The sequence below is a fragment of the Lynx rufus genome, unplaced genomic scaffold (assembly GCF_022079265.1).
Source record: "Lynx rufus isolate CCGP_SWC_20201006 ecotype Redwood Valley unplaced genomic scaffold, mLynRuf1.p SCAF_11, whole genome shotgun sequence".
Taxonomy (NCBI): domain Eukaryota; kingdom Metazoa; phylum Chordata; class Mammalia; order Carnivora; family Felidae; genus Lynx; species Lynx rufus.
This window is the reverse complement of record NW_025814825.1, coordinates 27,788,808-28,365,523: the sequence shown is the minus strand read 5'-3', so window position 1 is coordinate 28,365,523 and position 576,716 is coordinate 27,788,808. Positions and strand designations below refer to the sequence as shown.

Here is a 576,716-nt window from a genome sequence, read left to right as displayed (position 1 = left end):
GGACAGAGAAAGAGGGAGACACAGAATCTGAAGCAGGCTCCAGACTCTGAGCCATCAGCACAGTGCCCGATGCAGGGCTCGAACACACAAACCGCGAGATCATGACCTGAGCCGAAGTCGGCTGCTTAACCAACTGAGCCACCCAGGCGCCCCGTCATCTTTACCCTCTCTTACTCAAAACCTTATTGTTTTTGACATTCCAGAGCTTTATTTGTTGGGGGGTGGGTGGAACGTGCAGGGTGGGGGCATGACTCTGAGTGACTTATAGCATCACATAGCCCTGGGTTCAAATCTGGCCAGACTGTGGTGTCACTGTTTGACTTGGGCAATCAGTAAAGCCCAGACCTTGGCTCCTCTGTGTGCAAATGGTGGTAATTAGAGTACATTGGCCCATAGTGCACTGCCGCGGAGCAGGGTGATGAGTGTGAAGCCTGTGGTACTGCCTGCTATGGGGTGCAGGGCTCAGCGACCACAACAATTTCCACTACTCACAGGCAGTCACATGGAAAAGGGCAAAGAGGCTTTAGAATCCAGAAGACCTGAGGGGGATGCCTGGGTGGCTAAGTTGGTTAAGGGTCCGACTCTTGATCTCAGCTTAGGTCTTGATCTCAAGGTCATGAGTTTGAGCCCTGCACTGGGCTCCATGCTGGGTGTGAAACCTACTTAAAAAAAAAAAAAGAAAGAAGAAAAGAGTCCAGAAGACCTGACATTGCGTCCTAGTTCTGCCAACACACATTAGCTGTATGTCCTTGGGCAAATCACCTTCCCTCTCAGCCTCAACTTTCCAACATAATTGACATTTAGTTGGCTAGTTGGCCAAGTACTTTACCTACTGCAGGCATTCTCCAACTTAGGAGACATTTGGAGGGTTGATGATGTGAATACATAGTTTAAAACCCCCCCTTTATCTTTAGTTTTGTGAAACTTGATGCCGATGTTAATATTAGGTAAGGTTTGGTTGACTAAAATCTAAATGCTAAAGGAAACACATTTGCCTCGTGTATTTGGAGATACTCATTCAAGCTCATCAATGAAGCTTTTTAAACTCAGATTCATCGTGAGTTATGTTGCGATTTATTTATTTGTTTATTCTTGGTTCCTGAGGTATGATAAATTAGGAATTTCAGGTTTGACCATTGTGGAAAAAGAAATGCCACAAAGAAGACCTTGCATAGTGTTGTGGTGATCATTTTGCTAGTATATACATGTATCAAATCATCATGTTGTACACGTTACACTTATACAATGTTATATGTCAGTTATCTCTCAATAAAGCTAAAAATTATCAAGTTTGAATTTTATACTGAGTGGATACCATTAAAGGATTTTCTGTTTGTGTCTTGACTGAGGGTCATGTCTTCTCTCTTCAAGTGACCCACTCTGCATGACTACTTCTAGATTATTGTAACTACTTCATTATTTCCTCCCTGGTAGCCGGTGGTTGGTAAAAGCGTGGAAATACTGGTGTCATATCCTATTTTAGCCAACTGGATGATTTTTTTAACCTGTTGTTCAGTCTCCTCCTCCTTCTTTCTACTGATTTTATTTTCCGCCTGTTTTGTCAGTTATTTTGGGAGATGTTTTAAAATCTCCCGCTATGATCCTGGATTTACCTGTTTCCATTTGAGTTCTGTCAGCTCTTCTTGTATATATTTCGAGGCTGTCTTGTTAGATAAAATGTTAGGATTATTACACCTTCCTGGTGAAAATGTTCTTATTATGAAATGTTCCTCTTTATTTCTAATACCGCTTCTTCCCTCAAAATCTGATGTAAGATGGCCACCCAGGTGTTCTTTTAGTTGGTGCTTGCATGACATATCATTTTCTATCTTTCCACTTTCAACTGTTGTGTGTCATACAAAGTGTGTATTTTGTAAGCACTGTGGTCTTGTCCAGTCTGATGACCTGTGTCTTTTAGTTGAAATATTCCTTATATGTACACTTACTGCATTTACCCATGTATTTAGGTTTATAACAGTCCTCCTGCCGCTCCTTGTGGCAATCCTCTACTTGTTCTGCCTATTCTACGTTCCTTTGTCCTTTCCTTTCTTCTCTTCTTTGGATTAAGTATTTTTTTTTTTAATATTCTGTTCTTTCCCCTTTGTTAGGTGGTGTATTACATATCATTTAACTGATTTTGATGGTTACCTCAGAGACTGCATTTTATTTATGTCTACTACAGATTGATACCTTTACCACTTCTTGGACAATGGAAGGATCTTACTCTTTCATTCCATAACGCCCTCCTGACCTATGTGTTTGTTGTCGTGCATTTAAATTCTATACTTATTCAAGTCCCACAGGCAAGATTATTATTATTATTTAAATTTTTTAAAACATTTATTTACTTGTTTTGAGAGAGAGAGAACCTGAGAGCACGAGTTGGGGAGGGGCAGAAAGAGAGAGAGAGAGAATCCCAAGCTGGCTCCACGTTGTCAGCACAGAGCCCCACTTGGGGCTCAACCCTGTGAACCATTTAATCATGTCTTGGGCTGAAATCAAGAGCTGGATGCTTAACCAACTAAGCCACCCAGCTACCCCTTTATTTTTTTATCTTAGAGAGAGAGAGTACAAGGAGGGGAGAAGGGAAGAGGGAGACAATCTCAAGCAGGCTCCACACTCAGCACAGAGCCCCACACAGGCTCAGTCCATGACCCTGGGATCATGACCTGAGCTGAAATCAAGAGTTAGATGCTCAACAGACTGAACCACCTAGGCGCCCTTCCCACAGGCATTATTAGTATTGTTTTACACAATCAAGAGTCATTTATGTTGACTTACATTTTTTTCTTTCTGTTGCTCATTATTCTTTTTTGCATATCTGCTTCTATCTGGAATCATTTTCCTCTGTCAAAAGGAAACCTATTAATACATCCTTTAGTGGTTAGTCTTATGGTGATAAATTACCTATTTTTGTTTGCCTGAAAATATTTTTATTTAGTTTTTATTTTTGAAGGATATTTTTGCTGGGTATAGAATTCTAGTTCTGCAGTTGATTTTCCTTCAGGACCTTGAAGGTATAAAACCCCTTATCCTCTGGTTTCCAACATTTCTGTTGAGAAATCAGTGCTTGGTCTTATGATTGTACCCCTGAAAGTAATGTGTCTTTTTCCTCCTCAGCCTTCTTTATATATTTCCTATTTGTCTTTGATTTACTATAGTTTTACTTTGATGTGTGTAGGTATGGGTTTCTTTGTATTTGTCCTGCTTGCATTAACCCCCTTTTTGAGTCTATCCTTATTGTTCTACTTTAGAGGTAGGGAAATTGAGCCAGAGCAAGAATGAAGGGTGGTTCATGATAACCCATCTTTTGGTATTTACCAACCACTCACGGACAACATCACATCCTTCTCTACCCTCCACCCCCACACCATGAACTTCAATTTTATCCCAGAGGTTTTAGTAGAGAATGTAAACATTGATCAGATTGTGAATAGTTTGAGTTGAGAAATATTCTTCCAGATCATCACCATGCTCAGGCTGGTGTGATGATATCAGACATGGCACCCCAGCCATTTATTGATACCCCTTTTCAGAGATAGTTTAGAATAGCAGTTAAGATCCACCTTCTAGACCAGACTACCTGAATTTGTATCCCAGCTCTGCCACTCCTTCCTGCGGTAGCTGTGTGACCTTAGGAAGTAACTTCTCTATCCCTCAGTTTCCATCTGTAAAATAGAGGACACTAATAGTGCCAGCTCATGATGATACTACTTCATAGTGGTTTTTTATTTTCCATTGAATAGGCAAATTAATATCAAAAAGGTATCAGAACCGTGTCTGGGACAAAAGCTTTCTGCAGTTATTACTTATTGTGTTTATTATGTGTAAGAGCTGGTTCCTGCTTTCAAGGTATACACTTCCATGAGAACACTGGGGCTGGTAAACACATATAATGACAAACAGCACCACAATACAGGAAGCCTACAGTGGCAGGGGTTCAAGGTGGAGCATCCCTAGGGTCTCTGTGACCTGAGTTTGGCAAAGTGGTCTCCACCCTCTGGACCACATATGTATGCAGCAAGTGTGGAAAGGCAGGGTCCTAAACTAGCTTATCAAACATGTTGGGGACATACTTCCAAGGAAATAGGGTAATGCTTTGTCCAAATGAGATCATGGGACCAGGGGTGTGAGCTACTCACTGTCTAAGCACTAATAATCTCAATAGTGATTTGGCTTCATTTCTATATCCAGCAGACACTACAACTCTCATTTTCCCCTCCAGCAATTAATAGAAGAGACATGTAGAGCTATTTTGGGAAATGTGAAGAGCTACTCAAAGTGGCCAAATTGTTAGCAGCCATGCTTGGAAACACAACATAGAAATAATGCTTCATTCCAAGGCAGACGCCCTTCCTGAAACACCAGGAAACAGACGTTATCCTCAAGCTAACCCTTTTGCTGACTTTACCATTAACGTTTCTCCTTTGGAGAAATATCATGTTGTGAAAGGCAAAGATTTTGGAGACAAATATGCCTAGATTTGGATTCTGGTTCCCCTTTGGGTTAACAGTGACAAATCCCCAGCCCTCCCCACCGTACCCTTGAAATCTTCAGTTTGTGCCTCCCAGCACTATAGGAGGGACTTCAGGGACTTCAGCTGGTCCATGTGGGGAAGAAGAGCTCTTTCCCCAACTCCACCTGCCAAGAAAGCTTTGCATCGTTTCTGGTTCTCTTTCTTTAAGCTTACAATGTTTCAGTAAAGAAAATGAACAGAAGGCAGGGTCAGGACTATGCACAGCAAGGAGAGAGAGAAAGAACACTTTGCAACAAGGATCCTGAGCGACAGGTAGGATGGTGAATGACAAACCTGAGAGCTATTTTGTCATTTCAGATACCTCAAAGCTCCTGGGTGTGACATCTGTGGAGTGAAGTTGTGGGGAATAGGCTGATCATAAGAAGGTCATAGGAAAGATTCATCTAACCTCATCACCTTTCACCTGTGACTGCTCATCTACTGTTCTAGACTTGGGCCTAGGTGAATTTAAGCTCTCTTCCCAAATCAAATTCACTTCTGGAATTTGCCTCCTTTGAAGAGAAGCAGAGGAGATCATCCAGATATACGATCAACAAGATATGGTGCTAAAAGAAGGGAGGCCTGAGCTAGGCCACCTGCCGACTCAGTGACATGGGTGGGTTCTTTTACGCATCCAGGCCTCATCTGCTCCAGGTGGGTGGACTTAGGTATCCTGCAAGGTATTTCCTGCCTGATCAGTCTGTGCATCCTCACCTGGGAGGGATTTCATGAATATCAGTTGCCTGGGGGATACACAGCCCTTGGGCACCGTGGCACAAGGAAGACATTCAAGTGGGGCACCTGGGTGGCTCAGTCGGTTGAGCATCTAACTTTGGCTCAGGTCATGTTCTTGCAGTTCGTGAGTTTGAACCCCACATCGGGCTTGCTGTTGTCAGCTCATCAGTGCAGAGCCCCCTTCCAGTCCTCTGTCCCCCTCTCTCTGCCCCTCTCCCAGGTGCATTCTCCCCCCAATAAATAAATGTTAAAAAAAAAAGAAGATACTCAAGGTGTCATGACATGATGGAAACCAATTTGTAGCAAGAAATACTTTTGAAGGTGAGGGATGGAACACATTTGAACGATCAAGAGCTTTTCCCTAACCTCACCCAGGCTTGGGACCTTGTCATCTCCTCCCTAAAGTAGTGGGACCTTCATATTATCTTTTCTTTAGAACCACACCCAGAATCCCATGTTGTTCTAACCAGCACTCACAGAAACTGACCCACAGAATTCTGACTCCTAACTGCCGACTCTGACAGATGCATTTCTTCTGATGTCAAAGTCCTCTGTGCAGTGGCTCTTCAAAAAAATCAGAGCTAAAGACATATTAGACAGTCCAGGTAAGTCAATATGGTGGATACGATGATGGTTCCTTTTATGAAACGCCTTTGAAATGCTAAATAACTTTCCAGTTGTGCTTCAGAAATCATCTGCTCCCTGTAATCCCAAGCCACACTGAAGATCACAGCTTAGTTGCCCTTTAGTTTAAATCCTATCATGGGCTTGTGGCTAAAAGCAATAAAATCTGCCCCAAGCTGTAAGCCGTTTATACAGAGAACTGTACAGATACATTTCTTTTTTTCTTTTGTGGAATTTTGTATATGATGAAAAACAATATGGTGAAACAAAATCATTCTGAGCAGAAGCTTGTATTAAGTCCATCCTGGAACTGTTATCAATTTCCTTCCTAACGGAGAAAATCAGTTCTCAGGAAGGCTGTGAGGCTGTGCCTGATAGCTTCCCTTGGTATTGAGAACTGAACTCAGGTCTCTAGTATTCTTGTTTATACAGCCTTCTGCCCAGTCTGAGATGATTGACTCCAAACCTGCTAGGCTGTCTCCTGCCTTTGAAATGGAAAGCAGTTTCTACAGACCGACTCAATGACCATTGGACAAAGTGATAGCTGAGACAATCGTGAGGTAAGCTAGTAAACTCCCTCTCCACCGTTAGCAAATCAGGCTCATAGCCACTGTTTCTGTACCACATCTTCTCCCCAGGAAGAAAGGCCTGGAAAAGTCCACACTGAAAACTGCTGACACATGACCTATGCTGCATGAATGGCTTCAGGCCCTGGGAGGTGCATACGTGATCAGAGGAATTGCTGTAGGAGTAATATCCTCCAGTACTGCCTCCTCCAGGGTACTGTCCATTGATGAGGGCCTGGTTCATGAGCTCAGGCAGAGTAGACTAGAGATTTTCTTCCACGAGAGCTGTGTGGAGGATGATGGATGTGCCTCCACGAGGCTTCCTGTCTCCCAAACAGCACCAGACGGTGGCAGTGGCCATATACTATCTTTTAGTTTCTACAGGTATTTTTAATGCTTCACTGCCCCACCAGGGGGCATTTGCATCAAAGCTACCAAGGAGGAAACCCACCCAGGACAGACTGGAGGATGACATTTCCAATCCAGAACACCGGAGAAGAATTTCCCTCCTAAGTTTTCTACAGGGGGAGGAGGAAGGAGTGCAGCACTAGTGGAACCCAGGGTTTTCTCCGGGCAGAGGAGAGGCCCCATTTTGAGTGTGGTTGCAAAGCTGGGAAGGGAATCACTTTGCTCTTCAGTCATTCAGCTTAGTGATGAGGCTGGCCAACAGTAGCCAGGCAGAGTCTGAAAGCCACTCCCTGTCCCAACAACAGTGCCCAGATGCCACGCTTTAGTCCAAGTGGCCATTCTGGGCTGAAGGCTATCATAGTCCCTGGATCTGCCTTCACGAATGGGCTCTGAACGCCCCTCCAGCAGGACTGGGGATCGTTCGTGTGACAGGAGCACAGGCTTGGGAGTCAGCAGGCCAAGTTCCAGTTTTGTTGACCCTGGGCTCAACTCTCTGAGGTTCAGTTTCCTTACCTGGAAAAGGGATAGCAGGGCCAGGGGCTTTACTCAATACATTGATAATAGCTACTATTATAAATGATGCTTCTGAAGAGAAGCAAAGAGAGGGAAATGTGGGGTCCCCAGAGGAAGGGTTTCTGCCACCCAGGCCCTGAGGGATGGAGAATCTTCTGTATTAGTTCCTGTGAAAGCTTTGAAGCCCGAGAAACAAATCTTTCTAGAATGTTCTGTCTCACCACAGCCGTTCTCACAGGAAGGGCTGTGGCTTTGTTGCGGCTCCTCTTTGAAGGCAGCCTGTCTATCAACAGGGGATTCCACCTCCTTCCCCGGCTCAGTGTCTACAGGGGCAGAAGTGAGTGGAGTATCTGAACGTGTGCTGGGGGCCCTGTGCTGACACTAGGAGCAAAGGCGGATGAGATGCCCCGCTGCCATCTGCTCTCCTCAGGGAGGAGAGGAAGGGCCAGAGAGGAACTCTGCTCCTGTGCCGCCTGGGGGTGGGGGATAGCCAGGGAGAGCCAGCTGCAAGCCTCGTGTGCTGCTGAGACTACAGGCCTCGGCAGGGAGGTGACGTGAGGGAGGATGTGGAGTAGCGGGGACACAGGATGTCTTCGTCACCAGCATTTGGCTGGCTGTGTCTGGAGAGGAGGCTGAACCAGGCCTGGTGCAGCGTGTGCGTGAGCCCCTTGTTTCTGGCCCGCGGGGTGGAGGTGGGGTGGAGGTGAGTGCCGGCCAGGCGGTTGCAGGCGGGCCATCGCGGAGCTAGAGCTGCCCAGCTTGGCAAGGTGGGAGCACACGGGTGGGCTCAAATCAGACACGGCTGGATTTGGGGCCAGAAGGAACCAGGAGGAGAGAAGCCCAGATGTGCCCTGCTTCTGAGGCAGCCGGAAGTCCGTGAGGACTGAGGTCGGGGAGACTCCTTGTGAAGCTGAGGTGCTCCTAGCGTGTGCCAGAGAGTGTTCTGGGTCTGTGAGTGAACATCGACGTGTGGCAGGTGCAGTCCTAATTGCCTTAGCGTGTCAGCTAACTGTGACCATCGTCCCGATGTTACAGATGAAGCAACTGAGGCCCCGGGAGATTATGGGTCTTGCCTTAGGTGACACTGTGCCTGAGTGGGGATGTGGAGGCTGGGCCCCAGACAGCTTGGCTCTAGGGTGGAGCTCCTAGCCGTGCACGAGGCTGCCTGCCTTTTGGGGCTGGTGCTGCCTCATGACAATCCTGTGGAACAATCGTGATTCATCCTGCTTCACTTAGACCCAACTGGTAAGGACGGAGCCAGAACTCAGAGCCGGCACTTTCTGGCTCTAAAGCCTGAGACCCTTCTTTAGGCCCCAAGAACGGCCTGGACCCCCAGGGTCTCAGCCCCAGACACTTAGGTTATAGCTCAGCTTCCTCTATTTTTTTTTTTTTTTTCCAGAGAGCTGTTTCTCTAACCTAATCATGCTCACTTCTTCCTGCCTGTCTATTTTTGACTGTGGGCTCTGCATCCTCCCTTAGTGTCCCCCCAACCCCCAACTTTAATTAGAGCTCACAATTGACTCATGATCTTGTTCCTCCCATCGGCTCCCCTGGTACGGACTACTTCTGTCTCTTGGTTCCTCACAGAACAAATGGCGCAAGGAGAGGGTCCGTGGCTTAGAGCTCAGGTAATTGGTGAGACACACCTCCCAGCAGAGCAAAGGATAACGCCACCCCCGGAGCCACCCGAGCCGCGCTAGAAGATGATGTTTGACACTGGAGAAAGCTCTTGCCAACTGCTCAGAAGCAGGTGGAGCTCAGAACAGGATGTGATGAGAGCACTAAATTCCAGTGGAAATGACGGAAGGATGCAGTTAAGTGGTAGATAATTGTCCCAGTTGGGATCCAAGGCAGAAGTTTGAAACAAATGGAGCCTTGGTGACTTGCAGAAAATAAAATGGAATAAAATCTGGAAAGCAAAGGGGAAATACATGAAGCTTCATCCAGCTTCATGCCTTAGAGCTGCTGTACATTGTCAACAGGGTTGGATTTAGGTGTTTGTGAGCAGCGGTCACCAGGTGGGCGGTGGGGCGGGGTGGGGGTTGCTGAACACAGGAGGCAGTTCTCCTGTGAACACTTCACTAAAAATTCTCCCGGGAATCTCCCCCCGGGGAAAACCTGCTTGCCGGTTGGGCCTTTGGGTTGGCAGGCATTCTGTGGCTACCCATGTGGACTGGGCTAAGGGCTATTTCAGAAGTGGGACACCTGCTGTGGCGTTGATCAAAGTTTGGAAAATACAGAAAAGTTGAGAGGAGGAGACATTGGTTCTCCTGTAGGCTTATAGTCCAAACACAGCTGTTCTTGTCATTTCGATGTTTTATGACAGTCTTTTTCTTCTTTAAAAAATATTCTTAATATTTATTTTTGAGAGAGAAAGAGAGAGAGACAGAGACAGAGATAGGGTGTGAGTGGGGGAGAGGCAGAGAGAGAGACACACACAAACAGAAGCCGAAGCAGGTTCCAGGCTCTGAGCTGTCAGCACAGAGCCTGATGTGGGGCTGAAACTCACAGACTGTGAGATCATGACCTGAGCTGACGTCGGACGCTTAACCGACTGAGCGACCCAGGTGCCCCATCTTCTGTGAGTTTTTATAATCATGCTGTGTAAACAAATTTTGTGCACTTTCTCCTCAGATGGGCCTTTCCATCTTATTACTGTATAAAAATTATTGTTATTAGTTGCACTATATCCCATTGAGTGTGTGTGTTCTGTTTTGATATGGTCCTCTTTGAACATTTGGGTTATTTTTCATTTTTCACTGTTAGAGGACACATTTGTGCATAGGACTATTTTCCATCTTTGAGTTCCTTTTCTTAGATTTTTTTTTTTCCAACGTTTATTTATTTTTGGGACAGAGAGAGACAGAGCATGAACGGGGGAGGGGCAGAGAGAGAGGGAGACACAGAATCGGAAACAGGCTCCAGGCTCTGAGCCATCAGCCCAGAGCCCGACGCGGGGCTCGAACTCACAGACCGCGAGATCGTGACCTGGCTGAAGTCGGACGCTTAACCGACTGCGCCACCCAGGCGCCCCAAGTTCCTTTTCTTAGAAAAGAACTTCAGTGGTACAGTTTGCAGGTCAAAGAGCGTATCCATTTTGAAAGCTTTTGTCAAGACTTACCAATTGACCTCAAGGAGCCTCCCCCCCCCCCCCAGCTTATCCCATTTACCATCCAAGGGTGAGCCCTGAGTCGCCATCAGATCCCACTTACAGCAGAGGCTTTGGCTTCTCTCTGTTACTTTCTGATCCTGTTCATTTGTTCATTCATCCATTCATTCACTCATTCAACAGTTATTGAATCTCTGTTGTAGTCCAGGAATTGCTGTGCGTGTAGTGAAAGCAAAAATGGATCTGACACATCCCTGTTGCTCAGAGAACTCATGGTCTGCAACAGAAGGCAGGAAATGAACGAGCATGGTCTGTGGAGGTGGAGGTGGAACCGGGTGCCATGTTTTCCTGTGTCTGCTCTTGCCCAGTCTATCTCAGTTCTGCAGCTCTGCTCCGACCAGGCTTAGGTTCCCATTCCCTGATCCCAGTGTTCCCTGGGGCGGCTCCTATGCCTCTCCTTTCTCCAGAATCCCTCTCCTTTTGCCTCCATCCCAGTGCTCCTTGGACTCTCCTATTTATACCACGGAACTCTTAGCTCCCCTGAGTTCATAACTGTGCCTTCAGCCTCCCACCCAAACCATCCACCTTCTTCAGACTGACTGTAGTTGGATTGTCTAACCCATTTTATCCCATGGGGCTTCTGACTTTATTTTTCGGCAGCCTGGGGACTCCTACATAAGCTCCCAGTGCCTCTGGGCTGCTTTCTCTATACATTTAAGCCTGTGCTGAGTCCCCAGCCTGGGGTGCAGAGGGGATATTTGGGTAGAGGCAGCAGCAGAGTGGCAGAGATATGCAGAAGCCCTTCGAGCATTTCCGCCATCATCATGCCACTTGGATGGGCTTCGGGAAAAGATGTGGGCAACAGCCCTTCAGAGAATTCAGCAAATGTGGATATTTCAGGGAACGGAAGATTGCTTCCTTGCAGCTTCATCAGGTGCAAGCTGTTGCCCTGAAGTTTTCATGTTCTTTTCATTTTTTTTCTGTGTCATAACCTGTTTTGAGATAAGAACTATTCATTCAATTCAATTCCCCCCTTTTTTTCTTTTTGGCCAACTCTTGCACAGAGGCAAAGTTGATAAGAAGGAAGTAGTTTCTCCCCAGTCCCAGAGGACTGTAACAGTAACGCTTTAGCTTGCCTCTAATTACAGCCACCATGACAGTTCATATGTTGTAGCAATAAAAATAACCATAAACCTTACATAATCATTAAAGTTAAGCAAACAGCCCCTCACTGCATCATAATGTACAGGTAGTTGCTAATAATCCAGGAACAGCATTGGGGCATTCAAGGAACATCTTTCCTATCTCCACAGTTTCTTAAACAACTTTAGAGACATATTTTTATTAAGTATATGCAAGGCAGATGATCTTAAACCTCAAGAAGAGTGTGCATAATAATTGTGTACTCTTCTAATGCTCTCCAAAGACCTATTCAGAGTCCATTCTGAAAGACAATAATATATCAAGAAGTTCTGCAAACTTCCTCCTAATGAAGACATGCCAATTTGAGACCAAGAATGTGGCCTCAAAGGACAAAATAACCACCGCTCTCAGTCTCTCGGTGTTTTGCTACTTTATTTCAGAGTGATTCAAAATCTAATTAAATTTCTAAACTCTAATGAAATTACAGAAGAAAAATCATTTAGGATTATATTATGTACAATTACTCACAGCTGAAAATTACAGTTACCCTTTTTCACCAGGATGGAGTCTCTGGGGAAAATGCTTGTTATTTATCCACCATATAAATCTGACACTTCTTCCACTATTTACAGGTTGGAGGTAAAGCTGAATTAATTAAATGTATATATCCTGAGCTGCAGCAGATAGGTGGGGAGGGAGTCAAGGAAAAAGAGGGAGAACATGTTGGCTGATATTCTCTTTTGCAAGAAAGTCTGGAATTGGATGAATAAAGACTGACACTAGATTCCTTGTAGTAGAGGAGATGCTCAGAGTCTGGGATCTCTTGGGGGAAGAAGCATTGCTCATCTAAGAGGAGGTCAAAGCTTTAAATGATGAGCTTAGGGTGTGAGATGTTCATCTCAAGTTCTGGTCGGCTGAGAATCCTAGTGTATTTTTCTGTGGATAAGAGAAGACCTTGCTACCAGAAGTTTGCTTAGGGATGGTGGCCTAAATTTCTATTAAGTCTTAAATTAAATCCTGAGTTTATCTTAAACTGATTTAATCTATTGATATTAACCTGATTAAGTTTAATCAGTCAATGCTAATGTAAATAATAAGACTCTTTTGAGTCTCCAGCAGCAATTTCATGATATTCATCCACTCAAAGTCTTTAGTCTCTGTGAATAGAGAGCTTTGAGGAGGGTGCCTCCATACTCACAAGTATCATCTTGTATGGCAACAAGTTTGGCTTTGGAGGAGTTGGACTTCTGGGAATATAGACTAAGTAATTTGGATCTTTCCTCTCATTAAGAATGAATGGAAAAGCTAGACAAAATAGATACTTTTAAATATCTGTTGAAATTTATCAAAGAGGTAAAAAGGCAATGAAGGAACATAAGAACAAGATAAGGGAAAAGAAACTCCAAATTAACCTGGAATTGGAAAAGTTTTTCTTCCAGAGGCATCTTTCCATCCCAGAAGAGATGGCTGAGAAGCTGAGAAGTGAGACAAGCTCCCAATAGCTTTGAGGAAATAGAACTCAGAACCTATTGAGGAAGAGGAAACATAGGAAGCCTCCTAACTTTTGAGTCGCGATTTTGAAAGGCTAATCCCTGGGAGAAATGGTAAACCAGAAATAAATCGGCCCTCAAAAAGACTGAAATCCAGTCTTCATTCATCTTAATCTCTGGCATTGTGTTTAGGTGTTGCATTTTTTGCTAGTAAATCCTGGAAGATTTTGAAAATCCATATGGGGGAAGATAACATTACCCTATGCTTAAAATTTTATTTCTCTAATATTTCATATAAGGACTTAATAAAAAAATGGGCATATGAAAAGATAAAATACAGTGGAAAGGATAAAAGCAAGAGAAGCAATAGACAGTAGAAACAGACCCATAGAACAGACCCAGGAAATGGAGCTATCAGAATATATAGACTCTGAAAGTCTATATTCTTTACTTACTCTGTTCAACAAAATAAAAGATACAATTGTGAATTTTGTCAGAGAACTAGAAATTATAAAAAAGGGTCAAGTAAAAACTGTAGAACTGAAAATTACAATAACCCAAATTAACTCATCAGATTCACACATCTGAAGAGAGAATTGGTGAGCTGGAAGATAGTTTTGTAGAAAATATCTATACTGAAGCATGGGAAGATGAAAGGATGAAAAGTGTGGAAGATATTATAACAAACATAAGGGATACACTGAGATATTCCAAAATATGTGAAATTAGAGTGCCAGAAGGAGAGCACAGAGAGAATGAAACAGGAACAATATGTGTAGAGGTAATGGCTAAGCCTTTTCTAAAACGAATGAAAACCATCAAGCCACATATTTAAGAAGTCCTAAAAACTCTAAGCAGGATAAATCAAAAGAAAACCACACTTAGACACAATAGAGTAAAACTGGTGGAAAGGAAAAAAACAAAGGAATCTTCTAGGCAGCAAGAAAAAGAAGAAAAGAGCAGCAGTAAAATAGATTACCAGGGATGGAGTTCTGTGACACCAGTGAACTTAAAACTCCAGGCTCCTCACTCTCATTGGTCCCTTCTGAGGCATCTATTTATCTGGTCATAGGTTGTTTTTTTAAACCTACTAGTAAGATAGTGATTGACTGCTCTTTTTCTCTCTCTAATTTCCCTCTATATGCTAGTTGCCATAGTGGATGGTGTTAGAGTCATTCTGGGGTTTTTGGAGATCAAATCAAAGGGAAGGTGAGTTAGGAATTCATCTAGTTTTGTTTAATAGAATATAATTATGTGGCTTGTGGTCACTTTCACATATACCATTGTAATATATGAACAGTTTTCAGGAGTACTGTGTCCTTCTGATTATGACGACTTGCCATGACACAAAAGTATATAAGGTTAAAGGTTGCATCTTAGCATTAGCATATGCTTATGGTGGCCATGCTGGAAGTGTACGGGTAGTAGAGAAAAGCAAACAAGCAGACAAACAAAAGATTTGAAACATATGGAAGCCAGAAACAAGTCTATAGGAAATTCTTCCAAATCTTATAGTTCATATATGAAAGACACTTGATGTGGATTTTCCCAATTTTGACAACACTTGTAAACTTTTTTTTTATTGCATTAAGAATAAAGGATGATGCTAAAGAAACTTCTATAAACAATCGGTAACAAAAAATAAATTTCAAACACGCTAGAAGAAACTTTTATCTTAAAAAGTATTTATATGCAGAGATATCCAAGAATTTACAGCAAAAAAAATGGCGGTAATAGTATCATTTTGTTTCTCTAGATTTCTGATGCTTATAGTATTTTTAGATTTTATAAATTTGAATGTTTTGTGATTTATTCTCTTATTCTAAATAAATATTCACTTTTGAATCTATTTTGTGTTAATGATGTTATATTCTTTTTGCTTAAAGCACTCCTCAGTTTTATAAGCTTCAGATAACATAAAACCTGGATCTTTTACTGCTGATAGTCGACTTTTAAGCAAAAATAATGTAAGTCAATACAATAATATTTTTCAAATAGTAAAGCAAGAATGATTATTTATCTAAAATTCCAGCAATACCTAGCAAAAAATATCTTATAAAAAGGAAAGTGACATAAAGGCCTTTTCAGAAAAAGCATTTGTCACTAGCAGACCCACAATGAAAAGTATACAGAGGGTGTTCTTTCAAAGGGAAAATGATCCCGGATGGAAGCTAAGAGATGCAGTAAGGAATGAAGGATAATGAAAAGGATGTTTGATTGTACAGAAAATTCATCACCATCATCATCATCATCATCATCATCTTCTCATTACTATCATTCCCACTTAATACGTGTGAGTATCTGTCAGGGCAAGTTTCCCTCCACCAATAACCCTCATCCTTGCTCTGCCCTCATGTGTCCTTTTACCAAAAACCTCTAGCTATCCTTGGGCTTATATTTTTCCACATATGTTTTAAAGTCAGTATGCGAAGCTCCTAAAAACTTTATCTGGAATTTTTGTAATCTTCTTGAGTTTATACATTAATTTGCAGGCAATTGTCATATTTATAATGTTAACTTGTCCCACATACAACCATGGTGCTTTTTGCATTTATTTGGTTTTCTTGAATGTCCTGTACTAGAGATATATGTCTCCATAAGTGATTTGTACGTTCTTTATTAAGCAGGCTTTTAGATAATCTATCATTTATGTTGCTACTATGAATGGTATCTTAATATTTGAATATATTTTTGAATTTATTTTTGCTGCTATAAAAGAAAGCCATTGCTTTATACAGTCACTTTGAATTTAAATACCTACCTTAGCTCCTTTATTAATTTCCACAATTACACATTCTGTTGAGGTTTTATTCAGGTAATCATTTCATTGGGAAGGAATAGCAGTTTTGTTTTTTCCTTTTCAACATCATTTTTTGTTGTTTTTAAAAACCATAACTAGGTGTTGGACTTAATTAAATTCATTTGTAAGATCTACTCAGACGATCATGTAATTTTTCTCTTTTGACCCACAAATACAAAACATTGCATTGACAGATTTTTCTGATTTAAATCATTCTTTAATTCCTTGAATAAAACCCTGTTTGGTCAGAGTTTATCAGTTTTTTTTTAAGGTAAGAAGTTGAATTTTATATGTGAATATTTTATGTAAAAATATATATCTACATTTATATATGAATGCCCTTTTTATACTTCCATTATCTGATTTTGGGATCCAGGCAATAAGAGCTTTTATTAAAATGAGTAGGATACATGTTACTCATTTTTTTTCTGTAAAAATGTATGTAAGAATTATTTATTCTTATAAAATTTGGTGGAGTTCACTTACAAGGTCATATAAATATGGGTTTTTAAAAGGAAGAATGTCTTTGATTCTCTTTTCAATTTTTTGATGGCCATTGGTATCTTTATGTATTTCTTCTCATGTTAATTTTGGCATTTTAAAATTTTACCCATTTTTGTGCATTTTTTGAGGTTTTTAATTTTGGTCATATAGGCCTTTTTAAAAAAATTTTTTAATGTTGATTTATTATTGAAAGACAGTGAGAGACAGAGTGTGAGCAGGGGAGGGGCAGAGAGAGAGGGAGACACAGAATCTGAAGCAGGCTCCAGTCTCTGAGCTGTCAGCATAGAGCCCGATGCGGGGCTCGAACTCACAAACCGCGAGATCATGACCTGAGCTGAAGTCGGATGCTTAACCGACTGAGCCACCCAGGTGCCCCGGTCATATAGGTCTTTATAAAATTATTATTTTTTTAATTGTTTATTTATTTATTTTGAGAGAAAGAGAACAAGCCAGGGAGGGACAGAGAGAGAGGGAGAGAGAGAATCCCAAGCAGACTCTGCACTGTCAGTGCAGAGCCCCATGCAGGGTTCAATCTCAAGGAACCATGAGACCATGACCTGAGCAGAGATCAAGAGTCAGTTGCTTATTTAAAAAAAAAAAAAAAAAAAAAAAAAAGAGTCAGTTGCTTAACCAACTGAGCTACCCAGGTGCCCCTTTATAAATTAAAAAAAAAAAAACAAACTATCAATTACGTGATAGTATTTTATTTATTTTTATGTTATTTCTCTTTTCCCTTTGCACAGATCTTGTTAGAGGTCTATTGTATTAGTAATTGTAATGAACCAGTTTTGTGAATAATTTGTTCTGTGTGGCTTTTTCTCCTCCCCTTTACCTTAGTAATAAATCCCTCAATTTTATGCAGGACATGTGCATGTAAGATGATGTTTCTCAGCCTCTTTGCTATTAGTTCTGGTCATATAATTAAGATGTTGCCAAAAGATGTGAGTAAAAGGATGTGTCGCAAGATTTATATTGTGTCTTTGTTGAGTATAAATGTATTAGTATGAACTTATTTATGTTATTAAAATTGTTTCCTTCTTGCTTATTTTCGTCTACTTGATCTCTCAGTTTCCAAAGACATGATATTCTCCACCTATAACTGTTTATGTCTCCCTGTGATTCTTTCATTGGTGCTCTATATATTTTTAGATCATATTTTTAAGTTCCTACATTTGTATTATCATTTTATTTTCTTACCCTATTTTTTTTTAACCAAGATACGTAATATCCACCTTTCCTTCTTATGTTTATTTAGCACCTTAAGTTCTGTTTTATTCAATATTGAAATGGCTACCCTGCTTTTTGTATTTGGCTGCTATTTTTTTGTTTCTTATATTCAACTTTTATGAATTTCTTTTTAAAATATGTCTTTGTTTAACATCAAATAGATGACATGGAATTTTTTAAAAAATCCAATATTAATGTTTCTGTCTTATAGTTAGTGAGTTGTCCCTATTTATATCCTTAAATTTGTACTGAAGTTCAATTTATATACAGAAAATGTATATAGATCAAAATACAGAGCTCAAAGAATTTCATAAAAAGAACACATCCATGCAAAGCCCCCAGTTCTTTATCAGCACCCCAGAAGTTCTCTTGTGTTCCCTTTCAGGCATTACCCCCTGCAAAGGAAAACACTATCCTGACTTATGAAAGCATAGATGAATTTGACCTGGTTTTGCACTTTACTCAAATGTATCTGTCTTTTGCTTATATTAGGTTTGTGAGATCAGTCCACATTGTTGTGTAACTATTTTGATTGTTCAGGTTCACTGCTCTATAGGCTTCCATTGTGTGAATATACACTATATCTACTTAGTTATTAGGCATTTTAATGATTTCCTTATTTTTGCTATTATTATTTGGACGGCCATGAACGTTCTAGTGCATGCCTTCCGGTAGACACACGTAAACACATATCTACATTTCGCTTGGGTATATTACCTAGAAGCGGAATTGCCAGGTCATAGAGTATGTATACATTTAATCTTAGAAGATGCTGCTAAGCATGTTTTAGTTGTACAAATTTATACTCCCATCAGTGATATATGAGGGATCTGGAGGCTCTACATTTTCACCAACCCTTGGCATTTTCTGCTTTTATCATTCTAGGTGGGTGGGGTGTAGCAGAATTATGCTGAAATTTTACTTTGTATTTCTCTGCTAATAAATTTAATCGAGCATCTTTTTATATACTTCTTGGCCATGAGTGTTGTTTTTTTGTTTGTTTGTTTGCTTGTTTTTTGTGAGTGTGAAGTGCATCCTTAAGTCTTTGGTCCATTTTTTCTATTGAGTGTTTGTGTAGTTTTACCAGTTTATAAAAATATCAAGGCCTCGAAATGAGAACTGTGTCAAATACATGCATTATCAGTATCTTCTCCCCTTCTGCAAGTTGCATTTGCGCTCTGTTAAATGATGTCTTTTGATGCATGAAAGTTCTTAGTTTTCATAAATTACAATATATAAAATTTCCTATACTATGTTTTGTGTCTTTTTTTTAAAGTTTATTTATTTATTTTGAGAGAGAGAAAGCAAGTAGAGGAGGAGCAGAGAGAGAGGGAGAGAGAATCTCAAGTAGGCTCCACAGGAACAGAGCAGAGTCTGATGCGGGGCTCCAACTCATGAACTATGAGATCATGACCTGAGCCGAAATCAGCCACCCAGGTGCCTCTGTTTTGAGTCTTTTTAAAGAAATCTTTGTTTTACTTCAAAGTCACAATGTTATTTTTACACATACATTTATTTTACTTATTTTGTGATTGTTTTAGGTTACAATTATTTCTGTCCTATGTTTTTACCATTTCCCTTCACTTTTTTTTTGTTGTTATTTGTTTTTTATTCTCCTCTCTCATATTCCATTACAATAATTTTTCTTCTCTTCATTTAAAATTCACATAGTCATGGGCTCCTGGGTGGCTCAGTCGGTTAGGCATCCAACTTCAGTTCAGGTCATGGTCTCATGGTTCGTGGGTTCGAGCTTGGCCTTGGGCTCTGTGCCGACAGCTTGGAGCCCGGAGCCTGCTTCCAACTCTACATCTCTCTCTCACTCTCTGCACCTCCCCGACTCGTGCTCTGTCTCTCTCTCTCAAAAATAAATAAACATTAAAAAAATAAAATAAAATTCACACAGTCTATTGTTGTTATTCTGACGCTTATCCCTAAACCTCTCATGATTATCCCTATGATTTTCTCCCAATTTCTTGAGCTTGTCAATACTTGTCTTCCTTGGAATAGGTAATTACTTTAGAGTATGCTTACTTCCATCTGATATTCTCCCCATCTTTATCTTCACTCTCCCAACCCCACCCCATGCATATCATCAGAAATTTTAATTATTAAAACATGTGTGTATGCATATGTATGTGTGTATCCTGAATTATTTAAAAATAAAAAGAGATGGAAAATGAAGAATGGAGAAAAGACATTTTAAAAATATACATATTTAAAATGTGTTTATATATATTTATATTTCTCTCGATTCTTTTGGTAATTCCACATTTGGGCAATAGACTTAAAGCATTTTAACCCTAACTTCCAGTATCTTTTATTGGCTTCTTAACTATTTCTTTTTGCTGGAGTATTTCTTGTCAGTGTTTTGAAAGAGATTGTGAAGTTTTACACTACTGAGAATATCCTTACTTTATCTTTGCATTTAAATGAGAGTTTAGCTGGATATAAAATTCTTGATGTAAAGTCCTCTCTTTTGAGTACCCCATTTTATTGCTGCATCCATTGTTTCTCTTGAGATATTGGCTATAACCTGATCTGTTTTCCTTTGTCCGTGATGTACATTTTCTCTCTCGAAGCTCTTAGAATTTTTTATTTTTCCGTGAAAATATTTAATTTCAATAAAACATACTTAAGTCTTTTTTTCTCCCTTAAGACATCCTTCTTAACATTCTTTGAGCCTTCTCAGTCTGAAACCTTTAATCTCTGTATCTGAGAAAATTAATGTGTCATTACTCCAAATATCCGCTCAGTTTTTTTTTCTCTTCTTTCAATACTCCAGTTAATGGATGCTGACACTCTCATTTCTGTCCTTCAAGCTTCTTAGTATCCATCTTATTATTCTTTTTCCTCTTTCTTACCTTTTTCAGAGAGAGTTCCTAAACCTGATTTTTCAAAGATTACTGATTGCTTTTCCTGCTGTATTTTCCCTCTACTCATCTCCTTTCTAGTGTTCCTTAATTACATACTTTCACACCCAGTGATTTCATTTTTCTTCTTTTTCATAACTGCTTGTTTCTGCTTAATGTTTCCAATATCCTCTCTTATCTCTTTGGGTATGTTTTTTATGCTTATGCTAAATTATTGTGCTTTTTACTGTTCCATTAACTCTGATTCTTCTGTCATCATATGTTTAGCTTTTCTGCTTTTCATACTTAGTTCTTGTGCTGTTCAGATATCTCATTACTTTTCCCTGTGAACGTATGACCTCAGGACGACCCGCTGCCCTGGCTCGTGACATGAACCAGAGCGGCAACACAATCCCAGCTCATGTGAGCCTCTCTGAGAGAGTCGGGGCAGGTTAGGTGGGGGCTGCTTGGCTTTATGACCTGGGTTCAAGCACTCGTTTGCATACCTCCCCTCCTCCTGAGCTTTCATGGGACTGCTCAGTAACTTGGCCTTCCTTTCAGTTCTAAGAATCATGTGGCCTCCATGATGAAGTCCTTTGTGTATAGAGGGTGAGGAAGGGGTGGAAATAGTGTTAGAATGTATAGGCCCGTCAACATCCACTGCTGTCACTGGCACCCTTCCCTTTAATGCAGCACTGATGACAACTCATGACTCTGGCTGGCTCTGCTGTCTTTGTGTTTCATCTGGGCAATTGAGGGGAGGGTAGCTCAAGTAAAAAGCTCCCCACCAGCCTAAACTGGGTTTGGGGTGCCCAGACCTTTCATTTCACCATTTCCTACATGCACACCCTGAGACCTCTGTCCCCATGAGGTTTCCCCACAATTTTCACTTTAGACCCTTGGGATTCCCCAGTCTTCTCACTTTTCTGCGAGAAGCCCTGTCTGGTCTGTAAGGGACCCTATGCTAATCTATGAGGGAATGCGATAAGTTTCCAAGTTTGTAAGCCCCCCATTGTACAGATTTGTAATATTTATTTTATAGCTCACTCACACTTGAGTTTACTCTTTGTAAGTCAACGTTACAAAAATAACAATAACAACGACCACTTACGCTTACAATGTGGCAATCATTTTTTTAGGACGTTCAGATATATTAATGCATTTGCTCCTATAACTACCCTTATAACATTTTTATTTCTCTTTTACAAATGAAGAAACTAAGATGCAGAGAGGTTAAGTTCAGTGTCAAGGTCATCTGACCTCAAGTCTGTGTTCTTAATCATGACATTTATAGCTGACTCTAAATTTCTTTCTTAAAAGCCTGACTCAACTCCAAATTGTTTCTCCAAAAATTTTGTCTCCTCCATCCCACGTCTATGTGCTTTAATTAGCAATATCCTTGTGGGAATATTCCCCAAGAAGTTAGATCTCTGGGTGTGTGTTGATAAGAAGAGATTTTTCACATAGGTTGCATTTTTGGAATCTTTATTTATATGGTGACATTTGTTAATACAAAGGAAATGGTGTTTATGTTAAACTCTTGTGATTCCAGGACAGAATCCCATCTGCGAATTGGGACTTTGTAGATGACTCAAGGCTCACGTCCTAGGCAGGGACCTAGGAAAACACTTAATTCCTTCTGAGAAAATGAGGCAGAGTGTGAGATGTTTGCTAGTGTTCTTCAAGAAGCTTCATGCATCGTCACCTGAGATGCCCAGATGCTAGACAATCCTCTACTAAAGGTTGAAGTCAAGGGGCGCCTGGGTGGCTCAGCCGGTTGGGCAGCCGACTTCAGCTCAGGTCATGATCTCGCGGTCCGTGAGTTCAAGCCCCGAGTCGGGCTCTGTGCTGACAGCTCGGAGCCTGGAGCCTGTTTCAGATTCTGTGTCTCCCTCTCTCTGACCCTCCCCCGTTCATGCTCTGTCTCTCTGTGTCTCAAAAATAAATAAACATTACAAAAAAAAAGGTTGAAGTCAAGAAACAGGGCGTCTGGGGGGCGGCGCCTGGGTGGCTCAGTTGGTTAGGCGACCGACTTTGGCTCAGGTCATGATCTCACGGTCTTTGAGTTCCAGCCCCACGTGGGCTCTGCGCTGACAGCTCGGAGCCTGGAGCCTGTTTCAGATTCTGTGTCTCCCTCTCTCTCGGCCCCTCCCCCACTCAAGCTCTGTCTCTGTCTCTTTCAAAAATAAATAAACATTAAAAAAAAATTTTTTTAAGAAAAAAAGAAAAGAAACAGGGTGTCTGGGTAGCTTGTATTTTTGCTGATTTTCTATTTGATAAATTGAAACTTTTGCAATTTTATAAGACATATGGGCTGAGAATTAAGTTCTTTTCAATAGTGTGGGAAATACTGCATACACCATAATGTCCTAATTCTCACACAGGCTGCACATGGCCAAGTATAAATGAGGTTGGATGCTCAGCCTGAGAAAGATGATCCATTCCCTGAGCTCCCTTTGAGCTGGGATCTTAACAGGCCATTCCTAGGTTTCTTTGGCCACGAGACCCTGAGCCAAAGGGGCTTCCTGTTGTTGAACATGGCTTTATTCCCCAAAGTTGCTTTGGTGAATGTCCAGCTCCTTAGCTCCCATGGGGCACTGGAGAGAAATTCGGAATGAAAGTTGCTTTTAGTTTTGGTAGTTTCATTATTTCAAGATCGATTACTTTAATAATGAAATTTGCATTAGTACTTTAATGGACTTTATACTTTTTATCATGACCTGGCTGTATTCGAGAAAATTTAGAATTACAATATTATTCTTGGGTCAGCAACAGACCTATGTACAGCCATGCAAAAACAGGGAAAGAAATTAAGCCATATATACGTAAAGGCATAAATATAATTTTTATAATCAGGAAATAATATTAAAACAACAACAACACATATAATTACTTACGGTAAGATGGGATCACGTTTATGTACAGGATTCCCTGTAGCCAACTTCCGAATGCACACATCTCTTACTTTACCTTATTACTTCTGCTAACCACAGTCCAAAGTCGTGCTGTTCTTTATTTGTACAAGGTTTTGGACAAGTGGGCTGTAACCACTGGCCATGTTTGTCTACAATCTTTACCGTCCTTCTTTCCCTGGAAACAGATACATATGCAAATTTGCTTAGTAACTCAAGCCAGTTGATGAAGATAAAGGTATACGTTTGCCGCTACACGCTATCCTGTCTGCTATTTCGTTATGTACATGGACCAGTTTAGGTTGGTTCTTGTCTTTATTTGTCGTTTGATTTTTAATTTTCAAAAATTGTGTGGTGAGCACCCTTATTTACACATCCTTCGTTTGCTCAATTATTTCCTTCGATATGCTTTTTAAAGTGGGATTAATGTGTCAAAACTTGTGTAAATTTTTAAAGCTATTGACACTTATGACCAGAATGATTGAAATAATTTAAATTTCTATCAAAACAATTCTGCTAGTATTAATATTTTTAATTACATTTAAATTAGGGAATCTTTCAAAAATAAACATTAAAAAAATTTTAAAAAGGGGGGGCATCTGGGTGGCTCAGTCATTAAGTTTCAGACTTCGGCTCAGGTCATCTCACGGTTTGTGGGTTCAAGCCCTGTGTCAGGCTCTGTGCTGACAGCTCAGAGCCTGGAGCCTACTTTGGATTCTGTCTCCCTGTCTCTCTGCCCTTCCCCCACTCACACTCTGTATCTCTCTCAAAAATAAATAAACATTAAAAAATTAATTATGGAGTCTTTAACAAGGAGTTATGAATAAAGAGACCATATAATTTATGATCTAAACTTTTTGGCCTTTGTCAAACCTTTGGGAATGAAAAGAGATGCTATTATAGCCGCACCAAGATAATGCACATAAACCAGGACTTATCTGGAAAAAACTCAGCATATAATCTTCTACTAACGAATCATAATAATAACACAAATACCCATGCACCCACTCACAGTTAAAGAGCTAGAATATGACCTCTGTATCCTGCTGCGTGTTCTTTCCTTATCTACCCACTCTTCTGAATTTTGTGTTTATCATTCTAATGATTTTAAAAATATTATTTAATGAAGAAAATGTATGTATTCCCTAAACTCTCTATTGTTTAGTTTTGCTTGTTTCTGTGCTTTGTAAAAACGGTATCATTCTAATTGTCACCTTTTGCAGTTTGATTTTTCACACAATATTATATTTCTAAGATTTATCTAAGTTGTCCATGTGGCAGTAGTTTATTCATTTTTAGAGCTATATAATAGTAAATATTTGCCCATTTTTTGTTGATGGGTTTCATGGTTCTTTCGAGGTCTTTTTTGCTATTATAAACTACACTCTATAAATGTTTTGTTCTGTATGTCTCTGAATGTACTGATCTTAGAGTGTCCCTGTTTATATCTCCAGCAGTAGAATTGTTGAATCCTATGGTAAACAAATCTTCAACTTTCCCAGAGAATAGAAAATTGTTGACAAAGATTTTATATCTTATTTTTTCCCACAACCTCAATTTAACTTTAGCATTATCGAAGATTGTTTCCCCGTCCTTACCAAGGTATAAGTGACAAATTAAGATTTTATATGTTAATGTTTTGATATACATTGTGAAATCATTGCCACAATCAAGCTAACTGACACACTCATCCCCTCACATAGTTACCGTGTTCTTTTCTTGTGATGAGAACTCTTAAAATGTGTCCTCTTAGCAAATTTTAAGCACGTAATCAGTATTGTTAACTACATTCACATTTCCGATCTTCAGAATTTATTCATCTTGCATAACTGAAATTTTGTACCCCTTGAACATCATCTCCCCAAGCCCTGGGCTACCATCAGTCTACTCTCTGCTTCTGTGAGTTTGGCTATTTTAGATTTTTTTTTCTTTCTTTCTTTCTTTCTTTCTTTCTTTCTTCTTTCTTTCTTTCCTCAGAGAGATTGCCAGTGCGTGGAAGCAGGAGAGGAGAGATGGAAGGGAGAAAGAGAAACTTTACTTTCTGGTTTATTCATTTCTGCTTTCATATTTATTATTGCCTTTCTCCTGCCTTTTCTTAGGTTTATTCTTTCCAAACTTCTCCACTTGCTTGCTTAGCTCATCCCTTTCTCAACCCTCTTTTCTAAGTATTTATATCCTTTCCTTCTAGTTACTGTTTTACTTGCAATCTACAAAATCAGATACGAAACATTTTCAGTATTGTTAGGTTCTAGCTATTTTTAACTTTCACTGTAATTTTTTATTTGACTTCTGAGTTACCTAGAAATGTGTTTTTAAGTTTCCAAACATAAGGGCACTGCATGTATTTTTTTGTTACTGTCATCTGATTCGATTGCACTGTGTCAAAAAATGTGATCTGTATGTCAGCCATTCTTTGAATTTTTTGAGAGTTACTTCATGGCCCAGATGTGGTTGTTGTTGTTGTTTTCTTTTTTTCCTTTTTTGTAAATATTGCACACATGCTTGAGAACTTGAGAAGGATAGCTCTTTTTTAATTGCTGGGCGAAGAGTTCTTTTTAAGTTCGATAGATCAATATGTTTCCAATCTTCCCTGTCTTTAATTTTTAAAAATCTCCTGTAATGATGGTGGATCTGATGGTTTTTCCCATCTTGCACTCCGGGCATCTGGGGTACAAATTGTGTGCTTTGTGGCAGGGGGGAGAATAGGAGCTCCCAACGTCTGATGGTGACCACATTGGAGGAAGGGCAGCACCCTGAGGAATATCAGAGCTGAGCTCTCCTTCTCTTTGGATTGGCAAAGTAGGTTACCTCCTGACCAAGGCAAGGTCCACAACCCTCTCACTCACAGGCTGGGCTGGCTCAGCCCGGGTGTGAGCTAAGTAAGCATCACTGAGACCTTGTGCTGTGTCTATCACCGGACGAGGTGCTCTGGCCCCTGCCTTCACAGGCGCCTGGTCCAGGGGGGTTATCCCAACCGCCGTGACAGGAGCAGACTCAGGTTCAGAATGAGGCATTTGTTACAAGAGCATGGGGTGGGGTACCCACTCTGGCAGGGTGGGGGGCATCACACCCCACTGAGATCCCCTTCATAACCAGGTGCACTGGCTAGGTGTCAGGTCTTTCTTACGGATCCTAGCTTACGGGACAGTTGAGTGTCTGTATTTCCTTCTTCTCCATGCAAGTAGGTAGCAGACACTGACTTTTCCGGTCTCAGGAGATTGTGGCAGTGTAAAAAGCAGAAGTTGCCACAGGAACTTCCTGTCTTGGGTTTACACATGAGAGGTTGAGCCCTGGAAGCGCTCTCAAGAAGTATTTCAGAGGTGAAGTTACATACCAACATCTGGTTTGACCTACCCACATGTAAAAAACATTTTAAAATTAGTACCAACATTTACAAATATGATTTCACAAAACATGGACCTCTTTGTGCACCGGGAAACCAAGGCCTGCTTGCAGCTCCCCTGATGCATCTCCTGCAGTCCCCCAGCCCCTGCCTATGACTTACCATGTCTACGCTGGCATGGCCTTACAGTTTGCCTAGGAAGTGAAATATTTCTTCCACCAACATCTCCATTAAGCAGGATGAAAGTTTTAAAAGTTCCCACGTCTCATGGAGCACCTGGGTGGCTCAGTCAGTTCAGCATGGGACTCTTGATCTCAGCTCAGGTCTTTTTTTTTTTTTTTAATTACTGTTTTTTATTTATTTTTGAGACAGAGAGAGACAGAGTGTGGGGGGGGGGGGGGGAAAGGCAGAGAGAGAGGGAGACACAGAATCTGAAGGAGGCTCCAGGCTCCGAGCTGACAGCACCGAGCCCGAGGCGGGGCTCGAACCCATGAACCATGAGATCATGACCTGAGCCGAAGTCGATGCTTAACCGACTGAGCCACCCAGGCGCCCCTCAGCTCAGGTCTTGATCTCAGGGTTGTGAGTTCCAGCCCCACGGTGGGCTCCTTGCTGGGCATAAAGTCAACTTAAAAAATAATAATAATAAAAAAAGTGCACACGTTTCAGGAGAAGCCAGAGGGAGTATGTTTCCTGGCGTAGGTGAAGACTGACCCAAAGTGTTTGGTATGAAATAAAGTGTGCCTGGATAGAGGGACGGAACCTTAAGGCACCAAAGCGAAGAAAACTGCTTTTTCTGGCGAACTGCCCGCCCTGCTCGTGTCCATCGTTTACATGAGACTCAGAAGGACAAAAGTGCTCCGTGAGTTAGCTGTTTTAGGGATTTGGCAGAGGAAGCTTGAGAATGACAAAGAGGTTAACTGCTGTCTGCCCCTTTGGAAGGGGCTCAACAGTTGTCATTAAGGGGCTTTGCATTTTGGAAAGTGAGATTTCTCGCACATTCGAGCTGGAGGCTTGCACAGTCAAGAAGATGTCAAGGAGAAGTATGGAAACACACGGCCCCAAGTCTGCTGGTCGAGCCTGTGTTGACAACCAAGGGTCTTCCAGCGTTGGGTGCTTACCGTGGGCTCTGTGAACGTGGATGGGGAAAACATCACATCTCAGGCCTCTACCCTCTCGTGGAAACTTAATGGTCCTTTCCAACGTGAGGATAGCCAATAAACCACAGTGATATTACTGCATGGGTGCCTTCACTGCTGGTAGGAACTGCAGATATTTTCATCCATTTTTTTTTTAATTTTTTGATGTTTATTTATTTTTGAGGCAGAGGGAGACAGAGTGAGAGTGGGGGAGGGGCAGAGAGAGAGGGAGACACAGAATCTGAAACAGGCTCCAGGCTCTGAGCTGTCAGCACAGAGCCCAACGCAGGGCTCAAACCCACGAACCGTGAGATCATGACCTGGGCCGAAGGTGGTCGCTTAACCAACTGAGCCACCCAGGCGCCCCTATTTCCACCCACGTTTTAGCTGGTGCAGATAGCTCTAAATATCCTTTACCTTTGTCATGATGTCAGGATGGTGGTAGTTACTGCACCTGAGCTAGACCTTGCTGTTGACTGTGCAGATAAAGAAGCACCTACATTTCCATATCATAAGTCTTTTTTATAAGTATTTGGATATTGGATAAATATTTGGATTCAGCATAACTGGTTTCTTTTATGATCCTAGCTACTTTATTCTGGACATCAAAAATGTTATTCTGAGAAGAGAGTCATAGGCCTCCCCAGACTCAGAGGTGTCATCCCTGAACCAAAGCCACGGGGGTTTCTGCAGGACCCGGACATCCATGTTGACCAACTTTGCCCACACCCCCCTCCCAGACTTATCGGCCTGGGTCTGTGGGCAAGATTCTGCACCCAGGTGCCCTTCTGTTCCTGTGCTGTGTGTGTGTGGTGGGGGGCAGATCACAGGAGATAGTGTTGGGTGATAACTAGTACCCCAGCGTGCCTCAGTGAGCCCTCACCGTGGGCTTGCTCCCTTCCACCGACTGACAGGGCAAAGGCAACACGCACTTCCCTCAGCCCTGCCCTTCGACAGAGCTGAGAGGAACTGAGCAGCCTCCCCACAAGGCAGCTTCCGCCTTGTCTGTCACGCGGAATGTGGCTTCTGTCCCTCACAGCCTTGGGTCAGACAGCCACAGTGCTTGCTCGGAGGGGAGCCAGGAGCAGAAAGCCAGCATGGGCTCCGGGGCCAGCATGCTGAGAGCCCTCCTCCTTCTCCTAGGTGAGTGAGGAATGCAGAGACAGGGTGGACGTGACTCGTCCATGGCAGGGGTGCCTCAATGAGTGGGAAACTGGGGGAGCATTAGCTCACTGGGGCTCAGTCCCTGAAGCACAGATGAGTCCCTTTGAATAGACAGCTTTTCTCAGTTTGAGACACAAGGCAGTGAAAATGATTTTTGTTTGTTTCCTTCCAGCTGCAACTTACAAAGGCTTCTTCTGGGCCAGAGGGGAACAGGAAAGGGTCATGTGGTAGAAAGAGCTTTGGGCTTGGGACTTAGACCAACCTGGCTTTATTTATTTTTTTTTTTTTTTAATTTTTTTTTTTCAATGTTTATTTATTTTTGGGACAGAGAGAGACAGAGCATGAACGGGGGAGGGGCAGAGAGAGAGGGAGACACAGAATCGGAAACAGGCTCCAGGCTCCGAGCCATCAGCCCAGAGCCTGACGTGGGGCTCGAACTCACGGACCGCGAGATCGTGACCTGGCTGAAGTCGGACGCCTAACCGACTGCGCCACCCAGGCGCCCCCAACCTGGCTTTAAATCATGGCTCCATTGGTACCAAACGGCAGCAAGCTTCTTAGACTCTCTCTCAGTTTCTGAACCAGTAAAATGGGGGATAATAATGCCTAGCTTCCAGAATTGTATGAAAATTAAGCTCCATTTAATTAAGTCAAACCGAAATAATTACATAAAATGAGAAAATGTGGGGATGTAGGTGCTTCTTTATAGTCAGTGGTGAATCAGTCTTATTGGGGAGCGGAGTAGGCTCTTAGTCACCCAGAAGTATCCTGGTTTTTTTAAAGTCATCTTTAGTTCTGTGCATCAAAAGCAGGAAGAAGGGAGAAAGGCAGAGACTAACGGAAAAGTAGGGCCAGATACAGAGGGAGAGATAGAAGACCAGAGAAGCAGACAGGGAGGAAAAAAACAAGAGAGATAGGGACCGAGGCATAGAATGATGATTAGACATGAGATATGTGTAGAGAGAGACAGGGTTGAAAGAGCCATGTGGCCTTGCAAAATTCCCTTTGACGTTAACTGTTATCTCTTAAAAAGGCAACAAAATAGTCCCTCGTCTCCACAAAGATGCTGTTTCTCAGAACTTGCACTGGGTCAAAACTCAAAGGCAAGCAGCCTGTCTTTGGATCTAATCTTCTGTCGGGGAAGCAACAGCCTGTATCCTGGACATGGGCAGTGTTATTCCCACGTCCCTGAAGCCTGCACCCAGCCTGGGAGCGAACAAAGACTTTGGCTTTCTGGGAGCTAGCCTGTCAGTCAGAGAGCCTCAGCATCTATCAGTTTACACATGGAAATGGGCACATGTAACGAGTGGCAGTGGCAGTGAGGGGGTGGCTAGAATCAACAATCAAGAACTCAGAGTGTGTAGGGCAGAAAATGCAAAGTGTGCTCCGTAAAGCGGCAGAAGGTGGCAGATGTTCTAACCTGTGTCTGCTTTTGACCTTACCTAGATATACAAACCAGTGGGTCCTGGGGGAAGGGGGAGGAAGTTAAATTTAAGAAATCCAATGAAAAAAATGTGCGTATTGTACAAACAGGCAGCTTGCTGAAGAAATCCAAACAAACAATACACCTTGAAAATGCTGAAGGTCGCAAATAGTAAAACAAATAGCCACATTTAACATTTTGAGTGCGCTCGATAGGCTGCATACTCCCCTAAACACTCGAGTTAGCTCATTCCATCCCTACGACAGATTTATGAAAGAGGTCCCACCATGATCTGCACTTTATGGATGGGGTTTTAATTCGTTGGCCGAGACATCACAGCCGGTTAGTGTTTTCACATATTATTAGTAGAGAAAGTAGCGTTTTGGAGTGTGTATCTAGCTCTACACCTGCTGAATGTTAATCCTTTTCTGCTATTTACCGGTCCCGGGATGTGAACGGGCTGTTGATCCTTTCTGCTCAGTTTTCTCATCTGTAAGTTGGGGATAATGATTGTACCAATCTCATAGGGCTATTGAGGGAACTCAAGTCTGTTACCACATTTAAAGCATGTACCTGGTATCTGCCATGGGGTGAGCACTCACTGTTGGATATTTGGAACACTACTTGAACCAATTTTCTCAGAAGGCAATTTGACAATACGTAGCAAAGTGTAAGCTGTTCACAATCTTTTATCTGGAAATTCCACCTTCAGGTACTTATCCTGTTGAAATAATAGGATAAAACCTCCCCAAAATATTTAATGGGGTGCTTCAGCACTGCTGACCCCAGTGGAAACCAGAAACAAGTGATTTTCAGTTGGAATCTGGCTAAATCAATTATACTTGAATGTTTCTAATGATATCCAATATGTTTACATAAAAGACACAATTTCCTCGGAACTGACATGGACAGAGGAGAAGTGACAAAGTGACAGTTACAGAGTTATCGTTAGGTAGTTATATTTTGCAATATGTTTGCTTGCCTCTCCAAAAATTGGCTGGAAGTAAATACAGCAAATTGTTAATTGTTTCCTTTTACTCTTTCTAGGAAATAGGATAAGGAGGCATCTTTTAGTTTCTTTGGATTGAAATTTTTCATAATGATCTTATATATATTTTTAATACCAAATAAATTTCTGTGCAACAAAAAAAGCATGATAGCCTGTTGAAAGTTGTAAGAAATAGTGGAGACTTTATGAGAAGCTGGTGAAAGAGATCTTGAGGATTACCGAGTGACACCCTGTAACTGAGGGCAGGTGACCAGGTCGGCCACCCCAGGATGTGTGGGAGAGCTGTGTGTGAGGACTTCTGGGGACATGGTAGGCATCTCTGCCTATAGACTCCAAGGCTTGCATGACTCCAAGGTCAAGGCTTGCATGATCCACTATTCCACCCCCCCCCACCCCCCCGCCCAGAGTAGCTGCAGAGTTTTGGGAAAACCAATTTTCAAGTATTCTAAAACAATTTTTTTTTAATTTTTTTTCAACGTTTATTTATTTTTGGGACAGAGAGAGATAGAGCATGAACGGGGGAGGGGCAGAGAGAGAGGGAGACACAGAATCGGAAACAGGCTCCAGGCTCTGAGCCATCAGCCCAGAGCCTGACGCGGGGCTCGAACTCCCAGACTGCGAGATCGTGACCTGGCTGAAGTCGGACGCTTAACCGACTGCGCCACCCAGGCGCCCCCTAAAACTATTTTTAAAACTGAGATCCATGTAATGAACATATGGACTCAACACCTTGAATTACACATTAAAAACCTCAGCTGGTTGTTTTAGATACATGGATTTGAAGGGAGATAGGTAAATCAACGCATCCATCAGAGAAACAGAATGTCACAAATGGAGTTAATGCCCTTTAGGCTCCCCTCCTCTGTCTGGTTTTCCTCTCTCCTCCAGAGGAAACAGCACCTCTGTACTTCCTTCCTGTGCTGCTTTCTAGGTGTTCAACTTGTGACCTGAATGTCACCACAGCATACTTAACCTGCTGCATTAGCTCCCATTCTGATCACATACATCTGTTTCAACTGCCCACTGGATTCTGATGCAACACTGTATCATAATTTAGTCATACATTCTGGTACTGACAAATTTGGGTTGTTTGTAACTTTTTGCCTCCGTAGCCGATGCTGCAATGGGCCTTTCCATCTTCTAGAACCCTCATTCTTCTGGGAGACAGTCTGGAAGAGGTGTCATTGTCATGGGGATGCGCAATTCTCCCTTTATTGGATGTTGCCAGATTGCTCTCCGTTAGTGAGATCTGGACATCTCTGTCCCTCTACAGATTTAGTAAGATTCAGTATTGTCAGACTTTTCATTTTTTTTGCCTATCGGAGTTGTAAAATATTATCTCCAAGTTTTTAGGTTACATGTTCCTGATTACTAGTGAGAATATGTAATGTATATTTACCAGAGAGCCAGGATTCTTTGTTCTGTAAATTTCTTGTTATTTTTCTTTCGTTATTGGTCTTTTACATATTTTTCACAAATATGCTGTTTCAGTATATTGCTTATCTTTTATTTTGGTGGCGCACTTTGCTCTGCGGAAGTCTCTAAATGTGATACAATCACATTTTTCATTTTTTGACTTTTGGTGTGTTTGGTTTTTCTGTCTTGTCTAAGAATTTGGCTTTTTTTTTTTTTTTTTTACTTTGAAGCATTTGCGTTTTTCACAATTGGACTTTTAATTTGTTTGGAATTTATTTTGTGTGTGGCCTAAACAAAGGATCCAGTTTTACTTTTTGGGGGGTATAAAACATCCATTGTCTCAATATCATTTATTTAACAATCTTTCCTTTCTCTCCTGCTTCGCCATGCTTCTTCTATTTTACACCCATTTAATGAGTGTTTGAACTGTTAATGGGATTCCTATTCTGTGCCACGTTTTACATCTGTCTGTGTTGAGTCATGTCACACTGTTTTATTTACTGTAGCTTATGAATCTTCGTAACTTGTAGGTAAGATCCCTTCTCCTCCTTCTCCTTCATCTGTTTCCCCTCCTTCTCCCCCCGCCCCCTCCTTTTTCTCCCTTTCCCTCTCCCTGGCCCTTTCCCCCTCCTTCTTTGGCATTAAACTCAGCTTTTACTATGTCTTCTCCCTTGCATGTAGAATGCTTTTCTGGAAAGCATCATAACGACCCACTTCCTGAAAGCTGATTCTGAGCATGGTGCCTCGCCCGGCACTTCTATGTAGGTTTCATTTGTTTCTCACAAATTGCCCACAAAGCAGATGCTCTTATCAGCATGCCTATTTCACAGATGAGGAAACTGAGGCACAGAGTGATAAAGTAGCTTACCAGAGGTCACCACAGCAGGTGAGTGGGACTGCTGGAATTCAAATGCAAATATTTTGATGCCAAAAAGCTGTATTTTTAGCTCTAATACCAAACTGCCTCCCAGCTGAGAATAGAAAGTAGTAGTGTCATCATGGAAAACTGACATGACTTTTAAAACTGTTCTTTCAGTCTTCTATTTCAAGATAGTTTCAAACTTAAAGAAAAGTTGTAAGAATAAATCATACAAAGAACACCTATATGATTTGCTGACTTCTTAATCAAATTACGATTTGCTTTATCTTATGTGCTGTCTATAGAGAGATATGTTTATATAAAACAAATTAGTATATATTATATATGTTTATGTGTATATATATATATATATACACACACACATATATGTATATACGCACACACACATATTTAGAGACAGATCTTTTTCTCAGAGCCATTTGAGAGTAAGTTGTATATATCATATTTTTTTAACTTCTAAATACATTAGTGTGTATTTCCTTTTTTTTATGTTTTATTTATTTTTGAGAGAGAGACAACGCGAGCAGGGGAGGGACAGAAACAGAAGGAGACACAGAATCCGAGGCGGGCTCTAGGCTTTGAGCTGTCTGCACAGAGCCCGATGTGGGGCTGGAACCCAGGAACTGTGAGATCATGACCTAAGCCAAGGTCCGATGTCCAACGGACTGAGCCACCCAGGCACCCTGTCAGTGTATATTTCTTAAGAATAGAGACCATCTCTTGCATAACCACAGCATAGTTATCAGGAAAGTTAACATTGACAAAGTCCTTTCACTGTCTCAGTATTTCAGTACACCCACCAATGCCCTTTGTAGCTTTCACTGAGCTCAGCAAAGGACCCAGTGGAGGGGAAGGTGTTACATTTGGTAACCTTGTTTCTTTAGCCTTCTTTATCTGGAACATCGAGACAACCTTTGTCTTTTATGGTTGATATTTTAGAAGCTTCCATCTCCTTTTTTTTCATAGAACATTCCTCATTTTTGAGTTTGCCTGATAGTCTAATGATTTCAGTTATCCATTTCGTGCTAGAAAAAGCATAACTTCTCTTGGGTCCTTCTCAGGGTTTTGCATTTGGAAGCATTAAGATACCTATCTGAGAAAGGCTCATGTACATAATAATAAAAGACTTACAACTAGATTTTGGATTATGTTTGTCACAATTCTAAATAAATTATTTGCCACTTAATTACTAACTGATCCATATTGTTAAATTTTGCTAAAATATTGTTCTAAGAATAGCTATTGATAAGATCTGGTGAAATTTCTAAGGCATTTTCTCAGAGGTTTGCACCTTCCTCTTTAAAAGGCTGCCATATAAAATATTCCTATGGTCTCTAATTCCAACCAAAACGTCAGCCATCTGTCTCTGTTTTAATTCTGTTGGAAAGCACCCGCTGAAATCTATGTATTATTATAATCATGATAATAAAAGAAATACAATATCACTTTAATTATGTTCCAGTGGCTAAAACATTCTTCACTGAAAGAGCCAGAGTTATTGAAGAGAGCAGAGGCTTTTTCCCCCCTTAATTTATAATGAAAAGATGGCAGAGGCCTGGGTAAAGAGAATTAAATTCGTTTTTATCTTACAAGTCAAAGTCATCACTTTATTCCTTGGCTCTTAGTCCCTGAGATCTTTGTAAAAATCTTTCCTGACAGCTTTTCCCCTGTTTCAGATTCCTGCCAACACAATGTTTCAGAGTGAGCAGTGTGTGGATTCCAGGTGGAAAGAATTCTTCACTGCTGGGTTTCTTTTGCTGTGTAACAGTTTACAACAAATGTAACAAAAGAAAATGATACACTAGGGTCACTCAGAAAGGCTGCAGAAGGTGAAGGAAGAAGTCATGACCCCAGAAAGGGGAGGCAAAATGTCTTGATCAAGCAAGAATTCTCTGCATGACTTTTGCCCATTTTCTAACTGGTTTGCTTGGTTTTTCCTTTTCTATTGAATTTTAAGAGTTCTTAATTTGTCTGAACATGAGTCCTTCGTCAAACATGCAACCTGCAAATATTTTCTCCTAGTCTCTAGCTGATCTCTTCATCCTCTCCACAGAGTTCTTCACACAGCAAAAGTACTTAATTTTAAGTAAGTCTAATTTACTGATATTTTTTCTCTTATGGATCATGCTTTTGATATCCCATTTGAGAAGCTTTCACCATGCACACCCTAAGTCTCCAAGACTTTATTTTACGTTTTCTTTTAAAAGTTGTCAACTAAAAAATAGAATAGAATAGAATAGAATAGAATAGAATAGAATGAAAATAAAAACAAAAATAAAAGCCTTGATTTGGGGCCTCAGAATTGCAATTCAGGAAACACAGGTTTGGGCAGCAATCCAAATAGCTTCCCTCCAGGGGACAGAAGTCAAGGGTGTCTAAAGACAAAGGGAATGCTTATACGTTGTTTACAAAGAATTTCCATTGCTGTCGGCAATAGAAAAGTAATCTTGACTGAATATAATTGGTTACTAAGCTATCGCTGAACAATCTCTTACCATATATAGCAGGTGGGTAGGTGTTCAGGCTGAGTCCTTGCAATATTTGCAGCTTGGCCCAATTCAAGAGTTCATGGTTCTACCCGGTGAGGATGTACATAAGCCCCATCTCCTTCATGGCCTCTTGGTTCCCTTTAAAAATCCCTTGACATAAATCACCCCATTTCCACTTCACCTTTCACAAAATTATATAGTTTTATATTTTATATTTAAATCTATGGGCCGTCCAGAGTTATTTGTGAATTTAGCTCAGGATGCTTAATTGGTGTTGTTATTGCTGCCTGTAGATATTCAATTGCCCCAGAACTATTGGTGGGAAAAACCATCCTTCCTCTGTTGCATTGATTTTGCTCCCTTGTCAGAAATCGGTTGATCATACTTCTATGGACTATTTCTGGGTCGTATTTTCTTTTCCATTGGTATATGGGTCTGTCCCTCTGCCAGTACCACACAGTCTTGATTTCTGTAGGTATATATGTTTCAAGATGGTACCCTTACTTTTCAAAAAAAAGTTTTTTAGCAATTCTATTTCTTTTACCTTTCCATGTAAATTTTAGAATAATCTTATCTATTTCGACAAAAGAATCTTGCCAGGATTTTGATAGGAATTACATTAAATCTATAAATCAATTTGGGGAGATTGGACATTTTTGTTATGTTGTGTTTTCCATGAATTCCGTTTATATTTCCATTTGTTAAGATTCTTTATTTCTCTCATTACTGTTGTGGATTTTTTTTTAATGTTTATTTATTTATTTTGAGAGACAGAGAGAGAGAGAGCGAGCTGGGGAGGGGCACAGAAAGAGGGAGAGAAAGAGAAAATCCCAAGCAGGCTCTTTGCTGACATCAAGGAGCCTGACGTGGGGCCCAAACTCACTAACCATGAGATCATGACTTGAGTTGAAATCAAGAGTTGGACGCGTAGCCTCCGGAGCCACCCAGTCACCCCTGTTGTGGAATTTCTAGTATGTGAGACCTGTACATGCATTATTAGACTTATACCTAAGTATTTTGGGGGGGAGTGATAGTACGTTGTGTTGTATGTGAATTTGCTCTTTCTATGTGTAATTGTTGATATGTAGACGTGTAATTGATTCATGTATGTCGATCTCGTATTCTGCCACTTTAACGAAATCTCTTATTAATTCTAGATGTTAGTTTTTAGATCCCTTGCAATTCTGTATATAGATCAAGATCTGCAAATGGTCTTATTTCTGCCTTTCTGAATGGTATGCTTTCTGTTTCTGTTTCTTGCCTTATTGGACGGCTGGAACTTCCAGTCCTTTATTGAACAGGTGGGGTGATGGCAGATTGTTTGTTCTTGATGTTAGTGGGAAAGCGTCTTGCTTCTCACTATTAAGTAAGATGTTACTTGCAGGGTGTTGTTTTGTTGTTGTTGTTGTTTTTTTGTTGTTGTTTTTTTATAGTTTCTTAGTTAAGTTGAAGACGTTTCCTTCTCTTCCTAGTCTTCCAAATATTCTTTCATGAGTGGCTGTAGAACTCTATCAAATACATTTCCCACATCGCTTGACATGATCATGTGATTTTATTCTTCAGCTTGTTAATATGGTGGATTACATTGGTGGATTTTGGAATATCCAACTAGCCTTGCATCCCTGAATAGACTCCATTTGGTCACGCTGTATAGTTCCTTCATTTTGCTGAATTCTACTTGATAACATTTTGGAAAGGCTATTTGAATCTATATTCATGAGGGATACTGGTCTGTAGTTTTCTTTTTTCCCCCCGCACCATTTTTTCTCTGGTTTTGATGTTTAAGTATTGTTGTTTCATAAAATGAATTAGGAAGTGTTCCCTCCTCTTCTATTTTCTGGATGGGATTTGTGTATAAATGATGTATGTGTTTCTTTAAATGTTTGCTAGGATTCTCCCCTGAAACTGTCTGGGCCTGCAGATTTCTTTTTGGGGGGTTGCAGATTATGAATTCAATTTCCTTAATAGTTACAGGGCTGTTCACAGTATCTGTTTCATATTGGGTGAGTTGTGACAGCTTGTACTTTTTGAGGAATTAGTCCATTTTATCTAAGTCACCTAGTTTTTGTGTGTAGAGTTGTTCACAATATTTCCTTACTATCCTTCTGATGTCTACATGGTCTGCAGTGATATCCCTGTTTAACTTCTGATACCGGTAATTAGCGTCATCCCTCCTTTTTCCTTTGTCAGCCTTGCTGGAGGTTTGTCAGTTTGTCAAAGAACTGTTTTTGGGTTTTTTTCCCCATTGATTTTCTCTATTATTTTTCTGTTTTAATTTCACTGATCTATTTTTCTAAAAAAATTTTTAGTGTTTATTTTTGAGAGAGAGAGAGAGAGAAAGAGCGTGAGCAGGGGAGGAACAGAGAGAGGAGGAGACACAGAATCTGAAGCAGGCTCCAGGCTCTGAGCTATCAGCACAGAGTCTGATGTGGGGCTCGAACTAGTGAACTGTGAGATCATGACCTGAGCCAAAATCAGACATTTAACTGACTGAGCCACTCAGGTGCTCCTCAATCTCATTGATTTCTGCTCTTATCTTTATTATTTACTTCCTTCTGCTTCTTCTAGCTTTATTTTGATGTTCTTCTGGTTTCTTCAAGTGGGATATTAGATTATTGTTTGAAGACTTTTCCTCTTTTCTCATGTAAACATTTATGATATAAATTGCCCTCTCAGCACTGCTTTAGCTGCAACTTACAAACCCCGATATGTGTGTCTTCATTTTCATTTGATAAATAAATATTTTTTAATGTTTATTTATTTTTGACAGTGAGAGAGAGACAGAGCATGAGCAGGGGAGGGGCAGACAGAGAGGGAGACACAGAATATGAAGCAGGCTCCAGGTTCTGAGCTGTCAGCACAGAGCCCAACGCAGGGCTTGAACTCACAAATCGTGAGATCATGACCTGAGCCGAAGCCGGACGCTCAACTGACTGAGCCACCCAGGCGCCCTGGTAAATAAATACTTTGATTTCCCTTGGGACTTGCTTTTTGACCCATGAATTATTTAAAGTATTGTTGGTTTCCAAGCATTTGGAAAATTTCCTGTTATCTTTCTACTGTCAATTTCTAGTTGAGTTCATTGTGATCACACGTTGTATCATTTAAATTTCTCTAATTTAGTTGAGGTTTGATGCAGGATATAGTCTAGATATCTTGGTGTATCTTACAGAAGGGCTTGAAAGAATGCCTATTCTGCTGGTGTTGGGTCCTATTGTTTGATAGTGTCGTTGAATTCTTTTCATATCATCATTAATTTTTTGTCTAGTTGTTCTACCACTTGTTGAGAGAGGGTTATCGAAGCCTTGATTGATTGATTGATTGATTGATTTTTAATGTTTATTTTTAAGAGAGAGAGAGAGACAGAGTGTGAGCAGGGGAGGGGTAGAGAGAGAGGGAGATACAGAATCCGAAGCAGGCTCCAGGCTCTGAGCTGTCAGCACAGAGCCCGATGCGGGGCTCTGACCCACAAACCATGACATCATGACCTGAGCCGAAGCTGTATGCTCAACCAACTGAGCCACCCAGGTGCCCCGATCGAAGTCTTTAACTCTAATTGTGACTCTGTCTATTTTTCCTTTCAGTGTTATAAGTTTTTGTTTCACATATTTTGTAGCTCTGCTGTTTGATTATAGATATTTAGGATTACTATGTCTATTTGTTGGATCGACTCTTTTATAATTATGTAATGTAATAAAATGTCATGTAATATCTCTGGCCCTAATAATTTCCTTTGCTCTGAAATTTATCTGATATTAATATAACTGATGCCTCTTTTCTTTTTGCTAATGCCTGCATTTCTTCTGCCATTCTTTTACTTTCAACCTATCTATATCATGTTTGGGGTGAGTTTCTTGTAGACAGAATGTGGCTCAATCATTTTTTATTTAGACTTTATGTTTTTAACTGGTCCACGTTTACAATTTACATTGTTATGTTACAGCCTTCAGTCTGCCACTTTATATTGCGATTTCTCCTTGTTCTCTTTGTTTCATTTCTCTTTTCCCTACCTTCCTGTATGTTACTGGAACATCTTTTAGAATTCTATTTGATTTGTCTGTAGTGTTTTTGAACATATTGCTTTTCATAGCCTTTTTAGTGGTTGCTGTAGGTATTACATTATGTATACATAACGTATCACCATCTATTGTTGTCAACATTTTCACAGTTCAAGTGAAAAGAGGCAATTGTGTCTCTGTCCCTTTCTTCAATATTTCCTCTACAGACACTGAGAACTACAATAGACGTGTTATTTTTTAGCCTGAACTGTCACACATAATTTAGAAATCTTAGAGGAGAGCGAAAGTCTGTTTTATTGACTCATATTTTTAGGAGCTGTGGCAGCCACACTGTGACCTCAGGCCACATGCTGTGTCCAGCGGGGCTCCCAAGGTCCTCAGCCACTTTGCCTTCTTCTCTACACCTTTTAGGATTTTCTTATGTTTGTTTTCGTGTAACATCTAGGCTTTAAGCTATACTTAATGAGAGGAATAGGGAAAAGTGAGCCTATTCTAGTTTGCATTCCAGAGATGGGGGCCTGAAATGAGTTTTTAAGAGGCCTGGCAGATGGGTGATTTGGAGGAAGCTCTTTGGGGAGGGGCCTGAGATACTTAACATCTCTCAAACATACGGCACTGATCTAGGGGATCCTGAGGGGAGAAACATGCCTCATGGGGTAAGGGCGGTTGGGGTGACCTCAGCACAGTGCCTGCTGGGAATTGCCCGTGGTCCTTGCACCCTGGACGGAAGCTGGCCCGGCTGGCACACAGATCAGCAGACTTTTTCACTCACTTCCAAATTAAACCACTTGTGCTTCCTCCTTAAAGTCACCGTAAGCATCTCTGTCACATCCAGACCCTCATTTATCCTCCAGAATTGCTTGAACTGCTCCTTTTATTAAATTTGATTCCATTAAATAAGGGGCTAATGGTTCTCAGTAAGATGAACTGGCTTTCTCTCTCCTGCTCATCTGAACAAAACGGATGAGCAGCTGGGGAATTTCTGCCTGGAATCTGGCTGTACCCCCTCAGAAACCTAGGCAAACCTTTGGGCCGTGTTGTCAATGAGCTGCTGTCCAGGGGAAGAGGTGAAAGGTGTGGAGCTGGGCTTCTGGGCCACCGTGCTGTCCTGGGACACATGGACACTGGGGCTTTCTCTTTCATTAAGCAAATATTGATCTCTGTCAGGCTCTGCTGCAATACAACGTCAGGCCCCTGTCTGAAGGAACTGACAGTCTATAGGAAGGACAGTCGCAATGTGGTATGTTAAGTGCTGAGATGAAGGAAACACGGAGGAAACCAGAGAAGAAACCTCTGTTCCGAACTGGGGTGTTGGGAGGTCTTCCTGGAGGAGGAGACTTACTGAGTGAGAGTTGATCGTGTACGTGCCTGCCTGGCTAAAATCCTTTAACAGATTCCTGCTGCTGCCAGGACAGGCCCAAGCGTTTACTGTGTCCACAGGCCCTCCTCAGCCCCATCACGTGCATCACCCCATGCTTTTGCGCCCCAGCCCCCTGGGATATCTGTCAAGTTCCGTTCTTGAAGCCTCCTCATGAGTCACCTGCTCTGTGTGGGATTCGTGCTGCTGCTCCTAGAGCCCTGGAGATGCTCCCTCACAGATCTCCTCACAATCCTAATCGCATATCTGCCTTCCTGTGTGCCTGTTTGGGATCTCGTTCCCCCGCGGTGCTCTGACTTCTTTGGGGGCAAGGATCTGGTCTCTCCAGGCCACCGCCCAGCACACGCCCCGCACCAGCACTTGTTGGTGAGTTGATTGGTGCATGAAGCGAAACTTCAGCTTCCAGGAGCCAGTCTGCAGGAACTGGGTGCAGGAACGGGGTGCGGGAACCAATCTGGTTGGGACAGGAAGGATGGAGCTCTGAGAAGAGAGGGAAGCCCTTGCTGAGGCAGGAGGGGGAGGGCAGCTTGGCCTGGAGGGGAATACTGGGTGAGGCTGAGCAGTGAGCACAGGCTAGTGGAGGAGGGCTTGGTGAGCCACGGGGAGGAAGGTGAGGCTTATCTCGCAGGGCATTTGCTGCAGCTGGAGGAAGAGCCTGCCGGCTGCGGTGCGGCGGGTGGGTCGGCTGTAGGCAACCCTCCTGGGAGAGAGAAGACAGGCTGGATTTGTCTAGGGCCACACCAGCAGGGTCTGCCGGCTTGTAGGCCACATTGCACGCCTCATACCCACTTCCCCATTGGAAGCGGCATGTGACCTGAGGTGTTGGCATCCGTCATGGCTTGTGGCTGGCCCGTGACGAGCCTCACAGAAGACAGTGTTGGTGGGAGCTGACCCAGAGAAGTCTCTGGAGATACTCAGAGAACAGAGATCCCCCCCACACCGCGGATGAGCCCTACTCATTGAGCCACACATGACATGTTGAGAAACTGTCCAGCCTGTGTGCTGGTGTGAGTCCCTTTCCTGGAGCCAGGCTGACCCAGACTCAAACCCTAAGGCTCTCCTATTCAGTCATGTGACCCTGAGATGGCCCTGACCTGCTGGGGCTTCCTGGAGAAATGAGGGCCATGGACCCCAGGAGAGAGGTCCCTGTCCCCACTCCGGCTGTAAAGGGCCCCCATATCACACATATATTCAGATACAAAGCCTTTTTTTTTTTCTTTTTGGTGTTATAAAGTGTTTTCAAAGTTCAGGAACTGGGTCAGCACACATTCATATGGGAGGGGGACTTGTGTGTGCACCAGGCGGCCCAAAGGGGGGGTGGTGTGTCCAGAGAGGAAACCTAGCCTTGTGGGGGCCTGGAAACTAGACGGCAAGGGAGGGGCTGCTTTTATTTCAGTGACCAACAGGCACTCCTTGGCGGATAACCAAGAAATCTCACTTCCTTCCTCCACTTGGCAAGCTAGTTTGGGAGGCATGCCTCAGCGCTGGCCAGAAGTCCAGGAAGGAAAGCAAGGTGTTGGGGAGGAGGCCGCTGGGAAGGCTGACTGGGCCAGGCCCTGTCATGAGTCCTGCAGGGTCCTGGCATTGCAGGAGACCCAGGCCGGGCCCCACATCCTTCTGTTCTGCCCAGAAGACCAGCTAGCCTTCAGGCCCTCAGCAGGGAAGCACTTTCCCCTGGGAAAGGTAACCCATGGGGAGTGGACAGCAGGACCCTCAGGAGCACGTGGGCTGGGCCATGCGTGGCTGGATCTTGAACTCTTAATTATTTAGACTTGTGGCATGCCCTCGGCCCTGCAAATTTTAAGGAGTTTTCTTGAAAAACAAATGCCCAGCACAGACCCTGGCCCACAATAGGGCTCAGAGAACCTCTGTCCTGGTGGATGGAGGCAGGTGGTGTGGTATATTGCTAAGCTCCTGTGGCTCCTGTGTTGCTTGGGTGTTGCTGTTTCTGCTGCAGTGTCATGGCCCTTTCCCCGTGGACCAGGCCAGCTGTCGTCCCACACCCCGCCCCCTGGGCACACGCTTCCCTCCGCCGGGTCCCTGAGGACTGCAGAGCGGAGCTTCTCAGAGGCTGAAGAGCACAGTATGAATATTGCATGAATAATAATAACCCCACCACTTAGCGGTTATGCAGCGTTTTCCCCGTCCACAATACTTTACCATCATTAATTAGTTATTCTGCACTGCTTCCAGCCTCCCCGCGCTCTCTGAAAAGGCACTCTTGCAAACGGGCCTTCTCTGGTCTGAAGCCCCAAGGTTGAGTGGGTGGGCGGTCCCCCACCTGGAATCATACAGCCTTCTGGAGGCTTCTGCTCGGCTCTGCCACTTCTGATAACGTTGATGGGGACGACAGTCTCCTTTCTGACCTGAGTTTCTGCCTAGAGCTGCTTTCTGGTACGCTCTGCCCCCCCCCCATCTTCCACAGCCTCTAGGAAAGTCGAGAACCCCATCTCAAGTGGGTGGCTGAGGGCCTGTGCAGGAAGGTTCCCTCCTGCACCTCGGTTGGTGCCCACACACCTTCAGGGGATCCCTGCAACGCCATCTGTGTCGTTCGGCAGGCTTCCTGTGGTCAGCCCTGTTGCAGAGGGGCCACCGAGCTGGGAGTCAAGTCACGCCTGGCCCAAGGCCACTGGCTGAGCAGTAGCAGAATGGAAACTCCGATTTTCTGGTTCCAAGTATCATTCCTTTCCACCCACCATGCATTCAGTCATATGACGCTTTCGTGCTCCCACAGAGACATTCAAAGATGGACCAACCCCCTCAACCAGCATGTGTAGGGTTAGCCGGGTGTTCCCACAGTGGGCCCACTGGGCCCGCCTTCCCCGGACAACACCACCCACCCCACCAGGGCAGCCTGAAGCTCCTCCTGGCTTCCAGCACTTCTGGCTCCTTCAATGTTTCAGCAGCAACCCTGCCTGGTGTGATAGCGTTTGATGTCACCACCTGCTGGCCAGCATGGACTTGGGACACCCTGGGGGGCTTGCCCTTTGGGAGTGCTTCTCATTCTTGGCGTGCCCTTGTCCTTGGTTCTACCTTGGGCCGAGGCCGGCTCCCGGCCTCCAGTCCCTCCATTAGCCTGGAAAGGTATTGATCAGTTTGGCTTCTTTAGCTGAGTGTTTTAATCCCCGTGTGTGAATCTTTAAGAATTAATTAGCAAAGATTGCTCAGGAAAAACAAAGTAGGCACAAGTTTCGATACTGTCTGGTCACCCACCAGTATTGTTTTCCTCTTAATTAGGATGCTATTTCTAGAAGCTGGAGGTATTTTCCCTTGTGTTTTGTAGCCTCGGGTCAGCCCCTCTTTCTTCCTGTTGGCCTCCAGACTCTAGTTCCTGCTCATTGTGGCTTTGTCCTGTCCCTTTCTCATCCTCTGGAGAACCCCGAGAGCCTCAGTTTACCCCCTTGCTGCTCTGACTCGCTGAGCTGCCTTCTCCATTCCCAAGCCCTGGCTCCCCCTCCGGCCTTTTGGCCTTTGCTGGTGCCTTTTCCTCTGCGTGGACACCTTCCCCTTGCCTGGTTCCACTACATGGCCGCCCCCACCCCCAGCCCCTGTCTTCACTAGGTCCTACTTGTCCTTTCGTTTTTAATTTAAATAATGTGTGCTCCAAGGGCCTTCTCGGACTCCCCTGGGCTGGGGTACTCCCCCCCTTTATCCCCCCCCCCACGCCTCTGTGATCTGCCTGGATGGTTGTGGCTGCTTGCTTCCTTGTGTTCCTGGGACCCCATGCGAGGAATTCCCCACTCTGCAGGCGCCAGGGCGCAGGCTGCAGCCTCAGTGCTGAGCTGGGTTTGCCGAGCTGGTGGTCTGACTCCTGTGCCCTCTGGTCGGGGTCAGAGGCCCCCCCTTGGAGCTGTCTTTGCTCAGCTGTCCTCTCTCCTCAGCTTTCCTTTTACTTTCTATCTCTGGAACCTGCAGGCTCTGGCAGGTGTGGGCTCTGCCCCGGGTCTGGGAGCTTTCATGGGAAAGGAGGAACGCCTCAGCCCTGGGAGAGGAGCGGCCGAGTCCTGATTACTTGGAGCTGGTAGCTGCAGTCAGTCTAACAAGATGGGGAAAGGGTATTGAGGAAGAGCAGTTTCCGGTGGTTCCTGAGCTTGTGAACAGGGAGCCTAAGGTTTCTGCAAATCCAGAGCTGTGTCAGAGGAAGGCTCTAGACCTCAGCACACACCCAGCCGCCGCCTGTAGCTGGAGCGCTCCACACCCAGGCTAACTCAGAGCTTCTCCGGTGTTCCCGTTTGGGAGAGGACAGAAGCCTTCCTCCCACATTCAGACCTCATGTGCTTAATTCGTAGCATCAAACAGCCCCCTGGAGGAGTGAAACGGCCAGGACCACCTGCCTGGTCTTTCTGAAAAGTGCACCCATCCACGAGCTCTGTGGAAAGGAAGGGGTACCAAACACCCACAAGCACCGAACCAGCTCAGCTAGAGAAACACACCTTGTGTTCTGCAGGCCCCCTGAGATCAGCTTACATTTCAGGGAGGCTCAGGACAAACGGGCAGAAAGAAAGACGCTGTCTCACTGAGTCCTTTCTACACATTCGGGTCTTATGTCCCCATTTTTGGATGAGAAAAGGGAGGCCCAGGTTCAAACTGTGTGTGAAAAATATTTGGACTCTTCCCTTTCCATTTGCACTTCCAATTCCCGTTCTGACCCTTTCTCCCAGTGGAATCCTGGCTGCACTTTACTTGGTCTGGGCTCTCGGGCAGGAAAGACAGAGGCATCCACAGCAACAGTAGCCATGTGTGTTTCATGTGTGTTCCACATACGATTTGTGTGTTTCGTGTCTGTTCCATGAGTGTTTCCCGTCTCAGGGTTGCAGGAGCAAAAGTCACTTGTTTCTCCTTGGCTGAGCGTTTCTTCCCTCTGAGCCGTCATTATCACTTAGTCCCAGATACTCAGTCTTATCACTTGAAGCCACTTCTGGTTTCATGTTCAGTGGTTTTGAGGGTCACTTCCCAGAGAGCTCAGAGTTCTCTCCTTCCATCTTCTCTGCATCTCACGGGAAGAGAATCTGAGTTCTGAGGAATCTCACATATCATCCTGAAGGGGGTCCTTTGTTGCCACAGAACAACCTGCTGGGCAGTGTGAGTGGAGCAGGTGCAGAGGTGTGACAAGGTGGCAGAGGTGATCCTGAACAAATGAAGAGAATGGGGACTTCCTGAAGAGGTGGTTTTGTGCTACATCTTTTTTTTTAATGTTTATTTATTTTAGAGACAGAGAGAGAGAGAGAGAACACACGTGCGAGTGAGTGGGAGAGGGGCAGAGAGAGAGGGAGAAAGAGAGAGAATCCCAAGCAGGCTCCAGGCTCCACACCGTCGGTGCAAAGCCTGACATGGGGCTTGAACCCACAAACTGTGAGGTGATGACCTGAGCCAAAGTCGGACGCTCAGCCGGCTGAACCACCCAGGCGCCCCTGTGCTAAGTCTTGAAGGATAAGTAAGAGCATTCCGTGGGAACAAGGAAGCTGTTGCATCAAAGACAGCAGCATGTGCAGTGGCTGCTTTGCTTGCTGATCCTGGTTGGGTTTATTAGAGGCTGGGGTGTGAGCAACTTGTTCACCGCCAGCCTCCTCTACTCGCCTCCCTGCCTTGCCAACCTGATTTCCAATGATGCTCTATGAAGGACCTGCCACCCCAGTCATCAGGAGTCTTCTGATGGCAGGTGACAGTTACTTAGCTTGGATTAGATTAAGATAAAGAAAGTGTTTCCTTACTGAGGTGACTGAAAAGTCAAGAACAGGTGTTTCAGGCACAGTTGGATTCAGGCCCTCAAAAGGTGTCTTTAAGACTTGGTCTCAGCTTGACCCTCTTCTGTGGGGGCTTCAATCCTAGCAGATTCTCTCCATCCAGTGGGCCCCCCCTCAGCCCCACAGTTACCAATTCCAGAAGGTACTCCCGTTTCTCCATATTTCCCTCCAAGCCCCAGAGTTGAGTCTTACTGGCCTGAATTGGTTCACCTGCTCCACCCCTCAACCAATCACTGCTGACAGGAAGATGGAATATGCTAATTAATCAGGTAGGGTTCATGCATCCATCCTGGGGCCAGCCCTGGGCGAATCACGTGGAGGTGGTTCCCAAAGGAATGCCAAGGTACTGCCAGCAGCTGAGGGGTCGGAGCGGGGGTGTGCAGGCGACACAGCAGGTGTCCATTCTGCACACCTCCATTTAGACTTCCAGGTAGTGGAGACGGAGGTTTGCAGGAAGTGCTGGACATCGCCTTTGACCCTCCGATTTTTCTTTTTGTCTCCCTTGTCACTCTGTGAGCTCCTTTATGGGGCACAAGTGTCTGGGGTTGCTCTTGGATGCCCTACCCAGAGCACACTGCAGGCACTTCATGCCTATGTGTAGACTGTGTTAGGAGATGATGGATGCCTGTCTCGACATTTGAAACCCCTTCCCTGGCTGGGGATGTTAGGATGAGATCTAAAGTTAGGAGCCATTCTGCAATATTTAAGTTCCAGGATGAAAATGACCAGGCATCCATTGACAAACACTGAGGGCAGCTTCTGTCTATTTTTAGTTCAGTTACTTATAGAACAACATCTGAGTTCTCGCACACCCACTACCCCACAACGGGAACCACATAGCCTGATCCTGCCCAAATAAGGGTGGTGAAGAGTGCCAGCCCCCACTGAGGGCGGGCCCAACAGGTGACATGGACAGCGCAGGAGGTCTAGACGTCAGGGACGGGCTCTCAGTGGGTCAGATTCCAACTGAATGGGGCAGAGCCCTGCTGTACCCTTAGCTCACTCTCAGAGAGCAGCCCTCTTGCTGCCTTCCCCTGAAGGCTCCCCTCTCACATCCCAGGGGAGGGGACCCAGGGAGCCTCAAGGTCTCAGGACCATTTCCTTCCCGTTTGGAAACCACTTGCAGAAGCAGACCGTGCTCTGCATGACTGAGGTGGGAGGAGATGCAGAGAAGAGGGCTGGAGGCTGGCTATTTCGGCGGGGAGGGATATCGTCCTCCAGAGGCATGTTCAAATGGGGCAGGCGGAGGAAGCAGGGACCTGGACAAGTGTAGCCTCACGTGTGTGTCTTGGCAAGAGCACCTGGGCACACAGGAAGACTGTGAGGGTGGAGACCCATCTAGAGGCAGCCCCCTGCTCTCTGTGCTAGGTGGCAGCAAGGGCTGGGCTCCGGGACCTCTGCTCCTGACCCCTGCGCCTGCTTCAGTGTGGGCAGTCCCGGGAGTGCTGGCAGTCAATTCAGATGTGACCAGCACTGTGCCCACTACCGCCTGGCAAACCGGTCAACACAGCCCCTGTGTGCCCCCAGGGAGACTGGCCTTGGTACGGCCAGCCCCTGCTCAGTCCCCTTGGACTCTCCCCTGGGTTGGAGAGTCGGTCCTCTGGATGCTAACCTTCCTCTTCCTGCTTGCAAGAGAACCCAGAGAATTCCAGCAGAGAATGTGCCCGGCAGCTTCCTCCTGGGGCTCGCACAGGTCTCAACGCAGGGGCACGCTGGAAGCCTCTGGCTGTGCTGCTAGGCCCATCCATCCTCCAGCTGCTTTGCAGAGTCAGGGGAAATTAGCACTGGGGGCTCACCGGGGGTCTATGGCCCAGGAGGGACTCCTCTAGCTCAAGACCCTGGCAGGAGGCGAGTGGTGGGGTCAGCTGGGCTAGTGTGTTTATGACAGATCCTCACCCAGGGGCTTGTTAGAGAGCGGGTGGAAGGCTGCAGGGAGGGAGTTCCCTCCCCAAGGAGGGGAAAGGCTGCCGCCGAGTGGCCATCTGGCTGGCTAGCAGGAATTCCTGGGACCGGATGTGTCCACCGCCCGGGTTCCTGTGCCTGCAGGTGGAAAAGCAGTGGCCCCATGGAAGGCATTCTCTCAGTCCCTGACCTCAGTCCCTGACCTTGGACGTGGTAGAAGAGCCTGAAGCCCGGAGAGCCAGGGCAGCACCTGGCCTTCTGTGACATTAAATGTTCTTTCACCTTTTTCCTTCTCAACCCTGCTGCCAGAGGTCTGAGCTCCTGTGGCATAGGCTCCGGGTGCTTATGCGTGACCATGTCTCTGTGTTTCTTTCTCTCTGGCTCTCTGACTTTTTCCATCTCACTCTGTGTTCTTTCTTCCTTCTCTATTCAAGTTTCATCTCGGGCTATGTAAAGTTTTTACGCTGCATGCTCCACGTGGAGAGGGATGGTCACCAGGGGAGGAGCCAAGAAAGACGTTCATGTGTCAAGGGGGTAGGGGAGAGACTGTCCCCTTTGTGGGCTGGCCTCGCTTGCTGATGCCCTGCCCTGCCCTGCCCTGTCCCCTGCCTCCTGTCCATTTATGGCAGAGGGGGGCCAGACCGATGTCAGGAAGGGAGCCAAGGTGAGCACACAGCATATGCAGCTCTGAAGTTTGGGCATCAATCTGGAAGTCAGCTCCTAGCCCGGCCCCTCAAAACAGCCCAACACAGCCATGTGCAAAATATAAGATTTTGTCCCATCCCTGGAATAGTTTTCAACCTAGCTGGAATGGCAGGATTAATGTAAGGAATGTAAAGAAACAATGAAGCTCAGTAAGAGTTTCAGAGAACGGACGAGACCAAGGTCATATCGTACGTGGGGGTGTCTGTGATGTGTGTGCGTGGATGGGCCTCACGTAGGGGCACGCATTTCAGAAGAAAGGCAGAAGTCGTTGAATTTCCAAGACAACCTGTGGTTAGAGCAAGGCTGTGTACCTTTGCTTCACAACTTCCCAGCTTTATCCATCTGCTAAGTGAGGCCAGCGGAAAAATCCTAACCTCCGTTACGATGATCCTTTCCCCTCCAAACACACACAGAGCAAGAGGTCAACCCAACACATCACCCCAGGCAGCACTGACTGTAGTCAGCAGATGTGGTCCTGTGGGGAATGTCTTTACTGAGCAAGTGCCTCTGCCATCTTTCAGCCTCCCAGAGGTGGGGGTTGGGAGGTGGATTTGTCTTGGAGCTTAACTGGGGAAGATCCAGCCCCAAACCCCACAGGTGTGGTACTTCCGGTTTCTCTACCTTTGCCTGGAAGCTTGTACCTAGAACCAGGCTTGGATCTCATCACCCCCAACCCCGAAACCCCTCCAGTCCTTGGCCTTAATGGGTGTGGGGTCATTCTTTTAGCTCCCTGGGATTCGACCTTGCAGGACGTCCGGGGCCTCTCAGTGCAAGTCGCGTGGCTCAGACCCTGCGTTCCACTTCTCTTGACCTTTGGGCCCATTGTCAAGTCTTCAATGCCTTTGGTTCCTCATTCATCAAAGGCAGGTGAGAACAGCTCCTATCTCCCACAGTTGTTGCTCCGAGTATTAAATGTGTTAATGCAAGTGCCTCACCCAGTATTGCCTCAAAGTAAGTGGCCAATTAATGTACGCCTTCCTCTGCAAGGCCTACCACTCTGCCTTAGATCTTCTGGGCCCGTCTGCAGGGACAACGGCCCCCATCTGGAAGCCATGTCTCCTGATGGCAGGAGTCCTCCTGGCTCGAAGAGTGAGGCACCCCTGCCGCGTGCTCTGTCACCGTTATTCACCCATTCGCAGAACGTCTGTTAATACGTCCTTCGTACCCGACGCTGGGTCAAATACTGGGGGCCAGAACCCCCCACAGGGCATGGAGAGCACAGTGGGGAGACTGGCCAGAAGATGCAGTCCGTGGTTTAATAGCTGAGAGGCTCTCAGGCCGCAGGGTGCCTGGAGCCCGGCAGCACTCTGTAACATTGTTAAATAAATGCTGTGGTCGGGTATGAAGGCTTCACAGGAGGGGGAGCAGGTTGTGGGGCAGCTGAGCCAGGCGTGGGGGCTCGGGAGGAAGTAACATGGAACCGAGGTGAGGAGAAGGAGGAGAAGCGAGAAGATGGAGCCAGGCAGAGGGGGTGGCCCGGGGACAGCAGAGCCTGTGGCCTGGGTGGGGACTGGACGCAGTGCAGTATGGCTGGGGTGAGAGGGTTTGTGGGAATGACAGAAGAAGCTAAAGCGGCAGCAAGGGTCAGAGCTTGGGTCTTGGAGACCATATTAGAGAGCTGGCTGAACCCAGAGGGCCACTCGAGGGAACCCCGCTCCCCGTGTGGGTTCGGGGGAGGGCTCTAACATCCCTGCAAGGTTCCAGGACACCCCGTGGCAACCAGCAGCCCGCCTCTGTGTTCCTGAGGCTGGGGGCCAAGCCGGAGGGCCTTCCCGGATGTGGGGGAGGGAGTGGCTGGGGACAGGGGCTCGGCCCTCCACCGCTGGCCTGATCACAGCCAGCGGTTTGGTTCTAACCAGAGTCTGGGTTTTCTTTCTTTACAGATGTTGGAGTGTTAGCAACCGGCAAGTCTGCTGGGGCCGAAATTGGTAGGTGGCTGTCCTGCTTCCTCTGCGTGCAGGGCTGAGGGGGCAAGAGGGGGACACTCCAGAAGGCCTGGGCGGGTGGGGCGTGCAGGGGGTGTGTATGGCTGGTTTCCTGCCTGTCATCCCGGAACAGGGGCTGCACTCACCTCCAGACCTGCCTGAGGAGCTAACACAGTTTACCCCAGGGGCATGGGCCTGCTGGAGAGCCTGTCCTCAGAGGGGTATGAGTCACCAGTGTCGCCCTTGTCTGTTCTCTGTAAGCTGAGCAGCTCCAGCACCTACAGGGCCCTGCATTCTGCCATGCTTCCCTGCCCCGCCCCACACCTGCATGGTTGGTCCCAGCTCCTTTCCACCTCAGGGGCTTGCCTCAGCAGGCACGGTACAGTCTGCCTCCTCCGGGAAGGCTCCCGGCTCCCACGCCAGCCCAGCCCACCCCTGTTACCTGGCATTAGGGTGAGCTCCCAACTGCCCCAGCTGACTCCCCTCAAGATGGAGTCTGATCTTTTCTCTTCCTTTGCCTTCCTGCTCACCACAGAGCAGGCAATGAACAGGTATGTGATAAATGAATCAGTGAAAAGATAAGTGAGGAAGGAATACGGGAGGCCAGAGAAGTGAACCATCTGCCGCTGGGGAATGATTCCCTCAGCTGAAGAGAGCAGGATGGAGTTCTAGGAGGAGGGGATAGGGTGTGGGCGAGGGGCAGGGAACGAGTGTGCCCCTGGGCTTCAGCGGATCGGAATGTGGAATTTTAGGGTCCTGCACATGTCTTTGGACTTCACCCAGAATGTGAAGGGAGCTGCAGAAGACCTCTGCAGGATGGTGACTGGTTGATGCCCGTTGTTCAATTCCTCCCTGCCCTACAGATATCAAGTACGCCATCATCGGGACGGCTGTGGGCGTTGCCATATCGGCTGGCTTCTTGGCCCTGAAGATCTGCATGATCAAGAAGCACTTGTTTGATAATGACTCCTCGGACCTGAGAAACTCAAACCTGGGCTTCAACGGTAAGGGAGCAGTGACCTCTGCCCAGCCCAGCTCAGCCCAGCCCAGGATGGTGAGGGCAGCCTGAGGCACCGGGGAGCTCGGAAACTTGGTTGGAGAAAGACTGAAAACCTGGGTAGAAAAGAAACGCAGTGAGCTCTCTGTGTCTCTGTTGATCTCTCTTTCTCCCCTCTTCTTTTTCTCTCTCTGTACTTTTCCATTCCTAAGAATCAGATTTCTTGGAAAAAGGTGGAAGGGGAAGGGGGCTGAGTTGGCTTCAGACAGAAATGTCTATTCTCATATCCAAAAATGTGACCAGATAAAATTGATCCCAGGAGGTGATGAGGCTGGGTGGTGCTGTGAGCTCAGTTGATGTGGGCCGAGTTGCCCATAAATTGGTCTTGCTTGGAGCTGTGCTGGGTTCTCTTGATCCAAACAGAGCTGGGCTTACATGAACTCTGGCAGGTTCTCGGTGTCCCACAGCATCTGCGGGGAAGTGAAACTCACAGACACGGGGCAGACAGTTCGTGAGTTTTGACAGCAAAATACAACAGTGATTCGCATCCCCTTTCTCCCAAGTTGGGACTCGCAAAAATCATTCCCAGTCTGCTTCATGAGATGACGATGCAGTTTTCCATGAGGTTCTCCCGGGAACGAGGAGGAAGGAGCCTCACTGTGTCTCTGCAAAGTGCAATTACTATCTGCGAAGAGAGGCAGAGGGGGAAGTCTGGGCCAGGGAGAGGAGACACAGCCTTTGGGGGCTTCCCGAGATGCCAGCATGTCCAATTGAACAAGGGGTTTAATTGGTCACAGGAGTTTGCTGACCATTGCTTTTGTATCCTTAGGAATAGGCGGGGGGAGGAAAAACCCTCTCCATCACAGAATGGGAGACGTGCTGGATCCCTTTAGGGCAAGGGGGTCCAGGAGTTGCAAGTGAAGGGGGATAATGGGGAATGATGAGGGTAGGAGGGCCCTAGGGAAGGCTCGGTTCTACTTATGTGCCCAACTAAGGGGGCTCTAGATGAGACCTGGATGGACAGACTCCAACAGAGCCAAAGGGGGAGGATGAAGAACACTCAGCCCAAGACCACCACCCCCACTGACCCCAACCCAGGGAGCCTTTCAGAGCTGTCTGAGTCAGGCTGGCTCTGACTCACTCCTGCTTGTCTGGCACTGAGTGAGCTGCACCACAGGTCACAGTGTCTCCTTCCTAATGCTTTTCTTTCTCTGTTTAGATTCGGTCACACTAAAGAAGAGAGTCCCAAGGTAAGGTCACTACCGTGGTAAGTGAGGGTATCATTTTTCCTCCTGTTTTATCCATTGTGCTTCCTTGCCTGTCCTCCTAGCCCTTCTCTCTACTCCAAAGTGCTTCCAAGGAGGCCAGAATGCACCCCAAGTCTCCTCTTCCTTTCTATGGTTCAGTGGGTAAGAGTCATGAGAGTGGGGGGGGTTGGCGCACAGGGTACAGTAGCCAAAGGGGACTTGGGCTGGCCTCTGCATACCCTCAGTTACCTGCCCTACCTCCCACACAGAATCCCTCAGTGCATCCCCCCAACACTCAGAGAGAGGTCCCTAGCCCTTGCCTTGACCCACTTGGGAAGCCCATGTGGCCTACTCCAGGTTAACTGGCTTCCCCACTGGCAATAGGCCACACTGCTCTTCCACATAGAGACTATGTCCTCTGAGGACAACCCTGCCTCAGGACCTTTGCATATGCTCTTTTCTGTCATCTGGAATGTTTTTCTTCCAGATAGCTGCACGCTTGGCCCTTCACTTCCTTCATATCTCTGCTTCAGTGCCATCATTTCATTTTAGATGGCCTGTTTGAAATAGAACCCCCTTCCCCTGATTATTGTCTTCCCCTTCCCTAGCTTTATTTTTCTTCATATTACTTTCCATTCACTGACATCATGTGATATATTTCTTTTGATGGTTTTCTCCCCGAGATGTAAGGTCCTTGAGGGTGAGGTCTTTCTTTTCATCTCTGTAACCCCAACACTTAGCACAGTGCCTGCAACAGAGTGGGTGCTCCAAGTAGAGGAGGTGCTCCGTGAGGGCTGGCATGCAGACAGAGTCTGGGCTGAGTGTGGGGGGGGTGGGATTTAGAGGGGATCTGGAGCATGGGGTCACCTCCACTTCTTCCCTGGGACCTCGGACTCAGTGGGCGCTGTGTCTTGAGTATGGAAGGAATGGCGGATTTGTGTGTGAAGGAGACAGACGCGTGGCTCACTGTCACCAGGGTCACGCCCAGGGGGTGAGCTGCAAATGGACTTTCTCAAGATGTTCACTTCCTGGAGGATCTCCCTTCCTTCAGATGCTCTCGTTTCTGGGCCCTACAGTGCGTTTCATCAACTCTACCTCCAAGCATTAACCCCTCTCCTCCTCTGACTCTCACTGTTTCTCTGTCTCCCTCTCCCCGTCCCATCATCTCCCCCTCCATTTGGCCACCCTACAGGGGCCTCCCCTGGGGGAGCTGAGTGTGATTACGGTGACCATTTACCTTATCATCCAAATCAGGACTTTGTGAGGGTGGAGAAGAGGCACTGCTAATGACTGTGTGTGATAGGTGTAAACCTGGGTGGTTCTAGAACACTGGAGCTTGTGTTTAGTGGGGTTCACCCTGCGTTTAGTGCCACACAGTTTAGTGGGGTGGCCACACAGTTCTCTTGCTGGCAATGTCACCTCCTCTGCATCTGGGGGTCTCATGCAGGGGAGGGGCAGTCCCAGGGAGCTTTTGGAAATGCATTGTAGAATTAGGGGCATTTATGGGCTGGGAGACCATGCCATGTGTCCCATCTCACATACACATGTTCGTACACACCCAGACCCACACTGGCTGAGGTTGGCACATTCCTCTTTAGAAAAGAACACATGTTAGACACCTCCCAAGTGCCACCAAATCCCTGAGACCTCTCGTGCAGGAAAAGTAGAATTCCAAGTTGGCTGGCTCTCGCTGCCCTGTCCCTCCCCACCCTAAGGGGCCTTCTCATTGGGGCAGCTCTGTCTTCTTTCAGCCCTCGGGGGATTGGCACAGTGATAGGTTCCACTGAAGGTGCAGCTGTGACCCTTGTCAGGAGGACGTCCTTGTCCTGGCTCAGCCAGAGGCAGCACTCCCACTGCTCTGGGCTCTGTGCTGACTCAGGCTCTCCCACTGTAGAGTCAGGGCAGACAGACCTTCATCAGGGCTTCGGACAAGGCTTTGGGCAGACGCAGGTATGGGAGGCCATGGACTGAGTCTAGTAGGATGAGAAGGATTAGCTCCTGATAGTAGGGGGAGAGGGGACCAGGAAATGACTAGATGAACCCCAGGCATAGAACGTGCATTGTCTTTGGGGGTCCAGCTGGTCTCTGTGATGGAGAGTACAAGGTAGGAGTCAGTTTTGGGGTAGATGGGCTATGTCTGCGATGATGAAGAATCTGCCCACGGCATGGCTTCCGGGGACCTCTGCTGGGTGGCTGACACACCCTGGATATGTGGCTACAGACTGTTGTGGCCAGCTCGGGCCCCATGTCATGACGGAGTGGTCCTAGAGATCTTCTCCCCACCCATGGGATCGGGCGTGCTACCTTGGCCATCGAAACCACCCACACACATGGAGGGGAACTTTGAGTTAGGGTACCTTGCATTGGAAACTCCAGTACCTCCCAGAAGTTTCTGAAGACCCTGTTTCAGGGATATCTTAATCATGGAATTCACAAAAATGGCAGATTTCACAAATCCTAATTTCCGGTCCTGGTACATGCGTGTGTGTGCATTGGAGGGTGAGGGGGTGGAGAAGCTCTGATGTCTCATAGCGAGTGATTGACACGTGTGTGTGTGTGTGTGTGTGTGTGCCTGTATGAAGACGCTGCTGTGTGCAGTACAAACAAACCACTTCAAAAGCCTTGTTGAAGCAGCAGTCGCTGTGGCTTTCTGTTCCCCTGTATGATCCTGTCAGAAGAACATCGCGGTTTTGTGTGCATTTAGAAGTTGTGAATTATTTTGAAACCTCGGAACTAGAGGAGGCCATTTTCATAATCCTGAAGAGGTGACTGTAATAGTCATTCAAAAATAAACATGGTACAAGTGAAGTCCAGGAAAGGGAATGTCAAGGAAGCAGGGGGAAAGCAGGTGGCTGGATGAAGAAAGGAAGACATGAACAGCAAGGGAGAGTCGGGCGGCTGGGTGGGAGTCCTCCCCCACCCCGGGGATATAGCCCTGCACCAAGTTCAGGGAAGTGTTCTTGGCACGTAGCAGACCAGAGCTCCTCCACAAACAGGGATTTTTGAAGAGAAGGGAGGCACAATTTAAGTTTCCAAAACTGACACTAGATGGAGTCAGGCTGAGTCAGGAAGAAGTTAGACCCGAAAGAAAAAGCTAAGGACAGGCAAGCCGTTCTCCTGGAGCAAAACTTTGCATGTGCTTTTTGTCACGTAGGGATGAGTTAATGAACACCCGGTTCTCCTGTTTTGTGGGTCACACCTCAGTTTCTCCGAAAGGTGAGTTGTAAGAGTGGTCACTTGCTCTGAAAGGGAGAGAGAGACAGTGGCTCTCCGGAGGTGGCCCCCCTGCAGGACGGGAGGGAGTTACTAGTCACGACTGCTTGTGCCAGGATGGCTGGGAGACCAGGAATCAGCAGGGTGTTTTTTTTTGTCCCTAAAAAGTCAATATAATGGTACTTCAGCAAGATTTAAAATGAAGCTGTGGGACATTTGCTCAAGCAGAGCTGAGAAAACAGGATTTTCGAAACAAGATCGTTAACTTTCTCGTACTTATCAGTTTTTTCCCTTGAAAGGCCAATCAAGCCATTAACTAACCACCTTGGTCCACACGATGAAAAAAAAACTCCTAAACTTTGAGTCATCAAGCTATTGGTTTGGCTGAAGCGTCTGTTTCCTCTGTTGCTTTCAGGTCTCAGTGTGGATGAGGCCTGGGTTTGTGGGATTGGTCGTAGTTCGTATTCCCTGGGTCCTCTTGCCCACATCTCATGCACCATCGATGTGCTCTCACCTTCCTTCTTTTGGAAAACTCTTCATATCCACCAAAAAGTTGAAAATACCGTGTGATAAAAACATGCACATCCTTCACCTAGATTCACAAGTTGACATTTCCCCCATTTGCTTTACTCTGTCTACATACATTTTTTCTGATTCACTTAAAAATTAGTGGCAATATCACCCCTAAATTAGCAGAGATATTTTACCCCTAAATACATAACCAGGCGTCTCCTGCATAATCACAATTCGATGACCACATCTGAGGAAATGACTGAAAAAATTCAATAATCTCACCTATTACACAGCCCGAATTCAAATCTCTCTGATTGTTTCAGAAATATCTTTTATAGCTCAAGCCTCCCAAACCAGGATACATGGTATTGTGATTTTGTCTCTGTTTAGTCTCTTCTTGTGTTGGACAACTCTGCCTTCTTCCCCTGTCAGTATTGAAGTACTTTTGTATGATGTCTTATCTTCTGGATTTGGCTGACGGTTTCTTCCCCAGTAGATGAAGATTGAGAATTTTGTCAACAACACTACGGAGGTGACATTGTGCATCGTTTATTGTCTTACATCAGGAAGCACATGACGCCAGGTTCTCTCACTGTTGGTAATGCTGTGTCTGATCACTTGGTTAAGGAAGCGACTGCTAGACCTCTGTGTTGGGGAGACCAATTTTCCTCTTTGTAAGTAGTCGATAATCTGCAGGGTGGTACTTTGAGACCACGTGAACATCCTGACCCCCACTGATTCTTTGCCCGATGATTTTATGTTTGTTCACAACCCACGTTTGAATCAGTTATTGCACTGGGAGTTACAAAATGTGGAGTTTCTAATGCTGGCATCCCTTCTTATTCTTCTAGAAAAAAGGACTTTTTCCTTCCCCCTTTTCTCTTTCTCTTACTTGTTGAATATCATTACTGTGGATTTCAACATATTATAATTCATTACCATCATAGATCTTTGTGACGTTCAAATTGTCCTCAGTTTGTCCAGTACCAGTCACTTCTTGGTGGCTCTTGGGCGTTTCCTGGGCTGACACAACACAATATCCCCAGCTCACCGTGTACTGTCCCTGCTTAGACCTGGAATCACCCATGTACCCCTTAGAGATCCCCTGTTTTTTCTTTTTTGATGTGAAATAGCTTTTAGAAGGCAAGATCTGGACACAGTGTGTGCTCGTGTGGCTCCGGAGACATCATTGCTTCTAGGTCCTCTCAACACACAGACTCAGGAAATGTATATTTGAGCCACAAACTCAATACCAGAAGCCTCTTCTTAAGCTTTCCTCACTCCATATTTCTGTTTTGCCTCCTCCAAAGTGACAGCTGTGTTCCACATAAATGTTTTTACCCTTTATCTATCCTCCAATACCACAAAAAATACTTCCAGAATCATAACACTATACAACTACAAACTTGCAGTAACCTGAAGATTTCTTTGCAATTCTTTTTATTTAGAATTTAGCCCTCCATATACAAAGAGTATTATTTTCCTTTTTAAAAAAATTTTATTTAAAAAATTTTTAAATGTGTATTCATTTGTGTGTGTGTGTGTGTGTGTGTGAGAGAGAGAGAGAGAGAGATCAGGGGAGGGGCAGAGAGAGAGGGAGACAGAATCTGAAACAGGCTCCAGGCTCTGAGCTGTCAGCACAGAGCCCGACGCGGGGCTCGAACTCATGGACTGTGAGATCATGACCTGAGCCGCAGTTGAACGCTTAACTGACTGAAGCACCCAGGCGCTCCTAAACAAGGATATTTAGAAAGCCATAAAGGTGGCAAATAAAATGGAGGAAAATAATATTTTCCATAATGATGCTGAGAGAGACTGCCACTTGGGAAAAAGAAAAAATTGGATCCACATGTCATACTATGCACCACAATAAATGTCGAATGGATCAGAGATATAAATAAAAAACAAAACCTTATAAAAACTAGAAAAAATATATGTGTGTACATATGTAAATATGTTTTAATTTTATAGAAACTGTATATAGATAATTTTAATTAAATATAGTTTTGTAAAAGGAACACAGCGAGATAAAGCAGAAACTATTGAAAATTAAAAAAAAAAAGAATGATAAATATCCTGGTTTATTTGGACTATTTCTGGACTTGGTATTACTTTCCGTGGTATTTGTGATTATTGGTGTTCTGGCACCACACTCCGACTTGTGCAGGCTTTATGGCTTGTTCCACCGTCTGGCGTGCTCCCATTGTGTTTCCTATTCAGGGGCACGTTTTTGCTATTCTCTGTTAGCCATTCTTGCGTATTTGTTTTTCCCTTTGAACTTCAGAACCAACTCCACGACCTATCCACAGAACAAACACCTTGGTTTTTTTGTTGGGGTTGCATCATGTACGTGTATTAAACTGAAGACGATCGACTTCTTTACGACGTTAAGCAGTGCTTCGTGGAAGGGGACTTTATTTGCAAGTCTGTGTTAGTGTGTCTTAAGAGAGCTTTTGGCTTTTACCTTATGGGTTTCCCACATTTCTTGTGAAGTTTACTCCGAAATATTTTTATGTTTTTGTTACTTTTAGAAATGGAGTTTCCCATTATGTCTTCAACTTAGTCATTGATTGTTTACGGATTGTTTTTTGGTATGTTAATGTTATAGTGGCAGCCTTATTGAAAGCTTTTCTTGTGTGTGTGTTTTTTTTCTTCTTGATTTCCTTGAGTTTTCATAACAGATCTCCTTTCCCAGTTCTTATGTCCCTAATTGTTTTCTCCTCTCTGACTGCATTGGCTAAAGCCACCAATGTTTTTTGTTTTTTGTTTTTTGTGTTTTTTTTTTTTAACGTTTATTTATTTTTGAGACAGAGAGAGACAGAGCATGAACGGGGGAGGGTCAGAGAGAGGGAGACACAGAATCTGAAACAGGCTCCAGGCTCTGAGCTGTCAGCACAGAGCCCGACGCGGGGCTCGAAGTCACGGACGGCGGGATCATGACCTGAGCCGAAGTCGGCCGCTTAACCGACTGAGCCACCCAGGCGCCCCTAAAACCACCAATGTTAAGGAATTGCACGTGCAGCCTCTAAAAGTCTCTTTCTCATTCTCTAGATACCCAACCCAGGTCTGCAGCCTGATTCACCTGCTAATCCAGCCAGCAGCTGCTATCCCAGCCTCTGCCCAGCTTGTCTGTTCTTACAGTTCTTCCTGGCTCTCTGGGGGCTGGTGACACAGCTGTATGCAGAGGAATGGCTGCTGTGCTGGAGAATAACTTCCTCCATGGAGATGGAGTAGCTCACAGGTGCCACTTCCCCAGCTCAGGGTGACCGGGAGTAGGAGGAGCCTGCATTCCTGGTTTCCCCCATCTTCTATAGACACCTGTATCTCAAGGGCAAATGCTGCATATATCCAGCTACTTCAGATCCTCTTCCTAACAACATCAGAAAGGGTCCTTTGAACTCAGGACTTGTTAATGGGGTGATGAACAGAAGGGGATGAACTTTCTCTTAAGTCCATGGACCTCTAGACCATCCGGCTCAAACTTTGGACCCATCGTATTTTAAAAGAGAAACACAAAAATCTGACAGCCGTTAGACTCTCTTGGAATCCCATCAGACTTCTCTGTCACCATCCTCGCTCGTTTCCAATTTGTGTGTCTTCCATGTTGGCTCTGCTGCCATCAAGCTCTGCAGGCCTGACCTCAACCTGTGTCCTTAGTCCTTCACACACGGGGTAGGTAGTATTGCCTCTTTTATGGCCTTTGGCTTGGCTTATCCCATCGATGCTTAACTCTGCCCGATCTTCCTGCTCTTGCTGTCCCTTCTCCCATGTTAGATATCAAGATATTAAACCTGAGCATGAATGATCAAATGACATAAACAAGTATGCAACATTCCATGTAAACATAAATATGTCATTCCGTTATAATTACAACTACTATGTGAAACTACAGTGAAGCGTTGGTATGAATTCAATCTCTGTGCGTGGAAGTGTTGGTGAGGCCTTTAGCTGAGAGTGGCCACAGCACGGTCTGTGTCCTACTTTCAGCCTTAGCTCTATTATCCTGGGGTCCGGTTTGGTGACCTCATCTTTTCTTCTGTGTTCCTAATTTTATATACATATAGATAGATCGGTATAGTAGATATGCTATGTGTGGATAAGACTCACTCACCGTAACAGCTCACGGTCAGACTTGAAGGTATCAGTTTCTAGTTACATTTGCAAAGGTCTGTCTACCTTGTTCCTTGTAACATCTCCCCAGACCCATGCAGTCTCTTCAAGCACATGAAGTGGCATTTTCCTGTAGATATGCCTCTTAACCTTGAGGAATGACTTCTTCCCTTTTTGCCACGAAAGTGGGTGAGGTTTTGTGGCTTGAGGTTTGGCAGGCAGAAAACATTCTCTCAGTTGAGCTCTATCTGAAAAACTGTCCCTTTACCTAGAAGCCACTGGTCTTCAGGTACTTTTCTATGTTGCATGAAGAAATGTCCCACTTTGCTAAGATATGCTGATGAGTTCTTTCATACCTACTTAACTGTGTGCGCTGCGTAAGCATATGCCGTGTTTAGTCAGAGCATAATCACTTTGTCGATAAGTCTTCCAGATGGTTCTCTTCCTTTCCAGAGATGCACGAGTGATTGAACTCTAAATGAGTGGCCTCTTCAGGAGAAGAGGTTGGGAGGTCTGGACAGCTGCCCACAGCATCGGTCTCAGAGATGTCTTGAAGTTGAGCTTCCAAAGCTCTTGAAGGATCTTCATATGGAACTCAATACCCAGGGCAAGTAATAGATCTATAGTGTCTCTGTCTTGAGGGAAAATATCGATTCTCTTCCACAAGAAGCTGACTGCATAGAGTGAGGCACGAGCACTTTATCCAGAAGTAAGAAATATGGAAGCCAGTAAATCTATTCTGCCTATCCTGGTTCTCCATGGAGGAGCTGTTCACGCTTCTATGATAGCATTGTGTCCATATCAATGGAACCTACCCATAGCAAATGGCTTATGGAAATGGGGACCAAAGTCAAGACACAGCCTCCTTAACACCTCCATCTATCAACAGGTATGCATCATTTTCTAGAACTGTTGGCCTCAACTTCTCGGTTGCCATGAGTCCCTCTGCAAAAATTCAGGGGTGCTGAAACATGAAGACCATGGGGCCATCTCCAGTCTTATAAATGAAAGACTGACCTTCTACAGGAAGAAATGGAGGGCTGGGCTGGAGAGGAAGGTGTCTCAGTGACCGTGGGATGGCCTGCAGCTCTGCAGCTCTTTGAATGATGGAACCAACAATGAAAAAGCTGATGGTGTGCCTTATAGGGAGCTACACAAATGTAGGGGATTATGATCATGCTTATGGCATTATCTTGTGGTACAAACGTGAATGACTTTTGCATGGAGGACATGACTGGCAGAGGCTTAGGAACCCCCCGTCTTTTTATTATTGCCATGAACCTAAGGTTCTGTGACACAGGCCCCATTAACATTTCTCTCCCCCATAATATTAACATTGCATTTCTGGGGCTGCACTATGGAATACTCTCTGCCTTTCCAATTCAACAGAAATCTGAGTGGTTGTGTCGACTGGTTCTCATTGGATTGGGTTACTCTCCTTGTGTGTGATGAAAGATGAGCAATATTTCAAAACAAAGTACTGTGTTGTAATAATTTGCCTGGATTCCCAGGGTGTCTTTTATCTGACTTGATAACAACGTAGTTCATTAGCAGCCTTTGTTAACTGATAACCTAAAGCGGTAACATGATACTCATAAGCAATTTTCTGTGTGTAAGATAGAATAAACCATCTTGTAAGGTATCTGTTAATTGATTTGCGTCTTTTAACAGCATTTTAATTAAGACTTCTGGTTTGTGAATGGCAGAAACACTTATAAACTGAAGAGGAATGCTTCAGGATTCTCAGCAATCATTTTATTTTCTATAGATACGACAAAGCCGTGGGGTCCTCTCCTCCATCCCACATTGTGATGAATTTCCCCAGTGCCATTCCTGGGCTCTGGTCCTGTTTTAGCCCCACAAGAGTTTCCCGGGTGAAGAACACAGAGAAGTATGCTGAAGGCCAGTGCTCTCTCCTTGGGTTTTAAAGGCTGACATGCCGTGGGAGGCAGAATGGGACTCTTTGCAATGGGTCCCTTTGGCTTAAACCCCAAATTCAAGCTCAGCGGGTTCCTTCTGTGGCAGTCCTCCTGGAAGCTCTATGAAGCCCCTCTTGACAACCCCTGTCCTTGGGAGCAGTTCCTGGTGATGGAGGTTCCAATAGGCAGGAGCCTGTGGAAGTGTTTGGAAGCAACCACAAGAAGTCACTGTGCGTGTAGGTACAATGTCATGAGTGAGGGTCATTCTGACTGCCTCACCCAGTGATTTGGAAGTGTGGTAGCAGAGGCCAGGGGTTAGGAGAAACCTCTGTCTTCCCAGCCCAGTAGGCCCCAGGGCCCCCTGAACACATGCAGGTCCTGGAAAGCCCACCTTGGCATGTAGAACACCTGCCCAAAGAGAGGGGACCAATGACACTCAAAAGCAAGGAAGAAGAGCCATCCTTACATGGGCGGAGCAAGCTGTAGATGGCACCAGCCTGCCAGGATCTATGGGAATAGCTGTGTTTTACTGTATCCAGGACTCAGTACCCAGAGGAGGAGAAGGTGAGACGGCAGAGGGTTATCTGGCAAGGTAAACAAACTTAAAATGTGCATCAGTCTCTATCTCTATAAATTAAAAATATGTTTACATTGAATCTATAAATTAAAAGCAATACATAGAAAGCAAACTCTTCCTCTAGGTGTGTTCTAAGGTGTATATATCATAGAATTTTAAGAAATATATGGGGTTTGACTAAGTTAATAAGTGACACTGCTTTTCATTACCCAAGTTTGGAAATAGCTGAGAGTGGACAGACAAGCAGACAGAGATTACAATATGAGAGTTATTGTGATTTTCAAATGAGTCATGACACGTCAATGTCGCGCTGGGGCCACAAGAGTGCGGCTTGGTGTTCTTGTCCCAGTCCAAGTAAGAGGAGAGTGTGGCTTGGGCTGGGGTGCTGGAGGCAAGGACGCAGAAGGTGGTTGCAGGGGGAGGGGGTTTAGAAGCGGAGATGTTAAAACTTACTGGTGGGTAGATTTGATCGAGAGGGAGAACATGATTCAGCGTTGCCTATAGCAATGTGGAGGACCTGGGGAGTGCTAGCCTCGCAAAGGCTCTGCAGCCAGTCTCGGGTCCCTCGTAGCAACTATCGGGGCACCAAAGAATGAGCTGCGCTTGGGGAGAGCGAACCCCACGTCCCCACAAGTGTTCAAGCTTGAGAACTGGAATTAAAAACACACATGCTGGAAATCGCTCCAGAATGTGCTCTGGGATCCATTAGAGAAAGCAGGGGAGGGTCAGCCTGGAGGAGTCATAAGACTCCTTTCCCGTGGATAGAGTATGCGTAGGGTTTGCTGAGACAGAGTGAGCCTAAAGATGCAAACAGAGGGGTGGTGCCTGTGACGTGAAGTCTAAAAGGGGCCGGGTCTAGGCTGTGCTCAGGGCCCATCCGGCTGACTGATTCTTTTCCCTCCGAGTCATTTGTCACAATCTTGGACTTGTCAGATAAATTAATCATCCTTCAAAGAATATTATTTTCCACGTGTACATTATCATCGGATGACAAATGAGAGGCACGTCTCTACACAGAGTGCAGGCAAGTTGCTCAGGCCTCAAACATCCCAGACTCGCTTATCAGCATAGTTGGGGTCTGAGTGTTCATGGGTCTGGAATTTCCACTGACCTATGATTTTCTCATCATTTGTGATCTTCTCTCTGCACAGCGTAGGGATGTAGCAGAGTATGTAGAGTCTGGCGCCAAATGCTGCTTTGTGGGCTGGACGAGTTGTTTCACCTTGCCATGCCTCAGTTTCCACATCTGTAAAAATGGGCTAATAGTTGTCCTTACCCTATAGGATCTGTGTCAGCCCTAAAGGAGGTAACACACGAAAGTTCTTAGAACACTGACATATAGGAGGCACTCAGAAAATGTGACCTATTATTTATAATTAGTTTTGGTCAACTCCAAAATTCAGGGAAGGTGAGATTAAGGAAGTTTTCATTTTTAGACATTAATTTCTTTACACATATTTTTGAATAAAGTTTTATTACTTTATTTTCTTTTTTAAGTTTATTTATTTATTTATTATTATTTTTTTTTTTTAATTTTTTTTTTCAACGTTTATTTATTTTTGGGACAGAGAGAGACAGAGCATGAACGGGGGAGGGGCAGAGAGAGAGAGGGAGACACAGAGTCGGAAACAGGCTCCAGGCTCTGAGCCATCAGCCCAGAGCCCGACGCGGGGCTCGAACTCACGGACCGCGAGATCGTGACCTGGCTGAAGTCGGACGCTTAACCGACTGCGCCACCCAGGCGCCCCTATTTATTTATTTATTTTGAGAGAGAGAGAGAGAGAGAGAAAGAAAGAATCCCAAGCAGGCTCTGAGCTGTCAGTACAGAGCCCGACACAGAGCTCGAACCCACGAACCATGAGATCATGACCTGAGGCGAAGTCGGATGTTTAACTGACTGAGCCACCCAGGTGCCCTTAAAGTTTTATTTTAGAATAGGGTCAGATTTTCCTTACAGTTGCAAGGCTATGTCAGAGAGTTCCCATATGCCCCACACCCAGCTTCCCCTATTAACACCTTACATTAGTATGGTTTATCATAATTAATGAGCCAATTTGATAGTATTATTGCCTGAAGTCCGTATTTTATTCATATTATCTTAATTTTTTTTTTACCTAATATCCCTTTTCTGTAGTAGGACCCCACCCACAATGACACATGACATTCAGTCATCACGTCTCCTTAGGCTGCTCTTGGTTGTGACGGTTTCTCAGACTTTCCTTGACAGTTTTGAGGAGCCCTGGTCAGGCACTCTATCGACTGTTCCTCAACTGATAGCTTGTCTGATGTTTCTTTTCATGAAGATAAATTTCTTCGAAGCTAATCTTAACACACAAGTGGTGATAATCATACAATAAACCAAGCATTCGCTAATGTTTACCATTGTTCCTACGAATAAAATTAGCCAGATCGCTGACAAATCTCATTGAAGTCTGAACTGGTAGGCTCGGTAAAAAGGAACATGCTCTTTTTCTTTGTGTTTTGCTTTTTTAATTACACTTTCTTTTTTTAAAAAACATTTTTTAAATGTTTATTTATTTTTGAGAGAGAGACAGAGAGAGAGAGAGAGAGTCCAAGCAGGGGAGGGACAGACAGAGAGGGAGACACAGAATTCAAAGTAGGCTCCAGGCCCTGAGCTGTCAGCACAGAGCCTGACGTGGGGCTGGAACTCACCAACCACAGGATCATGACCTGAGCCAAAGTCGGATACTTAACCGACTGAGCCACCCAGGCGCCCCAGAACACTTTTCTTTTTCAAAGCAAAGCAGGTGTCTCTAGTTAGTGGGGGACCACTCAGATTCACATTTCACAACCACTGCACACATTAGATCAGCAGCAGAGACCAAGAGGACTCAGCCCCTTGTTTGGGGCAAGTGCAGATTTGACCCTGCTGTCTTCTCTTCCCCAAGGAAAGGTAAGCCCTCCTTCACTCATTCTGTGGACAGGTAGGAGTCCTTAGTGGTGTGGCCTAAGCTCTTCAGGGAAGTGGCTCGGAGCTGCCCCTTATTTGGGCAAACAAATAATGTTTGTGAAAACAGAGACCGACAAAAAAGCCTTACAACGTGGTTCTGATGTTTTGTCCTTTCCTGAGTTTAAATCAGAAGGTGGTTCTTATGTAGTGGCAACAGATTGTGAGTGAAGTATAACTGTTGACCAAAAAGGAAATCAAACGGTGTCCAAGAGTTGCCCCCAATGTGTTCTGACGGGGCATTTACAGCTCGCAGCAAAGACTCCGTTCTTTGGCTCCAGGAAACTCACTCCAAGTGGAGACTGTGTGGCTTCAGCCACGTCATCCAGAAGGTGCTACCTGTCATTGTGGAGGACTCTCCTCTCCCTTCGTCAGCTTTCTGGAGGAGTCGGGTTGAGTTGATGACTCCTACACCCCTAACAGGCCTTGATATAGGTTCAAATTACCAGGGATTGAAAGCAAGCACTTTACATTTACCGACCCCAATGAAATCTGAAAAAAAAAAAAAAATGTTTTTAATGCTAGCACAAAAATATTTCTTAGCGTCAAAATCTTAAAATACTTCAAAAAATAACTCCAGGGATTCTGAAGCTGGATATGACAGAGTAGTGTATCTAACCCTTCTGCCAATAACACCACTAAACTCAGTACAAAATACGGTAAGACAACCATTTGAGGCAGTGATGAGCTGCTCAAAGCAGGCCTCAGCCCAGAGGGAAGTTGATTTTTGAAAGAAGACAAGTCAGGTGAGCTCACATTTATTTGGCTCTACCCATGAGGACACATCCAGTTTAGATCACACACAGGGTAAGTAGAAAGTGGCTGTCTTACTGGGCTTGGAAGACAGAGGGTGGGGCTTACATAGTGCCTAGAAGTTTTGGGGAACAATCCTAGAGAGAAAGCAGTCTTAGAGGGGGAGACCGAAACTCTGCTTTAGAATTTCCCTTAAATCCTTGGCTAACTTCTAATTTTTTTTAATGTTTATTTATTTTTGAGAGAGAGAGAGAGAGAGAGACAGAGAGAGAGAGAGAGACAAAGTGTGAGTAAGGGAGGGACAGAGAGAGAGGGAGACACAGAATCCAGCATAGAGACTGACGCGGGGCCGAACCATGAGATCATGACCTGAGCTAAAGTCAGGTGCTTAACCGACTGAGCCACCCAGCCACCCCTCCTTGGCTAACTTCTAAACTGGACATGAACAGAGTGAAATTCAAAGGTGATCAAGTGGAATTAATAGCGGGAAGGCTAAAAGGAGCTGAGCGAAGATTTCAGGAGCTGCCCTGCAGTCGAGAGACAGTTCTAAATTCAAATCTTGCCAAATCAGAGGGTCATGGTGTGATGGTTCATTTTACATGTCAACTTGACTGGGCCATGGTGCCTGGGTATATGGGCAAACATTATTCTGGAAGTTTCTGTGAGGGTGCTTTTGGATGAGATTAACATTTAAACAGACGGACTTTGGAAAAAGTAGATTGCTTACCATGATGTGGGTAGGCTTTACCCAATCAGTTGAAAGCCTAAATGGAATAAAAGACTGTTCTCCCTTGAGCAAGAGGGCATTTTGCCAGTCACTAGCCTTCAGATATGAACTACAACATTGGTTCTTCCCTGGTGTTTAGCATGCCGGCCCACCCTGCAGCTTAGGATTTACCAGCCTCCATAATTGCATAAGCCAATTACAAAACATAGTATATATATACTATGTACACATACACACACACACACACACAAACACACACACACACACATTGGTATAGTTCTCTGGCGAACCATGCCTTATACACCTGGGTAACATATCTGACTTCCCATGGAAATCAGGGCTAGAGACAAAACTAAGATAAGCCCACTCAACAGACTCTAGGACCAAAATTCTACAGAATGAAGGTGATTTGCAGTCATTTAACTTGACAGACTCATGATTTTTGCCCAGGCCTTAATTTATAAAGGTGAATAAGTGACAACACAAAGAGCTCAATGCCATTTAAAATTAATTTATTGCTTACACTTCCAAAGAGAAAGGGGAATGTAAATCCCATGTCATGTGGGGCCATAGTGGGGAGCACCACTTTGGTCAGAAGGTAGGAGAAGTGAGGGAAAACATGACCCAGAGCCTTTACAGTGTTTTCAAATTTTTGAAAACAGGAATTCAAATTTTTAAAAAAGGTAAAAAACAAAAAGTGGATCCATAATAATCCAGATGTTGAAAGGTGAACAGCAGGAAATCCTCAGCTGGCAGGTGGCAGTGCTAAGAAAGAGCCATGTGGAATTTCTAGATGTGAAACATGTCCCATCTAGCCTCTTTGCATTGCTGTTTCTACTGCTTGAAAGAGTCTCAAAAGGCAGACCACTTCCTCTCTCTTTTCAGAGCTCTGCCCACACATGTTCCTGAAGAAAGCCGTCCCCAGGGAGCACACCCAAGCGCCTACTCGGTGCTTAAGACATGTGTTGTTATTGACCCACAGACATTGATCAAAGAGTATTGACAATGAATATTTTTATAGAATAAATTTGTTCAATTTGAACGTCTAGATAAAACGGATGGTTTTCCCACAAAATTTAAATGACTGTGCTTGGTTCGAAAAGAAGTTGGAAAACTGAATAGGCTAGTTGCCATGGGGGGGGGCGGAATTGAAAATAAAAGTTGTAGTTACTGTAGTTACCACTTAAATCTGTTTCAATGAGTCTCTATCAAGTCTCCAACTCACAGTGTACAAGCAGTATCTTTTCCCCACAGGCTCACCAACGCTTTTTGCCTTTCAAATATTTTGCTATTTTTGTATCGATTGGAATTGTTTCTGATGCTTTACTTTGTTTTTTAATGTGCGCCGTTTGTAATTTTTTATTACTATAAAGTGCACATAATGAAAATTCTTGTGTATATTCTTTTGGCACAGACAAGAGAGTTTCTCTAGGGCAGGGAGAAATTTTATTCTTTGTCAAATTATTTATATTCAAGTTAGTTAACATACAGTGTGGTCTTGGCCTCAAGAGTAGAATTTAGTGATTCCTCTGTTACACACGACACCCGGTGTTCATCCCAACAAGTGCCCTCCTTAATGCCCATGACCCATTTTACCCATCTCCCTACCTCCTCTCCAGCAACCTTCAGTTTGTTCTCTATTTAAGAGTCTCTTATGATTTGCCTCCCTCTCTGTTTTCATCTTATTTTTTCTTCCCTTCCCCTGTGTTCATCTGTTGAGTTTCTCAAATTCTACATATGAGTGAAATCATATGATATCTGTCTTTCTCTGCCTGACTTATTTCACTTAGCATAATACCCTCCAGTTCCATCCACGTTGTCACAGATGACAAGATTTCATTCCCTTTGATCACCGAGTGGTATTCCATTGTATATGTATATACCACATCTTCTTTATCCATTCATCAGTCAGTGAACATTTGGGCTCTTTCCATAATTTGGCTATTGTTGACAGTGCTGTTATAAACACGGGGGTGCATGTGCTGCTTTAAATCAGCATTTTTGTATCCTTTGGACAAATTCCTAGTAGTGCAACTGCTGGGTTGTAGGGTAGTTCTGTTTTTGGTTTTTTGAGGAACCCCCATACTGTTTTCCCGAGTAGTAGAAATTTTATTCCTAAAACCACAGTGTGCCTATGGCATGGCCATTGTGAAAATGGTGTGAGTAGTAGTGTTACATATTAGGGTTTTATCCCTGGGTGATTGACCCTGATGTTGGAATGGGAGCATCTTCTCTGGCTGTGTTGTCCAAGTTTTGGCTCTGATGCCATGCTGCCCTTGGAGGGAGTGAGAGAGATAGGAACCACTTCTGCCAGCCTTAGGGGGTGGCTTCAGGTGCTACTGGCCCAGAGAGTCCCCAGGTAGGGAGGGGGACAGAATGAACTATAGGGCTACTATCACAGGAAGGACAATAACCGGGTAGAAACAGGATTAGGGGGCCGGGACAGGCCCGGCCTAGGTGAGGTGGAGGGTAAGGGGGGGGAGGCTGTGGGGACAGCTGCAGACAGGGACATGAGGGGGACCTGTGGGTACCAGGAGAGGCAGAGTGAGCAGCAGGTCAAGGCGGTGCTCATTCTCGGATGAGCCGATCTGGGACAGTCTTAAATCAGTATGGGAACCTCTAGGAGTGACGGCAGGCACCGAATCCGGACACTCTCACCTCTTCCTGTGGCCATGGATCTGGCCTGACCCTGAAAGAAGGATTGAAGTCATAGAGGACAACGTGGAGGATTTGGTGCACCTGAGTGGTGGGGGTGCCTCCCCCGGCAGTAAGTCCAGGTTGAGGGGGCTGACTCCACTTCCCCAGAGAGGGGGTGGGAGGAAGAGCAGGGCAGCAGGAAGGGGAGTCGCTCTAGAAGGGAGAGAAGATTTTCCACAAGTGAAAATTGTGAGAGAGGAAACAATGGCTAAAAAGAAGTTCTCAGAAGTTTTGCTAGGAGAAGCCTCCGGTGTCCCCGTGAGCAAAGATGATGGGGCGGAACAGACAAAGGGGGATTAAGAGCACGCTTATCTTGAGCACTGAGAAATGCGTAGAATTGTTGGATCGTGATATTTTATATCAGAAACTAAAATGACCCTGTATAATAATTATACTTGAATAAAAAGAAAGAAGAAAAAATATACAAAAGGGAAGATGAAGGCTAGCTGGGAAGGGCACGATGTAGCTTCAGGCGGGCTAAATTCACCCCCTTTGGGGTGGCTTCCAACATGAGGATGGAGATGGCTCTCCTGGATGAGGAAAGTGACAGTAATAAAGGGGAGGAGGGACAGACTGGACACCAGGGCTGTGCCAGAGGCAGCTCGCACCTGGAACCTGCAGCGGGGAGGGGGTTAGTCATGCTCTCAGACATCATCTGGGGCTTGCAGGGGACCCCTCCACTGCCTCCCGGTTCTCAGCGGGGAGCCTGAGTCTGTGCTCTAAAAGCAATGAGGGCAAACAACAAAAGGTCGTATTTAGGCCAAGGCCAAGGCCAAGAGGGAAACCTTAAGTGTAGCGTAACTTCTAAGCCTCAGCTGTTGTTCATGAAATCAGTGTCTCCCAAAGGGAAATGTCTCTTTAAATTAATGATAATTTATAACATGTGCTTAGCGTTTGCCTGGCACAATTTTAAACAAGCGTCGTAGAGCTGCCTTAGCCTTGTCAGGGTGGAGATAATGCCAAGCCCAGGACTCACGCTGGCTTTGTAAGGGGCTCAGGCGATCAGGAGTGGTGGATGGCAGTGGGTGGAGGGGCTGTGGGCTGGGGCTGGGGTCCAGAGGGGCAGGGAGGGCTGTGGGGAGGGCACGGGGAGGGCACTGGGAGGACTCCGGGGGCATTGGTGACGGCCCGGCTTGCCGTGCTCTGCAGATGGATGTGGGCCCTACCTGGTTCAGATGTCCGTCCGCTCTGCAGCTCAGCAGCTATTTGACCTTGGGCAAGTTAGACGGCAAAAGTGCGAGTGGATTGCTCCAGGACCACTAGAAGGATTAAATGATGAAAGGAAATGCCCTGCTCTATGCCTGGTGCACCTGTTGGTGACAGATGCTGGCTCTTTACTGTTCTACAACCTTAGGGTCCAGAAGACAGAAATCTGGGTGGACCTACTCCCCCTTGGGGCAACTGGAACCACTAAGTTAGGCCTCACAGTGCCTGGGGCCCATCACACCCAGCTTCCCCCAGCTGTGTTTGTGTTCCAGGCCCTAGTCCCTTGGGCAGCCCCCACAGCTAGAGGCTGCCCTGCCCTGTCCCCAGGCTGGCCCAGGGAGCCTTCTACCCTGCTCTCTTCCTTGCAGCCAAGCCAGCTTGCCCAGCTGGCTTTGATCAGGCTCTCACTGCACCACATTTCTCTGTCTTCACTTGTCCCTGTTCATGTTTCCTTGCAAACAAATGTCATGTCTTTCCCACGGGGCTTCTCTCTAGCCAGTGTATTTTAACCCCGTGCAGACAGGGGCGGGTGTTTGCTCTTATCCCGGTCCCGTTCGCTGCACCCAGTGAGGCAAGCGCTACTCTGACCCAGAGGCTGATGCTGTCCCCAGGCCCCAGCACTTGCCCTCTGGCCCTGGTGTGGAGTGTCCTAGGGATGGATGGGTGGGAGGCATGGGGTTTGCAAGATCTTGCTTGTGGGTCTGCATTTTGTTTTTATTTCACTAGTATTTAAATAAATGTAGAAGTAATTGCTTGTTTTCTTAAATGCTTATTGTGCACAAATTAGCAAATAGCGAACAAAAGGATGAGGGAACCGCTTTTCCAAAGATGTGTGTTGCTCCCATGTGGTGTGGATCATCCCAGACTGTACCTGTGTGTGGGCACGTATACATACATGTACTGTGTTTTATATGACTAGTATCATATGGTATATGTTTTTACTTACTACATTGTGAACATATTATTTTGCTTTCTTCTTGAACTGCATTGTATTTCTTTGTTTAGTTGTCCCATAATTTATTTAATCCAAAGGTTCTCAAACCTTATTAGGTGCCCAAATCAGCCACAGGCAGGCCTTATTTAAACACAGATTTCTGGGGGTGCCTGGGTGGCTCAGTTCGTTGAGCATCTGACTCTTGATTTTGGCTCAGGTCTTGATCCCAGGGTCGTGGGATTGAGTCCCACATTGGACTCTGTGCTGAGCATGAAGCCTGCATAAGGTTCCCTCTCTTTCTCTAGCTCTCCGCCCTTGCCCCACACGCCCTCCCTCTCTCTCTCTCTAAAAAAATACAAAATAAAACACAGATTGCTGGCCCACATTGGAGTGGAGCCCAAGAATTTGTAATTGTAACAAGTTCCCAGGTGAGGCTGACACAACCCAATCAGTTTAGCCCACACTCCTGGCTTGGGACACAGGTCTCTTCTGAGTTTTTGAGTGTAAGCGACCCTGCACTGAAAACGGGCTAGCAAAATCCTGGGCACATCCCTCCTGAAGGATAAACCTCTAGAGGCAGGGTTTGCTAAGACAGACAGTATCACAGGCTTAGAGCTATTGCTACATGTTGCCAGCAAATTTGTTTCATTTATTTTTCCACCAGAGTATACCGGTTCGGGACTTTGCATTATTCCTCCTCCTCCTCTTCTTCCCCTCCCCCTCCCTCTCCCTCCTCCCTCCTCCTCTTTGCCCTCCTTCCCCTCCTCCTCCTCTCCCCTCTCCTTTCCTAAATAAAGTGTGCCTACCACATGTAGCTAATATACTCAAGAAAGCTAGGTTCCTATCCCACAGACTGTGTGAGTCCAGAAAACCTCCCTTACTCCTCTGAGGCTTGGTTTCTTCATCTATTTGAAGGGGAAAAAATACTCTTTTGCCCCATTCCTGGGTTGCTGTGAGAACCATTAAATGATGAATGGGAGTGCCCTTTCTAAATTGTGACCCACATGCAGGTGGGAGGGTCCTGAGCACTTCCCTGAAGGGGATTAAGACACCTATGTATATCCTATGTATATGGGTCTATTTCGGTTTTTTGTTTTGTTTTCTTTTTTTTAGATACCACATAAAGTAAAATCAAATGATATTTGTCTTTCTGTGACTTTTTTCACTTAGCATTATACCCTCTAGGTATATCCATGTTGTCCATCTTGAATGGCAAGATCTCTTTTATTGCTGAGTAGTATTCCATTGCATATATGCACCATATCTTCTTTATCCATCAATGGACACTTAGATTGCTTTCACATCTTGGCTGTTGTAAATAACGTTGTAATATACCAGAGAACAAACTGGTAGTTACCAGAGAGAAGGGAGTCAGGAGATGGGCAAAATAGGTGAAGGGGATTAAGAGGTGCAAACTTCCAGTTATAAAATAAATAACTTATGTGGATGAAAAATACAGCATAGGGAATCCGGTGAGTAATATTGTAATAACTTTGTATGGTGGCAGATGGAAACTATACCTGTTGTGAGCATTGTATAATGTATATAATTATTGAATTGCTATGTTGCACATCTGAAACTTAATATATTTTATGTCAACCATACGTCAATAAATAATTACTTAACTGATTCATTTTATTTTTTTTTAATTTTTTTTTCAACGTTTATTTATTTTTGGGACAGAGAGAGACAGAGCATGAACGGGGGAGGGGCAGAGAGAGAGGGAGACACAGAATCAGAAACAGGCTCCGAGCCATCAGCCCAGAGCCTGACGCGGGGCTCGAACTCACAGAGTGCGAGATCGTGACCTGGCTGAAGTCGGACGCTTAACCGACTGCGCCACCCAGGCGCCCCGTTAACTGATTCATTTTAAAAAGATACAGTCTGTATTGTGGAAACTTCTGGAAAGTTAGAGTTACTGGGGGAAAGTTGCCTAAGGGGCTTGTCTTTACAGCCAGAACTTCCACCAGTTGCCTGCAGTTGCCCCCAGCAGTATGATGGTAAATGTTCAACAAGCCCCTCACGGACTGGGGTGGCGGAGGGGTGGGGTAGGAAAGGCCTTGATTTTAGACTTTGCCAAATACCATGGTGTAAATACTCCCTCCAAGCCCTCTTACAAGCTGCCAGGGTGTCATAGGATGTAATAAAATAGGAATTGATGAATTTTAAGTATTACTTTGGTGTTTCCTATATTTATTTGTAAGTTTATTTTTGATAAGGGTCATGCTTAAAAACCGGCTTGCAAGAAGTTCTTAAAAGATTTAACAATTGGCTCTCACTAGCCAGTACGAGGTGGCTTCAGCAGACATTTGATGCCTGTCTTGGCCACGAACTTCTTAAAAATGTAAGTCATTTTTTCACCTTTATGGAGGAATAATGCATATTTATGCTGACTTCACCTTTTACATTTAACTGAGGGCTACACCCTGGCAATCTGAATTACTTTTGGTTCCAAGCGTTTGGCATTCATATAGGAAAAATAGTTCAGTACTGGGTTTTGCAAAGATTGAAGTTTGGGGTCCCGCTAAGGCACCTATCTGGCTCTCATGCAGCACAGCCAAGCTCCCCCTGCACACGTGTTGTGCAGAGAGAAAACCAGTAATTTGGGGCAAGCGTGCTTTGTTTCCAGAACCTCATCAGTGAGGCCTTGAGAGATCAATTTTCAATTGCTGCTATTCTCGCCTTTTAATTATCTTAGTTGGGCTTTATTGTGATCAGTTTAATTTGTTGTGGGTTGAATGTTGAGTCCTCCAGTATGCCTGCCCCTTATCGCATTACTGATGTTCGTGGCCCATAATTTTCCAATAAGCGAACTTGAATTTGTGTATACTTTGTGGTTCAAATACGAGCCTTCATATCTCTTTCATTAAGGCAGGTAAACAACATAAATTTTTTTTTTGCCTGTAAAGTGATATCTCAAAATCTATCATGTGCCACTGCCTGTGAATTTATGCCATGTAAATAGCTTACTAGGTGCCATATCCAATGAAATGATAACTTTGCTGGGTTATCTTCAAGTTTTGGGGAGTCACTTTAAAACTATAAATCAAAATTAAAATAATACGCATATACTCATAGTGTTCTCTTATAAATAATAAATAATTCATATGTGCTTGCGTCTGATCTTTATCATAGTTGCTGAATTTCTGGCAGCCAGGATGGACTTGGGATGGCTTCTGAGGAGAGTGGTCTTTCCCTTGTGAAGTGAACCAAGTGAGGCTGACCTCCTTCTCACCAACACGGGGCAGGCTCGTCTCTCCTCTCCAGGAGTGGGAGCTCACAGTGCCCATGACCCTGGCTGGTTCACACGACAGGGGGTCAGGCAAGCGTCTCACGGCGCCAGCCACCTTCTGTCCATTCCCCGTGCGCTGTGGGTGTGCTAGAACCCAGTTCCGCCTCACCGCAGCCAGTCCCCTGCCTGTGACCTCCTCCCATTTCACCAATCCGAGCACGATGGTCATGTGGAGCAAGGGGAGCCATTAGAAGCAGACCTCCCTATGTGAGCAAAGCCAGATGGGGTCCTGGGAGTGCAAAGTGCAGTTCACTATTTTGGAAGTCCAGGAATGTAATACACGACATTAAGACAATGAAGGGAAAACGTCTCACACAATCATGTCCATTGATGCCGAAAAAGCATTAGACAAAAATCAACATCCTTTCATGATGAGAGCACTCTGTAAACTAGGATTCAAAGGGAACTTCCTCAAGATGAAAAAGGCCATTTATAAAAGCCCACAGCTAACAACATTCTCAATGCTGAAAGGCTGACACTTTCCCTGAAGATAAGGAACAAGACAAGGATGCTGGCCTTCAGCACTTTGATTCAGCATAGACTGAAATTCTTGCCAGGGCAATCTGGGAAGAGAAAGAAACAAAAGAGATCCAGATTGTAAGGGGAGAAGTAAAACTGTATTTACAGATGACATGATCTTATAGAGAGAAAAATCCAAAGAAGTTCGGGAAAAATGGTTAGAATTAATAAAAGTCAGCAAAGTTGCGTTCGTGTACAATAGGAACAATCTGTAAAATATATTAAGGAAACAGTTGCATTTACATAGCTTCAAAAAGAATGCAATATTTAAGAATAAATCTAACCAAGAGAGGACAAAAAGAGTGAAACTGAAAGCCCCCCACCCCCATGTGAAGGGGGGCTGGAGCCAGGCTCACTGCCCAGCAGGGGTGTGGCTGGTGGGTGTGGCTGAACGTACTGCCTCACATTTGGGCCCCTAAGTCTTAACCCCTCAGGTTCCTTTCCAGGGCAATTTCCGGTAGGGCTTTCACACAGCCTAACTCAGCCTTCCCAGAAGTCATTCCGGGCAGGCCTGGGATCAGCTACAGGGCTGTGGGTGTTGTGTTGGGGAAGAGACAGTGGCTGGCCTCTCCTGGGACACCTTTACCATGCATTATGCAACTGTATCATGTCACAGAAGAGACACTTTCTCTGAAGGACTGGAGGGGAAGAAGCCAATCTTAAGATGAGGGCCTGCAGTAGAGCTTCTAATTGTGGGTTTGGAAATAAATCATCCCAGTTATCTGTGAGCATACATGCTACTTTCCAGTGGGGATTTCAAATGCCTTGGATGTGAGCTGAAGGCTGAATGGGAGTAAGCCAGCATGCTTAGAAATTGTGGTTAATTTGCTGTTGGCCTTTGGGGTTCTGGGATCTCACCTTTTAAGTTGGAACCATGCTTCTAGAAGGTTCATTCAGTATGGGTTAGCAATTGGTGGCCTGAGAGCTGTGTCCGGGGTGGCCTATGGCCAGCATATTTTGGACAAAGAGAGAGGGAAGACCCAGCCCTTTCCCCAGAGCTCCCAGTATGGCTGTCTAAGAACATGCACCGGGAGTGGCCAGCTGCCAGGATCCTGGAACTTCTGGGTCATCATGTACATGGCCTCCAGCCGGGCTGTCCTTCCTACCAGCTGAAATCACCCTTACAAGGAAGCATAGGTTGGAAGAAGACACTTCTGCATCCAGAAATCTCGCTGAACATTCGAGATCCCCGGAACCGGAGCTAGGCAGGAGGGAGGCAGGACTCTGGGCCCTGGAGCACAGCCACAGACACACCCCAGCACCCAGCCCGAAGGGTGTCCCCCTCCCTGCTCTCTGATGACAGAGGAAGCCTACGCTATTTGTGTGGGCGCCCTGAGGTTAAGGTCAAAACCCTGAGACAGCTCCAAACAAACCACGGAGAAGCAGCAGCCTGTTATTAAGGCTGAAGGGAAAAAAAGCAAAGCTCCCTTCCCCACTTGCTTGGAGAGCCTGAGGAAGCGTTCTTCATATTACATTTCTCTGTGGCTGAGTGTTTCCTTACATGGTCCCCTGACTCACTTCTTTTTAAATAGTTACAAGAAGCAACAGAAAATGGACCAAAAAGAGAGTGCTTCTTTAATCCTCAAATTGTCCGATACCTTCTGGCACTTTCTCTGCAGCATTGGCACAGGGCTGAGGTCATCAATAATTCCTGGGGACTGACCTTCACTGGGAGAAATTCCCCACTCTGGAACCCACTCTGCACCTGGCCAGCAGCGACCCAGGCAGCTCACCACTCTTCTCCCTCCCTCGGGTGTTGAGTCTGATTACAGGAGTTCTTTGCAGGGCAGTGGTAAGGTGGCTGGTACTACCTCAAGGAGCCCTCTTTTCTAGTATGAAGAAGAAGAGTATTGCCCACCTAAGACATTTTAAAGTTTATTTATTTATTTGGAAAGAGGGAGAGAGAGAGAGAGAGAGAGAGCACGCTCGCGCAAGTCGGGGAGGGCAGAGAGCAAGGGAGAGAGAGAGAAAGACAGAGAATCCCAAGCAGGCTTCACGCTGTCAGCTTGGAGCCTGATGCAGGGCTTGAACTCCTGAACGGTGAGACCATGACCTGAGATGGAATCAATCAGGGGTCAGATGCTTAACTGACTAGAGCCACTCAGGCGCCCCAAGACATTTTATATAGCAGCTCGGCCATAAAAATGTCAGGACTGATGCACCCCTGTAGGCAACATCAGGCTTCTTGGCCGAGTGGACAGGCACTTTCTGGAAGCTCATGGGCTCTGGGGTGAATGAGCTGACTCTCCCGGTAGCATAGCTTGTGGCACGAGCCAACCTCTGGAGTTCGAAGTGAAGGGAAGCCAGAAGTGGCGTCTCCGGTTCCCACCGTGCCTCTGGCTGGCTTGTTTCCTGTTAGCCTCTTCCCGGCGGAGAAACACAGAGACTGGGCAGGGTAACTTTGGAAGAGAAGTTAAGGCTGGAAAGCACCCCAGGCCTTCTTGATGAGGCTTAGGGTTTACATGCAATGTGTGAGCTGAGCTGAGCTGGCCGGGAGTCAGAGCTCCAAGAAAATGCTGTGTTGGTCCTTTTGGAGTTCTGCACACCAACCCTGTCGGCCACAGCAGTGGAGCACGGAAGTTCTTGGCAAAGCTGGGGAACCAGCTGGAAAACTTCAGCGCCTGGGACGCAGTGGGCTGGGCGGGCCTGGGCCTTAACCATTCTTCCCTCCTTTTCCCGGGGGGCAGGGGAGGGCAGGAACCCTGTATGGGTGGCCTTACTTAGCTAAATATCTGCAGGGAGCAAGGGGAGGGGCTGGGAAAGAGCACCTTCTTATGGACAGAAGCAACCCAGAGTCCACATGAGGGTGAAGGATATTTGCGCATCTTTGGTGGGGCTTTGCTCTAAGCCACTTGCTGGGAAGTGACCCACAAGAAAGAGCATCTGGGCAGCATGGAAAACAGCCCTGCCTCTGGGTTTGGGGTATAAGCACCCCACTTCATCCCTCCTACCTGTGCCTCACCTCACCCCTCTGAACTTCAACCTCCCCCTATAAAGTAGGGTTAAAGATGCCTATGTGTTGGGGCGCCTGGGTGGCGCAGTCGGTTAAGCGTCCGACTTCAGCCAGGTCACGATCTCGCGGTCCGTGAGTTCGAGCCCCGCGTCAGGCTCTGGGCTGATGGCTCGGAGCCTGGAGCCTGTTTCCGATTCTGTGTCTCCCTCTCTCTCTGCCCCTCCCCCGTTCATGCTCTGTCTCTCTCTGTCCCAAAAATAAATAAACGTTGAAAAAAAAATTTAAAAAAAAAAGATGCCTATGTGGCAGGATTGTTGAGCATACATAGATTCTGGAGGAATAAAGGAACGAGCTCACGTGACTTTGGAAAATAGGGTTTTGACCAGAAAATGCAAGGCTAAACATGAACGCAAGGGTATAGGGACACTGTAATGTAGTTAGTAAGGTAGTTTCCCGGAGGGGTACAGATGGACAATTCTGAAACTGGTGTATGTGAATACTTTGAGCAAACAAACACAGGAAGGGATGACGGGTAGAAGGAGTCAAACTCCCCATGTTGTCCTTGGGGAACCACAGGGCCCCACCAGGACTGTGCACTACGGTGTAGACACTGACCAATGGGCTGTTGAACTAGAACATATTTAAACATGACAGGTAAGATCAGTCTATTGAATTACTATGGCCGCATAACAAATTGCCCCCAAACCTAGTGAGAGCTGGATCTTTCACTACGCTCACAGTTTCTGAGGGTCAAGAATGCAGGCAGGGCAGATAGCTGAATTCGGAGGGGATAGCCAGTCTCTGCTCTGAGATGTTTGGGGCCCCAGCTGGAAGATTCAAAGACTAGAAGGCGGAATCATCCAAAGGCTCATTCACTCGTGTACGGGCTGGTCGGCTGGGGACCTTTGCCAGGGCTGTTGGTTGGAACACCTCCGTGTGGCCTTTCTCTGTGGCCTGGGCTTCCTTACAACATGGTGGCTGAGTCCAAAGGAAAGTAGAAAGAGAGACACCGAGAGACACATGAACACACAGAATACTCTAGTATTCCACAATTTGGTTGTGTAGCAATTTATGTAACTACCTCTTTCTTTTGATGGATCTTTGAAATGTTTCCCTTCCCCTCCACCCCCCATTATAAATAATACTGCAGCATGCCTGGGTGCCTCAGATGGTTGAGCGTCTGACTCTTGATTGAGGCTCAGGTCACGATCCCAGGGTCGTGGGATCAAGCCCCACTTTGGGCTCCAACCTGAGCATGAATCCTAATTAAGAGTTTCCTTCTTAAGTAAGAGTCTCCCTCTTTCTCTCCCTCTCTCCTTCTGCCCCTCTCCCCGCTCACACACAGGCTCACGCTCTCTCTCAAATAAAAAATAATAAAAAATAAAAAAATAGTTCTGCAACCAACATTTCTCTGTGTGTTATTTTATGCACATAGTACAAAATGCGAATGTTTCCTGGGAAGGAGACAGATGAGTGAAAGGCTGAGTGAAAGAACGAGTCCATTTTTTATTGTAATGGACACTATCAAGTTTCCTTAGAGAAAGGCTCTGTGACCAAGAGAGTATAAAAGTACTCACTTCCTTACACCCTCACTAGCACCAAGTACTATCAGTCTTTTTCATTCTTGCTTGTCTTACGGGCAAAAGCAATACACTGCACATCATGTGTTTTTAATTTGTAGTTTCCTCATTATAGTTAGGTTGAGTTGGGCTGAACATCTCATATGTTTATCAGCCATCTGTAGTCCTTCTCCTGGGAATTGCCTGTTCATTTCCTTTACTGAACTATTCATTGCAGTTTCACTAAAAAGCAAAGAAATGCAAATTGAAACAGCGAGGTTTTGTTTTCTGTTTTGTTTTGGTTTTTTTAAGTGATGGAGTTAAAAAAAAGGTGACAAGGATTCCTGATGCTTGTGATGATTGATAGCACAGAAGTTCAGAAAACCACCCTATCATTAATTAGGGTGTTAACTTCTATTTTCTTTCTATGCATTTTTAATTAAAACACAGTCCTAGCACCATATGAAAATATTCCAAGTTGTTTTATATGAGATGAGACCAATGTTGATTTAAAAAAATGTGAATAAAAATTTTCAGCATCATTTATTGACCGAGTCTTCTTTTTCTAGCAGACTTTTGTTAACTTTATCTGTTGAAAATTAAGATATATAATGTGATGTTTTTCTGGACTACTTTTATCTTCTATTGATCTACTTATTTTTTTGTGTGCTGGCATCCCCCCCCCCTTTTTTTTATAAGGCAGGTCTCTGGATTTATTTGGTAAGAGAGAGCACAACTTACAGTTTTTCCTGTCTCCACCACGGAACATTGTCTCTTTGTAGGTGCAAGTGTGACTTTTCATCACTCCGTAAAGCTCTGAGGTGTTTTCCTTCATGCAGTGGCCTTTCACTCTGGAGAGGAGTATATTTTCCTAGGTGCTGGCTGTGTGGACAGTGTTGGGGTTACTTTTGGAATATCCGTCACCTTTTTGAGCTGTTTAGATTCGGGGATGCAGAGGAGTAGAGTTAGTGACACTGAGCAGAGGTGGGAGGGAAATGGAGAGAAGTGTTTTGGAGGAAGTGTGTTCCAACACTGAGACCTCCAGGAGCAGAGAGAGACGGCAGGTAGGAAGGCATGCCAGAGTGACTCGGGGCCCGAACCCAAGAATCCTGAGATCATGACTTGAGCTGAAGTCAGATGGTTAGCTGACTGAGCCACCCAGGCGCCCCAGTAGGCCCATTTTGATGTTGGGCGATGGCAGTGCGTGTGCAAACATGTGTGTAGTTAAGGGAACATGGTGTGAATTGTATGTATGCGCGTGTGAACAGAAACGTGTCATTAGGTAAATGTGTGTGTGAATTTGGGTGTGTGAGTTAGTTTATATGTGCATGAATGTGTATGTGTCTGTGTTTGTGTCTGTTTATGTACATTTAAGTGTATGTGTGTCTGAGTATTATGTGCGTGCCTGCGTGAGGATATATGTATTTATATATGTATAAGTGTCTTTGTGGGTATGTTTAAGTATTTGTGTCTCTATGTGTGTGTAAGTGTTTCTATGTGTGTGCATTTGTGTTTTATGTTTGCGATCCTGACAATAAACAAGACAGGAAAGGGTCCCACCAAGAAATGAGATCTTGGTGAGAAGCCTCTCCTCCCCTCTATACTGGGTCTCAGTCCTTGCCATGGGTCACAGAACAGACCGGTGTCATCGATGAGGTCACAGAATAAAGCCAGGATCCTAGTAACCACAGGGACCCCAGCAGCCACTTGGGCTGGGGCCAGCGGAGGACTTCGGCACAGCCCAAGCCAACCCTCACTAAACAGCTGGAGCGCCGAGTCCCCTGGGCTCTGGTGTCCAGTCATGAAACGCCACTTCACAGACCACAGGGGAGAACAATCACCAACAGATGGGACCAGCCTCAGCTTGGCCAGCCCAGAGCCCACGGGGGAGAGTGTGGAAGTGTGCGGTTCAGGTAGGTAAAAAGAGAGAGGGTTGGTTCCCTGGGAGAGAGGTCCTGGAGGGTGAGGGATGGGCACTGGGTCACCCTGCAGTGCTGTTGCAAAAGTGTATTGGCCATAAAAATGGACCAATGCCTGAGGCCATCGTGAGTACATGAGGTGATTTCAGGAGGTACAAGGATGAAAACGTAAAATGTGAATATATATTTTAATACACGTTGGAGAAGCAGAATTGGCATGTCAGCCCTGTGATTTCAGAATAATATAAAAAAGTCCCTTATAATAAATTGATTAAAGTTAATTCAGAACATCAATTTGAAGACCACTATGAAGTGACCATGGGCAGCACCTAAGGGTAACACCAGCTCAACGGTTAGTTAAACTCTGTGCCTCAGTTTCCTAATCTGTCAAAGAGGAATTGTTACAAGGTAATTTCGTAGGGCTTTTTTTAAAATATTAATGGAGTTAAAACATGGCAAGCACTTATATGGTGATGGGGTACAGTGAATGTTTAAGGAGAGGGCGAGATGTTCCCCAGGTAAGAACAAGATACATCACAAATGCTGAAGGTTCTAGAAGGGGGTGCTGGATGACCTGGCCAAAGCACTTTCCACGCTTTTTTAAATTAAGCCTTTTAAAAAATTTATTTTGAGAGAGAGTGAGCATGGGGGAGGGACAGACAGAGAGGAAGAGAGAGAATCTCAAGCAGGCTCTGCACTGTCAGTGAGGCACCCGATGTGGGGCTCAAACTCATGAACCGTGAGATCATGATGTGAGCCCAAACCAAGAGCTGGATGCTCAACCGACTGAGCCACTCAGGGGATCTCGCCCCTCACATGCATGGCTTTTTAAATTGGCTTTACTGAGCTGTTAATTTACACATGAAAGTGTCATCAGTGTGTACAATTTGAAGAATTTTTTGTTAATGTACACTTGCATAACCACCACCATGGTCACGACCTGGAACATTTTGATGATCCCCAAAGGTTTCCTTGTGACCCTTTGCAGTGAGTTCTCCTGCCACCTTCAGCTCCTGGCAACCCCTGATCTGTTCCCCCTCCCTATAGTTTTGCCTTTCCTAGAATGACATCTAGAATGTCATCTAAGTGGAATCCTACAGTATAGGGCCTTTTTACCCTGGTTGCTTTCATTTAGAGTAATGCATTAGAGATTCATCCATGTTTTAAAGGCGTATTTTAAAAGTTCTTATTTATTTATTTTGAGAGGGACAGAGGTAACGCAATGGGGGAGAGACAGAGAGAGAGAAGGCAAGAGAGAATCCCAAGCAGGCTCCGCACTGTCAGTACAGAGCCCGATGTAGGGCTTGAAACTCACAAAACCATGAGATCATGACCAAGCCGAAACCAACAGTGGGCGCTCAACCCTGAGCCAGCCACCCAGGCACCTGGAGATTCATCCATGTTTTACATATATCAGTAGATCATTCCTTTTTTTATCCATGAATAAGCTTGCACTGTATGGATGTACCCACAGATTTGTGTATTCACCAGCTGATGGTCTTTTGGGGGTTTAGTCAAGGTTTTGGTGATTCCATTCATACATTATTTGATCCTCACCTCGTACCCCCAGGAGGTAAGCATCCTCATCCCCATTTTATGGAGAAACACAACACAGGAGCTGATGGTACCTGCCCAAGGACTCCTGAGCCTGCGCCCTTCCGGAACCCTGGAGGTGGGTTGTGGCACTGATCCCTGCGGGGACGCTGATGAAAATGTCCTTCCATTTCCCAGGGACCGTGGAGAGAGAGAAGACGTCTTCACGGTCGGGGCCGGCCATTCCCCACAAGGAGAACGTGTGCTTGGCCCACAGGGCTCCTGCGATGCTGAGCTGGAGCGGCTCCTCGTCCTCCCGGTCCTCCTCCGAGTATCAGTCTTACTCCCAGTACCAGTCTTGCTACTCCTGCCTGTACGACGACGAGGACACGGCCCAGCGAAGTGTGTGCGCCTTCTACACCCACGTGCAGACGGTGCAGGGCGTGGCCGTGGCCTGGGAGACCGAGTCGGGCTTTGAGCCGGTCAGCCGGAAGCCCCGCATTCACGAGGCCGAGTTCGTCAAGAGGCAGAGGAGGAAAGGCTCCTCCTTTGAGATGGCTTCCAACAGCGACCTGTGCTGGGAACTGGAAGCCAGCAAGAGCCACTGCTGCCCACAGCAGGATGACGCGGAGCTGCTGGGGCCTCTGGAGTGCTGCCCGCAGGAGCTGCGGGACACCCCGGACTGGCTGGTCACCACGGACTACGGGCTGCGCTGCGTGGCCTGCTGTCGGGTCTTCCCCACATTGGAGGCTCTGCTCAAGCACGCCCAGTATGGCATCCAAGAGGGCTTCAGCTGCCAGATCTTTTTTGAGGAGATGCTGGAGAGAAGGCGGGCCCGGGGCCAAGTCCGGGAGCAGAAGCTGGAGGAAGAGGAGGAACAGAGCCCTTCAGAGGGCAGTGAATGTTCGCGGCCCCAGGCCAGGGCGCTTCCCTCGTAGCGGCAGCAGGAGCAGTGAGCCGGAGGTGATGTGCCCAGCCCTGCCCTCACCTCTGGCACGTCGGTGGCTCCTTCCCCAGCCAGCAGGACCAGAACTACCCCGGCAGGGGGGAGAAGAGGAAAGCCGGGGGGGGGGGGGGGGGAGAAAGCAAGTGGGAGCCAGAGCTGGCACGGCCGTGACAAGGGGGAGAACACTTCCAAAGGGCACAGCGTTTCAATCAGAGTCCATTTCGAACCTGAATCCAAAGAGGGAGGGCTTCAAGTGTTTCTGACGATGGGTACAAGATCTGAAGCCCGCAAGTGTGTGGCCACAGAGATTTTTATTTTTTGCTGGTGGATCGAGCAGGTCATGACCCACAGGAGAGCCGACTGCAAATGAAGCTTCTGCCCTATATTTTTCATTGTTAGGAACCTGCTATATGCCCTAATTCTATGTCTTATTTTAGTGGAATTAAACTTGAGTAACTCAAAACTTAAGGCAATAGCTAAAGGGGTGAGCCATGCTATGAGGTTGGGGCCATAGGGAATTGCCATTTCTGTAGGTTACACACCAGCACAGACACCTGGAGACAGGCAGGTTCCCAGAGGTAGAGATGGGGTCTGGATAAGTCCTGCTACCTATGAGCTCATAGGTCAACACTATGTTTTAAAATGTTTCTACAGTATTCATCTGCACCCTCCTATCTGTCCCCAGCTCCGGGGGCTGCACCGATTCAAGAAAATACATGGATGGCTCCCTGTGTGTAATGCACACTGATGAAACGTGTAGCCCAACCTTCCAGCAAGAGGCAGGACAGGCAGTCGCAAGACAAGGGAATGAATCACATAAAGGAGGTTTGGGGAGCTCAGTGGAGGGGCCCCAAACTCAGGCTGGTTGATGAGGAAGCAAAACTTTCTGAAAGAGGTGATGTTCACAAAGGCTTAGAGGACAGGTAGAATTAGTAAGACCAGGGCTTCTCACTCCTGGCGCTGTTGACATTTTAGACTGAATAATTGTCTTCATGTGTCTACTGTAGGAGGTTCGGCAGCATCCGTGGTCTCTCCCCACTAGATGCCAGTAGCATCTCCTCCCCTGCAACTGTGACAATTGAAAATGTCCTAGACATTAACAAACATTCCCTGGAGGCAAAAATCACTGCTTGGTTGACAATCACTGAGCTAGACAAGAATGAGGATCTTCAGAGAAGGATTGGCACAATATGTTTGGGCAAATGCCAGCCACTTGGCCTGGCTGGAATGCTGGACACATTTCTCCTCTCCAATGCTCCATAAAAATTTAGCACCTGCTATGTGCCAGGCACTGTACTGGGCACAGGGAACAAACAGCGAATAGGCATGGATTATTCCCTGTGTAGCTTGCAGAAAGCTGGCAAAAATAGACTGTATGTATACATATTTAGAAATAATTACAGAAGCACTCATTTCATGACCTTTAAGGCCCTCCATGGCCCGGGCTTTGCTAACTTCTCCATCACCATTTCTTAGCATTTGCTGCTTCCCTTGCTATGCTCCATTTCCATTAGCCCTCCTGCTTTCCTTAAAAGCTCCAGGCTTTCATACCTCAGGGCCTTTGCACTTGCTGTCTCCTCTAAGTGGAGTGCATTCATTCTCTGTCATTCTTCTGGCTGACTGCTGACCCTTTGTTCATCCTTGAGGCTTCAGCCTTGTCACTTTTTCAAAGGGGACTTCTCCAATCATACCACCTGGTGCGTGCCTCATTCTAAGTGCAGATGATTTTAAAAAAAGAAGTGGCATGATCAGACTTATGTCATTCTGGTTGTATGTGAAATATGGATTGGTGCAGTAGCAAAAGAAGAAAGGATCAAGTAGCCAGATCACTTAAGAGGCAGTTGCAGAAATCCAGATATAAGGGATAATGTGGTCTGGACAAGGCTTGTCACAAGCCAAGAGGAAGTGAATAGATGCATTCAAGATATATTTGGGGAATAGATCCAAAGCACTTGGGGATGGGTGGATGTGGGGGTGGGGAAAATGGGCTTGTCAGGGTAGACTCCCAGGATCACAGCAGGAGCAAATGGTAGATGGTTGTTCAGTAAGTGATATGAAGAACTTTGGAGAAAGATCGGCTGTATGTGTGTGCTTGCGTGTGTGAGAATGTGCATGTGTGCATGTGAGAATGTGCATGTGTACATGTGTATACATGTACAAGTGTCTGCGTGTGGATGTACATGCCTAAGTGCTGGGGCTGGTGGCTGTAGAAGTCAATTAGGACAAAATCAAATCTAAATACTAATGACACATCCAAGCAGAAATGTTGAGTAGGAAGTGATTTATGATTTAGAATTCTGAAGTCAAGTCTGGATCAGAAACAAATTAGGAAAGTAACAGCACATGGATGGTACCATATTTAAAACAACAACAGTGGATGGATGAGGTTAAGTAGGGAATTGGGGTAGAGTTACATTGTAAGTGTGGTATGTGAAGGAAGGAGCAATCAGATGTGGGATACATTTCTTAGTTTTCCTCAAAGTCAACAAAACACTAAGATTGTTTCTGGGAATGGTGAGCAGTGTTAAATGTGGGGGAGAGTGGGAGTGAGTTGAGGATGAGACATTTTTCATTTCATCTGGCACATGGAGGTTGCTGATGGCTCTGATGAGAGCAGTCTCGGACCAAGTGGGGCAGAGGCCAGATGGGCATGGGCCAGTAGTGGACATGAGGCCAACCACTGGGGATGAGTATTAGACAACTCTACTGGCAAAAATTTTTTTTAAAGGGAAAGCAACTATGGCTGTAGCTGGACAAAAGGAAAGACGAAGAGGGGAGAGAGCAAGTTTATATGCTAATGAGAATGATTCAGTAGAGAGGAGGAGACAGAATGTAAGAAAAGTGGGGAAATCCTAGAACCATGGAGCAGGTGAGAGAGGGCTGCATCCTGAACAGATATGCAGAAGTGGGCCCTTGACAAGAACATCTTTGTGTTCATCGTTGTACCCAGATGGGCAGTTAGGTCAAGTAGGGCTTAGGAGAGAGAATTATAAAACTTGAAGCCCACCCCACCTCCCACTGAAAACTTCAGGGAGCTCTTGAGGAATTGTCAGCAAGTCAGGTTTGCATTTACGAAAGATTACTGGTGAACAGGATCGAGAGTGGATGAAAGAGAACATTGCTGGCAACAAGGACTGCAGTTAAACCACTGAAGGCAGGATGAGTTCAAGAGATGTTTGAGAGATGGAAATGATTTGGGCTAGTGTTTGTTGAGGGTGGTGAGAGGAAGGCGTCCAGAATGACTTCCAGGTTTATTTTTAACTGGGTGGCTGGCGAGTAAAGGTGCCATTTCCAGATAGTAGAATACCAAAGGAGAAGACTTGCTGGGATACCAATGAGTCCAGTCTCGAATAAGCTCAGCTTGTGATAGAAACATTCAGAAGGGAGTTTGAAGGATCTAAAGCTTACAAGGGATGGCAATGGATTTCACCAAATCACTACCTAAATTAAATCTACAAGCGTATGGTTAGCTAAAGCCATGGTGGTTTATGTGGGCCTTAAGTGAGATGCATTCTCTCTGCTAGCCGCAGTGCAACAGGAAGTCATGAGATCATCTTAGAACGGACATCGACCATGGGGATGGTGTCTTATCACCACTTTCAAGATGTGGCAGAGTCATGGACTTCCTAAATTCACTGTGAAACACACTGGAGGATCTTCAGAAAGGAAAAGGGGATGGGACAATGGCCCAATTTTGTCAAGCTCTTCTTGGAAGGGCTATCTGGTGTTTGAGGGAGGCTCAGTAGGCAGGTAGAATCAAAGGACAATCTAAGAGAAGGAGAGGCAGCTGAACCAGAAATAGTAGAGCACTAGTGAGGAGAACATTTCTATTTAGAAATCAGGGAAATAAAATAAGCATGGCATGTAAGCTCTGGAATATCAACCTTTAAAAGACATATATAGCCTTGGTATTCTAAGGGCCAAGAATTGCTCTAAATGCCTTCTGGATATTAAGTCATGTAACACTCTCGGTAATCCACTGTGGTGGGTCCTGTGATTAGCTTCATAGGTGAGTAGGCTAAGACCTTACCAAGGTTGTACAAGCTGGCATACAGCAGAGTCAGGCTTCACACCCAGGCAGTGTGTGCTCTATGCTCTAATCTTCACATGGAGAAGAAAATTTTAATGGAAAGCCAGATGCAAGGTATTTAGAAAAGCAAACATGTCAACTCCACAGGTTCTATTTTCTTTAGATTAAGTAGCAGCAGCTGGAGATCCCGGGAAAATGATGGGCGTTCAGAATAAATGAAAGATGACAGGAACCTTGGGTAAGCAAACTTTTAATGTAGAGGATAACTTAAGCTGACATGGACGGGGGAAGGAAGGGATAAAATTGTTCTTAAGTAGTGACTTGTTCTTAAAATACAGCTTAAACTCAGCTGAGTTAAGTATTCATTTGCGGTTTAAACTCATCACTTTGCAGAAGCCTGGGACTGCCACCAAATAAGGTAAGTATCAGAGTGAGTAAGGAGAACCCCTCCAGGGGGCTTGAACCACTTAGATCTTGAACCACTTTAGACCTTTTGTTTTCCCAAACCATAGAAAAAGATGCGATTCATTTTATGACACTTATAGAAACCTGAAAACAGTGCCTGACAAAAATGGCACTAAAAAAGTAAATATATCAATGTCACTTATAAACGCAAAATAATACCTAATTAAATTTTTTTCAACTAGGGTGCCAAGATAATTCAATGGGGAAAGAATAACCTTGTCAGCAAATAGTGCTGGGACAACTGGGTATCGATATGCAAAAGAGTGAAGTTGGATCCCTACCTCACACCGTATGTAAGCATTAAAATGAAAAAGACCTACTGTAGCAGTTAAAACTATAAAACTCTTAAAGGAAGACAGAGATGTAAATCTCCATGATGTTGGATCAGGCAATGGTCTCTTAGATATGACACTGAGAGCACAAGGAAACAGAAAAATAGAAGTTGGATTTCACCAAAATTAAAAACTTTTGTGTTCAAAGGACATTATCAAGAAAATGAGAAACAATACACAGAATGGGAGAGAATACTTGCACATCCCATATGAACTCTTATAATAAAATACAAGCATTCCTATTAAAAGATGAGCAGAAGACTTAAAAGATATTTCCTCAAGACAGATATACACATGACCAATAAGCACACGAAAAGATGCTTAACATCATTTGGTTGTAGGAATGTACAATGGTGCAGCCACTTTAGAAAACATCCTGGCAGTTCCTCAAAAGGTCAAAAATGGAGTTACTATATGATCCAGCAATTCTGATAATTGAAAAAAGGCCCACACAAAAGCTTGCACTTCAATATTCATAGCAACATTATTTCTAATACAAAAAAGTAAAAACAACCTACATGACCATCAAATGATGCATGGAGAAACAAAACATGGTATATCCATACAATGGCATATTTTACAGTCATAGAAAGGAAAAAAAAATAAAAAGATGAAGGCCCCATGCTACAACACGGATGAACCTTGAAAACAGTATGCTAAGGAAAATAAGTCAGACACAAAGGCTATATTAATGCATGATTCTATTTAAATTTTTTTTAATGTTTATTATTGAGAAAGAAAGAGAGACAGAACATGAGCAGAGGAGGGGCAGAGAGAGGGGGAGACACAGAATCCGAAGCAGGCTCCAGGCTCTGAGCTGTCAGCACAGAGCCCGATGCGGGGGTCGAACTCACAAACTGCGAGATCATGACCTGAGCCGAAGTCGGTCGCTCAACCAACTGAGCCACCCAGGAGCCCCAATGCATGATTCTATTTACATGAAACATACAAACAGGCAAATTATTATAGAGACAGAAAATAGATTAGTGGTTGCCAGGGATTTAGGGGAAGAAGAGGAATGGGAAGTGCTTGCTAATGGATATGAAGTTTCATCTTAGGCTGACAGAAGCATTCTGGAATTAGATGGCACTGATGGTTACACAACTTGGTGAATTACTGTAAACCACTTAGTCATATGCTTTAAAAAGCCAAGTTTTATGGTATGTGAATTATATCTCCATCTAAAAAGCCATGTAATACAACAATTATTCCTATATTATTAAATTAAGGATAGAAATTTTCTTCAGATGATATAAAGTATCTCAAGCCAGGTAGCAAAATAATCTGCAGGTCTTTCCACTGATACCAGATAAAATATGTCTATTACAGTTTTTACTTAATATTGTTCTGGAAGTTACAGCAAATTCAATAAAACACAAAACAAGTGTTATAAATAATAGAAAAATCTCTCCATTTTCAAAATGACAATGTACTTACCTTGAAAGCTCGAATGAATTAACTCAAAATTATTGAAAAGAAGAGGTAAACAAAGGGTTGAGCTAAAAGATGGATGTCAAAAGCTTTCTTGTGAATTAGATGTGACTAATTAGGAAATAACACGGACAATACTCCATTCACTAGAGAAACAGACATTTATGGAAATATTGTTAAGTGGGATGAAATGTCAGAGTGATTATCTCTTGTTGATAAGTGTTGATAAATTTTGTTTTCTCTGTAATGTGCACCATTTTTAAAGTTTTCTAAGGGAGGAAGTATGGCTTTTGCAATAAAAAGACAAACATTTAATCACACCTCACCTCAGGTTAGAAGTGACATTTGGGGCCTTCCAGGTCCACATTTGTGGTCTACGTGCTTGGAGAACCCCAGCTTCTAACATTGTACTTCTTGGTCCTTGTGAATCAAATTAGCTCTGATATTAAGAGTACTTTGTAATGGATGAGGATCCATCCAACTCAAGAGAGTCGTTACAGAGCCCTTTTTGTGGTGTGCCCTCATTTCTTACGAAAGTTGATGAAAGCTGCAAGTAAGAGGGAGATCTTCAGAGAGAACTGAGGTGGGAGCTCAGTTGAGAGAAAGAGCAAAAATGGCGAAGCTGGGAAAGAAAACAAGATCATGCAAACAGGGCCCTGCAGGGAGGCCCAAAGACAGTGCAGGAGGATGAAGGAAAGAGGAAGTTGGGGAAGGGAGCCGGAAGGGTTGAAAGAGAGGAATGGCAAGTATAAGGAATACCTTGACTGAGGAATTTGATATCACAAAGGGGGTCCAGGTAGGAGGCTGGTGGGGAAAGATGAAGGTCCCATCAAAGATGGCAGAACCCTGACTGATAGGACTCAGCAGTCTCTGAGGTGGTCAGTGATGGATGCTGTATGGGCTAAATTGTGTACCTCCCGAATTCGTATGTTCAAGTCCTAACCCCTAGTACCTCAGGATGTGACTTTATTTGGAGATAGGGTCTTTAAGGAAGTAACTAAGGTAAAATGAAGTCACTAGGGTAGGCTCTAACCCAACATGACTGGTGTCTTGATAAAAAGGGCAGATTAAACACAGAAGGAAGATCATGTGAAGAAGACATAGGGAGAAGATGGCCATCCACGAGCTAAGGACAGAGCCTCAGAAAAACTGGTCCTGCACGCACCTCAATCTTAGACTTCTGGCCTCTAGAATTGTGAGAAAATAAATGTCAGTTGCTCGCACCCCGACCCCCCTTCTGCAGTATCTTGTCAGGTAGCCCTAGGAGATAATATAGATGCTGAAGAGGAGGAGCCAGAGGCAGGAAGGCAGCAGCCAACAGGTCCGTGTTTTCAGTGGGGAGGCTTCAAGGTCCCAGGTCCTTAGGAGAGCAAGCACACAGTGAGCGCTCAATCAATGTATGTTCATTTGAATGCCCGGAATGGCATAAATACATTTGGGAACAAACCGGCTGACTTCTGACAAACGCAAAGTGGCCCACTGGCCCCTAGGACTCATAGTGCTTTGGGCACCCGTCCGAGGGTTTTGCAGGAGGAATCTGGTGTATGAGCGCACAGTGGCGTGGGGATTAGTTAAGAGAGCACAGTACGTTTTCTCGGATTTTCTTCTAAGCCTCTAACGCTTCCTCTCCCTGTGAGACCTAGCTGAGGCCCCAGCAGCAGATGAGCTGGGCAGAGGGAGAATGGGGGCCTGGGTGTGCTGAGGTGTAGGGGAGGTGGAACAAGCAGTTCGTGCAAATGCTACCTCTGGAGCTCAAAGCCTGACACCGGGAGCCAGACCCTGTGTGTACCTGACGTGTGCGTGCAGGTATGAGGATGTGAATGTGTGCGCGCGTGTAGCATGCGCCACTCTGCACTGGGCCGTGCTGTGCCTGGCTTGGGGCAGAGCACAAGGACCTGGTGAGAAGGCCCAGGGGTGATTCTGACCCCCCGGAGGGCTTGTTGGGGCCCAAGAGTACCCACCCAGGACTTTAGCCTGAGGTACCTTCAGTCTTGGCAGAAGGGAGTAAGGATACCCCACAGCAGCGTTGCTCAAACTTGAGTCCCATCCTTGCCAAGCACAAAACATTCTTACGGGCCTGTGTCGACCGACATGATTGTTGCTGCAATGACTTTACTCAAATGTAAACAATCAGATGGATAGTTGTTCATAAGTATAAAATAAACACAGATTTACAAATTAAACACAAACACCATCACGCCAGTCATAAAACTCCATTTAGCAGCATTAATTTTATGCGACTGTTGAGCTCAGTGTTTGTAAAACCCACTTGCTTCTGGAGTATGGGAGGGACGCAGTGGAAGGCAGATTGCACTGTGGGAGATGGGTCCTCACCGCCATGGGCCGAGACGACGTGGTCTCCCAGCATGGACGCTATGGATGCGTAAAGTCATACCTCTTGAGGTCACCCTGATTGCCAGACTAAATGCAGACAAGGTGCCCCCAGGTGCCACAAGAGATTTGTAAGGTATTAGAAATTATTCATGTGCTTTAAAATCTTTTCTAGATCTTCCTAAAGTTTCCAGGATTCTATGAGGGAGTGAAAGCTCTCTCCTTTCCTAGGAGAAAAAGAGCCTGAGAGCACTCATGTGGAACATCCTTCATTCCACAGACATTCCCCCATTGTTTCCCCCATACCTGAGGCCTGGGCTCAAGCAAGAGGGACACAGGGATGATTGGGAGCCAGCGTCTGGCCTTGGGGACCAGACAGTCCAGCAGGGACATTTACTTGAGTATCAATGATGTCGTAAGTATCAATGATGCTGGCTTGTATAGGAAACCATGGGGGCTTGGGAGAGAAGACCTAACAGACTTTTGGGGCTTGGAAAGCTTCCTGGAAGAGGTGATGAATGCCCAGAAAAGGAGCTGAGCACAAATGAGAGGAAAATGAGAAGCTGGATGTGCTGAGCATCTTGGAAGATTAGAAGTCCAGCTGTGCCCTTGAGGGGCAATTATTCCAGACATCCCAAGCTGAGCTAGAACTGGCGCTCTGCATTTCTAGAACAAAGGCTACCTTAGTGAACAGGAGAAAGAGGGTTTTTCCCCTCTAGAGACCTCACCTCTTGTCCCCACAATCTCTTCTGAAGGGGTGGTTAACAGTTCCGTTCAGCAATTTCACCATCAGAGAGCCATTCTTTGAGTTCAAAAATTTTTTTTGTAGTGTAATAATGATATCCTTGGAAAGCTCATATAGTAGGGCAATATCAGCCTGAATTAGTTCCTTAGTTTGTGACAGGTTCGGAGAAAGTCCCCGTGGGACTGGAGATGGAATTTGGGTGGGACTGTGGAAGAGACGTTGGGCCAGATGTTGACACTTATGTGTGGGGTGGGTGCATGTGTGTGTGCAGGTAGGGGAGCCAAAGGGTGGGGAAGATAGGATGTCTTCTCGCTCGCTGGGTAGCCTCAGCTTTCTCTGCCTCCAAGGGAGGTTACTATAGGTGCTGCACAAAGGACTAGCTCCTTGCACCCTGCCCTCTTCCAGCCAGGAAGGCTGGACGGAGCAACCTGGCCCTCCTGAGATGGAGATCAGAGCTTTAGCTCCCGCAGCTATCAGCCTGGCTTCTCCCTGGAGCCAGTGTTTGGGACGACCTGAGCAGTCTGGCTCTGATTTTCCTGGTTTGCTCTCCACCAAGGGTAGCTAAGAGCAGCGCTCAGCTGGCCCCACTGACTCCAGAGGGAACTAGCACCCCTCTGCAGAAGCAGAGTAGGTGTGAAAGGAAAGCCGGGCTGACAGTAGGAGCCTCGGCTCGCAGATGCCTGATGTGAGAGAAGCATGCAAGGTGGGTGCCAAGCAGCGTACTGACCTGGAGGTGGTGTAAGACAATCAGCAGTCATTTTGTACTTGGACATGACTCTGAATCTTGTAAACCCCCTTCTCACAAAAGCCCAGAAGCCCTCGGTTGCCCCTGAGTACGGCATCAGTGACTTGCATTCATCCTGTCTCTCGATGTTTCTCAATGGGTGCACCACTGGCATTTTGTGTTGACTGTTATTCCCGGCGCGGGACTGCCCACTGCATTGTGCGATACCGCATCACAGCCCAGTCTGCCAATGCCAGTCGTGACCCCACTCCAAGATCGTCGTAACAATCGGGAGTACCTGGGTGGCTCAGTTAGTCAAGCATCAGACTTCAGCTCAGGTCATGATCTCACGGTTCGTGGATTCAAGCCCCGCATCGGGCTCTGTGCTGACAGCTCAGAGCCTGGGGCCTCCTTCAGATTCTGTGTCTCCCTCTCTCTCTGCTGCTCCTCTGCTCGCACTGTCTCTCTCAAAAATAAATAAACATTAAAAAAAAAAAAAAAAGATCGTTGTAACAATCGAAAATGCCCTGCACATTCCCAAAGCCCTCTAGGGGGTTCCTGCTGCCCAGTGACCGGAGCCACCGGCTGTCTCTCAAAGGGTAGACTCAACCAAGATCCACTGAAACTTCCTTCACTGATCAACCCAAAGTACTGAGCACCTGAGTGCATAGTGTCAATGGAGCAGAGAGACCAGGATGGGTGTGAAGAGCGGGGTGTATGAGAGTGGGTGAGGGGCTGGGTGGAGACCCCTTGGCAGGGTTCTGGCACGAACTCTGCTCCCAGCTCCAGATCCCCGTGGCCCAGTAAAGCCTGTTATTTAGAAACGCCAGATGTACCCCCGAGGCGTCTCTTTCCAAACTACTGTTTTTCAATTTCAGGTTAAGAGGAGAGGATTAGGGATTTTTCTTGGTTCTCTTGTTGCCTTCTGTTTTGGAATTAGCTGCCCCTCTCCCTCTCTGACAATTGACCTCAGAGACTGGGACAACATCGTCTACTGGCTCCCCTCCCTCACTCTATTTGTAAGCCCCCCTCATCAGCTCCCTCTTTGGCTGCTCTCTCAAAGAATAACCTGCTTTCCCCTCTCCTCCTCTCTCTCCCTCCTTCCTTTCTGTTATGGGCTGAATTGAAGTCCTCAGAAAGTGCCTCAGAAAGTGACTGTATTTGGAGATAGGGTCCTAAGGAGGTAGTCAAGTTAAAATAAGGTCATTAGCGTGGGTCCCAATCCAATATGACTGGTGTCATAATAAGAGGAGGTTATGACATAGACACACACAGAAGGGAGACCACGGGAAGACACAGGGAGGAGTTGGAGACAGACAAGCCAGGGAGAGAAGACTCAGAAGAAACTGTGTCCACACCTTGATCTCAGACTTCTAGCCTTCAAAATTGTGAGGATAGATGTCTGTTGTTTAAAGCCACCCAGTCTGTGGTGTCTTCTTATGGTGGCCCAAGCAAACGGATCCATCTTCCTTTCTATTCACTGATTCACTGATGCATCCCCGACATACTGATCGATGACTTACCATGTGCTGGGCAATGCGTAGGACTGGCTTTCCAAGGGCTCAGTACTCAACCCTCCCCTCATCTCAGAGAACTGATTCTGGTCAGTGGCATTCATTCCCAAGGCATCCCACTAAGGCTTGAGGATGAATCGATTTTCTTTCTCTAGCTCTCTCTTCGCTGTGAGTTACAGACCGTAAAACTCAACATTTCTCTTAGATCTTCGGTCAATGGTATTGGATATATTAGGCTCCATATAGCCTCTTCCTCCAAACCTGCTTTTCCCTTAGTCATCTCTTGCTCTGTGATTTCTAGGGGACCCTTGTGACATCCTCCTTCCTTCAGCAGCACCCACTATTGTTGAGATGAAGCACAAACTCCTGGGTCTGACACTGGGGGGCGGGGCGCTCTAAGGGCTTTGTTCCTGCCTGTTTCTCTATTACATTTCACTTCCCAGACAAAACTGGTCTTCTAGGCCCCCAGAAGCCACCTGTGAAACTTGGAAGTCCTATGTCCTTTAGCCTCTGTGCTTTGTCACACGTTGCTCCCTGGCCTAGAACAAGCCCCTCACCCTCTTCATTCAGGACGCCCCCAGTGTCTTTTAAGGTTGACTTCAAGGGCTACCTTCACGGTACATGTTTCCAACATGACTAGGAAGAGGAAGTGGGCATAGCCTCCACTGTGGTGAGTGATGTAGACAACCTGTCTAATTTCTTATCCTTCCCTCACTCTAGTCTTTTCCTTCTGGGGCCTTCCGGAATCTGGGGGCCTTATATTTCTGCAACCATCCAGGCTGCAGAGTCCCTAGCACAGAGCTCATGGTCACTGCGAAGGGCCTGGATCATCCCAATTTATCAGGGTCACCGGTGAGGTTGGTTTGGAGAAGCTATTTCTCTCTAGATCTACTACTCTCGGGCAGTGCACTTCATGCCCCCTCCCCAGTTGTGCAGGGGACAGATGCTGCAGGCCTCATGGCAATTCCACCATGGATAGCTCATGGCTTTTCCTTCTGCTTAGATGGACATAGCCTCTGTAACCATGATCTCTGCCTTCACATCCTCCCCTCTCCCCCATTAGTGACAGCTGAAACCCTTTTTTACCCAGAGTCCCCTCTTTTTTATAGTTTTTTAAAGTTTATTTACTTATTTTGAGAGAGAAAAGAGAGAGAGTGTGCACACGAATGTGTGCATCATTGGTGGAGAGACAGAGAGAGGGAGAGAGAGAGAGAGACTGTCAGTGGAGAGCCCAGTTCAAGGCTGGATCCTGCGAACGTGAGGTCATGACCTGAGACAAAATGAAGAGTCAGAAGTTTAACCGACCGAGCCACCCAGATGCACCCAGAGTTTATCCTTTGTTCACTCCCTTTCCGTGACAATTCAAGAGGGCAACTGACTGCTTTTGGTGATAAAATGCTTGTGAGCAGAATGGAAGAAATCTCAACAATTGCTTGTATAAATCCAGACTGAAAAAGCAACCTAGAAATCTGCCAAGCACGTTAGAAGAGGGTTTACTTTTCCTTGGTATTTTTAGTTTAGGGATATATTGGCTGTACACAAAATCAAGCTGATTACTGAACCCTGCCTGTACTCTGACCTCAGACCCAGGTTTTAGCAAACAACTGCAAAATGAAAGAGGAAAGGAGACCTCTACTCCCCAGCCTGCCACGACGTCGCAGAATGCGGTTATTTTGAGGGAACTCAGATTTCTAGATTCTTTCAGTGGTGACTGATGGACTCCAGATTAGTTGAGCAGGACTTCCACATAGCTTAGTGTCCACATGTTGATATGGATCAACTTTAGAACAGTCTGAACCCTTGTCCAGAAACTGCAGACAGGGATCTTTAAAAGAAGTAATAAAAAAAAATAATCGGCTTGTATTATTCTTCTAATTCAGAACACAGTCAGACCTGATAGAGCCAGCGGATGGACAAATAAATCAGTGGAGGATTTTCAAGTGGCCCTAAGCTTGTGAGTGAGTGGGCAGGTGGCAGGGTGAAGGCCTTTGAGATCGCAGTCCAGAGCAAACTAAATATCGAGTCTCATCTGGGCCACTGGCTGTTTCTCCTTTGGGGAGTGGGTGTATTTCCCCATTCCTGGGTCATGCAGCAAAGGTCTTACCAAGATGGTCTGGTAGATTATTTGGGAAACTGAAAACTACTGAGAGAACACACAGCTGAAAACAGAACAAAGTGCTGTATCACAGAACCACAAGAAAAGCACTTTCCAGCCCCAAATCTCCAGCACAGCACCAGAGAAAGCAAAGCAAAGGGCGGGCATTGAGGCCTAATGCTGGGTTGAATGTCTGCTCGGTCCTTCTGGGACAGACTGATATTTAGAAAAGATACAATGATCAAAGAAGGAATTAGCTCCTCCTAAGTGTGGCCAACATGTGCCCCTTCTACCTTCCACCAACTAGAAGAGTAAATTGCAAGCACAAAGTGTGAAGTGAGGTCATCGCAGACACCAAACGGTCCCGCCAACTCCTTAGCTCCCTGTCCACGTGCAGTCATGTTGACATGCCATTTTACAGATCTCACCTTCTGGAGAATGAAGTTCAGAGGGGTTACACTGCCCAGAATCAATGCTCTTCTTCTGGCCTGAGTCCAAGTTCCCAGGTCAGACACACTGGGACCCACAGAACCCGGACAGAACCCGAACCTCTTTGAACCTGAGTTTGCTATTCTAAAAACTGGAGCCTGGGTCCCCACAGGGCTGGGGTGTGAGGCTTACTAGCTCACCAGCAGCCAGCTCCCCACCGACTCCTTGGGTCCTTTCAGCAGCCTGGATGAGGTATGAGGCTGCTCCCCCCAGTCAGGCTGCCTTGATGGTCAGCCCAGTCACTGCACGGGCCTGCTCTAAATGGGTCTCCCATTTAGAGATGCCCTATGGGGACTAGGGACCCTGGGAAACACCTGGGATTTGGAGAGATCATGAAGGCTTGCATCCACTGATGCGGGCTGCAGGGGCGGATGGTCCCTCCGGGAGAGGCCCTGTGACTCAGCACCAGGGGGCACCACCATCTCTCTCTCCATGCCTTCCCCACCCCTCCTCTGCCCTTAATGGGAAAGAGGTGGGGACCCTGCTCTTCTCCTTTTGCAGGACCCACCTTTTCCCCACAAAGACCTCTCCTGACAGACACACACGAACATCGCTAACATATACTGTTCTTGCTCTAGAGATCCTGGACTATCACATCAGTCGGGCTCCAAGTTTAGAAACATGGTGAAGAGGCCAGTATTGGCTCAAAGTGACCTGGGATGAGTGGCTTTGGCTCACTCCCTCACTGTGTGACCAGTTAGCCCCTTCGTGTTCCTGCTTCCCCTTCCTTATTTATAATATAATCGTAATGATAGCTGACATTCATAGGGCCAGGGTCCATGCATTCACTGGAACTGTCTCAATCTTAAACACCCCATGATGGATGTGCCTACTTCCCCATTGTACAGATGGAGCAAACTGAGGTACGGGGGGGGGGGGGGATTAAGGAACTTTCCCAGGGTCTCACAGTGCCAGGATTCAGTAACATGGTGCAAAGTACCTAGCCCAGGCTGTGGCTGAGGGCACCCTGAGTGATCCTTGGTGTTAATGGAACCCACACACACTGAACTTGTCTCTGTGGACCCTCCCAGTTTTCCAAGATTTTCCAGCTCACCCCTGACATCCCCCGTACCCAGTTCAGGCAGGCAGAGAGGGCTTTTTCTCCCTCAGCTGCTCCTTGGCTCACAAAGTTCCCTGTGGAGAGACGGCAGGGCTCTGCTGGGCAGCGGGTTAGCCTCAGGTCCCACTGTGGCTCCCCCTCACCCCAACAGCCCCAAACTCCAAGCGGCCTTCCCCCTAGCAATGACCCTCTGTGACGCAAAGAGACCGTGAATCCCACTGCGGCCGTGCATTCCCGGTGTCCCGCGATCCCCTCTCAGAACCTCAGTTTTCCCATCTGTGAAATGGGGGTGGCGACGTGAGCCGTTCACAGGTCGCTGGGCGAACCGATCGCGGGGTCCCCGCCCCCCACCACCCTTGCCCTGTGCGGCACGCGGCACCCAGCAGCCCCGGGGCCAGCGCGGGCGGGCCGCGGGAGGGGCGGGCCAGGCCGGGGCCGGGGCCCTGGCCGGGGGGCGGGCGCGGCACGGGGCGGGCTGGCGGCGGGGCCGGGCGGGCGGCGGCGCTGCTCGGGCGTCACAGCGCCGGGCGGCGGCGGGGAGATGCGGCTCCTGGCGCTGGCGGCGGCCGTGCTGCTGGCGCGGGCTCCGGCCCCGGGTAAGCGCGGCGGGGCCGGGCGCGCGGGTGGGGCGAGGGCAGCCCGCGCGGGGGAGGCCGGGGCTCGGGGCTCGGGGCTCGGGGCCCGGCCTGGCGGGGAGGCCCTGCCGCCTCCGGGCCGCCCCCTCCCCGTCCGCGCCGGCGGGCCGGGGCTCCGCGCGTCCCGGTGGCCGCGCCAGTTCGGCGGAGCGCGGCGGCGCCTCCCCGGCTCCCCGCGGCCGCGGTGCCGGGGCCCCCTTCCCGCCTCCGCCGGGCCCCGGGGCTCCGCGGACACTCGGAGCAGCCCCTGCGCCCCAGCGGGGCCAGGCCTTAGAGGGCAAAGCTTGAAGGGACGCGCCGCCGGCCCTAGTTGTTGCTCTGTTTCCTTTCTTTCTCCACGACACTCGGGACCAACGACTGTGGGCACGTTCGTCTGGCGGCAACTTCCCTTTTCCTCTGCGGAGAGCTGCTCAGACCCATTGCGAGGGGCTGGCTGTGCCCCGGCAACCCAACCCGGGACTTGTCCGTGGGCGGTCCTGGAGACCAGGCCCGCTGAGACAGGGTGTCCACGCCTGGAAGAAGTGGGACCCTCTACCGGCGCACCCTGCTTTAGCACGGCCTCTACCTGCGCTGCTGGCTTTCTCTTGGGGTGGCTGCCCTCACTTCTGAGTTGCTGAAAAAGTGGCTCTCTTTATTCCCCGAGCCCTGCCTCCCTGCCTCAGGGCTGCAAAGGCCCTGTGGCTAGAATAATAGTTAATAATGAGTATGTCAATGGCTCTTACATTTCCTGTGTAGTGCTACACAGTAGGTCATGTAATCACAACAGCCCTTCCAAGTAATCATGACAGGAGCCAAAGTTATATATCCAGGTGCCTTGCAAACATCAACTCCGTTTGTGACCTCTGGGGGAGGTGCTGTTATCATCCCCATTTTATAGGCGAGAAAACTGAAGCACAGGCCCACCAGTCGACTTGCCTTAAGTTCATAAGCTTGTAAGTTGTGGAGCAGGGATTCGAACCCAGGGAGCCTGGCCCTAGACTGAACTCCTACCATCTAAGCTTTGTTTTGTGAATAAGGAAGCTGATGCTCTGAGTTAAGTGATTTTCCAAGGGTGACCCAGCTCCCGAGTGGTGGAGCTGGCATTTGAGCCAGTGTAGATCAGAGTCTGAAGAGGAGAGACTTGGATCACAGTGGGAAGAAATTCACCCATTGTTCCCTGGCTACCAGTGCAGTGGGGTTTCTGCTGAATCTGAAATCGGTGCAGTGGGAAGGAAATGCTCTTGTACCTGTCCCTGCCTTGGCTGACCGTGACTGCAAGTTTGACTGGGGTGGTTGGGCCAGGCCAGTTGTGGTGGCCTGTGTGGAGTAGGCAGCAGCCAACAGGATGCAAGGGGCCCCGGGCTCCCTGACCACCTTCCTAATAATCACAGGTGCTATCAAGGAGGGTGCCCTCAGAGAGAGACTTTTGGGGGGTCAAGGACATTCTCATGTTTTCAGGAGACTTGAGAGCTGCAATTGGGGATCCTTTAGAGTCTGCCCTGGCTGTGCCCGAGGCCATGCCGGAGGTAATCAGACAGCCCTGCTTCAGGGAGGACTCACCATGTGCCACCCACTCCACTGAGTGTTTCACCCATGACTCCTCGCCACGGTGCCCCAGGGAGGCAGAGCCGCTTTATACATTGGTCTGGACTCTTAACCACTGCACTTTTCTGCTTCTTGATTTGGGGGCAGAGTGGGACCTTAGCGGTTACCTGGTCCCACCCTCATTTGATAGGAAAGGAAACCAAAGGGTAAAATATTTACTAAAAGCCAAGCTGTGGTCCAGAGTGGTGGTTGAGAGCTGCCTTTGAAGCCAGATGGCTTGCACTCAGATGCCAGCTCTGCCATGTTTATGTGAGCTTGAGCAATGGGCTTAGCTTCTCTGTGTGTCAGCCCTCTTCTCAGTAAATTGGGGATAAACAGTTCCAGGATGGGGCACCTGGGTGGCTCAGTGGGTTAAGCGTCCGACTTCGGCTCAGGTCATGATCTCACAGTTGGTGGGTTTGAGCCCCGCATCGGGCTCTCTCTGCTGTCATGCATGGAGTCTGCTTCGGGTCGTCCATCTCCCACTCTGTCTGCCTCTCCCCCTCTCCCCTGCTCGCAAGTACTCAGTCTCTCTCTCAAAAATAAATAAACATTGAAAAAAAAAAACACAGCTTGAGTATCAATTGACTAAATACATCTAAAGGGCTTAGAACAGTGCTAGGCATAGAGTTCACACCCAGCCGTTGTTAGCCTCTATAATTGGTCAATGTCAGTTTTTGTCCTGGATGAAAGCTATTTTCAGGTAATGGCCTAATGGAATGCAGCACCCCATAGGCTAGGTCTGGTAACATCTCTGCTTGGTGCTTGATAAACACAGGCTCCTAGTGCCATGGGTTTTTAAGTAATACAATTGTATTTCTTTCAGAGATTTATTTGAAATTCAGACTATCTTTTTAATGTTTTTAAATTTTATTTATTTATTTTATTTATTTTTGAGACAGAGGGAGACAGAGTGTGAGCAGGAGAGGGGCAGACAGAGAGGGAGACACAGAATATGAAGCAAGCTCCAGGCTCTGAGCTGTCAGCACAGAGCCCGATGCGGGGCTGGAACTCAGGGACTGTGAGATCATGACCTGAGCTGAAGTCGGACCCTCAACCGACTGAGCCACCCAGGTGCCCCAAGACTATCTTTTTAATAAAAATGAGATTTTTGTTGCTGATTGGTACCCACTATTTGCATTCTTCATAAACGTAGTAACTTCTGGCTGAGCGGGGTCAGGGAAGAAAGAGACCCTGGGGAGGTAGGTGACTGTGAGCTGAAGGCCATAAAATTCAGGGCAGCAGTGAGGAATTCTTGGAGTGAGAGGGAGCAGTTTCTTCAAGACAGAGAAAGAGAATGGGACACAGAGCCACTGGCACATCCCGGTGGCCATACCCACCTCTGTGTCCCAAGCAAGGTGGGTGCCTTGTTTCTGTTAGAAGTCCTACCTACACTCACTTCCCTGCAGCTGGAAGTTTCCCTCCTCCCCTTCATGATGAGTGCTGGAGGGAGGGGCAGGGGCTTTGTACTAGGTGAGTGGGTTATATACCATTAGGTACAAAGATGTTCTTTTAAGCTGTTTTCAGAGCTATGTTAGTCCTTCTCATGACATTATCCAAACGGGAACAACAGGGTGAGACCCCGTAAATCCTAATCACAGGAATCTGATGTGTGCTTATAGTCAGAATCAGCCACATCATTTGCGGAATCAAGTGCAAAATGAAGATGTGGGGTCCCTTATTCAAAAATGTCAAGAGAGTGACAGCAGAGATCGAGCCAAGTGGGGTGCCCCTTCAAATGTAGGGCCCTGTACGATGCAGATCATACACTCAAGAAGCCCACCCTGCTCGAGGATGGGTGTGTATGTCACTTTCTGTAGCCCTTAGCTGCCCAGCTCTCAGAGCATACAAACTAATACCGGTATCTTAAAGGTGTTTTCTCATTGGAGCCCACACTTAACCTCGTGAGGCATCATCTTTCAATTTTTCAGATGAAGAAACAGGCTCTGAGGGTCTCACACCTAATAGCACCAGGTTTCTAGCCTGGCTTTGTTCAGGGCCAACCCCAGGCTCTCTGCCCAGCCCCACCAAGCCACTGGGAAGGTCTGGGCCATGAGTATCCCAGTGCCCAGCCCGCGTGGGGCACCAGGGCTCCCAAGTAGTGAGGCATGTGCTTGTTGAAAGAATAGGGTTCCCTGTGGCCAGATTCCCTGTTGTCATATTCCTCCTGTAAGAACTGGCCTTGGGGGACCCTTACTGGGGTAGAAAGTACCCTCCTGAGATCCACCAGCAGGCACGGGTGGCTCTGTGGGCCATTGTGTGGTGCACATCACCAGAGGACACTGTTCTTTCTGTTTCCAGGCTGCACCAGGTTCCTCCTGCCTAAGGGTCTTTGCACAGGTGGAACCTTCTCTCTTCCAGGAAGATCACTCTTTGTTGTTCTCCTGAATTTTATGTCATGAACTCCAACTGAGCCTTTAGCTCACAGTTACCTCCCCAGAGTCTCCTTCTTCTCTGACCCCACAGACTAGATTAGGATCTTGCCCTGATTTTTTAAAGCCCCGCACCTTTTCTCTGTAGCATGTGACGCTATTTGCAGTTAAATACTCCTGTGTCTTTTTCCCGATGACGGGCCACCTTGCCCACTGGACTCTCAGCTCCATGAGTTTAGGAAAGCTGTCTTCCTTGTACATGGCCTGGCATGTGGCTGTTGCTCAGCAAGTATTTGTTGAGCGATTAAGTGCACAAAGCATAGGCTGGGACGTAAGCGGGAGGAAAGGGGAGAGGTGCCCGGGGCAGAGGGTTGAGCAGTCTACCTCCCCCCTTAGATCCCTGCAATGCAGGGACACAGAGCAAGAAATTCAGCTCTTCTGGACTCTTAACATACAGAGAGCAAACTGAGGGTTGCTGGCGGGGTGTTGGGGGGGGGGGATGGGCTAAATGGGTGAAGGGCATTAAGGAGGGCATTTGTTGGGATGAGCACTGGGTGTTGTATGTAAGTGATGAATCACTAAATTCTATTCCTGAAAGCATTATTACACTGTATGTTAACTAACTTGGATTTAAATATAAATAAATAAATTAATTAAAATTAAGAGTAAAAAAAAAAAAAAGAAAAAGAAACAGCTCTTCTCTGTGCTGGAATGACTTTTTGACAATTCTCCCTCCTAGGCCAGGAGAGGAGAGACTCTGCCTCGCCCGGGGCTGCTCCCTTACGTTCCTGGGGTAGGAGGGTGATACCCACCCTCCCCTGTCCGGTAGCTGGCTTGGCCTTTGCTTGCTTGGCTGGCCCCTCTGCCCTGCAGGGGGTGTATTCTCTGCCATCCAGCCTGAGCCCCGGAAGGGGCAGGCCTGGACTCTCCTTCTGGTCAGCCCGACTCCATCTGTTGGGCTTGCCCTTGCTTCCCCCTGTCCTGACTCCCACTGCTGCTCTCTCTGCTGAGCCATACGGGGCCTGGCCACCACGGTGAGGTGGATGTTACACGGTGCTTTCTTTTCTGGTATTTAACTAAATACCCAGTGCAGCTGATGTCTGCTGGGCACTGGGGGCCTCTGCCTGCGTTTTCTCCCATCTCTCCCCATGCCTGCACGTGAGCCGTGTTCGCTGGGTTTAATCTAGCCATTTCCAGTGCCAAGCAGAGGATGTTATTGCGAACACCTGGCTTTCAGAGAAGGCTCATCACAGGCCGGGGGACCCCTGAGAGCCTGTGTCCTCTAGCAACGCGTTAAGACCCTGAGGGGCCTTTGGGCCTGAGTTTCAGTCACCCGCCGCCCATACCCTTGAGTTGAAAGTGGGTGTAAATATCTGGGTTGGTGGCACACGTAGGGCCAAAGTGAGCCTTCCTGTGTATTGATTTGCTACGACTGTCGTAACCAAGTGCCACAGACTTGGGGGGGCTTTCAGCACAGTCTTGGAGGCCCGAAGTCTGAGATCAAGGTGTCGCACGTTTGGTTTCTTCTGAGGCTCCCTGTTTGGCTTGCAGATGGCCGTCTTCTTCCTGCCTCCTCATGGGGTCTGCCCTCTGTGCGTGCACATATCCGTGCCCAAAGTCACCTTCTTATAAGGACACTGGGCGTGTTGGATTAAGGTCCTCTCTAACAGCTCGTTTTAACTTAATCACCTCTTTGAAGGTCCTATCTCCACACACAGTCAAGTCCTGAGGAGTGGGGATTCGGGCTTTAACGTGTGGTAAAGAGAAGAGGAGGGGCCAGTTTAGGCAGATGGTTCAGTCCATTGGCTTCGATGGGAGCTGCTGACTCCTGGCCAGAGCCACAGGAGTGCAAGGGTTACTCGTTTGCCTCCAGGATGGAATCTGGCCTCCCATGGGACCGAACATTTGGCACATTCTCCTGGTTTCAGTCACTATAAATAATCCCTCCTTCACGCAGCGTTAATAGGAGGAGACTGGGGTGTGGGGTCTGGGCTCTCTCATCCCACCCATATTGTTTCAATTTCCTGCCTTCCCCAGCTCTCCTTGACTCCAGTGGGGGGCCTTTGGGGTGGGTGGAGCTGGGCTTCAATCCTGGAAGCCAGCTGCTGCCTCTCTGCCTCTCTCTGCCTGCGACGAATCCCAGGGCAGAGGTTGGAGTGGGTCAGCCTGCTGTCCTAGCTGTGTGGCTGCTCGCCAGGGAGCCCCTGCCCCTGTGGGGACTAAAGACAGAGCTTTGCAGTCAGGAAGGACTTGGGCTAATTTAATATGTTGCACAGGCAAGGTGCAGGGCAGATGGACAAGGTGCAGGGGAGACGGGGTGGGGGCAGTTCCTCCTCTGTTGTCTTACATGAGTGATGTCTGTCACAGTGAGATTGTGACTAGAGAATGTGCGCCTGCCTTGGTCGTTGATGCCCTTCATTCCCAAAGTGTCTCCCTGGGGCCTGCTTTGTCCTTTGCTGCTGTAGACACAGAAGTCCTCATTCTTTTCCACAAGGTGAGTCCAACCTGCCACCAACCTTTTTCTTGTGAGTTTATGCCCACCTATTTTTTTTTTAATTTTTTTTTTCAACGTTTATTTATTTTTGGGACAGAGAGAGACAGAGCATGAACAGGGGAGGGGCAGAGAGAGAGGGAGACACAGAATCGGAAACAGGCTCCAGGCTCTGAGCCATCAGCCCAGAGCCCGACGCGGGGCTCGAACTCCCGGACCGCGAGATCATGACCTGGCTGAAGTCGGACGCTTAACCGACTGCGCCACCCAGGCGCCCCGCCCACCTATTTTTTAAGGTAACAAAAGGTGGTCACGATGGGGTTAAAACCGAATGATGGCCCCAGAGATGTCTGTGTCTTAATTCCTGGAACCTGCGAATGTTTCCTTATGTAGCAAAAGGGACTATGTTGATGTGATTGAGTTAGGGATCTTGGAGTGTCCTGGAGTGTCCTGGGGGGCCCTGGCTTCTAAGAGGAGAAAGAAAATGAAAGGAAATTGACCCCCCAGTCATATCTCGGAAGGTATTCTGTTTATGAACTCGATAGCAGAAGCCACATGGGAGGATTAGCTTATCGCCGGGATTTTTACAGTGAAGAATATTTTCTTTTTTTTTTTTTTTTTTTATTTTTTTTAAAAATTTTTTTTTTCAACGTTTATTTATTTTTGGGACAGAGAGAGACAGAGCATGAACGGGGAAGGGGCAGAGAGAGAGGGAGACACAGAACCGGAAACAGGCTCCAGGCTCCGAGCCATCAGCCCAGAGCCCGACGCGGGGCTCGAACTCACGGACCGTGAGATCGTGACCTGGCTGAAGTCGGACGCTCAACCGACTGCGCCACCCAGGCGCCCCAGTGAAGAATATTTTCTATGTGAGAACTTCCCGCCCCAGCAGACACAGGGCCTCCTCCCCTTGCTCCTCGAAGTGGAGGGGTTCAGGCCTTTCTTCATCTTTTTCGTCCTTCCTCCTTGCATACCTGCAGCCCTGGCCAGGGTTCAAAGCTTCTGGTGATCCTCACACCAGGACCCGAGCCCCTTCATGTGACCAGAGGTGACATTTGGGGCTGAAAACTGTGGCTGGAGATGACCCCCCAGGGACACCTGCTTGTGCAATGGGGCGGGCAGGGAATAGCGTTTGCTGCTGTTGGGCCCTTGGCAGTGCAGGTTGAGGATAGGGGATGCAGTGTGAAGACAGTCTTGCTTGGATGGAAGGAGGTTCTGGGCATCCTGTGTAAAACATCCTTTCTGGGCTCTGCCTGCCAGGTGACGAGTCCATCCGTGAGCCCCAGGGCAGGACGGCCACACTGCAGAGTCCCTGTAGTCCCCATGCAGCACATCTCCTGGGGGAAGGCCTCTGTGAGCTCTGCTGGTCAGGCTGGTCTGGGTGGGTGTTGGGGTGGCTCCCTCAAAGGTGGGCAGAACGGCAGCCAGGGAGGGGCAGCCCTTGGGGTGGATCTAAGAAAACAAAGGACAGGAAGTAGTAGACCAGGTCTGGAATTTCGGAGCATCTTCTGTGTTGTTGGGGGGGGGGGGCGGTTCTCCCAGCTCTCCCTGTTCCTGGGTTCGCTCATTCTTTATCCCTGCCCTGCAGCTCTGAAGCTGTGGATCCTAAGGCCACTGAAGACTTAGAGCAAGAACCTAAGAAGCCTCTGTTGTTCCAGCTCCTCAGTGCTGGTTTAATGCCCACCTGACCAGTACTGACGCTCTGCCTTGGTTACAGTTGAAAAAGCTGAGACAGGGCAAGGGGCTCGGTAGGCCAGCTCCTGGACCCCCAGCATTTCCAGGTCAGGCAGGTCGGGACGAAACTGATCAAAGTGGACCCTGGGAGGCAGGCTGGTGGATAGGATGTGGCTGGACATTTTTAAGAGATTTCCCAAACCCAGATCTTTTTTTTGTTTTTTTTTTTAACTTTTTAAAAAAGTTCATTTATTTTGAGAGATAGAGCAAGAGCACGTGGGAGGGGCAGAGAGAGAGAGGGAGACAGAGAGTCCCAAGCAGGCTCCACACTGTCAGTGCAGAGCCCAATGCAGGGCTCAAACCCACGAACCAGGAGATCACGACCTGAGCCGAAGTTGGATGCTTAGCCCACTGAGCCACCCAGGCGCCCCAGTTGCCTGGATTTTAAATGTCAGCAGCTAATTCAAAATGTTTTTAAACTATGTCTGGGGCAGATGGTCAGTAGCATCTCCTGTGAACGGGATGTCTCAGGGGTGAGGACATGGGAGCCCGCAGAAACCCCCTGTCCCTGCCATGCTCCCGAAGGAGTCCTTCCATCCACCACAAAGGCACGGAGTGAGTGTGGACGGGATCAGGGTGGCCTGCCCCTCTGGCCATGCAGATGGCTCCTGGAGAAAAGACGCACTGTGCGTCCTTCTGGGGGAAGGCAGGGCCTGTGCTCATTTTCTTCTTTCTTTTTTTTCTCTGCAGAGGTGTGTGGGGCCCTCAATGTCACCGTGTCCCCGGGGCCTGTGGTTGACTACCTGGAGGGGGAAAATGCCACTCTTCTCTGCCACGTCTCCCAGAAGAGACGGAAGGACAGCTTGCTGGCCGTGCGCTGGTTCTTTGCACGCCCCAACTCCCAGGAGGCCTTGATGGTTAAGATGACCAAGCTCCGGGTGGTGCAGTACTATGGGAATTATAGCCGCAGTGCCTTCCGGCAGAGGCTGTGCCTCCTCGAGGAGAGACGTGGGGCACTCTACACACTCTCTGTTTTGACCCTTCGGCCAGCAGATCAAGGGCATTACGTGTGCAAAGTCCAGGAAATCAGCAAGCACAGAAATAAGTGGACCGCCTGGTCCAATGGCTCCTCAGCGACGGAGATGAGAGGTAAGGGCATGTTCACTCTTTGGGGGAGAGAAGGGGTTCAGATCTGTGGTCCTCGCTCCAGTCAGCAAGATGGGGCCCCCGGATGACTCTGTTGGGCTAGAATGCATCTTCATGGCCTCTGTGGGCCACGGCCGTGTGAAACAGGCTGTGGGGATGAGGATAGACCTTTCCTTAGACGCTGTGGCTAACGTAGAAGTAAGGAGAGAAAGGAGCCAGTGCCTGGCCCCATGCTGCCCAACCTAACCCTGAGTAAAACCCTCACGTCTGAAAGATTGGACTGGCTATGTGCGTGCTACGCCCCTAGCTCAGGTCTGTGCAGGCTTGCTTTCTTTGGCTAGAGGGTGCTGGGTATCTGTGGGAGGAGCATGCATTGGGAGGTCCTGATGTCAGTTTCCGGGCCTCAGAGCAGGGCAGGCTGGTGGCTCTCATCTGTTGCCCAGAGGAAGTGATCTAAGCCACAGGCAACATATCACTGAGAAATTCATCCCAAAACACGCAAAGGACCAGAGGTGGCCCTCCCTTCCTGGAGAAAGATAGGAGGCAGGGGTTGTGTCCTGGAACATCTCGACTACCAAGTGCCATATTTGAGGGTTATCATGTTTTTAAATAACAAATGTTCTACAGTTTTTTTTTTTTTTAATTTTTTTTTTTCAACGTTTATTTATTTTTGGGACAGAGAGAGACAGAGCATGAACGGGGGAGGGGCAGAGAGAGAGGGAGACACAGAATCGGAAACAGGCTCCGAGCCATCAGCCCAGAGCCTGACGCGGGGCTCGAACTCACAGACCGCGAGATCGTGACCTGGCTGAAGTCGGACGCTTAACCGACTGCGCCACCCAGGCGCCCCTGTTCTACAGTTTTAATAAGACTTGCTTTTGAGTGCTGACTATTGCATTTTTGATGGCTTCTAACTTGAATTTGGTCTGGTACAGGATAAAGAGGAACACAGAATAAAGCTGATGGTCCCAAGTGTGGGAAAGAATCTAATTTTATTATATACATGTAATATAATGTTAAAGGCATTAGTGATGCTGTTTTGATGAGCTTTTTAAAAGGGATACAACTCAGTTGTAAAAAGGTTTTTTTTTTTGATGGAAGGAGAAAGGGTATTTTTAATATCCTATATGCATAAGGGACATGTTAAAGTAGATAATTTATGTAGATAGTGTTTAGTACAACTTTATTTGCCTTTGGAGTTTGCTCATTATAATGTTCTTAAGCACAGAATGATGTATTATCTGAAATGTGCACGTTTTCTCCCTAAGCATATTCATTCAAGAAAACAAATGACTATTAGTATAAATATATCTTTTGGCACAGAAAACAGAAAAATACATCAGATGACCAAAGGCTGAGGAGGGAATCCACTCTGAATATCCACTTGGCTCCGAAACATAAAGTCTCATGCACATCCTTTTTATTTTTATGTCACAGTGTATTCTGGAACTGTACGTTACAGCTCTTGTTAGGAACGACTCTGTGCCAATTAGAAAGGATGTAAAGATTTCCTACATTCAAGTGCAATCATCTCGTTCATTATTTAATGCAAATCTACCCTCAGTGAGGGAAGCTGGGTTCCTTCTAGAATGTTCGTTTAGGTACCTGCGCCCCAAACCTGAGGTAGTTCTTAAGGTTTCACTGAAAATGCACACCTTCCCCCCCCTTCTTCTTCTCCCCCACCTCCCCCTTGTCTTCCCTTCCCTCCCTTCCTCCCCTTCCCGCTCTCTTCTCAGAACCTCCTCTCTTCTTCCTCTCCTTCCCTTTCAATCTCCTGTTCCTCCCGTTTCTGGTTCTTCCCCTCGTCCCTCTCCTTCCCTTCCCTTACTCCTTTCTTGCTTCTCTTTCCTCTGTCTCTCTGTCTGTCTCATGCTCACCCCCCCCCCCCCCCCACCAACCCACACACCCTCTGACAGCTCACCTGGAAGTGATTCTAATCTCACAGCAGAGCTGGGCCTCCCTTGCTGTGTCTGCTCCGCCTCAGAGCCTCCTGCTCCTCACACTGCCTCAGCCTCTGAGCAGGACTGTGGTTTTCTGACAGGAAGATTAGAAACCTTAGGAAGTGATGACCATGCCTTCTAGAATATTCCACACAGGCTTCAAGGGGACTACATCAGGAGGGTTAAGGAAAGGTAGTTCCAAATACATGACCTGAAAGCAGACTGGCTTGTTTAGGTTGGAACATGTCTGCCCCAGGCTGGGGGGAGTGTGCGGAAACTTGGCTCTCTGTCCTTCCTGGGCAAGGCGGGGGACAGGCCCATGGCTCCAGCCTCCTGGGGCGCCTTTCCCCAGGCCCTTTCCCTCGCTCATTTCCAGGGGACTTGTTTTCCTAAATCTTCACCTCACATTAATAATTGTTGTATGGAAAACCAGAACAAAACAAACACAATGGGCACATATTTTTGTGTTATAATACTGAATAGGAATTCTCAGAAGTGTTTTGGAGTAAGTGCCTTTCCTCTACTGGGCCCCATATTCTTTCTTTTCTAATATACTCACTTTGCTCTCCTCCTTCCTATGGGCTTCTCAAGCCATTCCCAGGAGAGGGGAAATTTTCTTGGGAATGTTTTCAACACTACCCCTCCTCACTGCCCTTCCTTGACCATGGACTATCGCACTCTCCTTCTTGCATACTCTTTTTTTTTAATGTTTAATTTATTTTTGAGAGAGAGAGAGAGACAGAACATGAGTGGGGGAGGAGCAGAGAGAGAGGCAGACACAGAATCCCAAGCAGGCTCCAGGCTCTGAACTGTCACCACAGAGCCCGATGCAGGGCTTGAACTCACGAGCTGTGAGATCATGACCTGAGCCAAAGTCGGACGCTTAACCAACTGAGCCACCCAGGCGCCCCTTGCATACTCTTGATGTGAGAATAAAACTGTTTGTCTTTCACTGTGAACTCCCAGAAAGAAAGGTGGGTGCATACTGTCTTCTCATCTCACTGTTGAAAAAGGAGGTTGATTCATACTGTATATTGAGGGGATGGTTCCTGGCACAGAGCAAGTGTCACAGGGTTTTACCCTGATTTCCACATGTTGGTTGTTTTCTATTGCAAAAATAATATAGTTCAATTAGAGAACTACTAAACATGAAGAACGTGAAGAAATAGGTTTCAGGGTTTAAAGAAGATAAAAACGACTTGTAATATCTCCACCCAGGTGTAACTTAACATTTCAATGTAAATCCGTATAGTCATTTTTATGAAAATAAAAATTAAAAACCTAATTCCACTCATACCATAAGTACTATTTTCTGACTGGCTTAATGTGCACATTTTCCCGTGTTGTTAGTTATGCTCCCATCACATAATTTTAACGGCAGGGTAGTATTTCATGATGCGGATGTACTACAGTTTATCTTTTCAGTTACTGTTATTGGACAGTTAAGTTGTTCAAAATTATGGTCGGTAAATCTCCACAAATGTCCCTGCCTTTTGAATAGAGTCTTGGAAATAAGATTGCTGGGTCCAAAGGAATACTCAGTTTAACGATTGGTACCATTTAGATTGATACAATTTAAGGAGGTGACTTGACCTCTAGAGTAGTTAATGAATTCATATACCCACCAGCATTGAAAATGCCTTTTCCCCGCGGATTGGTCTATGTAATATAGACTTTTCAGAGATGATGACGGTGATGATGATGATTATGAGTGCCTGGTATACAGCTGATGCCTAATAAGTACTTGAATCAATGAAATGCTTTTTGATAGCACTTCTTGCCATGGATGACTTTGAGGTAGGCATGACTTGATGATGGCACCTTCTCTGGAGAAGTCACTTCTCTTTCCCTTGGCCCATTCCAATCATGTGTCATATTCGAGGCCCTTGTCCATCCATCCTCTTCCATCACAAAGGACTTCTTTGTGTATGCTAGCCCACAGAGATCTATCTCACATCTTAATATCCCCAGTTTCACTGCCGTCCCCAGAAGTAATCATTGTCAGTCCGTGCTTTACATCTTTCAAGTCCGTCTTCTGTGGGCACTCAGTGCCCACCAACACGTATGTATTCTTTTTTTTTTTTTTCAACGTTTATTTATTTTTGGGACAGAGAGAGACAGAGCATGAACGGGGGAGGGGCAGAGAGAGAGGGAGACACAGAATCGGAAACAGGCTCCAGGCTCTGAGCCATCAGCACAGAGCCCGACGCGGGGCTCGAACTCACGGACCGCGAGATCGTGACCTGGCTGAAGTCGGACGCTTAACCGACTGCGCCACCCAGGCGCCCCCAACACGTATGTATTCTAACAACACTACACTTCATGCTGTACAAGCATTGTTGATGATATTACTTACACTTTTTTGTGATCGATATCACATAGCCAGACAATGCCAAACTGCACACCATCATCCCCCTAGTGCTGAGGTCTTACGAAGCTTCCAATTTTTCATTAACACAGCAAGTGCTTCGGTGAACACCCTTCTGCACGTTTTCAAGTGTTTCTGTTTGGTTACATTCCTGGAAAGAGAATTGCTGGGCCTAAGGCTATGCATATTTAAATTTTTAATAGACAATGCCCGTATGCTCTCCAAGAAGATTTTGGAAATTTATGCTCTATCATCGCATGATAGAGTCTATTTCCCTGAAGCCTCATTAACAATGGATATTATTAATCTTTTTCATTATTTATCACTATGATGGGAAAAATAATATTTCCTTGTTGTTTTAATTTTGATTATTATATTCAATACAATTTAATTTCAATTATTGTATTCAATTATTAGTGAGGTAGTGAGGTTGAAATCTTGTCATATGTTTATTGACTGTTTAAAAAAATTTCTTTTGTCAATTGCCTGTCCATAACCTTTGCCTGTTTTTTTTTTTCCAACGTTTTTTTTTTTTATTTTTTTTATTTTTGGGACAGAGAGAGACAGAGCATGAACGGGGGAGGGGCAGAGAGAGAGGGAGACACAGAATCGGAAACAGGCTCCAGGCTCCGAGCCATCAGCCCAGAGCCCGACGCGGGGCTCGAACTCGCGAACCGCGAGATCGTGACCTGGCTGAAGTCGGACGCTTAACCGACTGCGCCACCCAGGCGCCCTACCTTTGCCTGTTTTTTAATTGGTTGCCGTTTTTTTCGTATATATATATGTGTGTATATATATATACACACATATATATAAATATACATATATATATATTTTTTTATGATCATTAATTCTTTTAGCTGCTATAACGGTGCAAAATTTTCTTCCAGTTTGTTATTTGACCTTACACTGTGTTTATGTTTGTTTTTTTTCTTTACCATATAGATATTTTACATTTTCAGATATTTATGTTGTTAGATTTGCCATTTTTTCCCTTTTTCCCTTTTTTCCCTTTTCTCAGTCATATTTTTTTTTAACTTTTAAATTTTTTTTGAGAAAGAGAGAGAGAGAGAGACAGAGCATGAGCAGGGGAGGGGCAGAGAGAAAGGGAGACACAGAATCTGAAGCAGGCTCCAGGCTTTGACTTGTCAGCACAAAGCCTGACACGGGGCTCAAACTCACAAACCGTGAGATCATGACCTGGGCCGAAGTCAGATGCTTAACTGTTTCAGTTGTATTTTTCATTGAGATGTAATTTATTCAATAAATTACACATAGTACCTTGGCTTCATATATTATCTAGGAAGCTTTTTCCCACCTCAAGCTTATAAAGGTGTTTTCTGTTTTCCTTTAATGTTTTTAAAGGATTAAAAGAAAATTTTACTGTCTCTCTTTGGAATCCATTTTTATATATGGTGTGGAATAGTTAACTTCCTTTTTGTTTCAAAATGGCTATCCTGTTGTCCCTACGTCATCTACTGAACAGATAAAATTTCCCTGTTTTGAAATGTTACATTTTCATGAGTTAAATTCCTACATTTAAATGTAAACTCCATACCTCACCAGTACAGCACGATTTTAATTATTAGAGAATAGGGCAAGTCTCATTAGTTTTAAAATAAATGTCTTGCCTAGTCTCATTTCATTTTTTCTTCAGCTGCTCTTCCTTAGTTTTGTAGAAATTATGTTGGGGTTTGATTTTATTGGGGTTTAATTGACTTTATAAATTACTTTGGTGTGGGTATATACATCTTATACGTCTTTATGATTTTAAATGTTCCTATCCAGGGACCTGCTGTGTTCCTTCATGCATGCCGGCTGATATTTTTAATCATTCGGTAAAGATGTCTTAATATGAGTCTTGAACATTTTTTATTATGTTTATTTCTAGGTATTGCATGCTTCTAAGTGGGATCTACCCCTTCTCCCTACGTGCACACACACACCTCTTTTAAATTGGTTATTGCTGATTTATAGAAAGGTTGTTGACTTGTATTTGGCAACATAATAAGTTATCTTATTTTTTCAGATATAGACTTTTTCAGTTACTTCTCAAGGACGTCTACAAGTTGATATCTCATTTGGTTTTGCTGACTTTATTGCGTTGGCCCGTAGTGAGTCATCTACCTGTACTCTTTTTGTTGACAGTTCTGGGAGTTTTACTTTGACCATTTTGGCTTTTACCTTGACCATGTTTTCCCATCTAGCCCACATGGCCCCTGCTAGTGATTGTCAGTTGGTCTACTGAAAAACCAGCTTTGAGGTATCCATGACTTTTTTGTGATCTCTACTAGTAAGCCTATCAGAAAAGCAATTGGGTTTGGCCTGACAATGTGTCTTAGTAATTTACCTTTTCCTTTTTAAGTTTCTTAGAACGCTTTTAAAAACCCAATCTCAAGAAATGAGCTATCAAGCCACGAAGACCTGGAGGAACCTTAAATGCATGTTACACAGTGAATGAAAAGCTACATACTCTATGATTCTAACCATATGACATTCCAGGAGAAGGCAAAAGTTTGGAGATAGTGAAAAGATTAATGGTTGCCAGGGGTTGGGAGGGAGGGATGAATAAGTATAGCACAGAGGATTTTTATAGCAATGAAAACATTCTGTATGGTACTATAATGGAGGATACGTGTCATTATTAATTTATCCAAACCCATAGAATGTACCGTACCAAGAGTGAATCCTAAGGTAAACAATAGACTGGGTGGTTTTGATGTTTAATTGTAGGCTCATGTATTGTAACAAATGTACCCCTCTGGTGGGTGGGGGTGCGTTGACAGTGGGGGAGGCTATGCATGTGTAAGGGCTGGGGGGGTCTGGAAAATCTCTGTACCCTCCCCTCAATTTTGCTCTGAACCTAAAACTGCCCCCCCAAAAAATAAAGTGTTAAAAATGATGATGATGATAATAATAATAATAAAACCATCTAGAAACTTGTCAGAGATAGCCTAAAGTTTTAAAACCTACTTTCCTACTTTTTTTTTTTTTTTAAATCAAGGTGTTACTGACTTCAGGGTTCTCTGACTCCCAGGTAGAAACAGACACGAGGCCAAGGATGGCATGGATAGCATTACTGCAAGCTCATGTCCGGGCATGAGGGAGACAGCCTTAGTGAGAAGGATACCGGGCTGCTCCCTGAACAGTGGCTGCGGAAAGTGTTTGGAGGGGCTGAGGCAGGAAAGGAGCGATGTCTAAACATGTAAAGGTGGGGAAATACGCAGGCACAGTTAACAGAACATGCTCCTTCGCACATAGTAAGTGTTATTTGCCTGTCCCGCCTCCATCCCTGGGTGTGATTTTTAGCATTATAAAGATAGGAAAAGGTGAAAGGTCAGGGCTGTGGTCCACTGTGGCTCTGACTAGTCTGGTCTGGTCTTTGCAGGAGTTGCAACTCATAGCTTGTTTCAAGTTCGTGGCTTCTGGCTTCCTGATTCAGTGTAGGGCCTGCAAGGTTGGCTAGAGAAATGGGTGATCAGAGGGGGGTAAGGTTTTCTGCAAGTTCGTGTTCTGTAAAACAGGTGGCTCAGAAAGGAAAACTACCAACGGGCAGGCAGGCAGATACTCAAAGAGCTTTCATTTTGAAACACTGAAGTTGTAAGGAGATTAGGGCCTAGGACAACTTTATCCCAACCTGTGGCAGGGGCCTCAGAATCCTTGTCTCAAAGGCACTGGGCACGCCTCTAACATCGGGTACCTTTCCTACACTCCAGGACATCTCACTTTTCCTTAGCTGGAGTTGTTTCTTACCTGTGAATGGTCACCACTTAAGAAAGGTCAGATGTTCTCTCTGAAGAGGAGAGGGACAGAAATGTGATCAGCAGGTCTTCGGGTTGAAGAGGTTATTACTGGGAAACTCACTTGCCAAGCTGTTGAATAAATGTAGCTCATGGATTTTACTGTAGTGCCACAACTGACTTTTTATGAACGCCGATTAAAGTCTAGCATCTTTTTAAAATTAAAAAATATACATTTATTTATTCTTGAGGGAGTGAGAGAGAGAGAAAGAGACAGACAGACAGAGTGCGAGGGGAAGAGGGCAGATAGAGAGGGAGGCACAGAATCTGAAGCAGGCTCCAGGCCCTGAGCTGTCAGCACAGAGCCCAAAGCGGGGTTTGAACTCACGAACCGTGAGATCATGACCTGAGCCGAAGTCAGACGCTTCACTGACTGAGCCACCCAGGCGCCCCAAAGTCTAGCATCTTTAAATTGTTTACATCTATGATAGTGGAATCAAGTATTATCATCTGTCAGTCCATATCCCTTATGCTTTGATTTGATCTTTTGAAGGGGAGAAGAAGGAATGGAGTTACAGGGGGTTCAGGGAACTGTGTGTAAGCCAACACATCCGTGCTGCATCCCTGGGATGGTGGCTCCTTATAAAGTCCAGCTCATTATCTATGTGCCCATAAAATGCTTTATAAATGTCATACAAAATTAAAAAAAAAATCCCAAGCCCAAACCAAATAACCAACTCACCCCAATATCTGCAGTGTTATTGGCTTTACTTTGTTCGCTATATTTTGTTTCCCCAAATTTGGGGTAAGTCCTTGAGCAGGTAAATGTGGCGAAAAAAGCAAGTAGCAAGTTATTGGAAAAAAATCTGCATTAACATATGAATTTTTCATGGCTTTATTTTTTTTCCTGGAGACTTCTCTGTAAGCTGGCTAAGAAATGTAAGTTGTATTAATTTGAGGCAAAGCATAACTTGCTATTTTATGTTTTAACTATGCATATTATTAAAACATGATGGAAAATGGGGATTTTGAAGACAGGGGACGTAATAAATTAAGGGTTATCTGCAAATCGCATACATGTGAGATTGTGGAAGGGGGCTCCTGACTACGGGGCTGTTGGTGCTGTGTGGTACAACACGATATGACAAATAATGAAAATTGAAGCACGGCACTATATGAAATTGAAAACTATAATGAAAATTGAAAACATGTGACCCTGTAGATGACGCCCTGTGAATCGCGCTCAGCTTATCTTAGAGAAATTGTCATACCAGATGATCGATGTTATTTTTATGACACAGAGGGAGAAAGAAAGGTAGAGAATGTTGTGCAGATTACTCAGTTGCTTGGGCTATATGAGCATCTTACTGAGCAAGAAGCCCTTCCTGCAAAGAAAACGGATCAAAAAGTCCTAAGTGACACATGTCCTTGAACCCTCTGGAGAAGTTTCCAGTGGAAACCAGGAGGGTCAGTGTTAGGTTTGATTTCATTTAACTGTTTAATCAATGACATTGAAAAAGGAGCACACATCACCCCAATGAATTTTACAGAAAACACAAAATTGGGAAATGTTTTCTAACGTCAGCGAGGAGTAGAAATGTAATAAAAATGAATCCAGAGAGGTAAGAAATACAGGCAGGGAATAACAGAATAAGATTCAACTTGGAAAATGGCAGAGCAACACATTTGGGGAAGACGTATCACAGACGCAGTTGGAGAGTCAACGGGAGGCTAAGAGGCTGTCGTGAAGGGACCTTGGTGATGGTGGCAGTGAATCAGGTGTGTGTCTGCAATGTGATATGGCAGCACGAACAGCCGGTGTTATTTCCATCCACGTACAAATTGGCCTGGTGTCCCTGGGGAGGAAGGCGGCTGTGTCGTGTGTACTGCCCTGGTGAGACTAATGGGGACTACGGCAGTCCATTTTGGGAACCTCATTTCCAGAAAGATCGACTCAAACTAGAGGAGAGAGGCAAAGCTGATAAGGAAATGAGTGGCAGCCTCCAGAGATGTGATCAGTTTAGCTGAGGAAGCTTTGCTGGGCTTAGCGAACAAATTGCTTCGGAAAATAACACATTGACTACGGTGCTCAGTGGTGTTGGGTGAACTCATTTATCCCTTCACTCGGTGGGCATTTTACTGAGCACCTGCTCTGTGCCAGGATCTTGCTGTGCTGGAAACTTGGGGAAACATGGGTGGATCTGTCTGTAAGGGGGGCAGATATGTAACAGTGTTATGTGCAAGGATCAAGGTGTGCACAATTTCAACACATAGGAGAGCCTCTAAGGATGAGGGAGAAGGCAGCGCCATTTCCACGGGGCAGGAAGTGGGAGGAAGTGGCATCTCAGTGTGTGGGCACCCTGTAACAGTGGGTCAGGACAGCTGGAGTCTGAGACGGAGTAGGGGTGATAACCTTGGAATAACTAGGGGAGGCAGGCAGTGCTGATGATGGAGGGGTTTGTACTGAATATTAGAGAATTTGCACTTGATTTTGTAGGCTATTCTTCTCAACCTTGCCTAATGATTAGAATCACCGGGGCCATTATTAACATGAAGATTCCCAAGCACCTGCCCAGGGGATTCCAGTCTACTAGGCCTGGGTTGGAATTTGAAGATTTAACAGGAAGCCTAGGTGATTTTATCATCAGGCGGTTTTGGGGGCGGGGGAGGGGGTGTCCTCTGCTTTAGGCCTTGGAAAACCCACGAAGCATTTAAATCTTCTGACAGAACCCTGTGTTGGCTGCTCAGGGCATGGGTTCCTACTACATTCGGCAGTAGGAATGGAGGGTCATGAAGAGGTCAGAAGAGAAGTCTCTAGTAATCGACTGGGTATGGGCAAGAGAGCGCTTGTGGCTGGCCCCCAGAGGTCTAACTCAGTAGTATGAGCAGGGTGGTGCCCGCAGCTAGTCCACGGGGGACGTTCAGGATGGAGAGCCAGATGTCTGGAGGCCACCCTGCACTGATGCCCGCTAGGGACACAGGCATCTGGAGCCAAAGCTCCTATCTGATCGGGCAAGTGGCATCCGAGTCAGGAAACTGTAACTGTGGGGGTAGATGAGCATCCCAAAAGGCAGGGGTGGGGGTAGAGCTCCAGAAAACACCAACATTTGGGGCAAGCGGAAGGAGGTAGCTTGGCTTGGTGTTGTTGGTCCAGGCTCCTCCAGGCCAGCCCGTTGGCCACCTGGGAAAGGCAAAATGTTCTTAGTAGAAGGGCAGCATCACAGGATGAAGGCACAGTAGCTCTTTGTCAGGAGGCCAGAAGGTCAGTCTGTGGGAAATCCAGAGGAGCACAGGGTCCTAGGTGGGGACCAGTGCATTCACCCTGATCCCCAGGGGCCCAGCGAGCCTTGTATCTTCCGCTCCAATGACAGTCATCTCTAGGTAGTATCTTCTCTCTCATTCTTCATGAGTGGGTGGGATACGACGAGGTCAATAGCAGCGTTAGGTCCTGCCCGACCCCAGGGACAGCAGGGGGTGGAGTCCCGAGGGCCCTGTACCCAGGAGTCATGTGGAGATGTAGGAAGGGTGCAGTCGACAGAACAAGGCAATCAGGATGGAAATAAAGGAGTATGATCAGAGGTTTGGGGGTACTTTCCAGGAGGGAGATGAAGAGGCCCAGTGAGGTGTTTCTCGAAGGGCGTGATTTATTGGGGTGTTCAGAGTTTTCTGACTAGATACACCAGTGCAGAGATTTTCCAGCATTCTCGATTCTCAATGCCCTTAGGTCAAAAGAAATAACTGATAATTTTGCTTTTTAAGGAGTCGGGTCCATCAGTTTAATATGAATATTTCTGTCCTAAAAACAGAGAGCATAATACATCCCTAGAGACTGAGACAAGCTATTCTTTTTAGTGGAAATTCCAAAATCACTTTTGAAATGAGGTGAAGATTTGATATTTTAGGGGACAAAAATCAATGCAGAGTAATGTGTGGCTAGTTGTGATGTTGTTTTTTTTTTTTTTTTCAAATAATGATACTTTCTGAAGAAGTTCACTTTATTCTGTCCCTGTCGATGCACAGAAGTACCCGACCCTGTGTTTGTTCTCCATGCTCAGTGTCGACTGGTCACTCGCTGTGTGCATCAGGCATACAGTTCATAAACGAAGTCCACTGTCTTCCCATTACTGGGATGTTAGGGTCCCTATAGCCCCTCCACATGCCCTTTACCCCCTCTATCCTGTGTCCCTGCATCTAAGCACTTGTGTTTCATCCCTGCTCTATTTAGTAATCTTTTGACCTCCCTGCTTCCCGAGGCTGCCTCTGCTTCCCAAACTTTGAGGGTCTCCCTGCCATTGTGCCTTTTCCATCCAGCTTGATGTCGCCGTGGCCCCCCGACTTGCCCTCCCTGCATGCTGATTTGGTATGGTCCCTCCCAGGACGTGTAGACACGATAGAGTTCTTGACATGAGAACGGCCCTGAGCAGGGATGAGAGGCTGGACTAGCTCCTAAGCCTGATTTTCTTCAGATGCCTACAGGAGAATTTCCAAGATGAAGCCCAAGGTCTGTCTGTGGGGCTTCCTGTCAAGGGCAGTCCCTAGTGCAGACCTGGGTGCCGTATGTCCTTCACGGTGACCGAGCTTTGAGACGGGCCGGTTTGCGGGATCAGCCTGCAAAGGCCCTTCACACCGGTGGGCATGAATCTCCAAGGCTTGCGACAGTGAGGTGGCCATTCATTTTAGGCTTCTTCTCTTAAGGGACAGCAGCTTTGATTCCTCAGACCTCATAAAAAGTTATCCTCGATGGCTTTTCAGCCCAGCTCTGCCACCCACAGACTCAGAAGACTGGTCTTCTGAGCCAAAATGAATCTGCATACTTTCAGATGCAGGCGTCTTCATTAACAGTGAAAATGCTAATAATAGAAGCAATTTGCAAAGGCTGTCTCCTGCAATTTAATCAGTATTTCAGTCTGACCCCCAAATAACATATTTTAATAAGCCAAATTGCTATTTGACTTAAGATGATGTAAATAAGCTTTAAATGTGGGGAGTGAACAAAGCAAATGGAAAACTCTGTTACCCTAAAAGTATGTGGGGGCAAAGATGAAATTATAATTTCTTATCTGACTATTTAACCCCAAAATGTTAGAGGGAATTTAATAATTGGATCTGAAAGTACAACCACAGGGAATCAATATTTCAAGTTTCAGTGGAAGAAATTAAATAATTCCTTTTTCTCCAGAGACAGAGAACAGATAATTAGGAATGAGATTTACTAAACATTTAGTGCTACTGCTTAATTAAGCAAGCACACATCATGATGTTGAAAGTGTCAACAGGTCCAGATACTCAAAGGGAACAAATTGACAACGGGAGTGTAATTTAAACTACACTTGAAACACTTCTTCAGCGTGCCTGCCCTCACTCCCAACTGCCATGGTCTTGGAAGAGTTGAAGAGAGTGAAGACTTAAACGAACCTCTATCAAGCCCCTGCTTATGAGCCTATTATCGCTGTGCTTTCCTTAAAGAGAGGGATGGGTGGAGTGATCCCCACCCTCTCAGGGCCCCAGCCTCACAATCCAGAGAAGGAAACAGGTCGACATGTGCACAGATCTGATCGATATTATGGACAGAGCTAATAAAAAGGGAATGTCAGTGGGCCATACACGAGGGTGACGCTGGCTTGGGAGTAAGGGAGAGAGCTCAGGATACATTCTTGGAGGAAATGAGAAGGTCACCTAGAGGATGCGGGATTCCACTGGGCCACAGGGCGAGGAGGGCTATGGTCGCTATGGGCCATCCATGTCAAGAGACGAAACAGGCTAAGCAAAGCTAGATAAGGGAGAAAAGGAATTTGCAGATAACTTGATGAAATTGGATGCACGTTTGTGGCTGGTGAGGGCCGGAGGTGGGCAGTGGTTAAGAGCCAAGTTTGGCACGGTAGACCTGGCCAGGGACCTTGACTCCAGGGACCCTGCCAGGTTCTTCTTAAATGCACCCTCACACCTGACACTGTAGGTACACAGGTACACAGAAGGGCTCGGTGCTGATTTTTTTTTTTTTTTTTAAGAAAGAATGAATGAGTGACCCAAGCTCTTGGGTAAACTGCCATTTTAATTAATGGCAACAGGGAGTGGAAGGTGGTAGTAAGAAAATATATAGACCTGACCCGGAGTCGTAACTGGAGGGGGCAGTTACCAGGCCCTAAGCGTCAGTATTTCCTAACCATTGTTTGGGGATATACACACGGTCTTTGTCTTCTGTAGCTGATTCCATTTCAGAAGGCAACCTTCTTTTCCAACTGCTCTAATAGGAAGTCTATTTAGTATTTTTTTTGTTTGTTTGTTCTTTTGCTTTGTTTGCTTTGTTTTTAGGAATTTGTCCTACAGTGGATGCAAAAGAGGAGTGGCTCGAAAAAGACAAAACCGGAGCTTTTCCGTTTCTCATTAGCTGCTCCCTGTAGGTCACTCAGAGGTCTTATTCACATATATGGCTTTGTCTGAGCCCCAAGAGAGACTGCCTTTGGCCTAACTCTTAGAGACACAAGGGGGAAGTGAAGCAATCGGCCAACTCCGGAGAGCAGAGACAGAGAGAGTCTCTGTGTCTCCCTGGGGTTACAGTGGCCTTCCCTGAGAACGCTGATCCAGTTATAAATAGTGGCCACACAGCTACATCTTAACAGGGTTTGCGTTGGGAAACCATCTCATCATTGAATAAGAAGGGGTAGTGAACTGAGTATATTCATTGTCGAATTTACAGCAAAAGTGTTGACTCATCTTTATTTTCTTTAAGGATCTTCTCTTTTGAGTACTTCATATCACCAACCTCTTCTGGTCTCCTTTTCCCTCCTGTTGATCTGTGCAGGAGGCTGCCTAAGCAAACTGAGGCAGGGAGGCATCTGCTGTCTGGATTCCCACTCCCTCCCTGCCCCCCACCTCCCTGAGTGCAAATCAGTGAGGTCTACATGCCAGGGACCAAAACTTTAAATGGCTGCCCCTCTCAACTCCAGTGGACTGAAGAATCGTCTTCTGCTTAAGGTCTTGGGACTTCCTGCCTTCATTCTATACCAAACTAAGAACTCAGAGGCCATAGAATGAATCACAGCAGGCTCAAAGTACATAACTTCGAGGCCAGAACTTTGCAGGGAAGTCAGGCTTGGGGGCCTGTTGCTTTCATATGAAGGGAGGTGGCAGGGTAGAGCAGGTGTCTCCCTGGCCTCTCTTCCCAGCCTTCCAGAATGTGGCCATGTCATGGTCCCAGCACCAAGTTCCTTTTAGAGGAGGCCTTGACCCACCATGGTGTGATGTTTATTGCGTTCATTTGTTCGTTCAAAGTGACTGTGACGTATAACGAGCCAAGAAGGATTCTAGGAAGTGAGGAAGACAGATGTAGTCCCAGCCACCATATACCTTCCGGTCAGCTAGGGGTGGCAGATAATGACCAAGATGAATGAGAACACATTCTGCAGGGAGGGAGGGCGTGAAACCCTGCATAATCATTGGAAGAAGGTCTCTCTGACTCAGATTCTCCCCACTTTCCAAGTTTGAGTCAGCCACGTGGGGAGACCTACATCAATCATTATAGATGGTCTGCCCTTTAGAAAGTAACTTTCTTGAAAACTGTGTTCTTTTTCTCTGAGACCTGCTATGAGGAGGGCACCTGTTGGGATGAGCACGGGGTGTTGTATAGAAACCAATTTGACAGTAAATTTCATATTTAAAAAAAATTAAAAAAATAAAGGGGCCTTTTGGAGTTTTTGTAAACAACACTCATGCGATGGGCTTACTCCTTAGTTTTTGCAGTTATTTTGTTTTCCCTGGATTAAACACAGAGGCATTGTCTCAGTTTTCAAGCTCTGGACCCTGCCCTGGACTAGAGGAGAGATTGAGGCCCAGGGTCCGTCTCCTCATCAGTTGACTCCCCTCTCCCACATCTCCTTGAACTCTGTGCCCGCCTCTCTACTACGAGTGGGTGAGGCAGGTAGGCTTCTCTAAGTGGAGTCCCGGGACCTCCAGACTCAGGATTTTCTGAACGATGCACTCCCTCATCGTGCACATTCCCAAGCCCTCCCTAGATTTCTCCAGTCGGAAGCCCAGGGGTGATGCCTGGGAATGTTCATTTTAGCAAGAGCCCCAGTTAATTCTACTGCCCACTAAAAGTCTTAGAAATCTTGGTCTTTGGGCACTCAGTGAAGGTAACACCCTCTGTGATTAAAATCGGTGTAACCTGGGAGGAGAATACTGGGAGAAGGCCCAGCCTGTCCTGCAGTGAAAGTAGAAAGGCGACAGTGTGTCTCTTGAGCTCAGGCTGGTCTTTCCGTGTCCTTGCTGTATGCTCCCTGAAGCCTCCTCAGTCCTCTGGCTGTGCCAGGACCCTCTCTACGCTCCTCTCCATCAGTACCTGCATTCTGGAGGGCTTTCTGTATCAGAAATGTGCTGTGCACCTTCCTTTGGATGTAACCCACGATTGCAATTTAAGCTCCTTTCATTGTAGGATCCTTTGTTAGAGGAGCTGGGGACACAAGTGAGCAGATGAGAAAGAGTTTGGGAAGAAAGGGAGCCTTTCCAAGGCCCCTAAAAATTGTCAGCCACCTGTTCTACAGATAATGGGGTCAGGCCTTAATGCAGGTCCAGATAAGGATGCCAGTATTATCGGCGAACGGGAGACCAGAGAGGGAGGTGGGAGGCGCCTCAGCCTGAAGGCCATTGTCACAGGGTCTTGGCATAAACTCAGGGGACACAGTCTGCTACAACCTGTGAAACATGCCTTTCCCAGGGGAGTTGGCAGGACATTCTGTCCAAGTTAGGAATCAAGGCTCTCAGTTTTCACACCTCTTTGAGTGATGGTTTCCCCACGGGTCCCATCACAGGGGGCTTGACTGAGATTCTTTCTTCCCAGCCTGCTTTTTCCAGACACAAAGCCGATAGGATCAGTTTGTCTTGGTGCCTCTGCGCTACATTCTTCTAGACCGTTTGATCCTGTAGCCACTTTCAGCCAGTTCTTCCCAGAGGGGCCGAGATCCAGTGAGTCTCACAACTTGCCCCTTTTTAGATTTCATCTGATTCTGCTGTCTTGGGCAGAGGCCCCCAGACAGCCTGCGGCTCTGTCATCTGGGCCAGCCTCTCACCAGAAAGTCAAACAGGCTCTTCCCACTGGGCACCAGGGTCCCAAGGAAATTACAAAGCCGTCAGTAGGTCAGTTGATGACTTGGCTTCGAGCCCTCTTTACTCCTTTTCTCCACTGGGAGCCCAAACCGACTGTAAACGGGCCTGGGAGTCGGACAGAAATTGAAATGCCCACTTTATTCCAGATAAAGCTGTACCGAGAAAAGCGGTTTGGTGCTGAGGCCTAATTGGACTTCCTTTCGCTTTTTTTGGTCCATTGCGCTACCTTCCTCGGCGCCGTGTCCCCGGCCCAGCATGGGGGCCCTGGGACCCACACCTCATGGGTGGAGGTGGTCCGTGCAGGTAGGATGAAAGAGGAGAATGCACATGAGTGGCCACAGGCGGGCTCCCCAGGAAGCAGGGTTCGCTGCACTCCCAGCAGCTGGGGTAATGAGAACTTCCCAAGGGGATGCACGCTGCCCACCCCTTCATTAGCTGTTTGCTAAGAGCCCAGTCTCAGAGCATGTGGCAAGACAGAGGCTACCTTGAGTGGGACTTTGACCACATTCCTCTCACCCAGAGAGGGGCAGTGTGTCACAAGCTCCCCAGGATCGGGGGCTCCTGTCAAACCCCCTTGCCTAGAGAGTAGGAGGTGAGTGGATGTGGGAGTGGAGGGAGGGTCAGGCAGGGTTACTGCAGGAACAGGGTTCCTTTAGGAAAGTGACAGACGTGCTATCCCAACCTTGGAATCCCAGCACAGAGCATAAGCGCCCCCCACCCCCACCCCATCATGACCCTACAAGACAGCCCATTGGTTAAAAGGCTGACTGAGTGCATGTGAATTCCTAACCTTTGAGGGATTAGGCTGGGAACTCCCCCAATCATAGGTAGTCTCAGAAGGTAAGTACTTTCAGCTCTGCTGAGCTGATGCTTAGGAAGAACCAGCATTCTGGGTATGAAAGGCTCCTTGTTGCCTTCTCCCCAATTATCTGAGAGTCCAGCTGGGTCACCAGGTAAAGCAAATGCAGTTGATAGTGATAGATTCACTGAATCTTGTTTGAAAGATTAGCCTTCTGATGGCTAAGTTCCTCGGAAACCGTTACGAATGCTCTGTGATCAAGAAATTTGCATTTTATTTCTGAAAGTCTTCGATCAACACGAGCAATCTGGGGTTGGAAAATTTGCCACTCTTTCCTTGGTCCAGCAAAATGTTTCCTTGAAGCATTTTATCCTCCTCCGTATCTACCCCGCAGTGGCCTCTTCCACTCAGTGTGTCCAGGGCGGCCCCTATAAATTTCTGACCCGCAGGTGCAGCTGTGTCGTGAAGGAGGGGCGCCAATAGTCAGCCGATCCACTGCTGGTCCATTACAAAGCCCTTCTGTCGGCCTGGCCTTGTCCCACAGTGTGTTTCCTTACAGCGTGCGGACTCAGCCACATGGCTTGACAATGTATCAAATTCACTTTGAGATAGCATGGGATTAGCGGCTGAAACCAGACAGTTAATGGCAAAAGCCCGGGAAGATTTCTGAAGCTCCAGAAGAGGCCATGTGAAAACTTTTCTTCTTCTTTTTTAATGTGTAAGTTTAGTTCTTGTATTTATTTCTTTATTCAATTATTTTTGAGGTGGGAGTGCAGAGGGAGAGGGAGGGAGAATCCCACGCAGAGAATCCCATGCCCAATGCAGAGCCCAACCGTAAGATCCTGACCTGAGCCGAAATCAAGACTGAGCCATCCGGGCACCCCAAGAGTTTTCTTTCTCGTAGGAACAGATAAAGTTATGATCAGAGTTGCTGATCATCATATGCAAACAAAGTTGCCGCATCTTCCCATAAAACAGTTGCACTGGGGGAAAGTGAGGAACATCTATTAATTCCTTGCTTAGAGCCCTGATAGCTCAGCATCTGTTTGTTGGCTCTTTCAACGCATGTCTCTGTAAATTGGTTAGGGAGACCTTGTTATCTTTTATCCCAAATAAGGCAAAGCGATTGTTAGTGACCACATCAAGTTATGACTACAATTTCTGAAAAGAAAAAAATGAAAAGTGAATCAACTGATCTGAAGACACCAGCCTTTGCTAGTGGCAGCCCTTTTGAGCTGTAGACATTTAACAACAAGGACAAGGAACCCGTTCTTGTGGACCATTTGGATGATTGAAGATGCACACGCTGAAACAAAGGGCTGACAGCAAAGGACCATGCTGGACTTAGGTGCAGGAATTGGAACAGTGAATAAAATAATAAAATAGACAAAATCCCTTTTCTTATGGAGCAAAAATCATTGTGGATAAATATGGCTCACTAGGTCTCAGGCACACTTCACATATATTAACCCATTAAACTCTCACGCCTCCCTTAAGAGTGGGCACTTACCATCCCTATTTGTGAAACCAAGGCACTGGGCAACCAAGCAACTCGCCCAAGGTTACACAACCAGAAAATGGCAACTAATTTTTTTCAACCTGGGGTGTGTCAGTGCATCTCAAACAGTGCATATGACTGACCCAGGGTATCTGGTTTAAAAGCAGATTCTGATCCAGTAGGTCTGGATTGCGGACCCTGTGATTCTGCACTTCTTCCAAGCCCCCAGGTGACACTGTACTGCTGGTCTGTTGATCATATTTGGAGTGGTAAGGCTCTGGATGATGAGGGGCATCTTCGGTCTCCCTAAAAACTCAGCTGCTTGGAGATAATCTGTTTTTCCTTTCTGTGTTGTCTCCGTTGGGTCTCTTTATGCTTATTCTAGCCTGGGCTCAATTAGTTGAAGCTATGAAAGCCCATTCAAGCTAATTCAGAAGGAAGGTAGGGATAGTTTAGGGCTATGGAGCTCATAAAATGCAAGGATAGCAACCATATTCCGTAAGCCCTCTTGGGACCTAGTGCCCCAGCAAGACCATGTCCTCAGCCCTATGAGCCCTCTGACCTCCAGTTTCCTCTTGTGGGTTTTGCCCTCTGCTCCATTCCAGTTGCCTGTGTTTCCAACATGGCCGCTACCCAAAAGTCCACAGGCTCTTTCAGCCCCAACGCTCTCAACAACCATATATCTTATATTTCTTAGCTTAAATTCTTGGGGGAAGAATCTGACTGATTGCTCTGGAAGTCAGCTGTGAGTGGGGAAATTAAGCAGGAATGATGATGGACAAATCATGGGACTTCTCTAATACCGTGGGCAAGACCAGGTATACACTAAGAGTTCATTGCTGGAGGGCCAGACTGCTTACTTTGCGAGGCAGTCAGAAAGAAATGGATTTTCCATCTATTTGCTAGGCACTTACCAGCTGCCAGGCAGTCTGCCAATGATGGGGATATAGAGGTAGAAGATCCAGTTTCTGGTTTTAAGGAGTTTAGGTTCTAAAGGGAGAGTTCTTGAGTTGTGACAGACCCAGCTTATAGCAGACTAAAGCCTGCCTTCTGAGAAAAATTAGAAAGCTGAAAAATAATTTGCATTTCAGCTATCCTAATTACATGTTTATATTTAATCAATACATTTGGATTACATAATTATATGTGCACATGTATCTTTCAGCTATCCTAATTGTTCTCTGAAGGACTACCTAGATAAATAGAGCGTAGAGAAGTTAGTGACCCCAATTGTTGGAGACACTTAACTCTTGAAGGAATTCAACCATACTTAAGCAGCACTAGTTAAGAGAAGCTATGTAGAAAGTATCCATCAGGATGCTTAGGAAGCAAGCAGACAGCATCAAAAGCAAAAACAGATAATGGAAACAAGTCTATGGGTGATGCAGATATAAAAGTTATCAGGTATGTGCATTGACATAATATGATTGATATGGTTGAGAAATTAGGTGACAAGCTGGAGAAATTCATCTGAGAGCTGGGATGTATAAACATGAATTAAATTAATTAAATGTAAAAAATAATTAATAGGGGTGTCTGAGTGGCTCAGTTGGTTAAGTATTTGACCCTTGACTTTGGCTCAGGTCATGATCTCATGGTCGTGAGATAGAGCTCGGTGCTGGGCATGGAGTCTGCTTAAGATTCTCTTTCTCCTTCTCCCTCCACCCCTTCCCCATTTTGCACTTGCTCACAAGTGTGCTCTCTTTCTCTCTCTCTCTGTCTCAAAAAAAAAAAAAAAAAGAATTAATATATGGGCTTAATAGCAGGTTAGACACCGATGAAGGGGGTCGGTGATTTTCAAAATGGGTCAATAGGAAATACCCAGTACAAGGCCTAGGGAAGTAAAAAGATGAAAAATTCAGGTTGTAATTCATGACAACATAATACAAAAGGTTTTTTTTGAGGGGGGGTAGTAAATAGAGGTAAAGTTTCAGAGGGTCTCTGCCATAAGCCTTGCCTCTCATACTAATTCAATCTCCAGTCCAACCTCCTTTATCTTTCTATTCGGGTCCCAGATGTGTGATAGCCACTGACCACAGGTGGCTGTTTAAATTTAAATTTAAAGGGTACCTGGGTGGCTCAGTTGGCTAAGCATCCAATCTTCATCTCGCTCAGGTCATGATCTCACCGTTCGTGAGAATGGAGCTCCAAGTCGGGCTCTGTGCTGACAGTGCTTTTTGGAACCTGCTTGGGATTCCCTTTCTCCCTCACCCTCTGCCCCTCCCCTGCTCGGTGCACGCTCTCGTTCTTTCTCTCAAAATAAATAAACTTAAAAACACTTTTTTAAACTCAAATTTAAATTTAAATTAAAAACTTAATTCCTCAGGCTCATGTGGACTAGCCACATGTCACACTCTCAGTATCCACAGGTGGCCAGTGGCTACTACATGTACAGAATGGGCATAAAACATCTCCATCGCTCCAGAAAGTTCTATCAGACAATAATCTCATTCCTTGATGTTTTGGGCTTTTTTGCCAGGTTAATTTTTATAATTTTATCCTATAATTATATTACTGTTATGCATGGAACCTTTCCATAGCTCCCACCTCTTCAGTGTAATGCTCACGGATTTACGCTGTGTCGCTCAATTCTGTTTCCCTGATTGCTGAAAGCAGGCGCGGTAAGTTCAGTGATCACCCACTGACTAAAACTGTAGAAAACCATTTTGAAATGATATTTTTCTTCCAGGCCCTCTGGGGGGAATTAAGTTAAATATGATAACATGTAGCCACAAGGGCAGCAAGATGCTTGGCACATGGTAGGCATTCAGTAAATGAGATGTCAGTCAGTCACTGAACACCATTCCACAACTCTACAGAGGAAACAGAATCCCTGAAAAGTGGAGACAAAGTGTGTGCGTGACTGTCTCGCATGGAATGGTGCTCAGAGCACAGACCCTGAGTCATCAGATGACTTCAGGCTCCTCTATCTAGTGGTACCCAGGCAAGTGCACTATACTTTATTTTTTTTTTTAATAATTTTTTAAAATATAATTTATTGTCAAATTGGCTTGCATACAACACCCCATGCTCATCCCAACAAGTGCACTATACTTTAGAAAGATGTCCGCTAGGGGTTCCTGGGTGGCTCCATCAGCTAAGCATCCAGCTTCAGCTCAGGTCATGATCTCAGTGTTTGTGGGTTCGAGTCCCACATTAGGCTCTGTGCTGACACCTCAGAGCCTGATGCCTGCTTCGGATTCTGTGTCTGCTTCTCTCTCTGCCCTTTCCCCACTCATTCTCTCTCTCTCTCTGTCTCTCTCTCTCTCTCTCAAAAATAAGCATTTAAAAAATTAAAAAAAAAAAAACCAGAAAGGTGTCCACTAAAATGATTTTGGTTCTTGGAATTCCTACCGGGAAACTCTTTATTTTGCTAGTATGTGGGGCAAGTGGACTTCTGCCATACCCAGTCCCAGCTTTGCCATTTATTGGCTTTTAGACAAGGGCAATCTGATTCCCCCCCACTGGTGCCTCCATTGTTGTTGAGTCATTGCACCTCTTTTTAATGTGTGAGTTGTGATAATCAAATGTGGTTTTGCAAATGGAAAAATTACTTCATAAAGGTGAGTGCCCTACATACCGTATGGCATCATTCTGGGTTACCGTGTGAGCTGGGGCCATAACGTACTGCACTTCATGCTATCCCATTTCTTTTTTGCCTTACAGTGATTTCCCTCAAAGCGTCTGAAGATTCATCCTTTGAGAAAAAGAAAGAGACCTGGGCATTTTTTGAAGGTAGACCTGGCATATTTCTTTATTATAAGATGCACCTCGCTTTTAGATAATAGGAAAGGAGTAGAATGGGAGGAAAGTGTAACCAAACTTGGGGGGGGTCACCACTTGGGGTACACCAAATTGAACACAACCCAAGGAAATACTGAAGGCAAAGGACTTTTTATTACTTGTGGCAAGTAAGGAGACAGGGAGCTAGCTCTTAAAGCACTGTCTCCCTGTGGGGTTAGTATGGGAAGCTTTTATTCAGTGCCTTAGGGGGCGGGGAAGGGGAGTTTGTATAGACGCTTTTGGTTCAATTGTGCAGGCCTACCGTGTCAACCTGCTAGAGCATAGATTGTATGTTCAAAACATGGCAGAAAACTCCCCCCATAGGAGGAGATGTTAGTATAAAGAGCTAAAGGTGACTTCAGGTCAGCCACTGGGGCTTCTGTGCAGGTCCTCAGCTCCAGTCTGGCTCAGATTGGCTCACATTAGATGTGTCAGGAGAGACACATCTAGAAAGGGGCTCTCACGTGGAAACACCTAGCTGGGCATCTCCTTGGCTGGACCTGTTAGTTCTGCGAAACAAACCTCATTCCTTCCCTGCTTTGGTCTCTTCCCCTCCTCCCTGCGGCTGATACCTTTCCTCCCTCTTACTTGAGTAACTTCTTATTGCACTTTAGCTAACAAAAGGAGCCTGAAGTCTTAGTTGTGCTGTGATGTCAAGTTGTTTTCTTATCCTAAATTTACTAAAGAGTGGAGTGGGAATGCCCGGTGGTATCAGCCCGTGGGTTTTGAAAGAGCAGAGGTGAAAGGCCCAGTCTGTATAATTTGGGCTTGTTCATTTTGTTTTGGCTCCAGAATTCCTACTGCAATGTAAAAAATGAAATGTGCAGGGGCGCCTGGGTGGCTTGGTCGGTTAAGCGTCCGACTTCGGCTCAGGTCATGATCTCACGGTCCGTGGGTTCGAGCCCCGCGTCGGGCTCTGTGCTGACAGCTCAGAGCCTGGAGCCTGTTTCAGATTCTGTGTCTCCCTCTCTCTCTGCCCCTCCCCTGTTCATGCTCTGTCTCTCTCTGTCTCAAAAATAAATAAACGTTAAAAAAAAAAAAATGAAATGTGCACCTACTGTGACAGAGTTTATCTCAGGTTTCATACGGAGTTGGGGATTCTGGAAACAGTCTGAAAACCTTAAGCAAGTGATTTTCAGCCTACATCAGAGCCCCCTGGGAACCTTTAAAAGCACTGATGCCTGAACCCCATCTCTAGAGATTCTGATTGAGCTGGGACTTGGTTAAAGCTCTCCAGGTGATCCCAGCATACAGCCCTGGCTGGTCCCAGACCAGCAGCATCAGCATCAGCATTCCCTGGGAGCCTGATACAAATGCACACTGTTGGGCTTTACCCTCACTTACAGGGTCGGAAACACTAGGGGTGGTGCCCAGCAATCGGGGTTTTCATAAGACCTCTGGGTGATTCTGATGCGCTCAGGTTTGAATCTTGGAGTGGTGATTCTCAGCAGGAGGTGATTTTGCCCCTCCAGGGCCTCTTTGCCAATGTCTGGATACATTTTTGGTTGCCACAACTAGCATTTTGATGTTACTGGCATCTGTTGGGAAGAGGCCAGGGAGGCTGCTAAACATTGTAGCAATGCACCGGTCAGCTCCCACAGCAAGGAATTATCTGGCCCCAAATGTCAAGAATTCCGAGGTTGAGACACCTTGCCTTACTTGGAGTAAGGAAGGTTCACAGAAATTATTATCACAAAGTAGATGAGGATTATGGCCAAAAGCAATGAAAGAATGTACTTTGTGAGTTCTTAGAGCCTTTGGTCAGTGAAAAACTGATTAATGTCAAAAGGTGATCAGGAAATTGTGAAAGGTGACATTTTGTGAAGGCATGACATTTACTGATGATAAATCACCTTGCCAAACAGATCTAGGGACATGTGTGTGCCTTGGGGGCCTCCCATCACCTTTAGTTAACTAACAGATGTGATGGAAGGAGATCTTGCCCAGTGAGGGGGCAGGCACTTGGATCTAAACCCACCTCTTTCAATAGCCAGTTAAAAGCAGTGGATGGAGGCACTTGCTCTCTTAGGAAAAATATAATCATAATTGTGATCATTATTTGCAAACTAGAAGGTGTCACCCAGGTAGGCCATTAGGTTTCAAACATTTTCTTTCTCAGATCGTGTGATCTCCAACAGCGATTCTTTGCATTCCCTGCCTTTTCTTAGGCAGGCTTTGTAGCTGTCTTTTTATTTAATGACCCTCTCCTAGCAAAATAATCCCCAGCTCTCTCCCTCAGCCTTTCATTCAGGGAATGCCTGTTTGTTAGCAAAGAGATGAAAGCAACTTTAATCCACACAGAGCAAAGTAGTAAACAACTGATTTACCCCATGTTCCTCGGAGCTGCCCCATGACCCGGGCCCTGGGCCCTACGATGGGGAGAAGTATAGAGACATCCAGGGCATCCCTAAGGTAGGTCACTGGCAGCTGTAACAGCGGGAGCCCTGTTTATCATCAGATCCATAAAGATCTCCTGGGGGGTTGTTAGTAACCCTGGTTCTGGGCTCCCCACCGAGAATCCGATTATTGCATTTAGGAAGTGAGCAAAACATTTGTACTTTATTGGGGCCCAGGGTGTTTCCCCAGTACCAGTGGTCTGAGGACCATATTTAGACAACATGGCACAAAAAACAAAACTTGGTATGTTGGGAAAGGTTGCAGCATTTGGTCCCACCATGCCTTGCAGCATAATCAGTGTGTCTAAAACGCTTTGTATGATTAATAGTACTTTATAATTCACATGTAGCTATGGAAATCAGGGTCACTCTCGACCTAACTCTACACAAAAGCCGGAGCCCGACGTGGGCTTACTTGTCAACACAGAGAATGAGGTCCCTTCAGAAAAGCATAATTGGAATCCTCACTATGTAAAATGCCTCAGAGCAGCTGTTTCCAGTGTTCTTTCCCTGTGATTTCGGCAGCAGCGGCCTTGCATTTTGCTTTTTTAACCCAGCCACAGCATTGGCGAGGTCAGGGGTACAGATGAAACTCCCTGGCGCCTGAGCCCAGGCCTTTGCCCTTTTGTTCCTGGATGGAAGGGCTGCTGCAGAGAGTGCGGGGGGACCTCCATCCTCCCGGGGTTCGGCTCAGCTGGCCATGCGCCCACAGCACAAAACCAGTATCGTCAGGCCTCTTGGTGAGATGCTGGAGTGAGTTAAAATCCCTCAGGGCTGTTGCTCAGGTATTTCTCGCCAAGCAAGATGATACTACAAACTGGATTAAAAAAAAAAAAAATAGCAGAAGCATACAGTTTGCTGCCTAGACCTGAGATCTTGGCATCTGCATTTTCCCTGGGAGAGTGGAGGACTGACATTGACTTTCTAGAGTCAGCGGTCTGGCGAGAGGTGGTCCCTTCACTGTGCTGAGGAATGCTGGGGTCACTGGGCTTCACAGCACCCCCCCCAAACCCCGGCCGGCCTCAGGGTTGCCTGGCAACAGGTGCCGCCTGCCTTTCACTGGGGCCTCTCTGCCTGGCCTGCCCTGCGGTGGCTTGGTTTTCCGGGAGGGCGGGAGCTGGCACAAGTACACTGTGCACCCCGTCTCGGCCTCCCCGCCGCGTGAGTGTCACTCCAGCCTGCCGGCCCTGCCATCTGCTTCGGGGAGGCCTGGGTTGGGGATGGTAGGGAGACATTTTCTGCATGGTGGCTTGCAGTGGCGTCTAAAAATGACATCGGTGCCTTTGGAAGGCCAGCGGCAAAAGACAAAACTGCAAACGGATTTGAGGAACATAACAAGGTTTTGAGAATTATTTTGAGCGTGCAGGTAATGTGTGGCGTTTTAAAAGCTAATCCCAGATTTGGTTAAGTGCAGATGTTTTGTTGAATGTGGATCTGAGCGCTTGGATTCAGCCTCCAGACAAGCATTGTTTGGCCCGGTCTGAGTTTTTTAAAACCTTTGCGCCAACGTTTATAATTAGAGAAGTGTTTACATAAAAGTTAAGGGAAAGTCAGAAGATACAGCAACGCGGGGCGGGCATTCCAGCCCAAGGATGGCTGGCTGAAACATTGTTGCTGCTCTCAGTTCGGCAGGGCACAGCTTTGCTCTGGCTCATCCAGGAGGAAAGGTGGTGTTGGATGGAGGTGTTTTGTGACCCTGGCTGAAATGGCTCAGGGTTTTACCTTTGCAGAGAAAATCATCGGGAGATGGTTTCAGTGTTTTGAGTAGATAAAACAGGGCGATTGTCTTTATGCAGCAAAAGGAATGCTTGGAACAGAGGAAAAAATTGGAACCTTGGGGTACCGGTGGCTGCCCGATCCAGGGAAACTCAGGTGTTCTTTTTGAGCTTTTCTTCTCCTGCAAGGTGACACTTTTTAAGGTTCCTGTAGCTCCAAGAACATAACAGAGAGCAGGCACGATTGATCCTAGGCCCGTGGGGACTCCCACACAGGCAGCTGAGGCATGCCGGCCAGGGTCCGCAGCCCAGGGGGCCTGTGTGCGTGGCGGTGTAGCTGAGCCTTCCAGACTGGCCAGATGTTTGATGATTCTGCAGCTACGGCTGCCTGTGGAGAGCCCCCTTTGTGCCACGTGGTAGAGGCTGTGATCTGAAACCAGAGCTTGGACCTCTTGGAGCCCCTCGCCTCCTGCTGGGGCAGAACGGGCCACAGATGTCTACGGTATGCTTCTGGGGATGCTTGGGGGAGATTCTCACCACGACCTTGTCCCTGCTTGATTCCTGCAGTTTCGAAACCAGGGAAAGGGTTGCGAGGAAGAGGGAGTTCGTGGAGGGCGTTGCTCTGCTCCAGTGGTGCAGACACTTCAGTGTGACAGTTTGTCTCTCCAACCAAGAATGAGACTGAAGCTAAATTGCCCTTGCCTCTGTGGTCCAGGGTCCTGCGCCTTTGCAAATCCCCTCGAGGCAGATGCTGTGTCCACCTGCCCCGTGTCTGCGTGCCTGGCAAGGGGGCCACATCATTTGCTACCCTCTTGTGCCAGAAATGGCTATGCGGCAGAATCCCCGAGCAGCTTGCTCAACTGCATGCAAATCCAGGACTGGCCATATGTTCTCTGTGTTCTGGCCCATCCTGTGGCCTGTCATGAATCCTGGTCTGTGACCTCTGCTCCAGCTCTCAGAGCTTCATTGCTTAAACGGAGACCCAAGCCCCTACCTCCAACACTCAACCAAGGTCTCTACCATTTGAACCTGCAAAGCCCATGCATCTGAGACACAGGTGTCTCTCAAAACTTCAAAGGCAGTTTTGATTCTAGTTGTGGGAGAGGGTTTCCTCTGCTTCTGTCCCAGACTCCTCACATACCACCCCGTAATCTGGCTCGGCCTCCACCATCCTACTGAATTGGCTTCCCCCCCAAGACTTTTCCCGTAGCTTCCTGGTAGGAAAACCCAATGGATGTTTTCCAGCAGCACTTGATGCTATTAAAGAATCTTTCTTACATCTCCTCTCTTGGCTTCTAGAACTCTCACTTCCGTCTTCCTCTGCTTCTGTGGTTGGCTCCTGTCTCCCTCTGTAGGAGACTCTTCCTTGACCCTACCCACCTTCCTGCTCCCTTAAATATTAGGGCAGGTGTTCCTTTCACCTTGCAGCCTAGCCCTACTATGTTTTCTACCTATTGTACTTTTAGTCCAGGCTTCTAAGTTGCCGTGAACAGAAGCATACTCAAGCTAGCTTGGGCAAAAGTGCTGACTGGACTCCCCGGGGCGGTGGGGGGGTGGGGTGGGAGGAAAGGGGGGCAGGAAGGACAGAGCTGAAAGGAACCTGAGATGTCTGATTCCATCCCATTCTCCCTCCTCATCTCTCCAGCTCACTGTGGAGGCCAGCCCCCCACCTCCCCCAGCTAGCCTGCCTTTTGGGCACTTACCTAACTGCTTCTCCAGGTGCCAGGGGCTTTACAGAGGTACTTTCCTGTTGACCCAGAAATTCCACTTCTAGGAACTTAATCTTAAAAACCTAATATGAGAGGTACATCAGGGTTTTGGTTTGTGAATCCCCATCACAGTCACTTGTGAAAGGAAACAGAAACATTTTGAGTAGCCAATGATAAGGTACTGTTAAGCCACTTACATTGATATGATAAAATTTTGTCACTCTCTCCCTGTATTTTTATTCTTTCTATATATTTTGCATTTTCTATGCTATTTCATTTATTTACCTTTTAATGTTTATTTATTTTGAGAGAGAGAGAGAGAGAGAGAAAGAAAGAGAGAGAGAGAGAGAGAGAGAGAGACAGTGCACAAGTTGGGGAAGGGCAGAGAGGTGGGGAGAGAGAGAATCCCAAGCAGGCTCTGCACTGTTAACGTAGAGCCTGACACGGGGCTCAATCTCACGAACTGTGAGATCATGACCTGAGCTGAAACTGAGTTAGACACTTAATCGACTGGGCCACCCAGGCGCCCCTTCTGTGTTATTTTAGATAGGACTCAGCACAGAGCTCCAGCCCTCTTTGAAGCTCCTTGTGACCTCCTCAGGTTGGCTGAGTTCTTTCTGTATGTTTCGAGTACTAGGCACACTCTCCTATTGGTGTAAATACCATGCAGCTCTCTGATTTCTTGGTGAGGCTTTTAAATCTCCATTGTTCTATTTCTTACACTTAGGAGAGTGCTTAACGTGGCTGCTAGCTCTGTTGTAAATGTCTGTTGGCTAAAGAAATTTGTCAGCAGAGAAATATTGTTGCTAAGTTCAAACATCTGTAGCTTTTTGCTACATAGAAGGTTAAAGGAATGCTTTCAGATTCTCTTTTACTTTCTTTTTTAAAAAAATTTTTAGGGGGCGCCTGGGTGGCGCAGTCGGTTAGGCGTCCGACTTCAGCCAGGTCACGATCTCGCGGTCCGGGAGTTCGAGCCCCGCGTCAGGCTCTGGGCTGATGGCTCAGAGCCTGGAGCCTGTTTCTGATTCTGTGTCTCCCTCTCTCTCTGCTCCTCCCCCGTTCATGCTCTCTCTCTCTCTCTGTCCCAAAAATAAATAAAAAAAAAAAAATTAAAAAAAAATTTTTTTAGTTGATTTATTTGAGAGAGAGAGACAGAGACAGTACAAGTTGGGGAGAGGCTGAGAGAGAGGGGGAATAAGAGAATCCCAAGCAGGCTCTGCACTCTCAGCACAGAGCCCAAAGTGGGGCTTGAACCCGAGATCATGACCTGAGCCCAAATCAAGAGTCGGACCCTTAACCGACTGAACCACCCAGGTGCTCTCCCCCACCTTTCACTTTCTGAGCAGTTGGCATTTTCTCAATAAGATTGGTGTTAAAGTTGATTACTGGAGTTTAAGAAACGGATGAACGTTGTTATGGGCTCAATATTGGTGTTCCCCCAAATTCATGTGTTGAAATCCTAGCTCCTAATATGATGGTGTTAGGAAGTGGGGCCTGTGGGAAGTGATTATATCATGACAGTGGAGCCCTCACCAATGGGATTAGTTTCCTTATAAGAAGAGACCCCCGTAAGGGCCTGCTTGCTCTCTCTTTGTTCTCTGCCATGTGAGGCTGTTAAGAGAAAACATCTCCAAACTAGGAAGAGAGTTCTTACCAGACACCAATTCTACCAGCGCCTTGCTCTTGTGAGAAGTAAATGTTTATTTCTAAGCCACCCAGTCTATTGTGTTTTGTTATAGCAGATTGACTGAGACATATATGATCATGGTTTAACTTCACAAAAATTATCTTGAGGTAATTGTAGGTTAATATGTATTTCTAAGAAGTGATAGAGATCCCTTGTATCAGTTTGTACCCTTAACCCAATTTCTCCCGATTATAACATCTTGCAAAACTACAGTACAATATGGCAACCAGGATATTGACATTGATACAGCCAAGATACAGAAATTCCCATCTCCACAAGGGTTTCTTATAGCCAAACCCATCAACTCCCGTCAGCTGATAGCTTCCCATCAACTACTCCCTCCTTGACCTCTGGCAATCACTAATCTGTTCTCCATTTCTATAATTTTGTCATTTCAAGAAAATTATATAGGGGCGCCTGGGTGACTCAGTTGGTTAAGCGGCCGACTTCACCTCAGGTCATGATCTCGCGGTCTGTGAGTTTGAGCCCCACATCAGGCTCTGTGCTGACCGCTCAGAGCCTGGAGCCTGTTTCAGATTCTGTGTCTCCCTCTCTCTGACCCTCCCCCATTCATGCTCTGTCTCTCTCTGTCTCAAAAATAAATAAATGTTAAAAAAAATTTGGGGCGCCTGGGTGGCGCAGTCGGTTGAGCGTCCGACTTCAGCCAGGTCACGATCTCGCGGTCCGTGAGTTCGAGCCCCGCGTCGGGCTCTGGGCTGATGGCTCAGAGCCTGGAGCCTGTTTCCGATTCTGTGTCTCCCTCTCTCTCTGCCCCTCCCCCGTTCATGCTCTGTCTCTCTCTGTCCCAAAAATAAATAAACGTTGAAAAAAAAATTTAAATAAAAAAAAATTTTAAAAATAAAGAATATTATACAAATACAATCACACAGTATGTAACCTTTTGGGATTTTTTCCCCTCACTCAGCATAATTCTTTGGAGGTTCCAGATTGCTAGATGTGTCAATAGTTTGTTACTTTATCACTGAGTAGTAGCTGGGGGGCGGGGGGGTGGTGGATAGACTCCAGTTTGTTGAACCATTCACCCACTGGGGGACATCTGGGCAGTTTCCAGTTTTGGGCTATTGCAAATAAAGCTGCTATAAACATACATGTCCAGGTTCTTGTGTGAACTTAAGTTTTCATTTTCCCAGAGTGCAATTGCTGAGGTGAAGGGCATTTGTGGATGTATCTTTTGAGAAACTGCCAAACTATTTTCCAGGGTGGCTGTACCACTTTACATTCTCACCAGCAATATTGTTGAGTGACCAAGTTTATTCATATCCTTGCTAGCATTTGGTATTGTCACTGCTTTTTATTTTAGTCATTCTGATAGGTGTGCGAGATAGTTCACTGTGATTTAAATTTGCATTTGTCTAATGGCTAAGAAAGTTGAACATCTTCTCATGAAGTTATTTACCACCATATATTCTCTTTGGTGAAATGTCTCTGTACATTTCTGCGCATTTTCTAGTAGGATTGTTTGTTTATTTTTTATTGTTGAGTTCTGAGAGTTCTTTATCATCTACATACTAATCCTTTGTTGGTTGTACAGTTTGCAAATATTTCCTCCCTGTATGTAGTTTTGTCTTTTCATCCTCCTCATATGGGTGTTTACAGGGCAAAAGTTTTTAATTTTGATGAAATCAAATTTATCACGTTTTCCTTATATAGATAATGTTCTCCATATCAAGTCTAAAAATTCTCTGCTTAGTCCTAGATCCCAAAGATTTTTCTCCTCTGTGTTCTTCCCCAAAGTTTTCTAGTTCATATTTTCTGTTTAGGCTTGTGGTTCATTTTGAGTTGAGTTTTGGTAACGTACGAAGTTTATCTTACTTGGTGCATCTCCTCTGACCTGGCTCGTCCTGACAGTGCTCCGCTGTGTCCTTGCCCTCAGATATCTACATATACGCCGTGCTCGTGTGCTGTGTGGGGATTCTCAGCGTCCTACTCTTCACCCTGACCATCATCTGGCAGTCTGTGTTTAGCAAGAGGAAATCCAGAGGTAAGTGGATAGATAAGGTCATGTCTGGAATGGGAGCACTACCAAACCACAGACAGGCGGAAGACGCTGGGCAAAGTATAACCTTGTTTGAAAAATGCATCGTGAGTCAGGGATTATTTACCTGTGACTGGTGAGTACAGCGAGTGAGGAGCTGTGTCTCCCTGAGACTCCGCTAAAATCAACTGTGACCACATTTAAATTCCTCTTTTTCTCAGGTCCCTTCCTCCCGCGGTTTCAGGGGGGGGTGGCCCTTACTCCTCTCATTCTCCCAGAAGGGGCTATGGAGTCAGGTGAACCTGGGTTTGATCCCGGCTCTGCCACAGAAGACCGGTTTTAGATGTATTCCTGAACTGCACTGAGCTTCAGTTTCCTCATCTGCGAAATGAAATGGGGTAGACACTGCCTTCCTCAGCACACTGTTGTGAGTGTTATTATTCACAGTACTGGTGCTGTGCCTGGCAGGCAGGTGGGGTTAGGAAGGCTCCGCCCGGCCTGAGTGTTCACTTCCTTCCATCTCCTTTCCTGTTGGCATCCCTGATGCCCGGAATGTGTCCTCAGCCCCTTCTTGCTCTGCGTTTTCTCTCTTAATGATTCCACTTCTGGGAACGCTGATTCTTCTCTTTCTATGAAGGCTATCTGCTTTCCCTCTTCAGTCCCCACCTCTCACCAAGCCTCAAAGTCACATTTCCACCAGATCCTGTACATTTCGTCTGAACACCCTCCCTGCTGCACCCCCTTGCGGATTCCTGAAACGGGTGCGGATGCTGTAGCTCCCAGAGATGATGTGGGTGATAGCTGGGCTCTGGAATTAGGCTGGCTCTGGTTCAGATGGCAACTCTTCACTTACCAGCTGATGACTTACCCGCTCTGCCTCACCTTTCCCATCTAAGTAATGGGAATGTAGTAGGGTGCCAGGCTCTTAGGATTATTATGAGGATTAAGTTCAACGACAACAAAAACTTTAACACATTCTGACTCTCGTAAGTGCCCTGTGCGTATGATAACTTGTGGTTATGGTTACGCCTAAGCGCAAGGTTACAAAGCTGGGAAGTGTCAGATTTGGTGGCCGCGGTCTAAGGGGACACTCAAACAGGGAAACTAAGCCCTGCTTCCAGAAGGCCTCTCTGCTGAGGCCAAAGTGTGGGCAGGGCTAAGGGGACCAGGGAGGGAGGGGGTGCACTCAGGGACCAGCCTGCAGGACGCTGTTTGCAGCACAGTTAGGAGACAAGGGGAGGACGGTTCCAGAACTTTCAAGAGCTGTAGCTGTGGGAGAAGGGTCACCAACAGGAGCCGCGGAAGAGGGACCCAGGCGGTGCCAAACCAGGAGGCCGCAGGGAGGGAGCCAGGACTATGCATTCCTCGGCCCTTCGTTCTCCCTCCCTCCTCCCCTGCTGCTTTGCTTTGGTCTCACGGACCCCAAGCCAGAGGGCAGGGCCTGGAGGTCAGCCTCCAGGCCAACAGAGATCCTGAGAGGTGCACAGAGACACTTGGCACACTGGGCTCCGGAGACAGAGCAAGGCCCGTGGCCACACCTTTCTCCTTCACAGCTCGTGCCGCTCCCACTGTGCTCCGCACGGTCTCTGTGGAGCCCGAGAGCTGCCTTCATCCTCGGTATCTGCCTGCCTTGTCAACAGAGCCGGGGCTTTCCCCGGCTCCGAGGCTCCGAGACCTTGCCCACGTTTACGGGCTTGCGGCACGTGTTGCACACGTACAGATGCGCTCGCCGCCCTTGCAGACGACGGGAGTCACGGGCCATTCGCCTCCTCCCTTCTCCTTGGAATTTGGCGTGCGACAGCTGCTCAACAAATGGGGAACAAATGTGTCTGTGTCCCAGCTGCTTTGCTCCCACCTGTTGGAGTTCGGAAGCCGCCTGGGCAGTCTCCAAGCCCGTTTTGCTCCAAAGACACCTCTGCCCGTGTTCAGGAGCATGCTAGAGAGGTGTGCCTTGAGCTGCAGGTTCTGTTAGGCCTTAGGCAGAATCGGGGAAACAAAGCAAGGGAGTTGGTTCAGGAGACATCCTTCCCCTTCAGGGCCAACAAGGCAGACTGAGACACACCCTCCGGGCTTCACTCAGAGCCGCTTGAGACCCAGATCCCAACTGCCCTCGTCCCTCCTGGAGCGGGCACGGACAGCCTCGTGTGCACCTGCACGCAGTGTCCGAGAGCCTTACCGAGCTGCCAAGAGCTTCGCCTGGGCGCCTGCGGCAGGCCAGACTGTTGTTGCTCACTGGCTCTTCTACGTTCTTCTGTCATCCTCACCATCTGTCTGGAATGACAGTCCCTACTGCAACCGTTTGAGAGAGAACACAGCTGAGGAGCCTGAAAAGTCCTGAAACAAGGGCGTGGCAGAGGCCACGTCCAGCCCGATCCCGAGCCTTCCACATTTGTCTTCAAGAAAACCTTCGCCATCTGGGGGCCAGCCTTGCCAAGGAATTTCCCTTCAGCCTTCCATGGTGGTTGTAGCTAAGGTCCTTCCTGAACAGCAGTCATAGCTCCTGCAGCTCCTAGGGAGCTGGCCTTCTGTAGCCCTGGCAGGCAGGTCCTGCCCCACGTGGCCTAGGAGCCAGGCACCTCCCCACCACACTGTAGAGCCAAGGACAGAGGACTGTGGTGGGCTCAATGTTACCCCTCAGCTGGACCCCGGAGCCTTAGAGCAGCACTGCCCGGACCTTAAGGAACAGATGGTTCCCTGGGAAACCTGCTCAAATGAAATTGTGATTCAGTACCTCTAATGCGATCCCAGATGGTGTCACCACTGCAGGTGTGAGGCCACACTTTGAGTAGCAAGGCCTTAGAGCCGGTTCTTCTGAACTCTGTCCTACTCTGTCCCTCCCTTCTGTCACAAGTATTCCAAAAGGATCTCATTACTCTCTGGAAATGAAATTCATAGATGAGATATGCTTGCTGAACCCACAAATATAGAATCAGGCTCAGACCCCCTTGTCATATGGACATGGTCTGCGTTTTCTATGCAACCATGTGTGTGTTGGGCCTTCTGCACCCTGGCCACACGGAGGGAGGCTAAGCTCTCTTGCCTGTGTGAGAACCACAAAGTGTCCAGGTTCATGGGCTGCTCACATACATGTGCAAAGCATAGGTGAGCCCAGCACCTGCTCTCCCGCTCCCTTGGCAAGATCTGTCTGAAAAGAGGATATCAGAGTAGCTGTCCCCACTCCTGACGAAATCCCCTGGAGGGGCCCTGAAATAAACAGAGCCCATCCCGGAAGCCGGGAGGCCAGAGGGCCAGTGTCCTTCTCTCTCAGCCTTCCTGCTGCCCTGCCCTCACCCCCGGCCTTGCGCTGCCTCATTTTCCTGGGGTGCTCGTTATTCACGTGAGCTGGACTTAACTGCACCGATGTGTTACTTGCCTTCCACTTCCTCCCAAGCTGTGAATCTTCGTCCTGGCTCTTTGTTAGTGCCAGGGTACCTGGAACTTCATCCCAGGGCCTCTGCAGCTTTGACTCACCCTGGAAAGCACCAATCCTGATGGCTCAGGACCAAGCCCTGAGTTATTCTAATGGTTCCCCAAGCACACTGGTTTCGAATGGCCTTTACTTGTTCAGGAATTAATCCAGACTCGCTGCTTTGAGATGGCCCCAACAATCCCCCAACCTTCTCCGTCTGAGCTTTCAAAAGGGCAGTTTTTAAAAAATGTTCATTTTATTTTGGGGAGAGAAAGAGAGAACGTGAGCAGGGGAGGAGCAGAGAGAAAGGAGGACAGAGGATCCGAAGCAAGCTCTGCAGTGACAGCAGAGATCCTGATGCGGGGTTTGAACTTACAAACCGTGAGATCGTGACCTGAGCCGAAGTCGGATGCTTCATGGACCGAGCCACCCAAGTGCCCCTTAAAAGGACAGTTTTGAAGGCTCACTAGACCCAGATGGAAAGAGAGGGGCTTAACCCTGTTGTCTCTGCTCTTTGTGATATCTTGGTCTCTGCTCTTTGTGATATCTCTGCTCTTTGTGATATGCTGGAACTCTAGCCCTGGAACAGGGCTTCCTAGAGCTTGCCAGATAGATAGCGAGATATCTTGCTAGATAGCCCTGCATCAGGCTCTGAACTAGCAACACAGAGCCTGCTTGAGATTCTCTCTCTCGCTCCCTCTGTCTCTACCCCTACCCCACTCATGCTTCTGTCTTTTTCCAAACAAATAAATACACTTAAAAAAAAGAAACTGTTGGAAATTGTATATTGTTCCTTTTTCTCCTTGAACTTTTATTGTCAAGCCACTTCCACCACAAGATTTTTTCCCACTTTATTACAGTTGTTTTTGTTCATACTTCTCCGTAAAAATAATGTGTATAAAGATTTTAATTAAGGATTTTAAAATTTCCTTATTCCATAAGTTTCTAGGTTTTAATTGTTTTTGTGTTGAGTTACCAATATTACATAATTAATGAGATCTAGAAAACGGGCATAAAGAATCAAAACTCCATGATGATGTTATCAATTTTGATAATAACCATACGGAGAACATTTCATTGGAAATGTATTTTTATTGAAGTAGATTTGTAGTTTACTTCATATACCCTTGTATGAATTTGCTTAGTAATAGAATTCAGCACCAAATCTATTCCTACTTTTTACATAGATGCTAACCCTGAAATACTTCATTCCGCATAAAAGAAGGCAGGAATGGATGAAGTTTTCTTATACTATTCAGTACTTTGTGTACTACGGAGTTACATGTCCGAAGTCATATAGTGATCAGTCATTGAAAATGATTTTTAATACTCTCCCAGCTGACAACTGGATTAGGTTATTATTTAATCCTTGCTGAAAGCAAAGTATTGGAAACTTCTCTGCTGGTGAAAGGTTTAGATGCCCAGCCATTGGTCATTTGCTTTCTCAACACCGGCACCAAGGTTTCAAATCATTTCTTGTTTGGTGCCTACTATTTACCCTTAGGACAAGTCTCCATAGTACAAGCCAGGATGGGTGAGAGGCGTGCGTTCAATTTTGTGCAGAGAAAGGATGATGTGATGAGGAGGGAGGGAAAGGAATACAGCCAGAACTCAGGCATGTTTCAGGAGAATGAATTCTGAGGAAAGAATACCATGGTAGGTGAGGATCTAGAAACTGCTTTCCTCAAAACTGCCTTTCCTAAGAGTACCCAATGGTGTGCAGATCCCAGACTAATGATCACTGATCTATTTAATACATCTAGAGTAATTCCAGGAATATATGAATTGTTCGGTAACTACTAACTGTGGTTCTATTATTGCTGCATCTGGAAGTTATCCCGCACAGAGCAGGTGCTCAGTAAACAGAATGCAGAAGGAATGTACGTACTAATAAGGGGTTGGAACAGGTGAACCTAAAGAGCCCTCTCTAACATTGAGATTCTGTCATGCTGGTCTGGAACCTGCCCTGGTCACCTGCAGGACAGATCACGCCAAAGTGTCATAGCTTAAAACATCAATGATTTTATTTGCTCACAATTCCATAGGTCAGCACTTTGGGCTGGGCTTAGCTGAGCAGTTCTTCTGGTCTTGGTTGGAGTCGCTCCTGAAGCTGCGGTCTTCTGGTGGATGAGCTGGGGCCTGGCTGCTTTGGGGCATCAGCTGGGGGGACTTGTGTCTGTTCCATGCGGTCTCATCTTCTAGTAGGCCAGCCAGGCTTCTTTACGTGGTCGCAGAAGAGTTCCCTATGACAAGAGAGAGAAAGTGAGCAAATATCAGGGCACAAGGGCCTTTTATGCCTTTGCTTGTGACATATTGGTTATTGTTTCATTGGCCAAAGCACATCTGGTGGCCAAGCCCTGGGTCAGCGTGGGAGGGACTTTCACAGGAGTATAGTTAGATACAGGGAGGTATGATTCATGGGGCCATTGGTGTAATGATCTACACCCAACTCCAGGGCCTATGGCTTTACTTCTGCTTGAGATGAACTCAGTTGTGAGCATAGATTGAACACTTATTTGGATAACTTCCTGAGTATTCTTATATTTCCTCTGCAGCTAAAATCTGGTTTTTTTTCTCAATGAGACCTACTGTGGAGGATGTCTTGCTCTAAGACTGTTTTTCCAAGGACCCCCACTTAGTCCTGGAAGAGCACTGATCAGAGAATGAAAACCCATTTTACAGAGAGGAGCACCTAAGTGGAAATAGGTTTCCCCAAAAGGCTTTCTCATGACTGAGGTAAAACTTTGAAGTTGGGTGACTCTGTTACTCTAGGACCTTTCAAGTTAGAACCCACCTCAACCTAGCTTGGCAAAAAAAAAAAAAAAAAAGAATGTTTTGGGTTAACAAACTAGGAGGTCTGGGGTATATGGCTTCATGCCTGGCTCAATCCAGGAGTATAACACTATCAAGTCACTGCAGTGTCCCTACTATAGTTCTGCTGTACTCATCCACAGAGAAGTATGAAAGCCCCAAGAGGTGACTTGTATCAACATCTGGGCAACATTTGGGCACCTGCATTTCTTGGTGATTCCTGGAGCTTCTATATCTAAAGTAACATTTATTTACCATCTTCTTTTTTTTTTTTTTTACAGTGAGACATTATTTGGTGAAATGTCCTCAGAACAGGTAGGAATATTTTCTTTCTTTCTTCAGATGAAACTGTTTGATAGTTTACTTTCTATCGATATTACCAAGAAATTGGTTAAATATGTATCTTTACCTAGGGGGTCTGCATGTTGGTCTGCACGTTGGCCTCAAAATGTGTGTCCTTCATGCCCTTGCATGTGTCTAGATTCCATGCTCTGGTTATCACCCCCAGAGGGTCCAAAGAAAATATGGCTCATGCTGGTTCAACATACATGCTGGAGGAGGCTTGACGCCTGCTTTTGGAGAACCGTGTCCCCTGTTTAGGAAGAGGCTAGCAGCTTGGACTGAACCACTTTGATGCCTTGTGACCACAAATACTCCTAATTCCCTTTCACCAATGTCTGCTTGTCCTATGCCCCACTCTGCAGAATGTGGCCATTAGTAATATATGTGGTAAGATGCTACCTTTCTAGCTCGTGGAATACACCTTACAGGAAACATAACGGTTATAGTAGATATTGCAAACTCATACTGTTTAGAAACTTGACACTTCTGGTCTAGACACAATGGCATAGGTCAATTTCTCCCTGCTCTTCCCTGCGAAGCACAACCATAAACCCTGAAAATAATATCAGAGACAACCAAAGGAGGACTCAAAAGTGGTAAGAAAAAAATTATGAGAGCCAAAGACAAAGAAAAAAATCCTAAAAAGAATCAGAGAGAAACCATGTATGACCTACATTTGTGCAAACACAAATTTGAATGACAGTGAATTTTTCATCTGAATCCATGGAAGGCATAAGGACCACCAGCAGTGGTAGAAGGGGGATCATGTGACTTGGAGCAGTGTGCAATGCTCACGTTCAGCAGCATTGTCAGTGGAGGTGACCTTTTTAGGGGTATCGAGCAGGGAGGTCCAATGACTTGACTAGCCTGAACTTTTGGTCACATTTGGGGCAAGTGTGTTTCTGGCTGAGGCAACGTGCATGTGCAGTGGAGAATGGAGAACACCCAAAAGAAGAGAAAAATACCATGCAAATAGTAACAATAAGAGGGATGGTAGTTAAATTAATAGCAGATGAGACATAATTTAAGGCAAGAAATATTACTGGAGACCAAGAAGGAAATTTCAAATTATGAAAGAACAATACACCAGGAAGATACAACACATATAAATGTATATGGGCCTAACAACGGAGCCTCAACACACATGAAGAAAAATAGAAAAGTGAAAGATGAAGTTGATGATTCTAGAATAAGAGCTGGATATTTCAAGATCCACTCTCAATAATTGATAGAATACCTAGACAGAAATTCAAGGGCACAGAAGATCAAGCAATTTGACCTGACACATAGAGTAGGAATACTCTACCCAATGACCACCTACCACACCTTTCAAGTGCACTGGGAGTATCCTCCAGGATAGACCAGATGCGAGGCCAGAAAACAAATTTGTATAAACTTAAAAAGTTTATGTATGTAAGAAATCATACAAAGTTTGTTCTCTAAGCAAAAGAATTAAATATAAATTAATGACAGAAGGAAACCTGGGAGAATCCCAAATGTTCTGAAATTTAAAACAACACACTTCTAGATAATATGAAGAAGAAATTATGAGAAATTAGAAAATATTTTGAATTGAAAAGAAATGAAAACAAAACACATGAAAACTTACAAGATACGCTGCTAAAGCAGTGCCTAGAGAAAGAATTATGGCTTTAAATGCCTGTATTAGACAAGAAGAAAGATCTCAGATCAATACCCTAAGCTTTCACCATAAGTAACTAGAAAAAGAAGAGCAAGTGAAATCCATTGTAAGCAGAAGAAAGGATATAATAAAGATTAGAGCAGAAATTGATGACAGGGAAAACACACACACACACACACACACACACACAGAAAAAAAATCAATAAAACCAAAAGTTGGTTCTTTGAAAAGATCAATAGAATTGACAAATCTTAAGTTAGACTGTACATGAAAATAAAAAAGAAAAAGCCAATTACCAAATCAGGAAGAAAAAAGGGAATCGCTACAGACTCAAAAGTTAACAGCATTATAAGAAAATATTATGAACACTTTTATTCTAAAAAATAAGACAACATAGATGAAATAGAAAAACTCTTAGAAAGACACAAATTATCTAAATTGATTTAAAAAGACAGCTATAATCTGAATAAACCTATAATAAATCAAGAAATTGAATTGTTAGCTAAAATCTTTCCAACAAGAAAAGCCCAGGCCCATGCTGCTTTACTGGTGAAATATATCGAGAATTGAAAGAAAAAATAATACTAATCCTTCACAAATTATTTCAAAAAGTTTGAGAAAGCAGTCTTTTCAACAAATAATGCTGGGAACTCTTACAACTCAATAATAAGATGACAAATAACACAAAAATGGACCAAAGAAAAGAGATTTGAATAGATATTTTCCTGAAGAAGGTATATAAATGGCTAACAAATTCACAAAAATATATTCCATTTCGTTGATCATTAAGTGGTACAAATACAACTACAATGGCTGTAAAAAGACAATGATGTCAAGTGTTGGTGAGGATGTGGAGAAACTGGAACTCTGTTCATTGCAGGTGGGAATGTAAAATGGTGTAGCTGCTTTGGAAATCAATTTGGTAGTTTCTTAAAACATTCAACATAAACTTACCATATGATTACCCAGAGATTTGACTCGTAGGTATCTGCCCAAGAGAAATGAAAGCATATGTCCACACAAAGACATCCATGCAGTTGTTCACAGCAGCTTTGTTCATAATAACCAGGAGATGGAAACAATCTGAATGTAGCCATCAATTGATGAATGGATAAACAATATTTAGTAATCCGTTTGATGAAATACAATGCGGTAATAAAAAGGGACAAACTGCTGATACATTCTGCACATGGATGAACTTCAGAAACATTATGCTAAGCGAACTAAACCAGATGCAAAAAATATGTATTGTATGATACCATTTATCTGAAATGTCCAGAAAAGGATAAATTTATAGGAACTGAAAAGAGTTGCTTAGGGCTGAGGGTAGGCGTAGGAATTAACTATAAATGAGCAAGAGGGAAATTTGGGGGGTAATAGAAATGTTCCAAGACTGTAGTGTAGTGATGGTTGAGTCATACACTTGAGATCAATGACTTTATGGGGAGTAAATAATGCCTCGATAAAGGTATTTGTTTCTTCTTAAAAGTATGTGCCCCCCCCCACACAGAGCCCTAAGGACTGGCATTTCAGATATGGGGGGAGGTTATGGCTGGGGAGCCCAGAGGCTGTGAGGAGCCAGCCTGCCGGTGCTTCTCAGGATTTGCCTGCTGTGATCTACTGTGTCCCTTGCCTCGCTAACAAGGAGTGCCATTTGGGCCCCTCCCTTCCTCTCCGTTTGGTAATAGGGGTAAGACATGCTCCTACTCTGAGCTGGTACCAAGGCTAGACATATAGTAAGGGTGTCACCCTAGTCTTGTGGGCCTTAGAGTTTGGTCACCCCCGGCCGTGGGATACCTACCAGAGGTCAGTGATGACCACAAAGTCCCATTCAGATGCCACCCCGCTACCAGCTGGTGCTGTCTGTGAATCTGTGAGTGCCTGAGTTAAGCTCTCTCCATGGGCATGTCTCCTGTCGGGCCAGCCACAGATCTACCTCTGGAAAGCCTGTCTTTACTCCACTGCACCCCAGGACCATGTAGGGGTGCCCCGCCGACTTGTATTCATCTTCCCGATTAGGACCTCAGGCTGATTTGACTCAGTGCAGCCCAGATTCCTTGCTAGTGAACTGGTCGGTCCCTTGGCTTTCAACTGGTTCTGGCCTGAATTGTGCTCTGCCTCTGCAGCCCACACAGAGGCTCCTTCTGTCCCTGTCGTGTTGGGGCCTCCCGACCCCAGCTCCATCCATGCAATGGCAGTGGGCAGCTGGGCCCCTGGAGTCTCAAGCTATTATTGGGATAAATGTCCTCTGTCCTCTGACCACTTCCTCCTAAGGGAGAATGGGCAGAGAGCACAGGACCAGGGCAGGATGCCAGGAACAGAAACCCTCAGGCAGGGGAGGGACCCTCAGGAAGAGGCCACATGCTGGCACTGTGGCTGCGGTCACCAAGAGGAGGGCCTACCAAGTGACTGGGACAGACCTGGAGGCTCTAAGGGATTCCATGACTTATTGCGAGAAGTTCATACTGAAGGAAAGCGAGTCTCGTTTTGAATATGTGCCATCCCCAAAGTCGGAAGTTGCTATCCCCTGGGAGGGGGTGGCCCTGATTTGGGGGTTGGGAAACTGTTTCCTTCCCATGGCTAAGTGCTCTCCTGGAACAGAAAGCTGGGCCAGAGCATCTCAGGGTTCTGCAAGATTTTTCAGCTCCCTAAAAGCAGCTCGAGGAGTGAGCATGATACTGCCCCCAAAGGTCCCGGAAAGGCAGATTTGAAATGAAATGCCACCAACTGCATAGAGCCCCACACCATGACACCTTGTCCATGGATGCAGATGCCTTCTTTCCTGTAGGTCAAGTTTAAGAAAAGTTGCCAAGAGGATGGCCGTGGGCACCAAAAAGGCAGTTCCCAAACAGTAGATCTGTTGTTTGACCTCTTCTTACGGGTTTGAGAAATTGAAGTGCACATTATGTTCCCTGTGCCAACAGCAGTTCCGACGGAAGATATCCAGGCTTTCTTCATGTTCTCTGGTGTGTGTGCTCTCTCATGGATGAACAGGGGCACAGACTATTTATATGCTGGATAAGTTATAGGCATAGCATTACTGTGGTTTGTGAGCTTTGTTTAAAGCACTTTTCAGTTTTTTCTGAACCATCAGAAATTTTTTTTTTTTTAAAAACATACCCTGACAGTCGAAGTATGGGATTTAATTAATAATTGACTGGTTCAGAACCTTAGTGTGAAGGCAGAGGTGATTTCAAAGGGAATCTAAAGATACCGGCTCTGAACTTAGATGTGTAACTACTCGCTTCATTTCCATAATACTGAATAGTGGTAGGATTATGGAATTTGTTTTTTCTGTGAAAGGTAATCTTCTGTGATGCTGAAAGATTCTGGGGCCAGGCTGCCTCGGTTCAAATCTGGGTTCTGCCACTGATTGCTGTGTGCCTTTGGCCAGCTTTGCCACCTCTCTGATGAAGGGGGGGGGAAGCTGGCACATAGTGTTGTTGGCAGGATTCGATGAGTTAGTCTGTGTGAAGTGCTTCTGATGGTCCTGGTAAATGGTGAGCTCTATGCAACTGGTTTTTGTTATTATTCAGTCACACTTGGGTGATTCTTTTGTAAGGGATTTCTTGTAAGGCCCGTAGGGCAAGGATAAAATAGCGCACAGCCCATGCCCTTGAGTGCTGCATCAAATGGGAGACCTAGAGAAACAAAACCATGGCAGCATGCAGGTGGTGCCCACCAAGCTGTCATGGGCACCCAGATGAGGTGCTCCTAACCCCGTCCCAGGGCTCTGTGGTTGGTAAGGAAAGCTTCCTGGAGGTGAAATTCAGGCCAAGTATTGAAGGAGGAGGAAGAGTGTTTCAGAAAAGGGTTGGGCGGGGGGCGGGGGGGGGGAGGCAGCACACGGAAGTGGGGAGGGAGAGTGGGTGAGAGGCTGGGAGGATGAGGTCACTTGGTCCATGATGGTGAGGAGCCTTGCAGGTGCAGGGCAGAGCAGCAGGGAGGAGAGGCTGGAGGGGGTGGCAGGGCCAGATGCCAGGGGATGGGCACAGGGCTAAGCATCGACACATGGCATCTTCTTCATTCCTCACCACAACCCCAAGAGTGGGTGGTGTGATGGTCCCATTCTCCAGATGAAAACTGATATGAAGAGTGTGGCTTGTGGTGAGGTCTCTGCCAGGCAGAGGTGGAGACGCGAGGATGCCAGCCCGGGGCCACCTGGCTCCAGGACTAATGCACTGTCCCAGACACACCGGGAAGCTCGGACATGGTTGTGAGCACTTCGGGGTTGGCATGCACACAGGTCAACGAGGAGGAGACGCTAGAGAGAGTCAGGGCAATGGACGCAGAGTGGGAAGGGTGTAGCCACAGATGCCGGGGAGGGCGGTGGCTGCCCTGCGTCCCCCTGACTTTGAGAAGCCAATGTGCTCTGGTTATAGGCATCGATTTGCAGATGTGCCAGCCATTATTGTTCTTTGCTTGGGTTTTAGCCCACACGTGTGCCGAATGCCTCCCCTCTGGCCACGTTCACCTGAGCAAGCAAGGTGGCGAGGGCCGGATAGCAGATGCGGCCGTGTGGCTCCTGGCCCCCGTCCTGCATCCCTGACATCCTTGCTGTGCCTCTTATCCTCACCCCACCCCAGCTCTCAGGCTCGGTGTCCCTCCCTAGTCCCCAGGCAGAGGAAGGCATGAGGAAGACCGACCTGTGAGATGGAGCCTGGTGGTTATTCCTGGCATCATGTAAAAAACATTCCGCCCAGGGGCGCCTGGGTGGCTCCGTCGATTGAGCGACCGACTTTGGCTCAGGTCATGATTTCACGGTTCGTGAGTTCGAGCCCCACATCGGGCTCACTGCTGTCAGCTCAGAGCCTGCTTTGGATCTTCTGTCCCCCTCTCTATGTGCCCCTCCCCATTTCACGCTCACTCTTTCAAAAATGAATAAACATTAAAAAAAAAATCCCACCTGGATTTGGTGTTAGCTGAAGCCGTGCCACCCAGCAGCTTGACCTTGGGCCACTCGAGAATTTGTCACCCTCCACAAAATGGGTGCAAATTTGCTTTTGTCCTTATTGCTCAGGGTCGTGAGGATTCAGTGAGATAGCAGTGGCTGTGGGCTAATTCCTCATAATTACTCACGGTGTGCCCGTGTACCTCCACTTGTGAACACTTTATGGGATTTATTTCTAATCTTCATAAAACCCTGCAAGGCACAAATTAGTCTCCCCAGACTAAGAACAGGAATAAAACTGCCAACTGTTAGATAAATAGCTAGCCCTCTGTACTATTTACGAACCTTCTGATTCCAGGTGACAGGAAGCTAGCACAGATGGCGTTACCTAGGAAGGGACTTGGCTGGCTCATCTGACTAGGGGTGCTGCAGTGGTTGGGCCCCAGGGAAGCTCGGTCTGGGAGACACAGTGTTGTTGGGGTGATGGCGTCTATTCCCAGCCTGTCTCTGGGCAGTGCTGCCTCAAGGATTGGCGTATCCCCAGGCCAGGCTGGCTCCCCTTGGGAAGAGAAAGGTGGGAGCAAGTGCTTTCCCACCTGGCCTAATGAAGGAATTGTCTCACTTCCTGACCAGCAAATACAACCGCACCCTGGTGGTAGGGGACCGGCCTGAACCAAGCATGGTGGCCAGAGGATGGGTGGGGCCAATCCCACGCAAACACATACCCTCAGTGGTGCGGGCGATAGATGCAGGGCATGTAACCCCAGTGACCTCTCTGCCATTTTTCTTATGACCCAAGACGAGAACACTGCATGGAACCACTAAATATTAATGAGGCATGATCTTACCAGTTCGTATTCATAGATCTTAAATTCACAAACAAAACCAGTGGCCCGGCAAAGCTTCTGTGCAGGCTTCACAAAGCCGGCAGGGACTGCAACGGAGAGCTTTAACAACGGGGCCCCAGCAGAACCTCTCAGGTTGTGTAAGCCATTTATAATAAAAGGCCATGGAGGCTGTGGACAGGGAGGCGCTTTGGCAGCTCCCTCACAAGGGAGCAGCTTTTATTCTGATGCTGCTTGGAACGTGCATGCAAAAACCCCATAGGGTAGAAGCAGCAGAGAAGAATACACCTTGACCGCCAAGGGTCTGCCGCTCTTTTCTAGATGCACCGGTTCTGGCTCAGGTTACAGAGAACTCTGTCATGTCTGGCTCCCTATTCAAGGACTCTGAGAGAGATTCCATAATAATGATGGTAATAATACTGGTAAGATAATGCAGTAGGTGAAGCCCATTAAACGCTCATTGTGTACTACATGTGGTTTTATGTTCTTGGCATGTCATATAAAAAAGAGTCATTTCAAGGGAGTCACCGTGAGCGGGTGGTACCCTTTGTCCATCTTGAGAGTGGAGTTCTGCAGCTTTGAGCAGCTCCCGGCATGTGGTAGCCATTAACCTTGAGTAGTCCAGTGGCATGGGAAACCCACAAAGCACGCTCCAAAGCCTAGAGAGAGAGGTTGGGAAATTTGCCCTATTTGCACGAGTCATTGGCCTTTCTCAGTGGCAGCCAACCTGAGGAGGGGGGCTGTAATTGTGCTCCTCCCCCCTCCCCCAGCTTATTGAGATATAATTGACTGTAACTGATAATGACAGTGAGTGGCCGCCATAGTTGTTGAGATCAGCGTTCCTCCTTCAAGATTCTACACTTGAAGCTGCGGGGTACAGGGTTAGGGGGTGACGAGTGGGCTGCATGAAATCTTGGAAAAAGGAGCACAGAGCTGCTTGGCAAGGAGCTCGTGATCCTCTGGGGACCCGTATCAGGCATCGGCATTGTCAAAACAGAGCTATGTGGGCAGGAGGAAAGGAAGCACATGGACATTTCTGCAGATAAAACAGGCAGCTAAAGCAATGACTTTCAAAGACAGCGTGGAGAAGAAGGGCTCGAGGGGTGGGGTGGGGTGGGGTGGGGAGAATGGCTCCAGGAAGCAGGCCTGGGGCAGGTGTGGGCAGGACCAGAGCCCGAACACCTTCCTCAGCCCCACTCGCGGAGGGCTTTCTGAGCTGAGTTCTTTTGATTGACAGACAACACTTGGCATGAGAGTTCAGAGAGCAGCAAATCCCCTTGCAGCACATGACAGACAGCTGTGTGCCCAGGGACGAGGGTGCCTGCTCATTCAATAGGAAACAAGATTAAACAGACCTTAAGGAAGCATTTTGATTCATAGTTCCTATTTTGAGGCACAAAGATTTCCCGGGACCGAAGGAAACACTTGGCCTCTGGGCGCGTGAGGGTTGGATGTACGAAAGTCCCTCAGCGTGAATGGTTAGCTGTACCTCTAGTATTATCCCAGACACAGGTGGGTGTTAGGACAGTCACTGATGTGTGGGTGAGGACTCGTATGCCACAGGCACTGTGGTTCAATATGAGGGGTGCTTTGATCTCACATTTAGTTATGGAAGCAAGATGTGGCTGGGTCTTAGTTATAATTTTGTTCTTTGGTGGGATCAGCTCAGTTTGTGCTATCGTATTGTTTTTTTCTACTCCCGAACACTCTTAGCTATAGAGTAGAGACACCAGATTTCCACATGGCCAACCTACCCCCTCCATTTTGACAGGTGACGTCACTTATTCCAGAGAATTCCAGGTATAGGAATTGTGCTCCCCTCCTCCTCTGTCCAATCCTAGGCCAAGACGGCCCTTGGTCTTGGGCACCAGCCACAGCTCTTGCCTCCAAGTCCCCAGCGCTCTAGTTGGGCCCTCTTCCTCCCACCCAGGCAGGGCTTTAGCTGCTGTAACAGTCCCAGATTTAGTACAGACTTAAATGCAATGGAATGCTGATATCGCCTTTCAGTACCTTCTCTTTAGGGAGCTGGTTTAAGCCCAGAGCAGCCATCGTGGATCTGGCTTGATTTACCCTCTTCCTGTCCTAGTTTTCTTCTTCTCTGTTGTCTGGGCTGGGCCCAGAATCCTTGCTTCAGGGCCAAGGAGGCAGGCCGCCCTGGATCAGATCCCACGTCTCCCGCCTGGACCTCTCCGAGGCTTCATTTTCCCATCTGGGAGGGTCGGAGATTATGGATATTGTGCACTTTTCCCAGTGCTTTGCCTAGGATAGAGACACACGTAGCTCTTGTTAACTGAAGTTCGGCGAAGTGTAGTCGCTCACAATTTGTTCGATACCTAGCAAAACCCAGGTTGCCTGCTCCATCCGGTGTCCTGGGGCTGCTTGGGGGTACAGCTTCTCCCTCCTCCTTACCCACCTGCTGTGTGCTGTGCTGGTTCTTAGATAACACAGCTGTACCTGTGGCAACAGGAGGGCATGCTGTACTATCTTGGGCAGAAAGATTTTTTTGATCAACGTGTAGGTTGAAACTGGTAGACCTCAGGGCTGAGACATGGTGCCAGGTGATACCCAGGCGGCGACATGATCCTCCCTGGGTAACACTGTGAAGCATCACCCACTGCACTCATGCACCAGAGATCTGGGTCAGTGCCCCTGAGCTGCTTCACGTCCTGTCTACGTTAAGCCGTGCCAGCCAATCTGACCCTAATAATAACCCTGTGAGTTAGATTGCAAGTGTACTTCTCCCCATTTTACAGATTGGGGGATGGAGGCCCAGGAAGTGAGTGACTTATCCAGGGTCACCTCTCTCGTCAGAGTGGAACCTGCTTTAGCGCAGGCCTTCTGCCCCTTGTCCAGTGCCCATTCACCGGATCCAGCCACCATGTGCCACAGAGCAGAGGTGCCCAGCTTTCGTGGGAGGGAGACGCCTATGAGAGGTGTCTGGGCCAGATGTTTGCACCTGTTACAATACCCCCCACGTGTGCCAGCCACGCAGCCCTTGTGGGAACCAGAAAGAAAGCACTGCTTTCCAATCGCACACCTCTCTCATTTAGATGGAGTTTCTGGCCCGTTTTCTATCTGTTTTGGTTTGACTGGCTCCAGCAATGCTCACTCCCTTGTGTCTGGGACAAAACACAGTCCTCTTCCAACCTAAGGTATAGAATAACTTTCCTGTAAGTGAATCATAAAGTGGACTTTTCTTTGTCGAAAATTTCGACCAGTCTTGCTGGCTCATTGGGAGAAATAATATTTTGCGAGAGAAATCATCTGTCACGTCACTGGGGTGACTCATTGTATATGAATTCCCATCATTGAAGTATGAATTAGGGCTAAATTTAGTTCACTGTAGTTTTGCTGTTTTGAAGGAAAATGGTGATGACAAAGCAGATCTTTTTTAGCTTGCTGAAAGCCCTGGGTCTGATGGCATACATTTATATAAATGATGTCCCCGAACTTTCACTTTATATTAAAGAGCTAAAGAACTAAGTCCAAGAAAAAAGAAGAGGAAGGAGGAAATATTTGATTCTGCAGGGTTTGAGGTACAACTGGCAAGGACGATCCAAGCTCAGAGGCAGTAGGCAAGAAAAAAAAATATTGAATAATTTAACAAAAAGAAACAGATCACTGTGCGTTAATAGGAAGCCAAAATTCAAAGGGAATTGGGAGGAATGTTTGCACTAAATACGTCCGGCTGATGTGAAAGGTGTGTGGCAATCTTTAAGAAAACTCGAGACCCTAATAAATAATTACAGATGTCCACACATCATTCGTAAAAGAGGAAACGTGAGGAGACAAACGCTGGAAATGTTCATCCTCACGAACAGTCAGAGAAATGCAAGGAAAAGGGAGATCCCGTTGTTATCCATTGAGTAGTTTTTTTAAGCCGATAAACCAGGTGTTAAAGAGGATGAAAACAAATCTCCTCATCCGTTGACCGAGTGGCTCTGAAGTAGGGCTAACTTGTTGGAAATCATTCTGACAGTGCAAATTAAATACACTTTAAAATGGTCCTCCTCCACGAACTAGTAATTCCAGCTCTAAGAATCTAACCTAACACAAAAGTCTAAGAGTAGAAAACCATTATGCACAAATACATTTATAACAACATTACTCACGTGTCAGGTATTACTGAGATGCCAGGGAACGGTTGAGTACCGTGGCCTACCTGTCTTCTCACCGGAACAGTGTCAAGATGTCACAATGTGGAGAATACAACTTAGGTAAGAAGAAGGGTGCAAAATTATGAAACAGTGTGACAGTAACACACAGTGTGTAAAAAACAAGGAAGAGTTGAAACTTGTGTTCACACAAAAACCTGGACACAGACGTTTATGGAAGCTTTATTCATAATAGCCCAAACTGGGAAGCAACCAACATACCCTATGGTAGGGGATTGGATTTGGAAGACGTGGTACGTCTAGACAATGGAATATCATTCAGCGCTAAAGAGGAATGAGCTAGCAAGCCAGGAAAAAACATGGAGGAAACTTAAGTGCCTATTACTATGTGAAAGAAGCCAATCTGAAAAGGCTACATAATGTATGATTCCACCTATATGACATTCTGGAGGAGACAAAACTATGGAGACAGTAAATAGATCAGCGGTTGCCAAGGGTTGGGTGGGGGGCGGGGAGCAGGAGGAATGACTAGGTGGAACACGGAGGTGTTTGTGGCAGTACCACTATTCTTTATGATACCGCAGTGGCAGATACATTGTCCAAACCCATGGAACTCACCAAAGTGAGCCCTAATAGAAATTATGGACTTTGGGTGCTAATGATATATTGATGTAGGTTCATCACTTATAACAAATGTCCCACCATGGTGAGGGGTGTTGATAATGGGGGAGGCTGTGCCTGTGCGGGGGGCGGGGTGGGGGGCATATGAAAAATCTCTTACCCTTTGCTCAGTTTTGCTGTGAACCTAAAACTTCTCTAAAAAAAAATAAACAAAGTCCATTAAAAAAATTAAACAAGAAACAGGAAAAAGACTGGAAATATTTAAGAAGGTTGTGTTTTGGTTAGGATAGACTTATTTATTTTCGTTTTTTTCCTCCATGCCTGTAATTACCATTTGAAAACATGAACATGCATTAATTTATAATGGAAAGAAGAAAAAATAAACGTTTCAAGGGTTTAAAGCTATGAGATGAAGCTGTACATGTGGTTGTGTATTTAAGCAATTCTGAGAGTTTTTGATCCCTTGTTTCCTCTTAGTGGTCAGCGTTTTGTAAACGCACATTCCTTTGGGATATCTGTGAGTTTACACAGTTGACCCTGCACTCTAAACTCATGGCTGGTTAGAGTTTCCGTTCCCAGTAAAAATAAGCCATCTTTGGGGAAACTCAGTGTGATCTATATTCTTGGAATTTTTCCCACAATGTGTGGGTCAATCTTTGTTCATTTAAAAAATTTTTTTAAATGTTTATTTATTTTTGAGAGATAGAGACAAAGCACGAGTGGGGAAGGGGCAGAGAGAGAGGGAGACACAGAATCCGAAGCAGGCTCCAGGCTCTGAGCTGTCAGCACACAGCCCGACGCGGGGCTTGAACTCAGGAATGGTGAGATCTTGACCTAGGCTTAACCGACTGAGCCACCCAGGTAGCCCCAATCTCTGTTCATTTTTAAAACCCTAGGACAATGTTAGAAGAGCCTACCTTCTTTTATTAAATATATAGAGAGATTTCTTCATGTTTAACTGATTGCTTTCCAGTGATTATACAGTCACATGGTTTAATAATTAAAATTGAAAATTTAAATAATTGACTAAAAAATGTGTAGTGATAATTCTTCCTGCCCGGCCTCCTGTCTGCTTAGTTCCTCAGCAGCCCCATTGTAAGGAACCACTATTTTAAAATTCTTGTGAATACCTCCAGAGTTTCTTTGTGCACATGTATGCAAATGCTAATATATATATATTTTTATTTTTACTTTTCCCTGCTTTTATACAAAAGGGGCACATGTTACACATTGGCCAACGCCCAGCTTTACCACTTAACAATGTATCTTTTCTCATCACACATAAATAGCTTCTTACTCCTCTTTGCAGCTACAGAGAACTCCCCCCCCCCCTTTGTGGATTGGTAGATTCACTGTCATTTCCTTAACCAGTCCCCTGCTGATGGACAGTTGGGTTCTTATCGCTATTAACAACAGCACCGTAAGGACAAATCTTACACATACATTTCATACACATGCAAGGATATCCACAGAATAAATTCCCGGAAGTGGAATCGCTGGGTCAGAGTAGAAGCCTCTGTAATTCTGATTGCCAAATTATTCTGATTGCCAAGTTATTCTTATCGCCAAGTATTCTCCTTTGGGAAGGGTTTGCACTCATACCAGCCATACATCTGAGGGCCCAATTGTCTGCATTCTTGGCAAAATAGCACTTTGCCTCCAATGTGATTACTGCCATTCTGATATGTGGAGGAAGGAAGTGCAGTATGTTTTAATTTGGATTTCTTTTGTGAGGGAGCTTTAGCATGTTTTCATAGGTAAGAGCCTTTCCTCTTGCATGATAACTGTTTACTGCCTTCCTTCATTTTGATTATTAGGCAGCTGGTCATAGGCTTAAGGCTTTCTAAAAAGTCTTTATGTATTAGGGAGATAGTCTGTCTTGGTTAACTGCACCTGCCTGGATAAGAGATGTGCCTCAGGATAAGAGATTCTAATAGGGGCTTCCCTATGGGTTTCTGGAGCCAATACGACGCACTTGAAATAAGAGTGATAGCCATTCAATAAAGTGTATACACTTCATCCCACATGTAGGATCAAGATTTCACAGCAAGCCAGTCTGTGTTTGTATCTTTTGTCACTTAGGTCCTTTATGTCTTACCTGTAATATAAGGCTTATTTATCAGTGTCGTCATTCTGGGTTGTCATGGGTAACACATGCAGGAATCTGATATTATAGATATAGAATCTGATATTATACACAGGGCCAGATAACTGAAAACACCCACAGCCCTCCTCAGGGTGAAGCCACTTACCTGCTACTAACAGTAAAGGTACAGCAGGAGAAGAAAGTGTGAACAATCATGGGGGACCCTGGAGACTTCCAGAAGAAAGCACAAAGCGTCATGGGGGACCCTGGAGACTTCCATGAGAAAGCGTGACAATCATGGGGGACCCTGGAGACTTCCAGAAGAAAGTGTGACAATCATAGGTGACCCTGGAGACTTCCAGAAGAAAGCATGAACAATCATGTGGGACCCTGGAGACTTCCAGAAAAAAGCACGAGCCATCATGGGCGACCCTGGAGACTTCCAGGTGCAGCTCCCAAGCTCTGTTCTCCCTTGCACAGGAGGGGCTCTGTTTTTGGATTGGGAACCACAAAAATATGTGCCAAGAATCTCGGTTTTACGGAAGCTGAAGCAGAAGTTTCAAAAGGTATTTTAATACCCTACTAGTGATGTGGCCAAGCCAAACTGCATAATTCATGAAATCAGTATAAACTATCAATCCATACATCTGTAACTGTGTAGACAAGCTGGTTCTGGATCTCTCCAGGGATCTGTGAGCTTTAAAAAGCACATTATAAACCACTAACTAGCTCATCTCAACATCCTTATCTTAGCCGTAGGTCAGTCCCAGACCTCCAGACATCCCTGGAGATAAACATAGAGTGATCCCAATCCAGCTGTAAGATAACCTGACCTTAGATAGGTACTCGGGAAGCATACAGAAACTATTACTTCCTTTCCCTTTCCCTGGAACAAATACGATTTTGCCTTCACCAAGACTCTTCTCTTCTATAGTTCAGGGGAGACCGTTACCAGTGTGACCAGCTTGGCCCCGCTGCAACCCAAGAAAGGCAAGAGGCGGAAGGAGAAGGCTGACGTTCCTCCTGCAGTCCCTGCCAAAGGTAGGAAGCTAGCTTACAATTACCCACGTGGGAGCCAGCTCGACTGATCCAGAGTGGGTCTGGGGTTAGAAGTGGGACCAGGACAGGGGGAGTAGACAGATGGAAGACATGACATCCAGTGATTACATAGCTTGGAGAACCCCACCTAGATTCTGATCATAACTGAGCCCCATTACTAGGTGGGGCTGGGGGTGGTGCACTGGCTCAGCATGCTTTAGTGGGGGGGGTGGGGAAGCCAACATGCAGAGACTGATTCCACAGTATATTCCATCCACGCTGAAATATATTTCAACTATTATTTCAACTATTAACATGCTCTGCACATAGTGAGGTGGGACAAGGGGTGTCAATATCTTGGTTCATTCAAGGGAAAGAAGCCTCTGATTTTTCTAAAGATGTAAACCAGGTATGTAGTTTATTTTGGATTGGCCCTGGGGATGAAATGAGGGTTGGTCTTTGATTCCAGTTATAATGTAGAGCAACGTGGGTGAGAAAGATGGGTGTTTCTGGAGGACAGAACTGCTCATATCTTAGGAGAACTAAGACCATCTACAGATAGTTCCTAAAATTACCATGGCCAATTTGGGAGACGTTCATGCCTCAAATAATTTGAAATGTAGTTGGAAGTACTAGGACCTCCCAGATAAACAATTTAAATAACAAGACAAGATACATTTTATCCCTCAGGTGGGGCTTCACAGGCTGTCACCTAGAGACCCTTGGGGTCATGTGGTGAATGCCACTGGTGCTCAGGCTGAACACACATTGGGTGGACAGAAAGGCTGGAAGGCCTGGGCGTTCTGGAAGGCATGACAAGTGCAGATCCAGGGAGCGAAGGGGGCAGAGAACCCTGCTGTAACATCTCATTCAATCAGAGTAGATAGTACCCTACCTTACCAAAGATAAAAGTGAGACTCAGAGAGCTAAGTGATGGAGTCTGGCTTGGAGGTGAGGTCTGTCTGAGTTTGAAGGTCAAGTTTAAGTTCCAAATCATTGAAATACTCATTATATGACATGGTGGGGAAGAGCCTTGGTTTTCTCCTCTGTTAAGTGGGGACAGTAAGACCCTCCCTGATGACCTCTCAGCGCTGCTGTGCGGGTCAAGGTCACTGCTTTCACTGTTAGTGTGTAGTTAGAACGAAGCCCCAGGGAAGTTCCCAGGCTCGGCCTTTACCAAACACACCTGGTTCTCACCTGCACACCTGACCTCTTTGTAGCTGGCAGGGTTTTATGCAGAGCTGTTTCGTTGACCTTGGAGATGGGAAAGGATGATGTGGCTAAAGACTAGGGGAGAATTGCTCTCCATCGAGGGGCACCCAGTGGTATCGAGGTCAGAAACGGGAGTTCTTCCATAGGGGCAGGAAGGGTTCCATGAGTCTCCACAGAGTATGTCTGTGTTGCTCATGATATGTGGACGTTAGAAGTCTGGGGAGAATTGGAAGCTAAACTCTTCATACGCTTCCACAGCCCCCATAGCTGCCACGTTCCATAAACCGAAGCTGCTGAAACCGCAGAGGAAAGTCACGCTGGTGAGTAACCCTATTCTGTTTGGTGTTGTCCCCTCAAGCCTTCAACACGCTGCAGAGCCCAAGTAGTAGCTTTACTGACTCCAATCACGCTGATAGTTCTCAGTGCTTTGATCCCCAAGCAACGACATTCTCTCTGCTTGGGTCAGCTTTTGAGACATCTTTTCCCCACATCTTGTTCCCAGAGTGGCTTTCTAAAAATCAAAATAGAACATATGTTTCATTATAAACGCTATTTTTCAAAAAGAAAGGAAGAAAAAAAAAAGGCCATACTCAGGAAGGTATAAAATGGAATATGGTCCTGCTTGTATACATTAACCTGATAACCACTCTGGAGAGACTGCTGAAGAACCTTCCAGAAAATATGTCATAGCTTTTTATTTTGAAATAACTTTAGGATCACAGAAGGGTTGGAAAAAAAAATGGAGAGTTCCCATCTGCCCTTTCCTAGCTTCTCCTAATGTTAGCATCTCACGTAGCCACGGTGTATTTGTCAAAAGTAAGATTATCGTCAGCACATTGCCATTAACCACACCCCAGACTCTGACCAGATTTCAGCAGTTTTTCCATTCATGTTCTTTTTCTGTTCCAGGACCCAGTCCAAGATATCACATTGCATTTTGTTGTCATGCGTCCTGAGTTTCTTCCAATCTGTGACATTCCCTGGTCATTCTTTTACTTTCATGGCCTTGACACTTTTGAAGAGTCGTAACCGGTTATTTCTTTTACAATGTCCCCCTGACTTGGCTTTCCCTGAGGTTTTCTGAGGAGTAGAGATGAGATGAGGTTCTGGATTATGGAGTAGAATGCAGAGGTGATATTTCCTTCTCAGTGCATCTGTTCAGGGATGCATGATGTCGATATGTCTTATGAAAGTGACATTAATTGTGATCGCTTGGTTAGGGTGGTTGCCAGGCTTCTCCGTCCAAAGTTACTGTTTTTTGCTTTCCATACTTTATTTGTTAGAAGCCAGTCACTCAGTCCGGGTCACATCCAAGGGAAGGAGAGAAGCTCACTGTCCTGAGAGAGGAGTATCAAATAATTTGTGCTGTTAACCACCACAGCCATTAATAAATATTTCAGGGGCGATAACGTCAAGTCTAAGCAAATATCCCGTTTCTCCTTGAACTTTTAGTCACAATGTTACCATTCATCAATGGATTTTGCTTGTAGCAGTTATTAGTGTGGTGTACTCATGGTGATTTTCTATTTTCCTTAATCCCTGTACATTTACTACTTGAAATTCTTCTGTAAAGAAGAGCTGGACACCTTCTCTTATTTATTTAACTCACTAATTTATATCAATATGTGTGCACGGACATGAACAACTTTAAGTTTCTAGTTATATTGTTATTTACTTTGTCTCCAGTATTTTTAGCAGTTGTATATTTGTGTGAGAGAGAAAGAGAGACAGAGAGAGATACAGAGACAGACAGGGAAAGACAGAGAGGGAGAGAAATTGGCAACCCTATTCTAACATGTGGCCAAGATAATCTTGAAGGAAAAGAAAAAAGTGGAGAATTTCGATACCAATTTTCAAGATTTATCTTAAAGGCCAATAATTAATAAACTATGGTATTAGCGCAAAGATAGATAAGTTGATCAAAGGAACAGAATAAAGAGCCCCCAACAGATCTAGGGATGTATTGTCACTTGATTTATGACAAAGGTGGCATTGCAGGGCAGTGGAGGGATTACTTTTCAATATAGGGTGATGGGTCTGTTGGATATCCATATGAAAAATGATCCATAACCCCTAACTAGACAAGGATCATGCACTGGTCTAATCCATGTCTAACCTGTCATGCATACATCTAACAAAGGTTCTTTTTTAGAATGTCTGAACACCTACCAATCAATAGGAAATAAAAGGACAAGACTACAAAAAAAAAATACGAAGTCTGAAACATGCATGTCACAAAAGGAGGTACACAAATAGTCAGTTCATGAAAAGTATCTAACCTCATTGGCATCATGGCAATGGAAATTAAAAAGCAGAAAGTTCACATCTATGAGGATGGCTAAAATGAAATACTTGTTTCTTTTTATTTTGCCTGTTTTTCTCTGACCCACTGGGAATTTAGGAACGTATGCAGTTTTATCTGTTTGTCAGATCCTTTTTTATTTTACTTTATGTTTCATATTTCAATAATCATTAATTGTCAGTTTCATTAAACTTCATCACTACGTTCTTTTTTAAAAAAATTATTTATTTAAATTCAAAGTGGGTTGGGGCACCTGGATGGCTCAGTCCCGGTTAAGCACCGACTTTGGCTCAGGTCATGATCTCGTGGTTCATGAGTTCGAGCCCCACTTTGGGCTCTGTGCTGACAGCTCAGAGCCTGGAGCTTGCTTTAGATTCTGTGTCTCCTTCTCTCTCTGTCCCTCTCCCACTTGCATTCCGTCTCTCTCTCTCTCAAAAGTAAATAAACACTAAAAAAAAATTTTAATTCAAGTTAGTTAGCATAGCGTGTAGTATTGGTTTCAGGAATAGAACCCAGTGATTCCTCATTCACATATAACACCCAGTGCTCATCCCAACAAATGCCCTCCTTAATGCCCATCACCCATTTAGCCTTTCTCCCCACTCCCCTCTCCTCCAGCAACTGTCAGTTTGTTCGCTGTATTTAAGAGTCTCTTATGGTTTGATCCCCTCTCTGTTTTTATCTTATTTTTCCTTCCCTTCCCGTGTTCATCTGTTTTGTTTCTTAAATTCTACGTATGAGTGAAATCATATGATATGTGTCTTTCTCTGACTCATTTATTTTGCTTAGCATAATATACTCTAGTTCCATCCACGTTGTTGCAAATGGAAAGATTTCATTCTTTTTTATCCCCGAATAATATTCCACTGTATATCTGTATCTATCTATATCTATATCTATATCTATATCTATATCTATATCATCTATCACATCTTCTTTACCATTCATCACTGTATTCTAAACAATTATTTGAACCAAACATGTACTAGTTTTGTTATTATTCTTTATTGAATGTAATGTCTTTCCCTCAAATATCTTCATTTGCCTTTACATTTGAGCAATTTTTCTGTGACTGGAATTCTAGTTTCATAAAATTTTCCACTCTGTTCTAGGAAATATGCTAAGCACTTTATGGGCACTTCTATTTACTTCCCATATTGCTCAATATAAATGCCAGATTCCTTACTGTGGCCTATAATGCCCTATACCATGCAAGCCATATATGTAATTTAATTTTTTTAGTAGCCACAGTAAAGAAGTAAAAAGAAACAAGTGAAACCAATTTTAATAATATGGTTTATTTGACCCAATATAGCAAATATAGTATCATTTAAACATGTAATATATACTAAAATTATTAATGAAATATTTTACATGCTTTTTATTCTACAAAGGCTTCAAAATACAATGTATATTTTATACCTACTACACATCTCATTTCAGAACCACATTTTAAGTGCCTGAAAGCCACATTTGACTAGTGGCTACCATATTGGAAAGCTCAGCTGAATATGATCTGGCCCCCATTACCTCTTTAACAACATTTTTGCCACTGACCCCCTTCCTTGTTCCTTTCTGGCCACACCGGCCTCCTTGCTAGTCCTTAAATATACCAAGAATGTTCTGGAAGGAACTTTGCACCAGTTGTTCACTCTGCCTGGAACGTTCTCCCCAGGATATAGTTGTGGCCTATCTATTCACCCCCTCAGCTCTCTACCCAGGTGTCACGTTGATGGAAGAATCTTCTTGAAATCCTATATAAAACACTGCTCACCTATGAGAGGCAGCCTGACATGTTTTATATTTATCTATTAGTTGCCTCTCCCTTCTACCAGAATGTACGGCCCATGAAGGCAGGGAGCTTGTCTGTTGTGGTCACTGCTGTATCCTCCATACCCAGAGCAGTGTCTAGCATGATAGAGATTTGTTAATGACTCTGCACACCAGCTCAGTGGAGTTGGTTCTGTCATTCTGCTTTTACAGATGGGCACAGTGAGATGCAAAGTCAGTAAGGCGCAAGATGGAACCCAGGGTCACGCAGACTTGAATCTGGTCCTTCTGAATGCAAAACATAAAGTTTTAGCCAGCTCATTTGGATTCTTGCCTCAGAGTGGAGCCTGGGTCTGGTGGCTTCTGACATATTCTTCTGGCCCAGCCTTGCCCCTGCCCTTGCTGCTTTGTGCCCAAGTTTCATGCTGTTCTACTGGAGAGGCTGGTTCACTGTTTTCCAGAGAAAGACTTCTTTTGCCTGCAGTGAACTGTGGGCCCTGATGGGCTTTTCATTCAGTGTGATTCCATCTGGTTCATATCATCAAAAATTCCTCACCGGCTCTCCTCTATTGCCTACTCCTGTCTTGTCTTCAAATGTAGCAGCAGAGTGCTTGCTGATTTAAATAGATCTCTGGTCATTCGGTGGGCTTTTGGAAACTCAGTTGAGCATAAAAGCTAAACCTATCAACTTCCCTCACTCCTCAGCTGTGCATATCACTGCACATGTGTGTACCTGTGTATCTTTTCCAGATCTTTTCTCTATGTTCTTATATTTATCAACAACCTCAAGAAAGGATATGCGTTGTAAATTTTCCACCTTACTTTCTCTCTGAGTTGTTCAGGAGCTATTGGTTCTAATCCAGAATCTTACCCCTGGTAATAACAGAAACAGCTATTTACTGACACTCTGTGGATATATCCTAGAGAGACAGCCAAAACAGTGCCTTTTCTTTTATTGATAGAGAGAGAGAGTAAGCAGAGGAGGGGCAGAAAGAGAGGGCGACAGAGGATCTGAGCTGTCAGCACAGAGCCCGATGCGGGGCTCGAACTCATGAACCATGAGATCATGACCTGAGCCAAAGTTGGATGCTCAACCGACCGAGCCACCCAGGTGCCCCCCAAAGAAGTGCTTTTTACATATTGCCATAGTTAACTCTCCTAATATTAGAAGTTCCCCACTCCCGATCCCCAGTTTTGCATGTGAGGACACACACTCTGTGCAAGAAAAGTGAGCTCCCACAACTCACAAGAGTATTGATCCTTCTCCTGTGAAGACAACCCCACTGCCCTAGAAGACGGCCCCTTTGCAGTGTTGTTGGTCTTATCTAGTTGGACAACTATCTCTAGTCCACAGCCTGGTGGGCGGGGGCACCTCTCATTTGTCCATTGAACAAAAATCAGCTGTGCACTTATGGGGTACAAAATGCTACAGTAAGCCCTTGGGGGCCACTTATAAACAGAGTGGAGTGAACAGTGCTTTCAAAAATAACTCTGGTCTTAGTCACAAGTTTTTGTTGTTGAGTTTTGTGTGTGTGTTTGTTCGAGCTGGTGTGCTCCCGATGCAGATTCAACATTGGACATTCTTAATCTTCACAGAAAGTTAATTGGGGCAGTTATATGATTTATATGCATCTAATTATATGCATCACAGGGACTCCTTGTTTTATGGAAGTGTCTCCAATAACATTTCTTAAGTACCAAATTGTCTGTTAATCGCTTACAAGATGAAAAGATTTAAAATTTTCTATGCCACATTTTCCAGAAACAAGCCAGTTTGGAAACCAGTTCCTACCTATGACAATATACAATAAAGAAAAGAGCTGACTTTGAATGAGACTCTGTCTGACCAGCAGTATAGAGTCAAAAATATCAGGCCTAGCGTCTGCAGGTTTTAGTTCATATTAAGATGTAGTTTCCCAGGAGGGCAGCATTGACCTTGGTCTCGATGGGTCGATATTTAGCTCTCCGATCAATAAGTCCTGATGGTAGCTAAAACTAAAGTCAATAGATACCTGTTGATTCACGTGGGCCTTGGTGGGTAGTTTAGAAAATAGCTTGGAGACATCTTTTCTTTCAGGCCTGGCACTAGTTTAGGTCTTCAGTTCTGTCACTGTTCCGTTTTGCTACCGTCACCACAAAACGGTGCTTCCTCGGGTGGTTATAGGCCACAGAGCACACGCAGCCCTCTCTCCAGAGTGATGGTAGCACGTGCTCACCCCAAGAAGTCAAGCTTCCTGCTGCCTCCGGCACCGCATTGACAAGAGGGAATATTTATTGAGTACCTACTATGTGCCAGTTCCTCTGCTGGGGGCTTAGATTCCATCTTACTCATCTTTTTTTTTTAATTAAGTTTATTTATTTTTGAGAGAGAGAGAGAGGGAAAACAAGTGGGGGAGGGGCAGAGAGAAAAGGGGACAGAGGATCTGAAGCGGGTTCTGCACTGACAGCACAGAGCCCTATGCGAGTCTCAAACTCACGAACCTCGAGATCATAACCTGAGCTGAAGTCGGACACTTAACTGACTAAGCCACCCAGGCGTCCCCCCCCCCCCCCCATATCACTCATCTTAATTATAAATCTTAACTACCAGCTCCTGGTAGGCCCTCTAGACTCTGGCAGGCAAAAATAACAGACGCGTTTCCTTGTGTTTTCACCCTCGAAGCATAAAAGCGGGAACCTTTTTGTATGTTTCCAAGGCGACATGGCATTTTGCGGGAAGTACGTATTCCAGAGACGGGGAGTGGTTGGGAGGTTTAAAAAATGATAGGATTCAGGAAGAAAAAAGAGAGGAGCAAAGCATGTTAGACATTTCGTAATCAAGCTGTGCAAACCGACCCTCCTCTTTTTTAACAACACAAGCACGACATAGTCTGCTTTCAGAGTTATCTAATCACCTAATGAGGCCACGCACCATCACGAAGCATCTCTCTGACAGACAATGTGATCGTTTTGTCTAATAACCTTAAACACTGACAGTGAGTCGTTGTTTCTACATCAGTGTTTTTTCTTCTTTTGGGGGGCAAGGGAGTACTTGGACAAAACGTAAAATGTGTAGTTTCCCCGCAGCAGGGCCCCCAGGACTTGTGGGGCTAATGCAGATACTTCCAGGAAAAGCTGTCATTGCTTCCTTGTTTCTGAAGAAACAGAGAAAGGCAGCAGTGCATTTGATTGATTTTTGTTGCATCAGGTCAGTTATTGATTTGGAGGCCAAGTGGAGGAAGAGGAAACAGTTTCTGTGATGTGGAGGTAAGACCTCAGTGCCTAAAGAAGGGCAACAGGAAATAACGAATTTGAGAGGAGGGTAGTCAGGCCCCCAAAACTAATGAAAAGAGAAAGAGAATACAGTTCTTTGGACTCAAAGACCTTTTTTGTTTTTGTTTTTTTTAAAAAAAAGTTTTATTTATTCATTTTGAGCGCAAGTTGGGGAGGGGCAGAGAGAGGGAGAGAGAATCCCACGCAGGCTCCGCACTGTCAGCGCAGAGCCCAATGCGGGGCTCGAACCCAGGAACCATGAGATCGTGACCTGAGCCAAAACCAAGAGGCAGACACTTAACCGACTGAGCCACCCAGGCACCCCTGGGCTCAATGAACTTTTATACACTCCTGCCTCTGAGTCAACACCCTCCTCACCCTTGAGCCTCTGTAATTAAGGCACTTGTATGTAGTACACAGTAGCCAGAAGGCTCAGGCCACCTCTCTTCTCTAAGGAAAAAATGATCTCTTGTGAGCAAAAGACCTAAGACACAGAAAAATCAGGAACATCATGGGCTTAATTACCACAGATTTCCCAGTGGGTCTCTTATATCCTGTCTGTCCCGCTCGGATCCATCCTTCACGTTGCTGCCTAGAGATTGTTCCCAAACACGACTCCAACCATGTCATTTCCCTGCTTAAAATACTCTCCTGGCTCCCCCTTGCTTCCAGGATGAAGCACGGCTTCCCATGAGCGACATGAGTACAGGCTGGGCTGGGCTGTCTCCCGCTGGCAGGGGGGCTCTGCCCTGCACCCACTGCCCCACCTCATCCTCCCGCAGAGCCGCCACTCACCTCTGAGATGTGGCTCCCCCACAACCTTCTTTTGGATTCCTCCTGCCGCTTGAGCCCTGCTTACCCACAAATCCAGTTCTCTGGGCATCAGTTATGCCTCTGCGAGTCAATGACCTCCCCATCGCCAACTCTCATGGCCCTTTTCAGTGAAATTGTTATTTCTGACCCCTCAAGGCATCCATGTCCTTGTTCCTGGAGGTAAACAAGGGTCATCTGCCACCACCCGCAGCTGACCGCTCTCCTTCCTGGCTCTTGCCCTTCCCCACACGGGTAGGCTGCTTCTCCTCCTCCACTGGTCCAGGATGCTGGCTGTCTCTGGGATGCTCTTCTTCTTGAACAGATTGCCTGGGAGAGTCAACACTGTCACAGGGGCAGCAGGCACCTGCGCAGCCCGTCTGTTCCCTTGCTTGCGTCTTCGAGTCAGTTCCAGATTGGTTCTGACTGTTTATGGTACGTACATTCCCCCTGGCGGCTCCACATGCACCGCCCGTTCATCACAGCACACAGGGGACTCATCACGTCCCCCCAGTCCTGCTCTACCTGGGATAGCCCTGCCTCAGGGAATGGCTGTCCCATCCAGAATGTAGGTGCCTTCTCCCTCACCCCTACGTACTGGTGCCTGAAGCCCGTCTGTTACTTTCCAGGATGCCTGGGCTCGTTCCTTTCCTCCCACTCACTGCCACAGCTGGCTTGCAGGCCCACCACCTCCCCATCCATCTGATTTTCAGCCTTTGGGGCTTCCATAACACCTTACCTGTATTTTAGCACTTCCCATACCACAGTGAAGTTATACTTACCTGCCTGATCTAACTTTTCCCTCCGCTAGGACCATGTGGTTCCCATTTTACAAAACGGCCTCTACGTTTCTTATACTACAAAGGCTATACATTGTAGACACCTTAGATAGTGCAGACGGTGGGGGCTGTTTTCTTTTCATTGTGCCAAAGTGCACGTAACATAAAATGTGCCACCTTAGCCATTTTTCAGCGGATAGTTCCGTAGTGTTAAGTACATTCTCATCACTGTGCAGTCTCCACAACTCTTTTCATCTTGCAAAACTCTTATATTCTTTAAACCACACTCCTCCCTCCCCTCGTCCATGAACTCCCCCCTTCTATTTTGTCTTTATACGTTTGATTACATGAGGGACCTCATGCAAGAGGCATTTATCTCTTTGTGACTGGCTTGTTTCACGTAGTATAACATTGTCAGGGATTGTCCATGTTGCAGCATGTGTCAGAATTTTTTTTTTAATTTTTTTAATGTTTATTTATTTCTGAGACAGAGAGAGACAGAGGATGAGTGGGGGAGGGGCAGAGAGAGAAGGGGACACAGAATCCAAAGCAGGCTCCAGGCTCTGAGCTGTCAGCACAGAGCCCGATGTGGGGCTCAAACCCATGAACCATGAGATCACGACCTGAGCCGAAGTTGGACGCTCAACCAACTGAGCCACCCAGGCGCCCCTCTTTTTTTTTTTTAAGGCTGAATAATATTTCCTTGGATGTATATACCACATTTTGCTTATTCATTCATCTGTCCGTGGACACTTGAGTGGCTTCCACATGTTACCTGTTGTGAATGATGCGGCTGTGAACATGTGAACATACAAATATCTTTTTGAGCTCCTGGTTCTAGTTCTTTTGGATATATATCTAGAACAGGAATTGCTGAGTCACATGGTAATTCTATTTTTAATGTTTTGAGGAATTGCCATAGGTTTTCCATAGCAGCTGTACCATTTTACATTCCCACCAACAGTGCACAAGGATACAAGGGTTCAGTTTCCCTACATCTTTGCCAACACTGTTATTTCCTGGGTCGTTTTGTTTTGTTTTGTTTTGTTGTTGTTGTTAGTAACCATCTTTTTTTTTAAATTTTTTTTTTTAATGTTTATTTATTTTTGAGAGAGACAGAGACAGAATACGAGTGGATTGGGACAGAGAGAGAGGGAGACACAGAATCTGAAACAGGCTCCAGGCCCTGAGCTGTCAGCACAGAGCCCAACACGGGGCTCGAACTCACAAGCTGCGAGATCATGACCTGAGCTGAAGTCGGACGCTCAACCGACTGAGCCACCCAGGCGCCCCATTAGTAACCATCTTAATGGGTGTGAGATGGTATCTCATGGTGGTTTTAATTTGCACTTCCCTAACAATCAGTGATGTTGGACATCTTTTTAGGTTCTTATTGGCCATTTGTATATCTTCTTTGGAGAAGTGTCTATTCAAGTCCTTTCCCCATTTTTTAAAATCAGGTTGTTTGTTCTGTTGTTGAGTTGTAGGAGCTCTTTATATATTCTGGATATTACCCTCTTATGAGATAAATAATTTGAAAATATTTTCACCCATCCTGTAGGTTGTTGCCTTTTCCCTCTGCTGATTGTGTCCTGCACAGAGGTGTTAAATGTTCTTTAGCACTAGTTTTAAAGTCATCAAGGACTTGTCCTCCCCATCGCTGTGTCCTCAGTAAAAGAGCTGGAACTTACAGAGTGTGTGTGGGGTGAATGAATGATTGAGGACAAAGATGTGTGATTGGACTGAGTCTGCACCGCTCAAAGTGCAGTCCATGGACCAGCAGCCTGGGCATCACCTAGGAGCTTGTTGGCAAATAGACCCCACCCTTGACCCTGGTGAATTAGAATTGGCAGTTCAACAAGATTCCAGATGAATCTGATGAACCTGTAAGTCTGAGTGTGGCTCTGAATGACGTATCAAACTCAGTAGACATCTCCGGTTGGGTCATTGCCAACAGGATAGAGTCCTTCACATCTGGAGGAGACTGTTTTTACATTTTAGTAAAGAATTCAGACCCCACGTGGGAGAATGGTGGATTTTCCTATTTATCAACAAAGAGAAAATTAAACATGAAAATCAGCTTCTAAAAGGTAGGGTGACTTTCCTTCATTCCTGAGGACCTTTCCTGGACGGTTTATCCCTGTGTCAGCTGGGGTTTGCTCTGTCCTGTGACATCCTAATGCCCCTCACAGGTAGAGTTCTGACATGTAGAGAGTATGTGATCAAGATAGGCTCACCTGTGATTCCCTCTAGTTTAAAGTCTACAGTAAACCAAAGGGGCGCCTGGGTGGCTCAGATGGTTGAGCATCTGACTTTGGCTCAGGTCGTGATCTCATGGTTCGTGAGTTTGAGCCCTGCCTTGGGCTCTGTGCTGACAGCTCAGAGCCAGGAGCCTGCTTCAGATTGTGTGTCTCCCTCTCTCTCTGCACCACTACCCCCACCTTGCTTGTGCTCTGTCACTCTCTCAAAAATAAATAAACATTAAAAAATGTTTTTAAAGTCTACTACCGTAAACCTGCTTCTTCTCATGGAAGCTGAAAGATCAGAGCACTCAGAATGAATAGGAACGACGTGGTTCATTCCATCATGGCTGAGAGGGAACCTGTCTTAGGAACCGACCTTCCATTGAGTGGTCAGCCCAGGACCCACATGCCTTGCCTTGTCCATTGTCTTCCCGGCCTCAGGAAAGGAGCCCCTTTTCCTGGCCTCATTTCACTATCAAGAATATACTGCCAAGACCAGAGTTTCTCTCTGATAAGCAGCAGAAAAGGGCTTTGAGGCACATTAGACACCAGTGATAGAATTCTGAGAGGATTTTAATAATAACCCAAATCCCAGCAAAATTATTTCCAGAGGACATGCATTTCAGGTTTCTTGAAGGATGTTTATAATAAGCCGGAGAATTTCTCTTGTTGTCGTTAATGTGCTAGAACCGGTTTCAGTTAAATTTTACATGAAAAGGATATATTAACCTGCATAAAATATGTTCATAATCTCAATTTAAAATTAAAAAGAAGAAAAAAACCCCGCCACCACATGTACAATATATTGCCCCAAGTAAAAGCCTTGGGAAAAAAACAAAAACTTTGCTTGTACCACACCAGTACCATTTTTACAGAGATAAAAATTCTATGCTCCCCTCGGTACACATGCACATCCCATTATTGTCACGGGGAGTTATGTATGTTGACTGCAGGCAAGAATCGATGCCGAGCTTCAGAAGGGATGAGAGTAGGGAAAACAGAAGTCGTTTGGTTTCATGGACTTCCTCCAGTCCGGAGAGAGCAAGCGACTGGGCCTTTCATCAGTGGGATGCCATCATCAGGGAAGGGAGATCCCCTCCCCCGCTTTCCCCCAAGTGGAGGTGGAATTGTATTAGTCTTGTGTTAGGGACTCCGGTCTCTGTCACGGACCTGTCATCTCCCGGCACACCACCAGGTCAGTGCCGAGGCCCTTTGCTGCCTGGTGCTGTCCACAGACAGGTACCAGGTTGGATGCTTCTCAGCTGTGTCAGAGGCCAATGGAGACTGATTGAGGCTCTGATTTTATTCACGATGGGCCAAGTGGAGCGCTTCCTCCCCAGGAGTCTTTTTTTTTTTAATTTTAAAAAAATTTTTTATTATTTATTTTTGAGAGGGAGAGAGACAGAACACGAGTGGGGAAGGGACAGAGAGAGAGAGGGAGACACAGAGTCCAGAGTTCTCTAAGCTGTCAGTACAGAGCCCGACACGGGGCTCGAACTCACCAACTGTGAGATCATGACCTGAGCCGAAGTCAGATGCTTAACCGACTGAGCCACCCAGGCGCCCCTCCCAGGAGCCTTTTAAGACTGGTAGCACCTTCAACACTCATTAGGAACCCCCTTTAGGGAGACAGTGGGAATCCCACTTCAGAAGGGCTGCAGAAGGAGTCCGCTTCATCCCCTTCTAGAAGGATAACGTGACTTTTTTGGGAATTGATCAGGGGTGTGTTTCCCCTTTTTACCGCATCCTTGGTTCATTCAGATCATTTTGTGGTCTTCCACTTACTCATTCCTTGAGCACTTATTGGATGCCAGCAGGCAGTGTGCAAGGTGCTGTGGGGACAGGAGCACGAGCCCTGGAATCTCCTGATGGGGGTGAACAGGTGGCAGAGAGGTAAGCTGGTCCAGAGGGTGGCCTAGGCTGGAGACAGGCCTGGAGGTCCTGCAGGTCCAGCCCCCTGAGTGACCCCACCCTGCTCCTGGGGGTCCTGGAGGGGCCTACTCTCGGGAGGCCCCTCCCTGTGTGTCTGCAGGGAATGTCTCTACAGAGTGGCGGCTGGTTTTCCAGCTCAGCTCAGCTGATTTGCTGCCTTTGTTGGGCACTTTGTTACAGGGATCATTGCACTGCTGGGAAATTTTTTTTTTTTTTTAACTTTTCCACTCTATTTTACTTTTATAATCTCATAGAACAATACCATTTGTGCTCACATTTGATTTTTTATATATAAAAAAAAGCCTATTTCATTTAAAACCTCAGTTTTGAGCATGGAACATTTCGGAATTGTTATTAAAAGACTTTTTCAGTCTCAAATAGAGAATACTAGAAATGGTAAAGAAAGAAAGAAAGAAAGAAAGAAAGAAAGAAAGAAAGAAAGAAAAGAAAAAATAGAAAAATCATCACCGTATCTGTGACATCAAGCTAGGTATTCAAAATATCCTGAAGAAAAATCTCGATGTGAAATTCTGAGCTCACGGCAAACCAGTGGCACGTTTAAGGGCTTTTATGCCCGCAGCCAGATTTAATGCTAATTTATTATTATAGCTTCCAAAAGCTGAATGTATAAATTCCAACAGGCACAGGTGATGTCCAAAAGGCAGTAGGACGACAGCCTCGTGAATTTATGATGAGAGCACGCCTGGAAAGGTGAAGCCTGCCGACTACGAGTTCAGTCACATGTGCCCATTGTCCACATCACGTACGAGTGCAGCCGATGAGCTGGCATATGCCTGCTGCTGGTCCAATGTTTGGCCTTCGTGCCCGGCTTGTGCCCTGCGTGCTGTGTCCGTGACGTAATGTTAGTGGTGATGGTGGCGATGACAGTGGTGGTAGTGATGTGATGCAGATGGTGACGGCGATGGTGAAGAAGGGGATCTTGAGGGTGAGGACCCACCTACTCACTTCCCTGGCCCTCCCCCGTGCAGGCAGCATCCCAGTGCTTGTCACTAAGAAACACTGGGACAACCCTGGCCTAAGCACGGCTGTTGTCTCCGCCTCCCAGATGAGGCAGGAGCTTCAGGGAGGTAAGTACCCGCACAGGCTTCCCCCACCAGGGAGCAGCAGAGTGGGGTCTGATCCGGCACTTGGCCTTGGGTCCCTGTTCTTCCCCACCAGGCTCTGGGCTCTGCTGTCTGTCATCGAAAGCTCTCCGTATAGTCCTAGTTCACCAGGCCTGGGAGTGTTTTCTGTCTCGACCTCGCTGGATGGGTTTTTATATGATGAAAGTTGCAGATGGTGATTCCAAGTGGGGTGCAGGAGTGGAGCTGGCGGTTCAGAATATCCATTTGTTAAAATAGAAAGTGAAATTCCTTCCATAAGCTCTTCTTTCTCTGCAGTTACCGCTGCTGGGAATTTAACTTCTATTTTTTCTTTTCTTAATACATCTTTTTTAGACTTCTTTTAAAATTTTTTTTATTTTTTAAATGTTTGTTTATTTTTTAGAGCGAGAGAGAGAGAGACAGAGCGTGACTGGGGGAGGGGCAGAGAAAGAGAGGGAGACACAGAATCTGAAGCAGGCTCCAGGCTCTGACCTGTCAGCACAGAGCTCGAACACACGGGGCTTGAACTTGGGAACGGCCAGGGCATGACCTGAGCCGAAGTCTGACGCTTAACCAACCAAGCCACCCAGGTGCCCCAATACATCTTTTTTTTTTTTTTAATGCTTATTTATTTTTGAGGGGGGGGAGGGGCAGAGAGAGAGAGGGAGACAGAGGATCCAAAGCAGGCTTTGCACTGACAGCACAGAGCCCGATGCAGGGCTCAAACCCACCAGCTATGAGACCATGGCCTAGCCGAAGTTTGACACTTAACCGACTGAGCCACTGACGCGCCCCTAGCTTCTATTCTTTAAACAGTTTTCTGTGTATATGCAAACTTACATCTACATCTCTCTATGTATTCCTGAAGTGTATCCACAGTCAGCCCACAGTCAGTGTAGGTCACAGCTATGGATTATGACGAATACACTTCTGTCTGCCAAGTTCTCTAAAAATGAGAATGATCTTTTTTTAAAATTTTTTTAATGTTTATTTGTTTTTGAGAGAGACAGAGACAGAATGCAAGTGGGTTAGGGGCAGAGAGAGAGGGAGACACAGAATCAGAAGCAGGCTCCAGACTCCGAGCTGTCAGCACAGAGCCTGACGCGGGGCTTGAACTCACAAGCTGTGAGATCATGACCTGAGCCGAAGTCGGACGCTCAACCGACTGAGCCACCCAGGCGCCCCAAAATGAGAATGATCTTAAACAAAATGTTCACACATTGAATTGTTTTCTCATTAACAATACATCAGGCTTATATTTCTACATCAGTACATGGAGATCTATCCCATTCTTTTTTTTTTTTAATTTTTTTTTTCAATGTTTATTTATTTTTGGGACAGAGAGAGACAGAGCATGAACGGGGGAGGGGCAGAGAGAGAGGGAGACACAGAATCGGAAACAGGCTCCAGGCTCTGAGCCATCAGCCCAGAGCCCGACGCGGGGCTCGAACTCACGGACCGCGAGATCGTGACCTGGCTGAAGTCGGACGCTTAACCGACTGCGCCACCCAGGTGCCCCTATCCCATTCTTTTAATAACTCAAAGTGTCACAGTATCATAGTTTATCTATTATCTATCATCTTTCTTTCTTTCTTTCTTTCTTTCTTTCTTTCTTTCTTTCTTTCATCTATCAATCTATCTGACATTATCATATGCCTATAGTTTAACCTATGAAGTTTAAAGCCATATGCAGATTTATATGATTCCAAGCAATAGGACCCAGGTATCCTACTTCTTGGTAGAGTGTCTGCATAGAACCCAGGATAGGCTGAAAGAGAAGAAAGTCCCATGATTCAGCTCATGATTTCCCAAGAGCGTCCCCTCCCTGCATTTCTGAGGCCAAGGATATTCAAAGGAAGATTTTCAGTGCAGCGTCAGACTGGTTTTCTTTCACTGTGTCTTAAACTCATTCAATCATTCATTTAAAAATGTGCATTGAGTATCTCCTGTGTGCCAGATAGCACCTGAGTCAGGTGTCTCCCTAGAAGCTACAGCCAGTGACGTGCTCCAGCCCACTCATACCCACGAGAGAGAACAAATGTCTTTGGCATCGTGAAATTTACACGTTGTAAATCAGCAAAGGCTATAAACCAGAACGCTTTTCTTGGACAGCCAGTGGCTCGCAATTTCCCAGCACACTACTGGATGCAGCAGCAAATGTCTGACAAAGCCACTGCCTTTGCAGAGCTGAGCGGTGTGGCTAGAGGCTGGCTCTGGCACCAGCCCCACCATTGACTAGCTGTTGACCTCAAGCTTGCCGTTTCTGTGCCTTTGTTTCTACATGTATAAAATGAGGCTGATGATAAGAGTACTTTCTGCCTAGAACTGTTGGTACACTAAGTACTAGGTGCTATGGTTCATTCTAGTGGGAAAAGGCAGAAGATAACCAAATGAACGTATTTTATAAGGCCAAGAGGTGATATGTGCTCTGCAGAGCAATAGAGCAGATAGGAGCCAGGGAGAGACTGTTTGACGGGGAGGGCGCCCCCTTGGAGCAAAGGCCTCTCTCCCTCTCTCCCTGCCCCTCTCCTGCTCATGCTCTCTGTCTCTCTCAAAATAAATGAACTTTATTTTAAAAAGTTAGGGGCGCCTGGGTGGCGCAGTCGGTTAAGTGTCCGACTTCAGCCAGGTCACGATCTCGCGGTCCGTGAGTTCGAGCCCCGCGTCGGGCTCTGTGCTGACTGCTCAGAGCCTGGAGCCTGTTTCCGATTCTGTGTCTCCCTCTCTCTCTGCCCCTCCCCCGTTCGTGCTCTGTCTCTCTCTGTCCCAAAAATAAATAAACGTTGAAAAAATAAATAAATAAAAAATAAAAAGTTAAAAAAAAAAAGGAAAGGTTAACTTTACCACTATGAAAAACATGTATCACTAGATTTATTTGACACTGGCCTGAGGCCCAGTGGCATCCATCAGAATCTGGTGTGTGATGTTTTCCAAATGATCTCTGAGCGTCGTCTTCTCTCTGCCTCTAAGTATTTCAAAGGGACAGGTTGTCAAAACAACACTTGTCTGTACTCTATAATAAAAATCATAGTAATAATAATTGAACACCTGTGTAGCATTTACTGTTTACCTACAAGGTAATTTTCTAAGTACATTACATGTATTAATGCATTTAATCCTCGCAATAGCCCTGTAGGATAGATACCATTATGAGTCTCACTTTACAGATAAGGAAATGGAGGCACAAAGAAGGTAAGAAACTTGTCTGAGGTCACACAGTAAATGGCAGTCTTCCTGTCTCTGAGAATCCATGCTCTTAAGTACCACCAGACAGACCCTTGAACAGTCTGATGAGTCAGAGTGTTAGAGATCGCAGTTGAGGGGCACCTGACTGGCTCAGTCGGTTAAGCATCTGACTTCAGCTCAGGTCGTGATCTTGTGGTATGTGAGTTTGAGCCCCACATCGAGCTCTGCTGACAGCTCGGAGCCTGGAGCTGGCTTCGGATTCTGTGTCTCCCTCTCTCTCTGTCCATTCCCCGCTCACGCTCTCTCTCTCAAAATGAGAAATAAACATTAAAAAAAAAAAAAAGATTGCAGCTGATTAGAAGATTGAGTGTTCAAAATGGAAGATTCTCAGAGCCGACTCCTATGGAAGGAGATTACCAAGCCCTCTCTTTTTCTAAACATAAGTATTCTTTTGAATAATATTGCCAGGAAAAGTACTTTTGGAAGGAAGCTGGGAAAACATAGATCTTTGGTCCATGGGGAAGAGAACATGAGTGACTATATTAGATCATGGGGCTCTCACTGCCATCACTGTGCCACTATGAAAAGTTTCATGTGTCAGGACCCTCCCCAAGAGATTTATCTATAATCACATTTTAGCTTCCAAACATACATTGGTGAAATCTAGAGACCTCCATCTGTCTGATGACTTATAAAGCCTCTGGCTTTTCTGTGCCTGGCTTTAGCAGGTCCTATGGCTGGTCACCTCTGTGTGTCCTCAGAGCAATTAGCCAGGGGCATGTGACTTTCCATCATGTCAATTTCATTCTGGGAATGTGCTTTGCTAAACATCCTTTGAATTCTCCAGAGTCGAGAGCGTGATGCAAATTTGCTCTGCTCAAGAGTTCCAAGTGACCTCATCCAACCCACGGTGCCAAAAACCTGGATACAACTTTGAAATCTTAATCTCCATCCAAAACTTCTCTCCTGAGTTCCAGATCCTTTCCAAACCTTCCAAAGCTGTAGAGAACACTGGCTCGTTGGCCATCAGTTGACTGAATAATCACGTGAAAGCCAGGAAGCGGGTAGGAATTTGGGCAGATATAATCCCAAGGCTTATAGATGTCTGAAGCAACAGAGGAAGTGGGCATGTGGTGCCTCATAGCATGCCTGTGTCCTCCTGTGTGGTGACCAAGGTCCCGGTGTCTAGCCCCTGGCTCAGATTGCCAAGAGGAGCCTATGTCCGCAGTCATAGCTGCATGCTGGCTTTGGGGAGTGCAACTGAATTCCAGCCCTCACCTCTGGGTGGGGATTCTGGTATCAGTTATGCTGTTGAAGCCAGAGGTCCCAGTGGACCACCTGTCTCAGCTCTAAGGAGATCGTGACTAGCCCTGGCATGCAGCTCCTTCTCTAGCTCTAGCCTATCACTGCTTAGCTTCCTATTTCTACCTGTCCAATGGATATCTCTAACCAAGAGTCTGTTGCCACCTCACGCACAGCCCATCTAAAGCAGGCTGGGCCAGTCGGTAGACCTGTGGAACTCAAAATTAAGTCAAGTTCATTTCCAAGCCATGTCGATTCCAACAGGAACAGTAAAGGTGACACCATAGTTTTCTTTCCTGAGTTTGGACCTATGGGTGCCCATCGAGGGCCCTCCATCAAACAGAGCTTTGCTGATCACACAGCCTCCACCTCCTCGGTGGCCATAGTCCTATGTGCGTGGGCGTGGGGAGGGGAGAATTTGTTTTACTAGGTACTCCTCTGTTGAATAAAAAATGAGCACTTATCTTGAAGGGGGGAGAGGAAGTCTGCCCTCGATAATATGTAATTCTCTCTTGGGTAAATAGATTCCTGATAGTGCAGCCCGTAGAAATGCAATCACATTTTTTAACTCTAAGGTGACGTTAGCATAAACATCCCCATGTCCTAGTTATTGATCTTTTGCTCAGATAATGGTATTACCCAATTGAACTTCTGACACTGGAGAACTTGCAGCGGCTACAATTGTATTTTTCTTTTATTCCTGCAATTTAATTCAACGTGCACTTCCAACCGTGATGTCTATGAAAAAATGGTGTTTTGCAGGAAGGAGTTGGCGTAGAATGTTAAATCAATCTCTGTCTCTCTCTCTCCTTTTTCTTCTCTGCCCCTCTCTCTCTCTCTCTCCTCTCTCCTGGTAGGAATGTTAACTTTTAGCTTGAATCCTGGAAACACACCTACCAAATGAAATACTCAGAAACTTCCAAATTAAGAGCTTAAAGCGTGGTGTGTCCCCAAGAGGTGCACAACTTCTGAATTCTTGGGGGTTGACTTTTCTAGTGTTAGCCGTATCAAGTAAGTCCTTCCCCATAGGCCCACTTTCCATAACCGATACTCTAAAAAAGAAGAGCTTAAGTTAGAAGTGAGAGGTCTCCACCTGGGGGTTCTCGTCTGCTGTTGAGTGCCTCACCACTGACAGAACAGAAAAGATGGGCTGTGGAAGACATGGCATTTCACTGCAAACTGATTTTGTTACAGTTGGAGTCCAGAAGGTTCTGTCACTGCATGAGAAGACGGGTCTGTGTGATAATGCTTTCTGAATTCTTCTGAGGTTTTACTATGTGGGAATTTAATCTGGCTCAGTGGCTGTCAGGGAGCACTTGAGTTCAACTCTAGGATCTGGGAGGTCCTTAAGGACAGCGGGAAGGTCACACAGCTGACATTTAAACTAAGGTCCAAGTTACCCCTGTACCCATGGTCTGCATTCAGCCATGAGTTGATGGCCGCAGGGCCACTCTCCTTGCCTCCTCTCCAGGACTATTTCCACCCACTGAAAGTTAGAAGAATTTTTAAAAATTCCATTCTAGCCTTTCTTTAATGCATCAACACGTGTCTGTATCTGAAACTCCATCCCCTTTTGCTCACCAAATCCCCTTCCAGACTAAGGAATGGATTCTTCCTGGCTGGGAAGAAATGTATCAAAAGTGAGATTACAGGGCTGTAAAACAAAGAGGTTTAGAACAGACAAGATCCCAAGCATTGAACATAAATACCAGGCCCTTATTGGAGAAACAGAGAAACTGACCAGGGGTCTCTGCAGGCTGAGAGGGAAAAGAAGATACAACCAAACAGATGCATTTGCCTCTCACATGTTTGGAAAGTTCTAGGGCCTTTTCCTCTTCTTCTTCTTTTTTTTTTTTTTTTTACTTAAAAAATTACTTTTAATGTTTTCATTTATTTTTGAGAGAGAGGGACAGACAGAGTGCAAGCTGGGGAGGGGCAGAGAGAGAGGGGGACACAGAATCTGAAGCAGGTTTCAGGCTTTGAGCTGTCAGCACAGAGTCCTATAAGGGCCTCAGACTCGTGAACCATGAGATCATGACCTGAGCCAAAGTCGGACGCCCAACTGACTGAGCCACCCAGGTGCCCCTGTAGGGCCTTTTCTAAGGGACGCTGTCAGAACTTCCCAGCAGTTGGTCTGCTTCCCATCCCCCCTGTTTCCTCCTGCTCCTGCTTTTCAGCGAACACGGCGACATCAGACCTAGGTGTCTGAGGCCTGGAAATCCTGCTTCCAGGAGTTTCCTTTGTGTCTGAGTACAGCCTAAAGCATTTGCGAGAGTGTTTGTGAACCACTAGTTCAAGATCGTTGAAGCTTGTGCTAGAGTGCCCATGCCCTTCTGTACTTCCTTCACCCCCAAGATCAGGAATGGGGTCTTGAAGAGGGTCATGTTGAGGGCCAGCAGCTCACAGGGAACAGAGGTGCTTCTCGATTCATCTTCAGAGACTCACTTGATGTGCTCCAGTTTTCCAACTGCCGTAGATGTTGGGAGTGAATCTTCAGCCTATACCCAGGCCACATTCAAATTGTTAAGATCACAGACATCACCGGAAATACACGTGGGGCCCTGCTGTGGGGTCCTACCCTTGGCTCTGCCCCATTGCATCATCTGCTTTAGCCTTTACATTCTGCTCCTGGCCCCTGGTTTTACCACCAGTTCTACAGTTTTACCAGTAACTAATTATTCCAATAATTTTCTCTAAGCTACTTCTCAATGCACCTAAACCTTCCACTAAAGCATCAGTGCAAAAAAAAAAGGTAGCTTGATAAGAACTGGTGAGGAGTCTACATTTACTCCCTTTCATTGGCCATTAGGAATTTATTTCCAGTTAAACAAGCTGGGAAATGTAATTAAGCACATGGTTGATGGTGACAGCCAACTGTGCGTGCCAGAGAAACAATAGGTTCTTTAAAGGTGCCAAGGACCGATATTATGCATCTTCTGTTGGAAACTGTATACACTTCACAATTCGGAGGCTCCTGTGTGCTGCCTCGTATCTTCAATCAAATTATTATATCCCAGAAATATGCATAAGGGAAATGATTCTACACATTTTATGGTGGGTTGTTGCTTGTAGCAGTAATTGAAGTACCTTTCCACTTATGAAAGTACTAATTTTATTTGTTTTTATTGCTTTTCTAGATGCAATTATTTATTTAGTGTGCTTTGGCTTTATTGAATTATGTTTACTATAGGAACATCATAAAAATGTATGAAAACAACACATCAGCCCAGCCAGCCTGGTGACCTGTATTGAGAAAGCTAGTGTTATTTTTCATATCCAAACGTAATGGAATAACTTAAGAATAAACAGATAATCTACACTAGAAAACAATGCAATTTCAAGGTAATGTAATAAAACACCTGGACAATATGATTTCATAAATCCTGGTTCTAAAATTTACATGAGTTGGGTTTTGCGTGCTTATTTGAGGACACATGGCATTTCTAAATGGAATCGTTATAATGTGAAATGTAATTAAACTGTAAGGCAAGATGTAAACGGGATTTTTGTTGGCTTGTAATATATGGACAACTAAGAAGCAATGTGAAGACTTTTGATGTCAAAAGACAGGCAGGAGGCTCTCATCCCTATAAATGTCCTTAACTTTGAAATGGAAAAATGACCAGTTTGTGAAGGTTGCTGGTTAGTTGCCCCTGATGAGTAGGTACTGGCTGTAGTTTAGATACTCTTGCTCCCTATCTCTATGATGACGCTTCATTTCGAAAGAAAAGAGGCTTTTTGCTTTAGGCATTCTTTTTAAGAAACTTAAATTGAATGCGAATGGTTTATTTGTCCTGAATTTTGGCGAGATAATCCAAGGTGTAAGCACAAAAAATAAAAAATCAAAACAAAACCATAGCACAACCAAAGCCGAAAAACAAAAACCAAAAGCAGGCTGCTTAAATGAAAATCACGTGTCTTTCATGGCTAGAAATTAGTGACTGACTTTTATTTTTCTGATTATGAATTAAAGTCAATTAATGTGTTGTTTACATACGTGTGCCTACTAGAAAATTTAAAAGGTATCCACAAAGGTATATCCTCCCTTCAGCCACCCAGTTTACTTTACCAGAGGGAACCATAGATATCAGGTGCTTGATTTTTCAAGCAGGTTCCAAGGGTTTTCTAAGAGTATAATATATATACACACATATTTACACAAATGATGGTAACACAGACATGTATGGTTCCATCATTCTTTTTAAGGAATATACTCCATATACTCCATTGTATGAATATCCCAGTCTCCCACTGATGTCCATTGAAGTGTTTCCAGATTTTGCTTGTACCAACAAACAATATACAAGAGGACCTGTTTCTTCTGTTCCTTTTGACAACCTTTCTTTAAGGTTTGTTAATTCGAAAGACAAAACCTGATGTCTGATTTTATTTTTTTAAGTTTATTTATTTATTTTGAGAGAGAGAGAATGAGTGTGAGTGGGGGAGGGGCAGAGGAGAGAGAGAATCGCAAGCAGGCTCTGCACTGACAGTGCATGGGCTCGATCTCATGAACTCTGATATCATGACTGGAGCCGAAATCAAGTGTCACTGACTCTTAACTGACTGAGCCGCCCAGGCATTCCCTGATGTCTGATTTTCAATTGAGATTCTCTTATTGCTACAGGTTCAGTCTCATTTGTACGTGTAAGAGCCTATGTATTTCCTCCCCTATGAACACTCTGGTCCAGTCTGTTGTTCTTTGTTTAATTTTCTAATGGGTTATTGGCCGCTATCTTTGTTGAATTGTAAAGCCCTTTGGTATGAGTTGCAAATATTTTCTCCACTTTGTCAGTTGTCCTTTGACTTTATTTAGAGAATACTATGCCATATATGGCATGAAGATATACATATCTTTTTGCATTGCTCCTGGATTTTTCTATAAAATACCTTCCATACACAGAGGTTATTAAAAAAATTTTTTTTAATTTCCCCACATTTTCTTCTAGCACTTTTATGAGTTTCTTCTCCACATTAAAAATGTGTAATTTATCTGGAATTTGGTATAAGGAATGATGTAGGGATTTGATTTATTTATTTTTCAAGGGACTACCCAAGTGACCTAACACTATGTATTGAAAAATAATATTTTATTTTATTATTCCAGGGTAATTTCTGGACTTCCTCATGAGTTGCACTGATAGATAGGTGTATTCCTGTGCCAACACCCCAGTATTGTAATTATTACAGCCTTAGATTTTAGTATCACTCAAGTTGGATTACCAATTATTCTTTTTATAATAAATGTGAATATTTATTTAATAATATATATAATAAATAAGTGAATATTTGTTATTGAATAAATTTGATGTATAACATTGTGTAAGTTACACATACACATGTACAAGGCTACTTTGATACCTTTATATGTTGTAACATATATAATATATATATGTATATATAATGTATAATATATATATATATTATGATTGCCAAGCAGTGATATTTATCACACTACATAACTGTAGTACAATATTATTGTCTACATGTATTATCCTGTGCATTACATCTCAGTACCTTATTTACTACTTGTTACAAGTTTTTACCCTTAAGTACCATCACTCTTGTCTGACTCCTCTCAGTCCCCTGGTAACTACCATCTTGCTCTCTGTTTTTTACAGGTTTAATTTTTTTAGATTCCACATGTATAAGTAATATCACACAGTCTTGTCTTTCTATGACTTACCTAATTAGCATAATGTGCTCAAGGTCCATCCATGTTGTCACAAATGGGACAATGTCTTCCTTTCTCATGGCTGAATAATATCCCATTGTATATATCTAACACATCTTTATCCATTTATTCGTTGATGGGCATTTGGGTGGTTTCCATAGCTTGGTTTTGTGAATCATGCTGCAAAAAATGAGATTGTATAAGGGGCTTCTGGGTGGCTCATTCGGTTACACATCTGACTCTTGATTTCAGCTCAGGTCTCACATGATCTCATGATCTCACAGTTCGTGAGTTCTAGCTCAAAGTCAGGCTCCACGCTGACAGTGTGGAGCCTGCTTGGGTTTCTGCCTCTCCCTTTCTCTCCGCCCCTCCCTGGCTCTTAAGTGCGCTCACGCTCTCTCTCTCTCTCTCTCTCTCAAAATAAATAAATCTTGAAGAAAAAAAAATGGGATTGCATATACCTCATTGAAATCCTGTTTTTGTTTCCTTTGGATGTATACCCAGAAGTGGAATTGCTGGATTACATGGTAGATCTATTTTTAATTTTTTGAGAAACCTCCACATTGTTTTCCATAGTGGTTTGATCAATTTACATTCTTCTCAACGGTGTTTAAGGGTTCCCTTTTTACCACATCCTCACCAGCTCCCGTGGTCTTTGTCTTCTTGATGATAGCCATTTTAACAAATATGAGGTGATATCCCATTTGCATTTCCCTGATGGTGAGTGATGTTGAGCATCTTTTCATGTGTCTGTTGACCTTTTTGATGTCTTCTTTGGAGAAATGTCTAATTACTTCTTTTTCCAATTTTTAAATTGGATTTTGTTTTGTCTTGTTATTGAGTTGATGGAATTCTTTGTACATTTTGGATATTACTTGGATATTTCAACCCCTTATCCATTATATAGTTTGCAAAAAGTTCTCTCATTCTGTAGGTTCTTTTCATTTTGTTAATTGTTTCTTTTGCTCTGTGGGGGCTTTTGAGTTTGATGTAGTCCCATTTGTTAATTTTTTTCCATTATTGTTTGTGCTTTTAGAGATATTTCCAAAAAATGATTGCCAAGATCAGTATCAATGAGCTTCTTCCAAACATTTTCTTCTAGAACTTTCATGATATCAGACCTTTATGTTTAAGTCTTTGATTCATTTCTAGTTAATTTTTGTGAGTGATATGTGATAGTGGTCCAGTTTCATTATTCTGCATGTGTTTCTACAGTTTTCTCAGCACCATTTGTTGAAGAGACTACCCTTTCACTGTTATGTGTTATTGGCTTTCTTGTCAAAAATAAGTTGACCATATATGCTGGAGTTTTTCAATTGGCTGATGTATCTATCTATATTTGTACCAGTATCATACTGTTTTTTATTACTATGGCTTTGTAGTATAGTTCGAAATCTGGAAGCACAATACCACTTGCTTTGTTCTTTTTCTCAGGACTGCTTTAGCTATTTGGTTTTTTTGTTTGTTTGTTTGTTTGTTTGTTTGTTTGTTTGTTTTTGTGGTTCCACACAAATTTTAGGATTGTTTCTTTTATTTCTGTAAAGAACGCCTTTGGTATTTTGATCGGGATTAAGTAGAATCTGTAGATGGCTTTAGATAGTATGGCCATCTTAACAATATTAATTCTTCCAATCCACGAACATGGGATATCTTTCTGTTTGCTTGTGTCTTCTTCCATTTCTTTCAGCAAAGTATTGTAGTCTTTGTTGTATAGATCTTTCACTTCCTTGGTTAAATTTATTCCTAAGTATTTTTTTTTTGATGTTATCATGAATGGGTTCATTTTCTTTATTTCTTTTTTGGATGCTTCATCATTAGTGTAAAGGAATAAAGTTGATTTCTATATGCTGGTTTTGTATCTTGCCATTTTACTGAAATAGTTTTTTTTTTTTTACTAATTCTTTGGGATTTGCTCTATATAGGAATCATATCATCAGCAAATAATGACAATTTTACTTCTTTCTTTCTCATTTGAATGCCTTTTATTGCTTTGTCTTGCTTAATTGCTTTAGCTAGGACTTCCAGTATTATATTGAATATGAGTGGTGAGAGTGGGCATCTTGACTTGTTCCTGATCTTAGGAAAAGTGCTTTCAGTTTCTCTTCATTAAGTATAATGTTAGCTGTGGGTTTGTCATATATGGCCTTTATTATGTTGAATATGTTTCTTCTGTATCTAGTCTGTTAATGGTTTTTATCATGAAAGGATATTGTATTTTGATCATTGAGATGATCATGTGATTTTTATCTTTCATTTTATTGATGTGATGAATTACATCTATTGATTTGTGTATGTTGAACCATCTTTGTGTACCAGGGATAAATCCCACTTGGTCATGGTGTATAATCCTTTTAATATGTTCTTGAATTTGATTTTCTAACATTGTCTTGAGAATTTTTACATCTATAGTCATCAGGGATATTGGTTTATAGTTTTCTTTTCTTGTGGTGGCCCTGTATGGTTTCTGTTATCAAAGTGATGATGACTGCATAGAATGAGTTTGTAAGTATTCCCTCCTGCCTGATACTTTGGAAGAGTTTGAAGAGGATTGGTATTAATTATTCTTTACATGTTTGGTAGAATTTTCCAGTAGCGCTAGCCTTGAAGTTTTTTTGTGTTGGGAGGTTTTTATTATTATTATTACTGATTAGTAATTACTGATTACTATCTGTTTAGCTTTTGTATTTCTCCCTGATTCAGTCTTCTTAGGTTGTGTGTTTCTAGAACGTACACATTTCTTCTCAGTTATGTAATTTATTGGCATATAATTGTTCATCCTAGTCTCTTACAATTCTGTGTATTTTTGTAGTATCTATTCTAATGTCTTCTCCTTCATTTCTAATTTTTTTGAGACTTCTCTATTTTTTTAATTAATCTAGCTAAAGCTTTGTCAATTTTATCTTTTCAAAGAACTAGCTCTTAGTTTCACTGATCCTTTCTATTATTTTTTCTGGTTTCTATTTCATTTATTTGCACTCTGATCCTTACTTTTTCCTTCTTTCTGTTAACTTTGGGCTCCATTTGTTTTCTTTTTTTAGTTCCTTGTGGTGTAAAATTAGGTTGTTTGAAATATTTCTAATTTCTTAATATATTATTATTGTTATAAACTTTCCTCTCAGAACTGATTTTGATACATCCCACAATATTTGATATGTTGTGTTTTCATTTTCATGAGATAATTTTTATTTCCCTTTTGATTTTTTCTTTGATCCAATGGTTGTTTATAAGTGTGCTGTTTAGTTTCCACATATTTTTAGATTTTCTCACTTTCCTTTTGTTGATTTCTAGTTTCATACCATGTGGTCAGAGGAGATAGCTGTTATGATTTCAGTCTTCTTAAATTTGCTAAGATTAGTTTTGCGGCCTGACATATGATCTATCCCAGAGAATGTTCCATGTGCACTTGAGAAATTGTGTATTCTGCTGCTGTTGGGTGAAGTGTTCTGTATATGTCTGTTAAGTCCATTTATTCTAAAGTGTGTTTCAATTTAAATTCTTCCTTGTTGATTTTTCTATCTGAATGATCTATCCATTGTTGATAGTGGGGTATTGAAGTCCCCTACAATTATTGTATTGTTGTCTATTTCTCCTTTAAGATCTTTTATTAATTACTTAATTACTTTTATTAGTTAATCAATATATAATATACTTACAAGCTTAAGTAACATTGATTACTTAATATAATTAATATATACTTAATTTCATTGCTTAGATTTTGGGAACATATTTGTTTGTAATCATTATATCTGCTTGATGGATTGACCCCTTTATCATTATGTAATGACCTTTGTCTCTGAATACCCTTTTTAGCTTTAAGTCTATTCTGTCTGATATAAGTATGGCTATACTTAATTTTTTATTTCAGCCGGCTTGGAATATCTTCCATTCTTTCACTTTGAGCCTATATGTGCCTTTAGAGCTGAAATGAGTCTCCTGTAGGCAGCATATAATTGGGTCTTATTTTTTTATCTGTCCAGCCACTTTGTGCCTTTTGATTGGTGAGTTTAATCCATTTACATTTATGGTGATTATTGATATGTACATTTTATCTTTTGCCTTCTGATTATTTTGTCTTTCCCGTGTTTCTGTTTCCTTCTGATTCTGTCTACCTTTGTAAGTAGGTTGTTTTGCATGGACATTGGCACAGCCTCCCCCCTCCCCTTTTTTTGATGTTTTGTGTCTATCCTCTAGATATTTGCTTTGTAGTTACCAAATATGCTTTGTAGTTTACATAAAACATTTCATAGATAAAATAGTTCTTTTTCTGGTGATAGCAATTTATCTTCATTTGCCTATGAAAGTTCCATCCTTAGGTACCTTTTGGGATGAGCACTGGGTGTTGTATGGAAACAAATTTGACAATAAATTTCATATATTGAAAAAGAAAGAAAGAAAGAAAGAAAGATCCATCCTTTTCCTCTGCCTCTTCTATATTTTTGATGTCACAAATTATCTCTCTTTATACTGTGATTTTGTTATCAAGTTGTTCCCATTATTTTTAATGCTCTTTTCCTTTAAACTTTATGCTATAGTTAAGAGTTTAATATACTATTTTAAAGAAGAGTTACCATATTCTAATTCTGTTTATCCCCTTAATCAGAGTTTTGTGTACTTTCATTTTTTCATTTCAGCTTGAGGATCACCTTTCAACATTTCTTGTAAGGCAGGTCTACTGGTGATGAACCCTCTCAGCTTTTGTTTTTCTGGGAAAGCCTTTATTTCTCCTTGATTTTTGAGGATAACTTTGCCAGATATTCTTAGCTGACAGTTTTTATCTTCCCATATAATATGTCATTCCTCTCTCTCCTGGGATGCAGAGTTTCTGCTGAGAAATCTGCTGATAGCCTAACAGGAGTACTTTTTTAGGTTACTATCATTTTTTCCCCCTTGGCTGCCTTTAAAATTCTTTATTGTTGACTTTTGACAATTTTACTCTAATGTGACTTGGAGAGGGTCTTTTTGCATTGAGATAGTGAGGTGTCCTATTAGCTTTGTGGACTCGTATACCCAGTTCCTTCTCCAGGACTGGAAAATTCTCAGCTATTATTTCTTTAAATAGGCTCTCTTCCCTTCTCTTCCCTCCTCCTTCTGGGATACCCATAATGTTGGCTTTTCTTTTTTTTTTTAATTTTTTAAAATGCTTATTTTTGAGAAAGAGTGAGAGCAAGTGGGGGAGGTGCACAGAGAGAGGGGAACAGAAGATCTGAAGTGGGCTCTGTGCTGATAGCAGAGAGCTCGATGCAGGGCTTGAACTCACAAACCGTGAGATCATGACCCAAACCGAAGTCAAATGCTTAACTGAGTGAGCCACCCAAGCGCCCTTTATTTTGGCTTTTCTAATGGAGTCAGATCATTCACATAGAATTCCTTCACTATTTAAAAATTTCAGCTCTCTCTCCTCTTCCACCTGAATCATTTCTATATTTCTGTCCTTGAGCTTACTAATTCTCTCTTCCTTTTGATCTGTTCTATTTCCAGTATGTTCTAATGCATCCTTCCTCTCATCTATTCAGTCCTTCAGCTCCAGAATTCCTGTTTGGTTCTGCTTTGGAATTTCAGCCTCTTTGATAAAGCACGCCTTTTGTTTATTAGTTCGATTGCTGAAATCACTGTACTGTCCTTCTGAGTTTTCTTTTGGCTTTTGAACTTCTTTACAAGTATTTTGAATTACCATTTAGATTACAGTATTCCATGTCTTTGGGTTTGGTTGCTGGAAAATTGTCATTTTATTTTTCTGATACCATGTTACTGTGATTTTTTAAATATTACTGTGATTTTCACCTATTACTATGATTTTTCATGGCGGTTGATGAGAAGTGGCTCTGCCACTGCATCTGAAGTAGCGAACACCCTTTTTCATGTAGGTGAGGTTTTGTTAACATTGATTCCAACAGTTCAACAGGTTGGTAGTTAGGAGCTTTCCTTTTGTTTTCCAGAAGGTGGCGCTATAGCACAAGTTTTTGCCTTCTGTTAAGGAAGCTGACTGGCTGCTAAGGTTGGGAGCACTATGCATTTAGAAAAAACAAAGGTGCTGGCGGGGGGGGGGCAGTGGGCAGAGAAGGAGTGAGGAGGGAAGGTGTGTACTTAGTGCTTTGGGCTTTGGGTGTACCCACTGCTACGTAGGGGGATCCTGACGCAAGGATGGGCTTCTTGCCTTCTGGGACAGACAGCAGGAGACACTTTCCTTCCGTTCCTTTCCCTCCCCCAGTCACTGTGGTCAGTCAGAGAGAGCAACTGCTCCCTCCAGCTATAATGCGAATGGCCAGGCAGACCCTCCTCCCCACCCCCCATCACTGCCTTCACCCTCTACCTCCTGTATCAGTAAGGTGGTGCTGGCTGGTTTCTGGACCAGCCCACACCTTCTCTGTCATCACCGCCAATGCCACTGCTGCCCCCCCACCCTCTCTGCAGTCTCCTCTGCAGTCCAGTCCACCCACCTTTGAGTGCACAGATGGACAGATCTCTCGGGTATCATTTGGTATGCTGTGCAGAGGCATTTTTCTTTTCAGTTGTGGATGTCCAATCAGTTGTAAATTGATGGGGAAAGGAAAAGAAAAAGGAATGGTTCATGGTGCTGTGATCCTGACATCACTCCGTAATAAGCCACCAATTATTCTTTTAATAATGTTCCTTAATCATGGCAAGAAAATATACATGGGTGACTCCTTTATTCAAAAGTTGTTTTTCACAAAAAAATTCTTTTTAATTTTATTAAATGCTTTTTCAGCATCTATAGAGATAGTCATATTGGTTTTTTGCATCTGTTGCTATAGTGGATTATACTGGTAGATTTTTCTAATATTGAACCATCTTTGCATTCCTGGAACATGGTTATGTATCTTTTAATCTGCTTCTTCATTCTGAGTCAATCTGATTTAAAATTTACATTAATAAATGAGGTTGTTTTCAAATACATGAAGGGGCATCTGGGTGACTCAGCCAGTTGAGCGTCCAATTCTTGATTTCATCTCAGGTCATGATCCCAGGGTTGTGGGATCAAGCCCCAGGTCAGGCTCCACACTGAGAATGGAGACTTATTGAGATTCTCTCTCTCTCTCTTTCTCTCTCCCTTTGCCCCTCTCCCCTGATCTCTCTCTCTCTAATGTAAAAAAAAAAATTTTTTTTTAATAAAATACGTGAAGTTTTTCTTCCTCTTTTAATGCTCTGGATAAATTTAATTACATTGGAATTATCTTTTCCTTAAAAGAATTTGTTTTAGAAGGTCTCCTATAAAAATGCCTGGGCCTGGTGTTTTTGAGAAAGAGCTCTTTGACAATATTTCCTTTCTTCCTTTCTTCCTTCCTTTTTCCCTCCCTCCTTATTTCTTTTTTCTTTTCTTTCCTTTACTTTATTTCTTTTTTTGATGATAATTAATACATTCATATTTTCTGGAGTTTATAATTTATATTTGTTGAAACATTACCTACTTTATCCTGCATTTCATAATTTTGGGCAATGAGTTGAGCAAAGTAGTTTTTTTTTTAATTCAAAAATTTATTTACGTTATATCCCCTTCCTCATTTCCTATTTTATTCACTTGTGCTTTTTACCTTTTTATCTTGATTAATTTATTTTTCAGTTTATTTATTTTATTGGTGCTTTCCAAGCACAGGCTTTTGGGTATTTTTATAATTCTACTGTTTTTCTGCTTTCTTTCTTTTCTTTCTTCAAGGGGAGGAGGGGCAGAGGGAGATGGAGAGAGAGGATCTTAAGCAGGCTCCACACCCAGCACGGAGCCCAGTGTGGGGCTCAATCCCACAAACCTGGGATCATGACCTGAGCTGAAATCAAGAGTCAGACACTTAACTGACTGAGCCACCCAGGCGCCTCTGTTTTTCTGCTTTCTGACTCATAGAGTCTGGTTCTAATTGTATTGGTCTTTCTTTCTTTTTTTTTTCCATTTATTTTGTTCTTTTCTAACTTCTTCAATTGGATGCTCGACCCATTTAATTCGTAGTATTAGTATAAATATTTAAGACTATGATTTATCTGTGAGTACTTCATTCTTTGGGCTCTGGTAAGTAATATTTTCTTTTTTCATTGTTATCAAGATATTCCAAAACTTTAGTTTTATACAGGTTGAGTCATTCGAGAAAAATGCCCATTCTAATTTTGTTATTAATTTCTAGAATTTTGGGTTTCTGTCGCTATCTTTATCTTTTCCTTTTGATCAGAAACTGTTAGTTACATTATTTTTACTTCTCAGAATTAAAGTTTACTTTGTGACCTAATGTTTAATCGCTTTTTGTTAGTGTTCTATGTTGACTCAAGAATAAATCATAGTGAGGGGCGCCTGGTGGCTCCGTCAGTTGAGAATGAAACTCTTGGTTTCAGCCCAGCTCGTGATCTCACAGTTCATGAGTTGGAGGCCTGTGTTGGGCTCTAAGCTGCCACAGTGATGCCTACTTAGGACCGTCTCTCTGTCCCTCTCTCTCTGCCCCTCTCATGCTCTCTCTCTCTCTCTTCTCTCAAAATAAATAAATAAACTTAAAAAGATACATTAAAAAAAGAATAATCGTAGTGGCTCTTTATAGGGCATAGTGTTCTTTATAAGGCAATGAGATCTATATTGTTATGTTATTTAATTTTTATATGTCTTTGGAAAATTTTTGTCCATTTGTTTCCCTTTGGGTCCCCAGAATGCGATGAAAATGCACCCCTGACAAATGAATATGTGATGCGGAACTCCTTGTGGTCAGCTGGAATTGTTTTGTGTTTTGTCTTCCAGCCAAAGATTGCTGAGGAGAACCTGACCTACGCCGAGCTGGAGCTGGTCAAACCCCACCGGGCCGCCAAAGGCCTCCCCACCAGCACCGTCTACGCCCAGATCCTCTTTGAAGAGAACAAGTTGTAATGCTGTGCCCTCTTCCATGGTCCTATTTAATACCTGCCATCCCGGTTATTTATGACACTTTGGAAACAAAGTCCTTATTTTTGTATTTTCACTCGTGCCTTCTGCGTGGCAGAGAGACCCTTCCCAACAGCGCTCCAGGTGCCTTCGAGGAGAGGTGTGAGGCACGAGGTACGAGGCTCCTCTCCACAAAAGATTAGGGGCCACAGACCTTGGACAAACCTCCCAGGACAAGATTTTCTGAGTCTGAGCCCTGAGAAGTGTGGACTCTGATTCTGAGAGTACCCAAGGAGATTTTTCTGCTGAGCCAAACCCCTTCGTGTTTTCTTCTTCTTTCTTTGGGTTTTAATCTTTTAAAAATCTTATTTTAATCTTCTGTTCTTCCTGTATTTGTGATATCAAGCTCATAGCATATAGCTAGAAGAAATACCATTATAGGCCAAAGTGTGTGAGATGGCAGATATGTACTAGTTGGTTTTCAGAAGGTCACAGAATGTTCTTAAGGCACCTAGAGCAGAGCAGACTGCTTACTGCAAACGATCACTCAAGGTAGCATCTCTTGTTTTAAACAGATGCACTGACCCTGGTGATTTAAGGGCGGAGAGGCAGATTGTGGGGCTAACAGTCAGCCGTCTGTAAATACCCCAGTGCCATCACCCTAGCTGTGATATCGCCCAAGGCCACAGGGCGAGTAGCACACCCTATTTTAAAGGGCTTCCATAACCCTCATCAGGGTGCACCTATATTGGTATAGAAACTTACATCCTCCCAGCAGTCCTACTCTTCTCCAAAGGAGCAAGGGAGGGACTTAGCCATCCATTGACACACTGGAGGAAGCGGGCCCCTCGGAACTGTGTCGAGGTTACCAGCTCTAATTGAACGTCCACTCATATGTGGGCAAAGTTTTGTGCCTGGTTCCCCTAGTGGAGGAGAGTAAGAAGTGCAAGCCGAGTTGGGAAAATGTGTTTTAAAGACCCTACTCTTGGAACGTGCCTTGTCCAACTCAACTTCATGGGTGATTTCTAATGTGTTTGGGTTGGGGTCAGGCAGGGGTGCATGGTATACACATCTGTGTGGAAGTTTCTCTGCAGGACTGGTACAACACCCAGAAACTCACTGGAGATGGAAACGTTCTAGAAGAGAGCCACCCTGTCACACTTCTTGGATGGGTGTGCTCTGGGCGGTTATTCACTGCGCACTGCAGACATTGTTTGGCTTTGTAACGGATCATGTATATATGGTAAATTATATATTTTAAACACAACCTTGAGTGTGAGTTGTGCCCTTCTGTATAGCTGTGCGAACTTGGTCAAGTTTCTTACTCCCTAATTATCTCAGACTCACGTTTATAGTAAGGCGACTTAACCTCTCATAGAATTCTTGTAATGGGATGATGAATACCGCAAGATTCTGGATACTATAAAATTGCTTCACACTACACTGTGTTAACATTCATGTGACAGTCAGTATGTATTTTCGAAATGAAAGTTTCTTTACAGTGTAAGGCTCTCGTTACAATAGCTTCAAAAAATAAATGTGTCCGTGAACTTAGCTCTATGGTAACACTCCCAAAGACCCATGATAGCTTATGAGTACCTCTTGTGGTTTATCGGAAAGGGTCCAAATTGGGAGCAGGTAGATTTTCTAGAAGCAGAAATAGCCTGACTTTACAAAGGGGAAGTCGATCTCTCTGGTCTACACCTGCATCTCATTCCCTTCCCGCCTGCCAGATTTCAAAGATAGTGAATAAACCACGCAGCTTTGGGGGAAGAAATACCACTTGAAAGAATTGTCTGGAACTTTCCAGGGGATCCTTTAGGAGAGGAGACTATATGGTTGGCATACAGTTCATATCATAATTATCATAGGCAGCGTATCCTATTTTATCATGGCAGTGTTCCAACAGAACATGGTTCTATGGTGTTTTGAGGAAGGAGGGTGATTGCTTCATTTGCACAAGGAACCATATGGGCTAGTGGGGCCCGAGGATGCCAGGTGGGGTTGGAGTGTGAAGTGTGTGAAGAGGAGATTGTGAGGAGAGGCAAGAGGGTAGGGGGCCCCTAGGCTACTGCAGAAGTGAACTGAACTCAATCCCATCAAGCCCATCTCCTTAAATTTAGTGAAAGCTGAGGGCCATGACGTGTGGAAAGAAACACATTCTGCTAAGAAGAGCTGGCAGCTGCAAGTCAGGGTAACAAGTCGTTGCTCTAGATTCAATTCAGACTTTGGCTCCAGAATCCTGCTCATAGCTGCACAAACCCACACGACGCTGTATGGCTGGGGGACCAGCTGGACCTCGAGTATAAAAGACCATCACCTCCTACTGAAACCCTTCCCAAAGGAATCCTGGAAGCTACTGTCAACATCCAAGCAGAGCTCATCCCACCATTATGTCCAGAAGCCAAACATCCAAGTTCTGCTCACAACTAGAAGCAATGGGTGATCTGTCCCTGGTGCTTATTTGCAGTGATAAATCTTGATGTTATTGTCATAGTAAACCTTAAAAAAAATGGGTGAATTATTCCCTATCAAATAAACCACTAACCGTGCCTTAACATTTATTTCTAAAAATGAGTAAGGGGAATCATCCCAATAGAAATTAGGAAAAGTTTTTCATCTTGTTTTTACTATCAGGCATCTATTGAAACAACTATATATATATTCAGTTTTTTAAAAAAATTTAATGTTTTTGTTTAGTTTTGAGAGAGAAAGAGAGAGACTGAGCGTGAGCGGGGGAGGGGCAGAGAGAGAGGGAGACACAGAATCCAAGGCAGGCTCTAGGCTCTGAGCTGACAGCAGGGAGCCCAATGCGGAGCTCGAACTCGTGAACCATGAGATCATGACCTGAGCCGAAGTCAGAGGCTTAACTGACTGAGCCACCCAGGCGCCCCTATATAAGCAGTTTTCATAAGGGACAATTGATTGTATATTTACATGAAGTCAAAACAAGCAAGAATCCATTGCTCAGTAGACACTCTCAGATTTGGTGGTGAATTTTGACCTAGGCCAGGCATGGCACGGAATCATGGCAGGAAGGAAGGCAGCAAAAAAGGGCATCCCCAAGCCCTGAACTAAAGTAGCTGTGGTGGGGGAAAAAGGTTGGGATTTCTTTGGGATCGCATCTTCATTAAAGCATCATGATCCTGTTAGTTCACAGGGCAAGTCAGAAAAAGCCAGGCCTCCCCGCTCCTGATATTTCCTGGAGTGAAAATGACATTGGGGCACTTGGTATTTTTTGGTGCATGGTCATCTGGGTTGTCCTGAACATCAGGAAACCCAAAGACTCACTTGTATAAGAACGCTAAACCAGTTGATGCTTTTAGGGACTATCCACACCCTTGTTCATCACTCAGCCTCCGATATGCATGACCGCAACCTAGGCTGGGCCAAGAATGGGGTTCATGCTCCAGGCCACAAAAAAAAAATGGCCCAAAGCGTGCATGAGGCCTGTTCTGGGCTGATCAGAATCCTTGGGGGGAAACAAACCATCTTTCTCTTGGGGAGCGAAGCTGGGATGCCACCTATCAGCTATGCCTCCGGCCACGTCTCTGGCAATAGGGAGGCCTTGAAAAATGAAGGAGACTCTGAGAAGCAGGGAAGAAACTGTCTTGGGAGCACAGAATCCAAGCTCCCAGACCCAAAATTCCTCAGGCGTTTCTCTTTCCTTCAGATCTTCCTTTGATTCCATTAACGACCCCATTTTCCTACTATCTAAATCCTAGTTTTGTTCAAGCACATCATGTTGCAATGGAGAGAATTTGGACCTTTACGGTATGTGTCAAAGTTGCTTCCCAGCTCAGGAAGCAAAAGAGTTGCACTGAGTGTCACCACCCAAGGACTCCACCTGCATTATGTCCCATGACGTACTTGTAGCCACGGGCCCCTGCCGTGCTCTGCACTTTCTTACTGAGTGGGGCCTCTCAGGGCCCTGAGGACACCCTTCTCGATGGAAAGGGACTGTCAGGCTTCAGGACTGATATTGGCCTCACGGAAGGACCCTCTGGTTTGGAGGAGAGACACCAGCAGGCTTGGAGTGGCACTAAGCGTCACTGGGGACAGCAGGGGAAGGGCACAGGGCAGAGATTCAAATGAGCCCTATCACATGGATGCTGGAGGGCGCCTTTTTGTGTGGCCGTGAAGTTTAGCATGGCTTCCATATATGTTCTATAGGACATGATGTTTTTCAGTATCCGTATATTTCCTGGAGAGGGAGGGAGTTCTCATGTTTAGCCCATTACTAGGTGAGGCAGCCACATGGTGGGGATGTTGACTCTCCATCCCGTCCGGCCCCCACCCCACCCTGGACAGAAGCTATTCACTCACTGGGAGGAACACAAAGAAGAAATTCATGGCTTAGAAGAAGGGCCCGCCTTCAGCGTGGACAGCTTGAGTGTGAGCTACAGAGGAGGTGTCCAGATGGGTAGGATAGACTAGTGCTCCCTAATCTGTAACACATCACCGGATCCTATTAAACTGTGGATCCTGGGTCAGGAAGTCTGGGTGGGGGCCTGGGAGTCTATGTTTCTGACAAGCTTCCAGGGAATGCCCATGCTTCTGAATCTGGACCACAGTTTGAGGGGCATGGATGTAAATTGTCGGGGAATGTGGATCTGGAACCCCTGGAGGGTTGGGGGCTATCCTCAGAGTATAGGTCACAGCTGAGGCCCTGAGCGTGGGCAAAATCCCCAGGGAGAGGTGGCCCCATGCAGAGGGAAGACGCCTGGCCTGAGGCCCGAGCGGTGGGGAGCTCTCTGCTGGCAGCTCCAGAAGCAGGTGAGGAGCCTGAAGGGGGCCAGGGAAGAGCAACCAATCAGAGGAATGGCAGGGGCTGGACAAAGCCATGTCTGGGAGTTTCTCGAAGGAGGAAGGGCTCAGCAGTGTGCATTCTGCAGAGGTCAGACAGAATAGAGGTTGAGCCCTCGTTCGTTCCGAATTATTCGTACACTTCACATTTTTAAAAATGGTTTGTTTTGCCCAGGAAAACAATTCCCCAAGTGCGCAAGGCTACCCGGCTTTGGCCTGGAGCCACATGTGCTCGCTGAGCGTATTTTCCCCCCAAGCCATCAGCGTCTTTCCGTGGGGTGGCGATTTGGGGAAGACTCTTAATGCATAGGGTGGGGTGTGGGGGTGGCCACTGCGGTTTTCCGCTCCTTCTGTTGTCATTGATAGAAGACGGCTTGGTGTCTACTTTCTAATAAACCCAGCTCGATTAGCTTCATGCCAATTTAGCGTCTGATTGTCGAGCGTTAATGTACTGGACGCTGTAGTTTTAAAGAGGATTAGAGATGTTTACAGCTTTGGTTAAACGCACCTTGTTCTTCCACATTAAACTTTATTACAAGTGTTCTCCATCAGCAAACAGAGAAAAACTCATTAGGAGCTGGTCTGGGTGGGGGCCGCGTTGCTGCTGACAGTTCCAGCACTCGGTTTTCCTTTATTACAGTTTCCTAGCTGGCAGTTGGATGGGATTGCTCCCTATTTACGAGTACGATTAGGACCTCAGACTCCTAGGTCTGTGGGGGGATCGTAGGGAATCCAGGAACAGCCAGGAATTTTTACGCGGAAGTCTTGGGTTGCTTGTGTGAGGGCCTGATGCCCTCTTCAGTTTTTCTGAAGGAGCCCATGCTCCATGTAAGATAGGATTTTTTTTTTTAAGAGAGAGAGTGAGCAGAGGAGAGAGAGGGCAGAGTGAGAGAATCTCAAGCAGGCTCCACGCTGAGCAGGGAGCCCGATGTGGGGCTCAATCCCATGACCCTGGGATCGTGACCTGGGCCAAAATCAAGAGTCAGAGGCTTAACCCACTGAGCCACCCGGGCACCCCAAGTTGGGACCTTTAGAGACTCTATGCCAGGGTCCTAGCAGCAAGGTCCCCTAGGAGTGCCATGATGATATCTGTCACTTTACAGCTGGGGGGTAGGACTGGGAAGTAAGGACTGGGAAGGGACCTGATATTTGGTGGCCAAGCCAGGTTGGAACCAAGCTTTTATCTCCAAGCCTGGTGGCCACCCCCGGCAAAACCCCAGCCCAAACCCCCCAACTCCACCACCGAGCTCTGGCCCCAGGCAGCCTGCCGTTCCCACCGCCAGTCCCCAGCTTCTCAGGGACCCCAGGTCTGAGTGCCCTGTGACTGCACTGCTCCCAGTCAGTCGGCATTCTTTAAACTGTGTTTTTCCTGCTCATTCTTCCACCTCTTCTGGATTCCACTTTCTGGTTCTCCGGGAGCCCCTTCACTAGGCCTTCCCTCTCTGGACTTTTCAGCTTCTCTTTCAGTCTCTGAAGCGACATGCATTTCTCAACCTGTGCCGGCCACCCCTCAAGCCCTCTTCTCTTGCTTCTTCCTCCACCTCCCGGAGTCGCCACTCACTGCATGGCCTCCCTCCCCCTCCCCCGGACTCGGCTCTGCTCAAGGCCTTCAGGGATCATTGCTGAGCATGTGTTCTATTGCAGAGAATATCTTATTTTTCTCTGCACCATTTGCCACAGGTGTCCTTGCGCTTTTTGAAACTGCTTCTCTGATGTCTATGACACCGCTCGTCCAGCTGCACCTCTTTGGGTCTTGCATAATCTACATAGTGGCCTTTCCTCCACTCAGCCCTTCCATGATGGCTCCTTACAAGGTTCGGTCCTTAGCTTTTTTCTTTGCATCCACACCGATGTCTCTGACCACTCTCCAGCTGCAGCCTGCGGCCTCCAGAGCTCCAGTTGGACCCTCCTCCTAAGCCCCATGCCTACCCACTAGCCCTTTCCCCCGCAGGGCAGCACCCATGTCTCTTGGAAGCCAATGTCCACTGTTGACCATACCACGAGCATCCCACCCCCCTCAACACCTAGCCGTGCTGCTTAAGAACGTTCACCTTATAACTAAGACTGGAAACGTGCTGTCATTGGAGATGGAGGCCATTAGCAGCAGCAACAGCAGCAGGATTGTTGCTGACTTTTACTGACCAGGGCCAGGCACCATACTGGGCACGTTTTCTGTATTATCTCATTAAACCAATACTATTCCACCCCAATCTGCAGACGAGGAAGCAGAGGTTCAGAGACCCCAGCTAGCTTGCTCAAGAGGACAGAGCCGGTGTCATAGTATCTCCTCACATTGCCAGCTCCTACCCCTCCTCCCCATCCACGGGGTTCCTGCCTTCCATCAGCTCTGGGCATCTCCCTCCTGGGCCACCACATTCACACCTGACCTTCCTGCCCTCTAACCCATTCTCCAAAATGCTGCCTGAGGGATGCTTCTAGAGGGTGGACTGGCTGAGTCGCCCCCTGCCTAGAATCCTGCTCCCAACCACACTCAGGATGAAGCTCCGCCTCCTAGAACAGTCCAGGCTCCTCGTGACCCAGCCCCGCCTACCTTGCCGGTTTCTTACTGCTGCCTGCCCCCCGCCCTTGCACCATCTGCTCAGCCTAAGTGGGGTGTCAGGGTTGCAAGAGGGGACAGCTCTGGCTGGGGGAGGGCCTGCACCCCTCTGGCTGGGGGAGGGTCTCAGAGCGTGGGGAGCGGAGACCAAGCCTCCGGGCACTGACCAAAGCCCCAGGGGCAGCCGCGCAGCCTCAGCTTCCACAGCATCTAAGGCAAGATCCCCAAGACCAGGAAGCCCAGGCTGGGGCACCGTGCTCCCTGAGAGTCACAGACACAGCTGCTGGCTTTGATAGCACAGTGGTGGCTCCGTCAGGATCAAAATACAGGGCTCCTCTTCTTTCCATAACTCCTCTTGCCCCACCCTGTGTGCATTCCTGCCCTGCCCCGCCCCCAGAGGTCAGTAACGTCTCAGCCTTGTCAAGGAGGCCCAGATGGGCAGCACCCACTGGAAGGTGATAGCCAATGGCTTCCAGCCGAAATGAGCAAGGTCAGTGTTGCAGTGGGGCGGAATCATCAAATATGGCAAACTTAGCACCCCCAGGGAAATTCCAGAGGTCAACACTCAGTCCCACAGATGTGTACTGAGCGGCAAGTATTGAGTGCAGGGGCATGTACGAAGAAGCACAGCCAATGGGCAAGTTACGCTTATGGTGGTTACTGTTGGCAAGGTACTTCCTGTGCACTGGGCATGGTTTTCTGGTGCTATGGGCTTCACAGCAGTCCTGAAAGGAGGTGGCCTTACGACCATGTTATGGCTGGGAGAAATGAGGTTCAGAGCATCTAAGCAGCTTGCCCAAGGCTGCATCGTAAGTTGCAGAGCTGGATTAAAAGTCAAGGTTGCTTGGGACGCCTGGGGGGCTCCGTCGGTTAAGCATCCGACTCTTGATTTTGGCTTGGGTCCTCATTTCATGGTTCATGAGTTCAGGCCCCGCATCAGGCTCCACACTGAGAGTACGCAGCTCTCTCTGCCTCTCTCTCTCTGCTCCTCCCCCACTTGTGCTCTTTTGCTCTCTCTCTCTCTCTCTCACTCTCAAAATAAATATTTAAAAAAGAAAGTCAAGGTTGCTCAGTGTTAATTTGGTGCTCTTTCTATTGTGGTCTGGCACAGGAACCAAGAAGGAAATAATCCCAAAGTGCCCCTGGAAACCGGAAGGAGGAAAGGGTCCATCTGAACAGAGCCCTAGTAGAGGGGCATGTGTCTGCCAGGAGGCGGGGCGCAGGAGGCTCCCTTGGTTGTAGATATCCCCCTGCGTGGGGAGCTTCTGGTGGGGAGGTGCATGCCCAGAGAGCAGGGGGCATCGGGCTCCTCGTGGGCCTCACCTGGCGGACTACAGTAGAAAGGACCCAGGGCTGCCAGGAAGTGAGATGGACCACGGGCCTTTCACACGGGATTGCCCACAGTGGGCGAGCTGAGAGGGATGCGGGCACTCCGCTTTTCCTCACAACCAGCAGTGGGGATCAGCTTATTAATCATGAGGAAACTGAGGCCATGAAGAAATTAGGAGGGAAGCTGCCATAGAAAGATAATTTAGGGTACCCGAGGGATGGCAGAAAAAGCAAAAAGAGAATACTGCAGAGGAAAGACCTTAAAATCCCTTAAAGTCTGGAATTCTGCCCACTCCCATCTCCAAGGGAGGGAGCTTGGTGGCCTGGTTACTTTTAGCTTTCGTTTGTTCTCTTATTTCGACAGATCTGGAATTTACGCACGTAACTGTCCACCTGCTTATTCCAGATACATGAGTAAAGAGAAGACCTTTGCTAATTTCACAAACTCCTGTTTATGGCCAGCTTGGTCATGAGTGGGAGGAAGGCAATCATGAGGGATGCATTCAGGGTTTGTGACTTCCGGAGTTCACGGACAGGGACACCGTGGGGACACAGTTTCCTTGGCCTCCCCCAGCTCCCCTGGCAGGGCTGCTCCTCCCACTTCCCTGTCCTCTTTGACCAACACTGGACAGCAGCTCAACTGCTCTGGGTCGGCAGCGCCTCCTGGTGGCCACCACTGAGAACTTGCAGACCTCCTTTGCCCCCACCTGCCTTCGCTGGGACCTCTCCACCTGTCTTCACTAGCTGATCCTTCTGCCTCTCCCCTACATTCCCAGGTGTGCTCTTCCTACTCCAGCCTTGACCAAATCCTGCTCTGGCTCTTCTTATCGTGTTCACTCCCTTTCCCGCTCTCCTTATGCCCTTGTTCCTCTTGCAAGGAAAGTGGTTATTTGGGATGCACCATAAGCAGGCTACGAACCAAGCGCGTACGTGCAGCCATTCTCTCCGGCCCAGGGGTCAGATCCCAGACCAGAGCCTACAAACAGAGTTCTGTGTCTGGCATTGTTTCTCTTCACACACACTTCGTTTACTTTTGCTGGTGTCCTGGCTTTTCTCACTCAGTAGCATGAGCACAGGATTTAGTTAGAAGATCTGATCCAAATCCTGGGTCTGCCTTTGCATTGCCATGTGTCTTTGAGAAGCTATTTGAGCTCTCCAGCCTTCAGAGTCCTCACGTGAAAAAAAGGGGCCAATAACATTTATTTAATGTTTATTTATTTTTGAGAGAGAGAGAGTGAGAGCAAGAGGGGGAAGGGCAGAGAGGGCGGATAGAGGACGCGAAGGGGGTTCTGCACTGACAGCAGAGAGCTGATGCGGGGCTTAAATTCATGAACCCAACTCACGAACTGTGAGATCATGACACGAGCCTAAGCCAGACACTTAACCCACTGAGCCACTCAGGAGAGCCAGGGCCAATAACGTTTAAAGAGTTACCTTCCAGGGGTGCCTGGGTGGCTCAGTCGGTTCAGTGTCCAACTTCGGCTCAGGTCATGATTTCGCGGGTCAAGGGTTCAAGCCTCATGTCGGGCTCTGTGCTGGCAGCTCAGAGCCTGGAGCCTGCTTCAGAATGTGTGTCTCCCTCTCTCCCTGCCTCTCCCCTCCTCATGCTCTGTCTCTCTCTCTCAAAAGTAAATTAAAAAAAAAAAAACATTTAAAAAAATGTTTAAAAAAAATAAAGAGTTACCTTCCAGGGGCGCCTGAGTAGCTCACTCACTTAAGCATCCAACTTCAGCTCAGTTCATCATCTCATGGTTCATGGGTTTGAGCCCCGTATCAGCTCTGTGCTGACAGCTCAGAGCCTGGAACCTGGTTCAGATTCTGTGTCTCCCTCTCGCTCTCTGCCTCTCCCCCACTCGTACTCTGTCTCTCTCAAAAATAAATAAACATTAAGAAAAAAAAGAGTTACCTTCCAGTAAGGAACAAGTCAGCCTCTGGGAGGGGGTGTGGGCTCCCAGCCGGGCTGCAGCCCAGGGAGGAGCCGCCCCACAGGCCGGGGAGGGGAGCGAGTGCAGAGAGTTCTAGCCCCCAGGGCTGCCTGTCCCATCAGCCGGTTCTCACTTTGACTGCAGAGGAAAACATCTGCTGGTATTTCTTTGACCCACAAGAACATGCGGGGCGCCAGGCCTGGGTGCAGAATCACCTCCTTCCTTGCTCCCAGGACCTTCCACGGGGCACCAGCACTCGCCTCCTGCTCCTGGCTATGCTTCCCTAGCACATCTTCTTCCTCCAACTGCTCTCTGTCGGGGACCAGAGCAATGAAATGATGGCTTTTTCTCCCCAGGGCACAGTGAGTCCCACTGAGGGCAGGCCCCTGTCCGCTTTGTCACCACACTGTCCCTGAGGGACACTGTCACAGAGCCTAGTACCCACCTGCTTCTCAATACCTAGAAAGGGGACAAAGGGTGGAAAAGGACAGTGAAGGTGTTTTGAAAACTAAAAACCACAACCCCGCACGGAGGGAATTCTTTTTTCCTACAGATCTCATTCCTCCCTAAGGCATCCAAATCCTGTGCCCCAAACCACATTATCCAGAGTTTCCACAACTCAGCAAAAAGACACTGCTATATTTATCCTGCTGGCAGCCCCCTCTGCCAGTTTCCATCAAAGACCAGCCTGAAATAACATGCTTGTCTGGGGGGTAACGAGGCCACGGTGGCTGACAACATTCTGGCTGTGGTCGGGCCTGGGGAGGTAGGGAGCTTGACGGGAATCCTGGCATGTCTACCACCTCGGGAGGGGACAGCGGTTTCTCCTCTGTGGGACAAGAAGGAGGTGGTGCCTTTTCCCAGGGAAGCACTGGACCGTGACGGACCAGGAGGCTGGCTCGGGGCTGGCCCCACAGCCTGAGAACCATCTGGAGCCACCCCAGTCAGACCGGAGCTGAGGGCTTGGGTCTGGGGGAGAGTCCTTGACTCCCTAGGAGGATAACTGGCTTCGGTATCCAGACGTTACAGGCTAACGTGTAGAGGTTTGGGCAATATTTTATTTCCCCAGGTGACATTCCGACTCTGAAACAAAGTAATGAGAGAAGCTTAGCTTTGTAAGTTGCTTACACTTTACAAAGAGTGTTCTGGATGTGATGAGTTTCCCCCCGCCATTCAACACCTATTCTTCTAGTACTCTCTCTGAGGAAGGGCCAGGGTTGATCTCATTTCCAGCCACTCGAGCCCTTCCCCACTCCTTAACAAAAGCAGGGGGGTCAGCCGCTACCCCCCCTGTGCTTTGGCTGGGCTCAGGCTCATACCCCAGCGACACTCGCCACCGTCCACCCTGCTGCTTGCGCGGTGCAGGGGGCTCGCTTCTCCTCTGAGAAACTCAGTGTGACCTTACAGCTCACACACTGACATCGCGCAGCAGAGACAAATAGAACTTTTACCCACCGATGCGCCCAAGGAAGACCAATGTACAATGGATGACTCCGCCTCCTGTCACTTGAGCTTTCCTGAAGGCCACCGTGTGTCATCTGCCCTATCAGTGGCCCCATCAGGATGCGTTTCTTTACTTTTTACTTTTATTTGTTTTATTGTAATAAAATGTACATAACATTAAATCGACCATCTTAACCCTTTTTGTTGTTGTCGTTTTTATTTAAATTCATGTTAATTAACATACAGTGTAGTCTTGGCTTCAGGAGTAGAACCCAGTGATTCATCTGTTACATATGAGGCCTAGTGCTCATCCCAACAAGGGCCTCCTTAATGCCCGTCACCCATTGAACCCATCCCCCCCAAAAGACACATCTTAACTGTTTTTGTTTTAGTTTGGGTTTTTTTTTTACGTTTTTTAAATGGTTATTTTTTTTTGAGAGAGAGAGACAGAGACAGAGCACAAGCAGAGGAGGGGCAGAGAGAAAGGGAGACAGAATCCGACGCAGGCTTCAGGCTCTGAGCTGTCAACACAGAGCCCGACGCGGGGCTTGAACTCACAAAGCATGAGATCATGACCTGAGCCAAAGTCAGATGCTTAACTGATTGAGCCACCCAGGCGCCCTTACATCTTAACTGTTTTCAAGTATACAGTCCAATGGCATTAGTGCACTTGCATTGCTGGGGAACCCCACCATCCACCTCCAGAACTTTTTCACCTTCCCAAAGTGAAGCTACTCCCATTGAACAATAACTCCCCAGTACCCCCTCTCTCCTGAGTCCCTGGCCATCACCATTCTACTCTCTGTCTCTATTCGACCATTCTAGGTACCTCACATAAGCGGAATCCTTCAGTATTCGTCTTTCTTGTGACTGGCTTACTTCACTTATCAGAATGTCCTCAAAGGGCATCCATATGGTGGCACGTGTCAGAACCTCCTGCCTTTATAAGGCTGTACGATGTTGTGTTGCATGTTTATACCTGGTTTTGCTTATCCACTCGTCCGTCCATGGCCCTTGAGTTGTTTCCACTCTTTGGCCACTGTGATGGGCGTTGCTGTGAATGTGGGTGTATGAATATCTGTTTGAGTCCCCGCTTTCAGAGAGCATGCATTTTCTGAAGCTTTTCGCCATCGCCCAGCGCAGGGCCCCACACTCACGGACCACCCAACAGACATGCCCCGGGCTGACTTTATATCACTTATCCCCTCCCTGCAGCAGTGGGTTGCACACTGTTGAGATGAAGAGGGCTTTGGAAGTCAAGAGTCCCTTTGAGGGACATTTAGAAATTGTGATATATTAAATCAACGATAACCAAGAATATAATTTAGCACTAAATTAGGTATCTAATCTGTAGTTAAGAACATGCCATTTATTGCACTTAACAATCAGGGGTGGGGGTGGTGAGCGGCTCAAATGAGAATTGGAGAGAAGCTGCGATGTTTGGTTTTTATGGTGGAACGTTCTGGTAGTCGTGCTTGCAGAGGGTAGTTTGAGATCTGTACCGGATTTGGGTCTTCTCAGGAGCACCATGTGACTGATGAGGCCTTGTGAGGGTGATCAGTACCCATCAGGCCTCCTGCGGGCTCGTACCCAGCTCTCCCGTAAGCCAGCACGCTGAGTCAGTAGAGCCTCCTTCCCAGAAACTGCTGGTCTGAGCTTGTCCTGCTGAGTAGTCCAGCTGAGGCCACTCTTGTTCCTGCTCTTCAAGAGGAGCCCTCAAGAAACGAGGCCCACCGCTGGAGGTTTCGGGGGGAGGGGTGGAGAGAGGCCTGAGCTGTCTGCGCGACAGGCAGTGGAGCGAGGCACTAAGTGACAATCTTCACGTTCTTGAGTCTTACAGCATTTCCTGCCACCTTCTTGCTGTTTTCCAGCTTCTCAACCTCTCTGGGGATCAGTTTTCTCATCTTTGAAATGGAGACGTCTCCTCCAGGGAGAGTTCCAAGGCTCAAAGAAGCCAGAACAGTAAAGGGCTGGCGGACTCCCACAAGCACGCCGACTGCTCAGGAAACAGTGGCCCGTGCTCACCGCCCTTCGGGCCCCCAGCTGCACCCTGGTCTGTTACCGCAGATGGCCTCAGCATCTCGTCCGCAGTGCTCTGACAGCAACCAAGTCCTTCGAGATTGTGTAAGGATGGGACAAAACCGTGCAGGAAGAAGGAGGGGTGCAGCCCCCCCACCCCATCCCGGCGCACGGTAGGTGGCGTCCACGGTGATGGAGGCTTTCCTCTGCTTTCCTCCTGCTCCGTGTGTCCTAACGGCTGCCGCGGGCTCTGGCGGGGGCTGCGGCTGGGAGTCCCCCAGCAGGCCTCTGCTCAAGCGATGCTAATTGTGCCAGGGAGAACGGCTCACTAGAGTGGAAAATAGTCCTCATATATCTAGCTGAAGACGATAATGACCTTTTAAATAACAGAAGCAATTTTATTTCAATACCTCAATTACTCTGAACTCTGAAATGTCAAAGTGCTCGGCACTTTCAAAATAGCTTAATATAGACATTTATAGCACTTAGACACAGCTAGTTTCTTATCTAACCTAATTATGTGTTGTACAGGAAATGGCGATGCTCACCATCTGTGTTATTTTTCACAGCGATCCCCACGCATGGCCCTGGGCTCTGCCTGGAGTCTGGTAGCCGGATTCCTCCCCGGCACAGGATGTGCTGTTCTGGGAGCAGACGTTGAGCAGGTCCCTGCTGGGGGCCGGGGACTAGTAGCCTGGCCTCAGCCAAGCGGGGACAGGAGGTTGATGTGGGCTTCCCGGTTTGGTTAAGGCCCACGGCATTGTGCCCGGTCTCCAGAGACAGCTCCCGTGGATGTGAGATGCCAGGGCCACGGGAACGGGAAGTCACGGCCAATCAGAGCTGCTGGGGGTGAGCGCTCTCCCTCTTCAGGCAAAGCCGGGAGGGACCTTCCTACGATGTGGGTGGTATGAGGCCAGGATCGCCTGGCCAGACTTGGCCAGACTGATACCTTCTGCTGCCACTTTTTGGAAACTACCCTTCCTTCTCCAGGTCTGTAGCCCAAAGACCCCTGACCTTCCTGGGTGACAGGCTCTCTGTGACCCTCTCCTCACTTCCACTCTGTCCCTGTCCCTGCTTGTCTCCATCACTCTGCCCCAAATCAAAGTCTCTTCCCTGTTGTTTCTCAGAGAAGCAGATACTTGCACTTGTTCATCCCTGTGCTGGAATGTTCTGCCCCGACCCCTACTTGGCTCACTCCCTTGCTTGCGTCAGCTCTCAGATATCACCTTGCTGGGGCAGCAGTCCCTGGGTGCCCTGTCACGTTTCTCCTCCCTCTTCCCTGCTCCTTTCCCACCTGTTTCTTTCTCTCTCCTTGGAGGAGCACCTTACTTACTAGGTGTTTTCCTTATGCATCTGTTGTTTATCTCCCGGAGTAGAGTGCAAGGGCCTTGCGGGCTTGGGTTTTGTTTATCAGTCATTGCTGCATCACCAGGGCCTCGACTGGCACTGGACACACAGTGATCACTTGGTGACGAGGGTTCAGTGTTCGATGAATGCGTGAGCGGGTGGCAGGCCAGGAGAACAGAAGGTCCACGGAGGGGATGGGCAGCCCACGGCTCTGGGCTGGTTGACAGGCAGGCTCCGAAAGGCCAGCTTCGCCACTTAGCAGCGGTGACAGGACCCCGGTTACGGGAATGCGTGAACTGCCCAGTAGGCATGTTAATCCTCCAACAGGACTGGGTATGATCCTTGACATTTCACAGATTTTGGAAACGAGGCTCGGAGAGGTCGTGTAAGGTTCCTCGAGTTCTTCAGCTGAGAGTGGACGGAGCTGGGATATTAGCCACAGTCGTTCCAACTTCAAAGCCACATCTTAGCCAGGGTGGGTTGTTCCCACCTGTGGCAGCCGCACTGAGGCTGCCCATCTTGGGAAGGTCCGGCTGTGGTTAGCCGATTACCAGGCGTTCTGCCCCCTGCCTAGGCCCTGTTCCAAGGGGAGACCCTGTTCCCATGGTATTGCCGGCTCTTTCTCTTTGTCGCTCACGCCCCTTTTTGCCTCTGTTTTCCAGCTCCAGTCCTCAGTGTTTTAGTCCCCAGCCAAGTGTCTGCCGGTCCCCAGGCCGAGGTGGCCGTGGCACAAGCAGGCAGGCGGTCCTCCTGCCGCAGCTCAGCCCCCGCCCCGCAGCCCGAGGGCCGCTCTCTGCGGTGATGGTTTATTAGGGCCTGGCAAGACACCGGGAAAACACATATGTAGAACTTTCGAGGGCTCCTTTCGGTTCATCATTCACTCATTCATCTATTCGCTCATTCATCACGCCTTCCCGGAGTACCCACGTGGGACCAGCCCCTCTAGGCAGTACAGACAGATGTAAACACATAGGACGTGCATCGCTGATCCTCAGGACCTCACAGGTGCTTAGTGGGTTGGCCAGGAAAGGTGAAATTTCAGTCCAGAGTGATGGGCTGGGATGGAAGCAGCAGGGGGAAGGCGGGCCACGGAAGTGTCCAGGTGTGGGCTAGCTGGTGCTTCGGATCAGGCTCTCTCCTCCCCGGAAACCTCTTCTCCTGCAACCCAGGTGGGAAAAAGAGCCTCCCCTGGGGTCATTACAGGAAGAGGACGCCCAAATTCATATGCTTCCCTCTACCACCCAGAGGGTGCCGCCTCACCCAGAGCCAGGGCACTCCTGAGCCAGCCTCAAGGTGCCCGCCCTGGGTCCCTTTTGCAGCAGTGTGTCCCCGTCCCCTGCAGCAAGCCCTGGGCTAGGCACTAGTGCTCCGAGAGGACGCAGCCACCGGCTCCTCTATTGGTGATGGTGCAATCCAGATGGAGGCAGACAGCACGGAAGCGCCCGCCCCTCCCAGCCACGTGCTGCCCAGGTGGCCTGTGGAGCACAGGTGAGAGCGAGCGAGCCACGATGTGCCCTGGAAGGAACATCAGGGGAGGGACAAGTTGGGGCACGTCTTAGAGCCAAGGAAAGGACACTGGAGGAGGCCCAGAGAGGCTCAGTGCTGTCTGACAAGGACCTCCTGTGTCTCTTCGTTGCAACGCAAGGTCGGGCGTTGGGGCTGGGCACTCAGTCTCTCCGAGCCTCAGTTTCCTTCACTGTGAGACACGAGATAACATGAGACAACATGTGTCCGGGGCCTTTTGCTCTTCAGCAACCAACTCTCTGAAGGGTGGGTCTCGGCTGCTCTACCTTGAGCGTTCCCTGATGTCCCAGCTCCCCACTAGCTGTGATCTTTTCTTTGTCCTCGTCCGTCTCCGCGACTGGACTCTAAACTCCCCGGGGCAGGGACCTTATCTGGTTCGCCATTGCATCATGGGGCTGAGAAGAGTCAGTGCTGGATAAGTATGAATAAATGCGGAGGTGCCCCGAGGAGGCATCACCCCAGCGCATTGCTGAGAAATTCTTGCAAGCCACTTACTGACTCTGAGGGGTCTGGGTTCATGGGCCACTAGGCGGTGTGTTCTTTTGCCCCTGGGTGCAGTGACACGGGGGCGTCAGTGCATTTCCCCAGCTCGGAGTCTACCCCAAGATGCTAGTCCAGTGGTTGCAAATTGAACTGGGTCCTGGGGCCAGTCCGCTAATGCGAATGCCTGATGCGGCTTTGCAAAACCAAGGCAGTAGGAAGCGGGGTGGGGGTGGGGGGCTGCAAACTGGATGCGCTCCCCAAACTTCCCCAAGGCTTTCGGACTCAAAACAATGATTAGCTCTGAACCGCCCAAACAGGAGACACCTGCAGGCTCTACCTGCTTCCTCAAACCACTGGCTTGTGCCCCTGCCAGGGTCCCAAGGCCCCAGAGATCACTAATAGGGAGACTGTGAAGACGGGCGCACCCTCCCCTAGGCGGCTGGGGGTAATTACAATTCACTACTCTGAGCAATGAGAGGCCAGGAGCACAACTGGCCCATCCCCTGGTCACTGCGGGCTTCTGAAGAGCCCAAGCCGCTAACACTGGCGAGGAGGGGTGTGCTCACTCTTCGCCCTGGGACCCCTCAGCCCCCAGGCTTCTCCAGCATGTGGTTCAGGTGAGGAGTGGGAATGTCCCTCCTCCACGGGCCGAGCTCTCTGCCGCTCTCTGCCGCACAATGCCGGTCATCCAAGGGGAATGGAAGACGGCTCAGTTATTTCAAGAAGTCGCCTGGGGGTGTCAGGTGCCTTCAGGAGCTGACTCCACGGCTTCCCCAGCTCCAGCTGCCCTGTGGGTATCACCTCCAGCCCCTGGAGGGCTCCCCACCTTCCTCGCCTTCTCTCACCTGTGCTCCACAGGCCACCTGGGTAGCTCGTGCCCCTCAGGCTCCCTGACGCCAATTCACTGTGTTTCACACAGCAATGGGGAGAAGGTGTCCCTCCCAACCTGGGGCTGGTTTTGCTGCCTCCAGTCTTTGCAGCCTTATCCCTAAAGCCTCTTCACGTTCATCATGGAAACGTCCGTGGGTACTTAGCCCAAGAGCAAGATGGGCAAACTGCAGCCCTGTTTGAATATAGCCTGCAGGCCAAGAGTGATTTTTACTTTTTTTTTTAAGTTTATTTTTAGAGAGTCAGGGAGACAGCATGAGCAGGGGAGGGGCAGAGACAGAAGGAGAGAGAGAGAGAATCCCAAACAGGCTCCGCGCTGTCAGCGCAGAGCCTGGCTTAGGGCTTGATCTCATGAACCGAGAGATCACGACCCAAGTTGAAATCAGGGAGTCAGGACGCTCAGCCGGCTGAGCCACCCAGGTGCCGCTTTACATTTTTTGATGTTTGAAAAAAAAGTCAAAATAGTCAGAATACTTCGTGGTGTGAAAATTACATACACTTCAAATTTTAGCATCCATAAATAAAATCGTGTAAGAACAGGTACACTCATTCTTTTATGGGTTTATGAATTGTCTCTAGCTGCTTTCATGCCATAAGTGAAGAAAGAGTTTATGTTTCTAGAAACTGCCTGTTGTCCAAAGTGGTTGTGCCATTTTATATCCCCGTCCCCGCCGTGTGGGAGTGGCATCCTTCCCAATACTTGGTTTAGTCAGTCTTTTTAGCGTTAGCCATGTTTACAATGTTGTGGTCTGGCATCTGGTTGTAATTTGCATATGCCTAATGACAATGACATTGACATCTTTTCATGGGCATACTTGCTTGCCAGGTGTCTTCTTTGAAGTGTCTGTTCAAATCTTTTGCATTTTTTTTTACGGGGTTGTTTATTTCCTTTTTATTGAATTCTGGGAGTTGTATTTTTATTTTTTTTAATTTTTTTTTAACGGTTATTTATTTTTGAGACAGAGAGAGACAGAGCATGAAAGGGGGAGGGTCAGAGAGAGGGAGACACAGAATCTGAAACAGGCTCCAGGCTCTGAGCTGTCAGCACAGAGCCCGATGCGGGGCTCGAACTCACGGACCGCAAGGTCATGACCTGAGCCGAAGTCAGCCGCCCAACCGACTGAGCCACCCAGGCACCCCGAATTCTGGGAGTTTTAAAATGTACTCTGGATACAAGTCCTGGGTCAGATGTGTGGCTTGCCAGTATTTTCTCTCAATCTGTGGCTTGTCTTTTATTTTGTTTAACAGTATCCTTCAAAGAACAGAAGATCTTGAATTGGACAAAGTCTGGTCTACCTACTTTTTCTTTGATGGATTATACTTTCGACGTTGTATCTAAGAGACCCAGGACTGGGAGGTGGTTGTAGGAGGTACATGGACAAGAGTTCTTTTTTTGCGTTTATTTGTTATGTAATTAGAAAAAAATAGAGACTGTACATCACACCTGTGATTTCACAGACATTAATGCTTAAATAAGGTTCAAGTTCACAAAACGAGTGCAGTTAAAGACAGCATGAAAGTGATTGTAGTTGATACAGGTGGTGTAGAGAAATCACGAACAGGAATGAGAAAAATTCTGGAAGCGTAGGAATGAAGGGATAATGCCCCAGAGAGGAGAGAGAAGAAAAGGAAAGCCATTTTCCTCCTATCAGGCCCGGTGTGAGAAACCACATTAACAATCCTAACCACAATAATAAGCATTTCCTAAGCTCCCGCTCTGCGGTAAGAGCTTTACACACATTACCTCATTTAATCTTAGTCTTAATCAGTACCTCATTTAATCTGTAATTGTCAGTCCGATCTTACAGAACAACGGGAAGGAAGGACAACTGGGGCAGAGGGACACCGAGCCTGAGAGTGGCGTGGGGTCAGAAAGTGCCATCTCACAGCCTCTGCTCCCAGGGGCGGGCTACCCAGTGCAGGGGCCTCCGGTGACTTGTGCTCCGAGTGGGAAGGATGAACTTCGAGGTCCCAGAGAGCTGCTGTTTGAGGCAGTGAGTTCCTCACTGCAGGGGGTATCCAAGCTGGTCTCTTCTGATACAAAATGTCCAAACCATTTTTTTTTTTATTCTTCCCAAAGCATTTACTCACACTCTTCATCCTGTGTTTTGTCACCAGGTGGGGTAGGGCAGCTATTCTTGGAAACCCAGGCACTGGAGAGAAGGTAGGGCGCCAAGGTTCCAGGGCCTGGAGGCAGGCTGTTTAGGCTTCTATTTGCCCATGTGCACCCAGCCCTTGAAGGAACACAAGGCCGTGTGGTACATCAGAGGGGGTACTCGCGTCTGGAGCCCTGACCAGGTTCTGCCACTGACCTGCTACAAGACCTTAGTTAAGTCCTTTCCTTTTCTTGGGTCCCGGTTTCCCTACCTGTAAAATAGCAGAATTAGAGGGGCTGTGTGACCACTGACGTCTCCGGGCTCTTAGGGGTTCGGTTTCAGGCATCCGTGTCCAGACTCAGCCTCTCTCCATCAGGTCCCAGCCTGGCTTGGAACAGACACTCAGTGGTCCCTTGGGCAATGCTAGTGAATGAATGAATGAATGAATGAACGAATGAACAATTGCCTGGGTGGATAGTTAACGTCAGCCATCACTCTGATGTCAGTGAGAACTCGTCAGTGCCTACTTCCTGAGTGAAGACGGAGGGCTGCCCAGCGTGTCCTGCACAGGACTGGGGCACAGGTGACCTGGAGTCCTTGCAGGGTGGTGCATTTAAGATAATCATTTTTGACAACTGGCAATAGTGGGTCTTAGACAAGGGATGTCTGTATCAACCAGTCGGGAACAGACAGAGATCTCAGCCTGGGGCAACACGGTGTTCTCGCCTTTGGGGATTTGGGGGAAAGAGACAGTTTGAAAAATCCTCCTGTTTACTAAGAAGACTATGAAGGTGCTATGGGCAGCAGCCCTTAAGAGTGAAATGGAAACGACACACTCGTGTAAGCAATTACACATACACACGCACGCACACACATACCCTGGATCTGCACATGTGATATGTACCCAGAACTTACTAAAGCAAAACTGATTTTGGCTTAGAGAGATTTGATTTTATGCTAAACAAATTTCATCAGGATTTTCATATGAAGAGTCTATTCCTCCCCAAATGTGCCCTGCTCGGCTGCATGCTAATGTGGTCAAATCCAATCTCTGAGTTCTCTGCAGGCCCCGTGACTGGGTTCTCAGGACTCGGCTCCTGGCTGCTGGCTGAGCCTGGGGGAAGCAGTTGCTGTCCTGAGTGGCTTCCGGGGACTGGGCTTCTCTCTTTGGAGCGCAGAGCATAAAGGAACAAAAACAAAGGGTCGGTGTCAGGCAGGAGACTGTGCCCATGAAGAACGAGGGCCAGAGAGACCCACGGGGTCCTGGAAACTTGGTCAGTGGCACAAAGAACCCCTTGCAGTCCCCCCATCAGTTTCCAGCAATTCACAGAAGCAATTCACCCATCATGCACTGAGTACTTATGGGGGCATTGGGTCCTTGGGCAGGCTACCATCCATCTTTGTCTCTAGAACGTCCAGGAAGCAGGGCACTGGGACTTAACAAATACACATACGAGACATCCAGTTAAATTGATAAACAATGAATACTTTTTAATGTAAGGCTGTCCCAGGTGAGCCCAGGCCCGTCCAGATAGAGACGTGGGCACGGCTCGAGCCTTGCTGGCACCCACAGTGGGTAAAACTATCTCCCGGAGGGTTGATTCAAATGCACACCCTGATCTTGCACTTTTGAAGACTGAACTGGAAAACCTGCTTTCCTCTCTGCAATTGGAGGCATGTCCATTGCACTGGGTTCTCTTCCCTGGCCTCTCAGCAGAGAGGGAGAGCCGAAAAAGGCCAGGGCAAGAATTACTGTGATTAATGGGTGGGAAAGCAGCATTTATTTGGAATGGTGAACGGAGCTGAGACCTTCCCAGGATGGGAGTGTGGGAGACCCGGGTTATCACAGTGATGGGGCTGGGGGTGGGGGCTGGTCTGACAGTTATTAAACAATTGTCATGGGGAGGAGCTTAACTGTGCAAGAGCTGGGCACGGCTACTGTCTCCAACTGAGCCAGTGAAAGTGAGCCGAACGCGGGGGTCTCTGTCCCCAGAGGCTAAGGAAGCCCCTCACTACCTGTCTTGAGACCTCTATCTTTTCCTGCTCCTTCTTTCTAGCTCCAGCCTGGCATGCCCTGTGCCTTCGCCAAGGCTGCCTCCTCTTCCTACAACATCCCGCTCTCCAGCTGGACAAGGCTAAGTCCTATCTGCCCTTCCAAGTTTTGCTCCAGGGCCACCTACTTCAGCCGGTGTTATGGGCTGACCTGTGTCTCACCAAAATCCCTATGCTGAAGTCCTGTTCCCCGGTACCTCCGAATGTGACAATTTGGGGAGATAACATCTTTAGAGAGGTAAGGTAAAATGAGGTCATTAGGATGGACCCTAATCCAACATGGCTGATATCTTTATGAGAAGAGATTAGCGTGCACGCACACATGTGCACACACACGTGCACACACACAAACACACACACAGATCCATGTGAGGACACAGGGAGAGACAGAGCCATCTACAAGCCACGGAGAGAGGCCTCGGGAGAAACCAACCTTGCTGACCTTGATCTTGAACTTCCAGGCTCCAGAACCGAAAAATCTTTGTGTTTAAGCTCCCCAGCCTATGGTACTTTGTTCTGGAAGCCTGAGCAGACTACTACAGCCACAATATCGCCTAGGTCCTCCCTAAGGCATGGGATGTCTCTTTTTTAGCCCTTCCACCCCTAGTCACATTTGTTTGCACAGATATCTTATCCCCAAGACTCCAACAAGACCTGACCCCCACCCTTCCCTTTTCCTAGTGATGTGGGCAAGCAAAAGGCAGCGTCCAGGAAATATTTGTCAAGTGAATGTGCCCAAGACAGCCTTTGGGCCAGCAGACCTTTCAGCCTTAGGTAAATGCTATGGATGGTGTTTGAAACATGACAGCACGCCCAGCCTTGATATTTATGACTTGCTTCTTGGCCTTCCTGGGGAGTGGCGCTCTCCACTCTTCAATTTATGGCCCTTCCGTGCAGCCCCAGACTGACGAGGGGATTGCAAATGGGGCGTCTGCTAAGAGGCATGCAGACAGTGCTGGAGGCGGTGCGATCCTTGGCCCTGGGGTCAGACACAGGCCCTTCTCACCCAGGGAGGGAGGCAGTGGACCTGAGAAGCACCTCGTCCTCTGTCTTGCCCTTTGCAAAGACCTCAAAGTTTACAGATAGCTCACTGTTTGCTAACCATCCCTCACTCACTATCTTTGACATAGCTGCGTACTACCTGTCCGTTCTGAAGATTTATCTTTAAATTGACTCACTGCCCCTGGAGGCCAGGCGACTCAGGCCATAAGACATCAAGTCCATTTTCTTGCCATTCCCAGCCCTGAGCTATGCTGAATGGGGACACTCATCAGGGCCTCTGCAGGGCTTGCAGAAATATGGAAAGGATTGTGTTCCCTGGAGGGAAAAATCTCAGGGAGGGGAGTTGCTAAGGAGATTTGCAACCCGTGCACCCACCCGGGTTTGATTTCACTGAAGAGGCAGGTGAATTGCCTTTCAAGGAGCTCTGGAAGTCTGGGGGTGGAGAGAAGGCATTGGAATCGGGTGATGCCTTCAGTGCCCAACAACAGGACTGAGAGTGACTGGTGCCTTGGAAGGCACTGGAATTCCTCAGAGGGGCTCAGCTGACTCCCTACCTGCCATCTTCTCAGATGGAGAGCACAAGTCACGCAGCAGCCCGAATTTTCCCAGGAGGAGCTCCAGCTCCAAATCAACATGTGGACAGGGGTCCTTGACCCTCATGAAAGGTCAGGCCCTGGGAAAAGCCTGCCAAGCCCAAGTCTTCTCTGGGGCACAGAGATAGGGTAGGCACACCTCGGCAGCATGCCTCTCCCTCACCCCCAGGCTGACTTCCCTATGCTTGCCAGAGGACTCACGTCCACGTCCATGTCCTGTCAGCCATGTTAGCCAGGCCTCCTGAGCATAGCCCCTCGTTCCCCACGAACCTTGTCTGGCGGGCAAGCCTGCAGGAAAGCCAGATTCCAGGGAGGGAGGCAGGAGGGCCTGAGAAACACTCTGAGGGCGGGCTGTGCTTCCCTGAGGCCTTCCTGCCTTTCTAGGTATGGGATGCGAACACCTGAGTGGAAAAGGGTGGTGATCTTACACTCACGAGCCCTCTTGCATTTTGAAAATGGTTGTTTTAATAAAATAAAGACAATCCAATATTTCCCATTAGCTTCCAGCAAGTGACCCAATTTTTTTCAGTGTAATAAGCCCTTTGGAAAGGTGAGTCTTGTGAGTTCGTGGGCAGCTTGTGAGTGAGTCACAGTTTCCAGATTGCTGCTCCCAGGCTCCCAGGTGCTCTTCTCCTTTTTATGGAGTGTGTCCTTGGGCAACCCAAGGCCAAAGTCGCATGGGCCATGGAGTGGCTCGGGGTGTGCAACTCTGATGGCCAGCAGCCCCTTCCTCAGGGGAGAGTCTTCTGTGCCCCAGGCACCACGACAGCCTCCCTTTGCTGGTGCTGCTGCCGCCACTCAGGGCACCTGCCGCTCACTCCACCTGACCTCCACTGTCTTTCTTCCTACCCTTCTGCAGACCAGCAGAATATTCTCCCCTTCTCATCGCCGACCAGGAGTTTGGTCTGGTTTCTTGGGAAGAGAAGGAACAGACAGCAGTGTTAGAGCCAAGCATGTGGGTCCCACTCATCCCAGCTGGCACTCAGGACGCTGCGACGTGGTGGGTTCGGTCCAGGACCCCGTGGGGCCTGCACCTGACCTCCACCTGAGGCAGGGGTGGGGGCTGGGAGAACTGGAGAATGCTTTGACACCGAAGAGGGGGGACTTCTGAGCTCTGAGGGTTGTGGCACCCCTCATGAGTATGGGGGGACTCCCCAAGATGCCCAGGCTCCTGGCAGCAGGGTGAGGCCCTGACTTTTCTCTCCAGCATCTCCAAGTGTGCCTTTTGTCCTGTGAAGAGACAGTCTGGCCCCCCTACAAATGAATGTCAAGTTTTCCAGCAGAGTTCGGGCTCCGGACTCTCCGGCCCCCTTTCCCATGTCCTACACTGGCCCACTTCATTTCAGCCTGGCTTCTGGAACACTGTGTGGTTCCCACCACCACAGACCCTGAGCCAGCAACTGCAGGGCAGTGAGGGAGGAAGGGAAGGGCCTCTCCAAGGCCCGCGGCCTCCGGAGACTCCACTCCCTAGTGTGCGCAATGGGTTGATGACAGAAAGGACCACTTACCTCCACTGGGTAATTATGAAGAATCAAATAATGTCTATCAAGTGTAGTGGCTGACACTTGGCTATTCTACACTGGCTTAGAGCTCTCAAAAGGCGCTTTTTTTTTTTTTAAATGTACGATACTCATCACACCAAATGTTAGCATCGGTAGCGGGCCTCAGGAAAACAGTGCCTCCCCAGCATGAAGTTACAAAGCTACACCCTTTTACATTTCTTTATGAATCCACGGGTATTTGAAAGAGAGAGAGAGCACGAACATGTGTGTGTTAAAAAACATTTCCTAGGGCCCTACGTGGGCTCCTCATTTGCCTCTTGTGCAAGGTGGGCCCTCCCTGGTGCCTACAGTAGTGAGGCGACTTTCCAGGGCCAGGCCACCTGAGCCCTGAGCTGCTGGAGGCCCGAAGGAGCCAGGCCTTGGTTACCTGGACACGGCTAGGGCTGTCACCGCAGGGCTGGTCTTGCTGGGCTTCCCTGTCAAAGCAAGGCTGACATCCAGCTCTCGACAGAGGGCAAGATTCTTCTCCCACCTGTGACCTGTGGGGATCGTGCGAGAGAACGATTAGGAAACCCATGCATGCACGTGGATGTCCACGGGCAGAGCCACAAACACATACACACATATTTATATTTGTGGTCAGCAACTTGTTAAATTGAGGGGAAAATATATTTAATCTTGGCCTGTGCCGTTGCAAAAAGGGCCGTCCCAATTTAATTTGCAGGCTGTGATAGTTACATGTGCTGACGGGCTGCGGTATCCATTGTGTACCAAATTGGATTTGTGTATTATTGCTTTCTAAATTGCATGCCTAGTTCAGCAAAATTGTTCATCAGTGTTTACTGGCTTTATGCTTAATAAGATGCCCCACAATACCTTGCTGCCAGGATGTAACGCAGCCCGTAATTGCCTAGTAAAAATAAATTACATAAAGTCGGCATTATCAACTTATCTAAATCCTCTCACGCCACAACCAATAATTAAATGCTGAGAACGTTTTTTCAAAAAATATAACTCAATGATTGTTACTTCACTCATTTTAATGACTGCATTTGGGGGCAGACAGTAATTCCTTCAACATGGAGGGCGAGATGGAGAGACATCAGCTGGGTACATCCCTGCGAAGTCACTCAGAGTCAGGGCAGGAACGACACAGCTGTCCCAGCTGTCCCAGGGTGGCCTCCTACGTGCGCGGAGAGGCCTGTGCACCGGGAAGTGCGTGCACATTTTGTGTGTGTGCAGAAGGCCACACTACAAGCCTTCCCGGAGCCCTTTGTGTGTTCTAGGTCGAGTCCAAGTCTACGAGGTGATTCCTAAAATACGTTGTGCTCTGACTGGGTTGGTCCTTGTTTCAAATGACAAATAAATGAATTCCGGGCCGAAATTAGATCATGTCTGTACACAAACGAGGCATCCTCAATATCTCCAAAGCTTTCTTGTCTTGCCCCTTAAGACATCTGAGGGATATAGCAACATGCACACCAACAGAACACAGGTACAAACATCCACGTGCCATGCCTGATTCTGTCACCTTCCAGCAAAACGGGTTTGAGCAATATTCGGAGAACAACGAGACCTCCACAGGCTGAGGTTTGTAAGCATGCAAATGGATTTTCTATTTCTACACTGTGGTCCAGCCTGATTTTCATGAATACATCCGTGCCCTCATGCCATTTCACCTGAATCCTCCCTTAAACTGTAATCACAACCCTGGCACTTGTTTTCTATTTGGCGGTGGTGACCTCAGACAGGTCGGGACAAACAGCAGGGGAAGGATGTGGACCCAGGCGTGATGGGGCTGCTGCCAGCCTGAAACAGTCTTGTGAGCTCCGTAATGTCATCGGCCAGTATATGAAGGGAGAAGGCTCTTACCAGCCTATAAAAATGATAAGAACATCCTGCATTTTGTTGAGCAGATTCTTGTCTATGTCTGTTATTTTTCATGTTAGGTACTTCCTGCACATCCTGACATGTCAGGGGCAGGGGAACTGAGGGACAGAGTAATTGTTGGGCACAGAACTAGGTCTAGAGCCCTGCCTCTTGCTTTTCATGTCACTTCCCATTTCTGTGGACCCCATTCCCAATGAGTACAATCCCAGCACAACTGTTGACCCTGAACAGAAACCCATGAATGCACTGGCACTTCCAGAACCAGTGGAAGGTCTTTGAGGTGCTCTTCATTCATCGGTCTTTCCATCCATCCAGCATTCTTGTTCAGACATCCATTTATCAACCTTTGCCTCATGGGACCTCCATAGCTTCAGAAATGGGCAGTGGAGCCAAGGACTGAACTGGCATCCTTTCGTGCAGGTGTACCACAGAATTGTTCATAATGAGGCTGGGGAATAGGATTCTATGCTAGCTCTCTTCCAACTGGGTGGGAGAAATAGGGGAGAAAGTCTGACCCCCGTTCTTCAAAGAAGTGTTGTGAGTTTTTTTAGAATGTACAAACCCCACACATCTTTCTTTTTACCCTGAGATGGGGTGATTCCTTGGAGTCCCAAAGGACCCTCAAGGTACTAGGAACAATGAAGTGAATGTGGTTGTAGATCCTTCTGAGGTCACTGCTTTGGGTCTGCCCACATTATTGACACGGGTGCCCAGATGGTGTTATTTTGAAGGAAGGGATTCTCAGTGTAGAGCCTGGGACCCAGTAAGGGCTGATCAGATGTCTGTGCATGTTTGTGTGAAGAAAGAACAATAAATGGATGATTAAATGAATCAGGAAGGTGTGGAGTATATTCTAGAAAGGAACTAACTGAAGATGGCTACTCTTTTTAGAAGGCAGCCCTTAGCACTCTAATAAATTCTCTCCCATGAATGATCATGGGTCTTGGGATACGAGTAAACCAGAACTCATGATGACAGGAGAAGTCACACTTCATGGTAATATGTTTCCTTTCATCATGGGCGGCACCAAGAAAAATGTCTCGGTTCTGGGCCAAAATCTTTGATGAAGACGGAGCTGAGAAAGAAGGCTGGCTGCGCTGGAGGAGGTGATGGTTGGGGGCTATTGGGACAGCTGTGGTGGAAGAGAAGGAGGTGATGGCTTTGCTGGTGATCTTTGTGCCTGTGATCAGGGGTGGTGCTATTGTTGATGATGCATGGCAGTATCTGCGGTTGAGGTTCGCCTGGCCGTCTGAAGTTGGTCTGAGGTTGCTTATGTCCGCTCTGGGGACAAAAGTGAGAATGATGGTAATCCTACGCTTCTGGGTAACTCTGGGAAAGCTCCTAGGCCTCTGTGCTTCAATTTCCTAATCCTTCATATGGGTGGCATAGTAAAATCTATCTCACGGGTTATCGTGACAAATTAGAGAATACATGGCAAGTACGCACGATGGAGACTGCTCAGGGTCAGCCCTCTCCCTGCAAGCTGAGCAGTGGTGGCCATGGTGGTGATGGTACCAGAGGCCATGATGGCAGAATAGAGAACAGATTTTCTTACGTCAGTCCCATCTGCCACAAACCAAAGAGGGTTCCAGAACAGTCGTTCTTTTACCTTGGTACACACCACACTCACCTGGGGACCTGTTAGACATGGAAATCTAGCAACCCCCAATCTTTTGCCAGGGCTTAAGGTAAAAACAGGACCCAGATCTACATTTTTAATAAGGCTCCTGGGAATTGCGGATGTAGAGGACCTCCAGACCCACTCTGAGGAACTTGCCATGGGGAGTTGGGTGGACGGAGCCAGGATCACCAGGGCAGGCCGGGGCGCTATGGAACCACTTCCTCTCTCCAGGCATATGGCAAGGCCCCTCCTGGCCCCTCCTTTTCCCTTTCTGCAGCCTGGCTGTCCAGGCAAGTAGGCATTTGGACCCAGGCCCTGGGCTGGGAAGTTTGGCATTGAGGAGTCATCAGACAGATGGAGAACATCAAACTAAGCTCTGTAAGGTTCTGAGGCTCAGAAGCCCCTGAAAACTGCCACGACTGTTCACATGTCCAGGGAGCATCCCAGAGCTTGCTGGTCCCTGCATGACGGGGCCAGGATGCAACGGGACTACTCCATGCTGCTTCACGTTCTGCCGGCAGCTTGCAGTAAACTGTGCTCTGTCCCCCCAACTTGACAACATCCAGAGAGATTCAATGGCTTCCCTGGACTCCGTAGGACTGAATGGAGCTATGGGAGGGGAGGGGGAAGTGAAGACTGCAAGGCGAAGGCCCCACACCCTTAGCAGGGCAGGTACCTCTTGGGCTCAGAGGTTGAGCTGAGGGATCCTCTGGTGCTACCAGCCCGGGAACAGATGTCTTCATGTCCTCAGTCTTCCAAATCTGTCCAGAAAAGAGAAAGGGCCAATGGCTGGGGAAATGATCCTGTCTGTGGCCTCAGGCCCATCCCATTCCCTCACATCCAACAGACCCTGAGGGAAGGGATGGGAATATGGTCCCCTTTCACTTCCAACACTAATGTATTCTTGGGGACAAAAAATTACTTAGGCTTCAGTAGAGCACCGTTGAAGCTTAGGTGGGTTTACTCTGCCCTCCTGTGACCATAGTGCCTCCGTCCTCAACCTCTCATCTGCAGGGATGAGACCCAGCAGCTAGTTTATTGTCATTTTACTTAGCTAATGCCCTTTCACCCTGCTGCCGCCATCCCTGGAGGCCTCCCTCACCACTTAGCAGCTAGGTCTCCCCATTCTCTGTGTCTGGCTCTTGGTCCCAAGCCCTTCTATTAAGGTCCTCATGCTGACTGCATATGGCTTCTCACTTGCTGAATCCAGATGTTATGTTGACAAAGGGCAAGGATCAGCCTACTCTTAATGATATTTTGAACTCCACACCAGGCCTAACCCAGCCCTGGGCCATTCCAGGAGCTCAATTGCCATGTTGGATGAATGAGTGCTATGTGCGTGAAAGTCTCTCACTCATGACATGGGGGCCCACAAAAAAAAAATGCACCTGCTGCTTGGCCAGCCTGGGCTCCTCTGACTGACCCACAGTGTGAGTCACCCCACCAAGCCCAGGCCTCCCTGACCTACTCATGTTCTGGCTAGCCCAGGATGCCCTGCTCTCTGCACAGACGATATACCCCTCCTAGCCCACAAATGGGGCTTCTCAAGGGACCCTCCTCAGCCTTGTCTCTCCCACCCACACACAGTGACCTCTCAGCCTGCTTGGCCTCTCCATATGCTGTAACTTTTCTTCATCCTTGGGACTCAGCTATACTGCCATCTCCTCTCATGTCTGTTAGAAATAAATCCATACTCCCTTTGGACCCTCACCACATATTGATTCAGCAAGTATTATCTCCATGATTATTCTGAGCCTTGGGGCATGGACACCCATGCAAAGCAAGGCCAAGTTTTAGCCATGATGGCACTCAGCAAGCTTTCATAAACATTTGAAGCAATCAATGGACATTTTCTTGAATACATTATGGCCTTCAATCAACATTTCCTTTAAACTGTGGAATTCAGTTGACAGTTTCTTAAGTGAGCCTCTGAATTATTCCTTATCTTTACTCATTCCTTCATCCCTCCTGTCAGTCTCAGAAAGCTTGCCTTGTTCTTCCCAGGCTAATCCTCACAATTCAATGTTTCTGTTTCATTCTCTTCCTGGTTTATTGATGCTTTCCCTCTCCATGGCTTTCCTCAGAGGGTCCATGGCACTCTTTGATTATCATGGTCATAGCATGCATTGCATACATGTATTTTCTGTTTGTATTCTCTTCTAGGATATGATCAGCTGGAGGATAATGGCCTATTATTAATTTCTGTGTTCCCTGTGGCTTGTATGATGAGTTTGGTACAGAGCCAGAGTTAGGGTGATGGACAGATAAAAAATATTTGGATGTATAGATGGATTCATGGGTAAATTGATAGGTATATGGAAGGATAGATCATTGTATAGGAGGAAAGGAATGGAGGAAGGAAGGAAAGGAGGAAGGGAGGGACGGAGAGAGGGAGGGAGGAGGGAGGGAAGGAAGGAAGGAATGGTAGAGAGATAAATAGTTGGGTAAGTAGGTAGATGTATTATTGGATGGATGGATGAAAGGATGGATTAATGGATGAATAGGTATAGAGATAAATAGTTGGATGGATTAGTGGGTGAACAGATGGGTGGATGATGGATGGGCAAGTGTGTGAATGGATCGCCCAAATATTTCTTTTCAGCACTGGGCTATGTTCTTACACATTTGACCATTCAGCTTTCACACCTTGTGCTGATAAATGTTTATTTCATTTCATGAGTATATGTGTGTATACAATTATATATATAATTCTATCTATCTTCTATCTATCTATCTATCTATCTATCTATCTATCTACGTTTTGCCTGGAGAGAGCCTTGCCTTTGCCCTCACTTGCCATGAAGACCTAGTCTGGCATACCATTTGGTCTCAAATGCAGCCTATAGATTTGGGCTCTTGGAGGAAGTGAGAACAAAGACCACTTTCTTGTATTCATTCTGCCTTCATTCTGCCTTCATTCTGCCCAAGACACACCTACCCGAACCATGCCGTCTTGACTTCCAGTGATGATGACATGGTTTGTGTCCCATACTGGCCCTTCCATCATGTAGCAGCAGGTTATGACTCCTTCAGGGCCCCAGGCCGTGGTGATGCTGGCCAGTGGCTGTCCGTTGACATTCCACAGAGACAAGTGGGCTCCCGCACAGGAGACAATGGTGCCCTGCAGCAATAAAAACTGATTTCACTCCATGCTGAGGTCACTGCCTGCCCATCTGCATTTGCTCAGCCAGAGTTTGCACATCCCAGCACCCTTAACCTGCTATCTTCTGAAGACTAACGAAGGTACTCCAAGACCTAAGACACCCACTTCTTATTAGATGGCTCATAGGTCTCTTGTGTTTTCACACAACTACAAATTCCTGGCTATTTCCATACTGCAGTCATGTGTTTGGATACTGCTTTCTCTGACACAAACTGGCTGACTTACCCTTTGGACTCCTTCCACAGCCTGGAGACTGCCTCTGGCTCTAGACATGGGGCCTAGACAGGGCAGGCAGGCCAGCCCTGTCCCCATGAAGAAGATTTGGATATCACTTGGTAGAGGGCAGAGTACAGAGGTTTGAATGATTGTATATGGCTCAAAGAATTGGTGATGTCTCTCTGAAGGGAATTTCTGAGGAGAAATGTCCCCATTGAATCTCCTGAAATGTTTATGTCTAGAGTTTTCTTCTCAAGTCCTTGTCAATATTATGGCCAATGGTATAGTGGTCACTGTCACTGAGGACTCATAAAACCAGCTGGAGCCATGCCTTTGAGTCTTGCCCTAACCACAGAAAGGACGTAGGGAACTCAGTGCCCTTCCATAGCCCCCTGGGCTCCATCATACCCCTTTCTGAATTGTCTGGCTCTGTTAGAGTCTGCTTGAGGCTGAGGACCATGTCTGATACATCTCTGCCAAGCACCCAACCCTGAGCCCAGTAGGCACTTAGTGAATTCAGTTGGCTCCAGGACAAGTTGAATTCAACAAGTTGTTGGTCATGATATGTCTCCTCTGAGATCTGAGGACATTATTCTTTATAATGCTCTCTCAGATCAGGGCTTGGTGCCTTTCCCAATGCATCCACCAATTTATCCATTCACTCACCATCCTCCCATCCAACCATCCATCCACCCTCCATCTGCCCACTTACCTATCCGCCCATTAATTCACCCAAATATCCATCCAGCCACATACCTATTCATCCATCCATCCATCCATCCATCCATCCATCCTCTGTTCTGCCCATGTAAGATTCATCCTAGATTCAAGTCTACCTGGAACACCATGTTTGGCTAAAGTTGGGACCAGGAGCCTTCTTCATTATCTCCCCCTCTTTCTATTATCCCCTTGCCACTCTATCCATGCCTTGGACTCCTAGGGTTTTCTGTGAGAAGATGCAGAGCCTTTGAATACTCACGGAACCCCATGCCCTATGATGAGGATTCCAGCCTGGGAGAAATTCCACACTGAGATTTAGATATATAGTTCTCTAACTCTTTCTGTTCTCTCTGTCTCGGTCTCTGTCTATCTGTCTGTGTCTCTCTGTTTCACTCAGACATAACACACACACACACACACACACACACACACACACACACGTTCCTGACAGGCTTATCTTTGGTAGCAGCTTGGAGGGACAAACAGAAGCACTTCCTGCCATGGAGACCAGAAGCACCTGATGAGTTAACACTGACTTAACATCAGCGAACTGAATTAGTCTGCCAAGCCCAGAAGATCTCTTACCAAAGCCAACTTCTTGCCCCAATTCCCTCATGCCTGTGCCAGAACAGACACCTCCCACCACTCTCACCACCCTGAGGGAGAAAAATAAAAAAGGAAAAAATAAAATCTAGAACCAGATGCTGCACATGTTGATGGCTCCACTCTGCCTGGGCAAAGAATACTCCACACATTTGGGACAACATTTCTCAACATTCTTGGGAGATCAGCCTCTCTTTGCTCCTGGGTTTTCTCTTGGGACACTGCACCATGCTTTCAGGCAGGCTCATAGACATTGAGAAAGTGAGGACTCACCGAGACGTCACTGATGGCAAGAGCAGAGATACCCTCCCGGTGGGCAGGCAGGCGGGCCACATGGGTGAGATGGTCTAGGTCCCACAGGATGCAAGTACAGTCTTGGGAGCCACTCACCAGGAGGCTGAAGGTGACTGATGCTGCCAGGCATGTGACAGCCTGTGTGTGTCCGTATAAGGCCTGGGGATAAGAAGGAGACCCACGGATTATGGGAGGGACCCTCAATCTAGGTACCTGGGGAGATTTCCTGCTTTCCCACTTACTGTTGGGCTCCAGATGAGGAAACAGAGATTCAGGGTGATTCCATGATTCCAAAGTCTGTGGTATGTGTGTGCATGTGTTTCCATGTGTGTGTTTGTACATGAGTCTCTGCTGGCCTCTCAGTTCCATCCATTTCTGGGAGTTGAGGCTCAGCCAGGGTGGATCTGCAGCCCTTTTATCATAACTGAAACAGGCCAGTAGCACCCTCACACGCTGTGAGCTCACCTACACTTGGCCTTGCGTGTTGAAGCTGCACGCACCACTAGTCACATGCAAGGACACTGATTTACCAAGTGTAGTGTCCCAACCAGGTGCATAAACATCAGCTAGAAATTCAAATGCAAATTCTTGGGCCCTATCCAAGACCGACTGAGTCAGAAACTCTGGGGGCGGGGCTGTGATGAAAACCATGGGTTTTCACAAGCTCTCCAGGAAATTTTCATGCACGCTCCAGTTTGAGCATTACCCCAGGAGAACCTCAGAAACAAACATGCCTCTGCCAACTAAAATGGAAGGGAGGCGGTGGGGCGGCTGTCAGGTCATCATGAAAAAAGATATGACTTTTCAAGTCTGATGGATCTGGGTTCATAGCCTGTCTGGCCACGTGGCAGCAGGTGACTCAGGGCCTTGGTCTTGGCCCTCAGGTTGGCCTGTGCTGGGTCTGGCCTGGTTCACAGATGGCTATGTATCCAGATATGGCCAGAGGCCTTGCTCCCCAGGGACATGGGCCGGAGGGGCTGGGGTGGCCTGGTGTTCCCAGGTCCACGGCCGCTGGCCACAGTGTGGTTTCCATCACAGTGGTCCCAGAAGCTGCCAGGTAAGCCTGATCTGAGAACTGCTGCATCCACACGGGCAGCTGTCTTCTGGAATGAGCCAGAGAAGTGCAGAGATGGCGTTCTGAAATGTGATTACCCTGGCTTACCTAGTGGTAAACCTCCACCCTCAGGACGGATGGCTGCTCACTCATTTGGGTCAATGAGTCTGAGCATCATTTTTCAAATCTGTCACTTTGCCTGGTCACAGCCAGGAAGAGTTCTGCCAGGGATTCCTGTTTGTTTTCGGTAGATCTTAATGTGGCACCAAGCAGATGGGGCTGGCAAGGTTCTGGACATGACCCACAGATGACTGGGGTCATCTCAGGAAACTGGAAGCTGTCCACACGAAGAGAAAAGCAGAGGATCTGACAGGAGCTCTGATGACTGAGTTCTGACCATAGGGGGACATGGTGACTCCAAAGAGTGCAAGCCAGGGGATGCTGGACTAAAGGCTGGGGATTGAGAGAGAGAAGCTCTGAGCCCAAGTGTCCCCATGTGCTGTCCATTAATGGAGCCAAGTCTACTGCTTTGCAAAGGGAGGCACTGGAGAGTGAGGGGGGCCAGTCTGCGTGCAGGCACTGACCACCCGTGTAAGGCTCATTGCCTCTCATCACGAGGCACTTAGCCACCCCATCTGGAAAGGCTTAGGACATCAGTGAAGGAGGACAGCAGATGTCAATGTGCTGTCTACTGGCTCTTTGTTGGGATGAGCACTGGGTGTTGTATGGAAACCAACTTGACAATAAATTATATTTTTAAATAAATAAATAAAATAAATAAGAATATAGTAGTCCCCTTTATCCATGGAGGACATGTTCCAAAACCCTCAGTAGATGCTTGAAACTGTGGGTAGTACCAAACCCTGTGTGTACTGTTTTTTTCCTGTACATACATAGCTATGAAAAAATTTAATTTATAAATTAGGCACAGTAACAGATTAAAAGCAATAACTAGTAATAAAATAGAACTGTTATAACAATGTACTGCAATAAAAGTTATGTGAGTGTGGCCTCTCTCTCTCAGAATGTGTTATTGGACGCTACTTGTCCTTCCTGTGATGACATGAGGTGAATGTCATAGGCACTGTGACGTGGCCTGAGGCTACTACTGACCTTCTGATGATGAGTCAGAAGGGGGATTATCTGGTTTCGGGCCATGGCTGACCACAGGTGACTGAGACCATGGCACGTGAAACCATGAATCAGGGGGTACTGTCACAGTACCTCTCTACGTGGCCAATTAAAATGACTTCATTGTCATCATGCCTAAGTAAAGCAGCAAAAAATAAATAAAATAAAATACAATAAAACACAATAAAATAAAATAAAATAAAATAAAATAAAATAAAATAAAATAAAACAAAAGCCTCTGGAAATAATTGCTCATGCTGGACACTTGTGGTGAGATGGGCACTCTTAATTAATTGCGGTGGCAATGTAAAGTTACAGAACCACTATCGAAAGCACTATGTCCCTGCTTGGTAGTTCTACTTCTTGAAATTTATTTTAAGGCAACAATTAATCAGAAGCAAACAGCAATCTATATAAGCTGTTGTCTGCAACATTATTTAAAATAGTTAAAATTTGGAAGTAATGTAATTGTCTAGTTTGAGGAGAAACGGTTTATTAAACCATGGCGCACTGACATAACAAAACAATTGAAATGTAATTTTATGGAAATGGAATAATACGGAACAATTGAAATGTAAATTACAGACTGTGGAGAAGCAGAAACAATTTGATAGGCTGGGTGGAAACAGAATAAACATATCTACACAATGATCAGAATGGTATAAATATGTATATCTGGGGATGGCAGTATGTGACAATGGAAACTTTTATAGAGATTATAGAGAATTATTCAACTTTGAAGTGAATTTGAAATTTGTCTTTAATGTTGTAATATCTTTAAAAAATGAAACACTTAAAAAAAACTGTGTATGAAACTATTTAATGATGTCTTTGCCGGCAAGTCAGGGACAGACCCCCTCACTGAGCAGCTGGTGGTCTGGGGGATCCCCAAGGCCATGTCAGCCACTACAGGTAAATGATAAAGGATTTTATTCTGCGTAGGAAATAAGAGCATGTGGGATTCCCCTTACCTTTTCCTCTTGATTTATAACTAGGAGAGGATGATGAATTACATTTTTATGCTGTCAATACAGGGCTTTTATATAGCACATCTTCATTTCGAAAAGGGACCTGGGAGCGGTAGCGGGAGGCCGCTTCCCCGACTCCCCAAGGCCGGCTCTGCAGTCAGGCTGGATCTAGGGCGTCCCTAAAGTGGTGCCTGGGATAAGGGAGCACTCCATAGAGTAATAATGTGCGGTCTCTTCACACAGGTCAGGAGTAAGAACGTAGCCCCCTGCCCGCAGTCCACGGAAGGAGAAGGAAACCTAGAACAGCGTGAAAAGGTGAAAAGGCAGGGCGCTCCGAGGCTGGCTTTGAGAGTCTGGGGAAGGCAGCCTGCACTTGGCCTGCACAGCTCCCTCAGCAGGTGCCACTGCTCCACAGGAGTAATCGGCCCCCTCAGCACTGACCCAGTCGTTCTTTACCTCTCGTCTACTGAGTGCCTACCTTGCACCACACGTGTGCTGCAGGGGGTGGTAGGGTGGTGAGGGGAGGGCTTGAAAAGCATCCAGAGAAACCGCGGAGCAGTTTCAGTGAAACATGTGCGGTTTAGGAAATCTGATCCGTGGTGAGTTTTGTATGATTAATTTTGGTGGTTGTCATCTTGGGTCTATATGGCTAACTACGAATACAGATGTAAAAATGAGCTGCATTTTAGAGTTGGAAGCGTACCCTCGTGGTATTCTGGGCAGGTTCCAGGATGCACAGGCAGGAAGCGTGGGTTTAGAGTTAGATCGACCCAGATTAAAACGCCAACTCGCTCTCTCTGAGCTTCAGTTTCCTTTCGTGGAAGTGGGAATAACAGTGCCAGATTCGCCAGACTAAAATGAATGTACAGAGTCTCAAGCAAACAGCGAGTACACTCTGCTTGTTACGAGAGCGGCGGTGATTCCTGAGGCGGGACTGGAAGGAGCCCACTGCCCCTGCCTGCTTCTGCTCTACTCCACTGCTGTTCTGAAATAGCCTTTCAATTTCCGGCTCCACGACGAGTCACTTGACTTCTTCGCACCTGTTTTTTCCACCGGTAAAGTAAGGAGAACAATAGCACCTAGTTTACAGTGTTGTTGAGAAGGTAAAAGGAGGCTCTCCGCACAAGTGCCCACGGCACATGATCAAAAATGTTCTCAAGTGCAAGGAAACTGCTTTCACTGGCTCTGATGCGTAAGAGGCATCTCTCATTGAGGGATGGGTCCCACGGGGCTACCTGCCCTGTGGGCTTGTCAAAACCACCGTGGGCATGGAACCGTGGCCTTCTAACAGCAAACAGCCATGTGCCGTCACCAGTGCCTCTCTGTGTTCTCGGCTCCTGAGGGAGGCAGGGCTTTTGGTGCGCAGGGAGTTAGATGGCGCTAGGGCACTATACCTGCCTGAGGCACCACACATGCCCCAGGCACGATCTCCACCTGAGGCACCATCCCCGCCTGAGGTAAAATCCCCACCTGAGGTATCGTACCTGCTTGAGGTGCAGGCCTTTCGGGCGGCCTCTGGCTATGCTGAGCTCCCATACACAGACCACCGCACTGGCCCCAGAGGTGATGATCGTTGTAGGGGCTGGGCATACGGTACACAGGCAGCGGCCCCAGGCAGCCAAGTTCTCGAATGTCGTCAGGATCTATGGGAGACAAGTGGGGTGAGCACTGGCGCCCCAGCCAGCACAGGGCCGAGAGCCCGGACAGGGTGACAGAGGGACAAGGGCAGGTCTGGGTGCTGCTGGCCTGCTTGTGTGCCATGGGAACTGCAGGACATGTCATGTGTTCCGGAGGCTGGCACTGGTGACCCAATCCAGGCAATCCAAGCCTGTCCCCAGGGAGCTCATACTCTAGTGAGTGGGGAGACACAAGCGAGCAGGGAGTTAGGGAGACGTTGTAAACACCTGGCTGCCCCATGAAGTGGTAGGGAAGGCTGGGGGTGACAAGGGAGAGCTCGGTGGGCAGGGAGTTCATGTCATGTGATCGGTGGGTGGGATGTAGGGTGGGAGGGAAGTTGGGCTAGGAAAGGAGGCTGGAGGTGGCCAGGGCCACAGCAAGATGTGAAGTAACTTTGTGGCCTGAGTCAAGGGCGGATGAAGGGCAACCAGACGGCTCGCTTCTGGCGCTGGCTCAATGCTCAGTGAGTGTCCTCGGAGTCTGAGCCGTGAGCAAATGCCAGGGGAACCCCAAGACTCCACACCCAGACTGAGAGTCTGAGTGGCCTCCACGCAGCCAAGTGACCGGCTGGTGGCAGAGACTGCTGTGAAGTGACAACGTGCACTGTGAACTTGTAAGCTCCGCTCCTTAGAATATGGGTTGGAGGCTTGGCCCACCAGGGCCCTCAGCCGGGCCGCACAAGCCGTCTCCCTCTCAGGCAGGGGGCACAGGCACAAGGAGGAAGTGGGGCAGCTGTGCCTGCTTTGGACTCGCCCTCTGACTGCTTCTGCCTCAACGGTGACCACCCTGCGCCCCACCTGCCCGCGTGCCCCATGCCTGCACCCCATACCCGCCCACCTTGTCAGAGCCATAGTTCCCCAGGCAGCAGCTGAAGTCATCAAAGCCCCAGCTGAAGGTCCTGTTCCAGAGCGGAGGCAGCAGCATCTTGTTCTTTTCCACAGCCAGGATGGTCTTCTCGGTAGGGACGATGTGGCCAATGGCTCCTTTGGGGGATTCTGAGCCTAGAGAGAAAAGGTACATATCTACCCCCCAGTTAGTATGGTGGAGCTTACCCGCCAAGAGGCAACACCCCCTTTCTCTGTGCCCAGGGAGGAGCCATGGGCAGGTGACCTGGACTTGGCAAAGCACAAGCCTGGGCAGTAGCCACTTGCTCGTCAAGGCACCTCACTCCAGGGCCTCACTCCAGGGGCTGTGTTAGACCCTGGCCCCGAGCTGGGTCCCCTGGCCCTGGGTTCCTCCCCTGTTTTAGCACATACGTTAAGCTTGCACGTGGCCACAGGTTTTCAGTGTCTCTAAAGGGCTGATATCAGGGGAGGAGTGGCTGAGGCTGTCGGTGCAGGTGGCACAAAGCCACAGGAGCCTTGGGGGGCTCTGCCCTTCCTGTCCCTCCCGGACACCTTATCTGGTAGGAATGGGTGTGCCACAGGCACTGTTCTTGGAGTTGAAGGAAAAAAAGGACACACCAAAAACCCCCAACAAACCTGGCCTTGTACTCCTTATAGAACTCCAGAATGTTGCCCTTTGTCTTGGGATTTCCCAAAAGCAGTGCATGCCTCAGATGGCCCAGACATCAGACTTCACCCACAGTTTCCCTAAGAAGCAGCAGGGCTGGAACTCACACTGGGCTGTGTGTCCCAGGTCAGCTGCTCCTGGCTAGTGGCTGCAGGCCCGTGTGGGTGCTTAGGAGCAACGGTGACTGTGGGTACTAAGGAACAGAGGCTGCAACCCTCCCTCCCCTCGGGAAATCTGGCTTTGGAGGTGAGGAGGGGTGTATGTGTGTGTGTGTGCAGGAAAGAGAGAGAAAGAAAAAGAAAGAGGTGTGTGTGTATGTGCGCACACACATATATGAAAGAAGGAGGGGAATGTGTGTCTTAGATAGACAGGCAGACAGGTGAGTCTGTCAGGATCTAACAGAGGTGCTTCCGGACACTTCCAGGGCACAGGCCTCCCCAGATTCCTGCTGTGACTAGAGACACAGCCATCCAAAGTCAGACCCCAAGACCCTGAAGGGTCTGTGCCCCTGAGTCTCCAAAGGAACACCAGTCACTAAAGGGACATCTGTGGGACAGGGCGCCAAACAGAGCTGACCAGGTGGTTACCTTTGACTGTGACCTGGGAGGGCCGCAGTGACTGCAGATTGTAGAAAAAGGGCTGTGGGTGGCTGGGGAGGCTCGCAGGTATGACGGCATCCTTTCCGGGTGAAGCCTTCCCTGCAGCGGTCCTGGCTGGGTGGGGTTTCGTAAAGAGCTGGAGAGGCAAGGGGACAGACGTACACCGCACAAGTCATTAGGGACAGACGGCCGGAGGAGTCCTCCCCAGTCAAGCCACAGCGGTACCTCCGCTCTGAGTGCTGCCTGAGCTGGGCTCGCTTCTGACTGAGATAAACAAAAACAGAACTATCTGGTTCAGCCCTCGGATGTTGTCGATGAGGGGCTTGGGCTCAGAGAGGGCCCACTGCTTTCTCCAGGTCATGGTGTGTGACTAGCAGAATTAGCCTTCCTGGCTGCCCAACTGTCATCTTCTCCACGCTGCTTGGGAAAAGGATGACCTCACTGAGGAGCCTTTGGTCCCTGGCAGAGCTGCCTCTCAAATCATGGGTCAGAATGACCCTCTTCTCTCTCTAGATCACATGTCTCTCTTCATTTGCTTGAGCTATTTCTCACATTTTTTCCCCCTTCCTTTACAAACTCTGCAGGCACGTCCATCTGGGCATCAAGACAGAATTCTTTAATAGCATCCATTCAAACGTTCCAAAGAGCACAGGCAAACCCCATTAGTGGCCTTTCTTATTTTCACTTTTCTTAGATCTCTGCTGTCAAAGTGTCCCCAATGCCAAACTTTTTGCATAACCAGGCAAAATATGAAGCCCAAGGCCGTGCTGCTTGGCAGAATCTTGCTGCTGCCACAGAGGGCAGCTGAGGCCAGCTCCGGCTCTCCCCCCTCCCCCCTTCCCAACTAGGCTGTTTTTTTTCCAGCCATCAGGCCCATTCTTCTGCTCCCTGATGGAAACATCCGCTGGGTACCATGATGGAGGTGTGACGGTTGGCCGCAGGTGGGCACACGGGTAGAAGTGAGGTTCAGCAGGCAGCTGGGAGGGGTCTCACAGCAGCCTAGGCTCAGTTACAGCCTTTAATCAAATACTGGACTACCTAGTAAAGCTGGGTGGGTGATCAATACAAACGGAGATCAGAATGATGATTTCTAAAGGAGCATTAAATAAAGAACATCCTTTCTTTCCCGACAGAATGACTAAAGCATCGCAGGCCCGGTGCCTGTAATAACTTCAGCAGGCACAGCACCTTGATGGCACAGTGCGTGGTCCTGAAGTCTTTTAATCTTGTCTCTAGGTTGGGACCACTGGAAGAATTCTAATTCTGACCGTTACTTAGAAATACCTTTTTTTAAAGCTCATCCGATACCCCACTAAGTAAAATCAGAATCTAAAATCGTGTGCATTCCGTGATCACACTGATGTGAAAATATTTTTGCGTGGGGACAAGAACTGTGAGAATGCAACCCAGGACACAATTGGATGGTGGTAGCTACTACTTTGAATTATTTAATTGCTTTATCTGTAGTATTAGGCTACCCAAGCTTCTTTCTTGAAATTCTCTCCTTCCTACAAAGCCTTCCCTGGCCGAACCCACATTTGGATGTGCTGTTCATTCTCCAAGTCACCCTTAGGCACTTCTCACGCTCCCCTCACCTGGGAGCTGAGCAAACTTGGAGCATGTCACGTAAGACCAGGTAGAAAAGATGTTACTAGTTTTGCACTGTTGAGATGAGCCCGTCCAAGCCTCATGGTTACATATGGAGAAGGCTGTTGCCCAAGATGGCCCTGGAATTGGCTGGGCTTATGCACTCACTTCCCAGCATGGCTCCTGAATGTCCATCCAGGCTGAGAGCCCAGCCCATGGGGCCATGATAATAGCCCAGATGGCTGTACTTAGGAATGAAAGTTCTCCACACTGCACTGAGGCTTGAGGATCAATGGGGCCGGGATCAGTTAAATAAGTGTTTCTCTTGCACACCATTCACCAGGATGTCACCATGAGCCCATAGCCTCACGTTGCTACATGACTATCCTGATGGGGGGCGGAGCCAGTGGAGCGAAAGGCCCACATGAGACCCCTGCAATTTCACCAGAGGCCCCGAGGGCAGAACTTATATACTGTCGCACTGTTGGCAATATGGCTTTGGGGCCAACCAGACGGGGCTAGAACTCTACCTCTGTCATCTGCTAATGTGCAATCGTAGGCCAGTTATTTATTTAGATTCTCTGAGCCTCAGCTTCCTGATCTGTAAAAGAATAATTTCTATACCCAGAGCTTATGAGGGGATTCAATGAGGGAATCACACTAATGTCTACCATTTGTTGAGTGCCCATTATATTTCAGGTGTTTCAAGCACTCGATGTCTGAATTCATTGGCTCTCCACAACAGCTCTGAGGCTAGACACACATATAGAAAATTAAATCCTGTGGATTTATTGTAGTGTCTGTTACATATATCACAGGTGAATGGAGTGTTCACTGCATCGTTAATGATGTCATCACCTTCATCAACACCAGATGGTAACAGAGGGCTAAGCCCCAATACTGAGGAGTGTGGGAAGACATTTCCCATCCCCAGCCCTCTCTCTTGTTCCTATCCAGGAGAAAATGTCCTCACTATCACTTCAAAGCTTACAGTGCATACACTCTTCTGAGAAAGCAAGACTAACAACACGGATACTGTACCTGTTTGGGTACCTGTCCAAAGTTGCTGACAAACCCCAGGATAGTGCTCCTGATCAAAGGGTCACTGATGCTGCTGAGGTCCATTCTGTCACCATAGAAGTAGGGGTGGAAGGTATTAACAGCTTCTACTGCGGCTGACCCCTGCTGCTTGTACCCAAAAATGAGGTCTATCCAGTGGTGGAGGTTGGCACTGACAAAGTCACTTTCCAGAGCCTGGAACCAAAACCCAAAGAGCATGAAAAATGCAGGTCTCCCTTGGACTTGCGAGCCCTCTGCACAGATCAGGAGGGCACAGATGCGTCAGGATGCTGGCTCTGCACAGGAAAGATGTGACATCCCCCAGAGTTTGAGGAGCACTAAGTGGGCAGACATACAGGCCACCCAAGGACCACCCAATTCCTGCCTCCAGCTAGTGGGAAAACAGATCTAACTGTTCCCAATCACCTAGCGCATTCACTCTATGATATAACCAGGAGGCGCAGAATACCTGTCTCGCATTGATATCTAAATGGAAGAGACCAGACTGAAAATAAGTCTTGGGGTCCTGTTGATCTCGATATAAGAAAAAGGGAGAGCTGATTCTGACCAGAGATGTCAGGAGTTTGAAACTAAGTATAGCAGGTAGGCGAACATGCTCTGGAGCACATTGGACCCCAGCACTGCCATAGATATTCCTTCACGTCTATGTCCTCAGTTTCTTCATCTTCTTCTTCTAAAAAATGGGGACAATAACTGTACCTTCTCTGTGGAATTATGTGAGGTTTGGTTTGTGTCCATGGCTGGTGCACAGCGAGCTCCATGTAATAATGTTGACTACAGTGATGGCACTGAGCACCTAGAAGGTGCCAGGCACTGGCTTGGGGTTTGATGTGTATTGTCTCTTCCTGTCAACACCACCTTTCATTGGTAGATATCATTACCCCACTTCTGGGGCAGGTTCAGGTGTGGTTTTTGAACCTACTGTCTCAGTCCCCGACTCCCAGGCCTCAGAACCCCAAAGGGGATATCCAACCTCACTGAGCACATCTCACTGCACCCAAGTACCTAGAAATTATTGACATATTGGGTATGAGGCTCTTTCTCAATCATCTCTGGAAAGAAAAGGATAGAATCTACCTTTGAGAGACAACTCAGTCCCCAGGAATGTGAGCTTCCCTGACTGGGGCACTTCTGTCCAGTCCAAAGCATGCAATGGGCAAGAGCATTTCATCCACACACCTAAAGGGTAAGTCTATGATGACCTTGAGGAACATCTGCCCATGTGCAGCCTTCCCATCTCCAAGGAAGGTGGACAGAAGAGCTTCCAGACTCAGCCATGAAGAATTACTCTGAGCTTACATCCTCTGAATGGGACCTAAACCTCAGCCCACTCAGGAACACAGCTCCTGTTGAAAGTCAGCAATATCTCTCTTCAACTAAAGGTGCCATCTGATAGGAAGCACAAAGAAGTTTAGCGGGGGAGCCCAAGCATGCTCCATCCTGCACGGGTACAGCCCAGATGAATGATGCCAGCTCAGATTAGGGCACCCAGGTTGGCAATATTCCTCAACAGTTGCCACACATGAGCAAGAGGAAATGTGGGCCAGTGTGTAGATTTCCCAGTTCACCTGAAAGATGGCACTTTTATCTGCTAAGCAGAGCCCAACTTCAGGGCTGGGTCCCCAGACCCAAAGCCATTCGTTTGGGATTGTCTAAGCACCCCTTCGTTGATCCTCTGGGTGGACATGCCACATTAGTTTTCTGAGGTATATGGCCAAAGTGGCTTCAAGAAGGCCACAGGCCAGGACATCCGACCTTTCCTCTGGACATTTTTTCCTATCACTATAACCAACACATAGCCCATATCTTTAAGCTCTTCTAGAGCATCTTTTCCACCTCCTTTCTTTAGATGAAGCCTGGCTCTCCCCAAGATTCCAGTGGTAGCTACTTGCTGAGTTACATGCCATGTGTCTTGGGGCCCGGAGGTGGTGTTGGTGTCCTCCCTGATCCACATCGCCACCTGCGGACCATTGTTCCTCTACCTTCTTGCTAAAAGAACAAACAGTCTACTCCTCTGTGGTTTACGAAATTGAACTCTGCCCCCCTCCTCGTCATCACTGATGCCATCTGCCAACTCTTTTTCTCACTCATCAAACATGGTGACTCCTGGTCATGCCCTCCCTTCTTCTCCCTCACTGATTTCAACGTTTCACATCTCAGTTCCTTAAGTGATACTTCTCCAATGACTTTGCCTCCACTCCTAAAGCTACCTATGCCTACAGACACATCTTAACTCATGTCAGTATCCATAAGTGCTCTCTCTTCAGAATCTCTCATTCAAACATCCCTGTTGGTGAAAGCCACCTCTTCGCCTTGCTGATCATTTAACTACTCCCTAAGACTATTCTTCTGCTTTGTCAAAACTTCTAGTCTCCTCACCCTTTTACTTCTTTGCAATCTATCAACACTCCCTTATCTTCAGCAACACCTTGATGCAGCTTAGATTTAGCAGTTTATCATTTCAATAACATTCTGCTCAATGCATCTTGTTATGCTATTGAATTGTGTGTACTGTCTTTTCGCAGCACTCTGAACCAACTCAAATATTTTCTGTCTTCGTGCTTACACCAGAGTATCATCACACAAGAGGGCACACTGATTATCCCATAATCTTTGGTCACCAATTTCAAATGGACACTGAACATTGCCAGAAAACCTAGGAATGTTTCTCTGGTCAACTCATGCTTAATCACTCAAGACGACTACTCTCTCCTTACCTCTGACCCTCTTCCACTGTCTATTTTCAGCCACCGGCCATACCTCCTACTTTCCAGAGAAAAGCACAGACACCAGTTGGAAATTCCCACATCTTTGTGACAATACATATAAACTAACTTTCATCTGCAACCGCCTTCCCTCCTACTTAACTCAGGAATCTGACCCACCTTTTGTCTAAAGCTAACCCTCTACCTGTGGTTTGGATTCCAAATACTCCTGCTTTCTCAAGAATGTATTATTCCTTTCCTTGTACACCCAACCTCTCTTTCCCACTACCTTTTAAACTTGCTTCTTAAAATAAAAAAAGAAAAGAAAACCGTAATATTTCCTCAACTTTCCATCTCCTCCAGGTACTATTCTCTGTCTTTATTCTCTCCTTCACAACAAGGGTTTTCATTACCCAACCTTATCATTTCTGTTTCCTTATTATCATTCATTTCCTCTATTTCTTCACATGGACTTGAGTTACTGTCTTTTATTTTAGGATAAAGAACTCCTTTTAGTATTTCTTGTAGGGCAGATCTGCTAGTGATAAATTCTTTTAGTTTTATTTATCTGTGAATGTCTTAATTTCTTCATTTGTGAAGAATAGTTTTGCTGGCTATAAAATTCTTGGCTGATAGTCTTCGAGCACTTTGAATATTTCATACCACTGCCTTCTTGCCTCTATGATTTCTGATAAAATATTAGCTGTTAATCTTATGAAAGATATCTTGTAAGTTATGAATGCTTTGTTGCTTTCAAGACTCTTCCTTTGACTTTCCTTTTCAAAAGTTTGATTATGATGTGTTTAAGTGCAGATCTCTTTGAGTTTATCCTACTTGGAATTTATTGAGTGTCTTGGATGTATAAATTAATACTTTGCATCAAAACTGGGATGTTTGTGAACATTATTTCTTCAAATATTCTTTGTGCCCCTTTGTCTCCTCTCTTTCTGGTACTTCCATTTTGGGTATGTTGGTGTTCTACAGGTGCCTAGGCTCTGTTCATTCTTCTTCATAATCTCCTCCTGTTCCCCATACTGGATAATCCCAATTGATCTATCTTCCAAGTTTGTTGATTCTTTCTTCTACCTGCTCTTGATCCCTTCTAGTGAATTTGTCATCTCAGTTACTGTGCTTTTCATCTCCACAATTTCTATTTGGTTCCTCTGCACAATTTCTATGTCTTTATTTATATTTTCATCACAGTCATACTTTCCTTTAGGTCTTTAAATGTGGTTTTAATTATTTGAACATATTTACAATAGCTGATTGAAAATCTTTGTCTAAGAAGTCCAAAGTTGAGGCTTCCTCAGGGACAGTTTCTGCTGACTGCTTTTTTTCCCCTCTGTATGGGTCACACTTTCTTTTTCTTTGTATGTCTCATAATTTTTATGGAAAACTGGACATTTTAGATAATATGATGTGTCAACTCTGGAAATCAGATGTTCCTCTTTCCCCAGGGTTTGTTGCTATTGTTACTCTTTGTTGTTGTTTGTTTAGTGACTTTACTGAACTAGTTCTATAAAGTCTGTTTTTTGTTGTTGGTGGTGGTGGTGGTGTAGATGGCCACTAACATCTCTGCTCTGTTAGTTTAATGGTCATCTTCTGACTGGATAAAGATTTCTTTAAATGCCTAGAACCAGTAAGTCTTACAGTCTTTGTCCAGGGAGGGGCTCTGTGTGCATGCTAGGGCATGGCTTCAGAGCCAGCAGCTGCCTGGTAAATACTGCCTTTACCTCTCATATCCTGCTTGCACGGAGCCTCAGTATTGGCCAGAAGTGAAGGCTAGGCCCTTCGAAGCATGAACACAGCCTTATGCATGAAAACGTCCCTACGGATGTGTGTGTTCTTCTAGGTTCCAGGAATATTTTGAAGTTTTTTCAAGGCCTCCTATAAAGACCTCATTCCCTAGTTTTTCCACTTCGGCTTTTTGGTTAGCTTATTGTTTTCCCAATTATATCCACTGCCTCTGGAAGCAAGAGTGTTAAACAATTGTCTCTGGTTTCTTTTTTCACAAACGCCACTAAAGTAAAGGCTTTTGCATTATGCAGGCTCTGAGGTCAAATAAAGACAGCCTTGCTGGTGGGGTCTTTCAGGGAACCATTGACAGGTCATATAATGACAGTTCTCTGGGTATGGGGATTTGAAGGAGTGCCAACTCCATTCTTCCCCCTCCAATGGACTCCTAGGCTGTTGGCTTCCACTGTTATTGTGGGCTATTGGTTTTCAAGGCTACTATGGAGCTGAAGAGGAGAAATGAGAATAGTGTTAAGTTAAAACATCCAAAGCTTTCTATTCTTACAAAGATTCAGTCATTTTTTTTCCACAAAGGAATACTCTCCTGATCTTTCCAAGCTTCTGGTTAATTTCAAGGGTTCTGAAAAGTTTGTTGTGACAATCTTTGCCATGATTCTTATTACTTTTATGGAGTAAAAGATTTTCAGAGATTCCTACTCTGATGTTTTCAATGACATTGATCGTTAACATCCTAACCCACTCTAATTTAATCTTTACTCCACCAAAAGAGGTCTCCCCCTTGTTGTTACCACCCAGTTCCCCTGGGTCACACCTCTAATCTACATCTGATGGCACTTAATGTCTATCCTATGTAGCACTTTGTGAAGTTATAATTTCCCTCTTATTCGTGTGGTTATTTAATCAAGCTGTCTCCCCACTAGACTATTAGCATCTGCAGTCGGGCCTGTAGAGTGAACCTGCTCACTCACTCCAAGCCAATAACTTTTCTAAGAACATCTTAGTAGAGGGCTACTGCCACCTAAAGGTCAAGTTCATTTCTGGTCCAACTACGCAAGACCAGTGACTTGTGGGATAGATGACTACCATTACTACATTTCCGGAGGCAAGGATAAACCAGGGAAGAACTTTCTCCTCGCCAAGGGAGAAGGAGAGAGGAAAAGGTATGGCTTTGTTGTTACCAGTCAGGCCCACCACAGATTCTTTTTTTCTTTTCAGGTACAATTTACACACAATAAATTTCACCCGTTTTAAACAGACCGCTCAATGTGTTCTGACAAATGCATTCAATCATGTAACCACCACCATAACCAAGATACAGGACCTTTACATCAATTCGAAATGTTCTCTTGTACTCCTTTTCCATCATTCCCTGCTCCAGAGCCCAGAACACAAGCTTTTTCCTGTTAACCTGGAGCATGGAGCCTAGCACTTTCTTTGAGCTCTCTGGACCTAAGAGCCCCAGAAGTGCTTGTCATTAGCCCTCTGCTTGCAAAGAAAGCCTCCGTGGAGATTGAGAGGATACTGCGGTCTTTATTCAGGATTCCAGGGGTTCTGGTGTGACCCTGGTCAACTCACCTGTCTGTGCAGGCTGATGAATTTCCGAGGGTCCCCATCAGCCCAGGGAGGGAGTTGCACGTCCCCCAGGGCTGTCCCATCCTGCATGCAGCCTGAGTGGGGTGAGAAACAACAGGACTTTGGGTAAATGGGAGCCCGAACTGGGCTAACAACCAGGGGATACACACACTGTGCTGTCCAGGACTGCTGATTCCACGTAGATCAGTCCTGCACAGGCCTTACTGCTTCCTGCTTCTTCTGTCTGTGTGTCCCCACCCTTATCTGCTTGGAATATTCCTTCTTGGTCTCCAAGACCTCAGCCATCCATAAGACCCTCCTTGCTTCCCAGACAGGTTTGTGTGTGATTCACAAGTCCTATAAAATGACAGTAGTGTCGTCATTGTTTGTATGTCTTCCTTCCTGCTACTCTCTACCTTTTCATCCGGGCGCTTTTTATCCATTGCTAAAACAGTAAGGAGATCATAACAATAACAGTAAAAGCTATCGTATTTTGAGCACCTCACTATTCCAGGGCACTATGCTAGGTGCTTGGCACACATCATCTTATTGAATCTTCATTTAACGTTATAATTTATGCATTTTCTCTCCATTTTTAAAGTGAGGACAGCAAGGTTTTTTAGAGGCAGCTTCCCCAGACATTAGAAAGAGGAGTCTGGATCCAAGCCCAAGTCTCTCTCCTACCCATTAGCTGCACAACCTTGAGCGTGTTGCTTAACCTCTTTGGGATTCACTTTTCCTACCTGTTACCAAACCTCCCCTCTCTCCACCCAAGGCTGGTAGAGAAATGCTCACAATGTGCTCAGAAAAACTCCAGGCATACGATGGTCGCCCAGTAAACACTAGTTATGGTCTTGCTTAAACCCTGCAGGGCCTTCACGGTGCAACAAGAATAAAACCTTCTCCTCCTCTCTCTGGCCTACAGATTTGTGCCTGACGTGGCTTTTCTTACCATCCAGTCTCAGCTCACCTGTCACCAACTCAGGCGGTCCTTCCTGGGGCCCAGCATAACACGGGGCCCTCTGAGTCACTCTTGAACCATTTTCCTACCTCGTTTCCTCGTAAAAATTCTCAGCATCAGACAGTATTTCGCTTCCTTATTTGTCTATATTTTCTATCCCTTCCTTCATCCCCGTACAGAATGTAAACACCTCCGGGACAATCTGTCCCAGGAGGCCCAACTAAATCCCCAATGCCTGAAAAAGTTTCTGCATACAGTAGGTGCTCAATAGCCCCTTGTTCCTGACTTCCCTGAGGACACCTGGTCATTGGCACGTGTGTCATTTCGGCAGCTGAGCTCCTGTCCGTCTCTGCAGACAGCCTCATCTTCCTTTCCAGGGCAGGAGTGGTGCTCGAGCACCGTCCTCACCCCAGGCTGGCTTCCGTCCCTGACTGACTCCTTTCGTGGGCCTCCCCACATCTTGTGGGAAACGCCCTTCGTGTCTGTCAGGGTCTCATCCCAGATGCAGGTGAGACATCTGAGACTCTGAACACTGCTCAGGCCACCGAGTCCCACAGGGTCCAACTTGCTGAGTGTGGGCTTGGGCTGGGCACGTTTTCAATGCCCCACAGGTATTCTGGCCCCAAAACACAGCAGAAGAGGTGAGTACCCAGGGCAGTGGCCAGATCTCGCCCTCGCCCCCCCCCTCCCTGCCCCCCGGCATCCACCCCTGCCCTGGCTCGAGGTGCATGCCCCTGTGTGCTGTTTGGAGGGAGAAGGGTCCGAGGAAGGGGACCTCCGGAGCACAGGTGTGTGCTCGTGACAGTTCGCGAGCGCCCTCCACAGGGGGAGTGACCCCATCATTTTTCCTCTGTGGGGAGAGTCACCCACCCCCTGCCCCGGGCTCTGACCACACGTCCCCTTCCACAAGTCACCCTTATATCTGCAGCGGAGCTCTCCCAAGGTACACACACAGTCACCGGGGGCCTGCTCGCTGGGGCTTCCTGAAATTTTTGTTGCTCTTCTTAACCAGTAAGTGAGAAGGCATAGTTCATCCTGGGGTGGGGCCTGAAGCACAAGGAAGAGGAGAAGCCACCAGCGTCCCCATACAACCACCCTTACATGCCATCTAGCAAGAAATCCGTCCCAGGAGGCCCAGCTTCTCTGGGTCCAACTCACGGAGTCCAGGATAACCCATTTGTGGGCCACGGAGGAAAACAGGGCCACAGAGGGGTGGAGGCTTGCCCAAGGTCATGTAGTAGGGCAGTGCTAGAACTGGCTGTTAGCTGGGCATCTCGCTGTAGCCTGAGGCCTGGGGACACCCCACAGGAAGGATCGTGAGTGTGGCCGGGGCTCAGAGCAGCCTGGGGCCCAGAATCCTTCCTTGGTTCCCACCTTGCCTTTGAGTGCTGCCATGGAGGGGAGACCTCACAACCACGCTGGTCTGGTGAAGGACCTGTTCGTCTAGTTGCTCAGCAAAGATATTGATGAAATTAGTCATTACTGATGAGCTTCAGGGGAGCGATCCCTGCACTGCCCAGCCCACCCTGGCCACACCCCGGCCTCCACTCACCGAACTCCACAGCATTGCAGTTGACTAGGAACTCGGGGAGGTAGAAGAACTCTGGAGTCAGCTCCCTGACGTCACTCATGTTCTCTCTGGAGGCCGACTCCCACGCGTTCTGTACGCTGTGGAACATTCTGTCTGCCACATCAAAGCTTCCACCCTGCGAGGAAAAGGGGCCAGCATGATCACTGGTGTGCAGTGAGAACTCAGACTGTGTGGGCACCGCCTGTGTGTGCCTCACTCGTCTGCTCTGCCACTGAGGCACAGGTTCCGCCCTGGGAGCTGTCTTTCCTTTCACGTTCATGCATGTATGTTCAACCATCCTTGCATGCGTGCCATGGGTTCGTCGTGCATCTATTCACTCAGCCATTCTCCGGACCCTTGCACAACAGGCTTCCCCAGAGCTGGGCTCAGATCAGAGACAGGAAAACCGGGGTCTTTCATCTGCCCATTCCCCACATTTGCAAAGGGCCCATTCTGAATCAGGCACAGACAGGATACAAAGACCCCACTACACCCCAGAGAGGGGGCCAGCCATACCATGTGGGGATTCCAAGGTTCCTGGAGGAGCCGACCCCTGGTGAGTTTGCAAGCCTGGTGAGAGAGAAGACGGCAGAGTGTTCCGGGCAGAGACGCAAGGCCAAGGCCAGGAGCAGAAGCAGAAGAAAGCAGGGTAGGTCAGGGCCTTGCTGACATCTAACAGAGCAGCCCGACAAGAGACAACAGGTCTGAGGATGAAGAGCTGGAGGCACACCAGCCTCCCAGAGACAGGAAGCCGGTCCGTGAAGTCAAGATGTCTGTATGCTCTCCACGGCCAGCCCTGGTTCCAAGGCCCATTTCCACAGGTGGCCTGATGCATCCCCGTCTTGGAAACTAGCATTGGACCAGGAAGACTTAAAGCAAATTCTTTCCTTGGATTCCCTGCTCTTCTCACCTGAATCATTAAATCTCTTTAGTTGATGTTACCCTTATTTACCAGGTGGCCTTGGGGCTGGGAAGAGGAAGAACGTCCAGGCTTTGTGTCTCCTGAAGTTTAGGGTCACCCCAAAAACACCTCCCTGGGATTGAATAGTTCACTTGTCCCCATCAAGCTGGGCCTTTGTTCAACCAGAACTCCTCCTCCTTCTGCCAACTTCTACAGAGTTCTTGTGGCCCAAGAACAAACGGGTAGAACCCAGAAGGACGGTGCCCTCCTGTGCCCCCATCAGGTCCCTTCACTTCTCAGAGGCTGAAGTTTCTTGTCAGCATTTACCTAGGGAAGCTTTTGGGTAAGCAGCTACAGCAGTGGATGAAGGGTAAAGACGGGCCAGAGCTTTCTCTTGGCAAGTCTGCTCTATGTTAGGTCCTTTATACAAACAGAGAGGATGGTTCTTAATTTTCATAGCAGGTGTATGAGGAAGGAATTGTACTTCCATTTTGCAGACCAGAAAACTGAGACTCCTGAAAGTTTACTGGTTTTCCCAAGGCTATCAAAGCAATGAATGGCAGAACCAGGTCAAACCCATGAATGCAACACCAGAGGATATACTTTCTTTGCCCTTGTGCCAGTTTATTGGGGGAATCCCTGGGTCTGGGGCAAATGTGATCTACGACGTGTGGGGCAAGGGGTCTCAGCTCCTTCTGCAAAGGGACAGTCTGCCACATGCCTGAAGCAGGCCACACTTGGGCATCTTGGTGGTCTGATCGGTTTTCCGAGTCATACCTGAGGATCCATTGAGATCCATGGGTCATTCTCTGCACATGGACAGGGACACCGAGAAAGCCAGTTGCCCCTGGAGTTGCAATTGAACACGGTACCTGGGCAGCTTAAGGACATGGCTTTTCTCCAAGGTCACTTTGCTCTTGGTGGACGTTAGGGGATGGTGCCCACCATCAGATTCAAATTGAAATGGAAAATAGGGGGAGAGCTTTTAAATAAATCTGCACCTAACAAGTCGCTCATTGAAACATATTAAGAGCTTCGTATATTTAATCTGCAGCCCGAGTCTTAACATCTGCAGGAGATTGATGCCTTCTCGTCCTCCTGTATTCCTTTTGCAGCTTTTATGAGTGCTGATGGTAATCTCCTGAGAAACAATATGATTTGGTAATAAAAAGATTACCTGTATTAAATAAAAATAATATATACATAGGAAATATTGTTAGTGCTACAAATCTGGTTAAAGATATTACCACAAAGAAAAATGTTATTTTTTTCACAGCTGTCTAATGCATTTTAGCAAAAGTAATATCTTTAAAACTTAAGCCTGTATTATTTATAAAGGAAGCAATAACTGATTTTCCTATTTCCTATATTAATAAATGCATTTGCATACATTTGTTTCAAAATTAATGGGTTTTCTCCCCTCTGCAATACAAAAGAAATGCCAAATTCCCTAGAAGAAAAAGTACAGCTGCTTTGTTTCTTGTACTATAAGTCTGTGGGTTGATACAAACTCTGGTGGCTTCCAGCAATGAGTCCCAGCCAGGACTAGACTTTCAGGAAAGGAAGGAAGGAGAAAAGGAAGAGAAGGTAGCAAAAAGGAAGGGAGAGAAGCAGCGAGGCAGAGAGGCACCATGAAGTTCTACAGAGTGCCGCCATCAGGAAAGCCTAAAACAAAATAAAATAAAACCACAACAAAATTAAGTCTAGAGATTGGATGGAAACAAAAGGATGAGAGAGAATTACTGTGCCAAGATTTGCTCCTAAATCGATTCTGCAGATACTCTTGAATATCAAGAACAATGAATCCTATGTGTATCCAACATACTGAAAAAAACAACAGTAAGATTATAATTATCTATGAAGGAACAACCTCTAACATTGGCAGAAGACTTTTCCCATGTGACTTTAAAGCTAGAAGGCAAGGCAGCCAAGGCTGGAGGTTTCGGAGGCAAAAGGTACAGGCTTTGGATTTTATGTCCAACTGATATCACTCCTTCATGAAGATGCCAGAAAGATATTCTAAATATTTAAAGGGCTCAAAAACAATATCACCCTAGGTATCTTTCCTCAATTAAAATACGTCAAGAGGTGCAAAATTTTGCTACCCAGGACGAATCAAAATCGAAAACAAAATAATGGGGAGAGAAAGGAACAATAAGGACTTCTGCTGGAAATGGACATGATTTAAAATTAGAAGTCCATGATTATGATACGTCTATTAAAACTGGAAACAGTCTTGAAAGGAGTGTTCCTTGTGTGTGAGACCAGGAAGTCTGTGTGCACCTGTGTCCCAGGGTAAGCATTTCAATAGCTACATTCTTAAATTCTCCAGTCTGCACAGGGAAACTCTGTTGCAAAATAACCATTCAACTCTTGACCAACACCCTCAGGAAGTTCAGCAATTACATGCACTCAAGGATACTTACACACGGGTATTTGTACATGATAGAAAGTCTATTCTTCCTCTCCCATGGGACTGACCCAAATCAACCCACTGCCACATCCAAATGATGGGATTGGTTTTATGAGCTGGCTGACAACCCATTCTCGTGACAGATGTTCTTTCCAGTAATTTAAAAGTGTCCCATGTAAACAAATCACTTACAGGACACTGTGTGCACATCAGTTGATCTAAGCGGCTGTCCTTTGTCCATCAAAGGGGCAGTGTGCAGCAAGAGAAGAGAGCACCCTAGCTGTGGAACCAGGCGGCCTTGCCTGGAATTTCAGCATTACTTACTCTATGAACACCAGCGAGTTTATCTTATCTTATCTTATCTTATCTTATCTTATCTCATCTCATCTCATCTCATCTCATCTTATCTTATCTATATTATGGAGAGACAGAGAGAGAGAGAGAGAGAGAGAGAGACAGAATCCCAAATAGGCTCCATGTCCCAAATGGAAGCCAACGTGGGGATCGATCCCATGACCCTGGGATCGTGACCTAAGACGAAATTAAGGGTTGGACACAACTGACTGAACCACCCAGGCACCCCACAGCAGTGAGTTTTTCAAAGTCTTAATGTCTACCACACTCTTCTCCACAACCTTGGGTGACTGTTACAGGTGTGAAGATATGTATGTGTGAGCACATGAGTGTGAGTGTGTGTATGTGTGTGTGAGGTGCCTTCCACAGGGCCAGGGACACAGGAAGAGATGCCCACAGAGCCCCACCCCTACGCCCCTTTCCCTTCACAGACTAGGAACAAAGGAGCAATCCTGGGCTTGGGCCCTGACCTCAGTGTGCTTGGGGAAGGTAACCAGGGGCTCAAAAGAAGAAGAAAAAGACTGTAAAAGTTATTGGAAGCAGAAGGTGGGATATGGGGGAAAGTGAGGAGGGGTGGGGTCCTGGGACAGGGGCAGGAGGAAAAGAGCAAGAATATCATCAGGGCAATTTGGAGACACCACCACCTCCAAAGAAATGCAGGGGTGAATGTGTGCAGTTGAGAGAGAGCTGGGCTTGACCTTCTGCAGGCTGCTTCAGAAAAATGCCAGGCTTGGGGTGCCTGGGTGGCTCATTCAGTTTATGCTCAGGTCAGGCTCAGGTCACGATCTCACAGTTCATGAGTTCGAGCCCCACGACAGGCTCTGTGCTGACAATGTGGAGCCTGCTTCAGATTCTGTGTCTCCCTCTCGCTCTGCCCCTCCCCTGCTTGTGCTCTCCCTCTTTCTCTCTCAAAAAGAAATAAACTTTAACAACAAAAAAAAAGGAAGACGCCAGTCTCTGACACCCCACTCAGTGAGCTGAGCTATAGGTCTGGCGGCGAATTTGGAAAGCCTGTGTACCAGCCGAGCTGCCTCATCAGCCTTGCTCTTGACTGCGGGTGGGCTGACCCCAGAGAAGCCATTAGCTTTTCTTCCTGTAGGATGTGGCTCTTTACTCAATAAACAAAACCCACAAAGGCATTTTGAAAAACCTGCTGCCTACTCTTACAGGGACGAGGGTGGACATATACAAAGCACTTAGAAACAGCCAAATGGGGGGCGCCTGGGTGGCTCAGTCAGTTAAGTGTCCACCTTCAGCTCAGGTCATGATCTCATGGCTTGTGGGTTTGAGCCCCGCATCAGGCTCTGTGCTGACAGCTCAGAGCCTGGAGCCTGCTTCGGATTCTGTGTTTCCCTCTTTCTCTGCTCCTCTCCCGCCTGTGCCCTCTCTCTCAATAAATAAATATCAAAGAAAAAAAAGAAAGAAAGAAACAGCTAAACGATCCCCCCGCTGTATCTCCCCTAATTGCCAGCACCTACCATGTCAGAGGTTATTTTAAAGGAGTGGGGGACAGAGGTTCAGTTATTCAACACTACCAATTAGAAAGTTCTAGAGCCAGGACTTTGCCCCAGGTCTGCCTGTCTCTATTACATGTGCCCTTTCTGATGCTCCTTGTTAGGTCAGTATAATTACACCTTTGTTTTGGACACAAGTGCACCCGGACCCACGGCCCTGCGCCCACGGAGTTCCCAGGTGTTGCTCCCGGGCGGTTCTCTGTTCTCTCTGCAGTTAGCATATGTCTTCCACAAACACCAGCCATCTCACCTCAGGTGGTTCAGAAAACCCTTCCCCACCGCTGGTAACAGCTGCCTTCACACGGGCTGTGACTTAATTAACACAGCACTTTATTTCAGTTTCTTATTAAATGTAACAGCAGCAGCAGCGGGGCCACTGTGCCCTCGCTGGGGCGTGGCTGCCTTGCTCTGCCCTGCCCGGGCTGGCCTCATCTCGGCCCGGGCGCAACCTGCACTCTCGTCAGGGCATGAACAGGGCACGGCCGTGGCGGCAGCGTGGCCTCCCGCTTGCTTGCTCGATTGTCTGAGGCTCACGGGCACGGGCGCCAGGCGGGTGAGGCGTCCGAGAATGACAGCATCCCAGGAGCCAAGCCCCCAGCTCTGGCAGACAGCGGCGTCATACCTGCAAGGGAGTGGGGTCAGCAGCACACAATCGGCTTGTGGCACCGCCCATCTGCCGTATTTTCTGGATCGTAAGACTCTAGCATTGGAATACCGAGTTTGAGGCAGAAAACCAAACACAGCAACAGTGAGGAAGGCATCGATTCCAAGGCCAGCCCAAAGTCAGTGAGACGTAAACATGAAGGGAACAAAGCACCCCTCACCCTCGGGGATCAGAATACGCTGCACGGCAGTTCTAGGCTGTGCGGGAGGGCCCTTCCCTCTGCCCACAGCCCCGCTCAGGGGCAGGACACGGAGCCCAAGGAACACGCTGCATCTGCCCCTTGATAGTGCACCAGCCCGCACTGGGGGCAGCGCGTGGACACATGGCTCCCACACCAGAGGCGTTACCCTCGCCAAGCCATCAAGGGGGCAAGCAAGTCACTCTGGCTTATTCATGCTACTAGGAAGAGGCAGAGTTGGCCTAATGCATAAGGGGGAAGCATGCACCTTCTCATACTGACTTTTGTATGTCCATCTGGCTCTGGAAACGTCCAACATCCTCGGTTCCCTGCCCTCCAGATAAATAAAGAATCGCGCCTGGATTCTGCACCTTCCCTACCTTTCGTAGTCTTCCCTACCCCATGGTCCATGCTGGGGATGGAGGTCTAGGCCACTGAGAATATGATCAGGCTCGTTTACTTGTCACTACACAGGGGTGGAACAAAGGTCTCTTGAGAAGAAATGAGCCTGCCCCTAGGAGGCAGGGTGGGCCAGAGGAAAGAGCTGGACTTCAGGAAGATGCCAGAACATTCCTAAGGAGGTCTGTGAAGGCCCTAAGATTCCCAAAGGAGAACCAGGTGCAACCCCCCTCCCCCCAGATGTAGCCTTTCACTCATTCCCTTGGGAGATAAAATTGATCTTTTATTCTAAGGAAAAAGCAGATGGCGGGTTCTTCTTATGACCCACTAGAAGAGTCAGTTAAAAGTAGCACACATGGAGAACCTAAATGAGTTCAACTCACATGGGCCAACATGCCACAGGTAGATTTGAACCAGGAAAAACCGGGATTCACATCGGACTTCAACACAAGAGTCAAAGGGCTGAAACTAACATGGCTACATGTGTGCCACCCAAAAGCATATAAAATTGGTTCTATCTTGCACTGGTTTAGACCATCTCAAACCGGTCACCAATGGACCAAATCAACTTTAAAAAGGTCAAACCAGGGGCACCTGGGTGGCTCAGTCGGCCCTGACTTTGGTTCAGGTCATGATCTCGCGATTGATGAGTTCGAGCCCCGCGTCGGGCTCTGTGCTGACAGCTCAGAGCCTGGAGCCTGCTATGGATTCTGCTTCTCCCTCTCTCTCTGTCCCTCCCCTGCTCATGCTCCGTCTCTCTTGCCTCAAAAATAAATGAACATTAAAAAAACCCTTTTTTTAAAAAAAGTCAAACTAGTTGTGACTAACTTCAAAGCGGTCTTAACCCAGTATCTTTGTGGGTTCACAGCACACCTGTTTCACCTGGCTCATGCCATCTCCGAATGCTTCTATGTGGTCCAGACTGTCTTGAGTTAGCTTAGCCCAGAGGGGACCAGCTTGAACAAGTTCAGGCTTGCTCACACTACATCTGGCTAATTGCAGGGAGAAGAAGGGAAGTAACAGTGATTGATCACCTACGTAGTGTCAGGCCCTGAGCTAGGGGCTTTACCCCCATTTCCTTATTCAATCTCAACTGCTCAGGGAGCTGTGCATAATTAACCCTCATTTTCAGGGGTAAAATAACTTGCAGAAGATTCTGTATCTGTTAAGCAGTAGAGCTGGCGTATAAATCTTAGAGCTGACACCTTTTCTATTTCACTGTGCCCCCTCTCCATTGAAAGGACCCTTAGTAACAGGTAGGGATGGGGATTTAGCGCATTAGGCTGAAGGGACAAAAGAAAGCTTTTAAAGCATCCAGAACTGCCTGGAGGGAACGCCATAAGGGCATGCATCACCATCATCATCGACAGTGATCATCGCTTCTTGTGGATTAATGAGCAACATCTGGATGGGATTCCTGGCATGGGCTAGAGCTCTGGGACCGTTTGTTCTCCAAACCAAACTTACTTAAAATGCTTGTTGCCTGAGAAAGGCTCAGGGGAAGCACACTTATTATTTTTGAGTGAATTTCCAGGGAGAGAAGGTTATACAATGTCTAGACAATCCATGCCTTTAAGGAGAACGAACACTGAGCCAAGAAACCAGACAGGAGGGATTTTGCTCCTTATGGGAGAAATCACCTTGACCTTGCCTAACCCGTTGCTGCCCGGGGCTCAGGAGTTAGATTTAGTGCTGACCCAAGGTAGCCTTTGGTCTCTCAGGGGCAAGGTCATCTGAGCACAAGAGCGACCTTGTTGGTGAGGTCAGACCAAAAACCACAGTTCCTGGAATACTCGTGGTTTTCTCTGATGAACTTTGCTATCGGAGTAAGTCTGTGCATTTTCAGTGGCCTGCTGCCCACCATGGCTCGAGCCTTCCTCTCCATAGGACACTTGTAAGGCCCGGAGCAGGTGAGGCTTTACACTTGGGCTGTGTGCTGCATTCACTTTGGAGTTGACTGAGCCAACTGGCTGCAGCTGGGCTACCCAGTGGCTCTCCCCAGTCAAAAACTGTGCCCCTGGGACAACCTGGGAAGCAGGATCCCAGTGATAAGGTCAGAAGGGAAAGGGAGAAAATAAACTTCTCAGCTGCCTGCAAAGGACTCTGTCCCAGCAATCCCACCTGCCTTGGACAGCACCACCCACCGAGAGCCAGACTTGCTCACCTCACGGTGTACAGGGCCACCAAGGAAAACACAAGGAGGCCCAGATATATATTTAAATTGCAGATAAACAACAAATAATTTTTTTAGTAGGAGTCACTTCATCTGAAATTCGAATTTATCTGGGCATCCTGTATTTTTATTTGTGAAGTCTGGCAACCCTAAGCTGGCATGATGAATGATCTATTAGTTTATAGGTGGGTAAGTTGGTTAGTTTCTCTCTGGTTCAGCTACTCTTTATTCAAATGCTTTGTCCTTTTAAGCCTTTCAACCTGTACTTAGCATAGCTGTCTGCATTCTGATGTCACAGTGATATTCTTTTCACTCTCCCTTCTTTGTGTTTATTTTTCCGAGTTTTGACCACCTACCTTCAAGGAAGTCCTCAAGCTTTCTGCTCTTCCTTTTCCACTAAAACCTACTTAAGTTAAGTATGTTTTTGCCCATATCTCTCATTCCTTATTTTTAGAGTCTTTTTGTAAGACTATTGGGCAGACATTGCAGGTGTCACTGATAATGAGCAGCCTGCCTTGGTTGGACTGCCCAGAATCCTGGAGCCAGCATCAAGTGAGAGTCACTGGCTGAAGACTGGATTTGTACCAGGGAGATCCCTATTTCACCCAAGCCCAGCTCTTAGTCGGTGAGATATAGGTGTGTGCGTGTGCGTGTGCGTATGCGTGTGTGTGTAGGGGAGTAGAGGAACTCACCTGCAGAGAGCAGAAGGCCTGGGTATAGGGTGGCATCCGGACCAGGTAGGAGGCGACAATGATGGCCGAGGAGTAGTGAGTGTAGTAGTGACACTGGACGGTCATGTCTCCTGCAATGAAAGGACATGCCTGGGATGGATTTCTCACCTGGACTGGGGCAGACTGCAGACACACAGGCTCTACAGTGCTCAGGCATGAGCAGCGAGCATAAGCCCTGCTCAAGAGAGCACCCGCAGGCCAGTGGAGCCTTGGTTCTGCTCACAGATGTCATTATAATTTGGCCAGGAGCCACCCATGGTGAAAAGCACATTCAAGACCCTCAGCTGCACCCCTCAAGTCCTCAGTGTTCTACTCTCAAGAATGTGGGCAGAGCCAGGCTCTGGGAAGGCAGTAGTCAGGATTCATGGGGAGACAGTGCATTGGTCTTCTGACTTAAGGGGTACCTAGAAAGCCTACGATCCCAGCAGCACAACCAGCAAAAGCCTGAACCAGCTCCCTACAATGACTGTGCAGTCATCTTGCTTCCAGCCCCAGGCCTGGCCTGAAGCCCCCCCTTGTGCTGAGCAGGAGTTCCCTAAGTCACAGTTGTCTGGGAGGTGGTTGCAGGAATTGGTACGAGGTCCCAAACCCAAAGGGCAGCTCAAATGCACACCCAGAGTGAGATGGGAGAGAACGGGGCCAAAGCCAGTGGGATAGAGTACTCTCCTGGCCTGTTTCTGTGGAAACAACTCAACAACACCTGGCAGTCGGAGGAACAGCAGGGCAAGAAGGGCTTGCCCAACCTTCCACATCCTCCCGTCTGCCCCCAGCAAGTCTGAGAGCTGGCCCCATGCGGAGCAGGGGTCCTGGGCAGGCCTCCACGGGCTGTGCAGGATGCAGCAGGAGCCTCCCTCTCCTGCTGAGAATTGCTCACTAAAAGCAGGGCCTCTGGGCCATAAGCCTTTCCAAAGTATGCCACCTCTGGGTCCCAAGGGAACTTGTCATGGTTCCTGGATGGCTGCTTCTTATTTTAAATTACACATTTATTGCAAAGCGTTTGACCAAACCAATGTAGCTAGCATCAAATGCATGGTAGAAAAATTTATTTTTAAAATACATTCAGGGCTCCTGGGTGGCTCAGTCAGTTAAGCATCCAACTCTTGATTTCAGCTTAGGTCATAATCTCACAGTTGGTGAGTTCAAGCCCTGCATCGGGCTCTATGCCTGTTTGGAATTCTCTCTCTCTCTCTCTCTCTCTCTCTGATACACACACACACACACACACTCTCTCTCTCTCTCTCTCTCTCTCTCTCTCTCTCAATAAATAAACTTAAAAAATACATATTCATTCAAGTTTAAGAAGTGAATAGATCTAAGGAAAAAAATTAAGGCAATAGGAGTTCCAGACGCATGTGAATGTGGCAAAAATTGTAAAGGTGGGTGCGCCTGGGTGGCTCAGTCCGTTAAGCATCCGACTTCGGCTCAGGTCATGATCTCGCGGCCCGTGAGTTCGAGCCTCGTGTCGGGGTCTGTGCTGACAGCTCGGAGCCGGGAGCCTGCTTCGGATTCTGTGTTTCCCTCTCTTTGACCCTCCCCCATTCATGCTCTGTCTCTGTCTCAAAAATAAATAAACATTAAAAAAATTTTTTTTTAATTGTAAAGGTGATATGCAGATGAACAAAGTTTGGGAACTAGGTTCTGGAGCCTAGATACAGGCTCTGCCATTTAGAAGCTGTGATCTTGAACTCATTGCCTGAACTCTCCAAGTTTCAATTCCTTTCTCTTTGAAATGGGCCATTGTATTTCTGCACGTAGGCTGGCCTGTGCCAGGAATATAGAAAGTGCTGAATGAATGCTACCTCCCTCTGCCTCTGCTGGCCCCTGGGTATGGAGGTATCAGCTCTCAGCACAGCAGTTCTCAGTCCTGGCTGCACCTCACCAGAATTTTTAGAGCTGGGGCCCGGACATCAGTATTTTTAACACTCCCCACCCCCACGCCCAGGTGATTCTTCCACACAGCCCGGGTGCAGGCCATTGGATTTGAGCTGTTCTCTAGCCTAACATAATTGTTTCCAGGCTAAGGGACAGTCTAAATAGTTACCAAGGATCATTTCAAAGCATTCAGATGAAAAACACTGCAGAAAAAAGTCAAGCTGGGATCTACCCACCTTCAGTTTTCTCAACTTCTTTAAACCTCTGGATAAATTTCAGCTTCCTTTCCTTGGTCTGAGCCCCCATGGGCCTTGAGAGATCGCGGAAAGTCTTGGGATTCGTCAAGTTCAATGTCTAGAAGGCAGATGTGTGGCTGGAGTTAACTCCCCTCAGACCCTCTTGTGACCCAGCGAGACTTCAGGAGCCACGCTCTTTAGTTTTATGGTTCTCTTTATTGGTTTATTGTCGTTTGGTCTGGCCCCCCTCTGGTGATTAGCAGGCATGCTGGGGTTTTATGGCCCCAGAGCCAGTGATCCACAAAGACTTAATAGGGGAGAGATGGAAAATAAGAGGAGGGGAAGATTGAGTTCACACTGAACCTGTTCCAAGTTGACCCAAATCAGAACATCGCCACCAGTGACTGAAAAGAGACTTTCAAAGGAATCCCTGTTTTCTATGAGGCCCTTGGCTCCAGCCCTCACAGGAGAGCAGGATGCTTCCGTAGTTCACGGTCCTTCCTTAGAATCAAATGGATTCTCTAGGAAGTTAGAAGTCCTCATTTGGGGAGGAGATGTGAGGAACAGCCTCATTTCTTCCAGAGCCCACTCCCTTCCAGGCAGTGAAATGTCGTCCCTTCCCCTGCCCCGGGGAATATAATACACAGCAGTGGAGACCTGAAGTTTTTAAGGCTAGGTGTCCTTGGAGATGTTTGCTTTCAGCAGAGGTGTTCTATGTGTGAGGAGAGGAGCTATGCATTCCCCAGGATTTGCATGTCTTATAGAAAGTGTTTCTTTGAAACTCCTTTCCTTTTCACTAGCAGTGAATCACTGCAGTCCCCCTAGGGCCAGTCCCCATCTCACACCTGCAGAGCCAGGGGGTGGGGGGCAAAGCGAAGCAGGCACTTCTCAGACCCCTATGACAGATAGATGGCACATGTGGAGACCCATGCCCAGCGACTGCTGATTTTGCCAGGACAGAATGGGGGTTCATAGCCACTAGATCTCCAGATTCTCCAAAAGATAGTGTAAATCCAGATTTTTAGGAGAAACCTCCCAATTATTAAATATGGGTAAGTAATCAAAATTTGGGGCTAAACAAAAGGAGCTCGTAAACCCCCACTTTGCAACATGTGAGTTAAAGCTGGGATTTGCATGTTTCATTTTTGAAATACCTCAGCCCCAAGTGGATCATTAGGGAAATAAAAGGCAACATATGGCTGGTGAGAAAAGTTTTGTGTTAAGTGTCTTAAGCGGGGATGGGAGGTCATAAAAGACTGAGGCTCCCTCTCCCAAAGCCTGGCTATCAGCCATCCAAACAGCCCTAGGCAGGACTGGCCAGGGCTTGCCTGAACCAGGACCCAGCCACCTTCCATGCTTTAGACACTACAACCCTCTGGACGGCCAGAGCTCAGCTGGTTGGGACAGTGCTTCATCGCCAGGTCGTTCCCAGCAACATCACCTTGGCCCAGCTGTGCAAGCTGTCCTCCTCCCCTCCCTTGCCTGCTGAGGTCCAGGGACACAGACCCAAAGCAGAAATTATCTGGTATTGCCATCAGCCTTACCCAACCCTTTGTGTCTCAGTCTAGATCCTGGGTGAAATCTACATACCAACATCTCAGTTGCTGAGGTCGGGCTACCAGGCAGTGATTTCTTCTCTTTGGGTCTCTCTCTGTCTCTCTCCTCTCCTCTACCCGCACCCCACACCCCCGCCCAAATACACATGTTGATTCAAGGAACAAGTTCCATGGCCTACTGCCCTTGAAGGACTAGCGTTGGTCCATGGCAGTGTCTCAGCAGGTGGGGATCAGTTGCCTTGATAGCAGTGAGTCAGCCAGGAAGCCCTCTGGGGCACATGTTAGCAACTGTCCTCATCATGTTGATCATCCCATGTGTGGGGTCACCTTCCCACAGGTGGGGCTGGACAGAAACCCAAGCAGCCAGATTCCAAAGGCCTCCTCTGGGGTGAGGGGCCGAGCACAGAGCAGCCCTCAGGGCCAGGTGGACTGAACCTTGCAGTGGGGGCTCTGCGTGCTGATTTAGTATGCTCTGGTCTTCACGGTCAGAAAGCCTCAGGACATTTGAACAGCATCCATGTGAATACTGTACCTGTGAGGTGTAGTCGGCCAGGACCCAGGGAAACACGGGATACTGCATATAGTCATTGTAGGTTCTTCCAGCCATGGTGTTGAGGTGCATGAGATACTCAAAATTGCTGATGTCCCTTTTCTACCAGAAGAGACGAAGAAGAAATAAAGCAAACACGATTGGCATCTTCCTAAGGGCCACGGGAGGTCAATTCCTAGTCTTCTGCAGCCCTCACTGTGTGGGTGAGAGCAGGAAGCACACATGTCCACTGCTCCCCGTGCACCTTCTGCACAAGCCAGGCCCGATCCCAGAGACTGTGCTAATTGCAAAGGGAACTGAAGCAAATATACTCAGGAAGCAAAGTCAACCAGAAAAAAAAATATATAGCTCCGCAGTCGCTAGCCCAGGATAAAGCCATCTTTTCAGTTAACTGTTGGGTGTGAAACTCAAAAGTTGATTAAAACAAGAGCACAGATGCTGTGGGTAAACTTACTGCTGGCCTTTTTATGATTTAAAAAAATTAGCTGAGGGGACCTTGCGGTCACAGAGAAAGAAGCCCTCGCTGAGAGGCTGAATGATCGGTCTTCTTCTGGGGATTTAGGGACTTTCTGTTCTGTCCCTGCCTATTGGGATAACACTCATTTTTAGGGCCTTAAAACATACAGTCAAGGTGGAATCAGGGACTGTGTTTGGGAAGACTTTACCAAGGCCAGTGGGTGAATGAACTGCCCACCTCTTATTTGGGACCTGCATTCTGTAGTCTCTCTTGGCCCTCTCGTTGGAAAAGGGTTTTGGACAGGAGTGACCAAGCATTCACTTCTTGTTGCCACATGATGTCTAGGACTGGCCTTCTTGAGGCCCCTGTGCCTTTCACGCGAACCAGAGGCCAAATGTGAGTCCATTCAAGCTGGGAATCACATGTGTCTTCTCAGAACAAGAAGTGAACGCTTGTGCCCCTCTAGATTGTGTCCATTTACACATATGTGTATATCTGCATGGGTGGAGCATGTGCGTGCACATGGGACATGTGTACGTGCACACACACACACACACACACACATGCACACGTACACTACCCAGCTCTGACTCCAAGCCTCAGGTACTGCTTTTGATCACTGAGATCTTTTGAGGGAAATATTTGGGACATTTTGATAAATTAGAAAATAAGACCCCCTCCAACTGCTGGGATCTGAGCTATTTTCTGATTTGCGTGCCCAGAGGGTTTTCCCAGACCTCCGGTCCTCTAAGGGGGTCACTGTACCTGCCACCTCTGTAGCATGGTCCTGTCGGAGCCGGGGTATCGCCTGTGGAACAGAAAACAATAGTGGTGACCAAATATCTCAAGGCACGGATGAGGGGAGAGGTGGCAATTTCTGGGGATCTATGGGGCCAGGAAAACCACAGACTTCCAGGGCACACAGCAGCTCTCCTGGCAGGATAATAATAAGATTATTATCTAAATTCTTCTTGCCCCCACACCACCCTGTCACTTTGGTTCTGCTGTGATGCTAGAATATTCTACTGCTTTAGTGTGGCCTGTGGAGAAGTCATAGGGCCATGCAGAAGCAGGCTCAGAGGCCTCGCTACCCCACACTAGATTTCCCATGGGCACGTGTCAGCCTTCCTTACCCATGTAAGTATAATATATGTGATTATTATATACTGACATGTGACTATAACTTATGTATATAGTTTTAAAAATGCAAATAATAGGGGCACCTGGGTGGCTCAGTCTTGATCTCGGCTTAGGTCATGATCTCATAGTTCGTGGGATCAAGACCTGCATCGGGCTCTGTGCTGACAGTGCAGAGCCTGCTTGGGATTCTCCCTCTCCCTCGCTCTCTGCCCCTCCCCATTCTCTCTCTCTCTTAAAATCAATAAAATTAAAAAATTAAAATAATATACGGAAGGCCACAAGATGTAAGAGTCTCTGCACTACTGCTCCCACTCAAGAAGTAGCCACAGTTAACAGTTTCCAGAATAGTTTTATCCCATGCCTGTCTATTGCTTACATTGCTTTTATTTTAAGTGTATTTATTTATTTTGAGAGAGAGAGAGAACACAAGCAGGGGAGGGGCAGAGGAAGAGGGAAAGAGAGGATCTCAAGCAGGCTCCATATTGTCAGTGCAGAGCCCTATGCAGGGCCCGAACTCACGAACCATGAGCTTATGACCTGAGCCAAAATCAAGAGTCAGGTGCTTAACCAACTAAGCCACCCAGGCATGCCCACTGTATTTAAAAAAAATTTTTTTAGTGCTTGTTTTTGAGAGAGAGAGAGAGAGACAGAGGGTGAGCGGGGGAGGGGCAGAGAGAGTCAGGGACACAGAATCTGAAGAAGGCTCCAGGCTCTGAGCTGTTTGAGCTCTGATTCAGGGCTCAGACTCACAAACCATGAGATCATGACCTGAGCTGAAGTCCGATGCTTAACCGACTGAGCCACCCAGGCGCCCCTCGTATTTTTTTTAATTGGCGATACGTGGATAATCTTATTTGTGCCTTGTCACTGGCTTCCCAGCACTATGGAGTCACCTCGCATTGTTCTGTGGCATTCATTTCTACAGCATCAGGATGCCATTGCACACATGGATCAGAACTGGTTGAGCCTGACTCTGTGGTGGGCTTTGTCCTCACACATGACCTCTCCGTGACCACTTCTGGACATAAATCTCTGCATACTTTGTGAGTGTACCCAAGAGAGAAAGTTTTGGCAGCCGTACTACTGGGATAAAAAGTATGAGCATTTTTTTTTTTAAAGTTTGCTACATATTGCCAAATAGTCCTCTTAAAAGCCTGGACTGATTTATGTTTCTACAAATACAATTAGGAAGAAATACAAATCGAACCAAAGAAATACGATTTTGACCAATGTAGGGGGAAAGAGTTTAGACGTGCAACAGGAGGCCGGAGCTGGGAAGGGCGTGGGGAGGAGGCTTTCGCCACATGAAACACCTCTTCTTCTGCACAGCAGGGGTTTGTGGAGCCCAGCTCCTTGGCCTCTGTGGTAAACCTTGGCTCCTTTTCTGGCTCTGATTTCTTCTCCCCTCTGTGTCCTTTAGACTCTCCCTGTACTCTCAAGACCTTGCTCAAGATGTTTCACCAAAGCAAACCAAATAATGTCTCCTCTTTCCGGCCATTCCCTCTTCCTCAGTCCCGTTCAGGTGCCCACAGACACCACATGAATTCTCTGCTCCAGCCCCATGCACTGCACCAGGATCCTTCTGGACAAGGCTGCCCGAGTGCCCCTTCATCTTCCCACCACACACCGCAGCCATCATATACTCTGTTTTAGGCTTCCCAACCCTTTTCATTCAATTCTTTCCTAGCTAGGTGTTTTATCAACAGAAAGCAACTCCCAGGCTGGGCTTTACCTCTCCTCTCCCACTCCCCATAGAGAAATCATCTTTTAGGTCTGTGTTATCCCTGCAGACAACAATAACAGTGAACAAAAGCAAAACATGGTCGGATTCATTGCTTTAGGTTGCAAAGGCTCAGGCGAAGATTTGGTTCTCTGGCTCAGTCTGTGAGCCTGCCACCTATCCTAGTTCTGGAAGACAGTCCGCCTCGAAGGCTGCAAACACAGGCAGAGCCCAGGCTGGAGACAGTGAGGGTCACCACCTTGAAAAGGACATGTGCTGAACCTTCCTGAGGCAGTGGAGTTACAAGGATGTGGAGTTAGTACGGCCAAGCTTGCTCGTCTTGCTACTGTATTGTGTAAGTTTGACAGGGGGTTGGGGCAGGGAGCAGGAAGAAGGAAACAAAAGGTACTTATTATAGTTCAGGAACTAAGAGACAGCCTCTGTCATTTTCCATTTCACAAAGTGTTCTAGAATTTTACCGGTGGTCTTTTGTGACATTGCCACCAGGTGGAATGGTGTGCAGAAGACAAAGGCATGTCAGTGTCCCATTTCTCATTTCATCGGCTATGAGCTCCAAGGAAGATCCATCATTTCACTGCCATCAGCAAAGGACACTATTACCCGTGGTGCCAAGACACCTAACCAAAGGTGAGCCATGGTTTTTAGCTTTTTATTTGTTTATGTGCTTGTCTTATGTAGTTGTCTTGTATTTTTCCACTTCTGACTTATTATTTCATTTAACTTGAGAATTTGTGTATACTCCTACACTGTTTTTTTCTTCTTTTTTAAAATTTTTATATATATATTTTTTATTTGAATATAGTTGACACATGATGTTATGTTAGTTTCAGGGGTACAACATAGTGATTCAACATCTGTATACGTTATGCCACACGTGTGGCTGCCGTCCGGCCCCATACAACGCTAGTACAATGCCATTGACTGGGTTCCCTACATTGTGCCTTTTATTCTCATGACTTATTCTTTCCATAAGTGGAAGCCTGTATCTCCCACCCCCTTCACCCACAGACCTAAAAATACCAATAACTGTCAAACGCATTACAGATTGCAAAGACGTTTTACCCGTTGTCTCATTCCCACAAAGACCCCATGTAGTAGCCATTGCTTCCATTTACAGATGAAGAATGGACGTGTGCAGTGAGGGAGTAGCCTGCAGACTAGGGGGAGTTCGTGACAGCTTGCTGGAGCCACCCCAAGCGGGCACGGAGCAGGTTCCATGAATACCCGACACACTGCCAGGATCAGACCCTGACCCAGGGCCCTGACTCGGAAGACAAGCTCTTTCCTCTGAAGGGGAAAAGAAAACAAAAGTAACCAAAAAGCAGTAACAACAAAAGCCTTAGTTCTGGCTGACTTAGAAGGCATTTACCTGAAAAAACAGTAATTTGTGTAATTTGAAGTTAAAAATGTAAGCATTAGCAAGGTAGCCAAGTTATTACTGCATACCCATGGCATAAACATGAAGCTGTACGTGTATTAAAAGTGGAAGCATATCCAACAGAAGTTACCTCGAGATGCTGAAATTGAGCGGCTTTACTTTCATAAGGTTTTACAAATCTGCATTTTAAAATGTATTTATCTCCTTCTGTATTTTCTTCCTTAAAATATTGATTTTGGGGCACCCGGGTAGCTCATTCGGTTAAGTGTCCGGCTTCAGCTCAGGTCATGATCTCGCGGAGCGTGGGTTCCAGCCCCGTGTCGGGCTCTGTGCTGATAGCTCAGAGCCTGGAGCCTGCTTTGGATTCGGTCTCCCTTTCTCTCTGCCCGTTCCCCCACTCATGCTCGGTCTCCTTCTGTCTCTCGAAAATGAATAAATGTTAAAAATTTAAAAGAAATATTGATTTTGTTTATGCTTATCTGTGTTTTATGATTTTCATATTCTTTATTTTCTAATTTAAATGATGTCCTTTTACGAGTAGTCTAACTGGAAATACACTGAGTAGCAGAACTTCAGGCAATTTTTAATTTTCTACTTATCTGCATTTGATAATTATTTTAAACCCATTTATTGTTGAAAGTAAATGATCTTTTTTCTTTTGGTTTTTCAGTAAACAAAACAGTGGTGGTATCCATCTATTTAAAGTTTTTGTGGTTAACTGCATTTTTATTTTAAACTGTTTGATTTTGCTTTTTTGTACTTTTCAAAATGCATAGTGGTTGGATTAATTTTGCATTTCAATTTTTTTATTTGTTAGTTATTTTCTTTATTTCCTAACTTTTCTTGGGTAGCGCAATTTAGAGGATGTTTATTTCTTTATTTCTATGTATGCATTTTCAAATTTTTCTACAATGTTATTATTTGCATAATAGTTTTCATATTTAAACTTGTTGCCAATTTCCTCAATTTCTGGGAATGTAATTTAAAGAAAAAACAAACAAAAAGATTATAAATGTACAAATACATTCATTGCAACCTTATTCACAATAGTGCCAAGCCGGAAACAACAGGAAAAGCAAAGTCCACTAGATTCAGTATTTCCACATTCAGTCGAAAGGTAGACTTTAGAAATTACACATCAGCCTTTGATGTAATATTAATAGAGGAAAAAGTGACTATAGGATTGTATGGTTTTTCCGAGCATGGTTGTTGTAACTTAATAGTGTAAAAAGGGCACAAAAAGAAAACTACAAGAACTAATTAAAGTAAACAGGGAAAAGATCGCTCTCTCACAAATCAAAGAGCTGGAAAAGCTATTTGGACAAACAACAAGGAAATCAAATGATATTTCACAGGACTCACTCAATGCTTTATATAAAAGTAAGATTATTTGTCCCTTAAAAGAGGCAAACATGGCTTTTGTTCCCTGTTAGCAGGGACAGCCACTTACCGGGGGTGGCCATGGACAGCCTGCTCTGCCTGGTAACTAAGTGCCCCAAGGCCCATGCGCTGCTGGGGGAGGCCAGGAGGAAAGCCCCAGGCAGGCCAGGGTCCCTCTGGGGCAGCTAGCTGGCCTGGAAGTTTGGGGTGTCTGGTTTCAGCTATTGTGTTCCCACTTTGCAGGCTGGCCTCAAGATTATGCTAATTAACTCCAGGTCCGGGTCTCCTGTTGCCTGGTGACAAAGTTTCACAGTTGAGGAGGAGGAACTGGCATGAACAGGGTAAGTTTTTCTCTGGTGATGGCCCTGCATTTATCGATTTACTTGAACTTTGCCCAACAACCCACGGCTTCAAACTCTGCTTTTTGCTTTCCTCCTTTGAGTAAGCAACTTTGGAAATGACCGGTTCTCCCGGTAGGTATGCTTTATTTACAAACCCCAGACGCGAGCTAATTCATTATTTAGGAGAGGAGGAAGCTGGCCCTGAGCCCCAGGCAGGAAGGGCAGCTAGTAGGGGACCCAGCTGGGGACCCAGCAGGGCTTTCTTGGGTGCCTGGGGCCATGGCTCAGCTTGGTTAGGTCGGTGTGTGAGTCTGGGCCTTTGGAGTCATGCTCGGGTCTCTTGCCAAAGTCTGAGTCTGAATTGAGAAGGTAAAATTTGCTGCTCCTACAAGCAGGGGAGACTAGTGTTTGAACTGCTGCTGAACCCCACCGGTGACTGACCCCTCAAAGAAACTGCGGTGGGGGTTCTCTTCACTCATGAGGCTGGAGCCTGATTACTGCTGACTGTGGTAGCTTTGGGAGCACAATCCATCTTTTGAAAAGTCTGGAGGCAAACCCTTGCCACAAGTTATCCTGAACACTGGGATCCATTAACAAGTAAAGTCCTAGGTGGGGCTGGGCCTTTCGAGGAGAGACTCTTCAAGGAACACACTAGAACACATTCCTTATGTCCTAAATGGGAAAAGGTAGGTGACTTTGGACAGGCTACTTGGCCTCTCTGAGCCTTAGTCCCACGTATGTCCCATGGAGATGAAGATCAGTACATCAGGTGGTTATAAGAATTCCTTAGGATATCTGTAAAATGTCTGGCCCGTAGTAGGTGGTCAATATAATCCATACACACAATCTGAAAGCAGAAACTTCAAATGTGTTAAAAACTGTGCAGTGTCGTTGCTTTGCAAAGGGTCTGGCACATAGTAGGCTCTCAATACATTTATGAATCGTATGTGATGTTATGTGAACCAAGTACTGAACACTGACTCCTTGGGATAAAACGGGGAGTCAGAAAGGTTAGGAAATGTGTACAAAGTCACATATCTAGGGAGAGACAGAACTGCGACTGGTCTCCAAGCCAGGGTGACTCATATGTTTTCTGGGCTTGAGCCTCAGCCTGCAGAGGAGAAGGGAGGTACTGAGACAGCCACTGCCCACTCTGCAGAGCACCTGAACCCCCACGGTTGTCTAGAGACCAATTTTTAGGGCCTAGTGCTTGGTGGCTTCAATTTCCTCTTGGGGATCCTAGGTTCTCCTACTGTTGCTGACGAGAGGTGGGCGTGCTTTCTCCATCCACCCATCATCTGGGCGATGGGAAAGCCAAACTAGGTGATGTTTCCTGGTCCCTGGTGTCCCTAGAACACAAGGTGTGCACTGAAACATGCCCCCCTCCAAACAGGCATGGCGGGTTCCCCTGCCACATCATCCATCGCCAGCTTTCCGTTCACGGCCAATTCAGTTCATTGCCAACCTCCAATTTCCTGCCAGTCTACATCATAGATCTCATCTCGGCCCCCAGAGCTGGGTCTGGTAACACGCACATGCTTTCTTTGCTGTGAGGAGTGAGTCTTAAGGATGGGGCTTAACCTCAATGTAGTGAAAGTCCCCTCAGATTCCAGCTCAGTTTAGGCTAGTGTCTGGAAAATACGATGAGTCAGCAGCTTTCTTGTCAGCCCAGAGGGCCAAATTTATCACAGGATGTTGTCAAATCAAAGTTCCAGGGAAAAGCCAAATGGCAGTTCGGCCCTCAGACAAGAAAACTGAGCAGATGCTGGCTCTGCTTGACCAGCATGTGACTGTGACAGGCGACATGCTCTGGAGGCTCACGAGGCGCTTTCTCGGTAAAGTGGGATGGGTGGATTAAATGAGACAATACATGTGATGCCCTTGGACATAAAATAAGCACTCAACACGTAGAGAAACATGTATACAAAATGCCAGCCTGCTCTTGCCTTTTCTCTTTGACCCACGTAGGCGACCCAGAAGACCCTTCCATTGGTTCTGCTCCCACCACATATGGCGAATATGCACCGTCCTCCTCCTGCCCACCCCCTTGGTGCACACCACCTTCTTCTCCTGCCTGCAAGTGGCTGTCTTTGTCTACTCTTCCCTCCCTACCTCTGCAGACTTCCCAGCAGCCGGGGTGACGCCTCTAAACTTCACATGCTCCACCTCATGCAGCCCTGCAGCCCCTGGCCAGCTCTCTGTCGTTATCTTGCACCTTCTTTCTGTCCCTACTCCAGCCCCCTTGGCTTCTCCTTTCTCTTAAACACCACAAGCACCCCTCCCCCCCATAGGACTTTGCACCTAGTGCACCTTTTCTGCGGTGCTCTTCTCCAAATCCTCCCATGTGACTTCATCGAGTGTCACCTCAAATGTCACCTGAGATGACTTCCCCGACCTTCTCAGTCTAAATTTGGCCACCTCCTCCCCAATATTCTCTTCCCGACCCTTGGCATTCCCTTTGACATCTACCAGTTTTGATTTTTTGCAGAACATCTACACCAACTGAACTGAGCTCGAGTCTTTTTGGTTTTGTTTTGTTATTATTGATTGATTTGCTTTCTCCGAAAATCGTCGTTTCATGAGAAACACAGCAATGTCTGCCTTGTTCACTGTGTATCTTCCGACCTGACCTTGACCTATAGAATGACTCAAATACAAGTGTTGAATGAATGCATGAATGAATGGGCAAGTGAGTAGCTTGGGCTGTAGCAGGCTCTAGAGGTTAAAAGTGGACAAAGGTATAATTGTATCTTCTAATTGTTGCTATGTTTTTTGTTTTGTTATTAGTATTATCATTAATCATTTGTGTTTAAAAGGTTGCAAAGGCTTTTGTCCTTGGGAATCTGCAAAGATCGGTCCGCAAGTCTTAAACCTGGTATCGATGACTAGTGGGGAGTGTCCTAGGGCTACTCAGTGGAGAGAAGCAATCACTACGGTGCTGTTTGGTAGATCTAACAGTATTTACCATCATAAAGGCACTTAGCACTTGCTCCACACTGGCCACTCAATGTATACTCATCCCCACATTTACTTTTCAAAACAACCTACAATTTTCTGACCCGTTTTGCTGACCAGTAAACTGAGCTCATGATTAAAACCAGGCTGGCGGTAAAGATGGGGTGGAGCCCAGTTCTAATGGCCTCAAAGCCTCTGTGGTCTCTGCTTCTATTAGTGACTGCCTTCTATTAAGTACCTTTATACACGACAGGAAGGGAACAGACAAAATGGCTCCCACCTGGGCACCATCCCTATCTGGAAAATGCCAAAGAGCTGCCCCACCCTAAACCAAGTGCTGCTGGCTGTCATTATGGCCATTCTTCCTACCATTTCCAGCAAGTTATATCTATCTGCCTAAAATCAGAAAAGGGGTGACAGTGCGGAATACTTCAGTAATAATTTCAAGCAAGCCCAATAAAGACTCAAGGAGGAGTGGGAAATCTGAATTCAGGAAATATTTCTATAGAAAAAAATAAGATTAGAAGCCAACAGCATTTTTGAAAGACAGGTGCCTAACATACAAGCCATGAGCCCCAAACCACCCTTTTGCACCCTTTAACCTCAGCATCCCTTTAAAAATTAGACCCTGATCTTTCCAGTGGCCTCCCCCTCTGGATGGAGAAAAGTTAGCCACTTTTTAAATAAATATCCTCCCCTACATCGCATCATAGTTTGGGCCACCAACACATAAAAGGCCATGTGGTTTTTATATCATGCTCATCTGTGCTTGATCAGGGTTTTCAGTGCAGTGGAGGGCTTGCTGGCTCTGAAGGAACATCTCTGGAGGGAACAAGAATGGCTCCCTCCCCCTGCCCCTCCTCCACCACCACTGTCAGCATGGCCAAGCATGGAGCTGCCTGGAAACTGGGCTCTCTGCCTCCCGCTTAAGTCGTATGTCTGCAGGTGGTGGGGCGCTTTTCGGTGCTCCCCCACCTCCATCTGCAACTGCCACCAGGCAAATCGAGGCTCTCAACTCACAAGCGACACCATCACCATCCATCACCAAGGCTCCCATTCACTAGGCACCTGTCACACCCTGGCCTTTTCCTCCTACGCAATCTTCTCATTGCCCCACTCTACCTGAGGAGAACGAGGCTCAGAGAAGGACTATGGCTTCTCTTACACATTAGGAGGAAGTAGGAATTCAGGATGTGAGCCAGGCTGGTCCACCCCCAAAACTGTGGCTCTCTGTATATGTGGTCCCTCCTTGTCTTTGTCTGGGGAATATTTTCTCAGATTTTCCTCTTTGATTCAAATATGCTCAATATTTTAAAATCTTTCTTGCACACACACACACACACACCACGTCTATTTTATTTTATTTTATTTTATTTTTTTTCAACGTTTTTATTTATTTTTTGGGACAGAGAGAGACAGAGCATGAACGGGGGAGGGGCAGAGAGAGAGGGAGACACAGAATCGGAAACAGGCTCCAGGCTCTGAGCCATCAGCCCAGAGCCTGACGCGGGGCTCGAACTCACGGACTGCGAGATCGTGACCTGGCTGAAGTCGGACGCTTAACCGACTGCGCCACCCAGGCGCCCCCACCACGTCTATTTTAAACAGGGTGATATGAGTGGTTTTACAGAACTCATGCGATTGAAAAGGAAGTGTGTGTGTGTGTGTGTGTGTGTGTGTGTGTGTATGAGTGTGGGTGAATGTGTTTGTAACTTTCTTAATTAGAAATAGATTCTGTAGATACAGAATCTTGCAGATAATTTGGAAACTACCCAGGCATTTAAGGAAGTAAAAATAACCCGATACCATAATACCCAGAGGGCATTCTTGTTAATATTTGGATGTTCTTCCAACTTTTTCTCTGTGGGCTTGCATGCATGCTCCTGAGAGCGCTGATGTAATATGTGCATGTAACATGTTCTTCATAACATTATATCTCAAAAGATTTCCTTTCAGCATTTCTGAAAAATGATGTTTTTGTTTTGTTTTAGTTACTGTTGAATATCCGTTTCATTCTATGACTGCACAGTAATTATTTAATCAGTTGTCCATTGTTAGATATGTGGATTGTGTCCACTTGTTTTTATTATTTTAAGTGGCACTGCCATAAACATATTTATACAGAACGTTTTGTTCTTATTTCTTGAAGGGAAATGCTTAGAAGTGGCATCTGTGCTTCCTGGATAGCCGGGGGGCCCGTCCCTTCCGGGATGGTCAGCCCCATCTCCTCAGACCTCCTGCTTGATTCCATTGCTCTACCTTTGCACTTGTTCATTCCTACTTTTAGAAGCTTTTCTTTCTCTTTGACCTAACCCAATTAAAATTTCATTTGCTGTACTACTAACCCGCTTTCCAGTCTCCCTGCACACTTAATCTCACAGCCAAAAAGTTGATCACACCATTGTATGCAGCTATTTGGAAAGCCTTCCTATCTTCAAGCGTGCCCCGCCCAGGGCTGGGTACACACTTGGTGACTAATAAATATTTGGTGTGAAAGTAACATCTTTCCCCTGTAGACTTCTCCCTTAAAAAATAGTCTGCATGTTCTAGAAGTCCTTTCAAAGTAGGTGGAAAAACAGTGGGTCAAGAGGATTACATAGCAGCTGTTAAAAGCTGTGGAATCTGGGACAAAGCTGACCCCTTTCTGAGGTCAAGGGAACTGGAACGACCTTGTTAAGCACTACAATTCATTCATTCAACCAATACTGACTGAGGGCCTCCTGTCTGCCAAGCACTGGGAATTTAGAGTCTAGTGAGGGAGGAGAGCAAGGGACAGACAATAAAAATAAGCTTAATAAGTAAGTCTACCATAAAATATATTTAGGTGTTAAGTGTTATGGAAGAAAGTGCAGCAGGTGTCCCTGGGTAGCTCAGTCGGTTGTGTCTGACTTTGGCTCAGGTCATGATCTCACGATTTGTGAGTTTGAGCCCCACATTGGGCTCTGTGCTGACAGCTCAGAGCCTTTTTGGGATTCTCTCTCTTCCCCTCCCCCACTTGCACATGCACTCTCTCTCTCAAAATAAATAAATAAACTTCAAAAAAAAAAAAAGTATTGCAGAGCAAGTAGGATCCATGCATGTTGGGGCTTAGTTTGCATCATTCATTGGGGGATCAGAAAGGTTGAATTGAAAAGGTAGAATTTACCCAAAACCTTGAAGAAGATCAACAGGTCAGTCCACTAAATACCTGAGAGAAGAACCTTCCAGAATAATGGAGCAGCTGGAACAAAGGCTATAGAGAAGAATTGTGGGGCAGTTAGAGGAATGGCTGGGCTGGGTGGTGGATATGGAGTAAGCATGGGGGCGAGTGGTGGGGAGTCCCTCAGAGAGGCAGTGGGTCAGGCCATGGGGCCACTAGAAGGTCTCCAGCCCTTACTTGGGTGAAACAGGAGTCACTAGAGGGCTGTGAGCCAAGGAGTAACATGGTGGTTGTGGTAAAAGAAGTCCCCTGGCTGATGTGTTGAGAAGAGATTGCATAGGGTAAAGACAGGTGCAGGAAAACAAGGTAGGAAGCCACTGCAAATGGCCAGTGGCAAACAGTAGGGACTCAGCCCAGGGTGGCTCTTGGGCAGGTGGTGAGAAATGGTAGGATTCTGGATCTACTTTGAGCACAGAGTCCACAGGATTTCCCGATGGACTGAACATGGCGTATAAGAGGAAAAGGGGTACTGAGCATGGGGCCACAGTTTGGTGCCTGACACACAAGATGCTGTTGCTGACAGCCTGGTCAGAGAAGGCTATGGGTGCAGCGGGTCGACAGCGAGCTTGGTTTTGGACACAGTGTGTTTCGGTGTCTTTACACCGTCCAAGTAGATATGCTAAACAGGCAGAAAGAAGGATATGTAAGTCCAGGATCGAGGGTGAAGTCTAGGTAAGAAACAAAAACTGGGGAGTCATGTATTTAAAGCAATGAGACTCAGTGACATCACCAAGGTATCAAGTGTAGACAGAGAAAAGGCAAGTGACTTGGCTCTGCTCCCCAGGGAACCCATGGCAGACACGGTTCAAATCCAGCCTGGTCAACCCTCTGCCACATCTGGTTTATTTCCACTGTCCCCTGGTGCCCCCACTCAGTGGGGTCCTGCACATGGTAGCTTCCTGATGGACCCCTGGCCCTATCTGAGGGCCCACACTCCACGGCGAGGTACCAGCCCAGGATAACACTGTGGGTGATGCCAGCCGGGAGGCTGCACTTCCTTCTGTATCAGGTAGAAATTAGAGAGGACACGGGCTTGTCTGTGATCACCCTGGGGGAAGTGTAGGCACTGGCCTTCTTTCTTTAGTTTGACAGGCCTTAGGGTTTTTCTCAAAACAGCTAGAGTATAATTTGGAAAATGAGCCATAGCCTATCTGCTCTCATTCTTTTTTGCTGATTTTGTTTTTGTGCCTCTGGTCTGCCTGCCTTCCTTTCTCCTCTCCCTCCCTCCCACCTTGCCTCCTCTATTTCCTTCCTTCCTTCCATCTTCTCCCCTCCTTCTCCCCTCTGCTTATCCGTTGCCTTCCCTCTGCCACAGGGCCTTTCCATCTGATGTTTTCTCTATCCAAAATACTCTCCCCATCTCCCTGGATCCTCACTTCCTTCAGTCTCTGCCCAAATGTTTTCTTCTCAAAGAGGCCCTTCCTGGTTACTGTCCCCAGAAGTGTATGTCTCCCCTAGGAACATCTCTGCCTCTTTTGTCCCGACTCTTTCTTCTCCAAGCACTCATGGCCACCTGGCATCGTGTGCCTCTTTGCTTTTGTTCATCTCCTTCTTCACTCTGCTTGCTGTATAAAACCACGCCTCGTCCATGGCAGTTGTCCAGGACATACTGTTAATGAATAAATGAATCCAAAAGGGCCATGGGAAGTTCAACTGCTCCCTTATGGTCGATCTTCAGGGCTTCCCTTTGAAGAATCTCACAGCTTCACATGGGGGCATCTATAGCCCCCTTGGAGCTAGGGGCTTTCCTATAGCAGACGGAGGCACCACACCAGGGTACCTGCCAGTGATTACGGGGTCTGTGCCATTGTTCACCCCTCAGCAAGTCCTCCCTGGGGCCAGATGGGGTACAGAAGAAATGCACACACACAGGGCAGTTGAGGAGAACTACCCCCCATCTCCGTGACCCTGGGAGGCCTGTGCCTCAAGGAGCTATGTATGTCTCCTTGTGCTGCAGGAGAAAGTCATCTGAAGTCTGCACCTGGGTAGGCAGGGATCCCAGTAAGGACACTGGGCTGTGAAGCATGACTCCACTGTTGATCAGTGAGGCTGTCCTCAGCATGCCACTAATCCCCTCTCCCCCAACACGCAAAGCCACAACATATGCCTCCAAGGCTCACTCACCCTCACCCCACCTTCAGAAGCAGCCATTTTTAACATCTTATTCACAGAAGTGGGAGCTGAAGCTCAGTGAGGCTCAAGAGACTGGTCGAGGTCACCTGGATGGTAAATGGGGAGATGGGCGGCCACCCATGTGGGTCCAAAGCCCCTGTCCTTTTCATCCTTCCAGGCTGCTTTTCTGAGCCCACTTCCTTATCTGCAAGGGAGGCCGAGGCTGTGAGGAGAAACTGCAATACCTGCTATGTGGCCACAGCAGTATTTAAACCACATTGGCTGAAATTGAATTCAGACTCGTCTCTTGAGGTTTCGAGGTGCCAGGACTCACTGGTTCCTCCGCTTTCCTGGGTGGGGAGGTCGGCTTGTGCATTTTGAATGTGTTAGTTGATGAACAAGGCATTTCTAGTCTGTTAAACTAATAATCTTAATATTTTATTTTAATTGTAAGGCACCTATTCCCTTTTGTTCCTTTAACAAATCCAATTAAAACAGAGTACATTCAGAATTACAAAATAGATGCTATTAAACCAATAAGAAATCATAATCTTTTGTTATTGGGCCATGTGACCCCCTGGGAACTTTTGCTCCAAATAAAAGTTGAATTCTTATTATCCGCCAGGGGAAGGGGGCAGTTTGACAGATAACGACTTCCCAGGCAGCACATGTACAGAGCCTCACTGTTGCTAAGGACAAAGAAGTAAATAATATTAAGGGTAGACAAAGCTACACGTGCGTAATATCCCAGTAAGATACTTAGAGCTGCGTTGATCAGATTAACCAGATAACTGCCACATGAGGTGAACTTGATAACTTCCACACAGACACTCTGTTTGCTGCAGCCCTGATGTCATGGAAAGAACACTCCACCCAGAAAGGGGAGCCGTTTGAGCTTGGATAAAATACTTCATGCCCCACTCTGCCCCACAGCGTCCTTATCTCAGGGTAGGAGGAATAGTCCCACCTCAAAGGAGAGTAGTGAGGACTGAATGGAATGGCAAATGGGAGGTCGCTTTGTGGAGGAGAAGGCATGATGTGCCTCTAAGGGCTCAGCACGCGTGTGGGCAGGGGTGGAGGGGTGGACAGCATCATGTGATCGACACATGGAGATGGCCTCCTGTCTGGGAATGTCAGGCGTGCATGTTATAGGGGTTAGATTTTAGTGAGCCCACATGGTGAAAATCAAACTTCTGGTGGTCTGCATACAGTCTCTCGGGGCCCCTACACAGCCATCAGCACCCCCCCCCAGGGCAGAAGAGGGCCCCAAATTGTGGTGAGCACCCAGGAATGTGGTGGGTTGTTTCCAGACCTTGCTGGATGAAAACCTTTATCTTCACGTTCTTGACAAATTCAGGGTAGCAAGAAGCTCACACTGAGGGGGTGCTGGGGGACTAGCACAGCTGAGGGACAATAGATTCCCATCTCCATCACCACCTGCTTGGGGGCACATGCCTATTAGGTAAACTGTGGTGGCATATGTGTACCCTTTAAACTCTCTCTCTCTCTCTCTCTCATCGTCAATCTCCAAGCTCTTAACAGTTAAATGATTCCACTAATGCTATTATAATACCTTTAAAATTCATCTTATTCAGAGATACATATCCATGTATGTATCTAGGAGAACGAACACCCTGCACATTAGCCCCTGGCCAATACAATGAGCAGGCAATGGCCTGAAATGGTTTCTTCGGGGGCCCCAATTTGCATGTGGTGCCTCCAAAAGGTCAGTGGGACATCTGTGTTATTGACCTGGCAGGGACTTTGGCCAAAGTTTGGTCAGCTACTTCAGCTGGGGAGTCCACTCCGTTCCCCTTAAGCTGCTTGCAGGTTAATCCTGCTGCATTGCACTTCCCTGGCTAACCCATGCCAAGTCAGAATGGGCCTAAACGAATGTCTGGCCACCCAGAGTCTGCGACTCTGTGACATATCTTTGTTCCTACCTCGGACACCCCATAGGTGACCAAAACCGGCAGCACACCTTTTGGGGGACATGAGGGGCAAGCAGCCTTAATTTCTGGTACAGGTGTCTTTTGCCCCGGGAGTGCTAGGATTCCAAAATGTCTTCTTCTCCTTGGAGTCAGAGGGCTGGCAACGTGTCCCCACCCCCTTGTCCGCCACCAAGGATAAGCAATTCTTACTGCTAGAGCAAAGGCACCAGAAGAGAGAGAAGAAAGGCAAGATAGCGTAGCACAAAGATCATAAGCTTTGGTATCAGACAAATCTAGGTTTGCTTTGGCTGTGCTGTGTTGTCTGTGTTACCTTGGGGAAGACACCTGACTTCTCTGAGCCTCGGTTCTCTTATTTTCAAACTCAGAATGATACTTGGCATAGTTGCTGTGTAGATATAGGAAGGGCCCAGCAGCGTGTCCCCAGTAGTTACTTTGGACCAGCTAATTCTGTAAAACGGGTAGAGGGAGCACACAGATCCTGGCCCAGAATGGGCATTAGACAAAATGGCAATTCTTTTCCCCCGGTGAAAATTACACCTGAGTCAAACATTAGTGCCTATTTTAGAGACCTGGCTAGAGGTTCCAGACAGATGCACTCCACAGACGCCCCCACAGTGACCACCCACATCTTCATCTGCCACATGGCTGCTTACGAGAAGGTACAGCACATTTTAGGAAGGGGTGGAGGCGACAGGGAATGATTTGAAGATACGTGGAAAGTCACGGCAGAAGTGAGGCTGGCCTCTTGCGTGCCTAGTGAATGGGTCTTCCGAGACTCAGGAGAGAAAATAAATGCAATGCCTTTGGCATGAGTGATTTTATTGAAGGAGGTTCACACCACTTCCCCTTAAGAGATGGCCCGCAAGCAAGAAATTTCTCACCCATACAGTATGAAACTTGCTGTGAAGTTAGTTCCAATACTGGCTATGAAATGGCAGGGTTTGGGGGTTTCAGTTCTACAGTGCGTCTTTCCTGTATCTCAGTGCATTAGTCAAAAGAGTGAAATAATTATTGCGAGATCACATTAGCAAGATGTTAAAGATATCAAATGTATACAAAATCAGTCTTAATTACAAATATAAAGACACATGAGTGCGAAGCACAAGATAAATTCTATTATCATAGTGATGATAACAACCTTACAACTGAAAAATGCCTGCAAGTATTTTGATGGTATTAAAATATAGGTTGCCATTACATTTTTAATTTAGATATCCATGGGGTGTCCCACCATGCTGTTTGATTCACAATGACTGGATAGAAAAATTAATTAAAAATTAGAGTCAACCAACTGGTCCAGTTTTTCCAAAGTACAAAAACCAATTGTTCAAGATAAAAAGACTCAGTACCTTGAAAAATGTTTTGTATTAGGCTTCTCAGCTATTCGTATGATATGAAATAGATTACTCATCTATCCATCCATTCATCTGTCTGTCTGCCCATCCATCCATCTATCTCTCCATCTATCTATCAACTTCTATCTCTTTTTCTGATTTCCAGCTTCCCTTGTGTGGGTTGTTGGTCTCACTCTGACATTAGAGGATTCTGTGAATTGATAACATCAGACCATCTAACCAGTTTTAGTTGAATCAAAAGATCATGAGTTTTACACTTCTTTTGCTGATACTTACTCTCCTGCTTAATGGGAAGAACTGGGCAGCATGCTGACCTTTCCAAGTTGAATGAGAGAAGGCATATAGTCCTGGTCTTTGGGGTCTTTGCAGGTCTTCCTGCACTGGTCTGCTTCTAGGGGCACTCAGCAGCATAGGGGGTCAGGATGGGCCTTGAGCAATATAATACACCTGCTCTTCATAACCAAGAGCAAGGGACCCAGCCAGGTAGGGTGGCCCTGAGGAAAAGTGTGAAGGTGGTGGGGGCTGATCACGTTTCACCTGGCCTGGGGCCATCTGGGGACCCAGATGTACCAGGGAGGAGGTACAGTGCATTATCTAGCCCCTGCTTTGCTTTGCGGGTAATTAATGGGCAGGCTCAGAGCCAAAGGGCCTGTTGGAGTAGTCCTTAATGGAGAAGTGCTCTGTGGGCAGCTCCGTGCTGTTCCCTTCCCATCACTCATCAGAGATGGAGGGCTTCTTACCAGGGTGTGGATGGGCTCTGGGGAGCAGGCTTAACGGGGCTCATCTGGGTGGATCTTCAGTCTACTGGAAGCATCCTTCTCATCCAGGGCCCCTCTAGCACATGCTTATTGTGTTTGGCCTTTCTGAGCTGAACTTCATCTTGAATATAAGAAATACAAAAGACAGCCCAGACTTTGGAGAGCTCAGGAGAATCAGGTGGTCAGAATCAGTAGCAATCTAGATTTTAGCTCTTTGAGCTCGGGGACTGGCCCTGTTTTTTGCTCACTTGTGTAACACAGAGCTTTGTCACATAACAGGCTCTCAATATACTTACTCTATGAGTGGATGAATGAATGGATGGATGAATGAATGCAAGAATAAGCACATGGATTTAGCTTAAATTGGTCCCAAAGAACTAATACAAGGATCATGAACAAAGGAAACTTTACTATTTGTTCAGAACCATGTGACAGAATTGTCCAATAAAATACAGAACTATGCAATGTGTGGGGCACATGTATACCAAAAATGTTCTGTTGTTTATCTGAAGCTCAAATTTACCTGGGAATTTGTAATTTTATTTGCTAAATCTAACAACATTATAATGTGGAAAGCAATTAATAAGCATTAAGATGAGAACACAGGATCCCTTGCTCTTCGTCAATCTTTTTTTAAATTTTTAACTGTTTATTCATTTTTGAGAGAGAGAGAGAGAGAGAGAGAGAGAGAGAGAGAAAGAGAGAGAGAGAGAGAGAGAGAGAGAGAGAGAGAGAATCCAAAGCAGGCTCCAGGCTCCCAACTGTCAGCACAGAGCCTGATGCAGGGCTCGAACCCACAAACTACAAGATCGTGACCTAAGCCAAAGCCAGACACTTAACTGACTGAGCCACTCAGGCACCCCGGCCCATCTTTTTTTAAATTGGGATTTCAACTCAAGTGCAGTAGGGCAGTTTTTCTGACATGTGCCTCATGCATCGCTGTTCCCTGTGGGGATATGCACATGTACCGTAGCAATGCCACATGGTACACATTTGGATGCCTTTTACTGGGCAGGACAGGGCTAAGTGGGGGCATAAAAAGTCACAGACTTTTAGTCCAAAACCAGGCTAAGCAAGCAGCCACAGTGAAAAGGACAGAAAGAGAATATGGAGTCCTAAATCTTTTTAAGTTAAAAAAAAAACTGTAAAATTTCCTTTTTTTAGCGCACAGTTCTCTGGGTCCTGACATATGTACAGCTTCATTCCCATAAGCACCAGTCAGGATACAGAAGTTCCAGCACCCTGGAAGACTCCTTCCTGCTGCTCCCTTGTAGTCAAACCTTGCCCGCCCCCGATCCCTGGCAACCACTCATCTGTTTTCTGTACTATCATTGTGGCTTTTCCAGAATGCCGTATAAATGGAATCATTCATTATATAAGCATTTAAGATTGGCTTCTTTTATTCAGCAACATGCTTTTGAGATTCATCCAAGTTGTCCCATGTATCAATAGATTTGTCTTATGTTTAATAGTGTTCCATAATAAGGATATGCCACAATTTCTTTATCCGCTCACTGAAAGGCCTTTGTGTTGTTTTCTTCTGGTTTTGACAATTATGAATAGAGTAGCCTTAAACACACATGGAAAAGTTTTTGTGTGAACCTGAATTTTTGTTTTTCTAGGGTAATTATCTGGTCAGGGAAACGCTGGGTCATAGGATAAGTATACAATTAATTTTATAAGAAATTGCCAAACTGTTTCTCAGAGTAACATTTTGAATTCCCATTAGCAATGCAGGAGTGCTCTGGTTGTCCTATATCCTCACCAAATCTTTGTGCTATATAGATTTTTATGTTTCATTTTGTTTTTTATTTTAGAAATTCTAATAACTGTGCAGTGGTATCTGTTTGTGATTATAATTGGCATTTTCCTAGTTACTAATGATGTTGAGCAACCTTTTGTGGGTTTATTTACCAACTACATAACTTCTATGGTGAAAAGTCCTGTTAAATCTCTTGGGCATTTTATTTTTATTGTATTGTTTGTCTTCTTACTGTTGACCTTGGGTTCTTTATAGATTCTAGATGATAGTCCTTTTTTGGACATGTATTTTGCAAATGTTTTCTTCCATTCTGTAGCTTGTCTTCTTATTCTCAAATTTTTTAAGAGAGCAATAATTTTTTGTGGAAGTCCAATTTGTCAGTATTTTATTTTTTTAATGAATTGCACTTTTGCCTAACTCAAGCTTATGAAGATTTTCTTATATGTTTTCTTTTAAAAGTTTCATGGATTTATACTTTACATTCATATCTGTGATCCAATTTGAGTTCATTTGAATTAATTTCAATAGTTTGAGATTCAATTTTTTTTTATTTTGAGTGACTAATAGTTCTAACACCATTTATTGGAAAGTTCATTGCCTCTCCATTGAATTTCTTTTGAACTTTTGTCAAAAATCAATGGACAATATTGGCCATATTTGTGTGGTTCTATTTCTGTACTCTGTTTTCTATTCCACTGATCTATGTATGTCTCCCTTCACCAAAACCATGTGTTGTAATTATATGGTAAGTTTTAAAACTAGAAGCATGAATCCCTCAACTTTATTTTTCTTTTTCAAAATTTTTTGGACCTCTAGTTTCTTTTTCTTTCAATACACATTTTAAAGTCTGTTCATTCACGTATGAAAATAATCCTGCTTGAATCTGTATTTATCTTTAGACCAATTTGGATAGAATTGACTTCTTAACTATCCTGAGTCTTCCAACTCATAAACATGCTATGTTTCTCAATTTATTTAGATCTTCTTTACTTTATTTCATCAGTGTTTTGTAATTTTCATCACAGAAATCCTGTACAATTGTGTTACTTATGTGTAATACACAAGTGTTTTATTTTTTGGAGCATTATTTTCCAAATTTCAAATTCCAATTGTTTGTTGCTGGAATATAGAAGTGGTTTTGTGTGTGCGTGTGTGTGTGTGTGCGTATGTGTGTATTAACCAAGGTGTTAACTTTGTACCCTGCAACATTGTTAAACTCATTAATTACTTCTAAGAGTGTTTTTAAAATTTTCTGGAAATCTCTAGGTGAACAAGCAGGTAATCTGTAAGGAGAGTTTTGTTTCATCCTTTCCTGCCTGTATGACTTATTTTTTTTGCATTATTGCACTGGCTAGAATTTCCAATATGATGTTCAATAGGCATACTGAGAGTTTACCTTATTGTTTTGTTGCCAAATATAGAGGGAAATTTAGTCTATCACCAAGTATGATATTAGTTGTAGAGTTGTGTGTGTGTGTGTGTGTGTGTGTGTGTGTGTGTGTAAGCCCTTTATCAGGTTAAGAAAGAGCCTTTCTATTACTGGTTTGATGTCATGAATGGATGTTAACTTTTGCCATAAATTTTTTCAGCACCAGCTGATATGATCATGTATTTTTTCTTTTTAATTAATTTTAATTAATGCAGTAATATGATGTATGCTGCATTACATTGATTTCTGAGTACTGAGTCAACCTTGCCTTCCCATGTGGTTGTCATGTATTTTTCTTTTAACATATTACTAGATTCTTTTTGCTAATATTTTATGGGGAATTTCTGTGTCTATATTCATGAAGAATATTAGTCTGCAGTTTTCTTTTTTTATATGGCCTATGTGTGATTTTAGTATCAGGGGAATGCTGGCCTTAGAAAATAAGTTAGGCATTGCTCCCTTTGCTATTTTCTAGAAAAGATCATGTAAAATTGGTGTTGTCTTTAAATTTTTGGTAGAGTTTTTCAATAGAACTATTTGGGTCAGGAGATTTGGGAAGGGAAGTTTTCCAAGTATGAATTCAGTCTCTTTAATGAATATTGGTCTTCATAAGTTGTATATTTCTTTACTGATGAGATTTTTAGTTTGTGTTTGATCACCCCTAAGTTTTTTTCTAAGGTTGTTTGTACTATTCCCTTATTATTCCTTTAATGTCTGTCTCTTTAATTACTGATATTCATAAAATGTGCCTTCTCTTTCCCTTTTTCTTTCATTATCAGTCTGGTTAGAGACTTTCAAATCTATTAATCTCTTCAAAGAATCAGCTTTTAGTTTCATTGATTTTCTCTGTTGTCTTTCTGCTCTCAATTTTATTGATTCCTTCCCCTTTCTTTATCATTTACTCCTTGTGCTTGTTTTAGGTTTATTTTGATCTTCTTTGCTAGTTTTTAAAGATGGAAGTTTAGGGGCACCTGGGTGGCTCAGTCGGTTAAGTGTCTGACTTTGACTTAGGTCATGATCTTGTGGTTTGTGAGTTTGAGCCCTGTGCCGGATTCTGTGCTGACAGCTGGGAGTCTGGAGCCTGCTTCAGATTCTGTGTCTCCCTCTCTCCCTCTCTGCCCCTACCCCGCTTATGTGCTCTCTCTCTCTCTCTCAGAAAATGAATAAAATTTTTTTAAAAAGTAAAAAAAAAAGATGGAAGTTTACATTATTGGTTTGAGACCTTTCTTACTTTTTAAAAATGTTCCTAGTATGAACATTTAAAGCTATAAATTTCCCTCTAATCACTGCTTTAGTTGCATATCATAAGTCTTGACATGTTCTATTTTCATTTTTCTTCAGTTCAAGATATTTTCTAATTTCCCTTGAGATTTATTTGATTCATGAATATTTATAACATATGGCTTAATTGTTAATTGTGGAGATTTTCCACTTATCGCTCTGATATTGATTTCTAATTTCAATTCCATTATTTTCAAAGACGATTCTTTGCTTTATTTCAATTTGTTTACATTTGTTAAGATTTGTTTCATAGCCAAGAATACAGTACACATTTGTGAATATTCCATGTGCACTTGAAAAGAAATGTGTATTCTGTTGCTAGGCAGAATGTTTTATGTGCCAATTAGATCAGCAGTTTTCATCTGGCGGGGATTTTGCCCCCCAGTGAGGAGTTGGCAATGTTTAGAGACATTATTGTTGTTAAAACTAGTAGCGAGCTATTTGCATTTAGTGGGTAGACTCTTCTGGCCTTTTGCTGGCTAAATATCCTACAATGTATAGAACAGAACTTTCCCCCATCACTGCCCCACCTCTGCTAACAACAAAGATTTATATGGTCCCAAATGTCAGTAGAGCCAAGGTTGAGAAACCCTGTTCCTTGTGATTTTCTCTCTAGTTGGTTTGTTGATTATTGAGTGACAAGTATTGATGTCTCCACTTCTAATGACAGACCTATCTCTTTTTTCAATTTTGCCAGTTTTCAATTCTTTTATATCAAACTCTGGTCTTAAGTACATATACACTTATTATTTTCGTGTCTTCATGGTGAAGTGTATCTTTTATCATTATGTGGTATTCTTCTTAATCTCAGGTAAGTTTTCATGCTCTGAAACATACTTTGTCTGATATTAATAAAGTCACTCCAGTTTTCCTTCAATGTTTGTGTAGTGTGTCTTTTTCCATTCTTTTAGTTTAACTTACTTTTGTTTAAAGTAGATTTCTTGTAGATAGCATATAATTGGGTCTTTTTCTTTTATTATTCATTCTGATAATTATACTTTGGATTGCTTTGTTTAGGTCATTTTCATTTAATGGAAATATCAATACGTTTGGATTGAGGTCTACCATTTGAATAGTTGGGTTTTTTGCTCCATTTCCCCTTTTCTGCTTTCTTTTAGATTACTTGACTTCTTTTTTACAGTTTCTTTTTTTTTTTTTTAATTTTTTTTTTTCAACGTTTATTTATTTTTGGGACAGAGAGAGACAGAGCATGAACGGGGGAGGGGCAGAGAGAGAGGGAGACACAGAAGCGGAAACAGGCTCCAGGCTCTGAGCCATCAGCCCAGAGCCTGACGCGGGGCTCAAACTCACGGACCGCGAGATCGTGACCTGGCTGAAGTCGGACGCTTAACCGACTGCGCCACCCAGGCGCCCCTACAGTTTCATTTTAATGTTCGTATTTTGATTTTTCCTATGTCTGTATATTATTTTAATGATTGCTCTGGAGATTTAAAATATACATACTTAACTTTCCACAGCCTACTTAGAATTAATATTTTAATTTAGTGGGAAAATGCCCGCATCTGACTCCTGACAGCATGCTTTTGTTCAGGGTGGGAGCTTGGCCCAAAATAGAAAATCAGCAAGCAAGCTTTAGAAAACAGCCTCTAGAACAAGAAAGAACAGTTTTCATTCTCTTCCCAGCTGAAGATCTTCCTTGCTCCTGAGCCTCAGTCTTCCTCCCTTTACAATGACGATAATCCGATGGATCTTACTGGATTGTTGAAGATTAAAAGGAATATGTGCAAAGTTCTGATAATAATAGTTAATAGTTAACATTCATCAACCTTTTACTATGTGTCAGGCACTGTTGTAAGCGCTTTACACTTAGATAACTTGCACTCCCCAAGAGCCCTACAGGGGGGATGTTTTCATAAACGAGAAAATTGTGGCATTAAAAATTGAAGAAAACTCTTCAATGTAGATCTAGACTTCTAAGCTAAGCATTCTGAGGCCAGAAGCTACCCATGACTCTGTACCTTCTACTTCTCTGTATGGCGGCAGTCATAACTATGATCATACCTACCAGTGCAGAGGTGTCTACAGATGAATTTCAGTGTGAAGTCTGTGAAGGGAGGAGGTGTAGGGGGTAGGAAGTAGAAAAAGACAGCATTCTTTTACATTCTGCCAGGCTCAACCCTGGCTCCTCCACACTCATCCGCACAGCGTAGGCACACACTCTCCCTTGTGGGCTGAGCAAAAGACGTTCCTGGGCTGTTTCTGTTGCACTGCAGTGATAGTAACTGAGGCGTGACTAGTGCCTCTGGGTCCGGAAGGTGAGGAGAGATGTAATACGTAAGTCATTCTTCACTCCCCCCTCATTTCATATGCAGGCTAAGCTGCTTTTTTTTTTTCATGTTTCTTTATTCTTGAGAGAGAGAGAGAGAGAGAGAGAGAGAGAGAGAAAGAAAGTTGGGGAGGAGCAGAGAGAGAGGGAGACACAGAACCCAAAGCAGGCTCCAGGCTCTGAGCTGACAGCACAGAGCCTGACACTGGGCTCAAACTCATGAGCTGTGAGATCATGACCTGAGCCGAAGTTGGATGCTTAACTGACTGAGCAACCCAGGTGCCCCTATGCTGCTTCTGAGAACTCAGCACACCCACCCTAAGGATTCATGAGATAACTGAAGGAAACACTAGATTTTTGTGAGGGTCTGGGAAGTGGCCGATAGCCAAGAACACACACACACACACACACACACACACACACACACTTTGCCAGGAGGAGTCCAGGATAATGGAGAGATTCATATTTCAAGGAATGGCACAGAGGGGTGTTGAGCATCCTTCAGGCCAACCTTGCACCCCTGAAGAGGGAATTGAATTTGCTAAAGATCTTTGGCTAGGTTACTCCTGCTGACGCCCTAATTTCTGTCTATCTCGTCTCTAACCATTAGCAAGAGAAGCATTACAATTGGGGGGAGTCTAGTGCCCTCACATCATCTTCTAACTAGACATATTTTCTCTTCTTGTCAGAGCATATCTTCTAGCAGTTTCTTGTGACTTTTCCCTCAAACCGATCACCAACCAATCAGAACAACACACTCCAAACATACACCCTTACTAAAAGAACATGGCCAAGGGCGGGAAAGGCACCAAGGGCAAGAAGATTACCCTTAATGTGGCCAAGAATTGTGTCAAAATTACATTTGATGGGAAAAAACGACTTGACTTGAGCAAGATGGGAATTACCACCTTCCCCAAGTGTATCCTGAGACTGAATGATGTGGATGAGCTCGACCTTAGCCGGAATATGATCAGAAAGATCCCTGACTCAATCTCCAAGTTCCAGAACCTACGGTGGCTGGACCTGCACAGCAACTACATCGACAAGCTCCCTGAGTCCATCGGCCAGATGGCTTCTCTGCTCTACCTCAATGTCAGCAACAACAGGCTGACTACCAATGGGCTGCCTGTAGAACTCAATCAGCTCAAGAATATCCGCACTGTGAACTTGGGTTTGAACCATCTGGAGAGTGTGCCCACCACGCTGGGTGCTCTGAAGGAGCTCCATGAGGTGGGCCTACATGACAACATGCTGAGCACCATCCCCAAAAGTGTCTCCAAACTCCCCAAGCTCAAAAAGCTCAACACAAAGCGAAATCCCTTTCCCAAGACAGAGGAGTCAGATACATTCATAGATTCCATCAGGAGGCTGGAAAGCTTGCATCTGGTGGAGGAGAAGGATCTGTGTACGACTTGCCTGAGAAAATGCCAACAGGCCCGGGACAAGCTGAACAAAATCAAGACTATGGCCGCAGCAACACCAAGAAGGGCCATCTTTTCTAACCTGGTCTCACCCAACTCCATGGCCAAGGATTCACAGGAAGATTGGAGGTGACCTGGGACCCTGACCCTGAGGCAGGAAGGGGAAAGGGAGGGAGGGAAGATGGCAGGGGGCTGCATCTACAGGGAATTATGGGATCCCCCCATTATTGCAACAGTTCCTCCAGCCAAGCCCATAAAATACCTTTCCCTACCTCCTTGGCTTGTGATTTTGTTGACTGAAGGGCTTTTAGTTCTTTGCCATTCCACACGTTTCTCTCTTCTTTACATGCACACACCCATATGTACAGGCACAATGAGTCAGAAAAGGGCCATCCATCCCACTTCTTCCCAGAAGTCTCCTGCCTACAGCCCATGGCCAGGGCAGCCAATATTGTTAGCATGCTCTTAGTCACATTGTCATACACTTCAGGACCAACTGCCAGCTCCCAAATGTGGAGTTCATTCCACGGGAATGCTTTGGTTCAGGGTTTTGGAAGTCAGGGATCTCAGAGCATGGATTGGTAGGAGGGAAGATGGACATCTAGTCTTGGGAAGGTGACAAATCTGGGCCACAGAGATGGGCAGATAGTATCATTAAGTGTTGGCAGGTAATATCTGGGGGTGAAAGCAGTACTATCTTTGTCTCTTGTCTGCACATGCACAATTTGCTCTAGGAGCCTTCTAGACTGAATCTGTAAGCTCTTGACTGGCTGTGAATGAATGAGAGTGCATTCCCCTATTATTATGTCCCATTCATTTCCAGACTCTCGTGGGGGAGCAAGGAAAGAATGGGTGCAGGTACGGGTTGGTGCAGTCAATACATAAATACCTTACCAGGCATTGGGCTAGGTGCAGGGACTGTGTCTTAGAGGAAAGCTTGCCTTGTTGTGTGCAGACCAGTTGAAAGAAGGCAGGGCAGAATGTCATTGTCTGAGAAAGTTAGGAGATGTGTGCCAAGATACGTGCAAGCATTGAGAAAAGCCAAAGATTCTGGAGCTGGACAGATCTAGGTCCAGGGCAGCTCTGCTTCTTTCTTGTCATTTCTCTGGACATCTTACTTAGCTTTAGTTCCCTCATCTATAAAGTGGGGAAAATACCGGCCCCAACCATAATGGTTGTTGTGCATCTAAAGCAGATGGCACACGGAGTAATTACTCAAGAGAAGTCATTTCTCTGTATGATCGGCAACTTGGTACATCTCAAAGCTGAAACAATACTTTGGACCGTCCCTAGTCACACTAGATCTTTGGCATAAATATGACAGTGGTAGAGTCAATTCTCACAGTAGCTGAGAACATTCTATGCACTATTCACTCATGCTCATCCATACCTTCATACTGCCTAAAAGGAAAGGATCACAAAAGACATATTTAGGAAAGCCTTTTTCTTTTCTTTTCCTAATCAAGACTTTCCTATGTCAGTGGCAAGTTTTTTAGTGGTCAGTGGAAAAGTACAGAGATCTATTCACTCAGCAGGACTAGCTTACTTCTTTTTTGCATTATAAACCATAGCAGACAGCGTACTTCATTTCTTCACCCATTACTGCTATTTTCCTTTGTAATGCTTAGCTGTGACAACTGTTCCTAAAATCTCTGAAGATATGAATCAAAGTTCCCTTTTCAGCTTTTCCCTTTATTAAATGTTTTCCATTATAAAAATTACAAAACCACAACAGAGTTTTAAATATAACATCTTCAAGTATCTACAATTCTACAATGTAAGCCAGCTATAATACGGGCAGATTTCCTTATTATTCTTCTGTGTATATTTTTATATGCAGTTAAAATTATAGCATTTACATCATTTTCATCCTGCTTTGAAAACCAAGTCATTACATGGTCTTGGAAACCACAATTTTAAACATCTGCAAGCTAGCCAAACACACACATAAGTTACTGTTGGGCATTTGAGCTGTTTCCGGTTTTTCACTAATAGAAATCATTTTGTGATGGAAGCCTATATGATGAAGACTTTAAAAACTGTTTTTGCATTATTTTCTTGGTATAGCTTCATTATTACAAATACATTGAAGTGTGGTTTTTAAAAATAATTTTTAATACATGCCATCAAATAACTTATAACAAGATTACACATTTATGTATCTCCCAGTAATATATTAGAGATTCTGTTTCACTACATCCTTGTCAGCTTTGAGTACCATCCTTTACATTTTCCCCTTCGCTTAATGTCTGAAATGATTTACTAGAAGCCCTTCCCAAGGTGGGTGGAGCAGTCATGTTTGTGACGTGCCTGATGAGATGTCATGCCTTAGGCTCAGGAGCCATCACTGGCATGTTGGCCTTGAACATGTCCCTAACTAAGGTCGCCATTCTGCTATTTTAGCTACTTCCTCTCTCACCCAAGAAGTACAGAATCCATGCAAGGGCATATGATCCTGGCTAGTTATTTGGATATTACCCATTTCCATTCTTTAGAATTAGTGTTCCCCTCTTAGTCACTCAAAGGGATTGGCAGAGAACAGGAACTAAGAATAAAAGGTCTCCCTGTGCCCCTAGGCGGGCTCCTGGTCTGGACCATGGATTTGCCTCCTCCTCCCTCTCCTGCCCTGTCAGGGCATATTTCCTCCACCACGCCTGGTCCTGAAAAATCTCCAGGCACCAATCCTGGATTCGCTGCCAACTGAGTGGTTGGTGTGCAAGATGACATCATCCTTGTCTTATCTGCCATCCTCGGTCTAGGTGCTTTATTCTGCTTTCTTCCTCATAGCCATGTTTTAGGAAAGGGCTGTAAGCATCGTTAACTTCATGAGGATTGACAAATAAATGGGCAGGGGGCTTTGATTTGCCATAGGATACGTTCACGTTAGACACCTGGTTAGCCAGGAAAACTGGCATTAGAACGGAGCAAAGATTGGAGATAAAGGTGAGTTGTGTGTCCTCTTCCACATTTTATTGCTTTTTTTTTTTTTTTTTGGATCAGAAAAAAGGCTTGATGTTAACATTCCTTCACGGTCTAAAATACACAGTCACTTTTCCTTCCTGGAAATTGTATTAAGCTTAAAAACACTTGATAGGAAAAGCATGGGGTTTCTCTTTCCTCAAATGGAACAAAGACCCTATTTAGGCTAACCCAGTCACTGTCCTTTCGGAAAGCCAGGCATGACCTAGGTGACCCCTATATCACCTCTGCCCTTCCTGTGTTTTGCCTCCGTGACCTGGAGTAATTGCCTCAGTCTCTTGTCTCCATCCCCAGGATCCGATCAACATCTCCCTAGAATAGCTTTATGGCAAACCCTTGAAGACTAATCAGCCAACAAGAACAAACGACTCTGAAGAAGAAAAGCCCTCAGTTAGGAGAAGAAAGAGTGGTAAGGGGAACATTCTGGAAGCCAGGCTGTCTGGTGCTGGCCAAGATACTGACTTGCTTCTTAAATTCACTTTGCCTCTCTTTGATTTAGACCATCTGTGTATGAAAATGACTTTGGGAAATACTTAGTGTATTTTTTTATGCATATAGAGGAAATGTTTAAAAAATGATAGATATAAATAATAGAAAATTAAAGTTTTAAAAGAAGACTTTAAGACTTAAAAGACTTATGGTCTCTACACTTCTTTTGAACTAGTAAAACTCTCTATGCTAATCGTCTGTGGTAAGTTACGTACTCATAATGCAATACCTCTGAAACTAAAATTTACACAAAAGATTCATACAAAGAAATATACTTAAAAATATGATAGATAAATAAAAGTAGATTTTAATCATTCAGTAATGCACAGGTAGGCAAAGAAGGAAAGAAAGAAAGAAAAGAAAGAAAGAAAGAAAGAAAGAAAGAAAGAAAGAAAGAAAGAAAGAAAAGAAAGAAAAGAAAGAAAAAACAAATGAACAACAGGGGAAAAGTAAACAAGGAAACAAAATATAAAATAGCAGATTTATGTCCTCACATTTCAATAATTATATTAAATATAACTAGTCTTCTTTATTTGCCATGGCCCCAAACTAGAAACAACCAAATTTCTCTCAATAGGCAAATGGTTAAACAAACCCTGGTATATCCATATCATGGATACTATTGAGTGATAAAAGGGAACATATTGATACATGCTACGATGTGGATGGATCTCAATAGCATTATTCTGAGTGAAAAAGGCCAGTTTCTGTGGGTCACATACTCGATGATTCCATTTTTAGATCATTCTCTAAAGAACAAAATGATTGAGGTGACAGATCAGTGGTTGCCAGGCGTTAATGCTGATGAGGGGTGGTACAGGGTGGGCAGGACCATAAAATGTAGCTCAAGAGATAGCTCTGTGGTGATGAAAACAATTGATTATGATGATAGTGGTAGTGGTTATACGAATCCACAGATACGATAAAACAACACAGAACTATGCACACATATTGTACCAGTGTCAATTTCCTGGTATCGAAATTGTACTAGAGTTGCATAAGATGTAACAACCATCAGGGGAAATTAAGAGAAAGCTGTACCGGGACTCTATGTACTATTTTTGCAACTTCCTGTGACTCTATAGTTATTTTAAAATAAAAAAAAATTTTAAACAATCTTGCAGCCCAGATGCAGCAATAAACAGATCCTTGTACATCAGCCAAGTGCTAATTTATGAGTAAATGTGACAAGCTTAATGTTCTGCAACCATCCCAAAGAGCTAAGGCATTTCAGGAGAAAGAGCACCTTAACCTCAGTTCACCAGATAATCTAAAATGATCCACTGTTGACTTTATGCTTAAAAGATGCTACAAATAATAAAAAGAAAATGTGTGCCTTCTCTACCCATGTTCCAGGTTTTCTGGTGGTGGCTGGGCACAAGCAGCAAGTTGGGTGGGGGACCTTGAGCCAGCGAGTCTCTCCCTTCCCAGTTCTAGGTTTTCACCCCCCCTCCCCGACCCCCTTCGGTCCAACATAAGCAACGTGACTAAGTGGAGCTGGAAGGACAAAGGGGCCAAGCTTGGGGTAGACAGAGAGGCTTGATTTACGCTTCTACCTAGAAGTGGGTCTGAGGTCATGGCCAAGGGTATGGCAAAGAGGAGATGTGAGCAAGAGACAGAAGACTGACATGAACGGGGCCCGAAACCAAGGTCTGCGCGTGACCCAGGCAGTGCTCGCTGGAGGCCACCAGGCTCAGCTGCTCGTGGCCTATTGAGCCAACCAGGTGAAAAGTTCCTCAATGCAGGGGCATTGGTCATACCACCAGGTTGTTTAGTTCACCTCCGGTTCCAGCAACTCTGCTCTAGACCCCCAGGGTCTGAGTGGTGTAGTCTCGGCCATTGCCCTCCAGGGGCTGTTTTCCCAAGAACAAGGGGCATGTTCCTGCACTCAGCCATGGGGCCGAAGCTATCTTTATCAAAGCAGTCTATGCACATGACAGACCCCTAGCCTCCCAGCTGGTCAACAGCGTTCATCTCTGGAGAGTAGGACGGAAGGAACGGTCATGGGCGGGGGGGGAGGGGGACAGGTACTTGAGTTTTAGCCTCCATGCTGCTAGCAGTGGTGTCTTGGAGGGTACGACTGACTATCAAGAAAGTTCATCATCTCGTGGGAATTGGTAACTTCTCATGGGTGTTTTTCTGAACTCTTGTCTTGCATTATTTTTCAAAGGGAATCTATAAAGGAAACTCCGACAACCCTCCACTGCAGGACTTTGTGCCAAAAAGTGCATTTTCTTGTAAACATTATATTTAAGTAAGCTAGGCAATCGAGAGAACACTTCAGAAATTACAAATACGCAGACACAATCAGGTCCTAAAGATAAGCCTGCCACACACATAACAGCCTCCTCCAGCCCAGGGACACCTTGCCCTGATGACACGGCAAGGGAGCATTTCCGATATGTCAGAGACCGTGGCTATGGAAGGATGCCTCTAGCCCATTTAAAGGCGTGTGCTGTGTACAGCAGAGACCCGAGGGAAGAACCAGATAACCATCCAAGCCTTTTCTCATCTCGGTGAGAGTTTTCCAAATTCTCGGCTCAACAGGAACTGAGACCACTGGGAAGAAACATAACAGATCCAGATCGCACGGGCATCCCAAAGAAATGTCTGTACAGAAATAAGTCCAAATGTTAGGGCCCTACTTTTTCAGAGTATCAGTATAGAAGATTCTATTCTGCAGGGCTCTTTTTTCATATCATGTGAAAAGGGAATTGCCTTCTTTGGTACCCACTACCCTTTAGATAAGGACAAATTTAACATTCAATGCCAAGAGAAAGTATTTGCTAGAAAAAAAAAAAGAGTTCACGAAGTCCCCTGTTTCTTGTTTTCTGACCCTGGAAAATAATGTAACCCAGGAAAATTGCATTTTTTTCCTAGTGTCAGGATAATTAGGTAACTAGATCACTCTATTTACCTGATCTAGTTGTTCGTTAACCTACTCACATCTACTTTTGTCTCCTTTAAAGGAATTTTGGGGCCTTTTTTTTCAAGAGAGAGTGGGGGGCGGGGAAGGGCAGAGAGAGAGGTTGTGGGGGAGAATCTCCGGCAGGCTCCACGCTCAGTGCAGAGCCCGACACGGGGCGTGATCCCACGACCCTGGGATCATGACCTGAGCCGAAATCAAGAGTCAGACACTCAACCCACAGAGCCACCCAGGTGCACCTTTGGGGTCATTTCTAAATGAATATTGTACTGGTGCTGCATTTAATTTTGAAGCTGTTTGCAGCCCTTTGTGGAGGTTACAGAGAACGAGTGTGAGGATGTGTGTTTACTCACATACATTCTCAACCAGCTGCCCTTTCCCTGTCACTTCAGCTATTGTTTCGGTTTTTCCAACTGGTCCTCCTCACATCTCAGCAGAGCCTGCCTGCGTCTTACGTTGTGGAGCTTTCTGGCTGTCAGAAACTTGGCTGGCCAAGTGTCTAGCTGACTTTATATAAGAAACTCCTGGAGGCTTCCAGAGTCTTACACTCCATGAATATCTATATCTGATTATGCCACCTTGCTGCCGTTAGAATGCTCTAGTCTTGTACCATGGGGACACACAGATGGATTACAGATCCCAGGCTCATCCAGCTTTTACAAGGCTCATACAGCTTTTCCCATTTAGGATCCAGGCCTACAGAACCTCCTTAGAATTCAGTTATGGAGGCAGCCATTGTCATTGGAATTCAGGCAGAACTCTGGCGCCCAAAAGCTCTGGTTTCCTATATATGTAGAATGGCCTGGAGAGGGGCCAAATCAGCTTTTGAGAGCTGGGAGTTGAAGATACAAAACCCACAGCACAGGCCAAGACTCTTGGGCTAGTTGAAAACTCTCAGAATGGACTGCATACTTCTATCAGAGATGAGAAGCTCATGTTCATCAGAATGTCCAAAAAGCAAATGGGGATACTTCAAGACTCATGGTATGTAATCCAAATGGAAAATCATCAGGTTTTCTCTATGCGTAGGGACAATGGCCAGCCAAACCCTCCTAAGCCTGGGCACCACTGTTGCCTTCCCTCTCTGAAACTCCTGATGGTACAGTGGGGCTGGTGGGAGGTGGACTGGAAAGGAGAGATGCACAAGATCTGAGAGCACAGACAGCCACCTGTCTTTAATCAAATGTTCCATAAACATGCCTGAGATATACAGCAGGTGGTGCTAAAACTAAGCACAGGAATTACAGTATTTATTGAGCACCTACTACAAGCCCAAACTGGTTCAATCTCAAAGCCCACTGCTGGCTATTTCAGCACAGTCCCACCAGGTCCCTGGCTGCTTGGGTGGGCCTAGAGCCTAGGACCAGTGCTCCCACTGGGGCTTCCTCATTCTGTCGAATGCCTTCCATGAGCTTATGTAAGCATTTCTCTGGCACTCTATGCATTGTTCCCAACCGACTCCAGACCTTTCCTGTTTTATACTTCCCAAGGGTCTCCATGCTTGGAGCTGTGCTAGGGCTGTGCCAGGCAGGTGTGAAATGGCCCCGGAAGATCCTGATCCAATGGGCTCAGATAGCCATCATGGAGAAAATAAATAAAATGGAAATAAAATTAGCACAGTGCCTGGTTGTCCCACACGTGCAAGGTGGTACACAGGTTGGTGTCTAGGGTCATCCCTATGAATGAGTGATGAGTAATTTCCACACCTTTGACTCACCTCTGGGCCAATAATTCTCCTACTTGGCAGTCACTTTTGTACAGACCCCCAACTTAGTGGTCATAGGTCCTCGTACGTATGTATGTGGCCATAGCTCCATAGTGGAGCTCCTCGTATGTATTCTTCCCTCTGCTCTTCCTTTGTCTGCCCTCCCCAATCCTGAGGCAGAAATTCAGAAGCTTACTTGTGTGGACATAGGTATGCATTGTTGGGGCAAGGCATCTCTAAGACTCTGAGAGGAACGGTATCGAAATGGACAGAGTGAGGCTCACGGCTGTGGGGACAGCTGCATGCCCACAGAGTGATATCACAGGCATAATTTATAGGAGGGTGATCTGCAGAGACAAATGGGGTTCAGCGAAGTGCTATAGTCCCTGGGGAGCTCTCCACATGAGCAGTCGATGGCCATCTTCTTTGCTCACCCCTCAGGATTCATCCTTCTTGTCATCACAGAACCTTGATTCTCTTGGGAAACCACCACCCTGTCAGTCTGGTCTACGTTGCTGGGTGGGACTGATCCCACTCCCAGAAGATGGGTGGGCACGTGACACTGATCTGGCCCGTGAAAGCACTTGATTAGTTCTGGGATGGGCACTAACCTAACTTTGGCAAATGAAACTTATTTTTGAGATTTTTGCTAGAATTACTGGGACAGAGCACTCCCCATATGGTAGAATTCCTAACTTACTGACTGTCAGCCTGGAGCTACTGGGGACATTGATGCCATTATGCTTGGACAGCCTGCCAAGAACCGAGTCAACTCAAGGGAAATCCTCCCTATGAAATACACGGCTACAGTGGGTGGGGTTTATTGAGTCCAGAGATCCAGCCATGCCTGGAGCCAGACCTTTGTTGGTCTCCAGGGAGATGAGGTGATGGATCTGTTTTTCTGCTTCAGTTAGTTTGAAGTGGCTTTACATACCTGCCCTGAAACGTTGCAGAGAAATCCAAGTGTGGACATTAATGTTTGTATGAAACAGAAATAATACGAGGTCGCCAGGGCTGATATTCAGCTAATATGCACAGTTAGGACTGTGCCATTGTTGAACTATTGAGATATGTCCATTCCAGTTGGTAAACAGTTACTCCCTCTCCACCTGCCCAGTACTGCCCCGGCCTGCTGGACCATCCCTTGGCACGCCCTGGACCTCCCCACTAAATCTACCAACTAAAGGGAGGCTTCCGCTGGCAGCTACTCCGACTGGTCTTTCGAAGGTGATCGGTGCCCCCCGTGTTGCAAAATTCAATGGTCATTCCTTAGCTCTTCTCTTGCTTGGCCTGCCAATAACATTTGGACACCAACACAGCTGGCCACTCCCTCCTTGAACACTCTACGTGGCTTAAAGGACACCTTCCACACCTGCAGCTCCTCCTGCCTTCCTGGCCACAGCTTGAATTTCTTTTGCTGGCTCCTCTCCGTGTCCTTCACTTCTAAAGGTTGGCAGACCCCAAGGCACGGTCCTTAGACCTCTTTCCCATGTGCATTCATTCTCTTGGTGATCTTAGCCAGGCTTACGGCTTTAGATACTACTCCAGATTTACATCTCACCTGGACCTTTCCCTTCAAGTCTAAACTTCTATACCCGCTGGCTACATGACACCTCCACTTGGTGTCTGGCAGGCATCTCAGAATTAACATGTCCACAACTCAGCTCCTGATAAGCAACACACCCCATAGTATTTCTTCCTGCGGTGTTCCCATTTCATCTCCCCCTTGCTCGAGCCTAAAGCTTTGGTCTCTAAGTCCCCTCTCTCTCTCTCACACACACACCCCCCACACTTGCTTTGTCAACAAATCCCAGCAGATGTACCTTCAAAACATGTCCATAAACAGAGCCCTGCAAACCGTCTTCCTGCCACCCCACCTCCCTCCAAGCCGTCACCATCTCTCAGCCGCATGACTGCACAAGCCTCCTAACTGGACTCCCAAGCTTCTGCCTTTGATCGGCTACGCTTCATCTTGACACAGAAGCCAGAGTGATTCTTTTAAAATTTAAGTCAGGTCACATCATTCCTCTGATACTGCCCACTTATTCAGAGCGAAGGCCAGTGCCATTAGCAGGAGCTCCTAAGGCTTGCATGAAGCAGCTCCTGCTACCCCTCTCCCTTCTCTTCCCTGCACCCCAAGCACTCTGGCCCCAGCTGAGCCCACTGTGCTCCCCCTGGGGGCCTTTGCTTTGCTCTTCCCTCCGCCTGAAATGCTCCTTCCCCGTTTACCTGCAGAACTCCCTTCCCCACTTTGTTCACATCTGAATTCAAATATTGCTTTCTTGGTGACGGCTTCCCTTAACCACCCTGTCTAAGATTTCAACCCTTCCCTCTACCGACTTTTTTAAAAATATTTACACTCATTATTTAATAGGTTTTATATTTCACTCATTTACATTGTTTTCTTTGGTCCTCCTCAAGAAAATGTAAACTCAAGGGGCGCCTGGGTGGCTCAGTCGGTTGGGTGTCCGACTTCGGCCCGGGTCATGATCTCACAGCTCGTGAGTTCAAGCCCCGTGTCGGGCTCTGCGCTGACAGCTCGGAGCCTGGAGCCTGCTTCGGATTCTGTGTCTCCCTCTCTCCCTGCCCCCTAACCCACTCGCATTCTGTCTTTGTCTCTCTCAAAAATAAATCAACATTAAACAAATTTTTTTTAATAAAAAAAAAAAGAAAATGTAAACTCAATAAGGACAGGGGAGGTTTTGAGTACTTTGCTCTGTCAGACAACAACCACCACATGTAACAAGCTATTGATAAATCATTGTGCATGATTTGGTGATACCCATTCCATGGTCATTATAAATATTTTGGTTTTTTGGTGTTTTTTTTTTCACTATATTTTGAATGACACTCCTGGGGACACCCCTCTCTACCCTATCTGTCATACTCCTGGAAAAAATCAGGAACCACCTTCTTCTTCCAGTTTCACTCCTAATTGAAATAAAAGCACTCACCAATCCTGAGTTAGCCTTCTAGAGAAGCGGGTATTTGTAAACGGAGGCCTTGGGAGGAGGCTGTCAGCCTTCCGTTCCCCGGTGAGGATGCTCCATATCACAGATTCATGAATTATTATCTGCCTCACATTACACCGTCTGCTAATTTAGCTTCTGAGCTTTCAGAGAGTCTCATGTAGGAGGGACAAACCTGAGATTGCTCACGACCCCCACCTGGGGCCCTGACACCAAGGCTGAGCCTGGGCTGACACCACACCAGGGGACCTGCCCCACCCACCGTGGGCAGAGGGCCGCTTCTTGCATTTTGGTCTGAAAACGCCACAGAGCACATGAAATCCCAAGTCTGTTTGTAGAGGTTTCATTGGCAGAAGGAACTCCAGGAGTAGGAGGAGAGGGTGGGGATGGGAGGGAGAAAAATGGAGGAGAATGCGGATTGATGCATCTTTGGATGCTTCTTTACGGTAGGATCAGACAAATGAAGACAATCCAAGCAAGGCCAGCACCATGCCCAGAGAGCACGGCTGGGCTCCTGGCTGTGCCATTACCTTAGATTGAGAGGCTCCTCCATGATGCCTTTCCCTTTCAAGCTGGGCTGGAAAGAGCAGAAGCTAAACAAAAAAGGAAAAGATCATTCCAGCAGCAGAGTCAAGACTCTTCCACCACCAGAGAGACATTTTTGGTGCCAGTCAAGAGGTAGGGTGCAGACTTGCCCCTCCCATCCCCCATCCTGTCCCCAGGGCATGAACACCAGACCCAGGTGCACCTCTGAGGTAGGCCCTCAGCATCCCCTGGCATTATACACTCTGGCCTTAATAAAAATGGTAATAAAACAATAGTTACAATAAAAGCCATGTATGTGTTTTGGATACCTCCTCTGGGCCAGGCACTTGACAATCCTCCCATTGCCAATTCCAGCAACCACTGAAAATGCCATCTAATTTAAGGCTCCTTGAGGCAAAGTCATGGAGGGGATGGCCAACATTCACTGCCTGAGCGAGGGATATATAAAACTTCTAGATTAACTGTGACAAACTACGCTTAACATACAGAAATCACAGGGAGAAATGGATGTGAGGTACAGCCTGGCACTATGTACCTCCTCAGCTGTGTCTAAAATGGAACTTGAAGAAAATTTTGGGAGGCAATATAACAGCGCCCCTTGGAGGCGCCTCAGAGGAAGGCTCACAGTCAATGGAGATGTGCCCAGAGCTGGCGCAAACAGCCTCTCTGCAGGAGTTGTTTTCTCCATTCTGGCCCTGCCCTTTGGACCCAGCAGCTGGTTGGAGTGCCAGTGACTGGCCAGGGCCAACAGGAAGACAAGGCTAGAACTTCTGAGCACAAAATGGGGCTTCCCAGACTGGGGGTGTCAAATATCACCTCAGAACTCCCAACCCAAAGTGGAGCGGAACATACCCTCCCCCAACTTCTGTTAATACACTTTCTGTGTTGTCTGTCTATGGCTAGGAACCTGCTTTCCTTTCTAGCCCTTCTAGATTCTCCACAGATCTATTTATCTGTAACTTCAATAATAATGAAAAAAAAATAACCATTAGAACTAAAAAAATTTAAACACTAGCATAGATTTCTTGGACTGATTCATTAATCTATTTGAAGAAAGAAGTTAAACTAAAACAGCAGGCTTCTCTCTTTAAAGAAAGAAAAAAGATGTTCCATGAAGAAGTGGGAAATCAGTTGTTTGGAATTCTTTCCAGTGAAATATGAAATTGGAACAACTAAAATTGGCAACTGGGATCAAAAAGAAAAGATTAAGCCAAAAAAAATTATTTGGAAAATTAAAAAGCCAAGCCAGAAAATTCTGGAAGGCCCATTAAACAGCCAGCTTCTTAAATGTGTTGTGTCTGCACAAGTTTTTCCCCCTTTAGTCATTACTGTCCTAAACCACTTCAGTCCATGAAATGGAGCCTGTTTCTCGGATTTAGGGAAGGCATTTCTGCATCTTTTTCTATACTTCATCCCATGATTCAATAGCTCCGTATGTCAGTAGGTTCTTCCCATGTCTGATCTAAATCTTGCTTGCTGTGGGTTGAGAACAGTTCTCCCGAGAACAGAGCTGAGCTGTCTTTGTCCTGTTCTCAGTTCATGATCAGTTTTCTCCGAGGAGGATTTTCAAACCCTTACCTTTTGAAGACCTTACTCCGATCGCTGTTGTGAAAGACAAGAAACTTGGAATATCCATTTTGGAAAAAGAGCTCCAGGGCAATGTCCTATAAAGAGGAGAAACCCTTTTCATTGCTACTGAAGTTTCCCGAAATGGAGAAACCCAGGCCACAGAGCCACTAGCAATGGGTCATTTGGTTCTCTATGTCAGACAACCCTTTCTGGTTGGTTCTTCCAACCTTCTAAGGGGGTACAAAGACTTTAGTGACACTGATGAAGGGAGTCCCCACAAAATCGGTAGGAGGGCAGGAGGGCCTCAGACTTTCTTTGACTGAAGCAGGAAGCAAGAGCCCCACTCTCAGGATAAGCCAGATAAGGAATAGACAGAGGGAGGAAAGGGCCTGGTGATACCTTCAGACTCCTCCACTTCTGGGTCACAAGTTTGGTTTCCTGAACCAGAGACTCACCTCATCAGAAATATTAGGGGATGGGTAGATGGGGGGGGGGGGTGGCTGGGTGCATCTCACAATCTGGGCAACACTGTATGTCGACCTATAGACCTGCAGGCACAGGGTGCTTTGCCAAACTCGTTTTGCAGAGCCATTTTAATGTGGCCATGCTGACATGGCAAAGGTATTTTGTTAATGCCTAATTGAACTCTACATAATTTCTTTTCCCTCCTCCCTCCCTGTCTCCCTTCCTTCTCATCCAAGCTGTGTAAATAACGGACTTGGAACAGCCATAGAGAAGAGTCTACGTGTAGGATGAGGCTCAGGGATGAGACCAGGTCAGGGAGAGAATTCCGAGGGCTGGGGCGGGGGTGGGGGGTGGTGGTGCTGGGCATGGAGGAAGGCGTTGCATCTGACAACTGAGTCAGGTCCCGTTTCTACCTGACTGGTAGTGCTCCCAAAGTCCAGTTCTGGGCTCCAGAGCAGAGGGAAAGTATTTGTGATGATAGCATAACTCCCTCTGGACAGGGTCGGGGTGCATATGGGAGCCCTGCATATTTTTCTACGATAGAAATATAAATACTGTGCAAAGCAGATGATCAGTGCAGATGTAATGGCTTCCCCTGGCAACCTTGAGCACCCAAGATCTGACTTTCTCCTAGGGGAACCCAAGAAAGATGAGGGCCATGCTCACAAGCTTTCCCCGCCCCTAACTCCCACACTACTTGGCCCTGCTCACAAGCTCTCCCGCTTCTCCTTTTCACCACTGTCAGGCTAACCGAACATCTGGAAACAATCACTGTTTACTGAGGGGAAAGAAACTCACTTGCTGATACCTATGTGCTACTATATATAATCTATAAGGTAGACATAATCATAAAATAATAATTTTGAGTATTTAGATGTGCCGAAAAGTGTGCTGAGTGCTATACATGTAATGGTGGAAGAGACAAGACGTGGTCGCCTGTGCTCAAACATGCTACAGTGTCAGGGCCGTGGTCTGGACTAGGCCCATGCTAGCCACACTGTCTAGAACCCTCAGGGCGGGGCTTCTTCCAGTTTTCCCCTTCTAGTTTACTGTCCTTGCAAGGAAGCGCACTAAGGTCAGGCAAGATGAGAATTAACACTTTGTGGGCAAAATCAGTGGAGAGGGAGGAAGAGGGCTGGTTGGATTCCAGCAGCTTGCTGATCCTTTCGAGAATGAGCCCCCTAGAAAGGCCCCCCTGAGCTTCAGTGTCAGAAAATAGTAAGAAGGCCCCCAGGCAGGAGGATCACAGGATGAATTATAGACCCAAAGACATTTACAGATAAAACACTCATTACTAGGTTGATTAGGGCTAACCCCATCCCCCATTGGCCTTAGCAGAACAGAGACTCTCCAGAAAGGGTGGAAGAAGGTTTGGGCCCCTCCCCTCCCACAAGGGTGGTCCCTCCTCTCTTCCTGTTCCTCTGCCAGATGCCTGGGAGGCCTTCGGATGCAGCTTCCATGCTGTAAGGCTGGGCTGGAGAGGCCCAGATGGGTCTGCGGCCAGCAGGGGCTCCTCCCTTCGCACCTGAAGTGAAAAGTCTCAGCAAAGCCCTGACTCTGAAGGGTACTGGCTCTGTTAGCCCCTCGTGAGTCCTTGAAGGCACTGGGTGAAGCTCTGGGACCCTGGTTGGAGGGGACAATCAAGAGATCTCCAAACCACTTGACCCAGGAAGTGCCCAGGAGCTTGAAGATGGTTGAGCCTATGCGGAGGGCAGAGGGGAGGGACAGAGGTCAGCGGAGGGGTCCACAGGCTCAGATAAGGCAGGCTGACCCTTGACTCTTAGTCTTCAGCTCTGCCACGGGGCAACGGAGCTGTCCTGTCCTGTATTCCAGCATCTCCAAGGTCGCTCTGGGACATGTCAAGGGAAAAGGAAAGCAAAGAGACTGGATCCTAAATGACACAGTAAGAGAGAGAAGGTCCCAGCAGCCAAACAGGAGGAAATGGGGAGAGAATGAAGCAGACTTCAGTACTGCCAACCTGGAAGCCAGGCCCACCATGAGCCAGCGGACTCACAGATGTGTCCCAAAGGCACTGGGCTATGCACAGGTGTGAAGGGGGTCACGGAGGTGTCCCGCACTTTCAGATGGGGCCTCCATAGCACCTAGATGCCTTTTCCATGAAAAGATGGTTCTCCCTCTTGCCCCCTCCCCGGGGCATACCTGCAGGAGGAAGCGTGCCTGCCGGAGCTCCCTGAGGTCCCCATAGCTATGTCTCTGGCACGAGTAGTGGTCGGAGGACCTGTCTTTGCTGCACATGTTGAAAATGAATGGATCGCTGATGCTGAAAAGGAAACACGACATGCAGTGAGAGGGTGTCTGGAGGGCTTGTTCCCCTTCCTGCCCCGCGACATCCCGGACCCCATGTTTCTGGAGACACTGCAGGAAGAGTGCTGCAATCATGACCAGCTAGGGTGCTGGCACCGCTGACTGCTAAACCCTTTCTGAGTTCCTGCCTGGGTCGGCCCTGCCCTGGAGCAGGTGGGGCATCCGTGTCACCGGGTGAGGCGACAGCCTCCAGGGCAGACAGTGGCACAGGATGCAAGGGGTGAGTGTAAGAAGGCTCTCTAGGGTCGAGGGGGTGGAGGAGAGTGAAAGAGACACCCCATTACACATGGAGAAATTTCAGGCCAGAAGGCAGGGGCAGAAAGATGATGAGCCTCCATAAAAAAGCCTGGCTTCAGCAACATGGGGTCTGGGGTGGCCCAGCCATGTGGGATGGCATCTAGAGTACCAGGGGAGAAAGGTGCAGAGAACCCCTGAGCCCCAAAGAGGTGTGCAGCGGGCTGAGAGCACTGGTGGGCTGGAGGATACTGGCCACAGCATCAGCGGTGGCCCCCCGGAGCCCCGACCCAGAGCCAGGAGCCCCCTCAGAGGTCAGAACGACTCTCCCGTGGGAAGAGAGGGAGAGGGGAGAAAGGGAGAACTGTGAATTTGACTAAGATTTATCCCATAGAGGACAACCTGTGCAATGCAAGTAACGGAAACACCTTTCGGTAACCAGATAAAGTTTTTCACCACCAATATGAATGGGGACTTGAGACATAAAACTGATTTCAGGTATAGAGTTACATTTCTGAACTTCTGAGTTATGTAGCAAAGTTAAACTGTGTATGTGACTGCAAAAGCTCTGATCAAATGTCTTTTGGGGACTTGAGCAACAAGGGGCCTCCCAGGCACCCCAGTCCCCAAGAAGCCTGTGTATCAACTACAGACATGAGGAGCCAAGAACTGAAAGAGCCCCCGCAGCAGTACAAGGTGGCGGCGATGGCTGCTATCTCCCCTCCTCGCCACCCCGGCTCCGAGTGTGGCCCTCCCCACCCAGCCTACGGAGCAGGACACCAGGCCTCTGAGCCACCCTTCCCAGGGGAAGCAGACAGATCGGTTTGTCACACCGGTCAGCAGGGCTTCTCTAGTCACGGGTCAGTGGGGGTGGCCGGGCGTCTGCAGTGCTGAGGGCGTGCCCTTGAGCACAATGCAGAAAGGTTCCTCCTGAAGGTGGAAGCGGAGGCTGCTCCTGGGGGTCACAGCCTGAGCCAGGCTTAGCCTCCTGAACAGCCAGCCCTCCAGGATGGAGACTCAGCCCTTTGCAGCTCCTCCTGCCCCTTCTAAGCACAAGCCTCTCAGATCTCTGCCTTGAGCCACATTGCTGTAGAACCGATCAAATACAAAGGTGGCTTTGGTTCTGGATACTTCTGCCTAGGTGCTTTAATTCAAATCTTCCGGCTAAGGCTCTTTGTCCCTGCCATCAGGGGGAAGCTGAGTTTCCGCTGAACTTCGCTGACTCCCCATGGGGCCGTGATGGTAATTCTCGTTCCTACTCACAGCTTAGGTCAACCAGCATCTCCGGTCAAGGCACTGGTGAGAATGGCAATGGCGTTGCCTCCGTGCTCCCGTAGCCCCTTGCTTGCGGGAACCACAGCAAACATCATCTGTGCTTTAGCCACACGTTTGGTTCTTTTCCCAGCAGACTATGAGTGAGTTCCCTGGGGCAAGGACCTGTGCCCATGGCTCTCCACCCTCCACATCTTCCCCAGAGCTCTGGGCATGTTTGTTGAGTGGATTGACAAGCATCAGGCCCTACAGCCTGCCAAGCACATCCTGTCTGTTGTTTAATTTAAACCTCATAACCTCCTTACAGAGCATGTGCCATTAGTATTCCCATATCAGAAATGAAGAAACTGCATTCCAAAGAGGAAAAGTGACTTTTCCAAGGTCACATGGAACCGGTTTCAAACCCAGATCCTCTGACTCTAAAATTGAAGCTCATTCATCAGTACCCTATCTCTGAGGCCGAAAGACCCACTAGCTTTTACAGAGCTCTCCCTGCAAGCTCGCTCCTTGCAGCTCCCTCTGTGCTGACTGATCCTGCAACCCAGCACTCTGAGACACTGATGATGTGAGGAAGAATGTTCTGGAAAATGCTTTCAGGAAGGAGCTTTTAGGAGGAAATGCATTCATTTTTCTCCTACTTATAGAGATAGAATAACCTGATACGGCAGGAATGCTCAGACAGACCCAAACGCTCAGGAAGACAAAATTGTAAAAAACGTTACTGAGTTCACTGATGTGAGTCCAGGTTGAAGTTCCGTCTTATCTAGTGTTAGTCACACAGCTATGACTGAGTCTCTTTGCCAACACTGTATTCTCCCTGTTCTGTGCATTAAGGCAGAGTTCAGGCCCTTAAGGCCAATGGATAAAAGAAAGGAGGAGCTGATTCATGTCCTTCTTTAGATGGAGCTGTGGCCACAGTTTATAGGATGCTATTCACTACTCTCTTGCATGACAGCTATCATGATAAATGCAAGTTTGCCACAGTGGTTACAGTATCCTTTTTAATATTCTTAACTAGGGAAACCACAGTAAACCAAGTGGTGATCCTATTGGCTGACCTGGTCTTTGGTAGTAAAAGTGGACTTCAGACTAAAATATTTGAAGTTATTTCTGAGCTAATCCAATTATTGTCAGAATTTATACCTGTAATTTATACCCAGAATCATTCACTAGATCATAAACTCGTTACCAGACTCAGCCCACATCTGACTTATCTCTTTGTGTGTATGGAGTCTACCACAGTTGCCTGGAACAATACAGATTTCCAGTATTTGTTGAATTGAAGTAAACAGAGAAATGATGCCTCAGAACTGTTGACTGATGTGGATAAAATGTCTTATTATAAGTACCCTATCACAAAGAGCCAGTTGGATGGCTTGGATTCCAACAAAATGAATCAAATGTTGTATACCTTGTGAGCTTGCCTGACACTATTATGGGTAGAGTAGTGTCCTCCAAGAGGGATATGCTATATGTTGAAATCCTAACCCCCAGTATCTCAGAATGTGGCTTTTTTTAAATTTTAGAAATAGGGTGTTTACAGAGGTAATAATGTTAAAATGAGGTCAAGATTGGCCCTAATCCAATATGACTGGTGTCCTTAAACAAAGGGGAAATTTGGACACAGAGACAGACAGACACACACACACACACACACACACACACACACAGAGGGAAGATCTCATGACACACAGACATAAGGTGGCCATGTGACTGGAATGATGTGTCCAAGCCAAGAAAAGGCAAGGGCTGCAGGGAAACACCAGAGGCTATGAGGCAAGGAAGGATCCTCTCCGAGAACTGGAGAGAGACCATGGCCCTGCTGACACCTTGATTTTGGCCTTCTATCTTCCAGAATTGGGAGACAATAAATTTGTTTTTTTAAGCCACCCAATTTTTGGTACTTTGCTATATAGCCTTAGGGAACAAATACGATCATTCTATTCAGGTAATGGGCAATCTCACTGAAAGCAAAATAAACCATCTAGAAAGGTCCTTACCTTCTGAGGAAAGCTCCAAAGTACTCAAGCGCAATCAATGCTGGAGGATTTGCATTGTTCCTGAGTTTTATCTGGGATATTTTTATGGTGCATCAGAGAGCTTCTTTCAAGGTCTAGTGCTCAACTCTACTCAATTTGATGGCAGTCTTTTAAAGAAACATTTCAGGGTTGCTTTATTTTTAACTTGCTTATTTATGTATCTTCCTTAGTCTCCATGGTCAAAATAAGACTTAATCCCCATTGATCTCACATGATCTAATAGCTGGTCTCTGAGAACCGCATCTCCATGAGTGCCAGAAGTTTCTTAGGGCAGCAGACAAGACCTCAGAGAGAAAGCACTGTCTGGTTAACAAATACTTCTTTGAGGTCTAGTGACTAAAATTACCTAAGCAATTCCCAAATGATACTCCAGGGTAGTAATTTGTTCTTACTGCACTCCTACTCGCATTCTAGAAAAATACATTTCCAGACATGGGAAGTCTCCTTTGTCATTGCAAATCAAGTGAGTACCTACAACCCGACAACTGGGCTTCTATTAAAAGTGCAGATGTAGCCAATTTGATCATGATTAGATGCACCTCATAAACACAATTTGCCTAATCAATAACATCTTCTCTAACACTAACTCGATTTAAACCAGAGGTGGAGAGTGAAGCAATGGATTATGCAAGTCATTACAGGGGCATGCCATGCAGATAGGTAGACGAGAAAGCTTTCATCAGCTCTCAGAAAGGCAAGTCTGCAGACCCATTGTCCGTATTGATCAGTATCAATAAAACATGAGGAATAAGATGGGATGCATGTGCCAAGGATTAATTATGCTCCTCCTGCCTTGGAAAAGCACAGAAGACTCGCAGCAACCGGTGAACATTTGGTATGAATAAAAGATGCAAATGAGCAGAAAGAAAAATGCCAAGCATTTTAAAGCAAATCTAAATCAAAGGAGGGTGGGCTGACATCTATTCTTTCACACTCCTTGAACTCTTGCTTCCTGCCATAGGCTGGAAATGATAACGACAACCAGGAGTTAAAATTTTTAAGTTATTGGCAGGTAAGGCTCTGGTGCTTCTGTCGATAGTCTAAAACAGCGGTTCTCAAAGCGTGGTCCCACACCAGAAGCATCAGCATCACCCAAGAACTTGTTAAAATCTCAGGCCCTCCGGCACATCTATCAAAGTGGAAACTGGGGTGAAGGTGGGTTCCCAGAAGTCTGTTTAAACTAGCCCTCAAGGTGACTTGATACTAGTTTAAGAGCTTCCGGGTGAAGAGGTTATCTTGTCATCATTTGAACCTTTGCTAAACCAGAAAAGTCAAGAAATCTTCATCCATGTTTGTTGTGATGATCAAATGCGATGATCAGGTGGAGCATATTACCTGACAACTGAGCTCCCAGCCAAAGTGTGAACAGAGTCAATCTGACTTTGAATGAATGGCTATACATTATGAACACAAGAGAATTAACCAAGGAGAGCTACCTGAACAAATACACTTGATTATAAAGAAGGACTTCTGAATTTCCTGCCAAAGACCTCTGGTATTTGTTGGCGTAAAAAAAAAAAAAAAAAAAAAAAGACTTGTCTGAGTTCTACCCAAATCCCAGCCATGTTTCAGAACCCAGATCTCAGCCTCCCTCCTCCAGTAGCCCTCCCTCACCACACTAGCCCCATGTCATCAAGTGTGATCCCAGAAGGCTCCTCTCGCAATAAATTTGTGATGTCAGTGTGCTCGAAACTCTTTCCAAAAGAACCCATTTGTGCTGCTGAGTGCACTCACTCGGCACGAGGGCCACTGTCTGATGGTTCACACAGAAGGAGCAATCGACAAGCTGTTGAATGAGCAAGCTGATGGGACTGGATTCAATCACCGAAATAACCTAAGGAGAGAAGCCCCCTTGTCTTGAGGTGCGCCCCATATCACGAGAGGTATGGGGAGCAGTCCCATTGTTACCCACCCCAAACTTCAGCTTTGGGAAGCCACAGTCATGGATGCCTATGTCTCAGTTCTTCTATTCTAGCTCCTGGCTCCGTTTCAGGCACAAATGTCAGCCCACAAAGAGAACAAGGTGGGCAGGGTAGGAGTAGGGGTGGCTGAGAAGGAAGTTAAGGCTCAGGGAAGAATCTGCTGGGGGAAGCAGGGAACTCACTTGGATAAGCAGTGGCGGGTACAGTAGACATCACCCACAGGGGACAGCGTGAAGTTCTCACAGATGTAGAAGTGCTGATGGCCAAAAAGCAGGATCCCTTCAGAGACCAGGTGGCCCTGCACGATCACCAGGGAGTATTTCTGTGTCACCTGGAGGGAAACAGCGTCACGGTCAGTTCGTGTGCATGTGAAGCAGGCCCATCATGCTTATGGATGACCAGTCACCCACTGAGACACTGGACGTCGGAGTAGCGCCCTGTAAGAGGGACAGAGCCACTGCCCGAGAGCTGCCCTGCTCTTCAGAGTTTAAGTGGCACATCTACACCCAACGCCCTGTGTAGTTACCTCATTTACCCAAGGCCACCGCTACCCCCACCAAGATGAGTATTTATTGCTGTTTTGGGCATATTGACAATCTGTCTCACTTTACCTCCTGCACAATCACGCAAAACATTCTGCAGTTAACAATGAGGAAGGTTTTTAAGGTACCAGCATCCCTCAGTTACAGAGGTGAAGGAGCTTGTCAGGGGGCCAGCTGGTGAGTGGCCAAGCCAGGAGTGGAACTGGTCTGCCTAGACCCACAAGTGTTAAGACTGATACTGCTGTCTCTGCAAGGCCAAGGCTAGTCCAAGGTGTGTGCAGAGGAGGCCCATGCTCTATCCCTCCTTTCAGACTCAGGTTCTTCTCTCAGTGGCTGGAAATGCTGGCAGCTTTCCAGAATTACCTCTGGTAAAGAGAAAGCCTGGCCAAAGGTCACGCCCCCTTCCCAGTGGCTGTCTGTACCCCATCTGGTCACTGTAGAGCTGGAAGAGTCACCCTTTGCCTCAATTCCAGCCGACTCTGAAGAATCACTCCAGACCTCAAGCTTCTGTGGAATCATAGAGGCCTTTGCTGAGAGCCTCAGAGTTGCCTTTCTCCCTCTGCCCGATCCTGTGATTATCCCTCCTGGTGAACTTCCTGCATACACACCTCTGACCCGTAGTTGGCTTCCGGTGGGGGGCCTGACCTGGGACAATGTCTTGGTATGACCTAGAATCCTACAGGAAGTCAGGACTAAGTGGGTCCTCACATGAAACACTTCCCTGAACAAGTGAGGAAAGAAATGAATTCTAGACGACAGGAACCCAAATGGACCAAGAGCAAGGTCAAGGCCAACATTTTCTCAGGGCAATTCTATGCTAATTCCAGTTACACAAAAGAGGAACTGATTTTTTTCAACTACCTAACATATGGCCATTGTAAACATTTTACACGTATTAACCAATATAATCCTTTCAATCAGGCAAGGAAGATTTTACTACTGGGGGAAAAAAAAAAAGGTCCCAGAGATAAAAATTTCACCCAAGATTAGTCACATAGTAAGTGGCTGAGCCTGGGATTGAAGCTAAACTCCCTGCTCACCGTTGGGAGAAATAATAGGACCACAGTGATGAAATCTGGAAAGCAGGCCTTGAACACCAGTTCTTCAACTCGTGCATCAAATGGGATCAAAGTCAGGGCCAAGGCCAGAAAATGAAGATCCGCCAAGGGTTTTTGGTTCCAAGTTAAGCATTACCCACTGTGATCCAGGGAAAGTCATCTCTGAACTATTTTTCCTAAGTGAGAACTAGCTAATTATCCTGGCTCCTAAAACCCAAGCCTTCTGCAGGCTGCTGGCTCCCAGGCCTCTCCTGCATCCACCTTGTCAGAGGAGCTGGCCCTCAACCTGCCTGCAGAGCCACGATTTACCACGGACTCATTTCCAACTTTGTTCATTCATCCATACGGCCATCTATTCACAAGTTTGGACTCAGCACCTACTATATGCCAGGCCCTGAGCTAGGCTTTGGGGACAGAGGCATGGACAAGATAAACAAGAACCCTATCCTCACGGGGCTTAAAATCTAGGGGGAAAATCTACCCCCTACTAGGGGGTAGTAGGCATGCAACATCAACCAATAAATGATCACAAATTGTGCTATGTGCTGAGAGAGAAACAATAGGCTGATAACAAGGAAGAGAGAAGCTTGTAGGGACACTTTTACACAAACTCTGAGACTTGATTTATGGAAGTGGGGCAGCCATGGAAAACTCAGAGAACATTTCAGGGGAAAAGAACATCCAGTCCAGAGCCTAGAGACAGAAAGGGTAGATCTGGGAAACAGAAAAGAGGTCAGAGTGGCTGAATTGAAGTTGAGAAGTAGTCATGCTTAGATCTGGGGAGGGGCCTGGAATCTTGGTAAGGCCATTGGGTTTTATTCTCGTTGCAATAGGAAGCCATGGGAGGGGTCATTTCTGAAAGAGGACACTGGCTGCTGGGTGCAGAGTAGACCCAAAGGAGCCAAGAGCAGGTGGTCAGTCACATGGCTCTTCCCGTAGTCCTGTGGAAGAATGGTGGCTTGGGATAGGGTGGCAGAGGCAAGTGGGGAAAAGAAGACAAGTAGGGAAGCTAAGCAAGAAGGGGTAGAATCAACAAGAACTGCTACTCAACAGACTGGAAGACCAGTAATAACAATAATAATAATAGGAAGGATTGAGGATAAATGTCTACTTTGGGATGGAGGCAATTGAGTGGAGCCCTCCAGCTTCCCTGAAAGCCTTCCCCAGAGGCAATCACCATCACCACTTTATTGTATGGAAGGGTAGCCCATGTGCCACCCCAAAATACACCACTTTGTCCCGAGGATTGTTTTGCATCAAAGACACTTAAAACGACAGCAGGTACAGGAACAGCACTCTGGCCTACGCTTTTCTTCCTGAAAGCAAGGATAACTCCCAGGTGAAAAATGCCCTCCCTATATTAGGAGGAAACGAACACTCTTGCAGAGAGTTCAGAGACTCACGCAGAGAGGTCAGACCTAGGTCAGACCTAGGGAAATCTGTACAAACAAACCTGGCTGGACAAACCCTTACCTCCCTTGAGCCTCTCTGTATCTTTTAGTTACTCTTTCACAATCACTATACTTTGTTCAACCTATGCACTTAGGCCCAACCACTTTTGGGGCTTTGCATTTTCCTGTGACAGCTCCCATGTACCTGTAAAAGTAAAATCCGTATTATCCTGTTAATCTGTCTTCTGTCACCTTAATTCTTAGGCCTGTTTGGAGCCTCTAATGGGGTAGGGGGAAAGTTGTAACTCTCCTACAGTATATACACTCAAAATAAGTATATTCTATACTTAAGAATGTATAAGGTACTGTATACATATCCTTTTTTATTTTATACAAATAGCATATTCATATGCTTACTGTTCTACATCTAGTTTTTTCCCTTCATGGCCCATCTTGGAGACCCTTGCAAATCACTTCTTACACAGTTGTCTCCCTCTTATTAATAGGTACAGGCTATTTCCTTGCAAGGATGTACTAGAACTTAGTCGACCAATCCCCTATGGAATCAGGTTGTTTTCTAACGTTTGGGCATCACAAGCAATGCCGTGGTGACTATCCTTGTACCTATGTCCCTCAGAACACTCAGGTAAATCTGAAGGATGTATTTCTAGAAGTTGGACTGCAGACCAAGGGTGTGGGTATCTTAAATTCTCCTCTGTTGCCAGACTGCCCTCCTGCAAGGTGGTACCAATTTATACTCCCACCAGCCCCGTCAGAAGGGTTATGTGAGCTTATTTAAACTTTCTTCTCTAACCCTTTGTACAGAGGAGACTTCATCCTCAAGTTCACACAGTGAGATGTAGCACTGGTCTGTGTACCTCCAAACCTGTCCCCTCCCCCACAAAGCCCCACCCTCGCCCAACTTCTTTGGAGCCAACGGTAGGGGCTGGGGCACATTCCTATGATCTCCTGGGCTTTTCTTTTGGGGGGAATTAAGTAACAACCAGAATAAATCAAACCACAAGAAAGACGTCTAGTGAGAGCTGGGTTAATAGCTTAAAAATTGATTCTTCTAGAAAAGAATGGCATTTTAAAAACTAAAAAATGAGCCCAAGTGAACTATTACCCGCTCTTCCATTTAAATTAGCCCTGGGAGGGTTGCCTCCCCAAGTTTACTCATGATTAAGAAATCCCTCATGCCGTGATTCTATTGATCCCTCCAAAAAGAGAGGAACTTCAGCTTCAGAAGTAGAATTTCTTTTTTTTTTTTAAGATCAGCTGGATAATATATTATCATTCCTGGCAGGTGGATAACTAAGTGTGTGGCCGCACCTGGCCTTGTGTATGATAAGAAACAGGTTGTCTGGAAATCCAAAACTCCCAGAGCTGAAGTTACCAGGGGCAATAATTTGCTGGGACATTCCCTCGAAGCCCCTGCCAGCACATTCTCGTAGAGTCAGGCCTCAGTGTGCACATCTGCAAAAGGGGAAGGTCAGCTGGAGGCTCTTTGAAGTTCTTTCCAGTATCATTAGTCTGCAAGTTAGTGCAATGCCCGAATTTGATGGGTAGAAAAACAGACGCAGAGCTGTCCTGTGAGATATCCAGAGCAGAGCAGATGTGTACATTTCCTTATATTTGTATGCAAAATCTGCAAATAAAGCTTTAACCCTGCACACATGGGTCATGTGTCCCTTTTGTCCATCTTCTGCCTGCCTAGACCCTGCTGCCAATACATGTTGTTATACTGGCACATAGAATAAGTATCCTCATTTTTCAAAAAAGTTAAGCATCAAAACAGAGAGAGACTATGTAAATTACATTTATGTTGGCTACATGTGAACTCTGGCATCTTGATCACTTTTCAGCGGAGTATTTGGTCATAATAGTCATAAAAATGTATCTTTTTCCTATAAAAAATTTTTTTAATGTTTATTTAATTTTGAGAGACAGAGAGGCAGACTGCAAGTGGGGGAAGAGCAGAGAGAAAGGGAGACACAAAATCAGAAGCAGGCTCCAGGCTCTGAGCTGTCAGCACAGAGCCCGACGCAGGGCTCGAACTCACGGACTGTGAGATCATGACCTGAGCCGAAGTCGGACACTCAACCGACTGAGCCACCCAGGTGCCCCAAAAATATATCTTAAAACAATAAAAAGATACTATTTTTATATCAATTTGGCAAATCTGAGAGGAAATATAATGCTTGTAGCAGCTCATCTTTTCAGACAAGGAGCAGGGATGCCCCCTGCCTGCCTGCAGGCGCCACTTCCACAGGCAAGCCTGCAAAGAGCTGAGCCTCCCCGCCTTTCAAGGCGGGCTCACAGGAGACCAGATGGAAAGGATGGAAATTGCACCAGCGTAATGTGAAACATATTGACGACTATTCAAAGCATGCAATGAGTAAGGATTTACTCATTGGTGACTGATTGAAACTGGAGCGTGTTTCTAGCCCGGGCAGCTCTGAATGTTGCAAAACCCTGACGTGTGTATGTATCTCAGGCATTTATCCAAAGAGAATGTATGAGAATCACCTGGGCAGCTTGCTGGAGTTCACATTCCCAGGCTATATTCCCAGATGTTCTGGTTCGGCAGGTACAGAGTGGGACCTGGAATCCTCAGTTTAATAAGAAGCCTAGATGATGCTGAAGACCATACTTTGAGAAATGGACTCACAGACACCAGCGAAGCTATGAAAGACGAGGTCTCCTCTCACATAAGCATGCTGCTTATAGCTCATTCATTTGTTCGTTCGTTCATGCATTCATTTCTCAGACCCGCATTGAATGTTCAGTGTGTATCCCACACCCGTCAGGCACAAAGGGAGATAAAGCACACCTTCATGGTGCTCGTGGTCTAACAGGAGGGAGAAGAGTATCAACCATCCTGGCACAGCACGGACAGGGGAAATACAGGCACTGGGGACACAGAGGGAGCTGTCTGGCCCAGATAGGGGTGAGAGAGGGGATGGGGTTGACATAAGAGAAACAGTTCCCAAGGAAGTGACCTCAAGGCTGGGGTTAGGAATAAAGAAGAGTAAAAACGGGAGAAGCATTCCATGGCACAGTCTTGAAGCAGCCGGACATGTTTGGAGATCATAAGTAGCTGCATGCAATTAGAGTAAAAAGTCAGGTGTGTGTGTGTGTGTGTGTCCTCTGTGTGCGCACACATGTAAGGGCGAGGGAGACAAGGTCCAGGGAGGCCGCAGGGCCAGCTGGGGAATGGCCTTGAGCACAAAATATGGTGGACAGAGTCGCAGAAGGGGTTAAGTAGGTATGACCCGTGCATCTCTACATCTTAGAAAGCCAGTCGGGGCCGTTCACCTACACGGGGAGGTACTACCCAGGAAGGTTAACACACGTCTTCGCTTCCCATAAAGGGCCTCCGCTCAAAACATCTGGGAAGAGCCTGATGCTGCTCTCTGCTGTCCAGACCAAAAATAACTCCCTTCGACCTGATTCCTTGCAAGCAAGCCCGAGCTAATATTTCACATGGAGTCTGTATTGAAATTAATTTCAGTTGTCCACGTAATCAAAGCGAACAGCAACAGCAAACACAACTCCCACTTGACTTCTGACTCTGGTCTGGGTCTCGGAAGCCCATTTTGCCAAGTGGAGACTCACCTCTAAGAGCAGCTTACGTGGCAGGGTACAAAGGACTGTCCCCAACGGCACAGTGGCTAACTCGGACCCATGATTAGTATGCATTACATATACCACTTCTCACGTCACATGGAGCTGGTCACAGAGAAATGTGTTTGTGGTTCTGGGAATCATTAATCAATGACGCAAGGGGAGCACAGAATAATCACAGTCCCAGGTATCGCTGGAAGTGGTCAGAGCTCCAATGTTTGCATAAAGACAGGAGTTAAGCTGCTGCCACTCCGGAGCCCCAGCCCCGCCTGCTTCCCCTGGAGGCCCCTGGCAGGGGTGGGCCACCCAGAAGCCTGGAAAGAGGTCACAACCTAGAGAGTCTCCTGGACTGTTCTGGCAAAGCACTTCTGAGGGGGCAGGGCAGGGGGAAGCAGGGACTCACCGTGGGGCTGCCTGTCCGGCTTACATGATGGCTAGTTGACGGCCAGTGTTCCAGGTTTTCTGAGCACGGATGCATCGGCCACACACTCCCGTTGAGCGTGCTTTCTTAGAAATTTGGAAAAAACACAGGCCCAGAAGGTCTAACAGAGATGTCCGAGTCAGGGGAATACCTAGTTTACAGAGAACTCTTGCTACAAAATGTCTCAATACAGGCAGAAAGTAGCGGCCTGAAGAAATACTAAGGGTACCACCGCCCCCTCCCCCTCCAAATATACACATGCACCTGCTCTGGGCAAACTTTGTATATTTTTGCTGGAACATATTCACAGGTCAAAGGTCAGTGCCACAAATCGTCCTTCCTCAAGGTCCAGTTCCCGCTCTTGACAAGCAGTAAACTGGACCCGAGGCTAGGGCATGAGCAGGCGGGCAGGATGGCACGTGCTTGGCCTGCTGTGTCCTGTGCGGAGATGCTGTGTGTGGTGAGGGACCTGGAGGCCTGCCCGCCTGGGCCAGTGTTAACCAGAAAGTTTACAAAAGAAGCACAAGAGGGCCTGGAGCCAACATCCGTGAGCCCCAGTACAGGAAGGTTGCTGAAGCGGAGGGCAGTGGGGAGTTTAGGGTAACTTGCTCGACACAGTGAGCTGGAAGAAAGCGGAAAACCACGTGAATTTCGAATGACACGGATCTGCCATCAAATTCCAGCAATTTCAGCTGGCAGGCACATGAGGCCCGACTCTTGCCACCTGGGAAGGAGAAGTGAGGCAGCCACCCTCAGAGGCCCTGTGAGACGAGATGAGGTGCTGTGTAAAAGACACAGAGCAACGGCTCCAGACGTCCAGCCATAGCAATAAACAAAGAGCAGGAGGGGGCTCTGAGTCCAGTCGGAGCACTTGCCCTGTGCCAAGCTGCCCTCTTGGGCCCACACTGTTGGCATCTGCCTCCTCGGTGGTGGGGGTGGATTTGCGGTGGAAGCCAGGCCCTGCTCAGCCATGTCTCACCTGCTCCCAGAGAGGCTCCACCGACCAGCCAGGCCCTGAGGGACCCGAGCGAAGACCCAGGTCATGGCTGCAGGCAGTCTGCCCGCTCTGAGAGCTATGTACATCCAGCTGGCTCCCTGTGGGCGCCTCTTCACACAGCTGCACTCGCCAGTTCAGCAGACCTTTCCAGAACACAAATCCTTCATGTCAGGAAAGGGAGGGACAAGGATAAATTCAAACGCATCCGTGCCTGTCAAGAACCCACAGGAAGACTCAGAAATAGCGTCAGAGCCCTGAGATGAGGGGGTTCTGGCAGCAGAGTGAGCAGAGTGCCGTGGGCATACACGGGACACCAGGACAGGTCCACCCAGGAGGCCTCGGCTACGGGGCAGCGGTGAGCAGGTGCGCGTGGGCCGTGAGGGCCTGGCTGGTGGACGTGTGGGAGGGGAGGGGGGCAAGTCGGGGGGGGGCGCATGCCCCCACAGCCCACCGGGGCCTGCTCCATGGAGAGCTCCTAGTGTAGACCTGACTCCACTCTTCTGCCCCAGGATGCTCTTGGGTTTCTGCAGCCTGCTTCCTCATGCTCCTTCCTGCCTCTTGCTTTAAATTTAAGGACTCGTTCCCCTCTCTCTCTGCCCCTCCCCCACTCATGGTCTGTCTCTCAAAAATACGTAAACACTAAAGAAAAATTTAAAAATAAAATTAAAATAGGGGCGCCTGGGTGGCTCAGTTGGTTGAGCGTCTGACTTCGGCTCAGGTCGTGATCTCACGGTTCATGGGTTCAAGCCCCGCTTTGGGCTCTGTGCTGATAGCTCAGAGCTTGGAGCCTGCTTCAGATGCTGTGTCTCCCTCTCTCTCTGCCCTCCCCCGCTTATGCTCTGTCTCGCTGTCTCTCAAAAATAAATGAACATTAAAAAAAAAATTTTTAAGGGGCCCTGGTGGCTCAGTTGGTTGAGTGTCTGACTTCAGCTCAGGTCATGATCTCACGGTCTGGTCCATAGGTTCAAGCGCCGCGTCAGGCTCTGGGCTGACAGCTCAGAGCCTGGAACCTGCTTCAGATTCTGTGTCTCCTTCTTTCTCTCTGCCCCTTCCCCTCTTGCACTCTGTCTCTCTCTCTCAAAAATAAATAAACGTTAAAAAACATTTTTTAATGAAAAAAATAAATAAATAAATAATTTAGGGACTCACTCTGTTTCACCACATGCTAATCTATGCCCCAAACCCAGCAACTTCCCTCTTTCTCACAAAATGTTGCATTTTGCGGTGGATTCAAGAAGTCCTCTGGGAGCCCCATCCCAGTAGGCCTGGTCTCTCGTGGGCTCTCCTCTGACTCTCTGCCTCATCTTCCACCATCTCAGCAGGACAGCAGCGCCACTCAGACCCCCTGAGTCTCGCATTGTGCCCAGTCACTCACACCTTGCCTCACAGGAGCATCCCAGGAGTCGGGCCATCTGGGGCCAGGTTTTCATAGGAGCACTTCGTTGTTGGCACTGACATATCCTTTCCCACTTCCTCAAGGTCATGACTTAAGTACCGGGGTTTGCACCCCACACCTCCTTCCTTCTTGGACTGAGAGAACAAATCCTGAGGTAGTATTAAAAGAAGAGGAATGGGGCACCTGGGTGACTCAGTTGGTTGAGCATCTGATTCTGATTTCGGTTCAGGTCATGATCCAGGGTTGTGGGATTGAACCCTCGTTGGGCTCCATGCTGAGTGTGGAGTCTGCTTCAGATTCTCTCTCTCTCTCTCTCTCTCTCTGCCTCTCTCCCTGACTTGCTCTCTCTCTCTCTTTCTCTCTCTTAATTATAAAAGGAGCAATGGTCTACAGTGATAATAGCAGATACAACCCACCTAGAGCTCCCTCTGCATGGAAAACAGAGTTTCAGGCAGGGGCACGCAGTACACCTTTGATCTCTGATACAAACTGGTGAGTCAAGGAGTATAATCCCATTTAAAGATAGAGGAAATGAGGTCAGAAGTGATTCCACTACTTCATTCAAAGTCATTAGGCCTGTAAGTGGTGGAGACAGGGCTTAGTAAGGGGGTCAGTACGAAGTCTGCCTGTAGCCTCTGCCCCCCACTATCCTGCCTTCGGGAAGCCTGACCCTACGTGGCCCTGGCTGCTCTCCTCCCACACCTCCTTCTCCAGGGAGCAAGTGTGTCCAGTGGTTTGGTTCCAGTGATCCTGGAGAAACTCAGGCTGAATCGGAAAATAACCTCTCCTATAATTTACCAGGAAGCCAGAGGCAACAACATAACCCAGTGAAATGAATCAAAACAGCTTGAGAAAAGAACGAATGTCCAGATAATGGCAGGAATAACCTTGACTCTGCAGCTGCTCAGTCTTTGGTTCCAGGGAACTGACATTCATCTGGGCCCCCCGCCCCCAGGCTGTCCCCTCCAGGCAGGCCAGGGGATACGAAGTGCTAAGTGGAAAAGGGACTGCTCCTAGTCTCAGCGCCTGCTGAGTTCGGCATGCTCCTGTCTACACAGCCTGGAGATCCCTGCTACGACAACAAGCCACGTGTGGCGCTTCTGACAGTTTCCTGCTGTGTGACATGGAGACCAAGAAAGACTGAAGTTTAAGTACAAGACAGGGGAGGGTGGGAGAACTGTCTCTTCCTGGTCTTGTCTTGCCTCTCAGGAGTTAGCAAAGTCAATTACCTGTGGGCCTCAGGCTTCCCCTCCCACCACCACCACCTCCAACAGGACCCCTGAGGGAAATACCACTGGATAGGACAACCTCAGAGACCAAAACAGTTACCAACGTCATCCACCTGCTGCATAGACTGAGGCTAAGACTAGCTCTTGGCTATGATGATAAACTTCAGAACTTGCCCTCGGTGCAACCCAGTTAGGGCTAGAACTATCAGGTTGGGCTTAGGAGGTATATGGGAGCCAGGCCACATGCAGAGGCTCCCCTTGGTAGGTGAGGACACAGATTAGGTAGGCTATGGACCCTGAGTGATACTAACTGGCAGGCAGTTTTCCACAGCTGTCCCCCAAGAACCTTGTCCCCGATGCTCCCATCAGATGCTAATTTAGGTGCTGCTTGAAAAAAACCTGCAGATGAAGGTTTTGCCAGGCAGCAAAGAAACAGGGACCTCAGTCCTACAGAAGCATTGGACCAAGTTCTGCCAACACCCAGATGAACTTGAACATGGATTCATTTCCAGAACCTCTCAAAAGAAATGCAGCCTGGTCAACACCTTGCTTTCAGCTCTGTGCGACTCTAAACAGAGAGCTATCGGAGCCGTGTTGTGCTGGGACTTTTGAGATAATAAACATGTGTTGCTTTAAGTCACTAAGTTTGTGGTAGTTTGTTATGGTGGCAACAGAAAATCAATGTACCAAGCAAAAGCAAAGCTTTGTTGTTGATCTGTTGTTAGCAAAACAAAGAAAATAACCAAATGGAGACATATGATCCAGTATTTTCTTTATCCTAGGAAGAAAGTAGGAGGGGATGGTTGGAACACGACATCTGCTTACTATACATCCTTCACTTCAGGGTTTCCCACTCTGACACTATAGACGTTCTGGACTGAATAATTATTTTCTAGTGGAAGGTGGGACTATCCTGAGCAATTGTAGGATTGTTAGCGACAACCTTGGCCTCTGCCTACCAGAAACGAATAGCACTCCTTCCCTACCAAGTCATGAAACTGAAGATGTCTCCAGATATTGGTAAATATCCCCCTGGGGGTAAAGCTTCCCCCTGTTGGGAATCACCTCTTTATACAATCTTCTGAGGGCATAAGGCAAAGAAAAGTTTTGATTCTATCTCCTAGCATTAATCTCCTAGCTGTTTTTCAACTGACAGCACATTTCTCAAATATCCATTTCTCAAATGAACACAATACTATAGTGATACATCCGAACTGTTATCAGCTGTTATCCTCAGCAGCTGGGATGTTATGACCACGTACACACACGTATATAAATGTGTATGTGTCGAGGTACATGTTATGTATATATGTTTTGATTTCCACTTTTTAAAATTTCACGACGTAGACACATACATTACTTCCACAGTCAAAATAAAATGAACATGAATTTAACAAATCTTCATTCATCAGCGTTTACTGAATGTCTACTCCAGGTATGCCTGAGGTTCGGTGCCCAGCAGTCCCTCTGTTAAAGAGGATCAGTGCAGTGAGAGAGGCAGATAGGTGAGGTGGGGAAGGTTAGTCTGTGTGCCAGGAGCAAGGGTAGGAGGTGATGCAGGGGGAAATGGAGACTGCAAGTACTCCAGGTCCCAGAGTGGGGAGCGGTCAAGATCAACTTCAGAGAGTCAGCAGCCAGGAGTCCGGTGGGCGGGGCACTGCAGGTGAATGAACCAGCATGAGCAAAGTCATGGTGGCAAGAGGTGTGATAAGGACTGCAAATGTGCTCCACGCCTGGAAGACTTGGGTTAAGCAAGTATAAGAAGGATGATGTTGTTATACGACTATGTTGGTTAAACTACACCCGGGACCACACCCTGACCGCTCCTCTGTTCTGTTGGCACATCTCCTTCACTTACATTCTGAATGGAAGTGTTGATGGGTAAGACTTGGAGACCCTTGACCCACCCAACCTCTGGAGACAGAAGAGAGTTTGTCTCTAACAGGCCACCCTACATGTGCCCAGCTCTGAGCTAGTCTCTTTGCTTCCATTATCCCATTTAAACCTTACAAGGATTTTGTGAAATGATTGCTTTACATTCCATATTAAAGATAAGGAAAACTGAGGCTCACAGAGGTGAGGTAACATGCAGTTTAGTATGCTGCCAAGTTGGAATTTGAGCTCAGGTCTGTTTTACTCTAAGGCATAAGCTTCATTTTCCATACCTTTCTTAGACTTGGTTAAGAAGGGTCCTCCAAGGAGCACTTGCGTGGCCCAGTCGGTTAACTGTCCAACTTTGGCTCAGGTCATGATCTCATGGTCTGTGGGTTCAAGGCCCAAGTCAGGCTCTGTGCTGACAGCTCAGAGCCTGGAGCCTGCTTTGGATTCTGTGTCTCCCTCTCTCTCTGCCCCTCCCCCACTTGTGCTCTGTCTCTCTGTCTCTGTCTCTGTCTCTGTCTTGTGCTCTGTCTCTCTGTCTCTGTCTCGCTCTCAAAAATAAATAAACATTAAAAAAATAAAAAAAGGGCCCTCCACTGGGTCCATACTTCAGGGATCCCTCTGGTCCTTGTCCAGTCATACCAAGGGGCCATGCCATGGGTCCCCCAAGCCCTTTCCCGGCATCCCAGACTGTGGACTCCTCTGCTAACTGTCTAGCCTGGCCCCTGGCCCATGTACTTATCGTCTCCATGTTCACCCTGCTAAGGAATGATGGGGATACAACTATGCTCATCCTGGGCCTGAGTGGTAGCCCAGGGGAGGCTGGCTGCAGGGTGAGCAGTCTAGACCCAGCTTGGACCTAGGGGCTGAGTGTCGCAACACTTCCACACTCAAAGTGGGATGGATCCCTCAAGGTGGCCAGACTGCAGGCAGGGAGCCAAGGTGCCGAACAACCAGATCGAGAATTCCAAATCTGAAACTGATCTTCCAGGTATTACAAAGGTCATTGTTGGAAGTTATTACAGCGTATTTCATAACAGTTATTAGCTTAATTTATATCTTTTAAACTCTTGATGCAAGGTGTGTCAGTTTCCATTTGTACCCTTGCTCTGGCCCCACAAATTTAGGAGCGTGCCTGGTCTTCTTGCTCATTGTGTTTTGGGTTTTTTTGTTTTGTTTTGCTTTGTTTTGTTTTACAGTGAAGAGAGCTATCAACTCCCGCGTGAATGAAGAAAGCTTGATCTCTCATGTTTGATAATCTTGGAAGAATAATTGTGATGGGCTATATTACCTTTTCATGATCGAGAAGCTCTTGTAAAATAACTTGTCTTTCCCGGCACAGTTCCAAGAAATCTTCAGAGTGCAGACTTTCATGTAAGGCAGGGAAGAAGGTAAGCTGAGTGCAGTCCACCGCTACCTCGTCTGTCTTGATCTCAGCTTCCTCTGATGTCAGCTCACCTGCAGCAGCATAAAGGGACACATGTGTGTTTTTTTTTTAAACATTTATTTATTGTTGAGAGACAGAGAGAGACAGAGTGTGAGCAGGGAAGGGGCAGAGACAGAGGGAGACACAGAATCCGAAGCAAGCCCCAGGCTCTGGGATATCAGCACAGAGCCTGATGTGGGGCTCGAACCCTTGAACCGTGAGATCACGACCTGAGCCGAAGTCAGACGCTTAACCGACTGAGCCACCCAGGTGACCCAGGTCACACGTTTTTTGACACAAGCCACCTGGCCTCACGAGGGATGGTGCACAGTTTGGGCCTGAGTCACCGAGAGAAACTGCAAGGTTTCAAGGCACAAGTGAGTGGTAGGACCTCAGCATGTGCCCCACTGTTTCTGAAAGTGAACACCACCCCTCTGACCCTGTGGTGTGGTCAACACACCGTTAGGTTGATTCACTCTGGAAGGTGTGCCCAGGGCTGGCTGCTCTGTAGCTCCAGAGTGACCACAGGGCAACACTTCAAAATTCACCCTCATTAATCAGCAGAGCAGTTCCCTTGAGGGTCATCCAGAATCTGCTTTCTCTGAATTTCACTTCATTCACTCTTTGAAAAGAGTGAGTTTTTTTTTTTTCTAATTATGGATGCACTGTGATCTTGGAAAATCCATGATATTGTGAGAATAAATTTTAAAAACTTGAGAAGTAAAACAAGTATCACTCAGGCACCCAGAAATAGTGCTAATAATAACAGCTCAGATGTAGTAAGCACTTCTGTGCTGGATGCTTTTGATGACAGTTTTTTCATCTACTCTAAGCGGGTTGTGGATTCTATTTCCTTCTCCCTTTACAATCAGGGGAAAGTGAAAGGGGCTGATTACTTTGCTCAAGGTCATATGGCTACAAAGAACTAGAGGCAGAATCTGAACCAGGTTTGTTCCCACTGTTCACAATTTCGGTTCTTTACTTCTAACACCTTTTCTGTACGTATATGTATATGCACAAACACATAATTTTTTGACATGATAGGAATTACGCTGCATTTACAATTTTCTTTCCTAATATTATTTTTACTTGATTATCTCATGAGCACTTTCTCATTCCACTGAAAGTTCTTTGAAATCAACTAAAATGGCTGTGTAATATTCTATTGTGTGACTCTTTCATCATCACCTAGTCCATCTCCAGTTTTTTGGAGACTGGTTTCTATTTCTGCTGTGAATGTGCTGTGCTGCAATCATGTGTGTGCACACCTTGACTTATTTCCTAAGCACGTACTGCTGGGCACAGATATTAGGGTGCCAGCTGAGCACATACTTACATAATTTCTGGATCCTATTCCCCCACCCTGTCCTAGATGCCCACCTGCCTAGAACAGGCACACGGCACATGACTGCAAAGTTGTGGGGCTACTAGCCATTTTTTTGTGTGTGTGTGCTAAGCTGTTCACCTCTTTGAGCTCCTCTGCACCTGGGAGTCTCCCAACTAGAAGAATGAAAGTGTCTGCTGCTTACAATAGCCACATAGACTTTTCCCCAAGCAGGGAGAATGCTGTATAGATACAGGCACCCAGGAAAGCATAGGGGAGAACCAGAAGCCCTTTCTTCTTCTTCTCTGGCTGAACCCCCTACTGGGGGCAAGAATCTGCATTTCAGGACAAGGGGACTCCACAGCCCATGGCCATAGTCAACATCAGCGCATGCTTCCCATCACCACAATCTCTGCAGATACCCCCTCTGAAAGGGAACACAGGTAGACTATCATTGTGATCCTGGAGCTGTGGGGCTCGAGTTAAAGAGGAGAGAAGCAAATGGGCATTACAAGACTGTCCCAAGTCCTGTGCCACAGTGGGACCCCCAAATCAACCTGGGATCAAGGCCCAGCATCTTCACTTCCAGGCTTTGTTATTGTAGACTGGCAAGATAGCAAGCTCAATGCAAAATCCGGTCACTAAGGCACTGGGTGAGACAAGGTTGATTAGTGGTAGGAAGCTGTCATTTAATTAAGGACAGGACACACGCTGCAGCTGAGGAGACAATGAAACTCACAGACGGGGAGTGTTTGAAGCAAAAGGCAGGGCCTGGTAGAAACACAAAATCTGAAATAGAGTGTGTATGTCGGTGTGTGTCTGCGTGTGTATTCGTGTGTGTGCGTTTCAGTGTGTTCATGCCAAATGGGCTCTGAAAATAAACCCTGGATTTTCAGCAAACCAATTCAGCCAAATCCCTCCATGAGGATTATACAATTGAAGAGTCAGCATAAACATCAAAAACGATTCGAAGTATATATATTTTTTTTAGCTTGGGAAATAATAGTGACTATTGCAGCTGGTTTTACAATCAGAGGATTCAGTTTAAAAAAATTTTAAATACCTCTTTTACCCATTTTTACTTTGAAGTATTTTCTTATTTTCCTCCTATGTGTTTTGGGTCACATACTGCACATGTATTAGTATTATTTAGGGACGCTTTTGAGGTTTCCCTGACATAGCAAATTGACAAGATATTCCCCTGAAAAAAATTTTATTGTTATAACTATAATATAAAATTCTTCCCCTACCAGAGTGTCAAGGTCTGGAATACTTTCCTCCTCATCCTGGAGAGCACAGTAATGCCAAGAGTCTTAGCATCGCCTACTTCAGACATAAGCATTTTCTTCCTCCAAAGTATTAATTTCATATTAAATAAAACCAAGAACTGGTTTGATGATTAATGAAAAACAGGGAAAATGATAAATGGAGTACCTTGGCTTTCAACATTTGTTTGAGACACGTTGCTGTTTCTGTCTTGATTTTCCTGAAACAAAACAAGAGAATTGAGAAATTAAATCCTGAATACTACTATGGTGCCCCTCACCCCATTACACAGGTTCACACACACACCTGCATGTGACCCCCTCAAATTACTCATATAGTCACAAGTCTTAGATGCAAGAAGGGAGGAATGCTAAATCCTAAAGGACCACAATAAAACGTAAGTATTAATGTTCCTGAGTCAAAGGGGAAAAAACCCACAATCTTCCATTAAGTCGGATTTACAGTAATTACCAAAGATGATGCCAAAATGGGATCAAATAGCATCTCAGATGTCTGTGATGTGGGCCACCCTGGAGAGGTGACCAGGCACAGGATCTGGGGCTAGGCAGCCTGAGAGGCCAGAGACCAGGTTTCACAGCCAGCCTTTGGCTTTGTCACTAGCACAGTGGACAGGATACTTATTTTTCCTGCCTCCACTTCCTAAGAAATGTATTGGGGGGAAAATACTATATAAAACCAGATGTTCATTGATAATACATTAAAAATTCAAGTGTCTGTACGTAAGAGAGGAATCACTGGGTTCCACTCCTGAAGCCAAGACTACACTGTATATTAACTAACATGAATTTAAATTTAAAAAAATTCAAGTGTCTACTGAATGAATGAAATATAATTTTTTTTCGTTAAGTTTTAGGAAGAATTTAAAGTGGATAAAAGATCCTGAGGTTACAGACTACAGAATAAACCCGACATCGTATCTCAGGAGGAATGCAGAAGGAAATGTCTTGCATTCCACTGTTTGGAAGGCTGCCTTCTAGAATATCTTAAATCGGAATCCTTCAATGAAGACATGAGAGAACTATTAACAGATTTTTCCATATCCACTCCTAATCCAACTGGTTCCCCGTTCTTTAAAAGGCAGAACTGTCAGTCTGATGATACAGAGTTCATGCTTCATCAAAGCAAACTCCCAGGGACCACCTAGATCCTGTTGCTTGGGAAACCAATGGCTCCAATGTTGTTTGGACTCCCTGGGTCACAGATTCATGCTTGCAGAAATGGCTGAGTTCAAGATATTTCCACTGTAAAACTTGCTATGAGATTCGATTATGCAATAATGGCCATAGCAGGGCTGGTTACGACTGCTCCATTACAGATAACTTATGCAGACAACGGTCATGACTTAGCTCCTTCCAAACACTGATGCCCAGATTATTCCACTGGACTTTTGTGGATGTCAGCGTGATACTGGGTGAGTGGTGTAGATATGAACCACTCAGCTATTCATTCACTCACTCATTTTCTTATTTATTCAGGCTGTAGTTACAGCAGCCTTTCTATATACCTGGGAGGTTTAGTGATTCTTTTCTTCTTTTTTTTTAATATTTTATTTTATTTTATTTCATTTTATTTTATTATTATTTTTTAATATGAAATTTATTGTCAAATTGGTTTCCATACAACACCCAGTGCTCATTCTAAAAGGTGCCCTCCTCAATACCCATCACCCGCCCTCCCCTCCCTCCCACCCCCCATGAACCAAAGCATAAGATACTCTTAAAAACTGAGAAAAAAACTGAGGGTTTATTCTTTTCTTCTTTTAAATGGCATCAAGAATAAATTATAGCACTCTTACACTTAACTGCACATGATCTCTCCTACCTGCCCATGCCAAAGCATTCCCAAAGCACTCCTGGTGAAAACAGCATGAGAAGGAATAGCTCAGAAGACACTTCCCTACACATTTCCTGCCTGGAAGCATCCTTGTTTCACTGCATCTAACTCTTACCTTGAGCCTTTCTGGACTCAGGGCTTCCAGCGGAGACAAGCGTTTAACACGTTTCCTCATGCGAGCTGGTCCCTCTCTCCAGTCCAGTTCCCACCTGGAGCAAAGTGTGGCTTCTGTCGTTTGGCCCCACAAGCCCAGCTCCCCAAAAAGCTGCTCCTGAATCTTGGCCCAGGCGTTGGCCGCCTTGATGTTGTTACATCTCCGTCTCTGGGAAGCAGAAGTACAGGGTCACCCTTAGACACATTTCCTCATGGGCTTGGCCCCGAACCTCTGGGGATGAACAGACCAAGCCCTCTTAATTGGTTGAGAAAAATAAAACCCTACAGGCAGCCCTGAGCACCCTCAGGGTGTGGAGTATACATCCTGGAGCCAGGAGCAGGCCAGGAGAAGATAGCGGTTTTTCAGCTCTGAGACCATTCAATCCAGGTTGGGGGAGGAGAAAACCATCTGCCCGCTGGCCTTCAGAACCATGTGACTGCTGGGTGTTGTGCAGAGCACAGTAGGACCTGAAGGTCCTGACACTATTCATCAGAACAGGTTGGACAGAATGGACTTTATAAATGGAACACAGAATCTCACCACAACCCCTGCCCTTCAAAAATGATGCTGAAGATACTCCTTCCAGTGTCTGGACTGGAGGTGTGTGTATGTGTGTGTGTGTGTGGCGGGTGGGGGGGGGGGCGCGGAATCACAGACCTGCCAACAATTGGTAGATCTGAAAAAGTCATCTCTGTCTCTGGACCTCAGATTCTCCAACTGTCAAATGAGAACTTTGGCCTAGATATCATCTAAGGGTCTTTGAAATCCTAATATCCTAGGAGTCTAGAATGTTGAAGAATTCTAGAATGTAGGTGGAAACTAAAACCTTTGCTATTAATGACAATAATCCCTTACTGATGACATCTTTATAGTTTGCATATGTGGCACTTGACTGACCCCCCCCCCCCCAAACTGCTTTTGTATGCCACACTGAAGTTGTCTGCATCACCTGTCAAAGGAAACTTGACACCTGTCAGCTTTGACAGCGGAATCTTATGTGTCTTTGGGGTGAACTTTTGCAGTTATTCAAATATTTGATGGTTATTTGCCCTATCTTTTGATTTTAAGTTTTCAGAAAATTGAAAGGTGTGTTAATGTTGAGAAGCACAAATCTCATCAACTTAACGTCAAGAGAAAAGAAATCACTATCATGCATCAGGGCCGAGCCCCTCACCTGCTGTATCTCCGTTCCTCTACCCAGCGGCACCATGCGTGAAGCTTGAAACTTTTAAATAATTTCTACTATCCTCATAAAGAAATCAAGTCTGGGAGAGGAGACGTGGTTTCTCCAAGGACCACCGGGTGATGGAGCTGAATATAACAGACAATACAGCGCTCGTTCCATGGTCTTTGGGGTCAGACGAACCAGGGTTATCATCATGTTTCTGCTATTCTCTAGTCGTCTCATGGAAAGGGGCTTCATCAAATGCAGTTAATAATATTACAATAATAATAAAGCCATGGGTTTATGTAAGGATTAAATGAGACAATATTTTCAAGAGTTTTTATGCGGTGACTTTCTCAGCGTAACCAGTGTTGTTATCGTGAATAAAGCAAATCCTATTTCAAAGCGAGATTATTTTGTTTCTCCACAGTTCTCACATTTATATCCCAAACAGCATTTTATATAATACTCCGACTGGTTAATAAGGAACTCCAGAAAAATAATGTCTGTCCTGTCCAAAGCCTTTTACAGGGATGAGGTTATATGAAATGAATACGCGTTTAGGGAAAATATTTCAGCTCCCTGGAGATTGTCGCTGGGTTTCGAATAACATATTAAGCTTCATAGAGGATGAGTAATCCCAAGCTATTGGGTTGTCCACCTTGGATTTAAAATTAGTCTTTAAACAGTATCTTCTTCACCCCAAGGATCTACCTATGAACCTGGGGGTTCATGGCTGCCTGTGTCTTCATCACAGAGCAAATAAGTTGTCTCAAATACCTGCAGCCAGACAGGCATGTATCAGTAGTGAGATCCCTCAGAGATGAGTGATTGTTTAGTCTGTGACAGAAAGCCACAAGTGGTCCCAGGAGAGAGGACACAGGATGATCAAACGGCAAAAGCCCTGAGTTCCCATACCTGCAAGGTGCTCTGCTTTTTTTTTCAATGTTTATTTGAGAAGGGGGCAGAGAGAGGGGGGCATACAGGATGGAAGCAGGCTTCACACTGACAGCAGAGAGCCTGATGAGGGGCTCGAATTCACGAACCGTGAGATCATGACTTGAGCCAACGTGGGACACTTTACTGACTGAGCCACCCAGGCATGCCACCTTCAAGGTGCTCTCTAATGCCTGTGTTTCTGCATAAGGTAAGGTCCCCTTTCGGCTTCAAGCTCGATTGGGCCAAATGCTTAGAGACTTAGAGGCAGGATTTCTGGTATGTTAGAGGTAGCTATGACTTGGGGCTGAATGGGAACTTTTCAGTAGCATTAATGAGCTTTTCCTCTGGGCAACCAACCCTTCCCTGCTTTTGGTCCCCCATGCTTTGGAGGGGCTGATCCCAGCCCTGGCTTCAGTTCCGAATGTCATCCAAGTGGTGGAGGACGATTACAGGATGGGCTAGTGCACATCATTCCCCAGGACTGGAGATGGTGCTCTCTGAACCTATACGGAGCAGACAGTGCAGAGAGGCAGATGCATGGGTACACAGTTGGGGTCACCTGCCCCACGTCAGGGTGCCTTTATGTGCATCAGAGGTGTCCCTGAGGCAGAGACAGTCCACAGGCATGTAGCTCAGCAAGAAGACACTGCCTTTGTGCAAGCTAGAAAATGGGTCCCCAGCCTTTACATGAATGTTGCCTAGTTCTAGGATGTACAGCCTGAGAGGGAGAGAGAAGAGAAAGGGAGAGAGAAGAAACAGGTTGCTTACAACAGAGCTTAAACACCTGGATCCAGCTCTTCTTGAAGCCTGCTTCCCAGATTTTTTAGTACCACAAAACTTCATTTGCTGCCTAAGCCAGTTTGAGCTGAGCTTCTGATATTTGCATTTGAACGAGCTGTGACAAAAAACTTAATATACAGAAACTCAGCAAGAAATGGCAACAAACTGTTGGCCCTTAGAGAACCCAAAAGTGTGCGACAGAACACTGCTTCTCACATACTAAAAGAAAGGCCACTTCTAGGATGGCAGGCATCTTGCAACAGCTTTAACCAGTAAAGCCTGGAATGTTTTAAAAACAGCACAGACAGAATGAGGCATTTCTGTCAATTATGGTAAGGAATCGCCATAAGAACAGGATGGTCTGGGCATAGAACCAGAGCAGCTGGACCACAGAAAAGAGAACGAATAGAATTTGGAAAAGGCAAATGGGAATCCTGGCAGGGCCAGAGTCGAGGAAACTGTTTTTGCCAGTACTTCTGGAGCAACAAGAAATTTGGGAGATTGGATATATCAAATTGCCTGATTTACTGGTAACATAATGATGGGATGTGATGATGCTTGGATGAACTTCCAGGGCATTGGGTAATGTTACCTGGGCATGTTGCGGGCTCCTGCCATCTGCAGAGACCTCTCGGTTGTGGGCAACGGGCCAAGTTAGGGAAGTCTTACACCACGTATGACGGAGAGCCCTGTGGGCCGGGATCCCTGAATCTCACTACGACCACCCTCTTGGGAGGGCCTCATTGAGTACACTCGGCACATGCTGTCCTTGAAGAACTTGGTGGGTTTCACTAGCCTGATCTCTTCACAGAATTTGGACTTGGCTTTTCTGGAAGTAGAGTGGGGGCTGCCCTCGGAAAATGTATTGCCCCTTAAAAAAGCAGGGTGGATGCTCTAGGCCCCATTATCTCTGGCAGATGGTGATTACCTCTGCATTCCTTTAAACGTTGAAACAATCTGTCTTAAATATTTAAACACTTGGAAAGTATCCTTATGGATTAGCCTCAAATGCTGATTTTCTCAAAAATACCTCAAACAGTAAAACTCTACACAACTTTCTGAAGCATTCTCTGAACCCCACTGAAGCCCACTGCTGAAAATGAACAAGGCCAAATGTTCTAGAAGGCTGGGGACTTTCCTCGTGGGCTTGGAGCCTCTGCCGAGGTTCTGTCCTTCCCCCACGAACTTTCAGTCTCACACATTCCAGCAGAAACTCACAAAGTACCACACAGCACATCTCTTCCAGTCATCAGCAAATCTCCCAGGCTCTTCCAACCGTAGGAAGAGAGATTCTCACATTCTCGACTGGGTGCTGATTTGGATGTTTAGACAAACAACACCCTCTATCTTGGAATGAAACAAGTGTGGCGAGGATGCCCATAAACAAAGGATGTAATCTTAAACAATTCATCGTATTTCCCCCCACGAGCAATTGAATTTATTAGCTATATTGCTAATCCTGAAAGAAGTCAGTGAATACAAGTGGTGGGGCATTGATGTGCAAGGGCCTGTCCGAGGGGCTCAGATACCATGCGGCTAAGCCAGCAGGGCACCCCTCCAGCTGTGCAGTGCAGTCAACAATGTAGGTGCCCATGAGGAGGTTCTTCTCCACACTGAGAGTCTGCTTCAGACCAGCTTGTGCGACCAGAGAAACAGGAATGTCTCCTGATAGCTTTGATAGCCGCATGTCCTGTAGACCCCCAAACCCCTCTTTCACCCCTGTCAAGTCTGATAAACTGCCCCTGTCCTTACTCACAGGATAGCTGGGGAGGCTATGTTGCTAACCTGTGTGTTTCTGGGGTGCAGGCTGCACAGCTCATGAATCCTTATTTCCAGGGGCGTGTGTGGGCTCCCAAGTGAGCTTATTTGGAGGGAATTAGACCAGGTTACTTGGCCGAAGTTGATCAGAGCCGATTTTGTTCCCCTGACATTTGGGCAGGCCTTCCTTGGCCCCTCACCCCATCCCAGCCATGCTTCATGACTCCTTACACCCTATTACTCTACTCTTTATAGTAGAATATCCTAGAATTGGCCTCATTACCCTGCTTGTGGTTATTTCCTTACTCTTGGTCCTTCTACTGGGTTTTAAGAACCTTCAAGGCACAGCAGTGACATTATAATCTCTGCCTTTCCTATACTTAGCATAGATTTTGGAACAGAGAAATCGTAAAGCAAATAATATTTTTAGTGGGGTTTTAATACTATATATATGTTGTGCTCTATTATTAGCAACAATTTTTTAAAACGTTTGTTAACAAAAAATAAAAATAAAAAAATAAAATGTTTGTTAACAACAACACAGACTAAAGATGAACCTCTTAGCCATTCCATAACCGCACAACGGACATGTATTCCCTGCCAGCCACTTCTTGGTGCTCTATGCTTTCTCTTTAATTTTTACAGTTAGGAAATATTATCCCTTCTTTGAAAGGGGGACCCTGAGACTCAGACTGCAGGCCTGGGACGAGGCAGACCTGAGACTCAACTAGAGATCTCACTGGCATGACAGTCAGTGCTCTTTACCTTGACTGTCCAGAAATCACACCTAGAGAGGGGTTGTAAGTATCTACATCTGCCCTCATGGTGGCGACCCATTGAACTTAAGGTAAAATGCAAAAGCCCTAAGGAGGCAGCAAGCCCTGTGTGTTGTGGCCCTGCCTCGTCTTCACCCTTGTACATCTCCGGTTCAGGTCACCCAGTCGCTTCTTCTTCCAGTTAACTGGTGGCATCCAGCTCTTTCCTGATCAGGAACTTCCCACATGCCCTTCCCTTAGCCAAAAACACATCCTCAGAATACTTCCGTCCATCCTCCTCCTCCAGATCTTAACTTAATGGTCACTTTCTTGGAGGGGGCATCTGATCGGCCCAAGTTAAAGTCTCCTCACATCATAATCTCTCATTGTACCTGTATTTTCCATGTCTCTTGCTCAACACGAGTAATAATGATCGATTTATTTGTGTAGTTATTTCATATCTATCCCTCCAGAGAAGTAGAGTGAAGTTACCAGAGAGCGAGGCCTGTACAGTTGCACCCCTAGCTCATAGCTCAGGGTCTGAGGCACTCTGGGTTGACACCTATTTACTAGTGGATGAATGGGTAGATGAGAGGATAAACATGCTATTTCCTCAACTGCTGACAGCGTGGGTCCACATTCACTGCACAGGTTACACAAGTAGGTCTGAATCGTTGCTGGTCAATTATTGACTTAGCCAACTAGAACTTAAACCAAAGGCCTTCCCGATTCTTTGTTCCAGGTCCAGGGTAGATTCCTGGCTTCTGTGCAGAGAAAAGAGCTGTTCTGCTTCTTACCTGGACATGATCTTTGTATAAAGACGCATATAGTTCCTGTCCTCTCCTTCTGTAGTTCTCGATACACGACACGAAATCCTGGAAGAGAGAAAACAGGCCACAGCTTAATGACAGTTGTGATTTCAGATAAAAACTTCTCCATTCTGACCAATTATCAGGGGAAATAACGGTTACAAGTTTTGTTGGTCAACTCAGTCACAACCTCATCAATAAAGACTTCACTTACGCTGACACCACACACACAGATATGCACACACGCACACACATGTGCACACACACATTCACACACACACACACACATACACGTCTGTGGGTTACTTCCACTTCCAGCTATCGTGAGCTAGCTTACAACAGGTCAGTCTTCCTCCCAAGAATAAAAAGAAAAGCCATATTTGAATAATCTGCTTTAAGGCAGCAGAGAGTACCAAGAGAGCCAAGACTTAAGAAGTCAAGATCTTGGAGATAAAGAAAACTCACTGAGATGTGCCCAATGCCTGATATCTATGAATTTTTGCCCCTGGGGTATTTGCAAGTTTGCAAATAACACAAGAAGTTGAGCTGAACAGAAAGTGGTGGGTAAGAAGCAGAGAAGCTTAACGGAACTCGTGATGCTTTCAGGTGGCTAAGGAGACAAAAATAGGAATTCAGGCTCACCAAGACACCTAGGCCATAAGAGACCAAGAGTCCAGAAATAGGACAGTACAGAGCGGCAAGCCCCGCTTTCTGCACTGATGTTCTCTTTTAAGCAGTTTCTGATTTATAAGCAGTGTAACTTGTAAAAACCAACAGGATTTGGGCTTTAAAGTGGGATCTCTCAAGGGCTGCGCCGTAGAAATAAAGGCGGATTGGAAATAGACCAGGTCTTACAAAGCTGAAACCTGACTTCCAATGGGCTCAAACTCTGAGTACATTACAGTGATCTGCCCCCACTCCAAGTACATGCCAGAAGGCAAAGAAAGTCCTTTCTGGAGAAGGATCCCACCATGTGAAGCCTCTAACTGAGAATTTCATACGAAATGCTCAGTAGTCAAGCAGAAATTACTAGATGTGCCTGTTAAAAGGATGAACAGAAAAACAGATAATAAAAGCATACCCCCACATATATCCAGACATTACAGTTAACACACATGGACCTTAAAATAATGCAAGGTAGTCCAAAAAATGCAGAATGGAGGCTTTTGCAAGAGATATGGAATCTATGGAAAATAACCAGATAAAATTTCTAAATCTGTGAAATGAATTAATTGAAATTAGAAACTCCATAGGTAAGTCTGACAGCAGAGTGGATACAACTGAACGGAGGGTGAGTAAAATGGAAGAAATATTCTTGCTAAATATGATGAGATATAAGTATGGAAAATACTTAAGAATAAAGATAGATACGTATGTAATATACAGAAAGCATCTAGCATATGTGGACTGGTGTCTCCAAAGGGGAGGAGACAAAGAAACAATATCTGGAAAGCTAATGAGAATCTTCCCAAACGGATGCAAGACTCATTGAGCCACAGATTTGAGAAATTCTGTAAACCTCAAACAAGAAAAATACAGTTAGAAAACCACCCAGAAGCCCATCACAATTAAACTGCAAAAAAGAAAAAAAGAAAAAATATTCAAAAAGATAGCAAAAGTTCTTATCATCTTTAAAGAGGCGACAGTAAGAATGGTAGGGGCCAGAAGAAAATGGAACAACATCTTCGAATCATGAAAGAAAAAAAAAACTGACAAGCTCAAAGCCTCTACCCAGTGAAAATATCTTTCAAAAATAAAGACAAACCAAAACATTTGCAGGCGAATAATACTGATAGAATGCATTACCAGCAGAACTGCATGAAGTGAAGGAGCTTTTGGGGTAGAATGAAAATGATTTCATATTGAAACATATATCTTTGGAATGAATGAAAGACTAAAGAAATGGTAAATATATTAGTATATCTAAATGAATTTTGGCTATTGGAAAATAATAATAGCAATAATAATAAAAACTTACAGGATTTAAAAAATAAGAATTAAGATACATGAAAAAATAACAAAAGATGGATGGGGTAAATGAAATAGTGTCCTAGGTTTCTTCAATTAAAAATTGGGGGGGGGGCCTGGGTGGCTCAGTCATTTGAGCATCCGACTTGGTCTCAGGTCATGATCTCAAGATTGGTGGGTTTGAGCCCCATGTCAGGCTCTGTGCTAACAGCTCGGAACCTGAAACCTACTTCAGATTCTGTGTCTCCCCTCTCTCTGCCAGCACCCCCCCACCATGCTCTGTGTCCTTCTCTCTCTCTTGCTCTCAAAAATAAATAAACATTAAAAATTTTTTTTTAATTTGGAAAAAGGGTCTAATTTACATTAGACTTTAATAAAGCAAATATGCACATTGTAATTTCTAGGCTAACCACTAAAAACATAATAAAAGAATATGTGACTTCCAGGTAATAGAAGGGAAGTACAATACTTTAAAATAGTTGATAATATGTTGAAAGAGGGAAAAAAGGAATAAATAACAGATATTACAAACAGAAAATTAAAAAAAAATTTTTTTACCATTTATTTATTTTTGAGACAGAGAGAGACAGAGCATGAACGGGGGAGGGTCAGAGAGAGGGAGATACAGAATCTGAAACAGGCTCCAGGCTCTGAGCTTTCAGCACAGAGCCCGACGTGGGGCTTGAACCCACGGACCATGAGATCATGACCTGAGCCGAAGTCGGCCACTTAACCGACTGAGCCACCCAGGCGCCCCCAAACAGAAAATTTTAAACAAGGTGGATTTAAACTAAAATTGTCATTAATTACATTCAACGTAAATAGACTAAATGCTCCAAATAAAAGATAAACTGTATCAAAAAGGAAAACCTAAGTAAATGCTACTTAAAAAGAGATACTCCTTGAAATAAGGACACAAAAGGTTGAAAGTAAAATAATGGTAAAAAAAATAAATAAACTAGACAAAGGCTAACCAAAAGAAATGTGGTAAAACTGTACAAGTAGTAGTCTTTAAAATAAGAAGTGTTATTAGGAATGATGATAATGATAAAGGATAAATACACTAGGAAAGTATAAGTTCTAAATGTGAGGCATCTATTAATATACCTCAGAATATATAATATATAACATAACAGAATTGAAAGGAGAAGCAAACAAGTCTACAATCATACTGGAAGAAGATAACTTATCTCTCAGTAACTAACAGAAGAAGCTGACAAGAAATAGAAATAAAGAATATTTGAAGACTATAGTAGGCAAGCCTCATCTGATGAATTGTTTAAAAAATTGCAGAAAATAAATGATACAGAACGCTCAAATGGAATTACTACTAAAACCTGCCACAGGATGGAACATGGAACAAACATAAAATAATTTCAAATGACTGAAATTACACAGAATATACTTTTTTGAACATAGTGGGATTAAGTTACAAACAAAATTTTTTTAATCCCCATATATTTAAAAATTAAGCAATATTATTTTAAGTAGCCCATGGGTCAAAGAAGAAATCAAAATGGAAGTTAGAAAATATTTTAGCCTAAATGAAAATGAAAATATCACATAATCAAGCATGTATGATAGAACTAAAACTTTTTTTGTGGGAATACATGTAATATACCAATAGTATTATTAGAAAAAATAAGCATGTAATCTATCAAGAAATTTGAAAAACAATTTAAACCCAAGGAAAATACGTTTAATATCTCCCCCAGAAATTCTGATAAAGAAAAAAAAAAACAGTCAAAAGTTACCAAGAGCAGGAAAAAGAAAACAAGACATCATTCTAGATTCTACAAACATTTAAAGAATCGTTATGAATAACTTTATGCTAATACATTTGAAATTTGGATGAACTACACACACATTCCCCGGAAAACATAACTTACCAAGACTGATACAAAAAGAAACAGAAAATCTAAATTGTGCAATGTCTATTACAGAAACTAAATCTGCAAATAAAACTCCCCCAACAAAGAAAATTTCAGGCCTGGGCATAAACAGTAATTAGAGGATGAGAGACCAAATTTGAGAAAAAATTCAGTGGAAATCAGCAATAGATAAAGCATAATGTGTCACTACATAATTAATACCAATCCTTCTTAAATTTCCAAAAAACAAAAACAAAAACAAAAACAAAAAAACAGAAGAAGAGGGAACACTTCTAAACTCATTTTATGAGGCTAGCATCATCCTGATACCAAAGCCAGATAGACGTCACAAAAAGGAACATTATAGGCCAATATACCTGTAAACAGAGATGCAAAAATCCTCAATAAAATACTAGCAAATAGAATTCAACAGCACATGACAATAATAATACACCACGACCTACTAAGATTTTTCCCTAGGATAAAAGGATGATTCAACATCTGCAAATCAATCAATGTCATATACCACATTTACAGAATGAAAGAACAAAAGAACATGAGCACCTCAAAAGACTCAGGGAAAGCATCTAACAAAGTTGAACATTTATTTATGATAAAACTCTCAAAAAAAAGAAGTATAAAAGGAATTTACCTAAAGACAATAAAGGCCATATGTGAAAAGCCCACAGCTAACATCATAATCAGTGGGGGAAACCAAAAGCTTTCCCTCTAAGATCCACCAGAAAGCAAGGATGCTCACTGTTACCACTTCTATTCAACATAGCACTGGGAGTCCTAGTCAGAGCAATTAAATAAGAAAAATAAATAAAAGACATCCAAATTAGAAAGGAAGAAGTAAAATTATTTCTGTTTGTAGATGATGTAATCATATATGTAGAAAACCCTACATACTCAACCAAAGAAGAAAGAAAGAAAGAAAGAAAGAAAAAGAAAAGGAAAGGAAACTGTTAGAACTAACAAATGAATTCAGTAACGTTGTAGGATACAAAATCAACATGCAAAAATAAGTCATGTTTCTATACACAAAGAACAAACTATCCGAAAAGGAAATTAAGAAAACAGTTCCACTCACAATAGCAACAAAAAAAGTAAAATAAAATAAAGTAGACCTGTCTTCTCAAATAAAACAACTGACAGTATTTTCTGACAATGATAAAATTAAGCTTTCAAATTTCAAATATTAGAATGTTAGAAAACGTGTACCTGCCTCTATAAGCTTGACAGTAGCTAAAATTTTTAATATTGGTGGTGACATGAACATGTTTTTTTCCATATTGTCCAAGGAAATGTGTCAACATTAAGGAGATCTACGTAACTCAAGGAACCAATATTCCAAAAGCATGTTAGACACATGTTATACAATCATGTATGAGTTAAAATATCCAAAGTGCAAAATAGATCAATATGTTAAATGGACAAAAAATTAACTGATAAAGGTTTCAACTAACCTTTAAGAAGCTATTACTTGTTGAGTTTTGGTGTAGTATCAAAGAACGTCTATAATTTCCTTTCTGAATTCAAACTGCATATCTACACGGAGCTAGATTTTCTTCATATATTTCAACCAAAAAAAAAAAAAATACAGTACAACTGATTGAGTAAAGAAGCAGATACAGGAATTGAATCCAGCTGTCCTCTTACTAAGCCAGACAGATATTAAAGAGACCTGCAAAAATATAAAGCAATACTCCCCTTTTAATAATTTTTATTTTGAAAAACATATTCATTAAAAGTGCTATTTATTTTTAAATATAATGGATTTATTACTGTTACTTTTAAATGAATTAATAAAATGCATTACTTTTTAAATTTTATCTTAATTTCTAATGTGGTAAACATCAATAGATACAATAGACATAAACAAAGCTTTTTGGAGTCCCCAGTCATTTTTAAGAGGGTAAATGGGTCCTAAGAATTATTGTTCCAACACTATGAAAATCAATGAATTACCACTCCATGCAATGACATAGATAAATTGCACATAGTCTGGAGGGAAGTAAGCCAGAGAAAAGCATATATACTATGTCATTTCATTTACATAAAAGTAAAAGCATGAAAAACTAATGTATGATATTAGAGGCTAGGATAATGGTTCCTTGGAGAAAAGAGGGGTCTAGTGACCAGGAAAGAACATGGGGTTTGGGAGTGCTTCTGGGTAATATAATATAATGCTATATTTTCTTCTCTGAGTACTGGTCACATGTTCACTCTGTTAAAATTCTTAAATGTGAAGTGATCTAAACACTTTTTTCTATGTGTGTTACATTTCAATAAAATAAAAAAAGTGTTTATCAGCACAGATTCAAAAATATGAAAACAATATAATTGTAAAACCCCACTTATAGTTTTGAAGTAGTGGGAATAGAATGATTTCTTTCTTTTCTTTGATTTCCTTTTTTTTTTTTTGCAGAATTTTCTTTCATATGGCTGTTTACACATATTTACACACATTTATAAGTAAAGCAGTCATTATGAGCATTGTAAGTGACATAAAATGGTGACAAATTTGACTAATTTTACATCTAAGGCAGAAGCCCAGACCTCTTTCATATACGGTGCTCTGGAGACTTGCAGCAGAAGAGAGCTCTTGGGGAGCACTTGGACACAAAGCAGCTCCTGTCACGTAGCACATGTGCCACACATCTTGCCAAAAAGGGATGGATGGGCCTTGTGTGGGTGACCCCAGGGGCCTCAATGGGACCAGAGCAGGGAGTTTCAGGCAGGCAGACTCTAGCAAGACATGTGACAACATGTCCAGACTTCCATGTTGCTCCGTGTTGCTAAATGAGGGTCTGGAGGTAGAAAGAGAAGTCCAGGGACCTTGGTTCTTGGTCCTTACTACCTACAGTACATGGGCAAACCACTTGATATGTCTTGAGATTTGATTTACCATCTATAAAATGAGGTTAACAGTATCTCTTCTGATTATTCCAAATAGATGTTATGAAGATAGGGTGAGACTGTAGAATGAAAGTACTTTGTAAACTGAAAAGGGTCACCCAAAGAGACTATTTGTATGTAGGTCACAGACAAGATCAGTTAAAAACAGTTGACTTAGATGGTCTCTTCGAACTTCACAATTAGATAAAATTCTGTGTGAGTTAAGTTATAAACCATCTTTACTCTTCAAAAAAATAGCCTAGCTACAATAGCTATAGCCCAGGGGTGTTTGCATCCTTGCTCAGATACTTCATTTCTAATGTCAAATTTACTCTCTATTGTTAAGTTCAGAAAACATTCATTGTCCTTCTATTTTCCAGGCGCTGGAGTACAAAGATGAACCTCATATCTGGTTTTGTGGAATGTGATGGAAGAGACAGATGGTTATGAGCTGCCATGACCAATGTTGAGACAGAGCTATGCACAGGACATGGTAACACAGGACCCAGTAAACACACAGAAAAGGAGACCTCATCACCAATCATGTTCAGGGAAGGTTCTGTGGTTGAGATGTTGCTTTAGCCGTATGTATCTTAAAGGAGAGGTTTTAAATAGAAGTCTGATGTGGTCCATTAGCATTTTAATTGCTCACTCTTACAGCAATTTGAAGGAAAGACTGGAAGTAGGGAGCCCCCTTAGGACACTACTGTCACAGTATAAGTGAGACATTAGATGGAGGAATGAGTAAAGTGGAGAAGTCAAATTCAAGAACTATAAGAAATGTAAAATTGGTAGGAATCAGTCACTGTATGAGAGAGTAAGAATTTCTCCAAAATTTCTGGTTTGCCTAATTGAGTGAATTAAATTAGATAAACTAAGAGAAATTAAGAGAGGATGCCTGGGAGGCTCAATCAGTTAAGCTTCCAATTCCAGGTCAGGTTACTATCTTGTGGTGAGTTCGAGCTCCACATCGGGCTCTCTGCTGTCAGCGCAGAGCCGTCTTTGGATCCTTTGTTGCCTTCTCTCTCAGCCTCTCTCTCTCTCTCAAAAATAAATATACATTTAAAAAAGAGAGAGAGAGATCACAAGAACAAGAGAAAGCAAGTTTAAATGATGTGATGTGTAACACGCTGAATTCAAGTGTCAGAGGTATGGCTGCACATCCCTAGAATAAAGCTCAGATGAGACATCCCAGGTTGATGAATTTGTGAGTCATGACCAACCAGATGATAGGAAAACCCTGAGAGATGATAAGATCCCTCCTAGAGAGTAGGTACAGAGAGGAGACTGGGGAGACAAGGTACAAAAGCTGGAAAACACTAGCAAAGTTCGGGCCAGCAGGAGAAAGGTTAGAGAGGTTTAAGGAAAACCATAAAGAGAGGCCATGGAAGTCAAGGCCATGTGACCACAGTGAATGCACCAGAGAAGTCCTATAAGATGAGGCCTGAAAACATCCATTGGATTTGTCTGCAGGAACTGGTCATTGGCAACTTCTGAGAGTTGTTTCAGAGGGATGATTAGATAGCAATAAGTCAACTAGAAATAGGATAAGGAAGTGGAGACCATGAGTATAGGCAACTCATTCAAGAAACTTGACTCTGAAGAAGAGAAAAAGAGGTGGGAGCAAGGTCATAGGATAAAAGAGGAAGACCAGAACTCAAGTGTATTACCTTGCTGAGGGGAGCTTGGCAGTGAATGGGAGACAGTTGAAAAGCAAAGGAAAAGGTCCCTGATGGTGCAGGTTCTGCCAGATAAACGAGAAAAGATGAGATCGGCAGCCCAAGTAGAGGTTGACCTGAGCACCGGGGGAGGGAGAGGCTCTTCGTGCTTGGAGGTGAAAGGAAGGACCTAGCACATTACAGAGGACAAAGAAGTTTCCATGTGCATTATCACATTTAATATTTAGTCTCCTGACAAATCTGTATGATAATAAGTGGGATAAGCGAGGGTGAATGACTCCAACAAAACACTCCAAGGAAGTGGAAGCCCCGGAAGATGAGCTCTTGGAGGCCGCCATCACGTGTGTCTCCCCCACGCGCATTTCCACCCCATGCGTCTCCATAGTGCTAGGCAAACACTACTCTCCAGTTGGGCTTTGAGAAATTTCATGCTCTAGAAAGTTGTCACACTTGGTATGTAGAGACAGGAGGTGGGCGATTTGGGTCGGTTCAAGGGCAGAGGCCCATCTGCCTGGGCAGCAGTGAATGTGGCACATGGATCAGGGACAAATTCAGAGCAGAGCTCTGCATCGTTTATTGGAGCTAAATAGCCTTTGCTTAGCAACTGCCTGTGTGTTAAAGAGTTTGAGAACCTCTGAAGTAGAACAAAGGGCCTCAGAAGGCTGTTTGGAGGTTTGAGAGGGTCCAGATCTGGTTTAGAGCCCGTGCCCTGCTGTCCCAGTGCCTCCTTAGGGAAGGGCTTGGCTACAGAATCCAGACCAGATCTTGGACTGGGGAATGGGGCATATCCCACTGTGGGCTCACCTGTAAGTGAGCTGACCGCGGCTTGGTAGGGCCCACCTTTGCCAGGGCACCCCTGGGGCTGGCCAGATGCTGGTGACCCTCTTGCCCACACGGCCCCACAGGAAGTGCCTGCTGTCCTCTGATGATGGTCGTTACACTTGTTTGTTTAAAGCATCATTAGCCCTGTAATCACAGCTGTGTGGCCCTGCAAACACAAGGAAGGCCAGCATCTGAAGACAGCCCCTCAGACTCTGCTCAGGAACTTGGGGCCAAGATTACAGCTAGAGCTCCTGGCCTCTCCAGCCAAGCACCACACGTGCTGGGTCCAGGACTAAACTCTTCACCTGGACTGTTATCTACTGTGTGCTGACACTTTGTACCTCTCTTTTGAATCCTCACCATTTTCTCTGCTTGTAATTTCTTGCAAAGAAACCCTAAGATATATACACAAGCATTCACTGACAACATTTTCCACCATCCCAGGTATAGTAGCACAAAATGAAACAATGTAAATATCAACACATGGGAGGCTGGCTCTTCCCTATGAGACAGTATTATGCAGTCATACAAATCATGCTCTCCCAAAAGGCCACCACTAGCCCATAACACCTTTGTGTCCCTTTTTGGGCAGATACTGTCCTGGACCTGGATGGATGACTTGAATAATGGAAAAAAGGCTGGATTTCAGCTTCCTGTTGCCACTCTGGCCAGATGCCTTTGCGTGCAACCTATACAACTGTTCACTGCAGCCCTGGTGGCAAAAAAGATTTAATGGTATGGAACCAGGTTTTTGATATATTGATTTTTAAAAGGAGGTTGAACAGCCATATGTTAACAATAATAAGAGTTAAATCTGTATAGATTTGCATAGAAAAGAAAACCTGAAGATAAAAACAGTATGGTGGCCAATAATGCTGTTGGCCAAATAGTGTCAGTTCTCTCCTCCTATAGGGACGTGGCATGATCGCCCTTCCTGCTACCTTTTAGCTAGGTGGGGCTGGGGAGAAGTGTGCAGAAGCTTAAAAGACTCATGAGATATTTGCTAAGTTCTTTTTTAATTGCCATGGTAACACTCAATGTTCTAGATGATGGCTGCTCCACGAGCTAATGTCTCTGAGGGAGGACAAGGCACGGTAGACTCCTGGCCAACTCACAAGGCACTTGTAACACAAGTGAGAAATAAGCCTTCGCTATTTTAGGACAATTCAGTTCGAGGATGTTTGTTACCGCAACATAACCGAACTTATCCTGAATAATACACACTCCAAGAATGTTAGAATGATTACAGTAAGGATGCACTAAAATACATGTAAGGCATGTGGATTCATGTTTGTGATCAATGGACAAGAGATCAAGAGACCTACGGTGAAAACAAGTGTGAGGTCAATTAAATACTCTCAGCAAAGAGCTGGAGCGATCAAACGCAAGATAAATAACAGGCTTAGAGGATGATAGCCCAAATTATAAAATAAATATGGATGAGACCCTACGGATATAAAAAAAAAAAGATTGAATAAATAAATAACGGGGCAGAAGAGAAAAATCTTCCTTACGGAAGAATTTCAGATAATATATGTAGATGATTTCCTTACCAGGAGCCCACTCTGAAGGGTGGGCTGGTCTTTTTTTTTTTTTTTTAATTTTTTTTAACGTTTATTTATTTTTGAGACAGAGAGAGACAGAGCATAAACGGGGGAGGGTCAGAGAGAGGGAGACACAGAATCTGAAGCAGGCTCTGAGCTGTCAGCACAGAGCCTGACGCGGGGCTCGAACTCACAGACCGCGAGATCATGACCTGAGCCGAAGTCGGCCGCTTAACCGACTGAGCCACCCAGGCGCCCCAAGGGTGGGCTGGTCTTAAGGACTTGCTTCCAAAAAACCAAGTATGGGAAGGGGAATGAGAGGAAGTCTGCAGTGGAGAAATCTGGGAGACAGCACCAGGACCATGTGATGATTTACACGGGTGTCACACACCCCTGACCTGATGCAATGTGGTGAAAGCTCATTCTCCTTTGTGATCTTCATTCCAAAGCTTCACAGCCCCAAGCGAGTTATGATAAATATTAGATAAAGCAAAATAGAGGCATACTCCCCAAAACATCTGACCAGTACTCTTCAAAACTGTCAAGGTCATGGAAAATAAGGAAAAGTCTGAGAAATTGTCACAGATCAGGGGAGCCCAAGGAGACACGATAACTAACTGTGATGCAGTGCCCCTCACTGGATCCCGGATCAGTGGGAAAACTGGTGAAAGCAAAATGAGGTCTGGAGTTTAGTTACTGCAATGTACCAACGTCAGTTTCTTTGCTGTGACAAATGCACCACAGTAATCTTACATGTTATCAACAAGGGAAGCTGGGGGAGGCACACATGGCAGTATTGAATATGAAGATGGAAAGTATATGAAAGGTATACCTAGACAAAAGTGTATTAGAAAATACACTGAAATTCTCACAGCTTCCCACCCAAACCCCATTATGAAACTGTGACGGAAGGTAAGAGTCACTGCTCTCCCAGCTGGGCACGGCTCCACAATGCCCTTGGGTATAAACAATTCATTGTGCTGAGTGTAATTCTCATGTTCAAAGACAAATGGTTTTTTGGCAAATCTCGTTCCCCCTAATTGCACGAGCCAACCACTTCATCAGACACTTAACAAAGAAATTAATTCCCCAAATGGTGGGAAAGCTGCGCGGTGGATATGCAGACGTACGGTGCCGAATTCACAGAGTCAAAATGGTATTGTTCTCAATGAACAATGTGAAGGAACTGTGAAAGTACTGTTGACAGCTTGCTTTTCGTTTCATGGATATATTTTAAAACTTAATCTATATAACATGACTCCACTGTAGGCAACCTTCTTTACAAATCTTTTAGGTTACAAGTATTCACTAATAATTCCATAAAAAAAAACAATAACCGTTCGATGTGGGTGTCAGATCTAGAGTCCTTTCACCCCTGGTTTCTCTGGCCAAAGAAAAATGAGACAGGTTCAAGTCAAACTCGGGTGAGCTCCCATCCATGGAGGCAGGAGTGAAACCAGATGTGGAAGAGACGGCCCCACCCCCCAACCACGGATCTCACGTTCTCATTGGTCACTATCATCGTTACTCACTGGTCACCTTTTCTCCATTGGTGGGGGCTGAGAGGAAGAGAGATTTGATTAACAGTGTAATGTCACCGGGTGTCAATGAGCGACAGAAGAAACCATGCTCTGTGCACGCACTTTGTAGGTACCATGAAACCATCATTACTACTCTTCTCTTTCCTGGAAACCTCCTCAGGACTCCCACGATAGAGTAGAAAACTGTGAGAGCAGTATTCTGAATTATTGCGGCTGGGTTTCCCACTAGCACCCTCCCCCCATTAGAATAAGCTCCTTGGGGACACTGCCCATCTCTGTCCCCAAGGGCCAGGTAAACAGAGACAACAATAAAAGTTTGAGAGATTGACATGAAACTCACAGACCCTTGTCACTCCTCCGGGCCATATTTTCTGCAGCTGTTTATTCCCTGTGTGTAGTGAAGCACTCCATGTGGTCAGGATTAAGGAGATCCATCAGGGCCAGTGGCAACACTTTCAGGTCTGGCCTTCATACCCCCTGCACTTTAAACCCATCTGAGGGGCGCCTGAGTGGCTCAGTCGGTTAAGCGTTCGACTTCGGCTCAGGTCATAATCTCACAGTTTGTGAGTTCGAGCCCCACATCAAGCTCTGGGCTGACAGCCCGGAGCCTGCTTCAGATTCTGTGTCTTCCTCTGTCTGCCCCTCTGCTGCTTGCACTCTGTCTCTCGCGTTGTCTCAAAAATAAATGAATGTTAAAAAAAATTTTTTTAAACCCATCTGATAATCAGGATTTTCCTGACTGTAAAACATTCAATAAAGTTCTTCTGTTTATGCCTTCTCTGTAAAAGGCTGACGCATCTACCTTTAAATAGAAGTCCTTGGTGGAGACCTGGTTTGGGTTACGTGACAGAAGCAATTAAATGCTTTCCTTGTGTGTTCATTCATAAGCCACGTATAATATCTATACATGTGCACATAAAATGTCAGCAGCCCATCGTGAAGGAGGGGCGTGTGCCCAGCGAGCCAGGTGCGGTCATGGTTGAGGGGTCTTTGCGGGATATCTATTTGGACAACTCAGGCCAGGAAACGCTCTTTTCTCCAAGTGCCCAGATAATTGCACTTTTCTCTGCTATGGAGACATAGCCCCTGGATTCTTAATAAATGTCAAGCAATACGAGAGTAATAATCATATTTCCAGCAATAATGACAAACAACTGGTGCTCAGAGTGGCTGAGGAGGGACCAGATCACCACAGCGCAATTCATCTCTTGTTAAATTCACTCACATATTAATTTCTAAGATGAACGGTGGTTTCTAATTTGTCTTTTTTGAACTGTGATGTTTTTATTAAATTCAATCGTCATGAGTGCATGGAGAATGACTACTCAAAACAACAACAACAACAACAACACTCCAGTGCAGCAAAGGACAAAGGCTTTGGGATTGCGGGTAACGAGTCTTCTCGACGAAGCCACCCTCCCTCCTCTTTGCCTCTTCCTTGGGCGTCAGGGCCTCCATGAGACTCCGACAGATGGGAAGTGTGAGAAAAGAGATATCTGTTGGTGAAGCCGCCAGTCTGTGATGCTTTGTTATGGCAGGGTTTTCACTCCAGATAATGCCCAGTGCTGAAACTGCCATGTCAAAGAGGGAAAACAAAAGGAGACTGGAGCTTGTAGGGAGGATTCCTTCTTTAGGCTTTGAGAAGAGAGACAAGGCCACCTTGGCCGGGACTGTCCTGCCACTGCCTGCCTCCAGAGCAGAACTCTTGACCTGCGTACTCAGGACGGCCCTGACTGCAATCTGGGTCCACAAGAGGAGTTACCTGAGGGTGGCCCTGACCGTATCCCTGACCTCCTTGGTGCTGAACACACTTGCTCACCTCGGCTCTCTTGGGAGGTCACCCCAGGGCTTGCCAGTAGGCATCCACTGTTGGGCTGTTTGTCACTCACAGGTAATGCAATCAACACCAACACACCTGCCTCCTCCCTTAGGCTGGGCCCTCACAGATGCGCCACTGTTGAGTGAAAAATAGATAGCTGTGGCTGTGCAGGGTCACGGCCAGGCTGGAGAGGGCGTGGCAGGCTTTCACAAGGGGCGGGGGATTTAAAGTCCAGGAGAAGCAGTTGGTCCTCTGGTAGGGGGAGGCTCGTTCAGGCCAGACAGACCCACATTTGCCCCAGGGTACAGATGGGAGAAGACAGGGTGCACTGTAACCAAATACGGGTCTGCCCTGCAGACTGCACAGGACTGGGGCGAGGGAGGGGTTTAGAAAAGCAGCGAGGTCAGGTATCTCACCGCGGGATTGTGGGTCTGTGTCCTATTCCGGACGGCGCGGCAATAAATGCTGGGTTTTGATCAGGGACGTGACATGGTCAGATCACATCCTTAAAAATTCCCAGTAGGGGTGGCAAGGAGATGCTGGGCAGGGCCATCTGCTTTGGTCTCCCTAGGTCCCTGTTCGCAAGCTCTTCCACCTCCGGGCAAAAGTGTAATTGATGGGTGGGGGATAAACGTATGAACTATGTTGTCTCTTGTTCCACAATGGCAGCCAGAAAGCTAGAGCACAGTATAGATGCTTGGCTGTTACTCTTTATAGACTGCATGTTAATGATCTTAATTCCCCGGGAATTGGCTTTCTTCTTCTATTATTATTTTTTTTGATCTCATTTCTGTGTTTTAGCATATGCGTCCTTATCTGAAGGTAACATAAATCCTCTGGGGAGTGAATCAGAATATAAATAAATACATGAAATTAAGTTAAGATAAACTGGATATGATATTCCAGTAATACCAGACTAGCAGCTAACCCACAAAGCAGATAGATGGTCACAACTGTCCCTCTGCACCTGAAGGGGCCCCTTCCTCGCTACCAATCTTCCCTCACATCCTTCCTCCCCTTCCTCCTCCTCCAAGTCTCAGCTCAAACACCTCCAAGAAGCTCATGTGAGGCCCTGTCTCATCTGGGCACTTCTTGGGCCTTAACCTCCTGTTACACTGTAATTATTTCACCCTCCTAAGAAGGTGGGCTCCCTGGTCAGGGACCCTGTCTGTACTGGCCTTAACTCAAGGGCCTGGGATACGATAGGACATCAATGAATGTGCATGGGATTTTGGAGGGAATGTCTGCAGAAGAAATGGGTGCTTAAAGATGAGAGAGAGAGAGAGAGGGAGAGAGAGAAATAGAGACGGATACAGATATAGTCAAGGATGCAGACATATTTTCTGATCCCCCAGAGAAGCTAGTATGGCACTCGACAGCTGGTTCCTGCCACCCTCCTCCTGGATCACTCTCCCATTTGAGCTCCATGCCCCATTTATATGGATCTGTTCTCAAATACACCAACTCATTCCCACCATCCCACTAGCTGGGCCCATTTTGGGAATCGACATTCCCCAGGTGCCGGATGGCTACTCTTTCCTCTCAACTGAATTATCACATCCAACCCACAGTGATCACGAGCCAGTCTCTAAGACACCATCTATTTCCTCCAGATCGTGTCACACTATCGAATATTTTCTCATTTATTCCCTTTTGCTCACAGTCCGTTTCCCAAACTGTTAGCGGACACCTCATCTCTTGCCCCAGCCCATACAGCAGCTCTTGGACACAGAGGTCCGAGGGTGAGGGACCATTTGCAAGAACCGATGCGACACAGACCCATTCAACTGCACTTTTGATTTACTCAATGACCTCAGCTAATTCTTCAACACCCCTAATTATACCAGTAGACCCACCAGCACCCGAGGACCCCTGAGCCTTTCTCCCAGGCCACCAGGACTGGACGGCCATGGTTCCTTCTGCTGTCTCCACTCTCCCCCCGCTCTTCCAGGCCACGGAGTCGAGTCTTCACCAACCCCCATCGACAACAGCAAAGGGAAGGAAATTTCACAACTTCCTGTTCTGAGACTTGGAAACACTTTTTTAATTAACCAAAATGGTTTCTCATAATAGATGGGTCCCAGGGCGAGAACGCGGCTGTAACTCACGTGGCAGGCGCCTGGCGGCCGAGCTGGGAGTGGGGCCTAGCGGGTTGTGAATGGCAACAGCGCCTCGGGAGGGCCCCGCGCTCACTCTCCACCCCATCACCATCTGCCGTTTTATCATTTACATAGTTTGGGACACTTCTGTCTTAGGAACTCAAAAGCGTTCTTACATTGATGAATATACTTGTTTTAAAAATCCAAATCTGGACAAGGAAACAAAAAGGTGTTTCTCCCAACCTTATGTCATAATTTTTCAAAATTGAAAGCATTTTGTAGGACGATGATACCTTCCCCCAACCACAACATTGGTTTTGGGGACGCAGGTATGTCGCACATTAGAAAATCTGAACCTCAAAATAAATTCCTGGGCATAATTCGCCTTTAAAGTAAAGGACTGTATTCAGTTTTCAAAAGGATTCAACCCAGGATTCCTTTAAATTGCCAGGTCCCTAAGTTGATTTCAAATCTGTTTCAATTCATAAAATCTTCACCTGTATACATTTTTTTCAGAAACTCATCTACTGTAATTCTTCTTAGATGCCATCTAAGGAGAGAGATCAATAAATGACAAAAGGATTCTTTAAATATAGAGATCACGCACCATTCATCTCCATATTTTTAGAGAGGAACACTCTGTCTATTCAATAAATTACTATGCTGTTGAATTGCATAGGATGAAGTATTTGTGTACATTAAAATATCGTGGATTGAGCTGCAGACTTGAACCTCAAGTTACTTTGAAACATTCCTCAACGACACCCACTATATATGGTGCACAAACACAGCCTGATTTTGTAATAAAAATACTACAGAGATGAAAGAAAGAAAACCAGAAAAACTAGCAAAAGGAGGTGAAAGGTCTAGTAAACTTTTTCAGACTAGATGTTTCTGTTTGGATAGATGTCTCTGGAGAAGGAACCGAGTATTTGTCCCTAAAGACTTTTCAAACATAATTTAGATTCAATGCGCCTTTCAACAGGCAGTGGTCAGGACCTTATGTTGAGAATATTCCATTGATTTGTGGAACTTGCATAACCTCAGTGCCTGCTCTCTTGGAGAGGGTTCAAGCTAAATCATCTAGCTGCCAAGAGCAGAGAAACTTTAGCCCCATTTCCTGTGAAGCTGAATGAGCAGAAAAGCGCTCAGAGGTGGTTTTGGGCTGCTCTCAGGTGGGAGAGCCCTTGGCATCATGGCACATTTGTGGGGCATCATGACGCTGCCATCCCTTCGTGCCAGTCACAGAGGAGGAAATGTGTGATTAGCAGGAGGCAGGGCCACAAACCAGCCGTGGGATGAAGTGAGTTGCTGTTGGTATTGATTATTCATTTATTGTATGGACTTTGTATTCTTAGGAAGTCACGATATAGCAGACCGCACTTAAGGGGCGCCTGGGTGACTCAGTCGGTTAAGCATCTGACTTCAGCTCAGGTCATGATCTCACGGTTCATGGATTTGAGCCCTGCATCGGGCTCTGTGCTGACAGCCTGGAGCCTGCTTCGGATTCTGTGTCTCCCCCTTTCTCTGCCTGCCCCCCTCTCAAAAAGAAACATTAAAATTTTTTTCTAAAAGATAAGTTTTAAGAATAAACAGTTGAGAGGAAAGTTCTGGTAGAGACAATTCTGTTTGCTGAGGTAGGTGCTTGCTGCCTGTTAGGAGAAGGTCAACATCATCTGATTTTAGTAGTGGGATCCCTCGATCGGGCCAAGGTCTCTGCCAGCCTAGCCACTATCCTTTACATGGATTGGAAAAAGGAGCCCCCCTCCGGACTGACAAGTGAGAACAAAAATGCAGACCACATCACAACACACAGCTTGCCACCAGAGCTGGGACAGATGTCAGGGCCCATCCCCAAACTGCCTATCTCTATGTAGATCCTGTGTGGGTTTCCTCTAGCGTGATGCCACTGCTCGTCACAGTCCAGCTGGCCTCATGTCCCTCACCAGTCCCTGTACCATGATGCTGTCCCCCCACCTGCCCCAAGACACCAGCCTCTCTCTGCTTAGACTATGGGCATGTCTGCATCCACAGTTATGACGGTGATTCAGCAGACTCTACTCATGGCCAAACCCTGAGGTCGATCCTTTCAAGAGAACAAGGGACAGTCTCTCTTAGGCCACCGTATTCTCTCTGCATTTATCTGAAATCTTGTTCGCACAAAACTGAGGGGTCTGGATCCAGCACCACCTAAATCCATCCCTGGAAAAACCATGCAAAAATTGATTGAGGATGTTCAAATATCATGAGCAGAGACTTTTCCTCCTCACTGAACAGGTGACATCAGCTCAGTGCTCAAATGACCCCGTGTCTTCATGCAAGAAGATGGTGGAGGTGGGTATCACACCCACGGGGCTCTGACAATAGATTGTGAGATTTAATAAAACACCTGCATTCTAGGATTCAGTTGGGATTGTTTAAAAAAATGAGAACTTTGAGACTTTGGGCATGGTGGCTTCTGTCTTAGGACCTTCTCTTCCAGCAAATATCTGGGGATGCTGTGATGTTTCAGGAAGCGTCCTGATCTATAATAAAATTATAACATTTCTTCTTTTTTTTTTTTTTGAGAGAGAGAGAGAGAGAGAGAGAGAGAGAGAGGGAGCAAGCAGGGGAGAGGGGCAGAGGGAGAGAGAAAATCTTAAGCAGACTCCACACCCAAGTGCACAACCATGAGATCATGACCTGAGCTGACATCAAGAGTCGGACACTTAAGCGATGGAGCCACCCAGGCGCCCCAAGTTATGATATTTCATCAGAAACCAAAGGGCTGCCCTAAAAAGAAGAGAAATTTGAACTTGGAATCAAAGGTGGCCGTACCACAAGTCTGATCTGTGCAGCCTCCCTCTTCCCTGTGTGTGTAGGGGCATGTGCGTGACCGGCTCTCAGCCAGCCAATGATTCCATTCCCTGAATCTAACCTGTCAGGATCTAACCTAAAAGATTTGACCTAACATGCCTTTAAAGGGCAAAGTCAGCTGGAGGTTTAAGTTAGAGAAAGCTCTCGGAAAAAAAAAAAATCAGTTGTGGTATTTTTAAACACAAAAGACACAAACAAACCAACATATGAAATAAAACACAAAGCACAGTAGCAAACATATCAACTAAACCTTGTGTCGTATCAGTGCTATAACCTGGCAATGATTCAAACACTAAACAACAGAATGGCAACTTTAATATATACCATTAATAGCAAAATGTCTGCTTTTATTGAAGAAAAAAACAAAAACTATGTTGCTCTAAGCAGTTTTGAAATGAATATCTAATTCAAAACTTCCCCTGTGCATATAATTGCATGCTAATTTACATTTTAATTACTTCCTAAGAAATCAAAAGCATTTGTTGACAGTAGAACATAATGTCAACTTCACGGTGCACTGTTGGTGGATGCTTAATGAACTTAATTAGATAATTAGTGATGTTAATTATCCTTCTATTACGAAGATAAGGATGTCTCACAAATGATGCACTTGGTAAAGAAACATCATTAAAGGTATCAGTGTTTGCTTTGTTCATTTACTTCTATTTTTCAAACTCCTGTAACAAGGACTTTTGATAGACTAGTAACATTTAAGATTTCTTTAAAATGGAAAGAGAAATGCCACCGTCTCCATCAGCCCGTGACTGTTCTTCCCCGGCGATCTGGATAGTAACACTGGTGTGAGTGATGCTATGGCTCTTTCAAACCCTCTGCTGTTAGGACCAGTCGCCCATGTTCACTTCTGGTGTGGAGTTTCTCGTTCGAACCAACTCCTCCCTGGTCACCTCTCAACGATGTGATGAGTGGGTTCTAACATCAATTGTTTGAAGAATGGTGTGCGTGTACGTGTGTGTGCACGCGTGAGTGTGTGCGTGTGTGTGTGTGTGTCAAGGGAGTAGAGGAAATGACTGAGAGTACCCTGATTGGGCGCCCAGACCACTGGAAGAAAACCTAAAGGGCAACTCACACAAGCACCCCAAGCACACGCGCACGCACACCCACATGCACTCGCACACCGCACGCACAGGTGTTGCCCCAGCCTGACTGCGTTCCCGGGACCCTACGATGCTGTGTCTCCACCTCCATCACCAGGATGCCTTGCTCCCGTGGGAAGATCGGTTCCGGGTGTGGTGTTGGAACACCACTGCCTGCAAGACCAGGGCTATGATTCATGCTACAGAACTTCAGCTGCAGTGAAAAAGGGCACTTCAGGGTTTAAGAACTAAGATAACGGACCTCATCATTTTTCTCTTTCTTGCTCCCTAAAACCGCCACAACCAGAGTGTAACGGACGTCCTTTCTGGAAATAATTCTAGTCCAGACACACCGTAAAGAGCTCTAAGGCCAGGCTGGGGAGAGTGACACTATTTTTAGGGTCAGTTATCTCAGGAAAGGCAGCAAGAGAAAGTACGTGGTTGGCAGCCTTGCCCATGGCAATTTTAAAAACCAAGATTGCATTTAGCAGAAGACCTTAGTCACTGTGCTCCCATTCATAGAGCGATTTACCCTTTCCAAAGACTCTTTTTAAATCATACTTTCATTTGTTTCTAAGTGGTTCTATTTTTCTAACACAGTCCGATTTAATTACTTGCTCACAAGACTTCCTCCACCACTGAACACAGCAGGATTTGCCAACACAGCATTGTGATTTCTCAAGTGCTTGATTTCAGGTTTCTTAAATCACTTTTCTCTTTCCTATGATTTTCGGTGGCTTTGTCTCTCCAGCTCTTCTCCTTATTTGACAGTCTCTCTGTCCTGCTGCCACGCCAGCGAGAACATATTATCAGGATTGTACCTCTCTCTCTAGAGCCTCTGGCTTCATTTCAGAAGTCCTCATGTGTCTTAATTTTCCCACAAATTCAGGCCACCTGCTTCCATGCATCTTGTTTTTTTTTTTTTTTTTTTTTAGTTTTTTAAAAGTTTATTTGGAGAGAGAGTATGGAGGGGGGGGGCAGAGAGAGAGGGAGAGAGAGAATCCCGAGTAGGCTCCACTCTGTCAGTGCAGAGCCCCACGTGGGGCTTGAACTCATGAACCGTGAGATCATGACCTGAGCTGAAATCAAGAGTTGGGCACTTAACCAACTGAGCCACCCAGGTGCCCCTTCCACACATCTCTCTTAAAGGCACATGTATCTCCTAGGAAAGTCCCTTCTCTCTTGCCCACAAACATCACGTTGAGGTAAACCTAGTCCTTGTGACAGCCTTCTGAATTTCAGATTTAAAAATTTTTCTACTTTAACTCTTACAGTGCAATGACTCTGGGAACTCGGACTTCTGTTCTCACAGTTGCATTTTGACTTTCTCAGCTGCTACCAGCTACTCTAGCACTTACTCCCCTTCATGTCAAAGCTTATTTCTTTCTATTTTCAAAAATCTCTTCTCAGCCCCATGGCTCTCCTGCCTTATGAGCCTTTTCCCAGGTGAGTGACATGTGAGGCCTCGGCCTTCAGTGCCGTTCACCCCCCCAAACTCTGAGGCGCCACAGCGCCCCACTCAACAGCCTTCTGTCCTCCTCAGTCCCCACCCTCTCTCCTGAAATGGGGCGCGAAGTTCTCTGAGGCTCATTGTGCCTTCAGCCTCAGCAAGACCAAAATCACAAAGCAGCAGGCGACAAATACAAACTTGCCAGAAAGAAAGACCAAGAACTGCTGGATGGCTCCCACGGTGCCTGCTAAAGCCTTCCCATTCGGCACGCTTGCTTCCTTTTCCGCAATTTTTATTTGGGTTTCGTGATTTCTTTAAAGAGAAAATAAGTATACAGAAACATTTATGCGTGAAATGATATGATGTCTGGGATGTTGCTTGAGAATTATCCCGTGCAGAGGGGGAAAGTGGGTAGTGATAGGGATGAGACAAGATTGGCCATGAGTTGCAAATTGTGGACGCTGAGTGATGGATAGATACACGGGGATTCATTTTATTATTTTCTCTGCTGCTGTATATGTTTGAAATTTTCCACAACAATTTTTGAAAGAGATAGTGGGTAAAGTGCTCCGAGTTGAATGGTCAAAAGTGTCATTTCCTTTGCTGGGGACCCGAGCCAGGGCGGCCCCTCATACAGCTGGCCTCGGCCGGCACCCCTTCCTCCACCAGGGGCGGGGCTGCTCTGCGTCTGGGGGTGGGACGCCGAGCCTGGGCACACACATCCGGGGAGGTAGCCAATGGCAGGTCTGCAGTCTCCCTACCCACACAGGTGTCTAGTCTGTGATCCAGGTCCCCATGAGTGGGCACTGACGGTCTTATGGGAGGCCCCAGTGCACCTGGTGGGCAGGGCGTTCACCCACAGGACAGTCATTAGAGACCAGGGACTTTGGAGCAAACGTGTTGTGCTTTTGTGCCTTTGCCAGGACAGGCACAGAATCCCTACGAAGAGCTTGTCTTTGGCACTTTAGCAAGTGCACTGTGTCACCCGTCACCCTCCGGCTGTGGTGCTTTTTCAACCCTTCTCTTATATGGCCCTGGCTTTCCTACATAAGCCATTTCGACTCTGAAAACAGCAACTGGAAGCCTGCTCAGCTACCTCCAAAAGCCATGGAGACATGTGGACACTGGGCCTGGCCCTGCCCCAGAGGGTCTTCCTGATTTATAAGCCCCTAAGCTCCTAAGTGTGGGTCTCCCTCCTCAGGTGGGGCCTTCCTGGCTCTTGCATGAAATAGCGGTCCACACATGTACCACTGATCCCAGGAGGAAAGTGGGGGTAAAATCCAGCCCGTGCTTTGCTGAACAAGACATGGTCAGGCAGCTGCACCCACCCAGAGGGGCTGCCCCCTTTTTATGCGCTAGAACTGAGCTTCCGACACCCTGCCTCTGGCTTGTTCCTCCCCATTCTCTGCAGATCCAATAAAACCATCAGAATCGCACACCTCTCACACCTGCCACACCCAGGCGGCCTTTCTTTTCACAGCCTGATTGAGAGGAGGCCAGGGCCCCCTTCTTTTGCTCATCCCAGCCTTGGTTAAACAGAAGTCTCTTGTGTGTTCTTTGACTTCCACTGCTCTAGCCACTGCCCCTGAAGCCTCCTTATCTCCCTCCTAAGTGATGTCACAGCCCTGGTCTGGCCCTTCCCTCGGGGGCTCTAACCTCCAATCCTACCCCTACAAAGGAAACATACCTCTCCCCCATTATATAACACCCCCGGCCCCCCCCCCCACTTCAGAAACATCTAGCATGAGCCATGGTGTCCTCCCTGTCTCCTGCAGTGACCTTGATCACCCCTGCCCCCCTGCTCACAGGCCTTGCAGCCACTCATCCTCACAGCCCCTTCCCACCCAGACCCCAGCTCTCATGTCCTATGTGCCCATTTTCTGTTTTCTAATGCTTTTTCTTTTCTTTTTCTTTTTTTGTTTTTTACTTATTTTTGAGAGAGAGAGAGAGAGAGAGAGAGAGCGAGCGAGCTCATACACAGGAGGGGCAGAGAGAGAGAGAATACCAAGCAGACTCTGCACTATCAGCACAGAGCTCAATGAGGGGTTAATCTCAGGAACCATGAGATCATGACCTAAGCCGAAATCAAGAGTTGGGTGCTTAATCAACTGAGCCACCCAGGCACTCCTAATGCTTTTTCTAGAGAGAAAAGAAAAGAAAAGAAAAGAAAAGAAAAGAAAAGAAAGGAAGAAAAAAAGAAAGAAAGAAAGAAAGAAAGAAATAAAGAAAGAGGGAGGGAGGGAGGAAGGTAGGAAGGAAGAAGGAAGGAAGGAAGGGAAGAGGGAGGGAAAGAGGAAAGAGGGAGGGAGAGAGGAAAGAGGGAGGGAGAGGAAGGAAGGAAAGAAGGAAGGAAGGATGAAGGAAGGAAGAACATAGGAAGGAAGAAAGGAAGGAAGGAAGGAAGAAGGAAGGAAGAAGGAAGGAAGGAAGGAAGGGAGGAAAGAGGGAGGGAGAGGAAGGAAGGAAGGGAAGGAAGTAAAGAGGGAGGGAGAGAGGAAGAAGGAAGGAAGGAAGGAAAGAGGGAGGGAGAGGAAGGAAGGAAGGGAAGGAAGTAAAGAGGGAGGGAGAGAGGAAGAAGGAAGGAAGGAAGGAAACAGGGAGGGAGAGGAAGGAAGGAAGGGAAGGAAGTAAAGAGGGAGGGAGAGAGGAAGAAGGAAGGAAGGAAGGAAACAGGGAGAGAGAGAGGAAAGAGGGAGGGAGAGGAAGGAAGGAAGGAAGGAAGGAAGGAAGGAAGGAAGGAAGGAAGAAGGAAGGAAGGAAGGAAGGAAGGAAGGAAGGAAGGAAGGAAGGAAGGAGGAGGGGGAGGGAGGGAGGAAGATTACATACTCTCTATTTTGGAATAATTCTGAATTTACGGAAAAGTTATATAGTACAGAGAGGTCCCGTCAACCCCTTACCTGCTTTCTCATAATGTTAATATTATATACTGCCACAGTGTGTCTACCATAGCTAAGAAACCAACATTAGTAGTTAATGTTTTTTCAACTTATTTTTCAACAAGGAAGCCTACCACTGAGTCGGCAAGCCGCACACAGGCTGTGAAGAGGAATGGCTGGCCGGGGCACACACTCTGGGTTTCTCTAAGCTGAAGGCGGACGTGAAGCAGCTTCCCGGACACCGTGGGTGGCCTTTGGTGGCCTCAAAGGAGCCCAAGGTCGCAACCTCTGTCCAACAGGCTGATACCCACAGCCTTCACCCCAGGAGAGACCGTGACTTTACAATCTGATCCCAGAAGGGACTGTGATGGGGTCAGGAGAAGAAAAGGAAGAAATGCCATCCATCATATCAGACTCGCCTCAAAGTTCAGCTCACCTGCCAAGAGGAGAACATTGTATACTGAAAATGAAGATAGGTAAGAAGAGTTAGGAATGGCGTATCGTATGTCTCACTCGAAGGAACAATTCATCAGTGCTACCGAGCTGTCAGCTGCTGACATGATAAGGAATAACACCAAATGAATAATGTTTCCTCCAAAACCAACTCCTTTAATTACAAGCCTCTTCTTTCCAGAGGAGAGACAGAAGATGCAGAAACACCAATTTCATGCACTTGTGCCTGAATAATGTCTCCATGCTGCTTTTTCCAGATGGCGACCTTCTCACTGGAGGGACTAATGATGTGGGCATATTTAGGGAAAAACCAATAACGGAGTCTTTAACCTTCAACAACAAAAAGCATGTTGTACAAAATGTTCCTTGGGATACATTAGAAAATATCAATTACATTGCTCACTGAGGTGTAATCAGCTGTAATAATCAAAATTAATTTTTAAAAATAATTAAACAGACCCCAGGGCAAACAGTCGATACTCTCATCCTATGACATCACAGCGTACATATGTACCTGAAAAGTTGTGCCTTCTGTTAGCAACAAAGGCATCTCGCGAGGATGAGTGATGGATGCAGGATGTGAAGGCTAGTGAGTTTCATCGCAGCAAAAAGGGAGAAAGCATTTTATTCCCTCGCCCCATGCACATCCTCCTATGCACATTCTCCTATGTACCAGGCACCATGCCCAGCCCGACCGAGTTACTGATATTAGATGCTCCAAAGCAAACATGCAGTTAATTTTTAAAATTAAAACATAGCACACTTTGTTTCAAAAATAATTCATCCTTAAAAAAATCCACAAGGTACTATAAACTATAGAAAGGATGAATAAATCAGATTGAAGGTAAGCAGGGCTCAAACAGGAAGGAAGAAGCAGGGAAAGGGATGTGTGCATGTACATGTATGTGCATGTGCAAGTTTTTTGCAGAAATTTATGCCACTAGGTGTGTGCAGTTATAAGACCTGGGTCATGTTTACCTCTCCGAGATTCTGAGTGCCCAGATCACTGTGCCCAGAAATAGGCCACTGACAGGAGTCACAGTTCTTCCTGATGCTGACAGCTGAGGGAGACGTCCCTGTGGCTGCCCTCTCCCCACTTTCGTCCAGCCACACTGGTCTTTGCTGCCTCAGAGCATTCCAGCACATGCCTGTCTCAGTGCCTTTGCCTGATGGTCCTCTCTGCCTGACTGCTCTTTCTCCAGAAAGTCACTTCCTTATTTCTCTGCTTCTATGCCCCCCTTCCAGAGAGGACTTCTGACCACCTTCATCTAAACAACCACCCTCTCCCACTTACCCTGCTCGATTTTTCCTCGTTGCAATTAGCACCCTTCACATTTACAAATTTACTTGTTTATTGTCTGTCTTCGCCCCCTAAAATGCAGTCTCCATGAAAGCAGAGAATGTCAGATTTTTCTCTCTTCTGTAACCTCAGTGCTTACTTCAGGGTACAAAGTAAGCACTTGGTAAATATTTTGTTGAGTGAGTGAAAATGAATGAATGGATGAACGAATGAGACCTCAATTGATGCAGAAGACAGTATCTTCAGCAGCCTGCCTTCACCAAAGACAGAACTGATTTAAAATATTTTCGCTTCCGTGTGAGCCCAGAGCAAACGGTGACAAGCCCTTTGTAGACCTACATGGCCTCAAGTATTGCAATCTATTCAAGCTTCTTTCGGGTGAGCTATTTCTCAGTCGATCTCCCCAGGACTCAGAGGCAACTTAGCCGAGCCAAGTGGCCTAGGAGAGGATGGGGAAGTGGCTGGAGGCACACCAATAGTCTGCAAGGGCTCCCATACAATGCACATCCACGCCAGCATCCCAGCTGTCCCTTCCCTAGCTTCCACAGCCAGACGGACCTGACCCCTGGGGACAAAGCTAACTTGGTCAAAGAACAGAAGTTCCAGGGTGAAGCCAGGGGGGAAGAGGGGCTGGACCCCTCCTGTCACAAATGGCCTTGGTCAGGAGCAAGTGCTTAGGCGCCAGTGGGGACGCTCCAAGCTTCGGGGGCTCAGAAGAGCTATACTGCAGGTGAGATGGTCATCCCTTTGGCGGAGAGAACAATAAGGTGGGATCAAATTTTGGAAACTGTCTTCCATTTCTAAAGCACTTGCAGTTTCCAAGTGCTTCCACATGTTCTAGTATAGACAGAGCACAGTTGTAAGATCAGGAATTGAGGCTCTGAGAGGTCACAGAATTGCCTAAGGTCAAGCTCAGTAGTACAAAGACAGGAGACCCTTTCTTTACTCCGCCATTTCCTGGCTGCAAAGCCCTTGACTGTTTTGTTTTTTTTTTTTAAGATTCAACGTACACATCTGTACAATCAGCCAATCAACAAGCTGACTGAGCAGTGTCTTCCACAAGCCAATGTGTTAAGGACACATCCTACCCTCAGTTCTGAGTATGAGGTGGCCAGACAGCCCAGTCAAGTTCATTTTGTTTTCCCTTCTATGTTTGTGCTCTGTCTCCCTATGTCCTAAATCCTCTTGTTTCTGAAGCTCAGAAAGAAGAAAGTCTCCTTCCCGGGCTACCTGAGCAGTTACAGGCAGCCCGCCTTCCTCTCTTCTCCGCTGCATCTGATGACAGTACCCTCCCATCAGGCACTGGCCACAATGGACAACGGAGCCATTGAGACAGCAGAGCCCACATTCTGAGCAGGGGGGATTTGGAGTCAACCTCATTTTCCAAAGTTACATGGGCAGAAAGCTCCAGCTGTGTAATGGGTCTATCAACCATCGATTCCACCTCCCTGGGGAGCCCCTTCCCACAGTTTCCCACAGTTATCTGTCCCCTTGTGGAGACAAGGAGACAAAGACTCAGGGAAGTTAAGTAAATGGCCCAACGTTTCCCGATCCCAAGGTCATGTCCATTCAATGACCACAGTCTGCCTCTGAAAATAAGTCAGTGACTCCAGCATTAGAATATATGACACATTGTGCTTCTCAAGAAGAGCCTCAGTAATATTTCTAGTCCTATATGCTCCTGCAGAACCTTGCCACTTCCCCCACCAGAAGGTAGAGTCTATTTCTGCCCCCCCTGCCCCCCACCACCTTGAACCCAGGCAGAATTGTGTGCCTGTCTTGACCAAAGGAATGCAACAGAGGTGAAGCTACGTCATGGAAGGCGATTATTCCGCCTGACTCTCTCTCTCTCTCTCTCTCTCTGTATCTCTCTGTATCTGTCCATCTGTCTGTCTGTATCTCCTTCCCCCTTATTTGGAAATTAGCCCTTGAAACCCAGCCTCCAGGTTGTAAGGAAGCCCAGGACCTACGGAGAAGCCAGGTATAGGTATTCCAGACAGCAGTCTCAGCTAAGGTCTCAGACTGAAGTCAGCAGCAACCATCAGTTGTGTGAGTAAATGAGCCTTCCAAGGATCCCAGCCAAGGCCCCAGACATCATGGAGTAGAGGCACCTCCCCACCCCTTCCGTGCTCCAAATTCCTTACGACAGCATCCATGATCACAAAAACCCATTGTTGGTGCCACTGAGTTTTAGGATGGTTTGTTTTAGAGCTTTAAAGAAATTAATTTCAAAAAAATCCCGACAACTCAGCCCCACATAGTCAAGAGGATTCACCGCTACATCTCCTGGCAATGGTGCCAATGTTTTTGACCGCTTTGTTAGGTCCACACATACGGCTCTTACTGAACTGTGGGCTAGTGCTCTCTGAGCACACCTGACTCAAAAGGAGAATAGCAAGTAGCACTGGTTCGGGTTTTAATGCCGTAAGCAACCCCTGCTCTTGGAGTTCCAGGGGAGCCCATAGTCACTTCAAGTTAAAGCCAGCCTAAGACCTGGTTCCCCTACATGTAGCTGCAACTGGGAAATCACATGCATAACCTTAAATGCTCAGAAGCACATGGAATTGAGTCATACCTAGGAACAACAGAGAGAGAAGACATGACTCACGGGATCTGAAACAAATGCCTGATGCTTCTCCAGGGAAGAGGGGTCTGAGCTCACCTCTGTCTTGCACTCAGGGTCCTTGGCCTGCCTCCCGGGCATCAGCCTCATGGCTGAAGACAAGCTGCCACTCCACGAGGAGACCTTGCTCGGATGTCCCACATTCGAGCGGCTGGCCAGCGACTTCTTCTCAGATGCTAGGAACAGGGAAGCAAAAACTGTCAGAGGTGAAGTTGAAAGGAGGATACACACTATTTTGCAACTGGCTTGGCTTTCAAAGGGCCATCCAGGGTCACAAGTCTCTTGCGCCTCCTCCAGTAAGGAAAACAACCCAGGCTACAAGTTTACACTGCCGTCTTCTGACTAAGAAATTCAGTGTGGGTTTCAGGGTCACCAGACCTGGCTTAGACCCCTAGCTCCACTGACTCAAAGTGAGATGCTGGACAAGTTAGTTAAGTCCTTGAGCCTCAGTGTCCTCATCCTGCAAACTGGGAATAATAGCATCTAACCTCATTCTGGTGTCATGAAGAGTAAATAAGATTATGTGTTTCAAACACAGGCCATCAAACATAGAGAATTTTCTGTATATGATTGTTGGCAACAAGAGAGCCATTTGTAAGCATGGGGTGCATCTCACCATTTTATTCACTACATGTGCATGGGGATATACGTCCTATTTTATTAACCTTTTCCCTGAAATGAAATCTGACACTTTGACCTCAAACTACACATGTATATACATAGGCATGTACATACATACGCATTTTCCAGGGTTAATTTGGAAAGCCAATAAATAAAAGTTCTATACCGCCGGGCAGTCTGGGATGACACACATGGAAGTAACTAACTCCTGAGTCACTGTCAATGTTGTGATGCTAGAAGACTTCAAACAAGTACGTGAGCCATAATTCGAGAGCAATGACCACTTTAAAAACAAAATTGAGGGGTGCCTGGCTGGCTCAGTTGGTAGAACATGTGACTCTTGATCTTGGGGTTGTGAGCTCAAGCCCCATACTGGGTATAGAGATTACTTAAAAATAAAATATTTTAAACAATTAAAAAAATAAAAACAAAATTAAAACATCTTTCCTGCAGGTGCAATAACTCATATGAGGGGGGAAATGCTGAATCACTGAAAGAATGCAAGGGTCATTAATATCTTAGGGATGAAAACTCTCACTTGAAACATGAAGAACCTGGGAATCCAGGTCACTGCGTGATTTGGTGGCAAGGTTTCAAAGCTGGTAGGTGAATATCAGGACAGGACCTAGAATCCTAAGCTCTAGACTAGACATGGTAGACAGAGCTAGAGATCTAGCTCTGACATGGCACACTCTCTAAGAGATTACTAGAATCTGCTTGCACCTCTGGCCTTCCTTTCACCCAAGATGCAAAGCAGCTTTCATTCTTCACACTCAAAGATGCATGGGGTTTCAGTAATCCCCACCAAAGGGATGAGAGAGGAGGTCTGGGTGGAAAAGGCTCTGGGCCCTGAGTGGAACTTTGGGCAAGTCTACATCTATGAGACTCAGCAGTTCTGTTCCCTGGAGCCAAGTGGACAGAGACCTAAGTAATGCTGCCAGGCCTTGAGTATCATCTCCTCCCAGAGTGGGGTAATCTCTTCAATCTTCACTTCTCTGTCTCCAGGTTTCACAGAGAGATCAATCTTGAAGGTGTCCTCCAGCTCCTGCCGCCTCTGTGCCACGAGCTGCTGCCACAGGGTCCGCACTGTCTTTTGGATGTTGTGCTGGACTAACAGAGAGAGTATATCACACAATCAGGATGGCTTCAGTGCCTGTCCCAGCAAAGGCCGGAGATGATGTATCACGGCTGCTTTTATTGCATCTTTCTTGAATATCACTCAAGCTTTGCAACTTCCATCCAGAAAGCAGTCAGTATGTAGACAATGCTACCAACATCCATGTGAGCTGGCCTTTCCCCCACCTCTAACTGCCCACCACCAGGTCCTGTCTGCCTCGTATGTTCAGAGCTGGGAGACACGATTGATGGGCACAAGAAATCTCTTTCTCCCACCCCCAAGTTTCATTAAATACCAACAGGAAAAATACTTATGTAAGCTCTAGGTAACCAAATACCACCCCCAACAGCTCCTTCCAATGTACCTTCTATATTGAGCCCTCAAAGGAATGGACACCAAACCCAAGACTGTGCCTAGGGACCTAGGACCCAAGCCAGTCCTCTTTCCTGGCACTGCATCATGCTTCCCACTGCCCACCAATCTCAATGCCCTGGATTTGCCCAGATATGAGCCAATCTACCAGGCCAGTTCTACCTGCTATGCCCCATAATTATAATACCCTGAACATTGCCTAAACACCCTTGGATCTTGAACCACTGAGTCACTCCTCTAGTACCAGCCCCTACAGTCTATTTTTTCCACCCTAGAAGGATGGACATTGCTCAGTCCACTCTTCTAGCTAGACCAAAATACAAATATTTATGATGTAATTAACAGTGCGCCAGAGTATATTTTCAACTCATGAGAGTTTTAAGCACTGGATTTGGGCACTTATGTGACCAAAAAACAGAGGCCCTTGTGCCTACTATCTGATATCACAATGTGAGTGGCACAGTCAACAAACCAAAATGGTGAAAGAAAGTCTGCTCAAGCTTCTTAGAATCAAAACAGAGCAAGAGCTAGGCGCGCCTAGGTGGCTCCGTTGGTTAAGTGTCCGACTTCAGCTCAGGTCATGATCTCACAGTTCATGAGTTCCAGCCTCACATCAGGCTCTCACACAGAGACCACTTTGGATCCTCTGCCTCAATCTCTCTCAAAAATAAATAAACATTTGGGGTCCCGGGGTGGCTCAGTTGGTTAAGCATCCGACTCTCGGTTTCAGTTCAGGTCATGATCTCACGGTTCATGAGTTCGAGCCCTCCATTGGGCTCTACACTGGCAGTGTGGTGCCTACTTTGGATTATCTCTCACCCTCTCTCTCTGCTCCTCCCCTGATCACACTCTCTCTGTCTCTCAAAATATAAATTAATTAATTAAAAAATAAAAAATAGATAAACATTTTTTAAAAGAGCAATTTCTTTTTTAAATTTATTTTCTTTAAAAAAAATTTTTTTAAACGTTTATTTATTTTTGAGACAGAGAGAGACAGAGCATGAATGGGGGAGGGTCAGAGAGAGAGGGAGACACAGAATCCAAAACAGGCTCCAGGCTCTGAGCGGTCAGCACAGAGCCCGACGCGGGGCTCGAACTCACGGACCGCGAGATCATGACCTGAGCTGAAGTCAGAGGCTTAACCGATTGAGCCACCCAGGCACCCCTCTTTTTTAAATTTATTTTCAAGTTAGCTAACATACAATGTAGTCTTGGCTTCAGGAGTAGATTCCTGTGACTCATTGCTTACATACAACACCAAGTCCTTATCCCAACAAGTGCCCTCCTCAATGACCATCACCCACTTTCCCCACCCCCATTAACCCTCAGTTTGTTCTCTGTATTTAAGAGTCTCTTATGGTTTGCCTCCCTCTCTGCTTTTATCTTATTTTCCCTTTCCTTCCTCTATGGTCATCTGTTAAATTTCTCAAATTCCACATATGGAATTTGATGGGTAAAAATCATATATCTGTCTTTCTCTGACTGACTTATTTCACTTAGCATAATACCCTCCAGTTCCATTCACATTGTTACAAATGGCCAGATTTCATTTAAAAAGAGCAATTTCTAAACACATGGATCTGGCTGCTACTTTTTTTTTTTTTTTTTTACAAATTGCCAACCACCTTTACTTGATTTGATGTAAGCAAATTTAAAAAATGAACTCAATCAAGCCAAAAATCTCATAGAAGTAATGAGTTTATTGACTCCATTTTCTAGAGAAGAAAGTTGAGAGAGAGCTTGGTAAAGGACTGAACAAGAGGAGGTGACATTCCAGTTCCCATATCTAGCGATCCAAAGGAAAATTCAAGAGACCACCTGAGAAGTGAAATCAACTTATGGTGAAATCCCTAGAATGTTAGTAAGTCACCAAGTTCTTAGTCTGACCAAGTCTCACAGAGCTGAAGAATGAAATCCAGAAGTTAGCACCACTCACCCACTCTCCCAAAAATAAACAACAAACAACATGTACCATCATTCAAACTTGGGAAGTCTTCCTCTCCTTTTTCTCTTACTTCTTCATTTGGAGAAAGAAAGACTTGATGATAAGGAGTCATTCTAGGCTTGGGTTCCAGTCCAAATCCTTCTGGATAACTAGGAGACAAGAGATTTTTCACTATAAACTCCAGTTTCTTTAAGATCATTCCATTGTTCTTTATTACAAATAATCATCCTCTAAACTCAATACATATCAATTGGAAAAACTTGTCTAATCAAGTTAAAGCAAATATGTCATGGCAATTTCTGTGACAGATATTATACAATAGCATTCTGGAAAGTAGGAAAACTTCTTTTTTTTATTCTTGTTTTATTAAATCTAATCCAGGCTCCCAGCAGGCCTCCTGAACTCTCTCCTGGTTTCCCAACCATCAGGACTGGTCATTTGTTTTTGTAGACTCCCAAAGTATTGACCTCTACCTTTGTTTGGTCCTGATCTCATCCCACTTGGAAGGGGCCAGGCAAGCTTCATGGGCCTGTGACCTTTGCGGTTGTACAGGGTCCACACTCAGAAAGCCCCCATGCTTGGACTCTGCTGTCCCTGTCTTGAAATTCTTAGTAAATTTTGAACAACACATCTGCATTTTTTGCAGGATCCTGCACATCACGTAGCTGGTTCTAAGTGCAGGCATAGGGGTCTACATATTGGGTTTCCCATGAACCATTTGCTCTGGGGCCCCTTCAATCATGTTAATGTCCATATGCCTTCTTCTCTGGGCCCCTTCAATCAGCCAAGCAGAATAGACACTCAGTACATGTTTGTGGATTGAACCAAAAACGACAAACAAGGAAATGAAAATATACCATTATATGAGAATATCCATTCTTGAAATTTCTAGGATAAAGTCCCTTTAGATTTTAAGGCCATTTAGCTACCCAGAGGGATCTGAGGAAGGTGGAAATCCAAACATACACATAGAGTGGCATCTGCCGTTCTTACCTATGCTTCCAATATGGATAGACTTAATTCTTAAAATACAAACAAGAGAGAAGACCCTCCCAATTTAAGCTACCAAAAATGGGTTCTTTTATTTCACACAAATAAAATAGCAAATGCCTCCTCTGGGCTAGGAGTGTTTTGCAGTGATTCCCAGGGAGTTTTAAGACAAATCAAGTCTAGAGTTTTGTAACATCCAATAGTCAATTTGACAGAATTTTTGGATTTTTTTTCAAGTAGTAAGACATAATAGGTACTGGTATAAAAACAACAACAACAACAACAACACAAAGACAAGAGCAAAGTGTAATCTCCCATAGCCCACCTTTCCTCTATGCTCAACATGGCTCTATTAGTAACAGATAGCATTTATGGGGCACCTGGGTGGCTCAGTCGGTTAAGCTAGATTTCGGCTCAGGTCTTGATCTCACGGTCTGTGGGTTCAAGCCCCGCATTGAGCTTTGTGTGCTGACAGCCTACTTGAGATTCTCTTTTTCAAAAGTAAATAAACATTTTTTAAAAAGAGAGAGATAGCATTTGTAAGCATATAATCCCAAGGCACTGCTGATACAGAATATTAACACATGAAAAAAAAGAAAGTGCATATACACAGAAAAATCTAACATATTTCAAACTTCGGACTTCAAGAAAAGGATTTAACTAAACTTGTTTCAATTTCTTTTTATTAGAATTTCCTATACAAGTGTGCTTATGGATATCATTTTATATCACAAATTGTGTGTGTGTGTAATTTTTTCTGCAAGAAAATTATGCCCGCCTTGCATGATACAATTTATTATATATTTTTCCATTCTAAGAGTGCATTTATCAAATGTTAATATTTCTAAAATCTGGCTGCATCATAAAATCAATGTGTATATTCAATGTCGAGCTTTCTGCCCCTAAAATGAAATCAATAAGGTATCTTACAACCTGAGAATTGTGGAAAAGGGGTAAATTATTAATCCATGATGATTCTTGCTGCTCAGTCACATGGACAGATTATCAAACACTGCCCATAATTTGGACAACCAGATAACCAATATATATACCATTTGTATTGGCCCCAATCAAGTGTCCCTCTAAAGCTTTCTTCTCTGCATTGACCACCAGTAGGCAGGAAACAAGTAAGCAGTCCTTACCTTCTCTCATTGAGCAGCAAAAAACAATACATGAGACACAGGAGGAAGCTGGTGTTGGAATTATAGGTGGCAAAGATAATGTCCCAGTGTTCCTGTAGGAAGCCCAAGACGCTGAGAAGACTAAGGCATTCGGAGAGCGATTGCTGGGGCTTGGACAGGCAGTAAAGAATGACTTTATTTAAACTGCTGTACAAAGCACTGATGATAGCATCCCTTGGAGAAGAGGCATTCTCGATGACCTGTGTCATAAAATAAATACACATACACACACGCATACTTGTGAACACTTTGTGAGTTTAAATGCTAACCCAGTTAAGTGAGAAAATGATACAATCTTAGAATCTCTTTTGGATTTCAAAGAGTTGACATGATCTGAAATTCAAATAGGGCTACTTTCCTCTACCTCTGAGCTTCTATTTAAGTGAATGATCACTAAAGTAAATTCAAAAACATAGATTTATCAAAAACTTGTGCTGAAAAGAAATTTTAAAAACATAAAAATTAAAATTAAAAAGTTAAAAAAAATAAAAGAAATGAAAAGCTTACCACCATCATATTATAAAAAATAGATGGGAACCAGAAATTTCTGAAATACTGGTAACATGGTTGACATTCAGTGTATGAGAACATGCTATTTATAGTGTCTAATTTTTAAAATATATTATTAACTATTAATAGTATTTATATAGAGAGTGTTTACAATATTCCCAGTATCATGCTAAGCATTTTTGCATCCATGAACATGAACTGTTCATTTAAACATCATAATAAAATGAAGTGAGCATTAAGATTATCCTACTTTAGGGATAAGGAGGCTGAGGGTCAGAGAGCTTAAGTGGTCAGCAAGGGTCAAACCCACATCAGACATTGAGTCGTGCTCTTAACCACTGTATCATCTAACAGAGATGGGAGTCCAACAAATTGTAGTACATGAGAAACTTAGAGGGGGAAGGCAGAAGGTCCTGATCTGTAGCCTTAACACTGATTGGTCCATCCATCTGTTTGGCTTCCTTGCTTCATTGTAACTAACAAATAAAAAGTCCTGGAGATCTAATGCACAGCATAGTGATTATAGACAATAATACTGTCTTATAAACTTTAAAGGTGCTAAGAGACCAGATCTTAATTGTTCCCACCACAAAAACGAAATGATAATTACGTGACTTGATAGAGGTGTTAGCTAACACTATGGTGGTAATCTTATTGCGATATATAAATGTATCAAATCAGCATTAAACTTATATTCTGCTATATGGTAATTATGTCTCAGTAGAAACAAATCAGAAATTTTTAAAAACAAAAGACTCCATAGCCAAAAACTATGTGCAAAGTGTTTCAGTCTACTAGAGAGATCATTCGTTAATTATAGATTGCTCTCTTAGAAATACATCGGTAATGTAAGAATTTATACCAGTGAATTTAAGTTTTATTTAAATCTGCTGGAATTTGGGATTTATGTTTTTATCATCATCCTGTCCTGCTCCTCAGATGGGTTACATCTGTCAACCTGAGGTTGAGGTCTGTGAGAGTCACAGGCAGTGAGCAGGAGAGGATGACGGATGTGTGAGGAGCTTAGTCTGGCCTGGCACCCCCTGAAGGCACATCAGCCCCAGTAGGCACCCACTCTGAGTATCTGCCTTTACACTGGGGAGCTGCTATTCATTGGACGTTTGCATCCCCCCAGAACACATATATTGAAACCCCAGGTCAGGTCTCTGGGAGGTAAGTAGGTCATGAGGGTGGAACCCTCATGGTGGGATTAGTGCCCTTATAAGAAAAGACAAGAAAGAGCTTGCTTCCTCTCTTTCTCCAGCCCATGAGGATACAGGCAGAAGATGGCCATCTGCAAACCAGGAAGAGAGCTCTCCCCAGACACCAGATCTGCTGGTGCCTTGACCTTGGACTTCCCAACCTCTAGAACTGTGAGAAAGGATGTCTTTTGTTCAGCTGCCCAGCCCATAATGTTGTCAAAGTGGCCTGAGCCAAGTAAGACAGGACCTCAGTGGCTTCCCTCATTTCTCAACACCACATCCCAACAATCTGATTCTAATCCCCTCAGAGACGACAAGGAATATCTCTCCCATCTTGGGGTTTTTCTTGAGAAAGCATCTGAATGCATTCTGTTCGGGCTTGCCCAGAAATGTGCATCAGTCAGAATCACTATTGCCCTAGGAAATGTGCCAAGGCCCAGTCCTGGGGTCTGGGGCTGACTGCAGAGACAGAGACAGTGTTGGGGACACTGACGTCACCCTCTCTACGAAGCATGAATCCCCCTGGGTTCTGCTGCAGAGGACATGCCAAGAATGACTGGCAGGAGTTTCTGGAGGCAGATTTCAGCTTTCCAGCATTCACTGGTGCCCCACTGGCTGGGACTGCCTCACACCATCATGAGCTCCTCAGACAGGGAGGGCTCAAAGAAAGACTGAATGACCACTTGTCAGGAAAGGTTTCCAGAATGTGAGGCGAGGACAAAGTAAAGGGTTCAACTCTAGAATTTTGAGAGTATGATTCTGTGTGTGTGCACACATGTACAATAAAGAACGCGTGCACATGTACACACACATGCTTACGTCTAAAGGTGTATGTATAGGCACGCATTTGCACGTGTGGGTGTGTATGTAGATCCATCTGGGGAGGGAAGGAGAGCACAGCGGGAATAATAGGGCTAGGAAAAAGTACTCTTGTGGCAATTCAGGAAAGCTCACATGTGACCCATGGAGGTGCATATTAAGAATGAAATGAAATAAGTCTTTTGGAAATAAAGAGCTTTTTGGACCTTTGTTGCTCAGGTGCCAGCACAGGGGGCTGCAGCTCCCAGTCACTGAGATGGATCTCAGGTGGCCTGAGGTAAGAGCCCTGCAGGACACTCGACATCCACCCGGTGCTACCTGGGCCATCAAGGTCCTCTTTCCTCTCACCCATCATGGAATCTATTTCCAGGAAGGACAGCAGGTCCAACTGGACCGACCAGATAGCAGCCAACAGTGAGTCACACGGACACTTGGTGGGTCAGTGGGAGTTTCTCCCCCACCATGGCCAGCCCAGGGTTCTTACCAACATGATGTGGTCTATGACGAAGAGAAGAATGTGTCTGGGGTCAGCTGAGAACATCCCACTGTATAGTTTCTCCACCAGCTTCTGGGTGAAGTAGGAGATGCTCGCGAGTGAAGGAGTCAAAGCAGCTTCTGCATTCGGTTGAGGCTCTTTACTGCCTGGGAGCGGGGGTGGGAGGACACAGACCAGGTCTGAGAAATCATCAGACTTCAAATGGTCTTCTCTCCACGACAGTCTTCAAGCCCCTCACGGTAACCAACCACATCTCACTCACCTCTGTATACCCCATTGTAACCTTCTGTATACCCTGTTGCTGGAAAATGGGGTCTTACACACAGTAGGTGCCCGATGTACACACATTTTTTTTTCTCAAAAAAAATAGGTCTTTAACAGTGTAGTCAGTGATATGAACCAAGTGGGGAGAAGGCAGACGAGGAGCCGCATTTCTTCCAGTAGGCATTTGGGGGGAGAGGGAGGAGCATTTAAGGCATATGGTAAATGGGAAGGCTGTCATGGTGACCCGAGGCCCTGTTGGGGCAGAGGATAAAGGGACAGAGGATAAAGCTGCCACGTTGAACTGTCTGTGCTCACCATCATGGCAGGCACTGTGCTCAGATGGGGATGTGATGGTCTCAGCTAATTCTTATAACGACCCCCTGAGTTAGCCACAACTGCCATCCTCACTCACAGCTTCAGGCACCTGCCCTGAGTCACATCGCCATCTAGTGACAGAGCCAAGAGCGGAAGTGGGAATAGCAAGCTTACGCTTTTCACTGCTCTACCTTACTGCCCTTCCCCAAGAATGACCAAAAGTCAGGGTTGCCACGTTGTGGGGCAAGGAAGAGTCCAGAAGATAAGTAAGCCATGTCACTAAGGATTCCATGGCTCAGAAACCACAGAGAGGACTTTTGTTTAATCTTGTTGGGAAGGTACAGCTTCTCTGGAACTAAGTATTCTGAAGGAAACTTCAGTCTGAACTTCTTAGGGGCAATGGCAGTGTCTTCATCCAGGTTTGTCCATTTAAGAAACACTTGCTGTGCCCAGTCTTGGGTGCAGAGAGCAAGATGCTGAGCAGAAGAATGTTAAATTCCAGTCGACATCTTGACTTCCCTCATGGGAAGAGGCCAATCCTACTGAAGCCAGAGGAGAACTGATTTTAGCTCAGAGGCCTTCTGCCTCTGAGTGGCCCAGTGATGGCAGAGGTGTCACGGAGAGTGGAAAGCATGCCTCCCCTGGGGCCTCGAGGCAGCTTTTGGGAGGTTTCATCACAGAGTCATGGAGGGGCTGACGTGCAGGTGGAGGACATCTTCCCATGGCTCCTAAGAAACACTGCAGCATTGTGACCTGGGGGCTGGGTCAGTAGCTGGTGGGCACACTGGCTTTCCTGCTCAGCTTCCAGAAGCTTTGTGTCATAAAGGAGGAGAAAGTCACCCCCACTCACCTCTGAGCATGGGCATGTTGCCTCCACTCATCGTGTGAAATATTTCCATGGTGGAAAGCAGGACCTCAGATTGGAAATCCCGTTTCTGTTGGCTGGTGGCATTGTCTGGAGAAGCCTGGAAGCATACTGGGGACTGAGAGAGTGGCCACACGACCATCATGTCCACTTAGTGCTCACCGGCTCATACGCTAATACTACATCTGCTGGGAGTGTAGGCTGCAGAGAGCTCACAACTATCCTTCTCCAGGGCACTGCCCTCTGCTGATGAAGTTGCCTCACCGGTGAGGTGACGCCCCCTTGCTGGATGGAGGAAGCAAGTTGTGGAACACCCAGAGGCAATGACTACCAGGCAGATGCCTCAAGGTGAGGCCAACTCTGGGACACACATAGCACACCTGTGTTCCCCGTGGGACCAGGCTGTGGCTGAGACCATTTCTTAGCTAGCTTCTCCCCCATCTCCTTCTGCATTCCTTCCCTGCTTCCCCTGAAAGCAGAGCCCCCGGTAAGTCACTTCCACAAAATCCCTGCTTCAGGTTCCTTCTGGGAATCTGGCTAAAATCTGCCCTCTTCCATCTATTCACATGCTACTTGGTGAGTTCCCTGCTGTACAAAGGGTCTGTGGTTCCCACCATATCACTGCCATCCCAGGAAATGTTCTCAACCACCAGCCAAGGAGGCTCACCGACAGACCTAGGTGAGCTCTCAAAAGACATCAGCTCTCAGGTCTCCTTGGGCATGCCCTGCCTTTGTGGTGCCCACGCCCTCCCAGACCTGTTCCTACAGCACGTGGCCCAAAAACACCCTTTCCAACTCACCTCCAGGAGCACTTCCAATGGCAGCCACTGCTTGGGATTGGAGGCCACCAGCAAGAGCTCCCTCAAGAGCAGCTGCGTGAAATCCCTCAGCTGCTTCCGGGCGGGATGTGACTTGGCAGGAGCCTGTAGGCCCTCTGCAATGCTGTCGCCTTCAGTCGCAACCCCGGGGTTGCTGGCGTTCTGGGCAGGCTGAGTCATGGGCTCCTCAAAGACAAGAGAATCCCAGCATGAGCAGCCCGCCCTGCCTCAAAGTGCTTTCACATTCACCTCTGAGGTGTGCACAGGTGGGATTCTTATTAAACCCATTAACACATAAGGAAATCAAGGCTCTGAGGAGGAAAGAGACTTTTCCAGAGTCCCACTGCTTATAAGGTGGCGGGCTATGGTGTCTGGACATGAGATAGGTGGGAGCCATGGAAAGAACCAGAGCATGGAGCAAGAGAGGCCTGCAGTGGTAAGCAATGAAGCCCAGGGTGTGTCCTGGGCAGGCCACTCCCCTCCTCAGAGCCACAGCTCACCATCAGCCACGTGGCAATGATGAAAAGGACCCACAAAGACATGTGAAGATACAATGAGAGAACAGCACATATGACAAGGCCTGGCCCCATGAACTATGGTCAAGAAAGCCTGTTCCCACCTCCTGGTGGAGACCTCACCTCACCTTTACTGCTTGCCAGGCTCGGCTGATGTCGACAGACAGGAGGACCCTCAGGTGAGAGAAGCAGGACTTCCTCAAGTCCTGGCATCCAAGTCCCTGAAGCACGTTGGCCTTCACTTTCTCATTTTTATGTTTATAAAAATATTGGGAGATCAATGAGGCAGGGGTCATCGGCTCAGATGCGTCCAGGAAGACATGGGGACGCTGGGAGGCCAAATGACACATCCAAGGACATACGGCTGGGGGCTTCTGACTCCTGGCCCATGAACTTTTCATGCACATTCATCTGTCAGCACCTCCCTTTGCTCATTCATAAAATTAACACAGCCATTCTTAATTAAGCCATAAAATGAATTTAATGGCACCTAGGGAGGTGGTGACTGCATTAATTAGCTCCATGCGGCCTTGACTGGAAAGATGCCATATATATTCACAGCATATCGAAGCTTTGCGGCCACCAGCCTTCTGCGTGAAGAGGGCTTGTCACACTTTCTGTACAACAAAGGCCTCTTGAAGCTGACTTGGAGCTGGGACAAGGCTAGGAGGTGTGGGGATAAGTGCTCTGACACTGGAGCCAGGAGCCCCAAGACAGGGTCTGGCTCATCTGCAGTCACTGGGGAGGTGACTTTGGGCCAGGCCTGCCCCCAGGCAGAACTGTTGAGTATGAGGAGGAAGAGCCCCGGGTCAGAGTGTGCTCCAGAGCTGCGGGCAGGCAGCCGGCTGGAACCCCGACTTAGCAGGCAGATGGCAAGCCTGGCCTGTGGGTGTAGGAGCTGAGGTGGGGACCTGGGCCGAGAATGTCAGGCTGTGGACTTCGGGGTCCCGGCCGCCTCCAGAGGCCCCAGTCTGGGGGTTGGGGAGGGGTGGTCTGTAGGACTGTCCTTCCTCCCTGCCTGGCCTGGGGGCACCTGGCTTCTGTCCCATCCACCACCTCTCCAGGGCTGTCCATAGTGACTTCCTTTGCTCTTTATTGCATCTATTTTTAGCATTTACTTTCCCCATATGCTCCTTTAGTTGGTATTAGCCCACCAAACCATTTTATCTTCTTGCAAATCTTCTAATCTTTGTATTTAGTTTTTTCATTAAAACTAGTTACTCAAACTTTATTTGGCCATTGAATTGTATTTTAAACTGACTGATGCAAAGGACATGAGCCTTGGGGTGAGAGAGTGAGGTTTCAATCTTGTCACTCGTGAATCATGTAAACTATAGCCAGTTTCATTCTCTCAACCGTTTTGTGAGATGGGTCTTACGGCTCCCACTAAACACAGCAGAAACTGGCCAGTCCCGCTCGGCCTCTCTGGATCTCACTCTCCTCTTACAGACACCACCCGCCCAGGGTGCTAGTACGGTTAACCCAAGCACCAGGCTCAGGACTGCTGCAGGTGCTCAGTAGATGCTGTCTGTCACCATGAACACACTTCTAGAAAAGATTAACTGAAAGAGCACTTTCGTTCATTCATTTGGTTGTTGAGCAAATAATTATGGGGCAAATATTACACACCCACACGGCACATGGCATGGCTTCTAAACCTCCCACTTATGCTTCTAAACCTTCTAAACCTTCCACGGCATGCTTTCTAACATGTTTCTTTAGCTATGGCTATGGATTCTGAGACAGGCGTCATAGTTCACCCTCCCTGCGGGGCGGTCTCAGGTTCCTACTGCACTGTGGTAGGGGCAATGAGGGGAGGTCTGTCTGCCCTTCCTCTCCTGCCCCTGCCTTCCTTCACACTGTCCTTACCTGCTCCTCTCAGCTCCTAGATGCTCCGAGCCCATTGGGCTCCCTTGGCCTGCTGGGCCCCTCTTCCTGTGGCCTACATGCACACCATGTTCTCAGGACCCAGTCGGCCCTCTGCCCTTCCAACATCAGCTTGTCTGGCTCTAAGCTGAACCCTCAGCAAACCCTCTGACTGCACGGAGTCCTGAGTCGTGGACTGCAAACAGGATGAGGGTCCTGAGACCAGAAGATGGGACATTCCTGTTCCCCGTCCCCTGGCTGGTGCATAGGCCACTGGCCTCCTGGGATGTAACTTGTTGTTTCACCTTAGCAGTGGGGATATTCCATATAGAACTGGATTCCGTCTACCTCAAATTTCTCATTACGGAGACTCCTGACAACTCAAAAAATTACTGAATCTCAGAACTCAGAACTCAAGCTGCATCTCAGCCAAGAAAAGGAAAATTACCCAAGTTGTTTACTTAATGTTTCAGGCAAGTGGCCTTAAAATGTATTTTAACTTGGGGTGGAGGTAGGGAGGAATTTTGCCCTTTGCCCTTGAAGCATGATGGCACTCACCCCTGCTCTCACTGGGCAGGGCAGTGGCGTGTCCTACCTTGTGGGTTCCCAGAGGGAAGGTGACAGCAGCCAACGTCTGGAGGAACTCCGGGGCCCGCCAGGAAGGGTCCTGGGGGTAGGTGCTGTGCACAAGGCCAAGGAAGTGCAGCACGCTGGCAGGGAAGGTCTGTTCCCAGGCATCATCTCCAGAGCTTGCTGAGGGCTGAAGACATACTTCATAAGAGGCGATTCATGGGAGCATGACTATGGCTGCAGGGGAGCCAGAGGATTTGAAATCTAGGCATTTCTGAGACTTTCAACAAGATGCCTAATTGCAAGACACCTAAGTCAATGGATTAGCGAGGGATACCGGTCTTCAGCTGGGGAAGGGTTTAACACGTGTAGACATTGTTCCAAGGGCTTCACACACATTCCTCTTCTCCCCTCACAGCAACCCTCTGAAGTAAGTTCTACATCTACTTCTATTTTACAGATGGGAAGACAGAGGCACAGAGCGGTTAAGTAGCTTGCCAAAGGTCACCCGACAGGTAAGGGACAGAGCCAGGAATTGAACCCAGGCAATCTGGCTACAAAGTCTGGCTGCCTTCCTTATACTACCTGTATGTGATTAGACACGGCCTCTGTGTTCAAGGAACTTGCCAGTAAGAGTCAACTCCAGCCTTCCGCAGCCCAGTGCTAATACTTCCAGCTGTAGACCCTACCATGGCTAATATCGGTACAAACCTTGTCTGAGGTTGGCAGGTGTTGAGGAGCCCCTTCCCCACCAGCCAGGGGTCTGGAATGGATCATGTTATGCTGAACTGATATCCAGTATCCTGAGGGGATCTGGGCACCTGTTTGCCAGCACACCAGAACTTGGCCTTGGCCATATGGCCGAGCCTCCATCTTGGCTGCACACGAGTGCCACACTGAAGGCCAGTTCCCTTGAGCAGTCATGACCAGTCACTTTGTCTGGAGACTGACTCCAGCCACAATATGTCCAGTGGCTGCCTGAGGTCCTGCTATATCCTGAATGGATAGTCTGGAAATTGAAAATTTACTAACCTTAATATTAGAGTCACCCAACAATGGCGCCACACCAACAACTAGACTGAATTGGGCTCAGCCTCCTCCTACAGGTGTTATAGGTGGATGTCGGATTCCTCAGCCCTAACCTCCCCCATCTGGGGCTTCTCATTTTCCCAGCAGTTTGCCTCAAGTCCTGGATGTATGTACCTGAGTTAAGATGTCATGTTTACCAAGTAGCTACCAAGGACTTGGAACTGACAAACCTAATTGTGGAAACAAAGGCAGCATGCATGGAACCATTAGAGAGCAATTTAAAATCCCCTTCACAGGATTTTGGTGAGAGTCTGGTTTGCGCTAAGTAGGTAGACAGAGACACTGCTTCCGAAGTCACCTGCATCTAGCAAATAATTATGGAGGTTCTTAGAGCACAATGTCAGATTTATGGGAGATGCCAGAGCTCAGAGTTCCAAGGGCTTTTTCTGGAGTTAGTGTGCCTGGTTCGGATGCTGCCTCTGCCACTTACTGATAGTGTAGCTTTGGACCAGTTCCTTAACCCCTCCAGCCCCCATTCTGTGAAACGAGGATCCCAATATGACCCATTGCAGAAGGTTGTTGTTGAGGATTGAAGGAAACATTTTACCACTTCAGGTTTATTTTCACAGTGACCAGCACAGGAGCTGAAAGTTAAGGTCACATATAAGACTTGGATTTTTGGGAGAGGAATGTGGATTCGATGCACTACGCAGAAGGGACCCCTGAAGATTCTTAGGCATGGCAGTGACCTGGACTGTAATGCTGATGCCGGACCCACATGCGTCCACTGTGCCCTCACTCTGTGACCCTGCCTGAGTTAATCCCTGTAAGCTTTGGTTTCTATATCTGCACAGTGGACATAATGCTGTCTGTTCCAAAGGATAGATGCACGCAGCAGAGTAGCTAACATCTAAAAGACTGACAACGTAAGACATGGGCCAGGATGTGGAGCAAATAGATATAAATCTTCTGCACAGCGAAGGAAACAATCAACAAAACTAAAAGACACCTGACGGGATGGGAGAAGATATTTGCAAATGACATATCAGATAAAGGGTTAGTGTCTAAAATCTATAAAGATATAGATTATCAAACTCAACACCCAAAAAACAAATAATCCAGTGAAGCAATGGGCAGAAGACACGAATAGACACTTTTCTAAAGAGGACATCCAGATGGATAGCAAATGCATGAAAAGATGCTCAACATCACACATCATCAGAGAAAATACAAATCAAAACCACAATGAGATACCACCTCACACCTGTCAGAATGGCTAACATTAACATCTCAGGAAACAACAGACGTTGGTGAGGATGAGTGGAAAGATGAACCCTTTCACACTGTTGGTGAGAATGCAAACTGGTGCAGCCACTCTGGAAAACAGTATGGAGGTTCCTCAAAAAATTAAAAATACAACTACCCTATGACTCAGCAATTGCACTACTAGGTATTTATCCAAAGGATAAAAAGATGATGATTTGAAAGGGCACGTGTGCCCCAATGTTGATAGCAGTGTTATAAACAATAGCCACATTATGGAAAGAGCCCAAATATGCATCAACTGATGAATGTATAAAGAAGATGTGAGATATATATATATATATATATATATATATATACACACACACACTATATATATACACATATATGATGGAATATTACTCGGCAATCAAAAAAATGAAAGATCAAAAAGAATGCTGCCATTTGCAATAATGTTGGTGGAACTAGAGTGTATTATACTAAGTGAAATTAGGTCGGTCAGAGAAAGAGAAAGACAAATATCACATGACATCACTCATCTGTGGAATTTAAGAAACACAACATATCAACATAGGGGAAGGCAAGGAAAACTAAGATAAAAACAGAGAGGGAGGCAAACCATAAGAGACTCTTAAATACAGAGAACAAACTTAGGGTCGTTGAAGGGTAGGTGGGTGGGAGACTGGGCTAAATGGGTGATGGTCATTAAGGAGGGCACTTCTTGGGAAACTACTCCTGAAACCAATACTATACTGCATGTTGACTAACTTGAATTTTTAAAAAAATTTTAAGAAAAGAGAAATGCGAGTCAAGAGGTCTTTAAAACTGCAATCGCATTAACTCCAGAAAACTGCCAAAAAAAAAAAAAATGAGGATGCTAAATATCAAAATGGTAGAACTAGACAGAAAAATATCAGGAGAACCAAAGTTGGTTCTTTAAATCAATCCTCAAGTCCCCAGATCCTTAGGTAATGGGAAGGGGTGGGGTAAAGAGAGCATGAGCCTACAAATACAGACTAAGAAGGGGGAAATAATAACACAGAAATTAAATGACTTAAAAGAGACCGTTTGTGCAAGCTGAATAAAATATCTACTACCTAAACAAGGTCAAAGAGACATTTAAGAGCTTAAACAAAGCAATAATGGAAAAAACTTAGGCCCAAGAAGTTTCATAGGAATAATTTAAATAATATAAGAATTATGGATTTAACGTCTTCTTGAATAAAATAAAGAACAAGTTTTTTTAATAAAGCTAGCATGATACTGATATCAAAACCTGACAAACATACAACAAAAGAAAACTGCAGCCTGCTATCATTTATAAACGGGAACTCAAAGTCGTAAATAAAATAGTTACAAACAGAATAAGGAAGTATACTGAAAGAATAAGAACAGAGGAACTCAGTGAATCTTTGCAAAAATGCAAAAAAATCTGTTGATGTAATTCACAGTACGTAAGTGGTTAGAAGAAAAAAGCAGCCGATCACCTAGTTACATGCTAATAGAGTATACAATGAAAATTAAATACATTCCTGGTTTTAAAAAGAGCAAAAAGCATGATCTGTACTTTCTTACCATAATTACACACACACATACACACAGAGAAAAATTAGCAAGAGATTCAAATAGGCAATTCACAGAAAAATAAATGGAGATGGTTAATAAGCATATGAAAAAATGCTAGCAATTTCACTAATACTGAACACAAGAGAACTCAAGCATGAAATCACCAGTTTGGTGGTGTTGCTAAGGCTGTGAGGACTGGGCTGGGCACCCCCATACAAGATGGCAGGATATACAGTAGATGGAGGGAGGTGTATGTATAATGTCTAATGCATCCTTCCTGAGAAGTGTATCCAAAAGAAACAGGAAGGACACTTCAACCCACTATCCCACATCTCAGAATTCACACTAAGGAGAACATCAAACTAGAGAGAAAAAGGATCTGATCAGCTCAAGAAAGTTCATTACAGACTTTTTACAACAAAGAACATTTTGAGAAAGAACATAAATTCCCTTTGTTTGGGAAACAAAGGCAAGAGGGGTTTATGTGGCCCAGTCCTCTGTAAGGACGTGGTATAATCTTAGGTGTGTGGGAGAAGCTTCCACTAAAGTTCACAGTGGTTATCTCTGGATGGGTGTGATTACAGTGATTTTTACTTTCCATCTTTGTCTTTTGTTGAAACTGTAAATGTAAGCATGAATCACTTCCCAGAAGCAATAAGGTTTCCCTACACACAATCAAGCCTCCTCCAAGACCCTTGGTGTCTACGGAATGAAGTCAGATGTTTTCAGCCTTTCATGCAAGTTCTTGTTGATCTGGCTCATAATTACTCCCATTCACAGCCCTCATGGCCTTCACCCCCTCACACTTGCCTCCACGTTGAAAATAACCTCTCCACCTACCTCTGATGGAACTTGAAGGCATGAATAGATGGGGCTCGGTGTCATGTAAGTAGTTGGTGGGCATCTGGCTTCTCTAACAGGTTTCTACCTCACAGCTCCCTCATGTTTGAGGCCCGCCTGCCCCAGTGGGGTGAGCTCCTTGAGGGAACAGGTCCCTTTCCACCCCCACCAGTCCCCTTAAGCTCCTGACCCAAATCAGTTGCTCAGAAATGTTCTCTTGACTGAAAGCATTAAATCTCCCAGTGAAGGAATTCAAATATTTAAACAAATGGAAAACAGACGTCTTCCAGCCAGAGCACACAAACTCCACTGGGGACATGTAGGCTGAGTTTCTCACTGAGCACCTAAATTATCACTAGGAACCCCCACACCTCTTCTATCAGGCATCCTGAATGACACTTGCTAATTATCAGCATTACCAGGAAGCTGCTGGAAAAAGCCAAGGTGACCCTTCCAAAGTTGTCTTCCCATCAGAGCCTCCTCGTGAGATGTAAGGAATGGGTCTCACCTGGCTCATGGTGGCTTTCAGCATTTCCAGAAGCAGCAGGGCACCTTCGGTGCACAGCCCAACCCGGAGGACTTCTTCACTGTAGTGCTTCTGCAGGAGCCACTGAAGCATGGCATCCAGGCTGTCCTGAAAGAGGGGGCAAGGACTATAGAGAGACATATGGCTGCAAGCCAGTGGGACCAGCTTTCCAGCCAGTGCATCACGTATCTCAGGGGGCCCGAGCGGGAAAGATGAAACGGCATAGTAACAGCCTAGGTGGCTGGCCCATACGTAGAACTTCAGCCCACTCAGTGGCGTGTGAGGGAAATAAATACACACCTCCTATAAGATGCTGCAGGCCCACACAACCTGCATCAAGTTTAGCTCTTTTGTTTGGTTTGAGGTCCCAATCAACTTTAATGAATTTTTGTAAATGCAATTACAGAGGACATAGGAGGAATTCAAAGGCTTTGAGCACAGTGCAGAGTGTAGCAGAGGGAACGTGGAATTGACCAGCAGGGCAATCTGACTTTGCCTCTTGCAAAGCTGGGTTTGTGCAAGCTATTCAGCCTCTTGGCAACTCAGTTTCCTTCTCTGTAAGATGAAAATTGCATTCTCTACCCCATGGGATCATTATAAATATCAAGTGAAATAAAATTTGTAAAACGTCTATCATGGGTCCTGACATTCAGCAGATGTTTGTTTCCTACAACACGTTCTTGGAGAAATAGAAATGCACGGTTTCGGTGAACCTAGCACAGCATATTAAGAACTTTATTTTGAAGGGTGATCTACAATACCATTAGCATATATCAAGATTTAGGTAGGTCAAATATAAGGATATGCAAGGGAGGTGGATTTTCTAGCCTTCTATTTGCAGAGCCATGCCCCTCCCCCAATTTCCATTCCGCGCAGTTTAACTCCACTCAATTGAGACCAAGAAACAATTTCTGAATCTGCTGTTTGTCAGGTGCCCAGGAAGGTGAGTAAGAAGTGGAGTCTGTTCTTGAGGTGCTCAGTAGCTAAGGAGAGAGGAAATCACGTAACTGTGTCAGTGTCATATAAGGCAAAGGTGTGCTGAGACACACAGGAGGGAGTGGTTCCCCGTGCCCAGGGATCTAATCAGGAGGTGGCATCTGAGCTGTGTTTTGAAGGAGGACCCCTCATCAGGCAGGTGACATGGGAGTAAGAACTCATTAAAGGCACAGGGGAGGCAAGCACAAAGCAGCTGGTCTTACTGGGGAGGTGACTCGGGGGTTTCACACGGCACAAAGGGCAGGTAAGCAAGGAAGCTGGGTGGAGAGACAAGTCAGACACCCCATCGCAAAGGGTCTTGGCACTGGCTGTGGATGCTGAACCGGATCCCACAGGAATGGGAGCTCATGAAGACCTGGATGAGTGAGTGAGTGTGTGAACGGTGAGAAGCTATGTGTCATGAGTGTAGGCTCCTCTTAGGAGAGAGGTGGCTAAGGAAGGACAAGACAATGACAAATAGGAAAACAGTTGGCCAGGAGTATGAATCAAGGGGTCAGTTTCTGGTTTTAGGTGGGACACAGTTCACCATATTTATGGTCTCTGAGGAAAGAGTCCATAGAAAAGAAGATGCTGAAAGTACAGGAAAAAGAAGGGTCAACTACTAGTGAGATCACTCAGGAAGGGAGTGGGAGGAATCCAGATCAGCCTGGAAAAACTACCCTTTGCCAGTGACAACAGAGAGACGGTGACGAAGAGGGGTATGGCATGACCAGGTGGTGGAGAGCAGGGTACCAAAGCAGTACCTCCCTCTGGGGCCCTCCATTCCCACTGTGAAGTAAGTCATTGGAGCAAAGGGTGGCTTTGGAGCAGAAGTCTGAAGAGCATATATGGTTTACTCTAGAATGCAGGGGAATCAAGGCACTTCGCTAAGGTCAAGAGACACACTATTTCAGAAGGTATAAACTGAGGTTCTAATTCTGTGGTGGCAGCAACCCGCCTCCCTTCCCATGCCCATGATCATGTGACTTCTCTAGCCATGCCCAGAAGGGGAAAGACTTAAAAGTGGGACGGATAAAAACAGAGACCTGCTGGCAGGGAGGATGGGAGGCAGAAGCCCAAGAACTCAGAGTACCTGAAGAGCTAGACAAGGGAGTGGCTCTGTGAGGGAAGGAAGCGGGTGAGAACACAATATGAGTTGGAAGAAGTGGATAGAGGTAGCGGTGGAGAGTCTTAAGGAACTGCCTCAGTCACACGGAATGAGACCAGGTATGTCACTCTATCCCAGGGGTACCCCAAAAACCTACTTTGGGCCCGTCCGTCAGCTCTGTAAGTGGCGTCTGCAGGAAGAAGGTGGACACAATGAGATAGACTTCTGGAATATGCACATGGTGGCCCAGAAAGTCTTTCAAGACGCGGAACCCAGGAAGCAGGCAGGGGCTCTGGTCAGGCATGGCAGGGTGGCTCTTCAGGTTATCTATTGATCAGGTGGAAGGGGCACAAAATCCAATTGAGAACAATTGCTGTTGCTTCTGGTCAAGGTGGGGACTGGGAACATGAATGGATTCCCTGCCACCTACCCATCCCATAGAAATGCCAGATAGAAATACATGTCATACACACATGACCACAAGAAAGTATTCAATAAGAGTTCCTTTCCCTATTTCAGACACACTCATTCATTCATTCATTCATTCATTCAGAAACAGATACTTAGTGCCTACCACCTTAGAGGCAAAAGGCTAGCTTTGTATTAGGCAATAAGGACATAGCATTTCAACAAAATATACAGAACCCGAGACCCTCACCAAGTACTTATGATGTAGTTGTAGGGAAGGACATTATGGAATTAAATGCCCCAATAAATATTTGCTTGTGAATTGTGATAAACACCATAAAGAAAAGTAATAGGGGCAAAGATAGTATAACAGAGGGGCCCTAATTCAAGGGGAACCCTCTTCTCCTGGAGGAAGTGGCATTTGAACTGAGACCTGAGGGATGAACCCATACCATCCAGGAGAGCCATGTTGGTGTTGTGGGTTGGGGGAAACATCCCAGGAAGAGGAAAAGAGCTGAGGAGCTCTTGAAGAATGGAAGGAAGCCCCCCGTGTCTGCAAAGCAGTCAGGACATAAAGGGATCTTGACAAGGAAGTAAGAGGGGACTGGGACTGATCGGGATCAGAGGTCAAGGTGATCCTACTGTGAGAGCATGAAGGCCCCTAGAGGAAGGAGCTTGGCCGGTCCTCACTTGCAGCCCAGGATGAGGAGGTGTCCTGCCTCCTGGAGAAGGCTGCACACTCACCTATCACAATGTCCACTCCCTCGAAGCTGCGCTCCACCCAGGATCCCCCAGAGAGGCCTTCTTTAAATCGCCCGCGGAGGGAGGGGCTTGCCAAAAAGTGCAGCAGAAGCTTCAACCCCAGCACCGTGGTGCTTGGATGCAGGTGGCCCTGTACAAGGAGCAGGAACCAGTCAGGCCCCAGGTTCAAAAACATCTCTTCCTTTGTCCTGGGGGGGGGGGTCAAAAAATGCAATAAAATATCTCTCAGTCCATGAGCAAATAACACATCCAGAAAATACAAATAATTTCCAGCCTCGCTAGTCACCTAGGAGAGGCAAATTAAGGTTGATCTGGATATCACTCAGTGAAGTACATGTTATATTTTTAAAGAATGGTAAACTAAAATGCTGGCAAAGTTGCTGTTAAATGGCTGAACACGTTTATGAATCACTGCAGTGTAAGTTGGCCAAAGCTCTTCAAAGCAATTGGAAACTGTACCAATAGATGTAAAAATGCGCAGGCCCCTTGAGAGCCCTAGCCCACTAGTATTCATACTTGCAGGGGCTGACCAGCCACCCATCTAATTACATCAATACAGTTGCATAAAACACATAATGGTTAAGTCACTCCCTTTTCAGATATACTGATCAAAATTAATCTAAATGGAATAGTCCAGTATTCATGCATCTGTATCAATTTAGGCAAAAAAAAAAAAAAAAAAACACCACATTTTAACTGTCACTTTCAAAAATGAATTTTAAAATGATGAGTTTGGAGAATACAGATTTGCTAGAGGGGACTGGAGGGCAGGGAGGTGGCAACCAAACCTCAGGGGCAATGGCTCAGCAAAGGACTCTGCCTCTAGGAACCAGAGAAGGGCCCATCTTTGCTAGGCAGGGTTCTCAACACCAACTGCCAGACTAGACAGCAAGGCTGTGGTCCCTGGACCAGAAGTCAAGAAACTGCCCTCTCTTTTATCCCTGCCTCTGTTTACTAACTGGCTGACTTTGGCAGAGCTTTTGATGAGCTCTGGTCATTCTCCTTGATGATGATGATGATGATGATGATGATGATGAGGGCAGTGATGGTGAGATGATGACGATGAGAAGACTTAGCTTATGGAGTATTTATAGTGTCCCAGACACCATGCTTGGGGCTAGTCACATATTAATTTCCATCCATAGCAGGTACTATTCTTATCCTCATATAGATGAGTAGAAGAGGGCATAGAGGACTTAAATAACCTCCCCAAAGTCTCTGAGAGCAGAGCTGGGATTTGAACCAGGAGGTCTAGACGTCAGAGCCCTGGTGCTTAAGCACTACCCTATATTCTCATTCAGAAAGATGAAAAAGGAGAGGGTTGGACTAGCTCATCTCCAAGGCATCTTCCATTTCTACCATGTTTTGATTCTAGAAATACAAAGATTTCTTAAGCACTACTTGCAAGGCCATTTTACTGAGGGATAACTCCCCACAGCATTCCTCCCTTCCCCAAACACACGAACACACTAAAATGCCAACCCAGCAGAGCAAGGACCTAGACTGACTTCCTCAGCACTGCAGTCTGGGAGTGAGGAACAGGGCCTGACACACAGTAGGTGCTCAACAAATAGTGGTTGAATGGATGACTCTGGAGTTGGATATAAAGCAGGCAGTCAGTGGGAGAGAGTTAATGGAATTTCATGGTTACACGTTGTTTTAAAAGTTAATTGAAGGCAGATACTTCTTTTTCCAACTTGGAAAAATAACTAAATAACTGACAGTAAATAGCAGAAGAATTTGGCGAGCCTTTTCCTTGATAGATGTTATTTAGGCTAACCATTTCTCCGTTCTATTTTCTGCCAAGTACAGGACATCAAAATCAGTGATTGTCACAACCGCCAAAACAATAACAATTACACTACAGCTATGGTGACAAAAAGAGCTTATTGTAATTATACCAAATCTGTTCTGACTTACTCATGCCCATTTCACATTTGCATCAGAATATCTTAGGGCAAGGTCTGCTTTATTGGGTGGAGAGAATATAATTTTGTTTCTGACTGGTGCAGGAAACACATTGCCGAAAACCGACTCGGAGATACTAAACTTTTCATTAAGAAAAGGTTTTAATACTGCACCCTGTATGAGGCAACCCCATGCCAAATCGCTCTCCCTGGAACTACTTACTCAGAGGACAGATGAAGTTGGGAAGAAGATATTACACTGAACAGCATCTCCAGCAACTGGTTTCTGAGCCAGATTGTCTTTCCAGATGTTTGGCTTCCAGCTACAAAATAAGGAAATTCAGATTTGAGAGAAAACGGATGTAAAGAGACATACTATTTGCTGCAGTAAGCAATCGTATTCACCAAATGTTTCGTTCACCCAGGAATTGGGGCATGGATGGGACTCAAAATTTTGGCATTCAGTTCTAGACTTCCATGCAATGCTTAAAAAGAATTTCAGGACATGTTCCTAAAGTTCTCTTTAACTGGAGATGATTTTGTTGCTTCCTATCCACTTCCCCCAAAAATCCTAAAAATAACAAGGTCAAGTTTATCTTCCAGCAGAAGAATTTTTTTTCACTATCATAGGCTGCAACACTTCTTGACCACCTACTACATGCTGGGCATTATAGGAGGCATTGGGAGCAGAGTGGTGAAGATTTTAGTACTCGATCTCAATTCCTGCTCTCAATGTGTTTCCAGACTAAACCTTCAGCATATCAATGTTGCACTAAAAATAGAGCTTGCATTGTAGAGTTCAGAATGCAGTCCATATTAGAAGAAGGGCTGACTGAATAAGCTTACTTTTGGCCCATTATCCATTCATTCATTCCCTTGGTTAACCACTTATTTTACAACCAATTCAGGGCACGTGAATGCAGAAATATGACTGATGTGGCAGTTTGGAGAACCGGAATCAGATTTCTCTTTATTTGGATTCTGGCCCCAAAGGTCTTCTATCTCTGAGCCTCCGTTTCCTCATCTGCAAAATGGGAATAGTAATACCTACTCTTCAGGTTTGACCTAAAGATAAGAGATCATTTTCCTAGACTAAGTAAGAGTGTCCAATAGAATCTTTTTCAATGATAAGAATGTTTTCTATCTCTCCTGTCCAATACAGTAACCACTAGGCTCGTGTGGTTATCGAGCACTTGGAATGGAGCTCGTGTGACTGAGGAATTGAATTTTTAATTGCATTTAATTTCTACCAGTTAAAATTTAAATGTAAATGGCCACATGTAGCTAGAGGCTCCCATCTTGGACAGCACAGATCTGTAGGGCCCAGGACCAAGTTCCCTTCACACCTGCCCTGGCAGAGGGAACATGACATAGCTTCTGTTCTGCACCTGGTTGGGAGGAGAGAGACCCAAAAAAACAAATCACTAACCTGTGCATTAGAGTAAGCGCAAGGACTTTAGAAGCCCAGAGGAGGTGACTTAACCTGGCTTGGTATGACCAGGAATGGTTAACTCAGTGGGCAAAGCAGGGGGTGGGGTGGGACAGGGGAGGCATTTCTGCCAAGGGAACAACACATACAAAGCATGGCTGGAGGGCAGACCATCACATATTAGGATGTTCAGGTGCTCAGAGTGCTGAAGTTGGAGCTCATCAGAGGAACAGAGGTAGGAAGGACTCAACCAAGAAGGTAAGCAGGAACTGGGTCATGAAGGATCCCACCTGTTGGCCTATAGGGAACTGAGTTTTATCCTGGAGGTCTTAGAAGCCATTCCAGGTTGTGACGGAAGAATAAACAATTTGATATGACTGTAACCCCACTCATAACACTATGACCTCACAAGCCACTACTTGGGAACAATTGCTCAGTTGTGAGTACCTTCCCTTTTCTTTGCCTCAGCCCTTCCCTCTACAAAATGGGCCCATGACAGGTGGCTCTCAGGGGTGCCCTGAGGGCCATCCTGCTGCTTTCAGACTGGTGTCTGAGAAAGGTCTCCTCACCAGACACTGAGGAGTCCAGGCCTCCATCCACGCAGATCTGCCTCTCATTCACCGAAGAAGGCTTGAGGGTGTAGACAACAAACAGCCCAATTCTTAATGCAGAGAGAGAGGGATATGTTCAGTGGTGGGCTCCACCCACGTCTGCTCAACACATATGAAGGTTTTCTACACAGATCCACCCAAATCGGCTTCAAGGGAGGGTTTGAGACAGATCACATTATTCTGTGATCAATGCAGTGTTTCCAGAGACTTCTAAAATCTATCATCAGAGCAGTGAACTCTGGCTCTGCCAGATAAACATAACAGAGAGTGCTGAGGATGGAAAAGGCTACGTACCATGTCAACTGGGACTGTCCTCTGGGAAGTCTGCAAAAAGCAGACACGTTGGGTCAATGGCTAATGAGGAGGACTGTGCTCACAGGAACTTGAATTCTTGGCATAGTAAGTACGTCTGGGCACCAGGGAGCTGTGAGCACATAGCCCTGAGGGGAGTCTTGCAAAACCACCCCTTTTCTCAACTCTCAGCCCTGAACAGAACCTCTGGAAGGTTCCAAGGGAATGGAACCTGCCACTGCACTGAAGGGTAATGTTGCTGGGTCGAGTGTGGTCAGGAGAGAACTGAGGCCTATATACCCTTGTGAAATAGTCCCAAGGCTCTGCCCTTCCCCCTGGGAAGCGTGGCACAGTACCTGAGCAAGTCCTGGATGCTGAAGTGGCCCCTCAGCTGACAGCCTAGGATGGCAATGATGGTGGGGATCTTGGAGAAGGTGAGGCCCGGCTCATTGAAGAGGAAGACGAGCTTGGGTATAAGCTGTGCCTGGTGAGCAACTTCAGCATTCCGGGGTCCTTCCCTGGTGAGCCCAGGAGAAAGGCAGTAAAAGCTTTTACTGGAATGAACCAAATTTGCTGTGTTTCTGCTAAAAAGGTTTCCCAGGCTGGGCTTGCTCCATGGCCCTCTGACTCCAATGCTCTCTTGGCAACTCATCAAAATGCTGTCAGACACCCATTGAATATGTGTCTGCCGAGAGTTGCTCAGGGATGAGCCTCCCATGCCCTTCCACCCCCCCCGGAAACTGCCTTCAAAGATAACCCCCAGTTATTGACTTTTAAATTCCAAGCCTCAGGGAAAACTAATGCTGGTCTCAGAAAACTCAGAACAAAGACAGCAGACTCGCGTGCGACCGCGGAGCACTCTCCAACAGCCAGGAGCGAGGGGCCCTTGGCGAGTCTGTCTGGGGTGTGCGCTCTTCCTGCCCGCCCCAAACCACAAAGTGGATGAACACGCCACTAGGAGTCAAAGGGGAAAAAAGACAGAATTCAAGCATCCGCATCCCCCTTCTTAGGATAATCACAAATTCATTTTCCCGTAAGTTCTACTCAACCAAAGAAAACAGCTCCCAGGATAAATGTCCATCTTTAATAAAACAACAAGTACAGAAAGAAAGTGGGAAAAGGAAAGAAAAAAAAAAGGTGAAGGAGGGCGAATCTGGGTGGGTGGCTCCTTCTTGAACTGTCTTTTCAGTACTAATAGGACAAATTCTGCCAACCTCCACATCCCTGATACTGAGGCAGAACCAGCCCAGTTCTGTGTGTGGTTTGTATTGACAGCTCTCATTGTGTTTTGTGCTCTTTCTTATCATGGCACTAAGCAGCCTGTTTTTCTGTATTCCTTCTCCACAGGACTGTCTTGTTCCTCTTGAACTTCCAGCCCTGAGGAGCTGCCCAGCAGCCATCTTGCTGTCTGCCCACATGAAGCCAGCACGGAGGAAAGCATGAACAAGACAGGTGACAGGTCTCAGATGAAGTAGTGTGAGTGCCACCCGGCACATGTGAAGATCTGCCCCATTCCAATGTATGAGCCAATAAATTCTTCCTTTCTCAACCTTCCTTTTGCCCTCCCTCCTCCCTCCCTTCCTTCCTTAAGTTGGTTTGAGTTGTATTTCTGCTGCTTGTAACCAAAAGAGCCCTGAATGATTTAAAAAGTGACTTGGAGAAGTCATTTAGAGGGAGAGTGGGTTGGGAGGCAAACAGGACACAGAGAAGTGTTTTCCTTTGCTGGCCACATATACTGAGCCCCTGAGAGGGTGCGAGGCCCAAATCCACCAGGGAGATAGACTTGCCCCACATAAGTGAGCCACTAGGAAGGGCATTGCTACGACTGAATGTTCGTGTCCCCCCCCCCCAAAATTCATGTGTTAAAACCTAACCATAGGATTTGGAGGTACAGTCTCTGGAGGTAAACACATCCCCTAGTGATGGGATTAGCACCTTTATAAAAGAGATGCCAGAGAGCTCCCTCGCCCCTCCCACCAGGCGACACTATAGCAAGGAGACTGCTGTTAACCAGGAAGGGGGAACCTCCCCAGACACTGAATCTGCCAGTGATGTTGATGTTAGACTTGATGTTAGATGTTAGGCTTCCAGCCTCGAGAACTGTGAGAAATAAGTTTCTGTTGTTTATTCAGCACCCTATCATATTTTGTCACAGCAGCCCAAACAGACCCAGACAGACATGCTGTCACCTGGGAGTCCAGTGGTCTGGAAATGGGAGAAGGCCGTGGTTGCTGAGCCACTGGCTATCCTGTCCCCTCAGTCCCCCTTCTTGGCATGAAGCCATTAGTCCTAGCCCCGCACACTGCCAAAGCCCAGCCTACCTTGGTGATCGAAGGATTTCCACAAAATGGGAAAAGAGGGAGAGCTCCAGGTTGTCTGCAGAATTCATCCAGAGCTGGGGACAACAAACACACAGTGAAACCAAGACGTGTGTGAAGAAGGGATTCCAGGCAGTGTAAGCAGGTACAGAGCTGCTTAGGCAAGCTCCTTAGGCTTGAAATTCACTAACACAATTTAGCTGCTCAAGAATCTGACCCGCTCTCCCGACACCTAGAACTTAGAGGGTGCCTGCCCCGGGGGGAAGCTCAGACGCCATTCCTCTCCTCCCATCTTTGCTGCTGCCCAGTGCTTCCGTGTGAGTCTAGATTTGAACCAAGGACACTCGCCCTCACCTCCGTCTGGCCCTCAGCCCTGCTGCCCGTGTAGCCGTACCCCAAACGCAGTTCATCCTCGCTGGAGCCTACAAGGCAAATACCAGTCTTCCCAAGTTAGAGATGAGAAAATAGAGGCTGACACAGACCAGTTGAGTGACAGGCCCCACTCACCACTGGCAAGTGGTAGGACTGGAGTTAGAAGCTGAGTCCTGGCTGTCTGGGTTTATGCTCCTGCGACCACGCACCCAACTTGTGCATGCATCAGTTTCTTCACTTCTTTCCTCCATAAATCCTGCAGCACCGCCCACACCTTCCCTTATACAGCTGCTCTGCGAGCTGTGCACAGAGGGGAGATGCACTGTGATTCTGAGAGTGAACTTTATCACTCAGGTCGTTATCATTCACAGTAAAGAAAATACAGCGGCTAACCATCCTTCTGGGGCACAGTTGATGGCACGCCTTCATGTCTCATGCCTATTTCCTTTCAGAGAGCTTGACTATTTCTTACTTCTAAATACTGACATTTCCTAAGGCCCAGAATTAAAAAGGTTCCGACACGGGATTGCAAGAGTGCACTCGTAGAGCAGCAAAGAAAGCTCACGCTTCTAAATGAGGCCATGTTCTAGAGGCAAGAAGTGCCCTGTAAGTCCTAAAACAATATCATTATCTGCATTTAGTAGCTAAGAAGAGTGAAGACTCAGAGAGACTAAGTAACTTGCCTGGCGCCCCACGGTTTCTAATTGGCAGAGGCTGGCTTCAAAGCCTGGTCTGTCTGACCATGGAGCCCATTCTCTTGTCTCTCCCCTGTGCTCCCCCCAGGCATCTCCTGCAGACAGTGACCCCTAGGGTCAATAATCGACCTCACTTGAATCAAGCAGGTGGCCATGGCTCCATCCTCTTACTTAAGAGTGAAAGCAAAAGAGCCTCAGAGGACCCAAGTTTATGAGGGGGCCCATGGAGGCAGAGACCACCCCTCTCCAGTCCCTAGGGCCCAGGACCACACATGCCACATAATGGGCACTTAATAAGGACCCATTAAATTTTTTAAAAGAGTGAATGCAAAGTAAATCAAGGTAAAATAAGTGGCTTGCTCTTAAGCCAGAAACACTAACAGATTTCCAGCCCCTGTTTCACAGTCACTACCCGGAACACACAGAGGAGGGCAGCTGCCATTTTGGAGAGCTGGTGTGGGCTGATGTGGCCCCGGTAGGGGTGGCAGTAGGCAGGCATGGCACCCCAACGTGCAAGTCTGGAGGAGTCCAAGAGCCTAAACACGTGGAATAGTCACTCGTGAAGGCAGTCACTGAACAAATGCTATGCCAGCGTCAGTGCCGGGAGCCGGGAGAACTGAGAAAGTCAAAGACTGAACCTAACAATCTTGTGTGTTCCTGAGCCCTTACCTTTCCCACAGAAGCATATCCCTGTTTCTGTTCCAGAGCACTGACAGTAAGAAGCTGCCATTGGAGGCTGCCTAGCTCTTTAGAAATTACATGATACCAACTACCTGAATTTTGGGAAACATGGATAATTGAACCTTTTGGTTGTTATCCTGTGTCACATAACCCCTGTACTAAGGACAGCACTGAGATGTCTGGATTAGATTTCTTTGAACATCAGATGGAGACCATGTCAAATTCTGCCCTCTCCCCAACCCCTGGGACCATCTCACTCTCAGAATGAGCTGGCCTGTCCCTTTTTCAAGGAACCCAAAACCTCAACCTCCTGTCCCTCCACTGCTTCTCGACTTCCTGTCTCGCTCCTCCCTCTCAACTAGCTGCCTCAATCATTATGCATGGATCCCACACTTTCTCTTGTAACCCACTCTCTTGTCTCTAAACCTTCCCTCTCCTTTAAGGACTTGTCCCATCAATAGCGACACTCTCACTGGTATTTTTAACCATACTTTTCCACTGCTTCCTCCTCCTCAGCCGACAGCCACACTCAAGTCCCTTAAGTCTTGAAACTTCCTTCTACTCTCTTCTCCTTTTCTTCTATCTTGACTTCTACGGTGCTCTCCCCACCTCGCTTCTGACCCTACAATTTACCTTTCACCAGGCCTGTCAGTGACCCCCAGGTGACCTCCAAGTGACTTCCAAATTTTACACAATCTTACAAATTACAAAATCTACGACTTACACATCCTCACTCTTACTTTACTTGATGTAGGCAGACATTTGTAAAAGACCTCTTCCTTTTGAAATTCCCTCCTAATCTTAAAATGTTACTTCGTTTCTTTCTTTCTTTCTTTCTTTCTTTCTTTCTTTCTTTCTTTCTTTCTTTTAGCTTCTTCTAGTTGTTATGGGTTGCTTGTGTTCTTAACTCCAGCTTTAAAAGCACCAGCTTATCTAAGAGTTTACTCAGGGAGGGGTGGGATGGACCTCAAGGTCATTCCAGGAGCAGACAGTGGGGGGTGGTGGGTTCCTCCATTGGAAATTTCTGGGCGGGGCTGCTGACTGAGATGCTTTGGAGCCAAGCTGCCAGAGCACAGCCACGGCACTCTAGAAGGTACAGATGTGCAGCCAAGGCATGCTGTCTTGTTTATCAGTATAGTGAGATCATTTGTGCATATCTCCTTTCCTTTTGTGCACAGGGAGCCTATATTCCATGTCTGGCTGGCTTCCTGTACAACCCTTTCATCCATCTTCAGAAGCAGATCCAGGGCCCAATTCAATTAGCTAATATTTTATTTAGGATTTTTTTAGCTATATTTATGAATAAGATTGGCCTGGACTTTTTCATTTCCCATACTGTCTTTTTTCGGTTCTGCATTCAAGATTAGCTCATAAAATAAGCTGGGAGTGCTCCCTTTCCAGTTTCTTGGAAGAGTTTATAAGGTTGGAATGGACTGTTTGCTGACAGGTAGAACTTTCCTATAGAAACCCTGAGCCTGGACTTGCCTTGTGGATGTTGTTGGCTTGTAAGATTTTAAACGCGTGATTCTATTATTTGATGGTTATGGGACCATTTGAGTTTTTACCTCTTTTCGAGTGAATTTTGAAAACAAATTTTCTTTGGAGATTGTTCAAATGAGCTAAGTGTTCACATTTATTGGCACAAAGTTGCTAATCCTATTTTTGCTACCTTTCTAATTGCACATTCCTCCGTGGTTATTCTTCCTTTCCTTCCTAATATTACTTCGTTGTGCCTCTCATTACCTCCCCCCTCCCCCACCTTGGCCAATCTCAACAAGTTTGTCTGTGTTATGAGAACCAGTTATTGGCCTTGCTGACATTTCTATGTTTGTTTCTTTCCTACTTAATTAATGTTCTCATCTCTTTTTTCCTTCCTTCTTCCTCTGAATTTTGTTTTTGTTTGTTTGTTTGTTTGTTTTGTTTAGGGTTTTTGTGTTTTTCTTTTTGTTTGGTCATCCTATCTTCTTGATCTAAAGGTTCTGTTCATTACTTTCAAGTGTTCTTTTTTCCAATATATACATTGACGTTTATAATTTTTTCTCCAAATCCAGCTTTCACCAGCCCCCCACAATGCACAGTACTTTTTTATACTGTGTTATACACAGTATTCCTTCCATTCAGCTCTATACCACTTCTAATATGAATGAGGAGCCTCATTAATCCTCCTCCTTATCCCACTGCCTTTGCCAAAATTTAGGTTTCAAAATTTTTCACCTGGATTTCTGTAGCAATCTCATGACCCACTCTCCCTGCCTGGGGCTCCTGCCACCAGCGTAATAGGCTTCAAATAAAACTCTGTCGTGTGGTATTTTAGTTAACATCCTTGGATATCAGCAATTTAGCAAAACATATCAACAGTCTGAAAATTGCTTATAAAGCCTAATAATTCAACTTTGATCATTTACTCAAAGGAAATAGTTTTTAAACCAAGGGAACTGTGTGCACAAAAGTGCCATCTATAGTGACATTTATTCATATACGAATAACATAGCAGAATAATCTAGGACTTTGACAATAGGGGGATAGTGAAGAAACCAGGAATTTCCCATAAGACAGATACTATTCTGATTCAGAACAATACTTGCAAAAGTACAAAATAGATGTTTTTAAATGTGAAGTTCACATCTTTAACAAGCATTATTGGTGAGGGTCATTGAAGGAGTAATGATGGAGAGTTGAAAAGTGTTGCTAAAGCATAGGGCTTGCTGGGAGCCTATGAGACTACAAAAGGGGCATGACGTGAGGGAGCGGACCTCGAGTTCTTGACTGGATGGGTCTCACAAATATTCTTTTGGACTTTCAGTGACTGGGTGTGCAGCAATGCAGCACAGGTCGTAGGGGATTTCCTAGCACTAGGTGCCTCTAATTTTTTTTTTAATTTTTTTTTTCAACGTTTATTTATTTTTGGGACAGAGAGAGACAGAGCATGAACGGGCGAGGGGCAGAGAGAGAGGGAGACACAGAATCGGAAACAGGCTCCAGGCTCTGAGCCATCAGCCCAGAGCCCGACGCGGGGCTCGAACTCACGGACCGCGAGATCGTGACCTGGCTGAAGTCGGACGCTCAACCGACTGCGCCACCCAGGCGCCCCTAGGTGCCTCTAATTTTATTCCCTGGCTCCTCGTATGTTCCTCATCTTCCTTTCTCAAGACCTATTTCCTCCCCATTTGCCTGTCCGTGGCCCAGGGCTTATGTCTTTGCCACTGTCTGGTTCTTAGAGTCCCAGACTTTGGGAGGTGAGCTATAGGTGGTGTTGTCCCTGTCTCTCCGTCTTGTAATGAGCTGTAATATTTACTCTTAACACAGGATCATTTGGAACAGGAGTTCTGAGGAGGAGAGTGAGGACTGTGCTAGACTTGAATGATGGTGTCTCCTCCAAGGCTGTAGGCTCCAGAGTGTCCTAATATTGTAAATATTGTAAATATGTCCCGCAGACACGCGGGACATCAGTGTCTTTCCCTTTTCACTAAAAGTGTTTTAACCAAAACAAAAAAAGGGGGGGGGAGAGTCCATAATAAATGCTTTTAATGTCCATATTATGTGAGGAAAGGCGGGACTTAAAATAATATCTACACTATGATCGTGACTATGATATGAAAATACATGTGTATTGTGCATAGGAAGTACAAAAAAGCAATGCCTTAAAAGTTGGCAAAGGCCATCTGGGTCTCAGAAATGGGAGCTTCCTCCCCCGCCCTACTTCTCTGTAATTTTAAGTATTCTACAATAAGCATATCATTTTTTTAGCTTAAAAATATCCATTTTTAAAATACTTCCACAGACTCCAGCACGGATTGGCTAAAGCGCATGTCCTACAGCCTAGCATCTCCAGCCTGTCTTGTCTCCTCCTCCAGCCTCACCTCTCCTTGCAACAAACAGCCCTCCAGGGACCCTCCAAGCCACTAGCTTTCAAATCCCCGTGGTTGTTTCTCATCCCTCCTGTGTGCAAATAGTGCCCACTCTACCTGGAACATTCCCCACTGAATGCACTCTGCCAGACTCAGCCCCAGAGTCCCTGAACGGGAAATCTGAATTGGCTGTGCTCTCACCCCACTCCCCAAATGCCCTGTGCCTGTCTCTCCGTGGCACCTAGCACAGCGTAGTGTCAACTTGGTTATGTCCTGGGCCCAAGAGGCTGGATCCTGGTTATCACCACGTCTCCAGGACATGGCTAATGCCTGACCCCAGTGGACACTTAGTAAATAGTCTTGTGAATGGAGCAATCCACCCAAAGTTCTGTGCAGTCCTCCTCTGTTAGCCTCAGGCCTACCCTCAGGGTCTCTCAGTCAGCCCTTGCAAGGAACATTTGTCAACAGCAAAGCACCATTCAACGGAAGTAGGGGTATATATTTTTTAAACCTACGGTTTTAAGGCCCTTACCCAGATACTATCTGGTTTGACCCCCGCACCAGCCTGTGAGGGAGAGATGACGGTCTCCATTTCACACACTAGAAGACTAGAACTCAGAGAAATCAAGAGACTTGCCCAAGGCCGCACAGCCCATGGGTGGTAGGATTTAATTATAAAAAGGGCCTCTGGGCTCCAAAGCCGTTAAGGTTTTCCTTCTCACGACCCTCCTGACTATTGAGGAAGCTGAGCTGCTGAGTTTAGAGGAAGCACCAGACTTTCTTTCCCATCACACACACCCACTCCTTCAGGGCTAATGACCAGTCTCCAGTTTACCTCAAAATTGCAGAGGATGTGTTGAAAGACACCAACATTGGTGACAAGAGAGGAGCCGAAGCCCAGTTCTGCAGTGCCGGCAATGGAGAGGATGAGCTGAAAACTTCGCTGGTTTAGGAGAGAGGTCTTTTTCCTCAGGAGGAAAGCCATTATCTGAACAAGTGAAAACACAAAGCGGTTTCCTCGTGAGTGCATCACTAGAACTCTTTCTCCGTCCCTGCTTATTCCCACCAGCACGTGTGGTCAACCCAGGCCGAAAGCCCTCTGCTCTCTGGTGCCACCTCCCTCGTCCCCACGATCCCAGAAGAAAAACGCACACCAAATTTGTGGCGGCTTCCCCACCGGTGTCCACTTTCCTGTACTCGTGTGACTTGACCTTTCACTAGGGACCCCCTGCTTCTTCCCGAAAATCTCCTCCCGTGTTCGCAGAATGCTACTCTCTCTTGGTTTCCTCCTACATTTCTGAGTGTTCTTTTTCATTTTCCTTTGCTGGATCGTGCACTCATAGCCATCCCACAAACGTTGGCGTGTCACCAGGAAGCCACGCCTCCCCATGAGCTCAGCTGCACCATCACTTCAGGCTGCAGCCACCCGATGGACCTTTCTACTTACTGTGCCAGGCCCAGGGAATCAGCCACATGCCAACTTCCATACGAGGACAGAGGTGATGGGGTCCCTGTGGCCCATACCCACCTCAGAGACTAATGAGATAGATCTTACCTAGACTCGTGTCTCTGTTGACCTCAGTCACACAAAAGTCAGGCTGCCTAGCCATCTCCTGGCATCTGGGTTCTCATCCACAGCTCAGTTCCTAAACCTGGATCTGACACCGCCCAGCCCTGTCCTGCCAGACATCGTCTCTAAAGGAAGTCTTGCTGGCTGTTCTAAACTGCACATTTGTGTCCTCCCCAAATTCATGTGTTGAAACACTTTCCCACAGTGAAATGTGATCTGGAGGTGGGTCCTACGGGAGGTAATTAGGATTAGAGGGGGTCATGAAGGTGGAGCCTCATGGTGGGATTAGTGCCCTTCTAAGAGTCACAAGAGAGCTTGCCTCCTCTCTCTGATCTTTCCCATGTGAGGATCAATGAGAAGTTGGCTATCTGCAATCCAGAGGAGGGCCCTCACCCAACCGGACCATGTTGGAACCCTGATCTTGGACTTCCCCAGCCTCCAGAACTGTGAGAAATAACTTTGTTGTTTATAAGCCACCCAGTCTGTGATATTCTGTTATAGTAGTCCAGCTGCTAAAGGCAGCTGTGATCAGTGAATACTCAATATCTTTCCAGATTGCTCTAGCCACTTCTTGGATATATCTGAAATCTGACCACTCCCCACTCCCCCACCAAGACATAATTAGGATGGCTGAAGATTGAGAAAAATCACACATGCATGCTGACTGGTTTCGCTTGCAGTCACAGTGTCAAATGCCAAAGTAGCCCTCATTTAGCCTGGGGGTCAATTCTGTTTTTCTAGGAAGCTGGTGTTCTTCATGCCAAAGATGAGACTTTCAACTCTTCTTCTCTTTCCCCAACCCTGTCTGTTGAGAAGACAGAACCCATCAGACATGAACGCTCTCATCTGCCCACACCAGATCTACAGGGACCTGTGTTGCATCTTTCTGGTCATAAGCAGGGTCTCCATCTGCAGAGCTTCTGGAACCCACCCCTCACCTCCTCAAGAACATGGCTCCATGGGATAGTTCTTCTCTCCTAGCTTCATCCATCTCTTTCCTTTTCTCTTCTGTCACTTCCTCCCACCGACAAAAATTCTGTAGCATTTCTCATCTTAAAAAGAACCCTCTCTTGACTCCTAATCCTTCTAGTTTGGACTCCATTTCTCTACTCCTCTTTGTAGGTAAACTTCCAGAAGACATTAATAGGCACATTCTGGTCCCATGTCCTCACTTCACCCTCTGTCTTCAACCCTCTTCAAATGGCTACTGCTTCTACCTATCCAATCGTCTTGGAAAGGTCACCAGTGACTTCCAGGTGCCAAATCCAACAGGCACATCTCTGTCCTCATTTGCTTTGTTATTTATCAGCATTTAGTATTGTTTGATCCCACCTGCCTTCTTGAAATACTGCCTTCTTTCAGATTCTTCAACAAAACTTTCTTCAGTTTCTCTCCCCTCTGCTTCTCAATCTCCTTTGTTGGGTTTTGATCATATTTTCAGCCTGTACGTGGCTAGATCCTTATTGCTTCCTCCTCAGCTCTCCTCTCTTCTCTTCCTACTCCTTCTCTTTGGCCATTTCTTGAATGACTTTGTCTGAAATATCATCATGATGGTATTGATGACTCTCACATTTATACCTGCAGCCCAGCTTGCCCCTCTAAGCTCCAGAGTTATCTGTCCCACGTGACATTTGACCTTTGATGTCACACAGACATTTCAGATTTAGCATGTCCCAAATATCTTCTTTCCTTCCTGTCTGCAGCACTCTGGACACACAGAACTGGCTGCTTTCCAGTGCTATCTGCCCACCCTTCCCACAAAGATCCCAAATCTTTCCAGGCCAGAAATGTAGTCTCATAGCATGCTGGACTCTCTCTCAGTCCCCTGTTCAAATCTCACCCTTCTGGCCCATCTTCCTTTGTGGTTTCAAAGGTCATTCTAAAGCATGAATCCTTCCATTTCCCTGTTCCAAGCCTTCTTATGATTGCTCATCCCTCCCAAGATAAAATCCACGCCTCTTGGAGTAGCAGAGTTCTGGTCATTGTCTGTCTCTCCATCCAGGTTATTGTGCACAGACCCATCATTGTCCTTCCTCCCCTCCACATGGAGGACACTGAACAGGATCCCTTAAGTGTTTTTTTTTATTTTTTTTAATGTTTATTTATTTCTGAGACAGAGAGAGACAGAGCATGAGTCGGGGAGGGGCAGAGAGAGAGGGAGACACAGAATCCGAAGCAGGCTCCAGGCTCCGAGCTGTCAGCACAGAGCCCAACGTGGGGCTCGAACCCACAAACCGTGAGATCATGACTTGAGCTGAAGTCGGTCGCTCAACCGACTAAGCCACCCAAGAGTCCCAGGATCCCTTAAGTATTCTTAATGTTGGTCTGGAACACTGTCCTTCTTTACCATGCTATGAAAATCCATCTTATAAAACTTGCCTGGATGCCACCTCATTTGAGAAGAGGATGATACACAAGTTTGGATAGAAATAACATATAGAGAGGTTCATACTCTCGTGCTCTTAGGTCCAATCAGAAAACCAGCAAATGAATAAAGTAAAAGTCTAAAAGTAATTAAATTTACTCTTAAGCAGGCCATTTAATTGAAGACCCTTGTTTGCATTCACTGAGTCATTCCATAAAACCTTGTTGAGTAACTGCTGTGTACCACGTGCTCTTAAGGTAGACAAGCAGACCCGTCCTGCTCTCATGGGACATCTCCCTTCGGGGGCTAGGGGGACAAAACAGACCACAAACATGACAAGTATATAGAGATCCTACCAACTGGCCATGCAGGTTATGAAGAAACAGAAAGCAAGAAAAGGTGTCTGGAAAGAGATGGGATAGGATGGAGGGAGATTCTCTTTATAAAGAGTAGTCAGGGGCGCCTGGGTGGCGCAGTCGGTTAAGCGTCCGACTTCAACCAGGTCACGATCTCGCGGTCCGGGAGTTCGAGCCCCGCGTCAGGCTCTGGGCTGATGGCTCAGAGCCTGGAGCCTGTTTCCGATTCTGTGTCTCCCTCTCTCTCTGCCCCTCTCCCGTTCATGCTCTGTCTCTCTCTGTCCCAAAAATAAATAAACGTTGAAAAAAAAAATTAAAGAGTAGTCAGAGAAGGCAAATAATAATAATAACAGTAATCTTGTTGCTTTACTCAAACCTGTCATTTCCCACCTGCCCTACCACTGTCCAGCCCTTCTTTCTGATATGCCCCGAAGACATAAATATTTGCAATATTTCTTTTGTAAAACATGAGAAGCGTTTTAAATTTCCCTCTTCTGTCTTCATTTGTAAAGGTACAATAAATCTGTGAATCTGGTGGGTTCTTTACTCAGATAAAGTCTTTGGGAATTTTTGTCTCACAATAATATGCTTTTTTTGTCCACCTTCTTAGACAGTGCTACAGAGTGAATGTTTTTGTTCCCCCCCCCCCGCAAAAAAAGAAAACTTTCATGTGTTGAAACCTAATCCCCAATATGATGGATTAGGAGAGGTGGAGCCTGTGAGAGGTGATTTAGTCATGAGGATAGAACCTTTGTGAATGGGACTGGTGCCCTTATAGAAGAGACTGCAGACCCGGGCATCTGGGTGGCTCAGTCGGTTGAGCGTCCAGCTTCAGCTTAGGTCATGATCTCAAGGTTCGTGTGTCAAGCCCCACGTCGAGCTTGCTGCTGTCAGTCCGGAGCCTGCTTGAATTAAATCACCTCGTCCTTCACTACAATCTCATGATATAGGAGGTATGATAGTCTATATCATACAAGTAAGGAAACTGAGGCAGAGAGAGTAAGTAAGTAACTCATCCAAGGTTAAATAGCAAGTGTGAGTAAGAGGTAAGATTCAAACCCAGCACCTGGTTCCTCCACCTGGGCTCCTAGCCATTGTGTTAGGTGCAAAGTGGGTGGACCACAAGTGATTCTTGAATTCAGTGCAAGGTACAGGTATACAGACGAACATCCCTATTCTTTTAAAATTTTTTTTTTCAACGTTTATTTATTTTTGGGACAGAGAGAGACAGAGCATGAACGGGGGAGGGGCAGAGAGAGAGGGAGACACAGAATCGGAAACAGGCTCCAGGCTCTGAGCCATCAGCCCAGAGCCTGACGCGGGGCTCGAACTCACGGACCGCGAGATGGTGACCTGGCTGAAGTCGGACGCTTAACCGACTGCGCCACCCAGGCGCCCCATCCCTATTCTGATCAGAGCCCTTCTCTGCCTGGCCATTGTTTGGCCTTCTGCTGTGGCGACACTAGTCTCAAGACCCTTCCCTCTTGGCTTCCCTTCTCTAGAAGTTGCCGTGGAGGAAAGGTCCACTAAGGCCAGTGAAGCTCTTCCCTGCTCCCTGGGAATGACAGCCCACATGGGAGGTTGGATTACCTGGTACCCAGAGATGTGCTGCATCAGACGGTCACACATGACATTGCTGGTCAGGACAGAGTGCAGGACTTTCACGGCCGCATACATGGTGTGGTCATCCGTCGCTAAGGAAATGAGACCCAGGAGGATGGCGGGCCCACCAATGAAGTCCAGACTGCTGGCTGCTGGAATGGAGTGGAACACCCTTACACCTGTGTGGGACAAAGAGGCATTCCATCAATAGATCGCAGCTTCGGGGTTATGGCAAGTCCCCTGGAAGCCTGCAAAGGCAAGAGCTGCCAGTGTCCCTTCACAGCAGAAGGGCTCGTGCACACGGGACAGGCTGGGAGGAAGGATGGGACGTTTGTCAGTCTTAGCTCACTGAGAGATCCTGCACTAAGTTCTTCCTGGGTCACCAGAAGGCTGAAACAGCCCACGGGATTTCAGATCACTGCCTCTGTCTCAGTCCAGCGTGCTGGATGAGTCACATGCCCTCTGAGCCTCAATCCACTGGTTGCTGTGACAACCTGTGGCTTTTGTCTGCTCTCTAGATCCTGTGAGATTGGACCTTCACTAACCCCCTGCTTTGCTCTTGGCAACCAGTAGTAACTGACTGTTGTTCTTACCCAAACAACCACAACCATTACTTCTGTCAAAAGACCCCACTGTGCCCACTAGATAGGTTCCATTGTGCATAGATGTCAGCCTGGTTAGTAGCTGAGTTCATTAACACCTGCCAGATACAGCAAGGTGAACTGGCTTCTATGTGATGTGGAAGGCCAGCTCTCTGACAGGGCTGACTCTCCAACTCTCACCCTCCCTGGATGGCCACTCAGACTTCTAGGCTGCACGAGCAATGACAGCCACACACCCAACTTCCCAAATAGTAGTAAAAGCTCAAGGCCTGACCTACCTAATTGGCCCACAGCCACAGCTCCAACGGTTCGAAGAGAACCTGACAGGTGCCCAGCACAATTTCTTAGCAAGAACACAGGCATGGCATTGTCACGGGATGAAATGTTCATCTAGAGAAATTGGCAACAATTAGTCCCAAGAAACTTTCCTGAAATGGAAGATGTTTTGTTCATGAGGTCCTGGAGGGGAGGTACCCGAGACCCGGTCCAGAGTTGGCACTCAGTAAGTGAAGGTCGGTGAATAAATAATAAATGAACCAACGTCAGGGAGACTGAAGCCGAACTTCAGGTTCCCGTGTCCTGCCTCCCAGTTGTGCCTTAATCATGTGGGAGTAGCTTTGGCTATGCTGTTGTGCCAACGATGTCCCACATGTCACAGTAAAGAGCTCATGAGGGCAAGGTGGGCCCAGGGACATGTGGAGGTGGAACAGTGCCACGAAGGCCAGGCTGCCTCCTTCCCAGTCCACATTGTCCAGTCTCGGCCCGCCCTGGCTTCACTAGTCTCAGAGGGCCAGGCAGATGGGAATCTGGGGTACTGTGTGGGGAAGGCACAGCTGTGTGCTCAACAGACCTAATCCCTGATCTCTCCTTTCAGTAAAGGGAGATGGCCTTCTTTCTGTGAGGGTGGAGAGAATGTCAACAAATCAGCTCAAATTTCTCAGCATTAAGCAAAAGAGCGCTCCGTGCAGGCATTAGGAAATAGTTCATCTAATGGCATCTTCATCTACAAACATGTCGGCTTGCTGTTTTGCAAGTTTGCTGTTTAAAATACACATGGCAACTCACAGAACATTTTGCGGTGTTGGGGGTTGGGGGGCGTGGCCAGTCGCATCCAGAAAAGGGAAGCTCAATCGTGTTTTCAGTGTCACAAAGGTTTTTCAAATTCCACTTGTTCCTGCTCTACAGTGAAGAATAAAGACTGCCTACTTTCTTCTCTGAGCAATTATAAACGAAAGGTTTAGTCTCGGGGGATGCTAATGGGTGGAGAGGCATATGATATTTTAACAAACGAAATGGGAAGCGTGCCTGTGCGTATCTGTCTACACATGCGCCAACACGAATCAGTGTTCACTTAAGCGCTGAAAACTAAAGCAAAACAAGGAGGTCAGGATTCCAAAAGGGGGCAACAGGTGAAGGCAGAAGTCGTACCTCCTTGGCAATCAGGCGGCTGTCCACCTCATTGTAAGTGTTTCTGATGTCCGTAACACTGGTGATGGAGGAGCTGGCTATGTGAAGGCCAAAGGAAACCCTTTCCTCTGCAACCAGGGGCATCGCTTCTGTATCAAGGTCCTCTCCTAAAGCAACACATCTTTGATCATCTCTACTCTCACTTTACGGAAAAGAAAGTACAACCTCAGGAAAATAAATATCTACGGCTATATGGTGAAGTCATCATTGAGGGACTATTTTATGTTGTTACGTTGTATGTTTGCATGTTGTATGTCTATATCACATGTTGGTCCCTACCTGTGCTTCTCTGACACTTATAGAAAACTGTGGACAAATCTCTTAAGATTAACCCTACTATAAAAAAAAAAAAAAAAAAAAAGAAAAGAAAAGTATAAAAAAAAAAAAAAAAGATTAACCCTACTATAAAATAGAGGCATTCAAGGTGTGAAATCACCTTGAGCTTGAGACATCTACCAAGGATATGCTATAACCTCACTCCCCAAAACCAAAATGCTAAGTGATAAGAAAGCTGACTTACAAAAAAAAAAAATGGGGACACCAAGGTGGCTCAGTCGGTTAAGTGTCCAGCTCTTGGTTTTTGGCTCAGGTCATGATCTCACGGTTCATGGGATGGAGCCCTGCATCAGGCTCTGCAGAGCCCGCTTGGGAATCTCTCTTTCCCTTTTCCCTTTGCCCCACTTGCTCTCTCTTTCTCTCTCTCTCTCTCTCTCTCTCTCTCTCTCAAAATAAATAAATAAGGGGCGCCTGGGTGGCGCAGTCGGTTAAGCGTCCGACTTCAGCCAGGTCACGATCTCACGGTCCGTGAGTTCGAGCCCCGCGTCAGGCTCTGGGCTGATGGCTCAGAGCCTGGAGCCTGTTTCCGATTCTGTGTCTCCCTCTCTCTCTGCCCCTCCCCAATTCATGCTCTGTCTCTCTCTGTCCCAAAAATAAATAAAAACGTTGAAAAAAAAAATTTAAAAAAATAAATAAATAAATAAATAAATAAATAAATATTTAAAAAGAAAAGAAAAAGAAATCTGCTCGGCTGAAAGCCCTAAAATTTTTGATGAGCTACATGCCGTGGCGAACATTCCACTTGGAATGAGCACCTTGGTCCCTGGGTCAAGGAGAACCACACATGGTCCTAGAGCTGCATGGTCTGAATAACGAGTCAGCAAAATTTTGGCTCTAGACTTGACCTCATCGCATGGCTCTGGCCAGTACCATTTGCCATAGGAAATGGAAGCTTGAAGAAGACATGGGTCCTGGAGACAGAAACGCTCAACAGTGTTCAATCGCCCTTCACAATGCACAAGCTTCTGTACATAAATTCATTCATCATTCTTCCCAGATGGGAGCTGACCCCCTTGACTTAACAGAGCGCAGAGAGCAGTACTCCCTGCTTGAACAGCCAGCAATCAATAATGAAAATGTGGATGTGTTTGTCTGCCTGTTTAATAATTGAAGACAACAGAATGCTTTAGTTAAAAAGCTTCTTCATTAAAAGGAATGCAACTTATTTATCTCATTCTCTCCTCTCTTTCTTTGCTGATGGTATTGCCTACCTATTCTCCTCCATTATGTGCTTCAGAGTTGAAATCCAAAGGATATTGTCATTTCCTTTTCTGTGACATTTTCTGTTGGGTTGTAAATTTATAATGATTCAATTACAGAGGTCTTCCCTAATGACTGACCTACACTGAGTTTATTTTTTATAAATATGCTATAAATAACTGGATGTCCATTTAATAAAATAATATCAGTAAGATCGTTATAAATCAAAACACTCCATACCTTGGGCATGCACAGCTTGGAAGTTACCACAGTATCTTGGGCCAAGTTTGTTAATAACTTCCAGAGTATCCACTGAGATGGCTTCTTCAAAGAGGTATGTAGGGCCAAGACGCCATATTAATGATGACTTTTGTTTCCAAACTCGAGGGGTAGAGATATATCCATAAACATCCACAAATGAAGATGGATCCATTGAAAGGAAAGGCCCTGGCAAGGCCTGGATGTACAACATCTGTTAAAATTAAAAGGGAGAAAGGGAGAGATTTAACCTCAGAATTAATCAAATAAACACCTATGGAGATAAAATGATATACCTTCTTCTCTCATAGTAAAAGCTTATTATATCTACAGCATTAAAAATCTCACTCTCAAAGCTGAGAAACAGTGCAGGAAAACAGCTTACAAAATGCTGGTGGGAGCAAAAAACTGACACTGTGCTTTTGGAGACAAATTTGATAAGGAATATTAAGAGACACTAAAATGTTTATCTTTTTTGTTCCAGTCATTCCACTAAGAACCCAAATGTCCAGTATTGGCACATTCATTAAGTTTTATGTACTAAAATAATTATACACATATCCAATTGGAAAGGAAGAAATAAAATTATCTCTATTTGCAGATGATATGTCCATGTGGAAAATTCCAAAGAATCTACAAAAAAAAAAAAAATGCCTAGAACTAGTAAGTGAGTTCAGCAAGGTCACAGGATAGATGATAAACACACAAAAGTCAATCACATTCTACAGGCCAACAATGAACATGAAGAGACTAAAATTAAAAACACTATCATTTACAACTGCGCAAAAGAAAATGAAATATTTAAGAAAACATGTATGGATTCTATATACTAAAAATTCAAAAAGGATGATGAAAGAAATCAAAGAAGACCTATGTAATACCATGTTTCTGGATAGCAAAACTCAACACAGGGAAGATATCATTTCTCCCCAAAATGATCTATAGATATAATTCAGTTCCCATCAAAATGTCAGAAGGTTTTTTGTAGACACAGACAAGTTAATTCTAAAATTTGTATCTGAAGACACAAGCCCTAGAATAGCTTAAACAAATAGCTTAATTCTTCTTTTTCAAAAATTAACAATGTTTTTGATCATCTTTTTTGAAAGAGAAAAACTAAGTGGGAGACACCACTCTAACCAATATTATTACACAGGCTAGCTTATTACATAGCTATAATAATTAAGATAGTGTGGTATAGGTAGAGTTCTAGTCACATAGATCAGTAGAACAGAATATAGAATCTGGAAATACACCCAGACAAATGTGCCCAACTGATTTTTGACGAAGTTTCAAAAGCAATTTAATGGAAGAAGGATAGCCTCTTCAACCAATGTTGCTGGAATAACTGGGCATCCATAGGCAAAGAAGTGAACTTCAACCTAAACTTTGCAGTCACAAGAGGAAAATTTGATGAATCCTTCATCAAAATAAAGACTTTTGTTCTGCAAACTCCTATGGGAAAGAAGATGGAAGACAAGCTACAGACTAGAAGAAATTCTTTGCAAATCATACATCGAAGGACTAGTATCTAGAATATATCAAAAACCTCTAAAACCCCAGAGGAAAAAAAACAACCCAATTAGAAAATGGACACAGAAAATGGGCAGACATCACTTAAGAGGTTACATAAATGGCAAATAAGTGCTTGAGAAGATTTTTAATCTCATTAGCCATGAAAGGAGTGTAAATTAAAAACACAACATCACTATGCACCTATCAGAGCGGCTAATCTGAAAACCAGTGACCACTGCAAATACAGAGAAACCGGATTGTTAATCCATTGCTGGTGGGAAATGTAAAATGGTACAGTCACTCTGGGAAAATCATTTGGCCATTTCTTATAAAAAGTAAACACACAATTACCTATGACCCAGCAACTGAACTCTTAGGCATTTATCCCAGAGAAATATGGACTTAAGTTCACACAAGAACCTGTATACAAATCTTCAGAGCAAAACAAACAAACAAACAAACAAAGATAAAAAACAAAAAAAGGAAAAAATGTTCATAGCATCATTATTTGTAATATCCCCAAATTGGAAACGGCCCGGATGTCCTTCAATCAGTGAATGGTTATATAGCCAGGTCATGAAAAACTACTCAGCAATAAAAAGGAATTAATTATTGGTGCACAGCAACAATCTGGATGAATTTCCAGAGAATTATGTGGATTGAAAAATCCAACCTTGAAAGATCATACACTGTACAGTTTCATAAAAATAATATCCTTGAAATGACAACATTTTAGATTATTGTTTTCCAAGGTCAGGGACAGGGATAGGGGAGAGAGGTGTGGGTGAATGGGAGTGGCTATAATTTTTATAAATGGGCAACACAAGGGAGCATTGTGGTGATGTAAACATTCTGAATCTTGGCACGAGTCATGGATGCAAAAACCTACACATGTGATGAAACTGTGTGGAACACATACACATATATACAAGTATAAATAAAACTGGGAAATTTGAATAAAGTAGCAGATTGTATCAATAGCAAAATTGGGTTATGAAATTGTTCTAGAGTTTTGTAAATGCCACCATTAGGGGAAAACTAGGTAAAAGGTACACAGGATTTCTTGCTATTATGTCTTACAACATTTTAGTCTACAATTATCTCAATAAAAATTTCAATAAAAGAAAAGAAAAATAGTTAACAGAGTATCACAAATTTTAAAATGGTAATTTCTCATTTTTAAATTTTTTTCGTCTTTTAGTATTTATTTTTGAGAGACAAAGAGACAGAACGCGAGTTCGAAGGGGCAGAGAGAGAGGGAGACAAAGATCTAAAGCAGCCTCCAGGCTTTGAGCTGTCAGCACAGAGCCCGACTGACACGGGGCTCAAACTCACAAACAGTGAGATCATGACCTGAGTCAAAGTTAGCTGCTTAACTGGCCAAGCCCCCAGGAACTCCTAAAATGATCATTTCAAAGTTTATGTTGGTAGACTTAACTAATAGTTAAAACTAGCTAAGTAATATACAAAATTTTCCACACAATAAAGTTGCAACTACTTTTTTAAAGGGAAAAAAACTGAAAGAAATTACAAACTATGGTAAGATAGAAGGAATGCAGGCAATATTTCATCTTTGCTCTATTTTTTAGTTATTTCAAAATGTGTTTATATTATTTTTTATAATGACTACAAAGTCACCACATCTATGCATATGTATGTAAATACATATTTTTCAAAGGAAAGGTCACACAATTTCAGAAATATTCTTTTACTCCCTATCAATTAAATGAGATTTTCAAACAAAAACAAACCAGGTTTTCAGCCACCAGCCTTGCCTAAAGTGAAGTCCACTGTGCTGTCCTCTCTTCCCTCCTTTCAGATAGGAACTTCTGTCTCTCCCACCTGAAGCTCTGCCCCCCTCCTGCAATCCAGCTTGCATTTTTGCCAAATTCATAGCGCATTTACTCACAGCACCATTCGGATTGATTTATAAACATAAGATGTCTTAAATTGCTCCCACGCCATTTTGCTCGTTCAGGCTATTGAAATACTCCCCACATTTCCAAACTTAACTTAGCTGAACTTAGAAATTAATAGAAGATCTCTAACATTAGAGAACAATCCTGAAGCTGGGTCATCCCCAAACTAAGCTCTCCCATCTTATTCTTATCCAGCATATGTCTGCATCTAAACACAGGCCTTCATGTGTACCCAAGTTAAATTTCATTTGCTGATCCTGAACCAACTTGTTGAGATCATCTTGGAAAGTCAACTCTGTCTGACTCAACCCTTGGTCATTCTCCACGTATTTTTGGCACATCCCCATGACCTCACACTACTGCCAACCTCCCTCCTGACTGGCTTCGGTTTAGCTGGTCCCTTGAGGCCAGATGTTCATCCATGTACCAGGTCACTCAACTACACTATCAATCCAGTCCGTGTTCCTCCTTGTGGCCTTAAATGCAATGCAATTCATCAAGTATTTATTGCAGGCTTACCATGTGCCTGCCCCTGTGCTAGGTGCGAGCAAACACCAATAGGGTTTGCCTTTAGCCTCAAAGTACATGAACTATTTCACAGAATACCAACCTATTCTGTAAAACAAGGCAGAATACCAACATGTTTTGCAAAAAAAAAAAAAAAAAAAAGGTTGGGGCAGGGGGAAGTCTCCTCTATAATCATGCCTACACAGATAATAACAAAGACACTGTGCAACCACAAAAGTAACCACCCTTCCCATCCTGGCTAACATGAGTTAGCTTTCTCTCCAAGAACAACTCTAACCTGCTCCATTATTCCTACTTCCTGGATACAAGTTCTGAACATGCACGGACATCAAACTCCCTCTTTCTGACGGTACTCGGTTGAGAACAGACCAACCTCCACTTCTTTGAACCCTCCCCAAAATCACCTTAAATAAGCGCAAATCATATATGCTCCTTCCAAGTCCCTGTTACCCCAGGGAGTAGAGTGTCTTGCTACATCAAGCTTAATAAATCTAACTTCTGTTTTGTACTATATGCACACTCCCGAAGGTACTGATTGGTGGTCATGGACAATTCCTGGCATCTAAAACAGTTCCTAACATAGAATACGTGCTCAAAAAGACTTAATAAGGGAAAGAATGAAGGAAAGAAGGAAAGGAAGGAGGGAGGGAGGCAGGGAGGGAGGAATGGAGTGAGGGAGGAAGGAAGGGGAGGAAGGGAGGAAGGGAGGAAGGGAGGAAGGGAGGAAGGAAGGAAGGAAGGAAGGAAGGAAAGAAAGAAAGGCCGGTATTGTCAATGATTGGAGAAAAGAGTTAGCTTCTTGTTTTGAAAAACCTATTTTTGTTATGTTCCTGCTGAATCCTTCTGGTTACCACTGCCTTTATTTGATAAGACAATTGTACCTGACGACAGCATCGAATTCATCTTTAGGTGTTGTATTGAATTTAGGTTGTTCTACCTTAATGATTCTCAACATGGGGTGATTTGGGGGCATTTGGAAATGTCTGGAGACAGTTTTGGCGGCCACAACTGGGGAGAGAGGGATGCGATGGCATCTAGGGAGGCCACAGATGCTGGTAAGTATCATACTATACATAGAATGGGTCCCTACAACAAAGAATTATCGAGCCTCAAATGCCAAACTATCGAAATGAGAAACCTATTCATCTAAGGTCATCCATTCTGGCTAAATGTTAGAATCATCTGAGAGGCTCTGAAAACATCACCAAATTACCCCGCACCCAGAGATTCTGTTATGATTCATCTTAGGAGCAACCTGCACAACAGAATTTTAAAAATACTTTCCAGGTGATTCAAGAATGCAGCCTAGGTTGAGATGCTCTCTCTGGAACCTGGGTGCCACTCTGGCTGCATTTGCCTTTTGTTGTCTTCTGGGCGCTTCTCTCTCTGACTTCTTTGGGGATCTCCGACAGTGGGTCCTGGAGCACACCTGCCATGTCCCTCCTCTCCCAGCTTCCTCTGCCTTATGCCTCAGGACTTCAGGTGACTCTAAATGGCAGTGACGAGATACTTTCTCCAGCTATGTGTTCACATTCCATTGCCTTCTTTGTGCAGGGAATCATCTCTTCCTCATCATCCTTGCTGTAAATCTGGCAAGAGGTATTGGTGTCTTTCAAGCTCTAGCGCCTGTCTCCCAAGTATGGTGGAAGGACAGTTGTGTTAGATTCACCACCAAGCTTCTTGGAAAAGTAGAACCTGAGACCCCCACGCAGACTTTCCTAGGGAATTCGTAACTTAAACTGTGAAAAGCCTCATTCACTCTGGGAATTTATATTCTCTTATGACTATTCTGATGTCCACGTTTCACCTTCTGATCTGGTTGTGTAGCTTTCAATCCATTTTCTGAAGGATTTTTGTTCTATTGTTTCTTTGGGTTTTTCTTATGCATGAGCTCAGCCAAGTGTACTGGACGCCAAAGGTGAGTTTCATTAGATACTGACCCCGCCCCCTCCCCTCGCCAAATGAAAAGGACCAACTGACCTGAGGCCGCTCCAGAGTGGTGCAGCCAGGAAAGCATTGTGGGGCAAGTGGAGCTCGGGGCAACTAGCTCACCTTGGCTGAGCCAACGATCTGTCCATCCAGATAGGTGGAAACAGTACAATTCCTTTTCATTTCCTTGGTGACAACCACAGCCAGGTGGTGCCACTGACCACAAGCCAGCAGCTGGCCACACCTGACCCGAAGCTGGCGTCCAGCAGAAGGCTCAGGATCATCCTCGGGTTCCATGATGTCTGCAAGAGACCACAAACACCACACCCGGCATGTGGCGCCACACTGCAGCAACCCAGGAGAACAGGGCCTTGTGTGGAGGCCTCGACCCCCTCATAAAATAATGACGACAGCAGCCACAGTTGCTTGAGGTCTTGCCTTGTGCCAGACATGGGTTTAAGAACTGTTAGAAATGTCACTTTGGGTTTTTTTGGGTTATTGTTTTGTTTTGGTTTTCACAGCAACCCTTGGAGGTAGGTGCTATCACGACTCTCATTCACCAGCCTGAGGCACAGACGGGTTAGGTAAGTTGCCCAGGGTCATGGAGCAAGTAGTATTCAAGTCCAGGAGTCAGATTTTGGGGTCTACCCCGCACTAGACCGCCTCTGTAGCCATGCACACTTGCCCTCCTAAGAAGGAGGGAGGAGTAAGCAGTTGTGCTCTGTGCCCATGATGCCAAGGCACCCCTGGGGTGTCTCCCTATGAAACAGTGACGCTCTTGGGGAACACAAGAAGAAAAGGCCATTTCTGGCCATCACAGAGGGATGAGCTTAGACAGCCAGGCTGAGCTCTAAATGGCAGAGCCTGGACCAGCCACCAGCCACCAAAGGAGGGTTGGGCTCCTGGGCTCTTGTGCCAAAAGCTGCGGAATTAGCCCCATTCTCCCCAAGTGTAGGTGAAAACAGCTCCCAACGCCTTACCCAGGGACTGAAATTCTTTCTCTTCTGTAGACACAACTAAGGAGAGGTCGTCCGGGCACAGGCTGACAGAGAAGCAGATGAAGGGTTGCTCAGTCCTGGCCAGGTGACGCACCAAGGTTAGGAAGCGCAGAGGGTGGCCCTCAGTGACTGTGCTGTGCCTGCTGATCAGGAACCAGCAGGAGAAGGTCAGGCCACCAAGTGGAGGGAACGATCTGGCAGCACCTGGAGTCAGAACAAGCACGCCCTTAGAACTTCTCTGCCTTGGAATCTTGTCTAGACTCACCGTGGCTCTGAATCGGCCCAGATGTGGCCCTACTGTGTCCAGCTCTGTGCCTCACCTGACTCATGCCCACTTTATGTCGACCCCACGCCACAGAAGCTTGTCCTCTTTTTCATACTCGCATATTCCCACCAGGACTTGAGTGTAGATCCCCAAAGCCTCTCCCCAATTCTGTCCCACCTATTATTCCATGCCACCTTGCCAAGGGAAGGGGTGCATAACCCTGAGATCGGTCATCATTGGCCCACTGGTCAGCTGATCTAAAGCTGGGCAGTGTGCTGTGAGAGGCAGGGGACACCAGCCTTACACAGCTGAACCTTGTATGGGGAAGCCTCCACTGTAGGCAAACCCACGCCCTCCTGCCCTGTAACAGGGTTACAGTGCAGAGCAGGCCCACTGTCCTCCGTGAATAAGCAGAATCAGACTTGGTGCCCCATGTTGGGCTGTGAATGCATGGCTCCTCAGCACCCACCGTTCCAGAGAAACCCAGGTTCTTCTAACTGAGGGTGCTTAGCTCGGGCGGCACCGGGTTCTTGCCCTGTCCTTCCCAGGCAGTTTTTAGCCGAGCACAGCAGTGCACAAAGCCTGCTAGGGCCCAGGTCGATCAGATGGCCATCCACATAGAACTTATATTCTTCTCTAGAAAGAGTCCTAAGGCAGGGTAAGGTGTTTGTTTCAACTTTTGTCAATCACTGACAAAATGAATCCAACGCAGACTCAGACATCAAACCACCGAATGAGCCCATCAGTGTTCACTGAGTCCCCACTCTATGCAGAGGCATGGGACAGGCCCTTGGGACACATAATAAACAGGACCCTCCTGCCCTAAAACAGGCATGACAAACCGGAAGGATGACTCCTCTACAGATATACAGAAACAACAAAGACTCACACTTTCTTGAAATGCCAAGCGGAATCTGAAATCAAGGCTCCCTAAGCACTTATTCTGGGGTAGGGTGAGGACGGCTCAGCAAGCTAAACCCCCTGAGAAACACCTACCTGTCCCAATCCCTCCGGAGACCAGATACTCTGTGCTGGTTCCCATAACTGTAGACACAGTCGGAATAAACAAACAGCTGGAAACAGAAAAGTATCTCAGATCATTGAACCACAAACCAACTTCTGGCCATGATATCTCCCCTCTGTCCCTCTGCAGGGACCTCACTCCCTCTTACACCATGAGGACAGAAAGCAGCTGATGCTGTTACAAGGGCCCTGGGAAATTAATAAAGTGCATTCCAAACATAAGGAAACGTGTTGTACCCATAGCCTTCCACGGACATGTCAAATTCCACAAACGATGGAGCCAGAGCCGCCTTCTGAGGCTGCAGATTGCGCGGGGAGGTCATGGAGATGAGGCTGAGTGAAGTCTGAAGGGCAGTGGTTGAGCCCTGGGACGTCCTCGAGGATCTGAGGGCCTGTGTGACTGCTGAGCAAGGGTCGGCCCCCGGGGCAGCTCCTACGGGACCCTCAGCAGTCCCTGCTTCTGCAGCCTGGGACCCTAAGGCAACATGCAAGAGAAGAGACATGTCCCTGTTCAAGCATATCTGCTCTTCTGACAACAGCCTCGATGCTTCTGCCACAGCCCTGAAGGAGGGCTCCACAGTGTCACAGCACTTCCTGACCCCTGTGAAGCAGCTCTCTACTGACTTAGTAACCCTGAACTGCAGCAACACTACGTCCCTCCTCGAAACTTCTTTTCCCTTAATTCCATCATTCCCCACAAACCCCCAGCTTTCCAGCGCACCATTTTCTGTTGCCATCATTGGCTTGCCCCACTGGCCGTCGCTCACTGACACTTTGTCCTGGCTCCCTGAACTTCCCGCTCACAGCAGCCTGTCTCTTTGAAAGCTCTGCTCCCCTCCCCTGATTGCCAGGACCAGCTGAATCTCCATCCATGTTCTTCAATTATGTGATCCACACTCAACCTGCCCATAGCTTTCTATTCTTTAAGCCGGTCCCTGGAGTCAGCAGCCTCCCAGGTACCAGGACTGATACTAAGGGACCCACCCAATGCTTTGGCCTCTTGACCGCCCAACTGTCCCCTGAGCTGTGAGCTGTGCAAAAAACCATCACTGGCACCTCCATCCAGGTGCAGCTCTGGGTATTCTAGCATGCACTGTATCATGAAGGAAACCCTATCGCTCTTTCCATGATCTGGGACCAAAGGGGCCAAGGGCACGCTCAGCATCACCTGTCTTATATGAGGATGGGGGTCATCCTTTTCCTTCCAGATCTGGCCTTTCTCCAGGGACCACCAATCCTGCTTTTCCTCATTTGCTCCACTGAGCAGCAGGCAATACCATTTTTTAAATCTGTCTGCTTCCCACCTGTTGTGAAGGCTCCCTTCTAAGGAATGCATATTCTTTTTAATTCCCATTAACCTGTTCCTGTTCTTTCCTCCGTCCTCACCTGAGCCTCCAGAGTCCCCTCCGTGGACACAAGATGAATGGAGGATTTTCGTTGCAGCTGACGGAGGTGGGGGAACTCCAAGACCTAGAAACTGTCTAAGCATCAGAACATGCAAGAGAAACAAAATGAAGACCTTTTATGAACAGAAGTGTTCTCCAGCTTCATCCGAGCACTTTCCCAAATCTCAGTGCTCCCTGATGCCCTCCTCCACTTTCCTTCACTCTGTTTGGAAAGCGTTTCCTTAAGCCATGCAGAAACAGAGGGAGACTGGCCTGGCACCCAGACCACAGAGCTGGTGCCTTTAGGTGTCTTTGACCAGCTAGCAGCCTCAAACCAGATTTGGAAGAGAGAAGAAAGAATTTGTCCTACTCCGTTTTGTGTCTGCTCCGATTGTCTGCTCTGTGTCTCTCCCTCCTGCTCAGCTTTCCAGGCACCAGGTGGCTTCATGGATGGGCTGCCGGCAGGAAGGCTCCCATAGGATACAAGGGAGCACCGCTTCTGTCCCTCTCTCTGTCGGGAGTCTCGGCCACTGCTCGTCACACCAGCCTGGCTCCTACAGCCTCACCCCTTGAGCAGTGAAGCCCTCACAGCCCCCGCCCCTCTCAGTTCCCGTAGCTTTGGCATTATCCACTGAGCATCCCCCACCATGCGATTCTGTGTTGTCTGCAGGACCCTCTGAAGGGTCCCCTCTCTCCGAAGACCACAGCTCCACGGGAGGGGCTGTGTCTGCTTTGTGGGCCTCTGCACTGCCCGCATGCACCCGGAGTTCCTCCTGGACTCGCGCTGTCCAATGCTGGGAAGGGCCACACCCTGCACAGAGGGGATGCAGGAGGGGGCATGGGGACACCTGTGTCGTGTACTCCTACTGTCCACTGGGCCTGAGCACAGCTGCCAGCAGCTCAGCAGTGTTTAATGAGCGGCACACGGTACCTTAACACGTCTGGTTCGATGGCTTGGGAGGCAAGTTTTTCAAAAATCCTGATGAGGCCTGAGTGCAAGGGGCTGGTGCTGGTGGTCAGGGCCCTGCGGCAGGAGGCCACGAGGGTCCTAAGCATCCCCGCCTCACACATGAGCTGCCGGTTCTTCTCCGATTTCACCAGGGACTGGATATGACTGGCCACGGAGCACTGGATCTCCTGGGAAAGCTAAGAGAGCAAAAGCAAACAGTGAGCCCTGGAGGTCAGGACATTTTGTGGGCAACTTTGATGGGCCCCCAACCAGGCCCCAAGCTGGTGTGGGGCCAGACGCCTGCACCCACACAGCCTGTTCTAACTGTACTCTATATCGGGGGTTCTCAGATGTGCCCACTTCTCGTGCAATGGGAACCCCAGAGGCTGGTCTGTGGGAGGATGGGGGCCACTGAGGTCAGCTGCCAAAGACATAGAGGCTTAAAACAGAGACTGCGAGCCGGCCAGCAAGAGGCCGCATCTGCCCCAGAGACGCGGTGTCTGCCCCGCGTGATGTTTAAGCAGTTTCTGAATTAATTGCTAACATTTAAACATCTGGAAATTTCACATAAAAGTCCAGACACATGGCTCCTTTCGAAAGGTAGGAAGACCAGGGTCAGACAGGTTTGCAGTCCTGGGCAGTGGCTGAGCCTCTGGAGGGTCCCACGCCCCCACAGCCTTCGCTCACAAAGCAGCCCTGTGTTTGAGGTCGTACTCCCGGCACAGAAAGTGCAGTGCCCCGGGGAGGCAGGCCCACAGGCAGTGCCCACGCAGACTGGCTGTGGCCGGACCAGGCCACGCTCAGCGCCCACGCCAGCTCAAGTCGCCACTCCTGCGAGAACTGCTTGCCAACGCCTGCCCTCAGCCCCTGATTGTCACTACCCCCCGCCCCCATGTGCCTTCCCACTGTCCTTCGTCCATCTCTCAGACACGGATAGTGGTGCTCTTATCTTACCCTTACTACTTTTCCAGTCCCTTCAGTATCTTTATGTCCCTGAGGCCTGCAGAAGAGAGCGCACAGGGTCAGCTCAGTGAATACTTGAGCCAAATACATGGTTTCCGCAATCTTCCTTTCTTTTCTTCGTAAAAATATAAACGCCTGAAATTCCCAGCCCTCTGTAGTGATGCAGACAGTCTGGGGTGGGGGTGGAGAGGGAGAAATTCCTCTACAAAAACTTTTGGGGCTGCCTACACTCTCTTTTACCATTGTATACGATATTGTCCGAAGTGAGAGGGATACCAGTTAGAACGTAATGGAATTTTCCTACAGTGGATGCTATGGGAGCCTCCCCCAGACCTCCTTTTCCAGATGAGTGTACCCATCATAGCCATGCCTGCTCTAGAGGGCTGCCCTTCCCCAACTGGGAGCTGCCCTGTCCAGGGGCAATGTGTCCCCCATATATGTTCACTCATGCATATATACTCAAAAGTGTATGCACACGTGGACACACAGGAGCATCCATGCATGTGTGTGTGCATGCATGCACATGTATATACATGCCCACAGAGCCATATATATGTTTGTGTACATGCATATGTGCACACGCTCACACGCACGCATGCAAACACACACACATCCACATACCACGTGCACATGCGTGCGCACACACACACACGCCAGACTACAGCCGTGAGGTCATGGCTTCTGCCTCGGTGGTGCAAGTTCATGCCTGAAAGCCCCGCCCTGTGGGCTCAGGCTGAAGCTGGACTTCAGCTAATCCTCACTCAGCTTCTTCCCCTGTATCATCCTGCTTCCTTCACTCCCCTTTCCTTGAATCCCTCCCTTGAAGGATCTGATGTACCTGTGCCCCTGCCTTGGGCTCCACTTCTGAGGAACCCTACCTGAGGCCCTAGCATGCTTTATATATTGCACACCTTTGGCCGAGTTTTTGGTCTCAAGAAAGGGGATCTCTGACAACACAGATCATGTCTAGGTTAGTCCACCAGTGTAAAGCCAGGAGTAACCACAAAGGCACTAATTTGAATAATCTCTTTCTAACGATGACTGGCTTCTCCTCCCATCAAGTCACAGACCATCTGATATGTACACCCACTCCCCCAACCATGAAAGCTTTCTTGGAGTCCTTCGCCGCTTGCCCTTCTTCCCCCTCTGCCTCAAACAAGTATTAATGGCTTCTTCAACGTCAGGCTCTGGCTAAATTTCAAGATTAACAAAACACTGTCCCCGCTCTCAAGGGAATCACAGGCTACAGGCAAGACGGGTGAGGGGGACAGTCTGAGTAGAGTAAGAAAAGGAGCTGTAGCAGTGGATTTACAGTGGCTGGGTGGGAGCGGTTCCCTGCAGCCCCTCATGCATTTCGCGGAGCTCTTGGATCTAGAAGGGAATCTGAGCCTGGCATCTACTGTGGGGGCCACATTTTGCTCTGAGTATATTTCCTGGGTGTCCAGGATGTGCCAGGCTCTAGTCTAAGCATTTTGACATGTATAGATTATATAATCCCCGTGAACAACCCTATGATGGAGGTACTATTACTCTCCCCATTTTACAGATGAGGAAACTGAGCCCAGAGAAGTTCATTGTCCAGGCCGCATGGTAAGGCAGGGCCTGGCTTTGATCCCAGACCCCATGCTCAGGATCACCTCACTTCCCATCTCCTCCTCACGTGTGCAGTGATTTGGGACCACCCTGGCCACAGTGATCAAGACTATGCTTGTATCACTAAGGGACTGAAATTAATAAGATGGCACTCTTCCACAGGCTTCGGACACCGCTTAGTAGCATATATGTTTCAAGGATTAAACTGTATTTGGGACACATATTTATACTGTTCTTAGATTTTAAAAAAAAATGAAGGGGTCACACAGCTCACCCTCTACCTTCCTCTCTTCCTTCCAGGAGCACATCGCTAGAGCTCCTGCCACAGACTGATGGCATTTAGTGAAATTTCTGTCTTTACCCTATCTTCAGTAATACTTCCAACTTAAAATTTTAGGCCATTTTCATTTTAGTTTAAAATTTAAACTACATTAGAATGTTTTTTCAGGGGGATTGCTCCCAGGCAAGATTTTGTCATTCTGAAATGAAGTGTCATCCTGTTGCCAACATCACTGATGCCAAAGGAAGATCTCATCATTGGGAGAAGATGGTGTCTGTAATGGACTGGATGCCTGTGTCCCCAGAATCCATATGTTGAGCCCTAATTTCCAATGTGATGTATTTGGAGGTGGGGCCTTTGGGAAGTGATTAGGTCACGAGGGTGGAGCCCTCATGAATGGGATTAATGCTTTTATAAAAAGGGACCCGGGAGAGCCTTCTTTTCCCTTGTGCCGTATAAGGACACAGTAAGAACAGGGCCATCCATGAGGAAGTGGGCCCCCACCAGACACTGAATCTGCCAGCGCCGTGCTTTTGGACTTCCGGCTCCAGAACTATGAGAGAAATAAATTCTTGTTGTTTATAAGCCACCCAGTCTATGGTATTTTCTTATAGCAGCCTGAATGGACTGAGACAACCCCTTCCCTGTCACTGCAGTATTAACACAGCTGGCATAAACCGGGACAGGCAATGTGTAGCCCAAAAGGGACCAGAGACAGAAGGGAGAAATGCCAAAACTCATTTGCGCTAAATAACTCCATCACTTTCACTTTGAGGAGCTCCTCCTCGTGGAAATCTGCCCAACCTCCTTAACTCCCTTCCCCAGACCTTTCCTCTGCAATTTTCAGTGTCTCTCCCTGCATCCCACAGGGTGTGCACCTCGGCCTTTCCTCTTCTCCGTTCCTCTCGGAACCAAAAGGGAGCCTCCACCCCCTTGCCTTGAAGTTTCCTTCTCCCAGAATCTGGATTATTTGGTATCTGTAGTCTTTTAATTTGGGGTGAAAGTTGGGGAGACAGTCCGTATGAAGCAAGATGTAAAAATACCTCGCAGTGTATTATTAATAATAATTCTTATTAATAAGAATTAAAAATAAATGTCTACAATCTCCAGTTTTATTACCAGCACTTCACTTATTGCTTCAGGGACTTTTGGCTTTCTTTTGTTGTTGTTGTTTGCTTTTTTTCTTCTTTATCCACCAGAGAAAAGCTACTTAAAATCTAAATACACAAAAAAAGGAAAAGCAGAAAGAAAGAAAGAAAGAGAGAGAGAAGAAAGAAAGAAAGAAAGAAAGAAAAAAGAAGGAAAGGAGGAAAGACACGGAAGTTTTCGAAAGGGAGAAATGCTGATCTTGTCTAATGATGCCACAAGTTTACTCCAAAATTGCTCAATACCCCATAATGGAGGAGGGAAAATTGATCGTCCTCATTATCACTGCAGCTCTGTCAATAACAATATTGCCTTGTTTTGAATAAAATGTGCTGGTTTTTTCAATGTTGGTTCCAGTAAAAATGGGGTTTTAGTGAAAATATGAGCAGTAGCAGGAAGCCAGTCTGGTTTCTCCCCCTCCAAATGGATTGATTTTCCTAACGCATATTATTTCCAATGGAGGCTAGGGGGTGGTGGTTCAATTAGGACTCCATGGTGGCTGTGCAGGGTCACCAGGCTGGCCGGCAGGCTGGACCCCCAAAGTAAATTATCACAGAGCAATTTGTGGGACAGCCTTTAGGAGTGTTTTACTTTATCCACTTAACAGTCAAGCCTTCAATTCTACCCTTGTCTAGCTGTGGATGTTCACTCTTCTTCATCTCTCTCTCTCCCTTTCTCTCCTGGTCCAGATTAATAAGGTCCCAGAGCCCAAGGAGGGCTGGGTCCTGGTGGGGTGGGTTCCTCCGAGGCTTTGGGCACATCAGTCCATGGTGTATCCTGACGTAGATGTAAAAGCCATCAGATGACCACACGTGCTTCCCCCGGACACTTGAAAGAACAGGGAGTTCTACTGAACTACTCAAATTGGGATTGGTTGCTTATTCCAATTTGGTTGAAATGTTCTTTGATGATTTTGGAAAAGACATGATCTAATTTAAGTGACCTCAGCTCTTCAGAGATATCACAAGTAAGTAGGGCCCACAGATGGGTTTCATTTGACAAGCTGTTATCTTTGCTTACTTAGAATTAGTTCTTTCTATATATGGGTATAAACTTTCCCTTTCGCCACAGCCTGATAGATTCATTTGTGGTGTCCACGTGGCCTTATAAGTGTGGGAGTTTGTGGTCCTGGCTTATGTGTAAGAAGTCCAAGTAGCACCAAAATCAGTAGAAACCATGTCTGAAGGCACTTTCATTGATCCACTTGAACAGATATGCAACTAAGACCTAAGTGCATACGGGTGTCTGCTCCAAGCCTTCTGCTTCTTTCATAAATTACACGCATGTGATGGCTAATGCCACCTGGTAACAGAAGCCCAGGATCTTCTATTTATAAGGGATTTGTCTCTCTCCAACTTTACTGCATCCTCCCCTTTGGTACACCCCGTCTCCAGGCCTAGTATAGTCTCTCCCTTTGCCAAATGTGCACACCAGTTTCGACTGACGCCCGAAGCTGGGAATGCCCTTTGTACCCCCATCCCTTCGCCGAGTTCCTAGTTATCATTCAAGAGACAATTCACACATTCTCACATCTAAGAAATCTTTTCAGATTTTCCCAAACAGCACTGTCCATACCTCAATCCTATTACTACATTCTGGGGTGCCTGGCTGCCTCAGTCAGTTAAGTGTACAACTTCAGCTCAGGTCATGATCTCGCAGTCTGTGGGTTCGAGTCCCCGCATGGGGCTCTGTGCTGGCAGCTCGGAGCCTGGAGCCTGCTTCAGATTCTGTGTCTCCCCCCTTTCTCTGCCCCTTGCCCACTCACTCTTGTCTCTCTCTCTCTCTCTCAAAAATAAATTTAAATTTTTTAAATAAATAAATAATAAATAAACAGATGCTATGCTCTGATGGCTCTCTCAGTAGACAGATGATAGATAGATCACTTTCCACCACTCCCAGTCTCCACCACACTGTGAACCACTGCCTGAGATAATGACCCTTCACCCTTGTTGCCCTAGCACCTGTCTCTGCATCAACTGCAATAGCTTCCCAGTTAGTGCAAGCACAAGGGCTCAAGGTGTTCTAGAAAACAGGAGGTGCACCTAACCCAGAGGGCTAAGAGTGGTCAGAAAAGATGATGTGCCAGCTAAGCGTTGAAAGACAATGAAGACAGAGCCGGGCTAGCAGGGAAAATGGTCTTTCTGGGAGAGGCAACAGCATGTGCAAAAATCAAGTGGTGAAAGTGGACATGGCCTTTCAGGGAAAGGCTGGCAATCACAGCCAGTCGTCAGCCGGGCTGACTCATCCCCAGCACCCAATGCCCTCCCCCACGATGAGTCTGTGGTCAGCCGTGAGAACATCGCCAGGGAAACCAGCCTGTAAACATCCATCCAGGAGGCTGCCTGCACAGCCTGGAACCTGAACCATCCGTGGAGAGTTGCCATCCCCTTGGACACACATGCCCTCACTGCATGAGAGCTAGATCAAGTGAGCAGTGGAGCCCAATGCAGGGCTGCAGGAGGCCCAACACCACCCTCAGCCAGAACCCTTCCTGCTGACAGCCAGGCCTTCCCTGCAGGCTTCCTTCCCCCAGGAAGAGGAGGCATAAACTTACCCTGAGTGTCTCTGGTGCTTTAGCCAAAGTCAAGTGTTGACATGACTTTGTTAAGAGATATTGTTAAAGCAGATTTTTTGTTGTTGCTAACAGATTACCATCCACAATCGTCTGGAGGAGATTCCCGGAACAAGGCTGTAGAGTACACAGTCTTTTGTAGAGATGAGGGATTTATTCACAAGCAAACTGTGGCGCAAGGCCTGGCGTGTTGTTTCTGACCTTCCAGACAGACATTAGCCTCCATCACCTTCTAGGCACAGGGCAACAAAATCTACCCACAGCTAGGTTCTCATGCTGATTTGACACTGACTAATGAGTGAACTTGGGCTAGCTCCTTATTTTCCCTAGGCCTCAGTTCCTTAGCTTTAAAATGAGAATAATGAAAATATGTGCCACCCTAGTATGTTGTTGTGGGAGTCAATAGAAACACTTTCTGTGAAAGTGCTTTTTCTTATAGGACGCAGGTGTTTTCAGGACGCTAACCCTTCTTGGTTGTGGTCTTCTCCTCTAATGGCGGTAGAGGACACTTCCAACCAAGTGTCTGGCTTTCAAGGCCACCGTGAATTGTACCAGCTCACTCTAAGAGCAAGAGTATACACCTACCATGTTCGCAGGCTCCGTGGCTAGTGATGAGAGCTAACGTCACTGCCCACTCACTATTTGAAGGCTCACCCTTCTAAGTGCTTTCATGTACTGGCTCATTTAATTCTCAAACGCCATGAGCTAGTTGCTATTATTACCCCATCTTACAGATGAGGGAACTGAGGCCAGAGAGATTATAGCTTGCTGAGATTACATGGGGGAGGCACAGGAATCCAAACCAGAAGTTCAGCTCCAGAGGCCACTTTATCACCGTAATCGCTGCCTCTCAGGCCCCCAGGTATTGAAGCTTGCAGAGTACTGGCTAGCTCTGGGTTTTCGAGGCAAAACCAATTGACACTGGCGACTCTATGGGTTGGGCAGTGGGTACCTATCCCATCCTGTCTTAGGCCAACCTCTCAAAACTTACAGGAAAAACTAAGTGCTCATGGCTCTGCCCCACACGGGGATCATCTGAATTTAGTAAGTGGTACACAGTAATTTGACCATTTCTGCCATCTTGAGAAGCCAGGTGGGAGTCTCACATATATGTAACTCACCAACAGCCACATTTCTAAGCCACTTGGAATCCCCAGGGCAGATTAGCTCATTACCTCCACAGCTGCCCAGCCAGTCTGGGCAAGTTTGTCCTTTTATTAAGCACAAATAATTGGCTGCTTGACTAACTGATCTTTGTGTGTGCATTCTACTGTTCTACCAACAACTGACCGACAAGTATCTGCCCAGGTCTCATTTCCCCAATGTCTTTCTCTCTCAGCTACCCACCCGGAGATCTGTTCACTATTCCTTGCATGACTAAGGAGGTTTTTCGGATCCCTTGCCATCCTGGCTTCTCACCTCTGGACAAACAGAGGTGCAGCATGTTAAGGGGTCATGGGACTACCACCTCCCTCAAATTGGGCACTATAGTTCTATAAATATAGCAAGAAGTAGAACTCACCATAGCAGTATCCTCACTCACTTGGGACAATTACTGCCCTTGCACCAAACCCCCTAGGACTCTCTCACGTATTCTGTTCCTTCCCCACCCAGTGGATATGTGCATTCAGACATGAGCACAGGCCTGATCATCTCTGCTGAATTTTGAGTCAATGGGGTTCTGATCCATTACTCAGGCTGGTAGAAACCTTCACAGCCCCATTTCATCATCCAGTGGGTAACTCCTCCTCCCAGTTTTATGCTATCCACCATTTGAGCTTCACCCAGGTCATAGACCAAATGCAAAACAGGCAGAAGAGAGAACTCAGCCTTTTGATTCCTAAGTAGACTGTAACATGTAGTTCAACATCAATTCTCTGTTATTAATTTCACAATAGTAAAATGCCAGTTGGAAATATACCTAAAATGCATTATCTTCCATTTACTCTTTCCAAATTTCTTGTATGCCATGACTCAGAGTCCTAGGAATACAGACTGCCAAAGCTAGAAGGGAAGGGTGTGGGGGTACAATGGAGCCAGTGTCTGATGAGCAGATACTGTGTGCCAAGTACTATGCTAAGTACTTTACAACTACACTCTCCACTACTTTTCCTAATGGGGAAATATTATAAGGGGACACTGAGACTTGAAGATACATCAGTTTCCTATGGTCACATAGCTAATGAGTGTCAGAACTGGCACTCCACCCAGGTCTTACTCCAAAGCCTACGATTTTAACAGTGTCATGCATTCATCATAAGGAAGGGAATTTAAATCTCTTAAGGGTCCTCAACTGATGGTGTATAAAAGTGTTTTATTTGGTGGGCACAGTTTGGCTTTCCTCCTGTTTTATTGCCCCTTAGTTAAGTGGAAGTGCCTTTAGGCAAGACAAGAACCCTTCCCTAGAGCCACAGGCCTCAACACTTCCTATTATGTATACCTACTCATTTCCTTTACCTCCCTGGTCCCAAGACATTGAGTTTGCAACCCCTGTGATCTAGGCCAGATCTGAGTAGCTGAAACTGAGATGTGGAGACAGGAAGTAGCCTACATGAGTCGTGGAACTAATGATGGTAGAAAGCACTAGAAGCGAGGTTACCTGACAATTGGGCCAGAGGTCTTCCCATCTAACTTTAACTTCTACTCCATCATTCTACATTCCTTGTGTCTTGCTTTTGATCCTCTTTTTCATTATGTGAGATTGTGTCTATTTGCTCTATTTAAGAGGTTCCCCTAAAAAGAAAACTGGATTTTGACCAGGATTGATATTTTTCTCATTTAGAAACAATAGAAACCAGGGGCTTTGGGGGTCCAGTAGGAAAGAGCATAGATTACCCAAAATTCAACATATTTGGAATTTCTGATGTGTCACAATTTAACAAAATGAGAGTCCTACTTTACCCATTTCCTTGTTGGAGGAAATGGCTCTTTTAAAATAGCCTGCTCTTACACAACGCTACCCAGGGCTACTAACGCTGTCAATATTTTAGTTATTTGAAACCCATATGATTAGTTCAATGTGTTTGAAATGCAGGCTAATTCCAGAAAATGGCACGCTTTTCCAAATTAAGGTACAAAGAGTTGATAGACAAATGCAGCCCTGAGCCTGATCTTTTTTTCTGTCCCATCAGACTGCCCAGGACTTTTCCAGGGCGGTAGAATCTGGAACGCACCCAACAGTGACTTGCGGTACTGACTGACTGTAGACCACGGTCTCCCTAATACCCAGGTCTGATCATGTTGTTGCTTTCCAATAGCCTCCCGTGGTTACCAAGTCCACGCAGGAAAGGCCACTCAGCACAGAGGCTGGAGGTCCAGGAGCCTGGCATCACAGACGTCTGCCACCTAGCAACCATGTTAAATCTGTCACTCAATTTCTACAAGTTTCAAGTCCTCATCGGCAAAGTGGGAACATTGATATCCACCTTGCAGGGGTCTTATAAAGATAAAATGCTTGTAGAGTTTCTGGCCACTAAAAGCAGTAGTTTCACCATTTAGCAAGTGCTTCCCATGCTGCGGTGTATGTTCTGCTCACTGTGCTGAGCGCTCACGCACTGCGTCATTTAATCGTCAACAATAATGCCACAAGGAAGATATTATTATCCCCCACACTACAGCCAAGAAAGTTAAGGGTCACAGAGGTTAAGTCATTTCCCACAGCTGTGTGACTGTTCAGGGGCAGAGCTGAGATCTGAAACCCTGCTGTCTTCAAAGCTTGAAATCTACTCTCATACAGTAGGTGTTCACTAAAGAGTGTGGTGCAGGTGGTGATGATGATGGTGATGATGATGATGATGATGATGATGGATGGTAACCCAATACAATTCAATTCTGACACGGGGCTCGAACTCATGAAGGGTGAGATCATGACCTGAGCAGAAGTGGGTTGCTTAACCAACTGAGCCACCCAGGCGCCATTTCTTTAAAGCCTGGCTCCAGATTCCAGCCATATCCCCAGCTCTCTGTGGCTTTCCCTCCCCTCCGTCCCAAGGCCCGGTGGGCAAACCTTTGTTATAGTCATGAGAGTGTGGTCTTGCTGTCTTCTACACTCCTCTTCCTAGCCACCCTCGACTCAGAGTGTGAGCTCCCGTGACATTCATCTCTGAATCCCCAGCAGCATCTAGAAGGTGTGAGTAATTATTCACAGTCGCACGTACATCCCATTGGCTGCTCCGTCACAATCTGAGTTCCACCTCTGTGAAACTGGATCTGGCTTCCCACCCTCTGAGTTACACTTACGAGCACAAGCAAATGCCCCCCACTAGTCACTGAAGAAGGCAGTCCTGATGAAAGCAGAGTGATGCTGGGGACCAGAGAGCCCTTGCAGGACCGGTCAGAGTTCTGGCCCACAGCCACATCCCTACAACGAGACCCTTAAGGCTGCTGAGCATCTAGAAAGGGAAAACGTCGTCTTGCCAATTTGTTGCTTCTTTCTGAGGCCAACTCAGCCCCCAGAGAACTGAGCTGGACTCCATGTCTGCCTTGTGCTTAGGACAGCAACAGTCACAGCTGAATTCCCCCAGTCCAATTTTAACACTGGTGATGACACAGGAGGCCAAAAAAAAAAAAAAAAACCCAACTGGATTATCTTTCCAAGAGCAGTTCATGGTGCTAACATTTTGGAGGGTCGAGGGAAAGACACCTCTTGGTTGTGAGCAAAACAATTTTCCTACGGCCATGATTAGAAATAAATCAGGGGCGCCTGGGTGGCTCAGTTGGTTGAGCGTCTGACTTCGGCTCAGGTCATGATCTCGCAGTTTGTGGGTTTGAGTCCTGCGTCGGGCTCTGTGCTGACAGTTCAGAGCCTGGAGCCTGCTTTGGATTCTCTGTCTCCTCCTCCCTCTGCCCCTCCCATGCTCATGCTTTGTCTCTCTCTGTTTCTCAATAATAAATAAACGTTAAGAAAAAAAATTAAAAAAAAAAGAAATAAAACAGATACCCCATATGTGTAGTTATTTAAGCTATCACCCCTGAAATGACATCTGTGCCTTGGAAAGCCATCAGTTTCTCACCCATGAGGTAGGAAGATCATCTGAGGAGGGTGGCTACACGTGTAATGCTGGGAACAATCAGGCCCACCTAAAGGGAGAGGGGGATCTCACATTCCATCCTCTTAGTAACACTGCCATCTACTGCACTTTCCTGCACCAAAGGTGCAGTCCTGCAGCCCTTTCTGTTCCGGCTTTTTCCTGTGTGGTCTCGTTTCTCATTTGATTTGCTCTTCTATTGATTGTTATGAGGTTTCCCACCCCCCCCTTCCAGAAATTAATTACTGTAATTATTCAACTTTTAATAGCTGCTGATTTGGCATCTGCAGCAAATATTTGAGAAAACGCACTACTACATTTCATTTGCATGTTTGAGACAGTGAGGGAGAATTAGACTTCTCCTTAAATTACTTATTGTGACTTGACTGGAGAAAAAGAATCCTAACAAATGGAGTTCTCATTTGCATACTTAATATGTCTGATTGCCATCACAGAGGAGTAGAGTCCCACTCCATGCACTAATGTGACAACTCACAGAGTGGATCTGAAACTCAGGTCCATCCATACAATTTCCATGCCCTAGGAGATGAGAGATAGGCCACCTTCTGCTCTGTCTCACGTCACGGGTCATCACTGTGGTGGAGTTTCGCACAACACATCCACCAGCAACCGCCTGACTGCTAAGGCCACTCATACCACTGGCTTGGTTGTTCTCATTGCAAGCACATTACATGGTTGGAAATATAGCTGAGGAAGCCAGACATCCTCACAATGAGGCTATTGCACCTGGAAAAATGTACGAGGCTAAGAATGCATGATCCTACATTCTGCCAAAGCTTCAAAGAATGAGAGACCCATTCATCAAGCACTTCTTGACTTGGGGCCTGGGAGTGAGCTCCAGACCTCTCCTCACCAGCCCCATGACCACAGAACTTTCTTGAGTCTCAAGCACTTGCAAAATGGGGAGATTCTAGAGTACTGGAATGAGCTGTTACGAATATTGATGAAATAACATGCCTAGCATAGAGATAGCCCCTGAGTGTCTATTAGTTTCCAAAATGCTCCAGGCAGGCCAATCTTGAATGCCAAGGTAAAGAAAGCAAAGTCCCACACTTGAGACAACTAAATGGTTAGACGACATTTAAAGAATTAAAGGACATTTTATTTAGGGGTCGAATATTTTTATCTACCAGTTAATGCTTAAGGCGCTGGTCTTAAAAGATAACCCCTAACAATTCCTTCTGTCCTATATATATGCATGCAACCCCTCACGTCAGTAAGGGAGGCATATGGCCCTTCCAACAGAGTCTAAGCTGAACCTATGACTCACTTTGACCAGTAGACCAATGCTGTGGAAGCCAGGCTGCCTTGTTCAAGGCCTAAGCCTTTGGAAGGGCAGGCAGCTTCTGCTCTTGTGCCTTTGGGGTCTCTGAGCTACTATGTGGCCGGTTGGAGGGTCCACTTGGAAGGACACAGGTAGAGGCCAGATGGAGAAGGCTCCATGGAGGAGAACCCAGGATCTTATGAGCAGCTCAAACCAAGGCCCCAGACATGTGACCCAGCCCGGGAACCCCCTGCCATCAGAACCAGCTTTGCGAGGCACGGGTTGCATGAGTAAAGAAGACATCTTAAATGGTCCATCCCACCGACTACCATGTGGCACAGAGAGGAGCTGTCCCTGCCGTGCCCATCTAAATTCCTACCCCACACGTACCATGAGAAGGAATGACATGGTTTGTTAACCTGGCAGTAGTTTGTTACACAGCAATAGATAACTAAAGAAACAATCAGACCCATCTTATCCCAGCCTGCTGCTTTTCCATAAATGTTGAAAAATATAAAGTGCCTTCCATTTCACTATGACATGTGTCTCTGTTCATTGGTTTGATAATCATTTCATTGTCACTTCCCAGAAAAGGAATAAGAACGAGAACAATGATTCCAGTTACAAAGGGATCTAGAGCCATGGAAACAGGCCAGCCCCCTACTCTTTTTTTTTTTAAGCCTGTATCAAATACTACAGAATTGCCTTAGTGAAAACGGTTCCCTTTCTTACACATCAAGGCTTTTGCTCCTGACTCTACTTCTCTCACTGACTTCAGAGGACTTACAGTATTTTACCAGGTCATTGACATTTTCAGGCTGTGATTAATAACGCCCCTAGTTGTCACTTCTTCCTAGAACATATAATTTCCTTTTTAAGTCCTGGACAAAGAAAAGCTGGGCCTGCAACCCCCGCCCCTCATTCTTCCCAAGGAAGCCACCGCTGTGCAGGGAACAGACCAGGAGACCTGTCGCCAGGTAGGACCACATTTAATACCAAGTCCACCAACGGGGAATCCTTCAAAGCGCTTTACGTTGTCTGAGGCTCTGTTTCCCCGCTGGTTAAAACAGACAATAATACTCCCGCTGAAACTGCTGTGAGGACAAATAAGCCGTGAAAGGGTCCAGCACCACGCCTGGTTGCTCCGTTCCACTCATTTCCTTCCATCTGCTGCTAAGCAAAGCGTGCATCCTCCGGGTCTTCCTCAACCCTTCCAGTTTCTTCCTCAGAATTTCTAAAGTATTTATCATACAAATGGAGTGAACGTGTTCAAGAATTGTCTTGTTCTATTGCTCCAACCTTTCACTCTGCAATAGGGCCCTTCGTTCTTCCAGGACGGGAACTTGAGGGTTGCCTTTGACTTCCTCTTCCCACTCCCTGGACCCATTCATCTCGGGGCTCTGTGATTCGATGTCTCCTCTCTCTTCACACTTACCCAGACACCACCCTACCTGAGTCACCGCCAATGTGGAACTGCAAGACATGGCCCGCTAACTTCTGTCCCCATTCCCAGGCCCTTCCCCACGCAACAACGAAAGAGATATTTCTGATACAAAAACCTGGTAGAGTCATCGTCCACTCACTTGAGAGATGCTTCTTGCTGCCCTTGAGACAGAACTCCATACTTAAACAAGGCTCCAGTCTTCCTCTGCCTGTCACATCTGGCACATTCCCCACTCTCCCCCTTTGCTCCCACTCCAGCCGCCTGCAGCAGACTCCTTCCTGCCTGGTTAATTGTTACTCAGCTTTCAGGGCTCGGCTTGAATGTCACCATCTAGGAGATGGCTTCCCTGACCTCCACCCCTTCCTCTAAATTAGATTGAATTAGGCCTTCCCCCATCTCCATTCCCATTATTCTTTCTCAGCATCCTGTTTTTCCCCTCATTATCACTTGTCATAATTGGTAATTGTATATTTATTTGGGAGCTTATTTATTTAGCCTGTCTGCACTGGTACCACTTCTTGGTCCCCATGATGGATGCAGGATCCACGGACAGGCTCCATCTTGTTGGCCTGGCATGTCCTCCACAGAGCGCCAAGCCAGGATCACAGCCAACATCCACAGGATGGATGAATGGATGGGAGGCAAGGACTGCTGAGCCCCCCAAGGCCCAGCACCATCCTTAGCATCCAGGGCTTGCCTCATGAAGGTTGAATCATTTCAACTGGTTTTTGTTTGGCTGTTGTTTTTAGAAGGTCACTTTGCCAGAAGAAATGACCTGTTTTAAATGGCCTTGGAAGGGGGGGCAGGACTCAATCAAGGGTCGCAGACATACTGAATCTCCCCTGCGGAAGGTGCTTTGCAAGGGTGGCTCTGCTAATGCAGGGCACTGAGGGCAAAAGCAAAAAAGAAAACAGTCTGGCCGGAAGGAGCTTAAACGATCAGTCATGTGAAAAAGACAAAGATGTGTGTTCATCAACAAGTACCTGGGGGTGGTCTTCATGGTACAACCGAGGCAGCAGTCTCACCATGATGCACAGGACCCCGGGGTGTATGATCACAGCATCGCCTTCATCCATCCTGCAGAGAGAAGGGGGAGCAGGGTATCAGTTTTGAGTTTTCCAGTGTCTTTTGCTTTTCACAAACCTTTCTGAATTTTTCTAAGACAGGCCATAATACACATCCTCAGTCTACCACTAGTTATCTATATGACTTTGAAATAATTAGTCTGAGCTGAATTTTCCCCAACTAGACAGTGGAGCTCACAAACTGGAGCTCTTGCCTCAGAGAGACGTTAAATAATGCTTTTGTGCACCAGGGCGCTGTGGCTGGTTCACAGTTGATATTCAACGCCAAGTTAGCTGCCTGTCCTTTCCCCTTCTTTCCAGGCATTGTAGGAGATGGAGCCGCTCTCGTTTTATGTTGAACACACACATACAAGGGCTTCCGGATCCCTTCAAGATGGTGTAAGCATGCTCTACTCTGTCCTACCCACCGAATGCAACTCAAAACTCACATAGGACACACGAGCAGCTCTCTGATGGCTCTGAAACATAAATGGTAGCAGAGAGGGAAACCAAACCCAAAGCACCATGCAACTGGCATTGAGTTTATTTCCTGGGGCTTCTCCCTCCAGCATTCCTTGGTATGGGCTCATAGGGAGTCTGAAAACTGAAATGGGCACCACGTGCAGACAAGGACAGAGCACCAAGAAAAGATCTCTGTTTCTGGTCTGAGGAGCAGGAAAGGAGGCCACTGCAAATCATAGAACACGGAGGAGAACCCCTGGGATTTTCTTTGCTAGATTTCTTCATTCTTTCTCAGCCAGCCTCCAGGCAACCCCACAGCAGTAGCAGTGGCCAGGCAGGTGCCTGAAATCCTGGGAGAAGACAATCCTCTCAAACCAAAATAACCATGGTTCCAAGAATATAGGCCAAATCCCCACTGCTGTTGTCTCTCTTTTTCCTTTCCTGCTTGGCCCCAGAAACAGATGCAGTGGTGAGAAGTATGTGAAATGACAGGGAAACTAAAGCTTCACATTCCTAGACAGAGGAGAAGGAAGGGGCCCCTGAGAGCCATAAAGTATTGGGGAGATGATGACGAGGAGGAGACTTAAGAACGTCAGATGATGTATCAACCTCTGGGCTCAACTCTGAGCTAGCTGTGCATGTGCGGATCTGACCCTAAACCACATTCCAAAGGCTTTGAGAACTGAACTCAAGGAGAAACTACCACCCTATACTGGCAACTTCATGGGCAAATAGAGAATAGATCAAATCGCACTGGCAAGTCTGTGAAACCAAACTAATACTGGAAACGTTGTCCACAGAAGGTAGGTAAGAACTTGCAGACTGAACCTAACCTGGTTGGTTGCCTGCTAAAGCAAAATAATCAACATTCTCCAGAAGACATGAACAGGAGCTAGAGTTCACAACATTCAAAATGTCCCAGACACAATCTGAAATTACTTAGCATAGAACAAGTCAGAGAAATCTCAATATCTCACACAGAAAAAGATAATCAATAGATGATGAGAAGCTTGAGATGACATAGATGTTGGAATTATCAGACAAAACTTTAAATCAGCTGTTAGTAACCACACTGGTAAGGAATAAGGGTGAATACTATTGAAATGAATGAAAAGCTAGAAAGTCTCAGTAAAGAAACTGAAGCAGTAAAAAAAGAGTCAAATGGAAACTTAAGAGCTGAAAATACAATAATGAATTTAAAAATCTCACTAAATGAGAACAATAAAACAATAAGATGAAACAGATAAGAGCCCATGAATTGAAAGATAGATCAACAGAAATTGCCCAATGTGAACAACAAAAAAAGAAAAGTTTTTTTTTTCAACATAAGAAAGCCTCAAACTCATGTGTAATAATACTGAAGGATCTAACATCCTATGGTAGGAGTTCCAGAAGAATAGGAGAACGAGTGTAGTGTAAAAAAATTTTTCAGGAAAGTTTTAGCTGTTGTTTCTTTAAATCTGGTGAAATACATACCCTTAAAGATTTAAGAAGCTTAACAAAATCACAAAGCAATATGTGCCCAGGAACATCACAGTCAATCTAGTAAACTCTAAAGACAATTTAAAAAATCTTGAAAGCAGCCAGAGGAAAAAAAAAAAAAAAACACACTATATACAGGGGAACAACAATTTGAATGGCTGTGGATTTTCTCATGAGAAATCAGAAACTAAAGGAACAATAATTGTAAAGCGTTGAAAAGAAATACACATAATTCCATATCCAGGAAAATATCTTTCAGAAATAAAGACAAAAGAAATATGTTCCCAGATGAAGGAAAACAAAGAGAATTTCTTGTCATGAGATTTTCTCAAAAAATAATACTGGAAGTTTTTCAGATGGGAGGGAAATAGTAATAGAAAGAAACATGCTATTTCAGGAATGAAGAAAGACCAAGAGAAATGGTAAATAATTGGACAACCTTAATAGAGTATGTTTTTTCAGGGCGCCTGGGTAGCTCAGTCAGTTAAGCATCCTACTCTTGATTTTGGCTCAGGCCATAATCCCAGGGTTGTGGGATCAAGCCCCACTTTGGGGTCTGTGCTGACAGTGTGGTGCCTCCTTGGGATTCTCTTTCCCTCTCCCTCTACCCCTGCCCCTTCTTGTGTTCACTCTCTCTCTTTCTCTCTCTGTCTAAATAAATAAACATTTTTTTTAAATAGACTACATTTTTTTCTGAAGTTCTTAACATATGTATGATGGTTGAAAGAAAAATATTACTAGATGTAATACTATGAATATTACAACAAAAATAGCAGAGAGTAAAGGAACCTGCATAGAGGTAAACTTTCTGTATTTCATTCGAAGTAGCAAAATATTAATTCTAAGTAGGATGTTAAGTTTGTGCATTGTAATCCCTAAGACAAGCACTAAAGAAAGAAGACAAAGAGAGATAGTAAAAAAATACTACAGATACATTTAAACTGAATACTATAATATATTCAAATAATCCACAAAAAGTTAGGGAAAGAGAAACAGAGGAACAAAAAAGGGGAACAAGGAGAAAACAAATAACAAAATGGTAGACCTAAGTCCAACCATATCAAAAATTACATGAAATAAAAATTGTCCACATACCCCAATTAATAGACACATATTGTCAGAATGGGGGAAAAAACCCAAACTATATGCCACACACTTGAAATATAATAATATAGACAGATTAAAAGAAAAAGGCTAGAAAAAATTTAAACCATGCTAACACTGATCAAACGAAAGCTGGTGTGGCTCTACTAATCCTAGAAAAAAACAGGCTTCAGAGCAATGAAAATTACCAGGAATGAACAGGTTATGTTGCACAATCATTAAAGGCAGCACAGCACCCAAAATGTGTAGGCATCTCACAACAGAGCATCAAAATTCATAAAGAAAAACTAGTAGAAGTAGAAGGACAAACAGACAAATTCAGTTATAGCTGGAGACTTCAACACTCTTCTTTCAGTAATTGATAGGAAAAGTAGACAGAAAACAATCAAAAGTATAAAACTGAACAACACTATAAACAACCAATGTGATTGACTTAGAGAACATCCCACTCAACAACTTCAGAATACACCCTCTTTTCACATTCTGTGGAAACTTTGTCAAAAGAGACCATAGTCTAGGTCATAAAATAAACCTTAAACCATATCAAATAAGTATAATCATACAAAGTATGTTCTCTGATCGTGACAGAATTAAATTAAAAATGAATAATAGAAAGATAAATGAAAATCTTCCATGTACTTGGGAACTAAACATATTTCTTATTAGTTGTGATAAAAAAACAAATGACATAAAACTTACTATCTTAACCATTTTCAAGTGACCAGTTCAGTGGTATTCAGCACATTCATGCTGTAAACAACATAGTTCTAAATAGCTCATGGGTTAAAGACAAAGTTTCAAGAAAAGTTTTAAAATATTTTGAACTTAGGTGCCTGAGTGGCTCAGTCGGTTAAGCTTCAGACTTCAGCTCAGGTCATGATCTCATGGTCATGAGCTAGAGCCCTGCATCAGACTCCATGCTGGGAGTGGAGCCTGCTTAAGATTCTCTCTCCACATCCCCCCTCCCCTTTCTCTCTCTCACTATCTCAGAAAATAAATAAGTAAATAAATAAATAAATTTTAAAATAAAATAACATGATCATACACAGAAAAAAGCATTTGAGAAATTTGACATTTGTTCATGAAAAAAGTTATCAGTAAACTAGAAATAGAAGGAAGTATCCATAACCTGATACTGGACACCTAAAAGGAAGAAGAAACCCAGAGCTGATATAATATTTGATGGCAAAAGATTGACTGAACACTTTCTCCCCAAGACTAAGAACAAATCAAGGATGTCCGCTGTCACTGGTCCTATTCAGTACCATGTTTGGAACAACAGATTGGAAAGGAAGACATAAAACCTCACTATTCCCAGACAATATGATTGTCTACACAGAAAATCCTAAGCAATGTATTAAAAAAAAAACAACTCTCAGAACTAATAAGTGAATTTAACAAAGTCTCAGGGTTCACAATTACATGTTAAAATTAATCATATTCCTATATACTAGAATTAAACAACTGGAAAACAAAACGTTAAAAATGTCACTTAAAATAAAGCTCAAAAAACGAATAAATACTTAGGTATAACTCTTTTTTTTTAAGTGTGCTGGGGAGCTCTTTCTGCCCACAGGTCCTGTCCCCATGCTTTAATAAAATCACCTTTTTGCACCAAAGACGACTTCAAGAATTCTTTCTTGGCCATCGGCTCCAGACCCCATGAATCCCACTGTCACTCCAAAAACCTCATAAATTTGGACCACAGTGGCCAAAAAGCACCAGGAAGGTTCTAATTTTATAAGTACAAATAACCAAATTTAGATGAACTTTCTGAATTTGCCCCATAAAGTCATATTCAAAACATGAAGTATTGGAAAAGGAGGGGCCAACATGGTGGAGAAGTAGGAGGATCCAAAGTTCCCTCCTCTCTCAAACAAAGCAGTGTTAAAGTTAACGAACTTTGAACTCTGAGATTCCAGGAGACAAAGAAACAGTCGCTTCCAGGGACCCACTGGGACAATCTGAGGGGCCTTAGGTGCGTGATTGCGAGCTGGGAGAGAGAAAACGAACGGAGGGGAGGGATCCCTTTCTGCGGAGAGAAAGGAAAGAGAAAGAGCAGATGGGGAAGCACAGGACTATATCTGGACAAGAGAAAAACCTTGGACCTGGATGGAGAAAGATCCAATCTCTAACTCCTGGGGCTTTCTCCGGACTGGAGTTGGCTGCTGGGATTGCGCACCTGGGGAGGAGAGGAGCCAGCCCCGGGTTCAGTGGCTAGGTCAGGGGTGCAGTCCCCAGTAGGAGAAAGCGATCCCCTCCCTGGAGAGCTGTGGGACAGGACAAAGCCTGCTTGCGCCTGCCAGCAGGGGACCATATATCAGGCGGTGCAGAGCAGCATTTCCCCAGTATCTGCCGGAGGAGGGAGTTTGAACCCCAGCCAAGCACCAGGCACTGGAGTGGGCAAGACAAACCACCTCGTTTGCACCCGCAGTACAGTGAGGACGGCTGGATCAGTGTGGTTTGGGATATCCGTCGGTGGAAGAGAGACTGGGGTATCGCCATTTTTCTCCCCATCACCAACAAGGTGGGGCTTCAGGGATCAGACCGCAGGGCCCACAGTGGAGGCGGGGCCGCCTATGCCAAGCCACGCCCAACCGCGTCTGGGAACTGTGTATCTACTGGAGCAGAATAGGTGCTGAGGAACCGGAAGGCCCCTCCTCCAGACCAGCGCTGCTGCATTGCCTGGTCTAATTCTTGGACAGTTCTTATTATATAGATATAGTCTTCCTTTTCTCCTTCTTATCTCTCCCTTCCTCTAGTCTCGTTACTCTGGTCTTTGGTCTGTTTAAGCAGACGTATCTAATCCATTCTCTTGATCCACGTTTCACACCTCCTTCTTTATTCTCCTTTCTCTCTCTCTGGATTAAGCCGTATAGTTTCTCTGTCTGATCAAGTTTCATTTTTTTCTTTTTCCCCACCCCTGTCATTTATTTCTTTGTATGGGATAAGGCCTCTTCCATCAGCATCGCCTCCACCCTGTTGTTTACTTGTAGCTGGGGTCTCTGGTTTTGTGTTTTTGAGGTTTGTTTGTTTGTGGGGTTGTGTGTTTTTGTTTTCTGTTTGTTTGTTTTCCTTTACAGGGCTACTTCAACAAACAAATCAAAGCACACTTAGTGGAGGGTTCAAAACATCACTACGAGTAGGGAGATAAAATAACGAATGTCACAACAACAGAGAGCAAGTAACACTCTCCAAAAAATACCTCCGGAAGGGCCAGGCCCTGGACCGTGTATGACCCCTCTTTAATATAGTAGTGCTCGCAGGTGCAGGGCATATAACAAGCTTTTAAAACACATAAGGGACAGAAAGCTAGCCAAAATGATGAAACAGAAGAATTTTCTTCAAAAGAATTCCAGGAAGAAATGACAGCTAAAGAATTGCTCAAAACAGATACAAACAATATAACTGAACAAGAATTTAGAATAATAGTCATAAGATTAATCGCTGGACTTGAAAAAAAGCGTAGAAGACAATAGAGAATCTATTGCTGCAGAGATCAAGGAACTAAAAAATAATCATGATTAATTTAAAAATGCTGTAAATGAGGTGCAAAATAAACTAGAGGAGGTGACAGTGAGAACTGAGAGGCAGTGGGGGAGAATAGGTGAAACAGAAGATAAAATTATGGAAAAATATGAAGCAGAGAAAAAGAGATAAAAAAAATTCTGGATCATGAGGGGAGAATTATAGAACTAAGTGATTCAATGAAACTAAACAATATCTGTATCATAGGAGTTCCAGAAGAAGAAGAGAGAGAAAAAGGGACTGAAGGTGTGCTTGAACAAATCATAGCTGAGAATTTCCCCAATCTGGGGAAGGAAACAGACATTGAAATCCAGAAGGCACAGAGAACTCCCTTCAGATGTAACTTGAATCAATCTTCTGCCCGACATATCATAGTGAAACTGGCAAAATACAAAGATAAAGAGAGAATTCTGAAAGCAGCTAGGGATAAACGGGCCTTAACCTACAATGGTAGACACATAAGAGTCATAGCAGATCTATATACTGAAACTTGGCAGGCCAGAAGGGAGTGGCAGGGAATTTTCAATGTGATGAATACGAAAAATATGCAGCCAAGAACCCTTTATCCAGCACTCCTGTCACTCAGAATAGAAGGAGAGATAAAAGTTTTCCCAAACAAACAAAACCTGAAGGAATTCATTACCGCTAAACCAGTCCTACAAGAGAGCCTAAGGGGAACTCTGTGAGTGTTGCAAAGACCACAAAGGCAAGAGACATCACTAGAAGCAAATATCTACAGATAGTACAACGAGTCTAAACCCATATCTTTCAATAATAACGCTGAATGTAAAGGGACTAAATGCTCCAATCAGAAGACGTAGGGTATCAGAATGGATAAAAAAAAAACAAACAAGACCCATCTATTTTCTGTCTACAAGAGACCCATTTTAGACCTGAGGACACCTTAAGATTGAAAGTGAGGGGTGGAGAACCAGCTATCATGCCACTGGGATTCAAAAGAAAGCTGGAGTAGCCATACTTATATCAGACAAACTAGATTTTATAAAGACTGTAACAAGAGATGAAGAAGGACATTATATAATAATTATGGGGTCTATCCGTCAGGAAGAGCTAACAATTATAAATGTTTATGCATTTATATATGGGAGCACCCAAATATATAAAACAATTAATCACAAACATAAGCAACCTTATTGGTAAGAATGTGGTAATTGCAGGGGACTTTAATACTCCACTTACAACAATGGATAGATCATCTAGGCAGAAAATCAATAAACAAACAATGGCCTTGAATCATACACTGGACCAGATGGACTTGAGAGATATATTTAGAACTTTGCATCCTAAAGCAGCAGAATATACATTCTTCTCGAGTGCACATGGAACATTCTCCAAGATAGATCACGTACTGGGTCACAAAACAGTCCTCAATAAATATAAAAGAATTGAGATCATACCATGCACACTTTCAGATCACAATGCTATGAAACTTGAAATCAATCACAGGAAAAAGTCTGGAAAACCTCCAAATGCATGCAGGTTAAAGAACATCCTACTATAGAATGAATGGGTCAACCAGGCAATTAAAGAAGAAATTTAAAAATATATTGAAACAAATGAAAATGAAAATACAACAATCCAAACCCTTTGGGATGCAGCAAAGGCAGTCCTAAGAGGAAAATACATCGCAATCCAGGCCTATCTCAAGAAATAAGAAAAATCCCAAATACAAAATCTAACAGTACACCTAAAGTTCTAAAGGAACTAGAAACAGAACAACAAAGAAACCCCAAACCCAGCAGAAGAAGAAAAATAATAAAGATCAGAGCAGAAATAAAAAATACAGAATAAAAAAAAAAGAAATAGTAAAACAGATCAATGAAATTGAGTTGGTTTTTTGAAAAAATAAACAAAATTGATAAACCCTGGCCAGACATCTCAAAAAGAAAAGAGAGAGGACCCAAATAGATATAATCACGAATGAAAATGGATTTGTCACAACCAATCCCTCAGAAATTCAAGCAACTATCAAAGAATACTATAAAAAAACTATGCCAACAAACAGGACAACCTGGAAGAAATGTACAAATTCCTGGACACCCACACACTTCCAAAACTCTAACGGGAAGAAATAGAAAATTTGAACAGACCCATAACTAGTGAAGAAATTGAATCAGTTATCAAAAATCTCCCAACAGATAAGAGTCCTGGACCAGATGGCTTCCCTGGGGAATTCTATCAGACATTTACAGCAGAGTTAATAATTATCCTTCTCAAGCTGTTCCAAAAAATAGAAATTGAAGGAAAACTTCCAGACGCATTCTATGAAGCCAACATTACCTTGATTCCCAAACCAGACAGAGAACTACAAAAAAAGGAGAACTACAGGCCAATATCCATGATGAACATGGATGCAAAAATTCTCAACAAGATTCTAGCATATCAAATTCAACATCATATAAAAAGAATTATTCACTAGGATCAAGTGGGATTCATTCCTGGGCTGCAGAGCTGGTTCAATATTCACAAATCAATCAGTGTGATATATCACATTAATAAAAGAAAGGATAAGAACCATATGATTCTGTCAATAGATGCAGAAAGAGCATTTGATAAAATACAACATCGTTTCTTAATAAAAACCCTCAAGAAAGTCAGAATAGAAGGAACATACTTAAACATTATAAAAGCCACATATGAAAAGCCCACAGCTGATACCATCCTCAATGGGGGAAAGCTCTCAGCTCTCAGCTTTCAGGAACACAACAGGGATGTCCACTCTCACCGCTGTTGTTTAACATAGTGTTGGAAGTCCTAGCATCAGCAATCAGACAACAAGATAAAATACAAGGCATCAAAACTGGCAAAGAAGTCAAACTTTCACTTTTCTCAGATGACATGATACTCTACATGGAAAACCTGAAAGACTCCACTGAAAGACTGCTAGAACTGATATATGAATTCAGCAAAGTCGCACAGTACAAAATCAATGTACAGAAATCAGTTGCATTTTTATACACCAATAATGAAGTAACAGAAAGAGGAATAAAGAAATTGATCCCATTTACAATTGCACCAAGAACCATAAAGTACCTAGGAATAAACCTAACCAAAGATGTTAAAGACCTGTATGCTGAAAACTATAGAAAGCTTATGAAGGAAATTGAAAAGGACACAAAGAAATGGAAAAACATTGCATGCTCATGGACTGGAAAAATAAATATTGTTAAAATGTCAATACCACCCAAAGCAATCTACACATTCAATGCAATCCCAATCAAAATTGCACCAGCATTCTTCTTGAAGCTAGAACAAGCAATCCTAAAATTTGTATGGAACCACAAAAGACCCCAAATAGCCAAAGTGATATTGAAGAAGAAAACCAAAGAGGGAGGCATCATAAGTAGACTTTAGTCTCTACTACAAAGATGTAATCATCAAGACAGTATGGTATTGGCACAAAAACAGACACATAGACCATGAAATAGAATAGAGAATCCAGAATTGGACCCACAGATGTATGGCCAACTAATCTTTGACAAAGCAGGACAGAGTATCCAATGTAAAAAAGACAGTCTCTTTAGCAAATGGTGCTGGGAGAACTGGACAGCAACATGCAAAAGAATGAAACTAGACCACTTACACCATTCACAAAAATAAACTCTAAATGGATGAAGGACCTGAATGCGAGACAGGAAACCACCAAAACCCTAGAGGAGAAAGCAGGAAAAAACCTCTTTGACCTCAGCCGCAGCAATTTCTTACTCGACACATCTCCAAAGGCAAGGGAATTAAAAGCAAAAATGAACTATTGGGACCTCATCAAGATAAAAAGTTCCTGCACTGCAAAGGAAACATTCAACAAAACTAAAAGGCAACCGACACATTGGGAAAAGATATTTGCAAATGACATATTGGATAAAGGGCTAGTATCCAAAATCTATAAGGAACTTACCACACTCTACACCTGAAAAACAAATAATCCAGTGAAGAAATGGGCAGAAGACACAAATAGACACTTTTGCAAAGAAGACATCCAGATGGCCAACAGGCTCATGAAAAGATGCTCAACGTCACTCCTCATCAGGGAAATACAAATCAAAGCCACACTGAGATATCACCTCGCATCGGTCAGAGTGGCTAAAATGAACAAATCAGGAAACTACAGATGCTAGCGAGGATGTGGAGAAACAGGAACCCTCTAGCACTGTTGGTGGGAATGCAAACTGGTGCAGCCACTCTGGAAAACAGTGTGGAGGTTCCTCAAAAAGTTAAAAATAGAACTACCCTACGACCCAGCAATAACATTACTAGGAATTTACCCAAGGGATACAGGAGTACTGATGCATAGGGGCACGTGTACCCCAATGTTTATAGCAGCACTTTTAACAATAGCCAAATCATCAAAGAGCCTAAATGTCCATCAACTGATGAGTGGATAAAGAAGATGTGATTTATATACACAATGGAATACTACTTGGCAATGAGAAAAAATGAAATCATGCCATTTGCCACAACATGAATGGAACTGGAAGGTATTATGCTGAGTGAAATAAGTCAGTCAGAGAAAGACAGATAACATATGTTTTCACTCATATGTGGATCTTGAGAAGTTTAACAGAAGACCATGGTGGAAGAGACGGGGAAAAAAATAGTTACAAACAGAGAGGGATGGAGGCAAACCACAAGAGACTCTTAAGTACAGAGAACATACTGAGCGTGGATGGGGAGGGGGGGAGAGGGGAAAAGAGGTGATGGGGATTGAAGAGGGCACTTGTTGGGATGAGCACTGGGTGTTGTATGTAAGCCTATTTGACAATAAATTCTATTCATAAAATAAAAAATAATAAAGTGTGCTGGTTCTGTATGCTAGTTACCATAGAATTTATTAGGAAGGAAGGAAGGAAGGAAGGAAGGAAGGGAGGAAGGAAGGAAGGAAGGAAGGAAGGAATCGTAGACTTACATAAAAGGAAAAACATAGTATGTCTGTGGATTGGAAGATCTAATATATTTGTCTCAATTCTCTCCAAATTCATCTTAGATTTAATGTAATTCCAATCAAGATCCCAACAGTTTTGTAGATATAGGCAGGCTGATCATTATATTTACATATACTAGGATAGCCAGAAGCAAAGGAACTAAAATAATTGAAGCAATTTTGAAAAGGAAGAATACATTTGGAGAACTCACATTAGCTGGTGTTATGACTTATTACACAGCTACAGTGATCAAGACAGTATTAGTGAAGGGCTAGACACACAGATCAATGGAACAGAAGAGAGTCCAGAAAAAGACTTACATAAATATGGCCAATTGATTTTTCACAAAGGGACAAAGATAATTCAATGGAAATGGATAATATTTTCAACAAATGGCACAGGAGGAATTAGATATCCAAATGCAAACAAAAATAGTAAATCTCAAATTAAACTTCACACCGTGCAGTAAAAGAAACTCAAAATGGATCATAAACCTATAAAACTTTTAAAAGAAAACATAGTAGAAAATCTTTGTGGCCTTGAGCTTGGCAAAGATTTCTTAGATACAATACCAAAATCCCAATAAAATAAAAACATTAATAAATTGTGCTGCATAAAAATAAAAGATTTTCAATCTGTAAAAGTCACTTTAACAATGAAAAGACAAGCTACAGACTGAGAGAAAATCCTTGCAGCCATACAATGGAGTACTACTCAGCAATCAAAATGCATGAACAATTCACACAACAAATTGGATGGACATCAGAGGCCTTATGCTGAATGCAAAAGACTAGCCTCCAAAGAGTACACATTGTATACCCACATTTATATGACTTAATGAAAAAGACAAAACTATAGGGATACATCAGTAGTTACCAGGGGTTAGGGGTTCACTATCAAGGAGCAACATTCAGGAACTATTTGAGGTGATGGGACTGTTCTGTATCCCAATTGTGGGGGTGGTCACATGGCTCTAAATTAAGTGAATTAAAACCCATAGAAGTTCACAGAAAAAAAAGGGACTTTTACTATATGTAAATTCAAAACTTAATAAGAAAAATAAAAACAAATGCACGAAAACCCACAAATCTAATCCCAAATTACAAACACCTGATTTTCCTTTTTTTTTTTTTAATATTTATTTATTTTTAAGAGAGAGAGAGACAGACAGACAGCACTCGAGCGGGGGAGGTGCAGAGAGAGAGGGAGACACAGACCCTGAAGCAGGCTCCAGGCTCTGAGCTGTTAGCACAGAGCCCAACACGGGGCTTGAACCCATGAACTGTGAGATCGTGACCTGAGCCGAAGTCATATGCTTAACTGACTGGGCCACCCAGGCGCCCCACAAACACCTGATTTTCAAACATTTTGGCCAGAACGCTACTCTCATAACCTGTGGCCACATTGTCCTTGGCACCATCAGCCTAAAAAGAATGGCTAAGTTGCCAGGAGTACATCTCGCCTTGGTGTTAATTTATTCAATTCAATGGAACAAATATTTATTGACCTAACTATTTGCCAGGCGCTATTCAAGCACTCTGGATACATCTATAAATAAACTAAACTAAAGCCCACACCCAGGTGTGAGGGGAGTAGTGTAGATAATAAACATAATAAATATGTAAATTATAAATAATAAAAGTTATTATACAATACATACTGCATTATTACAATGGAGTATAATATGTTAATGTATTAGCATGAATAAGTAAATTATACATTATGAAGGAAGATAAGTGCCATTGGGAGAAAACATGAAGAGTGCTGGGGTGGAGGAAGGAAGCAATTTGCAATTTTAATTTGGGTGGCAGAGTTGGCCTCCTTGAGAAGGTGACAACTGGGCAGACTTGAAAGATGGGATGCAGATATCCTGAGGAAAAGCGTTTCAAGCAAAGGGAACAGCCAGCAAAAACCCTTAAGTTGGGAGTATGTCCGGTATGTTCAGGGAACAGCAAGGAAGCCTATATTATTACCTTGATACCAAAGCTACACAAAGAAACAAACAAACAAAAAACTACAGACAAGATCCCTAACGAATATACATGGAAAAACTGCCAACAACACACTAGCAAACCAACTCCAACAGCATATTTAAAGGATTGTACACTATGATCAAGTGGAGATTATCCCAGGAATGCAGGCTGTGAGTGATTCAATATGAGAAAATCAGTCAATGTAACGCACCACATTAGCAGACAAAGGGGAAGAAAAACAAATGATTGCCTCAGTTGATGTAGAAAAGCATTTGACAATATCCAACACCCTTTCATGATAAAAAACACTCAGAAAACCAAGAATCAATAAAGACTTCCTCAACATGACAAAGGGCATTTATGAAAAGCCTGCAGCTAACATACTCAGTGGTAAAAGCTGGTCCTCAAATTCATATGGAATTGCAAGGAACTCTAAATAGTCACAACGATATTTAAAAAGAACAAAGTTGGACTGCTCACATGTCCTGAGTTCAAAACTTACCATAATGCTACAGTAATCAAAACAGTGTGGTACAAGCTTGACACATAGTCCAGTGGAATAAGATTGAGTCTTCAACAAGGATGCTAGGACCATTCAATGGAGAAAGAATAGAATCTTCAACACATGGTCCTGAGAGAAACGGATAGCCACATGCAAAAGAATGAAGATGAACTCTGGCCTCACATCATATAATGGATCAATGACCTAAACACAAGAGCCAAAATTATAAAACTTTTAGGGGAAAACACAGAGGTAAATCTTCATATCTTTGATTTTGGCAATGGATTCTTACATGTAACACCAGAATCATAAGCAACAAAAGAAAAAAGAGATCACATAGATGTCATCAAAATTAAAAGCTTTTGTGCATCAGAGGACATTATGAAGAGAGCAATCTACAGAATGGGAGAGAATATTTGCAAATCATAAAACTGATAAGGGTCTATTATCCATAATATACAAAGAACTTATACAACTAAACAACAAAAAGAGAAACAATCCAATTTCAAAATGAGCAAAGGACTTGAACAGATATTTCTCCAAAGAAAATTCACAAATGGCCAGCAAGCACAGGAAGATGTTCATCATTTAGCCAACAGAGAAGTGCAAATCAAAACCGCAGTGAGCCACTTACACCACTTACAAATTGTGGTGTATACATACAGTGGGATGATATTCACCCATAATAAAGTAATAAAGTACAGATATATGTTACAACGGGGATGAACCTTGAAAACATGTTAAGTGAAGGAAGCCAGACAGAAAAGGCTACCTGTTGTGTGATTCTATTTATATGAAATATCCAAATTAGTAAATCCAAAGAGACAGAAAACCTGGCTGTGGCACAGTGGTTGGCTGAAGGAATGGGAGCGTATACAGGGTTTTCCTTTTAGAGGAATGAAAATATTTTGGAACTAGATAGAGGTAGTGTTTGCACATCATGAAGATTCTAAATGCCACTGAGTTGTCTGCTTTAAAATTGTTGTTTTGGGGCACCTGGGTGGTTCAGTCAGTTAAGCATCTGACTCTCGATCTTGGCTCAGGTCATGATCTCACAGTTCATGATTTCAAAACCCCCATCAGGCTCCACACTGATGGCGAGCAGTGGTGCTTGGGATTCTGTCTCTCCTTCTCTCTGTGCCTCCCCTGCTTGTGCATTCTCTACCCCTCCCTCTCTCAAAATAAATAAATAAACTTAAAAAATATATAAAATACAATTATGAATTTCATGTTATGTGAATTTACCTTAATAAAAAAAGTTAGACGTTTAACAAATGTTTTTAAGGAAAAGATGCCTAGCACCTGGGGAAGATGTTCTCGAAGTGTAATGTGCTTAAAAATAACAAGAAGAGATTTTTTAAAAATCCCTACACTCCCAACCCAGCGACTGTGATTCAGGAAATCTGGTTGATGAGACTGTATCTTAGCATGTTCACAACTGATTCTGATGAGGGAAGGTAGGCTATAGGGGCCACACTATGAGAAGCATTGCTCTGAGGTATGGATCCCAAGAGCAGGAATGGGAAGTGGGGTTTTGAATCCCAGGGAGGGCAGACACTGGTACCCCGTGGTGTTCCGGGATGGCTTGTATCTTACAAAAGACCTGTGCATGTAACTGAAAGTTATAATCCAAGAATACATGATTATCCATATCTCTCAAAGCCCAGAGGCGAGGACAGGGAAAGAGGGATGTTTGGTCAAATTTTACAAAGAGTGATGTCATTTCAGTTGAAAAACCCTAGAGGCCTTTGGGGGGATCTGAGCCAGTGAGGACGCTCCACATCACACAATGCCCAAGCTTGGCTATCCCCGTTCCCCCCCACCCCCCAACCCCAAGACCGCAGCCCACACCACAGGAGATGGTGCTCAGATCCGGGTATTTTTCCTGCTTAGTTGTGGAAGTCAGACTACCCCTCGTCTGGACTATATCCAGATTCTCAGGGCGGGGTTAAGTTACTCTGTCTCTTCTTACTACAGCTGGTGGATTCCTGAGCGATTAATTAGAAAATTAAAGGTAATACGATCGCGTTGTGGCAGTCCGCACAGGCCACTCCAGACAGCCACCACCCTCTCCCAAACCAGATCTTCACCAGGGCTTCCCTGTCAGGACCTGGGCCAGCCCCTCCTCCTGCATGCTCATGATTGGTTACCAAGGCCTTGACATTATGTCCTACAGAGGTCTCAGAAGGTTCTCCTGCCAGCAGCCCGCTGTCTGGGCTCCAGCCATCGCCATCCGTGAGGGGAGAGACCCACATCTCCTGTGTTCCTGCCCCTCCTCTTTCTCATTTCTACCCAACTCTCTGCCCCCCGCCCCCCGACCACACACACACACACACACACACACACACACACACACCAGAGTAGCCTCTGCAACATGCCTGCCTGCTCCCACAGAATAACACCCCCCTCATGCCCACCCTCGTGCCAGTCATGCCCGGACCCCCTTCCAAGCTAAGGTCGCAGGACTCCACTCGAGTGTGTGGCTCCGAGTCTCTGCGGTCCCTGCCAAGGCCTGGAGCTTTCCTCACTCAGCATGGCTGATTTTGGGTCTCTCCGTCAGGCCTTGGAATGCCTTCTCCAACCCCTCCCGGTCCAGGCACCTGTCTCTCTCATCACAGCTTAGCTCAGAGATCCTTTCATCCAGGAAGGCCCCACGGAGCCCGCCTCTCCCAGACTGTGTTAGGTGCACTGCTCCGTTTCCCCCTTAATTTCTGGGGCTGTCCCTGTATAACACCGACCACACAGGTGTAATGATCCCCTCACACTTCTGATTCTCCCACATGCGGTTGTAGGGCTGGGGCAGGCGTCATTTGCCCCCTTCCTCCAAGTCCTCACCAGGGCCTGGCCCCATGCTGGCACTCCCTGAGTGCTTACTGAAATTCTGGACTCGAGTTCTCTGGACTAGATGGTCTACCACGAAGGGAGCCAGAGAGGGGTAGACAGGAGCAGGCTTCCAAAGGAGCCACAAGACCCCGGCCCCTGGGACAGTGTCAGGGACACACTTGGGCAGCCATCCTGTGGCAGGGGAAGACCGACTCTGCACCAGGCTGCATGGCAGCCTTAACAGTCTGAGCCCTCCCAATCCCAAAAGCCACCACAAGAAACAGGAGTCCTCCCTTGGGGGGGTGGGGGAGGGCCAAAAACCACAAAGAGGACCAAATCCCGAATATGCTGCTTTTTTCCTATGCATACCGACTTATGATCATGTTTAATTTATAAATTAGGCCCAGCAAGAGGTTAATAGCACCTAAAAGCAAATAGAAAAATTATTAACAATATGCCATGATGAAAGTTATGTGAATGTGGGCTCTCTCTCAAAATAGCTTCTTGTACAGTGCTCCCCCTGCTTGTGGGGACGTGAGACAGTAAAATACCCAGAGGTGAGAAGAAGGAACGTGAAGGATGCAGGCATGTGACTCTGCCTTAGGCTACTATCGGCCTTCTGAGGAATGATCAGGAGGAGGGTCACCTGCTTCCAGACCATGGCTGGCTGCCAGAAACGAAACGGTGGAAATCGAAACCTCAGACAGGGGTCGCGGCGGACCCCCGCCGTTTAAGAGAAAGCTCCCTGCGAAGCCACAGCTCCATAGGAGGAAGGTCAGGCTTTTTTGGGTGGGTGCCTCCTGCCCAGCTGGGTTCTCACACCTGAGATGTACAACCAACACACATGTCTGCACGCACACACACACACACACACACGCCATGCACATACACTCTCAATCCACGGCCATCCAGAGGAGCATGGAAAAGCAAACCCAGCCTGAATGGCAGATGTAACAGAGCCAGAGGCCCTCGGGAGGCGACCGCTCAGGGGAGTCACCAGGGAAAGAGCCAGGCCACTCTCCGTGACCACCTAAGACCCAGATCCAAGACTGCCCGCAGGCATTGATGTTTGGAAGGTGGGATGCTGATGTCAAGGAGGTCTGAGGGGGGACCGGCAGCAGAGGGACACCCTCCAAAACACCTCCATCCCAGGGCCTCCAGCCTCAGAGAGAGCCGCAAAAAGTCAGGCCTTAATGCAGCCTGGCCTACAGAACTTCTGATTCCAGCAAACCCTAGACTACCCTAGAGGTTTGGGCATTTAGCAGTGTTTGAGCTACTGTGAAAAAGGCAAAGCGTTCACATAATTTAATTTTACAGTTTGCCAGACACCCTCGCTGGGTCTTTTGAATTGAGCTTATCACATATGCATCCAGAAAGTAAAATCTTGCTGGGTTTTGAACCTCGCGATATTTGCTAATTATGAGATCCTATCCCAGATGAACAGCAGCAGAGGAGGACAAAGGACTGTTGAGGGCTCTGGTCTGCGGAACGTCCACTGCAACCTTATCTTTGCCTGGTGCACACTGCTTTCCCACCGAAACACGTCCCCTTATCGGCGTGCATTCCTGCCACAACTTAAGTTCAAATTACAAGTCATCGAGATGGTTCCTTTTGTCGACATAGTGAACAAAAGTCAGCCTGTGAGGCACCGCAGGAGCTACAAGAGGTCAAATGCTAAGGCAGGAACCAAACCCTCTGACAGCCAACAGAGCTGGCTGCTTTTGAAGTGCTCCTGCTTTTGAAGAGGCACGTCTCTGGTCCCAGTTGTAGAGAGTGGCCCTTCTAGACCACAAAGCCTGTCCCTCCACAGCTCTGCCCAAAGGCTTCCATGGCTTCCCATCACCCCTGCAAGATAAGACGAAAATGGCCTAATGTGGTGAGCAGGCAAGGCCCACCATGGCCTGACCCACTCCTCTCTCCGTCTTCATCTCCAGACCCTCACTGTGGATCAGCTGGCCAAGAAGGAGGTCATCCATCTCAGGTAACAGGATCTAGTAAATTCCAGAGAAGGTCAGCATATGGTGTGGGATGCAGTGTGTGGGTGTCCTCTGTGGGGTGTGTGTCTGTGTGTGTGTGTGTGTGTGTGTATGAGTGTGAGGGATGTGGTGTGTGGGTGTCCTGTGTGGAATGCGTGTGTAAGCGGTGTGGATGTGTGGTATATGTGTGATGTGGTGGGTGGGGGGGATGTATGTTTCCTAGAGATTATACACTCTATGTTTTAGACATCACATATGTATTTGGGCAATTCCCTAATACATAACTTCCGTTTTATGAACAACATTCCTCAAATCATAGTTATTACATGGATTGAACCAACTAATGCTTGTGGAGAACTGGGCACAGCATCTGGTGCACAAGTGCTCAATGAACAGCAGCTGTGATCACTATCCTCTCCAATCCTCACCTCACAACAGCCCTCGGAGCAGATACTCTCATTATCCCTGCCTTCAAATCAGGAAATCAAAGCTCAGAGACATAAAATAACAGGCCCAAGGAACATGGCCACTAAGACGTAGAGAACTCTGCCTGAGTCGAAAGCCTGCAGCCTCTGCCCCTCCTCCCTGGAGAGCAGGGCCCACGTTGCACAGGCGGGACTGAGCCAAGTCACCTGCTGAGTGTCCGTGGTGGGCTGGGATGAACACCCTGTCCCCATTCCCAGCCCACTGACCTGGCTTCACCTCACAGATTCTCTCATGACAGACTAGGGTGTCACTCCTTCTCAAACCATCAAGGAATATCAAGGGTGATGTATTTCTTTTAATGAGGAAAAAACTGCTCTATTTATGAAGTCTGACTCTTACACATTTAAAAATTACTCATCGTGAACCCAAGATGACATCTGACACAAGGATTCATCTAGAACGAATTTGGGCCGATGCCGTCTATAGGGTAGAGACCAAACTTTAAACTGTAGGCTATTGTGTCAGAACATGTGGAAAATCATCACCATGATAATGGGAGTTTCCAGGAGAAGCAGGAAGAACACACACACATATACACATACACAGGTCTTGCAAGTGGACCTGGGATCAGAATCTGGCTCTATCATTTCCTTACTAAATTTGTGACTTTGGCCATGTTATGTATCCTTTCTTAGCCTTGGTTTCTTTATTGGTAAAGTTCTAGGACTGAGAGGGAATTAAATGAAAATAAGTGTTTAGTGCTTGGCTCCCAGAGACATCAAAAAATGACTACTACTTGTCATCACTCAATACCAACGTCTGGTGCCGACAACTATTTCCCTGCCCTCTAAGAGCTGGAAGAATAGGGTTCGACACTGACATTCCAAGTTGACCTGCAGGCCATCCAGGTGGCCAGGGTAGAGGCCTCCTTGGGGACACCCTCCCCCAGAATAGAAAGATCAGAGAGCCTCAGAAAGGGAATTCTCCCCAAGACAAAGCAAGAAGAGAAGGGCCTCGGGGTCCTGAGTGTCTCAGTTGGTTAAGCGTCTGACTTTGGTTCAGGTCATGATCTCACGGCTCATGAGTTTGAGCCCCACATCGTGCTCTCTGCTGATGGCTCAGAGCTTGGAGCCTGCTTTGGATTTTGTGTCTTCTCTCTCTCTGCCCTTCCCCTGCTCTCTCTCTCTCTCTCTGTCTCAAAAATAAAGAAACATTAAAAATTAATTAATTAATTAAAAATTTAAAAAATAAAAAAGAGCTCATAGATACAGAGAATAGATTGGTGGTTGCCAGAACCAGGGGGCGGGGGTGGACAAAATAAATGAAGGGAGTCAAAAGGTACAAATTTACAGTTTTAAAAGAAATACATCATAGGAATGTAAGGTACAGCATGGTGACTATAGTTAATAACATTATATTGCATATTTGAAAATTGCACAGAGAATAAATCTTAAAAGCTTTTATCACAAGAAAAAAATTGTAACTAGTGTGGTGATGGGTGTTATTAACTAGACTTATGTGGTGATCATTTTGCAATATATACAAGTATCGAATCACTATGTTTTATACTAAAAGTAATATAATGTCATATAGTCAATTATACTTCAGTAAAAAAAAATACATGAATAAATGCCTTATTTGATGGATTAACTAAAGTTAGATTTATGTTAGATTGATGGACTGCACAAAATTAATATTGGGCAACAGTAATATATACATAAGAAATGTAAGTATACATTTAAGAGTTATATTAAGTGTTTACATATTACATATGTAACACATATTTACTGGAAATAGGATAAAGATAACAGCATAGTAAACACTAAACAGTTAAACATTATGAGGATGCTATTAAATTATTTTAGGATAACCACTAAAAGGCTAATAGAGAGTATAAGATCAAATCAGTAAATGGAAAAAATTAAATAAAAAAATGAAAATTCTAATAATTCAAAAGAAAACAAGAAAAAGATCAAAAGAAAAAGTGGGACAAATAGAAAATACAAAATAACAAAGTAGCAATAATTTCAAACATGTTAATAATTATAAAAATATAAACAGAGCACATGCTTCAGTAACCAAAAAGTATCACACTGGGTTAAATGACAAAATAAAGCAAAAACAAAAATAGCTCTCTACAAAAAGCACACCTAAAACATCAGGACACAGAAACCTTAAAACGAAGGAATTTTTTTAAAGAAAATTCCGGGCACACACTAACCAAAAGAAAGCTGATATAGCCTTATTAGTATTAGAAAAAGTTGTCCTTATGACAAAATGTACTATTGGAGATAAAGAAGGCCACCATATGAGGTAAAAAAATTTTGATTCCATGAGATGATATAAAAATTGTAAATATGTGAGATTCAAATAGCCTCAGATATATGTAAGGTAAAAATTAACAGAAATTAACAAATCTATGAATATAATGAAAAATATTTCACATATCTTAGCAACTGATATTGTCAAACAGATTAAATGATCTGAAAATCTGAAGAAGACCCTTGACCAGTTTGATCTAAAGGACATAAATAGAACCTTGACTCTAACAACTGGAAAATATTCATTCTTTTCAAGCACACATGGAACAGTTAGGAAGATTTATCACACTGGAGGCCGCAAAGTCAAGCTCAACTACTTTCAAAGAATTACCATCAAACAGTCCACCATCTCTCATGATAATAAAGTTAGAAATTAGCAAGGAAAGAAAATGACCAAAAACACTCTGTAACTTTGGAAATCCACAAGTCAAACAAGATTCAAGAAGGAAACTCTAAGTCACAAAGGAAATGGAAACATTTAGGACTAAATAACGTTGAAAGTGCCACGTAAGGAAACTTGCACCTTACAGCTAAAGTAAAGGACAGAGACATTTGCATTTTGCATTTAAAAAGAGGACTGAAAATCAGTCTCCTAATCAATTAAATTAAGAGGAATACCAGAATAAACCAAAGCAAAGAAGACATAATAAGAATGAACAAACGAAGACAGAAATAGAAAATTTACACATGAGAGATAGGAAAAGCTGAAAGTTGCTTCATGGGACACACAAATAAATAAACCCCCTGTCAAGAATGTTGGGGGGGTGGGGGGTGGAGGGGAAAGAAAAGACACAAACAATCCTGTCAGGAACCAAAAGTTAAAAAAGGATATTAGGAACAGCCCTGTGTCAGTAAATTGAAACTTAGATGGAATGGGAAAATGAACTTTAAAAATGGCTAAGAATGATTCAAGAAGAAATCTGAATTTATCCTCACAAAAATAAATCTTAACAAGAAAACATCAGGCTTATGAGGGTTTTACTGGCAGACTCTATCACAAAGCTAAGGAATAGAAATCGTAACCTATGTTACTATTACTTCCAGAGAATAGAAGAGTCAACACTGACCAACTCGCGTTATGAGGTTACCGCAAACTTTATCATAAAAACAGTCAAGAAAAGAGCATGGAAGGAAAAGCTTTTTCAGGAGCAAAAGTCCTTATAAAAAATTAGCAAATCGAAGCCAGCAATAAATGTATCATGAGCAAGTTGGTATCTGCATGAATGCAAGATTAGGAAACCAATTAATTTAGCATGTTAGCTGATGAAACGAGAACAATCATATGATTATCTCCGTAGAGATCTGGCATCCTTCCCCCTCACCATCAGCCCTCCACACTGAAATCTGACCGATCCAACATATTTGGATTAAAATGTGCAATGTCTTTCAGAAGGGTGTCCCGTGGCAGTCAATGTAAGATGGCTTGGAGAGGTGGTAGGCAGGAGAGTTTCTTGCAATATTAATTTATGTTTTGTCCTTGCTCCCTGGGGAGAACCCAAAAGATAACCAACTACTGCTGTTGTGCTCTTTCATTTGTTTTCCCTGCCCCCCCTAAGGAAGGAGGGGTGTTCTTTGCTCTCCCTTGCTTTAGTGGAAGTCTGTCTTACAGGAATGAAAGTCTGGAGTCATGGAGGAGATGGGCCTGTGAAGTAAGAGGAGATCATCGTCTTTGTTACAGGAAGTGGAAGCAATGTGAAAGACCAGGAAGAACCAGGGATGGGGAAGGACCAGGATGTGGTCATCCTGTAAGTCAAAGGACCTCCTCCCACACCCTGGCAGTGCAGGGGCAAGGGTGAGGGCAGCGGGTAAGATAAGGCCCCCCAAAGGCTGCCCAGCACACCATGGAGGCCAGGCAGGCACCAAGGCTCCCAGGAGCAGCAGCAAGGATGCCGAAGCAGAAAGTGAGATTATCAGCAGAGTTCTGCCCTCCGTTTCCAAGATCTGGTAAGCCCCCTGGTTCTCGTGCAACTCAAAAGCAGCCTCCAACCATCTGTTGATTGACTCAGATTGGTTTTCTGCCTGCTCCCAAAGGCAGAGGAGACTGGAGCCAAAGTTAACTTGAGTTAAAAAAAAAAAAAAAAAAAGTCACGTGATGTTTTTGCACACCTAGTTTGCAGTCAAGGCTTCCTACCCACCACCCATGCACAGGATATTTGGGGGGGAAATGGGAGACAGATACACTGATGACCGGATTACGGAAGCTGGCAGCAAAGCTCTACCTCTCCTCCAGGTCTGGCCACAGCTTGAAGTTGCCTTGGGAGTCACTGCCGGCGTCTTCCTTCTGGGCATGCGGAGCTGGGTCTTGCCCAGCCCTCGGGGGCTCCTTCAGGTCTCTGCGCAGGTGGAGGGTGCCACCGGCCATGCTGTCCAGAAAGCTGAGGATCTGGAGGCAGCTCTGTATCTTGGGTGGGAATGGGCTGGCAGAGGCAAAGGCCGCACTCAGGAAGTCAGCAAATGGCCTGGCCTTTGTGTCTGCCTCCGAGTGCAGAGGGGCTCCCTCTTCCTCCTGCGCCCCGAAACATCCCAGCAAACAGAGGTCCTCGGCCAGCTTCTCAAAAAGCCCGTTCTTCTTGAAGAAGTCACTGTTGACAGGGTCCAGGTGCAATGCCGCAGATAAGGCACAGAGGGTGTGCAGGACCAGGTCCAGGGTCTGGCTGGGGGACACCATCCCCCACGCCTGCAGCGGGGGCTCCTGGAGAGACCCCTCCAGGTCAGAGAGCAGGGACAGGAGTCCATTGAACCCACTGGACACTCTGAAAGCAGCACGGCCTTTGGGGGTGTCCAGGATCCTGAGTAGAGACTGAAACACCAACAGGATAAAAATGAGGAAAGCACAGGAAAAATCTGTTAACGCAGAGCCCTGACACATCCCTGCCAAAGCACTGCACCTGCTCTCGCCTGTTCAAGTGGTAGGAAATGCAAGCTACCTGAGGGTGATTCTGAAACAGGGGGAGGTCTATATTGTTCCTCCTCATTTTAGTTGCCCCTCAGTGCCTGCTTTCAAATGGCGGCTGCTAAAGCCTATGCTGATGTATAAGGTTGGTTTACTGTCCTGGATCTTAACTTCAATGCATCTCCCTCCAGAAAGCTCTCTTTGACCCCTGCCTTATCCTGACCCCAGGCCGAGAGCTCACATAGCCCCCTCTCATTTGTTGAACCCAGTTCTCTTCACACTTTACTGAAGTGACTTGAAAACTGCCTCAGCCCTCCACTAGATTGAAGCCCCGTAAAATCAGGCAATGCACTGCTGTGGAATGTAGCACACACTTAATAAATATTTGCTGAATGAGTGGAACGAACCATCTCTTATATTGCAAAGGAGACCCACAATGCAATCTCTGTAAAGTGGTTTATTATTTATCTCCCTCTCTGTGCAAACGTAAGTACCTCTATTAAGTGAAGAAAGAGAATAAAATGAGTCTACTTAAAATCTGGTGTGCAAATATGAAGGAATCAAGGTAGAGAAGAGAAGCATTTCATGGAAGGAAACATAAGTATAGTAAATAGAATAGACCATGTGTGGAGTTCAGGCTATGCGTAACATACATTGTAGAATCGAACTTCTCCAGATCACTGAGATTTTACTGGACACATTTTTATTTCCTTCTACCATCAAACATTTATTGAACCCTTACAGTGTGCCCTTCATTGAGTGCAGTGGTGGTGCACACTAGGTAGTTAACAAATGTTTTGAAGGGAAGGAAGGAAAGGAGGATGAAAGGAAGGGAGGAAGGGAGAAATGGAGGGAGGGAGGGAGAAAAGACTGTATTCAAGTAATTCTCATTCTGTGCTAAAGCTTCACACCTGAAAGTGAAGAATGTATGGATGATTTTAGATAAATATTAAAAGCCTCTAGCTTTTGGTGTTTTCATATTTATTATTCATAGAAGTTGCTTGGGACTTCATCTGAGACCATCTTGCACGTGCTTCCAAGAGAATGACCAATACTTGTGGTTTCATCAGCAGATTTTGGAGGTAGGTATAAATCGTTTTATCCTCTAATGCCCTAGTGGCACAAGAAAGGGGATTTTCTGGGCAGGCACGATTTCAAGCCAATTCCAAGATGCTTGAGACAAGGTTCAAAGAAAAAAGTGAAAGGCAACTCCCAATTTAGTGTGTGTGTGTTGGGGGCTGATTCTGTGTCTTAAATGCCTGGTCTAGGGTGACAATATAGAGCATGATGTGCGAAAGTTAATGAATGAAGAGAAAACTGGTAGGTCAGGAAAATAAAAGGAGGGAAGGGACTAAATCTTCAAACTCTCATGGAGAGAAAGTCAAACAAAAACTTAGTAAAGTTTTAAGTAACCATTAAATATGAATTTCATGCACTTTGGGGGAAGAAAGTTAGTTTTCCAGCTCTATCTTTAAAATGCTGGTAATCTTAATCCAACGCCATTGATGTGAAACAATGTAACATGTATCCCTAACACCCAAATTTTCTTCTCTAATATTATATTCCTCTCCTCTTGGAGAGGAATATAATATTATTATATTATTATATTACTATATTACTATATTATATAGTATATATTACTATATATACCATATATACTGTGCCCCGAAACATCCCAGCAAACAGAGGCCTTGGCCAGCTTCTCAAAAAGCCCATTCTTCTTGAAGAAGATACATGTTATATTGTTTCATATATACTATATTATGTAGTATATATTACTATATTACTATATTACTATATTACTATATTACTATATACTATATTACTATATTATATATATGGAGAGCCGCCTGAGATGCTCAGTGGGCAGTCAACCCCATTTTTGGAGCAGGAGAACACAAAATGAGCCAGAACTACCTGAATGCACATGGCCAAGGACTCTTTCAAAGAGGAAGACAAAGGAGATGCTTAAAGTCCTCCACTGTCCCATCTATGACATTTCAAGATATTAAAAAAATAAATAAAAATAAAGTTTGTAGTAAGTAGGAGAATCCATGAAAGGCCAGAGTCCATGCTTACATTCAAAATGGACAAAAAATTATAGAAAATAGAAAAATGCATCCTTACCAATATGGGTCAATTGATCTTTTCCTGGTTATAGGAAAGAAAATCCACAACTTATAGCGCTTAGCTCAATGATTACCCACCACAGCTCAGGGGAATGACTATGGGGAAACTGAACTGTCATTTTGTTTTTTGAAAGAAATTCAGCACCAGGGCCACCCACTAACAGGGGGTCAAATCAGAGTCATAGGAGAGACGTCAGGGAAAGAGGCTTTCCAAACTACCAGAAAGATGGAGACAAAAACGAAATATTAAGGATGAGGCGGTGACGATGGCTTTCTCTCTTCTCTTGGGTGAAGATATGGCCAAACTACTTCTGAATTTGGCTGAAACCCCAGGAAAAGTTGACTTTGTAGGCAGGTCCTTCAAAGAAGCATGTAGACTGTTAAAGCAGGTTCTCTAGAAGGGTGGTGTTCAGTGAGTGTGAAGCTTATGGTGTAGCAACAGTAAGACTTCTAGAAGGGCAAGGCCTTTCTCTGTATAGACAGCATCAGCACAGCTGCCTGCCCCACAGCCCACCCATTGGACTCTGAGGCCAAGACAGGCCACACATAGACCTACTACATCTGTGCCGGCCTTGTGTGAGCAACTCACTCCCAACAGAATAGTATTTCTTCCACCAAGTTGGAAACATACTCTAACCTTCAAGTATGTGTGTTGCTACCGGCCTCTTCCCACCAACTGATAACCCACACGAAAGGATGAACACTGGGGTCTTGTACGGCGTGCATTGCTTTGTCTGCGTCTGACCTTGTGCCTGGTCATGTGACTCATGCCGTGAAAAATAAATAAACCACCAAGACGGTGGGAAATCTTAAGCTCTAGGATGGTAAGCGATCTAAATTCATGTGAGTGCTTTCAGTGGCTCCTGAAACCACCAGGAGGTTGTTTAAGGTAAATGGATTGGATGAAGCTCTGCTGTTTATCACAAGGGCACATGACAAAACAAATATGAAAAATGGAGAATGATCAAAAAACAAACGAATCAAATTACAGGCAATTGTCTGAGCACTGGATGACCACTGAACTCCCCTCTTATTAAAGAAACTGCGTTCCAATCATCCAATTTGACAACAGACATTGCTCAAAAGGACTCCATCATTCCGAGTATCGAGAGCGGATACCGTTAAAACAGAGCAACCCAATGACGGTCCTTCTTATGATCTGTGTCTCTCAGAGGGTCTGTCCCCTGTAATTCCTACATGGCTCCTTTCTCCTCCTGTTGGGAGGGGGGAGGAGAAAGAAATGGCTGTCCTTAATTGTTGCTTTGTTTGATTTATTAAATTCAGAATCATTATCTAAAATGGGGGTAATCTCATTAGAACTTAGACTGCTCTATTATTTCTTGGGATGGGGTTAATTTCATATTTGCAGAGTCATAAAGTAAAGAGTCCAAAATCCAATTACAAAGGCTTAATTTCATAGCAACTAAAGAGAAACATTTCTATCATAAAGGAAAATAAATACTGCGTTACTTCGGGAAACGATTTGTCAGGAACTGGGGGCCTAGAACGAGGGTCTCCATTACTGTCATTCAACTTTGCATGATAATGCATCACCTAGGCTTGTGAGTCTGCGGAAGGGAGTAAATTTAATCAGCTGAAGTCAAAGTAATCAGGCTGGGGTTGACACATTTCAAGAAAGGTCAGCGTTAAGCACATTTTCTCCTCCTTAACTCAGTTACCATGTCATCGTCTCTGAGTTCGTATTCCTCCGGCTTGAATCTATAAAATGGATGTCTGCTGCAAAGCGCTAACTAGGTTAGGACTAACAGGATTTATTTCACATTCCATTATTTGTTATTCCTCATAATTTTCCATGTGTCACGCTGGAAGACTGGTGAGGTAATGTGATTAAGCACAGAGTTGAACAGCTAAATGTATATTAGCAAATCAATCTGAATTTGTGCATAACCCAATCATGGTCCCACTGGCAGTGGAGAGGAAATTCATTTGCCTACATTATTCTTTAACTCAATTGTCATCTGCCAGAATTAGGTGGTGAAGTCACAAGTGCTTGCGTATTGGTATGGAAGTGCCACTGGATTTTGGAAACCACTGCCCTAAGTTGGGTGTTTCTGGATGAATTTTTTTCTCCAAAGCAGCTGGCTGACGGCCTCAGGGAAGGAAAGCGAGGGTCACATGTTGATGTGAATGCATGTCAAAGATGGCAAAGCTTTGGTGGGGGCAGAGGGTACTGCCTTTGAGGTCACCTCACTCCATCACCTCCCCCTCATCCTATGTCTGACTCGCTTTGCGGGCACAGTGCTTTGGGCAAAGTCCACGCTCAACTTAGAAAGAGGGAGATCTGGCCAGAAAGAGCTAATTTTACATCTTTGTTTCTAAAGTTCCAACAGATTCCCAAGATGCGGATTCTAGATTAGACTCCAGAAAACATCAAACATTGGCTAGTCACTCACGTAACTCGGTGGTGGGCAAGTCGGGAACAACCCCATGTCCCCCCATTATGCATTGGAGCAACAAAGTGTCAATAGCCCACGTCCCGTGAGAGCATTAATAGCTCCACGCATCACCCCCCAACTTCCCAGCAGTGACATGGCACCCGGCAGAAGACAGCACATTGAACACAGGGTATGACTTTGTTAAATAAGCTTATACAGTGTTAATCCCTTGATAGTGTGATTCTGAAGTGATATTGAATCTGTAAAACACCATAAAGGCTTCACATCGCTAATTCTAGAAATTCAGTCCTATTACCCAAGGGCTGACACTCCACTAAGGTGCATCTGGGCTGCAGAGTAAATAAGATGAACTTTCCACGAGCAAAGCAGAGTACACTTCTCTATAATGGACACAGAAACCCTTGTTCTCTCCAAGCAAAAAGTAAATCCAAAACTTTCTTCTCTGTGAGTCTGTCTGACTCTCAGTGTGAAAATCTCAGAAACAGATGGGGATTCCAATTTTCATCCCCTAGGAAACCAAAGTCCTGACTACTGGGGTCATGGTTTCTGTGTTGCTTATCAGAATAAGGCTCATGTGAATCAGGACGAAGACAGACATGTGAGGAAAAAAATGTAATAAGCAGCACAAAGAAAAGAGGAAGGATCCTTAGATTTTAAGTCACTTGTCTAAGATTCAAACTCAACTCACAATTTATATTAAACGCTTCCTGGACATGTTCCTGCCGGAATGTTAAGACTGGACCACGTGGGGGTGCCTGGGTGGCTCAGTCGGTTAAGCATCCAACTTCAGCTCAGGTCATGATCTTGCAGTTGGTGGGTTTGAGCCTGGCGTCGGGCTCTGTGCTGACAGCTCAGAGCCTGGAGTCTGCTTCGAATTTTGTGTCTCCCTCTCTCTCTGCCTCTCCCCCACTTGCATTCTGTCTCTCTCTCTCTCAAAAATAAACATTAAAAAAATTAAAAAAAAAAAAAGATTGGACCGCATGAAGCTAAAGTCCTTCCTAGCTGCAAATTGCCACTAATTCTTGCTATGTCTTTCCCTTAAGCTCCTTCACATGTGCCCTCACTTCCTTTACCTCACATAATCATGAGACTCTAGGATCTTTCAAAAGACAGTTAACTTTTTGTTTCATAGAAGCCTGGTTTTATTTCATATAAAACTGATTTCTTTGGCTTTATAACTAAATCATTGTTTTGGTTCTTGTCATCTGTGAAATGCATGATAATTATGGTCATAATGTCACTTTTGGATGGGCTTCTCATGATGCTTTGGCCATGCCGAACCCTGCAGGCTCCGGACATGTGACTGATGGTGGGAACACATGTGTCTGATGGTCACATGACATGACTGGCTCTGCAGAGATAAGTTGGTAAAAGAAACCGAGCACTGTTCTCTAAGTGTTAAAAGGGTTTTGTGCAGAAAGAGTCATGGCTGAGCAAGCCTGACGGTTTAATTCTGGAAGTCAGACCAACTCCATATTTTTTTTTTAATTCACCAGTGATCAAGGTATGTATGTTACTGAGATATGTGTTTTGCATGGGGTTGTGTTGCATACATACGTGAGAGGTCCCCAAGTCAGCCTCCTGGGGGATATTTGCATTTACATCTGGTGGTGATGACATTCGTTATCATTCTAATTGTTTTAAGATAATTTGATGATTATTAACAGTACTACAAAAACCAAAACTTATACTCATCTTTGTTACCCACAAGTGACACCCTAGTTTCACTCCTCCCCTTTGTGTCCTCTGGGCCCATGCCTCTCCCTGCCTCTTCTTTCCTCTTCCCAGCTCAGACATCCTCCTCTGCAAGCCTTCCTCAACATGCAAGGCAGGATTGAGCTCTCCTACTCCTCTGCCCCCAGGACAGCCTGCACTCAGTACTTTGCAGGTCATTACCACACTGCACTGCCATGACCGCTCACTCATCATGAGCCCTAGTCTATGAGCTCCCAGATGGCAAAGGCTATATCTCATTCAACTGTGTGTCCCAGGTTGGTAGAGGGTAGACACTAAATGCTGGTCAAGTAAACAAGGCAGCTGCTTGCCTCCTGTAGTCTGATTCAGACTACACTTCCACAGTTTACAGCGTTGCTGGGAAGACCACATTTCCCGGCACCCCTTGCATCCAAATGAGTTGTACCCAAAGGAAGTCGGACAGAAGTTAACATGTGCCGGTTCCAGGCCGGCAGAACACTTGTGCAATTCTTTGTCTGCTGGCTGGATTCGATGCCCAGGTTCCCTGAATGGTTATCCCCTCCCATCAGAGATTGGACTATTCATAGGAAAGAAACTCCCCATGTGTGAGGCTACTGAGGACGTGGGATTTCTTTGTTATAGCAGCTAGTACTACCCTACCCGTACGATACCGCGACCGACTGAATGAGTGAACGCGTGTGCACGTGTCGATCACCAGCTGCATGTCTGTGGGAAAGCCCAGCACAAAGGAAGACTTGACATCACCTGCAGAAGATCCAGTTTCAGCTCCAGCTCCCCTTGAGTGGATGAGCACAAAGCGCCCACAATGATGCTCATGTACTCCTCAGCGTTGATGACGGAGAGCTGCTCCAAGATGCTGAGTGAGGCCTCTCGGTACCACTCAACGTCCAGGAAGATCTTGATGAAGGGCACCATGCCGTGGTCTTTCAGGACAACTGTGGACCAGACAGAGAGTATGGGGCTAGAGCAAGGGAGCCTCGGCACCTTAGTTTTAATGACAAGCAAAGCTTTCTCCTGCAACATCCGAGTTTGTTTTGCTCCCTTTATACGTGTCTCCACGTTGTTCCATTAGAAACTCTTTTTTTTGTTCAAAACCCATACCCACTGTTAAAACTAGAAGAAAAGAGAAATAGTGGAGCTGAGAATTAAAAAAAAAAACAACGAAAACTAAACAGATAAGTCAAAAATAGAAACCTTGCCTTTTTATTCTATGAAATTTTTGTTTTTGAAATTTTTTTTCAAAAAAACTTTCACTGCACTAGTCTTTTTTAAAAACCTACTACAAACTTTAACTAGACAACACTTCTGTCCGTTATTGCCACTTAATACCCTAAATCCAGGGCCAATGGCAATTCTCTCTCTTCTCTGCCAGAATTCTTACTGCAAACAAACCATAACTGAATCACATGTGGAATAAGAACTAGGAAGTAATTGGATCGTTCAAGTGGCGTGATGTAGATTTGAGCAGGTCAACTCTGTGAGACAGGATTTCTCCAAGTATGGGTCAGGTACCCCTACATGGAAATCACCTTGGAAGGCTGTTTAAAAATAGATTTCTGTGCTCTATCTTGACTAGCTACTAATTTAACTCTCTGGGAGTCAGCCTAGGAATATGTTTTTTCTTTTTTTAATTTGAGAGACAGAGACAGAAAGAGAGAGACAGAGAGCATGCAAGTTTGAGACAGGGGAAGAGGGGGAGAGAGAGGATCTTAAGCAGGCTCCACATTCAGCACAGAGCCCCATGCAGGGCTCAATCCCACAACCTTGGGATCGTAACCTGAGCTGAAATCAAGAGTCACGTGTTCAACTGACTGAGCCATTCAAGTAGCCCTAGGAATATGCATTTTAACCAGCACCTCCAGGGAACCTTTTATAGTCTAACATTAAAGACCCTCTGCATATGAACTAATCATTCACATTTGGTACAGTTGATCTATAAGGGCCTCAGATAAAGACACCCCAAATCACCAAACTCACTGATGTCACTTTGTTAATACACCTACTTCGTAACATAATATTCATGTGTGTATAGTTAATGCACCTATTGAAAACTAAACAAAACAAAAACAAAAACAAAAACAAAAACTTGGAAGCCGCATGATCTTAGGAAGCCAAAAATGTTTTAGATGGATGGAGCTACTGAGTCTATCATGGGCTGGAAGCTTATCAAATTAAGTCTCTTAAAAATGATTAGTTTTCTTTACTCATAGCTTTACAATTTGGATTTTTTTTTAATTTTTTTTTCAACGTTTATTTATTTTTGGGACAGAGAGAGACAGAGCATGAACGGGGGAGGGGCAGAGAGAGAGGGAGACACAGAATCGGAAACGGGCTCCAGGCTCTGAGCCATCAGCCCAGAGCCAGACGCGGGGCTCGAACTCACGGACCGCGAGATCGTGACCTGGCTGAAGTCGGACGCTTAACCGACTGCGCCACCCAGGCGCCCCTGGATTTTTTTTTTAAAGCACGTTAGTTGGTGCAGCAGGATAGGAATAGGTTTTACTTGAAAGAGGAGGAGCATTCTGTGGTCTCATAAATTTAGGCTATCTCTTTAGGATATCTCTATCCCAACCTTAATTAGCAGCCTTAAAAGTAAAAGCCGTCAACCAAGATGTCTACAAATTTACTGACGATCACTGGACATCAACCAGCAAATGGACATTAGCCACAACCTTAGTGCTGGTTATTCCTTGGGTATAACCTTTGAGCACTGACATAAATCACTGGAGAGAGCTAATGTTTACCAAGCAGTGACAAGACAAGGTTGGTACCATCCTTACCTGCATTCCGAACTGAGCCTCTCAGAAGTGTGACTACAGTTCTCAGCATCACACAGGTCAGTTCTCTCTCTGGATCCTGAACACCAAGCGTGGACTCTTTGTTTCCTGGCATATTTAAGAACCAATAAATAAAATCTTCAGTATACATGATATGATCTCAAATCTCTGGTTTCGTTAGCTTTCCATACTCGTAAGGAAATGAGAACATAATGCTTCTATTATAAATGAGTGTGCATCCTGATTCATAAGATCTAACCCTATAACCCCTTCCTTATACCATGGATCTCCAACTTGAGCACATTAAAATCCCCTGGAGGGCTTGTTGAAATCCAGAAGCTGAAATTCTTCCCTAGAGTTTCTAGCATAGGAGGTCTTAGGTGGGGTCCTATAACTTCATTTTTCTTAAGTTCCCAGGTGATGCTGATGGAACTGCTCTGAGGACCACCCTTGAGAACCACCACCCTACATAATGTCTGAAGCCCCACCTCTTTGACTTTCTTTTGGACAGTTTTATACTTTGCCATTCATGCCTGGGAGGAAGGACCTGCCAGCTCACACCTGAGGGTAGACATGGTTGAGAGATTCTGGAGTGGATAAGTGTTTCCGTTAGATCCACGATGGCAAATTGGGCCTGTGTGTTCGCTTATGAATCCCCAGTGCCAGAAAAGTGCCTGACACGAGCGGGAAGCTCCATCCATCTTTGGAAATGAATGAATGAATGAATGAATGAATGAAGGTAGTTTATTAACCAGGAGGCAAGGTATCTAAGAAGAGTAAGAAACATTTAACAACAGAAAACATAAAGTAAGACCAGATACATCAGCTCACAAAAAAGTTCTGGGAATTGTGATAGGTCTGGGGATTGGATTGAAAAGCAAATTCAGTATCGGGCAGCTGAGAAGCAATACACAGGAAGGTAACACGAAAACATTAAACAAAAAGACCGTGCAAAGGGCAGTGGGAAAAAAGCACATAGCAAGATATCCTCCAAGGCCTGGCCCAGAGGCCCAGATGTGTAAAGACAGAAGCTCCTCATCTTCAATCTTGACCCTATTTGCAAATACTCCCAGGGAGATGTGAGTCCTTCCTGGCCTCCCCAAGGTGCCTGTCCATCTCAGTCCTCGATGCAGTAACACGGAAGCTACAGGGTTAAGACTAATGAACATTTTTGAGCACTTGAGCATTTCTTCTCCAGACACAGCAGTGAGACCTTTTCAGTATTTCTTCACTTAATTCTTACTAGATCCCTAGGACGTAGATATTTTTGCACCCATTTAACAGAGGAAGAAACAAGCTCAGAGAGGTGAAGTAACTTGTTCAGGATCACTCAGCTCACAAGTAACACCCCCTCCAGGGCTGTCTGGTTCCAGCGCCCACACTCTCTCACTCAGCTTCTTCCCATCACACAGGCCCGGGGAGCAGACAGACTGATGACTTTAGCTTGAGTCTGAAGCCCAGTTCCAAAAGCAGCCGATGGCTAGAAGGCCCTCAGCCCCTCCCAGCCAGTGCAGTAGGAGAAAAGGCCATAAGGTGGGGAGAAGTAAGTGGCTGGATTCAGTGTCCTAATCCCTCCTCCAAACTGAAATCCCAGAGGTGCAGGTGCAAACAGAGTGAGGGAAAGCCAGGAAGAACTGGGAAAGGAGTTTTCATGCCCTGGCTTCTATCTGCAGGTTGATGGAGGTGGGGGTTATGGAGAAACCACACAGACCGGCCCCAGCAGGGTATGTGCATGGGGGGTGGCTAGGCAGTGAGAGAGCCCGGGCCAGCACTCCCGCCTGGATAGAAGGCACCCGGAAGACCCACAGGAGTAGCAGAGGCTGCTGAGGTTGAGAGCCCAAGGTAGGGGTGAAGGGACGTTGCCAAAGAGCCACAGGTGCACAGCCCAGCAGGGCACGCAAAAGCCGGACGAGACTTGGAGAGGGAAGCTGGACAGCACTGTCCACTGCTCTAAGCAGGAGACCATGGGGCCTGACAGCACTGAAAGGAGGCCGTGTACCAGATGAGCCCACACGTACACAGGTCCCTCACCCTCTGCCTGCCGGGGCCCCAGGCCTCCCCGAATTCCCTTGGCTTCCTGGTGTCTCCCCATCTACATACATCTACATAGCAGACGGTGCAGGAGTTATCTCTGCCAGCTGAGAATTCATCAGACCTGACTCAGCCCCACGAGTCTGTTTAAAGTTCCGCCCATCCCTCTGGCCTCTTCATGGGGAAGATCAGTCCAGTTATAGCAAACAGAGAGGCCGCCTGCCCTTCGAAGCCACATGCCCCAAGGGACCTTCTCCGACCCTCATGTTGCCGGGTGACCTGGGGACGCTCACTTTTTTCTGTTATGTTGATGGGGGGTGGAGTGGCACCCGCCCGCCCAGCCTGTTCCCTCCAACCCTCCCGACGCTCTTGGGAGTCACCTGACTTCCTCAGGATCTTGGCCCGCTTCCGCAGCTGGGCCAGCAGCAGACCCAGGAGACCCGAGTCCCGGAAGATGTCGGTGAAAAGCAAGTCCCTGCCGGCTATCCTGAGGACACTCTGCAGGGCCACGAGGGCGCAGGGTGACTCGGGACTCTCCTTGATCAAGCACTGCACCTTCCTCAGGATTTCATGGGGCACATAATGCAGCTCGAACACCAGGGCCTCCAGCAGCTGGAAGAATTGCTTTTGCACCGGGGCCGGCTTCAGGGGCACAATCTCCACAAACTGCGAGATGGGCTGCAGGGTCCACTCCAGCAGGAAGAAGTTGCGGGCGTTCCAGACCCACATGGTCCTGATGGCTGACAGGACCTTGGTGCAGAGGACAGGGTTGCTGGCTTTGTGGAAAACATTCTGTAGGACTTGGAAGGCCTGAAGATTCTTAACGGTCACCCCTGGGGACGAAAGGAGGGTTAACCCTGCAGGTCATTTCTCCTGCCTGTGCCTAGAAATACGGCGGTGGCATTACCACTGGGAAATACCATTCGGTTTCTATTTTCTATCTCCTGTGGGTAAATGTCTATCAGAAGTCCAGGAAAGCCAGCTGCCCAGAGTGTGAGCAAGGCTGGAACTGCAATGTCCAAGATGCAGTGGCTCACCAAGCAATGGAAATGTGCCCACTCAATTGAGATGGTCCATGCATGCAAAAATACACACTGGATTTCCAAGATACAGCACAAGGAAAAGAAGGCCAAAATAAATGCCATTAATACCTATTTATATTGACCACATATTGAAATGGCAATATTTTGGGTATATTAGGTTAAATAAACTACATTATGAAAAAGAAACTATTTCTTCATTTTTTTTTTTTAAATATGGCTACTAGACCATTAAAAATTATGCGATACGTCTAGCGTTATTGGGCAGGGGTGGGCTGGAGGGTTGGTTTTAATCAGTTAAAAACAAATGATGTTGGGGTGCCTGGGTGGCTCAGTCGGTTAAGCATCTGACTTTGGCACAGGTCGTGATCTCAAGACTCGTGAGTTCGAGCCCCGTGTCAGGCTCTGTGCCGACGGCTCAGAGCCTGGAGCCTGCTTCTGATTCTGTGTCTCCCTCTCTCTCTGCCCCTCCCCCACTCACACTCTGTCTCTCTTTCTTTCAAAAATAAATAAATATTAAAAAAAATTTTTAGGGGAGGCTGGGTGGCTCGGTCGGTTAAGCGTCTGACTTCGCCTCAGGTCATGATCTCGTGGTCCGTGGGTTCAAGCCCCGCGTCGGACTCTGTGCTGACAGCTTAGAGCCTGGAGCCTGTTTCAGATTCTGTGTCTCCCTCTCTCTCTGCCCCTCCCCCACTCACACTCTGTCTCTCTTTCTTTCAAAAATAAATAAATATTAAAAAAAATTTTAAATAATAAATAAATAAATAAATAAATAAATAAATAAAATGATGTTAAAAATTACTAAGCAAAGTCAGTATCATTTCTAGACACATAGTTAAATAAAGATATCTCCTGAAGCCATCCCCTCCTTTCACTCCATCAGAGAACTCCTTGCCTCCAACCCTCTCTGCCTCAGCCCCCAGAGATGTTTCTGAAACTCACCTCCGGTCCAGACACTTCACTATGTATCTGTTGGAGTTCTGTCCAGAGGCCCTTCCTGAACTGGCCCTACAGTCTTGCAGCCTTCACACTCCGGTCATTTTCCCAGACCCCAGATGTTCGTGGTCACCATTTCTCTCCCCAGGCAGTAATTTCTGCCTTTAAACTTTCTCCTCTTCCTTCCTATCTAGGCAACTCACTCTTAGCCTTGAATGGGGCCTTCTGTGCATGGTTTCCTGACTAACCCAGACAGACCCGACCCACCTGCCTGGTGTCACCACTGTGCCTGAATCATTGATCAGCCAGTTATGGAGGAGATTCTGGTTCAGTGTATGTGTGACAGTCTCTACAGAGAAATTTTAGGGAGCAGATACCTGCCTGGTCACACGGGTGCCTCACGTGGGGCAGAATGGCTGCTGCACAGAGTTCATCAATCAATCAATCAGTCTCAAAGAACTGAGGAAGCCTGACTCTGAGCCCAGGGTGGCTGTTTCAGGGCCATCAGCCCTTGTATACAAGCCCATGTTGCAGAATAAGTCATGGCAGAGGCGGGGGTGGAGACCATTACTCCCACCATTACTCAAGAGGGTCTTTGCCTTTGTTAAGCAAAAATTTCCTCTAAATCCCACCAAGATACCTAAAAAATGTCTACAAAGGAGAGATTTTAAATCCATAGGTAATCTCCGCAAAGGAGTGACAGAAGCAGTGACAGGTGCCAAGTATTGGTTTCTTCACAAAGAGTCAGGGAAAGACCTGGGTAGCATTTGTCAGGGCACAGTGCCAGCCTCTGCCAGGCCCCCAGAAACACAAAATGACCCACCAGAAGCCTCGTGATGGAACTTGAAGCCTTCCAGCTGAGGGTAGGTGATGCTATCAAACACCTTCAGCTCTGACCTCCCGCAGGTCGTCAGCCACACCAGCAGCTCGAGGAGCTCCTCCAGGTGGGGATCCACTTCGCTCGGTGCCAGTGCATCGTACCTGCAGGGACAGACGAGGCCAGCTCCCTGGACTTTGTGGACAGGGCAGCCATGTTTGCTCACGGTGCTCCTCCCAGGGATGCAGAGCTAAACCCGCCCCCAAAAGACACGTGCACAAGAAGAGCAGGGACGCCCTCAAAATGGGAGATCTAATATTTCAAGTGGGCAAGCAAATGTCTTCAGAAGTAATCCAACTTTATCAGACTTCCTTATGCTTATGTCAAGGTGAGGTATTGTTGCATTTTTAGCTACTTAAGTGTAGATGAGCCACCTTTCTCTTCTTGTGGAGAAGGGTTTCTCTGTCTCTCAAGTCTTACTCGAGCTCTGCCATGTCAAGAGCAAACGTGCTTGCAGTATGATTTCAGGTAAGGCAGGAAAAAAAAAAAAACAATAAGCTGAGTTGGGTCCTTCCTGATACTCCTTGGAGTAGGCTCATTTCCCCCCTCCTGGCTTCTATAAGAAGTCTGGAGAAAACCAACCACCCATTTAACCAAAGAAATGTTCAAGAACTGCTATGACATGGACCTCCATGGGAGCAGTAGCCAGTTGGTCATGGTCCAGACTAATGTAAAGAGTGGCAACCCCATAGGAACATTTATTCTTAGTGTCCCTTTGGAGGAAGGCCCTCAAGGTACTGTCATTTAATCACATCTTTTTGGGGCTTCAGTCTTCTCATCCAAATTACCCCTCTAGACTAGAAATCTGGCTCTTCAGTGAAGTCTGTGAAACACAGTGGTAAGCCACATCCCATGCACGAGAAGGGTTTCTCATATTCATAGAGCAAAGCACAAGGGAATACATGTGGCCCTGCCCTTAACCAGCTTCCCCAAGAGCAATGAAGAAGTTGCAACAATCAAGGAATTTCTTTGATTTCCATCTCTTGGCTCATCCACTCCTTGGACCCAACCTGAATATAATGTGGCAAGGCAGAGCGGAGGAAATTAGTCCTGACCCAGATCAATGGTGTCTTCATTTGGGTTTCCAATGGTCAAGTATTTGAGAGAGAAAAGGTAGTTTATTTGGGAATTGAAGCAAAAAATACTACCAGGGCAGAGGGCCTGAGAGAGGGAGAGGAAGGAAGCCAGTGCAGGAGCATTATAGAGCAAGCACCTTGTTGGACAACTGGAGTTTAATGCTTTGGGGGGCTCTGGGAGGCAAGGTAGAGATATCCCACCCAAGGAACAACTTTACTGGGTATTTATCCATGATCTCCGGCCAGTCCTTGGTTGAGGGCTGCTTCTGAGGGTTGCTGCCTCCTCAGCAGTTCAAGCCAGCAGGTGTGCATGTGATAATACCATCCAATGAATTTGGTAAAATTGTTATTACAATCCCCATCAGTTCTCAAAGGCCTGTTCTCAAATCCTGATGCACCTTGAATTATTTTTGCAATAAAAGTCTCTCTGGCCATGCTCTATGGAAATCTGTGTTTCAGACGAAGCTTCAAAATCACTTCCTCCAAAGCAACCCAAATGATACTGAGGACCTAGACATTTGCAGTTTCTTCCCCACCAGGTACAACCACTTACCGAAGTAGCACTTTAAGGAGAAGAGGGTAGCCCTCCCCATTCTCAAACTCTAGGAACAGAGCCGAAGAGACGGGATAGGAGTCCTTCACAAAGCCCAAGATGAGGCTCACTGACTCGCTCACCTTGGGAGCAGGGAGCGTGTCTGCAAGCTTGGAGAGATTCTGAAGGGAGAGTTTGATGCAATCCATGGCTGCCAGAGGAAAACAACCCTGTTAAGTTTGGAGGCAATAGCTTTTCTGCCACGGTCATTCTCTCCCCACACTCCATTAAACTATCTATATCAAGATGTAAATGAGAATTAATTCAAAGCCCTTTCCTGCTGGGTCTTGAATCAAGAAGTCTTCCCCGCGGGAAGTGTCACCACTAAGAGCCACACTGTGCAGACCCAGATGGAGAGGAGACAAAACAGGAAGAGGAAGGAAGCCTCTTAGCTCTGCTCCTAATTCCCAGCATGCAGGAGGGACTGGGTCCATTAGGTAATAGGACACAAGGTGAAATACCTGGGCGTTGAGAAAGACCTTCTTAAGGAAGCAACACTGGAGACGGGCAGAAATTAGCTTGAAAAAAAGTTCAGGGAAGGATCTATGAATATGTAAGAAGGTGAGGGGCAAAAAGACAGTGGCTTTCAGCTACTAATATGTCCAGGGGGTTGGCACCCAGAAGTGCAGGCCACCGGGGAGGAGGAGGAAGACAGGGCCAGCTCATTTGTGGCCCCGGCCTTGGAACTTGCTGGTTTCCCAGAGCTGTGAGAAGTCAAGGGAAGATCTGAGTCGGAAGAGAGATGTCATTGGATTTGCATTTTGATGGATCACTGTTTTTAGGACTCTTTCACCGGAAGAAGCCTCTTCTGAGTACCAGGAAAGCCATGCCAGTGGATCAGGAAAAGTGTCTATGAGAACTTGAGACAGCACATGCTCTGTCCTTCAGCCGCAAGGCTTCAGACACGCCCCAGAGTCCTCATGCCGGGCAAGGCAGCCCTAAGAACCATGGGCTTGGCAGCTAACTGCCAGGCCAGCCCTTACTCCAGACCTTCTCCTCAGCCTGTACGCCCATGGAAACCACCCAGTCCCCTAAGGGGGTCCTGGGCGCAGTGCTCCAGGCAGCAGTCTCCCCACTGAGGTGGGAATTTTCTTTTCTAGTTATTGTCTTGGACGGCTAACAGTAATGACCCAGTGAGAGAGCCCTGTCATCAAGACACACAGCTTTTCCTCAGGGGTCTCTGGCTCAAGCCTATGGGGGGTATCCTGAGCCTCTTAGGACCAGCTCAGCTCAGGGTCATTGCCACTGGGCCCTGGCCTCACTGGGAGCCCTGAATCCCTAAACTGGGGCTGACTTTTGGTCCTGGGCTCAGTTACAAGAGGGCGGTGGGCTTGCTGAACCTGCTCAGCTGTCACCAGGTGATGCCGTCTGTTATGGGACACCCCAGAAAGAAGGCAGATCACAGGGCAAGGGGTTGCTATCCACATTTTACAGATAAAAGAACTGAGGCACACAGGCACATACGTGCCCGAGGTCACTCCACCATGAGAACAGGTGGACAGAGCTGGAGTCCACACCCCAGCTTCTGGCTCCAGTATCTATGGCCTTAACCCCTGCATATGCTGCCCAGAGCAGAGCCAAAAGGAGATCGGGCATCTCCAGGCTTAAGATGTTTGTCTCCTCCTGTTTGTGAGCTGGGGACCTAGGCAAGTTCTTGCACTTCTCTCAGTCTCCGTTTTCCCCATCATCAAAATGGCATTAATGTCCACCTCAAAGAGACTGAGGAGATGATATACAAGTTATCTGCTGTGTGTCTGTTTGAGTGTAAATGGGTTCCCCTTTCCTTCCCTCCTCCAGTGGAGCACCAACATAAATAATAAAAGCACTTTCACGAAGGAAACCAAGCAAAGAGTCGTCTACTGGGCATAGGTGGGCTTCCGTGAAGACCCTGTTTGTTCATCTCTTTTTTGGTTCCAGGGTCTCATTGTAGAAAGTGGGCCCGTATCCCACCCCTGGTCTCCTGGGGTCATACCCTGCAGGTATTCAATGATGCCAAGGTGCTGGGCCTTGGAGATTGCCCTCAGCACACAGAAGGTGGGCTCCTTCCAAAAGCAGCAGCTGTGCTCCCAAAGACAGGTAGTGGCAATCACTAGAGATTGGAGCTCATTTCCTGACAGAAGTCTCTCCAGCCCCTGAGACTCACTGCAAATGTTCAGCAACATCTGGGGAAGAAAAAAAAAACAAAACAGATGCCTAGTTAGGAAGCCTCCTTCCTGTAAGTAACAGATTTCTTCCCTTGTTTTCCAGAGCTCTGAGGGTATGTCTCAGTGCCAAGGATGGGTCGTATGGGTCACCTTCTGCCCCAGAACAGCATGGTCAGTGGTGCCCCCAGAAAAGGGTGACAGAGCTTGGGCTAAAGTCTGCACTCCTAATCCTATGCAAGTAATCAGAAAAACAGAGAAGCGTTTGACTTAGAGAGGTGTCCTTCTACATAGACACGCAGGGAAAAGATGCCATCAAAGGTTAAAGGATAGGATTAACAGAACCCAGTGTTATTTAAAAAGAGATGTGTTCCCAGATCCCTGGTTGGCAGTCAAACTCTACTTCTCATAAGATTATGAGACTGATCCTCTAACTTCCTATCTGGACTCTGTGCCCCCACCCATCCAGCCTTTCTATGGCTGCCAGAGGGACTTCCAGTACCTTCCTGCCACTTAGGGTAAATCATGGCTCACAGAGTTCTGCACAGACTAGCCCTGCCTCCTCTCTGACGTGATTGTGTGCAGCCCTCCCTTTGGCTCTTGGTGGTCTAACCGGATCTCCTTCAAGTTTGACATATATGGAAAGCTGCTTCCATCTGAATCCATTAGCCCCTTCTAAGCATAGGGACAGAGTCCAAGCTGAACAGTCATAGAGCCAGACCCCATCTGCTGACCTTCCCAACAGTAACCATGGCCATGTGACCCTTGGCTTGGATGGCCATTTCTGCGCCTATCCCCTCTCCCCTCGCCCCTTCACATCGCACTCCAACTTTCAGTTCCTGTTTCAATGCCATTTCCTCAGAACGGTCTTCTTTTATGCTCTCCTATAAATCAGGTCCCTTTGTCCTCATTTCCCAGCACACTTTTCACTTTGCCTTCAGAGCACTTAAAAAAACGGACACAGCTCTCTAATTACGTGATTATCTCCCTTGTTTGGCTTCCCCAATTTTCTGTCACCTCTGGTACGATGCTTGCTGCTGGAACCAGCAGTCTGGCACAGAGGAGTATGTGGGAGGAGCTCATATATTTTGCAGAATGAAATAAGGAAAACCCTAAGGAATACAGACATGCCCCGTGGCTCATATTCTACCCATTCAGGGGCAGAACCATGAAGGCAGGGCTGCACCAGTTCTCTGCGGGACACTAAAAGCCACGTGGTAAAGACTTGTCAAAGCGCCCAGTACCACAACCTGGCCACCACTTAGAATATGGTTTATATACAGATAAACGATGCCTGAGTTTCCAGCAAAAGCAGCTTAAGGGATAACCCACCATAAGTAAGCTTGTGACATAACCTCTGGTAATGAGGACTCTCGCTTGAGAATGAGTCTAAAATGGATATTCATGTGAACGCATATTTACAATGCACAAATGCATTTGGAAATTCACAATATCACCTGTTCTGTGAGTCACTGCCTGAGGCACTGGCCACACAAAGATGAGTAGGACTTATGGCCCTCCTTACCCTCCTCCCAAGGTGTCTTCCTCCAGAGAGGCAGGAGGAGTTTTCTGGAGAATACAGCATCCTGGGAGCTGAGAAAGCAGAGCTGGTCAGTAAGGGGCAGGAAAGGAGTAAGAAGTTATGTTAAAAGCTACTGCTGGTAGTCAGAGAGTATAGAAAAGATGGTGAAGGACACCAGGAAATTGCATTTGATGCTTAGTGGCCTGAGATCACTTCTGGGAGGGGGAAGGAGGTGGCCTCATAAAATGGTCTTGGCAGCCAGGTTCCCAGGGTCCCAATCCCAGCCCCGCCCCCCACCCACCGACTACCTCTGTGACCCCAGAGCCATGTTTACTCACCAGGCGCTAGTTTGCATGGAATCAGAATTGTAATACTACACACATCCTGGGATGGAAGAGAGGGATCAGGGAGGGGACAGATGTGAGGGTATGGCACAGGTGGGTACAGGGAAGGACTTAGAAAATGTTGGCTGCGGTTATGCAAGTGTGGTTGGCGTGCTTGCCCTCCGAGGAGGCAGGGGCCAGAGACAGGAGGTTCCAGATGCTGGGGAGGGGCGGGCAGGACCCAGGAACACAGCCTGGAAGAAGCTGCTGGGGCCAAGTGGACGAGGAAGAGGAGCAGCACACTCTTCTGGGGGAGAACGACAGAAATAGAGACACAGGGATGAAACGAGATGGAAAGGGGAGAACAGACATTTTCCAAATGCACAAGATCCTGGCATTTGCAGAGAGCGTGGGGGTCGACAGATGAGCTGGCTCTCCAGGAGGACAGAGCGGCTTCAGGACTAGGGCCGAGAAGGACGGAGACACCTCCAAGAAGCAGAGTGGGGTCTCGGCCCAGGGGTGTGGAGCCTTCCTCTGACTCACCTGCACAAACATCCTCTGAACTTGAACATCATTCTCTAAAACCTCCTCCTTTTCCAGAGGAAAGACAAAGAAGAGGTAAAGGCACTTCAGGAGCAGGGCTGGAAGCCCGGATGCAGCAACTCTGCCCAGTGTCTCCTGCAAGAGAAGAGCAGACGTGACCCACGGCCACAGACCCAGGGGAGCACTCTTCCAACCCAGAGCAGCACGGTCTTTTAGCCAGGAAGACGGGTAAATCATGTCCTCTCTGTGGGCAATGCACTCTCACGTAAGAATGGGGACAATCACAGGACCCACCCAGAGTGGCTGTGAAGATTATTTTTCCGCAAAGTATACACTAGGTGCTCGATAAACACGGCATCTTTTGTAAGACAAACAACACGAAGGAAGGAGAGGAGGAAAGGAGGGAGGGACAGGTGCAGAGCAGAAAACAAGGGCTTTCCTAAGTGATCACACTACTGATTTGGGTAGTTGCCTCCGGATTAGCTACAACCTCCGCGCACGTATGGAATTGTGTGCGTGGGAGCAGGTGCGGCATTAATCTGAAGCATACTGTCCACCCAATTTCCCGCCCAAGTGACTAATGTGACAGATATGGTGGCAAACTGAGAAAAAGGGAGAGGAAGAATGCACAGTCTGGGCCGGAACCAGGAATATAACGCGGGCGGTTGGTCCTACCCTTCCCCCTAAAAGCTTCTAGTGCAGGGTAACGTCGGCCCTTGTAATTGATACCTGGCTCTGCTGTGACCCTGCTCAGGGTGGCTCCACTGAAAGCCAATTGCCTATTTGTCTCATTGCTTTTAGGGCTGGCTGCCCACAGTGGAAAACAAGCCCTTTAGGTTAATTTTTACTACCAGACTGTAAATAGTCCTTCCCCGGAGGGCAGAAAAGCTCCTTCTCTGGGCTTCAGGCTGCCGTGCTGATGGAGGTCCAGGCAGTGCAGGCAGAGGAAAGGTCACATGATCCTCCCTGCAGGTAACAACTACACACTGAGCTCCTCTCACACCTCTGTGCACTGTTTCAGATGCCCGGCTGATATCTGTGTTCACCGTTAGCCTCGGGGTGGCCGTGCCCCTATGTGGCTCCCTCTTGTTCCTGATGCTGAGCACTGGCACGTGGTGGGCACTCTCACCAGACAAATGAGTCTCTGGGTCTGCCCTGCCTGGGACCTCTGGCCATTTCTGCTGATAGCCACAGCTGCCGGGGACTGCTTCTGCCTAAGAGGACGCCAGCCATCAGCAATCCACTCGCAGGGAAGCACCAGGCCCCCAGCTTCACGGTGGAGGACACGTACGCAACCAGGATGGGGCACTGGTGGGAACGGAAGAAAGAGAAGCCAGCCTCATGTGGGTACCATCTCCAGGCAGGCACGGGACAGGTGCTTAAGGTGGACTCCCTCCGTCTGAGCTTAGCAGAGGGCAGTAAAGAGCAGTGGCTCAGAACACGGCCTCTGGAGTCAGACATCAGTCACAGAGGGTGCTAACTAATGTGGCTTCGCAATCTGACTCAGAGGGCTTGGGGAGGATTTATTGACCTGCATGGGACACACTAGCCTTGCCCCGACACGGAAAATGGTCCATACACATCGGCCATTGTTAATCCCTGCCCTGACCCTAAGTCAGAAAACGAAGGCATTAGCCCCGGTCCTAAAATTAGCCACACAACAGAGTCACGAGAGGTGACACAATTTGCCCAAAGTTACACACAGCCCGTCAATGGAAAAAACAGGATTCGAATGTGGATTTCAGATGCTAACGTTCCCATGTCCTGTATAAGAAGGGAATTGTGGCAGGAGAAATGACAAATCAGTATCATGGGGGAAAAGACACTCGAGATGCGTCCCTGCCCTTTGCTGGGACTTCCGCGGGACATGGACGAGGAGCTCCCAAGCTGGGGCCCGTGGGACCTGGAACTTACCGAGTTTGTCCCCGTGAGCACATACACCGACTTCAGGAGCAGGTAGCCATCCTGATCCACGTCCCCTTTCCACCGCAGCAACTGCCCCGCTGCCTCCCTCGCTTGCTCTGGCAAACAGCACATGAAGGGGAGAACGTGTCACCAGCGGGCAGTGCGGTGACCTGCCCACCCAGCTCTCCCTCCACTTGGCCTCCTTCCCCGTGAGAGGTGCCTTAGCATCCTTAGGGGACTTCTGTCTCCTTTCCTCTCCACAGTGCCTTCTGCATCTATACCAGATAGCTCACACTCGGCCAGATTAATCTGCCTGGAGGATAGTCTTTATCATGTCACTATTCTGTTCAACAACCTTCAGTGGCTCTCCATTACCAAATAATTGCAAGCTCCTCAGCTATTGGACTTCTCACAATCCAGAATCTTCGCCCCACTTGCTGTGTCCTCGAGCCCCTTACATTGCAGAGACACCTGCATTCTACACTGTGCTCAAGATTCTCCTTCTCCCTAGAACTTCCCCCTGCCCCTCAGCCCCTGGGGTCACCGTGAAACTCTGCCCAGCCTCCAGGGGCCATCCCTAGGAGCAGAAGCACGCATGTCAGGAGACCCCAACACAGAAAACATGTTTGTCTTTGACTTCTGTATCTTTTCTGGATCGAGCTATTCATTGAACACTCGGGTGTCACCTTTTTGCTAGCACCCTGTCCCAGAGACCCTGGTCCTGTGTGTGTGTGTGTGTGTGTGTGTGTGTGTGTGTGTGTGTCCCTTCCAAGAGCAGCAGGGCTCTGCTGGTCCCCCTTCCCTTCTCTGCTGGCCTTTCCCTTCATTCCCAACATCCTCAGTGGCAGAAATGAGCCTGTGGGGTTCTCTGGAAGGCACCACTCCTACTCCACTAGAAAAGCAGAGAGTGGCTTTGCAGAAGTCCTGGAAGGAATATGCAGGGGTGTTTTGTCTCCATAAAGTGTTCTCTTACCTGCAGGCTTTCCCACAAGTGCCTTCTGTATTTCTTGGGCAAGCTGGTTAGAAATATCTTCTGCTAGGCTTTGGAGACTAGGAAAGGAGATGATCCCCACAGAGTTTTCCCAGGCCTGAAGTGCAATCAAAAAGATTCCATCAGAGATGTCAAAGCTACAAAGCAAGGCATGAGAATCACCTTGCCTCTCTCCCTGCCAGCCCAAACCAATGAGTCAACTCGCTGTCCCAGGTGTAGCCCAAAAGTCACTGAATCACCTTCCCTAACAGCTTCCATTCTATCCCTACCTAGTTGCTATGAATTCTTCAACTTCCATTGAGCTCCAGACCCATATCCAACTGGACCCTGGGTGTCCGCCCCTGAATTTGTGCTCTTGAAATGTCAAATACACATAATTGAATCCATTGCCTTCCTCCCAAATCCACTGCATCCTGTCTCAGTGAATAGTTCTACCAAGCACCAAGTTGCCCTCACGGGAAATTCTAAGGTTAATTTCCTGGGCCCCCTCTCCCTCATGTGCCTTAGCCCATCAAATGCTACATCTCACTGGTTCTCCTCTTGCATGTTTCATGTTTCTCAGACCTGGTGTAGATATCTTAGGTTTAGTCATGCAATTACTTCCTTTAACAAATTCTAAAGAGTGGGATTACAAGTTGCAAGCGTGTGCTTTCTATTTATTTTTTTTCAGTGTTTTGGTGAACATTACCAACTCATTCCCCAGAAAAACTTTATCTGATTATCCTCTCCAGAGGCTCCATGGGAGAGGACTAGTTTCTCTTCACCCATTGGGCACTGTCATACTTTTTCATTTTAAGTGAGAAAATTTACAGAAGAAAAAAATATCTCATCTCAGTGGAAGTCCTGTGACTACTAAAGTAAATGAAGACTTTTAATGCTTCTTGAATTCCCTGCTTTTACTCTTAGCCTATTATTCTATTAATTATTTATTTAAAAAACAACTCTTTACATATAAAAAATGTTAATCCTTGGTCCATGATAGTCTCATGAGTTTTTCAAATTTATGATTTTGTCTTTTAATTTGGTATTATTTGGTTTTGCTCTACAGAAAGTTGAAGTTCACATGAAATGAAATTTCTCAATCTATTGCTTTGTTTTCTGGCTTTAGTCTCAGGCTTAGGAAATTCTTTCAAGTCCAACTGGTTGTTGCCATTTTTAATCTTTTTCTTTTTGTTTTTTAATTCTTTACAATTCTTTCTTCTCTGCTCCTTCTCTATCACCATCCTATCTGGTCATCTTTTGCCTTGGACTTTTTCTTTTATTGGTTAGGATACTATTTAATAGAAGTCATTAATTTTAAAATTCCGCCTGGGATGCCCAGAATTCTCTCCCCATCTGCTTTTCCTTAGAATCTTCTCCTTTGTTCTATTGTGTTGTCACAGGCGGAGTTTACCAGTCCCAGGATGAGGAGAGCTCTCTCCAGACCAACAGTCAGAGCGGAGTGACTATTCTTGGCACAGGACTTGAGTTCCTGGCAACTTTGCCCTTCCCGGTTTCCCACCTTTTCAGGAAGGGAGGCTGCTGGGTGCGTTCCTGGCAATTAGTGGCCTCAACAAAATACACTTTTGTTGGACTGCCATCCACTACTGCTCCCACTGGCCAGCCACATTAAATTATATCCCTGCCCAAAGCTGTGACTGAGTTTTTTTTCAGCTGAGATCCTCCTTCTAGAAAAGGTGAAGAAAGCATCAAAATCCCAGAAGGAAATGTGTCTCCTTGCTGTAGATTCTATTTTTATCAAAAAGTAAAAACCTTTTAGAAATTTTTTCTATACTAAAAGATGTTACATACAAAGGAAGCAAGACACAGATTGAGAAAAAATATTTGCAATGCATATAACTGACAAAGAAATAGTATCCCTACAAATTAATTTTAAAAACCCTAATTTGTTAAACAGGCAGATGAAACAAGGAACTTATAAAAGATACAATCAATAGTGAATTACTAAGAACGAGGAAAATGCAAATTAAAACTACAGTGAGATAGTCCTACTTTTCAGGTTGGTGAAAATGTAAAGCCTGACAATGACAGTTGTGGGGAAAGTTAAGTGACCAGGAAACCCCCATGCTCTACTGATGGAGCACAATTTGCAAAAAGTCCCTTTGAAGAGTACTTAACCCAATCCAATAAAGTTAGAGGGGGACACATCCTATGACCCAGCATTTCCTTCCTAAGTATATTCCTTATAGAAATGTTGGCACATGTGTACAAGAAGACATGAACACAAAATGTTATGCACTTTATTTGTGATTGTGTAACACCGGAAAAAATGAATGTTCATCAATAGGGCAATGAATGAATAATGTGTGGCCTATGTATGTAAGGGTATTACATAGAACCGAAAAAGAAACAGAGCTACATGTATCAATATGGATAGATCCAGAAATACAATGTTGAGTGGAAAAAGCAAGTTGCAAAAGTACATTACAATCTGAGTCTAGAAAAACCTGTGAGTCTACATATAAATTTCACACTAATATCACTTAGGATTATTAAAATGTATTCATATCATTGTGTAATTTGGATATATATTGGATATATACTTGGATATGTGTAACACATACCGTATCCATATAATATACTCAATAGGTATGTATATGTATTATATATAATGTATGTATGTATATATAATATATATAGGTGTGTATATATGTATATATACACACACACACATTTTATATATATATATAAATTCCCCCACAGGGAATAATTCAGCAGGATGTGGGTTTCCACTAGGAAAGGGCAGAAGGGGAATGAGCTCTAGAATGCATGCATAGGTGTCTTTAGTTTATGTGAAATGTTTTATTTCTCTTCTATGGGTAATGAGTACATGGATATTTATATGTGGATATAAATATCCATATATGGATAACTTTTTGTACCTGAAAATTTTTTGTTTCTGCCCTATAAATGGACAGAGTTGCCCCTTTCCTTCGAAATTAAAAGAGAAGTCCATCAGAACTTTGCTAAAACTACAAACATGCTAGGTGAATGTTAAACACTACTGCACACAGTAGACCTGCAGCAAATATTTGATAAGTGAGCACATGAGTATCAAATCCACAATATGCAGATTGATGGGCGAATGCATCGCATGCTGGTTTCGTGCCAAGTGCTGAGCCTAGCACTTACTCGCCTTGTTTTCATCAATCCTTACAACAACCCTTCGAGATTGGTGCCGTTATGATTATTCCCGCTTTATAGAAACTAAGACTGAGGCAGGAGAGTCAGCCCAGAGAATCAGGTAAGCAGCAGAGTGAAGAGTTGAGTTATCTCACGCACACGCAAGTAGCATGTCCCTGTCTGAGAAATTTCTGGCTACCACCTGGAAACCAGCTATCACCTGGAAACTTGAATCCCTGGAAAGAAAGAATCAGTCCTTTTGGCTGAGAATTTCTTATAAGATTATTTCCTCCCCAGGACTGAGAACTCTGCTATGATGTCTACTAACAGATTCCTGTGCCTCCTTCCCTGCACTGGCAAACCCCTCAAAGACCAATTTGCAGGCAGTTGACTCAGAAGCATCTAGATCGTCTCAAGCAGTGGGATTCCTGCAGGCACTCCACAATAAAGTAAATTGGGCCACTGTGAGCTGAACAGTAATTGTACGCTCAGCCAGATTCTCCCAAAGCTCAGACTCCTTCCTGGGACCACAAAGGGCACTTCTGGAGGCCACGTTAACTCTTTCAGGCCACTGGGGTGCTGTTTGATGCACAGAGGCAATCATTTACAGAATGGTACCACGGAGACCCCAAAGAGTTAAGGCAGTTTCCAAAAGGACCTAATTTTTTCCCAAATTGGGACTTACATGCTGAGAGAATATTGCTCAATATTTTTAAAATTTTTTATTTACTCACATTATCTAAGCTGCACCATCATGCCTTGTGGCTGTCTCTCACATAGAAGAAAGAGAAAGGAAAATGATGCTGTGGTCTCCAAAGGAAAATGAGGAATCATAAAAGCTCTTGAGGGGATGGGAGAAAAATCCAGCTTCGGAATGACAGAACCCGGCTGGTTTTCAAGGATGGCTGCAAGGTTACTATGTCCTCATTACCACAGAGTTTGGTGGTTTGGTCCTTAAGTAAGTTCAACACATGTCAGAGACTTTATGTGAATCTCCCCTGCTAGTGTGACAAGGTTGACCCTCTCCTTTCTAAAAAATGATGTATCAAAACTTCGCTAACACAACAAGAATGTTCTTTCTCTGAGATGGGAATAAACCATGTTGCAGACCCCACTTCAGGGCGGGTAGGTCAGGGATGGATAAGGAAGGGTACACGCCTTCACTGCCCCCTCTGGACACTACACTTGGGAACGATTATTGGTCATCCTTATTATTCTGTTTAATGTTACTTCTTTATCTTCCATTTTCAGTTGGGTCCACGTGTGGCTTCTGTGGGAATGACTGACCACGCTCAATGGCATCAACTCCACACCACTGGCACGGCTGTTAGTCTAAGAGCACCTGTACATACCTGTGTATCTGCACACATGCATATACACACACGTGTACAAACACATGTCCAAGTACAACTGATTTAATGTTAATTCCAATCCCTCCGCACTAGGAAATGAATGATTCCCTCCACTGTTACCCACTGTTCTGGCTATAGACTGCTCTATAACAACCACCCCAAAATTGAGTGGCTTCTTTTCTTCATGGATTTGCAGCTGGGGCAGCTAACGGGCTAGACATCCACTTGCAAGATGGCACATTCACATGGCTGGCGAGTTGGTGCTGGCTGTCAGCAGCAAGGTCAGGGGCTTTGGTTCCTTTACATATAGGCTTTTACTCAGGGCTGCTTAGACCTCCTCACAACATGGCAGCAGAGTTCTAAGAGTGACAAGTGACAGGAAGAAGAAGCTGCAAGTCTCTTGAAGCCTGGACCCGCACACATCACTTTGGCCCTATTCCATTAGTTAAGCCATCACAAATCCACCCAGATCCCAGGGGAAGAGATATAGATGCCATCTCCTGAAGGGTGCAGTATAGACTCATTCTCAGCCTCTGTAACCTACCACATCCACAGCTCTCTCTCTTTTTCCCCATGTGTCCCACCCCCAGGTTGTCTGTCCCAGACAGTGAGGAGTCTTACACTAACTGCCAGGGTTCCCCTTACACTAACTGCCAGGGGGGGGGAACATATTCTAAGTACATATTCTAAGTACATATTCTAAGTACATATTCTAAGAACAATCTCCAACAACCACATCTATAGCTCTAGCTTTCCCCATGTCTATTATTACCAACTATCTCCGTGCAGTGTGAGGACCTGAAGTGGTTCATTTTCCCCAAAAGCAAACTCAACCTAAAGGCCAGCAGGACCTACCCATGCTTGCTAGACGAATGCCTTCTTCTCTTGGTGTGAGATCCTATGATAGGAAGGGTTCTAGAAAGACCAAAGCCCAAGGCTCATGGCATGAAAACAACAGTCAACAAAATCTTTCCTAAAAACACTGTTCTGCACGCTAAGAAGTCATTAGCTCTGTGCTGCTTCCTGTGTGATGCAATAAAACCTCCCTGTCTGCAACCTCCTGGAGCTATCTAGACATCACATGTATAGGGGATGACATCCTTTTTGTACCCAAGGGGAATATCGGTACTAGCCAGGCAGAGCCATATGTCCACTGAGTCATAAGACAGGAAAAGAACCAAATGAGTTCTGCTCTACAAAAACCCCAGCACTGCCTGAGGGACCCCAGTGGTGAATGACACAGGCCTGGCCAGAGTGTCCAGGTTAAGTTCTGTTCCTTACTAACAACTAAGCGACTTTGGCCAAGTTATGCAACATCTCTAAACCTCTCTTTCCTCATTTACAAGGCTGGGATAAAAAATGGCACTCTCTTCATGGAGTTATTAGGGAGGCTTATAAACACTAAACAAAATGCCTAGTTTAGGTAGTTAGAGTTTGGTGAATATTACTAGCGATTATCAGTGAAACTGATCACCTGCCCTGGCTAAGAACTTCTCTTTGACATACGGAGAGAATTGAGAGAGACCGGTGGGGGAGGAAAGCCTGTAGTTCTGGATGAGAACTTCCTTTCTGACTCATCCTTTCAGAGCCGTTCCTTGCCAGGGGTCCAATGCCCTGAAATTACATTAGGCTTTTCCTTATTACCAACAGTGTATCCAAAATTTTGAGTGGGTTCACTTTTTAACAACCCCACAGTTGTTCTTCAACTTGGGAGGCAATGGGGCTTGGAGGTACTTCAGAGCCAACCAAGTGCATCCTTGTACTTGCCTAGCAGTTAATGCAGAGTTAGGGAGAACGTTGTCCACTGTAGGCTCAGAGGAATCAAATGTGAGACAAAGCCAAAGAGGCTAAAGGGAAGTTCTTTGGGAAGAAGATGTGAAAGCAGCAGCTCTGAGAGGGTCAGAGGCATTTGATAACAATGCCTGTTATCAAATCTCAAGACTCACCAGGTCAAGGCACATGCAGCCCCTCTCCCTCCCCCACCTCTCCCCCTCCCCAGCACTTGCGCCTGTGCTCTCTCTCTCTTTATCTCTCTCTCTCAAAAAGAAACAAACAAAAACAAGAATATTCCAGATAATCTTAGTTTTCCTTGGGCCCAAAGTGAAAAGAGTCAGGTATAGAGAGTTGAGCTCCACCCAACAAAGAAGTCCAAGACTCTTTTAGATACACTCAGTTGTCTCAGAACCCAATGGGGGCATGGTTACCATGACAACCAATGCATAACTAAGGCTTTAGCATAACTTTTGAAATTCTCATATCTCCAAGGGAGTTCTTTATAGGCAACCTTGAAGAACACTGTTTTGTGGTTATAAAATTCAGAACAGAGTGGTTTCAAGCTTGACTTCTTATACAAGGACCTGTATTCCTAGTATATGGAATGTTCATAAGAACATATGGATGTTCTTCATCATCAGATTTTATCTGCACTATACTGAAAAAAGAAAAGAAAAGAAAGAAAGGAAGAAAAGAAAGAAAGAAAGGCAAAAAACCCTCTGATCTTCCCCATGTTACTTTCCACTACCAACTTTTTTTTAAAGTTGATTTATTCCGAGAGAGAGAGAGAGAGAGAGAGAGAGAGAGAGAGAGAGAGAATTCCAAGCAGGCTCTGCACTCTGTGTGGAGCCAATGCAGAGCTCAACCTCACAACCATGAGATCACGACCTGAGTGGCCATCAAGAGTCGGACACTTAACTGAATGAGCCACCTGGGTGCCCCCCCCCCCAACTCTTAATTAAGAAGCCTGTGGTCTCTGGCTCTGGTGGGGTTTTATTAGTTAGAGCTTAAAAGAAACAACAGGTTTGTAGACATGTGGGGCTTAATAAAAGAATATAGATTTTAAGAAATGATAATAATTCTGCTTCTGCAGGGTTCATCAGAGGTGAGCTTCAGGGATTCGAAACATATCAGATTGTGTTGGCAGTTTGGGGAATGGTGGAAATAGTATCTCAAACTACACACACAGTTAGTATCCTAGAGGCTAGTAGAAAGGTAATGACTGTGCTCTCCATGTGCTATGAACTTTACAATCATCACTTAATCTTACCCTCACAAATTTCCAGCAAAGTGCTATTGGTTCCACTTTACAGATGAAGAAACTGAGGTTCAGCAATATTTAATCATTTGTTCAAGGATGCACAGTTAATTAGCAATGGAGCCAGGACTTGAGACACCTGCCCTCTTTGGCCCCAAAGTCCACGTGTTCAACAATAGGGCCATTATGTCTCTAGTTACAAGAACAGGGCTTGGGAGGCATGAACCAATATCAAAGTTCAGTGATAGGAACTGCTTGTTATGCATGAGGCCACAAGCTCAAATGCCTACAGATCAGGTAACATAAATGAGTATTGTGTGTTGGGTGAAAGATATTGGGGAATGGGGAAACTGGAGAAAAACTGAGAAGTAGAGACCATCTTCTGTCTAAAAAGGGTGCCCCTAACCCTCTCCACCCAATTATCAGTATTGCATCTACCAAAATTTTCAAGAGAAAACTGGAAATCTTATTTTCATGTGAAAACTTTCCATTTTGAAAAAAGGGCCACAAAGTCGTTGTTAACCCCTAGAATCCAGACAAAACACATTCTGGGTGTTATTTAGTATCTTCCACTCTGGACTAAATATTCCATGACAGTAAAACCTCTGTCTGTCTTCTTAGTGCTTAGTGCTGGGCCCCAGGCCCCAGCACAGTGTATAAGAGCTTAATGAATATATGTATAACAAATGAATGAACTTAAAATCAACAATCTGGAAAGAGGTAAAGAAGGACCAAGCCCTGGCTCTTGAATGAGAGTCCTTTCCAGAGCTATGGCTGCCCAGATGGGTAGGAAAGAGACAAGGCAATGGCCGAATCCACTCACTTCCCAGCAAATTTTGGTGGGGGGCAGGAAGTGGCTCACACTTTTCCCTCCATAAAGCAAAGTTGACCTGAGAACTGGGGAAGACTCAACCACCCCCACCCCCCCAGAAGCTAGGGTCATCAGGGCAGGGAGGGTTAGGAATGAGAAACCTGAGCTGTGTCTCCTAACCTAGTTCTTCTTTTCCTATACATTCCCTATGCTCCAGTTATCCAGTCTGTGAAATGAAATAGATGGGGTATAATAAGTCCAAAAGATGGAGGAAAACAATGAGTTAATGGACAGTAAGCTACCTGGCAAAATTTTTTATAGAAAGACATGCCTAAGTGTTCAATGTATCCTAGAAATATGATCTCAAGAAGATTCCCATCTTTGGAGGTTCTCAATTATTTCTGGCTAATAAATTAGATGAGATATATCAACAAGGGGGTTTCCCAATAAAAACCTGCCAAAGTCTCCATCTGTCTTAGTCTAGTTTCAAATGTGAAAGGATCTCATAGTCTCTGAATGTAGCTTTGAATGTAGCTATATGTTTTCTTTTTAACAACCCCAAATCAAGAGTCAAGCAAAAACTAAGTTCTCATAAAAAGTTTCCAACTCTGGGGGCGTCTGGGTGGCTCAGTCAGTTAAGCATCTGACTTTGGCTCAGGTCATGATCTCATGATCTCCCGCGTCAGGCTCTGTGCTGAGAGCTCAGAGCCTGGAGCCTTTTTCAGATCTGCGTATCCTTCTCTCTTTGTGCCCCTCCCCTGCTCACACTCTATCGCTCTCTCTCAAAAATAAATAAACATAAAAAAATTTTTTTTTAAAGTTTCCAACTCTGCAACTTAAACTCCAATATATGCAACTATAAAGCAGACCTCACAGGCAGCACCTTTCTTCTGAGACAAAAAAGGGAATCTTTTGCACCCAAGTTGTCACCAGCTGCCACTGGCCAGAATGGTAGCCCAGTGGACAACCTGGGCTTCCCTCATGGGCCTGTGACCAGGTTCTCCCAAGCCCCACCATTGGCATGCTGGTGTTTGAGGTTACCCACCAACTCTGCACCCCAGGAAACACATTCCTTTCCTAGCTCCAGAGGAGCTGGTCTTTCTCTGGCTCCTATGTTGGGATTGTGGTTGAACAATATAATTTTTTTAACTAAGGAGACAGTATTACTCAAGAGCCAACTGTCCTTTCCAACTCTTCCTCATCCTGGAGATGAGCCTTGCTTGCCATTTTTATTAAATAGCAAAACACTCCCCTCTAAGCAACCCACCAGGGACCACTTGTGATGATATTAAAACCACCAACTCCAGCTTCCGATCATCCCAGAAGTGTTCCCCGGAGCACCGTATCATCTTATGGTTTCAAAAACAAGAATACCGACCTTTAGGAACAGTGGGAGAAGATTCAACAGGCTCTGCTGATGTTCAGCCGGGCTTCCGTGAGCCAACTTCTGATATTCCAGAAACTTCCTTTCTAGCATCTCCCAGAGAGCAGTGGGACCAGGAGACTGGCCTCCATGTGGGAAGTCAGGCTGAGCAACATCAGGCTGGCCTTCATTTTTGGAACCTGGACACTCAGCTCTGTCTTCAGCCCTTGAAACATCTTCTGCCTCCATGCCTTAGCAAAGCAGATCTGAATTCAGAACAAAAAACAAAAATGTAAAGTCCTGTCACAGCACTTCCCGATGAAGCTGATTGGGAGACAAGGTACTGTACTCATTCAGTTCAGTTCCTATTGAGGATGGTTCCTCTAAGAATCTGAAACTGACTAAAATAGGGAGACTTTTTGAAAAAGAGATTCTGACTTAGACGTGACTTATATTGACAATCTAACTTGTGCCAGGCACTGTTGCTGGGCTCTTTACACAGACTCATGAGAGCGGTGGGCATTCTTATTTTCTCTGTATAAGGAAGGAAACTGGCTGGGCCAAAGGCATATGGGCAGGTAGACATCCCGTTGAAAGGCAAACCGTTAACACCAAAGCTTGTTTTTTGTTTTTATTACATGATGCCGCACCTTTTTTAAAAAGCAAAGTAGAAGGGATATGCACAAATGCCTCACCAGTATTTGTACAAGCATGCAATTCTGTACTTCAGTTGTAACTTCCTTCTACCATATGAGTCTAAAAGGTTACAGGTTTTTCATTCTCATCATTATTTGCTTCACATTCAATATTTTTAGAGAACTTTGTCCTCAAAGGGACTCTAAACCCCCATGCTAACTTAAAAGACCTCCTTTATTAGCACACACACGGGCGACTTGTGCAAGCTGGAGATCTTGGGTCAGTAGGCATGAGGACAAGAATTTATGCAATGAAAGTAGCCAAAGACCAATTTGCCAGATGGGTAACCTTGAGAAGGTGCCTTTATTTGTGTCCTTGACTTTTCAGTTGTCCCAGTCTTTAGTTGAGTCATGACTGACTCCCAGCACAACAAATGCTTGTTTGTTTGTCAGGAGTACGGGAAACTCCAAGTGGAGCCCAGAATGTCCAGCTCTCCTGCAAGAAGCCCTCCCCAACCATGACGTCACCATGTAGGAGTCCATCCTGGAGTCTGTCCAGTGACCAACAACCACCAATCATGGCGCAGCAACCAGACAGATGGGCACAAGAAATGGACCCGCCAGTATTTTTCTCTGGGCTACAGCAGCTGAGGGGCTATGCCACGCTTTATTTTTAGCCCAGTACACCCCCCCCCCTGCAGGCTAGATCGGGGGTGAACTAAGGGTTATGTGGCCAGATAAACCATCCCTCTTTGAATCATTCTCACCCTTTATGTACACAACTCCATGAGTCCCTGATGCTTCTTCCAACACATGTACTTACTACTCTCAAACTTCATTTTCTTGTTACAAAAACCATGGAAGTTCAGTGTCAAAGTAGGAAAGGAACAGAGTATCAGGAAGCATACCGAGTATTGAAATAAGCAAACCAGCCTCGAAAATTCTCTGAGCGGACAATACCAGTTTAGTCCTACAAGCAAAGCTTAACGTCACTTATTTTGCAAAACTAACTTGATCTCGGTCATTTCTTGCTTAGACCCTCTGACAATCAGAAACAAAACTTAAACTGTCTTCCAAGGTTGATATGAGGCAACCACAGACCAATTCCCTATCATTTAAAAAAATTCTAATATTTTAACCAATCACTGCGAAGAATAGTCAGTGCCTTCTCACTATATAAGCTGCTTTATAACAATAGACCCCTGAGCAAAGTGTTCCCACTTGGCAAACTTGTCTTTTTTGGTATGTGCACAATCAGTTTTCACTAATTACTACTTCAGTAATTCATTGGTTTTTCTTTGGCTGTTTCTGAGCTTGTGACACTAACTTGCCCTTACCCAGAAAAATGATTATTGGTATTTCATGTTATCTATGAATATGTTTGATTAAAAAAAAAACAACCATAATCCTAGGGGTGCCTGGGTGGCTCAGTCAAGTTAAGTACCCAACTCTTTATTCCAGTTCTGGTCATAATCTCATGGTCCGTGAGTTCGAGCCCTACATTAGGCTCCTCGCTGATAGTATGGAGCCTGCTTGGGATACTCTCTCTCTCTTTCTCTCTCTCTTCCTCCCTCCCTCTCTCTTTTCCCCTTCTCTGCTTATACACTCTCTCAAAATAAATAAACTTTAAAAAAAAAAAAACATGCTCCCTAATATTGTTGAAGCAAACTTTTTATTTATACTTTTTGCTTTTGATGGTTGGTTAGCTGGAGCTTGGTAGGAGTTTTGTTTCCTTTGTTGGGTTGACCCTCGGGGGCAGGTGGTCTTCCCTGACCTGGACCACGTTCCTGGCTGGCTTTGTCAGTTTATTCACTTCTTCCTTAGCCCTCCTTTCCCCACTCACATTCCCTTCTTCCCCATCCCGCCCACCCCACCTGCTTAACAACACAGGTCTTTATAAAACATGACATAGGTGGGGCTGGTGGCTCAGTCTATCAAGTGCCCAACTTCGGCTCAGGTCATGATCTCACAGTTTGTGGGTTTGAGCCCCATGTCAGGCTCTGTGCTGACAGCTTGGAGCCTGGAGCCTGCTTCGGATTCTGTGTCTCCCTCTCTCTCTGCCCCTCCTCAACTTGCACTCTGTCTCTCTCTGTCCCTCTCAAAAATAAACATTAAAAACAAAACAAAACATGACACAGGTGATACAATTTCTGAATACAGGCAATTCAAGTTCCCTGAATGACTTTCTGCATCTTTTCTGCAGCTCACTTTTTCACTCAGCATTGCACCCTTCAGACCTAGCATGCATCTCTGTGTTTGTCAGCTGCATTCCTTCTAACTGCTGCCCCTGTTACAAAGTGGGCATCGCATGCCTCTTTGATGTTTCACTCACAGTCATGGCCAGATTGCCCATGACTTCCTACAGTGCACTCAATTTTGTTCTGGATATGCCCATGAGGGGCCCTTCATGGGGCTGGATGTGACCGGCTCTGCATATGAACTTGGGGGCAGGAGTGCTAAGTCAAGGGTACACACCTGTTTCATTCAACTAAATGCCATGAACTAAGATGCTTCCAGAAAGCTGGCACCAGACCACACTTTCTCCACAGGCTCCTCTACCATCTCACCAATTACCCGTGCTCTAATGTTTGCCAATCCGATTGAAGTAAAGCGATCCCTCTTTGTTATTTTAATTTGCATTTCTCTAAGGAGTCTGAGCATCTCAGATGCCTCTTAGCTATTCACAGCTCCTCTTCTGTGAACTATTCATAACCTTTGCTTATTTTTCCTTGCCTGTCTTTTTCTTGTTGCTTGGAGGGAGTATTGTCAAGAAACTTGTCCCTTGTTGGTTTTACAAATCACAAATATCTCCTTGCAATCCATTTTTCTGATGAATTAGTTTAGAATGTTGTTTGTCACAAAAACGTACCATGAATCTTCGTGTTGTCGCAGGTCCTCCACATCTTCATTTTGTTTTTATTTATTATTTATTTTTGAGAAAGACAGAGAGGGTGCAAGAAGAGGAGGGGCAGAGAGAGAGGGAGAATCTCAAGCAGGCTCCACACCATCAGCACAGAGCCCAAAGTGAGGCTCACACTCCCGAAACTGTGAGATCGTGACCTGAGTCGAAATCAAGAGTTGGATGCTTAACCGACTGAGCCACCCAGGGGCCCCATCTTCATTTTGAACGGCTTACGGTGGCAGTAGAGTCATGCTGGTCGTTCATTTAATTAATCCCCTACACGTAGGTGTTTAAGTAGTTTCAAATTATTCGCTACTATAAACACACCATAATGATAGGCCTTGTGTCTAAGTCTTTCTTATAGCCATGAACAAATAATAGATTTAATACATTCTGAAATTCCTAGAATATAAATAGCTGTACCTTGACACGTATTTCCAAGCCACTTCTCCTTAAACACTGCATCAATATATAGTCCTCTGACCGAGAATGTATCAGAGTTCACACTTCCTGGGGTGCCTGGGTGGCTCAATCTGTTAAGCGTCCAACTTCAGCCTAAGTCATGATCTCACCATTCCCGAGTTCGAGCCCCGCATCGGGCTCTGTGCTGACAGCTCTGAGCCTGGAGCCTGTTTCAGATTCTGTACCTCCCGATCTCTCTCTGCCCCTTCCCCACTCACACTCTGTCTCTCTCAAAAATAAACATTAAAAAAAATTACGAAAAGGAGTTCACTCTTCTTCACTTATCGCTTTTTTTTTTTAATTTTTTTTTTCAACGTTTATTTATTTTGGGGACAGAGAGAGACAGAGCATGAACGGGGAAGGGGCAGAGAGAGAGGGAGACACAGAATCGGAAACAGGCTCCAGGCTCTGAGCCATCAGCCCAGAGCCCGACGCGGGGCTCGAACTCACGGACCGCGAGATCGTGACCTGGCTGAAGTCGGACGCTTAACCGACTGCGCCACCCAGGCGCCCCCACTTATCGCTTTTTAATTCCTCTTCATTTGGTAGGTTAAAAAGCAACGGTGCTGACTTGTGCACACACACAAAAGCAATGGCTTCTGTGTTGCATCCCCCCACATATTCTGCTGTCCTCGTTCTGTCTGGTTGCTGCTCAGTCTCCTTCAGGGGCCCCTGCAGTGGTTTTCTGGAGTCAGATGCCAAGTGTCCTCATTTCTTGAGTTCCTTGCTCAAGCTACTCCCCTGAGAGCCACATAGGCACTGCATGCTAGCTCTGTGAAGGAAGTCACTGCACCTATGTCGGGGGTTGGCACAGCATAGACGCTCAATCAAATGTTACTGTATGAATGAACGAATGAATGAATGAACCTATATGCTGACAGCACCTGGATCTTTCTGTCTGTAGTTTAGACTCCTCTTCAAAACAAGTTTTTCCCCCCTCTACTTGATCTCTACTTGAATTTCCCCCAGACTTGGACCATCCCTGTGTCCAAACCACTCTCTCCATCCCCAACAGAGCCAGCACAGACACCCCAATGCACGGGATGGCTGATAGAGCCAAGCTAAGTGTTGCCTCCATCACATTTTGCGGTCACACCTAGCAGGTGCTACTAATAGATTCATTCAATAACACGCCTCGGTAGGCTCGCAGCCACGCCACATTTTCAGAACAGGCAGGTGACAAGATAAGGTGAAAGTGTGGCCCTGAGGAAAGTAGCTGGATGTCCAGGGGAGATATCAGAAACCCCTTCAGGTTTCCTCTGAAATTAAGAAGCCATATTTACAGAAGTGAAACACTTGAATCGCTTTTCCCTGAATAGAGAGGCTTTAAAACCAAGAATCTCCGACAAATGAGGATCCATGAAATCCCACGGAGAAGTTGTCTAACTCACATGTCAAGCTGTAGCCATCCCCCCTCTCGGTTCTGCTCATCACCCTAGACCTACTTCAGTTTTATTTGCAAAAGGAAAATCACGAGGCGTAACTGACCTCTTGGGGCTACGTGAAGAATGGGCAAGAAGAAATCATTCTAATCCACTTCATTATCAAAGGTGCCTTCTTGTAAGAAGGTGCTAACACTTTCTTACCCAGGGCAAAACAGGCTAAGCTGGGGGGAGGTGCACTGGAAGGCTGGGATTAGTGAAGCAAGTAAGATACCTACTTCAGTCACAAGATGTAAGGGATGTCAAAAATCTCAGCCACGAAAAATAACGCTTTAGTGAAGTATCTTTAAAAGTCAAAATTAATGCCAAAAACTCCATGAGGAACAAATATCAAAATTTAAAAAAAAATAGGTTCCAACCCAGCAGATGTCTGACCCCACCTCCCTGGCCTCACCCTATGGGAATGGGAGCTGGGGGCATTTTTCCCAAAAATCAACAAAAAAATAAACAAACACCACTTCAAGGCTCAAACTTCCATGGATTCTATTCTCATACATGCAGCATAGTGGCCGCAAGCACAGACTCCGGAACCGGGCCTCTTCAGTGTGAATCAACGGGCTTAAACCTAGTGATGAAACCCATCCGTGCCTGTGTCCTCATTTATAAAAAGGGACAGTAACAGGACCCCTCCAGGGGTACCGGGATTAAGTCAGTGTTGGCACATGTCTTCTCTAGGATGGTGGAGGGTAGATGGGCATTTATTGGTGCCTCCTTGGTGCAGACATTTACCTGCACCAATTCATGGAATCTTCCTGCTTTCCAGCAAGGTCAAAGCTATCAGCCTTCATCTGTAGCTGCTACCAAGGCTCAGAGCAGAGAAGTGACCTCTCCAGGGCCCTGTTGTCAGTCAGGGGCCAAAGCAGAGTCCATCCTGGGTCTGCAGACAGCAATACTGATACTGAGGTGATACTCAAACGAGGGCTGGTTTGAGGCCCTGGGTAGACAGAAGGACTTGGACAACTGCTTGGCAGGTAACCCAGGCTGAGGGAAGACTTGCCACCCTGTAAAGATTTCTTGGAGAGGTGGGAGTTTGCAGGGGCAGGCAGGGCAGGGGTGGGGGTGGAGTGAGGTAAAGGGAAAGATAGCTTTGGCAGAACCAGGGGACTGGAAGCTGTGGGGGGAGGGGGCCTCGGGGGACTCTAGGAACAACAAGGCCCCCTCTCTGCCAGTGAGCTGTTTCCCCGTCTGGGTCGGGCTCGCGGCATGTGATGCAAAGCACAGTTTAGTCACGTTTCTTCCCCTGCCCCACCAGGCAGACCAGAGGCCTTGCTTTCCTGCAGCCTGTATGAGGCAGCAAGAGAGAGGCACTGGGCAGGAACCTGCCCACTCATACAGCCCCCAAGCCGAAGGGGAGCCTTAGGGCTGAGATGGGAGTCACAGGGCAGCTGGGCTGCTGTGGTGCCTTAACCGAGTTACTTCCCTTCTCTGAAACTAGGTGTCTCCCCATTGAAATGGCCCCGGCGATCTCAGTTCCACCCTCTGGCCTCGATGCATTGACCGCAGAAGAGATGTAGGGCAATGAGTCAGTGCCAAACGGCTGGAGAGGCACCTGAGTGGGGTGAGGGCCTGCGGTTGCGTGTGGCGGGTGGGGGGTGCGGGGGAGAGATTCCCCTGTCCGTGCACGGAGAGTAGACGATTAGTCGGCAGCGACAGTAGAGGGAGGGATTCCCAGGGCTGGGAGTGGGCCACGTGGGCCCCCTCAGATGGGTATCGCTGCCCATCCTCGTTCCCAGCCCACCCACCCTGCAGAACATGACATTGTCAGAGCTCTGCTTTGTAATGTGTCAGAAGCAGAGCACCCAGGGCCTCCGGCCTGCAGCTGTGTGCTGAAGCCCGGAGAATCAGCCGCGTTGGTGAGGCCTGGGGGCTGCGAAACCAACATTCGGTGGACCATTTCATCCCTGACCTTCTGTGAAGTGATTTGCCAACAGGTAAAAGCTCAGGACGTAAAGCTGTGATTTAGCAGCCCTTGGAGCTAAGATGTCAGGAAGCCATTCCAGGGGAAATGGGGCAGGAAGGTATGTGGAGCCACCCTCCAACCGGGCAGGTCACAGGGAAGCCTGGGACTCAGTGCCTTCTGTGGAGCAGCTCAGACCTGGTGACAAAGAGCGGCTACGATAAAATTCAAGATAGAGGTGGTCTCCCCGTTTCTCACCGTACAATCACACGAGAAAGGCCACACTAAGAGGGTAACACGTTTTGTACGTAAATTATGCCTCAATAAACCTGGCTTACAAAAAATACAAACATTCTGAGGTGGAAAGAGGACTCACAGAAGAATCCAGAAGGCGAGGCGGTGGAGGTCTCAGTCCGTCCCCCGTGGTTATATCCAGTGCAACGGGGAGATAGCTATACACTTCATCACGGTAATACCTCACCTCTCTGACCACCTACTTCTTCATGGCCCTACCTTTTATCTCTGTATCACCTCACCTTCTCTTCACAACAACAGCCCTTGAGGGAGCAAAGAGCAAGGCAGTAGTTTACAGCTGAAAGCCAGATGCAGAGAGGTTTGGTTGCTTCCCCAGGTGGCCACCTTGCAAGTGTTTGGCTGGCTCCAAAGCCCCCACCCTCCTCCCTAACCATACCACCTCCTTCCTCGGGATGTCACAAGGTGGGGACAGGATCCAAGTTCCCATGAACAGCAGCCTCACACAGACAGAGCTCACTCAGGGGTGCCCCCATGTTGGCCAAGTATGGAGACTACGCCATAAGTTTCCATCCGCTTGCCCACCAAATTTTTTTAAGTGCATTTATTCATTTGGAGAGAGAAGGTGCGGATGCACGTGAACGAGTGGGGGAGGGGCAGAGAGAGAGAGAGAGAGAGAGAGAGAATCCCAAGCAGGCTCCACGCTGTCAGTGCAGAGCCCAACATGAGGCTCAATCCCACAAACAGTGAGATCACGACCTGAGTTGAAATCAAGAGTCAGACGCTTAACCAACTGAGCCATGCAGTCGTCCCTCTTTAAAAAAAAACTATATTTTTAATGATAATTTTGTCAACTTGGCTGAATAGTCAAGGTGGGCCAACTATAAAAAGTAAAAAGATCGGGGCACCTGGGTGGTTCAGTCGGTTGAGCGTCCAACTTCGGCTCAGGTCATGATCTCGCAGTCTGAGTTCGAGCCCCACGTCGGGCTCTGTGCTGACAGCTCAGAGCCTGGAACCTGTTTCAGATTCTGTGTCTCCCTCTCTCTCTCTGCCCCTCCCCTGCTAGTTCTCTGTCTCCCTCTCAAAAATAAAAAAAATAAATAAATAAAGATTAAAAAAATTAAAAAAATAATAAAGCCCTTGCACTTTGAATTAGGCACTGTGAACTGAGGAAACACTTCTGGTAAGGAATAGTGAACTTTGGGCAGAAGTGTGAAAACTGTTCTTCTTCCCCTTTGGAAAATGGTTAATCCTTCTAAGAATTCATCTTTGCAAATGATTCACAGCAAACAAAAAGATCTCGCCATTCCTGAGTTCGAGCCCCGCATCGGGCTCTGTGCTGACAGCTCAGAACCTGGAACCTACTTCAGATTCTGTGTCTCCCTCTCTCTCTGCCCCTTCCCCGCTCATGCTCTGTCTCTCTCTGTCTCTCAAAAATGAATAAACATTACAAAAAAAAAAGTAAAAATATACCCCAAAAGAATTGAAAGCAGAGCGTCAATAGATATTTGTATACCCACATGTAGAACATGATTACTCACAAGAGCAAAAAGCTGGAAACAACCCAACTGTCCATCAGTAGATGACCAGATAAGCAAAATGTGGTCCATCTGTACAATGGAGTATTTGTCAGCCTCCAAAAGGAGGGAAATTTGGATACATGCTACAACATAAATACACCTTGAGGACATTATTCTGGGTAAAATAAGGCAGCTTAGCAGCATGACAGTGTTGAATAAAGTCCCACAGAACCCCCCACCAGACAGCCTTTCCTGCATACCTTGAATTCATCAGGATTTGCTGAGCATGTCCTGTGGGGCAGGCACAGCATTGGGCTGTACCTTCTTAGAAGCAAGGAGGAGCCAGATTTGGGGGGGGGGGGGATGGGTAAAAGATGTGCCCCTCCAACCTGTCTCTGCAGCTGAGAACAAACTCAACAAGGACCAGATACGTAACCGTGAACCATGGGCCCTCCGGGAGAAAGAGGTCGTCGGTAACATGTGGAACTGGGGATCCCCCTGAGGTTGCTGTTCAAAGGGGGCTTCACTAACATCCCCACCTGATCTGCACAAACCAAGACCAGCTAAAGAGCTGGAACATGATCGTGAGCAGGAAACAAGACCAGTGCAAGCAGACAGGCTCTCTGGAGGGAAGCGTGACTGCGGGCATTACGGGAAACCATGGTGTAGCTGAGTCATGAGGACCAGGAGAATGGGCCAGCACAGACATACTGTTCTACATAATGAGCAGATCTTGAAGGTTTGGAAGAGGAGAACAACACAGTAAACATACTTTGGAAATGTTATTCCTGCCTGGCGTGAAGCCAGGCCCAGAACAGGGAGAAACGAGAAGCAGGGAGAGCCAGGAGGCTAACATAGACCCCAGGTGTAGGTGAGGACCACTCTGGTTAGAAGGATCACTTTGGAAACACAGAGGCAAAGGGACGTCTGAGATCATCTGAAGGGATGGAGAACTGCTCGATGAGTTTAGAAAGGGAGCAGTCCTCACCAGCCCAGGCTGCACACCAGAACCACCTAGGGGGACTTGCTCCCCGGAGATTGCCACTTCGTTGGTCTGGGTGGGCCCCAGGCAAGCGTGCTTTCTATAAGGTTTCAGGTGATTTCGACGCATCCCCAGGAGAGGTGACAGGCCTGGGAAGCTGTTGCAAGCCACTGGAGGAGAACATCGTGAAAGCCTCCCAGAGCTGTGCGTGGAGGCCAGATAGCAGCTCCTGGGCTAACCATGAGCTGGGCGGGTGCCAAGAGTTCCAGGGCCCCCAGCAGGCCAGCTCAGGATGTCTGGGAATGGGGCCTCTAAGTCTGGCTGTAAGGCAGCCTTGATTCCCTAGTAAGATAACATCACCACCCTGAACCTAGACTTCTAGGCTGGACCTGTCTCCCTCCATCCCTACCCAGCTCCACGGGCAGACCCAGAGCAGCACCGGACAAATCTGATTCAAATCCTGCTCTACCTCTCCCGAACTTTTGGCCTCAGTGACTTACAGTCACCGAGCCTCGATGCCTGCACCTGTACAACGGGAACGATATCTTCTTACAAGGCTGTTGGAAGGGACGCCTGGGTGGCTTGGTTGACTGAGCATCCAGCTTCAGCTCAGATCATGATCTCACAGTTCACGAGTTCAAGTCCCACGTCAGGCTCACTGCTGTCAGCCCAGAGCCTGCTTCGGATCCTCTGTCCCCATCTCTCTGCCCCTTCAACGCTCATTCTCTTTCTCTTTCTCTCTCTCTCAAAAATGAATGAACATTTATTTAAAAAAGAAAAAAGAAAGAAAGAAATGAATTAAGAAAATAAAACAAGGCTGTGGAAAGAGTTAAGCAAGTGAACACACGTAAGATCACCTCCAGCGCAGGCTAGATGTGTGCAAAGTGTCTGTTCCTCTTGCCCTGTGCACCCACTCCCATTCTGTGTGTTGCTGCCTTGAGGTTCCTAAAATCTGCCTGCACTTCCTGGAGAAGCCTACATCCAAATAGTCCTCTGTGGGTGTGCTCTGGGACCTCAGTCACTTCTGAGGGTCCAGCCCTGTGGCCAGGGCAAGCTGCCCCCACCCTAGACCTGGTTTCCCTTCTGTACCACCCCCCTCCTTGCTTGTCTGCTGAGTGTGTCCAATCTCAGGTTTTCTCACAACAAGGCATTGGTTTGAATGGACAGCAGGACACTAAGTGAGTTAAATCGAGGCCTTGGGGTTCATCCTGGAGAGCACAGAGACAGGGCCAGAGGTGGGGAGCTGGCCATCTTGAAGATAAAGAATAGGGACCAGAAGCAGGAGCGCTGTCCCCAAGAGCCGGCTCCAGGGCAAGTACAAGAGCATGTGCAGAGGGACCCCTCCTGTGATGAGCATCCCTGTGGGCAATGGCAGGATTGGGGGGGAGGAAATGTGGGGGAGGGGGATGCAGGGTGGTGGGAGGCGCACGGAAACAAGTGGTGTTGGAGGTTCCTTGAGCCTTGACATCCACTTCCAGTGCAAGGACCAGCAGCCACCTGCTGCCCCAAGCCCTCTCCAGTTAACAAGGGTCCCACCTCCTCCATCAGCCAAGGGCTGAGAGTGCCCACAAGCAGAGAACAGCAGAGCCCAGGGCTCTACATCCTGCCTCAAATGCCTCGGTTATTTCCAGAAGTTGAGAAATTCCCCCTGAAGACTAAGATGGGGACCCTGATTGACAGGAACTGGGCAGGTTGCACCTGCCACGGCCCTCAACACTTCCTTTTTTTGATTCCAGTCCAAGCCCTCCTAGCTAGCACACACCTCTGCGGTTTTGGCAACAGCAACACAATATAGGAACCTGCCGTGTCCTGCAGGAGGGTCCCTGGTTCTGTATCTCACTATGTGTACTGACTTCCACATTGCCAAAAATGGCCAGGGAGCAGTTCCCCTGGCCAGATCCTCAAAGCTTAGCTGTAACTGAGCTGTCACTGTCTGCACAAAGACATGGGCCAGTGACAGCACAGGTGACAAGAAGCCCAGCCCCCATAATCGGGAGCCGCTCCATCGTGGGAGCGAATCTGTGGCTCGCTGCCCACTATAACATAGGGAAGTGTTGCTTAAGTACAAATGACCATAACTGAACGAGCATCTGCTGGCAGTTATCAGTGCTGCTCTCTAATCTTAGAAAACTTATAAGGTAGGTATGATTATTCCCATTACATAGATGGGGAAAGCAAGATGCAGAGAAATTGACATTCAGAGAAAATAGCTAGCTTATCTGAAATCAAACTGCTAACAAGCATCAGAATCAGAATAAGCATCAGAAGGGCAAACCCAGACTTTTCCGACTTCAAAGCTCTTCATCCCCTTCCACCAATCCAGTTTGGCTTGACACAATCATCAACGATGGTAAGAATATATCTTGGGGGTACCTTGGGCACCAGCTGGAAACTCTAGTAGGAGTCCCCCGGCTGGACTTGCAAAGGTGTTGCTGATCCCTCGTCCAAGGAGGTCTGGGGCCAGGTCTGCCGTGTGGCCCCACCTCATAGAACAGGACCCTGTGGTCTCACCATCCCCCCAGGTAAAAGCTGATCTCTGGGAACCACAAGGCCAACGGTTGATTAGCCCGGGCACGAGGTGGACACCAGCCGGCCACCCACTCCTGGGCTGCCACCAGCAGCACGCCCAGCATTAAGCACTCACCCTCCAGGCTAAGCCACCAGAACTGTGGCTCTCTACAGCTTTCTCTGTGGGGTGGGACGTTTGATTAGTAAACATGCAAGGAGCGGAACTGTCCCTGGTCTACACCCTAGACCTGACAGCTCACACTCAGGAGTGCAGAAGAACAGCAAGGAAACGGACAGAGTGGGGTAGGTGCTGGACAGGGAGGTGCCTGGCTGTGGGGGCACAGCAGAGGCTCCTGGCCCAGTCTGGAGACGGTCGTGATGGTCTGGGAAGACTTCTCAGAAAAGATGGTCCCCATGACGGGCACTGAGAGATGAGGAGTTGGTGCTCCGGAAGCCAAGTACCCCGGGGCAGCATGCATGTTCGGGGAAGAGGGTAGAGATTCAAAGAGTCTGGAGCACAGGGAGCAAGGATGGGGAAGGGTGTGTGTGGCAAAAGGAATGCCAGTAACGCCCTTGTCATGTTCCATGCAGTTATCCTGGGAGTCGCCCTGGGGTTCTCAGCAGAGAGTGATATGGACCCTGTAATGTGACCCCCTGCTAGATGCTGGGCCTGCCCAGAGGGCTCAGTCCCTACCCCCAGGTGCTCACAGCCTGAGGAAGGGGGTGGGGGCAGGTAAAGGGATGCCACAATTCAATGCCTGCAATGCACCCTTTATAGCAGGAACCCAGAGTGAAGGGGGCAGAGGAAAGGAGCTGGCGATTCGAGGTGAGAAGGGGGAGGGGGGGGTATCAGGTGGTAGGAGAGGTGTCACAGAAGCCAGGGCTTTGGAGAAGGAGCCTGAGTGGAGGAGAAATAAGCCTGTGGACAGGTTAGAGAGAACTGCTCCCTGAGGAAGGACACACAACGGGATGGGAGAGGTGATGTTGGACCGCTAGTGGTTTTGTACCACCGCAAGGGGAAGGGGGTGGGAATAGGGTAGAGATCACATCTCCGGGAGGGGCTGGGTCAAGGTCTCCAGATGCTAGGCTGCCCCCATCCCATTCTTCATTGTCCAAATTCTTGGGAGGAGTGAAACGGCCAGGGACTGTGTAGCACCCTTTATACTTCTCAGACCACTTGTTAAGGTTTGAGAGATGAAAACTTCCAGGAATGGTTAGCTCACACAACCCTTCTGTTTAGCTCATTGAATTTCAAGTATAAAAAGGGGGACCCCTGGGTGGTTCAGTTGGTTAAGCGTCTGACTTCAGCCCAGGTCATGATCTTCTGGTTTGTGAATTTGAGGCCCGCGTCCAGCTCTGTGCTGACAGCTCAGAGCCTGGAGCCTGCTTCAGATTCTGTGTCTCCCTCTTTCTCTGCCCCTCCCTTGCTCAAGCTCTGCCTCTCTCTCTCAAAAAATAAATAAACATTAAAATTTTTTTTTAATTTCAAGTATACTTTGGTTAGAAAATAAATACAAAAATCGCTATTTAAACTTGTAAACGTATGGGGCGCCTGGGTGGCGCAGTCGGTTAAGCGTCCGACTTCAGCCAGGTCACGATCTCGCGGTCCGTGAGTTCGAGCCCCGCATCGGGCTCTGGGCTGATGGCTCAGAGCCTGGAGCCTGTTTCCGGTTCTGTGTCTCCCTCTCTCTCTGCCCCTCCCCCATTCATGCTCTGTCTCTCTCTGTCCCAAAAATAAAATAAACGTTGAAAAAAAAAAAAAAAAAAAAAAAATAAACTTGTAAACGTATATGGAAGTGTGCATTCCTGACTTGGGAGGAATTAAGCATCTCGTAATTCTCATGGAACTCATTAGTATACTAAAGAATTAATTTTTAATTCTTGTAGATCAAAAAAAAAAATCACAAAAAAAGCAAGAGCACAAACTGCCCACATCACCCGTAAAGAAACTTACTAGTTGTCTTGGGCTCCCTGTCCTCTACCGTGCTAGGCCAATCTGGATCCAGAAAACTCTGCTTCTAGGCTCATGCAAAAAAGAGACATTTTCAGATGCAACTTTGTCCTGTGATGTTTCTTCACCAAAATGCAGAGGAAATGCCTTACTGGCAGTCAGGAAGCAGGGGTGTTAGGCCCCTCTGTGACTCACTTCCCCACCTGTCACATAAAGCACCTGGAATAATGCTCCTTAAGGGTCTGTCCACCGATGAAGGTTTACTTGTCAAATTAGTTTCATGTTCAGAGCCTTCACATTTCTCTTTTGAGACCTGGATACGTGTTTAACCAGAATGAGTCTCCTACAAGCTAGTGAATTTCCGGACGTGTCAGGAATAATTTCTTACCTAGACCTAATTCTTCTACATGCACAGGAAATGGGAAAATGGCTCTGGGAGGGTGAGCCCACTGCTGCTTCGTCTCTCTTCCCGCCTTGCCATGGCAGGCCTCTCTGCCTCTGGTCTCCCCAATGTCTCCCACTTACCCCACAGTGTCAGACTGCGGAGCACAGCCCCATCACATCAGTCCCTTGCTCAACTGTGTTCAGTGGTTCCTCATGTTCTCAAGGAACACTCTCAAGCTCTTGGCCCTCAATGATATGTCCCAACATCCTTCCTTGACTGATTGCCCACTGCACTCCCAATGAGGTCTGGCCAAATGAACTGTTCACTCATCATCTGATCCTTTGCCTTTACTCAGGAGTCTCTCCCTGGGATGCCCCTCCCTCAGCTCCACATAACCCAATCTTGCCACCTTCCATGCTTCCTTGGCCAGGCATTTCTTCCTTGCCCCAACCAAGAAATAACCCCCTTCTCTCCAACTTCCAAACTCCTGCCACCACCCAGCCATCCTGTGATTAAAAAGTAGTCACAACACTTTGCATCCATCAATGCTACATCCCTACTACAAGATCTCATTTAGTAATTACACCCCGGTGTTCGGGGTTATGATCATCTCCAGGTGCAGGTGGAAGGAGGAGCCCAGGAGTGAAAGTGCACAGACACAGTGTGTGGACTCAAGCAGAATAAAAGTGAGCACTTTGGAATTCCCAAATTTATCATTACCTGCTGCCTGTAGTAACCATGGCACCCCTCACTTTCTTCCTTGCGAGATCATTACTCTTGAATACGCTTTACCTTTCTCATTCCTGCATTTCTTCAATTCTAAGTTTCCACCAGCTATAAAATGCTGGTAGGACCAGTAATTATGTAATTACTTTGAGAGGGAGGGGATCATCACATTAAATACGCAGGTCAAAACTGAGACTATTCAGACACTTCAAATTGTGCAAGGGAAGAAGTATTTCTCGGAACCAAGGTGATATTTTAGATGGGAGATTCTGAGAGAGATCCCTTCCCCCAAGCAGCAGCGGAATCATTCTCAGAGGTACCTGCCCGCCCCCCTCCATTAATTTACAGAATTAAATGTTTCCTGGAGGTATGTGAAAGGAAAAGCTAAAACTTACAAGATTCTGTATTCTGATTGCAGAGTGCTGCCCCTGCTTTGTTTGGTTTTTTCCGTTTCAATATCAGGACTTTGGCCCATCCGCATCTCCTGGCTCTCTTCTCACCCTTCGCCTTCTTCAGGGAGGTGGCGGTCCTTCCCCACCCCCACCAGGGCAGCTGCTGCGCATGCGCTGGATGCATTGCAGAAAATAGGAGCCTCAGGTACCTGTGGAGGAGGCGGGACAACCCCCCAGCCCCACCCCAGTAAAAGAAATGCATTATTTGGGCAGAAACACAGAAACAGAGCTGCAGAGTGGTTGCGCCCTGCCCTTAGTACATGCATGTCCCAGCCAGCTGCTTTCTGCACTTGGGGCCCCTCGCTCCTTGATCTGGTCCACACCCAAAAAGAGTCGTAGGAGGAAGCCTGTGGGAGCTCACTGTAGCATGCTCGGACCTCACTAAGTCCTGATAGGCTCTGACCAACCTCATAACACAGTTTCTTCATGTGTACATACTTTTATTCATCTTTGCCTATCTCTTTATATGTTGTGCCTATACTTTAAACTGTTATCCAGGTGCTACTTGGGCAATTTCCTTCTTATTATGTTAAAAACACAAAACTCAACAAGTATTTCCTCTTTTTTGCATACTATATTTCACTTGGAAGCATATTTTATTTATAACTGATGTATAGACATTTTCATTGTATCAGTTATCCATCATCATATCATAAACATAGTCTGTGTTGCCTTTACCCTTAAATTATCCGCTTAATGACCAAGAATCCTGCTCTCGGTGGATTGCCCGTAATTGACTCTCTCATTCCCTAATAATGGAATGCCCTGAGCCCATTGTTATAGGCAATGCTGGGATAAAAAGGATTCCCAGGCAATCTTTTTGTTTGCTGTGAATCATTTGCAAATGGGGAAGAGCAGTTTCCACACTTCTGCCCAAAGTTCACTATTCCTTACCAGAAGTGTTTCCTCAGTTCACAGGGAGGGTGGTGCCTAATTCAAAGTGCAAGGGCTTTATTTTATTTTTAATTTTTTTAATCTTTATTTTTTTTTTAATTTTTTGAGAGAGAGAGACAGAACTAGCAGGGAAGGGGCAGAGAGAGAGAGGGAGACACAGAATCTGAAGTAGGCTCCGGGCTCTGAGCTGTCAGCACAGAGACGGATGCGGGGCTCAAACTCACGAACTGTGAGATCATGACCTGAGCTGAAGTCAGAAGCTTAACTGACTGAGCCACCCAGGTGCCCCAAGGAGCAAGGGCTTTAAATTCAAATCTCAGCTGAGTCTCTTACTGTCTGAGAGGGAGGGACCTCTGAGCTTCCATTTTCCCATCTGTAAAATGGGAGTAATGAAACTGATCTCACTTGGGGAATGAAATACGGGACTAATTCCAGTGCTCTGCCCAGTGTCTGGTTTACTGTAAGTACGAAATCTTTTCTTCTTACCCTTCATCCTTCCTTTCTCCCTGGAATTATCTGGGCCAAGTGGCTTTTCACTTCTCTAACTTCCATCCTTCTTGAGCTGTTTCCCACAAAAGCCTCTGGCCATAAAACACGAAGTACCTCTGAAGGGCACTGCCCAGAAGAAATACAAAGCCAGCCACATATTCAAGCCACATGTGTAATGTAAAATAGTCTTGGTGGCCACATTTAAAAAGTAAAAGTAAAGAGCATAATTAAGCCGTTTATTCAAATATACTTTTAAAATATATTTTATTTAATCCAATATATCCAAAATACTATCATTTCAATATGCAATCAATATTTTTAAGTATTAAGTAAATAGTTCCCATTTCTTTTTGTTATTTGTAACATCTTTGATACCTGATGTACATATTAAACTTACAGCCCATTTCAGTTTAGACTGACCATATCTCAGATATGATTAGAGGCTTCTGTATTGGGTTGCATGGATCTAGACTTAGAGACTTAAGCTTCTAACAGGTGTGCAGATGCTTCAAATGGGGCCATCAGCCAAGGGCTTCGGAGCGTTGCCTTGGAAACATCATTATGGATGCAAAATGCCCATGCATTTTGATGGTTTGCATAAGAAATGGAGACAACAAAGGCAAGTCCCCACTTGTAAATTAATAAATAAATGTAAATAAATAAATTCTAAAAAGTTCTAGAGTGTGACTCAAGAACTCTGAGGGGCTCATCCTTCCTTCTTTCCCTCCTGCGCAAGATATCTCCCCTAGAACCCCGAGAAGACCAAGCTGTCTTGCTTTTCAACTATGAAGGTCAGATGGGGACAGGGGGTGCCAAGACTTCATTTCTCCACTTGACGTCTAATACACATCTCCACTTTTATTTGTTCAAACCTATATTCTAGAATAACCGCCACCTTGCAAATATGTTCCTTCTGCCCCTGACCTAGCTCAAGATCTGACAATTCCATTCTCCCTATTGCCCTCGAGTCATCTTCAACTTCTCTATCCCACACACTACACTTAAAATATCATCAAATCCCACACTCAAAAGTATCCAGAACTCACCACTCCGACCACCTCTCATTATCTCTACTATCCCTTTGGGGGGAGCCACCAATACCTGGAGCCTGAATTAGTACAACAGCCTTATAATGGATGGTCTTGCTTGTTCCTTTGCTGCCCATAAAGCAGCTAAAATGATTCTTCTTTAAAATGCAAGCATACATCAGTGAGTCAAAAATATGTATTTTTAGTGACCATTAAAATGATAGAAAAATATATACACCACTTAGGAATAATTCTAGACAAAATATGCACTATTTTATAAAGAAAGTTATAAAATTTTATCAAATATTTTAAAGAAAATTTTATTCAAATATTCTAAAGAATATTTGTCATCTAAACAAATGAGCATACAAACCATGTTCATGAATTGGAAGCGTCATTTTCATAAAGATATTGTATCTCTCTGAATGGTATTTTCGATCAATCCTGAACATAGCTTTTTTGTTGAATCTGACAAACTGTTTTTAAATCATGTGAAGAAAGAATGTACCAAGAATGTCAAGACAGAATGGAAGAAGAAGAAAAAAAATAACAAGACTCTTTTCAGATATCAAAATTCATTGTAAGCCTAGAGTTAATCATATCATATAGTATTGGCAAAGGGATCAACAAAAGGACAGAACAGAGAGCCCAGAAACAGACCTGCATATACATGACAATTTGATTTATAATGAAGCTGGTGTAGATCAGTGACTAAAGAATGGCCTTTTAATTAATAGAGCTAAGACTCTTGGTTATCCACATGGGAAAAAAACAAAACAAAATGTAAAAAATCATTTTTGATGGGACAAAACACTTAAACGTGAAAGGCAAAATTATAAAAAAATAATGTAAGAGTAATTTTATGACTTCATGGCAGAGGCGAATTTCTTAGATAGCACACATGTATATATCATAAAAGAATATATGGATAAATGAAGCTCATTTGAAATTAAGAAATTTGGTCACTAATAGAAATTGCAAACAATGTATGGAGACAAGGCACAAGCAATAGAAAAATATTTACAATATACATTTACAACAAAGGATTAATATCCAGATATGTATTAAATTATGGAAAATCAACAGGGTAGAATACAGATGGCCCCAAAGAGAAGTGGGCCAAAGATCTGAACATGAAAAGGAATCCAGAATGGCCAATAGGCATATAAAGAGATGCCCAACCTTAGTAATTCAGGAAGTGCAAATTAAAAACACAGATGGATTTAAAAATAAATAAATAAATAAATAAATAAATAAATAAATAAATAAAATAAAAATAAAATAAAACAAAATAAAATAAAATAAAATACCACAGATGGATTTTCATTTTCACTAGATTGGCAAAAATTAAAACTCCAGCCATATCAGATGTTGGTGAAGATGTGGGAACAACAGAAACTTGAACATATTGCTCATGGGTGGGCAAAATGAAGCAATTGGTTTAGAAAGCATTTTGGTATCATCCAGTAAGGGTGAAGGTATGTAAAATCCATGACCCACCAATTCTACTTTGAGGGGACATACCTTAAGGAAGTCTTGCACACATGCTCTGGGATATACGTACAAGCAGAGCCCTAGCAGTACTCACAAATCCTGAGTGCCTAGCAGCTTGTGATAGAAAAACAAAACCAAAAACCTAAAAAAAAAAAAAAAAAAAAATCCCAAGTGCCCATCAGCATTAACTCGGGGAAGTATATTGAGATGTATTTATATAGAACAGAATAATATGAAGGAATTCCAGAAACAAAATTGGGAGCAAGCAAGGCAAGTCTTAAAAAAATATTTAATTCCTATTTGCAAAGTTCAAAAACATGCAAAACTAACACGTATTTAGCAATTTAAATATATGAGCTAAAACGATAGAGAAAAGCAAGGGAACAACAAGCCCCGAAATCTGGGAAACCACATTCTCTGATAAGAGAGAAAGGATAAGCCTGTGAAGGACCTCAAAGATGCTGATGATTTTTTTTTTAATTTTTTTTACGTGTATTTATTTACTTTGAGACAGAGAGAAGAGCACAGAGAAAAGCAGAGAGAAGGAGAGAGAATCCCAAGCAGGGTCCACACTGTCAGCCCAGAGCCTGATATGGGGCCTGAACCCAAGAACCGTGAGATCGTGACCTGAGCCGAAATCGAGAGCCGGACGCTTAACCGACTGAGCCACCCAGACGCCCCTGATGCTGATGATCTTTAAAGAACACACGTAGGTGATACTTCTCATACCCTATACACTGTTTCTAAATTTTCTTTTCTATAAACTCAACATTTAGAAACTCACTAAGTCTAAGGGAGTACAGCCCAGGACCTCACACTGAACAGGAAGGCCCTCCTTACCTCTCTGGCTGAGTCGCCTGGCCTGCCCCTCATGGCTCTCTGCCCCACTGGCCTCCATCAGGCCCCCTGCACTGCACTTTGACGTCCTTTCTCCATTCCCCTGCCAAAAATATTTCTCAAAAACCACAGAGCTCAGACTCTCCCTTCCTTCAGGTCTCCACCCAGAAGGCATGCACATTCTGGGCCTCCTGACCCCCTACTCCCAGGCCTCTGCATTCCATCCCACTTCACCCCATCACGCCAAGTACAACTGCCCCCGTCCACTGGCCCTGATGCCTTTAACAGTGCCTGGCAGGAAATGGCTCTCCATAAGTATTTCTTGAAATCTCTCAAATAATTAAATGGATGATTGTGCAGAAAATCACGTCAGCATCGAAGCTTCCTTGGAAAGAGTAATACATGAAATCCTTAGTTGCTGCATTAGCTCCTCCTGGCTTCCCAGAAGCTGGGACAAAGGATTGGTTCAGTGTTCTGTAAGGTCTGAGTTCAGGAGGAGAGAAAAGCAAATTCTCTGTGAGCCAGGTGGTCCGGCTTAATCAGTTGCTGTTTCTAAGGTTTCATGTGGTAATTCACATGAGGAGAGGGAGGCCGGAAGAGGCACCTACTTACCAGACCCCCGGGGAGTGACCACAGGACCAGGACAAAGCTAGCTCTCGTGGTGACCAGGCTGGAGTGGCCCACACTTCTCAGCACCCTTCAGAGGCCTGCGCAGGGGGCCGGGTAGAGGAGTCTCACGGTCAGCCGCCCTTCCCCATCCCTGGGAATTAGCACAGACAGGCTCACATCCAGCCTGTCCCTGGGGTGGTGGGTCACCTTCCTTAGCAGAACCGTGAGAAAGGGCTTGACCTGCGGTCAGAGGATGAGGAATGGAGCTGGAGCCCAGCCTGGCTCAGCACACTCCAACAGTCACAGACACGCCGGCAGACCCCGGCATCAGAATGGCCCTGCACCGCGCCCCCCTCCCCCGCCCCCCGCCGCCACACACTTCCTGCTTATCAGCTCGCCTCTTCTCCCACATCCACACACCCAGATCAGGCACCGGCAGTCACAAGTGTTCCAATGCTCAGCTTTCCAGCAGGCGGCCAGTAAGCCCCACCCTGACCGACAGGACCTCCATGCCCATCTCCGGCCTGGCCCGGTGTGGCCGAGAGCAAGGTGACCTACCCAGAGGTGTGGCGGTCAAGGCCTGCAGAATTCAGGTGGCATGGGTGCCCCCGTACTGGGCCACAGCCCCTCAGGCCTGGGGGAAGAGGGCTCGGCCAGCATTGTTAGTCTCCAACAGCGTTTCACTATGAATCACTCAAGCTGCGTTTCTGCTCATTTCCTGGAGAAAGCAGAAGTGAAGAGTCAGCAGATGCCTGTTGTCCCCATTACCCAGACGGCGACAGAACTGCCTGGGTTCTGGTGGGTGACTCGGGCCCTGCAAAAAGGCCCCTTAGGGGAGTATGCTCGGAGGTCAAGCAGTGCTGGCCACGGCCAAGCACAAAGAGGAACAGCTAGTGAATAGCGGATACAGAATTTAGCCTTGTGTTATTCGGCTGGACTTTCCCGTTGTTTCTTGATCCCACCTATCCTCTCTGAGCCTTTGGTAAAATACAGATAATAACGGTGTTTAGGTGAATGTGGTTACAGAGGTGTCTAAAGTGCAGCCATGGACAGTGCCTGGGTTCATCAGTCTCCTCTCTGTCAGGCCCGGAGAGAGCTCCTCACTTGGATTTCTTCCTCCCCCATCCTAAGCCCTGAGTTTTACCACTGATCCAGGGAGTCCTCCAAGGTCGGATGGTCAACTGTGGGTGACACTAATGATGATGAAAGAAAAGCTTATTTCGTTTTATTTTTTTTTTTTGAAATACAATTTTAAAGAATGGGATGAAGTTCTCTGAAACTCAGCATCAACACTCTCTTTCCTTGGGGTGCGTGGGTCCAACTCTTGATTTTGGCTCAGGCCGTGATCTCTCGGTTCATGGGTTCGAGCCCCCCACCCCCACCCACGTCAGGCTCTGCCCTGACAGCGTGGTGCCCACTTGGAGCTCTCTCTCTCTCCTTCTCTTTCTGCCCCTCCTCTGCTCGTGTTCTCTCTTTCTCAAAATAAACAAATAAACTTTAAAAAGAAAAGAAAAAGTTCCCTTTCCTGTAGGTCTATTAGGCTGAGCCATTTCACATTGTCTTTTCCTAACACCCCCGTGTAGCATCAGCTAGCTCGTCACCTGTTCCCAGTTCACAACCCAACTGACTGTTTATAAGTAACTATGAGCAAGAGGCAACATCCTTTGCTGTGGGAGGCACAAAAGCGCTGGGATTGGTCCAAAAACAAAAACACAGTTATAACGAAGCCTCCACTCTTGCCAGTGAAAAGTTGCCAGTAGACAGCAGCCAAAATAGGAGACGTGTCCAGCTGCAGACCCAGGCGTCATGTCCCCGCTGACCCCAGGCCCCTTCCCCAGCAGGACGGAGAGGTCCTAGCATCCTTGCTCGAGCTTTCATTTCTCATCCCATCCACGGGTACCCAGAAAGCTACGGTGGAAGCTGGAAGCATGGAACCACAGGCAGGACACCTTGGGTCACCCTGAGACACTCAACAGTGTGTGCAGCAGCACAAGAGTCATCTTGTCGGGCCAGAAGGGGCTCCAATTTTTTTTAAGTGACAAATTGAAATCAGTGATTCTACTATTTCCAACATCTGTGATGCTATATAGTATGCACCATTATGGGCAAAGAAACATTCATCTTCTTGACAGCTGGGACAAGACTCTTCCCAAGGGAAAGACCTGCTTTTGGCGACTAAAGATGATAGGTTGCCAGAGGCTGGGCTCCTGGGTTGAAAATCTCAGGTGAAAATGTCAGGTACACAAAGACAATGAATATCTTTACGTCGTTTCTTATTTGTGGCATGAAGCTACTGTGATGTGCTAAGGAACAAATCAAGTAACATTTGCAAGTGGGTCTTGAAACACTAGAAAGAGCTACACAAGAATGAGTTGTTATTATTGAGAAACCTGTCCGTGCTCAGACACTGAGGCAGCCAGGGCAGCTATGAACGGCTCATGTAGATGTGTATTTTCATCGAAGGGAAATGTGAGATTCTGTGATTTTTTTTAAATGTCCAAAAATAGCAATTATACTTCTGCAGCCATTTATGACAATGTAACTGTTACAGAACATACCCTCCCGTTGAAAGTAACTCTAAATGTGTAAGACAACGGTTTTCATGTATTGAATAGCAGGCTGACTAACACTATGATCCTTGAAGGGAGAGAAACCCAGGGGAGCCCCACAGTTGTCCTGGCTTTCTTCCTATGGCTACTTTCTGATAAGGTGCAGGAAAGTGGAGGCCCAGGGGCAGTAATCTCCCTGAACTGAAAATGTGTAAGAGTAAAGGAACTAGAATTTTCAGGGCAGAGTCCTAAGAAGAATGTGTTTTGTGGGAACTCATTGTGTGTGTCCTTGGCCAAGGCTTGCCCGTGCATGTGTGGGGTAAGACTCCAAAAGACCTACCAGAGATCACCTGCCTCAGCGCTGAGAACTGAATGGAGATAACGGAGACTGGGCAGTGCGATGAATGTTAGTTACATCCCATCCAGACTGAAATGACTTCACTGCACATCTTGAGAATTCATCTTATACTCCAGAAAGGCCACACAGAAAAGTAAAAACTGCACACAAGAGTAGGAGCCATGAACTAGGAACAAGCTCAAAACTGAAACAGAAAATCCCTGGGGACTCTGAGTGGTTCAATCGGTTAAGCATCTGACTCTTTTTTTTTTTTAATTTTCTTTAACATTTATTTATTTTTGAGACAGAGAGAGAGCATGAACAGGGGAGGGTCAGAGAAAGAGGGAGACACAGAATCTGAAACAGGCTCCAGGCTCTGAGCTGTCAGCACAGAGCCCGACGCAGGGCTCGAACCCACGGACCACGAGATCATGACCTGAGCCAAAGTCGGACGCTCAACCGACTGAGCCACCCAGGCGCCCCAGCATCTGACTCTTGATTTCAGCTCAGGTCATGATCTCACAGTTGTGAGATCGAGCCCCGCATCTGGCTCTGCACTAAGTATGGAGCCTGCCTAAAATTCTCTCTCTCTCCCTCTGCTCCTCTCCCCTGCTTGCGTTCTCTCTCTCTCTCTCTCTCTCTCTAAAAAAAAAGAAAAGAAAAGAAAAAAAGAAAGAGAAAAAGAAAGAAATAGAAAATCCGTAACAAATAATAAAAGCAAGCCTTGCAGAACCAAAAAGAGATTCCAGTAAATGAACTGCCAACCAGAGCAAAACTCATGATGCTTTGATGGAAGAAAACATAATGCAGCATCCCTTCAATGTAACATCTGCATTCTCTGGCATACAACTACAATTAGTAGAAATCTGGAGAAACAGAAAAATGTGACCTATAACGAGAAAAATAACTATCAATAGGAACAGTCCCCAAGATGAACCTAATGTTGCAAGTATCACCCCAGGACTTTAAAGCAGCTATTAGAAATATATTCAAGGACTTAAAGGAAAAGATAGTCATAATAATTGCGAGGTAGGACATTTCAGCATATAAATGGAAAATATAAGAAGATTGCAATGAAGAATGTCCAGTGGAAAAAAAGAGTCTCTTCCACAAATGGCCTTGAGAACGCTGGTCAGCTACATACGAAAGAGTGAAACTGGACCACTTTCTTCCACTATCACTATACACAGAAATAAATTCAAAATGGATGAAAGACCTAAATGTGTGGCAGGAAACCATAAAAATCCTTGAAGAGAAGGTTAAGCGCCCACCTCTTGGTTTTGCCTCAGGTCATGATCTCACGGTTCATGAGTTCAAGCCCCACGTCAGGCTCTGCACTGAGACATGGAGCCTGCTTTGGATTCTCTTTCTCTCTCTCTCTCTCTCTCTCTCTCTCTCTCTGCCCCTCCCTGGCTCTTCCTCTCGCTCTCAAAATAAATAAATAAACATTAAAAAACATCCTTAAAGACAGCACAGGCAGTAAGGTCTCTGACATTGGCCATAGCAACATTTTTCTAGGTATGTCTCCTGAGGCAAGGGAAATAAAAGTAAAAATAAACTGTTAGCAGCTTCTACACAGCAAAGGAAACGATCAACAAAACTAAAAGGCAACCTACTGCATGGAAGGAGATATTTGCAAATGACATATCCAATAAAATGTTACTATCCAAAATATGTAAAGAACTTATACAAATCAAGATCCAAAAAACAAATAATGCAATTAAAAATGGACAGAAAAATGAACAGACATTTCTCCAAAGAAGACATTCATATGGCCAACAGACACATGAAAGGTGCTCAACATTCCTCATCATCAGGGAAATACACATCAAAACTATAATGAGCTATCACCCCATGCGTATCAGAATAACTAAAATCAAAAACACAATAAACAGCAAGTGTTGGCGAGGATGTGGAGAAAAAGGAACTTTCTTGAACTATTGGTGGGAATGCAAACAGGAACAGCCACTGTGGAAAAGCATGGAGATTCCTCAAAACATTAAAAATAGCCTGGATCCAGTAATCACGCTACTGGGTATTTAACCAAAAAATACAAAAACACTAATTCAAAGGGATACCTATAGGGGCGCCTGGGTGGCTCAGTCGGTTAAGCGTCCGACTTCAGCTCAGGTCACGATCTCGCGGTCCGTGAGTTTGAGCCCCGCATTGGGCTCTGGGCTGATGGCTCAGAGCCTGGAGCCTGCTTCCGATTCTGTGTCTCCCTCTCTCTCTGTCCCTCCCCCATTCATGCTCTGTCTCTCTCTGTCTCAAAAATAAATAAACGTTAAAAAAAAAATTCAAAGGGATACATATACCCCTATATGTATAGCAGCATTATTGACAATAGCCAAATTATGGAAGCAGCCCAAGTATTCATCAATAGATGAATAGATAAAGAAGACGTGGTATATATATACAATGAAATGTCATTCAGCCATAACTGTGGGGAATAGCTAGGAATTCCCAGAGGTTGCACCAATGGGTTAACAAGGCATAAAGAAATAGAAAGCCACAGGATGAACACATCCAAGATTAGGTAAACGAGATTAGGTAATCAGGGCAAAGGCCCCCAGTATAGGACAAAGATATACGAACAGAGAGGCCTCAGGATGAAAACATCAAAAATGAGGTAAAGAAGATTAGGTATTCAGGGCGGAAACGCCCCCCAACTTAGTACAATAGCAGAAAGCTGCTTTCACAGGAAGGACCAAAATAGGTAAGTAAACAGTAAACAGGGCTTTTGACCGCAGCAGGGTGAAGTTGCCCAGAGTGGAGCTAATTAGCAAAAGAAAGGTGCTTTGTTGACCCCCAGGTAGCCTGCTCTGTCTCTCTTGTCCCCTAAGCTAGCTAAGTTAAGCAGACTTGGTGCTTCATGTGTGCTGTAAACAAACATCTGCCCGGCACCAGGACTTTGTTTTGTATTGACCCAAACCCCTAACACTGCATATCTTCAAAACCCCCTTTTCCCTCACGCCTGTGAATTAATGTTCACGGTATCTTTGTCTCTTTGTGCACGTCCATCATGCTTGTAAGTCTTCTGATCCTAATAAAAATGGAGCAAGGACCCTTACTCGGGGCTCTTGTCTCCTCCCAGACATTAGCCTCTCTCGCATTTTAATCCTGCGTCTGCTCTCTTGCTGGACAAGAGGGAACTCCGGACCCAGAGTCTAGGACACATAGCAATGAATGAAATCTTGCGATTTGCAATGACGTCTATGAAGCTAGACGGTATAACACTAAGTGAAATAAGTTAGAGAAACACAAATATATGATTTCACTCATATATGGAATTTAAGAAACAAATCAAACAAGCAAAAGAAAAGAGAGAGAGAGACAAGCCAAGAAACAGAATCTTATTTTTTAAACTTTTTAAATGTTTTTATTTATTTTTGAGAGAGGGAGAGCATGAGCGGGGGAGGGGCAGAGAGAGAGGGAGACACAGAATCTGAAGCAGGTTCCAGGCTCTGAGCTGTATGCACAGAGGCTGACGTGGGGCTGGAGCTCACGAACCAGATCGTGACCTGAGCCGAAGTCGGAAGCTTAATGGACAGAGCCATCCAGGTGCCCCCAAGAAGCAGACTCTTAACTATAAAGAAGAAACTGCTAGTTACCAGCGTGGAGGTGGGCAAGAGGATGGGAGGAATAGATGAGGATGAAGGAGTGCACTCGTCCTGATGAGCACTGGGTATTGTAAGGAATAACTGAATCACTATCTTGTACACATGAAACTAATATAACACTGTATGTATTAAATAATAAAATAAAATAACAGAAGGACAAAAAAAAGGAAATTTTAGAACCAGAAAGTATATTTGAAATGAAAATTTGGGCCAACAGCAGAATAATGGTTGCAAAAAAAATTAATGAAATTTAAGACCAATCTATAGAAATGATTCGATTTGAAAGAGAGAGGAGAAAAGATTGAATAAAAATAAAAATGCACTCAGTTGCCTTTGGGATAATACTAAATAGTATAATATATGTGTAACTGAAATCCCAGAGGGAAAGAAGGGAGAGAAGAGAGTAGAAAAAATATGTGAAGAAATAATGTTTGAAATGTCCCAAGTTTATTGAAAAGTAACAAATTGCAGGTACAATAGGCTTAGTAAACCCCAAGCATGACAAAGCGGAAAGAAAACCACCTTTAATGATGAAAAACACAAAATTATTTTGGGGTGCCTGGGTGGCTTGGTCAGTTAAGCATCCAACTCTTGATCTCCACTCAGGTCTTGATCTCCAGATCTTGAGTTCAAGCCCCACATTGGGCTCCATGTTGGGCACGGAGCCTACTGAAAAAAAAAGATTATCTTTAAAAACAGAGAAAAATAGTATTCCATATGGGGGAACACCACTTCAGGCAGATGTGTTGTCAGAAAAAAAATGGAAGTCATAAGACAATGGAAAAATATCTCTAGCATGTTAAAAGAATAGCAATTATTAACTCATAACTCAAGTTAATAACATCCTCGAAAAAAATGAGGATAAAATAAAGTTATTTTCAGATTACTGACACCTCAAATCACTCATCTCCAGAAGACTTGTACTACAAGAAATTCTCTCTTTTTTTTTTTACTGGTTATTTTATTTTTGAGAGAGAGAGAGCAAGGGAGAGGCAGAAAGACAGGGGACAGGGGATCCAAAGTAGGCACTGTGCTGACAGCAGAGAGTGTGGTGTGGGTCTCGAACTCACCCATGTGAGATCATGACTTGAGCTGAAGTTGGACCCTTAACTGACTGAGCCCCCCAGATGCCCCTACAAGAAATTCTAAAGGAGGTTTTGGAGCCTAAGGGAAAAGACACCAGATGGAAATGTGGATCTACAGAAAGCAAAGAAGAGTACTGGTAATGGCAAATATAATCAAACGATTTACTTTTTCTTGTCTTAATTTCTTTAAAACACTAGGACCAGGACCGTTTATAACAACAAAAAATGTAACACTGTACTTCGGAGTGTATTCCGTACATGCATGAAATATACGGCAGCAATCCCACAAAAGATGACTGAGTAAATAGAAACATACTGTTGCAAGCTTCTCACATTTTACGTGACATAGTAGTTTATTAACTCTGAGTAATAACAAACTTGTGGCAAGTTAAGGATCCATATTTTATTTATAGCTTTGCGACCAAGATACCAGGAAAGTCAATGCTCAGTTCTAATCAGCAAACACACTGAGCATCTATTCTGTGCCAGATCCCAGTTAGACTCTGGAGAAACAGGTGAGTAAGGGAAGCTTCTGTTAAGGTTATTTCCTACAACACTTATTCAAGTGGGAGGGTGGTTCTCCTTCAGATTGTGGTTCTGGAACACAATGGTCCAGAACTTGGTCCTTTAAAGTCTTGTTGTCATCTGCACCCAATCAGCAAAACAGGAGGGCGAATGGACAAAGCACATCTCCGCTCGCAAAAGCCCAGCCTGTACGTGGCATGCCCACCTGGGCTCGAATTCCATTGTAATTTCATGGCCACAGCCAATGGCGAGGAAGGCTGGGAAGTACAATTCAGCCATGTGCCGGCCTTAATCTGTTATTAGGAGAGCATACATTTTGGTAGGCTATCAGTCTCTACCATACTCTCTTCAGAGAGCTTATGATCTACACTGAGGACAATAAACAAAAAGGTTGATAATATTTTCCTGACTTTTAAAATAAATCATGTTAATTTTATACACGATGCAAAAAAAAGTATAAAGAATACAGAATAAAATGAAAATCATTAATATCCTAAATACCATAACCCGCAAATCAATAACCCATGTGAGAATAACATTTCATTTTTTCCTGTTTACCAAAATATATTTCTTTCATCTTAATTTTTTCCTTTTTCTTTTTTTTTTTTAATTTTTTTAACGTGTATTTATTTTTGAGACAGAGAGAGACAGAGCATGAACGGGGGAGGGTCAGAGAGAGGGAGACACAGAGTCTGAAACAGGCTCCAGGCTCTGAGCTGTCAGCACAGAGCCCGATGCAGGGCTCAAACTCATGGACCATGAGATCATGACTTGAGCCAAAGTCGGCCGCTCAACCGACTGAGCCACCCAGGCTCCCCTTAATTTTTTTCTTAAATTTAAAATCATGCCATAAATTCTGCTTCATTACATGTTGGGAATTTTTTTTTTCACTTAATTCATCATAAACGAATGTCCCATGTCGTTATTATAATGCATTTTTTTACATGAAATTGGAATCAAGAAGAAGGAAGGCTGTTTATACAGCAATGGGACATTTTTTTTTTTTAACGTTTATTTATTTTTGAAACAGAGAGAGACACAGCATGAACGGGGGAGGGGCAGAGAGAGAGGGAAACACAGAATCGGAAGCAGGCTCCAGGCTCTGAGCCATCAGCCCACAGCCCCACACGGGGCTCGAACTCGCGGACTGCGAGATCGTGACCTGAGCTGAAGTCGGACGCTTAACCGACTGAGCCACCCAGGCGCCCCAGCAATGGGACATTTTTTTAAACCTAAAGAGAAAGCCACGTCCTGAAACCTTCACATTCCCTGTGAGGATTAGGATAAACTCCAGAAAAAGAGAGAGAATGCAACCAGCAGGCCGTACTTTCTTGGAGGTGGAGAACATGAGTTCTGGTGTAACTGGGAAATAACTCCACCAGACACCTGGAGCCTGAAGAAGTAATGATGAATGCTGTCAGCGACAGGAGGAGACGTGGAGAGGGACAGGCCACCGGAATGCTGTAGATGGCCAAATACATTTTTTTAATTTGCAAACGCAGCTGGAAGGTAGAACTGACAACTCCACGTGGGCATTTTGACACAACACTCAGCAGGAGCCCACTGAGAAGGTAAAGAACCAGAAGCTATCATTTAGTCAAACTTGGGCCATCCAACCCACTTCAACCAGCATGATGATTTCCCAGGACCGAGTCCTAAGCTGGGTTCTGCGGGCACAAATAATAGATAAGAATGTCTTCCTCGTGGAGCTTTAAACCCAAGAACAAGTCCTTTAGGTTTAGCTCATATATCGTTGGTGGAGGAGAAGATATAGGCATCACTAAGGATGTGATCTTCAGTAAGGCACTAGTCAAAATCTCTTCCGATCTCCACTTCCATTTACCTCACAGCTGTCTCCTCAACACGGCCATATGCCTGATACTGTGCAAGATGCCTGGGGGGTGATAAGATCCGGTCTGTCTTTGGGAAATTCACAGACATCACACACACCATGCACAGCCACACACCTGTCATGCCCAAACGGTTTTATTTTAGGGAAGTAGGAATAAACAGCCGAAAGCCCAGTTTAACACTGAGTGCCTTTATGCTCTGCCACCACAGATGTGGCATTGACAGAAATTAGGTCTTCCCTAAAGAGGCTCGGCTTTGGGGGAGATCTCATGAGACCAGAGAGAGGATATCAGTGAGGAGCAGGCTTAGCAGGGGAATGGAGTGCGGTTTCTGGCAATAAGGAAGGTGAGGGGATGTTTTGAAAAAAGATGCATGAGAAACAGAGCCTTTTCAAGAAGGGGTGCTGGAACAACCTGGATATCCATGATGAAAATACATCATTCTTGACTCCTGCCTCACAATGAGAGAGAGAAAGAAAGAAAGAAAGAAAGAGAGGAAGAGAAACAAAAGAAACAAAAACAAACAAAACACAAGATTTCTTAGACTGAAAGGGCTAATGCTATAATGCTCCTTAGAGAAAACATTAAAAAATATCTATGGGCCCTGGGAGTAAGAAAAGGTTTCTTGGACAGGTCACAGAAAACAGTAACCATAAAAGAAAAGATTGAGAAATTAGACTTAATCAAAATTAAAATTTTCTATTTTTTTTTTTTTTTTAGTTTACTTATTTTGAGAGAGGGAAGAGAGAGAGAGGGAGAGAGAACAAGACCAGGGGAGGGGCAGAGAGAGAGGGAGAGAGAGAATCCCAAGCAGGGTCCATACTGTCAGTGCAGAGCCCGATGAGAGGCTTAAACTCACGAACCATGAGATCATGACCTGAACTGAAATCAAGAGTCAGAAAGTTAACTAACTGAGCCACCCAGGTGGCTCAAAATTAAAAACTTCTTCCAATCCAAAGGCATTGTTAGCAAATGAAAAGGCAAGTCATAGGCTGGGATAAAATATTCACAAAGCATATATCTGACCAAGGAAGGATCCTGAACATATTAAGAACTCCAACAAATCAATAATTAAAAAATATACAACCCAATAAAAAAATGTAAAAAAGACTTATACAACCAAAAAATGTGTAATATATAAAATATATACATATACGCATGTATATACACAAATATATATATATATATGCACATACACACACACACACACACACACACACACACACACACAAATATATACAAATGGCCAAAAGGTGCTCAATATCATTACTTATCAGGTAAGTGGAAATTAAAATCACATTGAGATGCCTCAGCACACCCACTACAATGGCTAAAAAAAGATTAATAACACCAGATAGAGAGATTTGGAGGAACAGGAATGCTGGTAGGAATGTACAATAATACAACTACTTTTGTAAACGGTTTAACAGTATTTTATAAAGTTAAACATACACTTACGTGACCCAGCAATGCATTCCTACCTACTTATCTGAGATAAGTAAAAAGACATGTCCACATAAAACCATGCATGAATATTCATAACGGCTTTATGTATGATAGCTAAAACCCAGAAACAACCCAAATGTCCACCAACTGGATAATGAGTAAACAAATCATGGTATATTTGTACAATAGAATTCTGTTCAACAATGAAAAGTTCTGCTATCGACACACCCGTCAACACGGATGAATCTCACAGACATTACCGACTGGATGGAGCGGCACACAAAAAGTACATATATTCTGTGATCCTATTTATATGAAAAATAGCCTATGTTAAAAAAAAAAAAAAGATCAGAGCACTGGTTGCCTCTGGGAATGAGATACTGACTGGAAAGAGGCACAAAGGAACTTTTGGAAGTGATGGGAATATTTTATGTTTTGTTAGAGGTTTGAGCTACAAAAGTAGAGCATTTTGCAAATATACATAAAAATATACACGCCTAAAATTTTACATGAAAAAACTATAAAAATAATTAAGGAAGCAATAAGATATAAATGAACCAAAACGGCAAAATGTCGATCAAGGTTGACGTTGAACCACGGGTACATGGGTTCATTATATTATTTTATTTGTGTATATTCAAATATTTTCCATAATAAAACTTTTTTAGAAGAAAAAGAAAGCAAGGAAGAAGGGAAGGCTATGTATGCCACAAATCAAAATATACTCTAAATCTTCTATCATGGAAACAATGTTCTTATGGGTAAATAGAGAAAACAGTGGAACAGAAGATCCAGAAAAGCCTCAATTACACGTGCAAATTTAGTGTCCTCAAAGGTGACATCTCACATCAGTGGAGAAAGACGAACTACTAGTAAGTGCGTTAGACAACTGGATACAAATATAAGAACAGATACTACACTCGATCTTAGCCAAAAAAGCCGAGAAGCAGTGGATAGAAATAGAAGAAAAAAATAAAATTTGATCATTTCTCACAACTAAATAAAAGCCAAATGAATCCATTGTTTACATGCAAAAAAAAAAAAAATTAAACACATGCTAAAGAAAAAAATAAAAGGGTTCACAGAGCATCTAGCAGCTACCAATGGGGACATAGCTCTGGAGAGGTGGCCACAACACAGGTCTGTCCCAAGGAGGTGGCAGGCTCGAGGCAGGGACACAGACCTCGAGTGAGAGCCCAAGGAGGGGCCGACGGGAAGAGCTAGGATTCCAAAAGCAGACAGAGCTGAGCCGTGGGACGTGGGGTCCCAGAGGCTGTCCGCAGGCTGGGGAAACCAGGAGAAACAAAAGTAAAGCATGCATTCATTTCACCAGTGCCTGTGGCCAAATCGTGCAAGGAGTGACTGCCCTCCGGTCATCACATTAGGTCAACCACTGCTGCAGCCTCTGGACTGAGAGTGAGGAGGAAGGAAGGGGAGGGGACGGAGGAGGAGAGGAGCACACACTGTATTGCTGTGGCACCCAGAACAACCGCGGCAGGCCCAGACTGAATCTTGGACACGGCTGGCAGCAGAATGATGGTGCGGCAGGGCCACAGGGGAGGAGGGTCGAAATGGCGGTCCTTCCAAAATTCTACCTAATTCAGGAAGGGCTGCTTTTCCTGGGCCACAAGGGACCCTTACTGGGTACAGAGAATTTGCCCGCAGGGAGGTCCTGAGAAGAATTTACCTTGGCGCATCAAGCTCCTTGAAGACAGTCTGTCCCACGGAGAGGATGGGCATACTGGGAGCTGGCTAAGAGAGGCCCAGGCCAGGAAGCAGTGGGCAGCAAGGCAGAGACATCCAGGGGTCAGGTGGGAATGTGTGTGAGGCCGAGTTCCCAGGGCAGGCAGGGCGGGGGGGGGGGGGGGGGGGGGGGAGGGGGGTCTGGACAGCGCTGCGCGCGGCTCTCCCGGCCCGTCACCAGGAAGGTGAGGGAGGGAAAGTGGCACCCAGGGACTCGCTACGCACCCTCCGAGGCCTGGCTGTGAACCAGAACTGATTCCCTGGGCAAATACCGAATGAGGACAGCCACCCCCTGGCAGTGGTGCCACCATGCCTTTGACCTCTTGGAGGAAGGCCAGGGTCAGAGAACAGAGACACGGTTTCTGGAGGCAGACTTTTCTCCCTTGTCCTTAGTGAAGTAAGGTCTGGATGGGAGGTGTATCCTCGGCCCCACCATGCAGGAGCCTGGTCGCTTCCTCCACATGCCTCACTGGGTAGGCTCTTGGCCGGAAGTACAGAAAGTGAGTGGCTGGCTTTGCCAGAGCAAGCAGGATGTGCCATTCCTCTTGTCCCTGCTTCCTGCTGTCTGTATCATTCCACCTGCGGGACTCTCGCCGGCTCCTTCCCTGGTCCACAGCACCCATGGTGGAACAGAGCCGTGCATGGCTCCTGAATACCATCTCTCACGTGAGGTCAGCCTCCCAGAGACAGATGTTCCCGAACCCTCACACCTCCATTTGAATCAGTGAACACCAGGACCAACCAAATGTGGCCCGGATGGGATCTGGAATTGACTGTGATTGGGTCACTGTGGGTCACTATGGGTCAGTCCCCCAATCAGAACTATCACTGGTGGCTCACCCTGGGCAAACCTGGCTGTCTGGGCTGCAGCCACATGGAAGGCTGGAGTGGGATGGGTGCAGGGAAGGCTGTCTGATCCTGCGTCCTTACAGCTCAGACCCAGCCAGATGCTCATGCCCCAAAGAGGTCACCTTACAGCGATCGCTGCAAGGCAGCTAAGTACATCCTCTCCTGGAGCCAAAAGAGACAGAAAGGAATGCGGGTGCTTTGAACGAGATGCTGCCATGTTTGACCCTGGAGGAGGGGAGAGGGAGCCAAAGGCCTGGGAGGCTGGGGTTGGAGGGTCCGGAAAGAGCTAAGTGAGGTTAGGATCACTATGCAGAGAGGCAGAGTGGAGCCGAAAGAGCAGAGTGGCCTAGCTTCCGTTCTCAGAAGCTTGGTCAAGGTTAGATGCCTCTGTGGAGGAGTCTCCCTCCCAACTCCCGCCAAGAGGCACCGAGATGATGGGAAGGAAGGGAGGCGCCTTTCTCCGTGTCCCAAGGCTGTTCTTTGGGTCCCGCATCCTTTGTCACAGGGTAGAGCCCAGGTCCTCCACAGCCATCCTGGGGGCCTCGGTGCCTTTGCACAACCCACTCTGGACAGTGGCCTTTGGGGACAGGGAAGCAGCAGAGGCAGTGCAGGTGCCGGCTTCATGCTTCAGTAACCACTTTGCCAGCTGGCCTGTGGCCCCCATGGGCCTCCGCTCAGGCGTGGCTCCCGGACACGCCCTGCAGAAACAGAGCAGGAGGTCAATGTGAGCTTTGAACATCAACAGAAGCAGGCTTGCCACAGACCCCATCGGAGACCCAAAGCCCCTGTGCTCGGGGAGGAGGCTGTGGGGCCGTGACACCCGCCCTCCCGGGAGCACCGTTCCCAGCAGGCATGAGGCCTGACAGAGGAAAGGACTGGTCACAGGCTGCTGGGAGGAGAGTGGCAGGGAGCAGGCAGGAACGGTGATCTCAGGCACACTATTTAACTACACTGAGACTGTTCCGCCATCTGAAAATGAAGAAAATGCAGCTGTTTCATACAGATTTTGTTTTAATGAGAAGTAAATAGAATAAGTGTGTAAAGTGTAGGTAGGGCACCCTACACTTGTCAACAGAGTTCTGCTTGGGGGCATTTCCTGGGCGAGGTTGGTGGGAGGAGAAGGGGCTGATGCCCTGGCCAATATTGGTTTAACTATTTCAATCCTTTGCTGCAGAGAACAGGAACTCGCCAACTTAAGCCACTAAGCCGTAGGACTCTGAGTAAGATGTCTAATCTGCCTGGGCCTCCCGCTCCATTATACATAAATTTAGGGTAATAGGGATTAAATAATAAGAATGTTGGGGTGCCTGGTGGGAGCTCAGTGTGTTAAGTGTCCAACTCTTGATTTCGGCTCAGGTCACGATCTCACAGTTCGGTTCGTTAAGATCGAGCTCCGGATCGGGGCTCTGTGCTGTCAGCACAGAGCCTACTGGGCGTTCTCTCTCTCTCCCTCTCTCTCTGCCCTTCCACTGCTCACGTGCCTATGATCTCTCTCTCTCAAAACAAATAAATAGACATTTTAAAAAAAGAATGTACCATCTGGAAAAATGCAATGTTTAGCACATTGTGAATATCTGTGGTGCAAACAAACACAAAATGTGACCAGTCCCCAGTGTAACCCCAGAATTCCCCTGGCTGGCCGCAGGGAGCTGGAGAGCCAAGGGAGGTGGAATTCAAGATGAAATGTGAGTGCGGGCCTTTCAGGGTATTTGCATATGTGGTCGAAAGCAAAATACACAGTAAAAAAAGATTCCTGCAAAGTGTATATACTTCCAGGCTGAGGAAGCAGAAGTTACTTTTTTAATAGCGATGTGGGTTTTTTTTTTTTCACTTACAAAATTATACCTGAACATGAAAGCCAAATTCAGCTTCTAAGAACCAAACGCTGGCTTCTGTTTTGCCTGTGATCAAGTTCACCTTTGCCCAAATAATCGCTCAGAGTGATTTCTTGTAGATCTTCTCATGGTTATACCATTACAACTTTAGCTCACACTTTTATTTCAGGATTAATTTTAGACAGTGCCTTTAGACATTCAGAAGTGAAAAACAAGACAATTAGCATGCTTCCCCTATTGTCTTCTTCCTCTCTCATACGCCTTCCTGATTCATATTATATTTTTATTTTCTTCTTCTAGCCGCTGCCTTTCCAACTTTGTTCATCATATTTTTATATGTCCCTCCGGCAGTTGCCTTCATGAGTTTCATGGCATGTTCACTCCTCTATGCACTAAATTAACACAGTACTGGCTGCTATGGAAGGTAAAGAAACAGACCAGTTATTCTCCCTCTCCATTCTTCTTATTTATGCTTGTTATATAATTGTCTTCCTATTCATCGTGGTTGAAAATCTTTGTGTTCACTAACTACAAGTCTCTGACTTGATTTGCCACTAGGCTGGCCCTAAAAACTCGAAAACTAACAAACAGCATTGACAATAGTACGGTTTTGTCAATCTTCACGGTAGAGTCAAGAAACGTGATTGACCCTGAGAGTAGAAAAGTACTCCTGAGTCATTAACACCTTAAAGTTAGATTATATAGAACTTTTCATTAAATAGTAATGATTCAGTAAAGTATATTAAATAAAAGGTAATAAATACTCAAAATCTACTCATTTCATTACACTTTGCTCTTGTGCTGCTGTGGTTATTGTATCTGTGTGGTGGAAACACTGTATAATAATGTGCTGTGTGGTTGGTATTTTAAAACTGGCCACCGTGGGAGAATTTACACCATGGAAACTGGAAAAATACTACAAACAGGGACTTGATTTGTTATTTTACTGATTAAATTTAAGAAAGTTGTGGGGGCGGGGAGCATCCAGGTGGCTCAGTCAATTAAGCGTCCGACTTCAGCTCAGGTCATGATCTCACGGTTCGTGGGTTCAAGCCCTGCATCAGGCTCTGTGCTGACAGCTCAGAGCCTGGAGCCTGCTTTAGATTCTGTGTTTCTCTCTCTCTCTGTCTGCCCCTCCCCCACTTGTGCGTGCGCCCTCTCATTCTATCTCTCTCTCTCTCTCTCAAAAATAAATAAACATTAAAAAAAATTTTTTAATGGAAAGTGGTGGGGAAATTGTTAATAATGCAGATTAAATTGGGCTGTGTCTATGGTCATTACACTATGATGTACATTACATTACATTACATTATAGTCATTACATTGTGAAAAGCACAAAATTGAAGAAATATTTTTCTGGTGTTTGCAAACAAGTATCTCATTCAACATAGTCACTCAAGCCATTACACAGCTAAGGAAAGTTCTGACATAGGGAGCACGGAAGCTGAAAATGGTTTAAGCTTAATGAATATAATCTGAGAAAGAGTTTAGCAGTAAATTACGTATCAGACTTAATGACCATAAATTATTGGGTAAAGCACTGTGACTCATAGGGCAACTCTATTTGTCAAATCATGGTTAACTTGAAACTCTAGGGGTGCCTGGGTGGCTCAGTCAGTTAGGTGTCCGAATCTTGATTTCAGCACAGATCCCGATATCGCGGTTTATAAGATCGAGCCTGGCGTCGGGCTCCGTGCTGACAGCTCAGAGCCTGCTTGGGATTCTCTCCCCCTCTCTCTGCCCCTCCTTTGCTCTGTCTTTCTCTCAAAATAAATAAATGAACTTAAAAACATTAAAAGGAAGTTGAGACTCTAGTTTGGCTACAGACTCAAAAGTTTAGCAAAAAGTAGTAAAAGCATCCCATAAGAATTAATTGGCTAAATGGACTCTGTAATCAAGAATCGTATGCTCTGTAGTTATGTGTAAATCATGTGCTACACATACTTTATATTGGTAAAATTTGTAATAAACTGAAATGATAGATAGATGGAAAGACAGGACAAACACATTTTTGAGAGCTGGTTGTTAGGCATTTACCAGAACACCGCAGTCTCACAGTCTGGCTGAACTTACCATCACATCACATAAGAGATTAGGAGAAAATGGAAAGAAAGACCCCCTCCTCCCACGCTCCAGGACCAGCATGGTCCCTGGGGGCTACAGAACTCATCACACAGGTCACTGGGACTTGTCCTAAGATGGGGAAGCAAATGCTGAGAAACAGCAGGGCTGACAGGGCAGGCCACTCCTCTGTGCCTTCAGCCACATTTCTAAAAAAAAGGGACTGCTCGGGGCGCCTGGGTGGCGCAGTCGGTTAAGCGTCCGACTTCAGCCAGGTCACGATCTCGCGGTCCGTGAGTTCGAGCCCCGCGTCGGGCTCTGGGCTGATGGCTCAGAGCCTGGAGCCTGTTTCCGATTCTGTGTCTCCCTCTCTGTCTGCCCCTCCCCCGTTCATGCTCTGTCTCTCTCTGTCCCAAAAATAAAAATAAACGTTGAAAAAAAAAAAAATTAAAAAAAAAAAAAAAGGGACTGCTGATCTCTCTCCCTGGGCTCATGGGGCAGTCGTGAGATTCCGTAACATCATGGCTGTGCCGATGTGCCGGCCCAGGGGCAATCTTTGCCCCTTACGAGAGGTGGCACCATCCCCACCACCAATTACCAGCAGAAACTGTGGCTCACACCGCCCCCTCCCCTGGCAAGCTGCCAGCACGGAGCCGTTGCAGGGGCCGGCCTGATTCTGACGCAAGCGGAAGAAGCAGAGGGAGGCTTGGCCACTTCTGCTTTTGGCTCACGCCCACTGAGGTCTCTGCGCAGGGAGCACATTTGAATTCTCAAACCTCAGCCACAGGTTCACTTCAAGTTTTGAGGGAAAATTTACGGGCAATTTCGTTAGAGCTGATTATAGCTAGGTCCTGTGCAGAAGTACCGCTCGGTGTTTCTGGAGAGCTACAAAATGTGCAAATGATTGCTCTGACTGAGGGTGGATTTGACTCTCACTCATGGGGATTGATTGTCTTTCCCATCCAGAGATTTCTTGCAGAAGACCCTAAATTATAGTATTTTATGTACCCTTCTGTGGATCTATCCTGAGGAAATAACCCAATATTCAGAACCCAATATTCAGAAAAATATGGGTCTGCCTCAAATCCTTTTTTTAAATAATGTAATGATGTGGGAACGTAAATGCAGAAGCAAAGCAAACACAGAAGGGTTCTGCTTGCGGGGCTTTTAAAATAACTTTATATACCATCATTAATATGTCATTTCAGATGTTACTCGAATGCCATGAGGAAGTGCTTGATTTAAAATGTTAAGTTAAAAGGCCAATGAGCAGCATCACGGCTGTGAGCCTCTGCTCTGGATCCAAAAGCCTCAGTTGGAGTCCTGCTTCTGTCCCTCATTAGCTTCCTGACCCTGGGCAAGTCACTTCCCTCCTGAGGCCTCAGCTTTCTCATCCATACAATAGGGCCATAGCAATACCCCTCTTCGTGGGCAGTTGTGAGGAAAACAAGGAGAGGATCCATGGCACCTGGTGCACAGTGAGTCACTGACATCATCCACAACCAGCATTGTTACTGCATCTGTGGCAAAATCCATCCACCTAAAATCCTGGAGGGGAATATCACCGACTTCCCCTAGCAGCTATGGCTGGATGGAGCCACCAGGTGAGGTGCCTTGTCCTCATTCCTGCCTGTCTGCTATAGGATTCTCTCTCCTCCCTACGCTCTCCCTACTGCTCATCCATTCTGCACACCACTCGGCTATAGCTGTCTCCTTGCTTTTCCGATCTGTGAGCTCTTGAGTCAGGGAGTCTCTCGCTCACTTCTGAGGCCCCAGCCCCAAGCACAGAACCTGGCAAATAGTAGGTGCTCAAACATTTGACCATCAGATTTTTCCAAGTTTTATTGGAGAGCGTTTCAGAGATTTACTGCTGCATAACAAAATAGAATGGTTTCAAATAGCAACTATTTGTTGCTTCTCATGATTCTGTGGGACTGGAAGCCGATGGGGCTCAGCTGGACGGTTCTTTGTGCCTCGTAGTGTGGGCTGGGGGCCGCCAGCTGTATCCACCTGGGGTCTGGAGGGGCTGGAAGGTGCAAGGGATCCGACTCACACGGCTGATACCTCGGTGGTCCTGGTGGCTTCTCTTTCCCACATGGCCTCTCATCACTCACGAGGCTGGCACAAGCCTGGAACAACATGGCGGCTGACTTCCTGAGAGCGAAAGTGATGCCGACAGACTTCTCAGGGGCTACTTGCAAATCTGCCACAGCATCACGTCCACCTCTTGATGGGAGAAGGGATGTGCATACCAGGCGGGGGGTATCTGGAAGGCCATCTTTGGAGCATCTGGTACTTGATGAATAGAAATAAGAGGAAAATGTAGGGGGGAAGTAACACCACCTTCAGCTGGTCTGGAGCAGCGTGAGCTGAAGTCTTGCTGTTTCTGTTCAGAGTGACACTGGGCCCTGGAAGAAGTGCAGCTGCAGCTGGTTCCCCAGGAGCAGCCAGCCGGGGGTGTCCCCACAGGCAGGCTGTGCTCTACTCAGTGGGGAGTGACCACAGCACTCGGCACCCTCTGGGCCCTCAGAGAAGCCTGCGCAGCTTGCTGCTCCTGATTCCCTGCGTCCCAGCACCCGGGTGCTATGCCCTGTGGGGGAGATCAAGGTGAGTAGGGCAGCCTCCACGAGCTCTGCCAGCCAGTCTCTGCTGGACAGGAAGGTGTGACCCTGGCAGCTCATTGCCATGGAGACACAGGGACCCACGTGCCTACATGAGCACTGAGAGAAAGGGCCACGAGTCCAGGACGGAGTGGGGTCCCTGCCTCGGGAGGGCCCACAATAACTCAAACATACACAACAAAAATCTGTTAAAGAACAAGTGCCTCTGTCCCTCGAGAGTTACACAAAGTGCTGGCCCAGCAGGACCCACGGCCTTGACTTTAAACATCTGTTTGCTAGCGGCACCTGGGTGGCTCAGTCAGTTCCACTCTTGGTTTCAGCTCAGGTTATGAGCTCATGGTTCATGAGACCCAGCCCCGCAGTCAGCTCTGTGATAGGCTCCTCACTGACAGCATGGGAGCCTGCTTGGGCTCTCTCTCTCTCTCTTTCTCTCTCTCTCTCTGTCTCTCTCCCCACTCCCCACTTGCACATGCTCCAACCCTCTCTCTCTCACACACTAAATAAATAAATAAATAAATAAATAAATAAATAAATAGAATTTGTTTGCTAGCCTAGCCCTGTCCAGAAGCCACATCTCTTGCCCTACATCCTCAAAAGAAAAAGCAAATGTCATGGGTTTGGTTTGCAGGTTCAGGCCTATCTTTTTTTTTTTTAATATTTTTTTAATGTTTATTTATTTTTGAGAGAGAGAGGGAGCATGAGAAGGAGAGGGGCAGAGAGAGTGGAGGACAGAGGATCTGACAGCAGGGAGCCTGATGCGGGGCTTGAACCCATGAACTGTCAGATCATGACCTGAGCCAAAATCAAGAGTCAGATGCTTAACTGACTGAGCCACCCAGGCGCTCCCTTCCTTTCACACTTTTTTGAGTATTTATAGTATAAGACTTTTGTATCTCTGTGAATTATTTTTTTTATTGTCTTATACTGACAGTAATCTTTATCCTCATGAAGGCTCTTCCTCAGTCCATTTTCTCTTTTACTAATATCACAAAAGCAGTTTTCTTTTAGCTACTCTTTGGCCTGTGTATCATTTTCAATTCATTTGTTTCCAATATTTCTGTGTTCTTATATTTTAGGTCTGTCTCTTGGCAAACAGCTATAATTTGATTTTTTTGTAATCCAACCTAAGTACCTCTATTTTTTTAATATATGAGCTTAATCTTAATAAGCTGTTTATATTTACTATGGTCACTGATACGTTTATACCCACTCTTTACCTTCTTTTATATGTCTGTTTACCATGATTTTTAAGTTTTTTTCCTCCCTTTCTTCCTTCTGTTGAACGTTTTAAGTTTCTTGGGTTGTTTTGTTTTGTTTTGTCGGTCTTTATCTCCCTCTACTGGTTTGGAAGTTATACACTCTATTTCTATTCTTGTTATTAAAATTTCAACATGTGTACTTGACTTTGAAAAGTCTAGAGCTGAGCTGTTCATTACAGCAGGGATACCAGCCACCTCTGACTACTGAACATTTGAAATGGGATCAATAAACAATTAAATTTTTCATGTTGATGAATGTTCATCTTAATTTTAAAACTGATACATAATCCAGTTGTTGGCAAGTTTTTCCCATGTTTGGAACAATTTGGATAGGCAAATTGTCTTTTTCAACTCTAAATTTTGTGAAATCTAAATAGATCAAAATTTTCTAATGGAAATTTAGCATCCAAAATGAGATGCAGTATAAGTGTTAAAATACACACCAGATTTGGAAGACTTTGTACAGAAAGAGTATAAAATTTTTCAAAAATAAGATGTTGATCTCATGTTGAAGTGACAGTTGACCTTTGAACAACACGGGTTTCTTGATAAATACAATACAGTATTGTAAACGTATTTTCTCTTCTTTATGATTTTCGTAATAACATTTTCTTTTTTCTAGCTTCCTTTATTGTAAGAATAAAGTATATAAGATATATAGCACACACAATATGTGCTGATCGACGGTTTATGTTAACAGTAAGGCTTTCAATCCACAATAGGCTATTAGTAGTGACATTTGTAGGAGTCGAAAGCAGATTTTTGACTGTGGGAGGCATCAGCACCCTGAACCCCCCCACTTGTTCAAGGGTCAAATGTATAATATTTTGCCTATATTGTATTAAACAAAATATGTTATTAAACTATTTCCTCTCCCCCTTTTTAACATAACTACTAGAAAATTTTTTTTTTTAATTTTTTTTTCAATGTTTATTTATTTTTGGGACAGAGAGAGACAGAGCATGAACGGGGGAGGGGCAGAGAGAGAGGGAGACACAGAATCGGAAACAGGCTCCAGGCTCTGAGCCATCAGCCCAGAGCCTGACGCGGGGCTCGAACTCACAGACCGCGAGATCGTGACCTGGCTGAAGTCGGACGCTTAACCGACTGCGCCACCCAGGCGCCCCACTACTAGAAAAATTTTAACTGCATGTGTGGCTCGCATGATACCTCTATGGGACGTGCTCATCTAGAGTTACAGCCCCAGGTACCCAGGAGTCTGGAGCTTCTAATTCTCCCCCATTCTTCTCTTCCATGTGATTATATTCCATATTAGATATTGCATCATATGCAATACCCACTCCACCTTGTTCTTCACACCCCTGCCTTAATTCATTTGTTTTATATACGATGATAATTTAGGTTTACCAAAATGTCTGCCCATTTCTTTGTCCACCTGTACACCTGACACTCAACCCTTCTTTGAAGCTCAGCTTTCTATACAGCTTCCAGAGGCCATGCTGAAGGCTGCATTGACTCTCTCAGTGTCACTAGTGATAGCAAGGACCCAGGCCCAGGCAGAGCCCCACCGGCCACAGGTACAAGGACCTCCATGCCTCTGTTGGAGTACAGCTGCTCCACTGTGGCCTCTTCCACCCCAGCGGGAGTGGCGGGGGGCAGGAGCTGCGGAAGGCGGGGGCCGGCGAGCTGCAGACAGGCGAACAGGCTTCCACACCCCGCCAGCCTCTCTGTGGCTGGTCACCATGCTCACACTTGCCTCTGACTCAGAGCGGGACTTCGGAGGAGCAGCACCTTGCCCATTCCTCTCATCCCCTCCGAGAATGTATATCTGACTGTCTTGGCCACATTCTCTGGAGAGATGAGGGGCCTTAAGGCCTCTGCTATGTGAGCGCTACCTGACCAGGGTCATGGTCAAAGCATCTTCCTCTCCCCTAAGGCCTTAGGGAGCCATTCCCCAAGGGCCTGTACCATTGATTTCAGCCCAGTAGGCCAGGTCCTGGACCATTGGGAAGTAAGTGAGGCATTCACTGCCTCCTTCAAATTTGCACCCTGGCTGCCTCACTAGCCTCACCCTTGTCCCAGCATCCAATTCCCCAGAAGTATGTGTTTCCCATGGGTACTATACAAGTGATTCCTTTGAGCCCCCTGAGGTCTACAGAGCCCCTCCTCAGAAGGACTTCCTCAGCAATGGCAGTGATCCGCTGGAAAGCGCATGTACACACACACACACACACACACACACACACACACCATAAGTAGTGTGCTGAGAGCACCATCGTGTGGCCACAATTTCCAATTACAGTCAGGAGATATATATATATATATATATATATACACACACATATATACATATACACACAAAATTAGTTTAGCATTTCTTCTATTCAGTAATGGGAAGTCCTCTTCAGAAGGAGGAAACAATCCTCTGATTCCATCATCAAATTAAATATTTGTGTACATAAAATAATATGTATCCTTCCAATGTTCATAACTTCTAACAACTAGGAAAATGAAACTTTGCTATGTTAAAAACAAGCCAAAAGTCCCCTAGGAATTCTTTTTTTTTTTTTTAATTTTTTTTTCAACGTTTTTATTTATTTTTGGGACAGAGAGAGACAGAGCATGAACGGGGGAGGGGCAGAGAGAGAGGGAGACACAGAATCGGAAACAGGCTCCAGGCTCCGAGCCATCCACCCAGAGCCTGACGCGGGGCTCGAACTCACGGACCGTGAGATCGTGACCTGGCTGAAGTCGGACGCTTAACCGACTGCGCCACCCAGGCGCCCCTAGGAATTCTTAATATAATGTGACCTACAGTGTGGTTCTGGCTGAATTTGCGACCGCTGGGGTTCAACAGCTCATTGATAAGAGGCCTCCAGAGGATCATTGTGGCCACCATGATTTCCGGGGGCTTCCCTTACACAGGACTCTAACTTCACAGAAGCCAGTCAGTTCACTGATGGTGACAGGTTCCTGGCTAGGACTGAGGGTTCCCACTCAGTTCCCTGGGAGGCTCCAGAAAAGGCCCAAGAGGCAGCCATGGTACGGCTTCTGGCTCCCACAGAGACCCTGTACACGAGACCCCAACATAAACATTAAAGACACACACATTCTCTTGCTGTCAATTCCATTTTAAGCACAAATGGAAAGTCAGGCCCTGAGATCGCCTAGGAATGTTTGATCATACGGTAACCATCCCACCTTATAAAAACGGCTTCGTTTTTAATATGTAATGTAAATTAAAGTGCAGGATTTATAAAAATGGGCAGGAGACCCAGTTTGAGAACAAAACACTGCCCTACTAATGCTGCATCTGATGATGGAGGTAACAGGCGTTTCCTGGTCTCCCGTTAAGTGTAGCTGCATCACTGCCATTAGGACAGGTCCAGAGCACTTAGCTACCTTCTTTGCCCTCACTCAATCCCCACTGCCGTCATGGGGGATGGGTCTCAGAGAGGCAGTGAAACTTACCAGTGACCCAGCTAAGAGGCATCCAGGCAGGAGTCAAAGCCACCTTTGCTCGACTCCAGTGCCGTCGCTCCTTCCATTGCAGCCCCCACGCCTCCTCCAGCAAGCCCGGATGGAGGCAATAGCCTTCCACAGTGCATGCCCGAAGGAGGCCTAGAACGCTGCTTTCCAGTTGCATCCACAGTAGCAGTGGGGACTGACAGGCTCTAAGAACAGCACACTACACCTCGCTTCTCACGAGCCCTGAGCTCTGGCCTTGCAACAGGGTGTGTGCCTCCTTGCCTCTGCCAGCAACCACTCTCCACCACTGCCCACCCTGCCCCACTCCCAGGGGCCTCCAAGGGCAGTGTTTTTAGGGTAGAGGATGGGCCTGCCTCTGCCATCACCACTTCCCTGAGACTGGACTGACAGAGACTCTCACCCCAGCCCCAGCTCTGCCCAGATGTCAGATCAGACTTTTGAAGGCTACCAGTCGATGGCCAGCCACCCTGCTTTGGTCAGGGAGACCAAGAGCAAAGGGCCACACTGAGTCCTGGGGAGGGGGAGGCCGGCCCAGCCTCAGAGAAAGGAACTGCCCACCAGAGCCCCACTGGGAGGCCAGGTCACTAAAGGCTACCTTCCTATTTCTCCCCTTGGCCTTGGCTTTCAAAAGATGTTTCATCGGGGCGCCTGGGTGGCGCAGTCGGTTGAGCGTCCGACTTCAGCCAGGTCACGATCTCGCGGTCCGTGAGTTCGAGCCCCGCGTCGGGCTCTGGGCTGATGGCTCAGAGCCTGGAGCCTGTTTCCGATTCTGTGTCTCCCTCTCTCTCTGCCCCTCCCCCGTTCATGCTCTGTCTCTCTCTCTGTCCCAAAAATAAATAAATAAACGTTGAAAAAAAAATTAAAAAAAAAAAAAAAAAAGATGTTTCATCAGCTGGCCTTGGTTTCAAATCTCAGCAATGCCATTTGTAATCTGTCCCCTTAGAAAATTCACTGAACCTTTCCGACCTCAGTTTCCCAATGCACGATGTAGGGAGATTTAAGCCATGCTGGTTTCTTGGAAAGCGGCTCAGATTCCCCCACCCCCATCCCCCCCACCCCCTCTTTACCCTCTCCCACAACCTGAGGGCTCCTACCCTGCTAATGACCTCCAGCCCCACAGCCCCACCTTCCTGCCCATACTGAAGACACAAGACTGGCCAGCTGTGCAGAATTCGGGAAGACTCCGTGTGGAAATCCCCAGGAAATCTACACACCCTACCACACCCTACCTACATGTGACCCCAGAGAAGGTGAGGGGGAGCCACTGAGAAGCTCCCCCCTCCCCCCCGCCAGTGAGGCCATAGACCCCAGGAGTGTGAGGCTGTGCCTGCTGGTGCCCGCCAGGGGGCGCGCTGCACCAAGGCGAACTCCTGGCGGGCGTGCACTCCTGGGCCGGCCTGCCGCAGCCCCTCCTGGCAGAGGTGAGCCTGGCGGGGCAAGACTTCCTCAGGCGGGGCAGCCGCAGGCTCTTACCAGGCCAAGGACAGCCAGCAACGCAGCGTCCCCAGAGGCACCGAGGAGCCAGGGAGCCTGCATCTGACTGATGATGTTGGGCCGGGACAGCTTCCTCCTGGTCCTGCCTGCCTCCCCTGCCCGCTCGTCACATGGGGGGGCCGGGGGCAGGGCCAAGGCCATGGCCATGGCCACAGGGTGAGCAGCGGGGGCAGGGAGCCCGAGCGCTCCCTCCAGGCGGTGCCAGAGGAAGGATCCCAAGCAGGCGCCAGGGCGGCGGAGACGGAGGTGTTCGGCCCGGGTCCCAGGTGAGCAGACCCCAGCCGGCAGCACCCAGGCAGCTTTCCTGGACGTCTGCCTGCCTGGGCCTGGATGCCCGCCGGGTGGTGGGTGCTCGTTCTCACGGCTCACATGCAGGCGCAGCCCCAGGCTGCCGGGGATGAGCGAGGGGCCACAAGGTGAACGTGTGCCCAGGCCAGTGTAGGACAGCGGGGCCATTCGGCCGCCCTAGAGGATGGGGGAGCAGCGAGGGCCCGAGCGCCGTGGGTCTGAATGTCCCACCTCCACCACGTTCAATTGTGATGGGGTGACTCACAAGTCCACCTCGGCGTACTGTCAGGTTCATGTATCTGCTCCACAGTCGGTGCCTACTGAGTGTCGGTTGTCATTATTAATAACGTTTGCCGGTCGGGGCATGCCCCGTGCAGGGCATCCTGGCCTGAGTCCAGGAGGACCCGGTGCTCCCAGCACCTTCTCCCACAATGAGCCGGTTGGCCGTGTGGCCGGAACCAACCAAACTGTTCCTGGCTGAGTCATCCCCCGGCTCCCCTGGACTGCCTTGTGCTGTGCTGCTCAGCAAGGGGCTGGGGTGGGGGCAGTGCCCCAGCTGTACTGAGCTTACCTGGGACGTGGCCTGCCCTTGAACACTGCTGCCAAGAATGATGGGTGAGGGGAAGGAAAGGACTAGGCTGGGTACTTGGAGAGCAGTTCTCCTGTCCCCTCTGCCCCTGAGATTGCTTCCCCTCTCCCCCAGGCTGGCAGGCAAGGCCCACCTTATCTGCCCTTCCACCCGTGTTTCCCCCAAAGCAATCGCCCACGCCCTGGAACCTTGGCATCCTCACTGCAGGCTGAGGTCTGCGAAGGTCACTCCCCTAACCAGAGCCCTCCTGGTATAATCATGCCCCCCACCCAACACACACACACCCCTGATGTAGATGGGGGCCAGTGAGGGGAGAGACCTGCCCAGGGCACATGGCACAGCCAGGACAGAGGCTTAGCACACTGGAGGGCCTCTTTGCTCTGTGATAACAGAGCTGAGATTGGGTCCTACATCTGGCCAGGAGAAAGGTAGGGGCCGAGAAAGAAAGTAAGGGTGATCAGCATGTTCAAGGGGAAGAACTAACATTTTACTCACCCTCTCTCTCTTTCTCCGCCCCCCCCCACACACATACATGAGGTCAGTCTCATCTATTCTATCCCTACAGCAATCTGCAGTAGTCACTGTATTTGGAGCCCCTCTCCCCACATTGGTCACAGTGCCCTGGCATGTATTCTAGCATCTGTCCCTTTCCTATACCAGCCCAGGTACCTTGTGAAAGCCAAGTCCACCCAGCTCCTGGGATGAGACCAGGTTGGTTTAGCCAATATGTACATCTCATTCCCCAGCCATCAGGACTAATTCAAGGATGAATTTGATTGCCCAGTCCAGGCCATGAGGCAAGAGATGTTTGGGAAAGCAGGGAAGGGAAGCTTCCCAGCATTTCAAAGACAGACACCAAAAGGTATGTTCTCTCTTCCTGTTAGACATGAAGGAGAAAATATTAGCTCCTAAAGCTGGTATCCAGCGTTTTTAATAATTAGGAAACTTTGGTGTTTCCTAATTGGTGTGGATGAAACAGATACCCGAGGAAACAAACAGGGGAACTTGAGGGTGGGAGGGAACCGGACTTGGTTGACATTATCAAGCTGCTGGATCCAACCAGGCCTGAAGTCCACGTTATAAGATCTTTCCCACTAAAGGAGCCAATAAATCTGCCCTTATTTTTAAAGCCAATTTTAATTGTTGTTTTTGTTTCCAACAACTGCAAGTTTCTTACTTGATTATTTTCTTTTGACCAAAGATAATAATGGATACTCAGAAGGTATAAATATAAGGTTGCCAGATAAAATATGGGACACTCCATTAAATCTGAATTTCAGACCAACAATGAATACCTTTAATACTATAAAAGTAGATATTATGTCCCATGCAATTTTTGGAACCTACTTACACTAAAAATATAACTGGGCATTCTGTATTTTTATTTGCTAAATCTGGTAACCCTATTTCAGTAGCATGTCCAAATTCATACTACTAGAAAAAAAAAACCTGGACACAGACCCAGAGTTTTTAATTCCAAAGCCCCTATTACACCAGGTCATGCAAAGGGCTTCTTCCTATCACTCTTCATTCCCCTCTGTCACCCTCCCAGTCCTGTGTGCTAAGAGAACACAAAGAAATGTCACTCTGGGTCCCTGAGGGTCTCCGGGGTGGGTCCCAGCTCCAGAGTTCTCTGCTTGCCACTCTACTCCTGTAGCTCCTTGGCTGGGCTCCACCCCAGCCTCGGGTTTGGGGCTTTGCTGCTCTCTTCAAGCAGTGTGGCTTCGTGGCTGCCAGCTGCTCCCGGTCCCTCCCCATAGGCACCACTTGGCAATTCCTCTGTACCGTCCCTATGCTCCCCTTAGAGAATGACCGCAGCTGGAACCATCCACAGATGGCCACGACTGGAGCATGATGGCACTGTCCCGATGCAGCCTACTGACAGTGCTATCTGGCAGCCCACAGGCCTGCCTCCACCTCCTGTGTCCGTGATGGCCCGACTCCCTGCTTTCCGGCATCCTGCGGGTGGAAGGGATCTGCCCACAATGAATGCGGGCCACGCTTGTTTTATCTGCATGACAGGGACTGGTTCTGTGATCACAAACACGATACAAGCGCAACCCAGCAGAGGAGACAAGAAGGGGATTAGGAAGAACATTCTGGTAGCTGTCCTTCTAGGGGTTGCTCCTCGCCCCTGTAAACTCCATATGTATTTCATTTTATTTTTTTATTTTTTAAAATTGACATCCAAATTAGTTGGCATATAGTGCAATCATGATTTCAGGAGTAGATTCCTTAGTGCCCCTTACCCATTTAGCCCATTCCCCCTCCCACAACCCCTCCAGCAACCCTCATAAATATGGAGAATAAACTCCGTATGTATTTAAATGGGATCACAACGCCCCTTGGAACTGCCTTTCCCTGAGATGGCCAAGACCACTGTGTCAGTGATGTCGATGGCTGCCTGAATGTCACTTGGCTGTTTCGTAATTGGGATTTTCTTTTCGATTTTCCACAAACGTAAACCGTGCAGTGATGCTGCTGAACAAAAACTGAACAAAAGCACAGAGCTGAGGATCTGCCACTGGGTGCTTTGGGGGTTTGTCTCTCCGACTGGGCACGAGTCTCCCCACGAACAGGACTGTGGTGCGCACCAGATGAGAGCCACACTGCGTACCTGCAGGTTGCTGTTTGTAGCATTTTTTAGGCTGCGTGAAAAAACACAGCTCCTTTTGAATCCAGGTCAGCTGATGGAAAAGATCGAGCAAAGCATCTGACGTGTGAAGGGCTTTGCTATTTTACTGCCATCATCTTGTTGATGCTCCGCTTGCCCTGAGGGGTAGTTGTCATTATTGTTCCCATTTTACAGACTTGAGGAACTAACACCCACAAGGTCCCGTGACTTGCCCAAGGCCATTCCAAGATCCCTGGGTACACTCGTATTTAAGGGACTAATTCCTCACAGCAAGGGTTCTTGTTTGAAATCCAAGAAAACACCAGATAAAGGGCATTCTAAATATATTTCTTTTCTATAGATGCTGATCTCCTGTTACTGGAAAACAGGAATTAGCTTGTCTGCTTGAGGATGTGGTTGGTTCTTTATAAAAAGGATATACAAGAAATTTGCACATAGACTGCCAGCTTCATTATGCTGCCGACAGCTTCCAGCAAAAGAACATTTGCAGCCAGATATTTCGGTAAGAATTTTATTCTATTCTATGTGGAGTATGATTACCTTTGCTCTGGGCTTCATGTTTGAGAGATAGGGGTCACTTGAGGCTGAGAGATGGGGTCACTCGAGGAGCTGTCTTGGCCTCGTGGGCTGCAAGTATCTAGGAGCATCTGTGGTCAAGGGTTGGACACCGGCTGATGGCACAGCCCTCACCCCTGAACTTGGGAGCTGTTCTGTGTCTGCCTGAAACACAGAGCCTTCAACATGACCATGATTGTTGGAGGGATTTGACTCCAGTGACTCAAAGCTCTTGATGACATTCAGAGTCTGTAAGGACCACGGTGCCCAAAGACGGAGGGGGCAAGAGGCAGGTCCTTCACAGGGAAAGCCGTGCATCCTGCTTGGAAGCAATCCAGCCAAGCAGTTAATTCAGAAACGATGAGATGGTTCAGTAGCCCCCATTAAAGTGGCAGGAGGTGACTTAGGCCAAGTGAAACAACCCTCGGGGGGGGTCACATGCAGGTGCTGTGTGGGTGGTCGTGCAGATGCTTCTTGGGGGGATCACGCGGGTGCTTGTTGGGTCGCTGTGCAATGGTGTTCCATGTTCCCTAGACCTGGACACCTTCATCAGATGATGCTTGAAATCCCAGATACTAGAGGCAGAAATGCAGACAGTGGTCTTCAACCTTGCTGTACGTTAGACTCATGAAGGAGCTTTTAAAAATCCACAGGTATTTTTAAATACTCGGAGACTGGTCTGGAGTGGGTTCCAGACATCAGCGTATTTTTTAATTCCCAGTTGAAACTCATAAGCAGCCAGGGCCAAGGAACCACCAGACCAAAGCTTGGGAGGCCTCAGACCGTACACAGCGTCCCTTGCAGGGATCTGAGTGGATATTTGTAGGGATGAGGAGTCAAGCTCTGTGGTCACAAAGCCAGGTCGCCTGGATCTGACTCTGGGCTGGACGCGTGCTACGGGACACTTCTCATAATGTTTAACATCCTGCGTCTGTCTCCCTTTCTACAATAGGGGTGGGAAACAGCTGAAATTAGCCCTTCTTTCTGTTTGGTTCTAACGCATTAGGGGGCTGTAAAATCTCCAGGTATTTTCCTCTCAGCTGGGTTTATAGCATCATCTGATTAGAAAGGAAAAGTCACTTGCTTTTGTGGAAGGTTCTGGCCACCAGATTTTCACAGCATAGCAGATACGCACCCCCCAGCTTCAGAGTAGAGATGATAATTCTTTGGGGGGGAAAAATGAGATATTGCACGAGATACCTGAATTTAAAGAAGCTGATGGAACTAAATTTTTAATGGCAGTGAAATTCACACAACAAAATTAACCATTTTAAACCGAACAGTTAATTCAGTGGTGATTCACACATTCACAACGTTGTGCAGCTTTCACCTCTCTCCAGTTCCAAAGCATTTTCACCACCCAAAAAGAAAACCCCATACCGGCTAAGCAGAGGCTCCCCACCTCCCCCAGCCTTGGCAACCATTGATCCGCTCTCTATCTCTAGGACTTCCCAATTCTGGATATTTCATATAAATGCAATCATAGAACATGTGTCCTTTTGTATCTAGAGTGATGTTTTTGAGATGGATCACATGGGAACACATATCAGTACTTCATTCCTTTAGACTTAATTTTAAAATCATTATGTGGCCACCAACAGCTCGGCAGCTTTGTAAAAAACGGGCCAGCCGTGCTGTTCCATAGAAGGCTTCTGAAAAAGAGGAAAGTTGGGCAGTACAGAGGAAGCAGTTTCTTCTCATCCTTGGTCTCTCTGGGTCCACCCTTCTGTCTCTCTCCCTTTCTGTTTCTCTTTCTGTCTCTCTCTGTCTCTCTGTCTCTCTCTCTGACTCTCCCCCTTCTCTCTCCTCTCTCGATCTCTCACCATAGATTCTGGAGGAGCCCATTTGGGAGCGGGAGCTTGCTTTTAACTGAAATTAAATTGGGAGACTGGGGGGCAAATGGAAGATCCTTGGGGGTAAAGTTGTGCTGCTGTACATTTCTTCACTCTGCCCAGAGTTTTGTCAGGTCAAGGACCTGCCATATACCAGGAAACCAGAGGCCAGCCAGTATGTTGGTCTCCCACTTGGGGAGACCTGTCACCCAGCCGTAAGTACCGCCCTCGGCTCCGCCACTTGTGTTTCCTGTGACATGACCCTGCCCGTTCTCACCACCTACAGCCTCTTTGCTCCCCAGCTTCCCACACTGCTGCCCACTGGTCTGCCCAGTTCTGTCCCACGGACTGCTGGATTCCCCCAGTTAGCTGACCCCCTTGGTTCCTCCCCATGGCGGGTCCAAATCACGGTGGGCAGAAAGATGATAACCTCTGCCCATGCTGAGCCAGAGAGTCCAGAAGGAAAGGGAAGGCTGCTCTGAGTCTGGTCATCCCTTCAGGACCCCAGCTCCTTGGCCCACAAGCTAACCTTCAGGACCAAGATCAGGGAGCAGCTTAGACTGGCCATCGTCCATCACAACCCTCTCCAGCGTCCTCCCAACTCGGGCTTTGCTCACTTGGTCTTTCTCTGAAACATCACCTCTCCCCTCCCTGCTGTGGATGGCGGGGACGTGAGGAAACCACAAGAACCCAGATGGGGAGGCAAGAGTGTGCACTGGGAGAATAGGAGACTCAGAGAGAGGGGAACTGAAATCATAGGGAGGGAAGCAGTGGAGGAGAGATAGCTTCATACTATGTTAGACTCTTTTTCATGGGCAAGAGGGAGCTATTGAAGGTTGTAAGCATAGGACTCTTTGGATCAGAATTATAGGACACCTGAAATGTACAATATTATATGTCATTATACTTGCAATTTCAAAAACAAAGAAAAATAGATCAGATCTGTGGTTACTGGAGGTGGGGCCGGTGGGGGAAGGGTAATTGGGAGAAAGTGGTCAAAACGTACAAATTTCCAGTTATAAGATAAACAGGTAGTAAACAAGAGGGCTGGAATGCACAATGTGATGACTGTAGTGATATATTTAGAAGTTAAGAGAGTAGAGCCTAAGAGTTATCATCGTAAGGAATGATTTTCTCTTTTTGTAGCTGTATGAGATGGTGGGTGTTAACTAAACGGCAGTGATCATTTCACAATAGATGTAAATCAAACTGTTTTGTTGTACACCTTAAACCCATACAGTGCTGGGTGCCAATTATATCCCAATAAAACAGGAGAAGAAGAATTATTTATAGGAAGACTGATGTGGCAGCAGGGTATGAAGTCAGCTGTCACCTAGATTCTTACAAAGAACGTCTTCCTGACCACGGAAGCCCATCCGTCTCTTCTTAAAATTTGTTTTTTAATGTTTATTTGTGGGTTTTTTGTTTTTTTTTAATTTTTTTTTTCAACATTTATTTATTTTTGGGACAGAGAGAGACAGAGCATGAACGGGGGAGGGGCAGAGAGAGAGGGAGACACAGAATCGGAAACAGGCTCCAGGCTCTGAGCCATCAGCCCAGAGCCCGACGCGGGGCTTGAACTCACGGACCGCGAGATTGTGACCTGGCTGAAGTCGGACGCCTAACCGACTGCGCCACCCAGGCGCCCCTTATTTGTTTTTGATAGACAGAGAGAGACAGAGTTGAGCGGGGAAGGGGCGGAGAGAGAGGGAGACACAGAATCCGAAGCAGCCTCCAGGCTCTGAGCTGTCAGCACAGAGCCCGATGCCGGGCTCAAACTTACAGACCGTGAGATCATGACCTGAGCCGAAGTTGGATGCTCAACCCACTGAGCCACCCAGGCGCCCACATCCGTCTCTTCTTAGTACTGCAGCTGGAATGGGGCTCTTAAAGCCTAAATCTGATGAGTGTCACTCGCTGAGCTCATCCCAGTGGATTCCCGTGTCAGCACTCCATCTGACTCACCATTACCCATCACTTCATCTCCCATGTCCCCCACTTGCTAGGCACCAGCAATACTGGCTTCCTTGCTACTCCTCAGATGTGCCAGGTTTTTGCGTGTGCTCTGCCCTCTCTCTGAAGTGCCCCTCCCCCCAGACATCCACGTGACTCACACACTGACCTCCTTCAGACTTTGACCCAAATGCCATCTTCTTTCAAGGCTTCAACTGACCACCTGTCTGTGTCCCGATAGGATAGGATATTCAGTAAATGAGTCATGGGTCGCCTGACCATCACAGTGACTCAAAGATCCAGGCTGATGAGTCAATGATCTCACATGGTGCAGGTGGCCAGGCCAGGGGGTAAAGGGAGCGACTGAGCTCTAGAAAAGTCTCAGGCCAGCAATAAAATCCTTGGTCTGGAAGTCCTGCATGCCACACTCATTGTCAACTCATTGTCCAACTACCCATAAAGAGTCCCAGGAAATATAGTACTACGACGTACCTAGAAGGGCGAATGGGCAGTATTTGCCTAACGGCAGTAATGACCCCACTATTTGCCACCCACCCCGACATTCCTCTCCTTCTTACCTGCATTATTTTTCTTCACATCATTTGTTACTATCTCATATGTTTGTGCATTTAACAGCATTATGGAGTGGTAGGTTGCATAGGATAAAATTCACCCATTCTAAGTATACAATTCAATGATTTTTAGTATATTTGTAGAGTTGTACAATCATCACCATGACCGAATTTTGGGACATCTTTATCACCCAAAAAAGTTCCCTTGGGCACATTTGCAAATAATCCTTATTACTCCTGCCGCAGCCCAAGGGAACCATTGCTCTGCCTTTTGTCTTTATAAATTTGCCTTTCTGAGACACTTTATGGAAATGGAATTCTATATTATGTGGTCTTCTGCATGAGGATTCCTTCACTTAGCATAAGGTTTTTGAGGTTCATTCATGTTCTTGTGTGTATCAGTGGTTTGTTCCTTCTTAGCTGAACGATATTCTGATTGTGTGGATGTACATTATTTGATTTATTGTTTGATGGCCTAGTGTAATGGCCTGTCCTGAAGAAAGTTCCATGTTACTTGAAAATAATGTACATTCCGCACCCATTGTAAAGGGTGTCCTATACATGGCAATGAGGTCACATGGGTCGATCATGTCATTCCAGCTTTCAGTCTCATTGCTGATGTCGTGTCTAGTTGTTCTCTCAGTTATTGAGACTGGGATATGGAAATCTCCAGCTCTTGTTATTCAACTGTCTGCCGTCAGTGTTTGCCTCATGTATTTTGAGGCTCTCTCAAGCGTGTATATATTTATAATTGTTACAGCTGCCTCGTGGCCTTGGTTGGGCAGCCAGTCCATCTCTGCACCTGTCTCTCCTTGCTCCTCACCCCTCACACTCACTCACGGTGAGGAGGAAAGGCAGGTATGTTAGTTTGCTCTAGCTGCCATAACAAAGTACCACAGGCTGAGTGGCTTAAACGACAGAAACTTATTTTCTCATCATTATGTACAGTAGAAATCTAAGATCAAGGTGTTGGCGAGGTTAGTTTCTTCTGAGGCCTCTCTCCTTAGCTTGCAGATGTCTGTCTCTGTCCTAATTTCTTCTAACCAGTTATGTTGGATTAGAACCCAATCTAATGACTTCATTTCAACTTAAACCCCTCCTTAAAGACCCTATCTCCAAATACAGTCACATTCTGAGGTGCTAGGGGTTAGGAATTCAGTATACGAACTTGGGGTGGGGAGGGTGGATACAGTTTATCCCATAATATCAGGAAAGAGCCCTCTTGTTGTCCTGGGCTGCAAGCTGGCAACCCTGAGGCCCCTGTGCCCCAGGAACAAGGAGGCTGGAGAGAGAGGCTGGGCAAAACCCCTGGCGAACGTCTAGACAGAAGCTTTGCCAGACACACTGCCCGCTGGGGAGCCAAGCGGAAGCCCACACTTACCCACCCCCAGCAGCAGAACCAAGTAGGGGCTGAGTCAGAGGCTTTCCTTAGGGAGCCATTTTCTTCAGATGATTTCTGTTTCTGCACATCTGGGAGAAGTGATCTGACCCTGAGAATGATTGCAAACTAGCAAACCACAGAGAGGGCTCTTGGCCTTTCTGCACTCTGCGGCTCCTCCTCCCCTCCAGTCTCCTTTAATGCTGCCCAGCTTTGTGGAGGCAGAGCAGCGCCCCCTGTTGGCCAGTTAAGGAAGCTGAGGCTCAGGAAGTTCCTTGACTTCCAAAGGCACACAGCCAGTGAATGGCAGAGGCTGGACTCAACCCAGACCTGAGCTGACCCGTCTCTAGTGTTCATTCATAGCTGCACCTCTACCTTTAGGGACATTGACCACACCCTTGGCCACAGCCATCAAATCCCCTGCCTGAATTTGGAATGTGCCCATCCAGCTCTCTGCACTTGGTTAGTGGTGCAAACTGGCTTCTCTCAACATGTTAGATGGCTGGCTGTACTGCTTGCCAGATAGACGCTAGACGCAAGGATAGGAGAAAGCTGCATCCTGGTGACCCGGGAGGAAGGGGAAGATGAACATGGCTTTGACTTTCCCATGGCTTTGACTTTCAGAGAGCTGCCCTAAATGCCATCTAACAGTCAGGGCATCCTGAAATCAGCTTTGCCCAGTTCAGTTAACAAATGGTCTTTCCTCCTCTACCCAGATCTCTGCTCCCTCCTCCTTTTAGCCCCATGTCATGATCCAGTTCCGGCTAACTTACCAGTACACAGGGAAAATCAACCCTCCCACCTTGCTGCTGACATCATTTTCCCAATTTGGAAAAGATAAGACTAGTCCTTAGAGAAAGCCAGGCATGGATGTAGATCCTAGGTCCACCACTTACTCTGTGAGCTTATTCAGGTTATATGATCTCTTCATTTGGGTTCCTCACTATAAAAGGGAGATCATGGTAGGCCATATCACAGAACTGTGATCCTTTATAAGGATCCTTTATAAGGATTACACACCTAATAAAATAAATAAATACTTAAATAAATACATAAATACATACATACATACATAACAGATTTCAAAGAAGGGCACATGGTAATTCCTGAAAGAATAAGAATTCCTGTCCAGACAAACCATTGGATTCTGTTGTTAATCTCTGGCTCTGAGCTGTTGCCTTTGGTAATTTTTTGAAAAGAAAGCAGAATGATCAGCTTGTGCCTGATGGAGACTCTGTGTAGGGGCACAAGGACCCCATACTTGGAGTCAGGCACCCCCATTTTATTTCTCCAGCATTCAGGGAATGCAAATCCAATACCAGTCAACTGAGGATCCCAGAGAAAGTCAGACTGTCACAGAGATGAAAGCTCGCTGGGGCCATTAAAGATGACAAGTCTGGGAAGTTCACTCACGGGATCTCTAATCAAGGGTTGGTAGTTCATTTGGCCACTCAGCACTCAATCATTGTGCCAGGCACTGTTCTAGGCACTGGGGATACAGCTGGTAACAACACCGATAAAAATGCCCACTTCCTGGAGCTCATTCATCACTTGTTATAATCTAATGGAGGGATCTAGAGGAAGCTGCTCTTCGAAGTCTTCCATGTGGACCAAGGGCCTCTGAGAGGTGAATCAGGATCTTCCAGAGACAGGAAGGTAGGAGGTACAGTAGGAGTTGTTTGAAAAAGAATAGTCATTCTGCAGCAGCTATGAAGTTTGACATGGGAAGAGCGTAGAAATTGTCACTCCCACCCATACCACAAGGAAGACTATAAATGAACTTATAATCAATGATTTTTCTTAGACCCGTCAGAAAATTCAAGTCACAGGGCAAACCACCACCTCAAATCTAAAGACGTAGGCAATTCGTAAAATAACAGCCAAGATCAGTCTACCTGACGCAGAAGCCACTAGAATCATGATCTGGTATGAACACTTAAATGCTAAATTTGACTAACTTCTGGAGGCTGAGTGTGGATTCGCTTGAGAGTGAGAAACTCCTGGAAGCCCAGAATTAGCAGGGCGGGGGAGAGGAGAATACTTTCATGGATTTTGCCTCCAGGAACTGCACCAGAGTCTCAAGATGAAGAATCAAGAAAAATTCCTGTATGTTTTGGACAGGGGAAAGGGAAAAGTAACCACTTGGCAATATGACCAGAATGTTGCCCATAAGAAAGTCCTACCCTCCAAGTAAAACATCTCACCAGAGCCACAGCGGCCTAGTGGAAGGACTCCAACTAGTCCTTCCAACTCCAACTTCCTCTAGAAGTTCGTTTGCCAACTCCAGCTTCCTCTAGACTTCCCTCTCACCGGGGGTGAGGGGAAGAGTGGCCTATTTAATAGTTCTGAGGGTCATAGCCCAGGGACTCAGGCCCACAAAAAGACTGATGATTAGACAAGATTATAAAATGCTTCTCCTCCTCACACCTTCCCAACACATCAGCAGGGCTCAAGTATAGCCACGTGTCGCAACTGAAAGAGCCGTAAGACACAGGATCTATTTAGGAAGGAGTTCTTAGGGAAACCTAAAGACAGTAGAGAAGAAAAGAAAATAAGGAAGCTAGAAAAATGGAAGCCTCTGGCACCTAAAGATATGATAAACGTTAATCACAGCACAGCGCCCAGCCAAGTTAACATAAAACCTCGAACTAAGATCTATTTACTTCAGTTTCTGTTGCTCAATACATTAGGTATGGCTTCCAACCAAAAATTACAAAGCATGCTAAAAAAGTAAGAAAAAAAAAAGCCTAAAGAGATCAACTAAATAAATAAATAAATAATAAATAAATAAGTATTAGATGGTTGCATATGTAAGGAGCTTGGAAGTCACCACTCTGTCCTAAGACCAGGTACCAGCTAAACATTGAAAAATCAGCAACGCTTCTAGGATCCATAAGAGAAGGGAGGACACAGGGCAAACCACTACCTCCAAGATTGGGGACAGACAGGCAAGCACAGGGAGTCACCACTTGCTACAGCAGGGATTCACATGTAATAGGAAGCCGCCCTGGGAACCAGGGCCAGCGAAGCAAAACCTGCAGTGTAACTGACGAATTGCTGGAGGTTCGGTGTGGATAACTGAGAGTTAAGAGCTCCAGGGGAAACCCAATCATTAGGAGAGTCCCACAGTATCTTGAGATTTACCACCAAGAGTTTGACCAGGTTCCCACAGTAAATGTCAGCGGGAGGAGAGGAAAAGGAACCATTTTTGAAATACACCAGAGTGCTCTGTTCTTTTTGTTTTTTTAAAGTTTATTTGTTTATTTTGAGAGAGAACACAAGTGGGGGAGGAACCGAGAGAGAGGGAAAGAGAGAGAGAATCCCAAGCAGGCTCCGTGCCATCAGTGCAGGGTCCAATATGGGGCTCGAACTCACAAACTGTGAGATCATAACCTGACCCGAAACCAAGAGTCAGACACTCAACCCACTGAGCCCACCCAGGTGCCCCAGGAGAGTGCTCTGTTCTTAACAAGGCCTGACCTCAGAAGAAACTAGTCAATCAGAGCCCAACCCGATGGGGTGTTATCAGAGCCTAACTGACCTAGAGAAAGTAAATACCCAGCCCCAGGCAGCTCTAGCCAAGTATCGGAATCAGACTCAGCCACGGCAGAGATTTTGGAATTGTCAGGAAGGGGATTTGGGGGCGCCTGGGTGACTCAGTTGCTAAGCGTCCGGCTTCAGCTCAGGTCACGATCTCACAGTTCGTGGGTTCGTGGGTTCGAGCCCTGCATCGGGCTCTGGGCTGACAGCTCAGCGCCTGGAGCCTGCTTCAGATTCTGGGTCTCCCTCTTTCTCTCTGCCCCTCCCCCTCTCATGCTCTGTGTCTCTCTCTGTCTCTCTCAAAAATAAATAAACATTAAAAAATAAATAAATAAAAAGTAAGGCGGGGGATGTAAAATAACTCCAATGAGTATATTAAGGACTTTATGACTATACCATGAGTTATGTCCAGTGGCTCTGAGGTAGGGATCAGCATGGAGGAAGTTCACTGGACCAAGGCTGCGGGGAGTCAGCAAGCAGGACCGAGCTGAGGGGGAGGCTGGATTGTGACATAGGTACAACAGGGCGTCAGTCAGCTGCCCACCCAGCTGAGGCTGGGGTAGACCTCAAGCTCTGTGCTCACTTGGGGTGAGAAGGCCAGGCCTTCATACCCACACTGAGCAGCCATCAGAGGCGGCTGCCCCCAGGAAGGGAGGTACCTTAGGTAGGCGGTAAGGAAATCTCCACCACAGGGAGAGGCTGAGGGCTGCCTATCAGTCCTCGGGGCGTCTGGGTTGCATAGCAGAACCCACTACAGGCCATCTCTAGATTCCCACTGGTATAAACTAGGCCATGAATGCACTTTTCTCTACAAGGTGACGAATTTGAAGGATACACGCCCAGGGGCCGATGTGCTGGGTCAGGGCTGTGCGGTGTGCTCCTCCCTGAGTCCGGTCATTGGGCCACAGCTGCCTCTGGAGGGTGGCATTCCTCTCTCCACTCACACTCCCCGGGGTTGATGGATGGCAACGTGAGCTCTGTCCCTCCCCTGCGAGACATATGACTGTTGTCCCCACCTCTTACCTGTACCAAAGAAAGTAACTCGGGGGCTGCATGGAGAATGAGAAGGGGTTTAAGCCCATTCTGTGATGAATTCCTGTTGGTTATGAATATGCTTTAACTGATATTACTGAGTCCGTGATTTGACGACTTCCGGAAGTCTTTATCCTTTCAGTTTGCTAACAGGGGTCACCACGAGGAATCAGAGGCCTTGAAAGCAGATTTCTGGGCCTCTCTGTGGTTTGGAGACCCCAGGGGTGGAGGGTGGAGCCAACAGAATAAGCAGTCAGCTCCATCACATAGGTACCATCTGGCAAGACTCCTGTGCCTAGTCCTTGGCCCTAGAAAGGGACAGAGCCACCTGGTGTTAGATACCTCAGCAGGCTGGGGTTGAGATAGCAGCTTAGCCCCTGCTCGCTGGTGGCCTTGAACACATATTTACCACCTCCGGGCCTTTCTTTCCTCCTAAAACAGGAATTAAACATCTTTGGAGGGTAATATGTGTGAACCATAATATCAGGGCTTGGTGCATGGTACGTGCTCAGCAAATGGTAACTGGGGACGGCGTCGCCTTGCTGTCAGGGCTGGCTCTGAGACTGTATGAGTGCATGGCTGGGACACGTATGCGTGCATATATGAGTGCATTGAGGGCCATCCTGAACAGAGAGGTCAGGCCAGATTCACATGCCCACTGCAAGCAGGAGAAATGGGCCTGATGTCAGTCCCCGGCTGCGTCCTCTGGTCATTGCCCCTTTCTTTGAATCATGGAGTACTGTGTTCAAGCCTTTGCCTTGGGATTGATGCTCCAGGCAACACACAGTATAGGGCCAGGGCCCTGAGGCTAGACAGTACCTTTCTGCAAATGACAGACATATCCTTCTCCCAGGCTGGGCCAACCCCAGGCCCAGACCGTAGAGCATGCCCTGAATGAAGCCTCCTGCACCTCTTCAGCCTTGTACACTGTCAGCAGGTCCCAAATGCCCAGCCCCGCCAGGGGGTTCTTACACTGTATGTGCAGAATTACAGATTTGGGATCTTGTAAGTCCCTTGGGATATTGGCAGAGATTGATATCCAAAATTGAAAATGTGAGGAGAGGAGAAAAATGCCATGGACACAGACCTGAGATGCTCTCCACTGCCCTGCCCTGGGATAGACCAGAGCCCCTGCCCTATGTCTGGTTCTTTGCCCTCTCCCAAACCCTGTCCTGGGCATAGGCCCAGGAGAGAATGTGACAGGCCCTGGCCTTGAGGGTTCACATCTAGAGGAAGGAAAACGGCCTTGGATATCTGTCTTACCCTCTCTGATTCTCTGACACCAACTGGGTATCAAAACAATTCAATTCAGTTCAATTCAATTCAATTCAACTCAACTCAATTCTGACACTAGCTGTCCAGAATTAGCACAGATCCCGCAGGCTAAGGACTCAGTCCCACAAAACTGCCCCCACTTCAGACACTAGTTGCAAATGGCTTGTCCAGGCACTTCTGTCCAGCTTGACTATGAATTCAGGGATTCGCATGAGCCCCTTCTCAGTTTTGATGATTACTCAAATGGCTCAGAGAACTCACGAAAATACTTGGCTTACTGTTACTGGTTTGTTGTAAAAGGTACAATTGAGGGGCAGCCCAACGGGAAGAGATGCATAGCCAAGGTATGGGGTGAAGGTGGGGGACACCCGGAGCAACCATGTCCTCTCCGGGCGTGCCACCATCCCAGCATCTCCAAGCCAGAAGCTCTGTGAACTTTGTCATTGGCCGGGGCGGGGGGGGGGGGGCAGATTTCATGGAGGTTTTATGACATAGACACGATTGACTAAATCATTGGCCACCGGTGACTGAGATCAACTTTGAACACTTCCCAGCAGCTACCATTTATTGAAAATGTACTCAATGTTGGGGCGCCTGGGTGGCTCAGTCAGTTAAGCGTCCAACTTCCGCTCAGGTCGTGATCTCATGGTTCATGGGTTCGAGACTCAGGTCAGGGTCTGTGCTGACAGCTCAGAGCCTGGAACCTGCTTCAGATTCTACAGCTCCCTCTCTCTCTGCCCCTCCCCTGCTCACTCTCTGTCTCTCCCTGTCTCTCAATAATAAATAAGCATTTTAAAAAATTTAAAAAAAAAAACAGAAAATGTACTCAATGTTAAGCTTCATCTGTTTCTTCCCAAGTCTTCATAATAGCACTGAGGGCTGCTCATCCCAAGGAGGATCATCCCAAGGAGGATCCGTTCATCCCAAGGAGGATCTGAGAGGCTAAGACTTGGTGGGTGAGGGTAGGGATGTCAGGATTCAAACCCAGCCTGTTTCTCACCAACACCCTGTCAGGACTCCTGGGCTGGAATCAAGGCATAAGAAGTTCAGAACCAAGCAGACCTAGTTGGACAGTCTGTGTTAGAACTGGGTGCAATTTGGGGGCAGGAGGGGTTAGCTGTTGCAGTATAACAAACAATAAAACTCAGTAGCTTCGAAGAGTAAGCAATTATTCTTGCTGATGGGTCAAGCTCTCCTGGCCTTCACAGTCTTCTGTGCTCAGGGGCTGGGGAGTCCATGGTGGGGGTGCTGGTTAAGGATGGCCTCGCTCACTTTTGTGGTGGTTGCTGGCTATCCGCTAGGGAAAAATCGGGGGTGATGGAGCCACGTGTCTCTCACGGATACAGAGAGGGCTGAGGAATTTGGGAGATGTTTGCAATCAATCTACCACAGGAGGGACATGGTTGCTTCTAAGTATTGGATGCTCATTTTCCTGGGTCTCTCCTGAGGCTAGATTTCCTAGAGGTAAGCCTAGCATTTGGGGAAGCACTTTCTGTTTTAGGTGACATGCTGTGCACGTATAAATCCTCTCCTTTGCTAGGACCCTGGGTGGCTGAGTGCGGTTAGGTGTAGAGCAGAGACTACCTCCTGGGAGCCTTGAAGCTGAGGCACAACGAGAACTTCTCTCCCCTGTCTGGCCTGAGCCAGAAGGAAGGCCCAGCAAAGCCTTCCTGGGCGAGTGCGCGTGCAGAGGGAGCCCCCTCCTTTGCAAGAAAAGGCAATGTGAGCACCATCTGGTCTAATTCCTGCTAAAATCAGCCATCTTTAAGCCGAAGGAAAGTTAGGAAAGCACTTCACAGTGGAAATGCAAACTAACAGCACCGGAAGGAATGGCCCTTAACTTGAGCATATTGCAAATAGCAAGTGCGTATTTCTGAAGCCATTTCATGCACTGCAACGTGCCCTGGTGGCAGTGTTGAGTTATGATGAGGATGTAAGTCCCAGAGACAGATGGACCTGGACTTCGATCTCAGCCCCACCCAGACTCCCTGCACGACCTCCGTTAGGCCACAGCCCAGCCCTCAGCTCCACCAAAGTTCACGCTGGCAGACCCTGCTCCACCGTGTGAGCTCATAAATGTGATTTGATCATAACATGTTCATCCCTGCTTTGAAGGGGTGAGTCATGGAGAAGGGGCTCGTTCGCAGGACTTCCTCTGTGTCGTCTAACTTCCCCACAGCCCTGTTGTCCCTGTTTTACATACGAGGGAGCTGAGGCTCAGCGAACACAAGCCACTGATCCCAGTTCCCAGAGCGACCCATTGGCATGGCGATGAATTTGAACTCAGGTCTCCTGGACCTAAAGTCTAAGTAATTTCCATGACCCCTAAGGCCTCCCTGGACTGACTCCTTCTAAAAGACCTCTGGTGACCAGATACCAGAAGAGCATGATGGTCACAAAACATCCTGTGCTTTGTGTGGATATTTCTCCTACACTCCTCTCAACACAATGGCTCAGGTGTGATTACCTGAGAATCAACCTTATTTATTTTTTTAATTTTGTTGTTTATTTTTTTACATCCAAATTACATCCAAGTTTACATCCAAATTAGTTCGAATCAACCTTATTTACAGAGAAGCAACACTTTTTTTGTAAGTTTTTGATGTTTATTTATTTATTTATTTATTTATTTATTTATTTTGAGAGAGAGAGGAAGCACAAGCAGGGGAAGGACAGAGAGAGAGGGAGAGAGAGAATCCCAGGCAGGCTCTGCACGGTCAGTGAACCCTGAGATCATGACCTGAGCTGAAATCAAGAGTCAGACACTTAACCGGGGCGCCTGGGTGGCTCAGTCGGTTAAGCGTCCGACTTCAGCCAGGTCATGATCTCGCGGTCCGTGAGTTCGAGCCCCGCGTCAGGCTCTGGGCTGATGGCTCAGAGCCTGGAGCCTGTTTCCGATTCTGTGTCTCCCTCTCTCTCTGCCCCTCCCCCGTTCATGCTCTGTCTCTCTCTGTCCCCAAAAAAATAAATAAACGTTGAAAAAAAAAATTTTTTAAAAATAAATAATAAAAAAGAGTCAGACACTTAACCAACTGAGCCACCAGGCGCCCCGGGAAGCAACATTGTTATCAGGAGCCAGGCCTCCCATTAGGGTTAGAATGCGGTAGAATCCTTTCACCCTGACCAAACTGCTCAACGTGCTTCTCTTTTGGCAACATGAGAACTTAATCTTTCTTGGAGTTGGCTCAAAATGGCTACCTTTTTGTTGACCCAACATGTTCTCTCAGATCTGAAAGATGCCATCGAAGTTATCTAGTCCAATTCCTGCGTTTTCCACAAGAGAAAGGTTATCTGTAGAGGGAAAAGACCTCAACTGCATGGGACTCAGAACATTGGGATAGGGCCTCAAGTTCAGAGACCAGGTACTTAACATCAAAGTTTTCCTGGGTTGTCCAAAGAGATGCGCATAAATGCTCTTATTCAATCCTCTCGACAGTCCTGGCTGGTATTCATGTCCCCATTTTGAAGAAGAGGAAACAAAGGCATGGAGAGATTAACTCATCTGTCCAGGGCCACACCCCTCACCAGTGGCCAACCTGGCACCGGAAGGCAAGTGTGACTGCAGAGGCTGATTCAAGAAGAACAACCAGAAATACACATGCCTACCCCAAATTAGGGAAATTCATTTCACACCGAGAATACACTCCAACCACTAGTCATTTCAGGAAGTGGTATTTTGTGATTGACTTGACTTCCTCTTAAGAAATGTGAGAGCAACCAGGTTCCTTTTTTCGGGATGTGCCTTCCAAAACATTCTGGCTGTGGCAGTTTCTGTGTTAACCCAGGCTCCCCCTCCCCCTGGAGACTGGACCGGGGCTCCTCTGAACCAGGAACTTGGTGATGAGACCAGATTCCTTTAGCAGCAGGGCCACTCTTTTGCTCCAAAGAGTTCTCAAGTGATAGAGGTGTCCCCTGACCCAGACAACAAGGGGCCTGGTGGGCTGTCTGTTGTTCAGTCCACTTTAATGTGTTTGGGGCAAAAGTGATACACCCCTCTCTCCACAACCAATCCCAACCTTCAACCAAGGTTCCGTTGCAGATTTGCCCTAGATGGCTCAATCATTCATTCGATAAATAGTTATTAAGGTCTCTGGAGACACAAAGCTAGACAAGGGATGATGTGGTTTCTGGAAGAACCCAGAAGGAAAGTTAAGACATGCTCACAGAGCTAATCAAAACTGCTACCATGCTGCTTTCCCTCACATTGCTACACAGAGGCAGATGCCAGGCTGTTCTGGCCAGAGCTCTGGGTGACCAGTTGGGGGAGATGGAGAGCAGCAAACATTCGTAAGGCCCCTTGGTCCATGGCCCAGATGGTCCATGGCAGGCCGTTTGAAGGCAGGAGGGGAAGGCAGAGCTCATAGTAGGAGGACCAGGCAGAACCAGGAAGTCCCCAGAGGTGTCCAGGCTAGGTCCGCAGGCCTGTGATCCCTGATGGGGCCCACAGGAGCACATTTTGCAAGTAACTACCTCAGGACCAGAGGCTTTTGCTCTTAGAAAGGGGGCTGATATGTTATCGAGCAGAGTCAGTATATTCTGAGAGTAAACATTGTGCATGAGGAAGGGGCAGAGAGACGTGCCACACATTGGTGGTGACGAGCCTACCCCCAAGTCAGCACAGATCTCCACGTTGGGCAGCAACAGATGGTGGCAGAGGAGTGGGGCTCCTGGACAGCAGGGCTCGAGTGTTTTCCGGGGCAGTCACAACATGTGGCTTCATGACGGTGAGCACACATGTGTGTGAGGGGGAACCTGTGGGCGTGCGCCAGTCTGCACATACACATGCACACGTAGGCGGGAAGTGTGAGACTGTGTCTGAACCTCAGCGTGATCATGTGCTTGGGACAGAATGTGTGTGTGTGAGTGTGGGTGTGAGGCATGTACGTAAGAGTGTGAGTGTGTATCATGAGTGTGCATGCGTGTATACGAGTTTATCATGTGTTTGCACGTGCATGTATGTGAGTATAACATGCGCACACATGAGTGTAGGCATGTGTGCAAGTGTGTGTGTGTGTGTGTAAGTATATGCATGTGTGTGCATGTGAGCGTTTGTGCGTGTGAGCAGGTATGAGGACTGGCAGTTTCATATGTCTGCCTTCCCCTCTCACTAGATTATAGGCTCCTAAAAGCTGTAGCCCTGCTTCTCCAGTTACCTGTGCAGTAACTGGCATACAGGAGGCCACACACCTACATTTTGTGGGGGTCAAATATGTACCGAGCGTATGCTACCTGCTTTAAATCCTGATCTCATTTAATCTCCATTGCCACCCTGGGAGGTGGCAGTTGCTGCCCCATTTCGCAGCCGAGGTGACTGAGGTACCGAGAGATGAAATGGCTTATTCAGTCCACTCGCCAGAGCGTGGTGGGGCCAGATTTTGATCCCAAAACCCAGGCTCTGTCTGTTCAACCACATCACCTCCCATCACCCAGCAAACAGAAACCAAGAAAGAAAAAAAAGCTGATTGGGTGATAGAAGCTCATCGGAACACTGGGTCCGCAAAGGGTGGATGGGGGCCATGAGCCCTCGGCACTGGTATTCGGTGTGTGCCGAGCTGTAGCGGTTGCACGCTGTTCGCCACGGGCATGGCGAGTGTACCCGCCATCTCACTTCCTCTGAAATCACCTCCCCCCTCCTCTCCCTGTTGTATTTACATCAAGAGACTGCCTGCTGAGTAACACAGAGCTGTAAACAGAGAAGCCACATTTGGAAAAGCTTGAAATTCTTTACCAAAACACAAGACTCACAGAGAGGTCAAAGTAAACGACAAGCTAGCAAGCAAACTCTTTTAATGGTCAGTGCAAGTAAGCGTTACCTGCATGGGTAAGAACGTAAACTTCATTACAGCTATTCCTGAGGTTATGTAATATTGCAGGAATATCCATTACCTCCCGGTATGAGGATACAGCTCTCTGGGCCAAAATGTTGGGAAAGAATGAGCCAGGAATGTTCTTCACAGAGTTTATTGGGTTGTCAGTGCACAGCTGGTTCTTGCGCATCATGACACAGAGTCGGATGCTTATACACACTCTGGTAACGTGTCCTTATATAGCGTTTGGCAGTTTGCAAAGAGCTCCCACATACGCAGCCTTCCTACCTTAGTATTGCCCGTTTGCAACGGTAGAAAAGAAATTAACATCTCCATTTGATGGAAGAAGGAACAGGTACAGAAAAGGTAAGGGACTCGCTCAGAGTAATTCAGATCAAGGCTGGTGGAGCCAGGGGTCCGCCTCAGTTCTCTTGCTTTTCATCCTCTTGACTTCCCACTGTGAGGGCTGTTTTCACCTGGCCACAGCAATCATTTGCATTTTACTTCATTTGGAGCCTTAAACATCTCTTGCCTAGATCATTCCAATCCTCCTGCTCAATTCTTAGCCTCCAGTACTCGCAAGGGAGCCACCATGCACCGGCTGGGAGCCATGCTGTGGGATGAGCTGGCCTCTCAGGTGGGAAGATGGATGAACCCAGAAGCTGTGGTAGAGACAAGGAGTGTTGCTTCCCCCACAGAGGTAGGGGACAAAGTGGTTAGGGTACAAAGTAGGGAGCCCCCCCTCTACCCGTGAACAAAGACATTTAGGACTAACTTTAACGTTGAAGTCAACATCCATGACGAGGCACCTCCCTGTGCTATGACCAAAATAACCACTGTGCTGGGGCTTGATGCCCAGGTTACATGTTTGGACTATTCTGGGTGCCTTGCAATTCCATATAAATTTTAGAATCAGCTTGTCAATCTCTACAAAAGAGTCATCTGGGATTGTGTCAAATCTGTAGACCATTTTGGGGAGTATTGCCATCTTAATGTTAAATCTTACAACTAGTGAACATATGATATTTTTCCATTTATTTAGATCTTTTCAGCTGAATTCTTCTCAATGGTGTTTTCTAGTTTTCTGACAATAAGTGTTGCACTTGTCATACTGGATTTATCCCTGTATATTTTGTTCTATTTGATGCTATTGTGAATGGAATCATTTTCTTTTATGAGTTCATTTTCAGATTGTTCATAGCGAGTGTGTAAAAATATAATTAATTTTTGTATGTTGACCCTGTTACCCTTCAATCTTGCCGATCTCATTTATTAATTCTAATAGTTTTTTAGTAAATTCCATAAAATTTTCTGTGTGCACGATCATGTCATCTGTGAACAGAGAGAGTTTCACTTCTTCTTTCCTAATCTGGATGCTTTTCTTTCTTTTTCTTCCCTAACTGCCTTGACTAGAATCTCCAGCACACTGTGGGCTAGAAGCAGTGAGAGCAGATATCCTTTTAAATCTATTGAGACTTGTTATGTGGTCTAGCATTTGGTCTGTCCTGGAATGTGTTCCATGTGCACTTGCGAAGAATGTGTATTCTGCTGTTCTTGGGCAAAGTATTCTACAAACGTCTGTTAGGTCTAGGTGGTTTGCAGTGTTGTTCAAGTCCTCAGTCCTGTGTTCCTCATTGCTGTTCTATCCATGACTATAAGTGGGATATTAAAGTTTGCAACTACTGTTTTTGCACTATTTCTCTCATGAGTTTATTTTTGCTTCCGGAACTTTGGTGTTCTATTGTTAGGTGAATATATGTTTACAATTGTTACTTCTTCTTGATTTATCGGCTCTTTTATTAATACTTCTTCTTGATTTATCGGCTCTTTTATTAATATATATTGACCTTCTTTCTCCCTTGTCATAATTTTTGTCTTAAAGTATATTTTGTCTGAATTTAGTACTCCACTCCAGCTCTCCTTTGGTTACTGTTTGTGCAGGATATCTTTTTCAATCCTTTTCCTTTAAACCTATATGTGTCTTTGAATCTAAAGGACAATAGCCCCTCCTTACCTGTGGTTTCAGTTTCCCCAGGGTCAGTTACCTGCGGTCAACCGTGGTCTGGAAGATGATCTTCCTTCTGATATATCATTAGAAGGACAATAGTCGCCAAACCTTATGTCACATTGCCTATGTCATTCACCTCATTCCATCTCATTACAAAGGTATTTTATCATCTCACATCATCACAAGAAGAAAGGTAAATACAGGGGCGCCTGGGTGGCGCAGTCGGTTGAGCGTCCGACTTCAGCCAGGTCACGATCTCGCGGTCCGGGAGTTCGAGCCCCGCGTCAGGCTCTGGGCTGATGGCTCAGAGCCTGGAGCCTGTTTCCGATTCTGTGTCTCCCTCTCTCTCTGCCCCTCCCCCGTTCATGCTCTGTCTCTCTCTGTCCCAAAAATAAATAAATGTTGAAAAAAAAAAAAAAAAGAAAGGTAAATACAGTCTAACAGGATATTTTGAGAGAGAGAGAGACCACCTTCATATAACTTTCATTATAGTATGTTGTTATAATTGTTTTATTTGATTATTAGTTGTTGTTACTCTCTTATTGTGCCTACTTTATCATAGGTATGTATGTATAGGAGAAAACATAGTACATATAGGGTTTGGTACTATGTGGATACAGGCATCCACTGGGGGTCTTGGAGCATATCCCCCATGGATAAAGAGGGCTACTATAAGTCTCTTTAGACAGCATATGGTTGATGTCTTTTTAATCCATCCTTTCACTTCAGACTTTTAATTGGAGAGCTTAACCCATTTATATTTAATGTTATCGCTGATAAAGAAGGATTCACTTTTGCTACTTTGCTACTTTTTTCTGTGTCACATATCTTCTTTGTGCCTCAAATCTTTAATTACTGACTTCTTTTGTGTTAAATAGATATTTTCTGACATACTCTTTTAATTCCCTTGTTGTTTCTCTTACTATGTATTTTTGGGTTATTTTATTAGAGGCCGCATTGGGGATTACATCTTAATTTATGACAATCTGGTTTGATTTCATACCAACTTAATATCAACAGTATTATCAAAGTATCAAAAGTATTCAAAAGTATATCAAAAGTATTATCAAAGTATCAAAAACTTTTCTTAGATATCTCTATTCCCACACGTGTACTTATGTGTGTGTTACACCTTCATACACTGTGTGCTTTATACACTGTGTGCTCATCAATACGAATTTCTCATTATTGTTTTACGCAGTTATCTTTTAAATCAGATAAGAAAAAAAGAGAAATTACAAAGAAAAATACATCAGTCCTATCTTAAATATTTACCTATATATTTTACTGGTGTTCTTTACTTCTTGACGTGGATTTGAGTTACTGTCTAGTGTCCTTTCGTTTCAGCCTGAAGGAATCCCCACAACGTTTCTTGTAGGGCAGGTCTGCTAACAGTTAGCTGTCTCAGCTTTGTTTATTTGGGAATGTGTTCATCACTCCTTCATTTTGGAAGAATAATTTCATCAGATATTGAACTCTTGGTTGACAGAGGTTTTGTTTTGTTTTGTTTTTCCCCAGCACTGCAGTTAAATATATCACCCACTTCAGGTTGAAGTAAGGTAGCATGTGTGTACCAGATACCCAACAAAGGGTACACCCAGACAGGAGTTGGATTTTGAAACAGATAAGGGTGAAAAAAGTCTAGAAAGAAGTATGTCTTGGAATGGGGAGACCCCATTCAGCTGTGCCTTCTGGGTGAGCTGAGATTACTGTCAGTCATAACCCACAAGAACCTCACCCAGGACACATGACGACAGGCTGCAGAAGACTGCAGCCATGGTTTGAAAGGACAGTCTGTGGTTTCCAGGCTGAGACATGCGATGATTAGCATGGTGGCATAATTGGGGAAATAAGGAAGGAAATACCGTCTGCGAGAGAACGGATACGGAGGAGATGCACCATCTGTGCTGAGTCAGGAAGATTAGGAAGTGAGAGAGGAGAGGAAGGTGGAAACATGGGCTGAGAGGCATGACATGGGCATCAGCTAGATTTCTGTGAGTTGCAGGTCACTGAAAGGCAACCGAAACCAGCTAAAGCCAGAAGAGGGAATTTATCAGAAGTATATTGGAAATTTATTTACAAAATCTTTTGGGAGCTGGAGAACTAGGTTCGCAAAATGGACAAGAAAGATTCAGTGGCTCCAAAGGGCCTAAAAGTAAGAAGCACGAGAATTATCTTCTTGTGGGACAGTGTAAGCAAGACACCCCTGCAGGATATCTCCGCCATACTGGAAGGCACCATTGTCGCAGCAGGACATTGTCACTGCTGCTAGGACTGGGAAGTCCATTCTAACCATCTCTCAGACTTTTTTGTGATACTCAAGATTAGATCAAAAACCAGGCAGGGGCATCTAATGGGCTGAGCCTAGGTCACCTGGCCACATCTGACTGCCTGCAGGGACACAGCAGATCCGTTCCTTACAGCTTTCAAAGAGGGAGATGGTGGGAGATTCCCCCATGATAGGAAGGGGCTAGATGTTTTGCAGGCTCAAAACAAGTTCCATTCCATCATTACAAATGAGGGGAAGAAAAGGTATAATTTTGAGAGCAGGGGAGTCTTGGGTAATTTTGTCAACTTGGAGAAAAGAGCCAGTGAGGGAAAGAGGGATTAAAGATGCAAAAGGAGGGCAAATGTCTAGAAGAGCAGATGGAGGTTCTGTGCCAAGGGGAGGGGTTGGGTTGCCCAGAGGAGAGGAGCAGGGGGCAGGGATTGTTGTGCAGGGGAGAGCCCTGACCTTGCGGAGAGGTGTGAGTTGAGAGAGAAGGCATCTGGGAAATTTCCATTCTTTCCATCTGTCCCAAGCCCTGACTTTCCACAACAAGCAGGTGTTTTCACAAGGGAGAAGACTTGTTTTCCAATAATGTGAAACTGACCAAAGTGGTGAGTCACCATTTTCTAAAATCTGACTCTTTGGAGAGGGGAAAGCATTTCAGACCTGCTTCCTTGAGGGACCCAAGTGAGGACAGTTTTTGCCATTTGGGCTTGGGCAGGCTGATGCTTGGGTAGGCATTTGTCCTGACACTGGGTGCCCCCCCCCACCCCACTGCTTCAGGGGAAGGGTGTGACAGCTCTTTGGAACATCGGTATACCATATTTCCAGGACTCAGTATACCATATTTCCAGGACTATTGAGGTCACAATTCTTTTTTCCTCTCAGCCTCTGCCACAAGCAAGAGCTCAGCACAGGATCCTGCCTGGCCCAAGGTATCAGACCTGTGGGATGGGGTCCTTCCTGCCCTGCCTGTAGTGCCCTGGGGGGAAACCACATACTCAGAGCAAAGCTGTCCCACTGTTAGTTCCACATACTCTCTAATAGAAGCTTCCCCTTCTAAGATACCCGCAATGAGACTTAGCAGCTCAATAAAATCTCTGTCTGAGAGCTTCCCAATTAAATGGCGAGCCCAGAAGACAGTTGGCCAAGTAAAGATTCTTAAGTGAGTAGTATTTGTCTGAACCCAACATTTACAGGGGCTTAAAAATGAGGCCTTTGAGTTCCATAGAAACCCCATGTGGTAGACATAGTTTAGCTGCTCAGAGCCCCTTCAAGAAAGGACTCACTGCCCAGGATCAGGGCTGCGGGGAGTGGGATCAGCTGACAGCCACTAGCTCTTAGCTCTTTTAGGGTCAGCCTCAGCTTTCAAGCCAACTTCATGCTGTTCTTGGGTGGCCCCCAGCCAACGACTATGCAAGGCAGCGGTGGCCTTCTCTTCTCGAGAAGGTCCTCAGCCAATGACCCTGGAAAGTGGCAGTACACAGCCCTGACCACCTCCACCCAAAGCCAGACCCTTCTGTTGGGCCTTCTACTTTGGAGCTCCCCAGAGTGCTGGCAGAGACACTGACGTGGTACTCTGACACTCCCTTCCCACCCCACTCCTGAACACGTGTTAATTCCCAATAAAACTCTCATCTCAGCACCTGCCCTAGAGCTGGTATCCCACTCACTCATCCATCCCATACAGCAGCCCCCCCCCCCCCCACCCCTGGACATTAGCTGTTACAAAGTTGAAGGCAACGTGGGACAAGTGCTACAATGGAGGTTGGAACAGAAGGCTGTGATGTCTGAACCCGCTCGGCCACCTAGGCCCCCTCTGTCCCGACCCCAGGACTACAAGACTCCAGACACCGTGCCCCAGGCTGCAAGTCACAACTGAGGGGCTTTCCAAGCCAAGCCTCCATGTTCTGGTCTCAACCCTCTTACTCTGGCCTGGTGTGCCTGGGTGGTTTTACAATGCCCAGTCCTGGATTCTGCGTCTTTGTCCTGATTCTCTGGCCAGGATCCTTGGGCACCAAAGACCCAGAAAAGTAGGAGTCCAGGGCTCTAGATCCATTCTGGGGGCCTGGGCTGTAGTGTGTGGCCAAGACTGAAATTAAAAGCCAAGCTAAACATCTGAAGGAGGCATTGGGCCAAGGACAGAGGCAGACATTGGGCCTAAGGCAACAGGACTGAGGCCAGGGACAGTGGGCCACGCAAGACGCCCTGCTCTCTGGGACAGTGAGTCTTGCAACACCCAAGTGCCCACAGGCTAACCAAGGATACGTTCAGAGTACCAGCAAGGCAAGGCCACCAAAGTGGCAGAAAAGTTCACCTTTGATGAATCCCACACGATCATGCAATTAAAAAATCTAGAAAGAATACTTTAAATTCAGCATACTGTTAAGTTTTGTTTATAGTTTATATTTAAATTATGGGTTATAATATTTAAATTATGGGTTAATTTTTAAATTATGGGTTGGTCCTGGGTAGTAATTATGGGTAATTTAAATTTTATATATTTAAATTATGGGTAAGGTCTTCATCAGCCCTGGCAAGAGGCCTTTTAGAAGGTTCCTGTGGCCTCAGGGATGGGTAATGAGAGAGATAGTAAAGGTGCTGAACTCTAACCATGGGGCTCTGAGCAGGGAAGGGACCCCGAAACAGGGTCCAAAAGGGTACATCCAAGTCTGGTAGGCAAAGAAGGGCAGCCAGAGGGTATATCTGGTGGGAAGTTCAGCTAGAGTAACAAAGGGGACCGACTAGGTAATGACTCTCCCTTTCATAACCATCCAAGATATTTCGAGGTTGACAGTGGGGGCTTGGCCTCACTAGCCGTTCAAGGGCTCAGACTACAGGGCTTCTCCCTTCTCCTGCATGGACTTCCAAGATGGTGCCAGAAAAGGGAGCCGGGCATGGAGGAGTGTTGGGGCAAGGAGTCCTGTGGGCCACAACTAGAGGCGGCCGCATCACGTCCTCTCCTAAACAATGGCCAGGGCACAGTCACACCGAGTGCAAGGAGGCTGGGAAATGGAGGGTATCTGGGCATGCCCGTGAAGGAGGGGAGAACAGATCTGGTGGAGAGCTAGCATTCTCTGCCCGCAGCAAAGAGTCGTCAGCCGAGGCGGCGGCAGGCACGGAGTCAGCAGGGGAGGAAATGGTCAGAGGTGTGCTGGCAAACACCTAACAACCGGCTGCCTAGAAGGAAACAATGTTAAGTCCTGATTGATAACGTTTACTGATCTTCTTGATGTAAATACTCCCACCACCACCAATTTCAAACTACCAGCATGATTGCTGGACAAGGAGTTGCCAAGAGATGTGAGTAGCCCTGCAATATATAGATCAATTGAGTTCTTCATAGAATCAGAACCAACAGGAGATATAGATAGATAGGTAGATAGATAGATAGATAGATAGATGATAGATAGATAGATAGATAGAGATATAAAATGTATTATAACATATTTATAACATATCTAAATATATATATTTATATGACATACAAAATCGACCCTCACAATAGTATTTTCACCATGCATTTATAAAAGGTGCAAATAACCTTAAGAATGTAGACACTATTGAAATGTGGGAACATAATTAGGAAGTGATGTGTGTTGAGTGTGTATTCCCTTTGTTTTTAATATAATTTAGTTCGCTGTTTATAAAATTAAGCTTATAACATGTAATTTCTAATGATGTCTGTTAAAATTGCCAAATTCCTGAAAACTTAGCTATCAGCTCTCACTGGCTTTTGCTACTGGCCAGCTGGTCCAGCACACCACTGGGATGGACAGGAGTGACGTGCCAGAGAGCTGCAGCGTCAGCCTCCTGGCAACAGGGACAGAGAGCACTAAAAGCAGGAAGTCAGGGGACACTGGTGCTGGTGACCGCTGCGCAGGCATCTCAGACTCTGCAACCGCGGTGTTTTCTCCTTCTGCCTCCAGAAGAGCACACTCTGTCCTCCCTACAGCTTCCGGAACAGGGGAGCAGGGTTCTGCTATCCATATGACATCTCGGTAAAAAATAGAGAAAGGCTCACCCTCCTGCCAGCAGATCCCTCGAATGGCGCTAGAACACAGAGCTTTGCCAGCAGAGCCCAAACCCAGTCCTACTCCCCCCTCTACTGGACACCGTTATACAGTGCACAGGCCATACAACAGTACCTGTGGCTCTGTGTGGAATGGAGCAGTCTCCCGGTGAAACTTGGGATAGAGGCCCCTTTCCATTTTCTGAGTGGGAGATTGGCGAAATGTGTCCCTCCCTGAGAAGACTCCCTTGGAATGACAGCAGGCAAAGACTGCCTCTGGTGTCCCCAAGCTCACAGATCTGCAATTATCTCCTAAAGTAGTGGTTCTCAACCCTGGTCACATGTTGGATCACCAGAAGAGCTTTTACAACTCCCAGTGACCAGTTTACATGCCAGACTATATAGGACCCAATGGCAGATGGGACACAGGTGTTGGTTTTCAAAGCTCCCCAACATGCAGCCAAGGTTGAGAACCACTGATGTGAAGCCATCTTGGCTCTGGTCAATGACACTGGGTTGGGTGACCACCTGACCGAGAGGTGTGCATTCCAGCGGATGCCTTTGAAGAGTTCTACCCTCCCAAACCTCTCCACTCACCCTTCAGCGCCTAGCCAAGTCTGGCCCACAGCAGCGTTAGGAAATGCTGAAATGATGCACGCCAGGGAACTGGAGAAGGGAGACCCAGGACCACTGGGGCAGGGGCAGGGCAACGGGAAAGAGGCCATCTCTCTGTCTCTACTTCTATGTGAGGCCTGTATCTTTCTGCCTTGGTCTCAGTCTCCTGCCTGTAAGTCAGGGAGTAGTCTGTTCCTTCAAACAAAAACTTATGCAAGAGGTCACCATGTTCAGCAGATCCCCTTGCCCCATTCTTGTCCTCATCCCACCTTCCCTCCTTGAAGCCTCAGAGGGACCTAGGGGCTCCTAGGGCCCTGTGGTACAGGCTTTGTAAACAGCAAGAAGGAGGGGACACTAATGTCCCTTCCAGCTGGACTCTATGGATCCCCTCATCCAGAGGAGTCCTGGGAACTTGGTCTGAGGGCAGAGAAAAGGAAGAGCTACGTTGTCCCCATCCCACCCCTGTCCCCCATCATTCTCAGGTGCACAGTCCAGAGTAGCTCTTGCCCTGGTCCCAGCTTTACTTCTGGGTTTGAGCCCAGAACCTCTGTGGTTTTGTCTGAATCCAACACTGATCCCAGGAAAATCAAGAGGGTGAGTCCAGCAACTTAATGTCATTGGGGGAAACAGCTGCACAGGAAAAGCACCCGGGGGTTGATTCTTAACCAAAACAAGTGTGAGTGGACCCAAACTGAATCCTCGGGGCATTTTCGTGCCTCTAGCTTGGAGGACGTGGTCCAGGCTGCATTACTCACAGGGCTTCATGATTGCTCAAGACGTTGTCACTGACCACGGGACCTCACCCTGTGACCCTGATGTCAACATGAGATTTTCCAGATCTGTATCCTCCCCAGTGCTCCCCAGTGGCCTCTGTCCCAGCCTGACCCGGCCTCTACCTGGTCTGAAAGGAAAAGGAGGGCAATTCCATCATTCAGTGGTGTTTCTTGGATCTGTCCCCCAAGCCAGTATTCCTCATAGAGCTTGTGGCCTGAGTCCAGCCTGAGGCTCAGGGCTGGGAGTGCCGGAGGGATGTTGGGCAGTCTGTGAGACACAGATAAGAGCCCTGGGGAAGTGTCTAATGGCTCCTGCTGGTGGTAGAATCGGGAGAGTTTTACAGGGAACTTGCTCAGAATGATCAGGCTTGTGTAACTGAAACCATGAGACAGCACACTCCAGAGAGAGGGAGACGCTAGTGCAAAGGCACAGGGGCACACGGGCTGCACGTGCACATGGCTGTGTGTGGTAGCATGCCCAGGAGATAGGTCACAGACGAAGGCATGGGCAATACCATGAAAAGCCTTGAATATTATATCAAAATACTTATTCATCTCTTCTGAGGGGTGGCCGAGGGCCAGAAAAAGTGACTTGTTGCTGAGTAAGACAGCTTTGTCTCCAGGCACTCTGCTTTCTCCCTGCAACCTGGCCTTTGGACCTCCCACATCCTGGTGAGTCCTTGACCTCTGCAATCCTCTCCTCCTCTCTGTAGGCCAGACTTGTCCTCTCTAGCACGGATTGCTGCAGGGCCTCCCAGTAGACCCCTAGCCCCCAGAACTTCTGCCCATCCAGGTGCCAGAGTTGATTCCACATTAATAGGACATTTGGGGTTCAATAGACATGGGGGCACTCTGAGGATCAGGGAGGGAGCATGGCTGTTCCAAGCAAAGTGGTCGTCATTGAGACCCCTCATCTTCAACTGTTACAAGGTCCACACAGCACTCAGGCTTAAAAAACAAAAAACCCAGCCCCAGGCACAAATGCCTAACCTCTCATGGGGTCATTTAAGGGGCACAAAGGCTGGTCCTCACCATCCAACAAGTTCCTTGAGGGCTCTCGAGTCAAAAACTGCTCACACGAACTGGTTGGAATTTAGGGATTTAGAGAGACTGGCATCATAGAAAACTATCAGCTGTAGA

General features: G+C 46.0%; 5 protein-coding genes, 1 non-coding gene and 1 pseudogene across 16 annotated transcripts; 5 read left to right on the top strand and 2 right to left on the bottom strand.

The window, feature by feature from the left end:
- Positions 1–28,876: 28,876 nt before the first annotated feature.
- Positions 28,877–63,654, top strand: TMEM273 (transmembrane protein 273). Of its 3 annotated transcripts, XM_047073095.1 has the most exons (7): positions 28,877–29,021; positions 50,734–50,874; positions 51,891–51,935; positions 52,796–52,936; positions 54,149–54,179; positions 58,469–58,576; positions 62,466–63,654. In XM_047073095.1, the coding sequence occupies exons 1-7, from the start codon at positions 28,976–28,978 to the stop codon at positions 62,488–62,490; spliced, it is 537 nt and encodes a 178-aa protein (XP_046929051.1). In that variant the 5' UTR covers positions 28,877–28,975; the 3' UTR covers positions 62,491–63,654. The 3 variants fall into 3 exon arrangements, with proteins under 3 accessions (XP_046929051.1, XP_046929053.1, XP_046929052.1); XM_047073097.1 differs by lacking the exon at positions 50,734–50,874; XM_047073096.1 differs by lacking the exon at positions 58,469–58,576.
- A 20,263-nt stretch (positions 63,655–83,917) lies between these two features.
- On the top strand, positions 83,918–86,506 carry FAM170B (family with sequence similarity 170 member B). Its single transcript, XM_047072798.1, has 2 exons — positions 83,918–84,029; positions 85,767–86,506. The coding sequence occupies exons 1-2, from the start codon at positions 83,918–83,920 to the stop codon at positions 86,504–86,506; spliced, it is 852 nt and encodes a 283-aa protein (XP_046928754.1).
- Positions 86,507–102,271: 15,765 nt separating this feature from the next.
- VSTM4 (V-set and transmembrane domain containing 4) lies at positions 102,272–200,766 on the top strand. The gene is made up of 8 exons (XM_047072627.1): positions 102,272–102,326; positions 111,216–111,614; positions 134,725–134,793; positions 144,243–144,350; positions 150,846–150,879; positions 166,041–166,147; positions 167,615–167,676; positions 200,435–200,766. The coding sequence occupies exons 1-8, from the start codon at positions 102,272–102,274 to the stop codon at positions 200,558–200,560; spliced, it is 960 nt and encodes a 319-aa protein (XP_046928583.1). The 3' UTR covers positions 200,561–200,766.
- Positions 200,767–225,060: 24,294 nt separating this feature from the next.
- On the bottom strand, positions 225,061–518,412 carry WDFY4 (WDFY family member 4). 9 transcript variants are annotated; one of them, XM_047073085.1, is made up of 63 exons: positions 518,278–518,410; positions 517,723–517,959; positions 496,270–496,520; positions 486,557–486,671; positions 485,593–485,699; positions 483,679–483,813; positions 481,122–481,311; positions 479,111–479,300; positions 477,428–477,585; positions 475,009–475,461; positions 472,601–472,705; positions 470,565–470,755; positions 462,885–463,465; positions 439,048–439,141; positions 423,737–423,951; positions 422,807–422,901; positions 421,658–421,895; positions 421,394–421,470; positions 420,115–420,336; positions 419,258–419,436; positions 413,226–413,457; positions 411,411–411,556; positions 410,261–410,372; positions 409,369–409,559; positions 404,323–404,475; positions 397,895–397,968; positions 395,930–396,091; positions 395,241–395,332; positions 393,466–393,565; positions 391,318–391,523; positions 390,323–390,492; positions 388,065–388,190; positions 382,884–383,048; positions 379,890–380,093; positions 379,075–379,189; positions 377,634–377,791; positions 374,580–374,818; positions 372,475–372,596; positions 369,938–370,123; positions 368,432–368,568; positions 339,485–339,562; positions 333,252–333,458; positions 331,451–331,502; positions 328,558–328,724; positions 314,910–315,058; positions 309,096–309,216; positions 306,480–306,565; positions 304,886–304,948; positions 267,562–267,604; positions 266,322–266,441; positions 264,234–264,351; positions 262,087–262,196; positions 252,781–252,934; positions 250,271–250,362; positions 244,197–244,409; positions 241,557–241,704; positions 240,295–240,479; positions 239,265–239,423; positions 234,607–234,786; positions 232,570–232,752; positions 230,308–230,392; positions 226,548–226,659; positions 225,061–225,530 (listed from the first exon to the last, which is right to left on the bottom strand). In XM_047073085.1, exons 3-63 carry the CDS (start codon positions 496,501–496,503, stop codon positions 225,464–225,466), a joined length of 9,561 nt encoding a protein of 3,186 aa, XP_046929041.1. In that variant the 5' UTR covers positions 496,504–496,520; positions 517,723–517,959; positions 518,278–518,410; the 3' UTR covers positions 225,061–225,463. The 9 variants fall into 9 exon arrangements, with proteins under 9 accessions (XP_046929041.1, XP_046929040.1, XP_046929045.1 ...); XM_047073084.1 differs by lacking the exon at positions 517,723–517,959; XM_047073089.1 differs by lacking the exon at positions 517,723–517,959 and having other exon boundaries at positions 240,295–240,458.
- LRRC18 (leucine rich repeat containing 18) lies at positions 292,653–293,420 on the top strand. Its single transcript, XM_047073094.1, has one exon. It carries the CDS (start codon positions 292,653–292,655, stop codon positions 293,418–293,420), a length of 768 nt encoding a protein of 255 aa, XP_046929050.1.
- Positions 323,440–323,524, top strand: TRNAR-UCG (transfer RNA arginine (anticodon UCG)). The gene has a single exon. It is a non-coding gene; the product is annotated as a tRNA-Arg (tRNA).
- An 11,590-nt stretch (positions 518,413–530,002) lies between the features above and the next one.
- LOC124507317 (uncharacterized) lies at positions 530,003–530,082 on the bottom strand (annotated as a pseudogene).
- Positions 530,083–576,716: the final 46,634 nt, after the last annotated feature.

Excerpts from the sequence above, each read along its gene's own strand:
- LRRC18 (XM_047073094.1), top strand. The coding sequence starts at position 292,653 with ATGGCCAAGGGCGGGAAAGGCACCAAGGGCAAGAAGATTACCCTTAAT.
- WDFY4 (XM_047073085.1), bottom strand. The coding sequence starts at position 496,503 with ATGGAGGCAGAAGATGTTTCAAGGGCTGAAGACAGAGCTGAGTGTCCA. Across the intron at positions 486,672-496,269 it reads TTCTCCCACTGTTCCTAAAG|GCCTGGGAAAACTCTGTGGG; the intron begins GTCGGTATTCTT and ends ATTGCACTTCAG. Across the intron at positions 315,059-328,557 it reads AGCTTCTCGATCATGAAAAG|GTGACACAGAAATACTCCCT; the intron begins GTAATATAGCCC and ends GTTTCCCTCCAG.
- TMEM273 (XM_047073095.1), top strand. The coding sequence starts at position 28,976 with ATGGGCTCCGGGGCCAGCATGCTGAGAGCCCTCCTCCTTCTCCTAG. Across the intron at positions 50,875-51,890 it reads TCCTCATTCATCAAAGGCAG|ATGTTGGAGTGTTAGCAACC; the intron begins GTGAGAACAGCT and ends CTTTCTTTACAG. Across the intron at positions 51,936-52,795 it reads GTCTGCTGGGGCCGAAATTG|ATATCAAGTACGCCATCATC; the intron begins GTAGGTGGCTGT and ends CCTGCCCTACAG.
- VSTM4 (XM_047072627.1), top strand. The coding sequence starts at position 102,272 with ATGCGGCTCCTGGCGCTGGCGGCGGCCGTGCTGCTGGCGCGGGCTCCG. Across the intron at positions 150,880-166,040 it reads GTGAAATGTCCTCAGAACAG|TTCAGGGGAGACCGTTACCA; the intron begins GTAGGAATATTT and ends TCTCTTCTATAG. Across the intron at positions 166,148-167,614 it reads TCCTGCAGTCCCTGCCAAAG|CCCCCATAGCTGCCACGTTC; the intron begins GTAGGAAGCTAG and ends ACGCTTCCACAG.
- FAM170B (XM_047072798.1), top strand. The coding sequence starts at position 83,918 with ATGAAACGCCACTTCACAGACCACAGGGGAGAACAATCACCAACAGAT. Across the intron at positions 84,030-85,766 it reads TGTGGAAGTGTGCGGTTCAG|GGACCGTGGAGAGAGAGAAG; the intron begins GTAGGTAAAAAG and ends TCCATTTCCCAG.